Genomic DNA, 452,545 nt, shown 5'->3' with positions numbered 1-452,545 from the left:
CAAGCTCTTCCACTTTTGAAAGTCCAGTGTTTGTCTTTTTTTTTTTTTCCCAAATAACACAAATGAAGTTGAAGTGTACAGTCCATTGTCATGTGAGCCTGTTCCAGTCATCAAAGACGAATTCAGCACTTGATGTTTTGTTAAGTCTGTAGCTGTGTTCTGCCAAGAGTTTCATTTTAGCTCTTTAAATGCTTGACTTTTTAAATTAAATCACATGACGCCAGGGTATGTGTTGAACTTTTTTTATGATACTTGTTATTTTACTAAATTTAGTATTCTCTATTGACAATGTATTAATGCGGTCTTGGGACAGCAGTTTTTTTTTCTTCTTGTGCTTGAAAAGCAATACATACCTTGTTTCATTTCAGAGCTTCCACGCAAACCTTATTTTGGCACAATCTGTGTTTTGTCGATGCAAAGCCTACATACTACATACGTATGTTGACCCACAATTAAGAAAATGTGGCAATAATATTTTAACATAATTATGCAGTTCTATGTCACACAAATATTCTCCTGAAACAAAAAAAATGCTTTGTTGACCTGAATCTTCTAGTGTATAAAGTGTAATGGGAGACCTGGTCCCCACAAAGCACGACAGACTCTAGGGATTAGGGGTACCACGACGAATGTTCCTTCCAAGTAATGCGCTCATGACTCCTTTCCAACAGAGTCTCACAATGTTCACCTCTGTTGCTGATACTCGTGGACATTTCGATTCCCTCGCTGGTGCATCTTCTCTACGCTCACAATATAGGGTTTTACATCCATGTGTAAACATCTGACCTACCTAAGGCCATAAGTAGGATTTGGGAGCAGATAAAATGCTACGGAGTGCGAGGCTCAAGTTAAGTGGAGAAACAACCAATTTCGCTTTAACCACGCTTGACATAATGTGGCTTTCCAGCATGACTTACTGGTTCTCCATCAGCACTTCACTTGGCCCCACAAGACTTTCACTCATCCGCTCAGCCAATTGGCGCTCTAGTTCGTAGCTGACCTCAGGGCTGCCAAATATCACTTCAAACATTTAGGTCTGTGATGGAAAGACGAGTCCTATGCTCTGGCTATTAAAATATATAAGCGCCTCATCCGGTCAGCTCACACAATGTCTATTGCTAGAATGGAGATTTCTAGCAGCTCTTCCAGTTACTTCTCAGTTGTGTTCATCTTCTCTCTTGCTAACAACCTTAGCCCACCCCATGATAAAATCGGCAACCTCTTCCTGCTTTTTGAAGATGCCGTGTGGTGTTCTTCTGCAGGCTGCTTTGTCTATTCTCTCACTCTCCCCCAGGCCCTCTATCGACGGTCTGCACTGCCATTATGTCTCTAAAAGCTGGCACGCCTCTTGATCCCTGCCCTAGCTTTACCCTAAGCTATAGACGCTGTCAGCCCTTTACTTAGATCGTTGCAATCTTTCGCTCACTAACGCCTCGATCCCTGATACATGACGAGCAGCATTGTTTTTTTTTCTTTTGATAAATAAAGCTGCCACTGCCCTTCAGTGCTTAGTGACTTTCTCCCCATCTCTTTGCTTCTCTTCCCTGCAAACATCTGGGAAAGGCAAGAGTCTCAACTGTTAAACCTCTCAGCCTTAGGGTGGTCTTCCCCCAAACTTTTTGCCTACTTGCCTCATACTTTTGCTGATTCTTTATGTTGGTCATATGACTCTGAGCACTTTACCGCTGCTGATCAGTGCAAAAGTGCATATGCTTTTCCCCTAAACCATGGTTTGACTGATATATCCCCAATTTCCATATTTAATTTACTCACAAGTTCCAATGTACAATGCACTATACATGCCCAGGGCATGTAAACTAAATGCTACTAGTGGACGTGCAGCACTGCTTGTGCCACCCACTCAGGCAGCCCTTAAACATGTCTCAGGCCTGCCATTGCAGAGCCTGTGTGGTAGTTTACACTTTCATGTCGACTTGGCATTTAAAACCTCTTGCCAAGCCTTAAACTCCCCTTTTATTACATAGGTCACACTTATGGCAGGCCCTAGGTAGCACATCGGGCTAGGTGCTATGTAATTGAAAGGTAGGACATGCTTCTAAGTTTTACATGTCCTGGTAGTGAAAATCTCCCAAATTTGTTTTTCATTAATGTGAGGCATATCCCTTCCATAGGCTAACACTGGGGATTCCTTATTGCATTGAATAAGCAGTAAGTCCTAATTGAAAAGGAGTAGACATGTCATGTTTACTACCTATGGAATTGTAATGACAAATCCTCTTTAATGATAAAGTTGGATTTATTATTACAATTTTGAAAATGCCACTTTTAGAAAGTTGGCATTTTCCTGCTCTTATCCATGTGTGACTGCAGCTTGTGTCCAGTACACTTCTATGATGGGGTGACAGTTGGTTTCCTGGATTCCCTCTAGACAGTCTCGCACAAAGGTAGGGTAGGTGTGACTGAGTAGCACTCTGCTTGTTGATGGGTTATGCTGGGCAAGATGGGAGGGAGGAGCTGCCACACCTGAATAGGGAGTGCCCTGCGCCCACACAAATAAATGTTTACACCCTCTCTCTCCCTCCCCCCTCCACCCCCCACTAGTGAGCCAGGGCAGGAAGGAAGGGCCTCTGCGCACTTCAGAGCCCTTCTTTGAAGTCCCTCCACTTCAAAGACATCACTTGGTATAAGAACTGGATATCTGACCCTACCAAATCAGTACATTTCCGGACCTGTGGATACTCTGTCAGGAAGAAGGACTGCTAAGCTGCTACAAGGACTTCTATACAGCAGAACTGCTACTCTGGAAGAACTGCTCTTCTGGGGTGCTGACCTGCCTGATGCCTTTCTGCCTGGGTGAGAAGGACTGGACCTATACTAATTGAACCCAGAGTGAGTCCAGTGGCTTGTCTGCTTGCCTCCTGTTCTGAAGTCTCAGGGACATCAAAGACTTCCAGGAACTGTCCACCAGCACCTGGACTCTGCCATCTGAGAGTCCTGCCCTGCCAAGTGGTGCCCTTCCAGTCCTGGACCCTTGGAAATTGGTTTTCCAGTGCTGAACCAGCAGAATCCAAGCATCGCAGTCGTTGTGCCAGTTAGAATCATCGGATCCCCTTCAACGTATTGCTGCAGCAGGAGTCTCCGTATCACCAGTTGCACTGCTCGATGACGATACATCACCTACTTGCAAAGGGTTCAGTGCCACACTCCTGTTGGAGGACATCACATTGACGACTGCGGATCAGAGCTGACGCATCGCCTTTGCATCGTCTCCTCTGCTTACTGCATTGTATCTTTAGCTCAAACCTCCAGAGGGTACTTTTTCAGCAGGGCAGGGTTGGTCCCTTTATCTGGCACTCGCGCCATTGAGGTCGGCCTGAACTTTGGATTTACCCCAGTCTCGCTCAACCAGATAGCCCTGCTTGGTGCTTTGTGTCTAAGCATTACATTTTCATTTAATCTTTAAAAAATTATATCTCAACTTCTACCTATTGGCTTTTTGCCATTTTGGTTTTGTTTTGTTCATAAAAAATTAAATTATTTTTTCTAACTTGGTATGGAGTCTTTTTGTGGTGTTTTCTTTAGACGTTGCCTCCTAAATTAAGCCTGCCTGCTCTGTGCCAAGTTACCAGAGGGTGAGCACAGGTACTTTATGGTGTTAAACTGACTTGCCCTACCCAGGAGTGTGGTCCCTACTTGGACAGGGTGCATACCCCTGCCAAATAGAGACCCAGTTTCTAACGTTCAACAAATTGCCGTCCTTATCAAAATCTGGACGTTTCTCGTTGCAGTTTTTGACCATCTCGTCATACTGAGACTACTATTTTAGTTGTCTGTAATGACATAAGACCTGTCTTGAATCAGGGCAGCTGTGCCGTCCTGATTATCTAGACCACTGCGGCTGTAGATCACGAGCGCTCATTTTTCTTCATTCAACATGCCTGCTCTTGTGTGGATAACTTATTTTCAGTCTCACAGAGCTCGATGGTTCACCTTACACCTTTTTGCTCTTCCTTCCTCCCGGTCAACTGTGGAATTCATCGTGGCTTGTCCCCAAGTGCTACTGTTTTTCAATATTTATATACCCACTTTGCCTCTGTTCCATATGTCCTATTTGGATGCAACCCCCACTCATAGCTTTGAATGAAAATGCTTGCAGCACTCTGGAAAGGTTTTGTTTGTGCATAGCAGAAGTGGTGGACTGAATGAGCAAAAACAGTTTCAAAGTAAAGACAAAACACTCCTCCTCATCATCCCCATCGTGGGCTTCTGGACTTGGCTCTTCTGTCCTGGTCACCTCTGCTACAAAATCTTGGTTTTCAGTTTGACTCCTCTTTCTCTGCTCCAGGGCAACTAGGCCGGGTTGCTTCCTCTAGCATCTTCCATCTTTGGATAGTGCACACAATTGTTCAGTTTCTCATGGTCTCTTCCAGGAAAGCAGTCAACCAATACTTCCTCAGCTTGTCTATGGTATTTCTCTGACTTGTCCAAACGGATACCTCCTGCCTCATCTTGGATCACCTCCCCACTAATACTTGCAACACTCAATCTTTGGATCCCTTTGCATGTGTCACCAGGCCTATCACACAGCTGGTCCTCTCATTCAGAGGAAACTATTTTCAAACTGTCCTCCAAGTCGTACCTTGCATTCTTCCAAAGCCAATCTTACTGTTCCCTGGTTCAGATGAGTTAGTCTGGAGTGGTTCATCTTTCTCTATTGTTGTGGACAAATAGTGTAATTCCATGCCCCCCTAGTCTTTGTTTCCTGGAGAACCACATCATCCATCAGAAAGAGCTGATTGCTCCAGGCTCCTTAACTCCTGCGTTTGCTTTGTCCTCTGATCTGCAATGCCAGGGGCAGCAGCTTGCACTTTACATCTGATTCTCAAATCAGCCAATCAGAATGTGCGCTACCTTTGTGCTTTGAAGGCTGCAGTCCATCTCTGAGCTAGTGGCATCACGTCTGTTGCAGCTCCTTGCAGGCGACGCTCTCATTACAGATCACAAAGCTTTGCCACTATGGGGAAGTGTCTTATAATGGCATGTCAAACTATGCTCTTTCCTCCCCTACCCCTGCTCTTAATGTGCACAGCCTGAAACACCACTTGCCTCTTGCCCTACAGACTTTGGGTCACAGAACTCCCTTTAAGATTCTCAGTGGTCTTTTTTTTTTCTTGCAATTTTACCACTAGACTGAGCCTCTGAGGGGCTTTGAGGAGGGGGATTCCAGAAGGCAGTTGGCCATCTGAAAGCATTCAACATTTATTTTTCCACACTTATGCAGCTCTTGTAAGAAATTGGATTATGAATTGGGGTGGGTAACTCCTCACCTCAAGGAATAATCATAATCTTTGTCAGGGTAAACCCCATAGTCACTAAATTAACCTAAGCTCAACCCCCTGGTTGTTATGGTACAGAGCACAGAGTTAAGTTAGGGCAATGTTTTAGGAAAGTACCATCTTGCCTGGCATGTTACCCCCATTTTTCACTGTATATATGTTGTTTTAGTTGTATGTGTCACTGGGACCCTGGTAACCCAGGGCCCCAGTGCTCATAAGTGTGCCTGTATGTGTTACCTGTGTAGTGACTAACTGTCTCACTGAGGCTCTGCTAATCAGAACCTCAGTGGTTATGCTCTCTCATTTCTTTCCAAATTGTCACTAACAGGCTAGTGACCATTTTTACCAATTTACATTGGCTTACTGGAACACCCTTATAATTCCCTAGTATATGGTACTGAGGTACCCAGGGTATTGGGGTTCCAGGAGATCCCTATGGGCTCCAGCATTTCTTTTGCCACCCATAGGGAGCTCTGACAATTCTTACACAGGCCTGCCACTGCAGCCTGAGTGAAATAACGTCCACGTTATTTCACAGCCATTTACCACTGCACTTAAGTAACTTATAAGTCACCTATATATCTAACCTTTACCTGGTAAAGGTTAGGTGCAAAGTTACTTAGTGTGTGGGCACCCTGGCACTAGCCAAGGTGCCCCCACATTGTTCAGGGCAAATTCCCCGGACTTTGAGTGCGGGGACACCATTACACGCGTGCACTACACATAGGTCACTACCTATGTGTAGCTTCACAATGGTAACTCCGAATATGGCCATGTAACATGTTTATGATCGTGGAATTGCACCCTCTATGCCATCCTGGCATAGTTGGCACAATCCCATGATCCCACGGGTCTGTAGCTCAGACCTGGGTACTGCCAAACTACCTTTCCCGGGGTTTCACTGCAGCTGCTGCTGCTGCCAACCCCTCAGACAGGTTTCTGCCCTCCTGGGGTCCAGCCAGGCTTGGCCCAGGATGGCAGAACAAAGGACTTCCTCAGAGAGAGGGTGTTACACCCTCTCCCTTTGGAAATAGGTGTGAAGGGCTGGGGAGGAGTAGCCTCCCCCAGCCTCTGGAAATGCTTTCATGGGCACAGATGGTGCCCATTTCTGCATAAGCCAGTCTACACCGGTTCAGGGACCCCTTAGCCCCTGCTCTGGCGCGAAACTGGACAAAGGAAAGGGGAGTGACCACTCCCCTGACCTGCACCTCCCCTGGGAGGTGCCCAGAGCTCCTCCAGTGTGCTCCAGACCTCTGCCATCTTGGAAACAGAGGTGCTGCTGGCACACTGGACTGCTCTGAGTGGCCAGGGCCAGCAGGTGACGTCAGAGACTCCTTCTGATAGGCTCCTTCAGGTGTTGCTATCCTATCTTCTCTCCTATGTAGCCAAACCCTCTTTTCTGGCTATTTAGGGTCTCTGCTTTGGGGATTTCCTTAGATAACGAATGCAAGAGCTCATCGGAGTTCCTCTACATCTCTCTCTTCACCTTCTGCCAAGGATTCGACTGCTGACCACGCTGGAAGCCTGCAAAACTGCAACAAAGTAGCGAAGACGACAACTGCAACTCTGTAACGCTGATCCTGCCGCCTTCTCGACTGTTTTCCTGGTGGTGCATGCTGTGGGGGTAGTCTGCCTCCTCTCTGCACTAGAAGCTCCGAAGAAATCTCCCGTGGGTCGACGGAATCTTCCCCCGCTACCACAGGCACCAAAGAACCCTGTGTCTCCTCTCAGCACGACGAGCAAGGTCCCTTGAATCCAGCAACTCTGTCCAAGTGACTCCCACAGTCCAGTGACTCTTCAGTCCAAGTTTGGTGGAGGTAAGTCCTTGCCTCCCCACGCCAGACTGCAATGCTGGGAACCGCGACTTTTGCAGCTACTCCGGCCTCTGTGCACTTCCGGCGGAAATCCTTTGTGCACAGCCAAGCCTGGGTCCACGGCACTCTAACCTGCATTGCACGACTTTCTAAGTTGTCCTCCGGCGACGTGGGACTCCTTTGTGCGACTTCTGGTGAGCATCGTTTCACTCCTCTTCGTAGTGCCTGTTCCGGCACTTCTGCGGGTGCTGCCTGCTTCTGAGAGGGCTCCTTGTCTTGCTCGTCGCCCCCTCTGTCCCCAGACGCAATTGGCGACATCCTGGTCCCTCCTGGGCCACAGCAGCATCCAAAAACGCTAACCGCACGACTTGCAGCTAGCAAGGCTTGTTGGAGGTCTTTCTTCAGGAAAACACTTCTGCACGACTCTCCACGGCGTGGGGGATCCATCCTCCAAAGGGGAAGTCTCTAGCCCTTGTCGGTCCTGCAGAATCCTCAGCTTCTACTGTCTAGTAGTAGCTTCTTTGCACCCACAGCTGGCATTTCCTGGGCATCTGCCCATCTCCGACTTGCTTGTGACTTTTGGACTTGGTCCCTTTGTTCCACAGGTACCCTCGACTGGAAATCCATTGTTGTTGCATTGCTGGTTTGTGTCTTTCCTGCAGAATTCCCCTATCACGACTTCTATGTCCTTTGGGGAACTTTAGTGCACTTTGCACTCACTTTTCAGGGTCTTGGGGTGGGCTATTTTTCTAACCCTAACTGTTTTCTTACAGTCCCAGCGACCCTCTACAAGGTCACATAGGTTTGGGGTCCATTCGTGGTTCGCATTTCACTTTTGGAGTATATGGTTTGTGTTGCCCCTATCCCTATGTGTCCCCATTGCATCCTATTGTAACTATACATTGTTTGCACTGTTTTCTAATACTATTACTGCATATTTTGGTATTGTGTACATATATCTTGTGTATATTTGCTATCCTCATACTGAGGGTACTCACTGAGATACTTTTGGCATATTGTCATAAAAATAAAGTACCTTTATTTTTAGTATATCTGTGTATTGTGTTTTCTTATGATATTGTGCATATGACACTTGTGGTACTGTAGGAGCTTCACTCGTCTCCTAGTTCAGCCTAAGCTGCTCTGCTAAGCTACCATTATCTATCAGCCTAAGCTGCTAGACACCCTATACGCTAATAATGGATACCTGGGCCTGGTGCAAGGTGTAAGTACCCCTTGGTACTCACTACAAGCCAGTCCAGCCTCCTACATTGGTTGTGCAGCGGTGGGATAAGTGCTTTGCAACTACTTACCACTTTTGTCATTGTACTTTTCATAAGAGAAAAATATACAAAACAAGTTCAATGTATGTACACCTAACCAAAAAGTTTTGCATTTCCTCTTTTCACTCTTTTCTAAGTGCTGAAAAGTACCTCTAAACTTTCTAAAAAGTTCATAAAAGTTTTAAAAGTTTTTTTCTCCTGTCCTTTCAAAAGTTCTAAAAAACTTTTTCTCACTTTTTCTGTCACTTAAACACTTTCTAAAATGTCTGGTACAGGCCAAACTGTTGATCTGTCCAAACTTGCTTATGATCACCTTAGCTGGAATGGAGCAAGGAGTCTCTGCATAGAAAGAGGTTTAAGTGTAGGGAAGAATCTCCCCAGAGAACTATTGGTTAACATGCTTATAGAACAAGATAATGCCAAGGGTGCCCCATCTGTTGAAAAAGTAGCTAATGGTTCACAATCTGATCCAGGGACTCCCCTAGAAAAAGATTCAGGAAAGAAACTTCCTAGCCTGCCCATTACTAGACATCCTAGCATAGTTGGTACTGATGTAGAGTCACACCATACTGATAGTGTTGTCTCACATCATAGCAAGAGTATTCCTTCACATCATGGTAGAAGTGATGTTTCTGTTAACCAAGCTGTTAGGATGCCTTCAGTAAGGGATGGGTCTCCTTCTGTCCATTCTCACCATACTTCTGTTTCAAAGACTGTCCCACCCACCCACCCACCCTGATGACAGATTGTTAGAAAGGGAGCTCAATAGATTGAGAGTGGAACAAACCAGACTGAAGCTCAAGAAGCAACAGCTGGATTTGGATAGACAGTCCTTAGAAGTAGAGAAGGAGAGACAGAAATTGGGTTTAGAAACCCATGGTGGCAACAGCAGTATTCCCAATAGTCATCCTGCAAAAGAGCATGATTCTAGGAATCTGCACAAGATAGTTCCCCCTTATAAGGAGGGGGATGACATTAACAAGTGGTTTGCTGCACTTGAGAGGGCCTGTGTTGTACAGGATGTCCCTCAAAGGCAGTGGGCTGCTATCCTATGGCTATCATTTAGTGGAAAGGGTAGGGATAGGCTCCTTACTGTGAAAGAAAGTGATGCCAATAATTTTACAGTTCTTAAGAATGCACTCCTGGATGGTTATGGGTTAACCACTGAACAGCACAGGATGAAGTTCAGAGAGACCAAAAAGGAGTCTTCACAAGACTGGGTTGATTTCATTGACCATTCAGTGAAGGCCTTGGAGGGGCAGATACATGGCAGTAAAGTTACTGATTATGAAAGCCTGTATAACTTGGTCCTGAGAGAGCATATTCTTAATAATTGTGTGTCTGATTTGTTGCACCAGTACTTGGAGGACTCTGATCTGACCTCTCCCCAAGAATTGGGAAAGAAGGCAGACAAATGGGTCAGAACAAGGGTGAATAGAAAAGTTCATACAGGGGGTGACAAAGATGGCAATAAGAAGAAGGATGGTAAGTCTTCTGACAAGGGTGGGGGCAAATCTAAAAATGAGTCTTCATCAGGCCCACAGAAACACTCTGGTGGGGGGGGTGGGTCCAAATCCTCTTCAAATCAAAACAAAGAAAAGAAACCATGGTGCTATTTATGTAAAATAAAAGGCCATTGGACAACAGATCCCAGTTGTCCAAAGAAAAGCACCAAGCCTCCTACCACTACAACCCCTACTGCTACACCTAGTGCCCCTACTAATAGCAGTGGTGGTGGGAGCAAACCTACTAATAGCCAATCCAAAGGAGTAGCTGGGCTCACTTTTGGTAACTTAGTTGGGGTTGGTCTTGTTAGGGAGACCACAGAGGCTGTGTTAGTCTCTGAGGGGGCTATTGATTTAGCCACCTTAGTTGCTTGTCCCCTTAACATGGATAAGTACAAGCAACTGCCCCTAATAAATGGTGTTGAGGTTCAGGCCTACAGGGACACTGGTGCCAGTGTTACAATGGTAATAGAAAAACTGGTCCACCCTGAACAACACCTACTTGGTCACCAGTACCAAGTAACCGATGCTCATAACAACACCCTTAGCCACCCCATGGCTGTTGTGAATCTCAACTTTGGGGTTACTGGCCCAAAGAAAGTTGTGGTTGCCTCAGATCAGATTTACCTGTAGACTGTCTATTAGGGAATGATTTAGAGACATCAGCTTGGGCAGAAGGGGAGTTGGAGGCTCATGCAGCAATGCTGGGCATTCCAGGGCATATTTTTGCTTTGACAAGGGCTCAGGCCAAAAAGCAAAAAGGACAGGGTGACTTGGATCCTGGAACAATGGACCAAGTGCTCCCTAAAGCTAGGGCTAGTAGAAGTAAAGCACTACCTACTATCCCTCCCTCTACAGTGGATTCTACTTCTGAGGAAGAAGAATTTCCACCCTGTGCAGAACCTACACCAGAGGAGCTGGAAGCAGACACTGCTGAGCTTTTGGGTGAAGGGGGGCCTGCCAGGGAGGAGCTGAGTGTGGCACAGCAGACCTGTCCCACACTAGAGGGTCAAAGGCAGCAAGCTGTCAAACAGGCAAATGGGGATGTCAGTGACTCTCACAGAGTTTACTGGGAGGACAACCTCTTGTACACTGAAGCAAGGGATCCAAAACCTGAAGCTGCCAGGAGATTGGTGATTCCTCAGGAGTACAGAAGGTTCCTCCTAACTCTTGCTCACGACATTCCCTTAGCTGGACATTTGGGGCAAATGAAAACTTGGGACAGGCTTGTTCCCCTGTTTCATTGGCCTAGAATGTCTGAGGACACAAAAGAATTTTGCAAGTCCTGTGAAACCTGTCAAGCCAGTGGCAAGACAGGTGGCACTCCAAAGGCACCCCTTATCCCACTGCCTGTGGTTGGGGTTCCCTTTGAAAGGGTAGGGGTTGACATAGTTGGCCCCCTTGACCCTCCTACTGCTTCAGGCAATAGGTTTATCTTGGTGGTAGTGGACCATGCCACCAGATATTCTGAAGCAATTCCTCTAAGGACCACTACAGCTCCTGCAGTGGCAAAGGCCCTCCTGGGAATCTTTTCCAGGGTGGGCTTCCCAAAAGAGGTGGTATCAGACAGGGGAAGCAATTTCATGTCTGTTTACTTAAAGGCCATGTGGAAGGAGTGTGGTGTTACATACAAGTTCACCACACCCTATCATCCACAAACAAATGGACTGGTGGAGAGATTTAACAAAACTCTCAAAGGCATGATTATGGGACTCCCTGAAAAACTCAGCAGGAGATGGGATATTCTTTTACCATGCCTCCTGTTTGCTTACAGGGAGGTACCCCAGAAAGGAGTGGGCTTCAGCCCCTTTGAACTTCTTTTTGGACACCCTGTAAGAGGTCCCCTAACACTTGTTAAGGAGGGTTGGGAACAACCTTTAAAAGCTCCAAAGCAAGACATAGTGGACTATGTACTTGGCCTCAGATCAAAGATGGCTGAGTACATGAAAAAGGCCAGAAAAAACCTTCAGGCCAGCCAAGAGCTCCAAAAGCAATGGCATGACCAGAAGGCTGTTTTGGTTCAGTACCAAACAGGGCAGAAAGTGTGGGTCTTGGAGCCTGTGGCCCCAAGAGCACTCCAAGATAAATGGAGTGGACCCGACATAATTGTTGAGAAAAAGGGTGAAGTCACCTACTTAGTTGACTTAAGCACTGCCAGGAGTCCCCCTAGGGTGCTCCATGTCAATCGCCTGAAACCCTACTATGACAGGGCTGATCTCACCCTGCTCATGGCAACTGATGAGGGACAGGAAGAAGAGAGTGACCCTCTCCCTGATCTCTTCTCTTCCACAGAACAAGATGCTCTGGTGGAAGGTGTAGTTTTGGCAGATTGTCTTACTGCTGAGCAGAAAGACCACTGCATAAATCTCCTGGGTCAGTTTTCTGAACTCTTCTCTACTGTGCCAGGTACCACTTCTTGGTGTGAGCACACTATAGATACTGGAGACAGCTTGCCTGTCAAAAGTAAGATCTATAGGCAGCCTGACCATGTCAGAGACTGCATAAAGCAAGAGGTGCAGAAAATGCTTGAACTAGGAGTGGTTGAGCACTCTGAACGTCCATGGGCTTCTCCTGTGGTACTTGTACCAAAACCTCATTCCAAGGATGGAAAGAAGGAAATGCGGTTTTGTGTTGACTACAGAGGTCTCAACCAGGTAACCAAAACTGATGCTCACCCTATACCCAGGGCAGATGAGCTCATAGATACACTGGCATCTGCCAAGTATCTAAGCACTTTTGACTTGACTGCAGGGTATTGGCAGATCAAATTATCAGAAGATGCAAAAGCAAAAACTGCATTTTCAACCATTGGAGGCCATTACCAATTCACAGTAATGCCTTTTGGATTGAAAAATGCACCTGCCACTTTTCAGAGGTTGGTGAACACAGTCCTGCAAGGGCTGGAAGCTTTTAGTGCAGCATATCTGGACGATATAGCTGTCTTTAGCTCTAGCTGGGATGATCACCTGGTCCACCTATGGAAAGTTTTGGAGGCCCTGCAAAAGGCAGGCCTCACTATCAAGGCTTCAAAGTGCCAGATAGGGCAGGGGAAGGTGGTTTATCTGGGACACCTTGTTGGTGGGGAACAGATTTCACCACTTCAGGGGAAAATCCAAACTATTATAGATTGGATTCCCCCTACTACTCAGACTCAGGTGAGAGCCTTCCTAGGCCTCACTGGGTATTACAGGAGGTTCATTAGGAACTATGGCTCCATTGCAGCCCCTCTTAATGACCTCACATCCAAGAAAATGCCTAAAAAGGTAATATGGACAGCAAACTGTCAGAAAGCTTTTGAGGAGCTGAAGCAGGCCATGTGCTCTGCACCTGTCCTGAAAAGCCCTTGTTACTCTAAAAAATTCTATGTCCAAACTGATGCATCTGAATTAGGAGTAGGGGCAGTCCTATCACAACTTAATTCTGAGTGCCAGGATCAACCTGTTGCTTTTATTAGTAGGAGGTTGACCCCTAGAGAAAAGCGTTGGTCTGCCATTGAGAGGGAGGCCTTTGCTGGGGTCTGGGCACTGAAGAAGTTGAGGCCATACCTGTTTGGCACTCACTTCATTGTTCAGACAGACCACAAACCTCTACTTTGGCTAAAACAAATGAAAGGTGAAAATCTTAAATTGTTGAGGTGGTCCATATCCCTACAGGGAATTGACTAAACAGTGGAACATAGACCTGGGAGTAGCCACTCCAATGCAGATGGACTCTCCAGATATTTCCACTTAGACAATGAAGACCCATCAGGGAATGACTGGTCTTATTGTCCTTCGTTTGGGGGGGGGGGGTGGGGGGGGGGGGGGAGGGGTAGTTGTGTAGGAAAGTACCATCTTGCCTGGCATGTTACCCCCATTTTTCACTGTATATATGTTGTTTTAGTTGTATGTGTCACTGGGACCCTGCCAGCCAGAGCCCCAGTGCTCATAAGTGTGCCCTGAATGTGTTACCTGTGTTATGACTAACTGTCTCACTGAGGCTCTGCTATCCAGAACCTCAGTGGTTATGCTCTCTCATTTCTTTCAAATTGTCACTAACAGGCTAGTGACCAATTTTACCAATTTACATTGGCATACTGGAACACCCTTATAATTCCCTAGTATATGGTACTGAGGTACCCAGGGTATTGGGGTTCCAGGAGATCCCTATGGGCTGCAGCATTTCTTTTGCCACCCATAGGGAGCTCTGACAATTCTTACACAGGCCTGCCACTGTAGCCTGAGTGAAATAACGTCCACGTTATTTCACAGCCATTTACCACTGCACTTAAGTAACTTATAAGTCACCTATATATCTAACCTTTACCTGGTAAAGGTTAGGTGCAAAGTTACTTAGTGTGTGGGCACCCTGGCACTAGCCAAGGTGCCCCCACATTGTTCAGGGCAAATTCCCCGGACTTTGTGAGTGCGGGGACACCATTACACGCGTGCACTACACATAGGTCACTACCTATGTGTAGCTTCACAATGGTAACTCCGAATATGGCCATGTAACATGTCTATGATCATGGAATTGCCCTCTTTATGCCATCCTTGCATAGTTGGCACAATCCCATGATCCCAGAGGTCTGTAGCTCAGACCTGGGTACTGCCAAACTACCTTTCCCGGGGTTTCACTGCAGCTGCTGCTGCCAACCCCTCAGACAGGTTTCTGCCCTCCTGGGGTCCAGCCAGGCTTGGCCCAGGATGGCAGAACAAAGAACTTCCTCAGAGAGAGGGTGTTACACCCTTTCCCTTTGGAAAAAGGTGTCAGGGCTGGGGAGGAGTAGCCTCCCCCAGCCTCTGGAAATGCTTTCATGGGCACAGATGGTGCCCATTTCTGCATAAGCCAGTCTACACCGGTTCAGGGACCCCTCAGCCCTGCTCTGGCGCGAAACTGGACAAAGGAAAGGGGAGTGACCACTCCCCTGACCTGCACCTCCCCTGGGAGGTGCCCAGAGCTCCTCCAGTGTGCTCCATACCTCTGCCATCTTGGAAACAGAGGTGCTGCTGGCACAGTGGACTGCTCTGAGTGGCCAGGGCCAGCAGGTGACGTCAGATACTCCTTCTGATAGGCTCCTTTAGGCGTTGCTAGCCTATCTTCTCTCCTAAGTAGCCAAACCCTCTTTTCTGGCTATTTAGGGTCTCTGCTTTGGGGATTTCCTTAGATAACGAATGCAAGAGCTCATCAGAGTTCCTCTGCATCTCTCTCTTCACCTTCTGCCAAGGAATCGACTGCTGACCGCGCTGGAAGCCTGCAAAACTGTAACAAAGTAGCGAAGACGACTACTGCAACTCTGTAACGCTGATCCTGCCTCCTTCTCAACTGTTTTCCTGGTGGTGCATGCTGTGGGGGTAGTCTGCCTCCTCTCTGCACTAGAAGCTCCGAAGAAATCTCCTGTGGGTCGACGGAATCTTCCCCCTGCTACCGCAGGCAACAAAGAACTGCATCACCAGTACCCTGGGTCTCCTCTCAGCACGACGAGCGAGGTCCCTTGAATCCAGCAACTCTGTCCAAGTGACTCCCACAGTCCAGTGACTCTTCAGTCCAAGTTTGGTGGAGGTAAGTCCTTGCCTCTCCACGCCAGACTGCATTGCTGGGAACCGCGACTTTTGCAGCTACTCCGGCCTCTGTGCACTTCCGGCGGAAATCCTTTGTGCACAGCCAAGCCTGGGTCCACGGCACTCTAACCTGCATTGCACGACTTTCTAAGTTGTCCTCCGGCGACGTGGGACTCCTTTGTGCGACTTCGGGTAAGCACCATTTCACTCCTCTTCGTAGTGCCTGTTCCGGCACTTCTGCGGGTGCTGCCTGCTTCTGAGAGGGCTCCTTGTCTTGCTCGACGCCCCCTCTGTCCCCAGACGCAATTGGCGACATCCTGGTCCCTCCTGGGCCACAGCAGCATCCAAAAACGCTAACCGCACGACTTGCAGCTAGCAAGGCTTGTTGGCGGTCTTTCTTCAAGAAAACACTTCTGCACGACTCTCCACGGCGTGGGGGATCCATCCTCCAAAGGGGAAGTCTCTAACCCTTGTCGTTCCTGCAGAATCCTCAGCTTCTACTGTCCAGTAGTAGCTTCTTTGCACCCACAGCTGGCATTTCCTGGGCATCTGCCCATCTCCGACTTGCTTGTGACTTTTGGACTTGGTCCCCTTGTTCCACAGGTACCCTCGACTGGAAATCCATCGTTGTTGCATTGCTGGTTTGTGTCTTTCCTGCAGAATTCCCCTATCACGACTTCTATGTCCTTTGGGGAACTTTAGTGCACTTTGCACTCACTTTTCAGGGTCTTGGGGTGGGCTATTTTTCTAACCCTAACTGTTTTCTTACAGTCCCAGCGGCCCTCTACAAGGTCACATAGGTTTGGGGTCCATTCGTGGTTCGCATTCCACTTTTGGAGTATATGGTTTGTGTTGCCCCTATCCCTATGTGTCCCCATTGCATCCTATTGTAACTATACATTGTTTGCACTGTTTTCTAATACTATTACTGCATATTTTGGTATTGTGTACATATATCTTGTGTATATTTGCTATCCTCATACTGAGGGTACTCACTGAGATACTTTTGGCATATTGTCATAAAAATAAAGTACCTTTATTTTTAGTATATCTGTGTATTGTGTTTTCTTATGATATTGTGCATATGACACTTGTGGTACTGTAGGAGCTTCACTCGTCTCCTAGTTCAGCCTAAGCTGCTCTGCTAAGCTACCATTATCTATCAGCCTAAGCTGCTAGACACCCTATACACTAATAAGGGATACCTGGGCCTGGTGCAAGGTGTAAGTACCCCTAGGTACTCACTACAAGCCAGCCCAGCCTCCTACAAATGTGTAAACTATTAATGCAGTACCAAAACAGGCATAAAGTCAAAATGCAAAACAAAAGAGTGCAATTTAATAAACAAATTGACAAACCTCAAATAAGGGGAACCGGAGAAATTAATTTTATAAGTTTTAAATAGGAAAAGTGGCAGTCATAATGATCACAGTAGACACACTTTGAGGCTAACTTTGATGGAGCACAGGTCAGATTCAACAACCAGGGTTGTCTAAGTCTGAACCCACCATATGAGTACACTTCTAAAGCTCTCCAGGACCACAGGGTGTTAGGCAGAGTTCACCAGCAGGGTCCAGTACAGATCCAATTGCCACTGGTCAACTGGTTACGTACTGGAAAAATTCCTCTTGCAGGTTACAGCCCTGTAGCTTATATGGAGCTCAGCCAGCTGACCCTTGGAGTCCACTTCTTTGTCCTGGGTACTAGAGAGAGAAGGCCCACTCTTTCAGGGCACACACAGCAGTTCTTGTCCTCTTCTGTTCTTCTTTAGGTTCAGCATGTGTTCTGAGGTGGGTGTCTGGAGGTGCCACGTTTTATGCCTGGCACTAGCCAGTGGGTGGGGGTGACTTCCTGCCTCTCCTAATCATATGGGGGAAAGTTCTGAGGTCCTGTCCTACCTACTTGTACAGTAGCTCCTGTTTGCATTACTGCAAACCAGCTGAAAATGCAGTTTGCCAGGGCATGTGCAAGATGGCGAAAGACTTTAGTCACACTAAACTTGGGCTCCAAGGGCTGGGTGTGTGAGGGAGAGGGAGGTACTGTAATAATCCTAGGGTCCTCCCACATCTAACACTAAACTCCAGTTCTGAGCAGGTACTGTAACCACAATAAACCCAGAGACAGAAGTCTGACAGGGCACAAGCAGTGTTCGTCAGCAACCAGACAGTGGATACACGAGATTGTCTTAGAGGTAGGTACGTAATGTGAGCACTAGGTAACAACTTCAAATAAAGTAGAGAACTGTCTGGAGGATGCTCTCTGGAGTATTATTTATTTATTACCTGCCTCTTTTTAGTGCAAGCCTACCAAACCAGCACAAGATCTTAGGTTGCAAAATACCTTTTGCAGGTTTCCCAAGAATTTAGAGGGTCTTACATCCTGCCCATTGGTTGGATTTATTGGTACTTTCAGGCGCTTGCTTATGATCTAACTGCTTTCCTTGTCTATGTTGTGTTTGTTCCTCCCCTAGAGCACAGCCTTGTTACTGTCCCCTTGGTTAGCCGGCTTGGGTACTGCGACTGCTCACATTTAGGGAGGTTTTTTTTTATTTTTCCTTTTTGGTTATGCAATCCATCAGAGTGCATGTGACTTGGTGCTGTTTGACATCAACTTAGACTCATACCCCAGATCAGCACCAAAGATGTCTCTGTCCGGGGTTCTCTCCCCCCCAATTCTGGGTCTTTCCTACTCACGAATCTTGGTAGTGTTAATGTCTAGCCTGAGCAATTGAAATGCCAGATGGAAAGACTTTATTCCTACTCGGTCAATAGTAGTAATAATAATAATAGAAAGTGGCATCTGTGTCCTTCTGTAGGCTCGCACATGCGTAGTGACAACCAAAAGCAGCTGTCGTAGCCCCTTTTTTTGGCCCAAAAGTATTGCTTTTATTAATGCTGTTCAGCATCACCAAACAGCATCGCCAAAGCCACTAGGTCCTAAAGACTAGAATTATTGACTTTGCCAGTGCTCATTGCAGATACAGGCTAGACTTTGCACTGTTTACATTTTCAAATATGCCAGAATAGTGTGTACTCTCTGCACTGTTTACAAGTACTGTGGGGGAAAGTTGTCTCTCCTGCTTCTGGTTGTAAACTGCATGTCACATGTTGGTTCCAAGAGGTGTAGTTTCTGGTGCCTGTGTGCAATCCCAAAAGAATTGGACACTGCCTGGGTAGGGGGTTACTAAAGATCAGACATGTTAACCTCTGTCAGCCCCTCTCCCACAACCTGTCGGGGAGAAAGACTAGAGTTTTGAGAAGCCCTGCTGCTGGGTGCTGCTTTGAACCGTAGAAGCAAATTTGAACCTGCAAATGAACTGCAGCAAGCAGGGATGAGGACTGGATGGAACAAGCTTGCCCTAGAGACAGGAGGTCCTTCCCTGGAGACAGGAGGTCCTGCAGTCTCACCCGCCTGGTCCAGCGAGGATGCATCTCAGGCTGCCTTCATCACCTCAAGGCGAGGACGCTGCTGGGATCATTAGAACACTGCCCGTTGCTGTTGCCCACTGTGCAGCCTCAGAGCAACACAAGTTTTCATTTTACCCACTATGTTTATGCTCCTTTGGCTGAGCCTGGTTTAGCTGTTGCCAATCTATGTGAACTATCTTCTTACAGAGTAAAATCTAGCTCTAAAGACTTTATTGTCCAAAGGAACAGTATACTAAGTCACTCTTTCCCTGTTTGCTAACAGAGGACAGTGCCTCCCCCCAACTATTTTTAAGATGTGTGCTCCTAAAGTTAAGATGTCCACATGAAGCAACCTATGGGTCCTAATCCATTTCCCTGTACCCCCAGGCTCCTCAGAAGCACTGCCTTAGGACCAGGTAAAGATGGTCTCCTGAACTATCCAGTGGCTTCCTGTAGCTTTCTTCCAGTTCCCCAGGGTCCACATTATCTGGAAGCTGAGCTCTTTAGGCAGTATCCCCCTTGCCAACCAGAAGTCTCCATTTGTGGGTCAAGACTTTCACTCTGAATTATAGGTGAATCACAACAGGTTTGGAATCAGTCCACTTTGGGAATACAAAGATTAGCTTGATAAAATTTTTTCACTCTTAATATTTCCCCAAATGAATTGCTCTATACCAGATTTACAAGGAAACCCCATTGCAAGGTGCAGCTCCTTTACTGGCTCTGGGAACATAGGGTTCTCGATGAACCTACAAGCCCAATATATCCCCGCAACCAGGAGACGTAACAGTATATTACTTTTGAAAATCTGACATCGCAGGAAAAAGTTACAGAGTAAAACGTGGAGAAAAACTGATTTTCTTTCAACCTCAACTTCAATATTTTTTTATTTCAGCTGTTATTTTCTGTAGGAAAACTTTGTAGGATCTCCCCAAATGACTCCTTTGTGAATTCTGAATTTGTCTACTTTTCAGAAATGTTTAGCTTTCTGGGATCCAGCATTGGTTTCACACCCATTTCCGTCACTAACTGGAAGGAGGCTAAAGGCACGAAAAAATGTAAAAATGCGGTATGTCCCAGTAAAATGCCAAAATTGTGTTGAAGAATATGGTTTTCTGATTCAAGTCTGCCTGTTCCTGAAAGCTGGGAAGATGGTGATTTTAGCACTGCAAACGCTTTGTTGATGCCATTTTCAGGGGGAAAAAAACACAAGCCTTCTTCTGTAGGAACCTACAAACTCGGGGTACCTATAGAATCCCTAGGATGTTATAAAAAAAGGACATAAATTTGGTATGGGTAGCTTATGTAGACAAAACGTTATGAGGGCCTAAGCGCGAACTGCCCCAAACAGCTAAAAAAAAGGTCTGGCACCTGAGGGAGAAAAGGCCTGGCAGCGAAGGGGTTAAAATTCTCTAAAAATAGAAAAGATAAACACATATATTCCCTTAAATGCATAAAAAGCTAGAAGTGTCACTATCCCCCAAATACTACCCAAAACGTATCATGGAGTCACCCCTAAAGCATATGCAAAAAAAGTTCCTGGCACAGGCTAAAAAGCTTGACAATTGTTGCCATGAATGGCACGCACGCACCAAGGCACACACGTTCCTGTGGCCAAAAGAGGGGACTTTTGACACCAACATAATTGAACACGAGAATAAACCTACAAACAAAATACACAGGGCAAACAAAGGACAAAAGAGAAGCATTACTAGAATTACAGGCCATCTTTGAGGAGGCCCAGGCTGATAACACTAACAGGCAGACAGCAAGCATGGGGTTTGCACCAGCCGGCCCATCAAACCTCAGCGGCATAAGGAATACATACTCCGACTAGTGCCGGGGAATCCACCGGAGTGACTGGGCGATTCGTAGCAGTTCTCAACAATGAGACAACTAGCGGGGTGAGGCGAGGGGTCCCAGTCTTCTGGGATCTGATGATGAAGGAGGAGCCACAGGGTATGCTCGGGTAGCCAAAGATGCAACAGAGGCCCGTATTTATACTTTTTTTGCACCGCATTTGCGTCGTTTTTTGACGCAAAAATGGCACAAACTTGCAAAATGCCATTGTATTTTGTAGGTTTGCGCCGTTTTGCATCAAAAAGCGGCGCAAATACGGCGCTAAAAAAAGTATAAATACGGGCCAGAGAGCGAGGTTGAGGGCAGGTCCCAACTAAGGAGAACATCACATAGCTCAGAACGAAGGAGGCAATCTAGGGGGGATCTCGAAGAAAGGTGTGAACTGAGGAGAGAGAGAGTTTGTACTCTGAAAGCCCAACATGAGAACACAGCAGCAGGCCCTCCACCTGAGGAGAGCAGGTGTAGGTACAGAGCCCCAGTTGAGGAAGAATCCGAGGTAGGATTAGGTAAGAGGCTTTTAACTGGGGTCCGAGCATCACAGGAGCACCAACAAAGGAGAGGGGCTGACTAGGAAATAAGAGACCAAGTTTGCATGTGCAAAATTAGCTTAGACATAGAAGAACCAAGATGGCACCTTTGTGTGTACACGAGGAGAGCAGCGACAAATACATCTGCTGCTTCTCCCCAAAGCGAAGGACAGGTAAACTAACCCCAAGAGATAAAGTAGTTTGAGAGGAAGGCAAGAGCTTTGCACGACCATTCTGCCACCCGCTGGACCGGAGGCAGTTACCAGTATGATAGACCCTGGCCGGAGGAGGGATCTTCTAGCTGTTGCAGAAGACTGCATCGGCATGGAGGGAGACATCCCAAGTGGAACTTCCCTTACATGCAGGATTGTCTGAGGAGATGGGAACACTATGTCAAGGGAAAACCAGTGGAGCTGCCCAAATTGAGAGTATGCCCGCTACTACAGAAGGGCACGTCAGCGATCATCTATATGACATGGGCTCATACGGATAAGGAAGGGCTAAGAGCCACACTGCCACCGTTGCTGGATGGGGCAGGTAAATGGATCTCATGCTTCGAGATGAACACTACGGGGATAACCCTAGCAGTAGGCAATGTTAAGTCTGCTAAGTAGCATTATCGGTGAGCGGACTAACATGAAGTTGCCCGAGCCCACATCCCATCAATCACGCTGACAAACACCAAGCATGACGGGACCGCATTCAATTCATATAGGCACCAAATATGGACACCCCTGAGGGAAATGTTGCCTGACTGCCCAGATGAAGGAGGGTTGATGGCAGAAACCATGAAACCTGTGGACTATAACCAATTTTCTAGACAGGATGGGAGAACGGTGGGGATGGGAGAGAGGACAGCCTTAGACAGATACAAGTCGTATTTTTTTTTTTTTTTTTTTACACCCTCAAAAATGAGCTGCCCATTGAAATACAAAGTGGACTGGTCAGTTGTCCACGTTCCAGGGGGAGGGCACTCTGACAAAGGGCACAGGGCGGGTCCCCGAACAGTGCTTAGAAAGCAGGTGTAAGGAAATGCCTCCTTGGCATGGTTACCCCCTGACTTTTTGCCTTTGCTGATGCGAAGTTATGATTTGAAAGTGTGCTGAGGCCTGCTCACCAGGCCCCAGCACCAGTGTTCTTTCCCTAACCTGTACTTTTGCTTCCACAATTGGCACACCCTGGCATTCAGGTAAGTCCCTTGTAACTGGTACCAAGGGCCCTGATGCCAGGGAAGGTCTCTAAAGGGCTGCAGCATGTCTTATGCCACCCTGACCCCTCACTCAGAACAGACACACTGCTTGCCAGCTTGTGTGTGCTGGTGGGGATAAAAAGACTAAGGGCCGTATTTATACTCCGTTTGCGCCGAATTTGCGTCGTTTTTTTCGACGCAAATTCGACGCTAAACTAACGCCAACTAACGCCATATTTATACTATGGCGTTAGAGGCGTATAGCGCCAAAGTTCCCGGAATGTGCGTCATTTTTTAGCGTGAACCCCTTCCTTGCGTTAATGTTATGCAAGGGAGGCGTTCCCGTCTAAAAAATGACTCCCAGGCCTTTACGTGGTATTTATACTCCCGGGCAAAAGAGACGCCCGGGAGTGGGCGTGGCTAAAAACGGCGCATTTGCGCCGCTTTTTAACGCCTGGGTCAGGCATGGCGTTAAGGGACAAGTGGGCTCAAAATTAGCCCAGAGTGCCCTCCCCTGCCCCCAGGGACCCCCCCTGCCACCCTTGCCCACCCCAGGAGGACACCCAAGGCTGGAGGGACCCACCCCAGGGACATTGAGGTAAGTTCAGGTAAGTATTTTTTTATTTTTTTTTAATAATTTTTTTTGGCATAGGGGGGCCTGATTTGTGCCCCCCTACATGCCACTATGCCCAATGACCATGCCCAGGGGACAGAAGTCCCCTGGGCATGGCCATTGGGCAAGGGGGCATGACTCCTATCTTTACAATGATAGGAGTCATGTTGATGGGGGATGGGCGTCGAAAAAAAATGGCGCAAGTCGGGTTACGACGATTTTTTCGACGTAACCTGACTTGCCCCATTTTAAGACGCCCATGCGCCATTTTCCCCCTACGCCGGCGCTGCCTGGTGTACGTGGTTTTTCTCGCGCACACCAGGCAGCGCCGGTCTGCTTGCGCCGGCTAACGCCATTCAATAAATACGGCGCCCGCATGGCGCTTCAGAATGGCGTTAGCCGGCGCAAAAGTTTTTGGCGCTAAACTGCGTTAGCGCAGTTTAGCGTCAAAAAGTATAAATATGGGCCTAAGTCGACATGGCACTCCCCTCAGGGTGCCATGCCAACCTCACACTGCCTACAGGTATAGATAAGTCACCCCTCTAGCAGGCCTTACAGCCCTAAGGCAGGGTGCACTATACCATAGGTGAGGGCATAAGTGCATGAGCACTATGCCCCTACAGTGTCTAAACAAAACCTTAGACATTGTAAGTGCAGGGTAGCCATAAGAGTATATGGTCTGGGAGTCTGTCATGCACGAACTCCACAGCACCATAATGGCTACACTGAAAACTGTGAAGTTTGGTATCAAACTTCTCAGCACAATAAATGCACACTGATGCCAGTGTACATTTTATTGTAACATACACCCCAGAGGGCACCTTAGAGGTGCCCCCTGAAACCTTAACCGACTATCCGTGTAGGCTGACTAGTTTTAGCAGCCTGCCACACAACAGACATGTTGCTGGCCACATGGGGAGAGTGCCTTTGTCACTCTGTGGCTAGTAACAAAGCCTGTACTGGATGGAGGTGCTTCTCACCTCCCCCTGCAGGAACTGTAACACCTGGCGGTGAGCCTCAAAGGCTCACCCCCTTTGTTACAGCACCCCAGGACACTCCAGCTAGTGGAGTTGCCCGCCCACTCCGGCCACGACCCCACTTTTGGCGGCAAGGTCGGAGGAGATAATGAGAAAAACAAGGAGGAGTCACTGGCCAGTCAGGACAGCCCCTAAGGTGTCCTGAGCTGAAGTGACTAACTTATAGAAATCCTCCATCTTGCAGATAGAGGATTTCCCCAATAGGATTAGGGATGTGCCCCCCTCCCCTCAGGGAGGAGGCATAAAGAGGGTGTAGCCACCCTCAGGGCTAGTAGCCATTGGCTACTAACCCCCAGACCTAAACACACCCCTAAATTCAGTATTAGGGGCTCCCCAGAACCTAGGAACTCAGATTCCTGCAACCTAAGAAGAAGAGGACTGCTGAACTGAAAAACCTGCAGAGAAGACCTGCAACTGCCTTGGCCCCAGCTCTACCGGCCTGTCTCCCCCCTTCTAAAGACACTGCTCCAGCAACGCGTTTCCATGGTCCAGCAACCTCTGAAGCCTCAGAGGACTACCCAGCATCTAGAAGGACCAAGAACTCCAGAGGACAGCGGCTCTGTTCACCAAAGACTGCAACTTTGCAACAAAGAAGCAACTTTGAAACAACACACGTTTCCCGCCGGAAGCGTGAGACTTTGCACTCTGCACCCAACGCCCCCGGCTCGACTTGTGGAGAACAAACACCACAGGGAGGACTCCCCGGCGACTACGAGACCGTGAGTAGCCAGAGTTGACCCACCCTGAGCCCCCACAGCGACGCCTGCAGAGGGAATCCCAAGGCTCCCCCTCACTGCGACTGCCTGCTTCAAAGACCCGACGCCTGGTAAAGACACTACACCCGCAGCCCCCAGGGCCTGAAGGATCCGAGCTCCAGTGCAGGAGCGACCCCCAGGTGGCCCTCTCCCTTGCCCAGGTGGTGGCTACCCCGAGGATCCCCCCCCCCTTGCCTGCATCACTGAAGAGACCCCTTGGTCTCCCATTGATTTATATTGCGAACCCGACGCCTGTTTACACACTGCACCGGGCCGCCCCTGTGCTGCTGAGGGTGTACTTTCTGTGTGGGCTTGTGTCCCCCCCTGTGCCCTACAAAACCCCCCCTGGTCTGCCCTCCGAAGACGTGGGTACTTACCTGCTGGCAGACTGGAACCGGGGCACCCCCTTCTCCATTGAAGCCTATGTGTTTTGGGCACCACTTTGAACTCTGCACCTGACCGGCCCTGAGCTGCTGGTGTGGTAACTTTGGGGTTGCTCTGAACCCCCAACGGTGGGCTACCTTGGACCCAAACTTGAACCCCGTAGGTGGTTTACTTACCTGCAAAAACTAACAAACACTTACCTCCCCCCAGGAACTGTTGAAAATTGCACTGTCTAGTTTTAAAATAGCTATATGTCATTTATGTGAAAACTGTATATGCTATTTTGCTAATTCAAAGTTCCTAAAATATCTACCTGAAATACCTTTCATTTGAAGTATTACTTGTAAGTCTTGAACCTGTGGTTCTTAAAATAAACTAAGAAAAGATATTTTTCTATACAAAAACCTATTTGCCTGGAATTGTCTCTGAGTGTGTGTTCCTCATTTATTGCCTGTGTGTGTACAACAAATGCTTAACACTACTCCTCTGATAAGCCTACTGCTCGACCACACTACCACAAAATAGAGCATTAGAATTATCTCTTTTTGCCACTATCTTACCTCTAAGGGGAACCCTTGGACTCTGTGCATGCTATTTCTTACTTTGAAATAGTACATACAGAGCCAACTTCCTACTGCAGGCACTCAGGTGCCCGCACCCACAAGTCAAATGGGACGGGTTCCAATAACCAAGTTAAAAGGTCCTCATTCTCGGGCACCCAACTGGGACTGGAAAGCCTTTGTCACGTAGTCCCAAGAGCAATAGTGCCTCCAGCCAAATGGAGGGCCCCGTTTAGTTCCAAAACTAAGCTGTCCTTCAGTGTTGAGAGCCAGGCTTCCCATGTGCTTGGGTTGCGAAGAGCCCATAGCCCTCAAAGCGCACGCATGAGTTCCAACAGAACGCAGAGCATCGCATGGCGTCGAGTCAGTAGAGGGGTTTCCCCAAGACATCTAGCCATCCCAGTCCATTCCCATAATCTGGGCAAACTTCAACAAGTTCTTGGCCTTTCCCCAGACTCTCCATGCAGCAATATTTTTTGCCTCCTCCTTTCCCCCAAAGCTTTCCAATAGTAGCCGGGAACCATAGGTGCAAAAAGCTATGGTCCGGGGGAGTGCCAGGGAAGGGAGTCCAAAGGAAGCCTCTAGAAAAGGGCATAGCCAAGACACCTGGTGCCACTTAAAGGGTCACATTGCATGCCACATGCTGGGACTAGAAAGGTACGCATGTGACCTCAGGGCATGTTGCTATCAGTGACCAATGTTCAGAGCAAGGCCCAACAACCCACAAAAAATTACACATTTTCATAAACAATAACCCATCTTTTCCAAAATAGGGGCCATTTTATACTTTTTGACACACAACTGCGCCAACGCAGTTGTGCGTCAACATTTTTACCGCCGGCTAAAGCCATTCCAACGCACCATGCGGGCACCTTATTTATGGAATGACGTTAGGGAAAATGGGGGTTGTGCGTCAAAAAATGGTGCAAGTCAGGTCCGAGGCAAAAATCAGGCCTCACACCTGACTTGCTCCTTTTTTGTTTGACGCACAATCCCCATTGACATGGCTCCTGTCATAGCAAAGACAGGAGTCATGCCCCCTTGCCCAATGGCCATGCCCAGGGGACTTATGTCCCCTGGGCATGGTCATTGGGTATAGTGGCATGTAGGGGGGCCCAAATCAGGCCCCACAATGCCACTTAAAAAAAAATCAAAAAATATACTTACCAGAACTCATCTTTCCTTCCCTGGTATGGGTCCCTCCATCCTTGGGTGTCCTCCTGTGGTGGGCAAGGGTGGCAGGGGGTGTCCCTGGGGTCATGGGAGGGCACCTCTGGGCTCCTTCCGAGCCCACAGGTCCCTTAACGCTTGCCCTGACCCAGGTGTTAAAAACAGCGCCCATCAGGCTGGGCGCCGTTTTTTAAGGCCCGCCCCCTCCTGTGCGTCAAAATGACGCCAGAGTATCAATAAGGCGCACAGGCCTTAAAGTCATTTTTTGGAAGGGAACGCCTACCTTGCATATAATTAACGCAAGGCAGGTTCACCCTTCCAAAAAATTAGGCACATATGGTGGAATTTTGATGTCCGGGGGGTCGGGCGTCAAAGTATAAATGTGGGGCAGGGTTTGCGCTGAATGTGCGTCAAAATTTTTGACGCACATTCGGCGCAAGCAGAGTATAAATATGCCCCTAGGTATCCCGAATGGGGCCACCTATGGTTGCCTTACTAAAATCGTGGAAAACGCCGGAATTCCTAAGAAATAATTGGTGACATGCAAGGATGTAATGTTTTTTCTTTGATAACAACCAAACCTAGCTCTTATCCAACAGGTCTGCACTGGGATCAAGCATTACAACCCGCTCCAAGAACTTTCCACATCCGCACCCCCAACGGGATCCCAAACCGTACCTTCCTCCAAAGTTTTTTTCAAACTATTCACAGCTGAGGAACTTGGACATCTCCACTGGAAGTTCTACAAGTTATGTGTTTTTGTACATGTATACACTGTATGGTTATTAGGGGTGTTACCGCATCCATGCATTTACAAAGAGTGGCTTAGTCTACTGGAGTCTATTCAGAATTCACCACAGCGCTTTTGTAGGGACCTCGTCTACGTCACCTATAATTACACCGCACCCAAAATCAGAATTCCAGACTCAGTACTCAGTGCCCTTTTACAGAACACGTGTTATCAGCACATGACCGCTGTGGGTTCCAGGACATCAGCTGGGTCATGTTACGTCTGTTTGTTGACACATGCAGTAGTGCAGATAGGCTTTACTTATCCCAAGAAATAGCCCCTGAAAAAGCAAAACGCCTTCTCCACCTATACCTAGGATCAGGGCCAAAATATAACCTAATAGAGTAGATCCCCACGGGGTAGTAGTAAATCTGACCTGCTACAATTCCAGTCCCACAGCATTGTACATTCTCACCGAGCCTAGCAAGATCCAAACTGAGTTAGCAATGAGTGCCAGGAAAATCACCATAGGGGAGAACACTGATTAGCCCCAAGCGTTTCCCAAAAAGAGATTCCTAAAGGTAGCAAAATAGCCGAACCAGTGCATAAACACATCCCCTCCCAATTCCATCTGTGGTCCCAGGGTGGCGCTTAGCGTTATCTGGAGCCAACTACATTAACAACAAGTGGACACCAGACATGGAGTTTCAGTGCAGGGCCATCCACCTCCGTGATATGACGGGAAATGGGTCTCATAGGGGTGGGTTAAATAACAACATAGATACCTCCCATCAGAAAATCTGGGACATTGAGTTAGACAGGTACACGTGGATAGAAGGGAAGGGACAACCACTCATTGAACAGAAACTTGCACTGTATTCCTTATATTTCAGAGGCAAAAGAACCATTTTGATGGGCATGAATGAAAACGGTGGTACAATCCTGCACATTCTGGACATGCAATGGAGCACCTTCATGTTGATGGACACCTACTGGCAACGCAGTGAGCTTGCTTTCACCCAGCTGTTCCCCAAATGACGTGGCCTCTGCTCCCTTGTCACCATACACATCCTGACCTTCGTGATTCCTGGAGAAGATCTGTCAGAACTGTACTAACAGCCACTAAGGAAGAAAACGACTGTTGCATCAGGCTTGAAAGAAAATAACTGCTGATTATTTTGGCTGGGCTTAATACAGACATTCCAGAGGAATTCAGACCATTCACTGATGCCTAAGTTATCAGTGGGAGAGTCCATACCTTTTTTCACCTTGCAAACAAAAGCGAATGCCTGCAGGTTGCAAATACCAAGGTGGGAAATGCTCAAAATGATGAACAGTACTGAGCTCGCCCTTAATGCAGTCGAGGAAGAACCGAGAGCCATCCGTCTCATAGTGATGCAACATCTGTACGTGCTGGACATGATGACTGTAATGGCGGTGGGGTTTGCAAGAAGATCGGTGCATCTTGCTGTACTTTCATACCTGGCAATGACATGGACAATGGAACTCTGACTCTTACCATTCAAGCACTGCACCAACTGCAGAAAGACATGCATGAAGACGGAGGTGCCCCTGAGCAGGAGTTGTTTACAGACTGGTTCCCCTGGTGGCTGACTGGTCTGTGCACGTCATTGTTGCCCGTTTTCGTGTTACTGTTTTTGTATGGTTTCCTGCAAAGTGGGGGTTTCCTGCTGTAAAAACGCAGTCCTCAAATTTGGGTAGAATGCAAGTAGCTAGGGAAGTGGGACAAGAAGCCTCCTGTCATGACTTGGGTGTAGGAGGCTGGCCTGGCTTATAGTGGCTACCTGATGGTACTTACACCTTGTGCCAGGTCCAGTTATCCCTTATTTGTAGTGTTCTAGCAGCTTAAGCTGATAGCGGTAGCTATAGCAGAGCAGCTTAGGCTGAACTAGGAGACATGCAAAGCTCCTACTATACCACTTATATCATAGAGCACTATATCACAAGAATCACAATACTCAGTTAGTAAAAATAAAGGTACTTTATTTTAGTGACAATGAGCCAAAAATATCTCGGAGTATATAATCCCTTTAGGAGGTAAGTAAAATACACAAAATATACACACAAACCAAAATCATGTGAGTAAAACAGTCAGGAAGTAGTGCAAACACTGTAGAATACAATAGGATGCAATAGGCCTAGGGGCAACACAAATCATATACTAAGAAAGTGGAATGCGAACCACGTAGGGACCCCCTAGCCTAGTACAGTGTGTAGAGGGTCACTGGGAGTGTAAGAAAACACTAAGGGTGTCCAAGATACCCCACCTTAAGACCCTTGAAAGTAGGAATAAAGTACTACTATTTCCCCAGAAACACACTAAAGTCGTGATAGAGGATTTTGCAAAGACCACAACAGACTGCAAAGCACTGAAGACGGATTCCTGGACCTGAAAACCTGCAAAGGAAGGGGACCAAGTCCAAGAGTCGCTGAAGTGTCTGGGGGGGGTCAGAGGGGGCAGGAGCCCACTAAACCCCAGATGAAGGTGCAAAATGGCTGCCTCTGGATGGAAGAAGCTGAAGATTCTGCAACAACGAAAGGTGCTAGGAACTTCTCCTTTGTGCAGAAGATGTCCCACGGCGTGCTGGAGGATGCAGAGTTGTTTCTTTGGCAAAAGACCGCAAACACACCTTGCTAGCTGCAAGAGTCGCAGTTGAAGAAAAAGGGTACTGCCCGGGCCCAGGAAGGACCAGGATGTCGCCACTTGGGAGAGGAGACAGAGGGGGCCCTCAGCAACGTAGAGAGCCCACGCACAAGAAGGTAGCACCCACAGAAGCACTTGAACACGGGTTCAAGAAGTCTGACCACGGCGGTCGTCTCAACACTGCAAAAGAGGGTCCCACGAAGCCAGAGATCAACTCAGGGAGCTGAGCATTGCAGGACAGAGTGCTGGGGACCTAGGCTTGGCTGTGCATGAAGGATTTTGTGGAAATGAGCACAGAAGCCCAAGTAGCTGCAGTTCACGTGGTACACAGGATTACTGTCTGGAGAGGCGAGGCAAGGACTTACCTCCTCCAAATTGGGACAGTTGGACCACTGGACAGTCTGGGTCACTTGGGTCCAGCACATGTGTTCCAGGGGCCATGCTTGTCACGATGAGAAGGGACCCAGAGGACCGGTGAAGCTGAAGTTTGGTGCCTGCTGAAGAAGGGGGAAGATTCTGTTGACCCACAGGAGATTTCTTCGTGGCTTCCGGTGCAGGATGAAGGCAGACAGCCCTCAAAGCATGCACCACCAGGAAACAGTCGAGAAAGCCGGCAGGATTAGGCGCTACAATGTCGCTGGTAGTCTTCTTGCTACTTTGTTGCAATTTTGCAGGTGTTCTGGAGCAGTCAGCGGTCGATCCTTGGCAGAAGTTGAAGAGAGAGGTGCAGGGGAACTCTGGTGAATTCTTGCAAGTTGTTATCTGAGGAAAAGCCCACTGGAGAGACCCTAAATAGCCCTCATAGGAGGATTGGCCACCTAGTCAGGTAAGGACCTATCAGGAGGGGTCTCTAACGTCACCTGCTGGCACTGGCCACTCAGAGGCCTCCAGAGTGCCCTCACACCTCTGGATCCAAGATGGCAGAGGTCTGGGACACACTGGAGGTGCTCTGGGCACCACCCTTGGGGTGGTCACTCCCCTTTTCTTTGTCCAGTTTCGCGCTAGAACAGGGACTGGGGGATCCCTGAGCCGGTGTGGACTGGCTTATGCAAGAAGGGCACCATCTGTGCCCTTCAAAGCATTTCCAGAGGCTGGGAGAGGCTACTCCTCCCCAGCCTTTAACACCCATTTCCAAAGGGAGAGGGAGGAAATTCTTTGTTCTGCCTTCCTAGGACTAGGCTACCCAGACCCCAGGAGGGCAGAACCCTGTCTGTGGGGTGGCAGCAGCGGTAGCTGCAAAGAAAACCCCAGAGAGCTGGTTTGGCAGTACCCGGGGTCCATAGTGGAGCCCCGGGGATGCATGGGATTGGCACCCCAATACCAGATTTGGCATGGGGGGACAATTCCATGATCTTAGAGATGTTACATGGCCATATTCTGAGTTACCATTGCAAAGCTACATATAGTTATTGACCTATATGTAGTGCATGCGTGTAATGGTGTCCCTGCCCTCACAAAGTCCGGGGAAATGGCCCTGAACTATGTGGGGGCACCTTTGCTAGTGCAAGGGTGCCCTCACACTTAGTAACTTTGCACCTAACCTTCACTAACTGAGAGTTAGACATATAGGTGACTTATAAGTTACTTAAGTGCAGTGTAAAATGGCTGTGAAATAACGTCCATGTTATTTCACTCAGGCTGCAGTGGCAGTCCTGTGTAAGATTTGTCTGAGCTCCCTATGGGTGGCAAAAGAAATGCTGAAGCCCATAGGGATCTCCTGGAACCCCAATACCCTGGGTACCTAGATACTAGGGAATTATAAGGGTGTTCCAGTGCGCCAATTAGAATTGGTAAAAGTGGTCACTAGCCTATAGTGACAAATTTAAAGGCAGAGAGAGCATAAGCACTGAGATTCTGGTTAGCAGAGCCTCAGTGACACAGTCACTACACAGGTATACACATTCAGGCCACAAACTAGGAGCACTGGGGTTCTGGCTAGCAGGATCCCAGTGAGACAGGCAAAAACAAACTGACATACGTGTTAAAATGGGGGTATCATGGCAGGCAAGATGGTACTTTCCTACAGTAAGTTTAATGGTGCAGTTGAAAATTCAACTAGAGGAGGGAATGTTAATAATTGAATAATTGATGTCGATGCACAGAATGATACATTCATATTTACAAAAGGAGTCACACTACCATTATTAGATTCCCCTGTCAAGAACTCTCTGTTTACCTCAGCACAAAGGTACATTGGCAGGCACTGAGACCTACGCCTGAGTATGCCGACTGCCAGGTCACAGGTGGGGTAACACGAAGCAGACAGGTAAACGCACAAACATGAAACTTAGATCCGATCCCACAGATAGGCGCAGTGACACCACAATGGTACAAATAGATGGGCTCCAATAAAAAACACAGGGCCAGAGGTGTGCGTGCATTTCCAAAAACACTATAAAGTTAGATGCCACATGTGGTTAAGAACACATAGCCAATCAGAACAAAGCACACGCAGCGACCACACGCCCCTCAGGCTGGACATCTGGACACATTTCTGGCTTGCCCACAGTGTGTCCGCGCAAGGTTGAGTCCCACTTGCATTTGTCCCTTCTTTACAACTTCATGACAACTGTTCGTGTTCTTAATCAAGAAAGGAATGTTTTTTAATTACTTTATGATACTCAGAGAAACATATCAAAATCAATCCAAACTGATGCACATTGAGAGACAGTCCTTATACCCTGGTTCTGTAACTGCTCTTGGAGCCGTATTGTTTAAATAATTGAACTGTTCCTGCTTTGCCAAGATGCCTCTTGTCTTTTTTTTAAAAGGTAAATTCCCATTCGAGCAACATTTTTCTGTAATACTTTGAGCAGGAATGGTAGCAGGGAGATATGTCTGTAGTTGGTGAGCATTGAAGGGTCCACTGAGGGTTTCGTCAGTAACTGGAGGACATTTGCCTGTTTGCAAGCATCTGAGAAGTTCCCAGAAGAGGTGGAGGTGTTCAGAATGGGTGTGAGAATGATGCCGATGGGTAGCAGTTCTCTGACGCAGGTGTAGTGGGGTGGGAGGTAGGGTCCGATCGGGACCATCAAGTGGATGGACATTCTGGTGGTGGCAGTTTCTTCTGGGGTGATGATGGGCCATGTGGTTGGCATCGGTTGTCTGGTTAAGAGGGTCCTCCAGTCTCTCCGAGTGGTTTCTGTGTGAGCTGCATTAAGACTTTTCATGGTAAAGTACCACATTTCACCTGGTAATCTACTGAGGCTAAAAGTGTTTTGAAGACTACATTACGGCTCCTGTGTATCTATGGGTTGAATTAAGAACTTGCCATCTTGATGGACTGAATGATGTCCTAGTTTATGGCTATTTAATTGAATTACCCAGATGCCCCATTGTGATTTGATAGTGCACCCTTCTCTCTTGAGATTGTGCTGTGAGAAGGTGGGGTCAGAGGGCAGTAGGACCCGTTGAAGGTGTAGGACGCTGTGACTTCAAGATATATGTACCAACATTGGTGCAGTCAGTCTACTGCTCTGCTTTTTGGATTTTACTGGTGTTGTCACTGACGATCCCAGGAATTGGAGCCGCAACGCTACTGAAGCAGTAAGCCCTGGTCAGCGCTGAGGTAGCAACTGCTAAAGACACACCAACATGGGTGACTCAGCACACACGCAGCAACCCCCCAGAAAGGCTGCCATGCAGAAGACGAGTGTTCCCACGCAGGTCAGTCTAGCTGATTTCCATCCACCGATCTCTCTTCCAGTTGAGAGACTGTTGCTAATAGGAAAACCGCGGGGCTTAGCCAGCCTGCACCTGGCACAAGAGACTAGTGCACACCTGAGTCTGTTACATAAAGTTGAAAATGTTGCCAAACTAAATGCAAGGAATAAAAGACACAGAATTAAATTGTACAATGGACTAGTCAAGAGTATCTGTCAACATCTGCACCTGTGCCAAATTGATGCCTATGCTTATAGACTGTAGGGGATGGTAGTCATGGGATCTCAACCATAGTGGGGCGAAAGATCACCGGGAAATGGGGGTATATCGTCTCAATGATAAACACAACTTCTATCACAACCCTGCATTACATTTCTATACTGAACTGTGTAGCTGTGATGTGAGGTTACAGTAATCTCAAAAGTTCAGGCTCTCTGTCTCAAAACTCAATCAATCAGTATTTATAGACCGTGGCTACTCACCCGTGAGGGTCGCAAGGCATTGTGGGGATTTGGGGGGTGGGGGGTACCTCATCTGAAAAGCCACGTCTTGAGGTTCTTCCTGAAGATGGTGAGCGACGGGCTTTGTCTGAGGTGCAGGGGGAGGTTGTTGCAGCTCTTCGCTGCAGTGTAGGTAAAAGATCGTTGTAGGAAAATGCCACTGTTGGCATGGTCACCCCCCCCACTTTTTGCCTAAGTGTTGATGCCAGCTTTGATTGAAAGTGTGCTGAGACCCTGCTAACCGAGCCCCAGCACCAGTGTTCTTTCCCTAAAACGGTACCTTTGTTTCCACAATTGGCACAGCCCTGGCACACAGTTAAGTCCTTTGTAAAAGGTAACCCTGGTATAAAGGGCCCTGTGGCCAGGGAAGATCCCTAAGGGCTGCAGCATGTATTATGCCACCCTGAGGGACCCCTCAGTGCATGCACACTGCTTTACAGCTTGTGTGTGCGCTGGAGGGGAGTGAAGACAGTCAACATGGCACTCCCCTCAAAGTGCCATGCCTACAAACCACTGCCTGTGTCATAGGTAAGTCACCCCTCTAGCAGCCAAGAAAAATGCACCGAGAGGTGCCCCCTGTAAGTTAACCCAACTGCTAGTGCAAGGCTGACAGGCCCATGCCAGCCTTCCACCTCCAGACGAGTTTCTGACCACATAGGGTGAGTGCCTTTGTGCACTTTGTGGTCCGAAACTAAGCCTGTCCTGGGTGGAGGTGTGAAGCAGGAACTATAACACCAGGCAGTGAGCCTCAGAGGCTCAAGCCTGGTGTTACAATGTCCCAGGGCTCTCTAGCTAGTGGAGATGCCCGCCTCCCGGACGAACCCCCACTTTTGGCAGCATGTCCAGAGGGATAATGAGGAAAAACAAGGAGGAGTCACCCCCTCAGCCAGGTCCACCCCTAAGGTGACCAGAGCTGAGGTGACCCCTCCTTGAAAAATCCTCCATCTTGCTTTGGAGGATTAGGACCAATAGGGATAGGGATGTGCAGCCCTCCCCAGAGGGAGGGGGCACAAGGAGGGTGTAGCCACCCTCAGGGACAGTAACCATTGGCTACTGCCCTCTAACCCTAAAACACCATTAAAATGTAGTATTTAGGGGCGACTCTGAACCCAGCTCTTCAGATTCTTGATGACCTCACAAGAAGGATTGCTAAGCTGAAAACCCAGCAGAGAAGAGAAGGAGACAACAACTGACTCGGCCCCAGCCCTACTGGCCCGTCTCCTACTTCGAAAAACTGCAAGAAAAGCGACACGTTCTGCAGGACCACCGACCCCTTAAAAGCCTCCATGGGACTGCTTGCATCACCGAGGACCAAGAAACTCCTGTGGACAGCGGACCTGCCCAAAGCAAAGACCAAGAAACCAACTTTAAAGGGACTCTCACCTCCCTCCAGAAGCGTAAGTCCAACTACTCTGCACCGGACACCCCCACCCCGGGTCCAAAGAAACCAGTTATCCAGAGAGGATCCCCAGGCGACTCCGACGATGTGTCCACCCTGAGCTGACCTCCCTGCACCTCTACGATGACGCCTGCAGAGGGAATCCCGAGGACCCTCCTGACCGCGACTACCAGGGACGAAGATATCCGACCCCTGGAGAAGCACTGCACCCGCAGCCCCCAGGCCTGTGAGAAGCCGACCACTGGTGCAGCAACGACCAGCAGGCAGCCCTTGCCCAGTCAGTGGTTTGCCCGGGAGGCCCCCCCTGTGCCCTGCCTGCAGCACCTAAGTGACCCCCGGGTCCCTCCATAGAGTTCTCTTAAGAACCCGACGCCCTGTTTGCACACTGCACCCGGCCGCCCCAGTGCTGCTGAGGGTGTGGTTTTTGTGCCTACTTGGGTCCCCTCCAGTACTCCTCCAAAGCCCCCTGTTCTGCCCTCCGACAATGAGGGTACTTTCCTGCAAGCAGACTGGAACCGTAGAACCCCGTCTCCATAGGCACCCACGTTATTTTGGCTCCTGTTTGACCTCTGCATCTGACCGGCCCTGTGTTGCTGGGTGTCTGGGGTTGCCTTGAAAACCCAATGGTGGACTATCTATACCCCAGAGACTGAACCCGTAAGTGTAGTACTTACCTCCCCCAGGAACTGTTGAAAATTGCACTGTCCACTTTTAAAATTACTTTTTGCCATTTTAATAAACTGTGTACAATATTGAAGCTATTCGAAGTCACAACTATTACTATGCAAAGTACCTTTCATTTGATGTACTTACCTGCTAAATTAAGCTTGTGGTTCTAAAAATAAATTAACAAAATAATATTTTTCTATATGAAAACCTACTGGTCTGGAGTAGAGTGTGTGTTTTCACTTACTGCTTACGTTTGTCCAACAAATGCTTAACACTACCCTCTGATAAGCTTAACTGCTCAACCACAAATAGAGCATTTGTATTATCTATTATTGCCTCTGTCAAGCCTCTTGGGGAACCCCTGGACTCTGTGCACACTGTATCTCATTTTGATATAGTGTATACAGAACCAGCTTCCTACAATCATCCTCCAGCAGTGGTTTTGCGGATGAGAGGGTCGGTGGCCCAGGCCATCAGGGCGGAGCAGAGGGATCTGGTGGGGTGTGGAAGGAGACGCAGTGGTTGATGTAGGCTGGTCCCGCGTTGTGCATGGCCTTTTACGTGCGGGTGAGAAGCTTGAAGGTGATTCGCTTCTCGACCGGTGGCCAGTGGAGGGACCTCAGGTGTTGGGAGATGTGTTCCCGGCAAGGGAGGTCCAGAATGAGTATGGAGGGCGGCGTTCTGGATGAGTTGAAGTTTTTTGATGTTCCTAGTTGAGGTGCTGGCATAGAGGGCATTGCCGTAGTCGAGCTTGCTTGTGACTAAGGCATAGGTGACTGTACTGCGACAGTCTGCTGGGATCCATCTGAAGACCTTCCGGAGTTTGCGGAGTGTGGGCCAGCAGGAGGAGGTGACAGAGTTTACCTGGTGGGTCATGGATAGGGAGGAGTAGAGGATGATTCCTAAGTTGCGGGCGTGCTCAGTCAGCCCAGGGGGGCGCTGAGGGATGTGGGCCACCATGAGTCGTCCCAAGTTGAGGTGGCATTTCCGAAGATGATGAGCTCAGTCTTGTCGGAGTTGAGCTTGAGGAAGCTTTCTGTCATCCAGGTGGCGACAACTTCCATTCCTGCGTGAAAGTTCCTTTTGGCTATGTCCAAGTCTTCGGTGAGGGAAACGATGAGTTGTGTGTCATCGGCATGTGACACGATGTTCATACCGTGGCTTCTGATGATGGCAGCAAGAGGGGCTCATGTATACATTGAGCAGCGTGCGACTTAGTGAGGATCCTTGGGGGACTCCGCAGTTGACTCCTGTGGGTCTGGAGGTGTTGGGTGGGAGTCTGACCCTCTGCATCCTCCTGGAGAGGAAGGAGTGGATCCATTCCAGGGCTCTTCAGCAGAATCCTATGACGTGGAGTCTGGTGCGCAGAGTGCTGTGGGAGACCGTGTTGAAAGCTGCCGAGAGGTCGAGGAGTATGAGTGCTGCAGTGTGGCCGTGGTCTAGCAGTAATCGGATGTCGTCAATGACTGCCAGGAATGCTGTCTCTGTGCTGTGATTGCTGCTTAAGCCGGACTGGGAGCTGTCCAGGGAGTTGTTGGCCTCAATGAAATTCTGTAGTTGTGCGTTGATTGCTTTCTCTAGTACTTTGGCGGGGTAGGGTAGCAGCGAAATGGGCCAGAAATTCTTTAGTTCTGATGGGTCGACCAAAGGTTTCTTCAAGAGAGGGCGTATTTTCCAGTCCATAGGGAAGGTGCAGTGCTGATGAAGCAGTTGACAGTAATACGAAGCTCGGGGCGATGGATGTGCTGTCTCTGATGTATATGTGGTGCGGGCAAGGGTTCAAGGGGGCTCCGGAGTGGGTTGCCTTTCAGGATGTTAACTCCTCTCTTTAAAAAAAAAAAATCACAAAAAAAATCAGCCAAACGGAAACAATCCTTCTTTGGCAGTGTGCCTAAGACCTGGAACGCCATTTCGCCAGCTATAAGAACCATTACTGTTCACACCCTCGTCAAGAAAAATCTTAAACACCTTCTCTGCACAATACATCCAATCTTGATCCATCGACATCCGGATAGACAGACCACAATGGAGTTTCAAAATAGCCGAAGAATCCATGAAAAATATAAGAATGGCTCTGGGTAATCAATAGCCTGCCTACTTCCGCCAAGTCCCGACTGAAGATGCCTGTTGTAACATCTCACCCTTCTCTTACATCGTAATCCTCCATCAGCGGTCAAACCCATAACTTCTTTCCTGACTTCTGTCACCCCTCTCCATATTTTATTTTAAGTAATGCTTTCTTGTGTAAAAACTCAATTTATTTAATGTATTTTAAGCGGTGTAAAGTGTTTTAATACCCATATGAGTCTGGTACATGCTATATAAAAGAGCAAATTACTTTTTTTTATATAAAAGGTAAGCACTGGGCTGGGGGATTCATTATTGTGTTTTGTTGATTCACTCCTGAGTTCTGAGCTGGTCACCCACACTACCTGGTGGAGGAGCCTGTGACTGCTTGCCCCTGCTACCCCAAAAGTCAAGTATGGAAAAGTTTATTAGTATCCTAATTTGCAAGCCAATGCAAGGTGGACGTTAGGACCCCCAGTGTCAAATGACCTCAACCACCATGCTCAGGGCGCGCAGTACGTGTCTGCCCCGAGCCCCCAGGACTGGGGTCTGAAAGCATGGCAAAACCACACACCTGCTCACTTCCACTCAAGATGTTCTCTCACCAAAGCTTTGTTTGTTCTTGCTGCCAGAGGAATTGCCCTCCCTCAAATTTAGCAGGCCTTACCACCGCAGCACACCACAGTGACCGTATCTAGACTACGTTTGATGTGTTGGGTGCCACGCCATCAGCTTCTCTTTACTTATTAGGAAGGTGTCTCAGCTCAGTGGTCAAGGCCTACCCCAATGCTTCAGGACACTCCACAGCACAAGCTGCAGATAAAGTTGATATAGATGGTTCCCTTCACCGCTGAAGCTCCATTCTACATCAAAGGGAAACACAAGCTAAGATCTGTCCAGAACACCAAGGGCAGAGGCTCACATCCAATTAACTTGTTCATCATCCGACGTATGCCTTGCACTGCCAAACTGGATACTTTTTTGTTTCAAGCACAACTAATTTAGAACTCTCTGTGAAGACACTGTGAATACAGACAGCTGTGTCCAAATGTTCACTTGGTTATCAGTGTACAATATGGGCTCTGGGTCATGCTATAAAATGGCACAGAAAGCCTTCCTTCTACTGTGAAGCATGATTGTTATTCTGTGGATAATACGAGAGATACTCCAGCTCCTTTTTATCTACTACTTCTAGATTTGCTTCCAGTCGTTCAAGCCACCAGGGGCTCTCCGTTCCACAGTTCTCAAGACAGTAACACCTGGCCTTGTTCAGAGATTGGTGAATGCGGGCAGATGATGAAACCACATGGATTAGCCACTAGGCGGGCTGCCAGATCAAGGGTTTCCAATGGTGGAGTCGGAGGTGTCAATGGCAGAGTCGGACTCTGTTGAAAACCTTGCCCATCTAGTCGGTGACCTGCTGGGTCAAAGTCCGGACCCCAAGACAGATGAGGCGGACACTGTGATTTGGCAACCAGAGGCAGTGACTAAATGCACCTCTTACTAAGGTTCTGACCAGAAGCAGTTTTTAAGGTAAGGACCAGCAGCGCAAAGACAACACTGTAGCGGCCTTCTAGCAGTGGCTGGTTACATGTTCACATCACTGCACGTTAGTACTTAATGTGACCCTCATGTTCGGGGACAAATCACGTTCAAATCTGCATAATCGTCACTGTGGCCAGGTGTTGGAAAATGGGTTATTGGTAGGGCAGGTAGGTACCTACACCTAGCAACAAGCCACTAACCTCCACATAGGTACAGTTAGGTCTCAGTAAATTAATCCCAGCTCAACCCTTGGTAGCTTGGCAACGAGCGTCAAGGCTTAACTTAGGAGACAAAGTGTAAAGCATTCAAATATCACAAAACAGTAATTAAATAAAACACAGGAAACAGTTTAAAAATCCAAAACCAATTTATAAAAATAGTTTATATTTTTATCTTTAAAATGACACAAAAACGATTAAAATCGGTTCAGGGGAACCGGAGATATGAATTTTTAAAGAATTATTACTTTTCTAGCGCTTAGAAACAAAAAGCGCCAATCGGGTCATCTGGTTGCACCTCGACCGGGGCAAAGTCAAACTTTCAGGCCGACCGCGATGGAGCCCTGCTCGGCTACAGGTCGCGGGAGGCCTCGGTTAAAAAGTTACCTTCTGACTTAGTCTTTATTTTGAAGTTTTTCTTCACCGGGACGAACCTGCCAGTTGAATCCGACCTCCTGGAGCCCTTGTCCGGATACGCGATGTGGGTTTCCTCGGTGGAGACTTTTACCTTCGGACTTAGTCGTTTTTTCGAGATGAAAATCCTTCGACCGGGGTAAACCTGGATCTTGATCCGACGTCCATGGAGCCCTTCTCGGATACGATGGCTGGGAGGTCCCGGTCAACTTTTTACGTTCGGACTTAGTCTCTTTTTTGGATGTTTTTCTTTACCGGGACGAACCACGAAGTCAGGCCGGGTCGCGGCTGAGGCAAGCCGGCTAGAATTTCCGCGGCGGGTCGGTCCCTCTCTGGAGCTTTTTTCCAAAAATTCTCAAATCTTTTCAAAACTTCTGGGGCTTCACCCAGATGTTCTTTTAAGGTTCTTTTGGGGTCCACAGCTCACCCCAAGGGTCCAGAAGTTCTGTGATGGTCCTTGGGGGGTGCGGACTTCAACTCCCAGAATGCACCTGGCGCAAACTCCTTTTTGGCCACTGGACAGTGGTCAGCTGGTCGCTTTCTTCAGGAGTTGGTGCAGGGGACTCTGGTTTAGCAATTTTTCACCTGTAGCAAACAGGGAGTCCCTCCTTGAACCAGTTGAAGCCAGGCAAAGTCCTTCTTGTGGTGAAGCCCAAGTGTGCAGCTGGTGCAGTCCTTCTGAGTGCAGGGTCCAGGTGCAGGCCAGGGGTCCAGCAGGGCAGTCCTTCTTCTTCTTTAGTTCCTTTCTTGTTGAATTCTGGAGGGGATCTGAGGCGTGGGTGCAGGTCTGCCAGTTTTATCCTTGCTCCTGGGTGAAAAGCAGGGGGGCCCTGGTTCTCCAATCAGGGACAGGGTCGTCCCCCTGTGATGACCACTTCCTGGGAAGTGTGGCAAAAATCCATCCCAGAAGGCAACAGTCTCTAAAAATCCAACATGGATGAATCTGATTTTTGGAGGTTACATCTGGCTGAGCCCACCCACTGGTGTGGCTAAAAATCATAAACACACCCCTCTCCTGCCCTCTCCTATTCTAATCAAGGGGGCACCTAATTGTCTGGGGTTGCAGGATGTGGGGGTGTTGCTGGGTGCTGCAAATGTCCTTCTCTGCCTTTGAAGACCAGTTTGGCAGCCCTCCCCCTTCCTGCCTCACCATCTGCTGAGGGGAGATTCTCTCCCCCAAGCACATTCCTTTGTGTGAAGCCTGGCCACTTCACACCTCATCAAGGCAGCCTGGCAGAAGCTGCTGCAGGCTGGCCAATCAGAGCACAGCAGTAAAAACAATGCAGAGCTGAAATTGGCAACTTTTTAGGTAAAGTCTAAACTTTTTACCTGGACAAGTTATATTAAATCCAACAACTGGAAGTTGTGGGATTTATTACAACAATCAATTTGATACCAAATTCTTGGTATGTAACATTTAAGGAGACTTTAAAATTAAAAATAAAGTCTGCCCATTCTAGCCTATGAAGGCCATTTACTTCAATGAGGGAAAAACGAATTTGGCTGTTTTTTCCTCACCAGGGCTTATAAATCTATTTTTATAAAGTCCCTGCTTATAGTTACATGGCACCCAGCCCTAGGGGCACATAGGGCACACCTTAGGGGTGACCTATATGTAAAAATAAGGTAGTTTAAGACTTTGGAAGTACCTTTAATTCCAAAGTCGAATTTGCATATAACTTTAATTTAAAGGCAGCCAGCAAGGCAGGCCTGCCTTTAAAATGACACTGGGCACCTCAGCAGTGCACCTAGGTGTGCACCACCTATGCTGTGGTCCCTAAACCTACATGCCCTACCATATACTAGGGACTTATAGGTAGGTTGACTTAGCCAATTATAATTAGCCTAATTTGCATATCCATTTTACACAGAGCACAGGCCCTGGGACTGGTTAGCAGTACCCAGGGCACCTTTAAAGTCAGGAAAACACCAGCAAAAAGTGGAAAATGGGGGCAAAAAGTTATGGGGCCTCTGCAATCAGCCCTGTTTTCTCACACAACCCCCCCCCAGCCCACACGCCCAGGAGACTCAGCCCAACCCTGGGAGAGTCTTCCTGGCTTGTTAGGCGAGGAAGACAGTGAAGAAAACTGGCTGTCCCTTTGCAGGGCCTACTCTGCCTTACATCCTCCTGTCAGGGTCACTCCCTCTGGGTAGTGAAGCCATCTCAACAGTAAAAGGACCCAACTCAAACTGAAACTTCCCTCTAGGGGGGTCTTCCTCCTTTCTCTCTGCCAACTTGGGTAGTGAGGTGCCCACCTCCCCTACTCCAAACTTTGCTAGGGCAACACCTAGCTTACCCAAAGAGGTCACCCAACACTTGAGCAACCCCACCATGACCAATAGGGTCAGGGGGCCTACTTTGCTATTGGCCCTGGGGTCTGCCTCCCAGGCCAAGTACATTGCTGCCAGGAAGGCTAGCACCCAGCAGAGGCTACTGACAGCTGTCAGTACCCAGAACCACACCCTAAGCTCTCCACTGACAGGTGGCTGAGCTGCTTTAGGGGCAACTTTGGGGTCCTGGCACCCCTCTTGCTGTCTAGAGTGGGGGGCTACCACCTCCTGTGGCAGACACCCTCCTTCCACTCTCCCTTCTGTCAGTGCAGGGGCAACACCTTGCATCTGGACAGCTGCCTGACTACTCAGGACTTCCTTGGGGTCAGGTGAGGCCTCACCAGTGCCAACTCTGGGCTCCCCCCTTAGTGGGGCAGAAGGCCCTTGGCTCCCTGGAACTCTCTTTAAGAGTGGCCTACCCTTCCTTTTCTTCTTTCCTTTTCTTGGGGACCCCTGTCTCCTAACTGTAGGGACTGACTCCCCAGGACTTTGGGTTGGGGGGGCGGCCTGGGCGACCACCCCATCTGTGACCAGACTCACCTCTGGGAGGTCATTGCCCAGGATACAATCTAGGGGAAGGTCAGCACTGACTACCACCCTAATCCAGTCAAGGATACCCTCCCTCTCTAGGGGCACTATGGCTACAGGTTTGGAGGTGACCTCCCCTGTGGCTATCCTGACTTTCTTTGTCTTTCCTGGGACATACATGTCTGGGGTCACTAACCGGTCACTCACTATAGTGTGACTGGCACAGGTGTCTCTCAGGCCAGTGGTAGGGATCCCATTCACTTGAATGTGGTGGAAGTGCCTACTCCCACCCTCAGGGATCACCAGCTTACCATCTGGTCCTGTCTCCCAGCACAATGCTAGGAGGACTTCATCATCTGAGGAATCCTCCTCTATGGCTACACTGGACAGCCCAGTGCTAACCACCTTCTTTGGACAGGCTGCATCTCCTCTGAAGTGACCTGTCTGCTGACAGTCAAAGCAAGCCCTACTGTCCAAGAGCTTTTTTAACCCTGGGTCTCCCTGTCTCTGCTTGTCAGAGTGGGAGTGGGATTTACTCTCCTCCTTCTTAGGGTTCTGGGGTACAGAGGGAGTCTCTGTGGTGGGCTTACCACCTCCCTCCTTAGGTTTTTGGGGACCTGTCCCCCCCTTCTTGGAGTCTTCCCCCCTGGGACTTGACAACCACCCTGGTTCTCAACCACTCATCAGCTGCCTCCCCTAGCTCTCTAGGGTTGGTCTGCTTAGAGTCCACTAGATGCTGGCGTAACCTTTCTTGGGTACAATTGGTCAAGATGTGCTCTCTCATGATCAGATTGTATAACCCCTCATAAGTATCTACTTTACCACCAATAATCCAGCCCTCCAGTGCTTTTAGTGAAATGTCCACAAAGTCAACCCAAGACTGGGTACTGACCTTCTGGGTGTCCCTGAACTTCATTCTATATTGCTCTGGGGTCAGACCAAACTTCTTGGCTAAGCACCTCTTCATACTAGGGTATGAATCTGCCTCCTCCCCCCTTAAGGTCAGAAGCCTATCCCTCCCTGAGTTGGGGACCAACTCCCACAAAAGGGAACCCCAGTATTGAGGCCTAACCCTTCTCATTTGGAGTGCCCTCTCAAAGGCCCCCAGCCACTTATCTATGTCATCCCCCTCTACATAAGCAGGAACCACCCCCTTGGGTAATCTGGGGCAAACTCCCCCACCCATGGACACCTCAGCTTCTTTATCGCTGCTTCCATCTCTTTTCTCTTTGTATGCCCACTTTTTCTTTTCTAGGGCCAGCTTCTCTGCTTCCAAAGCTATGTATGCTAGCTGGGCCTCCAGCTCTCTTTCCCTGATGGATGGGTTATCTCCTCCTGAAAGGACCCCCTTCCCACCACTAGCTTTGGATCTGCCCCTAGTGACTGTTTACTGAGGACCGTTCTTCCTCATCCTCACTTGGGCTCAGATGCCTTCCCTCCCCTGAGTGGTTAGAGCTTGCATCCTCCCTTCTTTCTCCCTCCTCTGGAGCTTCTTCTGACTCTACCTCTTGGGCCTCAGCCCATGCTGTCAGGGATGTGATCAGGATTTGCTTCCTGAGATCAGTGGTTGCAGGCAACCCTCTTTCAATACACAACCCCCTAAGCTGGACTACTGTCAGTGTGGGTAGGCTAGCCAGATCAAGCTCCATGGTTCCCTAGTTTTGTGTCAACAAAAACTCTTTGCAAAAATTGGAAACAAGAATTTAGAAAAATTAAAAAAATTCAATAATTGAAATTAATCCAAATTACAAATTAAAAACAATTTTTGCACTAGGACAATTTAAAGGATTTTTAATTTGTTTTACCTAAAACTGTAACGTGATATTGAACACAAGTACAGGATCCCGTCGCTGATTCCAATTATGTTGGAAAATGGGTTATTGGTAGGGCAGGTAGGTACCTACACCTAGCAACAAGCCACTAACCTCCACATAGGTACAGTTAGGTCTCAGTAAATTAATCCCAGCTCAACCCTTGGTAGCTTGGCAACGAGCGTCAAGGCTTAACTTAGGAGACAAAGTGTAAAGCATTCAAATATCACAAAACAGTAATTAAATAAAACACAGGAAACAGTTTAAAAATCCAAAACCAATTTATAAAAATAGTTTATATTTTTATCTTTAAAATGACACAAAAACGATTAAAATCGGTTCAGGGGAACCGGAGATATGAATTTTTAAAGAATTATTACTTTTCTAGCGCTTAGAAACAAAAAGCGCCAATCGGGTCATCTGGTTGCACCTCGACCGGGGCAAAGTCAAACTTTCAGGCCGACCGCGATGGAGCCCTGCTCGGCTACAGGTCGCGGGAGGCCTCGGTTAAAAAGTTACCTTCTGACTTAGTCTTTATTTTGAAGTTTTTCTTCACCGGGACGAACCTGCCAGTTGAATCCGACCTCCTGGAGCCCTTGTCCGGATACGCGATGTGGGTTTCCTCGGTGGAGACTTTTACCTTCGGACTTAGTCGTTTTTTCGAGATGAAAATCCTTCGACTGGGGTAAACCTGGATCTTGATCCGACGTCCATGGAGCCCTTCTCGGATACGATGGCTGGGAGGTCCCGGTCAACTTTTTACGTTCGGACTTAGTCTCTTTTTTGGATGTTTTTCTTTACCGGGACGAACCACGAAGTCAGGCCGGGTCGCGGTTGAGGCAAGCCGGCTAGAATTTCCGCGGCGGGTCGGTCCCTCTCTGGAGCTTTTTTCCAAAAATTCTCAAATCTTTTCAAAACTTCTGGGGCTTCACCCAGATGTTCTTTTAAGGTTCTTTTGGGGTCCACAGCTCACCCCAAGGGTCCAGAAGTTCTGTGATGGTCCTTGGGGGGTGCGGACTTCAACTCCCAGAATGCACCTGGCGCAAACTCCTTTTTGGCCACTGGACAGTGGTCAGCTGGTCGCTTTCTTCAGGAGTTGGTGCAGGGGACTCTGGTTTAGCAATTTTTCACCTGTAGCAAACAGGGAGTCCCTCCTTGAACCAGTTGAAGCCAGGCAAAGTCCTTCTTGTGGTGAAGCCCAAGTGTGCAGCTGGTGCAGTCCTTCTGAGTGCAGGGTCCAGGTGCAGGCCAGGGGTCCAGCAGGGCAGTCCTTCTTCTTCTTTAGTTCCTTTCTTGTTGAATTCTGGAGGGGATCTGAGGCGTGGGTGCAGGTCTGCCAGTTTTATCCTTGCTCCTGGGTGAAAAGCAGGGGGGCCCTGGTTCTCCAATCAGGGACAGGGTCGTCCCCCTGTGATGACCACTTCCTGGGAAGTGTGGCAAAAATCCATCCCAGAAGGCAACAGTCTCTAAAAATCCAACATGGATGAATCTGATTTTTGGAGGTTACATCTGGCTGAGCCCACCCACTGGTGTGGCTAAAAATCATAAACACACCCCTCTCCTGCCCTCTCCTAATCTAATCAAGGGGGCACCTAATTGTCTGGGGTTGCAGGATGTGGGGGTGTTGCTGGGTGCTGCAAATGTCCTTCTCTGCCTTTGAAGACCAGTTTGGCAGCCCTCCCCCTTCCTGCCTCACCATCTGCTGAGGGGAGATTCTCTCCCCCAAGCACATTCCTTTGTGTGAAGCCTGGCCACTTCACACCTCATCAAGGCAGCCTGGCAGAAGCTGCTGCAGGCTGGCCAATCAGAGCACAGCAGTAAAAACAATGCAGAGCTGAAATTGGCAACTTTTTAGGTAAAGTCTAAACTTTTTACCTGGACAAGTTATATTAAATCCAACAACTGGAAGTTGTGGGATTTATTACAACAATCAATTTGATACCGAATTCTTGGTATGTAACATTTAAGGAGACTTTAAAATTTAAAATAAAGTCTGCCCATTCTAGCCTATGAAGGCCATTTACTTCAATGAGGGAAAAACGAATTTGGCTGTTTTTACCTCACCAGGGCTTATAAATCTATTTTTATAAAGTCCCTGCTTATAGTTACATGGCACCCAGCCCTAGGGGCACATAGGGCACACCTTAGGGGTGACCTATATGTAAAAATAAGGTAGTTTAAGACTTTGGAAGTACCTTTAATTCCAAAGTCGAATTCGCATATAACTTTAATTTAAAGGCAGCCAGCAAGGCAGGCCTGCCTTTAAAATGACACTGGGCACCTCAGCAGTGCACCTAGGTGTGCACCACCTATGCTGTGGTCCCTAAACCTACATGCCCTACCATATACTAGGGACTTATAGGTAGGTTGACTTAGCCAATTATAATTAGCCTAATTTGCATATCCATTTTACACAGAGCACAGGCCCTGGGACTGGTTAGCAGTACCCAGGGCACCTTTAAAGTCAGGAAAACACCAGCAAAAAGTGGAAAATGGGGGCAAAAAGTTATGGGGCCTCTGCAATCAGCCCTGTTTTCTCACACCAGGTAAACCAAGTAATCTTCTGCACCTGTTCAGTCAGTACTCATCTTCAGGGCAGCTGACATTTACCTGTATCCAGGTCCGCAGCCAGGCTGTGGACACTAAACAAGTAATCTTCTGCAGTGTTTCACACTCAGTACTCGTCTTCAGGGAGCTGACATTTACCTGTATCCAGGTGCGCAGCCAGGCTGTGGACACTAAACAAGTAACCTTCTGCAGTGTTTCACACTCAGTACTCGTCTTCAGGGAGCTGACATTTACCTGTATCCAGGTGCGCAGCCAGGCTGTGGACACTAAACAAGTAACCTTCTGCAGTGTTTCACACTCAGTACGCGTCTTCAGGGAGCTGACATTTACCTGTATCCAGGTGCGCAGCCAGGCTGTGGACACTAAACAAGTAACCTTCTGCAGTGTTTCACACTCAGTACTCGTCTTCAGGGAGCTGACATTTACCTGTATCCAGGTGCGCAGCCAGGCCGTGGACACTAACCAAGTAACCATCTGCAGTGTTTCACACTTGGTACCCGTGTCGAGGGAGCGGACATTTACCTGTATCCAGGTGCGCAGCCAGGCTGTGGACACTAAACAAGTAATCTTCTGCAGTGTTTCACACTCAGTACTCGTCTTCAGGGAGCCGACATTTACCCGTATCCAGGTGCGCAGCCAGGCTGTGGACACTAAACAAGTAATCTTCTGCAGTGTTTCACACTCAGTACTCGTCTTCAGGGAGCTGACATTTACCTGCATCCAGGTGCGCAGCCAGGCTGTGGACACTAAACAAGTAACCATCTGCAGTGTTTCACACTCAGTACTCGTCTTCAGGGAGCTGACATTTACCTGTATCCAGGTGCGCAGCCAGGCCGTGGACACTAACCAAGTAACCATCTGCAGTGTTTCACACTTGGTACCCGTGTCGAGGGAGCGGACATTTACCTGTATCCAGGTGCGCAGCCAGGCTGTGGACACTAAACAAGTAATCTTCTGCAGTGTTTCACACTCAGTACTCGTCTTCAGGGAGCCGACATTTACCCGTATCCAGGTGCGCAGCCAGGCTGTGGACACTAAACAAGTAATCTTCTGCAGTGTTTCACAGTCAGTACTCGTCTTCAGGGAGCTGACATTTACCTGTATCCAGGTGCGCAGCCAGGCTGTGGACACTATAAATAAGTAACCATCTGCAGTGTTTCACACTCAGTACTCGTCTTCAGGGAGCTGACATTTACCTGTATCCAGGTGCGCAGCCAGGCTGTGGACACTAAACAAGTAACCATCTGCAGTGTTTCACACTCAGTACTCGTCTTCAGGGAGCTGACATTTACCTGTATCCAGGTGCGCAGCCAGGCTATGGACACTAAACAAGTAACCATCTGCAGTGTTTCACAGTCAGTACTCGTCTTCAGGGAGCTGACATTTACCTGTATCCAGGTGCGCAGCCAGGCTGTGGACACTATAAATAAGTAACCATCTGCAGTGTTTCACACTCAGTACTCGTCTTCAGGGAGCTGACATTTACCTGTATCCAGGTGCGCAGCCAGGCTGTGGACACTAAACAAGTAACCATCTGCAGTGTTTCACACTCAGTACTCGTCTTCAGGGAGCTGACATTTACCTGTATCCAGGTGCGCAGCCAGGCTGTGGACACTAAACAAGTAACCATCTGCAGTGTTTCACACTCAGTACTCGTCTTCAGGGAGGTGATATTTACCTGTATCCAGGTGCACAGCCAGGCTGTGGATAAACAAGTAACCATCTGCAGTGTTTCACACTCAGTACTCGTCTTCAGGGAGGTGATATTTACCTGTATCCAGGTGCGCAGCCAGGCTGTGGATAAACAAGTAACCATCTGCAGTGTTTCACACTCAGAACTCGTCTTCAGGGCAGCGGGCGGTTGCCTGTATCCTGGTGCGCAGCCAGGCTGTGGACACTAAACAAGTAACCATCTGCAGTGTTTCACAGTCAGCACGCGTCTTCAGGGCAGCGGGCAGTTGCCTGTATCCAGGTGCGCATCCAAACTTACCAAGATTGGTGCTGGCTTGCGGCAATCCTATCTGGAGCTCGTAACCTCGGTCACTGGGAACCACAAGACACAGAGCAGGAATAGAAGAGTAGACTGTTACTGGAGTTAAGGAATCAAACAAGGATTGACTGGAGGGGCTTTAGCCCCAATATAAATGGGTCCTGAAAAGCAATAAAACAGAAGTGAGCGGTAAATAAGCAGGACGAAGCGGAAAAGTGACCAACAAGGGGTGCAGGACCACTTGTAGAAGACTTTGCCGGGCTCCCATTCACGTGGCAGGTTCTAGAGAAGGTGTCTGGTGTGGTCCCCACTGGATGGATGCGATTAAGTGAACGAGGAGCTTTGTTACAACGCCCTCCGAAGACTCTCCTCAGACCGGCCTCAGTTTGCCAGCTCCCTGACATGTTTAAACATCAGAAGAGAATGCAGTAGTGCCAGAGCTTTCTGGACACAAACATGATGTGTGCAAACTTAGAACATATTAAAGAAATATGACAAACTGGGAGAATGTAAAAATACTTTACTTAAAAATCAATGCTTATTTCACATTAATAACATAATGGGGGATGTCAAAATCCTTCTTAACAGAACTGCAAATGATAAAACAAAACAGTAAATACAAAAAAGAAGACTAAGGCTTCAGAAACAGTGATAATGTTAATGGACAGTGTGTTCAGTAAATATTCACAGGCGGAAGAAGGCTCAGACTTGAGCCACATGAATGAATGCACATTTCCGACACCTCCTCCTCGGCTGGGACCGGCTGCTGATGTTCAGAGGACATTTCTGGACTCTGCGGGAAGCGCTGGGGGCAGTTCATGTATCCTTACAGGGTTGCGGGATATTCAATGATGTAAAACCGGAGAAGCACATACAGGAGTCTGTGGAGCTAACCTTGAGTTGCTTGGAGAGTGTAATCTGCCTATGAAGACTGGACAATATTTCCTCATCACAAGTCTGTGCTACATCAGGCCCACAGAACATGAAACGACGAGCGGGCCGTATGATACATCTATACAGGGGACCCGAGACAGCCGTACTCTGCAGGTGCTGAGACAGGTCGGTGATGAGCAGCATTCCACCTCTTGTCCAGGGCCTCCTGCCTCTGACAGGCAGCAGCAGCAAAGGTAGAAATAGGACCATAGGCTGTTTCATGAACCCCACATATGGCCAGTGCTGCCTGCCCACAAAGGAAGATCAGCCCAGCCCATCACAGGAAGAGTGGAGTCAGATCTCTGGTGAATAAACAACTTACATTTTCAAATATTTAACAGACATGTAGGAGGCGTTCTGGGGTAAAAAAAAAAAAAAACACCAGGAATTAAAAGAATTCAAAAGATACAGAACCCTAGCAATTTCATAAAAGTGGTCGGGGTGGTGGAGGGTGACACACTGTGTCTGTTCTACTGTACTTTCAAATCGTATTCCCTGATCCTAAAATATCCTCTTAACAGTTCACATCTCAATGTCACCCGAAAAATACAGCCCATAACAAATTTCAAATGTCAGAGTTCAGCACTATAAACTAACTTCCAATATTGTCCTGAACTAGGTCAACACTGAATTACATAAGTAATGGGAGAAGGGGAGCAGAGAGACAGGCGTCCGGTCGGGTCAGTGAAAACAATGTTTGCAATAAAACACAGCGTGAAGACACTTGAAGGTAGCTCCTGCACCCTGGAATCCAGTTGGACTATCTAGTCCTCTCCAGTCGCCTCTTACACCTTATTGGATGTCTACCCCCGTGACGTAATCACTCAGTTTTCTATTCACCATAAAGTTTCCTGCTGTCCGTGGATCCATGAAGTAGTCAAACACTTCACCCTGCACTCTGAGTCCGTCATGGAACCACAGGGAGGCATCCAAGCAGACTGCTTGGAGTGCTCACCTCTTGGATTGTGTCACTGCTAATCATAGGAAACACCTTGCTAACTGTCTTTTTAGCCTCAGTTTAGATGGCACAGAAATGACAGCTTTTCGTTGTAGGGTCCCCTTGACCAACCAGAACTGTCCCTTCCTCCAAGTCTTTCCACTTGGTCCTCCCATTGATAACAGAGCACCTTCCAAACCTCTTGTGATACACAGCATCCTCCGAACCCAGAACCTTAGACATCCCGAACATCTTTCCTGGCATCCTGAACCTCTCCTCCCTAATGTTCCGAACCTCCTCCCTGACATCCCGACCCTCCTCCCTGACGTCCCAACCCTCCTCCCTGATGTCCCAAACCTCCTTCCTAATGTTCCAAACCTCCTCCCTGACGTCCCGAACCTCCTCCCTCACATCCTGAACCTCCTTCCTAATGTTTCGAACCTCCTTCCTAATGTTCCGAACCTCCTCCCTGACCTCCTTCCTAACATCCTCACCATCCAGTAGAGTTCAGAAAGCCCAGGACCAGTAACCTCACCCCTCGATACCATGGCAGTGATGTCAGATCTTGTAAACTCTTCCAGTTAACTCAAGTTAGCCAAATGACTCCTCCTGTGCTTGAATCTGAGCCTTGGTTCAGCAATGATCCAGCCTTCACATTCTTCTGACTCACATTTGAGAAGACACCTTGCGGTCTGTGCTCCAGTTTGTATCCATCCAGTCTTTCAGGAGGCTGTGCAACACCCCCTGCCACTGGATCAAAATGGTCCCCTCAGGATCCTTTGGCCCTGATTCATTCCGTCTCTGATGCTCTCCCCTCTACCCATGCCACTCTTGTTTTTAGCCTCCTTTGATAGCATTCTGCTGCAAGGGCCCCAATCCCACGGTAATCCAAGGTTACACACGGTGTATATGGCCAATATCAAACCCACCGCAGGGTAAATTCAGAGCACTCTCACTGAGCAGGGCAACACTCCAAAGCGCTGCGTGGCCCTAGTTACCCTGCCCGGCACCTCCAGCTACGTGTAGGCTGAGTCCTGTGCCACCCCATGTCTATGGCATCAGCTACATTCACCCTTGTGCTGATACTCCAGGGTGTGTGTGGCGGCTCCCCTTTTCCACACACTCCCAGATGGCATTTGCAACAGCAGCTGCACTCAATTTAGTAAGTTGGCATGCTGCAGCTCCAGCTCACCTGCGTCTGTATTCATTGCATCATCTTGTCTGCCTCCGCCAGGCGTGGGAGCGCACTTTTAAATCTGGGCTTAGCTGGTTGGTGAAAAGAGCAATGGACTGTCCCTTGCTCCACACGTTCCATCCAGTGGAATTAATTCTGCCATCGCCACTCATCCAAGACCGTGATCCCTGGCTGTGAAGTGAGAGGTGCCTCTGCAGATGTCAGAATTGCATAACTGCTCTTGAGTTGCATGGTCCAGAGGGGGGCAGGATTGCTTAACTGGTCTTGAGTTGTGCGGAGGTGGGGGGGATTGAGTTGTGTGGACCTGGGGGGAGACAGGATTGCTTAACTGCTCTTGAGGTGGAAAAGGGGAGCCACCAAACACACCCTGGAGGATTGCTTTATTACTCTTGAGCTGTGTGGACCAGAGAGGGTTCCGTATTTGCAGCAACAAGTGTAGACATCAGCAGTGGAATGATACACAATATGGGAAGCCATTACAGCCGCAAGCTGCACAAAACTATTGTTCCCGGTAATTACGGAGCAGGAGAGGATCACAATGTAACATATTACAACGTAACACAACAGCGCTCACCTAGTGTGGGATTAAGACTTCACATTGGAATTTAGAAACCGCACAAAACTGAGCATGAGACGGTCACAATGGGAGGAACCAGATGCAGAACATGGACAAAACAATAACGCCACACAGGAGGAGCCCATTACAAGACAACATGGGTGGAGCACATCACAACGGGACACATCCAGCACATTACAGAGACAGAACTGCGGACTGCGCAGCATCCAGCTTTAAATAAAGTGTTTGCAGAAGTTGTGCTTTTCGATCATAAAACACAAGCGTACTTGCCACTTCATGTTATTGTGTTGGGACAATAATCCTGTGCTATTAAAATCATCACAGGCAGGGACATAAAGATGTGATCTTGGAGGTCCTGGGAAGACACTGGCAAATCAACAGAGTTCCTTTCATAAAATACAAAAAATGGACAGCTGAGCTGCCCTACTTATCTTAGCAAATCCCACCTACCCCATAAACCCTAAAAATACAGCTGCCCAAAAGGGAACCCCGAGGTTGGTACCAAACACTTTGATCATCTTTGCAGGGTCCCTAAAGTCTATCACTAGAGCTGGAGCTGCCTCGACGAGCAGACACCAGACCAGGGACATGAGAACAAGTTATCAGTGCCGCAAGTAGCAGGAGCTTGGGTGGACTTCACCCTGAAGGAGAGGAGTAAACATTTCAGTGGAGTCCATATGCGCTGTAAGGGGCACCAGGGCCTCCATGCAAGACCTCCATGCGCGTCTACCTATCATTGTGAACACGAGCCCTGCTAGCCAGGTGATGACACTCACTCAAGGTGACACACAGGTGGTGCTCGGGGTGAGTGCACCTTTCTGCACCAGGTTCATCCACGGACAAAGACATCCGTGTATGCCTGTGCCACACATCTCTTCGGACTATATTCATAACACACCTGGGCGTAAACAAGATGGAGACCCAGCAGAACTCTGTTACAAAAAGCCTTACAGTCGTACCAAGGCTGTGCCACCAGGAACCCTTCCAGAAAAAATATCAGCGTTTCTATAACATTTTGCTCTTACTTTTAACTAAAACTGGGCAGAGGTGCAGAGTGGTTTGGTGAAGGGCGATACGCGGGGAAGGGGCTGCTCACGGCTTGAGATCTGAAGGTCTGCCGAGAACAGTCTGCCCAGCAGGGACCCCTGGGAGGGAAAGGGACACCTAAGAGCAGCCTGTAACCACCGCAGGGTGAGCATGGAGAGGACAACGAAGCACACCAGGCGGTGGTTCCCTTTAGTACCCTGCTCCTGACGTGGCCAACTCACAGCTGCGTTCACATCTCCTGGCGTCCAGTCCCTGCCACAGAAGCGATGCTCGGAGGGAGCCACACGGGATCTGAGCGCATGAAGACGATACAAAAATATCTGAAATCAGTTCAAAATAAACTCAAATACAAATGCTCGTTGAGCGCAGACGCCTCTCCTTTGCGGCTCAGACACAATTTTCTTTAAGACTAAAAAACTGAATGGTGCAAGGTCAGAGATTCAAACATCAAGGACAAAATGTAGCGTTTTCCCTAGAAAAATGTTTGTCTTTTAAGAGCACTACTCACACTTTCTGTTCAACTCTGTTGTTGCTGAAAAGTGTAAGTAACTGGAGCAGAAACAGCTTCTTCTCTACCTCATATTGTTGGGGGTTTAGGAGGAGAAAACGTATTCTGAAATATTGTCTTGTGCAGCAGATCCTCAAATCCAGATACTCAAAGCCTTGACCTGCACCGTGCAACAATCGGACCACAAGGGTTGGCCCTCCAGGCTGGCCAGCATCTCACCAAACATAGTGACCTTAAATGACAGACCTCCTCTTTGGTGGACAAAGATGATCTTCGGTGCTCTAGTTACCATTTGCATTCATCGCAGTTTTCACATTCAACAACAAAAGGTAATCTCTAGGAGTGAACATTCCTCACAAGGTCCTTAATTTTCCTCAACGGATTATGGAAAGTCACGTCCTCAAATAATCAATCTGCCGGGACCCAGACTGTTCGTAACACTTGGAGAACGGAGCAGCAGATTCTATACCATGGTTCCTCGAAAAAGGTCTGAAGGCCAAAATCTCCTGCAGTTAGATCCTCAAAACTTTACATTTTCCTCAAAGAATTTGAGGTGCCGAACCTTCATACTGTAGTTGGTGTACTTTTCTCCCATCTGTTCACGCAAATGATGCTGAAACAGAAAAACAACAGCATGGGTAAGAGACAGCACACAAATGAAACCCCTCACATGTTAGGACCTTGAGCAAGAAAAACAATCATACTTGGCAGCTTAGCTGAAAATGCATTATTTGAGCAGCCCCACTGGTCACGGCCTGTGCATTTCAGAGATGAGGTGGGGAGTGGGGCAGGGGACACGGTGTTTACTCCAGTGACACCCGATTGCCCAGCAGAGGAACCACACTACCAGTGAAGATTATGAGCTTGAGAACAGGACCTGGCCTCCTAGCTTCTTCTAGGTACACTCGCACACATGACCATGTTTTAGTGATGGAGTCTGGATGCCGCTCCCATTCTAGGAGCACCTTGCTATTCATTACCTCAATTTACTGGTCATTGCTGGTTAAAGGATATCAGTGCAGTGCGCTTATATCAAAGTGTACAACATACATATTAAACCATCTAAAGACTTCATGAACAAGAACATTTACAGAATTTATAAAAGCGCATCTAAAGTCATCAAAACACTCGATGACTGAGCCAATGCAGTCGGTTTGGCCACGTATCCCTATGGAGCAAGCAGTTCAAGGCATCCTCAAGATATGCGTTGGGAGGAAAAGGGGCAGTGTGGCAAAAAGAAGTATGCGTGCCAAGTATGCAGCAACACATTGAACATGTGGGTCCGCACCACTGAACCTGAGGAGTCTGCAGCTGTTATCAGCACTGCCCAATCTTTCCTCCGATCGGAGTCAACAACCACTGCCCAAGGGGACGTAGCTACGAGCTCATGGAGTGAGCTGCATCACGGAGAAGCTCCGGCTGGGGCCCCGTTAATCTTATATCCTGGAGCCATCGACCGACAATTTGCTCTCCCTTTTCCCTCTCTACGGATTGGGGGTGGGGGGCACCAGAAACTGGACCAGATGAGCGGCGCAGAGGCCCCCCCGTGAGGCTCAGCGCCCCGGGTCTTGTTGGGCTGCTTGCCTGACTCCAAGATTGCGGGCGCCATCGGGATACTGAGGCCTGACACAAGCGCAGCCTGAGAGGCCATTCTGCAGCAACCTGCACCCTGGGGGCTTTCTACTTCTCGCCAATAGGGTCCTGGCGGGGAACAGTATCCTGCCTAGCACCGTGGCACAAAGGCGCTGCGCCGGTGGAGGCGAGAGCTGACAAAGGGACAGGAGAGTGGAGGGGGCTCCGGGCTCTCCCTGGCCGGATAATCATTGTGGACCCAGGGAGGTGGCCATTCTTCCCCCTCCCCCCACCCCCGAGACCTGCACAAGGTGAGGAGGGGGTGCAGAGACAGGGGGCGCTCTGGAACAGAGGACTCAGGAACCCGGGCCTTGATTGAACCTGAAATGCCCCAGGGCTAGACACCTAATAATGTGGATGGCAGAGGGGACCCTGCTGAGACCTAGCAAGATGGGGAAGATTTCCAAACAAAAGCACACGACCCTGAGCATGCTCTTCCCCTCCATGCTCAGGGTCGTGGATAGCGGAGGAACCAGATTTTTCCAGACACCCCAAGAGGCTAGAGACTGGCTTGATGAACGTGAGGGTCCCACGCAGGTGACCCCGTGAGAGAGGGTCTCAGCGGGTGGAGTGCAAGGCAGAACGACAGCGGGCCATCGCTGCGGTAGTAACTTGAGTGGAGGAGAAACTAGCCCACAATCTGCGGAGTCATGAGGGGGCGATCGGGACACAGGCTTCAATGCTGAATCGGAGAGCTCAGCTGCCCCGAGCTTTGAATTACCGGTGGCGACACGGGGAACTTCTGAGACTATAATTTTAAATAATGCCCAGGACCCACAAATATTATCTAGCTAGGATGCATGTGGAGGGGGATAAGTCAGGTGCACTATTGGCGTGGCTGGCCAACCCCAACAAACGAGGCTCCCCTATCATAGAAATAACCACTCAGTCAGGTAACAGGCTATATCAACAGGCTGCCATTAACCAACACTTCCTCGAATACTACACTGCCCTGAATGCCAGCACCCTGGGAGAGGGGGAGAGGAGCTGCGGACATTTCTAGCAGCGCACCTCGATGATGCGGTAAAAGATGTCCTGGGAGCCGACATTACGGGGTTAGAAGTTAGGGATGCCATCGGAGGGCTGGCCTGCGGGAAAAACACCAGAGAGTGACAGCCTGCCGATTGAGTTCTATGCCACATACATGTTAGAGCTGGCTCCCAAATTGGTGCAGCTGTTCAATGCTGGACGCGCAATGAAACAGCTCCCACAGTCTACAGGAGAGGCACTGATTGTCCCACTCCTCAAACCCGGTAAACCCACCACAGACAGCGGGGCTTAAAGACCCCTCTCCATGTTAGTATGTTTACATTGTTACGTACCAATTTTAAGATAATTGTATATATGTATGCTATTCAGCCCGACATGCATTGCCTAAGCTGCGGGAACTTATGTGAATAAGGCAGTGGCTTGATATGTTACCGAAAACCAATAAAAATATGTTTAAAAAAAAAAAAAGCACTGCCCAATCTTTCCTCCGACCAGAGTCAACAAGCACTGGCCAATCTTTCCTCCGATCGGAGTCAACAAGCACTGCCCAATCTTTCCTCTGAACGGAGTCAACAAGCACTGCCCAATCTTTCCTCTGAATGGAGTCAACAAGCACTGCCCAATCTTTCCTCTGACCAGAGTCAACAAGCACTGCCCAATCTTTCCTTCGACTGGAGTCAGCAAGCACTGCCCAATCTTTTCTCTAACCGGAGTCAACAAGCACTGCCCAATCTTTCCTCTAACCGGAGTCAACAAGCACTGGCCAATCTTTCCTCCGATCGGAGTCAACAAGCACTGCCCAATCTTTCCTCTGAACGGAGTCAACAAGCACTACCCAATCTTTCCTTCGACTGGAGTCAGCAAGCACTGCCCAATCTTTTCTCTAAAAGGAGTCAACAAGCACTGCCCAATCTTTTCTCTAACCGGAGTCAACAAGCACTGCCCAATCTTTCCTCTAACCGGAGTCAACAAGCACTACCCAATCTTTCCTCTGAATGGAGTCAACAAGCACTGCCCAATCTTTCCTCCGACCAGAGTCAACAAGCACTGGCCAATCTTTCCTCCGACTGGAGTCAACAAGCACTGCCCAATCTTTCCTCCGACTGGAGTCAACAAGCACTGCCCAATCTTTCCTCCGACTGGAGTCAACAAGCACTGCCCAATCTTTCCTTCGACTGGAGTCAGCAAGCACTGCCCAATCTTTTCTCTAACCGGAGTCAACAAGCACTGGCCAATCTTTCCTCCGATCGGAGTCAACAAGCACTGGCCAATCTTTCCTCCGATCGGAGTCAACAAGCACTGCGCAATCTTTCCTCTGAACGGAGTCAACAAGCACTACCCAATCTTTCCTCTGAACGGAGTCAACAAGCACTGCCCAATCTTTCCTCTGAACGGAGTCAACAAGCACTGCCCAATCTTTCCTCTGAATGGAGTCAACAAGCACTGCCCAATCTTTCCTCTGACCAGAGTCAACAAGCACTGGCCAATCTTTCCTCCGACTGGAGTCAACAACCACTGCCCAATCTTTCCTTCGACTGGAGACAGCAAGCACTGCCCAATCTTTTCTCTAACCGGAGTCAACAAGCACTGCCCAATCTTTCCTCTAACCGGAGTCAACAAGCACTACCCAATCTTTCCTCTGAATGGAGTCAACAAGCACTGCCCAATCTTTCCTCCGACCAGAGTCAACAAGCACTGGCCAATCTTTCCTCCGACTGGAGTCAACAAGCACTGCCCAATCTTTCCTCCGACTGGAGTCAACAAGCACTGCCCAATCTTTCCTTCGACTGGAGTCAGAAAGCACTGCCCAATCTTTTCTCTAACCGGAGTCAACAAGCACTGCCCAATCTTTCCTCTAACCGGAGTCAACAAGCACTGCCTAATCTTTCCTCTAACCGGAGTCAACAAGCACTGGCCAATCTTTCCTCCGATCGGAGTCAACAAGCACTGCCCAATCTTTCCTCTGAACGGAGTCAACAAGCACTGCCCAATCTTTCCTTCGACTGGAGTCAGCAAGCACTGCCCAATCTTTTCTCTAACCGGAGTCAGCAAGCACTGCCCAATCTTTTCTCTAACCGGAGTCAACAAGCACTGCCCAATCTTTCCTCTAACCGGAGTCAACAAGCACTGGCCAATCTTTCCTCCGATCGGAGTCAACAAGCACTGCCCAATCTTTCCTCCGACCGGAGTCAACAAGCACTGCCCAATCTTTCCTCTGAACGGAGTCAACAAGCACTGCCCAATCTTTCCTCCGACTGGAGTCAACAAGCACTGCCCAATCTTTCCTTTGACTGGAGTCAATAAGCACTGCCCAATCTTTCCTCCGATCGCGGTCAACGATCACTGCCCAATCTTTCCTCCAACTGGAGTCAACAAGCACTGCCCAATCTTTCCTTCGACTGGAGTCAACAAGCACTGCCCAATCTTTCCTCCGACCGGAGTCAACAAGCACTGCCCAATCTTTCCTCCGACTGGAGTCAACAAGCACTGCCCAATCTTTCCTCTGAATGGAGTCAAGAGGAACAGGCAGGGTCTGCAGTTTCTTGTCTGTTGAAGTGTCTTGCCACTTTCCACAAGCCTCATCTCTTTCACCATCACTTTTCAACGTGCACGTTTCCGCAGACGCAAGTACTGAGCATCTACCATTTACATTTCCAATTCTACCAGATATACTTATATTGTCACAGGTCTTGGAATAACTCAGACAGATTTCCAAACATAACCATTTACCTTAAGCACAACAGCTGATGGGCGAAAGAAAACTTACTCCGAATAACTGGGCTCAAAACTGAAATCTTTAAGGCAGGATGCTCAATTCCTGGCATCCACTGTTATCAAAGGAACATCAGTCACTGAGGACCACCCATCACTTCACATTAGAGGTCATCAAAGGAGTAATCCTCTCATTATCACATCAGTCACTAAGGGCCACTCAGCACTTCACATTAAATAAATAACCTAGGGGTCTTTGCTGGAGTAATCCTCTCAGTATCACATCAGTCACTGAGGACCATCCATCACTTGACATTAAATAAATAACCTAGGGGTCACCACTGAAGTAATCCTCATTATCACATCAGTCATTGAGGACCATCCATCACTTGACATTAAATAAATACCCTAGAGGTCTCCGCTGAAGTAATCCTCTCATTATCACATCAGTCATTGAGGACCATCCATCACTTGACATTAAATAACCAACATAGGGGTCATCTGTGGAGTAATCCTCTCATTATCACATTTGTCACTGAGGACCACTCAGCACTTCAAATTAAATAAATAATCTAGGGGTCATTGCTAGAGTAATTCTCATTATCACATCAGCCACTGAGGACACCCATCATTTCACATTAGGGGTCATCGCTGAAGTAATCCTCTCAGAATCATATCAGTCATTGAAGACCATCCACCACTTGACATTAAATAAATAACCTAGGGGTCATCACTGGAGTAATCCTCTCATCACATCAGTCATTGAGGACTATCCACCACTTGACATTAAATAAATAACCTAGGAGTCATTGCTGGAGTAATCCTCATTACCACGTCAATCACTGAGGACCACCCATCACTTCACATTAGGGATCATCGCTGAAGTAGTCCTCTCATTATCACATCAGTCACTGAGGACCATCCATCACTTGACATTAAATAACCAACCTAGGGGTCATCGCTGAAGTAATCCTCTCCTCATCACATCAGTCACCGAGGACCACTCATTGCTTCACATTAAATAAATAAATAAATAACCTAGGGGTCATCGCTGAAGTAATCCTCTCATAATCACATCAGTCACTGAGAACCACCCATCGCTTCACATTAGAGGTCACCACTGGAGTAATCCTCTCATTATCACATCAGTCATTGAGGACCATCCACCACTTGACATTAAATAAATAACCTAGGAGTCATTGCTGGAGTAATCCTCATTATCCCATCAGTCACTGAGGACCACCTATCGCTTCACATTAGAGGTCACCACTGGAGTAATCCTCTCAGAATCACATCAGTCATTGAGGACCATCCATCACTTGACATTAAATAAATAAATAACCTAGGGGTCATCGCTGGAGTAATCCTCTCATTATCACATCAGTAATTGAGGACCACACAGCGCTTCAACTTAAATAAATAACCTAGGAGTCATTGCTGGAGTAATCCTCTTCTAATCACATCAGTCATTGAGGACTACTCAGCTCTTCACATTAAATAAATAACCTAGGGGTCATTGCTGGAGTAATCCTCTTCTAATCACATCAGTCACTGAGGACCATCCACCACTTGGCATTAAATAAATAACCTAGGGGTCATCTCTGGAGTAATCCTCATTATCACATCAGTCACTGAGGACCACCCATCGCTTCACATTAGAAGTCATCGCTGGAGTAATCTTCTCATTATCACATCAGTCATTGAGGACCACTCAGCACTTCACATTAAATAAATAAATAACCTAGGGGCTTTTGCTGGAGTAATCCTCATTATCAAATCAGTCATTGAAGACCATCCATCACTTGACATTAAATACCCAACCTAGGGGTCATTGCTGGAGTAATCCTCTCAGTATCACATCGGTCTTACAGCACCACCCATCACTTCACATTAAGTAACCAACCTAGGGGTAATTTCTGGAGTAATCCTCATTATCACATTAGTCATTGAAGACCACCCATCACTTCGCATTAAATATCCAACCTGGGGGTCATCGCTGGAGTAATCCTTTCACTGTCACACCTGGAGTACAGGGCAAAAACAATTGCGCTTCTCACAGGGTCTGCCCGTGGGCTGTAAATGTGCGTAGACTACATGTACACGCACCCTTGGCCTCTCAGTAGAGCTCACATAGCAATGGTCACATATGTTCTAACTGTAACTCGATAAGAAAGTGTGTGAATGAGTAACACTGACAGCAGTAAAGGAAAAGACAATTCAATGTTTACAGGTGAGGGGGTGGTATGTGTGCATGAGTGTGTGTGAGTGTTTGAGCGAGCATGTGTGTTCTCGCGTGTGAGAGTGTTTGAGCGAGCATGTTGTTCTTGCGTGAGTGTGAGAGTGTTTGAGCGAGCATGTGTGTTCTCGTGTGTGTGAGTGTGCGAGCAAGTGTGTGTGTGTGTGTGTGTGTGTGTGGGAGGGGGGGGGGGGGTGAGGGAGGGGGTGATGGTTCAGTGGAGGCGATGAAAATGGGTACGAGCAGAAAAGAGTGAATGTACATTGCGGAAGAGGTAAGATGATGCAAGTTATCCAGAAGGAGAATTTCAGAAAGGTGGGGAGAAAACAGGTGTAAATGCCAAACAAAGTGAGAAACTGCAGACAAAAGTGGTGTGAAGTGCGGAGAGGGAGTGACTGAGACACTATGAAGATCACCACCCACCACAGGCCTTGGTAATGTTTAATGTACAGTATCAATAATATTAATTCACAACAATATCACAGCTGTTGCTCATATATCTGATGCTGTTCACAAGCACTGGACAGGCCTACGGTTCAGGCATGTGGTAGAATATGCCCATTATTATATGTCTGGACACAATAGCTGAAAAATCACAGAGGGCACCAACATACTGGGCATGTGCCACACTCTGAAGTACAGGACTGTAGTTTGTATGTTTTAAGACAGACCCTTAATGACATAGGCCAGGTTACTAGGTCTGCTTCTGTGGCTACCTACACCCCTTTCCCATGAAATAAAAAGCACTGACTGCATTCAGTTGCAGGTGTAAGACGGTAGTGCTGTTTATTTTGTTACTCCATTGCAGTCTCCTGTTCGTTGGTAGCATAATCATGCAAATAGGTCTACAGTTTCAGTATTTTCTGTGGGAGAGCCACTCCACCGGGCTGCACAAGTCCTTCAAGAAAGATGGCCTCACACTGGGCTGTACTTTAACTTTGGGATTGTACATGGAGGATGCCGAGGGATTTGGGCGGATGTTGGAGGTGGGCAGCGCCCTTGTGAGAAGTTGGTTGTGTTGATGGGGAAGTGGGTGGCAGCCTACTGAGAAACCTGCACTTATTTATACACAGACTAATCAGAAGTTCACTCTCAGGGGAGCGGTAAGAAAACAAGGGTCAATGTTGTGAAAGGTTTCAGACCTGGTCCATGTGGAGAGTCAGGAGCCAGGGGGGCTCAGTGAGGTCTGGATTCGAGAGGTTGGAGAAACCCGTGAGGATGTGGCACTCAGAAGCACGTGGCAAGAGATGGGATATAGCTCCATGCCTTAAAGGGTTGCACATGAGTTCTCTCCAGCTGCAGTACATATCCATTCTGCCTGGTGACGTTTAGCAACCGTTCCGTGGACAGTCAGTCTGTGTTTGGGATCACCGAGCATCTAATGTTCTAGTAGCAGTAGGACGCTGAGCCATGCTTAGCTATCCACTGTGTACTCTAAGATAAATGCAGCTGCCTTGTTTGCTGCCTGTAACCCAGCAGTAGGGGTTGCACTCCTGTAGCAAGTGGCCCCAGGAGCGCACAGGATCAGTACACGGATCGAGGTGCATTAAACTTACAACCACAGCAGCACTGTGACACAGTCAGCTCAGCGGCGCCCTCACCTCTCGTTCCAGCTCGTCTTCTTCGTTCATTATATCGTACACTTTCTCCAGCAGCTTCACTCCCAGTCCTTGCACCACATCCCTCCTGAGAGCCTCGATTGTTCTTTGGACCTTCTCTGACACAGTGCCTTAAAAAAGGAACAAAAAGAAAATATCTGTTTGTAGTCAATCCTGTATGAATTCTGGTGCAATGTACTGAAGAGCTGTGCTGCACAGTACAACCAACACTACACAAACCAGGCAAACATAATAAATCACAGTAACAAGGCAACTGCAGCTTACCAAAGCATTTGTGTCAGTAAATTTAAATACTGCTTAATATAGTTTTGTAAAGAAATTGTATTTAAAAAGATTTACTTACAGACACTGCTTCTTAAAACACCTTTAGTTTAATGGCACAGTAGCCATGTACAGTTCTTTATACATTTTACACACTCTGACATTTAGATATTTGTTCCTTAGTACATCAGGGCCAGTTTCCAAGTTACTTGCCTTTGGCAACGCTCTTTCTGGTCGAGACTATCTGCAGATTCCTCATCTTTGGAATATCTTCCAGGGGCCAGACTAGATCTGGATACTTTTCAGCATTCCCTGTGTGTGGCGGTCAGCGGTGCTGTGCGGCTCCTCGTGCAGAGTCTATATTGGCACCACTCCTGTGCGCAAACATCAGCAGCTTTTGAGATTGTCTGCGTCCCCAAACATAGCGCCTCTAAAGCAAATTGGTGTGACCAGAGTGCAGATTCCTAGCCTTGGAATTTTTAATGTATACAGTTGAACTGCAGAACGGGGAGTGGGAGGGTCGGTGAGGAAGCTGCAGTTCGATAGAGTCTCTACCAGAAAGAGCATTTCCGAAAGTAAATGACTTGTTCTTCTGATAGAGACTCCTAGCTGCAGATTCCTCACCTTTTGATGACCAAAGAAATACCTATTTGGAGGTGGGTCTATGGATAGACTCAAACTAGAAAGTCCTGCCAGACCAAGTGGGCAAAATACCCCTCTCAGTGAATCGGACAATCCACACAGTAGTGCTTCGTGAACATACGGAGTGATGCCAAATAGCCACCAGGTAAATATCCAGGACAGGTCTCTGTGTGCCAGAGTAGTGGTAGCAGCTTTGGCGCTGATAGAATGAGCACGCAGCCCTTCCAGAAACTGCTTTTGAGCCAATGAGTAGCAGGTTTTAAAGCAGAGCACGATCCAGCAGGAGATGGTTCTCTTCTGCAAAGCCTTACTCTTTATTTGCTCCAGATAACTCCACAAAGAGCTGATCGTGTTCTTTGGTAAGATCTATGTGTATGCTCAGTGCTCTCTTGGGGTCCGAGCAGTGGACTCTCTCCCTTCTCCTTAGAAGGGTGAGGCGCAGCACAGAATCTTGGCAGGGTGATGTTTGGATCAAAGTGGAACAGCATCACAACTTTAGGCAAAAAGGATGCCTCGATCTGCAGAACCAGTGGGTCTGGGAAGAAGGTGGTGTGCGGCAGGGTGACACAGAGGTTGAAGCTCACTTGTGCACCACGCTGATGCGCTGGCGACGAGGAACACTGTCTTGAGGGATAAGAGCTGCAAGGATCATCTGTAAAGCGGCTCAAATGGAGAGCACATTAGAAATGTGAGGACCAGGTTAAGGTCCCACAGTGGCATGCCATTGGGAGAGGGAGGAAACAAATGTAAACCTTTCAAAAGCACATAACTGGCGATTTCAATAACGAGGGCTGATCCGGTAACTAAAAATCTGGCAAAAACTGCCCTTCAACGGTGCCCAGGGAAAGACCTTGCCATGCTAAGGACAAAACAAACAACAAAGAGTCCGATAACTTTTCCTAGAGGGGGTCTATCTGCTGAGCACCAAGTCACAAATTTGTCCCGACAAAAGGTATATACAGTTTTCATCAAAGGATGTCTGGCTGCCAAGATGACACCAGTCACCTTCAGTGGAAGGTATTCAGCTGTCACAGCTCAATCTCCAAGCACGAAGGTGGAAACATCAAACCCTGCAATGTTTTTGTGACAGGAAGCCCTACCTAGAGGGGCAGCCTGATCGGAGGATAGATGCTCAAGCACAGCTGTTCTGGATAACATACTCTTCGTGCCCAGTCTGGGACCACCCTGTAGACTTGAACCCAGTTGGTCCTGGTCTTAATGAAAACTTGGGGCAGGAATGGTATCAATAGGGAAGTATTCAGGATTCCTGAGTTCCACTTGCAGCGAAACGCGCCTCTGAGCGGGCGACGGCTTGGAAACTAAAACAAGCAGGAGTACTGATACTGTGTGTTGTCTGCAGAGGCAAACAGATTGAGCAAACGTTCCACCTACAAGTGTAACTGCCAGTCACGATCCACTCGTTGCCGACAGCTATGCTTGTCTGCCCTGGCTCACAGTGATCGTTCACCGTTCACCTCCAGGAAGATCCCTTGATGGTCCAACCATTTCCAGCGGCGCAAGGACTCCTAGCACAGGGTCTATGATCCAACCCCACCGTGCCCTGTTTGTTACAGTACCACATGGTGGTGGTGTCAGTGAGCACCTGTACCAGCCTCCCCTTGACGGATTGAAGAAAGACTTTCAGGGCCAAGCAGATGGTCCTCAGGCCCAGAAGGCTTATAGAGTTGGAACTCTGCGGAGACTCGAGGCATCTGATTGCCGCTTCTCCAAGATGGCCACTCCAACCCGGAAGCAGTACATCGGTCACCACTCTGAGCCATTGGTGGAAAAGGGAGAGGGGTATGGCGCGTTCAGAAACCACCACTGCAGATCTTTTGCAATCTCCTCTGAAATCTGAACATGGTCCGAGAGGTCCTCTTGATGTTGGGACCACTGAGACTTCAGATCCCTCTGCAGAGCTTGCATATTCTACCTTGCATGCTCGACCAGCAGGATGCAGATGGCCATCAGTCCCAGGAGCCTCAGTGAAATCCAGTACTGAGGTTGAAAGATCAGGACCATAGCCTGAATGTCCTGGACTCTCTTTCCCAGGAAAAGGCATGAAACTGAACCATGTCCAGAATGGCTCAGATGTATGGGAGCTTCTGTGGAGAAGTCAAATGTGACTTTGGCACGTTGATATTAAACGACAAAGATGGCAGGAGGTTCTCCATAGTCTTGAGGTGGCCTACTGCCGGGTGAGAGCCCGCCTTTAACAGCCAATCGTTGAGGTAGCACCCCTTACCACTGAAGATGTGCTGCCACCATTTCCATCACTTTTGTGAACACCTGAGGGGCACTGGAGGGACCAAAGCAGAGAAAACTGAAAATGCTACTGCCCCACAGTGAATACAAGCAGCGCCGATGGGCCTGCAGGAAGGCGATGAAAGGGAGCAGGTCTACAATAGGATGAAGGCCTCTGTCCTTTTAGGGCACCAGAAAGTAGCAGGAATAGCAACCACGCCCTACTTCCAGCACGGGCACCGTAGCCCCTTTTGCCAGAAGGGAGGCCCTATGTCAGTCGGGTGGGGGGAGGGCTGAAGGTGTGGCAGTTCGGAAAGGAAGGGTAGAGCATAGCTCTTCCCAACAATCTGCAGGACCCACCTGTTATTGCCTGCCAACCCAGCAAGAATCGTTGAATCCTGCCTCCTACCAGGAGACTGTGGTCCATTAAGGACATCTGCTCCCAAAACATGTCGAAATCAGCTTAAAACCCTGATTAGTGCATATAACTTTCCTATAAGGGCATAATATATGGTGCAGAAATAAACCCCTAGCATTTAAAGTTAAATGCCACTTGTGGACTGCATTACCTATTATGTCATCCACTATAGTGAGACTGAAAACATGGTGATAGGGGGTGACCTTAATTGTAATTATGAACCCATAACTGGTTTCGAACATTTAGCAGAAGAAGAAGATCGAGCCAGAGCAATCCCTTATTTAACAATAGAAAAACTGTCCCAGGCACAGTGGCTGCATTGCAACTTATGGGCCTTACATTAAAACATGGACTGAGGGCATGTAATGGTAGAGTGGGTGAAGGAGGCCTTAATTTGGATACCTTCCAGAGAGGCAACTGTAGGAGGCTGGACTGGCTTGTAGTGAGTACCAAGGGGTACTTGCACCTTGCACCAGGCCCAGTTATCCCTTATTAGTGTATAGGGTGTCTAGCAGCTTAGGCTGATAGATAATGGTAGCTTAGCAGAGCAGCTTAGGCTGAACTAGGAGACGTGTGAAGCTACTACAGTACCACTTAGTGTCATATGCACAATATCATAAGAAAACACAATACACAGTTATACTAAAAATAAAGGTACTTTATTTTTATGACAATATGCCAAAGTATCTTAGAGTGTACCCTCAGTAAGAGGATAGGAAATATACACAAGATATATATACACAATAGCAAAAATATGCAGTATAGTCTTAGAAAACAGTGCAAACAATGTATAATTACAATAGGATGCAATGGGGAAACATAGGGATAGGGGCAACACAAACCATATACTCCAAAAGTGGAATGTGAACCACGAATGGACCCCAAACCTATGTGACCTTGTAGAGGGTCGCTGGGACTATTAGAAAATAGTGAGAGTTAGAAAAATAACCCTCCCCAAGACCCTGAAAAGTGAGTGCAAAGTGCACCAAAGTTCCCCTAAGGACAAAATAGTCGTGTTAGAGGGAGAATGCAAGGAAAACACAAATCAGCAATGCAACAACGATGGATTCCTGTCTGAAGGTACCTGTGGAACAAGGGGACCAAGTCCAAAAGTCACAAGCAGCTCGGAGATGGGCAGATGCCCAAGAAATGCCAGCGGTTGGTGCAAAGAAGCTCTTACTAGGCTGAAGAACTGTGAATACTGCAGGAACGACAAGGGCTAGAGACTTCCCCTTTGGAGGATGGATCCCCCACGCCTTGGAGAGTCGTGCAGAAGTGTTTTCCCGCCGGATGGACGCCAACAAGCCTTGCTACACGCAAATCGTGCGTTTGGCGTTTTTGGACGCTGCTGGGGCCCAGGAGGGACCAGGAGGTCGCAAATTGGACCTGCAGAGAGAGGGGACGTCGAGCAAGACAAGGAGCCCTCACTGAAGCAGGTAGCACCCGGAGAAGTGCCAGAAACAGGCACTACGAGGATGCGTGAAACGGTGCTCGCCGAAGTTGCACAAAGGAGTCCCACGTCGCCGGAGACCAACTTAGAAAGTCGTGCAATGCAGGTTAGAGTGCCGTGGACCCAGGCTTGGCTGTGCACGAAGGATTTCCGCCGGAAGTGCACAGGGGCCGGAGAAGCTTGCAAAGTCGCGGTTCCCAGCAATGCAGCCCAGCGAGGTGAGGCAAGGACTTACCTCCACCAAACTTGGGCTGAAGAGTCACTGGACTGTGGGGGTCACTTGGACGGTGTCGCTGGATTCGAGGGACCTCGCTCGTCGTGCTGAGAGGAGACCCAAGGGACCGGAGATGCAGCTTTTTGGTGCCTGCGGTTGCAGGGGGAAGATTCCGTCGACCCACGGGAGATTTCTTCGGAGCTTCTGGTGCAGAGAGGAGGCAGACTACCCCCACAGCATGCACAAGCAGGAAAACAGTCGAGAAGGCGGCAGGATCAGCGTTACAGAGTTGCAGTAGTCGTCTTTGCTACTATGTTGCAGGTTTGCAGGCTTCCAGCGCGGTCAGCGGTCGATTCCTTATCAGAAGGTGAAGAGGGAGATGCAGAGGAACTCGGCTGAGCTCATGCATTCGTTATCTAAAGTTTCCCCAGAGACAGAGACCCTAAATAGCCAGAAAAGAGGGTTTGGCTACCTAGGAGAGAGGAAAGGCTACTAACACCTGAAGGAGCCTATCACAAGGAGTCTCTGACGTCACCTGGTGGCACTGGCCACTCAGAGCAGTCCAGTGTGCCAGCAGCACCTCTGTTTCCAAGATGGCAGAGGTCTGGAGCACACTGGAGGAGCTCTGGACACCTCCCAGGGGAGGTGCAGGTCAGGGGAGTGGTCACTCCCCTTTCCTTTGTCCAGTTTCGCGCCAGAGCAGGGGCTAAGGGGTCCCTGAACCGGTGTAGACTGGCTTATGCAGAATTGGGCACCTCTGTGCCCAACAAAGCATTTCCAGAGGCTGGGGGAGGCTACTCCTCCCCTGCCTTCACACCATTTTCCAAAGGGAGAGGGTGTCACACCCTCTCTCAGAGGAAGTTCTTTGTTCTGCCATCCTGGGCCAGGCCTGGCTGGACCCCAGGAGGGCAGATGCCTGTCTGAGGGGTTGGCAGCAGCAGCAGCTGCAGAGAAACCCCAGGAAGGGCAGTCTGGCAGTACCAGGGTCTGTGCTACAGACCACTGGGATTATGGAATTGTACCAACAATGCCAGGATGGCATAGAGGGGGCAATTCCATGATCATAGACATGTTACATGGCCATATTCGGAGTTACCATGGTGAAGCTACATATAGGTAGTGACCTATATGTAGTGCACGCGTGTAATGGTGTCCCCGTACTCACAAAGTTCAGTGAATTGGCTCTGAACAATGTGGGGGCACCTTGGCTAGTGCCAGGGTGCCCTCACACTAAGTAACTTTGCACCTAACCTTTACCAGGTAAAGGTTAGACATATAGGTGACTTATAAGTTACTTAAGTGCAGTGTAAAATGGCTGTGAAATAACGTGGACGTTATTTCACTCAGGCTGCAGTTGCAGGCCTGTGTAAGAATTGTCAGAGCTCCCTATGGGTGGCAAAAGAAATGCTGCAGTCCATAGGGCTCTCCTGGAACCCCAATACCCTGGGTACCTCAGTACCATATACTAGGGGATTATAAGGGTGTTCCAGTAAGCCAATGTAAATTGGTAAAAATGGTCACTAGCCTGTCAGTGACAATTTGGAAAGAAATGAGAGAGCATAACCACTGAGGTTCTGATTAGCAGAGCCTCAGTGAGACAGTTAGTCACTACACAGGTAACACATACAGGCACACTTATGAGCACTGGGGCCCTGGGTTACCAGGGTCCCAGTGACACATACAACTAAAACAACATATATACAGTGAAAAATGGGGGTAACATGCCAGGCAAGATGGTACTTTCCTACAGCAACTCTACCTCGAAAATAGATTATATTTTACATAGTATAAGTACATGGGGAAGATTAATGACTTTTAAGATAGATAAAAGAAGGGAAAGCGACCACTTCCCGTTAATAATTGAACTTAGCGCCCACCTCCTAGATTTGGATTTGGAATATGTAGAACATAATAAGGTGGAGATACAACCCTTCCTCAGTAACAACAGACGGGATATAAAATGGCCTGCAATAATAGGCAATCTGGAGACTATGACAAATATTTACCATACATATTCTAATCTCCTAGACCCTTATGTTGAAAATGAACTTACTGATATCCCCATCACGGCCATCCACCAATCAATGAGTATTGCACTAAGACCCTTCCTGACCAAACAGCCACGGTACAAGCCCAAAAAGGAGAAGGTGCAGATTACCCCAAGCAGCCCATGGTACACTACCAAAATGTAGGGAGAGGAAAAGAGAGCTGATAGAGGCTCTAAAGCAAAAGAACCAATTGGCCATACAGCAGGCAAGGGCCAGTTATAAGAAAACCCTGGCAACTGCCCAAAGTAACTGGGAGGATCAAAAATGGCAAGATCTCCTGGAAGCAGCAAAAACCAGTGATGCTAGGATCTTCTGGAAAATAGTTACCCATGGTAGCAAAGAGGGGAAAATTTCTACTGATCATCATATAGATCCCAATACATGGGTTAACTATTTTACACACCTTTATTCTGATCCCCCCAGCCTTGATTTCTATCCCTCAAGACATAAAACATTAGCCACCCAGGGCATCTTTCCCGAGTTACAATTTAGCCTGGAGGAGACGGTGAACGCCATTGAAGCAATCAAGCTGGGGAAAGCCCCCGGTTTGGACAAGATCCCGGGGGACCTGTTTAAACATAGTTTAGAAATTTGGGCACCTTATCTAAATCTTTTAAGTAACGCTATATTAAGGGGAGGTCCTGTGCCCGAGACATGGAAAGGGGCAGAAATAATCCCAGTCTTCAAAAAAGGTTCCAGGGATGAACCAGGGAACTATAGACCTATCAGCCTCATAGATGTCACACAAAAAGTATATGCAAGACAGCTGCTGAATAGGATCAACAGCTGGATAGATGGAAACAGCATACTGACTATATACCAAGCTGGCTTTAGACAGCAGACGAGCACAGTCGATCAGGCCTTTAGGCTATTGACGTTAATGTGGAAATATACTAGACTAACGAAAGGCCATCTCTACATCGCATTTGTGGACCTGCGCGCAGCCTTTGATCTAGTGCCAAGAGACTCCTTATGGGCTGCTCTAGGGAAACAGGGCATGCCAGGGAACCTCTCGAGCCAGCTAGAGAGACTACACGAAAATACATTTGCAAAGGTCCGGTGGGGGCCAAACGGTGAGTTGACAGACTCAATACCTATTAAGAGGGGGATGAGACAGGGTTGTGTGCTTGCCCCAACCCTCTTCTCACTATACATTAATGATCTGGTTCAATATCTGAAGCAAAGCAACCATGACTCACCAAGATTGAACGGTGATCCTGTCCCCGCCCTCCTCTTTGCAGATGATACCATCCTATTATCTCAAACTCCCATGGGCTTGCAAACTCTATTAGATAAATTTAGCGAGTACTGCAGCCTGAAGGGATTAGAAATCAATACAAACAAGACCAAATACCTGACTGTTAACCCTCATAAAGCACTTAAGAGAAACATTCGGATTAGAGGGCAGGCATTGGAACGAGTAACAAATTTCAATTATCTAGGGATACTCCTTGATGCTAAATTGTCATGGGCACCGCATGTTAACAAAGCTGCTATTTCCTTAGCGCATAGCTCCATGGCAATTAGCAAAAATTATAAATGTTCAAGGTCTAGTATTGTTTCACCAGTATTTGAGATCTATAGGTGCAAAGCACAGGCTGCTGCCCTATATGGTGCTGAACTCTGGGGATTCACAAACCTAACTGTGAGAAGGTAGCCTCTTTCTAGCCTTGTTACCCCCACTTTTGGCCTGTTTGTGAGTGTATGTCAGGGTGTTTGTCACTGTTTTCACTGTCTCACTGAGATCCTGATAGCCAGGCCTCAGTGCTCATAGTGAAAACACTATGTTTTCAGTATGTTTGTTATGTGTCACTGGGATCCTGCTGGTCAGGACCCCAGTGCTCATAGGTTTGTGGCCTATATGTATGTGTCACTGGGACCCTGTCACACAGGGCCCCAGTGCTCATAGGTGTGCATGTATATGTTCCCTATGTGGTGCCTAACTGTCTCACTGAGGCTCTGCTAACCAGAACCTCAGTGGTTATGCTCTCTCATTACTTTCAAATTGTCACTAACAGGCTAGTGACCAATTTTACCGATTTACATTGGCTTACTGGAACACCCTTATAATTCCCTAGTATATGGTACTGAGGTACTGTAGGAAGTTGGCTCTGTATGTGCTATTTCAAAGTAAGGAATAGCATGCACAGAGTCCAAGGGTTCCCCTTAGAGGTAAAATAGTGGTAAAAATAGATAATACTAATGCTCTATTTTGTGGTAGTGTGGTCGAGCAGTAGGCTTATCCAAGGAGTAGTGTTAAGCATTTGTTGTACATACACATAGACAATAAATGAGGTACACACACTCAGAGACAAATCCAGCCAATAGGTTTTTATATAGAAAAATATCTTTTCTTAGTTTATTTTACGAACCACAGGTTCAAATTCTACATGTAATAGCTCATTCGAAAGGTATTGCAGGTAAGTACTTTAGGAACTTCAAATCATCAAAATTGCATGTATACTTTTCAAGTTATTCACAAATAGCTGTTTTAAAAGTGGACACTTAGTGCAATTTTCACAGTTCCTAGGGGAGGTAAGTATTTGTTAGTTTTACCAGGTAAGTAAGACACTTACAGGGTTCAGTTCTTGGTCCAAGGTAGCCCACCGTTGGGGGTTCAGAGCAACCCCAAAGTCACCACACCAGCAGCTCAGGGCCGGTCAGGTGCAGAGTTCAAAGTGGTGCCCAAAACACATAGGCTAGAATGGAGATAAGGGGGTGCCCCGGTTCCGGTCTGCTTGCAGGTAAGTACCCGCGTCTTCGGAGGGCAGACCAGGGGGGTTTTGTAGGGCAGCGGGGGGGACACAAGTCCACACAGAAATTTCACCCTCAGCGGCGCGGGGGCGGCCGGGTGCAGTGTAGAAACAAGCGTCGGGTTCGCAATGTTAGTCTATGAGAGATCTCGGGATCTCTTCAGCGCTGCAGGCAGGCAAGGGGGGGGTTCCTCGGGGAAACCTCCACTTGGGCAAGGGAGAGGGACTCCTGGGGGTCACTTCTCCAGTGAAAGTCCGGTCCTTCAGGTCCTGGGGGCTGCGGGTGCAGGGTCTCTCCCAGGCGTCGGGACTTTAGGTTCAAAGAGTCGCGGTCAGGGGAAGCCTCGGGATTCCCTCTGCAGGCGGCGCTGTGGGGGCTCAGGGGGGACAGGTTTTGGTACTCACAGTATCAGAGTAGTCCTGGGGTCCCTCCTGAGGTGTTGGATCGCCACCAGCCGAGTCGGGGTCGCCGGGTGCAGTGTTGCAAGTCTCACGCTTCTTGCGGGGAGCTTGCAGGGTTCTTTAAAGTTGCTGGAAACAAAGTTGCAGCTTTTCTTGGAGCAGGTCCGCTGTCCTCGGGAGTTTCTTGTCTTTTCGAAGCAGGGGCAGTCCTCAGAGGATGTCGAGGTCGCTGGTCCCTTTGGAAGGCGTCGCTGGAGCAGGATCTTTGGAAGGCAGGAGACAGGCCGGTGAGTTTCTGGAGCCAAGGCAGTTGTCGTCTTCTGGTCTTCCGCTGCAGGGGTTTTCAGCTGGGCAGTCCTTCTTCTTGTAGTTGCAGGAATCTAATTTTCTAGGGTTCAGGGTAGCCCTTAAATACTAAATTTAAGGGCGTGTTTAGGTCTGGGGGGTTAGTAGCCAATGGCTACTAGCCCTGAGGGTGGGTACACCCTCTTTGTGCCTCCTCCCAAGGGGAGGGGGTCACAATCCTAACCCTATTGGGGGAATTCTCCATCTGCAAGATGGAGGATTTCTAAAAGTTAGAGTCACCTCAGCTCAGGACACCTTAGGGGCTGTCCTGACTGGCCAGTGACTCCTCCTTGTTTTTCTCATTATTTTCTCCGGCCTTGCCGCCAAAAGTGGGGCCTGGCCGGAGGGGGCGGGCAACTCCACTAGCTGGAGTGTCCTGCTGGGTTGGCACAAAGGAGGTGAGCCTTTGAGGCTCACCGCCAGGTGTGACAATTCCTGCCTGGGAGAGGTGTTAGCATCTCCACCCAGTGCAGGCTTTGTTACTGGCCTCAGAGTGACAAAGGCACTCTCCCCATGGGGCCAGCAACATGTCTCGGTTTGTGGCAGGCTGCTAAAACTAGTCAGCCTACACAGATAGTCGGTTAAGTTTCAGGGGGCACCTCTAAGGTGCCCTCTGTGGTGTATTTTACAATAAAATGTACACTGGCATCAGTGTGCATTTATTGTGCTGAGAAGTTTGATACCAAACTTCCCAGTTTTCAGTGTAGCCATTATGGTGCTGTGGAGTTCGTGTTTGACAGACTCCCAGACCATATACTCTTATGGCTACCCTGCACTTACAATGTCTAAGGTTTTGTTTAGACACTGTAGGGGTACCATGCTCATGCACTGGTACCCTCACCTATGGTATAGTGCACCCTGCCTTAGGGCTGTAAGGCCTGCTAGAGGGGTGTCTTACCTATACTGCATAGGCAGTGAGAGGCTGGCATGGCACCCTGAGGGGAGTGCCATGTCGACTTACTCGTTTTGTCCTCACTAGCACACACAAGCTGGTAAGCAGTGTGTCTGTGCTGAGTGAGAGGTCTCCAGGGTGGCATAAGACATGCTGCAGCCCTTAGAGACCTTCCTTGGCATCAGGGCCCTTGGTACTAGAAGTACCAGTTACAAGGGACTTATCTGGATGCCAGGGTCTGCCAATTGTGGATACAAAAGTACAGGTTAGGGAAAGAACACTGGTGCTGGGGCCTGGTTAGCAGGCCTCAGCACACTTTCAATTGTAAACATAGCATCAGCAAAGGCAAAAAGTCAGGGGGCAACCATGCCAAGGAGGCATTTCCTTACACAACCCCCCCCCAAACGAAAGAGGATGAGACTAACCTTTCCCAAGAGAGTCTTCATTTTCTAAGTGGAAGAACCTGGAAAGGCCATCTGCATTGGCATGGGCAGTCCCAGGTCTGTGTTCCACTATAAAGTCCATTCCCTGTAGGGAGATGGACCACCTCAACAGTTTAGGATTTTCACCTTTCATTTGCATCAGCCATTTGAGAGGTCTGTGGTTGGTTTGAACTAGGAAGTGAGTCCCAAAGAGGTATGGTCTCAGCTTCTTCAGGGACCAAACCACAGCAAAGGCCTCCCTCTCAATGGCACTCCAACGCTGCTCCCTGGGGAGTAACCTCCTGCTAATGAAAGCAACAGGCTGGTCAAGGCCATCATCATTTGTTTGGGACAAAACTGCCCCTATCCCATGTTCAGAGGCATCAGTCTGCACAATGAACTGCTTAGAATAATCTGGAGCTTTGAGAACTGGTGCTGAGCACATTGCCTGTTTCAGGGTGTCAAAGGCCTGTTGGCAGTCCACAGTCCAGTTCACTTTCTTGGGCATTTTCTTGGAGGTGAGCTCAGTGAGGGCTGTCACAATGGATCCATATCCCTTCACAAACCTCCTGTAGTACCCAGTCAAGCCAAGGAATGCCCTGACTTGAGTCTGGGTTTTTGGAGCTACCCAGTCCAGAATGGTCTGGATCTTGGGTTGGAGTGGCTGAACTTGGCCTCCACCTACAAGGTGGCCCAAGTAAACCACAGTTCCCTGCCCTATCTGGCATTTGGATGCCTTGATAGAGAGGCCTGCAGATTGCAGAGCCTTCAAAACCTTCTTCAGGTGGACCAGGTGATCCTGCCAGGTGGAGCTAAAGACAGCAATATCATCAAGATAAGCTGTGCTAAAGGACTCCAAGCCAGCAAGGACTTGATTCACCAACCTTTGGAAGGTGGCAGGGGCATTCTTTAAACCAAAGGGCATAACAGTAAACTGATAATGCCCATCAGGTGTGGAGAATGCTGTCTTTTCTTTTGCTCCAGGTGCCATTTTTATTTGCCAGTACCCTGCTGTCAAGTCAAAGGTACTTAGAAATTTGGCAGCACCTAATTTATCAATGAGCTCATCAGCTCTTGGAATTGGATGAGCATCTGTCTTGGTGACAGAATTGAGCCCTCTGTAGTCCACACAAAACCTCATCTCTTTCTTTCCATCTGTGGTGTGAGGTTTGGGGACTAAGACCACTGGGCTAGCCCAGGGGCTGTCAGAGCGCTCAATGACTCCCAATTCCAGCATCTTGTGGACTTCCACCTTGATGCTTGCCTTAACATGGTCAGACTGTCTAAAGATTTTGTTCTTGACAGGCATGCTGTCTCCTGTGTCCACATCATGGGTACACAGGTGTGTCTGACCAGGGGTTAAGGAGAAGAGTTCAGGAAACTGTTGTAGGACTCTCCTACAATCAGCTTGCTGTTGGCCAGAGAGGGTGTCTGAGTAGATCACTCCATCTACTGTGCCATCTCTTGGGTCTGATGACAGAAGATCAGGGAGAGGTTCACTCTCTGCCTCCTGATCCTCATCTGTTACCATCAACAGATTCACATCAGCCCTGTCATGGAAGAGCTTAAGGCGGTTCACATGGATCACCCTCTTGGGGCTCCTGCTTGTGCCCAGGTCCACCAGGTAGGTGACCTGACTCTTCCTCTCTAGTACTGGGTAAGGGCCACTCCATTTGTCCTGGAGTGCCCTGGGAGCCACAGGCTCCAGAACCCAGACTTTCTGCCCTGGTTGGAACTCAACCAGTGCAGCCTTTTGGTCATACCAAAACTTCTGGAGTTGTTGGCTGGCCTCAAGGTTTTTGGTTGCCTTTTCCATGTACTCTGCCATTCTAGAGCGAAGGCCAAGTACATAGTCCACTATGTCCTGTTTAGGCTCATGGAGAGGTCTCTCCCAGCCTTCTTTAACAAGGGCAAGTGGTCCCCTTACAGGATGACCAAACAGAAGTTCAAAGGGTGAGAACCCTACTCCCTTCTGTGGTACCTCCCTGTAAGCGAAAAGCAGACATGGCAGGAGGACATCCCATCTCCTTTTGAGTTTTTCTGGGAGCCCCATGATCATGCCTTTTAATGTCTTGTTGAATCTCTCAACTAAGCCATTAGTTTGTGGATGGTAAGGTGTAGTGAATTTATAAGTCACTCCACACTCATTCCACATGTGCTTTAGGTATGCTGACATGAAGTTGGTACCTCTGTCAGACACCACCTCCTTAGGGAAACCCACTCTGGTAAAGATACCAATGAGGGCCTTGGCTACTGCAGGGGCAGTAGTCGACCTAAGGGGAATAGCTTCAGGATACCTGGTAGCATGATCCACTACTACCAGGATATACATATTTCCTGAGGCTGTGGGAGGTTCCAGTGGACCAACTATGTCCACACCCACTCTTTCAAAGGGCACCCCCACCACTGGAAGTGGAATGAGGGGGGCCTTTGGATGCCCACCTGTCTTACCACTGGCTTGACAGGTGGGGCAGGAGAGGCAAAACTCCTTAACCATGTTGGACATATTGGGCCAGTAGAAGTGGTTGACTAACCTCTCCCACGTCTTGGTTTGTCCCAAATGTCCAGCAAGGGGAATGTCATGGGCCAATGTTAGGATGAACTCTCTGAACAGCTGAGGCACTACCACTCTCCTAGTGGCACCAGGTTTGGGGTCTCTGGCCTCAGTGTACAGGAGCCCATCTTCCCAATAGACCCTATGTGTTCCATTTTTCTTGCCTTTGGACTCTTCAGCAGCTTGCTGCCTAAGGCCTTCAAGAGAGGGACAGGTTTCTTGTCCCTTACACAGCTCTTCCCTTGAGGGTCCCCCTGGGCCTAAGAGCTCAACCTGATAAGGTTCAAGCTCCAAAGGCTCAGTTCCCTCAGAGGGCAGAACTTCTTCCTGAGAAGAGAGGTTCCCTTTCTTTTGCTGTGTTGCAGTTGGTTTCCCAACTGACTTTCCTGTTCTCTTGGTAGGCTGGGCCATTTTTCCAGACTCCAGCTCTACTTTTTCACCCTGTGCCTTGCACTGTGCTCTTGTTTTCACACACACCAGTTCAGGGATACCCAGCATTGCTGCATGGGTTTTTAGCTCTACCTCAGCCCATGCTGAGGACTCCAGGTCATTTCCAAGCAGACAGTCCACTGGGATATTTGAGGAGACCACCACCTGTTTCAGGCCATTGACCCCTCCCCATTCTAAAGTAACCATTGCCATGGGATGTACTTTTCTCTGATTGTCAGCGTTGGTGACTGTGTAAGTTTTTCCAGTCAGGTATTGGCCAGGGGAAACCAGTTTCTCTGTCACCATGGTGACACTGGCACCTGTATCCCTCAGGCCCTCTATTCTAGTCCCATTAATTAAGAGTTGCTGTCTGTATTTTTGCATGTTAGGCGGCCAGACAGCTAGTGTGGCTAAATCCACCCCACCCTCAGAAACTAGAGTAGCTTCAGTGTGGACCCTGATTTGCTCTGGGCACACTGTTGATCCCACTTGGAGACTAGCCATACCAGTGTTACCTGGATGGGAGTTTGGAGTGGAACCTTTCTTGGGACAGGCCTTGTCTCCAGTTTGGTGTCCATGCTGTTTACAGCTATGACACCAGGCCTTTTTGGGATCAAAGTTTTTACCCTTGTACCCATTGTTTTGTGAAGAGGCTCTGGGCCCACCCTCCTGTGCAGGTTTTTGGGGGCCTGTAGAAGACTCTTTACTATTTTTAGTTTTGGTTGTCTCATCACCCTTCTGCTGGGGAGTCTTTGTGACCCCTTTCTTTTGGTCACCCCCTGTTGAAGTCTTGGACACCCTTGTCTTGACCCAATGGTCCGCCTTCTTTCCCAATTCTTGGGGAGAAATTGGTCCTAGGTCTACCAGATGCTGATGCAGTTTATCATTGAAACAATTACTTAACAGGTGTTCTTTCACAAATAAATTGTACAGCCCATCATAATTACTTACACTACTGCCTTGAATCCAACCATCTAGTGTTTTCACTGAGTAGTCAACAAAGTCAACCCAGGTCTGGCTCGAGGATTTCTGAGCCCCCCTGAACCTAATCCTGTACTCCTCAGTGGAGAATCCAAAGCCCTCAATCAGGGTACCCTTCATGAGGTCATAAGATTCTGCATCTTGTCCAGAGAGTGTGAGGAGTCTATCCCTACACTTTCCTGTGAACATTTCCCAAAGGAGAGCACCCCAGTGAGATCTGTTCACTTTTCTGGTTACACAAGCCCTCTCAAAAGCTGTGAACCATTTGGTGATGTCATCACCATCTTCATATTTAGTTACAATCCCTTTGGGGATTTTCAACATGTCAGGAGAATCTCTGACCCTATTTATGTTGCTGCCACCATTGATGGGTCCTAGGCCCATCTCTTGTCTTTCCCTCTCTATGGCTAGGATCTGTCTTTCCAAAGCCAATCTTTTGGCCATCCTGGCTAACTGGATGTCCTCTTCACTGGAGTTATCCTCAGTGATCTCAGAGTTGTTGGTCCCTCCTGTGAGGGAACCAGTATCTCTGACTATTATTTGTGGAGTCAGGGCTTGAGAAGCCCTGCTCTCCCTAAGTAGGACTGGAGGGGGGGAATTTCCCTCCAAGTCACTATCTTCATCCTCTGAGTTGCCATCCTCAGAGGGGTTGGCCTTTTCAAACTCTGCCAAAAGCTCCTGGAGCTGTACTTTGGTAGGTTTGGGGCCCATTGCTATTTTCTTTAGTTTACAGAGTGACCTTAGCTCTCTCATCTGTAGATGGAGGTAAGGTGTGGTGTCGAGTTCCACCACATTCACATCTGTGCTAGACATTATGCTTCTAAAAGTTGGAATACTTTTTAAGAAACTAAAACTGGTTCTAGAATCTAATTCAAACTTTTACAAACTTTTAAACTCTAAAAGAAATGCTAAACAGGATCTAACACAAGGCCCTAGCAGGTCTTTTAAGAATTTAGAAAACTTTTCAAATTGCAAAAATCAATTTCTAATGACAATTTTGGAATTTGTCGTGTGATCAGGTATTGGCTGAGTAGTCCAGCAAATGCAAAGTCTTGTACCCCACCGCTGATCCACCAATGTAGGACGTTGGCTCTGTATGTGCTATTTCAAAGTAAGGAATAGCATGCACAGAGTCCAAGGGTTCCCCTTAGAGGTAAAATAGTGGTAAAAATAGATAATACTAATGCTCTATTTTGTGGTAGTGTGGTCGAGCAGTAGGCTTATCCAAGGAGTAGTGTTAAGCATTTGTTGTACATACACATAGACAATAAATGAGGTACACACACTCAGAGACAAATCCAGCCAATAGGTTTTTATATAGAAAAATATCTTTTCTTAGTTTATTTTACGAACCACAGGTTCAAATTCTACATGTAATAGCTCATTCGAAAGGTATTGCAGGTAAGTACTTTAGGAACTTCAAATCATCAAAATTGCATGTATACTTTTCAAGTTATTCACAAATAGCTGTTTTAAAAGTGGACACTTAGTGCAATTTTCACAGTTCCTAGGGGAGGTAAGTATTTGTTAGTTTTACCAGGTAAGTAAGACACTTACAGGGTTCAGTTCTTGGTCCAAGGTAGCCCACCGTTGGGGGTTCAGAGCAACCCCAAAGTCACCACACCAGCAGCTCAGGGCCGGTCAGGTGCAGAGTTCAAAGTGGTGCCCAAAACACATAGGCTAGAATGGAGATAAGGGGGTGCCCCGGTTCCGGTCTGCTTGCAGGTAAGTACCCGCGTCTTCGGAGGGCAGACCAGGGGGGTTTTGTAGGGCACCGGGGGGGACACAAGTCCACACAGAAATTTCACCCTCAGCGGCGCGGGGGCGGCCGGGTGCAGTGTAGAAACAAGCGTCGGGTTCGCAATGTTAGTCTATGAGAGATCTCGGGATCTCTTCAGCGCTGCAGGCAGGCAAGGGGGGGGTTCCTCGGGGAAACCTCCACTTGGGCAAGGGAGAGGGACTCCTGGGGGTCACTTCTCCAGTGAAAGTCCGGTCCTTCAGGTCCTGGGGGCTGCGGGTGCAGGGTCTCTCCCAGGCGTCGGGACTTTAGGTTCAAAGAGTCGCGGTCAGGGGAAGCCTCGGGATTCCCTCTGCAGGCGGCGCTGTGGGGGCTCAGGGGGGACAGGTTTTGGTACTCACAGTATCAGAGTAGTCCTGGGGTCCCTCCTGAGGTGTTGGATCGCCACCAGCCGAGTCGGGGTCGCCGGGTGCAGTGTTGCAAGTCTCACGCTTCTTGCGGGGAGCTTGCAGGGTTCTTTAAAGTTGCTGGAAACAAAGTTGCAGCTTTTCTTGGAGCAGGTCCGCTGTCCTCGGGAGTTTCTTGTCTTTTCGAAGCAGGGGCAGTCCTCAGAGGATGTCGAGGTCGCTGGTCCCTTTGGAAGGCGTCGCTGGAGCAGGATCTTTGGAAGGCAGGAGACAGGCCGGTGAGTTTCTGGAGCCAAGGCAGTTGTCGTCTTCTGGTCTTCCGCTGCAGGGGTTTTCAGCTGGGCAGTCCTTCTTCTTGTAGTTGCAGGAATCTAATTTTCTAGGGTTCAGGGTAGCCCTTAAATACTAAATTTAAGGGCGTGTTTAGGTCTGGGGGGTTAGTAGCCAATGGCTACTAGCCCTGAGGGTGGGTACACCCTCTTTGTGCCTCCTCCCAAGGGGAGGGGGTCACAATCCTAACCCTATTGGGGGAATTCTCCATCTGCAAGATGGAGGATTTCTAAAAGTTAGAGTCACCTCAGCTCAGGACACCTTAGGGGCTGTCCTGACTGGCCAGTGACTCCTCCTTGTTTTTCTCATTATTTTCTCCGGCCTTGCCGCCAAAAGTGGGGCCTGGCCGGAGGGGGCGGGCAACTCCACTAGCTGGAGTGTCCTGCTGGGTTGGCACAAAGGAGGTGAGCCTTTGAGGCTCACCGCCAGGTGTGACAATTCCTGCCTGGGAGAGGTGTTAGCATCTCCACCCAGTGCAGGCTTTGTTACTGGCCTCAGAGTGACAAAGGCACTCTCCCCATGGGGCCAGCAACATGTCTCGGTTTGTGGCAGGCTGCTAAAACTAGTCAGCCTACACAGATAGTCGGTTAAGTTTCAGGGGGCACCTCTAAGGTGCCCTCTGTGGTGTATTTTACAATAAAATGTACACTGGCATCAGTGTGCATTTATTGTGCTGAGAAGTTTGATACCAAACTTCCCAGTTTTCAGTGTAGCCATTATGGTGCTGTGGAGTTCGTGTTTGACAGACTCCCAGACCATATACTCTTATGGCTACCCTGCACTTACAATGTCTAAGGTTTTGTTTAGACACTGTAGGGGTACCATGCTCATGCACTGGTACCCTCACCTATGGTATAGTGCACCCTGCCTTAGGGCTGTAAGGCCTGCTAGAGGGGTGTCTTACCTATACTGCATAGGCAGTGAGAGGCTGGCATGGCACCCTGAGGGGAGTGCCATGTCGACTTACTCGTTTTGTCCTCACTAGCACACACAAGCTGGTAAGCAGTGTGTCTGTGCTGAGTGAGAGGTCTCCAGGGTGGCATAAGACATGCTGCAGCCCTTAGAGACCTTCCTTGGCATCAGGGCCCTTGGTACTAGAAGTACCAGTTACAAGGGACTTATCTGGATGCCAGGGTCTGCCAATTGTGGATACAAAAGTACAGGTTAGGGAAAGAACACTGGTGCTGGGGCCTGGTTAGCAGGCCTCAGCACACTTTCAATTGTAAACATAGCATCAGCAAAGGCAAAAAGTCAGGGGGCAACCATGCCAAGGAGGCATTTCCTTACAGGTACCCAGGGTATTGGGGTTCCAGGAGATCCCTATGGGCTGCAGCATTTCTTTTGCCACCCATAGGGAGCTCTGACAATTCTTACACAGGCCTGCCACTGCAGCCTGAGTGAAATAACGTCCACGTTATTTCACAGCCATTTTACACTGCACTGAAGTAACTTATAAGTCACCTATATGTCTAACCTTTACCTGGTAAAGGTTAGGTGCAAAGTTACTTAGTGTGAGGGCACCCTGGCACTAGCCAAGGTGCCCCCACATAGTTCAGAGCCAATTCCCTGAACTTTGTGAGTGCGGGGACACCATTACACGCGTGCACTACATATAGGTCACTACCTATATGTAGCTTCACCATGGTAACTCCGAATATGGCCATGTAACATGTCTATGATCATGGAATTGCCCCCTCTATACCATCCTGGCATAGTTGGCACAATCCCATGATCCCAGTGGTCTGTAGCACAGACCCTGGTACTGCCAAACTGCCCTTCCTGGGGTTTCACTGCAGCTGCTGCTGCTGCCAACCCCTCAGACAGGCAGCTGCCCTCCTGGGGTCCAGCCAGGCCTGGCCCAGGATGGCAGAACAAAGAACTTCCTCTGAGAGAGGGTGTGACACCCTCTCCCTTTGGAAAATGGTGTGAAGGCAGGGGAGGAGTAGCCTCCCCCAGCCTCTGGAAATGCTTTGTTGGGCACAGAGGTGCCCAATTCTGCATAAGCCAGTCTACACCGGTTCAGGGACCCCTTAGCCCCTGCTCTGGCGCGAAACTGGACAAAGGAAAGGGGAGTGACCACTCCCCTGACCTGCACCTCCCCTGGGAGGTGTCCAGAGCTCCTCCAGTGTGCTCCAGACCTCTGCCATCTTGGAAACAGAGGTGCTGCTGGCACACTGGACTGCTCTGAGTGGCCAGTGCCACCAGGTGACGTCAGAGACTCCTTGTGATAGGCTCCTTCAGGTGTTAGTAGCCTTTCCTCTCTCCTAGGTAGCCAAACCCTCTTTTCTGGCTATTTAGGGTCTCTGTCTCTGGGGAAACTTCAGATAACGAATGCATGAGCTCAGCCGAGTTCCTCTGCATCTCCCTCTTCACCTTCTGATAAGGAATCGACCGCTGACCGCGCTGGAAGCCTGCAAACCTGCAACATAGTAGCAAAGACGACTACTGCAACTCTGTAACGCTGATCCTGCCGCCTTCTCAACTGTTTTCCTGCTTGTGCATGCTGTGGGGGTAGTCTGCCTCCTCTCTGCACCAGAAGCTCCGAAGAAATCTCCCGTGGGTCGACGGAATCTTCCCCCTGCAACCGCAGGCACCAAAAAGCTGCATTACCGGTCCCTTGGGTCTCCTCTCAGCACGACGAGCGAGGTCCCTCGAATCCAGCGACACCGTCCAAGTGACCCCCACAGTCCAGTGACTCTTCAGCCCAAGTTTGGTGGAGGTAAGTCCTTGCCTCACCTCGCTGGGCTGCATTGCTGGGAACCGCGACTTTGCAAGCTACTCCGGCCCCTGTGCACTTCCGGCGGAAATCCTTCGTGCACAGCCAAGCCTGGGTCCACGGCACTCTAACCTGCATTGCACGACTTTCTAAGTTGGTCTCCGGCGACGTGGGACTCCTTTGTGCAACTTCGGCGAGCACCGTTTCACGCATCCTCGTAGTGCCTGTTTCTGGCACTTCTCCGGGTGCTACCTGCTTCAGTGAGGGCTCTTTGTCTTGCTCGATGTCCCCTCTCTCTGCAGGTCCAATTTGCGACCTTCTGGTCCCTCCTGGGCCCCAGCAGTGTCCAAAAACGCCAAACGCACGATTTGCGTGTAGCAAGGCTTGTTGGCGTCCATCCGGCGGGAAAACACTTCTGCACGACTCTCCAAGGCGTGGGGGATCCATCCTCCAAAGGGGAAGTCTCTAGCCCTTGTCGTTCCTGCAGTATTCACAGTTCTTCAGCCTAGTAAGAGCTTCTTTGCACCAACCGCTGGCATTTCTTGGGCATCTGCCCATCTCCGAGCTGCTTGTGACTTTTGGACTTGGTCCCCTTGTTCCACAGGTACCCTCAGTCAGGAATCCATCGTTGTTGCATTGCTGATTTGTGTTTTCCTTGCATTCTCCCTCTAACACGACTATTTTGTCCTTAGGGGAACTTGGGTGCACTTTGCACTCACTTTTCAGGGTCTTGGGGAGGGTTATTTTGGTAACTCTCACTATTTTCTAATAGTCCCAGCGACCCTCTACAAGGTCACATAGGTTTGGGGTCCATTCGTGGTTCGCATTCCACTTTTGGAGTATATGGTTTGTGTTGCCCCTATCCCTATGTTTCCCCATTGCATCCTATTGTAACTATACATTGTTTGCACTGTTTTCTAAGACTATACTGCATATTTTTGCTATTGTGTATATATATATCTTGTGTATATTTCCTATCCTCTCACTGAGGGTACACTCTAAGATACTTTGGCATATTGTCATAAAAAATAAAGTACCTTTATTTTTAGTATAACTGTGTATTGTGTTTTCTTATGATATTGTGCATATGACACTAAGTGGTACTGTAGTAGCTTCACACGTCTCCTAGTTCAGCCTGAGCTGCTCTGCTAAGCTACCATTATCTATCAGCCTAAGCTGCTAGACACCCTATACACTAATAAGGGATAACTGGGCCTGGTGCAAGGTGCAAGTACCCCTTGGTACTCACTACAAACCAGTCCAGCCTCCTACATTGGTTGTGCAGCGGTGGGATAAGTGCTTGAGACTACTTACCACTCTTGTCATTGTACTTTTCATAAGAGAAAAATATACAAAACAAGGTCAGTGTATATACACATAGCCAAAAAGTTTTGCATTTCCTCTTTTCACTCTTTTCTAAGTGCTGAAAAGTACTCCTAAAACTTTCAAAAAAGTTCTTAAAAAGTTTAAAAAGTTTTTTCTGTCTTTCCAAAAAGTTCTGTAAACTTTTTTCTCTTTTTCTATCACTTTAACTCTCTCTAAAAAATGTCTGGTACAGGCCAAAATGTTGAACTGTCCAAAATTGCATATGATCACCTTAGCTGGAAAGGAGCAAGGAGTCTCTGCATAGAGAGAGGTTTGAGTGTAGGGAAGAATCCTTCCTTAGAACTGTTAATTAATATGCTTAGAGTACAGGATAAGGCCATAAGTGCCCAATCTGTAGAAAAAGTAGCTAATGGTTCTCAATCTGATCCAGGGACTCCCCCAGGAAAAGGTTCAGGAAATAAACTTCTCAGCCTGCCCATTACTAGACAGTCTAGCATAGTTGGTACAGAGGTTGAATCACACCATACTAATGGTGTGCTCTCACATTATACTGGTAGCCAAGCTGTTAGGGTGCCCTCTGTAAGGGACAGGTCTCCTTCTGTTCATTCCCATCATACCTCTGTATCTAGAAATGTCCCTCCCACCCACCCTGATGACAGATTGTTAGAAAGGGAGCTCAATAGATTGAGAGTGGAACAAACCAGACTGAAGCTCAAGAAGCAACAGCTGGATTTGGATAGACAGTCTTTAGAATTAGAGAAGGAAAGACAGAAGTTGGGTTTAGATACCCATGGTGGCAGCAGCAGTATTCCCCATAGTCATCCTGCAAAAGAGCATGATTCCAGGAATCTGCACAAGATAGTTCCCCCTTATAAGGAGGGGGATGACATTAACAAGTGGTTTGCTGCACTTGAGAGGGCCTGTGCTGTACAGGATGTCCCTCAAAAGCAGTGGGCTGCTATCCTATGGCTATCATTTAGTGGAAAGGGTAGGGATAGACTCCTTACTGTGAAAGAAAGTGATGCCAATAATTTTACAGTTCTTAAGAATGCACTCCTGGATGGTTATGGCTTAACCACTGAACAGTACAGGATAAAGTTCAGAGAGACCAAAAAGGAGTCTTCACAAGACTGGGTTGATTTCATTGACCATTCAGTGAAGGCCTTGGAGGGGTGGTTACATGGCAGTAAAGTTACTGATTATGAAAGCCTGTATAACACAATCCTGAGAGAGCATATACTTAATAATTGTGTTTCTGATTTGTTGCACCAGTACCTGGTAGACTCTGATCTGACCTCTCCCCAAGAATTGGGAAAGAAGGCAGACAAATGGGTCAGAACAAGGGTGAACAGAAAAGTTCATACAGGGGGTGACAAAGATGGCAATAAGAAGAAAGATGGTGAAAAATCTCAAGATAAGCATGGGGATAAGGGTAAAACCAAAGATCCCACTTCAAATCTTAAACACTCTTCAGAGGGTGGGGATAAAAAAAATTCTTCCTCTTCTTCCCAACCTGCACACATTAAAAAGCCTTGGTGCTTTGTGTGTAAAAATAGAGGCCATAGGCCAGGGGATAAGTCCTGTCCAGGTAAACCCCCTGAGCCTACCACCACTAATACATCAAGCTCTAGTGCCCCTAGCAGTAGTGGTACTAGTGGTGGGACTGCTGGCAACAGTCAAGCAAAGGGTGTAGTTGGGTTCACTTATGGGTCCATAGTGGAAACTGATGTCATCAGTCCCAAGACAGTTTCTGTCACACCTAGTGGCATTGGCCTTGCCACACTGGCTGCTTGTCCCCTTACAATGGATAAGTACAGGCAGACAGTTTCAATAAATGGTGTTGAGGCCTTGGCCTACAGGGACACAGGTGCCAGTTTCACTTTGGTGACTGAAAACCTAGTGCCTCCTGAACAACACATCATTGGACAACAGTATAAGATTATTGATGTCCATAACTCCACTAAGTTTCTTCCCTTAGCTATAATTCAGTTTAGTTGGGGTGGAGTTACTGGCCCTAAGCAGGTGGTGGTATCACCTAGCTTACCTGTAGACTGTCTCTTAGGTAATGACCTAGAGGCCTCAGGTTGGGCTGATGTAGAGTTTTATGCCCATGCAGCCATGCTGGGCATCCCTGAGGAATTGTTCCCTCTCATTTCTACTGAAATGAAAAAGCAAAGGAGAGAAGGCCTGAAAACTCAGGAACCCTCTCCATCAACAGGTAAAAAGGGTATCACAGTATCCCCTAACCACCCTACCATTCAGGATACCATTCCTGTGGTGGGAGAAACCTCTCCTGGGGTGGCACCTGTTCCAAGGGAATCATCAGTTGGCAAAACTGTACTCCCTGAGGTGGAAGTACCTCTCTGTGGGATAACTAACATTGGTGAGAAAAAGAGCACCATTTTAGTTAACATGGAGCATCCCTCCAACCCTCCCAGAGAAACTTTAGTGCAGAAACTCTGCACTGCCTCACAACACTTAGGACAGCATCCCTGCCCTAGTGTGGAGCTGATAGGACAGCATCCCTGCCCTGCTCCAACCCAAGAGAAACAGCATCCCTGTTCTCTCTTCCAGCCATATGGACAAAGTTTTTGCCCAGCTATGGCTTTTCTGAGACAACATCCCTGTCTGGCATTTCCATCACTACAAATAGGTTCAGTGGACAATTCCCACTGCTCTAAACTAAAACTTACTGATAGAAACTCTGAAAATACATCTTCACATTGTTGCTTAGCTAAAAAACTTCAAACAGGGTGGTTTACATCCCCACAGGGAAGTAACCATATAGTGGATGATAAAGGGAGTAACCAGTCTATTGCAGAGCTACTCTCTACTTATCACCACTTAGACAATAAAGTCTCAACTGGCCAAGGTTAGCCTTATTGTCCTTCGTTTGGGGGGGGGGGTTGTGTGAGAAGGTAGCCTCTTTCTAGCCTTGTTACCCCCACTTTTGGCCTGTTTGTGAGTGTATGTCAGGGTGTTTGTCACTGTTTTCACTGTCTCACTGAGATCCTGATAGCCAGGCCTCAGTGCTCATAGTGAAAACACTATGTTTTCAGTATGTTTGTTATGTGTCACTGGGATCCTGCTGGTCAGGACCCCAGTGCTCATAGGTTTGTGGCCTATATGTATGTGTCACTGGGACCCTGTCACACAGGGCCCCAGTGCTCATAGGTGTGCATGTATATGTTCCCTGTGTGGTGCCTAACTGTCTCACTGAGGCTCTGCTAACCAGAACCTCAGTGGTTATGCTCTCTCATTACTTTCAAATTGTCACTAACAGGCTAGTGACCAATTTTACCAATTTACATTGGCTTACTGGAACACCCTTATAATTCCCTAGTATATGGTACTGAGGTACCCAGGGTATTGGGGTTCCAGGAGATCCCTATGGGCTGCAGCATTTCTTTTGCCACCCATAGGGAGCTCTGACAATTCTTACACAGGCCTGCCACTGCAGCCTGAGTGAAATAACGTCCACGTTATTTCACAGCCATTTTACACTGCACTGAAGTAACTTATAAGTCACCTATATGTCTAACCTTTACCTGGTAAAGGTTAGGTGCAAAGTTACTTAGTGTGAGGGCACCCTGGCACTAGCCAAGGTGCCCCCACATTGTTCAGAGCCAATTCCCTGAACTTTGTGAGTGCGGGGACACCATTACACGCGTGCACTACATATAGGTCACTACCTATATGTAGCTTCACCATGGTAACTCCGAATATGGCCATGTAACATGTCTATGATCATGGAATTGCCCCCTCTATACCATCCTGGCATAGTTGGCACAATCCCATGATCCCAGTGGTCTGTAGCACAGACCCTGGTACTGCCAAACTGCCCTTCCTGGGGTTTCACTGCAGCTGCTGCTGCTGCCAACCCCTCAGACAGGCAGCTGCCCTCCTGGGGTCCAGCCAGGCCTGGCCCAGGATGGCAGAACAAAGAACTTCCTCTGAGAGAGGGTGTGACACCCTCTCCCTTTGGAAAATGGTGTGAAGGCAGGGGAGGAGTAGCCTCCCCCAGCCTCTGGAAATGCTTTGTTGGGCACAGAGGTGCCCAATTCTGCATAAGCCAGTCTACACCGGTTCAGGGACCCCTTAGCCCCTGCTCTGGCGCGAAACTGGACAAAGGAAAGGGGAGTGACCACTCCCCTGACCTGCACCTCCCCTGGGAGGTGTCCAGAGCTCCTCCAGTGTGCTCCAGACCTCTGCCATCTTGGAAACAGAGGTGCTGCTGGCACACTGGACTGCTCTGAGTGGCCAGTGCCACCAGGTGACGTCAGAGACTCCTTGTGATAGGCTCCTTCAGGTGTTAGTAGCCTTTCCTCTCTCCTAGGTAGCCAAACCCTCTTTTCTGGCTATTTAGGGTCTCTGTCTCTGGGGAAACTTCAGATAACGAATGCATGAGCTCAGCCGAGTTCCTCTGCATCTCCCTCTTCACCTTCTGATAAGGAATCGACCGCTGACCGCGCTGGAAGCCTGCAAACCTGCAACATAGTAGCAAAGACGACTACTGCAACTCTGTAACACTGATCCTGCCGCCTTCTCGACTGTTTTCCTGCTTGTGCATGCTGTGGGGGTAGTCTGCCTCCTCTCTGCACCAGAAGCTCCGAAGAAATCTCCCGTGGGTCGACGGAATCTTCCCCCTGCAACCGCAGGCACCAAAAAGCTGCATTACCGGTCCCTTGGGTCTCCTCTCAGCACGACGAGCGAGGTCCCTCGAATCCAGCGACACCGTCCAAGTGACCCCCACAGTCCAATGACTCTTCAGCCCAAGTTTGGTGGAGGTAAGTCCTTGCCTCACCTCGCTGGGCTGCATTGCTGGGAACCGCGACTTTGCAAGCTACTCCGGCCCCTGTGCACTTCCGGCGGAAATCCTTCGTGCACAGCCAAGCCTGGGTCCACGGCACTCTAACCTGCATTGCACGACTTTCTAAGTTGGTCTCCGGCGACTCCTTTGTGCAACTTCGGCGAGCACCGTTTCACGCATCCTCGTAGTGTCTGTTTCTGGCACTTCTCCGGGTGCTACCTGCTTCAGTGAGGGCTCTTTGTCTTGCTCGACGTCCCCTCTCTCTGCAGGTCCAATTTGCGACCTTCTGGTCCCTCCTGGGCCCCAGCAGCGTCCAAAAACGCCAAACGCACGATTTGCGTGAAGCAAGGCTTGTTGGCGTCCATCCGGCGGGAAAACACTTCTGCACGACTCTCCAAGGCGTGGGGGATCCATCCTCCAAAGGGGAAGTCTCTAGCCCTTGTCGTTCCTGCAGTATTCACAGTTCTTCAGCCTAGTAAGAGCTTCTTTGCACCAACCGCTGGCATTTCTTGGGCATCTGCCCATCTCCGAGCTGCTTGTGACTTTTGGACTTGGTCCCCTTGTTCCACAGGTACCCTCAGTCAGGAATCCATCGTTGTTGCATTGCTGATTTGTGTTTTCCTTGCATTCTCCCTCTAACACGACTATTTTGTCCTTAGGGGAACTTGGGTGCACTTTGCACTCACTTTTCAGGGTCTTGGGGAGGGTTATTTTGGTAACTCTCACTATTTTCTAATAGTCCCAGCGACCCTCTACAAGGTCACATAGGTTTGGGGTCCATTCGTGGTTCGCATTCCACTTCTGGAGTATATGGTTTGTGTTGCCCCTATCCCTATGTTTCCCCATTGCATCCTATTGTAACTATACATTGTTTGCACTGTTTTCTAAGACTATACTGCATATTTTTGCTATTGTGTATATATATCTTGTGTATATTTCCTATCCTCTCACTGAGGGTACACTCTAAGATACTTTGGCATATTGTCATAAAAAATAAAGTACCTTTATTTTTAGTATAACTGTGTATTGTGTTTTCTTATGATATTGTGCATATGACACTAAGTGGTACTGTAGTAGCTTCACACGTCTCCTAGTTCAGCCTGAGCTGCTCTGCTAAGCTACCATTATCTATCAGCCTAAGCTGCTAGACACCCTATACACTAATAAGGGATAACTGGGCCTGGTGCAAGGTGCAAGTACCCCTTGGTACTCACTACAAACCAGTCCAGCCTCCTACACTAACCCCATTGGTTACCCAGGAAAATAATTTTATGAGGGGGGTTCTGGGTCTCCCTCTATCTACTCCACTGATTCCTTTAACCTATGATATTAACATGAAACAAATAGGTAAATTGGCAGCCTTGAGGCCCTTGCTCTACTGGTGTAGACTCTGGTCTACCCCTGAATTAATCCATTATAGGCAAGCGCTAATTGAGATTATAGACTTGGACAAGGCAATTTCCCTCCCGTGGCTCCATTATATAAGACAATGCTTTTACACTCTTGGCCTTAAATTTTACTGGGAAGAACCACATACACTAACAAAACAATCTAAGATTCAACTAAAACAAGTATTTTGGGACTTTACCTTAAACAGCCCTCTCTACAGCAAGGATCTAGGCAGACTTACTTTAAGTTTCCTGGACATTAAACCATTACCGTATGCTGAGGAATGGATAGATACTATCCAACCTAGACGAGCAAAAGTTTTATTCATGAAGCTTCGATATGGGACTCTCCAGGTTAAGGCTTTTACTTCTAAATGGGGCCCCTTCAATGGGAGAAGACAAGAGGTGATTTGTGGGCTGTGTAATATGGAGACTCCTGAAACGACGGACCATGTCCTCTTAAACTGCAATGCCTATGATAAACCAAGGAGGAAATGGCTTCGACCGATTTGCAGGAACGTTGGAATCAGGAACTATAATGAAGCAGCAAGATTCTTGAGATCTAGTACGATACCATATGTTGTTTTTGGTTTAAGCCGGTTTTTACTAGCAATTTCATTTATCAGAGACAAGGCGGGCCTAAGGCTCTAGGATTCAGTTATTTATTCATTTTATTTTAAATAGTCCTCACCTACCAAAGCAAAATAAGTCCCTGATGGCACTGGAGGCAAATTCTAAGGGCTTTATAAAAATGTAATACTGTAATTGATTCTTATTTATAGCTTTTAAGATTAATATTTGCTTTTATCCAGACAGTTGGTTTTAGTCGCTAAATGAATATTTATTGTTGTTGGAATAATGTGTCTTTTGTAATACTTGATTGTTTGCCTCTTTTTGGCCTTCAGCCGAATATAGGCATGTATGGGAAAAAGAAATCGTTGGGCATTAGAGATTCTCACTCAGCTCTTAAAAACTAGCAAAACAAGACCACATGTGATGGTGGTAGGCACATTGCCAAGATTCTTAGAGGCACTTTGGTATGCTAGGGACAAATGTCTTACAAAAAAAGCACGAAATTCTATTTTTACAATGATCATTATTTGTGCGTATTTATAGTTCAAGAGACCAAGTGAACTTTCTTGCCAGTACACAGCCACTCCTATTAACAGTCAGATATCAATCCCATTTGTTTTGTGCACACAGATTGTATTTATGGTGATTCTATAATATTCTTGGTGTTTTGTAAAGTGATGTGTACTGTGTATTTCTACAATGTTTTAATTGATCAATTGCTTATTCTTTTCTTTTATCTAATTGTATTGTATGACCTTGGGGGAGTCCTGGTAGCCTGATAGCAGCAGCTTAAACACTGCTGCACAGAGCTGTCAAAACCACTTTCCACAAATAGGAAAACCTGACTTAAATATTAAATATGTAACCTCTAAGCACATCTTCCTGCACACCAGGCAGAGTACATAACATTTAAGAGTGGAACATGTGTGACATTAGGAACAGCATGTTGCCCAAGTGACTAGATCCAAAACGGCATTGTGATGGTCAGTCTGTAGCTGGCCCAAACAAAGTAAAAGCATAAATGATACACTTGCATTTATAACTTCTGACCTGTACCAGCTAATCTAATCTAATGGTAAAGGTGGATTTTTATTAACTATCTGGAATCTGTAACTTTTAGAAAGTTAGCTTTTCCCTGCCTGAAGTTCCTGAAGACTAATTTGCATTAACTCGCCAGCAAATCACGGCCTGTGCTCAGCCGAGACGTGATGTAAAAGACGCGTAGAATCTCCCAGTAGCAGACAATAGTCTGATCAGAATGGGAAGAGATGGCTCCTCTGAGCTCTGGAGAATATGCGGGATAGGGACTGTGGCCATTCTGTTGATACCAAAGTGGGATCTCTTGTCAGCCAAATGTAGCACTTTCTAGAACTTGGAAATCAGAAAACAGGATGCTAAGATAATTCTTGCAATCCCCTTTCTGAGTGCTGAAGGGCCCTGCTGTTGTGCTACCAGACTTCGGTCTCTAGGTTTGTTGTGCTTCAAACTGGATTTCAGTGTTAGAGTGGGAGAACGCTAGTTATTACCACTGCAGACCCCACTGCACTCCCAAAATCCTCAGAGTCCACGTTTTGTGTGGCCAAAGACTTTCACCACCTTGAAAATGCCTTGGCACATGGCTTTTTGGGCATAAGGGTATTAAGGCAAACAGAACTTACTGAAAAGATGGGTAGAGTTGCCCCTGGGAATTTTTACCTCATTTAACTGGAGAGTACCAAGGATTCACCCCCACCCACTAGCTGGTGCCTGGCATGAATGTGACATCAAACATTAAAAAGATGATGGGAGGAATGCTTGCAATAAGTCTAAACACTGGCATTCACACGGGTTACCATTCCAACCCACTGTTTTGCCCGTCATGGAACATCATTTTGATCCAGCCATATGCAAATCAGCCTTGACCCTGTTCAAATAAGAACGTCCAGGCCAGGTCTCCCTTGAGCTGGAACACAAGCAACCAAGACCGGTTTCATCCTGAATGGGGCTCGCCAGTCACGTGTAGCTTGGTTCCAGTGACACAGTGAGCACAGGTCTCATTTCTGAGTATACCCTTGGCCTTAGGGTGTTACATCAAACACACAAAACATGATAGGGGGAATGCTTGCATTAAGCCTAATCAATGGCAATTGTCTGGGGTATCATTCCAACCCATCGATCTCGTACCCACCATTCCACAGCAATATAGAGGCAGCCATATATAAATCAGTCTCGACCCTGCTCCATTGAGATCAGTGCAGCCCAAACTGTCAGACACTTGGCACTTTATGCTTCTTGGCACACGTTTTCACTTAAATCTTTATCTGTAAAAATGAATATCTCTGATTCCCCTTATTGCATTTTTGGTCTTATGTCACTCTTAAAAGTCCTCTCCTTATTTAAAACTGGTTGTGTAAGGTTTAGTTTTGTGCAACTTTTTGTACTGTGTATGCACTCCTTAAAAACTTTACACATTTCCTATTTCCTTTGATTTAACCCTGATTAATTTGTGTCATCTTACTAGTTATTGCGCACATTTTTAATTGATTTAATTTGTTTGCTATCTAGCAGGTGGTTGACTTATCCTTACAGGTGGACACTTGTTCACCCCGAAGAATAATTTGTTTTCCTACAGTAAACTGTCACCATCATAGTAACTGGAACCTTATGGTTAGATTTCATTATGCCCAATAAAAATACCAGTGCATGGGATATTCTTGCCCACCGAAGCTGGATAGACTGCAGCAAGAGTCTCACGATGGAGTAAGCTCTGGAAATTGCAGGAGACATTAAGTCAGAAGTGATATCACTTGTGTGACCATCTGCATCGGCTCCAGACAGAGTTACTGAACTGTTTCCTAAACTTTCAACATTTATCTTCCAATGGAAACAGCTTTATCTGGACCATATCCAGAATTTGCTCCCACAAAATGAATGCTTGTTAGAGGATTTGGAGTGATTTCTTCCATTTGAATGAAAGAGAATGGCTGCCCTGACAGATTGGGGTTACATGCAGAGCATGGGTTTCCTCTGCTCCAGAGTGAACATTCAACCATTATTAAAAGTGTCTGTGTGAAGACAATTGAAAAAAAAACACCAGATGTAATTACACCCAGTATAATTACATTGACCACACATACTCAACTTCAAAAATGATGAGCCGTCTGTATCAAGGTGCATCTAACCTTTGTATCACAACAGGAGTGAAATGAGGCCGGAAGGCCAGACTCTTCACCCAGAAGAGAAGGAAGAATATTTCCCTGGTAAACTTGACTTGGCGGAGGGGGGTGGGTGTGGGTTGCGGTAGGGGGTGGGTGTCAAAGGAATACTCTCTTTCTTTTTCGTTCCATCTCTTGTTTTGTCTCTTAGAGTAGGAGTTTGCTTTTTGGTATAGGAACACTTTGTTTTTGAGCATTAGCATCTAACATTTGCCCAAGATGAAGCAGATTTCTGGTATTAGGTGTGGCAGTGTCCTGTATGTGAGAAAGTAGCCTCTTTCTAGCATGGTTACCCCCATTTTCGGCCTGTTTGTCAGTGTGTTTGACTGTCACTGGAGCCGTGCTAACCAGGACCCCAGTGCTTATGCTCTCTCTGTTCCCAAATTTGTCACTACATAGTGCTAACCCAGTATTTCATCCCAAATTGGCATACTGCTGCCCCCTTATAAGTCCCTGGAATATGGTACCTAAGCTACCCAGGGCATTGGGATTCCAGGGGATCCCTATGGGCTGCAGCATTACTTTTGCCACCCATAGGGAGCTCATGCAAAGGCTGCTAAAGGACTGCTATTGCAGCCTGTGGGAAATGGTGCATGCACCATTTCACAGCCATTTACACTGTACCAGGTCACTTATAAGTCACCTCTATGTCAGCCTGTGTGTGAGGACACCCCTGCACTAGCAGAGGTGCCCCCATGTTATCCAGGACAATTTTTCCAGACTGTGCGTAAGTGCGGGGATGCCATTTTATGCGTGCACTGGACATAGGTAAATACCTATGTCCAGCTTCACCATGGTAACTACGAATATGGCCATGTAAGGTGTCTTACACCTGAGAATTGTATCCCAATACTGATTCCACTATTGGTTTTACAATTCCATGCACTCTGAGGGCTCCACAGTGGACCCCCAGTACTGCCGTACCAGTCTTATGAGGTTTTCTATGCAGCCCCAGCTGCTGCCAACTCACAGACAGGTTTGAGCCCTCCTGTTGCTTGAGCAGCTCAAGCCAAGGAAGGCAGAACAAAGGATTTCCTTTGGGAGAGGGGGGAAGCACCCTCTCCCTTTGGAAATAGGTGTTAAGGGCTTGGAAGGAGTAGCCTCCCAGAGCCTCTGGAAATACTTTGAAGGGCACAGATGGTGCCCTCCTTGAATAATCAAGTCTACACCAGCTCAGGGACTCCCAGTCCCTGCTCTGGCTCGAAACTGGACAAAGGAAAGGGGAGTGACCACTTCCCTGTCCATCACCACCCCAGGGGTGTTGCCCATAGCATCTCCAGAGTGTCCCTGGGTTTTCCCATCTTGGATTCAAGGTTGGCAGGGCACTCTGGGTGCATCTGAGTGGCCAGTGCCAGCAGGTGACGTCAGAGACTTCCCCTGATAGGTGCTTACCTGGTTAGGTGACCAATCCCCCTTTCAGGGCCATTTAGGGTCTCTCCTCCGGGTGTTTCTTCAGGTTTGGATTTGCAAGACTCCAGCAGGAATCCTCTACATCCTTTACTTCATCTTCTAACGATGGAACCGCAGCTGAACCCTCGAGGAACTCTACAAACTGCAACAAAGAAGCAAAGACAACTTCTGCAACATTGTATCTTCAGCTCCTGCCAGCAACTGCAACTGTTTCCAGGTCGTGCATCTTCTGAGGGCTGCCCGTCTTCAGCCTGCACCAGAAGAACCGAAGGAATCTCCCATGGAGTGACAGAGTCACTTCCCAGCTTCAGCAGGCACCTCTCTGCAGTGACGACCGGTGGCATGGGTCCCCTCTCTAGACGTCGAGCGTGGATCCAGCAACATGGGTGGTGGACTAAAGTGACCCCGACAGTCCCAAGGTAAAACTGTCCAACTTTGGTGGATGTAAGAGTTTGCCTCCTCACGCAAGACAGTACCCGTGACTTGCAGTTGCCAAGGCTTGTGTGCAACCTTCCAAGAAGTTCTTCGTGCACAGCCCAGCTTAGGAACCCAGCATTTCATCTTGCGATGCACAGCTTCTTGAGTGGTTCTCCGGCAGCGTGGGATCCCTTTGTGTCGTGCTGCATGGGCCTCCATTTGCACCTTCTTTGTCCCCGTGCTGTGGGACTCCTGTGTGCACTGTCTGGTCTTCCGGGTAGAGGCTACCAGGTCCCTCCTGGTCCCGGGCAGCGCCATCTTCCGCCAACCACAAGTTTTGCGTGTGCCAAGGCTTGTTGGCTGAATCCAGCAACGCAAGCCAGACTGCAATCATCCATCTGGCTTGGGACAACTTCTGCACCAACCAGGAACACGCATCTGTCTTCTTGGGTGCATAACTGACTTTGTCTTCTTTACCTGTGGTTCTTCTTTTGTACCTTCATCCGGGTTAGCAGGGGCTCCTGTTCTCCCTGGACTCTTCAGTGCTTCTTGGACTTGGACCCTTCTCCCACAGGTCTTCAGGTCCAGGAATCCATTGTTGGTGTCTTGCAGTCTCTTCTGGTTCTTGCATAATCTTCTATCACGACTTCTTGTGCGTTTCATGAAACGTACTGTGATTTACTCCCGTTTTCCCAGGCTCTGGATGGGTTCTATTACTTACCTTTTAGTGTTTTCTTACACTCCCAGCGCCCCTCTACACACTACACTTGCCTAGGTGGGAAACCGACTTTCGTATTGTACTATTTTAGTATATGGTTTGTGATCCCCCTAGGCCAGAGGTCTTCAATCTGGGGGTCGGGACCCCCAGGGGGGTCGTGGAGACCTGAAAAGGGGGTCGCACATTCCCCCAGCTGATCCTTAAAATGCCTCAGCTGAACTTTAATTTGAGTCTCCTGTGCTGTGAAAGCCGCACAGACAGCTGAGGAGACTTTCAGCCCAGGGCTTCTGCTTCCTGAATGAAAAGCAAATGTGCCCTACAAGCCGATCTGCAAATGTAAAGGGTGCTTGGGAGCAGCTTTAAATGATCAAAGCTTTGTGAGGACAAACATTTATTTTTTTTGAGGGGTAGTGCGAAGAGTTAACAACTGAGCTGTGAAGTGCATGCTTTTAATTGTAATTGTATTTACACAGTGCTCACTTCACCTGGAGGTGTTGAAGGGACAGCTACTAAAAAAAAAAAAAAGGTATTGTATATGCTCTGATATTACTTAAATCCACATTTTGGAAGCACAGTTTTATAATAAACCTTTTTGTAGTGGCCTATATTATACTGTGTGCAATGCAAGTATAAAATAATGCCTTTTTATATATTCACAGTGCTTTCTGTCACAGGTTGTGACCTCATGGCACTAAAAATACACAAGTCACTATTCTCAACTGTACTAACAAAGATTTAGTTCTGTTGCTCTCCGGTTAAACACAGACCTCTGCAGTGCATTAAGTAATAGAGGTTTCATAATGCACTACAGTGCATTTCCCAATGAGTAACAACTTTATTTTACTTATTTTTCATTTCAGCTGGCTATTATTTTATATGTAGCTACCTGGCGGTGAAAGACTTAAAAAAAATTTAGAGAATATTTTGGGTTTATTTATGGGAGGCTTGCGCTGGTGGAGCATCACTTTTTTTGATGCTCCAGCATCACAAGCATCTCAATCGTACCTATGAGCTGACTCAAAGCCACCCTGAGTGGATTGAATGGCCTTGTAGACATGGAGTAAGGCAATGCAGTGCAAGTCGCTGCATTGCCTTACTTTGCGCCAAGGAGGCGTTCCACGGGTGTAGTGGTGGGTGTTCCTATGCAACACAGATGGATTTTGGCACTGCCCCAGATTTACAAAATCACGTAAACTGGAGTAGTACTAAAACCTTACATCTCCCCAGAGCACGCATAATGCAGAGAAATGTTTTAATTTCTCCTTGTTTTTCTCTTTCCATGTGTGCTGCTATCTGCCACACATGTAGAAAGAGGTACAATGCCTTTCTGGATTGTTTTTGTGCAGGAAGGTAACCCTTCCTGCACAAATACAATCCTGCCTATGTTGGCACTAGGCAGCAATTGTGCGCCAGCGCAGGGGGAAAGGACAGAAATGTACTGTATTTCATAAATACGGTCCATTCCTGCCCTTTTGTATTGGAGTGTGGCAGTGTAGCAAGAAGACATGCAGCTCTGCCCCATGTCAATTCCTAATAAATGAGGACCTTTGTTTTTAGCCACACCCTTGACCACGCCCCCACACTCGCTCATCTTTGATTTGCTAAACACTGTTTAATATTATTTCCTCACAGTAAAAATGATTTGCTGTGCAAAATGGGAATGTTTATTATTGTTGATGATGAGGAGTACCCGGTTCAAGACATTTTTATCAGGAGGGGGTCCTTACACCTAAATTTTTTTAAGAGGGGGTCCCGGCATCAAAAAGTTTGAAGACCTCTGCCCTAGGCCCATTTCAATCTAATGTGATTTTCACTATTTGCACTGTTTACTGTATACTTATCTGTTTTTGGATACTAGTGTATATATTGTGTATATTACTTACTTCCTATGGGAGTATAGTATCTAAGGTATTTTTGGCATATGTGTCACCAATATAAATTACCTTTATTTTTGTAACACTGAGTATTTTCTTTCATGTGTGTGACTACAGTGGCATTACATGAGCTTTGCATGTCTCCTAGTTCAGCCTTGGCTGCTCAGCTACAGCTACCCCTAGACAGCCTGGCTTCTAGACACTGACTACATTTCACTAATAAGGGATAACTGGGCCTGGTATAAGGTGTAAGTACCTTTGGTACCCACTACAAACCAGGCCAGCCTCCTACACTGTAATATACCATTATCTGGACTGAAGGGCTGCAGTGTGTGTTGGAGCTGATAGGCAGTCTGGTGCTGAAAGATCTGTTGGGATGAAAGTAACGCAAGAATAGAAGGAAACGTGTACATTTATAGATCTGGTACTGGTATTAATGAAGAGGTGAGTTTTCATGTTATGGAAGGCCCCTACCACACCATTACTGTTGGGCTGGCTGAGCGATCTAGAAAGTAGACGTATACTGAAATGTATCTAGTGTGCAGACGTGGAAGGGTGGGGTGGCAGACATGTATTATTGGATGGACCTCTGGAGAAACTCAAAGCTAAGTCTGATCTGTGACCTCTATGAAAATGTTTAATGTAAGTAGAGTGCCCTTTAACACTGGACAGTCAACAAGATCTGTTTAGTGGATGTTGGGAGACATAAGAAGAGAAATGATTAAACATACAGTAAGCAGGTTTATAAAACCGTTGACTCATGATTGATGTATTAGCCTACTGTAAGAAATGCTCATTCTAAGGCTCCAACTGGATCTAAAGTTTTCTTAGTTTGTAAGCTGTTGTTTGATTTGAATGTAAATTCCAGGTAATTCTCCTCAGGAGGATCAGAGATACAATGGCTGGTGTAGTTGTTATATATGAGTTTACCCTGTGAGATGCTAAACAAAGAAAAAACGCATTATGTGTCGTAGGAAAGTACCATCTTTCTTGGCATGTTACCCCCATTTTTTCCTGTATGTCGGTATGTTTTTGCCAGACTCACTGGGATCCTGCTGGTCAGGACCCTAGTGCTCATACTTTATGGCTTAATGTGTGTGTTGTGTAAAGTGTTTGACTGTGTCACTGAGGCTCTGCTAACCAGAACCTCAGTGCTTATGCTCTTCTCTGCTTTTAAATTTGTCACTATAGGCTAGTGACTTCATTTACCAATTTCAGTTGGCACACTGGACCCCCCTTATAAGTCCCTAGAATATGGAACCTACGTACCCAGGGCATTGGGGTTCCAGGAGATCCTTATGGGCTGCAACATTTATTTTGCCACCCATAAGGAGCTCAGACTAACCCTTCCAAAGGCCTGCCGTTGTAGCCTGCGTGAAATAGTGCACACATTATTTCACAGCCATTTTCACTGCACTTAAGTAACTTATAAGTCACCTATATGTCTAGCCTTCACTTGCTGAAGGTTAAGTGCAAAGTTACTAAGTGTGAGGGCACCCTTGCAAAGATGCCCCCACATAGTTCAGGGCCATTTTCCGGGACTTTGTGAGTGCAGGGACGCCATTACACATGTGCACTACATATAGGTCAATACCTATATGTTGCTTCACAATGGTAACTCTGAATATGGCCATGTAAGGTGTCTAAGATCATAGAATTGTCCCCCCATTCTAAATCTGGTATTGGGGAGCCAATTCCATGCATCCTGGGGGCTCCACTATGGACCCCCAGTATTGCCAAACCAGATCTCTGAGGCTTGCAATGCAGCTACAGTTGCTGCCACCTCACAGACAGGGTTCTGCCCTCCTGGGGTCTGAGCAGCTCAGTCCCAGGAAGGCAGAACAAAGCATTTCCTTTGGGAGGAGGGTGCTACACCCTCTCCCTTTGGAAATAGGTGTTACAGGCTGGGGAGTGGTAGCCGCCCCAGCCTCTGGAAATGCATTGAAGGGCACAGATGGTGCCCTCCTCGCATAAGCCAGTCTACACCGGTTCAGGGACCCCCAGTCCTTGCTCTGGCGCAAAACTGGACACAGGAAAGGGGAGTGACCACTCCCCTGTCCATCACCACCCCAGGGGTGGTGCCCAGCGCTCCTCCAGTGTGTCCCAGACTTCAGCCATCTTGTTTTCCAAAGTGTGGGTACACTCTGGAGGCCTCTGAGTGGCCAGTGCCAGCAGGTGACATAAGAGACGTCTCCTGATAGGTCCTTTCCTGATAAGGTAGCCAATCCCCCCTCAGGGCTATTTAGGGTCTCTCCTGTGAGTTCTCTTCAGATTCTACTGGCAAGTTTCCAGCAGGAATCCTCTGCAACTACTACTTCATCCTCTGACCTCGGATCAACCGCAAACTGCTCCAGGAACCGCTGTAAAAGCAACAAAGTATCCAGAAGGGATACTTTTCCTCTGCAACTTCAGCTCCAGCCATTACCTGCAACAGTTTCCACGGTGTGCACTCTCTGAGGGCTCCCTGTCTTCACCCTGCACCAGAAGGACTGAATAAATCTCCAGTAAAGTGACTGAGTCACTTCCCTGCTCACGCAGGCACCTTCTAAGTCGACAACCGGTTCTCTTGAACTTCTCTCCTAGAGACGAGCATGTTCTTGGAACACAGAGGGTGCACCCTATCAACACAGACTGTCCTGGGGTCCTGCTGTCCCAATTTGGAGGAGGTAAGACCTTGCCTTCCCCGAGAACGACAGTATCCCTGTGCACTACGTCTTCTTCACCTCCTGAGGCCTCTGTGCACTATTTGCTAAATTTCTTCGTGCACAGCCTGGCCCAGGTCCCCCTGGCCCAGGTCCCCAGCACTCTATCCTGCGACGCTCAACTCGCTGAGTTGTTCTCCGGCAGTGTGGGACCTTCCTTTGTAGTGCTGCACCAACCGCATTTTGCACCTCCTTTGTCCCTGTGTCCTGGGACTCCCGTGGTGCTATCTGGCATTCTGAGGGCTCTTTGAAGTGCTGAGAGCCCCCTTTTCCTCCTCACACAGAGTTGAGGCCCCCAGTCCTCCTCGGTCCAGATAGTGCCAACCTGATGGAAAACACAACTTTGCCAGAACCAAGACTTGTTGGAGGAATCGAGCGCCAAAACTCACCTACATCCAACTTCTCTTCGTGGGACATCCAGTGCATCATGCAGGAACCCGCTGACATCTTCCTTGGGTGCATTTCTGCAGTCTTTGTCCAACCTGGGACCCTTCTTTTGCACCCTCTTCTGGGTTGGCAGGGGCTCCTGTCCTTCCTGGAACTTCTTTCGACTTCTGGACTTGGTCTCCTTCCTTTGCAGATCTTCAGGTCCAGGAATCCACCAGTTGTTGTGTGCAGTCTTGCTTGGTTCTTGCAATAACTCTAATCACAACTTGTAGTGTGTGCTAAGGAAACTTGCAGTACTTTACTCCTGCTTTTCTGGGCTCTGGGTTGGGGTATTTTACTTACCTTTACTGTATTCTTACTCTCCCAGCGATTCTGCACACACTACATTTGTCTAGGGGGGAATTTGTGATTCACGTTCAAATTTCTTAGTATATAGTTTGTGTTGCCCCTAGACATATTTGCTCCCATTGCATTCTATTGCATTTCCTATTGTTTGCACTATCCTATGTCTAATTACTTACCTTATTTTGGTGTCTAGTGTATATATTGTGTATAATACTTACCTCCAGAAGGAGTATTGCCTCTAAGATATTTATGGTCTTGTGTCACCCAAATAAACTACCTTTATTTTTGGTAACACTGAGTATTGTCTTTACTTGTGTATAAGTACTGTGTGACTACAGTGGTATTGCAGGAGCTTTGCATGTCTCCTAGTTCAGCCTAAGCTGCTCTGCTATAGCTACCTCTATCAGTCTAAGCTGCTAGAACACCTCTAATCTACTAATAAGTGATAACTGGACCTGGTATAAGGTGTAAGTACCCAAGGTACCCACTACAAGCCAGGCCAGCCTCCTACAGTGGTGAATTGCTGTGTAAAGAATAATCAAAATCCAATAAAGAACCAGTTGAAAAAAAAGAACCCGGAAAGCTGACTTAATTGCTTCCATCCCTAAAGGAAGTCACTGCATATCCTATCCATTGCCTTCTACATACTTCCATCCAATCCTCAGTGTGCACCACCACAGGGCGGACACAGACAAGGGCACTGCCTGTTTAGGCCAGAATCTCTGGTCCATTGAAACCTATAAGGTGCAATATAATCAAGTGTCTCAATGAGCACCACACACTACCAAACCTCACAATCACTCCGGGATCCCAGCAGCACAAGCGCTTAAATAACATCCTTCCAACACAGAGACCCCATCTCATACATATTTCACTAACTACCACAGACCCTCAAACTACAGAAAACACATTCTTACTCACGCTCATTAAAGTTCATTCTCTAGTTCTCCAAGCAGCATCCCAGACATCAGACTTCATTAGCTATCTGTAGGAGGCTGGCCCTCTATGTAGTGTGCAAAACTAGGCACACTGCGCAAGGGGTCCAGGCAACCACACGTTGGTGTCCAGAGGTAAAAATCAGATCACCTAATGCTCCAATTTTTGAGGTAGCTGGTCGATCAGTTAGGCAAATCCAGGAGATGTGCTGAGCATTTGTTGTACTCGCAAATCCAGTCATACACCAAATACATTCAAATGAATAACTCAAGACCAGAATTTATAAAAATACTTCAGACTTTTATATAAGTTTTAAGACCAAAATGGTTAAGATACGTTAAGCACTTTTTGAGTTATGATTTTTCAAAGTTTTATAAAAGTTAGTTTTTCTGTGCGTAATTACGCACCTTTGGAATCAATGGGAGGCCACATAGAAAAATGAACATAAAAGCACATAGGTGAGTTACCAGTCTCTTTTTTGCAGGATGGTCGATGAGGTTGGTGGGCACACCATGCCAGCTGGAGAGTCTCAGGCGGCTCCCAGTTCCAGCGGGAGCAATGCTGGCAAGTCTCTTGGCACAGGGCCACTTAGAGGGGGCCACCTGGAAAAGGAGTTGGTTTGCAGGTTTAAAGGTGGTGCCTTTGGGTCCCCATGGGCTGTCAGGGTCACAAGGGGTTAGGGACCCATGGCACACAGCAGGTTCTGTGATGCAGGGCTCAGGGCGGCCGGATGCAGGGAGAGTTGGAGGTCTTGGATGCTTGGCGCAATGAAACACTTTGGAGCTGGAGGTAAGTCTTCTTCTGCGGGCCTTGCAGGATGACAAAGGCTCTCTGGTGGGAGGTCAGGGGTGTTCCTGAAGTCCCTCGACTAGGGCTTCCTCCTGGTCCAGTTGCAGCTCTGGGGGAGCTGTTTTTGCACTTGTCCAACGTGCACTGACCAGTACCTGGTGTCACGGGAGGGTGCAGTGCCACCAAAGTTGGCACACTTGTAGGTCTCATCCGGTCTGTAGTTGGTGTGTCGTCGGGTCCGGCTGCGACTTCCGGTTGCGGAGATATCATCTGGTCGGTGAAGTGACCCTCACTGGTTTGCTCATCTTTTGCAGGTTTCTTTGGTTTCTTGAGTGGTGCCTCCACTCAGAAGGGAGATTTAGGATATTTGTGAAGCCTGGAGGTCCTCTGTGTCTTTTGAGGTTGGTCCAGTGGTCAGGTCCTTCGCAGCGGCGATTGTCTGGACTCTGTTGCAGCAAGCAGGGATCTTGCTTGAAGCCTCTTCTGGTGCAGCAGGTCCTCTGTTCTCATGCTGTTAGGTTATTTGGTACGGTCTTCTTTTCTTCATGATGAGTCTAGAATCTTGGTCTAGGGAAGCCCACTAAATACCGAATTTAGTGGGCATTTTAGGGGGAACCTCAGTGTCCAATGGGACACTTACCCCTGGGTGGCTACACCCACTACAGTGACCACTTCCTGGCTATTTTCCAGCCATCCAACATGGAGAAAAATTAAATGGAGGGTCCACTTTGCCTGAATGCCCCTAGGAGTGGTGCATGCTCAGGGAGACCCCTCCTCCAACCCTGTGTGTGGTTTCCCATCTTTTCTCCAGCCAAAAGTGGGGGCTGACAAAGGGAGAAACCATCTGCTGCTAGCAGCAGGCTTGGGGGCTCGAGTATCAAGGACGGTAGCCCTCTGAAGCTCACCGCCAGGAGAGAGCACATTCCTCAGGGAGGGGGTGTTAGCTCCTCCGCCCAGGAAGGGCATTGTCTTACAAACCAGAGAAAGCAAAAACAAGTGATGGACGGAATGCTGAACATTGTCAAACACTCACCCCCAGTCACAGATCTGGGTTTAATCCATCGTTCTTTTGCTCACCATGCCACCCTAGTTTGGACCCAGCCATATGCAAATCAGTCTTGACCCTGTTCCTCATGGGAACAGTCCAGCCCGAACTGCCAAGCCAGGTCCTCACTGGACCGGAAACAAGCATCCTGGGACCGGTTTCGGGGTTTCACCCCTCATCAGCCAGGCTAGCTTGAATCCAGTGGCATGGGAAGCACGGGACCCACGTCTGGGCATACCCTTCCCACTTAGGGCGACAAAGCAAAAACAACAAGTGATGGACGGAATGCTGAACATTGTCAAACACTCACCCCCAGCCACAGATCTGGGTTTAATCCATCGTTCTTTTGCTCACCATGCCACCCCAGTTTGGACCCAGCCAAGGGTATGCCCAGACGTGGGTCCTGTGCTTCCCATGCCACTGGATTCAAGCTAGCCTGGCTGATGAGGGGTGAAACCCCTGGTACCAAGGACCCCGATGCTTGTTTCCAGTCCAGGGAAGACCTGGCCTAGCAGTTCGGGCTGGACTGTTCCCATGGGGAACAGGGTCAAGACTGATTTGCATATGGCTGGGTCCAAACTGGAATGGCATGGGCAGCAAAAAAACGATGGATTTAGGCCCAGATCACTGTACTGGGGGTGAATGTTTGACAATGTTCAGCATTCTGTCAATCACTTGTTGTTTTTACAAACCAGAGAGCCAGGCAGCACCCCCCCCCCCCCCAACACCCCCACCCCAAGGTTTGTATATAGGCCGTTTGGAGGTGGCATGCTGGATGGAACCAGTCAGCAACCATGCCAGTTAGATTAGCTTTTGCAGGGGGGCACCTCTAAGGTGACCCCTGGGTACATTTAGGGATAAATCCAATACTGGTACCAGCTCGGATTTATCATTCTGAGTTGCTTGATACCAAACCACCCAGGGTGCAGAGTGGCCATCATGTAGCTGGGGAACTCTAGTTTGACCAGTGTCCAGTACATGCATTGAAAATGGCTGCTCTGTTCACTCACTATGTCCCAGGTTTGGCAAGGACACAGTAGGGGTATATTGCTCATGCAGCAATGCCCTCACATATAGTATGGTGCACCCTTCCTTAGGGCTAGAAGGCCTGCCAGAGGGGTGTCTTATCCATAGTATATGCAGTGTTTGAGGGGGGGTGGGGAGGGGGGGGGGGGGGGTCAGGGCACACAGGAATTGTGCCATGTCAAATTGGTCTTTTAAGTTTGTCCCAGAACACTCAGCCTGCAATGGCAGTGCTGGGTGCAGGGCCCCTGAGGGTGGCACAATCAGTGCAGCTGCCCTCAGAGGCCTACTCCTAATATTCTGGGTACTGGTGTACCCATTTACTAGGGACTTACAGTGATATTTAAGAGTGTATCCAATTGTGCCAAGCATCACAACAGATTTAGGGAAAGAGCTCTGGCCCAGGGAACCTGATTAGCAGGGGCCATTGGCACTACAATTTCTAGGACACATCACCATGGTGCAGTAAGTGGGGGCCTAATCATGCAGAAAGAGGCCTCCTCTCTCACACTACCCCCCACCCCAAAAAACGAAAGAGGACGAGACTACCCTTTCCCTAGTGAGTCTTCAACTTCCAAATGGAAGAACCTGGAGAGGCCATCTGCATTGGCATGGGCATTCTCTGGTCGGTGTTCCACTTTAAAGTCCATCCCCTGTAGGTAAATGGACCACCTAAGTAGTTTGGGCTTCTCACCTTTCATTTGCTGTAGCCATCTGAGAGGCCTGTGGTCAGTCTGAACAGTGAAATGAGAGCCAAACAAGTATGGCCTCCGCTTCTTCAGAGCTCAAACCCCGGCAAAGGCTTCCCTCTCTTTGGCACTCCATTTTTGTTTCCTAGTGAGTAGCTTTTGGTAATAAAAGCAACTGGCTGGTCATGTCCATCGTCATTCCTTTGGGAAAGGACCGCTTATATCCCCATGTCAGATGCATCAGTTTGGACTATGAATGCCCTGGAGTAGTCTGGTCCTTGTAGAATTGGAGCAGAGCACATAGCTTTCTTCAGAGTGTCAAAGGCCTCTTGACAACTCAATGTCCAGTTGATTTTTCTGGGCATCTTCTTGGAGGTAAGTTCTGTGAGGGTGGGGGGCAACTATGGTGCCATAATCCTTCACAAACCTCCTGTAATATCCAGTTAAGCTGAGGAATACCCTGACTTGTGTCAGGGTTCTGGGAGTTCCCCAAGCCAGAATAGTCTGAATCTCGGGTTGGAGACGTTGTACTTGGCCTCAACCACCCAGGTGGCCCAAGTACACAACTATTACCTGCCCTAAATGGTACTTACTGGCCTTGATAGTGAGGCCTGCCTTTTGCAGAGCCTCAAGGACCTTTCCCAGGTGGATCAGGTGATCCTGCCAGGTGGAACTTTAGACAGCTTTATCATCTAAGTAAGCTTCACTAAATGTTTCCAGTCCAGCAAGGATTTGGTTCACCAACCTTAGGAAGGTGGCAGGTGCATTCCTTAGTCCAAAGGGCATAACAGTGAATTTATAATACCCACTATTAGAGGAAATGCTGACCTCTCTTTTGCTCATGGGGTCAGACCAATCTGCCAGTACCCGGATGTTAAATCATAAGTACTCATACTTAGCTGCCCCTAATCTGTCAATGAGATCGTCAGCTCTTGGGATTAGGTGTTCATCTGCCTTTGTTATTGAGTTGAGGCCCCTGTAGTCCACAGAAAACCTCATTTCTTTCTTGTCACCCTTGGAGTGAGGTTTGGGGAATAATGCTACTGGGCTGGCCGAGGGGTTCTCTGTGGGTTCAATGACACCCAAATCCAACATTTACTTGACTACAGCTTATATGCTTTCTCTGACATGGTCAGAATGTCTGTACATTTTGTTCTTGACAGGCAGGCTGTCACCAGTGTCCACATCATGGGTACACCAGTTTGTCTTCCCAGGGGTCAGAGAAAAAAGCCCAGCATACTGGTTGAGGTCTTGCCTACAATCAGTCTGCTGTTGTTCTGAGAGGGTGTCTGAAAAGACCACTCCATCTACAGAACCATCTTGGGGATTGCTGGAGGGGAGATCAGAGAAAGGCTCACTCATCTTCCTGTCCCTCATCTGTAACCATGAGCATGGTCACATCAACTCTGTCATAAAAAGGTTTTAGGCGGCTGACATGTATGATTCTTTTGGGGTTCTTGCAACTGCCTAGGTCCACTAGATAAGTGACCTCCCCTTTCTTTTCAAGAATGGGATAGGACCCAGGCCATTTGTCCTGGAGGGCCATTGGAGCAACAAGCTCCAACACCCAAATTTTTTGCCCTGGTTGAAACTCCACCATAGCAGATTTTTGGTCATACCAAAGCTTTCTTTTGAAGCTCTTGGCTGGGCTGAATATGTTTGCTGGCTTTCTCCATGTACTCAGCCACCCTAGAACGCAGGCCAAGCACAAATGTCCTGTTTGGGCTCTTTGAGAGGTCTCTCCCAACCTTCCCTTACAAGACTCAGTTGTCCCCTAACAGGGTGCCCAAACAAAAGTTCAAAAGGAGCAAAGCCTACTCCCTTTTGTGGCACTTCCCTGTAGGCAAACAGCAGGCAAGGAAGTAGGACATCCCATCTCCTCCTGAGTTTTTCAGGGAGTCCTCCAATCATACCTTTTAGGGTCTGGTTGAATATTTCCACCAGCCCATTAGTTTGTGGATGGTATGGGCTAGTGAAGTTATAGGTCACTCCCCATTCCTGACATGTGTTTTAAGTATGCAGACATGAAGTTTGACCCCCTATCTGATACTACCTCCTTGGGGAAGCCAGCCCTGGTAAAGATACCCAGGAGGGCTTTTGCAACTGCAGGTGTAGTGATTGTCCTAAGAGTAATAGCCTCAGGATAACCACTGGCATGATCCACTACTACCAAGATATATCTATGTCCTGATGCTGTTGGAAGGTAAATGGGGCTAACAATGTCAATCCCTAACCTTTCAAACGAACCCCAACCACAGGTAGTGGTATTAAGGGGACCTTTAAGTGCCCAGTTGCCTGGCCACTGGCTTGGCAAGACTGACAAACATCCTTCACTTTTTGCGACATACCTGGTCCAGTAGAAGTGGTTGTAAGGAAATGCCTCCTTGGTATGGTTACCCCCTGACTTTTTGCCTTTTGTTGATGCCAGTTATGACTGAAAGTGTGCTGGGACCCTGCTGACCAGGCCCCAGCTCCAGTGTTCTTTCCCTACACTGTACCTTTGTTACCACAATTGGCACAGCCCTAGCACCCAGATAAGTCCTTTGTAAATGGTACCCCTGGTACCAAGGACCCTGATGCCAGGGAAGGTCTCTAAGGGCTGCAGCATGTCTTATGCCACCCTGGGGACCCCTCACTCAGCACATGCACACTGCATCACAGCTTGTGTGTGCTGGTGGGGAGAAAAAGACTAAGTCGACATGGCACTCCCCTCAGAGTGCCATGATCACCTCACGCTGCCTGTGGCATAGGTAAGTCACCCCTCTAGAAGGCCTTACAGCCCTAAGGCAGGGTGCACTATACTACAGGTGAGGGCATATGTGCATTAGCACTATGCCCGTACAGTGTCTAAGCAAAACCTTAGACATTGTAAGTGCAGGGTAGCCATAAAGAGTATATGGTCTGGGAGTCTGTCAAACAGGAACTCCACAGTTCCATAATGGCTACACTGAAATCTGGGAAGTTTGGTATCAAACTTCTCAGCACAATAAATGCACACTGATGCCAGTGTGGGATTTATTGTAAAATGCACCCAGAGGGCATCTTAGAGATGCCCCCTGAATACCAGTCCGACTGCTAGTGCTAGGCTGACCAGTTTCTGCCAGCCTGCCACAACCAGACAAGTTTCTGGCCACATGGGGAGAGTGCCTTTGTCACTCTGTGGCCAGGAACAAAGCCTGTACTGGGTTGAGGTGCTTCTCACCTCCCCCTGCAGGAACTGGCTCATGCCTTTTGTTACAGCACCCCAGGGCATCCCAGCTAGTGAAGAAGCCCGCCCCTCAGGGCCACTGCCCCCACTTTTTGCGGCAAGGCTGGAGGAGATAATGAGAAAAACAAGGAGGAGTCACCCACCAGCCAGGGCAGCCCCTAAGGTGTCCTGAGCTGAGGTGACTCCTGCCTTTAGAAATCCTCCATCTTGAGATTGGAGGATTCCCCCAATAGGATTAGGGATGTGCCTCCCCTCCCCTCAGGGAGCAGGCACAAAGAGGGTGTATCCACCCTCCAGGACAGTAGCCATTGGCTACTGCCCTCCTGACCTAAACATACCCCTACATTCAGTAATTAGGGACACCCCAGAACCCAGGAAATCAGATTCCTGCAACCTACAACAAGAATGGCTGCTGACCTGAAAGCCCTGCAGAGACGACGGAGACGACAACTGACTTGGCCCCCGCCCTACCTGCCTGTCTCCAGACTCAAAGAACCTGCAAAGTGACGCATCCGACAGGGACCAGTGACCTCTGAAGCCTCAGAGGACTGCCCTGAACCCGAAGGACCAAGAGCCTCCCAAGAACAGAAGCACTGTTCAAAAATAGCAACAACTTTGCAACTTTCTTGCAACTTTCAAGGACTTCACTCTTCCCGCCGGAAGCGTGAGACTTCACCCTCTGCACCTGACGCCCCCAGCTCGAGCTCCAGAGAACCAACACTACAGGGAGGACTCCCAGGTGACTGCGACCTCGTGAGTAACCCGAGACAACCTCCCTGGACCCTCACAGTGACACATGCAGAGAGAATCCAGAGGCTCCCCCGACCGCGACTGCCTGAAACAAGGAACCCGACGCCTGGACCAAGCACTGCACCCGCAGCCCCCAGGACCAGAAGGAACCGAAATCCAGTGCAGGAGTGACCATCAGGTGACCCTCTGCCTAGCCCAGTCGGTGGCTGGCCCGAGAAACCCCCTGTGCCCTGCCTGCACCGCTAGAGTGACCCCCGGGTCCCTCCATTGATTAATATTGACAACCCGATGCCTGCTATGCACACTGCACCCGGCCGCCCCTGTGCCGCTGAGGGTGTGTTTTGTGTGCCTACTCGTGTCCCCCCCAGTGCTCTACAAAATCCCCCTGGTCTGCCCTCCGAAGACGCAGGTACTTACCTGTTGGCAGACCGGAACCGGAGCACCCCTGTTCTTCATAGGTGCCTATGTGTTTTGGGCCCTCCTTTGACCTCTGCACCTGACCGGCCCTGTGTTGCTGGTGCGGTGACTTTGGGGTTGCCTCGACCCCCCAACGGTGGGCTGCCTATGCCCAGGAACTTGAGCTTGTAAGTGCCTTACTTACCTGAAAAACTAACCAACTGTTGATTTTTGCAGTGTCCCCACTTTTAAAATAGCTTATTGCCATTTTAACTAAAACTGTGTATGTTACTGCTCTAATTCAAAGTTCCTTACTTACCTGTGTGGAGTACCTTGCATTTTATGTATTTACTTAAAATCTTGAATCTTGTGGTTCTAAAATAAATTAATAAAATATATTTTTCTATATAAAAACTATTGGCCTGGAGTTAAGTCTTTGAGTGTGTGTTCCTCATTTATTGCCTGTGTGTGTACAACGAATGCTTAACACTACCCTCTGATAAGCCTACTGCTCGACCACACTACCACAAAATAGAGCATTAGAATTACCACATTTTGCCACTATCTTACCTCTAAGGGGAACCCTTGGACTCTGTGCACACTATCTCTTACTTTGAGATAGTATATACAGAGCCAACTCCCTACAGTGGTTAACCAGCCTATTCCATGTTTTGTCCTGGCCCAGATGCCCTGCTAGGGGATGTGTAAGGAAATGCCTCCTTGGCATGGTTACCCCCTGACTTTTTGCCTTTGCTGATGCTACGTTTTGATTTGAAAGTGTGCTGAGGCCTGCTAACCAGGCCCCAGCACCAGTGTTCTTTCCCTAACCTGTACTTTTGTTTCCACAATTGGCACACCCTGGCATCCAGGTAAGCCCCTTGTAACTGGTACCCCTGGTACCAAGGGCCCTGATGCCAGGGAAGGTCTCTAAGGGCTGCAGCATGTCTTATGCCACCCTGGCGACCCCTCACTCAGCACAGACACACTGCTTACCAGCTTGTGTGTGCTAGTGAGGACAAAACAACTAAGTCGACATGGCACACCCCTCAGGGTGCCATGCCAACCTTACACTGCCTGTGCAGTATAGATAAGTCACCCCTCTAGCAGGCTTTACAGCGCTAATGCAGGGTGCACTATACCATAGGTGAGGGCACCAGTGCATGAGCACTGTGCCCCTACAGTGTCTAAGCAAAACCTTGGACATTGTAAGTGCAGGGTAGCCATAGGAGTATATGGTCTGGGAGTCTGTCATGCACGAACTCCACAGCACCATAATGGCTACACTGAAAACTGGGAAGTTTGGTATCAAACTTCTCAGCACAATAAATGCACACTGATGCCAGTGTACATTTTATTGTAACATACACCCCAGAGGGCACCTTAGAGGTGCCCCCTGAAACCTTAACCGACTATCCGTTTAGGCTGACTGGTTTTAGCAGCCTGCCACACTCCAGACATGTTGCTGGCCACATGGGGAGAGTGCCTTTGTCACTCTGTGGCTAGTAACAAAGCCTGTACTGGGTGGAGGTGCTTCACACCTCCCCCTGCAGGAACTGTAACACCTGGCGGTGAGCCTCAAAGGCTCACCCCCTTAGTTACAGCACCACAGGGCACTCCAGCTAGTGGAGTTGCCCCCCCCCCCCCCCAGCCCGGCCCCACTTTTGGCAGCAAGGCCGGAGGAGATAATGAGAAAAACAAGGAGTCGTCACTGGCCAGTCAGGACAGCCCCTGAGGTGTCCTGAGCTGAGGTGACTCTGACTTTTAGAAATCCTCCATCTTGCAGATGGAGGATTCCCCCAATAGGATTAGGGATGTGCCCCCCCCTCCCCTCAGGGAGGAGGCACAAAGAGGGTGTACCCACCCTCAGGGCTAGTAGCCATTGGCTACTAACCCCCCAGACCTAAAACACGCCCTTAAATTTAGTATTTAAGGGCTCCCCAGAACCTAGGAACTCAGATTCCTGCAACCGAAGAAGAAGAGGACTGCTAAGCTGAAAAACCCTGCAGAGAAGACGAAGACACCAACTGCTTTGGCCCCAGCTCTACCGGCCTGTCTCCCCACTTCTAAAGACACTGCTCCAGCGACGCTTTCCACAGGGACCAGCGACCTCTGAAGCCTCAGAGGACTGCCCTGCATCTAGAAGGACCAAGAACTCCAGAGGACAGCGGCCCTCTTCACCAAAGACTGCAACTTTGCAACAAAGAAGCAACTTTGAAACAACACGCGTTTCCCGCCGGAAGCGTAAGACTTGCCACTCTGCACCCGACGCCCCCGTCTCGACTTGTGGAGAACAATCACTTCAGGGAGGACTCCCCGGCAACTGCGAGACCGTGAGTAGTCATAGTTGACCCCCCTGAGCCCCCACAGCGACGCCTGCAGAGGGAATCCCGAGGCTCCCCCTGACCGCAACTGCCTGCTTCAAAGACCCGATGCCTGGTAAAGACACTGCACCCGCAGCCCCCAGGACCTGAAGGATCCGACCTCCAGTGCATGAGCGACCCCCAGGTGGCCCTCTCCCTTGCCTAGGTGGTGGCTACCACGAGGAGCCCCCCCCTTGCCTGCATCGCTGAAGAGACCCCTTGGTCTCCCATTGATTTCTATTGCGAACCAGACGCTTGTTTGCACACTGCTCCCGGCCGCCCCCGTGCTGCTGAGGGTGTACTTCCTGTGTGGACTTGTGTCCCCCCCGGTGCCCTACAAAACCCCCCTGGTCTGCCCTCCGAAGACACGGGTACTTACCTGCTGGCAGACTGGAACCGGGGCACCCCATTCTCCATTGAAGCCTATGCGTTTTGGGCACCACTTTGACCTCTGCACCTGACCAGCCCTGAGCTGCTGGTGTGGTAACTTTGGGGTTGCTCTGAACCCCCAACGGTGGGCTACCTTGGACCCAAACTTGAACCCCGTAGGTGGTTTACTTACCTGCAAAAACTAAAACACTTACCTCCCCCAGGAACTGTTGAAAATTGTACTGTGTCTAGTTTTAAAATAGCTATATGTCATTTATGTGAAAACTGTATATGCTATTTTGCTAATTCAAAGTTCCTAAAGCACCTACCTGAAATACCTTTCATTTGAAGTATTACTTGTAAATCTTGAACCTGTGGTTCTTAAAATAAACTAAGAAAATATATTTTTTTATACAAAAACCTATTGGCCTGGAATTGTCTGAGTCTGTGTTCCTCATTTATTGCCTGTGTGTGTACAACAAATGCTTAACACTACTCCTTTGATAAGCCTACTGCTCGACCACAATACCACAAAATAGAGCATTATAATTATCTCTTTTTGCCACTATCTTACCTCTAGGGAGAACCCTTGGACTCTGTGCATGCTATTCCTTACTTTGAAATAGTGCATACAGAGCCAACTTCCTACAGGATGTCAAGGGCTAGAGTGAGAAGGAAGTCAGTGAACCTTCTGTGGCACTACCAACCTCCTGGTTGGACCAGGCTTGAGGACCCTGGCCTCAGTGTACAGGAGCCCCTCCTCCCAGGAGGCCCTGTGCGTACCACTGACATTTCCTAGCTCCTCCTGAGCAGCTTGCTCTCTCAGGCCTTCAAGAGTGGGACACTCTTTGTCCCGGGCACAGATCTTCCCTAGAATGTCCCCCTGGGCCCAAGAGCTCTGGGTGGTAGGGCCCAAGCTCGTCAGGCTCAGGTCCCTCCAAGGTGGGTGATTCTTCTCCCTGAGGAGAGGGGTTCTGCCATGGGATCTGTTTTAAAGCTGGTCCCCCAGTCTTCTTGCATTTTCTCTTGGGAGGCTGGCCCACCATTTCAGGATCCAGCTCTCCTTTTTCTCTCTGAGGTTTGCTCTGTGCCCCAGTCTTGACACATGCCCACCCAGGGATCCCTAGCATTGCTGCATGGATCTTTAGCTCTACCTCAGCCCAGGGGAAATGCTCCAGGTAATTTCCAAGCAGGCAGTCTACAGAGATGGATGAGGACACAACCACTTCTTTCTTTCCTGCTACTTCTCCCCATTCAAAGTTTACCATAGCCACTTGGTCTCATTGTCAGCATTGATGACGGGATAAGTCCTCCGAACCAGGGACTGAGTTGAGGGAACCAGGTGCTGAGATACCATGGTGATATTAGCCCCTGTATCCCTCAAGGCGTCTGTTTTCTCCCCATTAATCGCAGGGTTCTGCCTATATTTTTGGGATGCAGCATCCATGGCGTAGACCACGCACACAAGGGAGGAGGCCTTGCTGTCATCTAGAAGTTCTGCCACTCATGGGTTTATATTAGATTCCTCTAACAGGTCATCAATGGGCCCATCCCCTGTTGGCAGGTTGTAAGGGTCGAAAGGACTGTAGGAGATCCACCAGGAGAGTCTGGTAGAAGCAATGGTGGAGCGGTAGATAATGGAGAAGCAGTGGGTGGGCAGATGGTGATGGTGTGTGTGGACAGGGAACAGGGCTGGTGGCTACAGCTCTGTATCTCTTAAGTGGAGTTTATTGTGGAGAATGTTCTTGGGGAGGCTCTTCTCTGAAGGTAAGCTTACTCTTGCAAGGGGATCGGCTCCAGTGGTGGAGGGATAGTGGGGGAAATCTTGTGAGCGAGTGGGTCAATAAAGAGGGGCTGTTGCCTAGTATCCAATACTTGCTGTAGCCGTTCAGGTATTGAAGCCGTGAAATCCTTCTCGGAGGGTGTTACTGGAGGCCTACGTGCAAGATTCTCCCTGGTGCCTTGATGAGTTGCTGTTTTTTAGCTGAATCAGTTTTCATATTGTGGGTGGCTTTGTTACTTACGGCAGCTTAGATGCTGATGAAGGCCTTGGAGCGGTGGTGGCCTTCGGCACCAAGGAAGACATCAGCGCGGTGGAGATTTTCGGCACTGATGTAGGCCTCAGCACTGTTGTATGTGTGTCAAATAGCAGTACCAACGAGAGGCAGAGGTTGGCAGCGACCTATGTGCAGATCTGCTTTGACTGCTATGCTTGGGGTTCGATGCTCTGTTCCACAATGAGTGGCGCTCTGCCTCAATACACAGTATAGTCTTATGCCTTTCTTAAGTTTTATTTATTTTATTTTTATTTATTTAACATACTTGATAAAGCAAACATCCACCAAAAGAGTAACTGAGGAATTACCAAGGTAGATTTAATAAGATAAACCTCACAGCTGTAAGCCTGTTGGATCAACTATGTTTTAATATGTTGCGTAAAAGGTTAGACTATAGTTTCTAATTGGAGCTGATCAGGACAGCGTTCCAAAGGGTCGAAGGCTAGATGGAAAACTTCAGCTGCCCATGCATTTCTTCCGAAATCTGGGAGTCTCTAAACAATTGGCCTTGGATGATTATAACAGGCGAGAGGGAGTATAATGTATTTTTCTTGTTTGAAGTAAACCAAGGGACCAGTTCTTTAATGGTTCTAACAGTTATACAACAGATCTTAAATTGTTTCCTTTGCTTAACAGGAAGCCAATGCAGTTGTTTTAATAGGAGTGTCAAATTGGAGCTCCTTGGTAATCTGTAAATAAGGCAATGCCTTTTCATATTGTACTGCTCTGAGCCTGTAAACATCATTTGTTTTTGGACAACAATACAAATTAAGTTAGAGTTGTCTTACATCGATATAACAGTGTCCATAATTACTGTTATTAAGGCATCCATGGAAAGAAGTTGCTGGAATACTGATGGCTCGTGGTGTGGTTTTGACCCAGGGCCCCGTCTGCAGGAAGTTGTGCACCTGGTCTTCTTTTGACTTCCTGAGGGACAGCTGTTCTGGGCTGGGTGACCACTGTGCAATGGGGAGCCGCAGGCTTCCTCATCCAGCTGGGCACTGATGGGCTCTTCTTTCCCAAAGGTGTCCAGAGTGCCGGACAGGTTCTGCTACGGCATATGTTGCTATTTCCCCAGGTGTTCACTCCAGTGACAGAGAGTCGTCTTTTCTTCTGGGGGGAGAGGGGGAGGGGGAATTCAAAGGTTGTACACCTTGTGTTGACCATTTCATTGATATTTTTTGTGGCATCAAGGACAATAGTGGAAAGGTGTTAGTTCCATCACCTGTGTCACATTCTCAGACAACAAATAGCCTTGAACTGTTCTGGGCCCTTGAAGGAGGGTATCTTCCAACAGAAATATTCAACTACTGTTTCTCAAGATATTGAGGGGTTTCGATGAATAATTGGTTGGCAACTGAGTTCAACGTGCACAATGCTATAGATTGATAAAGAACACCAACTAGACCCCATTGCATGTTGAGAAAATGACAAATTCAGAAGCCACATGGTGCAAGTTTGAACCTGATGGACCCAAATGAAAAAATCTAACATGGAGTTGGTGCTCATGCGCAGTGTACACTCAGAAGAGGAGTCAAACATCTCATGAGTAGAGAGATGTCTTTGAAGAAAAACATCTTGCAAACATCTGAGCCCAACACAAGATGGCAGAAGTATGCTCAGCATGGGTACCTACACACACACACACACACACACACACACACACACACAGTCATGCCTTTCATAACAGGTTTAAGTTTAAGATAGTTCAATATTTCTGTTTCCTTGAAAGTTGACAATTAGTTCCATTATTCTTTGCATCTTTACAACAGTTGTGCATGTTCCTCCAGAAAACAGGCATTGTGGCTGAGCCTCTACCAGATTGGTTCCTTCCACACACCCAATATGGAGGGTGGATACATTTGGGTCAGACTGAATGGACTGGATGACCCTCGGTATAAATGAGTGACTCAAAAGAATTCCTGAAATTTGAGTGTGTGCCAACAGACTGTGGAAGCACGCAAGTATATTGTGAAACACGTTCTGGCTGACCCTTCGACTTAAATAAATCAGAATCCATGTTCTGTCTAAGTGGTAGGAATTGTGTTGAACCTTGTAAGCTTAAAGTCATTCAAAAGCAGCAATTTCTTTACTCAGTAGAAAAATGTGGTGGCTCCTACATGCAGTAAGATCTCTCCCTGGGTATGTGGACCCATTCTGCATTTACGCTGCTGGCCTGCCATGCGTCGCCAAGCAGACAAAGGCAGGGAAAAAGCTGTTGCACTCTAAATTGGGCGTGATGGCCATCATTGGATTAGGTGGTGTGTTGGCCGATGGGCTGCTAGGGCCCACGTCTGCTCTGGTGAAGGCAGCTGATGCTCCACCAGTGTGACCTGCCTCTTCACCAACTCTAAATAAAAAGGAAAGGGGGGGGACCACATGTTTAAGGGAGGGGAGCACTGCATGCTTTATGGCAATGCTCCCACCCCACCAATCTCTGAATAAGGCCTTGAACTGTTTGACCTCTGTACTTCCTGAGAATCTAACCCTAAAAAGCAGGTAGCTGCGATTTAATGAGCTTGTAGGTGTATCTGGCTCCTGCATGTCAAATAAAGTCACTATTGATCTCAAAAAGAACAACATGGTGCCGTTCAGGCCCATAACCAGGGACAACTGCCTTCCACATGAAGGACCGGAATTTAGACCTTGCATTATATGTTGAGAAAACCTGTTTCAATCAGGCTTACTTGTGCATTGACTGAAAACATTTAGGCCCTGCAGGTGGTGGCGGAAATTACCGCCATCAGCATGGCGGTCTGGACTGTCATATTATGAACACAGGGGGGGACCGCCACAGGTGTCCCACTGCCACCGCCAGGCTACTGCCGACAGGCAGCCTGACAATGGCGGATTTCTCTATCCGACAAGGCACCCTCTGGATAAAGAACCCGGGTTCTGCCAGCCATTCCCTGGCGGTTTCACCCACCAGGAAAAGGCTGGTGGAAGGGGTGCTCAGGGGCCCCACTTGGGGCCCCTGTACTGCCCATGCACTTGGCATGAGCAGTGCAGGGGCCCCCATGCATAGCCCCGTCGCGCAGGTCACTGCCTGATTTACGGGCAATGATATGTGCGACGGGTGCTGCTGCACCTGTCGCACTGCCGCATTGACGACAGCTCCATGTGGAGTCGTCGGCAATGTCCAGGCCCAGCAGTCCGCTGGGCCGGCAGGTGGAAACACTGTTTCCGCCAGCGGAATGTTGGTAATATGACTGGCGGGGTCGTCAACGGTCTGTCGGTCTGTGTTCAGACTGCAGGGACTCCAGCCGTGTTCATCATGAGGCCCTTAATGATGGACCAGATTCTATTCTCATTCTAAGGTTTACATGTGCTTACCCCAGGGTCAACTGCTACTCTCAGAGCATAAAAAGAAAAACAAATCAAAGGCAAAATTTTACCTATTTTCTATAACTAGAAACCAGGCACTCACACACCACCCAGTCATTCATATCTTACATTGGCTCATTTCTTTAGTTATGCACCAGCACCGCTGCAGGAAGTCCCTATCATGCAGCCAAAAGGCTCCTTTGCCGCAGGAGGGCAGATGTTCAAACTACCACATCCGTCTTTCACCAGCTCACTGACCGAGCGGCTTCAAGGCTGTGGACTCCTTGAGACAACAGAGAACAGCCCTCAAGATCTTTCAGGGCTGATGCCCCCTGGAGTCAACAGAGAACAGACCTCAAGATTCTCCAGGGCTCATGTCCCCTGGAGTCAACAGAGAAGAGACCACAATATCCTCCAGGCCTGATACTCCCCGGAGTCAACAGGGAACAGAACTCAAGATCCTCCAGGCCTGATACACCCTAGAGTCATAGAACCATCCTCAAGATCCTCCAGGCCTGATACCCTCTGGAGTCAGAGAGCAGGCCTTAAGCTCACCCAGGCTTGATGCCCCCTGGAGTCAACAGAGAACAGACCTCAAGATCCTCCAGGGCTCATGTCCCCTGGAGTCAACAGAGAAGAGACCACAATATCCTCCAGGCCTGATACTCCCTGGAGTCAACAGGGAACAGAACTCAAGATCCTCCAGGCCTCATACCCCCTAGAGTCATAGAACCATCCTCAAGATCATCCAGGCCTGATACCCTCTGGAGTCAGAGAGCAGGCCTTAAGCTCCTCCAGGCCTGATGCCCCCTGGAGTCAACAGAGAACACAACTCAAGACCCCCCAGGGCTGATACCCCCTGGAGTCAACAAAAAACAGACTTCAAGTTCCCCAGGGCTGATACTCCCTGGATTCAACAGAGAACAGACATCGAGATCCTCCAGGCCAGATACTGTAGTGAACATTACATAAGAAACAAAGTCATCTGCGTGGCACCGAAGGCCACTTATGCACACCAAGGATCAGTGGGATAGCTTCCTCACGAGAGGTGCAGGAGATTACATTTAGATAGTCTCAAGGAGCATAAACACTAAAGAACATTATTAGAAACATACACTGACCTGGAGGAAAATCATTGAAAATGAACTCCTGTGGTTCGTAAGCGGCTTTCCCATGCAGGATCAACGTGTCTCTGTATTTGCGGTGAAGTTTGAACTCGCAAAGTGGGGCAGGGTGAGCTTCATCTCTGTCTTTCACCTCCATTTTAAGTGTTTGCGTCATCAGCTCCACAAGATCATGCATTTCAGAAGAATCAGATTTTCTAGGGGAGAGAAGAGTCTTACTGGAAGATCATTTTACGTTGGTTGTTACAAAACACACTGAGAGACTTTATTGTGACACTGGTGCGGCATACACGGTCAAGAAAGCAGGTTCCACTGAATCCCCCACCTGCATTTCATCATTCATCTCCCAAAGTGCCACTCGGGACCCTAAACATATGTTCTTCATGAGCTAAAAGGAAGGCCATCATAGTGTTGGAAATAAAGGCCAACAGCACTGGAGTAATGAGTTACCCTTTCATAATATGAGCGACAACGTCAAAGCAAACACCACAAAGACAAATAGATGTTTTTTTTTTTTTTACACAGTATTATGCTGCTCATTCAACCCACCATGACTAGATGAATGAATGAATGGCTGTGTTGTATCCGCCATTATATAAACCAGTGACGCTCGGTTGCACAAAGATTACTATAGCAATACTTCAAACTGAGGTACATTAACAGCCTTTGCAAACTGCTCGAGCAAAGCATCTTCCATACTTACTCATCAAACCCCATGAATAATGTGTCAAACAAGATGAATACACAATAATCCAGGTAGGAAGCTGGCTCTGTATAGACTATGAAAATGAGATGTAGTGTGCACAGAGTCCAGGGGTTCCCCAAGAGGCTTGACAGAGGCAATAATAGATAATACTAATGCTCTATTTTGTGGTAGCGTGGTTGAGCAGTTAGGCTTTTCAGAGGGTAGTGTTAAGCGTTTGTTGTACACACACAAGCAATAAGTGAAAACACACACTCAATGACTTAACTCCAGGACAATAGTTTTTTTTATATAGAAAAATATTCTTTTGTTAATTTATTTCTAGAACCACAGGATACATTTAGCAGGTAAGTACATTAAATGAAAGGTACTTTACTCAGTAATACTTAGAACTTCGAATGGAATCAACAATGTATACAGTTTTCTTTAAAATGGCAAAAAGCTATTTGAAAAGTGGACACTGCAATTTTCAACAGTTCCTGGGGGAGGTAAGTAAAGTATAGTTTTTGAGGTAAGTATCACACTTACGGCTTCACTCTCCGAGGAATAGGTAGCCCATTGCTGGGGGTTCAAGTTAACCCCAAACACCCAGCACCAGCAACACAGGGCCGGTCAGGTGCAGAGGTAAAACAGGAGCCAAAATAACATGGGCACCTATGGAGACAGGGGGTACTCCGGTTCCGGTCTGCTTGCAGGTAAGCACCCGCGTTGGCAGAGGGAAGACCAGGGGGGTTTGAAGGGGTACTGGAGGGGCAACCAAATAGGCATAAGGAACCACACCCTCAGAGGCACAGGGGTAGCCAGGTGCAGTGTGCAAACAGGGCGTTGGGTTCTCCACAGAACTCAAAGGAGGGACCCAGGGGGTCACTTACATGTTGCAGGCAGGACACAGGGGGGCTCCTCGGGCAAGCCACCAACTGGGAAAAGGTGAAGGACGCCTGCTGGTTGTTGCTGCACCTGCGGTCGGTATCTCTCGGCCCTGGGGGCTGCGGGTGCAGTGCTTCTCCAGGCGATGGACATCTTTGTTCCGGACAGTCGCGGTCAGGGAGGTCCTCGGGATTCCCTCTGCAGGCGTCATCGTGGGGGTGCAGAGAGGCCAGCCCAGGGTGGACACGTGGTTGGAATAGTGTGGAGATCCTCTCTGGCTAGTTGGTTTCTCTGGACACGGGCCGGGGACATTGGGTGCGGAGCAGTCGGGACTCACACTTCTAGAGTGAGGTGGGAGTCCCTTTAAAGATGGTTTCTTGGTCTTCTTTTTGGATAGATCCGCTGTCCATGGGAGTTCCTCGGCGATGCAGGAAGTCCTCTGGAGGCATTTCAGTGGTCGCTGGTCCTGCAGAACGCGTTGCTTCTTTTCTTGCAGCTTTTTGAAGCAGGGGAAGGGCCGGTAGGGCTGGGGCAGAGTCACTTGTTGTCTCCTTCTCTTCTCTGTGGGGTTTTTCAACTCAGCAGTCCTTTTTTCTTGAGGTCATAAGGAATCTGAAGAGCTGGGTTCAGGGTCGCCCCTAAATACAAATGTAGGGGTGTGTTAGCGCCAGAGGGTAGTAGCCAATGGCTACAGTCCCTGAGGGTGGCTACACTGTCCTTGTTCCCACTCCCTCTGGTGAGGGGGGCACATCCCTATCCCTATTGGCCCTAATCCCCCAAAGCAAGATGGAGCATTTTGCAAGGTGGTGGTCACTTCAGCTCTGGGCACCTTTGGGGTGGTCCTGGCTGAGGAGGTGAATCCTCCTTGTTTTTCTCATTATCCCTCTGGACTTGCCACCAAAAGCGGGGGCTTGTTAGGGGGGGCGGGCATCTCCACCAGCTGGAGTGCCCTGTGGCACTGTAACACCAGGCTTGAGCCTTTGAGGCTCACCGCTTGGTGTTACAGTTCCTGCAGGGGAGGTGTGAAGCACTTCCACCTAGGACAGGCTTTGTTTCTGACCACAGAGTGCACAAAGGCACTAACCCCATGTGGTCAGAAACTCATCTGGAAGTGGCAGGCTGGCACAGACCGATCAGTCCTACACTACCAGGCTGGCAGACATACAGGGGGCATCTCTAAAATGCCCTCTGTGTTCATTTTTCAATAAATCCCACACTGACATCAGTGTGGATGTATTGTGCTGAGAAGTTTTATACCAAACTTCCCAGTATTCAGTGTAGCCATTATGGCGTTTATGGAACTCATAATGACAAGCTCCCAGACCATATACTCTTATGGCTACCCTGCAATTACAATGTCTAAGAATTGACATAGACACTGTAGGGGGATAGTGTTCATGCAGCTATGCCCTCACCTGTGGTATAGTGCACCCTGCCTGAAGGCTGTAAGGCCTGCTAGAGGGGTGACTTACCTATGCCACAGGCAGTGGTTGGTGGGCATGGCACTCTGAGGGGAGTGCCATGTCGACTTTGTCTTTTCTCCCCACCAGCACACAAGTGTGCATGCACTGAGTGAGGGTTCCCTGAGGGTGGCATAATACATGCTGCAGCCCTGAGGGACCTTCCCTGGCCACTGGGCCCTTGGTACCAGGGGTACCTTTTACAAGGGACTTAATTGTGTGCCACGGCTGTGCCAATTGTGGAAACAAAGGTACAGTTTTAGGGAAAGAACACTGGTGTTGGGGCCTGGTTAGCAGGGTCTCAGCACACTTGTAATCAAAGCTGGCATCATGACTAGGCAAAAAAGTGGGGGGTGACCTGGGCCAACAGTGGCATTTTCCTACAATTCAGAAACTTTAGGAAGGTGACTCTTGACTCACACTAGGCTTACCTTCTACAAATCATCAGATATAAACACAAAGAGGTCCACAACTCCCAACAACTGTGGACACTTACTTACCTTCACTAACAATCTTTCTGGTGGGTTCTCTAACAGCAGATTACTCGTCTGTGAATACTCACCAGGCTGTGGGTTTGAGGTGTAGACTTCGCTGTCACACAGTAAGGTGGGGCCTCCTAGGGGTTCCTCATCCACATTCAGACATGCATCTTCAGCACGGTCTGCAGGCCTAATCCTCAGCACCACCTCTACTCAAGCCTGAACGGTCCTGAAATCCCACTTTGTCACGAACCTGTGTGCAGCGGCTCTTGGAAGGTTCAAAGACCTCCCTTCTGATAGGCAGGGCCAACTCCCCTGTGCCCCTACATCGTCCACGATCACTTATCATTTTGGATGGAGTTATTCTCCAGAGTATGTCTTCAACTTCATGTAGAATGTTCCCCCAGGCCACCTCATTTCGTGCAGCAACAACCACTAATGCACTTCAGCACTCCTCCCAGTTCCAAGAGAACTCTTGCAATGCCAAGTGAGTTCCAAGAAGGTTGCAAACTTGTTTCAAAAGTAGGGCATAAATATGAGGAAGCTAATGTCTGACCTTTTGGCTACCTGGAAGCAGTTACTTACAGGGATGACTTGATTTTGGGCTCAAACCCATACATTCCGTACTTTAAGGTGATCACATGTACACTTCTTTTCTGCTGGATATTGCAATAAATCTTTTGTATTTGCTTCACTTTTGTTACAACAACTCGAACAACAAGCCTGAAATAGGATAAGATGCACCCGATGGGGAACATCTCTTGTTAGATGTTTTTGGAGGACAACAAAGTTTACAGTGACTAACCTTGTACTGATGAATTTTATTGCACACGTTGAAGGCCAGTTCAGATGTCAGTGCACTGAATAGCAGCAGCTCTCAAAGAGCTATCAGTAATGCACAGTCTGTTGCAGATACAAGCTTCAGTATCAGGTGTCTGGGAACTACACATGAGGTTCCAGACAACATACATTGAGCAGAGAATCAGTCTTTATACGCCTACAAGCATTCAATAAGTGGTCGTTAAGAGATCTACCAGAAGAACACTGAAGGTCACACTCACACTGGTGGTGGTCACGCTTGCACTGGCTGCCACGCTCGCACTGGTGGTGTCACACACTGACGGTCACGCTTGCACTGGGGGGTCACGCTCGCACTGGCTGCATGGATAACATTGTGGATCCTTTCGAATTCCATCAAACTATGTCAGCACTCCGCTTTACTCTGGTCTGATGTGCTGTGCAGGTGAACTCATTTCGGATCCTACAGTTTTCTCCCTCCCTTAATCTGCGGAAGTTCACATCTGAGCTCATTTGTAGGCTTACCTTAAATAGGGTTCTCTCGCTCAAGTAATTTAAGAATTAGTTGAAGTACTTTTTAAGGTGTTTGTGTTATATTCTTTGTTCCTACTTTTCCCTTCAACAAAACCTTTTATTTTGCAAATGCGCCATCTCTGTGAAGCGCTTTCCGAAAGCAGACCTTTCGCTGCTTCTGTTTCTTAAAAGGGCTCTGTGCTTAATTTGAGCCAGTGGTTGCAGGTGGGGCCTACAGGCACTCATTTGTGGGGGCAGGCACGTATTTTACCTCAACAAACTTTGATCCACAGCAAGAAAGACAATCACACAAGGGAAAAGAAAGTGGTATAGAAAGCATGAAATATTTCCTGCTAGAGTGAGATAAAGGAGGAGGCAGTACCTAGTTGTGGATGAACGAGACGCAAGGTGGAATCGGGAGTCTACAGACCTGGTATCTGGCACCCCAACCTTCGATAGCACTGTCCGCCAGCTTCCAAATGAAACGCTAGGCCCCCGCACCTATTTATGTTAGGAACTGGGCACTCTGATGGCCTCTTCTCAGGTCCTGGGACAGACACTTGGGGCTGCGCGGTATTAGGGGGATACTCTTACTTACCCCTGGTGTCTCAGACCACAATGCTAGCACCCTTTACTGCAAACATGAGTCTCTAGAGGTAGCAACAGTGAGTAGCCAAGGCTTATAAGATGGCAGTAGGTTTGGAACTCCAGCAGCTACCAAATTTCTCTCATTCTACAAGACGTCTACCACTTCCTGGGGGAAGTTTTTAAAATGACACTCGATGTAGAGACTAAAACCAACAAAATATAGTTCACAAGTAACTTCAATTTACGGCTTAATAAGTAAGACTCTAAAACTAGTGTTAAACCTTCTCTGGAACATGCTCTGCTTCATGCAGCCAGACACAAGGTCGACCTGAGGTTAAGGCAAACTCATCACTCATAACAATAAATCCACCCCCTCTATCCCTGTCCAGCACTTCAGAAATATTACTATAGAGACTGTTAATTCAATTCAACAGAGCCGGAAACGGTGCTTGGCCGTCTTTACCACAAATGTGGATCCTAGTTCCAGTCACATTGTAAGCACAGGCATCAAACGGTTACAGGTGGGCTTCAGTGTAGGACCAGCTAAACCTAAACATCTATCTGCACCCTGCAACCAACAGAGCAAATGACCAATGAAGACAATACAGGCGGTGGGATACATGTGACAGCCGCCCAGAGAGCAATCAAGACTCTTATGCGCCCACATTCTCTAAATGTATTAAAAAAGCATTAAACCAAATGAAAGAAATCCTCAACATTTACCATGAATAGTCTGACCCAGATGGCTTAAAGGCAGCACATGGGCAACCAAACACCACCGCAAAAACCAACTTTATTATTATTATTATTTTTAATCCAAAATTAAAAGATCTGTGACCTGATTTCCAACGCACTGGAACAATCATTTCAACTACCCGGATTGCACCATTACTACAGTCTGTCTTCTCCTAATTCAGGTCTCTGGAATTCGCCAAGTTTCTAAGCCTGGCCACTTCCATAAAATCTCCTAACTGGCCTATGGACCGTGCTGAGCCAGCGTTTAAACCACTTGGGTCCCTTATTGCTGTCTCTACATCATGAAAGGATGTCTCATGGACGCTCTTATGAGGTGTCTATGCCTGAACAAGAAAGAAACCGGGAGGTGGGAACGGGAAAGAGATGGAGCAGGCTTATGCCAGGTCCCTGGTACACCTCTGATCCCTACAGCCCCTCAGGTCTCAATGCATCTCTCTCCCAGCAGAGCTTCGGGTGAGGAGGAGCTGGGTGTCTGTGCCCTAGCAAGCGGTCAGACACTATCTGAATCTCCTCACTGGTCACATACACACATCTGAGAGCCGGCCCTTGCTCGGGATGAGGCCCTCGCTGATGATGAAATGAGACGGGGGGTCCTTTACGCAAGTCAGTGCCTGGCTACATTAAAGAAGTGACTGCCCTCTGAACTCACAGATTGTGCACCTCCCAAATCTCACCTGAATCACCCACAGCTTGGCTCTGCCAGGCTGGTGCCACGTACTGGTGACTGGTGTATGACGGCAGGAGGTGAAGGTTAGAATGGAGGGCACGGAAGGGGGCCTGGATAGAGTGTTAAATACAGAAATTGTGACATATTAACACGACTAGAGGAACTTTAAATGTATCTGCTGGAGTAAAGCCAGAGGAGCTTTTCTGTGAGCAGTACCTTGATGCAGAGAGGACTGAGTTCCTCAGAATGTCGGTGGCCTGCTCCCAGCTCCCCCTGCATCTGGGCCATAGCGAGGTGACGGGGGCTTTCTGTCCTAGCTGAAGACAAACATCTCAACAGAGCCGGGCCACAGACAGACGGGTTTGAGGTAGTGGGAATCCAGATGTTTGGGTTTTATGTGTAGTGTCAGAAAAAACCCAAGCAGAGCCCAGTTCCTTGCTTTGGCACAGCCATGTATGCCAGAAGCTGTTGCCAATTGTTCATCCTCAAAAATCCAAACCTCACCCGCACTTTCTTTTTTGTGAATCCTATATTTACATTTTTACACATATTCATCAGAATACAAGTCTCAGCGTGACTGCAGTAAATTATCAAAGCAGCTTCACTATTGTTACTGGGAAACGTAGGACGCCGATACTTCTTAGTGTTATTGATACACGTTAGCTGACGGTGTCAGAAACGCCATCCACGGGATAATGACGAAGTCTTCCCACATACAGCTGTGCGTGTAAACTACAAGGACAGAGGATGTAAACTACAAGGACAGAGGGTGTAAACTACAAGGACAGAGGGTGTAAACTACAAGGACAGGGGATGCAAACTGCAAGGACAGGGGATGCAAACTGCAAGGACAGAGGGTGTAAACTACAAGGACAGAGGGTGTAAACTACAAGGACAGAGGGTGTAAACTACAAGGACAGAGGGTGTAAACTGCAAGGACAGAGGATGTAAACTACAAGGACAGAGGGTGTAAACTACAAGGACAGAGGGTGTAAGAGCTGCCAGAGCGCGCTGTGTGGACAGCGAGAGAAACATGTACACATTTAACCCTCCATTCCCAGGGGATGAGAGAATACCATGTCTGTCTTTAGATGGGACATCTGAGGAGAGGGAAGAAACAAACATGAAGCATGAAGCAATGAAAGGAAACAGTAGGTGGGACATAAAGAAAGTAAACGAGTGGATGGCCTGGTGGAGGGAGAGACAGCCACTGTGGTGTATTCTGAACTACAGCATAACAGCTGTGCATCCCCCTATATGAACGAACAATAAACCATCTTCTGTTCAGCCTAAGTGACCATTGTGCATTCACTCCACTCTATGAAGGGGCCCTAGGTCTGCTCGGACACTGTACCCTGGTCTTGTTCGTCTGGTCTCTACCTGTAATATGTTGATAGGTCTCGGACTGACTGCTGGGGCTCCCTCCTCTTGTGTTGCCTCTATTGCTGATCACCCGTGTCTTAATTTGCATATTTTTGCCACTAAGAACGAAGAAGTGATCCGGCGTCTCCTGTGTATTGGATGCTTCTCTGTCAGTGGTATCAAGAAGTCGGACTCGTTTAGATGTGGCTGGAACAGGCGCTCAGAGATCATTAGCACTTCCGTCCAGCAGCACGAACTCTGACGACATGCCCACACATGCCCATGTGCAACAGGTCACACCGAGAGCCCGCATCTCAAGCATAAGCTATCAACCATTACATGTGCACTTTGCAGATTGTAAAGGAACCAATACCAATCATTTGAAACTTTACATGATTTGAAGGTAGGTTGTGCTGAATGCAAGTCCCTATCGCGGATGATTACTGAAGTGCCGTCCTCTTTCACACATTCCGCTGATAACGAGGCTGTCAGTGTCGCCGGGTATAGCGCTTTCTCTCCAGAGGAGACTTCTGCAATGAGGACACTGTACACGCCACGGGATACAGGAGCTCACAGGGGAAGACAAATGCTACTCACCCTGTAAGCATCTGTTCAGGTGCTGCGAGGACGCCTCCTGCTGGTAACGCGCATGCTCGTTGTCTCCATTGCTAGACTGATTTCCTGCACGGCGGGGGGGGGAAGGAATGCGAAGATCAGGCGGAGGGAGTCACACTTTGTGGTTCTGGTTGCAGTGCCCCCACCCACCCCACTTTTGTGCCTGGGTTATTGATGCAACTTTGGCTGAAGCTCACTGGGTTCCTGCTAACCAGGTCCCCAGTGCCAGTGTTCCTTCCCCAAAACAAGACACCTGGTCACTTGGTCCCTAAGTGGCCAGGCCCCTCTAGCACCTGTTTAACTCCCTAGCAAATGGTACCATTGGTACCTAGGCCATGGGAATAGCAGAGGGGCCCTAGGAGCTGCAGCACAACTTGTGTCATTCTAAGGGACCCAGCACCAAACTCATGTAGACTGCCATTGCAGGCTGCAAGACAAGGTGTTCCCTAAAAGTGAAAACACGGCATGGTACACACACACACTGCGTACCATGTCCCCTAAACAATGCATGTAATATTTGTAAGCCACCCATACAGCAGGACTTGCAGCGCTAAGGCAGGGTGCCTTATATTCCATGTAAGGACATATCTGCACAAGCAGATATGCCCCTGCTATGCCGTTGATTCTTAGACATTGTAAATGACCAGCAAAGCTAGTTTAAATGCATGTGCTGGACACTGGTTAATACGAGTTTACCAACTCCATGATGGCTTCACTGAAACTAGGGATGTTTGGTATCAAACATCTCATATTATTAAACCCTCTGTAAGGAAATGCCTCCTTGGCATGGTTACCCCCTGACGTTTTGCCTTTTGTTGATGCCAGTTATGATAGAAAGTGTGCTGGGACTCTGCTAACCATGCCCCAGCACCACTGTTCTTCCCTGAAGTGTACCTTTGTTCCCACAATTGGCACAACCCTGGCACCCAGGTAAGTCCCTTGTAACTGGTACCCCTGGTACCAAGGGCCCTGATGCTAGGGAAGGTCTCTAAGGGCTGCAGCATGTCTTATGCCACCCTGGGGACCCCTCACTCAGCTCATGCACACTGCCTTACAGCTTGTGTGTGCTGGTGGGGAGAAAATGACTAATTCGACATGGCACTCCCCTCAGGGTGCCATGCCCACTTCACACTGCCTGTGGCATAGGTCAGTCACCCCTCTAGCAGACCTTACAGTCCTAAGGCAGGGCGCACCATACCACAGGTGAGGGCATTCGTGCATGAGCACTATGCCCCTACAGTGTCTAAGCAAAACCTTAGTCATTGTAAGTGCAGGGTAGCCATAAGAGTATATGGTCTGGGAGTTTGTCAAACAAACTCCACAGCTCCATAATGGCTACACTGAAAACTGGGAAGTTTGGTATCAAACTTCTCAGCACCATAAATGCACACTGATGCCAGTGTGCACTTTATTGTAAAATACACCCAGAGGGCATCTTAGAGATGCCCCCTGAAAACATACCCGACTTCCAGAGTGGGCTGACTAGTTTTTGCCAGCCTGCCACACACCAGACCTGTTGCTGGCCACATGGGGAGACTGCCTTTGTCACTCTGTGGCCAGGAACAAAGCCTGTACTGGGTGGAGGTGTTTCTCAACTCCCCCTGCAGGAACTGTAACACCTGGCGGTAAGCCTCAAAGGCTCACCCCCTTTGTTACAGCGCCCCAGGGCATCCCAGCTAGTTGAAATGCCCACCCCTTCGGCCACTGCCCCCACTTTTGGCGGCAAGGCTGGAGGAGATAATGAGGAAAATAAGGAGTCACTCCCCAGTCAGGATAGCCCCTAAGGGGACTCTTACTTTTAGAGATCCTCCATCTTGTGGATGGAGGTTTCCCCCAATAGGATTAGGGATGTGCCCCCTTCCCCACAGGGAGGAGGCACAAAGAGGGTGTAGCCACCCTCAAGGACAGTAGCCATTGGCTACTGCCCTCCGAGACCTAAACACACCCCTAAATTCAGTATTTAGGGGCCCCCAGAACCGAGGAAGATAGATTCCCGCAACCTAAAGAAGAAGGACTGCTGACCTGAAGCCCTGCAGTGAAGACGGAGACGACAACTGATTTGGCCCCAGCCCCACCGGCCTGTCTCCCTACTTTGACGAAAACTGTAACAGTGACGCATCAAACAGGGACCAGCGACCTCTGAAGCCTCAGAGGACTGCCCTGCATCCAAAGGACCAAGAAGCTCCTGAGAACAACGGTCCTGTTCACCAAACTGCAACTTTCTGCAACAAAGAAGCAACTTCCAAGGACTTCACATTTCCTGCCGGAAGCGTGAGACTTTCCACTCAGCACCTGACGGCCCCAGCTCGGCCTGCGGAAAACTAACACTACAGGGAGGACTCCCCGGCAACTGAGAGCCAGTGAGTAGCCAGAGTTTACCCCCCTGAGCCCCACAGCAATGCCTGCAGAGGAAATCCAGAGGCTCCCCCTGACCGCGACTGCCTGTAACAAGGGACCCGACGCCTGGAACCAACACTGCACCCGCAGCCCCCAGGACCTGAGGGAACCGAACTCCAGTGCAGGTGCGACCCCCAGGCGACCCTCTGCCTAGCCCAGGTGGTGGCTACCCCAAGGAGCCCCCGCTGTGCCTGCCTGCATCGTTGAAGAGACCCCCGGGTCTCACCATTGCTTTCTACACAAAACCACAAAACCCAACGCCTGTTTGGACTCTGCACCCGACCGACCCTGTGCCGCTGAGGGTGTACTTTCTGTGCCTGCTTGTGTCCCCCCGGTGCCCTACAAAACCCCCCCTGGTCTGCCCTCCGAGGACGCGGGTACTTACCTGCTGGCAGACTGGAACCGGGGCACCCCTGTTTCCATTGAAGCCTATGTGTTTTGGGCTCCTCTTTGACACCCCTGCACCTGACCGGCCCTGAGCCACTGGTGTGGTAACTTTGGGGTTGCCTTGAACCCCCAACGGTAGGCTACCTTGGACCCAACTTTGAACCCTGTAAGTGTTGTACTTACCTGTGAACTTAACATTTACTTACCTCCCCCAGGAACTGTTGATTTTTGCAGTGTCCACTTTTAAAATAGCTTATTGCCATTTTTGTCAAAACTGTGCATGCTATTGTGATTATTCAAAGTTCCTAGAAAACCTGAGTGAAATACCTTTCATTTTAAGTATTACTTGCAAATCTTGAACCTGTGATTCTTAAAATAAACTAAGAAAATATATTTTTCTATATAAAAACCTATTGGCCTGGAGTAAGTCTTTGAGTGTGTGTTCCTCATGTATTGCCTGTGTGTGTACAACAAATGCTTAACACTACCCTCTGATAAGCCTACTGCTCGACCACACTACCACAAAATAGAGCATTAGAATTATCTCTTTTTGCCACTATCTTACCTCTAAGGGGAACCCTTGGACTCTGTGCACACTATTTCTTACTTTAAAATAGTATATACAGAGCCAACGTCCTACAGTGAGACTTCACACACTGCACCCGACGCCCCCGGCTTGAGCTCCAGAGAACTAACACCGCAGAGAGGGCTCTCAGGCGACTGCAACTCTGAGTGACCTGAGACGACCCCCCTGAACCCCTACAACGTTGCATGCAGAGAGGATCCAGAGGCTCCCCCTGACCGCAACTGCCTGGAACAAAGAACTCAACGCCTGGACCAAGCACTGCACCCGCAGCCCTCAGGACCTAAAGGTACCGAACACCAGTACAGGAGTGACCATCAGGCAACCCTTTGCCTAGCCCAGTCGGTGGCTGGCCCGAGAAGCCCCCCTGTGCCCTGAGTGCACCGCTAGGGTGACACCCAGGTCCCTCCATTGACTTCAATCGAAAACCCGACAACTACTAAGCACACTGCACCCGGCCGTCCCTGTGTCGCTGAGGGCGTGTTTTGTGTGCCTGTTTGTGTCCCCCCCAGTGCTCCACAAAACCCCCCTGGTCTGCCCTCCGAAGACGCAGGCACTTACCTGTTGGCAGACTGGAACCAGAGCACCCCTGTTCTCCATAGGAGCCTATGTGTTTTGGGCCCTCCTTTGACCTCTGCACATGACCGGCCTAGTGTTGCTGGTGCAGTGACTTTGGGGTTGCCTTGAACCCCCAACAGTGGGCTGCCTATGCCCAGGAAACTGAACTTGTAAGTGTCTTACTTACCTGAAAAACTAACCAATACTTGCCTCCCCCAGGAACTGTTGATTTTTGCACTGTGCCCACTTTTAAAATAGCTTATTGCCATTTTAAACAATACTGTGTATGTTACTGCTCTAATTCAAATTTCCTTACTTACCTGTGTAGATTACCTTGCATTTTATGTATTTACCTGAAATCTTGAATCTTGTGGTTGTAAAATAAATTAAGAAAATATATTTTTCTATATAAAAACTATTGGCCTGGAGTAAGTCTTTGAGTGTGTGTTCCTCATGTATTGCCTGTGTGTGTACAACAAATGCTTAACACTACCCTCTGATAAGCCTAATGCTCGACCACACTACCACAAAATAGAGCATTCGAATTATCTAATTTTGCCACTATCAACCTCTAAGGGGAACCCTTGGACCCCGTTCACACCATCTCTCACTTTGAGATAGTATATACATGGCAACTTCTTACACCCTCCCTGATTTCAGTGATGGATTTATGAATACATGCATTCAGAGGGCACCTTAGAGGAGCCCCCTGAAAACCTACCAGCTACCAGTTGCCTAGTGACTAGTTCTAGCCAGCATGCCGCCACCAGCCAAGAGTCTGACTCCCCCCCCCCCCCCCCCCCCTTAAGGTGAGAGCCTCTGCTCTCGAGAGGTCAGCAACAAAGCCTGCTCTGGTCAAGGTATTAACACACCTCTCCCAACAGGATGACCCACAAATCTGCATTCCAAGGGAAGGACCTTCAGCGAAGCCCACCAGTATGAAGAACTGGCTTTCCACAGAGGAGGGTGCAGACTTCCCGGCACCCATCTGGCACCCGGACAGGCGTAAAATTAGCTATGAAGGTGTGTCAAACTTCCAGACCGGGAACACCCCTAGGGTGACCAGCATGAAGAGGACACGACGTAGGAAATTCAGCCGTCTGGTGTGTGGTGGAATTCAGATACTCTGGACAGGATGATGCCCACTACCCACAGGAAGTGGTCATCTAAGGGCTGTAGTGACCCCAAGGGTATGTAGCCCATTGGCTACTACCCTTTACTCACCTTAACGTCCCCTAAATTGAGTATTTAGGGGATCCCCTGATACCAGGACTTCAGATCTTTTCTGAGCACAAAAGGAGTGGAGAAAAAGCCCGCTGAACCAGAGAACCGAGGAACACAACTGACTTGGTGCCAACCCTGCTGGCCGGTCTGCTGCACCCGACCCTTGAGGAGCAACTGACCTGTCCTGCTGCTGCAGCCTCCAAGAAACTGGGAGAGCTGCCAGTGCTTCAAAATTGCAAAGAAGAAGGAACTGAGAGGTCCGGGACTGCCAGAAACCCAACATCCCACTGTACCAGAGCCGCCAAGCCCAAGTTGAAGTTGCCCAACGGTGTCAGCGTGGTCCCCAATCCCACCTTAAGGGCGCCCACTGTGGACTTCCCGACGGCGTCTGCAGCCTGTTTCTGCGCAGCACCCTGCAACCGCGAGTGACCAGGAGACAAAGACCAAACGTCTCAGGACACCTTTGCACCTGTCTGCCCCAAACAGAGGAGACGACGACCAAGGGTGTTCCCACGTCTCCCCACCTCCTGAGACCTGAGCCCACTTGTTGGCTTGGTAGGACTGGACCCCTAGTCCACCTGTGCAGATTGTTTCTGCGGGCCTCTCAGCAACTGTGAGGAACTCCAGTGCTGGAGCCGACACCAGAAGATACCCTTGAACCTGTGCCCTACAGCCCAAAGAGGAGTGGACCGAAGGTGTCCCACGTGCCCGTGGATCTCAAGGGTCGAGCTCCCGTGTGGGTTCCCCTGGACTGACCTTCAAGGCCATCCCTTCAGCAATTTTGTGACTGGACTGTTCCCTATTGAAGTGAATAGGACATCTGATGCTGTAACACATCTCACACCAGAGCACTCTGAGGTGACCTGTTGGTGTGGCCTTGGACCTTACCCCAAAACTTCCTTACGTGCAGGAGATTGGTCCTGTAAGTTGCTGTCAAGTGTCTGAATGCAGTGCATGCTTTTCCCCCATAGGATAAAATTACCGCACCCAAAAATTGCACTGTCAACTTTTAAAAACTCTAAAAACCTATAATTTGAAATTTACTCACCTGATTCCGGTGATCATGGTATCAAAGTTTTGTATAAAAGTATTAGCCTTAAAGTCACCTTTTTCTACATATAAGCAACCCCTGTGGTAGCATCTAGGTAAAGGGAGGGTTCTATTTAGGAAAAAGGCAGGGCATGTACTTATGTGTTTTACATGTCCTGGTAGTGAAAAACTCACAAATTTGTTTCTTAAAAATGTGAGGCCTGCTCCTCTCATAGGCCAGCATTAAAACTGCCCTTATATATTTTTAAGGGGTAGATTCTGATCTGAACGGAGTAGCCTTGTCACGTTTAGTATGGCCAGAATGGTAATAGAAAATCCTGCTTACTGGTGAAGTTGGATTTAATATTACTATTTTAGAAACGCCTCTTTTAGAAAGTGGGCATTTATCAAAGGACTGATAACCCCCCACAGGGATCCTGGCAGACAGGACTGTGTTGAAAGGGGACCCTGTGCACTTTAAAAACACTCTTTGAAATTTATCCCACTTCAAAGGCATGATGGGGTATATATACTGGGTCTGTGACCCTCCACAGTCAGACACTCATGGATCTACAACTGGACTCTATCAGAGGGACTGCCTGGCTGCCCAAAGGACTCATTTTGTTCTGCTGACAGCTGGTAGGACTCTGCCTTCCCCACAAGTGCACTCTAAGGGCTTAGGTTGAGTTTGCCTTCTGTTCTGGAGTCTCAGGGCCACAAAGAGTTCACCAAAGAGAAGAAAATCCCTGTGCGTCAGACTCTTTACGCAACGCCTGCAGAAATCAATGCATCGCCTGCCTCGCAGCCCAAAAAATGCTGCATCACCTACTGGATCGACGTAGCGCCTGATCCCTCTTACCTGCGTATCAAGGATTTTCAATGCATCTTCCCTGGGTGTCGAAATATCCCTGCATCGCAGTGTGGAACCAAAGCTGGGCTTCTAATTTCTACGCATCACAGTGCAGCATGTAAAGAAGCGAAGCATCGTCTGTGCTGTGCCAGAAAATCCGACGCAGCGCCTTATTTTTCTCTGCATCTCCTCCATTGCAGCCCCCCTGTGCGCCGTTATTTTTGACGCATTCCCAGGTACTGTGTGTTCTTAACGATTGAGACTCATTTAAACCTTTACAAAGTGATATCTTGACTTGTGCATATTGAAATTTTGGTCTTATTTTATTCAGATAAATATTATCTATTTTCCTAATCTAGTGTGGGGTACTTTTGTGGTGTTTTCAATATGTTACTGTATAAGTTATTGCACAAATACTTTACACATTTCCTTCTAAATTAAGCTTGCCTGCTCTGTGCCAAGCTATAGTGAGCATAGGAGAATTCTGATTGTGTTGTGACTTACCCTGCGTAGGATTGTGGACTCTACTTGGACAGAGTGCATCCCTCTGACAACTAGAGGCCCAATTTCTAACAATTCTAATCAAGAATTGTGCTTTTTTTTTTTTTTTTTATAAGCGTTAAAGCTTGTACTCACTATTTTAAGGAGCTGGTCAACATTGCTGTTTTGCCAAATCCTTACAAGCCTCCTCCCTTAAAGCATGGATTAGAATTCATCAAATTCATACCAGCCTCCTCACCTAAAGCATGGCTAACATTTCATCAAATCCCTACAGGCCTCTTGTTGTAAAGCATGGATTACAGGTCATCAAAACCCTACAGGGCTCTTGTTATCAAGCATGAATTTCGATTCATCTTGTTGTAAAGCATAGATTACGATTCATCAAATCCCTACAGGCCTCTTGTTGTAAAGCATGGATGAACGATTCATCAAATCCCTATAGGCCTCTTGTTGTAAAGCATGGATTATGATTCATCTTGTTGTAAATCATGGATTACGAGTCATAAAACACTACGGGCCTCTTGTTGTAAAGCATGGATTACGATTCATCAAACCCTACAGTCCTCTTGTTGTAAAGCATGGATTTATGATAAATTAAATACCTATAGGCCTTTTCTTGTAGAGCATGGATTACGATTCATCTTGTTATAAAGCATGTATTTACGATTCATCAAACCCTACAGGCCTCTTGTTGTAAAGCAAGGATTACGAGTCATCAAACCTTATTGGACTTTTGTTGTAAAGAACAAGTTACTTGTCTTCGGTAACGCATTATCTGGTAGAGACTATCTAGCTGCAGATTCTTTACCTTTGAATTCCCTGGCATCAGCTTCCAATCTGAAATCTTTTTGTTGAGCAATACCCTGCGCGTGCCGTCGCTCGGATCCACGTGTCTCGTCCGGCTCTGCGTGGCTTCGTCAGTGTCGTTAGAGCAGTCTATGACGTTAGAGTCTCCTACAAAAGCATCACCCCAGCGTGCATACATCAGTTCTTTTATCCACAACACTTCCATGCCTGAAGCGCAGAGTCATAGATAGAACCAACATTTGTCGGTGCAAAACTAGGGCACTGAAAAGGGTAAGCCCTAACCCTACGAGACATATCCGCAGAGCGGGGAGACAAGGGCGGGTGTAATAATCTGCAGCTAGAGTCTCTACCAGATAATGCATTACCGAAGGTAAGTAACTTGTTCATCTGATAGAGACTTCTAGCTGCAGATTTCTTATCTCTGAATAGATACCCAAGCCATAACCTCCTGGTGGTGGGCTGTGGATACTACTCCTTACACAAAAAAGACCTGAAGGACTGAATGGGGAAAGTGGCCGTCTCTTCATACCTGACTGTCCAGGCAGTAATGTTTTGCAAACGTGTGCAAAGATGCCTATGTTGCTGCCCGACTGATCTCCAGGACTGGTATGCTTCGAGCTAGCGCAGTGGCAGCAGCTTTGCCCCTGGTAGAATGAGCCCGCAAGCCCTCAGGAGGCTGCTTTGTGGCCAATGCATAGCATATATCTTAATGCATAGAACGAACCAGCGCGAAATGGTTAGCTTCTGCACTGCCCGACCCTTCTTTGCTCCAACGTACCCCACAAAGAGTTGCTCATCCACCCCGAACTCTTTTGTGCAGTCAAGGTAGAACGACAATGCTCTTTTTGGGTCCAGTCGGTGGAGTCTCTCCTCGTCCTTAGAGGGATGCGGTGGAGCAAAGAAGGTGGGCAGGGTGATGTTCTGACCCAGATGAAATGGGGTCACCACCTTGGGGAGGACAGAGGCACGAGTTCTGAGAACCACCTTGTATGGATGGTTAATGAGTTACGGTGGCCTTTGATGACAGGACTTGCATCTCACTCACCCTCCTGGCAGATGTTATTGCCACTGAGAAGGCTGTCTTGATGGTGAGCAGCCGGAGGGGACAGTTGTGCAAGGGCTCGAAGGGAGCACACATGAGAAATGTGAGGACAAGACTTAAGTCCCATTGAGGCATAATAAAGGGCGTGGGGGAAACATATGTACAAGCCCTTTGAGGAATCTATGCACAATGGGAGATTTGAAAAGAGAAGGCTGATCAGGCAGCCGAAGGAATGCCAATAAAGCAGAAGGACAGCCCTTGAGAGTCCCAAAAGCCGAACCCTTCTGGGCTAGAGACAGAATGAAGAAAAGAATATCAGCAAGAGAAGCAGAAAGAGGGTCAATAGACCTTTCGGTACAATAATATACAAAGCGCTTCCAATGGCAGGCATATATTGTTTTAGTGGAGGGACGCCTGGCTGCCAAAATAACTTTACAGACTTCGGAAGGAAGGTCAAAAGCCACCAACTGCCACCGCTCAATCTCCACACATGAAGGTGCAGAGTTGACAGGTTTTGGTAGAGAACCTTCCCCTGCTGCTACGACAGGAGATCCTCTCGAAGGGGCAGCCTGATCAGAGGATTGATGCTCAATTTGAGTAGCTCAGGATACCAGACTCTCCGTGCCCACTCCGGAGCCACTAGGATTACTTGGGCCCGGTCGTTCTTGAGAACTCTGGGCAAAAGTGGTATGGGTGGAAAAGCGTATAGGAGGCCTAAATTCCACTTGCAACGAAAAGCGTCGCCAAGTGACTGCTGCCTTTGAAACTCCAATGCGCAATACTGCCGACATTGCGCGTTCTCTGCGGAGGTGAACAGGTCTAACCAAGGCTCTCCCCACTGCTGAAAGACTCCTTGCGCCACCTCCGGATGGAGATACCACTTGTGATCCACTAAGCATCGATGGCTGAGTTAGTTTGCCCTGGCATTCAGAGAACCTACGAGTTGTTGAAACACCAGGGTTACGTCCTGCTGTTCCACCCATAACCAGAGACGCAGAGCCTCTTGACAAAGTGTCCACGATCTCACACCACCCTGCTTGTTGCAGTACCACATCGCGGTAGTGTTGTCTGTGAACACCTGCACTATCTTCCCTTTCACAACAGGAAAAAATGCTTTCAATGCTAGCCGCATTGCCCGGAGCTCCAGTAAGTTGATATGGAGCCCGGATTTCTTCAGAGACCAGAGGCCCCTGATCTCTGCCTCTCCCAGGTGGCCATCCCATCCCAGAAGTGACGCATCTGCCACTACTGTGAGATCTGGTTGGGGAAGGGAGAGGAGTCTGCTTTTGACCCACTAGCAGTTCACTAACCACCACTGCAGGTCTTGTGCAGTTCCCTCAGAAATCTGAACTGTGTTAGTAAGATTTCCTTGATGCTGTGCCCACTAGAACTTCAGGTCCCACTGCAGAGCCCTCATATGCCATCTGGCATGCTTGAATAACAGGATGCAGGAAGCCATGAGTCCCAACCGCCTCAGAGTCGGTCTCACCGAAATCCATGATAGAGGCCAAAACATTGGTATCATAACCTGAATATCCTGGACACGCTGTTCGTGAGGAAAAACCTGAAACTGCACTGTCCAGGACAGCTCCGATGGAAGGGAGCTTCTGAGAGGGAGTCAGATGTGACTTCGACACGTTTATAGTGAACCCCAGCGAATGCAGGAGGGCCGCAGTAGTCTGAAGGTAGGCGACGAGAGCCTGGGGCGTAGGAGCCTTTAACAGCAAGTCGTCGAGGTAGGGGAAGACTGAAATCCCTACCCTGTGCAAATGAGCTGCCACCACCCCCCATCACCTTGGTGAACACCTGAGGGGCACTGTTGAGACCGAAGGGGAGCACGGTAAACTGAAAGTGCTCTTGGCCCACCTTGAACCGCAAGTAATGCCTGTGGGCGGGCGGGATGGGGATGTGAAAATACGCATCCTGAAAGTCCAACGCTACCATCCAGCCTCCCTGGTCTAGGGCAGACAAGACCTGAGCAAGAGTAGGCTTCTTGAATTTCTCCCTTTTGAGGAAGAGATTGACGTCCCTTAAATCCAAGATAGGGCGAAGACCCTCTTTTCTTTTTGGAATCAGAAAGTAGCGGGACTAACACCCACTGCCTACTTCTGACATCGGGACCCTTTCTATGGCTCCCTTGGCCAAGAGAGCCGTAACTTCCTCATGGAGCAAGATTAAATGATCCTCCATCAGTCGTTCTTTCACTGGAGGGATAGAGGGAGAGAAAGACTAGAAGGGGAGGGAATAGCCCTTCTGTATGATCTGCAAGACCCATTTGTCCGATGTTATGGACCGCCAGTTAGGAAGATGAAATTGAATCCTCCCTTCAACTGGACGGACATGGTCTTGCAGAACCATACTAGGAGGGCTTGGGCGTTGCGGAAGAGGGAGGCTGGGTGGTGGACGACCTCTGGTTGGACCCTCTGGGTCTGAAGGTACCATGACCTTGTCCTCACACTGGATGCAGTGAGGCCAGAGGAAGGTGGCTAACCTGTGGTTGGCGTGGTACTGCGCTCCTCCCGAAGCCTCGAAAGGGACGATAGGCAGACTGCTGGCAACCAGGTGCTGAGAGGCCCAAGGATTTGGCCGTGGTTGAGAGTTCTTAAACAGCTCAAGCGCAGAGTCTGCCCTCTCACCAAAAAGGCGTGAGCCATCAAAAGGCATGTCCATCAAATTAGCATGGACAGCCCCCAAAAAGCCAGTGGTACGCAGCCAAGCGTGGCATCGAAGGGCCACTATCGAAGAAATCACCCTGCCCAGCGAATCGGTTGTGTCCAAGCCACACCGAATGGTGAACTTGGCTGCATTTTTCCCATCCTTGACAGCTTGGCTGAGAGTGGCCCGTACGCCCTCCGGGACCTGGGGCACCACCTGTGCCACTGTATCTCTTAAAGTATGGGAAAAACGGCCCAACAGGCAAGAGGTGTTTACTGACCTCAATGCCAGGCCGGAGGAAGAAAACCTCTTCTTCCCAAGTTGGTCCAGCCTCTTGAATTCCCTATCTGAGGGAGCGGAAGGGAAGGCACCAGGGGAAGTGGAGGCTTGGACCACCAAGCTCTCCGGGGTGGGGTGTTGGGTGAGGAAACTAGGGTCATTTGGAGCTGGTCGATGGCGGCGGCCAATTGTCCTATTCACAGGAGCCCCTGTGCTGGTTTGGACCACGTCCCCAGTAGGACATCTGTAAAGGCTTCATTGAAGGGTAACATCGGCTCTGATATAGCAACCACCGGATGAAGCACCTCTGTCGGGAGATTAGTCCTGACTGGCACCGTATGCAAGTCTAGGTCCAAGACCTCAGCTGCCCTACGCACCACCATAGCATACGTTGTCTCCTCCATAGCCACAGTAGGAGGTGAGAGTACACCAGCATCTGGAGGAGTATCCAGTCCACTGGCTTCTCCTACTTTCTCATATCAGTCCTGATGCTCCAGACCAGACCATACTCTAAAGGTTCCTCAGACCACTCCCGCTCCTCACCTGTGCGTGGCTGTTCATAATAAGCCTCAGGCACTGATCTGGGCCTAACCGGCGCTGTTGAAGTCGGAATCTGCGTTGTACAACGTTGTTCCGGCTCTGGATCATCAGGAATGAGGATGGGGCTTCCGCCACCAGTGGGTGCTGGTGGTGGAGGGAGCGTCGTCGTTGAGCCTGGCGCCAGAGGAGGCAGGCTGTGAGAAACCGGCGCCGGTCTAGATCCAGTATCGGATCCTGGAGCCCCCACTGGTACCGAGGCCGAAGCCTCTTGCGCCGAACCCAATGGGGCCTGTAGAAGGGTAGCCTCTTTCTAGCCTTGTTACCCCCACTTTTGGACTGTTTGTGAGTACATGTCAGGGTGTTTTCACTGTCTCACTGGAATCCTCCTAGCCAGAGCCCAGTGCTCATAGTGAAAACCCTATGTTGTAAGTGTGTTTGTTATGTGTCACTGGGATCCTGCTAGCCAGGACCCCAGTGCTCATACGTTTGTGGCCTATATGTGTTCCCTGTGTGGTGCCTAACTGTCTCACTGAGGCTCTGCTAACCAGAACCTCAGTGGTTATGCTCTCTCTGCTTCCCAAATTTGTCACTAACAGGCTAGTGACTAAATTTACCAATTATGGTAAACCCATATAATTCCCTTGTATATGGTACTGAGGTACCCAGGGTATTGGGGTTCCAGGAGATCCCTATGGGCTGCAGCATTTCTTTTGCCACCCATAGGGAGCTCTGACAATTCTTACACAGGCCAGCCACTGCAGCCTGAGTGAAATAACGTTCACGTTATTTCAAAGCCATTTACCACTGCACATAAGTAACTTATAAGTCACCTATATGTCTAACCTTCACTTAGTGAAGGTTGGGCGCCAAGTTACTTAGTGTGTGGGCACCCTGGCACTAGCCAAGGTGCCCCCACATTGTTCAGGGCAAATTCCCCGGACTTTGTGAGTGCGGGGACAGCATTACACGCGTGCACTATACATAGGTCACTACCTATGTATAGCGTCACAATGGTAACTCCAAACATGGCCATGTAACATGTCTAAGATCATGGAATTGTCATACCAATACCATTCTGGTATTGGGGGTACAATTCCATGATCCCCCGGGTCTCTAGCACAGAACCTGGGTACTGCCAAACTGCCTTTCCGGGGTCTCCACTGCAGCTGCTGCTGTTGCTGCCAACCCCTCAGACAGGATTCTGCCTTCCTGGGGTCCAGGCAGCCCTGGCCCAGGAAGGCAGAACAAAGTTTCCTCAGAGAGGGTGTGACACTCTCTCCCTTTGGAAATAGGTGTGAAGGGCTGGGGAGGAGTAGCCTCCCCCAGCCTCTGGAAATGCTTTGATGGGCACAGATGGTGCCCATCTCTGCATAAGCCAGTCTACACCGGTTCAGGGATCCCCCAGCCCTACTCTGGCGCGAAACTGGACAAAGGAAAGGGGAGTGACCACTCCCCTGACCTGCACCTCCCAGGGGTGGTGCCCAGAGCTCCTCCAGTGTGTCCCAGACCTCTGCCATCTTGGAAACAGAGGTGCTGCTGGCACACTGGACTGCTCTGAGTGGCCAGTGCCAGCAGGTGACGTCAGAGGCTCCTTCTGATAGGCTCTTACCTCTCTTGGTAGCCAATCCTCCTTCCTTGGTAGCCAAACCTCCTTTTCTGGCTATTTAGGGTCTCTGCTTTGGGGAATTCTTCAGATAACGAATACAAGAGCTCACCAGAGTTCCTCTGCATCTCCCTCTTCACCTTCTACCAAGGATCGACCGCTGACTGCTCCAGGACGCCTGCAAAACCGCAACAAAGTAGCAAGACGATCACCAGCAACATTGTAGCGCCTAATCCTTCCGGCTTTCTCGACTGTTTCCAGGTGGTGCATGCTCCGGGGGCAGCCTGCCTTCACCCTGCACCAGAAGCTCTGAAGCAATCTCCCATGCGTCGACGGAATCTTCCCCCTGCTAACGCAGGCACCAAAAGACTGCATCACTGGTCCTCTGGGTCCCCTCTCATCCCGACGAGCATGGTCCCTGGAACACAGCAACTATGTCCAAGTGACTCCCACAGTCCAGTGACTCTTCAGTCCAAGTTTGGTGGAGGTAAGTCCTTGCCTCCCCACGCTAGACTGCAAAGCTGTGTACCGCATGATTTGCAGCTGCTCCGGCTCCTCTGCACTCTTCCAGGATTTCCTTCGTGCACAGCCAATCCTGGGTCCCCAGCACTCCGTCCTGCAGTGCACAACCTTCTGAGTTGTCCTCCAGCGTCGTGGGACTCCCTTTTGTAACTTAGCGTGGATTCCGGTTCACTCTTCTTCCAAGTGCCTGCTGGAGTACTTCTGCGGGTGCTGCCTGCTTCTGTGAGGGCTCTCTGAGTTGCTGAGCACCCCCTCTGTATCCTCCTCCAAAAGGCGACATCCTGGTCCTCAGCAGCACCCAAAAACCTCTACAGCGACCCTTGCAGTTAGCAAGGCTTGTTTGCGGTCTTTCTGCGTAGGAACACCTCTGCAAGCTTCAACGCGACGTGGGACACTTGTCTTCCAAAGGAGAAGTTCCTAGTCCTTTTCTTTCTTGCAGAACTCCAAGCTTCTTCCAACCGGTGGCAGCTTCCTTGCACCTTCATCTGGGGTTTCCTGGGCTCCTGCCCCCCCCGGACACAGTCACGACTATTGCACTTGGTCCCCTTGTCTTACAGGTACTCAGGTCCAGAAATCCGTTGTCAGTGCACTGCTGGTGTTTGTTCTTCGTGCAGAATCCCCCTATCACGACTTCTGTGCTCTCTGGGGGTAGTAGCTGTGCTTTACTCCTACTTTTCAGGGTCTTGGGGTGGGGTATTTTTGTAACCCTCACTGTTTTCTTACAGTCCCAGCGACCCTCTACAAGGTCACATAGGTCTGGGGTCCATTCGTGGTTCGCATTCCACTTTTGGAGTATATGGTTTGCATTACTTTTCTTGCTCTTACTTACCTAATTTTGGTTTGTGTACATATAACTTGTGTATATTACTTACCTTCCTACTGAGGGTACTCACTGAGATACTTTTGGCATATTGTCATAAAAAGAAAGTACCTTTATTTTAATAACTGAGTATTGTGTTTTCTTATGATATTGTGCATATGATATAAGTGGTATAGTAGGAGCTTTGCATGTCTCCTAGTTCAGCCTAATCTGCTTTGCCATAGCTACCTTCTATCAGTCTAAGCTGCTAGAAACACCTCTTCTCTACTAATAAGGGATAACTGGACCTGGCACAAGGTTTAAGTACCTTCGGTACCCACTACAAGCCAGGCCAGCCTCCTACAGGGCCCCTGCTGACACCACGGGGTCCGAAGACCCACCCATGGGGTCCGAAGACCCACCCATGGGGTTAGCCCGCTCAAAAATGAGGCGCATGACTTTATAAAATTCCTTTATTTGAGAGGATGTCGCTCCAGCTCCCGGAAAGGTGGGAGAGACGCTAAGTCGGCCCTGGCAACTGCTCAGCGGAACCGTGCTCGGAACATTGACGTTCCCAAGATGCCTTGTTGGCAGACGGGCATGGCAAAGTCGACTTCTTCTTGTGCCTCTTCCCCGAGTGCCCTGAGGACCTTGAGTGGGACGAAGAGGACTTGGGGCTCCTGGAGCAGTTCCGCGACTTCCTCCTTGAGCAGGACCGTGATCTCCGAGGAGTTGCACCGATGAAGTCGACTGCCGGGCCGCCAAGAGCTTTAGAGATCGCAATCCTCAAAGCTTTCGGGCCATGGCTCGGCAGTTGGAGTACGACTTCGATTCGTAGTCCCTCTCAAGGCACTAGAGACATACCTGATGGTGGTCCGTCATGAACATGGCAGGTTGACCGGCGCCACACGGCTTGAACCCCGTCTTCCTCGCACAGATGTAAAAAAAAAAAATCTGACAAAATGTCAAAAAAGGCTTGACAAAAAAGGCAAAGGGTAGCTCGATCCCTGACCTGCACTTAACCGGCAGAGAAGGAAAAGAACTGATGTACGCACACCGGGGTGGTGCCTTTATAGGTGACCGTGACATCTTAGACGGCTCCAACGACACTGACGAAGCCATGCGGAGCCTGACGCGGATCTGAACAATGCCACCCGACGGCGTGCGCAGGGTATTGTCAGCAAGAAGATTCTGGATTCAAAGAGGACGTCAGGGAATTCAAAGGTATGGAATCTGCAGCTAGAAATCTCTATCAGATGCATGGATTACGATTCATCAACCCTACAGGCCTCTTGTTTAAAGCATGGATTTACGATTCTTTAAATCCTTACCATCCTCCTCACCTACAGCATGGATTACAATTCATCAAACCTCTACAGGCCTCCTATTGTAAAGCACGCATTACGATTCTTCAAATCCGGACAGGCATCCTATTGTAAAGCATGGATTATGATTCTTCAAAACCATACAGGCCTCTTCTTGTAAAGCATGGATTACGATTCATCAAATTCCTACAGGGCTCTTCTTGTAAAGCATGGATTATGATTCATCAAATTCCTACAGGCCTCTTGTTGTAAAGCATGGATTACGATTCATCAAGGCCCACTATTACAACACCTGTCAGCCATGTATGAAATGTAGTTGAAAGACATCAGACAGACAGGTGAGTCTGAAGATACTCAGCCTTTCTTGTACGTCAGACCATTATATTATTCAGACCCTCTGTTTGGAATCACTAAACGTAAGTCAACGTCCCTCACTATAAATCTACACACCTGCAGCTTAATTTGATTTTCTATTTCAAAATATATTTAAACTCTGATGTATCCTATTACACGCATCCTTACGAAGCCTCAAGCCATGGCCAGAAGATCAGCTTTCCTGCACTCCGGATGGGAGCAGATGTTCTCTTCTGTGGTTTGAAGTGAGAGATCGTTCGAGACATTTTGCATCTAGATTAGGCTAAAAATGTGACAAAATGAATGTGGTGCAAGGAGTGATGGGGGAACAGTTCTCTTGCTGAGCTTCTGTTTTATTTTAAGACATTTTAATGTCATTTTTAGCACAGCACCATGGGCAGCAATGCCAACCTGTTGTGAGTGGGTTTTGGCATATTGGGTCTCAGAAGATCATTTGAGAATTTAAGTTTGCCTACCTACTTAGAACCTGGCTTTCTTTGGTTGCAAGGTGTGCACATTTATCTCTCTTTAATAGTAAAGTGACAATTACTTTCCACTACTTTCTCTTCTCCGATTAGCAGCACTGGTGTTAAATTATAACCTTAGCCTTCCACAGACTCAAAATGCAGAACTTACTTTCTGTCTAAGTTCTCCTTTTAACTAGAGCTCGATACTTTGTGAGAGGTACTGGGAATCCAGAACACAAAAAGGTAAGTGCTGGCACTTTAGAACCCAAGAAATACTAGTGTTGGCACCTTGCCACCTGAGAGAAGAAAGTGCTGGCACTTTACAATCTGAGACAAAGGCATTAGAAGCAGATAATGTTTACATTATTTTTATCAGTACTAAAAATTCTCATTACAGTGCTTGACAAAGTAGCACATCAGATTACAATCCTAACTTCAGCCCACAAGTGATGCCTCTCAATGGGCACTGCCACTTACCCTTCCTTGGCATCTCCTTCAGACTTGTCTGTGGAACTTGTGGAGGAGCCGAACTCCTCATCGGAGAGGTGGCAGGCTGGAGCGGCTTCTTTCTGTTAAAAATACAATAAAACAATGCATCGAAAGGGATAAGCACACAAGACGGCCACTGTGGAAACCCCAGTTACCATCCTACGCGAGATTGGCCCCCAGTGGTGGTGGAAGGTACCTTTACTGCTGTAGATCATGGCCTTGTTAAAGTACTCTGTCTAAATGCTAAATACTTAAGTAAATAAAGAATAACCACAAGTCAAACTCCCAATGCAAACAAAAGTGTTTTCGTAGGAGGATTAAACTTAGGTTGTCAGTCTACAGAGGGGCATAGTGGCTAAACGGAGAACACGGAAAGTTATACTTTACGTTTAATAATGATGTGTGACAAACAGTAGAGGAACAATTACTAACAGCAGTTGGGAAAGTAAAGACTATATTTTCTGTAAAGCAATTAGAAAAACAATGAAGTGAAGACTGCAATGAAGCAATGATCAGAAAGCAGATGTGACGGGGGCTCGGACTAATGCCCTTTATGTGGAGACGCTACACCCAGGGCCACCTCCAGCACACTGGAGAAAGTAACTAACATCCAGCTATACAATGCAGGCTTTGCAAAGTCTGGGCCGCGTTAGTGAAACCCCCCTTTCCTCCCCAGGTATCATCAGTCTACACACAGATGCTATATATCGTACATTTCTTTTCTGGAGCAGCACTGAGTGTAAGGCCATATTAAAAGGTAACACAAGGGCTCAAAGATCTGAGGGCGGGCCCAGGGCCCAATGCACAGCGTCATGAACTGAACAGAGGAGTCTGGACAATTACTGTCATATTTCCAAAGAGGTCAGCGTTGAGGGACAGCATGACCAACAGAGTCAAAAGGCGGCTTTATCAAGAAAAACACCGGACAAGGCAAGAGCTTCATCTTGCAACAAAAAAAAAACCACCACACCGAAGACGGACCTCCATGGAGCCATCTGACTGAGAACTTGAGAAACATGAAGAAAGAAGAGAGGTGCACCAAGACGAGAAGAGAGAGCAGTGAACAAAGAGGACAAACAATACGGGCAGGAAAGAATGAAAGTGCTGACAGAGGTGAGATGGGGCAGAGGAATCCTGAAATATTTCTAGGAACGGAGGAGAAGAGGTGTGTTTAAAGAGATTAGCCAAAAGAATGACGGAAACAGCTATAGAGAGAGGGCGAGTATGACAGCGCGAAGTGTAAGAGAGCGCAACAGAGATCACATTTGTGTGAGACTGAGATGACGTGAAACCAAGAGAGAAATCATCCTGTCACAGGTGGAGGAACAGAACTGTAGAAGACAAACTTCAGACACAACTATGAGCAGGGAAGTAAAATAGAGATTCATCCAATGTGATAAAAAACACAAAGAGGAGAAGCATAAGAGGTTTAGTTGTAGCAGGAACCAAAGTCACAGGTGAGAGTGGAAAGAACATGAGACGGGAAGTGAATGGAGAAACAAGCAAATTATCAAAACTCGAAAAGAAAGAGAAAGGGTGAAAAGAAAAGAAAGAACTGGAGGAACAATGGGACAATTCAGCACTACTTTAGTGAAAGGAACATGAAGCATGAGCAGAAGAAACAACAAGTTACCTGTAACTACAGTTCATCAACTTTGATATCTTTCTAGATCCACATGTTTTAATATTACCCGTCATCAAGGGGGGGAATCCTTAGCAGTGTTTGTGAAGACAGTATTCTCTCCATTCTCTTCAAAAGCAGTGACAACAGCCACAGACTATATGCAGTCTATTCACCTCTTTATGTGACCTGAACTCTGGCCAATGAGGTGAACAGACACAGAGGTCTAACTCCTTTCATATGTGGAGCTGGTCAAGCAGAAGTGCAGTATCGGCCTCTTATCCGGAAGGCGGGCATGCTGCATGTGAATCTATGAAAGAAAGCTGCAAACTGGGATTACATGTAACTGACACGGTCATCTCTGGATCTTTCATAGATTCACTTGCTAGATCAGTGATTACCAAAGTAATACAAGCTCCACATGCGCCATTACGAAGTGGTCATGAGGCTCAGCTTAGTTAAAAAGGCTGCACAATACCACTAGTACCACTTGGGAGCCCGTCTATATGTCAAGGCAGTAATGCTTGGTGAAAGAGTGCATCGAAGCCTACGCTGCTGCTCTGCAGATGTCCACAACTGGCACTCCCGAGCAGAGCGCAGCTGCTGGGCCTCTCGTGGAGTGAGTGCAAACACTGCTTCTGAGACATCTGCTGGGTTCACTGTAGCAGGAAGTGATGTACGCTGAAATCCAATGCCCTACTAAGACAAGCAGAGCCTTGGTGGGTGTTGTCAAATAAAACAAAGAGCTGGTTTAAGTTCCTGAGTGACTTCTGTCCAAGCCTGATGTCTAAAGATCACTGGGCTCATTCACCCAGAGTGGTTGGTCGAGGAAGAAAGTTGGCTCTTTTGGTTCAAATGATATGATAAGGCCACCTTTAAAATATAAAATGGTCTGTGGTGAGAATGGCTCTAGACATTTTGATGTAAAAATATGGACACTGAATGAACAAGGTTTAAATTTCTCAAGTCCTCCTGGCGGACAGAATGGATGACACAGTGGCTCTTTTCCACAACTGCATTTGCAGAGAATATTTGTTAATGAGCATTAACAGGCATTTCAAGAGCCTCTGGTACTGTACCGAGCTCCTAAACTGATGCTTAGGGACAGTAGGAATTTTCTGAAACGAGCCTCAAATTCTTTAACCACACAAGCACAAAAACAGATGAGCTGACAGAGTTGTAAGAGACTTCAAAAAGACAGCTGAATGGGCACAGATGAATGAATACCTCAAGTCCGGGCACTTCAGATGTAAGAAAGAGTGCTTAGTATTAAGTGGGTGCCTCGCCAAAGTTATAAATTGAGCCCTAAATGCAGAATCTGTTCCATTTCAATAGGTTTCTGCAGTGGAGGCAGCCTGTGCTGCTTTCAGCATGCTCTGGCAATCAGTTCGACTGCTCAGACACCCAAACTCTAAGCCCGTGGCCCACAGGAACTATCCGCACGCTCTGAGGACGTGATGTTCGTGTCCTCTGCACTAGCTAGTAATGCGTAGGAAGCGACCACCGCTTCCTCCCATGAAGGTTAAGCAATCCATCCGCTACTTGAGCACAGTCTCTATCTCTGGTTGGTGAGGGACATCTTGCACAGCAGCTTTTTTGTGAATACTATCAGTGCCCAAAAACACTGACGTCACCGTTCTTAAAAATGAAAGTTCAAGGGGCCATTCGGGTCCTTCTCCCATCATTGTGTTTGGAACTTGGAGGCACAGCTGGTCTTCAAGCACCAATCACACTGGGAGAGGTACCGTTCAAAAAGCAAAAATCTTCCCATTCCAATTCTTCTCCTCCTGGTGGATCTCTCTTCACACAAGGATTCACCCGCGGTACCTCAAGAAGTCTGTGCTGCAGTGGAGCGGCCCAGCAGGCACCACCAACTGCTCAGCACCCCACCAAATAGCCCAACAATCTTTTGCTCAGATGCCTCCCTTAGTTTGGAATTTTATCAGAAAAGTGAACATATGCACAAAAAATGCTGACAAAAACAGGCCACACTAAAACAAACACACAAAAACAGCAGTGACATGAACAAATTTATCTACGAAAAAAATACCACATTTTTTAAAATTGTAATTTTATTTTGCGTTTTAGTGATTGTATTGAAAACTGTTTTTTTTCACGTATTGCCCTGACAGTGAAATGGCCAGGCCTGTATCAGTTTCAATAAACTTGCATTCAGAAATTAACATTTTCAATATCAAATTGCCACACAATTTGGAGGCAGAGGCATCCAACCTAGCGAGGAAGCATTTGTGACAACTATAGTCTGTGTCTTCTGAGGGGTGGGGGGCACCCCAACAGAATGTTGGGGGGCTGAGCCATCCACCAGAGCATACCAGATGGACCTGCTTTCGTCATGCACCGAGTGGCACCAAAAGAATGCCTGAGGCTAGAACACCAAGCAGATGTAAGACGTAAAGAAGAGGCATAAAACCCGGACACAGAAATTTCAGAATCATCTCCAGAATAACCGCAGTCCTCTCAGAAGTAAGAAAAGCAGTCATACCGTTCGCACCCAGTACCACTCCTATAAGGGCTAGCCTCAAATGGGGTGAGATGAGACTTCTGCCTGTTGACAAAGTCCGAGTTGTGGAGGAGAGTGAACTAAAGAAGTCTCAATTTTCACCAGCCAGTCACACAAGTATAGAAATACATGGACACATGACTGTTGCAGTGAAGCCACCACTAGCACCTCTCTAGAGATGCCTGGTGCGGGTATCAGCCTGAATTGCACAACCCTGGTACTGACTTCCAGAGGGAATATCAGACATCGCCTGTGGGCAGAGAGGATTGGCCGAATCAACAGGTTCACTAAGCGAAGGTCAAGAATGGGCCCTAAAATGAGCATTGCATCTGTTGAGGTATCTGGAACTAACAGAAGTACTGGGGCAGCTATGAGGTTTGTGCCTGGGATTAACCTGGATTATATACTGTTGATGCAACTGCCTCGCAGGGCGGCTAAGCACAGCGGCGGTGCAGTTACTGTGCTTTGTTTGAAGCATTCCCAAAAGGAGTTGGCCTTCTCTATGAAAAGCATGGGCAAGTCCATGATGGTTGTCTGACCATCTCCTGAGTGCCCAGTGGACTGTACCTAATCATGGCTGTGCAGCGTGACAACCGTGCCCCTGGATTGAGCAACGATTCCACGAAGGTTGAGGCCGCACTTCAGGATCTCTTCCGTAGGGCGGGAGTGGCCTTTTATTCCATCAGACACTCCTTCGGTGGAGTGGAGCGTTATGAGACCGGCTGCGAAAGCCTAGGGCTGCAGCTAGTGCCTCTGTCACTTTCCCCAGGTCCCCGAAACTAACTGCAGCAAGCACAGGGGCCTTGAAGAGAAACCGGGAAAGAGAGGAGTGGAGACACACGAGAAAGGGAGAAAAGAGGGAACAAGGAGAGCCAAAAATGGGTTGATGGAAAGAGAAAGGATAGAGCAAAAGAACCTGAAGTGAGCAAGGCTGATCTGAGCCTTTTTGTAATGGTTTATTTTGGTGCCACAGTTCAGCCCACTGTTTGACGACATTCAAGCTGTGTTGACCAGATAAGAAAATGGCTTGTTAATGTAGTGTGGCAGGTTGATGACTGTACGTTTTGCTAGGTCCAATAGGGCATGAACCCAGTGAACCCAGAGAGAGGGGGCTCTTGCCAGAGAAAGGACTTTACAACTCACCGGCTCTACTTTTTCAACCATCTGGTGATATCGTAAGAAAGACATTTGGGTTCAGTTTTGAGGAGGAAGCTTGGACCACAAGACATTCAGGTGAAGAGAAAGATGACAAATTCTGTGTTACCCGGAGCATGTATAAGTCATCTGCATATCTGCCTTTGGACTTCTGGGCCCAAAAAGTGTTTCTCCCATGCAGCCAGTTTCCAGATCAGTCTCATTAAAGTGGACCAAAGTCTCCAAGTCTGAGGAAGACGCCGGCTTTCGTTTAAAATGTTAGGTTTTCTTTCCACAGAGTGAGGGAGTCAATTCAAAAGCTTCTGGTGAGTTTCATACCACTGTGGTAAACTAAGAAGTTTCTTCTTCTGAAGGAGGGCCAGAGCGGTAATGACTGTCCACATCTGGTGAAGTATCAAGGCCACTTGCACTTTATAAATCCTGATCTAAACCATCAGCTGCATTATAAGGAGGGAAGAGGTCATTCGTCTTCAAGTCATTGTCTATAGGGCAGTAAATCTTAGCAATAATGTCAAGAGCCGTAGAGTCAAATACCGATAGTGCTTTCATAGGGGCTAATCTCTAAACCCTACAGATACACTCTGCAGGACGCTCCAGCATAACCTGCTTTAACCTCTTCTTGTGGCACTCAAAAGATTTCTTCTAATTTTTGAGTGGCACAGTAGTCGGGTTTGAGGGTGGCAGCTGGGCCAACATCAAAGGAGGCTTTACCGACTGGCAGCCAGTTCAAGGGCAGGCTCTGGCATCTTATGCACTAGATCCAGAGCCAATGGAGGCACAGAGCCAGGAGTCGCCAAGCCCTCAGGATCAGACTCACCCTGAACGCCCTGAACACATACAGCATCAGTGGCGGGAAGGCCTTGCCATGCCATGGGTCGGTGATGGTGCCAGGAGCAGCAGCTTCATTTATTCATCAAATGAGATAATCTCAGTTGATGAGAAAGAAACTGGTGCTGCGGAACCACGCAGACTCCAAATGGTCCCGGGTTTGGTATCACTTCCTTGCAGAAGAAGAGGTGGTTTCCTTCCTATTACTTTTTTTGTGGAAAAGTCTTTTTGCACATGATTCCTTGTCAAGAGACTTACTTTAAGGTGAAGGGGAAAGCTTTGGCCAACAATACCTCGCCTCCTGCTCACAGATGGCTTTCACATGCACTGAAGAACAGGAGTCGAAGGCCGCAAAAAAGGTCTTTGAAGCCCAAACACCACATGTTATGCGGAGGGGCTGGTTAGGGCAGTCTCTTTCAGCAGCTGCAAGAGGATTTACATCCTGAAACCTTAGGTGTAGACAAGCAGCTTAGTTGCAGAAAAATACTGCAGATGTTTTATCGGTGATGCTCTGAAAGCACTCAAGACCCTCGGCAAGAAGGAACCAAAACGAGCACGCCTGTTGGAATACAGCAGAGCTTAATCCGAGCTGGTGATTGCAGGTGGGTTCCACTAGCACTCTTTGGGGACCGGAACTTATGTTTAGTCATCAGACTTTGACCCAGAACAAGAGAGAGAAAGTCAGCAAAGGGGCAAATGAGGAGGAAGAGAAAGACTGCAAAACTGGGACAAATGTAGAAACCAGAGATGAAAAGAGCCTCCAACAGTGAGATAAAGGGGCAGGGTGAGTCTGAAGGTAGAAGAAATAGGCTGAGGTGAAATACAGCCTCTGTATTCAGCAACACTGACATCTGTCGCTGGGGCCAGTAGGCTTCTGAGAAACATCTGGGCCCTGGCTCTTATTTTACAAATCAATCAATGGAGCCTAGTATGCTCCAATATTGTCACGTCCGGTGCGGGGGATTCGCAGCTGAAGCCGCATGGGCCACCTCATGGTGCCAGAAAGCTACTGCTGGAGAAAACTTCCAGACGGGTCCTGGCGCCCGGAGGGATAATCATAAGGTGAGGAATTAGGAGGAAGGTGTATCCATTGGATCTTCAGCAGGTTTCTAAACTGGAGCTGGTTCTGATGTGAGTCTGCAATCAAGTGCACGGATCTATGAATATTTTAGGCAGCTTACAAAACAACTTGTGTATTAAACTTAACTCTAGGCTCTACAGCGTAGTCAAAGCCGAGCTTATTACACAGTGTTTTGCTGTAACCGTTCACTGCGTAGTTCAATTAGAACAAATGACATTGAAAGAAGACTCTGCAGGAGCTTTTCTGAAGGTATTAATGTCAGAAACACACGCGCTGTTTGGAGTCACCAAAGATCAACTGACACCGTGAACATCATGTGCTGGTGAAATGCATTCTTTTCAGAGAATCTTTGTAGACTATAAATATATACTTTTCTACTAGAAAATGCATTTAATTCTTTAAAAGTAAAATATTTTTTGAGAGACTATTGTAGATTGTTTGCCAATTTTTGTTTGATTTCCCTTTCTAAAAAAACCCCACAATTTTAATTTTAAAAAGTCACTACAATAAGAAAAGTGTCAGACAGAGAAAAGGAGGGCATGGTAACCAGATATACATTGCTGTCAGAGACTGGGAAAATGAGATTTCCCCTCTAAGGGAGGACTTCCAGCGGTATCCAATGAGGCCCAGCACAGACCTTTGCTCCAGTCTTTCCTGAATGGAGACTTAAGATCCTGTCCTTTACGCTGGCCCTGTTTGTGTTCTTCCACCTGGGAGGAGGGAGGATTGCATACGTTTTCTATGAAGATTACCCTGAAAGACAACTATGATTCCAGGTAAGTGACCTTTCCTTCTCCTACTGGAGATCTCCACTGATACTCACAACAGGCAAACAGAATATCATCTCAAACATCAGGTGTTGGAATAAAAAAGAAATATCAGCATCTAACCAAAGAGACTGCGCATGGAGACCTGCCCACCTGATTATCCACTCTGGAATCAGGATCAAAACCCTAGTATATGGATGTGTGGACTGGTCACCATGTGGCTGCTTTACATAATTTCGATACAGAAATGTTCCTGAGATAAAAACCAGAGCCTATGTTTGGAAAAAACATGAGTGAGCCTTCATGACTACCTTGTTGCTATGGAGTGCTGAATACGGTGCGTGGGAAGGGTCAAGGCAGATGTAATCGCTACTAGGAAAGAAACCTTCCACAAATTATGCTTCAAGGAGGCCTTAGGAAGAGGTTCTAATGCGGGTCGTATGAGTTTTGAAGGTATACATTGAATTTCCAGGTACAAGAAGGTCTTCTGACTGGAGGGAAACTTTTTTAATCTCTTCCAGAAATTCTTTAACAGGGAACATAGAGTAAGGGGTTTGTTAATGACATTTCCTGTAAGCCTTAGTAGCAGCAAGATGTACCTTTCATGAAGGGAACAGAAACCCTAATGAGGCCAAATAAACAAGGACGTATGGCTTCTTCTTGCACTTCAGTGCACCAATGTTTTTCTCAATACACCAGATGCAGAATCTCTTCTGACTGAAACCCCCAGTTATCTCTAGAAGGTGGGTGCAGGGTGCCCATTAGAAGGTCCTTCCAGTCCCTTGGAAGGTTCAAACGTCCATATTATATCGGTTCAGGAGCCAATATGCCACATTCAAGGATGCTAAGTGAGAGCTCTTGGCCCTTGACCTTTAGGAGGACTTCCAGCCTGCACGGACGCCTCAAGTGGTCACTCTGAACGGTGAAAATCATTGAACCTCATTGGCGGTGCCATTATGGTTCTTCGACAATCATCCTTCCACCGGAGCATGTCCGCTCGAGGATTTCTGATGGACTTAAGGGTACTGGAGGAAAAGTATCAAAATAGCCTGATCATTCAATCAAAGTAGCAGTCCCTTTTGTCCCTGGGTGGTACCTGGAGCCGAAGTCTGGGCATTTCCTGGTTTCTGTGAAAAGATCTAGTTGCAGATAACTCCAAGAACCGGTGAGGTCATGCAGTACTTCATCATTTATAACCCACTCATGAGTCTCCTGAAAAATCCTAATAAGTGAATCGGTTTCTGAATTTTGTACAACTGTAAGGTTAAGTGTTGATGAGCCATTTCTAAATTTCCTGTGCTTAGAAAGACAGCAACCTAAAATATACTGTGAAATTTGCTTTATTTGTAAAGAAAAAATGTCATGTATTGTATTCTGTTGTATCAATACTTTGTGAAATGCTCTGGGGCCTTAAACATGGGCAGGACAAGTCATTGCTTCAAATTATCAATGGAGAGCCACAACGGTGGGATCTCTGTTGAGAGCCACCTATTTCATATTGGAGTCAGGTTGCGAGGTCAAGCTTCTATCAGAGCTGCTGTGATGGTCAGTTTATATTACATAAAAACTGTGATACGTTCTTAAAACAAAACAATCGTAATGTCTGGCTCTTAACACAGGACAGTTGAGATGCCATGTTCTTAGCCCAGGACACTTGTGATGTCACAGCTAGCCGACGACACAGAAAGCTATGGGAGCCAATAATTAAGTAATATTATGCAAGGGGGGCGAGGTATTGATTAGGTGTGATAAAGAGGTCCCTTCTTGCATAATATTAGTCAGTAACTCCTCAACATCAAATGGCCTCCAGGATGTTTATGTTTGAACAACACACTTAAAAGGTCAAGGAAGGTTACTGTGAAACAAACGGGAGGGACTCATGGAAAGCTAATGAAATCCCCCTGTTCTAGACACAGCTACACATGACAAAAGGCTCACAAAGATGCGTATACCTGCCGGACTGCGAGCTGCGGCGAGGACCGGCTCTTCGGGATGTGTTCATTCTCCAGGTGAGGTGTTGATTCAGAGTATGAGCTTTGGGAAGAAGCTCTGGTAATCCGAGGAGCTGAAACAAAGATGATACGGGTAGATTTGTATAAATCCTGTGTAATGGACAGTGAGAGAGGCTCATGGTAAGAGCATGGCAGAAATCAGTCAGAACCAATGTCTGCATGAATCACCAGATCTCAGAGACGTCTCATTTGTGGATTCCTCTCCGTGGACCTTCCTCTCTTGTGCTTGAATAAAAAGGGAAGACCTTTACTCGGACCATATTCAAGCCCGTGGCAGAGGCGAGATTTGGAGGGAGGAGACATGTTGAGTAGCAGAGACTGTAGCATTGATACCATTTGAAATTCAACCCTTCAATTGTTTTTTAAAGACTAGAGAGACAAAATAAGTAACTTTCAAAAATATCTGTTTACTAAGTTTTTGCAGTTAGAGAGGCATCTGAAAACGCCTGATAACTTATTTTTCTCACACGAAAATTGACAGTTTCTCCTGCACTTTTATTTTTTGGCCAACTTTAAATTCCATCCTGCTCACTATTGCTGAAATAATATTCAATAACATATTTACTAAAACAAAACTTGATCCATAATCATAAATTAAAAGTTACGGTAAAATACATAACGTACTAGTTCTCAACAGAATTTGCATGAAATAGATGTAAGCCCCACGATATTAGTGAATCCATCAAAGGTGCTTCATTCTGACACAGATTATTGCAAACCACCAAAGAAGCCTGTACACGGAGTGAGACCTGGGTAATATGGGACGCGCTTGGGTGTGAGTGGGCGCTGCTGTTCATCAGCGAAAAGAAGAACTCTTTGCCTCCAGTAAGAGTCTTGAAGGGTATCTGCATAGTTACCTATGGTGAAGGTCGCAAATCCACTTTAACCCCCTTTAGACAGCCACATAGATGTAGCGGCGTGTAATCCAACGCGACAAGCATTTGGGGACAAAGGATTCTTCTTGATGTTAATGAACAGCAGCCTGACTCGCCCCCAAGCGCATGCGCATACAGGATGATTTTCCCCACATGCCCTGAACTTGTTACAGGCCGCAACCTCACCCTGTCTGTCACCCCTGTCCTGAAGACGACCTCTGGTCATGAAGGTTGAAACGCCGTCGACATGTACCAGCTATGTTTGGATTTTTAATATATGACATGATGTTGCTTTATTGTTACTGGATTTAAACAACTCATGCATAACATTCTTGTGAATTATTTCCATTGCGCTGGGTCATCCTATTTGTTTGTGTGTTTCACTTGTGCCGTTTAAATGTATTTCTCACGAGCACAATGTGTTCACCTTGCACTCAGGACACACTTCAAGAGCATGGTTGATGTTGCATGATAACCCTGGAAGCATATTGCTATGCCTCTGTTAATAATATATCTGCATCTAACCAAAAAGTTGAGACTACATGTTTTTATGTTTCGTGCATAATTTCTTTCTTTTTTTGTGCTCGTCTAATGAGTCCCATTGAGACACAGTTACATGATATCATCCTGACAGAAGCGCCACTAATGCCGGCAGGAATGCCCCTTGGTTGAACCTTTCCCATGTGCTTGGTAACAGCTCTCATCTGTGCTCTCTGACGCCCCTTGGTTTTGGGTACAACCTCACCTGTGTGCTTGGCATTGGCTCTTGTCTGTGCTCTCTGACGCCCCTTGGTTTTGGGTACACCCTCACCTGTGTGCTTGTTATCAGCTCTCGTCTGTGTTCTCTGATGCCCCTTGGTTTCAGGTACACCCTCACCTGTGTGCTTGGTATCCGCTCTTGTCTGTGCTCTGATGCCCCTTGGTTCTTGGTACAACCTTTACATGTGCTTGGTATCGGCTCTCGTCTGTGCTCTGTGATGCCCCTTGGTTTTGGGTACACCCTCACCTGTGTGCTTGGCATCGGCTCTCGTCTGTGCTCTCTGGTGCCCCTTGGTTTTGGGTACACTCTCACCTGTGTGCTTGGCATCGGCTCTCGTCTGTGCTCTCTGATGCCCCTTGGTTTTGGGTACCCCCTCACCTGTGTGCTTGGTATCGGCTCTCGTCTGTGCTCTGATGAGCCTTGGTTCTTGGTACAACCTTTCCCATTTGCTTGGTATCAGCTCTCGTCTGTGCTCTGTGATGCCCCTTGGTTTTGGGTACACCCTCACCTGTGTGCTTGGTATCGGCTTTCATCTGTGCTCTGATGCCCCTTGGTTATGGGTACACCCTCACCTGTGCGCTTGGTATCAGCCCTCGTCTGTGCTCTGACGCCTCTTGGTTACGGGTACACCCTCACCTGTGTGCTTGGTATCAGCTCTCGTCTGTGCTCTCTGACACCCCTTGGTTTTGGGTACACCCTCACCGGTGTGCTTGGTATCAGCTTTTGTCTGTGCTCTGATGCCCCTTGGTTCTTGGTACAACCTTTCCCATGTGCTTGGTATCAGCTCTCGTCTGTGCTCTGATGCCCCTTGGTTCTTGGTATAACCTTTCCCATGTGCTTGGTATCGGCTCTCGTCTGTGCTCTCTGACGCCCCTTGGTTATGGGTACACCCTCACCTGTGCGCTTGGTATCAGCTTTTGTCTGTGCTCTGATGCCCCTTGGTTCTTGGTACAACCTTTCCCATGTGCTTGGTATCAGCTCTCGTCTGTGCTCTGATGCCCCTTGGTTCTTGGTACAACCTTTCCCATGTGCTTGGTATCAGCCCTCGTCTGTGCTCTGACGCCACTTGGTTACGGGTACACCCTCACCAGTGTGCTTGGCATCAGCCCTCGTCTGTGCTCTGACACCCCTTGGTTTTGGGTACAACCTCACCTGTGTGCTTGGTATCAGCTCTGGTCTGTGCTCTCTGATGCCCCTTGATTTCGGGTACACCCTCACCTGTGTGCTTGGCATCAGCCCTCGTCTGTGCTCTGACACCCCTTGGTTTTGGGTACACCCTAACCTGTGTGCTTGGTATCAGCTCTGGTCTGTGCTCTCTGATGCCCCTTGATTTCGGGTACGCCCTCACCTGTGTGCTTGGTATCAGCTTTTGTCTGTGCTCTGATGCCCCTTGGTTCTTGGTACAACCTTTCCCATGTACTTGGAATCAGCTCTCGTCTGTCCGCTCTGTGACGCCCCTTGGTTATGGGTACACCCTCACCTGTGTGCTTGGTATCAGCTCTTGTCTGTGCTCTCTGATGCCCCTTGATTTCGGGTACACCCTCACCTGTGTGCTTGGTATCAGCCCTCGTCTGAGCTCTGACGCCACTTGGTTACGGGTACACCCTCACCTGTGTGCTTGGCATCAGCCCTCGTCTGTGCTCTGACACCCCTTGGTTTTGGGTACACCCTCACCTGTGTGCTTGGTATCAGCTCTTGTCTGTGCTCTCTGATGCCCCTTGATTTCGGGTACGCCCTCACCTGTGTGCTTGGTATCAGCTTTTGCCTGTGCTCTGATGCCCCTTGGTTCTTGGTACAACCTTTCCCATGTGCTTGGTATCAGCTCTCGTCTGTGCTATCTAACACACCTTGGTTTTGGGTACACCCTTTCCCGTGCACTCTGTATCTGCTCATCTGTGCTCTTGAATACCCCCTGGTCTTGGTCTCAAGGACCTCTGTGCTCTCAGATGCCCTGTGCTCTTTGAAGCTATTTGTTCTTCTTATCCCTCCTCTGTGCTATGAGACTCACCCTGGAATCCCTTCGCACGTGTGCCGTCTGATGCTCCTTAGGTTATGACATTCGCTCTCCTCTGTACTCTGCCAGTGTGCCAGAGGGGTGTTGGCATCTTCCCCTCTCTTGTGCTCTTTAATGCCCCTTGGCTCTTTAGATGTTCGCTTCAGCTGAGCTTTCTTATTACTGATGTACCTTAGTATTCCCTCTCTCAAATGCGGTCTTATTCCCAATGGTTCTTGGTATCACCCTCCCCCGCCTCACACTCTCCATGTCCTTTGGTTCCTTGGGATCTCTCACTGCCCTGTGCTCTCGGTGCCCCCATCCCAAACTCTGCTTCTAACCAGAAAGACGAGAAATGGTTACTTGATATACAATTACAAACTCAGCACAAGGTTTATCTCTAATGACAAACATGGAGTTTAGGCACAACTTTTCTTGACGAGGCTCCAACACATAAAGAACATATAAAGAAGATCTTAGGAGAAATACTAAGTAGCAGTTACTTGCAGTAACCTGCCCTGTCCACAAAACAGTGCAGTTTCATAACTCAAATTAGACTACTTGGTCAATGGAGGTGTAAGGAAATGCCTCCTTGGCATGGTTGCCCCCTGACTTTTTGCCTTTGCTGATGCTATGTTTACAATTGAAAGTGTGCTGAGGCCTGCTAACCAGGCCCCAGCACCAGTGTTCTTTCCCTAACCTGTACTTTTGTATCCACAATTGGCAGACCCTGGCATCCAGATAAGTCCCTTGTAACTGGTACTTCTAGTACCAAGGGCCCTGATGCCAAGGAAGGTCTCTAAGGGCTGCAGCATGTCTTATGCCGCCCTGGAGACCTCTCACTCAGCACAGACACACTGCTTGCCAGCTTGTGTGTGCTAGTGAGGACAAAACGAGTAAGTCGACATGGCACTCCCCTCAGGGTGCCATGCCAGCCTCTCACTGCCTATGCAGTATAGGTAAGCCACCCCTCTAGCAGGCCTTACAGCCCTAAGGCAGGGTGCACTATACCATAGGTGAGGGTACCAGTGCATGAGCATGGTACCCCTACAGTGTCTAAACAAAACCTTAGACATTGTAAGTGCAGGGTAGCCATAAGAGTATATGGTCTGGGAGTCTGTCAAACACGAACTCCACAGCACCATAATGGCTACACTGAAAACTGGGAAGTTTGGTATCAAACTTCTCAGCACAATAAATGCACACTGAGGCCAGTGTACCTTTTATTGTAAAATACACCACAGAGGGCACCTTAGAGGTGCCCCCTGAAACTTAACCGACTATCTGTGTAGGCTGACTAGTTCCAGCAGCCTGCCACAAACCGAGACATGTTGCTGGCCCCATGGGGAGAGTGCCTTTGTCACTCTGAGGCCAGTAACAAAGCCTGCACTGGGTGGAGATGCTAACACCTCCCCCCGGCAGGAATTGTCACACCTGGCGGTGAGCCTCAAAGGCTCACCTCCTTTGTGCCAACCCAGCAGGACACTCCAGCTAGTGGAGTTGCCCGCCCCCTCCGGCCAGGCCCCACTTTTGGCGGCAAGGCCGGAGAAAATAATGAGAAAAACAAGGAGGAGTCACTGGCCAGTCAGGACAGCCCCTAAGGTGTCCTGAGCTGAGGTGACTCTAACTTTTAGAAATCCTCCATCTTGCAGATGGAGGATTCCCCCAATAGGGTTAGGATTGTGACCCCCTCCCCTTGGGAGGAGGCACAAAGAGGGTGTACCCACCCTCAGGGCTAGTAGCCATTGGCTACTAACCCCCCAGACCTAAACACGCCCTTAAATTTAGTATTTAAGGGCTACCCTGAACCCTAGAAAATTAGATTCCTGCAACTACAAGAAGAAGGACTGCCCAGCTGAAAACCCCTGCAGCGGAAGACCAGAAGACGACAACTGCCTTGGCTCCAGAAACTCACCGGCCTGTCTCCTGCCTTCCAAAGATCCTGCTCCAGCGACGCCTTCCAAAGGGACCAGCGACCTCGACATCCTCTGAGGACTGCCCCTGCTTCGAAAAGACAAGAAACTCCCGAGGACAGCGGACCTGCTCCAAGAAAGGCTGCAACTTTGTTTCCAGCAGCCTTGAAAGAACCCTGCAAGCTCCCCGCAAGAAGCGTGAGACTTGCAACACTGCACCCGGCGACCCCGACTCGGCTGGTGGCGATCCAACACCTCAGGAGGGACCCCAGGACTACTCTGATACTGTGAGTACCAAAACCTGTCCCCCCTGAGCCCCCACAGCGCCGCCTGCAGAGGGAATCCCGAGGCTTCCCCTGACGGCGACTCTTTGAACCTAAAGTCCCGACGCCTGGGAGAGACCCTGCACCCGCAGCCCCCAGGACCTGAAGGACCGGACTTTCACTGGAGAAGTGACCCCCAGGAGTCCCTCTCCCTTGCCCAAGTGGAGGTTTCCCCGAGGAATCCCCCCCTTGCCTGCCTGCAGCGCTGAAGAGATCCCGAGATCTCTCATAGACTAACATTGAAAACCCGACGCTTGTTTCTACACTGCACCCGGCAGCCCCCGCGCCGCTGAGGGTGAAATTTCTGTGTGGGCTTGTGTCCCCCCCGGTGCCCTACAAAACCCCCCCTGGTCTGCCCTCCGAAGACGCGGGTACTTACCTGCAAGCAGACCGGAACCGGGGCACCCCCTTCTCTCCATTCTAGCCTATGTGTTTTGGGCACCACTTTGAACTCTGCACCTGACCGGCCCTGAGCTGCTGGTGTGGTGACTTTGGGGTTGCTCTGAACCCCCAACGGTGGGCTACCTTGGACCAAGAACTAAGCCCTGTAAGTGTCTTACTTACCTGGTTAACCTAACAAATACTTACCTCCCCTAGGAACTGTGAAAATTGCACTAAGTGTCCTCTTTTAAAACAGCTATTTGTGAATAACTTGAAAAGTATACATGCAATTTTGATGATTTGAAGTTCCTAAAGTACTTACCTGCAATACCTTTCGAATGAGATATTACATGTAGAATTTGAACCTGTGGTTCTTAAAATAAACTAAGAAAAGATATTTTTCTATAACAAAACCTATTGGCTGGATTTGTCTCTGAGTGTGTGTACCTCATTTATTGTCTATGTGTATGTGCAACAAATGCTTAACACTACTCCTTGGATAAGCCTACTGCTCGACCACACTACCACAAAATAGAGCATTAGTATTATCTATTTTTACCACTATTTTACCTCTAAGGGGAACCCTTGGACTCTGTGCATGCTATTCCTTACTTTGAAATAGCACATACAGAGCCAACTTCCTACATTGGTGGATCAGCGGTGGGGTACAAGACTTTGCATTTGCTGGACTACTCAGCCAATACCTGATCACACGACAAATTCCAAAATTGTCATTAGAAATTGATTTTTGCAATTTGAAAAGTTTTCTAAATTCTTAAAAGACCTGCTAGGGCCTTGTGTTAGATCCTGTTTAGCATTTCTTTTAGAGTTTAAAAGTTTGTAAAAGTTTGAATTAGATTCTAGAACCAGTTGTAGATTCTTAAAAAGTATTCCAACTTTTAGAAGCAAAATGTCTAGCACAGATGTGACTGTGGTGGAACTCGACACCACACCTTACCTCCATCTTAAGATGAGGGAGCTAAGGTCACTCTGTAAAATAAAGAAAATAACAATGGGCCCCAAACCTACCAAAATACAGCTCCAGGAGCTTTTGGCAGAGTTTGAAAAGGCCAACCCCTCTGAGGGTGGCAACTCAGAGGAAGAGGATAGTGACTTGGAGGAAAATTCCCCCCTACCAGTCCTATCTAGGGAGAACAGGGTCCCTCAAACCCTGACTCCTAAAATAATAGTCAGAGATGCTGGTTCCCTCACAGGAGAGACCAACACCTCTGAAATCACTGAGGATAGCCCCAGTGAAGAGGACATCCAGTTAGCCAGGATGGCCAAAAGATTGGCTTTGGAAAGACAGATCCTAGCCATAGAGAGGGAAAGACAAGAGATGGGCCTAGGACCCATCAATGGTGGCAGCAACATAAATAGGGTCAGAGATTCTCCTGACATGTTGAAAATCCCTAAAGGGATTGTAACTAAATATGAAGATGGTGATGACATCACCAAATGGTTCACAGCTTTTGAGAGGGCTTGTGTAACCAGAAAAGTGAACAGATCTCACTGGGGTGCTCTCCTTTGGGAAATGTTCACAGGAAAGTGTAGGGATAGACTCCTCACACTCTCTGGACAAGATGCAGAATCTTATGACCTCATGAAGGGTACCCTGATTGAGGGCTTTGGATTCTCCACTGAGGAGTATAGGATTAGATTCAGGGGGGCTCAAAAATCCTCGAGCCAGACCTGGGTTGACTTTGTAGACTACTCAGTGAAAACACTAGATGGTTGGATTCAAGGCAGTGGTGTAAGTAATTATGATGGGCTGTACAATTTATTTGTGAAAGAACACCTGTTAAGTAATTGTTTCAATGATAAACTGCATCAGCATCTGGTAGACCTAGGACCAATTTCTCCCCAAGAATTGGGAAAGAAGGCGGACCATTGGGTCAAGACAAGGGTGTCCAAGACTTCAACAGGGGGTGACCAAAAGAAAGGGGTCACAAAGACTCCCCAGGGGAAGGGTGATGAGACAACCAAAACTAAAAATAGTAAAGAGTCTTCTACAGGCCCCCAAAAACCTGCACAGGAGGGTGGGCCCAGAGCCTCTTCACAAAACAATAGGTACAAGGGTAAAAACTTTGATCCCAAAAAGGCCTGGTGTCATAGCTGTAAACAGCATGGACACCAAACTGGAGACAAGGCCTGTCCCAAGAAAGGTTCCACTCCAAACTCCCATCCAGGTAACACTGGTATGGCTAGTCTCCAAGTGGGATCAACAGTGTGCCCAGAGCAAATCAGGGTCCACACTGAAGCTACTCTAGTTTCTGAGGGTGGGGTGGATTTAGCCACACTAGCTGTCTGGCCGCCTAACATGCAAAAATACAGACAGCAACTCTTAATTAATGGGACTAGAATAGAGGGCCTGAGGGATACAGGTGCCAGTGTCACCATGGTGACAGAGAAACTGGTTTCCCCTGGCCAATACCTGACTGGAAAAACTTACACAGTCACCAACGCTGACAATCAGAGAAAAGTACATCCCATGGCAATGGTTACTTTAGAATGGGGAGGGGTCAATGGCCTGAAACAGGTGGTGGTCTCCTCAAATATCCCAGTGGACTGTCTGCTTGGAAATGACCTGGAGTCCTCAGCATGGGCTGAGGTAGAACTAAAAACCCATGCAGCAATGCTGGGTATCCCTGAACTGGTGTGTGTGAAAACAAGAGCACAATGCAAGGCACAGGGTGAAAAAGTAGAGCTGGAGTCTGGAAAAATGGCCCAACCTACCAAGAGAACAGGAAAGTCAGTTGGGAAACCAACTGCAACACAGCAAAAGAAAGGGAACCTCTCTTCTCAGGAAGAAGTTCTGCCCTCTGAGGGAACTGAGCCTTTGGAGCTTGAACCTTATCAGGTTGAGCTCTTAGGCCCAGGGGGACCCTCAAGGGAGGAGCTGTGTAAGGGACAAGAAACCTGTCCCTCTCTTGAAGGCCTTAGGCAGCAAGCTGCTGACGAGTCCAAGGGCAAGAAAAATGGAACACATAGGGTCTATTGGGAAGATGGACTCCTGTACACTGAGGCCAGAGACCCCAAACCTGGTGCCACTAGGAGAGTGGTAGTGCCTCAGCTGTTCAGAGAGTTCGTCCTAACATTGGCCCATGACATTCCCCTTGCTGGACATCTGGGACAAACCAAGACGTGGGAGAGGTTAGTCAACCACTTCTACTGGCCCAATATGTCCAACATGGTTAAGGAGTTTTGCCTCTCCTGCCCCACCTGTCAAGCCAGTGGTAAGACAGGTGGGCATCCAAAGGCCCCCCTCATTCCACTTCCAGTGGTGGGGGTTCCCTTTGAAAGAGTGGGTGTGGACATAGTTGGTCCACTAGAACCTCCCACAGCCTCAGGAAATATGTATATCCTGGTAGTAGTGGATCATGCTACCAGGTATCCTGAAGCTATTCCCCTTAGGTCGACTACTGCCCCTGCAGTAGCCAAGGCCCTCATTGGTATCTTTACCAGAGTGGGTTTCCCTAAGGAGGTGGTGTCTGACAGAGGTACCAACTTCATGTCAGCATACCTAAAACACATGTGGAATGAGTGTGGAGTGACTTATAAATTCACTACACCATACCATCCACAAACTAATGGCTTGGTTGAGAGATTCAACAAGACATTAAAAGGCATGATCATGGGGCTCCCAGAAAAACTCAAAAGGAGATGGGATGTCCTCTTGCCATGTCTGCTTTTCGCTTACAGAGAGGTGCTGCAGAAGGGAGTAGGATTCTCACCCTTTGAACTTCTGTTTGGTCATCCTGTAAGGGGACCACTTGCCCTTGTTAAAGAAGGCTGGGAGAGACCTCTCCATGAGCCTAAACAGGACATAGTGGACTATGTACTTGGCCTTCGCTCTAGAATGGCAGAGTACATGGAAAAGGCAACCAAAAACCTTGAGGCCAGCCAACAGCTCCAGAAGTTTTGGTATGACCAAAAGGCTGCGCTGGTTGAGTTCCAACCAGGGCAGAAAGTCTGGGTTCTGGAGCCTGTGGCTCCCAGGGCAATCCAGGACAAATGGAGTGGCCCTTACCCAGTGCTAGAAAGGAAGAGTCAGGTCACCTACCTGGTGGACCTGGGCACAAGCAGGAGCCCCAAGAGGGTGATCCATGTGAACCGCCTTAAGCTCTTCCATGACAGGGCTGATGTGAATCTGTTGATGGTAACAGATGAGGATCAGGAGGCAGAGAGTGAACCTCTCCCTGATCTTCTGTCATCAGACCCAAAAGATGGCACAGTAGATGGAGTGATCTACTCAGACACCCTCTCTGGCCAACAGCAAGCTGATTGTAGGAGAGTCCTACAACAGTTTCCTGAACTCTTCTCCTTAACCCCTGGTCAGACACACCTGTGTACCCATGATGTGGACACAGGAGACAGCATGCCTGTCAAAAACAAAATCTTTAGACAGTCTGACCATGTTAAGGAAAGCATCAAGGTGGAAGTCCACAAGATGCTGGAATTGGGAGTAATTGAGCGCTCTGACAGCCCCTGGGCTAGCCCAGTGGTCTTAGTCCCCAAACCTCACACCAAAGATGGAAAGAAAGAGATGAGGTTTTGTGTGGACTACAGAGGGCTCAACTCTGTCACCAAGACAGATGCTCATCCAATTCCAAGAGCTGATGAGCTCATAGATAAATTAGGTGCTGCCAAATTCTTAAGTACCTTTGACTTGACAGCAGGGTACTGGCAAATAAAAATGGCACCTGGAGCAAAAGAGAAAACAGCATTCTCCACACCTGATGGGCATTATCAGTTTACTGTTATGCCCTTTGGTTTAAAGAATGCCCCTGCCACCTTCCAAAGGTTGGTGAATCAAGTCCTTGCTGGCTTGGAGTCCTTTAGCACAGCTTATCTTGATGATATTGCTGTCTTTAGCTCCACCTGGCAGGATCACCTGGTCCACCTGAAGAAGGTTTTGAAGGCTCTGCAATCTGCAGGCCTCTCTATCAAGGCATCCAAATGCCAGATAGGGCAGGGAACTGTGGTTTACTTGGGACACCTTGTAGGTGGAGGCCAAGTTCAGCCACTCCAACCCAAGATCCAGACTATTCTGGACTGGGTAGCTCCAAAAACCCAGACTCAAGTCAGGGCATTCCTTGGCTTGACTGGGTATTACAGGAGGTTTGTGAAGGGATATGGATCCATTGTGACCGCCCTCACTGAACTCACCTCCAAGAAAATGCCCAAGAAAGTGAACTGGACTGTGGAATGCCAACAGGCCTTTGACACCCTGAAACAAGCAATGTGCTCAGCACCAGTTCTAAAAGCTCCAGATTATTCTAAGCAGTTCATTGTGCAGACTGATGCCTCTGAACATGGGATAGGGGCAGTTTTGTCCCAAACAAATGATGATGGCCTTGACCAGCCTGTTGCTTTCATTAGCAGGAGGTTACTCCCCAGGGAGCAGCGTTGGAGTGCCATTGAGAGGGAGGCCTTTGCTGTGGTTTGGTCCCTGAAGAAGCTGAGACCATACCTCTTTGGGACTCACTTCCTAGTTCAAACTGACCACAGACCTCTCAAATGGCTGATGCAAATGAAAGGTGAAAATCCTAAACTGTTGAGGTGGTCCATCTCCCTACAGGGAATGGACTTTATAGTGGAACACAGACCTGGGACTGCCCATGCCAATGCAGATGGCCTTTCCAGGTTCTTCCACTTAGAAAATGAAGACTCTCTTGGGAAAGGTTAGTCTCATCCTCTTTCGTTTGGGGGGGGGGTTGTGTAAGGAAATGCCTCCTTGGCATGGTTGCCCCCTGACTTTTTGCCTTTGCTGATGCTATGTTTACAATTGAAAGTGTGCTGAGGCCTGCTAACCAGGCCCCAGCACCAGTGTTCTTTCCCTAACCTGTACTTTTGTATCCACAATTGGCAGACCCTGGCATCCAGATAAGTCCCTTGTAACTGGTACTTCTAGTACCAAGGGCCCTGATGCCAAGGAAGGTCTCTAAGGGCTGCAGCATGTCTTATGCCACCCTGGAGACCTCTCACTCAGCACAGACACACTGCTTGCCAGCTTGTGTGTGCTAGTGAGGACAAAACGAGTAAGTCGACATGGCACTCCCCTCAGGGTGCCATGCCAGCCTCTCACTGCCTATGCAGTATAGGTAAGCCACCCCTCTAGCAGGCCTTACAGCCCTAAGGCAGGGTGCACTATACCATAGGTGAGGGTACCAGTGCATGAGCATGGTACCCCTACAGTGTCTAAACAAAACCTTAGACATTGTAAGTGCAGGGTAGCCATAAGAGTATATGGTCTGGGAGTCTGTCAAACACGAACTCCACAGCACCATAATGGCTACACTGAAAACTGGGAAGTTTGGTATCAAACTTCTCAGCACAATAAATGCACACTGATGCCAGTGTACCTTTTATTGTAAAATACACCACAGAGGGCACCTTAGAGGTGCCCCCTGAAACTTAACCGACTATCTGTGTAGGCTGACTAGTTTTAGCAGCCTGCCACAAACCGAGACATGTTGCTGGCCCCATGGGGAGAGTGCCTTTGTCACTCTGAGGCCAGTAACAAAGCCTGCACTGGGTGGAGATGCTAACACCTCCCCCAGGCAGGAATTGTCACACCTGGCGGTGAGCCTCAAAGGCTCACCTCCTTTGTGCCAACCCAGCAGGACACTCCAGCTAGTGGAGTTGCCCGCCCCCTCCGGCCAGGCCCCACTTTTGGCGGCAAGGCCGGAGAAAATAATGAGAAAAACAAGGAGGAGTCACTGGCCAGTCAGGACAGCCCCTAAGGTGTCCTGAGCTGAGGTGACTCTAACTTTTAGAAATCCTCCATCTTGCAGATGGAGGATTCCCCCAATAGGGTTAGGATTGTGACCCCCTCCCCTTGGGAGGAGGCACAAAGAGGGTGTACCCACCCTCAGGGCTAGTAGCCATTGGCTACTAACCCCCCAGACCTAAACACGCCCTTAAATTTAGTATTTAAGGGCTACCCTGAACCCTAGAAAATTAGATTCCTGCAACTACAAGAAGAAGGACTGCCCAGCTGAAAACCCCTGCAGCGGAAGACCAGAAGACGACAACTGCCTTGGCTCCAGAAACTCACCGGCCTGTCTCCTGCCTTCCAAAGATCCTGCTCCAGCGACGCCTTCCAAAGGGACCAGCGACCTCGACATCCTCTGAGGACTGCCCCTGCTTCGAAAAGACAAGAAACTCCCGAGGACAGCGGACCTGCTCCAAGAAAGGCTGCAACTTTGTTTCCAGCAGCCTTGAAAGAACCCTGCAAGCTCCCCGCAAGAAGCGTGAGACTTGCAACACTGCACCCGGCGACCCCGACTCGGCTGGTGGCGATCCAACACCTCAGGAGGGACCCCAGGACTACTCTGATACTGTGAGTACCAAAACCTGTCCCCCCTGAGCCCCCACAGCGCCGCCTGCAGAGGGAATCCCGAGGCTTCCCCTGACCGCGACTCTTTGAACCTAAAGTCCCGACGCCTGGGAGAGACCCTGCACCCGCAGCCCCCAGGACCTGAAGGACCGGACTTTCACTGGAGAAGTGACCCCCAGGAGTCCCTCTCCCTTGCCCAAGTGGAGGTTTCCCCGAGGAATCCCCCCCTTGCCTGCCTGCAGCGCTGAAGAGATCCCGAGATCTCTCATAGACTAACATTGAAAACCCGACGCTTGTTTCTACACTGCACCCGGCCGCCCCCGCGCCGCTGAGGGTGAAATTTCTGTGTGGGCTTGTGTCCCCCCCGGTGCCCTACAAAACCCCCCCTGGTCTGCCCTCCGAAGACGCGGGTACTTACCTGCAAGCAGACCGGAACCGGGGCACCCCCTTCTCTCCATTCTAGCCTATGTGTTTTGGGCACCACTTTGAACTCTGCACCTGACCGGCCCTGAGCTGCTGGTGTGGTGACTTTGGGGTTGCTCTGAACCCCCAACGGTGGGCTACCTTGGACCAAGAACTAAGCCCTGTAAGTGTCTTACTTACCTGGTTAACCTAACAAATACTTACCTCCCCTAGGAACTGTGAAAATTGCACTAAGTGTCCTCTTTTAAAACAGCTATTTGTGAATAACTTGAAAAGTATACATGCAATTTTGATGATTTGAAGTTCCTAAAGTACTTACCTGCAATACCTTTCGAATGAGATATTACATGTAGAATTTGAACCTGTGGTTCTTAAAATAAACTAAGAAAAGATATTTTTCTATAACAAAACCTATTGGCTGGATTTGTCTCTGAGTGTGTGTACCTCATTTATTGTCTATGTGTATGTGCAACAAATGCTTAACACTACTCCTTGGATAAGCCTACTGCTCGACCACACTACCACAAAATAGAGCATTAGTATTATCTATTTTTACCACTATTTTACCTCTAAGGGGAACCCTTGGACTCTGTGCATGCTATTCCTTACTTTGAAATAGCACATACAGAGCCAACTTCCTACATTGGTGGATCAGCGGTGGGGTACAAGACTTTGCATTTGCTGGACTACTCAGCCAATACCTGATCACACGACAAATTCCAAAATTGTCATTAGAAATTGATTTTTGCAATTTGAAAAGTTTTCTAAATTCTTAAAAGACCTGCTAGGGCCTTGTGTTAGATCCTGTTTAGCATTTCTTTTAGAGTTTAAAAGTTTGTAAAAGTTTGAATTAGATTCTAGAACCAGTTGTAGATTCTTAAAAAGTATTCCAACTTTTAGAAGCAAAATGTCTAGCACAGATGTGACTGTGGTGGAACTCGACACCACACCTTACCTCCATCTTAAGATGAGGGAGCTAAGGTCACTCTGTAAAATAAAGAAAATAACAATGGGCCCCAAACCTACCAAAATACAGCTCCAGGAGCTTTTGGCAGAGTTTGAAAAGGCCAACCCCTCTGAGGGTGGCAACTCAGAGGAAGAGGATAGTGACTTGGAGGAAAATTCCCCCCTACCAGTCCTATCTAGGGAGAACAGGGTCCCTCAAACCCTGACTCCTAAAATAATAGTCAGAGATGCTGGTTCCCTCACAGGAGAGACCAACACCTCTGAAATCACTGAGGATAGCCCCAGTGAAGAGGACATCCAGTTAGCCAGGATGGCCAAAAGATTGGCTTTGGAAAGACAGATCCTAGCCATAGAGAGGGAAAGACAAGAGATGGGCCTAGGACCCATCAATGGTGGCAGCAACATAAATAGGGTCAGAGATTCTCCTGACATGTTGAAAATCCCTAAAGGGATTGTAACTAAATATGAAGATGGTGATGACATCACCAAATGGTTCACAGCTTTTGAGAGGGCTTGTGTAACCAGAAAAGTGAACAGATCTCACTGGGGTGCTCTCCTTTGGGAAATGTTCACAGGAAAGTGTAGGGATAGACTCCTCACACTCTCTGGACAAGATGCAGAATCTTATGACCTCATGAAGGGTACCCTGATTGAGGGCTTTGGATTCTCCACTGAGGAGTATAGGATTAGATTCAGGGGGGCTCAAAAATCCTCGAGCCAGACCTGGGTTGACTTTGTAGACTACTCAGTGAAAACACTAGATGGTTGGATTCAAGGCAGTGGTGTAAGTAATTATGATGGGCTGTACAATTTATTTGTGAAAGAACACCTGTTAAGTAATTGTTTCAATGATAAACTGCATCAGCATCTGGTAGACCTAGGACCAATTTCTCCCCAAGAATTGGGAAAGAAGGCGGACCATTGGGTCAAGACAAGGGTGTCCAAGACTTCAACAGGGGGTGACCAAAAGAAAGGGGTCACAAAGACTCCCCAGGGGAAGGGTGATGAGACAACCAAAACTAAAAATAGTAAAGAGTCTTCTACAGGCCCCCAAAAACCTGCACAGGAGGGTGGGCCCAGAGCCTCTTCACAAAACAATGGGTACAAGGGTAAAAACTTTGATCCCAAAAAGGCCTGGTGTCATAGCTGTAAACAGCATGGACACCAAACTGGAGACAAGGCCTGTCCCAAGAAAGGTTCCACTCCAAACTCCCATCCAGGTAACACTGGTATGGCTAGTCTCCAAGTGGGATCAACAGTGTGCCCAGAGCAAATCAGGGTCCACACTGAAGCTACTCTAGTTTCTGAGGGTGGGGTGGATTTAGCCACACTAGCTGTCTGGCCGCCTAACATGCAAAAATACAGACAGCAACTCTTAATTAATGGGACTAGAATAGAGGGCCTGAGGGATACAGGTGCCAGTGTCACCATGGTGACAGAGAAACTGGTTTCCCCTGGCCAATACCTGACTGGAAAAACTTACACAGTCACCAACGCTGACAATCAGAGAAAAGTACATCCCATGGCAATGGTTACTTTAGAATGGGGAGGGGTCAATGGCCTGAAACAGGTGGTGGTCTCCTCAAATATCCCAGTGGACTGTCTGCTTGGAAATGACCTGGAGTCCTCAGCATGGGCTGAGGTAGAACTAAAAACCCATGCAGCAATGCTGGGTATCCCTGAACTGGTGTGTGTGAAAACAAGAGCACAATGCAAGGCACAGGGTGAAAAAGTAGAGCTGGAGTCTGGAAAAATGGCCCAACCTACCAAGAGAACAGGAAAGTCAGTTGGGAAACCAACTGCAACACAGCAAAAGAAAGGGAACCTCTCTTCTCAGGAAGAAGTTCTGCCCTCTGAGGGAACTGAGCCTTTGGAGCTTGAACCTTATCAGGTTGAGCTCTTAGGCCCAGGGGGACCCTCAAGGGAGGAGCTGTGTAAGGGACAAGAAACCTGTCCCTCTCTTGAAGGCCTTAGGCAGCAAGCTGCTGACGAGTCCAAGGGCAAGAAAAATGGAACACATAGGGTCTATTGGGAAGATGGACTCCTGTACACTGAGGCCAGAGACCCCAAACCTGGTGCCACTAGGAGAGTGGTAGTGCCTCAGCTGTTCAGAGAGTTCGTCCTAACATTGGCCCATGACATTCCCCTTGCTGGACATCTGGGACAAACCAAGACGTGGGAGAGGTTAGTCAACCACTTCTACTGGCCCAATATGGGCTTGCCTTGAAAAAGGACCTGATTAGGTTCTACCGAGGTAGTCAAGCCTGAGCATCAGACAGCGTGTGCGCTCCAGACGCACCAGATCAGGTTCTACCGAGGTAGTCAAGCCTGACCATCAGACAGCGTGTGTGCTCCAGACGCACCAGATTACAAAGACGGGATTTGGGAGCCTAATTTCTCCATGGTTGAGTGAGAAGGTCCAGGTGTAGGGGACGCTTCTTGTGTGGAACTACTGAAAGTTCGAATAGTGTTGTGAACCATGGTTGTCGTGCCCATGTAGGAGCCACCAGAATGAGGGTGAGAGGTGGAAAAGCGTATTCAGATATCTCTGACCAACTCATCCATAGAGCATTGCCCTTGGTGAGAGGGTGAGGGAGCCTGGAAGCACAGTTTGTGCATTTTGAGTTGTTTGCTGTTGCAAACAAAGATCTATCTGTGGAAATCCCCACCGATGAATTTATTTTTGTAGGACTTATGAGTTAAGCTCCTATTCGTAGACTTGTTGCCACATCCTGCTGAGTAGAGCTGCAAGAACATTGTCTGCCCTGGGAGGTGTTATGGTAACAATTGAATGTGATGGTGAATTGCCCAATGCCAGATTGTCTGAGCTAGTCGAGACAGCTGTAGAAAGTGTGCCCCCCCCACCCCGTTTCTGTAAATAAAACACGGCTGGTTGTATTGTCCGTCCGGACTAGAACAGTCTTGCCTTGCAGATGAATCCGAAATGCTTTGAGTGGTAGATGAATGGCTTGAAGCTCCAAGTAATTTATGTGTAAAGCTTAATGTCTGGTGTCCCACAGACACTGTATTGAGACATTGAGGAGAGTCTCAATACAAGCTGTGAGGGATGCGCCGGCTGTGAGAGTGATGTGGGGAACAGGGTCTAGAAACGGCCACCCTTTTGTCAGATTTTGTGTGTTCCACCATTGCAGAGAAGAGTGCTTGCAGCTGTCTAACAACACTATGTTGAGTAACTGACCCTGTGCTTGAGACCCTTGTGTTGCCACACTCTCCTGCAGTGGACGCACGTGTAGGCGTGCATATAGCACTATTGCAATGCAAGATGCCACCATCCCTAGAATTCTCGGAACTGTTTGTACTGGAATGTGCTGATTGAGGGGGTACTTGGCTCAAAAGAGTTGTTATCTTCTGAATCCTGCTTGGGGTGGGGTAGGCCAACCCCAAGTGAGTGTTTAGAACAGCTCCTACATAGGGCTGTATCGGAGACGGCTGGAGGTGAGATTTTTGTATGTTGATGGTAAACCCTAACTGATGAAGGAGATGAATGGTTGTCTGTGTATGCAGAAGACACTGGTGAAGTGAACTGGACTAGATAAACCAATCGTCCAGGTATGGGAAGACGTGAATGGTTTGTCTGCGTAGATGAGCTGCGACTACTGCGAGGCATTTTGTCAAGACACGAGGTGCAGTAGTTACTCTGAATAGACTTTGCAACATCAGCGTCTTTTCTCTTTTTTTTTCTAGTGCTTGGTCCACGTCTGGACCAAAAAAGGTGTTCCCGATCAAAAGGGGAGGTGAGAAGTGTTTGTTGCACCTCAAGTTTAAACCCTGATATACGCAACCATGTGTGACCTCGTAAACAAAAACTGGTGTTTATCCCCATGGCAGTTATATCTGCTGCATCAAGGGCACATTTAATAGAGTTATTAGTTATTAACTTGCCCTGCTGTACACGTTGTTGTCCTTTCTTTTTAAACACTTTAGGAAATGTTGAGTAAGATCTTCCATCTCATCCCAGTGGGCTCTATCATATCTTGCCAACAGTCCTTGTGAGTTGGCAATTCTCCAGTGGTTCGCTGCTTAAATCCCCACTGTTTTGCCTGATGCATCGATATGCTTACATTAGCTCCTTGTCTAGAGGAGGTGCATCCACAGAAATTTGAGAATTAGCTTGTTTACAAGCATTAGAAACAACCAGAGAAACTGGAGAAATTTGTCCTCCAATGTAAGCAGGATCTGAAAGGGCTGGTTTATGTTTTTTTATCAACCCTAGGTGTATTATCTTGAGTGTGGACAGGGTCTTTAAAAATGTTGCCCGCATGCCGTGTCATACCCTTTAACACAGGAAGGTACTGAGATGCCTACTGGTGGAAGAAAGGGTTTCAAATAAGAAGTCATCTTATATAGGGTCCTTATGTGATGGCACCTGGTGATACGCAGCCGACCTAGCACAACTCACTGAAGGATGTGGCATCATCTGGTGGAGATGGTTTTGCTGAGTATACATCTGGATCTGGATCCCCTGGTGGGTCAATGTCACACGTGTCTCAAAGATCTACTGGTGGCTGCTGTGTCATCATCCCTCCCCTGATCTTCTATACACAATTGTGGAGATCCTAATGGAGGTCCCTCTATTAAATCTTCTGCTTCTGAAAGTGAGTGGTGTGGTGAAGGAAGTGGAGGAAAGGGTGGAGGTACTGGACTGGGGGCAACGTCCTTTATGTTTTTCTGCTGAGGAGGTGGCTGTATATTAATAGCCTCCTCAAATTAAGTCTGACGTTTAAAGTGAGACGGTTTTGCAACAATCCAGACAGTATTTGGTTGACTATAGATAGTCTTTTGTTTCGGATCGAGCTTCTCCTCCACAGTTTATAAAATAGGCTTCGGCACCGAAACATTTATTTTCGTTACACAAGGCAAAACTTTCGATGCAGAAGAGGGCTTGAGTTTCAGTGCCAAAATGGCCGATGATGATGTTGGAACCGAAGGCAGCTTAAGTTGGGTCGATGCTGGAACCTTCGAAGCCAGTTTGTGGGTGGAGTGTTTAGTCTTGTCCTTCAGTGCTGAGCCGGAAGGTGGGGCATCCTTGGCAACTGTTCTGTGCTGACCATGGCCTGATGGCAGTGGTGGCCCAGTAGCCTTACTTTGGGACGAAGCTGAATGTGTCTTTGCAGGTGAAATATGGGCCTTTGTACTCGCTGCATGCTGTGCTGATGGTACCTCTTGTGGCTGCACGCCGGTTTCAGTCTCAGACTCAGACCCAGAATCTGAAATGGATAAGGCCTCCTCTTCTGCTGAAGAAGGCTCCTGAAACTCTTCCTCCGGCTAGATGTCCTGGGGAACGAAGATGTCTGGTGTCTCCTCAAGTTCTTTTCGCTGTATTTTTGACGCACCGGACAACCCTACAGCATTTTCTTCAATCAAAACGATTGGCAGGCCGCACAGTTCTCCTCGTTGTGATTGAGTGATAAACAAAGTTTACACATAGAGTGCAAGTCTGAGTGGGGTTATTTGGTGTGACACCTGGGACAAAAACTAAAAGGTGTTCGCCCCATCAGCAGCACACTTCTTTTTGGTATTGAAGTAGGGAAAAAGAGAAGCCCAACCGGGCAAGGCCTGAAGGCCGGGAGCGAAGTTTGTCGACACGATGAAGTGTGGTTTGCGTCCCGAGTTCGCAGTATATGAATTAAACGTGAGCAAAAACAATACCGACGGGTATGGGATTCTAGGTTGGTCCGATGGGAGCCCGAAATGGTTTCAAAATGGGGCACCGAAGAACACGTCTGAACCAGATGGCGGAAAGAACACAGTCTAACAATGGAGTTAATGCCCATGCACAGTATCACCAGGAGGAGGGGTCACTTTACCTCGTGACAGACGACTCGAAGAAAAACTACATGCGCACACCCGGACCCAACACTAGATAGCAGAAGTATGCAGATCATGTGTATCTACAGCCACAGTTTACATCGAACATTAAGAAAAGAATCTCAAAAAAATATTCGCTCTGGTGAAACGCTGTCTTTCAGACCCCTTAACTCTGCCACTTTGTTTCACATCTCCTTCTTAATAACAAAGGAGAAGTGGATATTCCAGGAAAGTCACATCCTCTGTGTCCACGAGCTACGAAGGCCCCAAAACCATCATGGCCTCTTCAGCCATGTCAAAAGTTGGTCACTAGACCTGCCAGACAATAACTCCATCCTGGCATAACATTTGGAATTTATCAATTGTTTTCTGACCGTTCTACCCACTAAACAAGGACAATATGATTTCAAACAACGAGAGGGCTGGTGTAGAATAGGAGGCTTTAGATTCTTGTTTTGTAGTTTGTTGTTAGTACTTCTCCGATCTCTAGCTTCAAATGGTTTTTCTCCCAGAACGCACACTTCTAGTAGCAGGAACATACTCTAAACACCCGAAGAATCTGAACTTGAATAGGGTTTCTTGCTCCATGTGTTAGGCTGCCAAACTAAAGAACGGAAATGGTGGCTAAATCATACCAGAAGGAAGCATTTCTTCTTGTGATATTCTGAGACGCCTCCTTTCTCTTGCCGACAAGGGACGGTCCTGAAAAAAAACAATATATATATTTGTAGAACTCCAAGTTTGAAGATTTTACTTCTCAAAAAACAATGCTGAGCATGAATGTGTGGGAGTTGCATAAATAGGTGCACTGTGAAAATCTCTGTAGTTCTTTTACCCAACAGGCATTTCCTGCAAGCCACAAAAGTAGCATAACCTGTTCCAAAACACATACGAACTCCCAAATGCAGGAAGCGAATTATGAACATCGTCTGCAGACTATCAAGCATGCTATATTGTCCCCTTTACAAACGGCAGCGCTGATTTAGAGGCTGAGAACTAGCCATTTAATATGCATACTGATGTGTTATTCTGCTAAAAGATGATTTCACACAGATAAACATTTCTTTGTGTGCTATTTCTTTTACTTTTTTTCTTTCTTTTTCCACAACTTTAATTTCTGATCATGCGTCTTGCTATCACTTTAACACTGTCATAGACGTAATAGAAAATCTGAGCCTTCCTTGAGTGTACTGCATCGTAGTTTTAGGAAGGCACAAACAAGTATGAATACAATAGATGTGAGAAGGTAAGAATCCTGATTTTACCAGTAACCAGTGAAGAGAAAATCATAACTTAGATAAATAGGCAAAACCGTGACTGTTTAAAGCAGGCTCATTAAGTTGAAGACGATTCAAACGATTTAAAGCAGAACGGATTGAATCTGAAGGTCTCAATGTGAGTCAGCTCTTGAGAAGACGTAGGACACGGCCCTGGAATATGGGACCTTGATGGACATTCCCGGCAGATTCAACACATTCGCCCATCAGCTCCTGCTGTCCAGACTGCAGCAATAAGTAGCGTTTGCTGCTGCAGGTTTGCTATTGGGTAGCACTAAAACAACGGTTGTTGCTGGTGCCTAATGGAATGGGACTCAACTTGTCGACCTCGGAATAACTGACTACCTTTAGCAGTTGACCCTTGGTTATTCTCCCCCTGTGTGGAATTCTTCTACAGTTTGGGGAAAATGAAAAGTATTGGTGTAAATTTGATAATATCCTCATGCTGATTACCTTCTGTTAATCTAGTGATAAAGACCACCGCCTGTCATTCCTAGGACAGAGCATTCATCGAAGTAGGCAATACTTGGCTGTGCCCACTCCGTGCATGGTGTATGGAGCTCCCTGGTTACACAAACACCATCGAAGCGCTGTTGACAAGCTAGGTGAAGGTATTCATATATGTGATGCCTCAACAGGTGTCCTCTTCAAACTGTTAAGCCTGGCCTTTAGAGGTATCCTAGAAGGAGTATTGAACTGCACAACTGTCTGCAACAGAAAGCAACTCTCCAGCCAAGAGGGGACCTTCTAATGACTGCCCTAACGCGAGGCACAGAAGATTCATGTAAAGGAATCAAAGATCTGGAACAGCCAAACCAGACCTTAATCTTCTTTAGGAAAGTTCTAAAGCAACATCTCCTTGAGGGAATCGGGCCCCTCAGTACACGTCTGGTTCAAATGATTACCTACAATAAGTGAAGACTTTACAGAAGCACAAAATCTTCTTCAGATGGCATTCTTAAATGAAATCTGTAAATGGTGCTTCGTAGTTTCTAGGAACCGCAGCCTTCTTTTAGCACTGCTGTAAATATCCTTATGAAGTTCAACTGATTTTTAAGTCATAAACGTAAATTATAAATGATTATAAACGTCATTGCCCACCGGTACCTGGACAAAATTGTTGACTAAGACGAATTAAGAAACAGGCTTTCTCTCTTAATGCTAATGTTTTACACCCTTCATGTTGTATGAAGGAAAGAGAATGGACTTAACAGTGAGATCAGGTCCCGGCCGCAGCAGCGCTTGTGCTCACATAGAACCCCTTCCTCTGGCAAATCGTCCCATCAATCTCTCCTCTTTTACTCTATCAGCACAGAGAGTAAAGAAACGAGCAGCGAAGAGACTGGGTCTTGTGAACACACATGGGTAACATTCATGTCTGCCTGGTGCAACCAAGATCTTTGGGTCCACTGCACTCAGCCACTGGCTTGTTTGAAGAATAGCTTTCTGTGTTTCCACGTTTTCTAAGAGGCCACAGGAGCACTGCACAGGTTTATTTCTTCATGCAGAGTTCACTGGAGAAAAGAAGGTAATACATCTCCGGCACTCTACAGTACAGGGTGAAGCAGCAATAATTGGCCATTAAATGCTAACCTTTCTGTGCTTTACCCCTGTGGTGCACATCCAGAATAGAAGAGTGTGGCTATTGGTGCAGGCCTCTTAATTCTGTGCACCCTGGAAATCATGTAGAACTATAAGGATGAATGCAGGCTATCTTTTTCTAATCAAATTAATATAAACCTTATCCTCAGATGGCACCACTGTAGGAAGTACCATCTTGACTGCATGTTACCCCCATTTTTACTGTATATGTGTTGTTTTAGTCTATGTGTCTCTGGGACCCTGCCAAGCAGGGCCCCAGTGCTCATAAGTATGTGCCCTGTATGTGTTCCCTGTGTGGTGCCTAACTGTATCACTGAGGCTTCGCTAACCAGAACCTCAGTATTTATGCTCTCTCTGCTTTTAAAATTGTCACTGCAGGCTAGTGACTAATTTTACCAATTCTGATTGGCACACTAGAACACCCTTATAATTCCCTAGTATACGGTACCTAGGTACCCAGGGTATTGGGGTTCCAGGAGATCCCTATGGGCTGCAGCATTTCTTTTGCCACCCATAGGGAGCTCAGACAATTCTTACACAGGCCTGCCACTGCAGCCTGAGTGAAATAACGTCCACGTTATTTCACAGACATTTTACACTGCACTTAAGTAACTTATAAGTCACCTATATGTCTAACCTTCACTTGGTGAAGGTTAGGTGCAAAGTTACTTAGTGTGTGGGCACCCTGGCACTAGCCAAGGTGCCCCCACATCATTCAGGGCAAATTCCCCGAACTTTGTGAGTCCGGGGACACCATTACACGCGTGCACTACATATAGGTCAATACCTATATGTAGCGTCACAATGGTAACTTCGAACATGGCCATGTAACATGTCTAGGATCATGGAATTGTCACCCCAACACCATTTTGGTATTGGGGGGACAATTCCATGCATCCCGGGTCTCCAGCATAGAGCCTGGGTACTGCCAAACTAACTTTCCGGGGTCTCCACTGCAGCTACTGCTGCTGCCAACCCCTCAGACAGGTTTCTGCTCCCCTGGGGCCTGGGCAGCCCTGGCCCAGGAAGGCAGAACAAAGGATTTCCTCTGAGAGAGGGTGTTACACCCTCTCCCATTGGAAATAGGTGTGAAGGGCCTGGGAGGAGTAGCCTCTCCTGGCCTCAGGATATGCTTTGAAGGGCACAGATGGTGCCGTCCTTGCACAAGCTAGTCTACACTGGTTCAGGGATCCCCCAGCCCTGCTCTGGCACGAAACTGGACAAAGGAAAAGGGAGTGACCACTCCCCTGACCAGCACCTTCCAGGGGAGGTGCCCAGAGCTCCTCCAGTGTGTCCCAGACCTCTGCCATCTTGGATGAGTGACCAGTGCCAACAGGTGACGTCAGAGACCCCTCCTGGTAGGTGCTTACCTTTCTCTGTAGCCAACCCTCTTCTGTGGGCTATTTAGGGTCTCTCATGTGGGTATCTCACCAGATAACGAATGCAAGAGCTCACCAGAGTTCCTCTGCACTTCCCTCTTCGACTTCTGCCAAGGATCGACCGCTGACTGCTCCAGGACGCCTGCATAACCACAACAAAGTAGCAAGAAGACTACCAGCAACATTGTAGCGCCTCATCCTGCCGGCTTTCTCGACTGTTGCCTGGTGGTGCTTGCTCTGAGGGCTGTCCGCCTTCACCCTGCACTGGAAGCCAAGAAGAAATCTCCCGTGGGTCGACAGAATCTTCCCCCTGCTAAAGCAGGCACCAAACTTATGCATCACCGGTCCTGTGGGTCCCCTCTCATCCTGATGAGCGTGGCGCCTGGAGCACAGGAGCTGGGTCGAAGTGTCTCCCACAGTCTAGTGGCCCTTCTGTCCAAATTTAGTGGAGGTAAGTCCTTGCCTTCCCACACCAGACAGTAATCCTGTGTACTGCGTGAACTGCAGCTGCTCGGGCTTCTGAGCACTTTTGCAAGACTTCCTTTGTGCACAGCCTAGCAAGGTCCCCAGAACTTCGTCCTGCGTTGCCCAACTCGCTGAGTTGGACTCCGACGTCGTGGGACCCTCTTTTGTTGTTCTTAGTCGACCGTCGTCCTCAGATCTTCTAAGTGCCTGCTCAGGTACTTCTGCGGGTGCTGCCTGCTTCTACGTGGGCTGTGTGTGTTGCTGATCGCCCCCTCTGTTTCCTCCTCCAAGGGGCGACCTCCTGGTCCTTCCTGGGCCCTGGCAGCACCCAAAAATCCTCAACCGTGACTCTTGCAGCTAGCAAGGCTTGTTTGCGGTCTTTCTGTGTGGAAACAACTCTGCATCCTCCAGCACACCGTGGGACATCTTCTGACCAAAGGAGAAGTTCCTGGCACCTTCCGCTGTTGCATAATCTTCGGCTTCTTCCACCTGGAGGCAGCCCTTTTGCACCTTCATCCGGGGCTTAATGGGCTCCTGCCCCCTCTGGACACTTGCGTGACTCTTGGATTTGGTCCCCTTCCTTTACAGGTCCAGGAATCAGTCTTCATTGTTTTGCAGTCAGTTTTTGTCCTTGCAGAATCCCCTATCTCAACTTTACTGTCTTTCTGGGGTAGTAGGGTAACTTTACTCCTACTTTTCAGGGTCTTGGGGTGGGGTATCTTGGACACCCTTAGTGTTTTCTTACACTCCCAGCGACCCACCACACACTACACTAGGCCTGGGGTCCATTCGTGGTTCGCATTCCACTTTTGGAGTATATGGTTTGTACTCCCTAGGCCTATTGTCTCCTATTGCATTCTGTTGTGTTCTACACTGTTTGCACTACTTTTCTAACTGTTGCTTACCTCATTTTGGTTTGTGTGCATATATTTTGTGTATATTACCTTCTAAGGGAGTATATCCTCTGAGATACTTTTGACATATTGTCACTAACATAAAGTACCTTTATTTTTTGTAACTCTGAGTATTGTGTTTTCTTGTGATATAGTGCTATATGATATAAGTGGTATAGTAGGAGCTTTGCATGTCTCCTAGTTCAGCCTAAGCTGCTCTGCTATAGCTACTTCTATCAGCCTAAACTGCTAGAACACAACTATTCTACTAATAAGGGATAACTGGACCTGGCACAAGGTGTAAGTACCACAAGGTACCCACTGTAAGACAAGCCAGCCTCCTACAACCACTATCAGTAGAATTTTACAGTGCAGATAGTGCCAGGGTGCACCGAGGTAGTTAGTCCGACATCAGGACGCCCCTGCCTAGAAGCAATGAGGGTGCTCTATGCCACTGAGAAGCCTTCATAACAAATGTCAAGTGGAAACCCAAAATACAAGCAACTTAACTTTGGCAATGCTCTTTTTGGTGAAGACTCTTATCTATCATTAGATTCCCCACCTTAAAAATACTCCTCTGGCGCCAGACTAGATTCAGACATTTTCACAGCAGCGCCCTCGCTCACTGGTATGTGGCTCCTTGCGGCCCCTTGTTAGCCTTATTTCTTCCCAGAAGTGACAGAGCAGGTCCATATACATGCCTGTGCACTGACATCAGTTTCTTGATTGACTTTTCCTGCACCCTTGGAGATGAGCACAAGACAATTGTCAGTACCAGTGTGCAGATCGGTAAGTTGACATCTTTTTAGGTGGTAAAAAGAAAGGAGTTGACTGGGCGGGTCGGGGGAGGCCAGTGACAAATCTGGTTAGACATAGTGTCCACCAGAAAGAGTTACCAAAGGTAAGTAACTTGTTCTTCTGATGTGCGCAGGGCGGCTGCCCCAAGAGAGCCTGAGCTCGCTCCTGCGACACGCGGAAGTGATCAAAATCAGGAAGGTGAATGTGAAAGTCAGCAGGAGCAACAAGCTGCTGTGCACTGGCTCGAACTGGGTACACATGAGAAACAAGAGAAACACATTAAGATCCCTCTGTGGCTTCACAAACAGTTTGGAAAAGAACATGTCAAATGTTTATTAAACTACATCAAAACAGGTGATTTCAACAAGGACAGTTGGTCGGGCAAACGCAAAAACAACCCACAAATAACCTTTAATTATACCCGCTGCAAGCCCTTGCTGGGCCAAATAAAAAAACAACAATACAACTTCCAACAGTTTAGCTTGTAAGGCATTTGTGTTGCAAACCTCACACTAGGCTACAAATTTGTCCCAGAGCCTGGCACATATAGTCTTTGTAGAAAAGCTCAGGCAGCAAGGATGACATCCACAACCTGAGGCAAGAGATCAATGCCGTCACCTTCCGCCACTCAATCTACTGGCATGGAGGTGTAGAATGAGCAGGTTTGAATGCAGGACCCTGCCCTGCTGCTGTGACAGGCGATCCTCCCGATGAAGTACTCTGATCAGGAACAGGAGCTCAGGGCCAAATGTCCTGGGTGTTACACTCTCCTAGCCCAATTCAGAGCTGCTAGGATGAGTCAGGCCCTGTCATTCTTGATCGGCTACAGAACTCGGACTGAAGAGGCAGAGGTGGAAAGGAGTACAAGAGTTTTGAGCCTTAATGTTTCTCCTAGAGAGATCTTTCTCGGAAACTGCAACGTGCAAAAGATTTGAAACTGTGTGTTCTTGACAGTGGTGAAAAGATCCAGTCAGGACTCTCCCCATTTTCAGAAGATGTCCTGCTCAATCTTGGGATGTAACCATCATTCGTAATCCACCAGGCATCGTCAGCTAAATTCGTCTGCCTTGGCATTTAAGGATCCTGCCAGGCGGTTCACAATCCGGGCGATGTCCTGATGCTCCAATCATCTCCAGATGCACAGCAGAGGGCCCAGGACTCTTACTGCCCGCCTGTTGCAGTACCATACGGCAGTGCTATTGTCTGTGAGAATCTGCACCGGCCTTACCTTTCTGGACAGCAAGAAGGCCTTCAACGCTAGACTGATGGCCCTCAGCCCTAACATTTATGTGGAGATGGTTTTCAGCTGGAAAAAGGAGGACTCTGATCTCCACCTCTCCCAGGTGACGTCCCCAGTGCAGCGTGGACCCATCCGTCACCAACTTCATCTTTGGGTGGGGAAAGGAGAAGGGTTCACCACTGGTCAATTTGCGGACAAGCAGCCACCACTAAAGATCTCGAGCAGTTCCCTGTAAAACCTGGACGGCATGCAACAGGATTCCTTGGTGCTGGGCCCACTGAGACTTCAGGTCCCACTGTAGAGCCCACTAATGCCACCTGGCGAAGTGGACAAGCAAGACTCTAGAGGCCAGCTGACCAAGAAACCACAAAACTGCTCTCTCAGAAATACTGGACCAAGACAGAAACTTCAGGGTTATAGATCAAATGTCCTGGAGTTATTGCAAGATTAAATGCACAGACCCGCTGTTCTGGGCAGAGAAGCTCCTATAAAAGGAAGCCTCTGTAAAGGAGTCAGGTGTGACTTCAGCTCATTGATCGAGCACCCCAATTACGTAAGAAGGTTCACCCTTGTCTGGAGGTGGTCTACGACTGACTGTGGCGAGCCCACCTTCAACAGCCAATAGCTGAGCTAGGGTGAAAAGTGGTTTTCCAAACCTCTGAAGATGGGCAGTCACCACCACCATAATGTTTGTGAACACCAGAGGGGAGCTGGTTGGAAACACCCAAGGGAAGCATGGCAAACTGAAAACGCTCCTGACCGACCTTGAACCACAAATAACGTCTGTGGAACTACTGGACAGATACATGAAAATAAGCACCATTCAGATCCCAGGCAATGATCCTGACGTCTACATCTAGGGCTGACAGAACCTGGGGTAGTGTAAGCATTCTGAATTTGGGCGTAGGCCATCATCCTTCCTCGCCACAAGAAAATAGAACTGTAACAACCTGTTCCCCCTTCCAAGGCCAGCACCCTCAAGATGGCCCCTTTGGCCAATAAGGCCAGCAAGCTCCTGTAGCAAGATGGAGAGGAACTTTTATCAAAACCGCTCTAATGTGAGAGGAAGTTGTGTGCGCTGGAGAGAAACAAGCAGGCATAACTACTGGACAAATCTGTCAGATGTGATGGACTGCCACTGTATAATAAGTGTCTAATCCTGCCTCAGACAGGGTGGGTGTGTGTGGCTAAGGGTATATTAAAAGGGTCTGGAGATTGATGCCACAGGGGTAGGGGACTACGTAGAGAATTGCTCCTGATGACCTGCGCATTGTCTGCATCATCTCTATAGCAGGCTACAAAGGGCACGGGAGGCTGCGGTGGGGCATGACATTGTCTATTTACCAGGGGTGAAAAGGCCTAAGAAATATGCTGTGGCTCTGCTTTACTTAGAGTTTCCGAGGGCAGAGTCAGCTTTCTTGCCATCAAAAGGCAGATCACTAAGGAATGCGTGCACATGTCCAGGAAAGCCAGTGGATCGCATCCATTCATGTTGTTGGTCAACACACTAGTGTCCACTGCTCTCCCAAGCAATCAGTAGTATCAAGGTCAGCCCTTTTTACACACTTTGCTGCATCCTGAATGTTCTGAGTCAAAGAGGCCGAAACTCCTCCAGGACCACCTAAAAGACCTCCTGGCCATGTCCCAGAGGGCATGTGAATAAGGGCCTAACAATGACCACACTGACCGACCTCAATAGCAAGCTGACCAAAGAGAACATTCACTTTCCAAATGCCTAAAACCTTTTTTACTCCCTGTCCAGAGAAATTGTGGGGAACAACTTGAGATTTATTTTACTGGTAGAAGCTCGGACCAACAGACTCTCTAGAGTAACAACCTGCTAAAAAAATCTGGGTTGCCAGACGCCCATCTCTGGCAGCGGGCCACTTGCCTGTTCACTGGTGGGCAAGAACAAGGCTTAGCACAAGTGACCATAAGGGTGCCAGTCAGGGTTTCACTGAAAGAGTAAGGGCTTAGAGGAGTCTCACCCTGGGCGCAATACGTCTGTTAGGACATTTGCCTTAACTTCAACAGAAGACAGCTGTAAGTCTAGAATATCAGCCACACTTCTAAGCACTATGCCAAATGATGCACTCTCCTCAGTTGGGGGTCCAATGGTTGAAATCAACCCTGTATCAGGAGCAGTATCAAACCCACTAGCCTCCTGATATTCCATCAATACACTGTCATCATAATATGGGGGTATATCATCACTACGATGGTCGTCATATGGTGGCAAACTCTGGTCTGAATCCAAGCTAAAAAGAGAGGTCCTCTGAGAAAAGCTCCATGGTAGAGGGGATGTTATGACCAAGTCACAACATACAGGAACAGAAGCGCTAGAGAAGAATCAATGCATGAACTCAGTCCGGTTAAGGCAGACACGGTTCAGAGTCGGATAACGGAGTTGGCAGAGGCTCGACCTCCAGAGCTGGTGACTTTGGGACCAAGTTAATGAAGGAGGTCTTGCAGCCAGAATGTACTCAGCACTGGAGATACTGTGGAACCCGAGGCGAGCAGAGGTAACCTGACTGGAGTCCCCTGTGGATATTCGAGGCCCAAAAGTGTGCCAGAGGGAGCTGGATGAGTACCAAAAATACAGAGTATGTCCCCTCCCCATAAAGTCCTTGATCTGATACAGTGTCGCCAATGACCAGGGAAATTAGGGGCACTGCATGAGCACTTGCGGAATCGGGCATGAGACTGGTTAGTACATTGAAGCAGTCCTGACTTCTTTTTTAATAGAGTGGTTAATTGGGGACCAATCCTCCTTTGACTTCTTATGCTTTTACTTCGACCGCAAAGAAGACCCGTCATGGTAACAGGTTGGCACCGTGGACTTGGAGAGGACTGTGACTTCTTACTATTATATAAATGGTCTCCGGTGGGGACATCATTCCCTTCCATATTCGAAAAATAATTTGAAAGATAAGTCAACAGACAACAACGGTGTAGGAAGCTGGCTCTGTATATACTATCTCAAAGTGAGAGATCGTGTGCACAGAGTCCAAGGGTTCCCCTTAGAGGTTGATAGTGGCAAAATTGAATAATACAAATGCTTTATTTTGTGGTAGTGTGGTCGAGCAGTAGGCTCATCAGAGGGGAGTGTTCAGCATTTGCTGTACACACACACACACGCAATAAATGAGGAACACACACTCAAAGTCTTAACTCCAGGCCAATAGGTTTTATATAGAAACACATTTTCTTAATTTATTTTAGAACCACAAGATTCAAGATTTGAAGTAAGTACATAAAATGCAAGGTACTTCACACAGGTAAGTATGGAACTTTGATTTAAAACAGTAGTGCACACAGTTTAGGTTAAAATGGCAATAAGCTATTTTAAAAATGGACAGTGCAAAAATCAACAGTCACTGGGGGAGGTAAGTTTGGTTAGGTTTCTCAGGTAAATAAAGCACTTACACAGTCAGTCTCCTGGGCATAGGCAGGCCACTGTTGGGGGTTCAAGGCAACCCCAAAGCCTCCGCACCACCAACACAGGGCCGATCAGGTGCAGAGGTCAAAGGAGGGCACAAAACACATAGGTGCCTAAGAGGAACAGGGGAGCTCCGGTCCTAGTCTGCTTACAGGTAAGTACCTGCGTCCTCTGGGAGCAGACCAGGGGGGTTTTGTAGAGCACTGGGACACACACACAAGCCCACAACACACACCCTCAGCGGCACAGGGGCGGCCAGGTGCAGTGGACAAAGTAGGCTTCGGGTTTGCTATTGAAAGCAACAGAGGGACCCGGGGTCACTTAGGCGATGCAGGCAGGACATAGGGGGGCTTCTCGGGCCAGCCACCGACTCGGCTAAGGATGAGGGCCGCCTGCTGGTCACTCCTGCACTGGTGGGTGGTTCCTCTCGGTCCCGGGGGGAGCGGGTGCAGTGCTTGGTCAAGGTGTTGGGTTCCTTGTTACCAGGCAATCGTGGTCAGGGGGGAGCCTCTGGATCCTCTCTGCAGGCATCGCTGTGGGGGCACAGGGGGGTTGACTCAGGGTGCCCACGTCGTCCTAGTCGCCTGGGAGTCCTCTCTGCAGTGTTTGATCTCTTGAACTCGAGCCGGGGGCGTCGGGTACAGAGTGTGAAGTCTCAAGCTTCCGGCGGGAAGAGTGAGTTCTTTAGAAGTTGCTACAAAGTTGCAAAGTTGTTGCTGTTTTTAAACGGTGCCGCTGTTCTCGGGAGTTTCTTGGTCCTTCGGTTCAGGGCAGTCCTCAGGCTTCAGAGGTCGCTGGTCCCTGTCAGATGTGTTGCTGTACACGTTCGAGTGTTGAAACAGGCCGGTATGGCTGGGGCCAAGTCAGTTGTCATCTCCGTCGTCTCTGTAGGGCTTTCAGGTCAGCAGTCCTACTTCTTTGTGTAGGTTGGAGGAATCTGATTTCCTGGGTTCTGGGTCGCCCCTAAATACTAGATTTAGGGGTGTGTTTAGGTCAGCACCCTCTTTGTGCCTCCTCCCTGAGGGGAGGAGGGCACATCCCTAATCCTATTGGGGGAATCCTCTAATCTCAAGATGGAGGATTTCTAAAGGCAGGGGTCACCTCAGCTCAGGACACCTTAGGGGCTGTCCTGATTGGTGGGTGACTCCTCCTTTCTCATTATCTCCTCCAGCCTTGCCGCCAAAAGTGGGGGCAGTGGCCGGAGGGTCGGGCATCTCCACTAGCTGGGAAGCCCTGCGGTGCTGTAACAAAAGGCATGAGCCTTTGAAGCTCACCACCAGGTGTTACAGTTCCTGCAGGGGGAGGTTAGAAGCACCTCCACCCAGTACAGGCTTTGTTCCTGGCCACAGAGTGAAAAAGGCACTCTCCCCATGTGGCCAGAAACTTGTCTGGTTGTGGCAGGCTGGCAGAAACTGGTCAGCCTAGCACTAGGAGTACGACTGGTATTCAGGGGGCATCTCTAAGATTTTACAATAACTTCCACACTGGTATCAGTGTGTATTTATTGTGCTGAGAAGTTTGATACCAAACTTCCAAGATTTCAGGGTAGCCATTATGGAACTGTGGAGTTTGTGTTTGACAAACTCCCAGACCATATACTCTTTATGGCTACCCTGCACTTACAATGTCTAAGGTTTTGCTTAGACACTGTAGGGGCACAGTGCTCATTCACATATGCCCTCACCTGTGGTATAGTGCACCCTGCCTTAGGGCTGTAAAGCCTGCTAGAGGGGAGACTTTCCTATGCCACAAGGAGTGTGAGGTGGGCATGGCACTCTGAGGGGAGTGCCATGTCGACTTAGTCATTTTCTCCCCACCAGCACACACAAGCTGTGAGGCAGTGTGCATGTGCTGAGTGAGGGGTCCCCAGGGTGGCATAAGACATGCTGCAGCCCTTAGAGACCTTCCCTGGCATCAGGGCCCTTCGTACCAGGGGTACCATATACAAGGGACGTATCTGGGTGCCAGGGCTGTGCCAATTGTGGGAACAAAGGTACAGTTTAGGGAAGGAACACTGGTGCTGGGGCCTGGTTAGCAGGGTCTCAGCACTCTGTCAATCATAACTGGCATCAACAAAATGCAAAACATCAGGGGGTAACCATGCCAAGGAGGCATTTCCATACATATATACATAAGTACAAATAACTTTCATTTCAGCAGGTCTAAAATTATTGTGTTCTCGAATATATGTTGAAAGAAAAGATTTCCTGGTAGTGAAGCTAGACAGGTGGCATAGGGATCATTCAAGCCCACTCCTCCTAATCAATGTTTACATCCACCCAGATGCCCAATCCAAAAAACACAGGTCATCGAAATAGATAGATATAATCCTAACTGCCCATCAAGACCTAGGCCCCCTGGAGCTTTTAGTAACTGGGGATTTCAATCAAATATTATTAAATCCTTTTGAAAGGGATACACAAACTATTTTGCAAGATCACTTATGGGCTGTACCACAACAATCTTTGGGGGAAATCGAGAGAGGAAAAGCAGGTACGCCATCACTCACTTTAGTAAAAGACTTTGAGGCTCTTGGGCTTAGAATCCTAAATGGGAGATACCCTCAGGATACTCCGCCAGCACCTGCCTGCTACGCTACCCAAACCCACACAATAATTGACTACACTGTGGTCTCACTATTCTTGCTTACATTAATTACAAAGTTTTTCATCATAAAATCAGATATGAGTGATCATGGCCAGCAATGCCTGGAAATAGGATGTGATCCTCCTACTTATAACTCTGCACTAACCATGCCAGGAGATGTCACTACAACAAATTATAAAAAACTCAGATGGTCTGAAAAACTAAAGGAACCTACAGGAGTCCCATTAAGGGCAATATTTGCACAATGCCAAATGGACATAACCAGGGACCCAATATAAATTTGGTAATTTTTCCTAAACAATTTTGCGGTTAGTCTCCTTGTAGATCAACCACAAAAGAGATATCGAAACAAGGTGCGTGGTGCAAATACAAACATACAAACATAAATATAAATTATTCAGCGCATATTATTAAACTAAGGAAAGAAAGAAATAAAGTATTAAAATTATACAATAAAGACCCGGCTGTATTAAGGCAGACTTAAAAAATCTAAATAATGCATATTGGAAACAATTATGGGAACATAAACACCAGAAACATCAAGACCTCTGGGCAAAAGCCGTATTTCTAAGTAAAAAACAAAATACTCAGGGCTTTTGGAAAATGGTCACACCTCATTAGCACAAATTAGGCTGGAGTTTGGCTACGTAAACAAAATCATAGACAGAAAAGCCAGCTACATTAAAGCCTGGAAACAGTTATAGCTGGCAAAGGAAAATCTGCTCTGTCGTGCCCATTGGAAAGAGATCAGCTCAAACACCGCAGCCGCTGGGCGCCGGTACCCAGACCGGGAATTAATCGACCTAGGGGCAGTGGAGTTATGGGATTCAAATATCTCTTACATTTCTTTTTTTTTAAAATTTAAATCGAATAGTAAAAAAAAAAACAAAAAAAAAAAAAGATCACAAATCTTGGACAAGGATTTACTGGCTACTAGATCGCACTCTTGGATGATCATTAATGATTACAAACTTTTAAAGCTTCAGCCGGACCTGTAGGCAGGGTGGACCAAGACAGGTAAAGACCTTTTTATCAAATATAGATTTGGGATTAATCCGGGCAATGCCCACCTAGTCCCATGGGAACACTCTCCAAAAATCCCACAGTGTAGGCTATGCAGTAACGGACATGAAGATATAATTAATTTAGTTTGTACTTGTAACGTTTTAAGAACTGAACGGAAACTTTTATTGAAGTCATTATTTAATCAGAGGGGTATACGGTCTTGCCGGCAAGCAGTGATTGACTGTCTCAAACCCCTGGACATTGTTTTAAATGCTAAATTTTCGACATTTCTACGCTTGGTATCACAAAAACTTCGAATGTTAGAGCACAACTAATATATAAAATCTTTGCACAGGAGTGCAGAAACCCCTTTTAGATAATAATAAGTTCTGGCATGCTTTTTATCATATATATTGTAGAATGTAAAACGGATATCTTGTATCGTATATTTATTATAGAATGATGTGATGTATCGATGTATTGATTTTTATTAATTATGCATCAAGAATACATTTTAACTAAGTACAAATAAAAACTGCAACAACTACAGGCTTCCGGGGAGGATGGAGGATGCATGTGAATCTGCAGCACTACATGCCTTGAACAGATGTACACTGGGTAAGTGACATTTCCCGTTTGATGGCATGTGTAGCTGCAGATACACATGCTGTGCATAGACTACAAAGCAGTCCTAATCTCAAAACAGCGGTGGCTAGGATGTGGGAGTTGATGCCGTCTGAAATAAAGTTTTAAGTACAGCTTGACCAGCATTGGCATATTGCTTTGAACATACATCCACACAGTCATGCTTTGTAAATGTGTGTGGTGTAGACCATGTGGCAGCCTTGCTTATGTCTGCCATTTGTATGTTCCCTAAAAATGCCATGGAAGCAACTTATTTCCTAGTGAAATGTGCTTTAGGGGTTATTAAAAGTTGTCTTTTTGCTTTAATGTAACATGTTTGGATGCAACTTACAATCCATCAAGCTAATCCTTGCTTAGAGATAGGATTTCCTTTATGTGGCTGTTGAAAAGCTACAAAAAGCTGTTTAATTTTTCTAAACTCTTTTGTTCTATCAACATAGTACATTGGAGCTCTTTTAAAGTCAAGAGTATGAAGAGCTCTTTCAGCAGTTGAGTCTGGCTGGGGGAAGAAGACTGGCAATTCCACTGATTGGTTAATGTGAAAAGGAGAAACTACTTTTGGCAAAAAGTTTGGATTTGTCCTAAGTACTACTTTATGTTTGTGTACGTGGAGAAATGGTTCCTCCAAAGTGAATGCTTGTATTTCACTAACTCTTCTTAATTAAGTAATTGCTAATAAGAAAGCAAATTTCCAAGTGAGAAATTGAATATCACATGAATTCATGAGCTCAAATGGTGGTCCCATTAATCTTGTGAGTACAATATTAAGATTCCATGCAGGAACTGGTGGGGTTCTTGTTGGAATACTACGCTTAAGTCCTTCCACAAAGGCTTTTATGACAGGGACTCTGCAGAACAAAGTATGTTGTATGGTTTGTAAGTACGCTGATATTGCAATAAGATGAATTTTAATAGATGAGAAAGCTAAATTTGCTTTTTGTAAATGAAGCAGGTAGCATACATTATCCTGTATCGATGCTTTAAGTGGATCTATATTTTGGGCTGACAGTAGTAAACAAACAGTTTCCACTTGTTAGCCTAGCATTGTCTAGTTGTAGGTTTGCATGCTTGTTTTAGAACTTCCATAGATTCTAATGGAAGGAGTAAATATCCAAATTCTATGACTTTAGGAGCCAAATCGCTAAGTTGAGAACACTGGGATTGGGACGCCCGATTTGACCCTCATTCTATGTTAACAGATCTGGTCTGTGGAAGTTTGCAATTGAGTACTACTGACAGGTCTAGGAGTGTTGTGTACCAATGTTGTCGTGCCCACATGGGAGCTATGAGTATCATGGTGAGAGAGGTGTGACACAGTTTGTTGACCAGAAACGAAATTAATGGGAGAGGGGAAAGCATAAGCAAATATCCCTAACTAGTTGATCCATAGAGCATTGCCCTTGGACAGAGGGTGTGGGTGTCTAGATGTGAAGTTTGGGCATTTTGCATTTTCGCTTGTTGCAAAAAGGTCTATGTCTGTTGTTCCCCACATTTGAAAGTACTGTTGAAAAACCTGAGAGTGAATTTCCCATTTGTGTATTTGTTGCTGCGTCCTTCTTAGTAGGTCTGCTAGCTGGTTGTGCATCCCTGCGATGTATTCCGCTAGCAAGTAAATATGATTGTGAATTGCCCATTTCCATATTGTATGGGCTAGAAGGGACAGTTGAGATGAATGTGTTCCGCCCTGTTTCTTCAGATAATACATTTTTGTCATATTGTCTGTTTTTATTAAGACTGCTTTGTGCCTGAGAACAGGCTGAAAAGCTTTCAGGGCGAGAAACACAGCTAACAATTCTAAATGGTTTATGTGATAAGTTAACTGCGTTGATTTCCATTCCCCTTGTATGGTTAGGTTGTTGAGGTGAGCTTCCCAAACTATCATGGACGAATCTGTTATTGTGGTCTGTAGCACACGGTCCTGAAATGACGGCCCCTTTATTAAATTGTTGTGATTCCACCATTGAAGAGATTTGTGGGTTTGGCGGTCTAACAACACTAGATCCTGCAATTGTTGTGAGAGACACTGTTGCGGTGTTCTCATGTTTAATCTTGCATGCAGTACTATTGCTGTGCACGATGCCATCATTCCCAATAGGTTCATGATAAATCTTACAGTGTAACATTGATAGAGCTGGATCTGGGATATAAGGTTTTGAAAAGCCTGGGTAGGCAAAGGCTTTTTGGGTATTGAGAATAGCATCTAGGTAAGGCTGAACCTGTGCTGGTTGAAGATGAGATTTTTGGTAACGGATTGTGAACCCTAATCTGTGTAGGGTTTCTAGTGTGTACTGGGTGCGTTGCTGGCATTGTATAATGTTGCTTGATTTTATTAGCCAATCGTCTAGATAAGGAAAGACCTGTATGTGTTGTCTTCTTCGGTGGGCTGCTACTACCGCTGATGTTTTATGAAAACCCTTGGAGCTGTTATGCCGAAGGGAAGAACCTTGAATTGGTTGTGCTTTCCCGCTATTACAAACCTTAGGTATTTTCGATGAGCTGGATGTATGGGGATATGAAAATAGGCATCTTTGAGATCTAAGGCAGTCACATAATCTTGTTTTTGTAGTGGGGAATTACGTCCTGCAGAGTTACCATGTGAAAATGTTCTGACAGGATATATAGATTTAGAGGTCTGAGATCCAGAATGGGTCTTAGAGTACCATCCTTTTTTTGGTATGAGGAAATATAGTGAATAGACTCCTGTTCCCTGCTGTGATTTTGGGACTGTTTGTATTGCTTCTTTTAGTAATAGAGATTGCACTTCTAGCTGTAACAGAACGTTGTGTTCTGGGGACAGTGTGAAAGAGAGGGGGAATATTTGGAGGAGTAGAAATGAGTTCTAGGCAGTAACCATTGCAGATAATTGAAAGCATCCACTGATCTGTGGTGATGTTTTGCCACTGAGAGTGTAAATGTTGCAATCTGCCTCCCACAGGATGTGTGTGGGATTGTGGGATGTTGAGGAAGTCATTGTTTTTGGGGAGTAGTGACACTCCGAGGTTTGAAATTTGCCTCTGGCTCTAAAGTGTTGACCTCTGTAAGAGCCTCTAAATGATCCTCTTTGATAATACTGCTGTTTTTTCACTGTTTGATTGATGTGAAAAGGAGATACTACTTTTGGTAGAAATTTTTGATTTGTTCTTAGAACAACCTTATGTTTGTGCACTTGGAAAAAAGGTTCTTCAAGAGCGAATGCTTGTATTTCACTAACTCTTCTTAAAGAAGTAATAGCCACAAGGAAGGCAACTTTCCATGTTAAGAATTGAATTTGGCAAGAGTGCATGGGTTCAAAAGGTGGTCCCATGAGTCTTGTAAGTACAATATTTAAATTCCATGATGGAACTGGTGGTATTCTTGGGTGGAATTATGCGTTTTAATCCTTGTATGAAGGCTTTGATAACAGGAACTCTGAATAGAGAAGTATGTTTAATAGTTTGTAAGTATGCAGATATTGCAGTAAGGTGTATTTTTATGGAGGAAAAAGACAAATTTGATTTCTGTAAATGAAGTAAATAACATACAATATCTTGTATAGATGCTGAAGTGGATCTATGGTCTTAGATTGACAATAGTAGACAAATCTTTTCCACTTGTTTACGTAGCACTGTCTAGTAGTGGGTTTTCGTGCTTGTTTAATTACTTCCGTGCATTCAGATGGAAGATTTAAGTAACCAAATTGGATGACTTTAGGAGCCAAATCGCTAGATAGAGAGCATTGGGGTTGGGATGCCTGATTTGACCTTTGTTTTGTGTTAATAAATCTGGTCTGTTTGGGAGTTTGGAGTGAGGTACTGCAGATAGGTCTAATAGTGTTGTGTACCAAGGCTGGCGTGCACATGTTGGTGCTATGAGTGATGTTTGATGCAATTTTGTGACCAGAAATAGAAGGAGTGGGGGAGGGGAAAAAGAGTAAGCAAATGTCCCTGACCAATTGATCCATAGAGCATTGCCCTTGGATAAGGGATGAGAGTGTCTGGATGCGAAGTTTTGGCATTTTGTGTTTTCGCTTATTGTGAATAGATCTATGTCTGGCATTCACCACCTTTGAAAGTACTTTTGAAGTACTTGGGAGTGAATCTCCCATTCGTGTGTTTGTTGGTGATTTCTGCTGAAGAGATCTGCCAACTGATTGTCTATTCCTGGAATGTATTGTGCTAGTAGATGAATTTGGTTGTGAATTGCCCTTTTCCAAATTGTTTGGGCTAGAAGGGAAAGCGGAGATAAATGTGTCCCTCCCTGTTTGTTGAGATAATACATGGTTGTCATGCTGTCTGTTTTTATGAGAACATTCTTCTGTTTGAGAAGAGGTTGAAATGCTTTTAGGGCAAGGAACACAGCTAATAACTCTATATGGTTTATGTGTAGCTGTTTCTGTTTGACATCCCATTGCCCTTGAATGGTCTGATTGTTGAGGTGATCTCCCCAACCGATCATTGATGCGTCTGTTGTGATTATGGTCTGAGGCAGAGGGTCTTGAAACGGCCCCATTATTAAATTGCTACGATTCCACCATTGAAGGGACATGTGTGTTTGGCGGTCCATCAACACTAGATCTTGAAGCTGACCGTGTGCCTGTGACCACTGTTGTGCACGGCCTTGATGTAAGGGCCTCATGTTTCACCTTGCATGTGGGACTATTGCTATGCAAGATGCCATCATTCCTAGAATCTTCATGATTAGTCGTACAGTGTATTGTTGATTAGGCTGTATGAGTGGAATTAGATTTTGGAAAGCTTGTATCCTTTGTATCTTTGGATATGCTAGAGATAGCTGAGTATTTAGGATAGCACCTAGATACGGTTGTACTTGTGCTGGTTGAAGGTGTGACGTTTGGTAGTTTATAGAAAACCCTAGTGTGTGCAGAGTTTCTATCACATAACGAGTGTGTTTTTGGCATTGTGTAAGATTGCTTGATTTTATTAGCCACTCGTCTAGCTATGGAAAGACATGGATGTGTTGTCTTCTTAAGTATGCCGCTACTACTGCTAGACACTTTGTGAACACCCTTGGAGCTGCTGTTATGCCAAACGGCAACACCTTGAGCTGGTAGTGTTTTCCTGCTATGACAAACCTGAGGTATTTTCTGTGAGCTGGGTGGATGGGTATGTGGAAATACACATGCTTGAGGTCTAGAGCAGTCATAAAATCTTGTTTTTGCAGCAGTGGAATGACATCTCGCAGAGTTACCATGTGAAAATGCTCTGACAAGATGTATAGATTTAGGGGCCTGGAACTAATTATGTTGCTTGCTTTAGTAGTAGAGATTGTACCTCTTGTAACAGAACTGTATGTTCGGGGGACAACTTGTGATATCTTGGCGGAATGTTTGGAGGGGTGGTTATCAATTCTAGGCAATAGCCATTGCGGATAATTGATAACACCCAGTTGTCTGTGGTGATATTTTGCCAATGAGAGTGGAATTGCTGTAGTCTTCCCCCACAGGAGATGTGTGGAGTGGAAGGGAGGGAAGGAAGCCACTGTTTAGGCTGTGATGTTGTTTGTTTTAAGGTTTGGAATTTACCTCTATTCCTAAAGTATTGACCTCTATATGTTCCTTTAAACCCACCTCGTGATACTGGGTTTGTTGTCCCTGCTTTGTTTGGGAGGTGGAAACCTCTGAGGATTGTGGCTTAAAACCTCCTCGAAACTGTGGCCTGCGAAAGGAGCCTCTATATGGGGAGGTGTACAAAGCGCCCATTGCTTTTGCAGTATCTGAGTCTTTTCTCAGTTTTTCAATTGTAGTGTCCACGTTTGGGCCAAAGAGGTGCTTCTTATCAAAAGGCATTTTAAGTACAGCCTGTTGGATTTCTGTTTTAAAACCAGAGGAGCGTAGCCATGCATGTCTTCTAATGGTAATGGCTGTGTTTACACTCTTTGCAGCTGTATCAGCAGCATCAAGGGCGGATCTTACCTGATTATTGCTAATCGCTTGCCCCTCTGCTACTACTTGCTGTGCCCTCTTCTGGTGCTCTTCTGGGAGATGCTGTACAATATCCTGCATCTCATCCCAGTGGGGTTCTTCTGGGAGATGCTGTACGATATCCTGCATCTCATCTCATCCCAGTGGGGTTCTTCTGGGAGATGCTGTACGATATCCTGCATCTCATCTCATCCCAGTGGGGTTCTTCCGGGAGATGCTGTACGATATCCTGCATCTCATCTCATCCCAGTGGGGTTCTTCTGGGAGATGCTGTACGATATCCTGCATCTCATCCCAGTGGGGTTCTTCTGGGAGATGCTGTACGATATCCTGCATCTCATCCCAGTGGGGTTCTTCTGGGAGATGCTGTACGATATCCTGCATCTCATCCCAATGGGGTTCTTCTGGGAGATGCTGTACGATATCCTGCATCTCATCCCAATGGGGTTCTTCTGGGAGATGCTGTACAATATCCTGCATCTCATCCCAACGGGGTTCTTCTGGGAGATGCTGTATAATATCCTGCATCTCATCCCAACGGGGTTCTTCTGGGAGATGCTGTACAATATCCTGCATTTCATCCCAACGGGGTTCTTCTGGGAGATGCTGCATCTCATCCCTATGGGGTTCTTCTGGGAGATGCTGTACAATATCCTGCATCTCATCCCAATGGGGTTCTTCTGGGAGATGCTGCATCTCATCCCAACGGGGTTCTTCTGGGAGATGCTGTACAATATCCTGCATCTCATCCCAATGCGGTTCTCATGGGAGATGCTGTACAATATCCTGCATTTCATCCCTATGGGGTTCTTCTGGGAGATGCTGCATCTCATCCCTATGGGGCTCTTCTGGGAGATGCTGTACAATATCCTGCATTTCATCCCAATGGGGTTCTTCTGGGAGATGCTGCATCTCATCCCTATGGGGTTCTTCTGGGAGATGCTGTACAATATCCTGCATCTCATCCCAGTGGGGTTCTTCTGGTAGATGCTGTACAATATCCTGCATTTCATCCCAATGGGGTTCTTCTGGTAGATGCTGTACAATATCCTGCATCTCATCCCAACGGGGTTCTTCTGGGAGATGCTGCATCTCATCCCAACGGGGTTCTTCTGGGAGATGCTGTACAATATCCTGCATCTCATCCCAACGGGGTTCTTCTGGGAGATGCTGTACAATATCCTGCATCTCATCCCAATGGGGTTCTTCTGGGAGATGCTGTACAATATCCTGCATCTCATCCCAATGGGGTTCTTATGGTAGATGCTGTACAATATCCTGCATCTCATCCCAACGGGGTTCTTCTGGGAGATGCTGCATCTCATCCCAACGGGGTTCTTCTGGGAGATGCTGTACAATATCCTGCATCTCATCCCAACGGGGTTCTTATGGGAGATGCTGTACAATATCCTGCATCTCATCCCAACAGGGTTCTTCTGGGAGATGCTGGACAATATCCTGCATCTCATCCCAACGGGGTTCTTATGGGAGATGCTGTACAATATCCTGCATCTCATCCCAGTGGGGTTCTTCTGGGAGATGCTGTACGATATCCTGCATCTCATCTCATCCCAGTGGGGTTCTTCTGGGAGATGCTGTACGATATCCTGCATCTCATCTCATCCCAGTGGGGTTCTTCCGGGAGATGCTGTACGATATCCTGCATCTCATCTCATCCCAGTGGGGTTCTTCCGGGAGATGCTGTACGATATCCTGCATCTCATCCCAGTGGGGTTCTTCCGGGAGATGCTGTACAATATCCTGCATCTCATCCCAGTGGGGTTCTTCTGGGAGATGCTGTACGATATCCTGCATCTCATCCCAATGGGGTTCTTCTGGGAGATGCTGTACGATATCCTGCATCTCATCCCAATGGGGTTCTTCTGGGAGATGCTGTACGATATCCTGCATCTCATCCCAATGGGGTTCTTCTGGGAGATGCTGTACAATATCCTGCATCTCATCCCAACGGGGTTCTTCTGGGAGATGCTGTATAATATCCTGCATCTCATCCCAACGGGGTTCTTCTGGGAGATGCTGTACAATATCCTGCATTTCATCCCAACGGGGTTCTTCTGGGAGATGCTGCATCTCATCCCTATGGGGTTCTTCTGGGAGATGCTGTACAATATCCTGCATCTCATCCCAATGGGGTTCTTCTGGGAGATGCTGCATCTCATCCCAACGGGGTTCTTCTGGGAGATGCTGTACAATATCCTGCATCTCATCCCAATGCGGTTCTCATGGGAGATGCTGTACAATATCCTGCATTTCATCCCTATGGGGTTCTTCTGGGAGATGCTGCATCTCATCCCTATGGGGCTCTTCTGGGAGATGCTGTACAATATCCTGCATTTCATCCCAATGGGGTTCTTCTGGGAGATGCTGCATCTCATCCCTATGGGGTTCTTCTGGGAGATGCTGTACAATATCCTGCATCTCATCCCAGTGGGGTTCTTCTGGTAGATGCTGTACAATATCCTGCATTTCATCCCAATGGGGTTCTTCTGGTAGATGCTGTACAATATCCTGCATCTCATCCCAACGGGGTTCTTCTGGGAGATGCTGCATCTCATCCCAACGGGGTTCTTCTGGGAGATGCTGTACAATATCCTGCATCTCATCCCAACGGGGTTCTTCTGGGAGATGCTGTACAATATCCTGCATCTCATCCCAATGGGGTTCTTCTGGGAGATGCTGTACAATATCCTGCATCTCATCCCAATGGGGTTCTTATGGTAGATGCTGTACAATATCCTGCATCTCATCCCAACGGGGTTCTTCTGGGAGATGCTGCATCTCATCCCAACGGAGTTCTTCTGGGAGATGCTGTACAATATCCTGCATCTCATCCCAACGGGGTTCTTATGGGAGATGCTGTACAATATCCTGCATCTCATCCCAACAGGGTTCTTCTGGGAGATGCTGGACAATATCCTGCATCTCATCCCAACGGGGTTCTTATGGGAGATGCTGTACAAGTTCCCGCATCTCATCCCAATGGGGTTCTTCTGGGAGATGCTGTACAATATCCTGCATCTCATCCCAACGGGGTTCTTCTGGGAGATGCTGTACAATATCCTGCATCTCATCCCAATGGGGTTCTTCTGGGAGATGCTGTACAATATCCTGCATCTCATCCCAACGGGGTTCTTCTGGGAGATGCTGCATCTCATCCCAGTGGGGTTCTTCTGGGAGATGCTGTACAATATCCTGCATCTCATCCCAACGGGGCTCTTCTGGGAGATGCTGTACAATATCCTGCATCTCATCCCAATGGGGTTCTTCTGGGAGATGCTGTACAATATCCTGCATCTCATCCCAACGTGCTCCATCATAGCGGGCTAGCAGTGCTTGTGAATTAGCAATTCTCCATTGATTCGCTGCCTGGGAAGCAACTCTTTTCCCTGAAGAGTCAAATTTTCTACTATCTTTATCAGGAGGAGGTGAATCTCCTGAAAACTGGCCATGTGCCCTCTTTCGTGCTGCACTGACCACCACTGAATCTGGAGGGACCTGGTGACTGATGTAATCTGGGTCAGAGGGTACAGGCTTATATTTGTTCTCTATTCTAGGTGTGATAATTCTAGATTTTACAGGCTCACTAAAAATTTAATCTGGGTGTTTTATCATGCCGGGTAACATTGGGAGGCACTGGTATTTGGAATGTGTTGAAGATAATGTATTAAATAAAAAAATCTTCTTCCAAAGGCTCTGAATGCATTGTTAACCCATGATAAGCTGCTGCCCTGGATATGACCTGGTTGTATGCTGTAGTATCCTCAGGTGGAGATGGTTTGGATGGGTAGGTATCTAGGTAATTATCTGGGATGGGATCAGGGTCATAAAGATCCCATGGGTCTGCCGTATCTCCCTGTGAATATAGTGAATGTGTTGGAGAAGGCATTGGTGGAGGACTGGTATGGGGGGAAGACACACAGCTGTGGAGAACGAGGTGGAGAAGTATGAGGAAGTATTGGCTTCTCCTTTTGCACCTTTGCTGGTGGCTGTGCAGTGTCCAGTTCCTCTTGGAAAGCCCGCTTCCTTTTTGTTTTTAAAGGAGGTGCAGTAACAATCCGTCCTGTGTCTTTATGGATGTGTAACCTGGATTGTCTCTCACCCATAATTTGTAGAATGGGCTCAATGTCCGACTCTTCCTCAGAGGTTTTATGGCTTTCTCTTAATTTTTTGGAAAATCCTTGTTCCTCTGTGTATGAGGTTTTCTTCGGTTCCGAAGTTTGTTTTTTCGGTACCAAAATGTTGTGGAAGGTCTCTGCTCCGAAGCAGACTTTCGAATTTTCCGACTGAAATTTGGGGTTTCCCGCTGGAGTCCGAAATGGAGCTTTTACTCGACTCCAAAGTCGACGGAGGAGTGGCCTTTTTCTGCGCCGACCCCGAAGGGCGGTTGCCAACAGTGATTTTTTGGGCCAAACCATGGCCTTCCGGCAGTGGTGTACCCAAAGCCTTGGAATGTTTTTTGTGCAGGGGTGTAGGGGCAGACGTACTCACATGCTGGCCGGATGTGATGGGTCTGTCATCTTTGGATTCCTGTTCGGATTCTGTGTCTTGGATGGAGACTGCTGTCTGCGCCTGCTCTTCTTCAGTGACGTCGAGATGTTGACTGCTTTGACACCATTTCAAGTCTTCGGGCTCTGCGATCTCTGAGAGTCTTTTTTTAATGAAACGATCGACAGGCATCACCGTTTTCCTCACGATGGTCTGGAGAAAGGAACAAGTTACAAACCAAGTGCTGGTCTGTATAAGGATCCTGCGCGTGGCACCGAGGGCAGAATCGGAATGGAGTCCGATCCATCAGGCTTTCTATCCAGTAGGCCCGAGTTGGGCGCATGTGCCCCGAAGGGCGAACAAAAGTACGTTTCCGACAGTACTACCGGTTCGATGCTAGATGGAGAACACTATCGAAACAATACCGATGAAAAGGAAGGTTTTCAAAGGTTTTCCAAATCGAAATCTCGGGGCGAGAGGGAAACATGTCCGAACCTGACGGTGGAAAGAAAACAATCTAACAATGGAGTCAATGCGCAATGGAACGAAGAGGAGGAGTCACTCTATTCTGTGACTCTGAAAAGACTTGTTCGAAGAAAAACAACTTGTAACACTCCGAGCTCAACACTAGATGTCGGAATGGATATGCATAGTATGTGTATCTGCAGCTACACATGCCATCGAACATATATATATATATATATATATATATATATATATACACACACACAGTAGTTGGACAGCTCCTAACAGGGTAGCTATATCAGCAAGTCCGAATACTAGAATGTTACTCCTGGCTCAGCGCCCTCCTTTACTGACGGACCACTGACAGGGGCTCGGGGAAGGCGGCAGTGCTTAGGAGGCTGATGACGAGCTGGAAGAGCAGCCTTAGAGCTTTGTCTATGACATAGTGAAGAGACTGAACAGAAGGTAAAAGTGCAGCATCGGACAAGGAGGCAGGCAAAAACAGAGTGGGCTGGAATGGATGCGACAGCAGACCTTAGGTAATTTATTTACATCAATGTCTCAGACCATCAACAAAGTTTATAGCTTTACATTTAGTGTCTAATTTACTAAAGGAAACAGCACGTATTTAAGTGATAAGTTGCAAATTCATCAACAAGGTACTTCAGTGAAGATAAATGAAAGACTGACATATCAATATTATAGTGAGTTGGGCCAGGAAGTCCATAATCATTAGCTCATGAATGTGTAATAGAGTGTTATCCCTGGTGGAAAGTTTAATCCAGGCATACTGTTGAAAGGTCACAATGTGATAGTCAAACTGACCATCAACAAAGCTTCTGGTTTTACACATGGATCACATGTTAAAAGATCATGAATGGACAGCCAACACGTCTCTTTCCTACTGGAACATTTGCAAGGCAATTTAATACACTCTCTCAAACTCCTCAAGAAAAGAATCTCTTGTGTATTACATGGTATTCTGAGAAAACTGAGAACAAATTGGGCTTGTAAAGCTGAATCTGAGTATTCAGGCTAAGATGTGTCCTAGTCAGAAATTGTAAGTAGTGAGGGCTGACTAATCGGTTGGAATTAACTAAACCACATGTCTGATGTGTGAGTCATAAAAACGACTTTCTAGTTAAAATCCAGCAAAACGAGGCTCCAAGGTCCCTGGTGAGGAACTTCACATGTCAGATCCCAATACGAATATTCCCGGAGAAATAATAACCTGGGAAGGACATAATCAGACTCCGACACAGAAAGATGAAACAGAAATGTATACAACTCATTCCAATACCCTTTACGTGCATAAAGCAACATTAAAGGCTCAAAGGCCCCAGAGAAGAGCCACAGCCTAACTGAATACCTGCTGACAGTAAAAAGAACCTAAAAAGACTGAACACAAAGCAGAGAGATAGTGACCACGGAAACAGACCAACAGAGAGAGACTGAATGTTTCAACTGTGTGACCCAGGCCTGGGAGAAAAGGAGATCTCCTCCACAAATAACTGCATAACATGAATGAACACTACACTGCCACTGTGCTGCTACGAACTGTTACTATGGAGAAATCTTTAAAAGAGCAACCTCTTTCACTCGGCTAAAACATGAAAGCAAGTTTCGTACTCTGACAAGAAGCATCCCAGAACTAGCAGAAAGACCAGTGACCAACAGATTCTAGAGATGCATGGAATAACTGGCGGTGTCAGGCAGAGCTCCCTACAGATCAGGAGATCACAGGATGAGATATTTCCATGCCACTACACTACTGGCTGCACCCAGGGTATTTACTGCCGCTGCTTATTACAAGACACAAGTTACCCTAAAACTTAACGTGCAATAAAAACAGAGGGAGACAAAAGTAGTAGCGTTAACAGGCAACATGCGTCACATTTGATGTCTGGCTGGGGTCTGGGTGAGGTTACTTAGTCCGCCCCGGTTCTGAGTACAATGGAGAGTAACCTTTGCTGCCTAGCATTAAATGGTTTTATACAAGTGCAGGGAAAATAGGATAAAACACTACTACTAAGATCAGATCTTCAATCTCTGAGTACCCACATTGACAATTCCTGAAGCTAAAGGTGTAGCCAGTTTTCTTCATGAGTTGATCTGAAACCTGGATTCATTGAGCTTTGGAGAAGTGTGGCTCAATGGTTAGAGCGGCAGATCCTGAAGCAGAGATCTGGCTCAAGACCAGGGTTCAAGGCCCGCTTCGGCAGGTCTTGGGCTCAATTCCCCTTGACCAGATAATTCTCGCCTCGGTGCCTAATCTAATTCATGGGTCCCACTCTGCAACTGTGGGCAATAGCTTGCTTAATCTCCACAACGGCCCCAACAGCGCTTGGATGCCTGGCTTCACCCTGGGGGTGCTCAGGAGTGGGCGCCTCACAGGGAAAAGCCAGGAGGGGTTCCATAGAGGTATGAGTACAGCGCCTTGAGACCCTAACGGGTGAGTAGTGCGCTATACAAGTGCTAATTTACATTTTTTTTTTTAGCTTTCCCAAACTAACATTTCAAATACCTTCCTCCCTGCCCCACATGTCCCACATGGTGGACAGACTGGGCTGTCCTAATCCTACCAAATGTGACTTTGGTTAACAGAGGATAATCACACAAGATTGTCTGACCAGTGTCATGTGATGCAGTCCATGTCCTTCAGACACGGCAAACAGGATATGAGGTGAAAGTGGGGAAAATGGATTGTTGGGGTTGCTGGATGGGGGACCCATGAGACTTTATGCCTCACTCAGCTCCAGGACCTTGGCTAACTCAAAAAGCAAAAGACAGTCTGTGCAGCATCAGCGTCTCTACAATCCGTTCTCAATGCCAAACGGCAGATACACAGCACTGGAATTTTGTCCTGCCTATCAAGCACTTCTTTTGCTGAACCTTCGCTCCTTCACACCACATCAACAGATCAGTGTAACTACTAAGGAAAAAGATTCACATTTACTGTGACACACATGAAGATAGCTCCTACCATCTGGGAGGCAAATTTAAATCTCTATTTCATTGGGCTCGTACCGTGCTCAATGGCTGCACTTAGCAGTGGAGATTTTCAGAGCCCTCCAGCCCTACCTCCCAGCGGCCGGACACAAAGAATAACTTGAAAGTATTATTAAAGCATGTATGTGAGTAACAGCAAAACATAAGGAGTACAGAAACAGTGGGGCGAGGATATGATGCTATGTTAATGCATTCTATCACTCCATTATTGTAACAGTTCAACAAGTTGTTATTTTTTCAAATGTCTTGTACTTATATTAAATATTTGACAAACCGTTGATTCCGCAGCTTCAGTACTGCTGGAGTCACAGACTGCACGAGAATGCTCGTCAGCATTGCTGCGGGTCTTCCGTATTCCGGCTCGTTTCACGTTGAGTGGCGGTGAAGGCAATGGTCTCGGGGAAACTGCATCAAACTAAAGAAGGGAACAGTATGGGCTTAAGCGGCATGATGTTCAAGATGTAAATTGTCCTCATCAGATTGCATGCTAAGTTACTTACCTTATATTTCTTATAAAGAAGCATATTCCTAATTCATCTATCACATAGAGGCTGCTGCCTTGCATTATTAATGCCTGCCTACACATGAAGCTGCGATTAGAAGCCTCGCGGGGCCTATCCCGCATTATTAATACACAGGAAGCTGTGATCAAAAGCCTCGTGGGGCCTATCCAGTATTATTAATACACAGGAAGCTGTGATCAAAAGCCTTGTGGGGCCTATCCAGTATTATTAATACACATGAAGCTGTGATGAGAAGCCTCGTGATGCTTATCCCGCATTATTAATACGCAGGAAGCTGTGATTAGAAGCCTTGCGGGGCCTTTCCTGCATTATTACTACACGTGAAACTGTGATTAGAAGCCTTGCCGGGTCTATCCCCCCTTAACTATCTAGCTTAAGTAGGAAACTGGAGAACTAGGGACTGCATGACGCTTTCACAGTTGAGGAAATCCACTTGGTCTCTGACCTGAGGTCAATACTAAGAATGTAAAAGCAGCTGTATTAAGATTTAATTTTGACCTTGGAGCAAGAAACAGAGGATTCATTGACAATGACCATCCATAATGAGTTTAAAAATCAATTATTAGAGGGGCATGGCATGCCTCCAATGTTGCCAGAGACAGTTCGATAGAGCTTGTCTATCAACAAGCCCCATAAATCCTCGACAGATTGCTTGTTGAGCAGTGTTCTATGCCTCAGCGAGTGCAGACGCAGCCCCTGAGAACCGTAACTCATCTCACGCAGCTGGTGGGCAGGGGCAGACCTGAAGTTTGAAGACACAAAACAAGGCCAGCCTCTTCCCATTGTTCCAGCCGATGGATGCAGTCAGCGTGCCGTGAGGAACTGCTGCATAGGTGGACCTGTGCCTGGTCCCATAACAAGGTATGGTGGGGTGCAGCAGCAATGACAGCATGGTGCGGCACATCAGAGTGGCACGGGAGGGCAGAATCATCGACATCCTACAGTCATGGGACAATCTGATGGACTGACATTGGCTGTGATGCCTGTGAGTACTTTGGCTCAGTGACCATGGATCAGGGTGGGCAGCCTGAGCGAAATGCCCCAATGAAGTCGGCAGTCTAATATAATGACAAGGGACGAGGTGCGAGTGAGTGAGTTTTGAATAGGTGGCTGTGATTTACGCCAGAGCAGCAGTGGAGCCCCTGTTTGAAGCAGATGGTGGATTGAGCTACTAAGGAATACAACATCGCAAGGAGGCTGGATATCTGAGGCTGGACTCCAAGAGCCCTGCAATCAAGTGTAGACATGAGAGACATCTCGGAATGGGATTGGCCTTGAAAGACCAATACAGAGGGCACTGGGCAAAGTTGAAACTCCACACTAAAGGCACTTGACACAATTAATATATTCCCAACAGAAGATCAGTGTTCTTTGGAAAAGGCTGCAGTGCCCGACCTCACTAAGAAGTACCTGCTTTAACAAGGAGGATCAATTGGAGAAGGTCTGACTTGACTGGTAGTGTGCTGTGGGAGCGTTGTTGTGGGGACAAAGCAGTGTAACTGGACAATACTCAAGTACCATCAAGACTCGTGCAGGGTTATCCTCAAAGCATGGCTGGAATCCAGCATGGCCTATGGTGCATGCATGCAAACTCAGTGGCAGATGGTATATGGGCTGGCTCTGCTGTGGCACCAGGGTACCCTGCCAGCTCTGCTGTGGCACGAGGGTACCCTGCCAGCTCTGCTGTAGCCTGGCACGAGGGTACCCTGCCAGCTCTGCTGTAGCCTGGCACAAGGGTACCCTGCCAGCTCTGCTGTAGCCTGGCACAAGGGTACCCTGCCAGCTCTGCTGTAGCCTGGCACGAGGGTACCCTGCCAGCTCTGCTGTAGCCTGGCACGAGGGTACCCTGCCAGCTCTGCTGTGGCACGAGGGTACCCTGCCAGCTCTGCTGTGGCACGAGGGTACCCTGCCAGCTCTGCTGTGGCCTGAGGGTACCCTGCCAGCTCTGCTGTGGCACGAGGGTACCCTGCCAGCTCCGCTGTGGCACGAGGGTACCCTGCCAGCTCCGCTGTGGCACGAGGGTACCCTGCCAGCTCCGCTGTGGCACGAGGGTACCCTGCCAGCTCCGCTGTGGCACGAGGGTACCCTGCCAGCTCTGCTGTGGCACGAGGGTACTCTGCCAGCTCTGCTGTGGCCTGGCCTGAGGGTACTCTGCCAGCTCTGCTGTGGCACGAGGGTACCCTGCCAGCTCTGCTGTGGCACGAGGGTACCCTGCCAGCTCTGCTGTGGCACGAGGGTACTCTGCCAGCTCTGCTGTGGCACGAGGGTACTCTGCCAGCTCTGCTGTGGCCTGGCCTGAGGGTACCCTGCCAGCTCCGCTGTGGCACGAGGGTACCCTGCCAGCTCTGCTGTGGCACGAGGGTACCCTGCCACACATCTTGAGATGTGATGGTGGATGATAAAAGAGGTCCAATGCCACATCAGGGCCGGCTGGACAGTACTGCAGAGGTCACACTTCCTCCAAAAAGAATCCAACGGGTACTGAGGAGACAAGGGGAGAGAGCCTTTGCGGAAATAAATTATACCTGAGGTTCACTCATGGGGAAGGCTGGCGAGGCAGATGCAGGTGTATGCTTTTTTCATCATTAACTGAGAACCACTGTTGACAGGGTATAAGAAGCAGAGAGACATCTCAGAGCTTAAGGAGACTAGTCCTAAGGGTGAATTGTTGACATTGACTGGGATTATCAAGATTTTAGAGGACAAGGTTGAGGATATGGAAGGGAGGTATCGAAAATGTAATCTGAGATTCTTGAGAACACAAAATGGTGTTGAAGGGGTGGAAACTGGAGGTATTTCTGAAGGAGGCCTTTTCTGGCAGGTTTAGATGTTGGGTCAATGCATTTTGTCAAGGTAACCTCGTGTGATGCCGCCTCAATCACATGGCCGAAATCTTCAAAATTATTGAAGGAAACAAGACAGCAGGTACATAAGGTTTATAAAACTAGTACAGTGATGGGATTACCTAACTTCAGATTGTTCAAGAAGAAATTAAAATATTTCCGGTTATAGAAATCAATGAAAATCATTTTTTTAAAATAGGTGCTAAAAACAGTGGTGTACACACTGGGGACACATTATGCTCTTTGAATTCCAGAAATGAGATACCCACCAGAACCGAATTGCAAAGGAATACAACATCCACTTCAATCTGGAACACACAGCTAGTTACTGCGACTCCAAACAAAGTATAGTGTAGGAAGTTGGCTCTGTATGTGCTATTTCAAAGTAAGGAATAGCATGCACAGAGTCCAAGGGTTCCCCTTAGAGGTAAAATAGTGGTAAAAAGAGAATACTAATGCTCTATTTTGTGGTAGTGTGGTCGAGCAGTAGGCTTATCCAAGGAGTAGTGTTAAGCATTTGTTGTACATACACATAGACAATAAATGAGGTACACACACTCAGAGACAAATCCAGCCAATAGGTTTTGTATAGAAAAATATATTTTCTTAGTTTATTTTAAGAACCACAGGTTCAAATTTAACATGTAATATCTTGTTTGAAAGGTATTGCAGGTAAGTACATTAGGAACTTTGAATCATTTCAATTGCATGTATACTTTTCAAGTTATTCACAAATAGCTATTTTAAAAGTGGACAGTGCAATTTTCACAGTTCCTGGGGGAGGTAAGTTTTGTTAGTTTTACCAGGTAAGTAAGACACTTACAGGGTTCAGTTCTTGGTCCAAGGTAGCCCACCGTTGGGGGTTCAGAGCAACCCCAAAGTTACCACACCAGCAGCTCAGGGCCGGTCAGGTGCAGAGTTCAAAGTGGTGCCCAAAACGCATAGGCTTCAATGGAGAGAAGGGGGTGCCCCGGTTCCGGTCTGCTTGCAGGTAAGTACCCGCGTCTTCGGAGGGCAGACCAGGGGGGTTTTGTAGGGCACCGGGGGGGACACAAGCCCACACAGAAATTTCACCCTCAGCGGCGCGGGGGCGGCTGGGTGCAGTGTTAGAACAAGCGTCGGGTTCGCAATGTAAGTCAATGAGAGATCAAGGGATCTCTTCAGCGCTGCAGGCAGGCAAGGGGGGGCTTCCTCGGGGAAACCTCCACTTGGGCAAGGGAGAGGGACTCCTGGGGGTCACTTCTGCAGTGAAAGTCCGGTCCTTCAGGTCCTGGGGGCTGCGGGTGCAGGGTCTTTTCCAGGCGTCGGGACTTAGGTTTCAGAGAGTCGCGGTCAGGGGAAGCCTCGGGATTCCCTCTGCAGGCGGCGCTGTGGGGGCTCAGGGGGGACAGGTTTTGGTACTCACAGTCGTAGAGTAGTCCGGGGGTCCTCCCTGAGGTGTTGGTTCTCCACCAGCCGAGTCGGGGTCGTCGGGTGCAGTGTTGCAAGTCTCACGCTTCTTGCGGGGAGTTGCAGAGTTCTTTAAAGCTGCTTCTTGAAACAAAGTTGCAGTCTTTTTGGAGCAGGTCCGCTGTCCTCGGGAGTTTCTTGTCGTCGTCGAAGCAGGGCAGTCCTCAGAGGATGCAGAGGTCGCTGGTCCCTTTGGAAGGCGTCGCTGGAGCAGAGTTCTTTGGAAGGCAGGAGACAGGCCGGTGAGTTTCTGGAGCCAAGGCAGTTGTTGTCTTCTGGTCTTCCTCTGCAGGGGTTTTCAGCTAGGCAGTCCTTCTTCTTGTTGTTGCAGGAATCTAATTTCTTAGGTTCAGGGAAGCCCTTAAATACTAAATTTAAGGGCGTGTTTAGGTCTGGGGGGTTAGTAGCCAATGGCTACTAGCCCTGAGGGTGAGTACACCCTCTTTGTGCCTCCTCCCAAGGGGAGGGGATCACATCCCTAATCCTATTGGGGGAATCCTCCATCTGCAAGATGGAGGATTTCTAAAAGTTAGAGTCACCTCAGCTCAGGACACCTTAGGGGCTGTCCTGACTGGCCAGTGACTCCTCCTTGTTGCTTTCTTTGTTCCCTCCAGCCTTGCCGCCAAAAGTGGGGGCCGTGGCCGGAGGGGGCGGGCAACTCCACTAAGCTGGAGTGCCCTGCTGGGCTGTGACAAAGGGGTGAGCCTTTGAGGCTCACCGCCAGGTGTCACAGCTCCTGCCTGGGGGAGGTGTTAGCATCTCCACCCAGTGCAGGCTTTGTTACTGGCCTCAGAGTGACAAAGGCACTCTCCCCATGGGGCCAGCAACATGTCTCTAGTGTGGCAGGCTGCTGGAACTAGTCAGCCTACACAGACAGTCGGTTAAGTTTCAGGGGGCACCTCTAAGGTGCCCTCTGGGGTGTATTTTGCAATAAAATGTACACTGGCATCAGTGTGCATTTATTGTGCTGAGAAGTTTGATACCAAACTTCCCAGTTTTCAGTGTAGCCATTATGGTGCTGTGGAGTTCGTGTTTGACAAACTCCCAGACCATATACTCTTAGGGCTACCCTGCACTTACAATGTCTAAGGTTTTGTTTAGACACTGTAGGGGTACCATGCTCATGCACTGGTACCCTCACCTATGGTATAGTGCACCCTGCCTTAGGGCTGTAAGGCCTGCTAGAGGGGTGACTGACCTATACTTGCATAGGCAGTGAGAGGCTGGCATGGCACCCTGAGGGGAGTGCCATGTCGACTTACTCGTTTTGTTCTCACTAGCACACACAAGCTGGCAAGCAGGGTGTCTGTGCTGAGTGAGAGGTCTCCAGGGTGGCATAAGACATGCTGCAGCCCTTAGAGACCTTCCTTGGCATCAGGGCCCTTGGTACTAGAAGTACCAGTTACAAGGGACTTATCTGGATGCCAGGGTCTGCCAATTGTGGATACAAAAGTACAGGTTAGGGAAAGAACACTGGTGCTGGGGCCTGGTTAGCAGGCCTCAGCACACTTTCAATTGTAAACATAGCATCAGCAAAGGCAAAAAGTCAGGGGGCAACCATGCCAAGGAGGCATTTCCTTACATATAGCATTAACGGACAGCTGTTGTAGCTAGCGTGTTATGAAATCCCCAACAATCTAACATGTTGAAAGCTTTGCTCTTACAAGTCAGAATCAGACAAGCACATACCTCTAAACTATACAGCAAAGGAGAGAGAATCAGGATTCTACCTGTTCTTGGTGGCAGAAGCAGCCCGAACTTGCAATGACGTTTACGTACAAAGCAAGCAGAAACGTTATATTCGGAAAAGGCACATAGAAAAGATTAAATATTAAAATGAAAGAAAAGCTAATGCTATAATGAAAGTTAAATAAAGAGTTCATAGATTAAACCCTTTTTTAAAAAGCTATACATGAAATTATTTTTATCAAACAGGTTTTATTGAGAGTTCATTTCCAGAACAAATGACGTGCAATGCCTATTTTAAGACGGATATTCGGAATAGGATTGATTGCAGACTCAAGCTTGCGGAGAAGTGAGCTGGTGCCAAGAAGAAGTTTATTATAAGTTTATTATAAGAGCACGGTGGGGCGGCCATTGAGGATCTTGAAGTGACCCCACAATAAGGCCGCAGGAGCAGCTCAGAAAGAGCTGCAGTGTTAAGCTGCACCAATCCCCTTGGTTCACAGAGACCTTTCACTTCACTCACAGCAAACACTATCCAGAGAATGGAACTGATATAGACAGGCGGTTGCTTATGGGAAGGGGATGTCCTTTAGAGCAACGGTGCCCCACCGTCTGACTTCTGTGGACCCCCACTTTATCATTACTGGAACCCGGGGACCCCACTGAATCATTATTGGAATCCAAGGACACCCCCCCAACTGAGTTATTTCTGGAAGCCTGGGACCCCAGCCTAAACATTGTTGATGATATTTGAAACGCAAAACAACACACAAAAAATATAGAAACAAGCATTCAAAGACATACGCAACTTATAACATTTTATTTAATTTGTCAACACATATAAATTACAAAAAAAAAAAAAGTCATTGGAGCTTTTCTAAATTCAATTGAAGCCACACATCGTCCACGCTACATCCCTTTCATGAACCTGCACTGCGCCCACAGATCAATCTGAGGACACTCATTTCATTTTTAGCCTCTATTTCAAATTGCTTGACATTTACAGTATGTTTTAAAATGTTCAATTGTACAGTTAGCCACCTTAATCATCTGTTAATATTATTAAATTTTCTAAGCAGTTGGGAATTCACCGAGAAGGCTTCGCAGACACCCGGGGTCCCCGGACCACAGGTTTACAGCATAGACTTTCCACCCGTTATAATCTGTGAAACATCATTAGTCTGACTAACTGATGGGAGACCAGCAAAACTGAGTGTTCTCCAAAGGGGCCGGAGTGTACCATCTGGTAGGCTGTGGGGTCGGCTCTCACACTAGCCGGCCAACGGACGAGTGACTGGTTAGAGCTCAACCACACTTAGGAAGGAGCCACAATGTGGTGATTCAGACCTTCCAAACATCTGCCAGTCACCTGAGCTCAAGCTCCGCAGCAATGACTGACCTCCGCAGGAGGCGAGATCCGAAGTCAGACTAACGGAGAATGGCTGTTCAAATGCTGAACACAGAGGAAACGTTCTGTCTGGTGTAAGAAGAACACCAGCCAGAACCTCATACTCGGACACATGCAAGAGGTTATTTTTTTTGCAGACAGAAAGCTTACCTTGTCCGAATGCTGCTCTTCTTGCTCCTTCCTCTTGTGCCTTCTCTGTCGGGAAACGGAGGGCTCCGACTCAGAGCTGTTCGGTTGTAAAGAAGAAGTGACTTTTTCCCCGGCTCCTCCAGAATCCTGCTGTAAAATCCCATCCTAAATGAAACGAGGAGAGGCTGGCTGTTATCAGCTTTGGGCATCACTTCCTGACTATCAAAGCCCTGCACTGATGGATATCCAATGACTTAGCTAGCCTCTCAGAAACGTTCCTTCTGGACTTCAGCAATTCATGTAAAATCTACCAGCCCGCTCCTTGATGGATAAAAAAAGGACGCGGAGATCCATGAACATCAACGAGGCTGAGACTCCTCAGAAACAGGTTTCCCTGGGCTCCCCTGCCATGGAAATCAAGAGTAAAGGATATACTTGGACATGTCAATGCAGAGCGACGGATCAAGAAGGATGAGGGAAAAATAGTGCACCCTACCAAACGTCCAGCACAGGAGAAGAGCAGGAAGTAAGGGAACACAGACCAGAATCCATAATTTAACATCCATAATTTAGTGTTTTTTCAGGTGAAATAACATACAGATTTTTTTGAAGATGACCAAAGGCACCCAATTTGATAAAAACTATCCAGCACAGAAACTATTCACAAGCTTGTGCACTATACCGGGGAGCGGACAATAGAGGACACAACCTTGTGCCACAAAGGTTATGAGCCATCTCAAACTTTAGAAAGAGCCACTGGAAATGGGTTGCCTTTATGTTCTATTTTAATGTTTCTAATGAGGATATTAAGAAAGTCAGGCAAAGCACTGGTCCTTCTGCATCAACGCCGGGCACCCTTGCACTAGTCTAAGCTACATTCGAACATTCCTGTAAAGCCGCAGTCTGAACTTACTGGAACGGAGAGGGGAACAAAAGGCTCCAGCAGCTTGTCCGTGGAGTCCATCTGCTCCTGCACAGAAAGGAGAGACAACTGTCAGGTTGCACATCCAGAACAGACAATGCTGTCAGTACACATCAAGAACAGGACAACATTCCAACAGCAGTCAACAAGAACAAGTAGAGACTGTATTTTGCAAGAAAACTGTTGTTTTCACCGGATGCGTCTCCGATATGGACCCAAAAGAGCAGGGGTCGAGAGCAAAGATGGACAAAAGCCGCTGGCTAACATTTAACATTGAAAAGGCATTTCTTCATCGGCGACATCGCAAAACAATGGACAACACAGGCATCATCTCACAATCAGTTTTCATCAAAGTAGTTTTGTCCGCTCCCAGGTCTACAACTGAAGGTACTATGTACTATGTTTTCCAACCTCTACTGTCTACTACAGTGTATTCTCCCTCTGTAGTCTCTTGCAGAGTTATTGGTCAGAGACCCACAGGTAAAAGAAGAGCCATTTAACAAGGTTTATCAAAGACAACCTTAGAGAAGATGAGGTGAGCAATAAAGCAAGAATTCACTGGAAATGTCTTTCACTTGTTCTCATGTACCGTATCCAACCAACACCAGTCAGTAGCTCGCATTGGTACCTCAGGGCCCTTATCCCCTGCATAGCTTATAGGGCTCCATACTGACTCCTGTCATCTTCAGCCTCTAAATGAAGCCCTTGCAGCTCGACTCACAGAGAACATCATCAAAATTAACCAACAAGCAGATGAAACAAGAGTATATTTGAAAGTCTGCTCTGCTCCAAACTTCCAATGCCTCAAGCACCTAGTAAAAATGGCCCTTCTGGGAGGGGCACCTTAAACCTTTTGCCTTCCTCTTCTGCTTTTTCTTACCTTGTTTTTACTGGCTTTAGGACGCTGAGCACCTAACCACTGCTGAACAGTGCTAAGGTGCATGTGCTTCCCCCCTAAACATGGTAACATTGGAGTATCCACAATTGGCATTTTTAATTTAGTTAAAAGTACCTTATAAAGTGAGATAGCAAATACAGAGGGCCTGTAAACTAAATGCTACCAGTGGCATTTAAAAGCCTCTTGCCAAGCCTTAATCTCCCCTTTTCTTATATATAAGTCACCCCTATGATAGGCCTTAGGTAGCCCTTAGGGCAGGGTGCTATGTAAGTAAAAGGCAAGACTTGTACCTTTGAGTTTTACATGTCCTGGTAATGAAAAACTCTCAAAGTTGTTTTTCATTACCATGAGGCCTATCCCTCTCACAGGCCAGAATTGGGAATTCCTTAATATACCTTTAAGCTGCAATTCCGGATCAGAAAGTAGTAGCTACATCATGTTTCATATCATTGGAATGGTAATGATAAATCCTCTTTAATGGTAAAATCAGATTCATTATTAGTATTTTAGAAATGTCCCTTTTAGAAAGTAAGCATATCTCTGCTCTTACTGCTCTGTGTGCCTTGCAGCCTGTTTCTCATACACACTTGGGGTGGGCAACAGTGACACTTTGTGCATTCTCCCCAGAAAGCCACAAAACACAGGAAGGGTGGGTGTGACAAAGGACTCATCTGCTTTCATCTACATTGTGATGGGCCTTCCTGGGCTGGAACAGTGGTGGGGAGCTCACAGTTACACTTCAATAGGGAAGTGCCTGTCTCTACACAAAGGGCAGATTACCCCCAACTGGTAGTCTGAAACCAGGGCTAGGATGAGAGGGGACCTGTGCACTTCAATGAGCTGCTTTTAAGTCACCTCTACTTCAAAGGCAGTTTTGGGTATTGCAGGAGGCTGGCTCTCTATGTAGTGTGCAAAGCTAGGCAAACTGTGCAGAGTCCAAGCAACCACACAATGGTTTACAAGGGCAAAAACTAGACAACCTAATGCTCTAATTTTTATGGTAGCTTGGTCGTAGGCCAATCTTGGAGAACTGCAAAGCGTTTGTTGTACTCTCAGCATCAATCCTGCAACTCGCACACTCAGAGGAATAACTCAAGGTCAATTTATAAAAATACTTCAGTTTTTTATATACATTTTAAGACCAATATCATCAGAATTGGTTAAGTACTTGTCGAGATATGAATTTTTGAGGTTTAATAAAAAAAATAGTCTTTTGTGCATAATTACGCAACATAGGAATCAATGCACATAAAAATCATACAGTGGGTTTACCAAGTTCTTTTGCAGGTTGGTCAAGGTTGTCCGTGGGGACAATGTGCCAGGTGGTGAAGTTCGGGCAGCTTCCGTTTCTGGTGGGAGCAGCGGGAAAAGGTCTCTGGAGCTGGTACAGAGCCACTGCGGGGGACCACATGGAAGAGCACTACACAGGAATGCTTAAAGGTGAAACCTGGGTGTCCCCTTGGAGTGTCAAGGTTGCAAGGGTTGGGAGACCCTTAGGGCACAGATGGTTATTCGGTGCAGGGCACAGGGCGGCCGGGTGCAGAGCGAATCAGTGTTCCAAGAGCTGTGCACAAGGATGCCCTCAGATGCAGGAGATAAGTTGGTTCAAGGGTCGATTGCAGGACAACGGATGCACTCTGGTGGGAGGTCTGGGTTGTTTCTGAAGTCCCTCAACTGGGGCTTCCTCCTGGTCCTTTTACAGTCCCAGGTGGGCTGTTTTTCTTGGTGTCTGAAGTCAGGAGACCAATACCCAGGGTATTGGTACGGTTCAGCCGCTGGAGGGTGCAGTGCTTCCGAACTTGGGAAGCTGGCAGAGTTGGTCCTCGCGGTTCTTGTTGTTGTATAGTTTGGCTTGGCAGTGGCATCCGGTTCCAGAGTTAGCACCCAGTCAGTGAAGTGGAGTGGACCGGACCTCACTGGCCTGCTGGTTCGTTTTGAATTTTGAGTGGTAATTCCTTTCTGATGGGGGGTTTCTCTGGCAATTTGCGAAGCCTGGCGGTCCTCTGGGGTTCTTAAGAGTTTCTCTAGTTGTCCAGCAGCCCCTCAGCGGTGATCGTCAGTCCTGGGTGCAGCAAGAAGGGTGTGGAACCTTTTCTTTGATGCAGCAGGTCCACAGCTCTTGTGCCTTGGATTTTCTTGTTGCTGGTTTTCTTCTGTCTGTCGAAACAGAGTTCTTGGTCTAGGGATGCCCACTAAATACTGTATTTAGTGGGCGTTTTAGGGGGAACCTGGTAGTGGTCAATGGGACATCTACCCTAGGGTGGCTACACCATCTAAGTGACCACTTCCTGTGGGCAGAGGTCACTTCCCTACACCTGAATTGCCATTTTCTCTCCATGCAAGATGGAGGAAAATGAAATGGAGAGTCCACTTCCCATGCAACACCTTAGGGGTGGTGCATGCCAGGTGGGGCCACTCCTCCTGTCCTTTGTTTGAATTTCCAGCCGTTGCTCCTGCCAGAAGTGAGAGTTTGCAACTGGGGCGGCCATCTGCTGCTAGCAGCAGGCCTGGAGGTCAAGTTTCAAAAGTGGTAAGCCCTTTGAAGCTCACCAACAGGGCAGTGCACATTCCTGAGAGAGGGGGTATTCCACCCAGGAAGGACTTTGCTCACCCACACCAGGGGTGCAGAATTGTGTCTGGTGATGGCAGGCTGGTTAGGACCAGTCAGCAACCATGCCAGATTAGTTAGCTTTTGCAGGGGGCACGTCTAAGGTGACCCCTGGGTACATTTTATAATAAACCCAACACTGGTACCAGTTTGGATTTACCATTCTGAGTTGTTTCATACCAAACAACCCAGGGTTCAGGGTGGCCATCATGTAGCTGTGAAACTCTTATTGACCAGTGTCCAGCACATATATTACTATGGCTGCTCTGTTCACTCACTATGTCCCAGAGTTGTTAAGGACACAGTGGGGGCATATTGCTAATGCAGCTATGCCCTCACATACATTATGGTGCACCCTGCATTAGGCCTGGAAGGCCTGCCAGAGGGGTATCTTACCCACAGTGCATGCAGTGTATAGTGGACCGAGAACACAGGCAGTGTGCCATGTTGTGTTTGTGCTTTTGGTTTGCACCAGAGCACTAAGTCTACAATGGTAGGACTGGGTGCATCTGGATGCATGGCCCTAGGGGGTGACTAAGTACCATTTACTAGGGTCATATAGTGGCAGCTAAAAGGTGTTGCAAAATTGTGCTAATGCATCATAACAGTTTAGGGAAAGAGCTGTGGCCCAGGGAACCTGGTTAATAGGGACCCCGGGCACTAACATCTTCTAGGCCACATCACATACCAGGCACAAAGGGGGTATAACCATGTCTAAAAGAGGCTTGTTCTCATAGGTATGAGTACTGGGGCCTTGACCCGAGCAAACAGTACAAAACTGGACCTGGAAATAACTGCTGGAGTAAAGGCTGCTGTGCTGAAGGATTGCCACTCTGCTGTAACTGGCTGTTCAGAGGAACTGCTTCCCTGCTTTGCTGTGATACAATGCTGACATCTGCTCTGCTCAAAAACCAAGGACTAAGCCTATAGTGACGTCAAGAGCTTGCTGGCTTGCCCACTGCTCTCCACGAGGTCTAAAGGACATCAAAGACATCGCTATCTGCTTTTTGTCAATACTACTGCAGAAGCAGTTCCTGCAAGAACTATTGCTTTGTTTTGCAGCCATCAGGCACTCCGCTTTGTGGAAGCGTGCCTGATCGCCAGCTCGTTTTCCTACAGACTGATCACTTTGATTAGATTTCACACCATTACTCTGTTCTGTAGCAACACAGAAAGCAGCCTGAGGCTTCAATCAAGCTAAGAGCTCGAAGCTGTGGCAACCTTTGCTCCCCTGAAAGAAACAACAAGCGATCCGCTTGGCAAGGACCCCTGCTTTGTGCCAAGAAACCAAACACCTCAGGAGTGTGAGCCGAGCGTGCAGGACACCCCCCCGGCCTGACGTGTTTCTGAGGTGACACAGCTCCTGTGATGTCAGCGTCCATTCTGTTTGTCAGCTCGGACGAAGGATCAACCCTGTGTCTCCTATATCACCAGCCTCTGCTGTAATAGACCCTACACTGCTGGTGCCACCCAGGAGGTCTGAGGATAGCCTTGCAGCCTCTCTCCGCGACACTCTGGCTGGGCTCCCAAAACCCTAGTGGCCCCATGTCGACTGTGTCTTTTCCTTGGACCCGTTATAACATTCCGCTGCCTTTTGGCTAGGTTTGCAATACATAAATGCAAGATCCATAAATACATACCATTGCTCCTAGCAGCCCTTTTACAGGAAGCAGCAGGATTAATGTATGAATGAATGAATAAGAATCAGAGGCCTCTCCCAAGCTGCTGAACACAACACTCTCATGGTGTGAAAATGATGATGTGATGTGTCCAGGAAACAGAACAGAAACCAAAGGCTGCCAAAGAAAGAGATGCGTAACCTCTTTAGCCTTTGAGACACAATGTCTTTGCAGAAAAAGGCTTCTTCAGAGATCGATAAAGCAATGGTAGAGGAGAGGCGCCATATTCCCATGAATGAATGAGTAGCAGAACAGCAGACCAATACTGGGGGGGTGGGTGGGGGCGGGGGTGGGAGAGGGTGTTATCTGTAAGTATGCAAGCATCCTAGTCCCTTCCACAATGCTCTAAGGAAGGGTCCAACAGTGAGCTCTGGAGACACAATAAGACCACCCAGGAACCACAGCACAAGTCGAAATCTACCTCCTGGGACAAGGCAGTGACTTCCAAGAATTTTCTTCGATTTATCAGCCAACCTTCTACAATGGTGAGCTTTATATAGATGTGCAGAGGAGGGGGTTATATTAAACAGTTAATTATGTGGGAGCGCGCACTGCATCCCTTCGATTAAAACATCTATTTGGTGGGATTTTTTTTGGGGGGGGGGGTGCCACTGGGAGTTTAAGTGGATTGCCCAGAATCACAGGATGTTGAGCGGCTGCCACAACGTGTACCTCACTCCCCAGTTTCAAAGTCTGCACCTCTGCCCGTTACACCACATGCCCTGCTCTGCTCTCTACCCAATAGGGTTTGTGTCAAAGACGACTTGCGTTGATGCACTCAACCTGGAGAACTGAGAGCATGATTACACATCAGGATGCTCAGTGAAGTGAAGTCCGCTGCACAATGATACAATAAATACCAAAACAAACCACTATGATAGATATCATCATCACAGAAAGAGGATTTGTCTCTTCAGAGTATAAGACTGGTGATTATTCCAAGGAACAGAGAAGGCAAAACTGTTACTTTCTCTCAGAAACACGGCTCAAAGAAGAGTCAGCTCCATATATAGTTATGGCCCTTCTGCCTGGCTGTTCCAGAGCTAGAAATAATAGAAAAGGTGATGGAGTAGCCATAATTTTCAAAGAAGAACTTGTGGGTACCTTTCACACCCATTGACCTAATGGGATGTGAGAGTCTTAAATTTTCACTTGATCTCTTCCCCACCTTCACCTTCCTGGGCGTCATAATGTATCGTCCCCCAGGGATTGTTTTCCAGTTTGCCCAAGTTTTACCAGATATCGTTGCAGAATGTAGTCTTCAAAAAGCAATTTTCACCCTCCTAGGGGACTTAAATGTGTACTTTGCGGAAAATAGATGCACAATTGCTAAAGTGATAGCCCAAGCTTTAGATGCATTACAACTAAGGCAAATTGTCAAGGAACCAATACACAATCAAGATAATTTCTTAGACCCTGTTTTTTTTTTTACTAATAGCACTAATCAGGTGACAGATGGCACAATCGCAATATTATGGTCCGATGTCCCTAAAACTGCAGTCCAGCAGCCCTCCCCCTTTTAAGATCCACGTGTCCTTGGTCCAATCTCGATGTCAGGGAATGGACAGATACACTCATTGAATTGGTTTCCACTTTTAGTGGCGACACAACGGAAAGGTGAAACACATTCAAGAGATCGTTAAACAACTCTTAGAGCCCTCTTGTCCCCTGCAGACTTCTCAAAACCAATCAGACAAAAGGGGGGGCTCCACGGTTCACTCCAGACTTGACTAGACTAAAAAAAGAGAAGCTAAAAAAAGGGAAAGAGAATAGAGAAAATCCTACAACGACCACAGCAAAGACAGCTATAGAACTGCCACAAAAAACTATAAAAGAGCACCGTAAGACAGGCTGAATTGCACACTTTAAGGAAAAAATAGAGAATTCCCCCATTTCATCCAAGGAGCTGTGCAAGGTGGTAAATATCCTTATGAAATCACTCTGAAGCTCCACAGCCCCCCCTTCCAGAAGAACACTGCAGTATGTTTGCCAACTGCTTTCTCAAAGTCAATACAATTCTGAACCTCCTGCCTCCAAGCGCTGCTCCAAATGCAATCCCCCTGGCAAGGCCATGGACAGGACCAAATATGACTGCGCTCCCCACACTCAGCCTTGAAACTAAGGGATTCACCTTAAATCAATACAATCAGGATAAACGCTTGATCCGGCTCCTCCTCACATCGTAGGAAAGGGCGGCAACGCCCTCCTGGCCATTCTTATGTACGTTCTCAATCACTCCCTGGCAAGTGGCTATATTCCCCCAGCATGAAAACATGCTATTGTAAAACCACTACTAAAAAACCCACGGCCAATCTTCTCTTGGCAGAGAGCTGCATACCCACCTCCCTATCAGTGGCAAGCAAACTATTGGAAAAACATTTCAACAAACACCCCTTTGGTTTCCTGGACACTCATCATATTCTCCACCCTACCCAGACAGACTTCAGACTGGGCAGTAGCATTGAGACTGGCGTGCTAGTTGCCACCAATGAACTCTGATCAATTAATTCTGGACCAAGGTGGCTCAGCAGCCATGATAATGTTAGATCTAAGCACAGGCCTTTCACACTGTCTCACATTCCACCCTCTTCCAGAGGATGGAGGAAGTCAGAATCACCGGGGGCACCATAACATGGCTGGAAGTCTTGAAGAGTAGATGCTTCCAGATATGTGAAGATGCCCTCTTCTCAGCCGTCAATTCTCTAATGTGTGGGGTCCCACAGGGCTCTTCACTGTTTTTATCATTTTTAAATTTGTTTTTTTTGAGACTGCAAGCAGGAGAGAAATTATAGCATCTAAAATATTAATCTTAGAAATATGAAAAAATTAAATAGACCCAGAGGATGTTCAATCATTACAGACATCATAGACACTTAACAGTATTCAGATAAATCATTAAGCAGCAAACAATCAATATGAGCAGAGTAAACAACGCTCTTTAATATGTGTGGGTGCCCCTGGGTAGAGATTGTGGGTGTATAAAACGCAGATCATCATGACCCCTACACCAGAAGCTAGTCGAACATCCACCCAACTTAACTCCTGTCTGAAGGAGGTCACAGATGATGTCCACAAATAGCCTAAAACTCAATGGTCAAAAAACGGAAATACGTATGTCTGTAACAAACTCTCAAGATGAACTGAAAAGTCAGGAGAGATTCCTAAGCCCACCCAGCAGTAAAACGCTTGGGTTTTTGAATGATGGAAACACAGGCCCAAAAACTGGCTGGGTCCTGTTTTGGCATTTTGAGGTCCCTCAGAAATGTCCTATACATGCTACTGCTAGCTACCAGGAGAGTGGCGGTGCAGGGATGAATCGGCTCACGTCTAGAGTATGGAAACTCTCTCTATATATATGGAGCCCAAAGTGCGTCATAAAAAGACTTCACGTAGTACAGAACGTTGCAGCCAGGATTCTTCCCAAAATCCCCAAACACCAATCATCCAGTCCAGCCCCAGCAGCCCTGCACTGGCTGCTGGTTCAGAAAATAATCCTATTTAGGGCACTTTGTTCAGAAAATAATCCTATTTAGGGCACTTTGTTTTGCCCATCGGGTCATACATGGGAGAAGCCCACTCATCATCCAGAAAATAATCCCTCCCTATGGTCCAAGGACGTCTCTCTGGTCTGGGAAGCTAGAGCTCCTGAAGTTACCCAAGATCAGCAGAGTGGGAGGTGGTGGCTGTTCCTTTGCGTACCTTGTTCCCAAAATATAGAACGTCCTCCCGGCAGCAGTCAAATGTCAGCCGTCTGAAGCAAGCTTTAGAAAACTCCTCAAAACTCAGCTTTTCTGAGGCCTGCACTAGCCTAAAGTTCATTAAGACATTTCGGCTGGTGTTGCTGCCATCAGCGCTGGGAGCCCGGGTGGGTAGCTAAGGGTATACAAAACATCAGAAGGAACAGAGCAGAAAACACAAATAGGTGTGAAGTTCAGAGCAAAATCTGATGACTGCTCTAAAAAAATAACTAATGTTATAGCAAGAGGAGGGTTTTAACTGTGACAGAAGAGCAGCATTAAGTCTGGTTAGCATTTCCACAAGCAGGGGGACATTGCCCTAAGCGGGCTGCAAAGTGCTTTCAGCTGAGCAAGAAAGGCCAATCTAGGAACAGACCATACCTGCTTCTTATGGACTGTTGGTTCCTGAAGACCATCAGCTGGTTTACAATGCAGGATTGTTACATGAAATGGAGGGCTCTGGAACACAGGAGCCATTGTGTGTGTGATGAGCCTTCCAGAAGGAATCCGTGAAGATCATTCAGGCTGAGGTGCTGAGCATTGAAAACTGGGTGACACAACAGGGACACATTTAAGGTTGCCCAGTAAATTAATCTCGTCTTGGGAAGAAAGGAATGTGTGCAGTGTTTGATTTTAAGCAGGGATAGACTTGGACAAGGGTTCAATATGGAAACCATGTACCAGTTTGTGGACCTGAACAACCATGTTCTCATTAATTTGTTTTTTTAGGAAAGCTATATAAAAGCGGGCACGCTGTAGGCTGATGGTGAAGGGGCCTACAGTAAACAGCAGCTCTAGGGTCATATCTTGTCCCCATTACAGTAGGATGGCATTTTTCTGGTGTAGATCTGCAGGCAAAATAATGTTTCTACAGGATTTATTGGGTCACTAAATGCATGTTAATAGCCCTATTTCTGAACAACAGACATTGAATAAAGCGCTCTATGTTACACATGACAGCACTGTAGCAATTGCTTCATATGCTGATATGTATTAATTTTTCATTTTTGTAAATTAGTCATAATATCTACACTCGCACAAACCCACTCATGATGTATAGCCGCTTGAGGTAATTCCCTTAGTAGTGATGATCTCTGTGAGTGTTGAATTAATCTTGTTGTGTATGCTTCTATTCCTTCTAGTCAAGAGGGCTGTTGTACGTGGAGGATGACGAACAGATAGAGGTCCCACCTCAAAATGCAACTCTCTCAAACTGTTAAGATTGTTGCGGACTGGCAGATGGAGGCAAAGGGAAAAATGTCAGATAACGTATGAATGATAATCTACCAAAGGAAAAAATCCACTGAATACCGTGGAGTGAGTTTGGCGAGTAGGGCTTTCATGGCTTGATCCCAGTGGAAGTTAAGATAGTACACTAGCATCATGTGCAAAATCCACCAAGAAGACAGCGCCCTCACATACAAAGCGGTACATGTTTTATTAAGCTGCGAGGGACTGTTTTATGGTGGTCAACACAAATACGTACCTAGTCAAAGATGCATTTTAGTTTCTACTTTTAACTGACCTTACATACCTAATTTTTGTACTACTAGATGTCAGATCTGGCTATTTCCGTGCTGTCTGCATGTTTTGTTGCCCACCTGAAATGGTTATTTTGTTTAGGTCAAGCCTACCAGACAGTGTGTGTTGTCTAGCTGCAAAAAAACATGTGTGTTTACCAAGAACATACAAGGGCATGAAGCCCGCGCATTACTTACCATCGCTTGGCTTTCCTTTCACTCTCACATGTCTGCTTCTTAGTAGATTTTTTTGGTCAATCTTGTCTTTGTCCCGCCAATGGAGGATATCCTCTATACCCATCTTTTTGATTGGATGGCTTCTGCATTTACTCGGACCGATTTTAGGTAACCACCTTTTTTCTTTTAAGCACTCTATTAGAGTGCATGTGTTTTCCAACTCTCTCTCTCATGTGCTTCTCTACTCTCCCCTGCACTTGTGTTGCTCTCTTGCCCGTCTGCTTCTGTGCCCGCTGCAAACCTATTTGCCCTATTTTGCAAGTGCTTCTGTCCCCCACGCTCCACGTTGTGGTCCTTCACCCGTTGTTCTCTCCCTCTTGCTGCTTCTCTCTGCCCGCTGTGTTCCTTCACCCTTGCCTGCTCCTGCAACCCTCTCATCCATTATCTGATTTTTTTTTTTTAAAGATCTTTTGGGCTCAGTTTTAAAAGTGCTTTCATACTATTTTTTTATTTTTATTTACCGACCCATTTCAGATTTGTAAATAAAAAAACGAAACAGTGCCCTTTGTAGGCATGTGTGTGCTGAATGCACCTCTATGCCTACAAGTGATGGGACGGTCGCGTCATCATGTTTGTTTTTCAGCTGTGGTGCACAGCACGGCTAGAAACAGTAACAAAACCAATAGGTCTTATAAGTGAGATCTATTGGCCTTGCCAAAGCTGGTTTCTTTTTGTTTAATCAAAAAATTTAAAATTGTATGTATGAAAAAGAATTTAAGACAGAACTGAGTTACAATTGGTGCAGTCGATTTAACGGTAATGCTCTCAGAAGCATCATGTGAAACACGTGTTGGCATTGGGTATAAAGCACTCCATAAACTGCTGAATTATACACCGGTTTGAAAGCAACAATGGATGATATTTTGGAACAATAATAGTGCTTGGATACTAAAACAAAACGTGAAAGCTTGACTCTTAAAGATGCAACACAAATTACAATTACCTATTGAAATAAAGGAGGCGTGAAAAGTGTTTGAAATATTAAAGACATTATGAATCTCTGTGTTACTACATCTATTGATCGAGCAATGATGGCCTACATTTTAGGAACCTACTTCTCTTGACATCTCTTCAAGGACCACTGAGACCCTCCACACTCATTGGGAAACTTCTTGACACTACGTCTCCTGAACAGGCTCTCGCCCTACCACTTTAGGGACCTATGCCTTCCGTTCCTCCATATTTAATGATCTCTAAAGATACCCCTGTGCTCACCTGGTTTGCAAAGCTCTGCTGGCCCAAGCTAGGTTTGCGCCGTACAAGAAGCACATATGAGGTGCATACACGGGACGTGGCGCCATCCACACTCTGTCTTCACATTCAAACATGTGTGCAAATCATCTCTGCAGTTTTAAGTACAGCAAAGATAAACAGCTGCCCTCCTTGACAGCACCTGGAGCACAGCACGATAAATGCCTAACACCCGAAGACCGATGCACAGTAGCTATGGCAACAAGGGAGACAGATGTCTGTAGTGCATGTGATCCACAGTTTAAGGCTGCCACAAATTGTGTTTTTTGTCACCAGAATCTACCTACCACATTTATTAGTTGTTGAATCCCACTGTTTCCTGGAGGGATATTAGCCCACGACCCTTTCAGCCAGTTATCATCACTCTTCCCTTCAGGTGCCAGGTAAGATTACATACAGTTAACCACAGCAGCACAGAAGGTATGCACACGGCTTACCTGCACAGACATGTTCTCACTGTTTGAAACTGGCTGTAGAAGTTTCAATGTGTCATCACTCTCCTCCATGTCTTGAGATGGAGTCTGTTTGGATGCCCTGGACTCCGGTCTTACGTCTGGGTTGGTGTGTGCCTTTGGCCGGTTCGCCTTCAGCTGCGGGCCACTAGCCTTCTTTCTAGGTCCCACCTCATCAGAGACACTAGAGTGTCTCTGCCTCTCGTCCTGTATCAGGCGACCACTCTTGGAGCCCCTCCGGTCACCGTTTCCCTGGCTCTCGTCCTGTATCAGGTGACCACTCTTGGAACCTCTCCGGTCACTGTGTGTCTGGCTCTCGTCCTGTATCAGGTGACCACTCTTTGAGCCCCTCCGGTCACAATATCTCTCGTCCTGTATCAGGTTATCACTCTTCGAGCCTCTCCTGCCATCAGAGGACATATCAATATCTACTTTGCTCAAAGTTGCTAAGGAGATGTCAGTGCTGCTGTTGCAGTTCTTGTCTGAGCTCAAAATAGATTCAGGAGAGGACTTCTGCTGCGCACCGACGCCCAGGGGCTTGCTTTTCACTGGACTCTTTTTTTTAGTTTCCTGAAATAGGAAAATAAATATCTGAAACAACCATCCAAAACCAAACATTTCTGTAAGCTGTGGATCTAGTTCTGCATTTTTGAAAATAAAACTTTCACTTTTTTTTTTTAGCTGTGAGCCAGACCGATTGAAGAGAGCTGGTCCCGAGAAATGAACAATTCTCCTATGGAGAAGTCCTCCTGCCAAGCCCATATCTCAGACTGAGCTTCCAACAGAGCAAAAGTCAGTGCGTGGACCTTAAAACCAATCTGCATGTTAAAAATAAAACGTCAAACTGGCTTAACCTCACTAACTTATTCGTCCTTTTTCATTATAGATACTCCTTTCGGAGCTGCCTTGTCTACCGGGGTTAAACCTATTAGCAGATATTCAAAATCATCAATATTTTGCATTTATTAAAGAAAATTAAACAATTTTGTAAAAAAAAAAAAAAAAAAAAAAAGCCTATAACAAAATGTCTGGACCCAGACATAAGGGTGGTTTAGTGAGGTAAACACTCAGTGCTCATTAGTCATGTGGGGGTCACAAGTTTAAATGCCATCAATGTCAACTCAGTCTTCTACTCTCTCAAGGTGGGTACACTGAGGACCATTACACAGGGCCATGGGAGCATCTTCTATTTAGTGCACTCAAGGTGGGTACACCGAGGACCATTACACAGGGCCATGGGAGCACCTTCTATTTAGCGCACTCAAGGTGGGTACACTGAGGACCATTACACAGGGCCATGGGAGCATCTTCTATTTAGCGCACTCAAGGTGGGTACACTGAGGACCATTACACAGGGCCATGGGAGCACCTTCTATTTAGCGCACTCAAGGTGGGTACACCGAGGACCATTACACAGGGCCACTCAAGGTGGGTCCACCGAGGACCATTCCACAGGGCCATGGGAGCATCTTCTATTTAGCGCACTCAAGGTGGGTACACCGAGGACCATTACACAGGGCCATGGGAGCACCTTCTATTTAGCGCACTCAAGGTGGGTACACCGAGGACCATTACACAGGGTCATGGGAGCACCTTCTATTTAGCACACTCAAGGTGGGTACACCGAGGACCATTACACAGGGCCATGGGAGCATCTTCTATTTAGCGCACTCAAGGTGGGTACACTGAGGACCATTACAAAGGGCAGTAGGAGCACCTTCTATTTAGCGCACTCAAGGTGGGTACACCGAGGACCATTACACAGGGCCATGGGAGCACCTTCTATTTAGCGCACTCAAGGTGGGTGCATTGAGGACCATTACACAGGGCCATGGGAGCACCTTCTATTTAGCGCACTCAAGGTGGGTACACTGAAGACCATTACAAAGGGCAGTAGAAGCACCTTCTATTTAGCGCACTCAAGGAGGGTACACTTAGGACCATTGCACAGGGCCATGGGAGCACCTTCTATTTAGCGCACTCAAGGAGGGTTCACTGAGGACCATTACACAGGGTCATGGGAGCACCTTCTATTTAGCGCACTCAAGGTAGGTACACTGAGGACCATTACACAGGGCCATAGGAGCACCTTCTATTTAGCGCACTCAAGGAGGGTTCACGGAGGACCATTACACAGGGCCATGGGAGCACCTTCTATTTAGCACACTCAAGGAGGGTCCACTGAGGACCATTACACAGGGCCATGGGAGCACCTTCTATTTAGCGCACTCAAGGTAGGTACACCGAGGACCATTACATAGGGCCAAGGGAGCACCTTCTATTTAGCGCACTCAAGGTAGGTACACCGAGGACCATTACATAGGGCCACAGGAGCACCTTCTATTTAGCGCACTCAAGGAGGGTCCACCGAGGACCATTACATAGGGCCAAGGGAGCACCTTCTACTTAGCGCACTCAAAGTGGGTACATTGAGGACCATTACACACGGCCACGGGAGCACCTTCTATTTAGCGCACTCAAGGTAGGTACACCGAGGACCATTACACAGGGCCATGGGAGCACCTTCTATTTAGCGCACTCAAGGAGGGTCCACCGAGGACCATTACATAGGGCCAAGGGAGCACCTTCTACTTAGCGCACTCAAGGAGGGTTCACTGAGGACCATTACACAGGGTCATGGGAGCACCTTCTATTTAGCGCACTCAAGGTGGGTATATTGAGGACCATTACACAGGGCCATGGGAGCACCTTCTATTTAGCGCACTCAAGGAGGATACACTTAGGACCATTGCACAGGGCCATAGGAGCCCCTTCTATTTAGCGCACTCAAGGAGGGTTCACTGAGGACCATTACACAGGGTCATGGGAGCACCTTCTATTTAGCGCACTCAAGGTGGGTACACTGAGGACCATTACACAGGGCCATAGGAGCACCTTCTATTTAGCGCACTCAAGGAGGGTTCACTGAGGACCATTACACAGGGCCACAGGAGCACCTTCTATTTAGCACACTTAAGGAGGGTCCACTGAGGACCATTACATAGGGCCATGGGAGCACCTTCTATTTAGCGCACTCAAGGTAGGTACACCGAGGACCATTACATAGGGCCATGGGAGCACCTTCTATTTAGCGCACTCAAGGTAGTTACACCGAGGACCATTACATAGAGCAGTAGAAGCACCTTCTTTTTAGCGCACTCAAGGAGGGTACACTGAGGACCATTACACAGGAGAGCACCTTCTATTTAGCGCACTCAAGGTGGTTACACCGAGGACCATTACACAGGGCCATGGGAGCACCTTCTATTAAGTGCACTTAGAAACGGTAGATGAGTTGCAGAAGGCGCTAGGCAAAAATCAAGTTGATAATTAACACCCATTCCTACTATAATAATAATGAGGCAAACTGCATGTAATGGGAATGAATGCAGCAGAGACTCGGACCACCTTGTGTTGCTCGAGTTCTTAAAGTTCAACCTCGCCTCCTGCAAAGAATCTGAGGGACCGAAGCTGCGCAGATCACCTCCCATACTTACAGCCCTCTCTCTAATCCTCACCACGGACTGAGCCTACAGTGGACCTCCTCGGTGGCGCCTCCTAAACCAGAGATCTGCCTTAAGCCAACTGTACCCTGCACTTGCGAGCACCAGCTTGAGAAAGAAAACATGTTTGTAGTTCATCAATCCAACAAAGCTGCAGAAGCTAAACTGTATCATGATATAATTACTTACAAATGCTGTCAGAAAAACAAAAAAGACTGTTAAAACTACAGCTCACTCAGTTCAAGCATCCACAGTGGAAAAAGTAAAGTATTTTTCAGCATTAGCCAATTGCACAATGATTCCCAGTTGATCACATAAAACACATTCCCAGGGTGCATTGCTGTTAGGTAGTCTTTCTGACTATGTACAATACATGCTTTGCTCCTGACCAGCTAGCCGCAGTAACATACTTATTTAGACATTTATAAAGCAAAGTCTGGACCAAAAATATGGTGTGAGGGTTCTTTATTTGGAACAAAAAAAGAAAAGGGATACATCGAAATAGGGGGATGGAAAACTGGGTCACATGTTAGAGCAATAAGAGGAGGAAGTGAATGTTAACAGCGTGTTAGTAAAAGACGAGTAGCAGAGAGGCTCTTAGGGTGGTAGGAAAAGTTTCTGTGGATCTCATTCTTAGGTAATAGTTGAAATCGTTTAAATAGATGTGTTTTGAGTCATCGTTTAAAGGCGAAGAAAACATGTAGTCTTTCTTAGATTAACTGGTGTGGAATTTTCATCCCACACTCACTGCTCTCGTAAGGGAGGCTTTCTGGCTACAATGGTCTTATAATTGGAGCTTTCAGGGAGCAGAGTCCCTTCTTCTCAAGCCTCAGGATCAGCCTAAAATGGTCAGGAGTTCAGACATGTAGGATCAACCCTCATGTAGCACCTTACAAGTGAGGACGCAGAGGTTCAAGGAAATTGGAGCTTGATGAGGGAGCCAGTGAAGCTCAGGAAGGAGAGTAGTGATGCAAGTCAGCTTCTTGCTTTGCACAACAATCTAGCTGCCGGGTTGTAGGAGGCTGGCCTGGCTTGTAGTGGGTACCTGGGTACTTACACCTTACACCAGGTCCAGTTATCTCTTGTTAGCAATGTAGTAGTGTTCTGGCAGCTTAGGCTGATAGAGGTAGCTATAGCAGAGCTGCTTAGGCTGAACTAGGAGACATGCAAAGCTCATGCAATGCCACTTATAGTTACACAGAACTTATACACATGTAAAGACAATACTCAGTGTTACCAAAAACAAAGGTATTTATTTGGGTGACAGTACCAAAAATATCTTCGAGACAATACTCCTTCTGGAGGTAAGTATTATACACAACATATACACTAGACACCAAAATTAGACAAGTAAATAGTCATAGAACAATGCAAACAGTAGGTGATCCTATAGAATGCAATAGGGGAAAATAGGTCTAGGGGCAACACCATATACTAAGAAAGTGGAATGCGAATCACGAATTCCCCCCTAGACAAGTGTACAAGTGTAGTGTGTGCAGAATCGCTGGGAGAGTAGGAATACAGTAAAGGTAAGTAAATTACCCCACCCAAGAGGCCAGAAAAGCAGGAATAAAGTAATGCAAGTTTCCTTAGGACACACTACACCTCATTTTGGGGATTTTGCAGCAGCCAACCAAGTCTGCAAAGAACAACTGCTGGATTATTGGACCTGAAGACCTGCAAAGGAAGGGGACCAGAAGTCTAAAGAAGTTACAGGAAGGAGAGGAGCCCCTGCCAACCCAGAGGAGGGTGCAAAAGAAGAGTCCCTGGTCAGTAGAAGACTGCAGAAATGCACCCTAGGAAGATGCCACTGGGTTCCTGCATGATGCAAAAGATGTCCCACGGCATGAAGATCGTTGCAGACAAGATTTCGTGTTGGAAGGCACCAATAAGCCTTGGTTATGACAAAAGTGTGTTTTTCATCAAAATGCCGCTGGATGGACCCAGGAGGGACCTGGGGGCCTCAACTCTGTGTGAGGAGGAAGAGGGGGCACTCAGCACTTAAGAGAACCCTCAGGATGCCAGCTAGCACCCCAGAAGCTACAGGATCTGGGTTCAAAGGAGGTGCAAAACACGGTTGATGCAGCACAACAAAAGAAGGTCCCACGCCGCCGGAGAACACCTCAGCGAGTTGAGCGTTGCCGGATGGAGTGCTGGGGACCTGGGCCAGGCTGTGCACAGAGGCCTCAGGAGGCGAAGAAGACTCAGTACACAGGGATACCGTCGTTATCGGGAAAGGCAAGGTCTTACCTCCACCAAATTGCGTCAACAGGACCTCAGGACAGTCTATGTCGATGATGTCCACCCTCTGTGTCCTGAGGAGCATGCTCGTCACCATAAGAGGAGTCCCAGGGTACCAGGCGTCGCCTTGGAAGGTGCCTGCTTGGAGAGATTTCTTCGGTCCTTCTGGTGCAGGATGAAGATAGGGAGTCACCAGAGCACGCACACCGTGGAAACTGGTGCAGTTGCTGACTTGGATCTGAGGTTGGTGAAGAAAAGTGTATCTAGTAGACACTTTGTTGCAGTTACAGCGTTTTTTGGAGCAGGCTGCGGTTGATCCAAGGTCAGAAGAGTCTGAAGTTGTTGCATAGGATTCCTGAAGGAAACGTGCAAGCAGAATCTGAAGAGAACCCACAGGAGAGACCCTAAATAGCCCTGAGAGGGGGATTGGCTACCTTATCAGGTATGGACCTATCAGGAGGGGTCTCTGACGTGACCTGCTGGCACTGGCAACTCAGAGCCCTCCAGAGTGCCCCCACATCTTGCAAAGCAAGATGGCTGAAGTCTGGGACACACTGGAGGAGCTCAGGGCACCACCCCTGGAGTGGTGATGGACAGGGGACTGGTCACTCCCCTTTCCATTGTCTAGTTTCACGCCAGAGCAGGAGACAAGGGGTGTAGGAAAGTACTATCTTGCCTGGCATGTTACTCCCATTTTTTACTAGTGTGTCAGTTTGTTTTTGCCTGTCTCACTGGGATCCTGCTAACCAGGACACCAGTGCTCAAAGTTTGTGGCCTATATGTGTTCCCTATGTGGTGCCTAACTGTATCACTGAGGCTCTGCTTATCAGAACCTCCGTGCTTATGCTCTCTCTGTCTTTAAGATTGTCACTGCAGGCCAGTGACCATTTTTACCAATTCTGATTGGCACACTGGAACACCCTTGTAATTCCCTAGTATATGGTACTGAGGTAGCCAGGGTATTGGGGTTCCAGGAGATCCCTATGGGCTGCAGCATTTCTTTTGCCAACCATAGGGAGCTCAGACAATTCTTACACAGGACTGCCACTACAGCCTGAGTGAAATAACGTCCACATTATTTCACAGCCATTTTACACTGCACTTAAGTAACTTATAAGTCACCTATATATCTAACCCTCACTTGGTGAAGGTTAGGTGCAAAGTTACTAAGTGTGAGGGCACCCTGGCACTAGCCAAGGTGCCCCCACATAGCTCAGGGCAATTTCCCTGGACTTTGTGAGTGCGGGGACACCATTACACGAGTGCACTACATATAGGTCAATACCTATATGTAGCTTCAAAATGGTAACTCTGAATATGGCCATGTAACATGTCTAAGATCCTGGAATTGTCCCCCCCCATGCCAAATTTGGAATTGGGGTGCCAATCCCATGCATCCCAAGGGCTCCAGCACGGACCCCGGGTACGGCCAAACCAGCTCTTTGGGGTTTTCACTGCAGTTACCGCTGCTGCCAACCCACAGACAGGCTTCTGCCCCCCTGGGGTCTGGGCAGCCCAGTCCCAGGAAGGCAGAACAACGTATTTCCTCTGATAGAGGGTGTTACACCCTCTCCCTTTGGAAATAGGTGTTAAGGGCTGGGGAGGAGTAGCCTCTCCTGGCCTCTGGAAATCTTTGAAGGGCACAGATGGTGCCCTCCTTGCATAGACCAGTTTACACCGGTTCAGGGATCCCCAGCCCCTGCTCTGGCGCGAACTGGACAAAGGAAAGCAGAGTGAACACACCCCTGTCCATCACCACCCCAGGGGTGGTGCCCAGAGCTCCCCCAGTGTGTCCCAGACCTCTGCCATCTTGAATATAGAGGTGTGAGGGCACCACGGAGGCCTCCGAGTGGCCAGTGCCAGCAGGTGACATCAGAGACCCCTCCTGATAGGTGCTTACCTGACTAGGTGGCCAATCCTCCTCTAAGGGCTACTTAGGGTCTCTCCTGTGGGCTTCTCTTCAGATAACGAAAGCAAGAGCTCACCAGAGTTCCTCTGCATCTCCCTCTTCGACTTCTGCCAAGGATCGACCGCTGACTGCTCCAGGAAGCCTGCAAAACTGCAACAAAGTAGCAAGAAGACTACCAGCAACATTGTAGCGCCTAATCCTGCCGGCTTTCTCGACTGGTTCCTGGTGGTGCATGCTCTGAGGGCTGTCTGTCTTCACCCTGCACTGGAAGCCAAGATGAAATCTCCTGTGGGTCGACGGAATCTTCCCCCTGCTAACGCAGGCACCAAACGTCTGCTTCACTGGTCCTCTGGGTCCCCTCTCATCGTGATGAGCGTGGTCTCTGGAACACAGGAGCTAGATCCAAGTGACCCCGACAGTCCAGTGGTCCATCTGTCCAAATTTAGTGGAGGTAAGTCCTTGTCTCCACACGCCAGACAGTAATCCTGTGTACTGCATAAACTGCAGGTGCTAGGGCTTCTGTGCACCTTTGCAAGGAATCCTTTGTGCACAGCACAGCCTAGGTCCCCTGCACTCCGTTCTGCATTGCTCAATTCGCTGAGTTGACCACCGGCTTCGTGGGACCCTCCTTTGTAGTGTTGAGACAACCGCCATGCTCAGTTTTCTTGAACCGGTGTTCAAGTTCTTCTGCGGGTGCTGCCTGCTTCTCTGTGGGCTCTCTGTGTTGCTGAGCGCCCCCTCTGTCTCCTCCTCCAAGGGGCAACCTCCTGGTCGTTCCGGGACCTGGGCAACACCCTTTTTCTTCAACCGCGACCTTTGCAGCTAGCAAGGCTTGTTTGCAGTCTTTCTGCGTGGAAACAACTCTGCATCCTCCAGCACGCCGTGGGACATCTTCAGTGCAAAGGAGAAGTTCCTGGCATCTTCCGTTGTTGCAGAATCTTCAGCTTCTTCCATCCGGAGGCAGCCATTTTGCACCTTCATCCGGGGTTTAGTGGGCTCTTGCCCCCCCTGGACCCTTTCGTGACTCTTGGACTTGGTCCCCTTCCTTTGCAGGTCCTCAGGTCCAGGAATCAGTCTTCAGTGCTTTGCAGTCAGTTGTGGTCTTTGCAGAATCTCCTATCACGACTTTAGTGTTTCTGGGGAAGGTGGGTAACTTTACTCCTACTTTTCAGGGTCTTGAGGTGGGGTATCTTGGACACCCTTAGTGTTTTCTTACACTCCCAGCGACCCTCTACACACTAGTCTAGGCCTGGGGTCCATTCGTGGTTCGCATTCCACTTTCTTAGTATATGGTTTGTGTTGCCCCTAGGCCTATTGCATCCTATTGTATTCTACAGTGTTTGCACTACTTTTCTAACTGTTTACTTACCTGATTTTGGTTTGTGTGTATATTTTGTGTATTTTACTTACCTTCTAAGGGAGTATATCCTCTGAGATATTTTTGGCACATAGTCACTAAAATAAAGTACCTTTATTTTTAGTAACTCTGAGTATTGTGATTCTTATGATATAGTGCTATATGATATAAGTGGTATAGTAGGAGCTTTGCATGTCTTCTAGTTCAGCCTAAGCTGCTCTGCTATGGCTACCTCTATCAGCCTAAACTGCTAGAACACTGCTAATCTACTAATAAGGGATAAATGGAACTGGCACAAGGTGCAAGTACCATCAGGTACCCACTATAAGCCAGGCCAGCCTCCTACAAAGGGTCCCTGAACCGGTGTAGACTGGTTTATGCAAGGAGGGCACCATCTGTGCCCTTCAAAGCATTTCCAGAGGCTGGGGGAGGCTACCCCTCCCCAGCTTTTAACACCTATTTCCAAAGGGAGAGGGTGTAACACCCTGGTCTCAGAGGAAATGTTTTGTTCTGCCTTCCTGGGACCGGGCTGCCCAGACCCCAGGGGGGCAGAACCCTGTCTGTGAGGTTGCAGCAGCTGTAGCTCCAGTGCAAGCCTCAGAGCGCTGGTGTGGCAGTACTGGTGGTCCATGGTGGAGCCCCCAGGATGGATGGAATTGGCTCCCCAATACCAGATTTGGAATGGTGGGACATTTCCTTGATCTTAGACATGTTACATGGCCAGATTCAGAGTTACCATTGTGAAGCTACATATAGGTATTGACCTATATGTAGTGCACGCGTGTAATGGCGTCCCCACACTCACAAAGTCTGGGGAAATGGCCCTGAACTATGTGGGGGCATCTTTACTAGTGCAAGGGTGCCCTCACACTTAGTAATTTTGCACCTAACCTTCAGCAAGTGAAGGTTAGACATATAGGTGACTTATAAGTTACTGAAGTGCAGTGAAAATGGCTGTGAAATAGTGTGTTCACTATTTCACGCAGGCTGCGATGGCAGTCCTGTGTAAGGGTTTGCCTGAACTCCCTATGCAAGGCAAAAGAAATGGTGCAGCCCATATGGATCTCGTAGAACCCCAATGCCCCGGGTTCGTAGGTACCATATACTAGGGACTTATAAGGGGAGTCCAGTGTGCCAATTGAAATTGGTAAATGAAGTCACTGGCCTACAATGACAAATTTAAAAGCAGAGAGAGCATAAGCACTGAGGTTCTGATTAGCAGAGCCTCACTGACACAGTTAGGCACTACACAGGTATACACATTAGGCCACAAACTATGAGCACTGGGGTCCTGGCTAGCAGGATCCCACTGACAGTAAAAACACACTGACAAACAGGCCGAAAGTGGGGGTAACCGTGCTAGAAAGAGGCTACTTTCCTACAGGGGTGTCATAACGTGTAAATAACGATCTAGCTGCAGAGTGTAATAACGATCTAGCTGCAGCGTGTAATAACGATCTAGCTGCAGCATGTAATAACGATCTAGCTGAAGCGTGTAATAACGATCTAGCTGAAGCGTGTAATAACGATCTAGCTGAAGCGTGTAATAACGATCTAGCTGCAGCGTGTAATAACGATCAAGCTGCAGTGTGTAATAACGATCTCCCTGCAGCGTGTAATAACGATCTCGCTGCAGCGTGTAATAACGATCCATCTGCAGCGTGTAATTCCGCCTCGGCTGGGATGAAGTATGAACGTGGGATGCTGGCCAGTAAGGCGCTGCTACAGTCTAATCTTCAGTTGATCCACGGGGTAAGGCGCCTTGTTTTCTTTACATATGCCACTGGAAGGCTGCGCTCTGGGTAGCGTATCAATGTGCGGGATGAATGGAAAGGCAGGATCAGTCATGACGGATGAAGGACCGAAGCTATAAAAGGGACAGAACGGATGGGTCTGACGTACAAAGAAGGGAGCTGTCCCACCTCCAAGACTGGAGCCTGAAGAGTCAGCTTCGGATTGGGTACAAGTCTGGGAATACTTCTTTTTTAGGTACAGCTCTGTTACCAGCGGATTAACAGGGTCTCTGATTATTAGGCCGAGCTGCTGCATATAGACGTTAAAGAAAAATCGGCACAAGAATAGAGCACTGGGAGACCCTGCAGGTAAGTCTGGTCAGTGCAGAGGTGCAGCCTATATTTTACCCGAAGATAACATCTTGAGGGGGAAAGAGACGTATCACTCATTACATTACATCTCATACCAATGGGACTTCCCTTGAAGCACTCAGTTGGTTTTGGTTAATGACACTGAAAGCAGCAAATTGTTCAAGACTATCAGGCGTGCATCCACATGGTCCAGAACGCGGTCATCACTGAGCAGGTTTGGGGTTGTAGCCAGTTCTAAAGCCAGACTGATCTTTCAACAGGGGCTCGCCCCTGGCAACGTAAGAGACAGTGAATTCTGCCACCTTTTCCATGATGGCTTTGTCTGGTGATGGCAGACCTGGAATTGGATGGAAGGTAGGTTGGATGGCTCTAATCCAGGTTTTTTGATTATGGAGATATCTGACTGGCCTTCAATGGAGTGGGAATGTCCCCTGGTTCAGTGAGGGACTGATCAAGTGGGGCAAACGGATGTCGAATAAATGGGAGCTTTCTTTGATGATTCTCTATGGAAGGGCACCATGAAAACAGTGAGTGGGTCTGTGTCTGCTGATCATGGGCCCGAGATCATGTGTGGGGTGGGAGGAGGACAACTGAACTATAGCCTGAAACTCAGAAGCATTTCACGGAGGAGAGAGTAGTCCAAGATGCTTCTTATATGTGGGATCAGCAAGCAATCACAACAATATCTAGAAGGAGTCAGCTGAGCTCACTTTAAGGACCCGACAGGTTTTTGTTCCAATAATAGAAGAAAGTTCTTGCAGCCCTGTGTGAAGAGGATATATACTTTTAAAACTATTTGGGAGTTTGCTTGTTGAGTTTAGGTCTTGTACTCTTGAGTCTTCTTTTCTCCTTTCTTTGCAAGGGGTTACTGGACTAATTTTTTAATTTAAAGAACAATCTATTCCAAGACCTTAACAATTATTTCTGATACTCACTCTCATTTACATTTGTGAAAAAAACAACAAAAAACAACAACAAAAACACACATATACTTGCTTCTTTTACATGTTAATGCACATTGGCAACCACATCTATACCTACATTACAACATGGATAATTCTTTGCTAAAATGTTTAAGTGCAAATAATGCCTGCATAAGGTTGTTGGCACCATGAAGCATTTACAAGCTACACACACAAGCTATCTGACAGCAGTATGCTTACAACAAAGTCACAGGCTTCAGCCAGGTTTTGAGCAATTTACCAAAGTTATCAATGTCCCCTACGACTCTCTGCCTTGGGAATTGCACCTTGATCATGACTTCGGATTGATACTCTGATCACAAGCGTCTGCGGGGCCTGGGCAGGTTTATTTTATCACTGACACAGCCTGAGATGTTCCTATACACAGAAGTGATGGGCATACAGTCTTGAAGCCAGAGGACAAGGGCCGGAGCCAAGGACCTAGGATCCCATTGCTGCAGGTGAACCAGCAGGCATGTGGCTGTGTTGTGTAGTCTCTGCACCCTATCCTCAAGATAGTTTGTCAGTCTGGGGTAGGCATGATGGCAAAGTTTAATCTGGATAGCACAAATGCCATATTTGAAGACAGTGATGGACGTTTAGAAAAGAGACAATTCAGGAAATCCTTCTGAGATAAAAGAACTGCAGCAAGGGGACCTATACCACCCAGTACCCACAACCTCACTCTAATGTGATTAGTTATAGCTCTGTCAGCCACTGCCAATCAGAGGGTCCTACAGCCATAATCTGCTTTAGCAGGTTGTCTCACTTGGATCACACACATACAACTTTACTGCTTCTAGATACATAAGAAACTTAGGCCTTTCGTTCCAGTTAAATTGATGTAAATTAAAAATCAGCTACATGCTTTCCCTATAACTATACTGTAGGAAGCTGGCCTGGTGTGTGTTGGGTACCTGAGGTACTTACACATTATACCAGGTCCAGGTATCCCCTCTTATTGAAGTGTAGACAGCATCTAGAAGCCAGGCTCTCTAGGGGTAGCTGTGGATGAGCAGCAGAGGCTTATCTAGGAGACATGCAAAGCTCATGCAATACCACTGTAGTCACACAGCATTTACATGAAAGAAACCAAGGGGGACACTCCAGACTACCACCCATGAAGCAGGATCCACGCAACTCAGGATGAGAGGAGATCCACGCAGCCGGTCGTTGCAGTTGGTGCCTGCGGATGCAGGGGAATGACTCCTTCACTCCAAGGGAGATTCCTTCTTCCTTCTGGTGCAGACTGAAGACGCTGCCCTCACGAGATGCACAGCTGGGGAAAAGTTGCAGAAGTTGGAAGGAGCTGTGGAAACAATGTTGCAAGCAGAGTCTTCATCGTAGATGCAGATTGTCAGTTCCTGGAGGGTCCAGTTGCAGTTTTAGTGGGCAAAAGTCGAAGCAGATGTTGCAGAGGAATCCTGCTGGAATCGTGCACGTCTAATCTGAGGACTCACCGAAGAGAGAGCCCTAAATAGCTCAGGAATGGGGGGATTGGTCACCTAGCCAGGTGACCACGTATCAGGAGGGGGCTCTGACGTCACCCGCCTGACCTAGCCACTCAGATGCTCCCAGAAGGCCTCTGCCAACCTTGGATCCAAGATGGTAGAACCCAGGGACCCTCTGGAGGAGCTTTGAGCACCACCCCTGGGGTGGTGATGGCCAGGGGAGTGGTCACTCCCCTTTCCATTGTCCAGATATGCAAAAGAGCAGGGACTGGAGGTGCCTGAACCGGTGCAGAATGGTTTATGCAAGGAGGGCACAAAATGTGCCCTTCATACCAGTGGCTTGGGGTGGCTACCCCTCCCAAGCCATGTAGCACCTATTTCCAAAGGGAGAGGGTGTTACCCCCCCCTCCCAAAGGAAATCCTTTGTTCTGCCTTCCTGGGCTTGGGCTGCTCAAGCAGCTGGAGGGCAGAAACCCATCTGAGGGGTGGCAGCAGCTTGGGCTGCCCGGAAAACCCCAGAAGGCTGGTAGGAGCAATGCTGGGGGTCCTCTAAGGAGCTCCCAGAGTGCATGGAATCATACTTCCAAAACTGGCAAAAGTATTGGGGTATGATTCCAACATGATTGATGCCAAATATGTCCAGGTTTGGAGTTACAATTATCTAGCTGGACACAGGTAGTGACCTATATATCCAGTGCACGTGTAAAAAGGCGTCGTCGCACTCACAAAGTCCATGTAAATAGAGAGGAGTTCGCGGGGACACCTCTGCTCATGAAGGGGTGCCCACACACAAAGGTATCTGCATCCTGCCCCCTGGGCTAGAGGGCCTGCCACAGAGGTGACTTACTGTGACCTGGTGCAGTGACCTGTAGTGAAAGGGTGCATGCACCATTTCATGCAGGCTGCATTGACAGGCCTGTAGATACACTTTGCATGGGCTTCCCAAGGGTAGCATAATACATGCTGCAGCCCATGGGGGACCCCTGGCACCCCAATGACCTGGGTACCATATACTAGGGACCTATATGGGGGCACCAGTATGACAAATGTGAGGTGTGTGTGTGTTCCAAGCAACCAAGTTTAAAGGGGGAGAGCATAGTCACTGGGGTCCTGGTTAGCAGGATTCCAGTGCACACAGTCAAAACATACTGACAACAGGCCAAAAGGGGGGTAACCATGCCAGAAAGAGGGTACTTTCCTACATATACATCTTTGTCCTAGAGGATATGATCAACTCAATGAACGCCACACCACAAATATCAATAAAGGAGGCACAGCTGACTGAGGCACTCCACATTCCAACAAGGAGCGAAGCATCACCATCTCATCTGAGATGTTTCTTCCTGGATTTTAATAATCTAAGGGTTCACTCAGTCCCACAGTCAGCGATCTCTGTGATCATGGAGAAGCACTTCACCTTATCAAACACTACTGCTGGTAGGTCCAGCAAGATCAGGCAGCAGCAGCATCCAGGTCCATCCTCAGATCACGTACAATCGAAACATCGAGGGCTCTTTTGCATGATGATCTGTAGCCCACATACTCATAACCTGTATTTCTTGCCCATGCACAAACGTGAGCAACTGAGTCATTACTGACATTCCCATAGTGTGTGCTGGATAAGGCAGGTTTGAATCCCCCCTCCCCTTACTGGTTGTCTGCTAAATCTGTTGCATGTGTGTGAGTCTCCGATCGCACGGAAGCCCTACTTCTCTCAGGGACTAGGTGGTAATGTTGTTTGAGTGGTATCCACCTCTTGGTATCTGTGTCAACATTTTGTCTACAGTAGCAGGATACACACCATTTCATAACGTACAGCCCTTCTTGAAGCCATCAGCCCCGTACACCGATGCATGAAATAGCAAACAAAATCACTGAAAATGTAGTCCATTTCCTCTAAAGTCCTTGTTTTGCTGTTCCTGCAAGGCCTTGCAGATATTTAAAAAAATTTAGATCAGGAAAGTATTGAGTGATCAACTCCTCTCTGATGACCCAAGGCACAGCCCTTTACCTGTCTCTGTTCATCAATATTCTTCAGATTTCTTTCAAAGGGACGAGACCTCCCTAGCTGGAAGGTTTCATCCCTTTCTATTTACTCGTGTTATTTCAGTGACTTGTGCATAACCAATTTGCCACGATCTTTAAAGCCAGCATTTTCTCTGCAGTAATTTATCGGACCCATACCTCTGAGAGAGTGTAGCTTTATAATATATATATTAACATGAAATGTTTTTGAATCAACGTGTGATAATGCTACATAGAAACTATAATGATGGTAATTTTGCTTAGACGTGTGCTTGAATAGTGACCACGATGAGTGGCCACCAGTGTATACGCGAACTAATGATGATAAGCAAAATGATTATATTACGTTTAAATAAGGTTATACTAACATTTGCGTTATTAAATCTGTATTGAAAACCTCATAGGCCTTAAGTTAGCGCGAGCCGGAGCTTAGCTGCCTGGCTCTCATATTAAATGCATTTTTCTATTTTCCAGTGTGCTGACTCACAAGGGGCCATGACCCTGTTTATTCTTTTTCCTCGACTTGGAAGATGAATGTAACTATGTTAGATCCGTTATCATCTCCCCTCGTCCACAGACTAAATGTTAAAAGTGAAATGAAACAATGTTGATTAATGTAATGTACAAGGTCATTCAAACCGGTGAAGACAACGGAACTGCTGACCAAAAGATATGCAAAGAATTACAAAAGGATGAAGTCACACCGGACGTGCCACCTCTGAAGACGTCAATTACGAAGACCAATCAAAAGCTTGTAAAATAATATGGGGTGAAGAGTTAGATTATCTAATGTGTTATAATGTCCAATAGAATTTTGGGGGAATGTACTACGAAAAAGGGATAAAAACCCATGACACGGGGAGTCATTTAGAATTAGGTAGGGAATGCTATTGGTTTTATCCAGAAACTCTGTCACTCTGTTTGGTGACTTTGTGGTTTACTCAAACCATCCTCGTCCTTAGATTGTCTGTTTTACACTTTGCCTCCTTATGCGGAAAGTGCCTTTTTGCCCCAGAGCTGAGTTCTGACTGAATGGCGATTTGACTGATGTCCTTAAGACGAAAACTGAACCTGTGCGCGGACCTAAACTTTGGAGGGTAATTATGACAATGCAATTGTAATTTGTCTGTTTGCTTTTCCTTTCTAGGTACCAACTGCTTGCTGTTGACAGAGACCTTAGCTAGATGTTTTCCAAATTGGTGTTCTAAATTGATTTGCATGAAGCCCAACATGCGAATGCTAATCAGTGGTTAGGACAGGGGTTCATTAAACTGACGCAAAAGATTATGTTTTGTTGAACTGACACGTTATTGACACTCTGCTAAATTGATCTATGTTCACGCCGTGTTATGTTCTGATGTTCATGATTCTTGCTTTAATGAAAGCTTATCAAAGTTGCCATATCGTGACTATGATACTATGTTTCTTGGTGTTGAGATTAACGCAGTTGCTATTAGACTGTAATTAATAGGGAATAAAATTCATAAAATTCTACTGTGGTTATTCATGGCTGAAAGGTCATGGTAGCGCCTTTGAATTGATTAATGACTTTGACTAAAGTGAAATGCATTGTCGTGATAAATATTGATGACATTATTGATGTATTGATTGATATATTGATTAGCTATCTCGTCCTACGGTGTCTCTCAACTGGGTCAAAAGATTCATTGGCCTAAGACGAGTCCTGATGGGTAATAAATAACACAAAAGGCCGCGTTAACACCTCTACAACCAAAAGTGAGCCCAAGTTCACTGTATCACCTTTTGAGAGTCAGAGATTTTAATTCCAAGTTTCTGTAAGTGGTTGTACACTGCAGAATGTGTCTGGCGCTCAAGGATACCCGGTGGACTTCTCAAACATCCTGTGTCTTACTTTTTGATCTGCCATCTTGGCAGCCGCAGTGGCATCCAATGTGATCAAAGCTTGGCATGACCGGGTCAGGAATGTGAAGAGCAGAACACCAAGAGCCGAGCTTGATGTACTAGTGCCTCCCTAGCGAGCTTGGCAACAACATGTGGCTCTCCGGATCAGTGTCTTGCCGACAGCACCAGTCAGCAGCCTGAAAAAAAACATGTCCTGGGCAGCGAGGCGGCTAGTCATGTGTCGGGGAGAGCTGGACCGGCTCTTGATATTTTGGGGATCTTTGGATTGGTAATTCTATTACTAATGTCGCTGTAACCTTTGGCAAGTATTTTACTGCTTTTTCAACATGATTTACCACAGAGAGGAGCTTGCTGGACAAAGGACCCAGGCAATAGGTGGCTACATTTTGTTAGCCAGAAAGGTGCCGATCTGGCCCAATTTAATCCCAATTGTGCATTCCGGCGAACCTAATCTTCACTATTCAATTAGGGTTTTAATTAATAAATGATTTATTTTGAATCTAATGAATCATAATATTCCATCATAGTAGAACAACAGGCATGGATGATGGCAATAGGTTTTGCATATACCAAAGCGTCTCTTCAGTCACTGGTAAGTTTAGCTGCAAATGTATGACCGAGGCATCCATTTCACCGATACCCAAACCAGGCAAGGACTCAACCCCCTACCCATCCTATCAGACAATTTCCCTGCTACATCTCAACATAAGGTATTTTCGAAGGCACTACCCAATCGCCGTAGCTGATATATATTGACTAAGGAGGCTTCATGCTTAACCAGGCCAGAACCACACCCTCTACCCTTTGGAAGTAGCCAGAAAGAAAGAGAGAAACTGTCCTCCTGTCACTAGAGGCTGAGAAGGCATTCATCAGGGCTGACTGGGGTTCGAAGTGCTTACGAGATCCGACCCTGTGGCAGGATACACGGGGAATGTTGCGGTAAGTGGTCATTCAGCCCCTGTTTTTGTCCGTAGAAGCAACCCAAAAGCTCGCCTGCTTATCCCCTCTCCTGTCTGACCTCTTCTTGGAGCCTTTCCTCCAGAAAATTGAAAGGGACCAACCAATTTATGATATCTCGTTCTGCAGGGACACTTTTAAGTGTATGCGTTTGCTGACACCATCGTACTTACTCTCACAGAGTCTCAATACTCACTTCAGGTCTTGATACCCTTCTTTGAGGAGTTCCAAGCAGCAGAAGCAGGCCTTCAGATAATTAGGACCAAATCCTGGCGGGATGGACCCCTGTGGGAGTGCCCCTGGCTGGGACAATGCCAGTTCGATGCATGGCAAACTCTACCAAGTACTTGGGCATCTTTTTGACGCCCACCCTCACCACCTGCAATAAAGTCAACTTGGAATTCCTCCTATGCAAGGCTAAGTCCTCATTGTCGGCCTGCAGAAATCACTTACTGTCGTAGGTAGAGAGCATTGCAGTTCTTTAAATTAATTTACTATAATGCAGCCTATGTTTATTACAGGCGATGCCTCTCCCCATCCCCAGGGAGGATATTGCTCACCTTCAAGCTGCCTGTATGTCTTAAATCTGGAAAGGGAAATACTTGAGACTGGCCTTCTCTGTCGGGCTGGAAGTCCCAAGTTTACTGCATTACCGCCAGGGATCTCAACTGCATTACATTTTCGAATGGCTTGGGTGGAACTGATAAACAACGGTGCTTCATAGAACAGAACCTTGCAGCCAGACCACTGGGTGAAGTCACGTGGGACATGTATGTCTCCCCAGGGACCAGAGCCACTCTAGCAGTTTGGGACACTGTTGCCACCAAACAGGGTCTCACCTGCTTTCCCTCTCCTTTCACGTCCATCACAGATAACAAGGGTTTCACCCCGAGCTTGGCCACACAGGCCTTCCAGACTTGAAGGGAGGGGGATTGCATTGGATTAGGATTTCTTTTTAAATGGCGCTTATTGATTTGTTCAACTTAACATGGGGACATTTCTTGTTATGACTTACCATTAGATTTGTTTATTTTTAAAATGTGTACTTTTTTTAATTAGGGTTTTTATGATTTTAAGAATCAACATAAACTGATTGGTTGAAGACCACGTGGTCCCAGAAATGTACAGAATGCTTGTCCCCTAATAGCCCCAAGCAGAACCTGAAAGTACGAGAGAAATGATAAGAGGAAGCTAACAAAGCTTCCTGCAGCACCAACAAATGGTCCCTGATTTGGCAGTTCTCCTTCAATCCTATAAAAGCCACAGCATCGGCAGAAATACATTTTATGTGTTTAGACCGAACATATTCAACCCAAACTACACTGACAAACTCAGGTGTACGCCAGATACTTGTTTTGAGCTGCCAAGCCCCTAAAGGGAGACACCTGCTTTTTTAATGTAAATACTCAGGTGACCTTCGGAGAAACATAATAAACACATTAACACGTGCCTTCCACCCGATCACTGCTTGCAGAGCTGTCTAGTTTGTTAAAAAGACTGAAAACCATCAGATATAGTCCTTACTCTGGGAATTAACCATCCATTCTGAGTGGAAATCAGCCAGCAAAAGAAATGCCCACAATTGGCTGGCATGGTGGTGTTTCTGCGCAGCACACATAATGTATAACTTTACTAATTGAGATACATTAGTAACATTTAGGAAATAAAGGGGATTCTACCTCCAAACAAAGAATAACATATTTATTTAATGAGTCTTGAAAAACTATTTTCTTGTAGCAAAGACCCATATTTCCCCTCCCAGACCTCCCCAAATATCCTATGAATCTACTGCTACCGTCCCTGTTGTTATTTCTAGGTCGCCCCGTAGGCAGCGCACATACGCTGCTGTCACTTAGCAGTATACCGCATCTGAAGAAATAGATCTTTGAAAGGGCATTTAGCCCGCTGTACGAGGCTGGCCTGGCTTACAGTGGGTACCTTGTGGTACTTACACCCTGTGCCAGGTCCAGTTATCCCTCATTAGTGTAGAAGAGGTGTTTCTAGCAGCTTAGGCTGATAGAAGGTAGCTATAGTAGAGCAGCTTAGGCTGAACTAGGAGACATGCAAAGCTCCTACTATACCACTTATATCATATAGCACAATATCATAAGAAAACACAATACTCAGAGTTACTACAAATAAAGGTACTTACAATATGCCAAAAGGTACTTAAATTATGCCAAAAGTATCTCAGAGAGTACCCTCAGTAAGAGGTTAAGTAATAAACACAAGTTATATGTACACAAACCCAAAACAGATAAGTAACAGTAAGAAAAGTAGTGCAAACAATGTAGAATCACAATAGAATGCAATAGGTGAACAAAGGTCTAGGAGCAACACAAACCATGTACTCCAAAAGTGGAATGCGAATCACGAATGGACCCCAGACCTATGGGAGCTTGTAGAGGGTTGCTGGGACTGTAAGAAAACAGTAAGGGTGTCCAAAATACCCCACCCAAGACCCTAGAAAGTAGGAGTAAAGTTACCCTACTATCCCAGTAAGACACAATAGTCGTGATAGGGGGATTCTGCAAGAACCACAATCACCAGCAAAACACTGAAGACGGATTCCTGGACGTGAGGACCTGCAAGGCAAGGGGACCAAGTCCAAGAGTCGCAATAGTGTCGGGGGGGGGGCAGGAGCCCAGGAAACCCCAGATGAAGGTGCAAAAAGGGCTGCCTCCGGGTGGAAGAAGCTGAAGATTCTGCAACAACGAAAAGGTCTAGGAACTTCTCCTTTGGATGGAAGATGTCCCACGGCGTGCTGGATGTTGCAGAAGTGTTTCCACTGCAGAATACCCTAGAGGAGAGACCCTAAAAAGCCAGAAAAGGAGGTTTGGCTACAAAGAGAGGTAAGAACCTATCAGAAGGAGTCTCTGACGTCACCTGCTGCCACTGGCCACTCAGAGCAGTCCAGTGTGCCCCAAACACCTCTGTTACCAAGATGGCAGAGGTCTGGGACACACTGGAGGAGCTCTGGGCACCTCCCATTAGAGGTACTGGTCAGGGGAGTGGTCACTCCCCTTTCCTTTGTCCAGTTTCGCGCCAGAGCAGGGCTGGGGGATCCCTGAACCGGTGTAGACTGGCTTATGCAGAGATGGGCCCCATCTGTGCCCATCAAAGCATTTCCAGAGGCTGGGGGAGGCTACCCCTCCCCAGCCCTTCACACCGATTTCCAAAGGGAGAGGGTGTAACACCCTCTCTCAAAGGAAATCCTTTGTTCTGCCTTCCTGGGCTGCCCAGACCCCAGGAGGGCAGAATCCTGTCTGAGGGGTTGGCAGCAGCTGCAGTGGAAACCCCGGAAAGGCAGTTTGGCAGTACCCGGGTTCTGTGCTAGAGACCCGGGGGATCACAGAATTGTCCCCGCCAATACCAGAATGGTATTGGGGTGACAATTCCATGATCTTAGACATTTTACATGGCCATGTTCGGAGTTACCCTTGTGACGCTGTACATAGGTAGTGACCTATGTGCAGTGCACGTGTGTAATGGTGTCCACGCACTCACAAAGTTTGGGGAAATTGCCCTGAATGATGTGGGGGCACCTTGGCTAGTGCCAGGGTGCCCACACACTACGTAACTTGGCACCCAACCTTCACCAAGTCAGGGTTAGACATATAGGTGACGTTATTTCACTCAGGCTGCAGTGGCGGCCTGTGTAAGAATTGTCTGAGCTCCCTATGGGTGGCAAAAGAAATGCTGCAGCCCACAAGGATCTCCTGGAACCCCGATACCCTGGGCACCCAAGTACCATATACAAGGGAATTATATGGGTGTGGCAGGGTGCCAATGAGAATTGGTAAAATTAGTCACTAGCATGCAGTGACAAATTTAGACAGCAGAGAGCGCATAAACACAGAGGTTCTGGTTAGCAGAGCCTCAGTGATACAGTTAGGCACCACACAGGGAACACATAGGGCACATAGTATGAGCACTGGGGTCCTGCCTGGCAGGATCCCAGTGACACAAGGGCTAAAACAAAAATACATACAGTGAAATTGGGGATAATGTGCCAGGCAAGATGGTACCTTTACAACCCCCCCCCCCCCCCCCCCCCCAAACGAAGGACAGTAAGACCAGCCTTGTACAGATGAGTCTTCACTGTCTAAGTAGAAATATCTGGAGAGTCCATCTGCATTGGAGTGGGTACTCCTAGCTTTATGTTCCACTGTATAGTCCATTCCCTGTAGGGATATGGACCACCTCAACAATTTAGGGTTTTCACCTTTCACTTGTTTTAGCCAAAGTAGAGGTTTGTGGTCTGTCTGAACAATGAAGTGAGTGCCAAACAGGTATGGTCTCAACTTTTTCAGTGCCCAGACCACAGCAAAGGCCTCCCTCTCTATGGCAGACCAATGCTTTTCTCTAGGGGTCAACCTTCTGCTGATAAAAGCTACTGGTTGATCCTGGCCCTCAGAATTCAGTTGTGATAGTACTGCCCCTACCCCTAATTCAGATGCATCAGATTGAACAATGAATTTCTTGGAGTAACATGGGCTTTTTAGGACAGGTGCAGAACACGTGGCCTGTTTGAGCTCCTCAAAAGCTTTCTGACAGCTGGCTGTCCATAACACCTTCTTAGGCATTTTCCTGCTAGTGAGATCATTAAGAAGGGCTGCTATGGAGCCATAATTCTTGATGAATCTCCTATAGTACCCTATGAGGCCTAAAAAGGCTCTGACCTGGGTCTGAGTTGTAGGGGGAACCCAATCCATGATAGTTTGGATTTTCCCCAGTAGTGGTGCAATCTGTTCTCCACCAACCAGGTGGCCCAGATAAACCTCTTTCCCCTGCCCTATCTGGCACTTTGAGGCCTTGATAGTGAGGCTTGCCTTTTGCAGGGCCTCCAAAACTTTCCATAGGTGGACCAGGTGATCACCCCAGGTTGATCTAAAGACAGCAATGTCATCTAGATGTGCTGCCCTGAAAGCCTCCAACCCTTGCAGGACTGTGTTCACCAACCTCTGAAAAGTGGCGGTGCATTTTTGAAACCAAAGGGCATTACTGTGAATTGGTAGTGCCCTCCAATGGAAGAAAATACAGCCTTGGGTTTAGCATCTTCTGCCAATCTAATCGGCCAATACCCTGCAGTTAGATCAAAAGTGCTAATAAGACACTTGGCAGAAGCCAGCGCATCAATGAGCTCATCTGCCCTCGGTATAGGGTGAGCATCAGTTTCGGTTACCTGATTGAGCCCTCTGTAATCTACACAAAACCTCATCTCTTTCTTTCTATCTTTGGTGTGAGGTTTTGGTACAAGCACCACTGGGCTAGTCCAGGGGCTCTCAGAAGGTTCAATCACCCCTAAGTCCAATATTTTCTGCACCTCTTGTTTAATGCAGTCCCTGACATAGTCAGGCTGCCTATAAATTTTACTTTTGACAGGCAGGCTGTCTCCAGTGTCAATTGTATGTTCACACCAGGATGTTGTACCTGGTACAAGTGAAAAGATGTCTGAAAACTGGCTTAAGAGATTGATGCAGTTGTCTTTCTGTTCTGCAGTCAGACAATCTCTGCTAGGACTACTCCCTCCACTAAGGCATCTACTTCAGTGGTGGAGAAGAGATCAGGGAGAGGGGCACTGTCTTCTTCCTGTCCCTCATCTGTTGCCATGAGCAGGGTGAGATCAGCCCTGTCATAGTAGGGTTTTAGGCGGTAGACATGAATCACCCTAAGGGGACTCCTGGTAGTGCCCAGGTCTACCAAATAGGTAACCTCATCCTTTTCAACAATGAGATGGGGTCCACTCCATTTGTCCTGGAGTGCTCTTGGGGCCACAGGCTCCAATACCCACACCTTCTGTCCTTGGTGGTACTGAGTCAGGACAGCCTTCTGGTCATGCCATTGCTTTTGCAGCTCCTGGCTGGCCTGAAGGTTTTTACTGGCCTTTTTCATGTACTCATGAGCCATTCTGGATCTTAGGCCAAGTACATAGTCTATTATGTCATGTTTAGGAGCTTTTAAAGGTTGTTCCCAACCCTCCTTCACAAGAGCAAGTGGACCTTTTACAGGGTGCCCAAAGAGGAGTTCAAAGGGGCTGAAGCCCACTCCTTTTTCGGGTACCTCTGTGTAAGCAAAAAGGAGGCAAGGTAACAGGACATCCCATCTCCTCCTGAGTTTTTCAGGGAGTCCCATTATCATACCTTTGAGAGTTTTATTAAACCTCTCAACCAGACCATTTGTTTGTGGATGGTAAGGGGTGGTGAACTTGTAGGTAACACCACACTCCTTCCACATTGGTTTTAGGTATGCAGACATGAAGTTGCTACCTCTGTCGGACACCACGTCTTTGGTAAAACCAACTCTGGAAAAGATTCCCAGGAGGGCCTTTGCCACTGCAGGAGCTGTAGTGGTCCTTAAGGGTATGACTTCAGGATATCTTGTGGCATGGTCCACTACCACCAACATAAATCTACTGCCTGAAGCAGTTGGAGGGTCAAGGGGGCCAACTATGTCAACCCCTACCCTTTCAAAGGGTACCCCAACCACTGGAAGTGGAATTAGAGGGGCCTTCGGAGTGCCACCAGTCTTGCCACTGGCTTGGCAGGTCACACAAGATTTACAAAACTTTTGTGTCCTCTGACATATGAGGCCAGTGAAACAAGGGGACAAGTCTTTCCCAAGTTTTCGGCTTGCCCAAATGCCCAGCCAAAGGAATGTCATGTGCTAGGGTGAGGAGAAACTCTCTGTACTGCAAGGGAATGACCAATCTCCTGGCATCTCCAGGTTTTGGATCCCTTGACTGTGTACAAGAGGTTATCTTCCCAGTACACCCTATGACTGTCACTGACATCCCCATTCTGCTGTTTGACAACTTGCTGTCTCAAACCCTCCAATGTGGGACAGGTTTGCTGTGCCACACTCAGCTCTTCCCTGGCAGGCCCCCCTGCACCCAAAAGCTCAGCAGTGTCTGCTGTCAGCTCCTCTGGTGTAGGTTCTGCACAGGGAGAGGATTCCTCTATCTCAAGAGGGGAATCATCTGTAGAGGGAGAGATAGTGGGTAGGGATTTACCCTTTCTACACCTAGCTTTAGGGAGCACTTGGTCCAATGTTCCAGGACCCAAGTTTCCCTGTCTTTTTTGCTTCTTGGCCTGAGCCCTTGTCAAAGCAAAAATATGCTCAGGAATGGCCAGCATTGCTGCATGAGCCTCCAACTCCACTTCTGCCCAAGCTGATGTTTCTAAATCATTTCCTAGTAGACAATCTACAGGTAAATCAGTGGCTACCACAACTTTCTTTGGACCAGTAATCCCTCCCCCCCCCCCCCCCCCCCAGTTGAGATGCACAACAGCCATGGGGTGGCTAAGAGTGTTGTTATGAGCGTCTGTCACTTGGTACTGCTGACCAAGTAGGTGTTGATCAGGTTGGACCAGTTTTTCTATCAACATAGTTACACTGGCTCCTGCGTCCCTGTAGGCCTCAACCTCAACACCATTGATTAGGGGAAGTTGCTTGTAGTTACCCATATTAAGGGGACAAGCAGCCAAGGTGGCAAAGTCAATGCCACCATCAGAGACTATAACCCCCTCTGTGGTCTCCCCAACAAGACCAACCCAACTACATTGCCAATAGTGAGCCCAGCTACACCCTTGGATTGGCTATTAGTAGTAGATTTCCCACCACCACTGCTATTACTAGGGGCACTAGAATTTGCAGCAGTGGTTGTGGTGGTGGGAGGTTTGGTGTTTTTCTTTGGACAAGTGGAATCACTTGCCCAATGGCCTTTGACTTTACACAAACACCACCAAAGATTTTTCTGATTGTTAGAAGAGGATTTGGACCCACCACCCCCAGAGGATTTTTGTGGGCCTGATGAAGACTCAGAATGTTTACTTTTGTCCCCACCCTTCTCAGACGACTTACCATCCTTCTTCTTTCCATCCTTGTCACGCCCTGTATGAACTTTTCTGTTCACCCTTGTTCTGACCCATTTGTCTGCCTTCTTTCCCAATTCTTGGGGAGAGGTCAGATCAGAGTCTACTAGGTATTGGTGCAACAAATCAGACACACAATTGTTAAGAATATGCTCTCAGAATAAGACTATACAGGCTTTCATAGTCAGAAACTTTACTGCCATGCAACCACCCTTCCAAGGCCTTCACTGAACAGTACACAAAATCTGTCCAGTCTTGAGAAGACTCTTTTCTAGTGTCTCTGAACTTAATCCTGTATTGTTCAGTGGTTAAGCCAAATCCATCCAAGAGTGCATCTTTCAAAACTTTGTAATTATTGGCATCACTTTCTCTGACAGTAAGGAGCCTATCCCTACCGTTTCCAGTGAAAGATAGCCACAAAATGGCAGCCCACTGCCTTTGAGGGACCAACTGTACCATATAGTCCCTCTCAAGTGCAGCAAACCACTTATTAATGTCATCCCCCTCCTTGCAAGGGGGGACTATATTGTGCAGATTCCTGGAATCTTGCCCTCTAACAGGATTGCTATCAGAAATACTGCTGCTGCCACCATAGGGAACTAACCCCAACCTCTGTATTTCCCTCTCTGTCTAGGGATTCCCTATCTAAGGCCAGCTGCCGCTGTTTAAGCTTCAGTCTGGTCTCTTCTATCCTCAGCTTTGAGTTCCCTTTCCATTAAGTTATCCTCAGGGTGGGTGGGTTGCGAATGTTTAGACATAGAAGAAATGTTGGAGGGTTCAGAGGGAGAACTGTCCCTAACTGTCTGGGCCCTAGTAACGTGGCCTATAGGGGTGAAAGATGCCCTACTGGTGTGGGACCCTCTAACACTACCAGTGTCACTAGGTGCCCTGCTAGGGCGCAGGACTTTGTAAGAACCCTCCCCAGCTTCTTCAAGGAACTCCTCTGAGTCTGACTGGGAAGCTTACCCATTTTCCAACCTCTCCTGAGATGGGCCAGGCTGGTTCTGGTCATCTACAATGAGCATGTTAAAGAGAAACTCTTTTGTAGGATTCTTACCTATACTCAAACCTCTATCCAGGCAGAGACCCCTCAAACGTTTATAGTTCAAACTCTCATATGTTGCATTAACAGTTTTGGGAGTGGGCTCTACTACGGACATGATAGAAAAGGTTTAAGGATAGTGAGAGAAAAAGTTTTAGAACTTAGAAAGCACAGAGAAAAAAAGTTTTTCAAACTTTTAGAAGTTTTCAAAAATGTTCAGAAACTTTGTTAAAAGTTTTAGACTAGAAAAGTAAACTTTTTTGGTTAAGTGTACATATATTGAACTATTTGGTATATGATTTTCTTATGAAAAGCACCAAATGACAAAGTGGTAAAGCAGTTACAAGTACTTATCCCACCGCTGCACCACCAATATATGAGGCTGGCCTGGCTTATAGTGGGTACCTTGTGGTACTTAAACCCTGTGCCAGGTCCAGTTATCCCTTATTAGTAGAATAGAGGTGTTTCTAGCAGCTTAGGCTGAGCTAGGAGACATGCAAAGCTCCTACTATACCACTTACATAGCACAATATCATAGGACAACACAATACTCAGAGTTACTAAAAATAAAGGTACTTTATTTTTATGACAATATGCCAAAAGCGTCTCAGCGAATACCCTCACTTAGGAGGTAAGTAATATACACAAGATATATGTACACAAACCCAAAACAGGTAAGTAACAGTAAGGAAAGTAGTGCAAACAATGTAGAATCACAATAGGATGAAATAGGCAAAAAAAGGTCTAGGGGCAACACAAACCGTATACTCCAAAAGTGGAATGCTAATCACAAATGGACCCCAGACCTATGGGAGCTTGTAAAGGGTCGCTGGGACTGTAAGAAAACAGTCAGACTGTCCAAGATACCCCACCCCAAGACCCTGAAAAGTAGGAGTAAAGTTACCCTACTACCCCAGAAAGACACAATAGTCGTGATAGGGGAATTCTGCGAGCACCAGCAAAACACTGAAGACGGACTCCTGGACGTGAGGACCTGCAAGGCAAGGGGACCAAGTCCAAGAGTCGCAATAGTGTCGGGGGGGGGGCAGGAGCCCAGGAAACCCCAGATGAAGGTGCAAAAAGGGCTGTCTTTGGGTGGAAGAAGCCGAAGATTCTGCAACAACGAAAAGGGCTAGGAACTTCTCTTTTGGATGGAAGTTGTCCCACGGCGTGCTGGATGTTGCAGAAGTGTTTCCACGTAGAAATACAGCAAACAAGCCTTGCTAGTTGCAAGGGTCGCAGTAGAGGTTTTTGGGTGCTGCTGCGGACCAGGTAGGACCAGTATGTCGCCCCTTGGAGGAGGAGGAGACAGAGGGTGCGCTCAGCAACTCAGAGAGCCCCCGCAGAAGCAGGCAGCACCCACAGAAGTACCAGAGCAGGCACTTAGAAGATTTGTGAAACCGGAGTCACAAAAGGAGGGTCCCACGACGTCGAAGTCCAACTCAGAGGGTTGAGCACTGCAGGACAGAGTGCTGGGGACCCAGGCTAGGCTGTGCACAAAGGAATCCTTGGAGAAGTGCACAGAAGCTGGAGCAGCTGCAAATCACGCAGTACAGAGGTTTGCTGTTTGGTGTGGGGAGGCAAGGACTTACCTCCACCAAACTTGGACTGAAGGATCACTGGACTGTGGGGGTCACTTGGATCCAGCTCCTGTGTTCAAGGGCCACGCTCTTCAGGATGAGGGGACCCAGAGGACCGGTGATGCAGTCTTTTGGTGCCCGCGTTAACAGGGGGAAGATTCCATTGACCCACAGGAGATTTCTTCTTGGCTTCCAGTGCAGGGTGAAGGCAGACAGCCCTCAGAGCATGCACCACAAGGAAACAGTTGAGAAAGCTGAGGATGAGGCGCTACAATGTGGCTGGTAGTCGTCTTGCTACTTTGTTGCGGTTTTGCAGGCATCCTGGAGCAGTCACCGGTCGATCCTTGGCAGAAGTCGAAGAGGGACGAGCTCTTGCATTCGTTATCTGCAGAATACCCCAGAGGAGAGACCCTAAATAACCAGAAAAGGAGGCTTGGCTACCAAGAGAGGTAAGAACCTATCAGAGGGGTATCTGACGTCACCTGCTGGCAATGGCCACTCAGAGCAGTCCAGTGTGCCCCCAACACCTCTAAATCCAAGATGGCAGAGGTCGGGGACACACTGGAGGAGCTCTGGGCACCTCCTCTGGGAGGTACTGGTCACTCCCCTTTCCTTTGTCCAGTTCCACGCCAGAGCAGGGCTGGGGGATCCCTGAACCGGTGTAGACTGGCTGATGCAGAGATGGGCACCATCTGTGCCCATCAAAGCATTTCCAGAGGCTTGGGGAGGCTACTCCTCCCCAGCCCTTCACACCTATTTCCAAAGGGAGAGGGTGTAATACCCTCTCACAGAGGAAATCCTTTGTTCTGCCTTCCTGGACCGGGGCTGCCCAGACCCCAGGAGGGCAGAATCCTGTCTGAGGGGTTGGCAGCAGTAGCTGCAGTGGAAGCCCCAGAAAGGCAGTTTGGCAGTACCCGGGTTCTGTGCTAGAGACCCGGGGGATCATGAAATTGTCCACCCAATACCAGAATGGTATTGGAGTGACAATTCCATGATCTTAGACATGTTACATGGCCATGTTCGGAGTTACCATTGTGACGCTACACATAGGTAGTGACTTATGTGCAGTGCACGCGTGTAATGGTGTCCCCGCACTCACAAAGTTCGGGGAAATTGCCTTGAACGATGTGGGGGCACCTTGGCTAGTGCCAGGGTGCCCACACACTAAGTAACTTGGCACCCAACCATCACCATGTGAGGGTTAGACATATAGGTGCCTTATAAGTTACTTATGTGCAGTGAAAAATGGCTGTGAAATAACATGGACGTTATTTCACTCAGGCTGCAGTGGCAGGCCTGTGTAAGAATTGTCCGAGCTCCCTATGGGTGGCAAAAGAAATGCTGCAGCCCATAGGGATCTCCTGGAACCCCAATACCCTGGGTACCTCAGTACCATATACTAGGGAATTATAGGGGTGTTCCAGTAAGCCAATGAAAATTGGTGAAGACAGTCATTAGCCTTCAGTGACAATTTTAGAAAGCAGAGAAAGCATAAACACTGAGGTTCTTGTTAGCAGAACCCCAGTGAGACAGTTAGGCACCACACAGGGAACACATACAGGGCACATACTATGAGCACTGGGGTCCTGGCTGGCAGGATCCCAGTGACACAGGCAAAAACAAACATACACACAAGTAAAAATGGGGGTAACATGCCAGGCAAAATGGTACTTTCCTACACCCGCCCATTATTTACCATTCACCGGCATCATTATCACTCCTTTTAACTATCTTCTAATTCAGCTGCTGGCATATTACAGGAGTTCTTTTAACTGTCTCTCTAACTAGGGTACAATGACCAATGAAGGGATCTTACAACATGCAACTAGTACAACTAAAGTTCATCAATAAATATTAAACAAGTGCTTTCTATAGACTAATGTCAGAAAGCAATTGCACTATGCATTAGGGCTGACTCTTGAAACAACTGCATGACACAGTATTCTTTTTTCTCAAAATGTTTGAAAAACATGAAGGTGACTAGGCAGTCACACACTTTGTACAATGCTACCTACCGTTAGCTCACCCTAATAGTTAAGGAGTGATACCCCAGAAGAGGCTACTTTTAATTCACTATCTCAACTAGTAATTCTAATCTAGCACCTCGTCCAGACTAGTTTGGGGACCCAGGATCCCAGATCCCGCTGGAAAAGCATGGCTAAACTTACATCCTGCTAACCTATCGCGAGGCATCGTACGAAGACTCCTGCAGTACTTAGCCCTTTGTTAGAACATCGTCCCATTGCCCACTGGAGGTCTCCACCATCACAGCACTACTCGTCCAGCCTCTCCTCTGCCAACCTATCCCGAGGCATCCTACGAAGACTCCTTCAGTACTTAGCCCTTTGTTATAGCATCTTCCCATTCCCCACTCAAGGTCTCCACCTCCACAGCACTACTCTCCAACCTCTCCTCTGCCAACCTATCCCGACGCATCCTACGAAGCCTCCTGCAGGACCTAGTGTTGGCAGGCTGGCCCTCCCTCTATGTAGTGTGCAAAGCTAGGAGCACTGTGCATGGGGTCCAGGCAACCACACATTGGTTTACATAGGTAAAAACTACATCAACTAATGCTCTAATTTTTCAGGTAGCTTGGTCGAGCAGTCATGCCAATCCTGAGAAGTGCAAAGCATTTGTTGAACTCACAGTATCAATCTTGCAACTCACACTCTCAAAGGAATAACTTGAGAACAATTCATAAAAATACTTCTTGTCCTTATATACATTTTAAGACCAAGATCAGCAGAACAGGGTAAGTACCTTTCGAGATATGAATTTTTGAAGTTTCATAAAAATAGTCTTTTTATACGTAATTATGCACCATAGGAATCAATGGAGGATCACCTTTAAAAATACATATAAAATCAAACAGTTCTTTTTTTGCAAGTTGGCTGAGGTCGTTGGTGGGCTCACTGTGCCAGCTGGAGAAGTTCGGCGGTTCCCGGTTCCGGCAGGAGCATTGGGAAAAGGTCTGTGGAACTGGTGCAGGGCCACTGCGAGGGGCCACTAAGAAAAGCACTGCACAGGTAAGTTCAAAGATGGTTCCTTTGAGGTCACCTTCGAGTGTTGAGATCGCAAGGGGTGGGAACCCTTAGGTAATAGCAGGTTCTTCAGGGCACAGGGCGGACGGGTGCAGAGCGAATCAGCGAACCAGGAACTGTGCAAAAGAATGCCCTCGGGTGTAAGAGATAAGTTGGTTCAAGGGTCGTTTGCAGGATAACGGGGCACTTTGGCAGAAGACCCGCAGTGTTCCTGAAGTCCCTCGACTGTGGCTTCCTCCTGGTCTTTTTGCAGCCCCAGATTGGCTGTTTTTCTGGCTGTCCGATGTTAGCTGACTAATACCCAGGGTATTGGCACGGTTTGGCCGCTGGAGGGCGCAGCACAACCAAACTTGGTAGACTGGCAGGGTTTGTCCTCGCAGTCATCGAGATGTCGTTTGGTCCAGCTGCGGCATCCGGTTCGGGAGTTAGCGGCTGGTCACTGAAGTGACCCTCACAGGCTTGATGGTTTCCTTGGGTTTCACAGTGGTACCTCCACTCTAGAGGGAGTTCTCTGGCGATTTGTGAAGCCTGGAGGTCCTCTGGGGTCTTTGTAGAGTTGTCCCAATTGTCCAGTAGCTCCTCATCATTGATTGTCGGGTCCAGGGTGCAGCAGGCAGAGTTTGGCACCTTTTCTCTGGTGCAGCAGGTCCACAGTTCTCGTGCTTTGGATATTCTTGGTGCTGGTCTTCTTTTGTCCGTCGAATCTGATTTCTGGGTCTAAGGATGCACTCTAAATACTAAATTTAGGGGGCATTTTAGGGGGAACCTGGTAGTGACCAATGGGTCATCTACCTTAGGGTGGCTACACCCACTAAGTGACCACTTCCGGTGGGCAGAGGTCTCATCCCTATACCTAGTTGGCTATTTTCCTTCTATCCAAAATGGAGGAAAATTAAATGGAGTGTCCACCTCGCAGGCAACACCTTAGGGGTGGTACGTGCTAGATGCTGCCACTCCTCCTAACCCATGTATTTTCCCGCCGTTGCTCCTGCCTAAAGAGGGGGTTTGCAACAGGGGTGGCCATCTGCTGCTTGCAGCAGGCCAAGGGGTCCAGTTTTAAACGCGGTAAGCCGTTTGAAGCTTACCACCAGGATAGTGCGTATTCCTGAGGAAGGGGGTGTTGGCACCTCCACCAAGGAAGGGCATCGTCTTACAACCCAGAGAGACAGATCTCTCCCCCAAGGTTGTCAAAATTGAATGTCTGGTGGTGGCAGCTGGACAGAACCAGTCAGCAACCAAGGTCAGGGTAGTTAGCTTCTGTAAGGGGCACCTCTAAGGTGACCCCTGGGTACCCTATATAATAAATTCACCACTGGCACCAGTAGGCATTTATCATTCGGAGTTTGATACCAAACAACCCAGGGTTCAGAGTGGCGATCATGTTGCTGTAAAACTCGTACTAACCAGTGCCCAGCACATGCACTTTAAAATGGCTGCTCTGTTCACTCACTATGGCCTAGGTTTGGCAAGGACACAGTGGGGGCATATTTCTCATGCAGCTATGCCCTCACATATAGTATGGAGCACCCTGCCTTAGGGCTGTAAGGCCTGCCAGAGGGGTATCTTATCCATAGTATATGCAGTGTATGGTGAACAGGGCACACAGATAGTGTGCCATGTCAAGTTTGTGTTTTAGGTTTAGGTTTACACCAGGACACTCAGCCTGAAATAGCAGTGTTGGGTGCATCTGGATATATGGCCCTAAGGGTGGGACAATCAGTGCTGCTGCCCTCTGGGGCCTACCCTTAGTACCCCATGCCCTGGGGACCTATGTACCATTTACTTGGGGCTTAAAGTGATAGCGAAAGGCGTCTCTAAATGTGTCAAGGCTTGTTAACAGTATTAGGGAAAAAGCCCTGGCCAAGGGAACCTGATTAGCAAGGGCCCTGGGAACTACAGCTTCTAGGCTACATCAAACATCAGACAAAAAGTGTGGGGATAACCATGTCAAAAAGAGGCCTTTGCTCACACCTAGCTGTTTGTTATACCTTCTTCCTACTCGCGATGCCCACCTCCACAGCACTACGCTTTTGTCCTGTCCTCTGCTGACCTATCCCGAGGCATCCTACGAAGACTCCTGCAGTACCTGGCTCCTTGCTATTGCACCTTCCCTTCACACACTCAAGACGGCCACCTCCACAACACTATGCTATGCTTTCAGCCCCTGTGAGCTCATTTAACGGTAAAGGCCACTGCTCTGCTTAATTAACTCAGTACAAAGAATCGGCAAGGTTGTGCACCCCAGAAACAATACATATGACAAATATGTAATAACAGTCACACCTCAGATGAGTTTCTCAATCTTTCAGCAAGTATTAAGGGAAAACACACACTGAGAAACTACTTAATGACCTGTCAACGTGAGGGGTCAGAATACAGCAGTCCAGTGAAAAGAAATAAGCTGTGGGACAAGCCGAAAAGGTGAAGTTTCTTACAGTCATGCTGTTTAGAGAGACAGAATATGCAGCAGGTGAAAAATAGGTCATGTGAAAGCAGAAGTAAGATTTCAATGTGAAACTAACTACCTGTTAAGGGGCCCCTCAGAGGTGGTACTCATTGGCCAGCTGGGTCAGAATGCACTTTACAAAACGCCAGGTATTCCACCACATGATTGGTCATCGGTGGGCAAAGACCTCCATTCAGACAAACAGTACAAACCTCTCCCTGGCGCTTCTGGAGTGTCGGGCTTGGATTCCGAGGTGCTCGTCTTCCTTGTGGGACAACGTTTGGAGTAGCAGCTTCACCTTTAGGCTGTGGGGTTCTGGCAGGTCTCCTTAAAACAGCATTTCAAAAGCATCAATTAATTACAACATTGACAAATACAACAGCAATGATTGTGCATTAAACATGGGCTCTTTGCAGTATACATAAGTGAAGAATAACCCTTCTCAAAGCAGGCAGCTCTGGGAAGTTCTGCAGGCCTAGAAGACCTCACTGCCTTCAGAACTGAATGTTAGATGGATTTGCATTTATTCACCATTTTAAGATTCTTGTACGCACGGAAGATGACATGCTGCTCCAAACCAAAAGAAACTAACAAGAACAAAGATAATGATGAAAAAGTGAGCAGGTTCCTTGTTAGCAAATTCTCCTGATCATTAACAATATTAACATATTAACATCACCTGATATTAACATCACCTATCCGACCTGTCCACTCAGATGCTCCCAGGGGCCTCTGCCCACCTTGGATTCAAGATGGCAGAACCAAGTGGCCACCTGGAGGCGGCACCACCCATGGGCTGGTGATGGACAGGGGAGTGGTCACTCCCCCTTCCACTGTCCAGTTTCGCGCCACAGCAGGGACCGGAGCAAACCGGTTTATGCAAGGAGGGCTCCAAATGTGCCCTTCAAAGCATATCAGTGGCTTGAGGAGGATACTCCTCGCAAGCCATGTAACATCAATTTCAAAAGGGAGATGGTGTTGTCTCCCTCTCCCAAAGGAAATCCTTTGTTCTGCCTTCCTGAGCTTGAGTTGGTCAAGCAGCAGAAGGGAGTAAGACTGTCTGTAGGATGGCAGCAGCATTGGCTGCCTGGGAAAACCCTGCAAACTAGTAGGAGCAAAGCTGGGGGTCCTCTAAGGAGCCCCGAGAGTACATGGAATCATACAACCAACACTTTCAACAGTATTGGGGTATGATTCCGACATGTTTGATACCAAATATGCCCAGGTTCGGAGTTACCATTATGTAGCTGGACACAGGTAGAGAGTGACCTGTGTCCAGTACACGGGTAAAATGGGATCCCTGCACTTACCAAGTCCAGGAAAATGGAACTGGAGTTTGTAGGGGCGCCACTGCTTATGCAGGGGTACACTCACATACAGGCACTTGCACCCTACCCTCTGGGCTAGATGGGCCTGCCAAAGGGGTGAATTACAGTGACCTGGTGCAGTGACCTGCAGTAAAAGGGTCTGTAGTAAAAGGGTGCAGTGCCCTGCAGTAAAAGGGTGCAGTAAAAGGGTGCAGTGCCCTGCAGTAAAAGGGTGCAGTGCCCTGCAGTAAAAGGGTGCAGTGCCCTGCAGTAAAAGGGTCTGTAGTAAAAGGGTGCTGTGCCCTGCAGTAAAAGGGTGCTGTGCCCTGCAGTAAAAGGGTGCAGTGCCCTGCAGTAAAAGGGTACAGGCACCCTTTCACGCAGGCTGCACTGGCAGGCCTGCAGATACATTTTGCGTGGGCTCCCACGGGTGGCATAATACATGCTGCAGCCCATGGGGAACCGCTGGTGCCCCACTGCCCTGGGTACCATATACCAGTGACTTACATGGGGGCACCAGTATGCACATTGTGGGGTGTACAAAGTCAGGGACAACCAAATTTAAGGGGAGAGAGAGCACAGTCACTGGGGTCCTGGTTAGCAGGATCCCAGTGAACACAGTAAAAACACACTGAGAGCAGGCAAAAAGTGGAGGTAACTATGCCAAAAAGAGAGTACTTTCCTACAGTGGGCTCCTCTCAAGAGGGGTAACCACACACGTAGGTTTCCCTCTTAGCAAAAATAGATGGAGATTATCTTGAACCCATTTTCTGCGAGAAACTGAATGGGTACCGACTATTCGTGTGATTTGGAAGAAGAGGTGCGCTAGTGCTCCCAAAGATGACATCATACATTCAATCATTAGTTCATGCAACAGGGGAACATATCACAGCCCTCTACAACGCACCGGGAACTACCTCATAATCAGCTAAAATGAGGCTGACCTGAACACCTAGGGATCTGACTGGGTGAGGTAGAGCATGTGCACCCACTCAGAATAACACAGTAGGCTTCAAGCTAATTCACTACTCAAGCCTTATGACAGCCGGTGCTCCGCCAAAGGTGCTCTGTGGCATCCCAATCAGTTAGCGAAGTGTCCGAGATGCAATATCATCCTTGCTGATTTCAGGCACCCATAATAGCCCACCTCTGTGTTAAGACTGTAGCACACCGACTGGGGCCCAAGGTCGGAATATGCCAATATCCCCAAATCGTGTCTACCAGCATATTACTGTTAAAGAAAATGGCCAAGACGCAAGGAACATTTCTAGTGCTGGGATTTGAGTTAGCGGAGATCAGAATACCTATGATGAAGAAGGGATCAACCCATGCATTGGATGACATGTGGCCTAAAGCTCTCAAGAAGTGGTGGCTGCTAAAAGGATATCTAGAGAGGAAGATTCAGCAACAATTGGTGAAGGAACCAATTTGAGACCCCTAACCTAGAAAGCATATCAAGTCGTATGCAGCCTCAGACTGAGAACAATTTGCCAATAAATTCAATCCAACTAACAGATACACATGTCCACTGCTCAAATGAACTCATTTTTGCCTTTAATAACCCACCACTAATCGTTTCTGGGTTCCAGAGTAGCACGTGATTTGCCTTGCCTCACCTCTGCCCCCAAACCTCACCTTGCCTTGAAACACCCTTCACATGCTGCATATGGCCCGACCTCAATGTTACTGCCTAACTGTTGTTGTCGTTACAATAAAAAAAGAAAACATGCCCTTTAATCGTGTTTAGACAGATTTGGGCTCGAAAAGTTTCCAATCGAAGCCTCTAAGCGGTGAAGGCAATTTTTGGGTAAGGATTTTCAGTGGAATAATATTTACATTTTGAACGGAAGGCAATAGATAAGTAAACTGTGATTTCTTCTCCTGCATGTCATTTGAGTCAGAAAAATATTCTCCCTTTGCCAATTAGTGGTATTCTCTGACTAAGCTCATGGCAAAACTTGACTCCCCAGTGAATGGCGGAGATACTTGTAATCCCCAGTGTCAGATCTTGACTCCTTCATATTATCAACAGTCCTGACTCTGATCAAGGTCATCTAGTGACATAAACTGCACACATTAAGCTGGTTCACACACTTCTTCACACACCTCGCGCTGGTTCACACACTACATGGGGGGGTGAGGGTGGGGAGAGAGCATGTACATTTTTTTACTGCTTTTGCAGATAGTGTACTCTTTCTAAAAAGATCAATGGAACATCTTTACTTAACGTGAGGCATGTCTGAAAATCGCCATTGGCATCAAGAACTTGCAGTATCAACCATCTTTGCCTGGAATCCAAAAATGTACACCTGCAACGCTACCATACAGTACTTCCCTGATGCAGATTAATCCGGAGCTCACTGCCAGTTAACTGAGATGCTCTAAAAACCCTCTGTTTTTTTTGCAAAAGGCCTGTTTGAAATCTGGGGGAATAATCTGAGTTCATTTCTGACCTCCAGCTCACTCCCTTCTTACTACAATCTCCTTGATACCTACTCTCAACTCTGTCTTCACACTATCATCCACCTGTAAACGTTCTTCTCACATAATCCTTAGCTACTTCCTGGATAAGGCCTATCACTTAAAGTTCTCCTTTCCTTGACTCCCTGTAATTTTCTTCCTACCAGATTCTTACTTCACACTCACCCAATCTGCTTGAATTAAGATCCTCTCTCTCCCCAATATTATATTTCTCCAAGATTTCAGAACCTTTAACTCTTTCCTGCCTGCTCCCCTAAACTCTTGTTGTCTTTCTGCTTGAGGTCTCCCTAATTTCGTAAACCTTTTACCTTTAAACTCTCCCTTTTTCTAACATCCTAAACCCTCTTATTTGTTAATCTCATCTCCTTTCTTACCCCCCCACCAGATACATTTAACCTCATTTGCTGTTTTTTTATCCACTTTTCTTCCCTTGTCACACCATGGTGCTCCTCGTTTTCAAGTGCTGTCATGATCTTTGTTCTTGACCTTCGGCTGTCATCGGATGCCTGTCTGGGTATATGCAGGGTTATCCGACCCTTGCTTCCTGTTCTTGACCTTCGGCGGTCATCGGATGCCTGCCTGGGTACATGCAGGGTTATCCGACCCTTGCTTCCTGTTCTTGACCTTCGGCGGTCATCGGATGCCTGCCTGGGTACATGCAGGGTTATCCGACCCTTGCTTCCTGTTCTTGACCTTCGGCTGCCATCGGATGCCTGCCTGGGTACATGCAGGGTTATCCGACCCTTGCTTCCTGTTCTTGACCTTCGGCGGTCATCGGATGCCTGCCTGGGTACATGCAGGGTTATCCGACCCTTGCTTCCTGTTCTTGACCTTCGGCTGCCATCGGATGCCTGCCTGGGTACCTGCAGGGTTATCCGACCCTTGCTTCCTGTTCTTGACCTTCGGCTGCCATCGGATGCCTGTCTGGGTACATGCAGGGTTATCCGACTCTTGCTTCCTGTTCCGTTGGACCCTGCTTGGTTTAATTGCGCGTTAAAAGAAACGAGAAATAAATAAAATGGCGCATTGTAAAGCAGCACGTACTTCTTAATGTTGTCTAAAAACAAGGAGATGTGATGCTTGATGTACGGCCGCTTTAGGATGTCCTTTGCATGCGGGCGATCACTTGGGTCCTTGCTCAGCATGGCTCCTATCAGCTCTCCAAGCTGAGGACTGTAATTCTTGGGCATAGCTGGTGGCTGAAAAAAATAACGTTAGAATCAGATATAACAGAAGGGGGAATGTTCTCTGGTTGTGTATGAAGTGCTCTCTCAATGATATATTGGGTGAAACACAACAGTCAACTCACAAAGGGTCTGAGTACCTATCCTGCAGTCAAGAACAGACTTAAAGCCCCCTCTGTGCCAGAGAATCCAAATCACATCTAGTGTGGTCTGCGTTACCTTAGACCACCAAAGAAGTGGTCAATGAATTGCTTCGCCCCTTATTTGTCAACTTTGAAGTGGTCTCCTATTTTCAAATATCCAAACATGGGCGAGTCTTTTTCAACTGTGTTGGTGACCAAGCTGCCATGCTTCTTGCCTTGGTGGCCACAATGTCAGCAGCTTTGGCTAGCTCCGGTGCTGCAAGTATTGCCGGCATCTGGCATTGTTGCTGTCATGCGAGATGACCACAAGAGTGGTGGTTTACTCTGGCAGGGAAACCCTCGTCTAAAGCAAAAGGGTCTTTGCTGCTACCGCCTCCGTCCACCAGACCCACCAGCTGCAGAGAGAAGAATGGAGGACTGTATAGGTGTCAGCTGGAGTGTCTGAGACACACAGTACCAGCCCCGCACAACGGAAACCATCTTCTGTGGCCGCACAGACCTGGGATCCTGTAGACCCAGGCAGCCAACAGTCAGCACAGGCACACATCTCACACACGCTTGGGCCAAGGACCCCAGTTTTGGTGCATGAACAGATCTTTTCCTAGGGACCAGTGGTAGGAAGACTCCTTTAGGGATACAGGTAAAAGGGACAGAGGTGCTGATTAGAAATGCGCTGAAGCACCATCAGTCACTGTGTGGACTGGGCCAGGAGAATATTAGACGTTCTCACTCAAAACGGGGCACACTAAGTGTATCTCAGACTTAAGCACCCACCTCGTATTTCGTCAAACATGCAGTATAGGGCAGTCCTGCAGTGGGCTCGCCTGACGATTGAGTTTACTGGATGAAAACATAGATTCCAGACAAAAACATGTTCAGGATTGAGACAGGAAAGGTGCAGTAAAAGAGGAAAATAAAGAAAGTTGAGGGAATGAGACAAGCACAGTGAAAGAACTATAATCAGGGGGTCAAAAAAATTTGAGTACTGGCAACGGGTACTCCGTTAAATGTGACAAACAGTGCAAACACAAACATCTACAAATGTATTTTCAAGCAACAGCACATTAGTGCCAGACCTATTGGCTTTGCTAGTGCTTGGTGCTCGGGGCAGTGTAGGGGACATTGATGCAGCGATGATGGTATTGTTCTTTGGTAAAGTTTATAAAACCAGTGAATGAAGAGAAGAGCAACAATAGAGAACCAGGATCCCACAGGAAGGTCCCTAGTGACGATCCTCCCTCCTCCGCTGTTGTACAACCCCACAGAGACTATTATGTATGTGTCTCCCTGCTGCTACCACATGCCCCCCACCCCCCCCACCACCCTCATATCCTCTCGCCAATTCTTAAATATTTGAAATATATATGGGGTCATACCCATTTTTCACCATTTCAAAAATCTCTCTTGAAACCTAGAGGCAGCAGAGAAGTGGGTGCAGTGCGGGGGGGGGTTTGGCAGAGATGGGCCAAGCGGTTGGTATCGGGGCAGGAGACGGAGAATCACAAGATCTCCTTGTACGCACCCATTGGTTGCGTCTGCTGAGCAGTACCGGATGATAGGACCTACTTGTAACATCTGCTCCCATCTCAAACTCATTTGGAAAACCTGAGTTTGTTAGCAGGAGCCTGGTACCGCCTACAGAAGCTGCTGCTGCTCTCTTTGTAGACAGCTTTTTATCACAAACTTGAAACATATTCCAAGTCAGCGCATGCTACTCTTGTTAAGTTGTAAAGTTTACCTTTCCTTCAATGATTCGAAACACCAAGGAGTTCATGTCTTTTGCATTAAACGCGTGCTTCAGTGTAGCCATCTCATAGACACAGCAGCCTAAAGCCCAGACATCAGACTGTGGAAAAAGAAGTCCAAAGCCAGTTAATATTTTAATGCACATTGTACAAAATTAAACACTGAAATATGATTGTAAGCACTCTCTCCCAAAAAAAGTAATTCTCTCCCCACCTCTTCCCAAATCAACAACCCCACCCTTGGCATACTTCTTCTCACATCCCTGCATCAGAAAATTATAAACTTGGAGCAAAAAAGGAATACTGGCTTCATGTAAAGTCGTTCTAGGTACGTCTTGGAGTAGCACTGCTTTTGCTGATGCTTCCCACATGCATGCATGACTCCTGACAAAGGCCGTGACACCAAGTGTTGTGCTGTAACCAAGCAAAAACAACTAAGCAATTAACCATCCGCTAATGCGGATACAATCAAGAAGGAGTTTTAAATGCAGCCCCCCTAAGACTGGGACACAGACTGCCGGTTTCAGCAAGACCAACCACAAAACCAGGTGGGGCTGCTGAAAAGAAACCAATTGGCAATCCAGCAGCACTTCCCTTGAGAAACCCAAAGGGGATTGCGAGCTCAGTCGGATGGCAAAAGGACTGAGTGGAGCTCACCAACTGAGAAATTAAAGCTTGGGAGTAGCGCAATACACAAAAAGAGGAGTGGCGGAGACTTGCAACCCTGTTCTTCAGGGTGGTAGTGTCAGGGGCTCGGTCCTAGGAAGCACCCAGTGGGCCTCAGCAGACACTAGAGAAACAGATAGGGGCATGCTGGCCCAAAGAGGCCTACCGGAAAAAGTGTTGAAGCGTGTGTCGCATCTAACAGGGCAGAGAAGCAGGGAGAACTGCAGATGCACAAAGAAGCAGAGATACCGGGACCTCAAGTGCATGGTGGCTGCAGGGTGAAAACACTTGAGGATGCAGCCTGTAGTCACAATTACCCTGGCTGCACCGCTGCTAACAACTCAATGGACACAGTGAGGCCTTCCCTGAAACAGCTGTCCTTCATTAACTGGAAATACCAGATATTGCTATTCGTGGCCAGTGTCCTAAGTAGAGTGTGCTCTGTCTCCATGAATCAGGCACAGCGGAGGGCACTCAGACTGCAGCGAGATCTCCCCTTATCCCTTCAAAGCACTGGGAGACATCGCTTCATCAAAAGGCAAAGACTCTCTGTGCCAGGGCCTTATAGAGGGGTGGGGGTCTATGGCAGAAGCAGATTTGCTGGCCAGGCTGGCAGCAAAGCAGAGAATACCACGGACACCTCAGTGCCAAACAGATAAATGGCAACATAAACATATCAGAAGCCACCCGTACAGCCACAGCAGCTACCAAGGATACACAGGAGCACAAAACAGACACCTTGTGGTTGATCTGGGCCTCCTGGGGTATGAGGAGCCGAAGATGATAAAAAAGCCCCTCTGCCGGGCCTTAAACCTACAACAGATGAGCCATGCAAACAAAATGCAGACTTCACAGAGAAAGTCTGCTACATCGACTATAGAACAGCGGATTTGTAGTGGGCCCTTTTTAGCTTCCTGCCTGGATACAGGAATTTAGCTCAGCTTCGGCTTGCAGGGCTGTGCCCTTTAATTAGATAACATGCTCTGTTTTCATTATTAGTTTTTATTCATTTTAGCACAGCTTGCGTTTTAGTAGAAATGTTTTTATTTCCAAGTCAGTCGTTATTTCATGAAAGCATCATTATCAGTAATATACGGATTGGATTGTCATCATGTTCTTTGCTTTACGTTGGACAAGAACAGAATGTGAACATGTCCGGCACTTGTTATGATATCGCCACTACAAGTATGCGCACACAATCTAATGTTTCGGTACATACCCACGTCAGGATGTCTGCACAGACAATAACATGTGCCCTATAAGAACCCCTTGGGAGACCAAGGCCATTAGAGGGGGTCCACCCAGGATATTCCATCCATACGGAACGTCACTTTGCAGCAGACCTCAGCCTTTGTGTCTCTACGTAGCTTGATTTGGAGACGGGAGGCCGACCTTGTCCTCAACTAGCAGGGGTTGGGGCGCTTCTCAAGGACATGGCATGGGCAGATTAGGTTTATCACGCCTTGCTCTCTTTAGGGTAGAAAATACACTTTAGGGAGGAATTTACATATTCATGTTTATTGCAGTATGTTGAGGTTGTTCATATTTATATCACTAGTGAATGGTACCTAGGTACCCAGGACATTGGGACAACTGGGATCCCCCATGGGCGGCAGCATGCATTATGCCACCCATGGGAGCCCATGCAAACTCTGTATGCAGGCCAGCTATTGCAGCCTGCGTGAAGAGGTGCATGCACCTTTTCACCACAGGTCACATCACCAGGTCACTGTAAGTTCCCCCTATGGTAGGCCCTTCCAACCCAATGGGCAAGGTGCAGTTCCCAGTGAGTGAGGGAACCCCTGCATGAGTGGAGGTGCCCCTACGCACCTCAGTTCCATTGCACTGGACTTCGTAAGTGTGGGGATGCCATTTTACCTATGTACTGGACACAGGTCACTCAATAACTGTGTCCAGCTACATAATGGTAACTCCGAACTTGGGGATGTTTGGTATCAAACATGTAAGAATCATATCCCAATACTATTGGATGCATGATTCCATTAACTCAAGGCTTGGGTGGAGTAATATCCCCAAGCCACCAGTTTATTTTGAAGGGCACATTTGCTAACCTCCGTGCATAAACAGTTTTGCACCAGTTCAGGGACCCCTGGTCCCCGCGCAAAACTGGACAAAGAAAACAGGAGAGATCACTCCCCTGTTCATCACCACGCCAGGCGTGGTGCCCAGAGCGCCTCCAGGTGGCCACTCAATTCTGCCATCTTGAAACTAAGATAGGCCGAGGCCCATGGGAGTATCTGGGTGGCCAGGTCAGGCAGGTGAAGACACAGACCCCTCCTGATAGGTAGATACCTTGCAAGTTGACCAAACCCCCTTCTAGGGCTATTTAGGGACTCCCTTGTGGGTGGGTCTCCAGATTCGACACGCAAGACTCCACCAGGACTCCTCTGCATCATTTACTTCTGATCCTGACCACCAGAACTGCAGCTGGACACTCCAGGAACTGACAAAACTTCAACTCCAGAGACAACCTCGCCTTGCAACATTGTTTCCCAGGCTCCTTCCAGCAACATTTCCCTGGCTGCACATCCTGTTTTCTCCTTCTTCAGGCTGAGGACAGCAGAGGACAATCTCTCCTCTGATGCTCCAGAGACATGGGACTCCTCTCCAGGTGTGCTGATTGGGCCTCACTGGAACTTACTGTGCCTGCTGCCAGTAGGTTACCTCTGGGGGCTGCTTCTGCTGGCTCTCCCAACTGCTGAAGGTCAGCCGGGACTCCCCTCCAAGGGTCGAGTCCCCTAGACCTTGCTGGTCCTCTTCAGCCTCGCAACTCTTCTTTTGCCTCCTCTTGCATTTGCAAAGGCTTGGTGGTGGCTCTCCTAACCGCTGACCATCTGCGACCAGATGACCGACATGGGACATCATATGCATGCTCCAAGGACTCCTCTGCAGCACCTGGACTCCATAGCTGGTCGTCTTCTTCCCCTGTCAATCCGGTTCTTTATCCGCAGAAGGGTGGGTAGTGACTCCTGCCCAGACTGGACACTCCATCATGGACTGGACTCTCTCCCCTTCCTTTGCAGGTCCTCTTCTTCCAGAACCCACCTTTGGTTTTCTCTGGTCTGGTTCTGTTCTTGTGCAATCCATTTTTCTAAGTTCCCTTGTTAGTCCTTGGGAAACCCAGGTACTTACCTCTGCTCGCCTGGCCCCTGGGGGTCATTAAGGCACTCACCTCTTGGGGTCCCAAGTTCTCCCAGCTCCCCTCTGTAGGAAACTACCATCTTGCCTGCATGTTACCCCTATTTTCACATGTGTGACAGTTTGTTTTTGCCTGTGTGACTGGGATCCTGCTAGCCAGGACCCCAGTGCTTATAGTTTGTGGCCTGAATGTGTTTCCTGTGTGGTGCCTAACTGTGTCACTGAGGCTCTTCTAATCAGAACCTCAGTGTGTATGCTCTCTCTGCCTTTAAAATTGTCACTATAGGCTAGTGACCATTTTCACCAATTCTCATTGGCACACTGAAACACCCTTATAATTCCCTAGTATACGGTACCTAGGTACCCAGTGTATTGGGGTTCCAGGAGATCCCTATGGGCTGCAGCATTTCTTTTGCCACCCATAGGGAGCTCAGACAATTCTTACACAGGACTGCCACTGCAGCCTGGATGAAATAACGTCCACGTTATTTCACAGCCATTTTACACTGCACTTAACTAACTTATAAGTCACCTATATGTCTAACCCTTCACTTTCTGAAGGTTTGGTGCAAAGTTACTAAGTGTGAGAGCACCCTTGCACTAGCAAAGGTGCCCGCACATAGTTCAGGGGGCCCCACATAGTTCAGGGCAATTTCCCCGGACTTTGTGAGTGTGGGTACGCCATTACACGCGTGCACTACATATAGGTCAATACCTATATGTAGCTTCACAATGGTAACTCCGAATATGGCCATGTAACATGACTAAGATCATGGAATTGTCCCCCCATGCCAAATATGGTATTGGGATGCCAATCTCATGCATACCCGGGGCTCAACTATGGACCAGGGTACTGCCAAACCAGCTCTCTGGGGTTCTCTCTACAGCTACCGCTGCTGCCAACCCACAGACAGGGTTCTGCCCTCCTGAGGTCTGGGCAGCCCAGTCCCAGGAAGGCAGAACAAAGAATTTCCTCTGAGAGAGGGTGTTACACACTCCCTTTGGAAATAGGTGTTAAGGGCTGGGGAGGAGTAGCTTCCCCCAGCCTCGGAAATGCTTTGAAGGGCACAGATGTTGCCCTCCTTGCATAAGCCAGTCTACGCCGGTTCAGGGAACACCCCAGTCCCTGCTCTGGCGTGAAACTGGATAAGGAAAGGGGAGTGACCATTCCCCTGTGTGAGAAAGTAGCCTCTTTCTAGCCTTGTTACCCCCACTTTTGGCCTGTTTGTGAGTGTATGTCAGGGTGTTTTCACTGTCTCACTGGGATCCTGCTAGCCAGGGCCCAGTCTCATAGTGAAAACCCTATGTTTTCAGTATGTTTGTTATGTGTCACTGGGACCCTGCTAGTCAGGACCCCAGTGCTCATAAGTTTGTGGCCTATATGTATGTGTTCCCTGTGTGGTGCCTAACTGTCTCTCTGAGGCTCTGCTAACCAGAACCTCAGTGGTTATGCTCTCTCATTTATTTCAAATTGTCACTAACAGGCTAGTGACCAATTTTACCAATTTACATTGGCTTACTGGAACACCCTTATAAATCCCTAGTATATGGTACTGAGGTACCCAGGGTATTGGGGTTCCAGGAGATCCCTATGGGCTGCAGCATTTCTTTTGCCACCCATAGGGAGCTCTGACAATTCTTACACAGGCCTGCCACTGCAGCCTGAGTGAAATAACGTCCACGTTATTTCACAGCCATTTTACACTGCACTTAAGTAACTTATAAGTCACCTATATGTCTAACCTTTACCTGGTAAAGGTTAGGTGCAAAGTTACTTAGTGTGAGGGCACCCTGGCACTAGCCAAGGTGCCCCCACATTGTTCAGGGCCAATTTCCCTGACTTTGTGAGTGCGGGGACACCATTACACGCGTGCACTACATATAGGTCACTACCTATATGTAGCTTCACAATGGTAACTCCGAATATGGCCATGTAACATGTCTATGATCATGGAATTGCCCCCTCTATGCCATCCTGGCATAGTTGGCACAATCCCATAATCCCAGTGGTTTGTAGCACAGACCCTGGTACTGCCAAACTGCCTTTCCTGGGGTTTCACTGCAGCTGCTGCCAACCCCTCAGACAGGTTTCTGCCCCCCTGGGGTCAAGCCAGGCTTGTCCCAGGATGGCAGAACAAAGGACTTCCTCTGAGAGAGGGTGTTACACCCTCTCCCTTTGGAAAATGGTGGGAAGGCAGGGGAGGAGTAGCCTCCCCCAGCCTCTGGAAATGCTTTCTTGGGCACAGATGTGCCCAATTCTGCATAAGCCAGTCTACACCAGTTCAGGGGACCCCTTAGCCCTGCTCTGGCACGAAACTGGACAAAGGAAAGAGGAGTGACCACTCCCCTGACCTGCACCCCCCCTGGGAGGTGTCCAGAGCTCCTCCAGTGTGCTCCAGATCTCTGCCATCTTGGAAACAGAGGTGCTGCTGGCACACTGGACTGCTCTGAGTGGCCAGTGCCACCAGGTGACGTCAGAGACTCCTTCTGATAGGCTCCTTCAGGTGTTGCTAGCCTATCCTCTCTCCTAAGTAGCCAAACCCTCTTTTCTGGCTATTTAGGGTCTCTGTCTCTGGGGAAACTTTAGATAACGAATGCAAGAGCTCATCCGAGTTCCTCTGCATCTCTCTCTTCACCTTCTGCCAAGGAATCGACTGCTGACCGCGCTGGAAGCCTGCAAAACTGCAACAAAGTAGCTAAGACGACTACTGCAACTCTGTAACGCTGATCCTGCCGCCTTCTCGACTGTTTTCCTGGTGGTGCATGCTGTGGGGGTAGTCTGCCTCCTCTCTGCACTAGAAGCTCCGAAGAAATCTCCCGTGGGTCGACGGAATCTTCCCCCTGCAACCGCAGGCACCAAAAAGCTGCATTACCGGTCCCTTGGGTCTCCTCTCAGCACGACGAGCGAGGTCCCTCGAATCCAGCAACTCTGTCCAAGTGACTCCCACAGTCCAGTGACTCTTCAGTCCAAGTTTGGTGGAGGTAAGTCCTTGCCTCACCTCGCTGGGCTGCATTGCTGGGAACCGCGACTTTTGCAGCTACTCCGGCCCCTGTGCACTTCCGGCGGAAATCCTTTGTGAACAGCCAAGCCTGGGTCCACGGCACTCTAACCTGCATTGCACGACTTTCTAAGTTGGTCTCCGGCGACTCCTTTGTGTAACTTCGGGTGAGCACCGTTTCACGCATCCTCGTAGTGCCTGTTTCTGGCACTTCTCCGGGTGCTACCTGCTGCTGAGAGGGCTCCTTGTCTTGCTCGACGTCCCCTCTCTCTCCTGGTCCAATTTGCGACCTCCTGGTCCCTCCAGGGCCACAGCAGCGTCCAAAAACGCTAACCGCACGATTTGCAGCTAGCAAGACTTGTTGGCGTTCTTTCGGCGGGAAAACACTTCTGCACGACTCTCCACGGCGAGAGGGATCCGTCCACCAAAGGGGAAGTCTCTAGCCCTTTTCGTTCCTGAAGAAACCTCAGCTTCTTCTGTCCAGTAGAAGCTTCTTTGCATCCACAGCTGGCATTTCCTGGGCATATGCCCATCTCCGACTTGCTTGTGACTTTTGGACTTGGTCCCCTTGTTCCACTGGTACCCTAGATTGGAAATCCACCGTTGTTGCATTGTTGGTTTGTGTCTTTCCTGCATTATTCCTCTATCACGACTTCTTTGTCCTTAGGGGAACTTTAGTGCACTTTGCACTCACTTTTCAGGGTCTTGGGGAGGGCTAATTTTCTAACTCTCACTATTTTCTAATAGTCCCAGCGACCCTCTACAAGGTCACATAGGTTTGGGGTCCATTCGTGGTTCGCATTCCACTTTTGGAGTATATGGTTTGTGTTGCCCCTATCCCTATGTGTCCCCATTGCATCCTATTGTAACTATACATTGTTTGCACTGTTTTCTAAAACTATACTGCATATTTTTGCTATTGTGTATATATATCTTGTGTATATTTCCTATCCTCTCACTGAGGGTACACTCTAAGATACTTTGGCATATTGTCATAAAAATAAAGTACCTTTATTTTTAGTATAACTGTGTATTGTGTTTTCTTATGATATTGTGCAAGTGACACTTGTGGTACTGTAGTAGCTTCACACGTCTCCTAGTTCAGCCTAAGCTGCTCTGCTAAGCTACCATTATCTATCAGCTTAAGCTGCTAGACACCCTATACACTAATAAGGGATAACTGGGCCTGGTGCAAGGTGCAAGTACCCCTTGGTACTCACTACAAGCCAGTCCAGCCTCCTACACCCTGTTCATCACCATCCCAGGGGTGGTGCCCAGAGCTCCTCCAGTGTCTCTCAGACCTCTGCCATCTTGAATCCAGAGGTGTGAGGGCACACTGGAGGCCTCTGAGTGGCCAGTGCCAGCAGGTGACGTCAGAGACCCGTCCTGATAGGTGTTTACCTGACCAGGTGGCCAACCCTCCTCTGAGGGCTATTTAGATTCTCTTCAGTGGGCTCTTCCTCAGATAACGACTTGCAAGAATTCACCAGAGTTCCTCTGCACCTCTCTCTTCGACTTCTGCCAAGGATCGACCGCTGACTGCTCCAGGACACCTGGAAAACTGCAACAAAGTAGCAAGAAGACCACCAGCGACATTGTAGCCCCCAATCCTGCCGGCTTTCGCGACTGTTTCCTGGTGGTGCATGCTTTGGAGGCTGTCTGCCTTTATCCTGCACTGGAAGCCACGAAGAAATCTCCTGTGGGTCGATGGAATCTTCCCCCTGCTCCAGCAGGCACCAAACTTCAGCTTCACCGGTACTCTGAGTCCCCTCTCATCCGGACGAGCGTGGCCCCTGGAACACAGGTGGTGGACCCAAGTGACCCAGACTGTCCAGTGGTCCAACTGTCCAAATTTGGAGGAGGTAAGTCCTTGCCTCCCCTCTCCAGACAGTAATTCTGTGTACTGCGTGAAGTGCAGCTGCTAGGGCTTCTGTGCACTTTTGCAAGACTACGTTCATGCACAGCATAGCATAGGTCCCCAGCACTCCATCCTGCATTGCTCAACTCGCTGAGTTGACCACCGGCTTCGTGGGACCCTCTTTTGTAGGGTTGAGACGACCGCTGTGCTCAGTTTTCTTGAACCCGTGTTCAAGTACTTCTGAGGGTGCTGCCTTCTTGTGCGTGGGCTTTTTGTGTTGCTGAGGGCTCCCTCTGTCTCCTCTTCCAAGTGGCGATCTCCTGGTCCTTCCTGGGCAGCACCCTTTTTCTTTAACCGTGACCTTTGCAGCTAGCAAGGCTTGTTTGAGGTCTTTCTCCAAAGAAACAACTCTGCATCCTCCAGCAGGCCGTGAATCTTCAGCTACTTCCACCTGGAGGCAGCCATTTTGCACCTTCATCCAAGGTTTAGTGGGCTTCTGCCCCCGCTGTACACTTTCACGACTCTTGGACATGGTCCCCTTCCTTTACAGGTCTTCAGGTCCAGGAATCCGTCTTCAGTACTTTGCAGTCTGTTGTGGTCTTTGCAGAATCTCCTATCAAGACTTTATTGTGTTTCTGGGGAAGTAGGGACACTTTACTCCTACTTTTCAGGGTATTGGGGTGGGGTATCCAGGACACCCTTAGTGTTTTCTTACACGCCCAGCGACCCTCTACACACTACACTAGGCCTGGGGTCCCTAAGTGGTTTGCATTCCACTTTCTTAGTATATGGTTTGTGTTGCCCCTAGGCCCATTGCATCCTATTGGATTCTACAGTGTTTGCACTACTTTTCTAACTTTTTACTTATCTGATTTTGGTTTGTGTGTATATTTTGTGTATTTTACTTACCTCCTAAGGGAGTACATCCTCAGATATTTTTGGCACATTGTCACTAAAATAAAGTACCTTTATTTTTAGTAACTGAGTATTGTGTTTCTTATGATATAGTACCTATATGATATAAGTGGTATAGTAGGAGCTTTGCATGTCTCCTAGTTCAGCCTAAGCTGCTCTGCTATAGCTACCTCTATCAGTCTAAGCTGCTAGAACACTAGTAATCTACTAACAAGGGATAACTGGACCTGTCACAAGGTGTATGTACCATCAGGTACCCACTATAAGCCAGGCCAGCCTCCTACAACCAGGGACCATGAAACCTGCACGACATCCAAGGTATGGGCACAGATGACCACAGCTCTAGGACACAGGAATGGGTGGGCTCTCTTGAGGAACAACTAGTCGTACTTTCCTGTGCTTTACCCTTTGGCAGATGTTTTGAGCCGACCTTCCAGAGCAAACTCACTCAAACCCTCAGTGAATGCAGAAAGATTGCCGGCTCTCTCAGCCACCTGTAGTGCTGGTATTTCCGGAGGATGTTTGGGGGAATTCTGAGTACACTTCTTAAGCATACATTTTCACTTCCACCTGGCTCTCCTCTGACCTCAAAGCAGCTCGACAGACTGAAGGTGAAATGTCAGAGCCAGAAAAACAGAACTTCTCAGCCCCACATCTGAATCAGTGATTAAAGCTAACCTGGGACTCTGGATCTTCTCTGACATCATAGCGACGGGCTGATGAGACAAGTGACAGTCCCATGATGAGGTTTTAAAAGCGCTGGATAACTGTCTGATCTTGTAGCGTCATTGCCACACAACAGCCAACCATAGTGCTAAGGGGAAACAGGTAAACATTGTCGACTGCCAAGGAAGTTGGGCATTTTGTGAACACCATTAAGGCAGATTTAAAATCAAAGGTCCTCCATTGAAATAGCCTTAGACACACTAAAGAGGCCACACCTTTTCAAGGTGTTGTCACACATGGCAGTAACTGGGACACCTTAAAATGGTGTGTGAATACGGAGGGCCAGGGCTCATACAGGTCATGTGTTCTTGGAATGCTGGCAGATTACTAGAGGGACTATGCAGGGAGGCTCCCTTTCACCTGTGCTATTCATTCTGGCAGTAGAGCTGTTGGCTTGTTTAATGAGCTCCTGAGGACAGGAATGGGGTATTACCATTCACAACACATACTGTGGCCTGGTATGCAGATGACGCCCTCTTATGACCCGGTGACAAATATGCCTTACAGAACCTCTGCATTGTCAGATTTCATGGGTGCTTTGGATGCGTGTAGATTTACATAGTGTGGCTTACCACCCATGAGGGCATCCAGACGCTGTCTATGGGCACGGGCAGATGCAGAGACGTGAACCCGGCTCCCCAGCTCCCGAGGATGTCCCTCTGACCACTGCGCTACATCCTCTCATCCTGTCATTGGGGCTTAAGACTAAGTAGAACAAGTTGTGTCTGTTCCCTCTACACCTGTCAGACCTTGCTGAGCACATACCAGACAATGGAGACATCCTGAGATGGGGACTGGAGACATTTAACTATTTAGGTGTCCAGATTTACCACACAGATGACGAACAAAGAGCAACCTTGGTAAATCTGTTAACAGCATTAGGCAGACACTGCCGTTCTGGACCAGGTTTCCCCAGCATAGGGCAGTAACAATGATGGATGCTGCTGTGGCTCCCACATTATATAAACCTGCTCTTACACTTAAAATGACACGGGGACAGAAGTTAGGTAAAAATCTTACAGATGAACATACAAAAGGTGTGAATAGAAATCAACTTTCTAAATTCACCCAGTTTATTGGCCCCACAGATATCTCTCTTCAGAACTATTGGTAAAAATGTACTTGGAGATCTCAGCACATGCCCTAGATGAGCCTTAGCTCTGGCAGACTTTTTCCATTGGTATGGGAACGCCTCATCATTCAAGACTATTGGTCTGCTTTGCTGTTTTTTATGAATGAACTGATGGGCAAATCTCTTGAAAATACCAGGGCAACAATCTTGTGAGTGACATCTGGCAGGCCAGCGAAGCCCTTCCACGTGTATAGACCTAGCGCTGTTGATATAGCACTAATTTAGAATGCATCCTGTGCACCTCTATTTATGCCGTGGCTCATAGACAGGCAGAAATGGACTACGGGGGGAATAAATGTTCCGCCCCCTCCAACAAAAACGAAGGGCCAGAGATCCATTTTTCTCAATCGGATATTATGCTGTTGGCCATACAATCACAGCCAATGAAATGCCCCCTTGAATGAGCCCTGCTGTGTTTTTTTTTCAAGTTTCCAATATATTGCAAGGGTTGATTGAGGATATACATGGGACGATTACCGTAAATAGAAAGTGTGATGCAGTAGGTCAGCATTTATTTTGATAACCTAATCTGGTGTTGGTGTAAAAGTTGTATCTGGAGACAGATTATATCCTATGAGATCCGCATTCCTAGGTGATGGTGTAATTAGCACGATTCATGTATTATTTATTCAAGAAGTCAATATCTATTTTATCATTTCAGTTGGTTTACTAAAGTTCTTCACTCTCTGAGATCCACATGGATTATGTAGTCAATGCTTCCCGTGCGTTACGGTTGCATGGCATGAACAACATGTTAACGTACTGGCAAATAACATGCACTTTAAACAATTATAAAGACCTATTTAAAAAAAGAAATCAAAGGTGCTTACATAAATCGATGGGTCAACTAAGTATCTCCCTCGAAGTAAAGATATTTTGTGTTCTAAGTGTGTGACTGCACGTAAACATGCACGTCTCATAATTATGAAACAGAAAGTTGCTTAGCAGGTCCGGATTCAAACATGACCATCTGAAGAGTTTCTTTCATCATGAAGGTTTTGAATATTCTTAGATGGAGGACAAGGCTGTGCTCAATCTCCTCTCACAAGAGGTCCACTCAACCTCCTGCTTTCTCTTGTGGTTTGGAATCCCTTCTATTGCTCAATGTTTAGGAAGGCTGTTCATTCCCTCTAGAAAGTTTAGGATTTCAGCTTGTGAAAGAAACGCTCTGTATGGAGGCAAGATAGAGGCCTTGATGTGAATACCAGGGTGTGACCCAAAGTTGGATCATCAGAACCAATTTATCCAGCGTCCATTTCCCAGTTTTAGAAACAATGAAAAATTCCAACTCCCCCACCCCTCCCACCTCCTCTAAGGGTAGCAAATGTGAAAGGGGCCACTGAATCTAACTGGCTGCCCTTTCTCATTCTTTGGATAGCCCAACAGCCCTGTGGTCCCCCTTGTGACTTCTGGACCTTGCAACTTGATGAAGAATCAGTATCTTTTTACTACCATCAAGTGGCACATCGCAGACATTATCTTAAAAATGTAGAATCCAAAAGGCATTATGGATGCAAGGCACAAGATGAAATACAGAATTTGCAACAGCCAAGGCATTTTAAAACTGTGATTGAAGCAGAGATGCATTCTGCTAATAATCTTATTAATAGCAGACGCATAATCGTCTTTGCATCAAAGTCAGATGTGGTCACTGTTTTGTGTACAATCCTAGAAGCCTGTAAGATCTACTACGATTAGTGCAACGTTGGTCAGTATTTTTACTAGACTGACTCAAGGCTTGCATACCATTGAACGTACAGTTATTAAAACTTGCAAAGAGCAGAAGTAAAACCAGGTTTGGGTAAACTGGACGGATTTTCTTTCAGGAGTAAAACTTTAAGGTGCTCAGCATGACAGACTGGGACACAGAGCTACATTTCAGGGTGTACTAAAGGATGAAAAGGTTATTTCCCATTAGCACTGATTTCCCAGTTCATATTTTAGTGGTGGCTCTCATGGCCGGGAGCTTATATCTGTCCGAAATGAAAAACATTTAGAAGCCTTCACAAAGTACACGGATCAGGTCGGCCAACCCAGGCAGCATGAAGTGTGAAATGCTGCAGATAAACGACGCAAACCTAAGGCTAGCATGAAAGTGGGGCCGTACCTTGTAGTTGTATGGCTTGTTGGAGAAGAGCTCTGGGCTCATATAGTAAGGGGTACCGATGAGCGTGCTGGCCATATCTTGTTGGTTCTCCAGGACTCTGGCTATGCCTAGATCACCGACTTTGATAATGGCCGTTCGTGTGAGGAAGATGTTCTGTGTTTTCAGATCTCTGTGCATGATGTTCTCCTTATGTAAATACTGGGAAACAAAAAGAAAACAACATTACAAAAATCAGGTTTTACGTTTTCTAGTCTGCAAAATAAGAATATGAAACATCACAAATGCCTCTTAAAAGCTGAAAAAGATGAGATGTTATTAGCTGCATTTTATTCATGACACTGCTGAGACAACATGAACCACTGAAGCTGCCCAGACTGCAACCCTAACACTTCCAAACATGCAGGGGTGTGCTACCAGCACGATACACAGCGCATTGTTCTTTGTTGAAAACCACGGTTGGGAACTGCCTTTGTGAGGATACTTTATACTACACTCGAATCAGTTGTCCTACAAAGTGGTGACGGGAAGGCATACCTCTTCCTGTCACCACTTCCTGTCTGGCCTACTGTGGCGATTTTACTGAGATTGCTGTTTAGGCAATCTTACTTTAATTCCAAGTTCCAGACAGTCTTCAACCCAGTCTCTCTCTCCCACGGCCAGAAAGAGCAGGGCCTTCCACTGATGGTTTGATTACCTGCATTATGAGCGTCCACCATGGAGATCGTCCGCCTCCTACTGATCAGTTTCCTGCAGCGCCTTAACCTTTCCCTCCAGGTAGAGGATGGAGAGGTTAAGGCGGACTGTCCTGTTTGGGCCTTGTAGGGTCTTAACCCTGCCCCGATGTCCGTATCCTCTTCCCGACTTTATCAACCTAGCTCCCCTCACACTTAATAGTGTCTTTCTGTAGGGAGCTGGGTACAGGTTGAGGCACCTCCCCACTTTTTCCATGGGTTTGGATGCAACTTTGACTGACATGCACTCAGTTCCCGCTGACCAGGTCCCCAGTGCCAGTGGTCCTTCTCCTAAAAAAGGCTGCTGGTCACTTGGCCCCCAAGGTACTAGGCCCTTTAGCACCTTTATAAGTCCCTAGTAAATGGTATCTCTGGTACCTAGGGCATGTGTATTGAAGAGGGCTCCTCAGAGCTGCAGCACAACTTGTGCCACTCTAAGGGGCCCAACACCATCCTCATGCAGACTGCCATTGCGGGCTGCGTGACCAGGTGCTCCCTAAACGTGAGAACACAAGATGGTACACAGCATGTGTGCCATGTCCTCTAAAACACTGCTTGTAATATCTGTGAGCCACCCCTACAGCAGGCTGTACAGCCCTAAGGTAGGGTGCATTATATTATCTGTGTGGACGTACCTTCAAGAGCAGATAGGCCCCTCCTTTGACTTTGCCGACTCTTAGACATAGTAAGTCAACAGGGCCATTTCAAATTTATGGGGGCGACCTTGGTCAATAAGAGTTCCCCATCCACATGAAGGCTTCTCTGCACATAGGGGTGTTTGGTATCAAACATTTCGTATTACTAGGCCTTCACTGATTCAAGTGACAGATTTATTAATACATGTAACCCAGAGGGCACCTTAGAAGTGTCCCCTTAAAATCTACAAACTGCTGGTGGGCTCACTGACAAGGTCTAGTCAGCCTGCCACCAACAGACGAGATTCTGACCCCAAAGGGGAGAGCCTTTGCTCGCTGGGGGTCTGTAGGAAGTTGGCTCTGTATGTGCTATTTCAAAGTAAGGAATAGCATGCACAGAATCCAAGGGTTCCCCTTAGAGGTAAAATAGTGGTAAAAAGAGATAATACTAATGCTCTATTTTGTGGTAGTGTGGTCGAGCAGTAGGCTTATCCAAGGAGTAGTGTTAAGCATTTGTTGTACATACATATAGACAATAAATGAGGTACACACACTCAGAGACAAATCCAGCCAATAGGTTTTGTATAGAAAAATATATTTTCTTAGTTTATTTTAAGAACCACAGGTTCAAATTTAACATGTAATATCTTGTTTGAAAGGTATTGCAGGTAAGTACATTAGGAACTTTGAATCATTTCAATTGCATGTATACTTTTCAAGTTATTCACAAATAGCTATTTTAAAAGTGGACACACTGCAATTTTCACAGTTCCTGGGGGAGGTAAGTTTTTGTTAGTTTTACCAGGTAAGTAAGACACTTACAGGGTTCAGTTCTTGGTCCAAGGTAGCCCACCGTTGGGGGCTCAGAGCAACCCCAAAGTTACCACACCAGCAGCTCAGGGCCGGTCAGGTGCAGAGTTCAAAGTGGTGCCCAAAACGCATAGGCTTCAATGGAGAGAAGGGGGTGCCCCGGTTCCAGTCTGCCAGCAGGTAAGTACCCGCGTCTTCGGAGGGCAGACCAGGGGGGTTTTGTAGGGCACCGGGGGGGACACAAGCCCACACAGAAATTTCACCCTCAGCGGCGCGGGGGCGGCCGGGTGCAGTGTTAGAACAAGCGTCGGGTTCGCAATGGAAGTCAATGAGAGATCAAGGGATCTCTTCAGCGCTGCAGGCAGGCAAGGGGGGCTTCCTCGGGGAAACCTCCACTTGGGCAAGGGAGAGGGACTCCTGGGGGTCACTTCTGCAGTGAAAGTCCGGTCCTTCAGGTCCTGGGGGCTGCGGGTGCAGGGTCTTTTCCAGGCGTCGGGACTTAGGTTTCAGAGAGTCGCGGTCAGGGGATGCCTCGGGATTCCCTCTGCAGGCGGCGCTGTGGGGGCTCAGGGGGGACAGGTTTTGGTACTCACAGTCGTAGAGTAGTCCGGGGGTCCTCCCTGAGGTGTTGGTTCTCCACCAGCCGAGTCGGGGTCGCCGGGTGCAGTGTTGCAAGTCTCACGCTTCTTGCGGGGAGATTGCAGGGTTCTTTAAAGCTGCTCCTTTGGATAAAGTTGCAGTCTTTTTGGAGCAGGTCCGCTGTCCTCGGGAGTTCCTTGTCGTCGTCGAAGCAGGGCAGTCCTCAGAGGATTCAGAGGTCGCTGGTCCCTTTGGAAGGCGTCGCTGGAGCAGAGTTCTTTGGAAGGCAGGAGACAGGCCGGTGAGTTTCTGGAGCCAAGGCAGTTGTTGTCTTCTGGTCTTCCTCTGCAGGGGTTTTCAGCTAGGCAGTCCTTCTTCTTGTTGTTGCAGGAATCTAATTTTCTAGGGTTCAGGGTAGCCCTTAAATACTAAATTTAAGGGCGTGTTTAGGTCTGGGGGGTTAGTAGCCAATGGCTACTAGCCCTAAGGGTGAGTACACCCTCTTTGTGCCTTCTCCCAAGGGGAGGGGGTCACATCCCTAATCCTATTGGGGGAATCCTCCATCTGCAAGATGGAGGATTTCTAAAAGTTAGAGTCACCTCAGCTCAGGACACCTTAGGGGCTGTCCTGACTGGTCAGTGACTCCTCCTTGTTGTTTTCTTTGTTTCCTCCAGCCTTGCCGCCAAAAGTGGGGGCCGTGGCCGGAGGGGGCGGGCAACTCCACTAAGCTGGAGTGCCCTGCTGTGCTGTGACAAAGGGGTGAGCCTTTGAGGCTCACCGCCAGGTGTTACAGCTCCTGCCTGGGGGAGGTGTTAGCATCTCCACCCAGTGCAGGCTTTGTTACTGGCCTCAGAGTGACAAAGGCACTCTCCCCATGAGGCCAGCAACATGTCTCTAGTGTGGCAGGCTGCTGGAACCAGTCAGCCTACACAGATAGTTGGTTAAGTTTCAGGGGGCACCTCTAAGGTGCCCTCTGTGGTGCATTTTACAATAAAATGTACACTGGCATCAGTGTGCATTTATTGTGCTGAGAAGTTTGATACCAAACTTCCCAGTTTTCAGTGTAGCCATTATGGTGCTGTGGAGTTCGTGTAAAACAGACTCCCAGACCATATACTCTTATGGCTACCCTGCACTTACAATGTCTAAGGTTTTGTTTAGACACTGTAGGGGCACAGTGCTCATGCACTGGTACCCTCACCTATGGTATAGTGCACCCTGCCTTAGGGCTGTAAGGCCTGCTAGAGGGGTGTCTTACCTATACTGCATAGGCAGTGAGAGGCTGGCATGGCACCCTGAGGGGAGTGCCATGTCGACTTACTCATTTGGTTCTCACTAGCACACACAGGCTTGTAAGCAGTGTGTCTGTGCTGAGTGAGGGGTCTCTAGGGTGGCATAATACATGCTGCAGCCCTTAGAGACCTTCCCTGGCATCAGGGCCCTTGGTACCAGAGGTACCAGTTACAAGGGACTTATCTGGATGCCAGGGTGTGCCAATTGTGGAAACAATGGTACATTTTAGGTGAAAGAACACTGGTGCTGGGGCCTGGTTAGCAGGGTCCCAGCACACTTCTCAGTCAAGTCAGCATCAGTATCAGGCAAAAAGTGGGGGGTAACTGCAACAGGGAGCCATTTCTTTACAGGGTCAGAAACAAAGCCTGCTCTGGTAGGGGTGTTAACACTCCTCCCAACAGGATGACCTGCAAATCTGCATTCAAAGAATCCCACTGTGTTTGGTATGCAGATCTGGGCCTTCCTCCGAGGAGGATGCAAACCCACCTCCCCCAGGGCCCATCTGGCACCTGGACCGGGAAAATCTGCTAGGAAGGAGGCATGTTGCATTTCCAGGCTGAACACACCCCTAGGGTGACCAGCCTGAGATGAACACAACCTTAGGAATTCCGCCATCTTGTGTGTGGTGGAATTAGGAATTCTGGGACAGGGTAATGTCCACTCCCCAAAGGAAGTGATCTAGGGGGGGTAGTGACCACGAGGTTAAGTAGCCCATTTACTACTACCCTTCACTCCCTTTAATGCTTCCTTAATTTAATATTTAGGAACCACCCCCCACCAGTGCTTCACAAATCGCCAAGAAGAACTCCCTTGGTGCAGAGGAGCTGCTTCCCTGCATCTGCAGGGACCCAATGAAAGAGCTGTGAGGACCAGGGATTGCTAAACCCAGATGTCGGATATCACCACTGCACCCGAGACACATTGCCCGAGCTACCTAGCCTGAGCTCAAGTGGGCCAACCGTGTCCACGTGGTCCCCATGCCCTCCAGAGACGAAGCACACCTTGATTTCAGCCACTGTGGCCTTCCGGATGTCGCTTACAGACTCTTTCTGCAGGCCCCCTCCAGCCACGAATATCCCATGCACCCGAACCCAGCGCCACAAGGCGCCACTGCAACAGAGCCCCACAGGACGAGGAGAAGTGGGCCAAAGGTGTCCCTATGTGCCCGAGGATCTTAGGGGTCAAGCCTACCTGTGGGTTCCCCGAACTGGCTGACCAGGCCCTGCTTGCAGCCTCTTTCTGACCAGACCGATCTCCATTTAAGGGAATGGGACACCCTATGCTGTAACACACCTCTGCACCAGGACGCTCCAGAGCTCCCCGAGGTGAACTGTTGGTATGGCCCACACTTTTTCATATGCGTTTTGGTATTTCTAATGCATGATTCTAGTTGGCTAGCACTGGAGCACTATACAGGAAGCAAGTCAGTAGGAGTACAGGTTGGGGGGGGGGGGGGGAGGACAAATTGAGAAAGAAGAACTAGTGAGAAGGGTGAGAAATCAGTGCATCGGGATTCCTTAGAGAGTTTGGTTTTCAGTGTCTTTATGAATTATAGGATAGCTGGTGCTGTTCTGATATAGGAGGAGGTGTTGTTTTTATCCTGGGGGCGTACGCAGGAGGCTGGCCCCCTACGTAGTGTACAAACCTAGGCACACTGTGCAGGGGGTCCAGGCAACCACACGTTGGTTTCCAGAGGCAAAAACTAGATCACCTAATGTTCTTACTTTTGAGGCAGCTTGGTCGAGCAGTTAGGCTAATCTTGGAGAAGTGGAAAGCATTTGCTGTACTCACAGTATCAATCATGCGACTCACACACTCAAAGGAATAACTCAAGACCAATTTACACAAATACTTCAGATTTTTATAGAATTAAGAACAAACATATTAACTAAAATGATTAAGTAGTTTTTAACATATGAATTTTTGAAGTTTTGATAAATGGAGTCTTTCTGTGCGTAATTATGCACTATAGGAATCAATAGGCAGTCACTTTTAAAAATGTATATAAGATTGTACAGCTATGTTACCAGGTTCCGCTTTTGCAGGTTGCTCTAGGCCTTCAGTGGGCACACTGTACCAGCTGGAGAGGCTCAGGTGGCTTCCAGTTCCGGCAGGGGCAGCGCTGAAAACTCTCTTGGAGCAGGTACAGGCCCACTCAGGGGGACCACTTGGAAAGGGTGGTTCTTGCAAATTTAAAGGTGGCAGCTTAGAGTCCCCTTGGGGTATCGAGGTTGCAAGGGGTGTATGACCCTTGGGCACAGCTGGTTCCTCGCTGGAGGGCGCTGGATGGCCAGGTCCAGGGCGAATTGTTGATCCAGGAGCTCTGCACAATGAGTCTCTTGGAGCTGGAGGTGAGTCTCTTGGAGGGCAGCTTACGTGGCAACGGGGGCACTCTGGCGGGAGCTCCAGGGTGTTCCTGAAGTCCCTCGACTGGGGCTTCCTTCGTATCCTTTTTCAGCTCTGGGGGAGCTGGTTTTTGGAGGTGTCTGACATCCTCTGACCAGTTTCCAGGGTATTGGTACGGTCTGACCACCAGGGGGTGAGTGCCACCAAATTTGGCACACTTGGAGGGTTGGCCCTCGTGGTCGTTGAGTCCGGCTGCGACTTCCAGTTCAGGTGATATCAGCTGGTCAGTGAAGTGACCCTCACTGGCTTGTTGGTTCTTGCTTGGTTGTAGACTGATACCTTCACTCTGAAGGAAGATCTCGGGCTACTGGCGAAGCCTGGATGTCCTCAGGGCTTGTCAAGGTCAGTCCAGTGGTCAGCTCCTCCGCAGTGTCGATTGTCAGGTCCTAGATGCAGCAGGCAGGGTTTTGCGCCTTTTCTTGTGCAGCAGGTCCACAGTTCCCGGGCTTTAGTTCTTCTTGGTGACGTCTTCTCTTCTTCCTTCTGAACCTGTTTTCTTGGTCTAGGGATGCCCACTAAATACTGAACTTAGTGGGTGTTTTAGGGGGAACCTGGTAGTGTCCAATGAGACTCATACCTTTGGGTGGCTACACCCACTATAGTGACTGTAGGAGGCTGGCCTGGCTTATAGTGGGTACCTGATAGTACTTACACCTTGTGCCAGGTCCAGTTATCCCTTACTAGTAGATTAGAGGTGTTCTAGCAGCTTAGGCTGATAGGAGGTAGCTATAGCACACCAGCTTAGGCTGAACTAGGAGACATGCAAAGCTCCTACTATACCACTTATATCATATAGGTAGTATATCATAATTAAGACAATACTCAGAGTTACTAAAAATAAAGGTACTTTATTTTAATGACAATGTACCAAAAATATCTCGGAGAATGTAAAATACACAAAATATACACACAAACCAAAATTAGGTAAGTAAAACAGTCAGAAAGTAGTGCTAACGCTGTAGAATACAATAGGATGCAATAGGCCTAGGGGAAACACAAACCATATACTAAGAAATTGGAAAGTGAACCACGAATGGACCCCTAGGCTAGTGTAGTGTGTAGAGGGTCGCTGGGAGTGTAAGAAAACACTAAGGGTGTCCAAGATACCCCTGGAAAGTAGGAGTAAAGTACTACTATTTCCCCAGAAACACACTAAAGTCGTGATAGAGGATTCTGTAAAGACCACAACAGACTGGGGGAGTGGGGGGTGCAGGAGCCCACTAAACCCCAGATGAAGGTGCAAAATGGCTGCCTCCAGATGGAAGAAGCTGAAGATTCTGCAACAACGAAAGGTGCTAGGAACTTCTCCTTTGCACAGAAGATGTCCCACGGCGTGCTGGAGGATCCAGAGTTATTTATTTGGCAAAAGACTGCAAACAAGCCTTCGTCGCGGTAGAAGAAAAAGGGTGCTGCCCGGGCCCAGGAAGGACCAGGATGTCGCCACTTGGGGGAGGAGACAGAGGGGGCCCTCAGCAACGTAGAGAGCCCACGCACAAGAAGGTAGCACTCGCAGACGTACGGGTTCAAGAAGTCTGAACTTGGCAGTCTTCTCAACACTGCAAAAGAGGATCCCATGAAGACGGAGATCAACTCAGGGAGCTGAGCATCGCAGGACGGAGTGCTGGGGACCTAGGCTTGGCTGTGCACAAAGGATTTCATGGAAATGTGCACAGAAGCCCTTGTAGCTGCAGTTCACGTGGTGCACAGGATTACTGTCTGGAGAGGGGAGGCAAGGACTTACCTCCTCCAAATTTGGACAGTTGGACCACTGGACAGTCTGGGTCACTTGGGTCCACCACCTGTGTTCCAGAGGTCACGCTTGTCATGGTGAGAGAGAGTACCGGTGACGCTGAAGTTTGGTGCCTGCTGGAGCACGGGGAAGATTCCGTCAACCCACAGATTTCTTTGTGGCTTCCAGTGCAGGATGAAGGCTGGCAGCCCCCAAAGCATGCACCACCAGGAAACAGTCGAGAAAAGCTGACAGGATTAGGCGCTACAATGTCGCTGGTAGGCCTCTTACTACTTTGTTGCAGTTTTGAAGGCGTCCTGGAGCAGTCAGCGGTCGATCTTTGGCAGAAGTCGAAGAGAGAGGTGCGGAGGAACTCTGGTGAATTCTTGCAAGTCGTTATCTGAGGAAAAGCCCACAGGAGAGACCCTAAATAGCCCTCAGAGGAAGATTGGCCACCTATCAGGTGAGCACCTATCAGGAGGGGTCTCCGACATCACCTGCTGGCACTGGCCGCTCAGAGGCCTCCGGAGTGCCCTCACACCTCTGGATCCAAGATGGCAGAGGTCTGGGACACACTGGAGGAGCTCTGGGCACCACCCCTGGGGTGGTGATGGACAGGGGAGTGGTTACTCCCCTTTCCTTTGTCCAGTTTTATGACAGAGCAGGGACTGGGGGTTCCCTGAACCGATGTAGACTGGCTTATGCAAGGAGGGCACCACCTGTGCCCTTCAAAACATTTCCAGAGGCTCTGGGAGGCTACCCCTCCCCAGCCTTTAACACCTATTTCCAAAGGGAGAGGGTGTAATACCCCTCTCCCAAAGAAAATCCTTTGTTCTGCCTTCCTGGGCTTGAGCTGCTCAAGCAACAGGAGGGCAGAAACCTGTCTGAGGCGGCAGCAGCTGGGGCTGCCTGGAAAACCTCAGAAGTCTGGTAAGGCAGTACTGGTGCATGGGATTGTGCAACCAATACTGGAATCAGTACTGGGGTACAATTCCCAGTTGTTAGACACTTTACATAGCCATATTTGGGGTTACCATTGTGAAGCTGGACATAGGTATTTACCTATGTCCAGGGCACACGTAAAATGGTGACCTCGCACTCACAAAGTCCGAAAAAATGGGCTTGGACGACGTGGGGGCACCTCTGCTAGTGCAGGGGTGACCTCACAGACAGGTACTTTTCACGCAGCCTTCAAGGTTGGAAGAACTGACATATAGGTGACTAATAAGTGACCTGGTGCAGTGAAAATGGCTGTGAAATGGTTCATGCACTATTTCACACTGGCTGCAATGGCAGTCCTTTAGAAGCCTTTGCATGGACTCCCTATGGGTGGCAAAAGTAATGCTGCAGGCCATAGGGATCCCCTGGAACCCCAATGCCCTGGGTACCTCAGTACCATATACTAGGGACTTATAGGGGGGGACCAGTATGCCAATTTGGAGTGAAATACTGGGTTACCACTATGTAAGGACACATTTGGAAACAGAGAGAGCATGAGCACTGGGGTCCTGCTTAGCAGGACTCCAGTGACACTTTTCAAAACAGTGAATCATACTGACAAGCAGGCCAAAAAACCATAAGCACTGGGTTCCTGACTAGCAGGATCCCAGTGACCGGGTCAAAACACACTGACATCAGGCAGAAATTGGGGGTAACATGCCAAAAATAGGGTACTTTCCTACAGTGGGACGGGGTTCTAGGTGTGTGATATGTATGTGTGGAGTGTGTGTCCTAGTGTTTTGTATGAGGATGAGGTTCTTCGTGTTTGATATGTATGTGTGGACTGCGTGCCCTAGTGAGAGGTACAAGGACGGGGTTCTTGGTGTTTGATATGCATGTGTGGACTGCGTGTCCTCGTGAGTGGTACGAGGACGAGGTTCTTCGTGTTTGATATAATGTGTGGAGTGAGTGCCCTAGTGAGAGGTACAAGGACGGGGTTTTTGGTGTTTGATATGCTTGTGTGGAGTGGGTGCCTTAGGGATTTGTATGAGAACGAGGTTCTTGGTGTTTGATATGCATGTGTGGAGTGTGCGTCCTCGTGAGTGGTACGAGGACAAGGTTCTTTGTGTTTGATATAATGTGTGGAGTGAGTGCCCTAGTGAGAGGTACAAGGACGGGGTTTTTGGTGTTTGATATGCTTGTGTGGAGTGGGTGCCTTAGGGATTTGTATGAGAACGAGGTTCTTGGTGTTTGATATGCATGTGTGGACTGCGTGTCCTCATGAGTGGTACAAGGGTGAGGTTCTTGGTGTTTCATATGTATGTGTGGTATTGAGTTGTATGAGGATGAGGTTCTTGGTGTTTGATATACATGTGTGGATTGTGTGTCCTAGCAAGTGGTACAAAGACGAGGTTCTTGCTGTTTGATACGCATGTGTGGAGAGTGTGGTATTGAGTCGTATGAGGATCTTGGTGTTTGATATGAATGTGTGGAGTGTGCATCCTCACGAGTGGTACGAGGATGAGGTTCTTGGTGTCTGATATACATGTGTGGAGTGTGAGTCATAGCAAGTGGTATGAAGACTAGGTTCTTGCTGTTTGATATGCATGTGTGGAGTGTGCGTCCTCGTGAGTGGTACGAGGACAAGGTTCTTTGTGTTTGATATAATGTGTGGAGTGAGTGCCCTAGTGAGAGGTACAAGGACGGGGTTTTTGGTGTTTGATATGCTTGTGTGGAGTGGGTGCCTTAGGGATTTGTATGAGAACGAGGTTCTTGGTGTATGATGTGCCCATGTGAAGAGTATGTCCTAGTGAGTGCTACGACGATGCAGTTCTAGGTGTTTGATATTCATATGTGTAACGTGTTTTTGGGGTCTGGGTGTTACAGTGGAAACAGTGAGAGCTACAGTAAGTGCAAGGAAAGTAGCTTTGATGGCTTACCCAAATGGCAAGTGTCCTGTTTCAGGCCCTTCATGTGAACACTTAATTAGCAGCATGGTCCTGCATACTGATAAAAGGAGCACAGTAAAATTAGGGCTTCTGGGCCTCGGGTGCTGGAAGAGCTCAGTATGTGAAAAGATGAGGAGTGAGGAGGTGACCATGCATTGGTACAATTTTGCCCTCTTTTTGGTCTCTACATAGAACTGGCAAATTGTGGTGTCTTGGTGCAGGCAACTAATGGCATCAGAAGGAGCGTGAGCTGAAAAGCCAGAGGTTTTACGTGGAAGAAAAGGCCACAGTAGCAGGAGTGGTGGTTTTGACCACGGCGGTGTGAGAGATGAACGGCTTGACAGAATTCAGCAACCACTTCTTTACTTTTTGGAGGGCAGGATATTAAAGGGTCCTCTCTTTTGCCCTGCAAGATCATGCATGCTTCAACTGTTCAGTGAGCGAGACAGAGGAGAAAAAAGCTGATGAATTGAACTGTGAGTAAAGTTCTACACCGGTACGTCTGAGGATGCTGGGATGAGGTCTTTGGAGTATTCTTGTGTTGACCCTGGCACACTGACCAACTAAAGGTAATGCTTAAAGTAAAAGTACTGTTTTATCAAATATTTTTCCCCAACATTGCATGATTAGAGTTTACCTTTGTGACAGTCTTTACTAACATGCATTTAATTTATTACAAGATTTTTCATTTTTATTATGTTTCATTTTTCAATTCCTACACAGACAGTTAACTTTGTACAGCACTTAGTTGCACTATCATTTGCTGCTTTGACTTAAATAAATAAGAAATGAAGACCATGATGTAGGACCAGAAAAGACACAATTAATGGGTGTAAATCTTACACTGACTTTTTTGAGAACTGTCATTTTGCAGTGTGACCTGTGTACTAATAGGTCTTGTCACAAAATGTCCACGTGGAAGGTGTTGCAGACCCACCTATCGAATCTCCCATAAAAACTGAACAATATCTTCTTTAAATCTCTCTCTGTAACTACTTATGGTCAATGGAATTGTTTTCTACTTTTCTGTTCCCCAAAGAATCTTTCCTATTTACTCTTCTCTCTCATCTATTTTCCCCTCATTCTTTCCTTACTACAACTCTTTCGCGAGTACCCTTCCCGCTCTAGTTACCTTCTCTCCCTCCTGCTCTTTGCCTGCTTGTTTTTCGTCTCTCGCACTGTTCTACTTACCACATTGTACACTCCAAATTTAAACCTGTTTTATGCCTTTGCCTCCTATTTCATCTCCCATGTTTTGAGTTGTTCTTGCACCAGTTTCCTTAGCGGTTATAAAGCAATGTTATGCCCTACTGAGTTCTTGTACTGCGAGGTCTTACTTCACCTAGTTTCCTGTACAGTGAGCTGACGCCCCTGGATTTAGTGAGCTTTATAAGAATATGTACTTAAAATGAAATAAATCTGAATTAGCAGAACTGCTGCAGCCCCCTGTGATTGGCTACCAATGCCTGCGTGGTTGTCGGCAAGGGACAGCAGCCCCTAGCCCCCTCAAACGACAACAGCTTCATCTTTGTAAAGGAGTTACTGCTTCTTTTGATGACAGTAACTTTTCAAAGGTTTGCAACCACTGGTCATAAACCACTGACCCCTCCAAATTGCAATTCAAAATGTTATTCAGAAAGACTTTTTCTTATTGCAGGTGTTTAGAACATTGCAAATAAGTTGGAAACTAGGATTTTCTGAATCACAAGATATGCAACAGCAAAATGTCTTTGTACGAGGCCAAAGACACAAACTGTGAACCAGCAGACCACTTCCTGCAGCTGGTCTGTGGTCCCCTCATTCTTGTATGCTTCACATCCACACAACACACCTAAGTAAGCACTGTGACACTGGTCGTGAGGACACATCGTTACTGGATACTGGTACCTGCAGGGCCATGGTGATCTGTACAAACCACTCCACAACCTGTGTCTCGTCCAGAAGTTTGCCATTCTGCTCCTTCAGCTTGTGGTAGAGATCGCCACCTTCACAGAAGTCCATCACAATGTAGAGCAGGCCATCCTTCCCTTCCCATGACTCCCTGTAAGCCACTATGTTGGGGTGCTTCAGGCGAGAGAGGAGCTGGGCCTCCTGCTCAGCAGCTTTACGCTCCCGGGAGGTGGCGTTTCTCAGGTTCAGCTTTTTGATGACAAACTGCAGAGATAAATATAAGTGTACATTATCTGACCTCCGACTGAGCGATTGCATTCTCATCTAAATTCCCCAATAGATAACAAAGAGGAAAAAAGAAAAACTCATCTACAAGACTACAATCAAGACAATACTCAAAGCTCTATAGATAAAAATTGAGAATGGATACAGAGGTAAACTCAAACATAAAAAACGTATTAAATACAAAACTGGAACAAGCTAGTCAACATTCTTTTAGAACCTTGGATGAAATCTGTACAAACATACCAATATATATACTTGACTAAATAAGCTAATATCATAACACTTAAAATTCACACAAATATAAACCCAAGTTTCTACAATGTTCTAATCCACAGAATGACAAAGAGGCTGAACAGCTTCATCAGTACAGGTACCGTGATGTTTCAAACACCTTCAAGAGTGAGGCTGTCATTTTCAATTATTCAAGATAGCGGGTCCTACGTGTGTCACGGTGTACTGTCTTGGCAAGGGATACCCCAGGCCTTTCTCCTCATGCCCGGGGGTGAGAAGCACCAGAAAACAAACACCGAAAGGTCAGGGGTAGGAGTTAGGGTATCCCGGTTTCTGCAACTACGTCCATTCAGATTTATCTTCTTCTTACCCTGTCAGACCCCCCACTTGCATGAGCAACGTGATTCTGGAGTGATACTCAATAAATATTCAACTTTCCAGAGCCGAGAGAGAGGGTGCACCTATATATGCCACCTATAGACATCTTCTAAATTACACCTGACAAGTGGAGGTATCCTAAGTCTAGAAAAGCCAGCTGCAGAGGTCTCTCAAACTAAAGATGTCACCCAAGCTAGAGATGACAACCGTAGAGATCTCTTTACACCAAAGAGGTCACCAAAGCTAGAGATGACACCAGTAAATGTTCCTTAAACTTATGAAGTCTTCCAAGCTAGAGATGACACCCATAGAGGTCTCTTAAACCTAAGAGGTCACCCGAACTGAGATGACACCCGTAGAAAAATCTCAAATCTAACAGGTCACCCAAGCTAGAGGTGACACCCGTAGAGGTCTTTCAAACCTGAAAAGTCACCCAAACTAGAGATGACACCTGTAGAGATCTCTCCAACCTAAGAGGTCACCCAAGTTAGAGATCTCTTAAACCGTAGGTCTATTAAATGAAAGAGAAGTCATCCAAGGTAGAGATAACTCCAGTAGAGGTCTCTTAAACCAAAGCGGTCAACCAAGCTAGAGATGCCACCATAGAGGTTTCTTACACCTAAGAAGTCACCCAATGTAGAGATAACACTCATACAGGTCTCCTAAACCAAACAAGGCATGCAAGCTAGAGATGACACCAGTAGAGGCCTCTTAAACCGAAGAGGTCACCCAAGCTAGAGATGACACCCATAGAGGTCAGAGGTCACCCAAGCTAGAGATGACATCTGTAAACCTAAGTGGCCACCCATAGTGGACTCTTATACTCAAGTGGTCACCCAAGCTACAGTTGACACCTGTAGAGGTCTTTTAAGCCTGAGAGATTACCCATGCTAGTGATGATATCCGTAGAGGCCAGGGGTCACCCAAGCCAGAGATGACACTCATACTGGTCTCTTAAATCTAAAAGATCACACAAGATAGAGATGACACCCGTCGAGGTTTCTTAAAACTAGGTTAACAAAGCTAGTAATGACACCCATAGAGGTTAGTGGTCAGGTCAGGTCACCCAAGCAAGAGATGACACCCATGGATGTATTCTAAGCTTACAGATGTCGTCTGCAGAACCGCCCTAGGCCTGAAGACGCTAACTGCACAGGTTTCCTATGCCCAGGCAACAGGACCTGACAGCCGCGCAACCCTAAGGCGAAGCATAATCCATCTTTTCTGAAGTTCTCTTAATATACTTCTAAGACACTAGTATCAATTTTAGAACAAGTGCATTTTACGTTATTGATTGATGTGTATGTTACAATTTGTAAACGTTAACATGTTTGTCGCCAATGTATGAATTGTATTGTTGTTCTTGAACTTAACAAACTGAAATCCTAGCCACAGAGACCAAATTGTGGTATGCTGAGAAATGTTCCGACTTGCTCAGATTTTAATTCTGAAAACAGCTTGGAGTGCGGGGAAAACAGGAACAGGGCTGCTGAGAGAGGGTGGGAGAACAGGAGAAGTGCAAAGGGTGGGAGAACGTCTGGTACCTACTGCTCCTTAAGGAAGTGTCAGGAGAAAGGTTTGGTAGACTCATCTCCCAGGCAGATGCTAAATTTCAGAGGGTGCGGGAAAGCAAGCAGATGTTTTTAACAGGCACAACAAGAGGGCGAGAGAGGATATGGTAGCCTATTGGAAGGGAAAGTGGGTGAGAGGAGTTCTGGGATGAAAAAGATACAGAAACCTTTTTAGGTCACCATGCCTAGCTTCTGTTTTTTAAGAAAGAAAAGAACAAGGCCATTGAAGATGTGTGTGGGGAAGTGTAGGAGGCTGGCCTGGTGTGTAGTGGGTACCTATGGTACTTAAACCTTATAATAGGTCCAGTTATCCCTTATTAGTGTAGTGTAGGCAGTGTCTAGAAGCCAGGCTCTCTAGAGGTAGCTGTGGATGAACAGCCATGGCTTGTCTAGGAGACGACATGCAAAGCTCATGTAATGCCACTGTAGTCACACAGTACTCACACACTTGAAAGAAAATACTCAGTGTTACAAAAATAAAAGTACTTTATTTTGGTGACACAAATACCAAAAATACCATATAGGCTATACTCCCTTAGGAGGTAAGTAATACACAAATTATATACACTAGTAAGCAGGAATAGGCATAAAACAGTTAGAAAACAGAGCAATGAGTGAAAATCACAATAGTTAGAAATGGGCCTACGGGAAGTGCAAACCATATACTAAGAAAGTGGAATGCGAAAGTCTGTCTCCCACCTAGGCAAGTGTAGTGTGGAGCTGGGAGTAATTAGAAAGCCCAAAGGTAAGTACCCAAACCCAACCGAGTGACCAGGAAAGCAGGAGTAAAAATACAGCAAGTTTCCTAGAACACACAGAAAGAAGAACAGAAGAATTATGCAAAACCCAGAAGAGACTGCAAGAAACCAACAGTCGATTCCTGGAACAGAGGACCTTTGGAAAGAGGGGACCAAGTCCAAGAAGCACACAGGAGTCCAGGATGGGCAGAGCTCCATCCCACCAAGAAGTGAACCATCGGTGAGGATGAAGAGTCAGCACTGCACCCAAGAAGACCGAGTCGGGTTCTTGGAGGATGCAGGTGATCTCCCACGCCAGATGGAAGATTGCACTCGGCTTTTCGCTGTTGGAGTTCGCCAACAATTGCAAAAAGAACAAGTGATGGACGGAATGCCGAACAATGTCAAACATTCACCCCCAGTACAGAGATCTGGGCCTAAATCCATCGTTTTTTTTGTTGCCCATGCCATTCCAGTTTGGACCCAGCCATATGCAAATCAGTCTTGACCCTCTTCCCCATGGGAACAGTCCAGACCGAACTGCCAGGCCAGATCTTCCCTGAACTAGAAACAAGCATCCTAGGACCGGTTTCGGGGTTTCACCCCTCATCAGCCAGGCTAGCTTGAATCCAGTGGCACAGTGAGCAAGGGACCCACGTCTGGACATACCCTTCCCACTTAGGGCGACAATTGCAAAACAAGCATTTACATTGCAACGGGTCTCGCGTTTGCTCATGTTAGAGCTGATCACGTTGTAAACTCCTAGCCCGACTTTTCACCTATTGGGCAAAGGTGCATTTATGTACACAACCCGAAAAAGTGAAATTAACAATGTAAAGCGCTCAACTTCTGCCAAGCGAGATCGCGCTCGTAAATTACAGAAAAAGAATTCCACGAGCCCGATGGAAAACAGCGAGCCTCGCATGTTTTCTGTACTTGGTCGCTGCGCTCGAGGAGGGCTAGCCACCGGAAAAGGCATGATGTATGCATGCCTGCAGACTAATGAAAGCAAGCAGATTTTATTAGGCAAGCCCACAAACCAATAAAAAACACTGACATGAAGTTGACAGGGCTCCGAGCCCTTTTCTAAATACAAAAGAGTCTCGCTGCGAGCGCATGAAACGAAGGCTTGACCCTAAAGAGCAACTGATGGACGGAATGCTGAACAATGTCAAACATTCACCCCCAGTACAGAGATCTGGGCCTAAATCCATTGTTGTTTTGCTGCCCATGCCATTCCAGTTTGGACCCAGCCATATGCAAATCAGTCTTGACCCTGTTCCCCATGGGAACAGTCCAGCCCAAATTGCCAGGCCAGGTCTTCCCTGGACTAGAAACAAGCATCCTGGGACCGGTTTCGGGGTTTCACCCCTCATCAGCCAGGCTAGCTTGAATCCAGTGGCATGAGAAGCACGGGACTCACGTCTGGGCATGACTTTCAGATTCAGGGCGATGGTTAGCACTGGAGAAGCACGCACATGGAGATTGTTCAGAAAACGGTCAATGGTGGCATTTCAATGGGTCCAAGAAGGCGTCTGCCACCAGTTAAATGTAAGAGCCTGAAAAGAATTGAAATGTTTGGTGCAGAAAGCAAAGTAATCTCTCTAAAGCATTGTAGACTACAAGTCTCTGGTGTGACCAGAACCACAGGAAGTAGCGGGGTGTCTTGTCTTCCAAGCAGACACAAATATCGATTTACCTCAGATGTTGGTCGCTGATCTTCCTTTGTGGCTGTCCTTGTGCAGCAGTATGCTATCTAGTAATCGGGGATTGGGCCAGCAGGATTTCACATAAAAGATGAACCATGCTGCTCTTTATGGTAATCAACCTTCTGAAGGTCAGCAGAGGTGTTTTTACAGTGATGGCAAAGTTCACTTTCTAGGCTGGGAATAGATACATCAACTTTCACTGAACTAGATGCATCTAAATAAATGAAACAAGTGGTGTTTGCTGCCTCCAAGCAGGCATTTTTTGGTAATTTACTATTTTCTTGTTTGGTAACCTCCAAGCCAGAGCATCCGAACCACCAGACCACCATTTTCAGTTATATGAACCATCATGGATCAGGGCAGAGAGGCTGTATGGAAATACAGCGATATCAACACTCACATGATCACCCAGATTACCATCCTGATATCTATCACTCGCCCCACCACCTTCAGTTTACTCTAAAGTATCTCTCTTCACAAGACAGACAGATAACGGGTTTACTAAATGCTTATGAGCAATGTTAGGAATGCTATTTGGCTTTTGCCTGTACAGCCCTCAACTGCCTTTTGTGTAGGTTTGTGCTATAGAAATAGCACATATACACAATGCACATAAAAACGGAGTGATGGAAGTAAAAAATATTTCCTCATAATTTAACATGCCTTCTTTTGAAGAGCATATCTCACCCCATGGTCTTTGGTTTGACGTCCTTTAATACGAGTAGACACAGATGAACCGGACACCTTGCACCACCCATCCTCCTTTCTTATTCATGACAGCATCTCAGACACTGACTTGTTCCAAATGCACACAAGCGTGTGGTGCACCCACCCAAGTGATCCATTATTTAAAGGTTGTGTATTCAAAGCAACTAAAGTTATTCTAGAGGTAAAATGATGTAATCCACCACCACATGTTGCAGAGCACGTAACAGGGTTTTCGATGATAAAACATGAGTAAATAGCTGTTAGAAACGGGGTCTTTGTTTGACCGTCACGTTACCCCCTGTCCAAGCAAAGACCCTCACTCTAGTCAGGGTAGAGGAGAATCACCCTCAGTTAACCCCCGCTCACCCCCTCGGTAGCTTGGCACGAGCAGACAGGCTTAACTTCCGAAGCAATGTGTAAAGCATTTGTACCAACACACAGTAACCTGAGTGAAAACACTACAAGATGACAACACAGGTTTAGAAATATAGGTAATATTTATCTAAACAAAATAAGACTAAAACAACAAAAATCCAACAGACACAACTCAAGATAAGAATTTTAAAAAGAATTAAAGTCTTAATCCTTAGAAAACAGCGAGAATGCTGTTATTGCACAAAAGTACCTAGGTAGCGGCAAAATAAAGCTGCACGGGCAAGTGTGCGTTGATAAAGGCCAACAATGCGTTGATTTCTCACTCGCAAGCAAGACCGTGCGTTGTTGTTCCTCCGGTTGCGGGCCGGTGTAAGTCGTTTCTTCTGTCCCGCAAGAGAGCGATGCATCGAACCCGGACGGGCACCTTGGGTCTGGGCAGGCTCTGCGTAGATTTTCTGCGCCCAGCGATGTGTTGAAATCTGGTCACACGGTGTCAAGAAACCACGCTGCGTGGGGGCTTGCATCGTTAACAGCAGTCGTTGCGGGTGTTGCGTGCCGTTTCTACAGCCACGTTGTGTCGATCTCCCAGCCACGATCCAGGTGTAGCATCGATTTTAGCCGTGAGGCCAGCAACGTGTCGTTTATCAGCCACATTGTGGGCAGTGCGTCGGAAATTTACCCGCATGGCGGTCTTTGCATGGATTTCTGTCCCTTTCCACAAGCTTCACCCTTCAAAGGCCCAAAGATAGTTTAGGGCACCACTTAGCAGGCAGGACTCTCAACAGAAAGTCCACGTGCTGGCAGAGAGAGTTCTTTGATGTCCCCAAGACTTCAACAGGAGACAAGCTCAGTCCAAGCCTTTGGAGATTCCTCACCAGTGGGAAGTCACACAAAAGTCAGTCTTTGTCCTCTCTCAGGCAGACGCAGCTACTGCAGGCCAACTCAGCAAAGCACAGTCACAGGAAAAGGGGCAGTACTCCTTCTCAAGCTTTTCTCCCGGGCAGAGGTTCCTCTCGTTTCCAGAAGTAATCTGATTTTCAAGTGTTTTGGGTCCACTTCTTATAACCATTTCTGCCCACTTCAACAAGAAGTCTCTGTTGTTTACAAGATCCTGCCTTGCCCAGACCAGGCCCCAGACACACACTAGGGGGTTGGAGACTGCATTGTGTGAGGGCAGGCACAGCCCTTTCAGGTGTAAATGATCACTCCCCTAGCCCAGATGGCCCATCAGGATATGCAGGCTACACCCCAGCTCCCTTTGTGTCACTGTCTGAGAGGTGCAAACAGCCCAACTGCCTAACTGACCCAGACAGGGAATCCACAAACAAGTAGAGTCATAGAATGGTTGAAATAAGAAAATGCCTACTTTCTAAAAGTGGCATTTTCAAACAATCTAAAAACAACCTTTACCAAAAGATCTATTTTTAAATTGTGAGTTCAGAGACCCTAAACTCCACATTTCTATCTGCTCCCAAAGGGAGTCTGCGCTTTAATGACATTTAAAGGCAGCCCCGATGTTAACCTATGGGAGAGATAGGCCTTGCAACAGTGAAAACAGAGTTTGGCAGTATTTCACTGTTAGGACATGCACAACACATCAGTACATGTCCCACTTTTAACATATATTGCATCCTGCCCATGAGCCTAGCTAGGGCCTACCTTAGGGGTGCCTTATGTGTATAAAAAGGGATGGTTTAGGCCTGGCATGTGGGTGTACTTGCCAGGTCAAAGTGGCAGTTTAAAACTGCACAACCAGACACTGCAGTGGCAGGTCTGAGCCATGTTTTCAGGGCTACTAGTGTGGGTGGTACAACCAGTGCTGCAGGCCAACTAGTAGCATTTGATTTGAAGGCCCTGGGCACCTATAGTGCACTTTACTAGGGGCTTACTAATAAATCAAATATGCCAATCAGGGATAAGCCAATTTAGCTGACCGTATCAAGACCAATGATATGGCCTGGCGGTGTTTTGCTGGTGGATGCTTCTGCTGGCAGCAGCGCCGCGGACCGTCTCTAGACGGAGGACCCCCTGCAAGCAGGTAAGTCGGGGTCTTGGACCGGAGAGGGGGGTGGGGGATGTTGTGTGTATGTGGGGGGTGTGTGTATGTTTTGGTATGCGTGCATGCGGGTGTGAGTCGCGTTGGATGCATGCGTGAATGAGTGATTGTGAGTGTTGTGCATGCATGTGTGTGGCAAGGTATGTTGGTGTGTGTTGCGGTGTGTGGGTATGTATGTGTGCATGCATGGGTGGTGGTGGGTATGCGTGTGCATGTGTTTATATGGGTGCGCTTGTTGGTGTGTATATGTGCGGGTGCAGGAGGGGGAGGGTGGGGAAGGACTCTGGGGAGGGGGGCAGGGGAGACCCCTATTAGTGCCAGGGAAGGTATTCCCTGGCACTGATAGTGCCTACAGCCATGGTATTCGTGGCAGTAAGCTTGGCATGTAAACCATGGCGGTTGGCTGGGTCGTGATCCCGAAGGTGGGATTGTGGCTGCCGCCAGGCTGGAGACCGAAGTCTCCAGCCCAGGGGACGTTACCACCCTGGCGGTCAGTGCTTTAAAGTGGCGGTGTTGGCTGGCGGTTACCACCCGGGTCATATTCCCCCTTTTTTTTTTTTTACCGCCGACCTGTTGGCGGTCAGGGTTGTGATGAGGGCCTACGTCTTTATTGACATTTTCAATTTGTTACAGCAGTGATCAAGATCTTGCCATATAATAGTAATCATGTCAATCTTTAAGGCAATAAGGAAAACACAAAAGCGTTACTTCAGGACACTGGGGGGCGTGGAGAAAGGCATATTACATACGTAAATCAAGTGTCCCCAAGTACAGTTTCAGCTTCTATGCCAGGGAAGTGGGTTGGATCTATACAATCCCCAATACAATGCCATTATATATATATATATATATATATATATATATATATATATATACACATATATATACATACATATATATATGTATATATATGCACACACACAAAAACATTCTATAAAAGTAATCAACAATTATACATTCTGAAACATTATTTTTATATACATACACACACAAAAACATTCTATAACAGTAATCAACAATTATACATTCTGAAACATATAAACAATCTGGGTAGCTGCGAGGGGGGGCACATTTGGAATTAAAGGTACGAGGTAATTGTGGGCCAAAAATTGAGCAGCTCCCAAGTCATTACTATCATGAAGTTCCTGAAACGAGCGCAAGTCCTACTGCATCATGCTAGTGATATAGTCATTACAGGAGAGAGTTGGTGACAATTCTATTAGTGAACTAAGGTGCAAGTCAGGGGTTGTGTGCACCAAATACATGGGCTAGAGTTTTATTACACGTGGTGCAAAGATGCAGCTTAGCAACTTATAAGAAGTGTGTTTTGTACATGCTGGACTCACATTTGGAGGTAGTCTGGTATCTGGTGAGTTGGTGAAATATTTGCCCAGGATCACACAATCGGAGACTAGTTTATGGGTCAAGCACACTACAGTTAGGTCGAGTAGATTAGCAAGTCTGGTAACATTTTTCTTATTTTATGAGGCCTGCACCCCACAAATGTTCACCCTATCCCTCCAGTCTAATAAGGCAGTGGGAGCTGGAGATGGACAAGACATACTCACTGGCACTATGATAAAACAGCAGCGCACAGAGCCCTGTGAGTCACTGAATACCACAGAGCCCTCTGGGAGCCTTAGAGGTGGGTGAGTCGACCATTTAATGATGAATCACCAGAGAGTGATAAACCAGAGATATAAGAAGTATCACTTTAGAATGATGAAAAGAAAGATTCCCAAAAAAGAATAAGAAATAAACGCAGGGGAATGAGGGGGCCATGAACCACTTGAGGACAGGATGGAGTGTGGCTCGTAGAAGGGCAGACTACTATAAGGCTTTGTGGAAGCTTCATTGGTAAAGGACAGGAATACTGCAGAAAACTGTTAGATTACTGAGAAAACAAGGGCAAAGTTCAGAAATGTGAACCCAAGACAGGAACATCCCAGAATATTCCCACTGAGGTTAAAGCAGAACTATCTGTCAATTGAACTGGTAATCAACCTGCCACGGTTCTAGCGAGACATGAGCTATGCAAACGACAAACCAACAAAGACAAACCAAAACTCTGGCCTAAAAGAAGTTAGCTTCAGCGACATGGAGCAAAAGGCCATGCATGCTAGATGAAAATGGGAAAACTGATGAACAACCAAGGCCAAAGCCTGGAAGATTACAATACAAACTTACAATCATCAATTTTAGGTAAAACACACACAAAAATGTTGGTGGACGAGAAAAATCTCCTTGTTGCAAAAATGCATCCCCAAAAGCATGAAAAGGTGAATTAAAGAGTTATTTAACCATCGAACCCCTGGCATAGCTCAAAACTGCACCCTGACTCTTCTCCACTTTCTCCTCTTCTGCACCTTGCTTCTCTCTTACCAACCTCTCCAGCTGGTTCCTGTAACACTCTATGGAGGGGAACTCCTCCCTTCACCAGCAGTCTCACGTGTGTCTAACACTGACAGGCTCACTGCCTGCTCCTCCACTGAGGAACCCCACTTCAGATGCACCGCCTTAAATAAATCCATCCTGCAACTCCACACAAACAGGCAGCTACACAACATAGGTGTGGAGTGCTGTCAGTGTACAGTGAGGGGCTCTCAGGGGGTGCTGTCAGTGTACAGTGAGGGGCTCTCAGGGGGTGCTGTGCTGTCAGTGTACAGTGAGGGGCTCTCGGTGTGGTTTGCTGTCAGTGTATAGTGAGGGCTCTCAGGGGGTGCTGTCAGTGTACAGTGAGGGGCTTGTACAGGGTGGTGTGCCGTCAGTGTACAGTGAGGGGCTTGTACAGGGCGGTATGCCGTCAGTGTACAGTGAGGGGCTTGTACAGGGCGGTATGCCGTCAGTGTACAGTGAGGGCTTGTACAGGGTGGTGTGCCGTCAGTGTACAGTGAGGGCTTGTACAGGGTGGTGTGCCGTCAGTGTACAGTGAGGGGCTTGTACAGGGTGGTGTGCTGTCAGTGTACAGTGAGGGGCTTGTACAGGGCGGTATGCCGTCAGTGTACAGTGAGGGGCTCTCCGGGTTGATGTGCTGTCAGTGTACAGTGAGGGGTCTCCGGGGGTGGTGTGCTGTGAGTGAGGGGCTCTCCGGGGGTGCTGTCAGTGTACAGGGAGGGGCTCTCGGTGTGGTTTGCTGTCAGTGTATAATGAGGGCTCTCAGGGGGTGCTGTCAGTGTACAGTGAGGGCTTGTACAGAGTGGTGTGCCGTCAGTGTACAGTGAGGGGCTTGTACAGGGTGGCGTCAGTGTACAATGAGGGGCTTGTACAGGGCGGTATGCCGTCAGTGTGCAGTGAGGGGCTTGTACAGGGTGATGTGCTGTCAGTGTACAGTGAGGGCTTGTACAGTGTGGTGTGCCGTCAGTGTGCAGTGAGGGCTTGTACAGGGTGGTGTGCCGTCAGTGTGCAGTGAGGGGTTTGTACAGGGTGGGGGTTTGTACAGAGTGGTGTGCTGTCAGTGTACAGTGAGGGCTTGTACAGGGTGGTATGCTGTCAGTGTACAGTGAAGGCTCTCAGGGTGGTGTGCTGACAGTGTACAGTGAGGGCTTGTACAGGGTGGTGTGCTGTCAGTGTGCAGTGAGGGACTTGAACAGGGTGGCGTGCTGTCAGTGTGCAGTGAGGGACTTGTATAGGGTGGCGTGCTGTCAGTGTACAGTGAGGGGCTTGTACAGGGTGGTGTGCTGTCAGTGTCCGTGAGGGCTTGTACAGGGGGGTGTGCTGTCAGTGTACAGTGAGGGACTTGTACAGGGTGGTGTGCTGTCAGTGTACAGTGAGGGGCTTGTACAGGGTGGCGTCAGTGTACAATGAGGGGCTTGTACAGGGCGGTATGCCGTCAGTGTGCAGTGAGGGGCTTGTACAGGGTGATGTGCTGTCAGTGTACAGTGAGGGCTTGTACAGTGTGGTGTGCCGTCAGTGTACAGTGAGGGCTTGTACAGGGTGGTGTGCCGTCAGTGTGCAGTGAGGGCTTGTACAGGGTGGTGTGCCGTCAGTGTGCAGTGAGGGGTTTGTACAGGGTGGGGGTTTGTACAGAGTGGTGTGCTGTCAGTGTACAGTGAGGGCTTGTACAGGGTGGTGTGCCGTCAGTGTACAGTGAGGGCTTGTACAGGGTGGTGTGCTGTCAGTGTACAGTGAGGGGCTTGTACAGAATGGTGTGCTGTCAGTGTATAGTGAGGGCTTGTACAGGGTGGTGTGCCATCGGTGTACAGTGAGGGCTTGTACAGGGTGGTGTGCCATCGGTGTACAGTGAGGGGCTCTCCGGGGTGATGTGCTGTCAGTGTACAGTGAGAGGTCTCCGGGGGGTGGTGTGCTGTGAGTGAGGGGCTCTCCGGGGGTGCTGTCAGTGTACAGGGAGGGGCTCTCGGTGTGGTTTGCTGTCAGTGTATAGTGAGGGCTCTCAGGGGGTGCTGTCAGTGTACAGTGAGGGCTTGTACAGGGTGGTGTGCCGTCAGTGTACAGTGAGGGGCTTGTACAGGGTGGTGTGCCATCAGTGTACAGTGAGGGCTTGTACAGGGTGGTGTGCCGTCAGTGTACAGTGAGGGCTTGTACAGGGTGGTATTCCGATAGGGTGGTGTGCTGTCAGTGTACAGTGAGGGCTTGTACAGGGTGGTGTGCCATCGGTGTACAGTGAGGGGTTTGTACAGAGTGCTGTGCCATCAGTGTACAGCGTACGGGTTTGCTCTCAGGGTGGTGTGCTGTCAGTGTACAGTGAGGGCTTGTACAGGGTGGTGTGCTGTCAGTGTACAGTGAGGGACTTGTATTAGGGTGGTGTGCTGTCAGTGTACAGTGAGGGCTTGTACAGGGTGGTGTGCTGTCAGTGTACAGTGAGGGGCTTGTACAGGGTGGTGTGCCGTCAGTGTACAGTGAGGGGCTTGTACAGGGTGGTGTGCCGTCAGTGTACAGTGAGGGGCTTGTACAGAATGGTGTGCTGTCAGTGTATAGTGAGGGCTTGTACAGGGTGGTGTGCCATCGGTGTACAGTGAGGGCTTGTACAGGGCGGTGTGCCATCGGTGTACAGTGAGGGGCTCTCCGGGGTGATGTGCTGTCAGTGTACAGTGAGAGGTCTCCGGGGGGTGGTGTGCTGTGAGTGAGGGGCTCTCCGGGGGTGCTGTCAGTGTACAGGGAGGGGCTCTCGGTGTGGTTTGCTGTCAGTGTATAGTGAGGGCTCTCAGGGGGTGCTGTCAGTGTACAGTGAGGGCTTGTACAGGGTGGTGTGCCGTCAGTGTACAGTGAGGGGCTTGTACAGGGCGGTGTGCCATCAGTGTACAGTGAGGGCTTGTACAGGGTGGTGTGCCGTCAGTGTACAGTGAGGGCTTGTACAGGGTGGTATGCCGATAGGGTGGTGTGCTGTCAGTGTACAGTGAGGGCTTGTACAGGGTGGTGTGCCATCGGTGTACAGTGAGGGGTTTGTACAGAGTGCTGTGCCATCAGTGTACAGCGTACGGGTTTGCTCTCAGGGTGGTGTGCTGTCAGTGTACAGTGAGGGCTTGTACAGGGTGGTGTGCTGTGAGGGACTTGTATTAGGGTGGTGTGCTGTCAGTGTACAGTGAGGGACTTGTATTAGGGTGGTGTGCTGTCAGTGTACAGTGAGGGACTTGTACAGGGTGGTGTGCTGTCAGTGTACAGTGAGGGCTTGTACAGGGTGGTGTGCTGTCAGTGTACAGTGAGGGGCTTGTACAGGGTGGTGTGCCATCAGTGTACAGGGTGGCGTCAGTGTACAATGAGGGGCTTGTACAGGGCGGTATGCCGTCAGTGTGCAGTGAGGGCTTGTACAGGGTGGTGTGCCATCAGTGTACAGTGAGGACTTGTACAGGGTGGTGTGCCATCAGTGTACAGTGAGGGCTTGTACAGGGTGGTGTGCCGTCAGTGTGCAGTGAGGGGTTTGTACAGGGTGGGGGTTTGTACAGAGTGGTGTGCTGTCAGTGTACAGTGAGGGCTTGTACAGGGTGGTGTGCCGTCAGTGTACAGTGAGGGCTTGTACAGGGTGGTGTGCTGTCAGTGTGCAGTGAGGGACTTGTACAGGGTGGCGTGCTGTCAGTGTGCAGTGAGGGGCTTGTACAGGGTGGTGTGCTGTCAGTGTGCAGTGAGGGCTTGTACAGGGTGGTATGCCATCAGTGTACAGTGAGGGGTTTGTACAGGGTGGGGGTTTGTACAGAGTGGTGTGCTGTCAGTGTACAGTGAAGGCTCTCAGGGGGTGCTGTGCTGTCAGTGTACAGTGAGGGGCTTGTACAGGGCGGTATGCCGTCAGTGTACAGTGAGGGGCTTCTACAGGGTGGCATGTTGTCAGTGTACAGTGAGGGGCTTGTACAGGGTGGTGTGCTGTCAGTGTCCGTGAGGGCTTGTACAGGGGGGTGTGCTGTCAGTGTACAGTGAGGGACTTGTACAGGGTTGTGTGCTGTCAGTGTACAGTGAGGGGCTTGTACAGGGTGGTGTGCTGTCAGTGTACAGTGAGGGGCTTGTACAGGGTGGTGTGCTGTCAGTGTACAGTGAGGGGCTTGTACAGGGTGGCGTCAGTGTACAATGAGGGGCTTGTACAGGGCGGTATGCCGTCAGTGTGCAGTGAGGGGCTTGTACAGGGTGATGTGCTGTCAGTGTACAGTGAGGGCTTGTACAGGGTGGTGTGCTGTCAGTGTGCAGTGAGGGACTTGTACAGGGTGGCGTGCTGTCAGTGTACAGTGAGGGGCTTGTACAGGGTGGTGTGCTGTCAGTGTACAGTGAGGGACTTGTATTAGGGTGGTGTGCTGTCAGTGTACAGTGAGGGCTTGTACAGGGTGGTGTGCTGTCAGTGTGCAGTGAGGGACTTGTACAGGGTGGCGTGCTGTCAGTGTGCAGTGAGGAACTTGTACAGGGTGGCGTGCTGTCAGTGTACAGTGAGGGGCTTGTACAGGGTGGTGTGCTGTCAGTGTACAGTGAGGGGCTTGTACAGGGTGGTGTGCCGTCAGTGTACAGTGAGGGGCTTGTACAGGGTGGTGTGCTGTCAGTGTATAGTGAGGGCTTGTACAGGGTGGTGTGCCATTGGTGTACAGTGAGGGCTTGTACAGGGTGGTGTGCCATCGGTGTACAGTGAGGGGCTCTCCGGGGTGATGTGCTGTCAGTGTACAGTGAGAGGTCTCCGGGGGGTGGTGTGCTGTGAGTGAGGGGCTCTCCGGGGGTGCTGTCAGTGTACAGGGAGGGGCTCTCGGTGTGGTTTGCTGTCAGTGTATAGTGAGGGCTCTCAGGGGGTGCTGTCAGTGTACAGTGAGGGCTTGTACAGGGTGGTGTGCCGTCAGTGTACAGTGAGGGGCTTGTACAGGGCGGTGTGCCATCAGTGTGCAGTGAGGGGTTTGTACAGGGTGGGGGTTTGTACAGAGTGGTGTGCTGTCAGTGTACAGTGAGGGCTTGTACAGGGTGGTGTGCCGTCAGTGTACAGTGAGGGCTTGTACAGGGTGGTGTGCCGTCAGTGTACAGTGAGGGCTTGTACAGGGTGGTGTGCTGTCAGTGTGCAGTGAGGGACTTGTACAGGGTGGCGTGCTGTCAGTGTGCAGTGAGGGGCTTGTACAGGGTGGTGTGCTGTCAGTGTGCAGTGAGGGCTTGTACAGGGTGGTATGCCATCAGTGTACAGTGAGGGGTTTGTACAGGGTGGGGGTTTGTACAGAGTGGTGTGCTGTCAGTGTACAGTGAAGGCTCTCAGGGGGTGCTGTGCTGTCAGTGTACAGTGAGGGGCTTGTACAGGGCGGTATGCCGTCAGTGTACAGTGAGGGGCTTCTAGAGGGTGGCATGTTGTCAGTGTACAGTGAGGGGCTTGTACAGGGTGGTGTGCTGTCAGTGTCCGTGAGGGCTTGTACAGGGGGGTGTGCTGTCAGTGTACAGTGAGGGACTTGTACAGGGTTGTGTGCTGTCAGTGTACAGTGAGGGACTTGTACAGGGTTGTGTGCTGTCAGTGTACAGTGAGGGGCTTGTACAGGGTGGTGTGCTGTCAGTGTACAGTGAGGGGCTTGTACAGGGTGGCGTCAGTGTACAATGAGGGGCTTGTACAGGGCGGTATGCCGTCAGTGTGCAGTGAGGGGCTTGTACAGGGTGATGTGCTGTCAGTGTACAGTGAGGGCTTGTACAGGGTGGTGTGCTGTCAGTGTGCAGTGAGGGACTTGTACAGGGTGGCGTGCTGTCAGTGTGCAGTGAGGGACTTGTACAGGGTGGCGTGCTGTCAGTGTACAGTGAGGGGCTTGTACAGGGTGGTGTGCTGTCAGTGTACAGTGAGGGACTTGTATTAGGGTGGTGTGCTGTCAGTGTACAGTGAGGGCTTGTACAGGGTGGTGTGCTGTCAGTGTGCAGTGAGGGACTTGTACAGGGTGGCGTGCTGTCAGTGTGCAGTGAGGAACTTGTACAGGGTGGCGTGCTGTCAGTGTGCAGTGAGGAACTTGTACAGGGTGGTGTGCTGTCAGTGTACAGTGAGGGGCTTGTACAGGGTGGTGTGCCGTCAGTGTACAGTGAGGGGCTTGTACAGGGTGGTGTGCTGTCAGTGTATAGTGAGGGCTTGTACAGGGTGGTGTGCCATCGGTGTACAGTGAGGGCTTGTACAGGGTGGTGTGCCATCGGTGTACAGTGAGGGGCTCTCCGGGGTGATGTGCTGTCAGTGTACAGTGAGAGGTCTCCGGGGGGTGGTGTGCTGTGAGTGAGGGGCTCTCCGGGGGTGCTGTCAGTGTACAGGGAGGGGCTCTCGGTGTGGTTTGCTGTCAGTGTATAGTGAGGGCTCTCAGGGGGTGCTGTCAGTGTACAGTGAGGGCTTGTACAGGGTGGTGTGCCGTCAGTGTACAGTGAGGGGCTTGTACAGGGCGGTGTGCCATCAGTGTACAGTGAGGGCTTGTACAGGGCGGTGTGCCATCAGTGTACAGTGAGGGCTTGTACAGGGTGGTATGCCGATAGGGTGGTGTGCTGTCAGTGTACAGTGAGGGCTTGTACAGGGTGGTGTGCCATCGGTGTACAGTGAGGGGTTTGTACAGAGTGCTGTGCCATCAGTGTACAGCGTACGGGTTTGCTCTCAGGGTGGTGTGCTGTCAGTGTACAGTGAGGGCTTGTACAGGGTGGTGTGCTGTGAGGGACTTGTATTAGGGTGGTGTGCTGTCAGTGTACAGTGAGGGACTTGTATTAGGGTGGTGTGCTGTCAGTGTACAGTGAGGGACTTGTACAGGGTGGTGTGCTGTCAGTGTACAGTGAGGGACTTGTACAGGGTGGTGTGCTGTCAGTGTACAGTGAGGGGCTTGTACAGGGTGGTGTGCTGTCAGTGTACAGTGAGGGGCTTGTACAGGGCGGTATGCCGTCAGTGTGCAGTGAGGGCTTGTACAGGGTGGTGTGCCATCAGTGTACAGTGAGGACTTGTACAGGGTGGTGTGCCATCAGTGTACAGTGAGGACTTGTACAGGGTGGTATGACATCAGTGTACAGTGAGGGGTTTGTACAGGGTGGGGGTTTGTACAGAGTGGTGTGCTGTCAGTGTACAGTGAAGGCTCTCAGGGGGTGCTGTGCTGTCAGTGTACAGTGAGGGGCTTGTACAGGGCGGTATGCCGTCAGTGTACAGTGAGGGGCTTGTACAGGGTGGCATGTTGTCAGTGTACAGTGAGGGGCTTGTACAGGGTGGTGTGCTGTCAGTGTCCGTGAGGGCTTGTACAGGGGGGTGTGCTGTCAGTGTCCGTGAGGGCTTGTACAGGGGGGTGTGCTGTCAGTGTACAGTGAGGGACTTGTACAGGGTGGTGTGCTGTCAGTGTACAGTGAGGGGCTTGTACAGGGTGGTGTGCTGTCAGTGTACAGTGAGGGGCTTGTACAGGGTGGCGTCAGTGTACAATGAGGGGCTTGTACAGGGCGGTATGCCGTCAGTGTGCAGTGAGGGGCTTGTACAGGGTGATGTGCCGTCAGTGTGCAGTGAGGGGCTTGTACAGGGTGATGTGCCGTCAGTGTGCAGTGAGGGCTTGTACAGGGTGGTGTGCCGTCAGTGTGCAGTGAGGGGTTTGTACAGGGTGGGGGTTTGTACAGAGTGGTGTGCTGTCAGTGTACAGTGAGGGCTTGTACAGGGTGGTGTGCTGTCAGTGTACAGTGAGGGGCTTGTACAGGGTGGCGTCAGTGTACAATGAGGGGCTTGTACAGGGCGGTGTGCCGTCAGTGTGCAGTGAGGGGCTTGTACAGGGTGGTGTGCCGTCAGTGTGCAGTGAGGGCTTGTACAGGGTGGTGTGCCGTCAGTGTGCAGTGAGGGCTTGTACAGGGTGGTGTGCCGTCAGTGTGCAGTGAGGGCTTGTACAGGGTGGTGTGCCGTCAGCGTGCAGTGAGGGCTTGTACAGGGTGGTGTGCCGTCAGTGTGCAGTGAGGGCTTGTACAGGGTGGTGTGCCGTCAGTGTGCAGTGAGGGCTTGTACAGGGTGGTGTGCCGTCAGTGTGCAGTGAGGGGTTTGTACAGGGTGGTGTGCCGTCAGTGTGCAGTGAGGGGTTTGTACAGGGTGGGGGGTTGTACAGAGTGGTGTGCTATCAGTGTACAGTGAGGGCTTGTACAGGGTGGTGTGCCGTCAGTGTACAGTGAGGGCTTGTACAGGGTGGTGTGCCGCCAGTGTGCAGTGAGGGCTTCTACAGGGTGGTGTGCCGTCAGTGTGGGCTTCTACAGGGTGGTGTGCCGTCAGTGTGCAGTGAGGGCTTGTACAGGGTGGTGTGCCGTCAGTGTGCAGTGAGGGGTTTGTACAGGGTGGGGGGTTGTACAGAGTGGTGTGCTATCAGTGTACAGTGAGGGGCTTGTACAGGGTGGTGTGCTGTCAGTGTACAGTGAGGGGCTTGTACAGGGCGGTATGCCGTCAGTGTGCAGTGAGGGCTTGTACAGGGTGGTGTGCCATCAGTGTACAGTGAGGACTTGTACAGGGTGGTGTGCCATCAGTGTACAGTGAGGACTTGTACAGGGTGGTATGCCATCAGTGTACAGTGAGGGGCTTGTACAGGGTGGGGGTTTGTACAGAGTGGTGTGCTGTCAGTGTACAGTGAAGGCTCTCAGGGGGTGCTGTGCTGTCAGTGTACAGTGAGGGGCTTGTACAGGGCGGTATGCCGTCAGTGTACAGTGAGGGGCTTGTACAGGGTGGCATGTTGTCAGTGTACAGTGAGGGGCTTGTACAGGGTGGTGTGCTGTCAGTGTCCGTGAGGGCTTGTACAGGGGGGTGTGCTGTCAGTGTACAGTGAGGGACTTGTACAGGGTGGTGTGCTGTCAGTGTACAGTGAGGGGCTTGTACAGGGTGGTGTGCTGTCAGTGTACAGTGAGGGGCTTGTACAGGGTGGCGTCAGTGTACAATGAGGGGCTTGTACAGGGCGGTATGCCGTCAGTGTGCAGTGAGGGGCTTGTACAGGGTGATGTGCCGTCAGTGTGCAGTGAGGGCTTGTACAGGGTGGTGTGCCGTCAGTGTGCAGTGAGGGCTTGTACAGGGTGGTGTGCCGTCAGTGTGCAGTGAGGGGTTTGTACAGGGTGGGGGTTTGTACAGAGTGGTGTGCTGTCAGTGTACAGTGAGGGCTTGTACAGGGTGGTGTGCCGTCAGTGTACAGTGAGGGCTTGTACAGGGTGGTGTGCTGTCAGTGTGCAGTGAGGGACTTGTACAGGGTGGCGTGCTGTCAGTGTGCAGTGAGGGACTTGTACAGGGTGGTGTGCTGTCAGTGTGCAGTGAGGGGCTTGTACAGGGTGGTGTGCTGTCAGTGTACAGTGAGGGGCTTGTACAGGGTGGTGTGCTGTCAGTGTACAGTGAGGGGCTTGTACAGGGTGGTGTGCTGTCAGTGTACAGTGAGGGGCTTGTACAGGGTGGTGTGCTGTCAGTGTACAGTGAGGGGCTTGTACAGGGTGGTGTGCTGTCAGTGTACAGTGAGGGGCTTGTACAGGGTGGTGTGCTGTCAGTGTACAGTGAGGGGCTTGTACAGGGTGGCGTCAGTGTACAATGAGGGGCTTGTACAGGGTGGTGTGCCGTCAGTGTGCAGTGAGGGGCTTGTACAGGGTGGTGTGCCGTCAGTGTGCAGTGAGGGCTTGTACAGGGTGGTGTGCCGTCAGTGTGCAGTGAGGGCTTGTACAGGGTGGTGTGCCGTCAGTGTGCAGTGAGGGCTTGTACAGGGTGGTGTGCCGTCAGTGTGCAGTGAGGGCTTGTACAGGGTGGTGTGCCGTCAGTGTGCAGTGAGGGCTTGTACAGGGTGGTGTGCCGTCAGTGTGCAGTGAGGGCTTGTACAGGGTGGTGTGCCGTCAGTGTGCAGTGAGGGCTTGTACAGGGTGGTGTGCCGTCAGTGTGCAGTGAGGGCTTGTACAGGGTGGTGTGCCGTCAGTGTGCAGTGAGGGCTTGTACAGGGTGGTGTGCCGTCAGTGTGCAGTAAGGGCTTGTACAGGGTGGTGTGCCGTCAGTGTGCAGTGAGGGCTTGTACAGGGTGGTGTGCCGTCAGTGTGCAGTGAGGGCTTGTACAGGGTGGTGTGCCGTCAGTGTGCAGTGAGGGCTTGTACAGGGTGGTGTGCCGTCAGTGTGCAGTGAGGGCTTGTACAGGGTGGTGTGCCGTCAGTGTGCAGTGAGGGGTTTGTACAGGGGGGGGGTTGTACAGAGTGGTGTGCTGTCAGTGTACAGTGAGGGCTTGTACAGGGTGGTATGCTGTCAGTGTACAGTGAAGGCTCTCAGGGGTGGTGTGCTGTCAGTGTACAGTGAGGCCTTGTACAGGGTGGTGTGCTGTCAGTGTACAGTGAGGGCTTGTACAGGGTGGTGTGCTGTCAGTGTACAGTGAGGGCTTGTACAGGGTGGTGTGCTGTCAGTGTACAGTGAGGGCTTGTACAGGGTGGTATGCTGTCAGTGTACAGTGAGGGCTCTCAGGGGTGGTGTGCCGTCACTGTACAGTGAGGGCTTGTACAGGGCGGTTTGCCATCAGTGTACAGTGAGGGGCTTGTACAGAGTGTTGGGCTGTCAGTGTATAGTGAGGGGCTCTCAGGGATGGTGTGCTGTCAGTGAGGGGCTCTCGGTAGGTGTTGTACTGTGAGTGGGGGGCTCTCGGGGTGGCTTGCTGTCAGTGTAGAGTGAGTGGCTCTCAGGGGATGATGTGCTGTCAGTGTACAGTGAGTGACTCTACGGGGTGATGTGCTGTCAGTGTACAGTGAGGGGCTCTCCGGGGTGATGTGCTGTCAGTGTACAGTGAGGGGCTCTCCGGGGGTGGTGTGCTGTGAGTGAGGGGCTCTCAGGGGGTGGGGTACAGTTAGTGAGGGGACCTCAGAGGGTGGCGTACTGTACAGTGTAGGGCTCTCAGGGGTGGAGTGGTGTCAGTGTACAGTAAGGGTCTTCCACATGTGGTATGCCGTCAGTAACAGTTAGGGGCTCTCAGGGGGTGCTGTGCTGTTAGTGTACAGTGAGGGGCTCTCAGGGGCGCTGTGCTGTCAGTAACAGTTAGGGGCTCTTGGGTGGTGCTGTGCTGTCAGTGAGGGGCCCTCGGGGTGCTGTGCTGTCAGTGAGGGGCCCTCGGGGTGCTGTGCTGTTAGTGTACAGTGAGGGGCTCTCAAGAGCTGCTGTGCTGTCAGTGAGGGGCTCTCAGGAGGTTGTGTGTTGTCAGTGTATAGTGAGGGGCTCTCAAGGGGTGCTGTGCTGTCAGTGTACAGTGAGGGGCTCTCAGGGGGTGCTGTGCTGTCAGTGTACAGTGAGGGGCTCTCAGGGGGTGCTGTGCTGTCAGTGAGGGGCTCTCAGGGGGTGGTTTGCTGTCAGTGTACAGTGAGTGACGCTCAGGGGTGATGTGCTGTGAGTGAGGGGCTCTCAGGGGGTGGGGTGCTGTGAGTGACGCTCAGGGGTGATGTGCTGTGAGTGAGGGGTTCTCAGGGGGTGCTGTGAGTGAGGGGCTCTCAGGGGGTGGGGTGCTGTGAGTGAGGGGCTCTCAGGGGGTGGGGTGCTGTGAGTGAGGGGCTCTCAGGGGGTGGGGTGCTGTGAGTGAGGGGACTTCAGAGGGTGGTGTACTGTACAGTGTAGGGCTCTCAGGGGTGGAGTGGTGGCAGTGTACAGTAAGGGTCTTACACACGTGGTATGCCGTCAGTAACAGTGAGGGTTTCTCAGGGGATCTGTGCTGTCAGTGGGGGCTGTCGGGGGTGCTGTGCTGTCAGTGGGGGCTCTTAGGGGGTGTTGTGCTGTCAGTGGGGGCTCTTAGGGGGTGTTGTGCTGTCAGTGGGGGGCTCTCAGGTGGTGCTGTCAGTGGGGGGCTCTCAGGGGTGCTGTCAGTGGGGGGCTCTCAGGGGTGCTGTCAGTGGGGGGCTCTCAGGGGTGCTGTCAGTGGGGGGCTCTCAGGGGTGCTGTCAGTGGGGGGCTCTCAGGGGGTGGTGTGCTGTGAGTGAGGGGCTCTCAGGGGTGCTGTCAGTGGTGGGGCTCTCAGGGAGTACTGTGCTGTCAGTGGGGGGCTATCAGGGGTGCGGTCTGTCTGTGAGGGGCTCTCACGGGGTTGTGTGCTGTGAGTGAGGGGCTCTCAGGGGGTGGTGTGCTGTGAGTGAGGGGCTCTCAGGGGTGCTGTCAGTGGTGGGGCTCTCAGGGAGTACTGTGCTGGCAGTGGGGGGCTCTCAGGGGTGCTGTCTGTGAAGGGCTCTCAGGGGGTGGTGTGCTGTGAGTGGGGGGCTCTCAGGGGTGCTGTCAGTGGGGGAGCTCTCAGGGGGTACTGTGCTGTCAGTGGGGGGCTCTCAGGGGTGGTGTGCTGTCAGTGAGGGGCTCTCAGGGGGTGGTGTGCTGTGAGTCGGGGGCTCTCAGGGGGTGGTGTGCTGTGAGTCGGGGGCTCTCAGGGGGTGGTGTGCTGTGAGTCGGGGGCTCTCAGGGGGTGGTGTGCTGTGAGTCGGGGGCTCTCAGGGGTGCTGTCAGTGTGGGGCTCTCAGGGGTTACTGTGCTGTCAGTGGGGGGCTCTCAGGGGTGCTGTGTCTGTGAGGGGCTCTCAGGGGTGCTGTGTCTGTGAGTGGGGGGCTCTCAGGGGGTGGTGTGAGTGGGGGGCTCTCAGGGGGTGGTGTGCTGTGAGTGGGGGGCTCTCAGGGGTGCTGTCAGTGTGGGGGCTCTCAGAGGTTACTGTGCTGTCAGTGGGGGGCTCTCAGGGGTGCTGTGTCTGTGAGGGGCTCTCAGGGGGTGGTGTGCTGTGAGTGAGGGGCTCTCAGGGTGTGGTGTGCTGTCAGTGGGGGGGGCTCAGGGGTGCTGTGTCTGTGAAGGGCTCTCAGGGGGTGGTGTGCTGTGAGTGAGGGGCTCTCAGGGTGTGGTATGCTGTCAGTGGGGGGCTCAGGGGTTGCTGTCAGTGGGGGGCTCAGGGGTGCCGTGCTGTCAGGGGGCTCTCAGGGGGTGCTGCTGTGCTGTCAGTGGGGGGCTCTCAGGGGTGCTGTTAGTGTACAGTGAGGGGCTCTCAGGGGGTGGTGTGCTGTCAGTGGGGGGGCTCAGGGGTGCTGTGCTGTCAGTGGGGGGCTCAGGGGTTGCTGTCCGTGGGGGTCTCAGGGGTGCCGTGCTGTCAGGGGGCTCTCAGGGGGTGCTGCTGTGCTGTCAGTGGGGGGCTCTCAGGGGTGCTGTTAGTGTACAGTGAGGGGCTCTCAGGGGGTGGTGTGCTGTGAGTGAGGGGCTCTCAGGGTGTGGTGTGCTGTGAGTGAGGGGGCTCAGGGGTGCTGTGCTGTCAGTGGGGGGGCTCCGGGGTGCCGTGCTGTCAGTGGGGGGGCTCAGGGGTGCCGTGCTGTCAGTGGGGGGGCTCAGGGGGTGCTGCTGTGCTGTCAGTGGGGGGGCTCAGGGGGTGCTGCTGTGCTGGCAGTGGGGGGCTCTCAGGGGTGCTGTTAGTGTACAGTGAGGGGCTCTCAGGGGGTGGTGTGTTGTCAGTGGGGGGGCTCAGGGGTGCTGTGCTGTCAGTGGGGGGCTCAGGGTTGCTGTCAGTGGGGGTCTCAGGGGTGCCGTGCTGTCAGGGGGCTCTCAGGGGGTGCTGCTGTGCTGTCAGTGGGGGCTCTCAGGGGTGCTGTTAGTGTACAGTGAGGGGCTCTCAGGGTGTGGTGTGCTGTCAGTGGGGGGGCTCAGGGGTGCTGTGCTGTCAGTGGGGGGGCTCAGGGGTGCCGTGCTGTCAGTGGGGGGGCTCAGGGGTGCCGTGCTGTCAGTGGGGGGGCTCAGGGGTGCCGTGCTGTCAGTGGGGGGGCTCAGGGGTGCCGTGCTGTCAGTGGGGGGGCTCAGGGGTGCCGTGCTGTCAGTGGGGGGGCTCAGGGGTGCCGTGCTGTCAGTGGGGGGGCTCAGGGGTGCCGTGCTGTCAGGGGGCTCTCAGGGGGTGCTGCTGTGCTGGCAGTGTGGGGCTTTCAGGGGGTGCTGCTGTGCTGGCAGTGGGGGGCTCTCAGGGGGTGCTGCTGTGCTGGCAGTGGGGGGCTGTCAGGGGTGCTGTTAGTGTACAGTGAGGGGCTGTCAGGGGGTGGTGTGCTGTGAGTGAGGGGCTCTCAGGGTGTGGTGTGCTGTCAGTGGGGGGGCTCAGGGGTGCTGTGCTGTCAGTGGGGGGGGCTCAGGGGTGCTGTGCTGTCAGTGGGGGGGCTCAGGGGTGCCGTGCTGTCAGTGGGGGGGCTCAGGGGTGCCGTGCTGTCAGTGGGGGGGCTCAGGGGGTGGTGCCGTGCTGTCAGGGGGCTCAGGGGGTGCTGCCGTGCTGGCAGTGGGGGGCTCTCAGGGGGTGCTGCTGTGCTGGCAGTGGGGGGCTCTCAGGGGGTGCTGCTGTGCTGGCAGTGGGGGGCTCTCAGGGGGTGCTGCTGTGCTGGCAGTGGGGGGCTCTCAGGGGGTGCTGCTGTGCTGTCAGTGGGGGGCTCTCAGGGGTGCTGTGTCTGTGAGGGGCTCTCAGGGGGTGGTGTGTCTGTGAGGGGCTCTCAGGGGGTGGTGTGCTGTCAGTGGGGGGCTGAGGAGTTGCTGTCAGGGGGCTCTCAGGGGGTGCTGCTGTGCTGTCAGTGGGGGGCTCTCAGGGGGTGCTGCTGTGCTGGCAGTGGGGGGCTCTCAGGGGGTGCTGCTGTGCTGGCAGTGGGGGGCTCTCAGGGGTGCTGTTAGTGTACAGTGAGGGGCTCTCAGGGGGTGGTGTGTTGTCAGTGGGGGGGCTCAGGGGTGCTGTGCTGTCAGTGGGGGGCTCAGGGGTTGCTGTCAGTGGGGGTCTCAGGGGTGCCGTGCTGTCAGGGGGCTCTCAGGGGGTGCTGCTGTGCTGTCAGTGGGGGGCTCTCAGGGGTGCTATTAGTGTACAGTGAGGGGCTCTCAGGGGGTGGTGTGCTGTGAGTGAGGGGCTCTCAGGGTGTGGTATGCTGTCAGTGGGGGGGCTCAGGGGTGCTGTGCTGTCAGTGGGGGGGCTCAGGGGTGCCGTGCTGTCAGTGGGGGGGCTCAGGGGGTGCTGCTGTGCTGTCAGTGGGGGGCTCTCAGGGGGTGCTGCTGTGCTGTCAGTGGGGGGCTCTCAGGGGGTGCTGCTGTGCTGTCAGTGGGGGGGCTCAGGGGGTGCTGCTGTGCTGTCAGTGGGGGGGCTCAGGGGTGCCGTGCTGTCAGTGGGGGGGCTCAGGGGTGCCGTGCTGTCAGTGGGGGGCTCTCAGGGGTGCTGTGTCTGTGAGGGGCTCTCAGGGGGTGGTGTGCTGTCAGTGGGGGGCTCAGGGGTGCCGTGCTGTCAGTGAGGGGCTCTCAGGGGTGCCGTGCTGTCAGTGGGGGGGCTCAGGGGTGCCGTGCTGTCAGTGGGGGGGCTCAGGGGGTGCTGCTGTGCTGTCAGTGGGGGGCTCTCAGGGGGTGCTGCTGTGCTGGCAGTGGGGAGCTCTCAGGGGGTGCTGCTGTGCTGGCAGTGGGGGGCTCTCAGGGGGTGCTGCTGTGCTGGCAGTGGGGGGCTCTCAGGGGGTGCTGCTGTGCTGGCAGTGGGGGGCTCTCAGGGGTGCTGTTAGTGTACAGTGAGGGGCTCTCAGGGTGTGGTGTGCTGTCAGTGGGGGGGCTCAGGGGTGCCGTGCTGTCAGTGGGGGGGCTCAGGGGTGCTGTGCTGTCAGTGGGGGGGGCTCAGGGGTGCTGTGCTGTCAGTGGGGGGGCTCAGGGGTGCTGCTGTGCTGTCAGTGGGGGGGCTCAGGGGTGCCGCGCTGTCAGTGGGGCTCTCAGGGGGGCTCAAGGGTGCTGTGCTGTCAGTGGGGGGCTCTCAGGGGCTCTCAGGGGGTGCCGTGCTGTCAGTGGGGGGGCTCAGGGGTGCCGTGCTGTCAGTGGGGGGCTCTCAGGGGGTGCTGCTGTGCTGGCAGTGGGGGGCTCTCAGGGGGTGCTGCTGTGCTGGCAGTGGGGGGCTCTCAGGGGTGCTGTTAGTGTACAGTGAGGGGCTCTCAGGGGGTGGTGTGCTGTGAGTGAGGGGCTCTCAGGGTGTGGTGTGCTGTCAGTGGGGGGGCTCAGGGGTGCTGTGCTGTCAGTGGGGGGCTCAGGGGTGCCGTGCTGTCAGTGGGGGGTTCAGGGGTGCTGTGCTGTCAGTGGGGGGCTCAGGGGTGCCGTGCTGTCAGTGGGGGGCTCAGGGGTGCCGTGCTGTCAGTGGGGGGCTCTCAGGGGGTGCTGCTGTGCTGTCAGTGGGGGGCTCTCAGGGGGTGCTGCTGTGCTGGCAGTGGGGGGCTCTCAGGGGGTGCTGCTGTGCTGGCAGTGGGGGGCTCTCAGGGGGTGCTGCTGTGCTGGCAGTGGGGGGCTCTCAGGGGGTGCTGCTGTGCTGGCAGTGGGGGGCTCTCAGGGGGTGCTGCTGTGCTGGCAGTTTGGTGCTCTCAGGGGGTGCTGCTGTGCTGGCAGTGGGGGGCTCTCAGGGGTGCTGTTAGTGTACAGTGAGGGGCTCTCAGGGGGTGGTGTGCTGTGAGTGAGGGGCTCTCAGGGTGTGGTGTGCTGTCAGTGGGGGGGCTCAGGGGTGCTGTGCTGTCAGTGGGGGGGCTCAGGGGTGCCGTGCTGTCAGTGGGGGGGCTCAGGGGTGCCGTGCTGTCAGTGGGGGGGCTCAGGGGTGCCGTGCTGTCAGTGGGGGGGCTCAGGGGGTGCTGCTGTGCTGTCAGTGGGGGGCTCTCAGGGGTGCTGTTAGTGTACAGTGAGGGGCTCTCAGGGGGTGGTGTGCTGTGAGTGAGGGGCTCTCAGGGTGTGGTGTGCTGTGAGTGGGGGGGCTCAGGGGTGCTGTGCTGTCAGTGGGGGGGCTCAGGGGGTGCTGCTGTGCTGTCAGTGGGGGGCTCTCAGGGGTGCTGTGCTCTCAGGGGGTGGTGTGCTGTCAGTGGGGGGTCTCAGGGGTGCCGTGCTGTCAGGGGGCTCTCAGGGGGTGCTGCTGTGCTGTCAGTGGGGGGCTCTCAGGGGGTGCTGCTGTGCTGGCAGTGGGGGGCTCTCAGGGGGTGCTGCTGTGCTGGCAGTGGGGGGCTCTCAGGGGGTGCTGCTGTGCTGGCAGTTTGGTGCTCTCAGGGGGTGCTGCTGTGCTGGCAGTGGGGGGCTCTCAGGGGTGCTGTTAGTGTACAGTGAGGGGCTCTCAGGGGGTGGTGTGCTGTGAGTGAGGGGCTCTCAGGGTGTGGTGTGCTGTCAGTGGGGGGGCTCAGGGTGTGGTGTGCTGTCAGTGGGGGGGCTCAGGGGTGCCGTGCTGTCAGTGGGGGGGCTCAGGGGGTGCTGCTGTGCTGTCAGTGGGGGGCTCTCAGGGGTGCTGTGCTGTCAGTGGGGGGGCTCAGGGGGTGGTGTGCTGTGAGTGGGGGGCTCAGGGGTGCTGTGCTGTCAGTGGGGGGGCTCAGGGGTGCCGTGCTGTCAGTGGGGGGGCTCAGGGGTGCCGTGCTGTCAGTGGGGGGGCTCAGGGGTGCTGTGCTGTCAGTGGGGGGGCTCAGGGGTGCTGTGCTGTCAGTGGGGGGGCTCAGGGGTGCCGTGCTGTCAGTGGGGGGCTCTCAGGGGGTGCTGTCAGTGGGGGGGCTCTCAGGGGTGCTGTCTGTGAAGGGCTCTCAGGGGGTGCTGTGCTGTCAGTGGGGGGCTCTCAGGGGTGCTGTCAGTGGAGGGCTCTCAGGGGTGCTGTGCTGTCAGTGGGGGGCTCTCAGGGGTGCTGTTAGTGTACAGTGAGGGGCTCTCAGGGGGTGCTGTGCTGTCAGTGGGGGTGCTCAGGGGGTGCTGTGCTGTCAGTGGGGGGGCTCAGGGGTGCTGTGCTGTCAGTGGGGGGTCTCAGGGGTGCCGTGCTGTCAGGGGGCTCTCAGGGGGTGCTGCTGTGCTGTCAGTGGGGGGCTCTCAGGGGGTGCTGCTGTGCTGGCAGTGTGGGGCTCTCAGGGGGTGCTGCTGTGCTGGCAGTGGGGGGCTCTCAGGGGGTGCTGCTGTGCTGGCAGTTTGGTGCTCTCAGGGGGTGCTGCTGTGCTGGCAGTGGGGGGCTCTCAGGGGTGCTGTTAGTGTACAGTGAGGGGCTCTCAGGGGGTGGTGTGCTGTGAGTGAGGGGCTCTCAGGGTGTGGTGTGCTGTCAGTGGGGGGGCTCAGGGTGTGGTGTGCTGTCAGTGGGGGGGCTCAGGGGTGCCGTGCTGTCAGTGGGGGGGCTCAGGGGGTGCTGCTGTGCTGTCAGTGGGGGGCTCTCAGGGGTGCTGTGCTGTCAGTGGGGGGGCTCAGGGGGTGGTGTGCTGTGAGTGGGGGGCTCAGGGGTGCTGTGCTGTCAGTGGGGGGGCTCAGGGGTGCCGTGCTGTCAGTGGGGGGGCTCAGGGGTGCCGTGCTGTCAGTGGGGGGGCTCAGGGGTGCTGTGCTGTCAGTGGGGGGGCTCAGGGGTGCCGTGCTGTCAGTGGGGGGCTCTCAGGGGGTGCTGTCAGTGGGGGGGCTCTCAGGGGTGCTGTCTGTGAAGGGCTCTCAGGGGGTGCTGTGCTGTCAGTGGGGGGCTCTCAGGGGTGCTGTCAGTGGAGGGCTCTCAGGGGTGCTGTGCTGTCAGTGGGGGGCTCTCAGGGGTGCTGTTAGTGTACAGTGAGGGGCTCTCAGGGGGTGCTGTGCTGTCAGTGGGGGTGCTCAGGGGGTGCTGTGCTGTCAGTGGGGGGGCTCAGGGGTGCCGTGCTGTCAGTGGGGGGGCTCAGGGGTGCCGTGCTGTCAGTGGGGGGGCTCAGGGGTGCTGTGCTGTCAGTGGGGGGCTCTCAGGGGGTGCTGTCAGTGGGGGGGCTCTCAGGGGGTGCTGTCAGTGGGGGGGCTCTCAGGGGGTGCTGTCAGTGGGGGGGCTCTCAGGGGGTGCTGTGCTGTCAGTGGGGGGCTCTCAGGGGTGCTGTCAGTGGGGGGCTCTCAGGGGTGCTGTCAGTGGGGGGCTCAGGGGGTGGTGTGCTGTGAGTGAGGGGCTCTCAGGTGTGCTGTCAGTGGGGGGCTCTCAGGGGTGCCGTGCTGTCAGTGGGGGGCTCTCAGGTGTGCTGTCAGTGGGGGGGCTCAGGGGTGCCGTGCTGTCAGTGGGGGGCTCTCAGGTGTGCTGTCAGTGGAGGGCTCTCAGGGGTGCTGTGCTGTCAGTGGGGGGGCTCAGGGGGTGCTGCTGTGCTGGCAGTGGGGGGCTCAGGGGTGCTGTGCTGTCAGTGGGGGTGCTCAGGGGGTGCTGTGCTGTCAGTGGGGGGGCTCAGGGGTGCCGTGCTGTCAGTGGGGGGGCTCAGGGGTGCCGTGCTGTCAGTGGGGGGGCTCAGGGGTGCCGTGCTGTCAGTGGGGGGGCTCAGGGGTGCCGTGCTGTCAGTGGGGGGCTCTCAGGGGTGCTGTCAGTGGGGGGGTCAGGGGGTGGTGTGCTGTCAGTGGGGGGGTCAGGGGGTGGTGTGCTGTCAGTGGGGGGGTCAGGGGGTGCCGTGCTGTCAGTGGGGGGCTCAGGGGGGGGGGCTCTCACGGGGGGGGGTACACATGTTGCTGCCGTGGCAGCTCAGGGGGTGCAGGCCCGTGTTTGCAGGGTGCACTGTTGACCCCGCCCCCGGCTGCTCCTCCGGGCCCTCGTACCTTCTTGCCGTCCCGCCGGTGCTTGGCCAGGTTCACCTCCCCGTAGCTGCCCTTGCCCACGGGCCGCAGCAGGCTGTACTGCCCCAGCCGCTCCCCCGCCCCCAGCTCCATGCCGAGCGGCCCGGGACCGCTCCACCTCCGGCGCTCGCACTAATCCAGCCCGCGGCGTGGCGGGGACAGAGCAGGCCCGGGCGGCAGCTTCCGGGAGCCATGGCAACGGGGGCGGGGCCGGAAGCAGAGATGACGCTTCCCGGCCGGAGAGGCGAAGTGCAGCCAGGGACTGGGTATGATTGACAGCTGTGATGTTGCCTGGACCCATGGCAACGGAGGCGGGTCCGGTAGCAGCTCAGACTCCTTCCGGGCGGAGCAGGAAGTTGCAGCCTGGGATAGGGAAGCTTCTCGCAGCCATAGCAACGGGGGCGGGGCCGGAAGCAGCAGCGACATCCGCCCGCGCGGAGGGGATCGCTTCACCAAACAGGCTCTGGCAAAGCCAATAGGTCGCGCCCTCTTGGGCAGCTGGTGCAGTGGGCCAGGGGGTCATTTTTATTGTAAAGATGTGATAGAGCGTTCCGACCATATAATTTACCTGTATTTTGGACGCTCTTGGGTCGACGAATCTTTTCACCAAGTGGGACTCTCCTTACCCGAGAGAAAATCAAACTTTAATCAAGTCAATAATCAATATCGAACATAAGCAATACCATGGTCAACATAGCACTTCACAATTAATCCAGAATACATTTCGGCGAAACTGTGACCTTTCGGCCACAAATAACCACTCCAGATTATGCAAAGTTAGTGAATTTATTTCCCTATATTAACAAAGCTAGCACAATATATATGTGTCTCAACACCAAATGATAAATGTAGATGAACATTAATAGCTGTCCATATCGGCGGAAAATATGCAATCTATGCAGCATTTGAATAATAATGCCTTCTATAATGGCAACACAAACTACTAAAACGATAATCTGTAATGAACTAATTGCATACATTAGTCAGCATAACAAGGTCTCAAATTGCATCGTGCAACGAATGAATCCTCACCTAACCTCGAATTAGCATCAGCATGTGGGACTTCATGCAAAACAATTTAGCAACATTAATTTGGAAAACTCCTAACTAGGGCTCTTATCAAAATCAGCAGTTGGTTACCTAAAAAGAAAACACAATGCAATTGTACATTTTCCTTTCATATTTACCAAATTCAATCAGCATTCAAGGAAGTCTTCGTCTCACAGGTACCGGATTCGATCAGCATGGGACGGGGCAAAGGGGTAGGGTGAACGGGGCAATTGCCTCACAGCGGCAAGATAACTACTACTTCATGCAAAGGGGCAAATCAAAGTTAAAGTCTCTAGGGCCAGAATTATTTTAAAGTCTCTTTCTCTCGATTAGAGAAAGCATCAGAGTCTCGTTCGAAATGGCGTCGTGGCAAGATGGGCCATAAAATCTGCAATGTCTCGATGGGCAATGTCCAATAATGGCTGCAATGGCTATAATGGCTGCTTCCTCCTTGTGCACCTGGTTTTTATAGACAACAGTTCAAATCAAGTAGGGTCTTCCATTGGAGGGTTCATAGGTTAGCTTCAAATTGTCCAATCAAAAACAACGGTTCTCAAGCTTTTACTTAAGCATACATTATCCTTGGAGTCGGGAACGTAAGTTGCAACATATTTTACCAATTAACTCACTTTCAGAGCTTCCATTGTCCGTACCTGCAGATTGACCTTGGAGCAACGAAAAAGATGCCAGGCTGGCACGAAACTTTAAAGATAAGCATGTGAACCGATCTCACTGAAAAAGTACAGCTTCAAGCAAGAATACACGTTTATTAGCACAGTGGAAAAATACGAGCATCTAGACCGTGAGACAAGCAACTAGGCCGAAGCCTTCACTAAAGTTATGCTAAGCTAAAACATTTTAACAAGCAAATCATAGCACACGTTTATGGTTATGTCAGATTAGTGCAATTCTAATACATCACGTTATATAAAGCACGCTTATAAATGTTGGCAAACTACTCTGAGGGCACATTTGTCCCCGTACAATCTTTACTAATTCGATTAAAGTCACACTTGATTATTGCAGTACTACGTTTATGCGCTAATAAATGTAAAACCTTCATTTCTGCGTCATCAATCCCTCCTCTGATGACTATCAGTCATCACACAAAACTATTCCCACAAATTTTATTCCATTAAAATTCTGTCAGTTCTCTCTGCCTTTTAGTTCCCCTTGTTCTTGCCTTGTATTCTTCTGCCATTCTTTTCATCATTTTCTCTTCTTTCCTTCTCTTAATTCTTTCCATGATCATTATTATTCCTCTCTTTATCCCCCAAATTCCAAAGATACAAATTAGCACTATTAGAATTCCCTGTATTATCTTCAGTAATATTCCATTCCAAATTCCACCTAGCCAACTTCCCACTGACGCAATTCCTTTTCCAACCTTCTCCCAAACTCCTGGTTCTTTCAATTCCTTCAAATCTGCACTTTCTTTTGTTAGATTAGCAAGCATTGTTTTAATCTTCACACTATTGTCCGGTATATAAGTACAACAGTGTCGTGCACCAAGCATTTTGCAAACGCTGCCATCCTTTGCTAAAAGAATGTCTAAAGCAAGCCTGTTTTGAAGAGTCATAGCTCTTTCCGCTGCAAGTTCAGCATCCATCAGGATTATAGCACCTGAAAACTTTGTCAACATGTTATCCACTATAGTAGACAACTTTCTTATTTTGATGGAATTCAACACAACTCCTAATGAAGGAATCATGGCTCCAAATATATCTCCTAACACAGCAGCTGCGGTCTCTCTTTTCTGGATACGATGAGATCCAGACGTCTTTGGAATCACCGATAGGTCATCCAGTTGATAAACCTTTGGGAATACTATACCCAAATAACATCTCCCCCACCATCCCTTTGGAAGACGATAATAGGCATTATACCCACAAATGTAATATACACCCGGTATGACAGGGTCAAGTCCGTTCAGCATGAATGTCCATTTGGCCTTAAAGATAAACGTGTGTTTGCATTCACTCGCACCTACACAAATATTATCATAATAAGACTCACCACGATATATACAAAATTTCCCTACATGCCAAGCATCTAAAGCTATTTTCCCTTGTGTTCTTATTGCGGCAAAAGCATAATTATCTACTGAAGTCCTCTTATGTAGCTCCTTTTCTAATTTCGCATTCATTTGTGCCCTTCTATCATCTGTGCGATCTAAAAAGCTTATTTCTACTGCAGTGAGCGAGCAAGTAAGATTTTCTCTATGAGCGTGAGCCGTTTCAAAAGGTAGCATTGGCTCGAAAAATTCCCTCATTATTTTAGCATCCCAATCTTTAGCAGTCTGGCTTAGCTGCGCTATTATAGGTACATATGCAAAGGTAACATCATAATTTGAATAAAAATACTGTATGTTAGTTTGACCATAGAATCTAGAAGTTACTATACTACATGTATTCCCATATGTAAGAGGCATGTGATGATAAGTCACCCCCTCAGTTACTGATGTCGGTATCTGTGTACATACATAACAATCTTTCGCATCCATAGTCTCCACATATTCTGTTAGTAGGCGATAGAAAACATTATATGAAAGTTCCTTCTTCTCATGCAAGTGTCTCTCATCTAATTCTAGTCTTTTCAATGCAGTTAGTTCAGTGACAGTAACAGGAGCAAAAGTAGAAGCATCAATTTTCTCATTCTCACCCTTACCATGCATTCCAAGCACTATTGCCATTATTATTAGTATACATGCAGTTATCAAGCCTATACACGCATATTTACAATATTTCATTCTACTGTTTTGTAAAGCGTACCTAGTCATGATCTGTATAGAATCAGAGAGCTGAAAACACTTATAAAAGAAACGATGTAGCAATTAGTTACAAAGCTGAACAAGCGCAATATTCACACAGTCTTCTTCAGGAGGCCAGTCACTTATCTATTAGCAGCAAAGTCTCAATTCGGTTTTATGAGTCAATCAGGTTATCAAAGTCTTATCCAGTTAACAAATGTCTCATCCGATTTAGCAATGTCACAGCAATGTCTCAGCTGGTTGTATCACGTCAGATTATAGCAAGCAATGTCATTTACCAGCTTTTCAATCAACAGTGTCCATAAAACTTTTCTTTTCTATTGGTATCTCCTCTTCTTCGTTCTCGAGGCTAAGAGATACAAATTCGTCTGTCCAATCGTCATTGACTGCATATGCCCATTCTGGACCGGAATATCTCCTGTTTGGTATTCTTTTCCTTTTCAATTTTGCCTCTCTCTTTGATTCTGCCTCACTGGTACTTTCCTCTTTGGTCAAGTCCTTTCCTTCACTTGACGTTGGCACCACGACAGACACTCCCTTTCTTTTCTCCTTCACTTTTGGCCCTTCACTGTCATTCGACTTTTCTCTAGTTCTCAGTTTTGCTGGTGATATGCTCGGTCTTTTCTTTGCACTGTGTCCACCCGATGGACCTGCGCTCTCTTCTGAAGAAGATTGAACACTTTCGTTCTGTTTTTCCTTGTCCCCTTCTTCTGGGGAGTCAGTCACGTTTACCTTTTCTTTCTCTGTGCCGCCTGCTTCTGGGAAAGCCCTCCTCTGATCAGGCTCTCCTTCTTTTTCACCTCTCTCTGTATCGTCTGTTTCTGGGAAAGCCCTCCTCTTATCAGGCTCTCCTTCCTTTTCACCTTTTTCGAGCCCCTTTTCACCGTTACTTCCTTCAGGCTCTGTATCACTTTCAGCTGCTTCAGGCTCTTTGCTACCTTCAGCTGCGTCGTCGCTGTCCAAAATTTCTCCTTGGTCTTCCCCAAGTGAATCGGTTGCTTCGTCCCCAGAGAATCTCTCTCTCTCCTCTATTTCTGCCTGTTCGCTTCTAGTTCCATTTTGCTCTGTCTCAGCGCTCGGCACTTTAGTAGGTACTGGCAGTTTCAGCGCTTCAACTTCCTCTTCTGTGGGACACAACACTTTCTTTGTGTGACTGGCGTGAATCCAGTTGGGAACTCCCGCACACTTCACAGCGGTAGTAGTTGTCAGGATCACTTGGAAAGGGCCTTTCCAACGGGGTTCCAGACACGACTTCCTCACGTGCTTCTTTATCACGACCCAGTCACTGGCTTTCAGTGTGTGTCCTGGACCTTGGATCGGTGGCAAGGTGGTTGCTTCCACCTGGTGAGAGAAAGAGCGGACCACGTCAGCCAGACCTTTGCAGTAGTCTAACACCATATCATCTGTAATATTCAAAAGCGCGTTTGCGGGAACTGCAGGAAGTCTCATAGCCCTGCCCATGAGAATCTCGTGCGGGGACAGTCCAGTCTTTCTGTCAGGGGTGTTTCTCATTGACATTAACACCAAAGGCAATGCGTCAGGCCATTTCAAATTTGTCGATGCACATATTTTCGCCATTCTCGATTTCAGTGTACCATTCATTTGTTCCACCAGTCCTGAGGCTTCAGGGCGATAGCTGCAATGCAGTTTCTGCTCAATGTTCAGCGCTTCGCAAAGTAACTTTATCACCTCGTTATTGAAGTGACTTCCCCTATCTGATTCTAAAGAGATCGGGAATCCGAAACGTGGTATCAACTCCCTCAACAATAGTTTGGCAACTGTAAGGCTGTCATTTCTACGTGTGGGGTATGCTTCAATCCAGTGACTAAAAATGCCCACAATCACCAACACATACTTCAAGCCTCCATGCACAGGCATCTCAATGAAGTCCATCTGCATTCGACTGAACGGGCCAGCTGCCCTACCAATGTGGCCCATGTTAACAACTGTTCCCTTTCCTGGGTTCATCTGCTGACAAATGACACAACGGTGGCAGACTGCTTCTGCAACTTGTCGGAATCGGGGGTTAAACCAATCAGTTTTGAACAATCTTATCATGGCATCTCTCCCTAGGTGAGCTTGCCCATGATAGAACCGCGCTAACTGCGATAAGAGACTATTTGGCAAGACAAATTTTCCCTCATTTGAAACCCATAGCTCATCTGGTCTCTTTATACATTGTGCCTTAATCCAGGAAACCCTTTCCTCCTCCCTAACGCTATTCTGTAATGCTTTTAGTTCATCCATTGTATCTACAACCTTCAAGGCAAATGCTTCAGCTGGTTCAAGCTCTGGCTCACTTATTGAATTCCATTCATCTTTGAGCAATATACAGTTCAAGGCGCAAAATCTTGCGACTTGATCCGCATATGCATTTCCCAGAGAATCGTAGTCCTGTCCTTTTGTGTGAGCACTACACTTTACCACTGCAATTTCGGCTGGCATTTGAATGGCGTGTAACAATTCCCTTATTTTCTCCCCGTTTTTCACTGGTGACCCTGAAGAGGTCAGGAAACCTCTTTGTGACCATACTTGCCCAAAGTCGTGCACAATTCCAAACCCATACTGACTATCAGTGTAAATGGTAACCTTCATCAATGTAGACAGTTGACATGCTCTTGTAAGTGCTACAAGCTCTGCTACTTGTGCAGAATAGACTCCTTGAAGCCAAGACGCTTCCAAAACACCTGCGACAGTACATACAGCGTATCCTGCTTTCAACACTCCCAATGCATCTCTTAAACATGACCCATCAACAAAAACAATTTGGTCATTTTCATCAAGCTTAGTATCCTTGATGTCAGGTCGAGGTTTTGTGCAAAATTCAGTCACCTGAAGACAGTCGTGCTCGACGTCCTCAGCGTTCTCAATTTCAGCATTTTCACCGGGAAGCAAAGTTGCTGGATTCAACGTTGTGCACCTCTTCAGCTGCACATTCGGTGAGCACAGAATTATCGTTTCATACCTTGTGAGTCTTGCTCCAGTCATGTGTTGCGTTCGGGAGCGGGTCAAAAGTATTTCAACTGAGTGAGGGACCACGACTGTTACTGGATGTCCCATCACTATTCCTTCACTCTGAGTGAGGCTGATACCAACTGCTGCTACGGCGCGCAAACACCCTGGAAGTGCTGCTGCGACCGGATCCAAAGTAGCTGAAAAATACGCTACTGGTCTGTTTATGCCACCATGGGCTTGGGTCAAGACAGACAAAGAACATGCATCACGTTCATGACAAAACAATGTGAAAGGCTTTGTGTAGTCAGGCATACCTAAAGCTGGAGCCCTGCACATACACTCCTTTAATTCAATAAAAGCATCCATCTCATCTCCTTTCAGCTCAATCGCATCCAGTGCATCCTTCTGGGTCAGTTTCAGTAAAGGCTTTGCTAGAGCTGAGAAGTTGGGGATCCACTGGCGACAGTAGCTCACCATTCCCAAAAACTTCCTCACCTCCCTCCTCGTCTTAGGTGGACTCATTTGAAGTACACTTGTTATTCTTTCCTTCATTATTCTCCGTGACCCTTTCTCTATTTGATGACCCAAGTATTTCACTTTCTTCTGACAGAACTGCAGTTTCGAAGGAGACACCTTGTGTCCATTCCTTCCCAAATGGTTCAGTAAAGCAATGGTGTCGGCTGTGCAGTCGCTTTCTGTCTTTGATGCGACCAGTAAGTCATCAATGTACTGTACCAGGGTTGACTCGAATGGCAATTCTAACGCTTCCAAGTCTTTCTTTAGAATCTGATTGAATATTGACGGTGACTCAGAAAACCCTTGAGGAATTCGACACCAACTGTAGACTCTGTCTAAAAATTTGAAACAGAAGAGAAATTGGCTGTCCTCATGAAGAGGCACCGAAAAGAATGCCTGTGACAAATCAATGACTGAGAACCACTCGGCCTCGCAAGGTATTTGAAACATTATCACAGCTGGATTCGGTACTACGGGGCAGCACTTAACTACGATGTCATTTATTTTTCTCAAGTCCTGCACAATTCGGACCTTTCCACTTGGCTTTATTAGTCCCATGATTGGTGAATTACATGGACTGCTCAACACTTCTTTCAGTACTCCCTGTTTTACAAATTCGTCAATTAGTTGGGCGACTTTCATGAGGGTGTCCTGTGCCATGTGGTATTGTGGGGTCTGGGGAAAGATTGCATTGGGTTTTACGGTCACTTTCACTGGTTCCACTCCTTTCACCAATCCCACCTCCTTTCCTGTCATATCCCACCGTTCCTTTCCCACTGTTTCCCGTAATTCAGCTGGAATATCCTCTTCAGTTATCATCGGAAAAAGGTTAATCAGAGGATATTCTTCATTGACAGTTTCCATCTCGTCCCCTTCTACGCTGTCCTCTTCTTCCCCATCACTGCTCGTTTGAATTTTAATTCCATCGTTCGAACACGTAATCGAACAGCCCAATTTGCACAATAGGTCTCTCCCTAGCAGTGCTATCGGGCTTGTGTCACATACCACAAAACAGTGTGACCCTTGATAGTTACCAATTCTGACTGGTACTGGATATGTGATTGGGTTCGTCAGGTGCCTGTTTCCTACTCCCACTACTTGAACTGTTCTCCCTGAGAGGGGCAAATCTGGTACTTCAATGCTCCTAACAGTTGAACGTGTGGCTCCTGTGTCAACCAAGAATGAGATACGATGACCCATAACTCTTCCCTCCACATACGGACCCTTTTGATCAACTTCCAAGGATGCTGCAAGCACACAATCTCCTTCCTCTTCTGAACTTTCACTCTCCCACACATTGTTTATTCCATTCTCACTGTGTAATGGGAACTGTTGTACAGTGCTATTTGTATTCATCACCTGACCCGAGACCTGTGGAGGAACCATCACTTGCTGCTGATTCATTGGTGCCAAGGGTATTTGCATTGGCTGATTAGGTACCATGGGAAACTGCTGTTGCATTGGCTGCATTTGCGTCATCTGCATACGGGGCATCTGCATCTGTTGCGGCTGCATAGGCTGTAATCCTTGCAGCTGATTTACGGTCTGAAAATTTGGGTTTGGACCTCTCATTTTCGGTCCCCTCATTGTCTGGAATGCATTGACATCATTGTTTTGCTGACCAACACCTGCACCTTCCTGCACCACCATCGGGCACTCGCGTTTCCAATGTCCGACGATTCCGCACACGTGACACGGCATCACCTTTTTCATTCCCTGCACACCATTCGGAATCACAACAGTGTTCAAATCCGGACCATTACTCCCAAAGCCTCCTCTTCCTCTGCCTCTCGCCTGTGGCTGAAACACCATATTTCCCTGCGGCTGCGGCTGCGGCTGCGGTATCTGCTGTGAGAAACCTTGCAACCCTTGCAAACCTGTCTGAGCTGCCTTAAGTTGCATCACCATCACCTTCTCTTTCAACCTTTTCTGTTTCACTTCAATTTCGTCGCTACAGTATTTCGCATACGTCAACACCTCATCAATCGGTTTCGACTGCCAACAAATCAAATGCGATTTTATCATCTGACTTATCTCTGGTCTCAGCCCTTCCACAAATCTGAACACAAAATGAAGCATGTCCTTCGCCTCTATTGTTTCCGTGCCACTGTAGTTCTTGAACGCCTTCAACAACCTCTCATAGTAACTATGAATCGACTCTTTAGCCTCTTGGGCAGTTCGATCGATCTTCTGCCAATCCACATTTTTCGCGGCAACCTTCGTCTTCAAATGCTCAATCACCTTATAGTACAAGCTCATCACCATAGGTGATGGTGCACCTGTATCTCTGTCTCTCTCTGGTTCACTTGTCGGCCAACCTACAGCCCTTTTGCAGTCTTCCCACAAATCTGCCAGAACCACAATCTCAAAGAGAGTGTTCAGGTCTTCCCAAAGACATTTTGCAAGCTTCACAAACCTATCAGTCTGTTGATACCATTCAATCGGCTTCTCTCTCAATTTGGGAAAATCATCCGTAAAGGACTGGATGTCACTTCTGTGCCACGGTACATGTATTAATTTTCCCCCTGCTGTCTCCCTCATTGGTAACATAGTTACTGCATCACTACTCTGTTGCCTTTTCTCGTTGTGTTCTGGGACATTGTCTTTTTTCTTTTCCTTTTTCCTCGCCCATCTGCTCTCCCATTTGTCTAAGCACCTCCACACTTGTGCACTCTGCAGCAATTCTCTAAGGTGCGTTTTCATGCCTGCTGACCTCATGTGTTCAAAATCTGTGGTCCCGAAATCCAACCTGTAGCTCCTGCTCAAGTGCTTTGTCTTGTCTATCTCCACCCCGTTTTTGTCAGCTATTTCTTGCAACCTTTTATGTACCTTGTTCACTTCTCTCGTAATCCTTGGACATAGATACCTCAGCTCTTCTTCCGAGTAGGACTCTAACCTATTCACACCCATAGTCCCTTCCACCAATTCTTGTGCTTCCATGTTCAACCTGACCCTATTCAGATAATCTTCTCCCTTCCCACTGGCTGAGCTTTGTGTGGAATTCAGACTGTTGAACCACTGTGTCAGCTGTTGCGCATTCAGCCCCATCAGTGTAGCATTCACGTCGACTGCCATTGATGGTTGCGGCAACTTTTCAGTGTTCGATGTTAGAGGTATTATCAGTGGGGGGCTCGACCTCACCACTGTTGATTGAGCACATATGGGACTAAACTCCATCAAGGACCCAGATCCAGTTGGCTGAGCCACTATCGGAGTTGTCTCTGGGGTGTTTTCTATGTACCTTCTTTCTATCCCATTCTGCACCACTGATCCTTGACCGCTCATACCTGATTTAGGCTGAATGTACAAAGGTACCGGTGGACCTACAGTAATGGGTAGGGATATCGCATCTGCGTTCTGTCCATTTCCCAGGTTCTGAGGCATGTTCATTCCCACACCATGGGTCATCATTGCCGGCATGCCCATCTGACTCCCTGTCATCTGAGCATGTGCAATTTCCCCGTGCATCTGCTTTTGAGGCACCCCCATTACGGTTGGGTCTAGAACCATTCCCGTACCGTTGTCACTGCTGTAGTATCTTGGGACCTGCGGCTGATAATCTTCTGCTGGTTTCAACATGGGCACATCTGGATATATTCTCCTAACCTGCGGTATCTGCGGGGTGAACAGTAAACTCGGGTCTTTAGATCCCGATGGCGTTTCTGAATTTGGGGTTTCATTGTTCTGTACCGGTGCCGGAGGGGCAGAACTGGTACTTGGACCTTGTTCATTCTCTGCATAAGGTGGTGGACGGTCGTTCAGCAACTGAGTGATGAACTCCTCATCCTCTGGCTCATCTTCTCTATCTTTGGAACACCTCCCGTTTGTCTTACAGGTGGCTTTCTTGCCTGCCTCCTTTTCTTCCTCAACAATTGCGGGAAACATTTTTATCCCCTGCAATACATCTGACCTCCACACCTTCTGTGCATTATCCCACCTAGCGTCCGCTAGTGTCTTTTCTACCTTTCTTATCCTGGTATCGAACTTCTTTTGCTGTTGCTGTCTAGCCGTTAGTTCCCAAATCGCTAGAGCCTCAAACTGTGCTGGCCTTGGAGGTACCTTCATGTCATACATCGCGAATCTCAAATTCTCTAGGATCCTTATATTGAATGTCCCATGGATCGGGAATGCTACGCTCCCATGTTTCTCTGTCAGTTTGTGCCATTGCTTTAGCCAAAGGCAAGGAGCTACCCCCTTTTCCTCCATTACAACGTAAGCTGGTGTACCTTCGGGTGGCGTCTCCTCTCCTACGCTCGCTTTAATGTAAGACTCCCCTTTCAGCGCACTCTTGAATGCTTTCAAAAATTTCATTTTCTCGTCTTTTATTTCACAAAAATTGTAATCAATAGGTGACTTTAATTCCCGGAATACTCTTCGCTTGCCTTTCCACTTCCAATCGAGCCCCACGGACTGCGTCCAATCCGTGCGCGGCCCTTCTTTGCAACCAACCTATCCCAGCGCGGCTCCTAGTGACGTCACACTCACACACACTGCGGCTGACAAAGCCTCGCTGCTTGTCCTCCTTCACTCAGCTCCTCTCGTAACAACTCTGGCATGTATCGCGAGCAACCAAATAATAAAACAGACCTGTCGGTTTACTACAGGAAGGGTAACACAATCGCTTTAGGACCTTAGGGATTTTTCACTAGCCTCGGCAGTTATTCCATCTTTCTCGGTCCCCACTTTCGCAAGCAAATCTGACCCGCAGACTCTGCTCTCAACTTGTCAATGATCTATTCTAGTGCACTTAGAATTTGTTGACCATGGTATTGCTTATGTTCGATATTGATTATTGACTTGATTAAAGTTTGATTTTCTCTCGGGTAAGGAGAGTCCCACTTGGTCAAAAGATTCGTCGACCCAAGAGCGTCCAAAATACAGGTAAATTATATGGTCGGAACGCTCTATCAGTAGATGGTAGCAGAGGACGGTTACAATAAGCTGTGCAAGCGCAAAACCCTAACTTCACTCATACCGTCACTAGTACCACCAACGCCGATTCCACATCTCCCTTCTCTCCATTCGCAAGCTCCGAGATCCCGGGAAAGTCGCGGGGGACTTAGCCCATCATCATTCTCTCAATCTGTTTTATCCAAGAAAATTTTAATTCAACCTCTCAAACGGGGTCCCAAAGGACGAAACTGTTAACTCAACACCATATACAGTACTTCTCGAGTAGGAGTCCCAAAGGGCGTAACCGTCCTCTGCTACCATCTACTGATAGAGCGTTCCGACCATATAATTTACCTGTATTTTGGACGCTCTTGGGTCGACGAATCTTTTGACCAAGTGGGACTCTCCTTACCCGAGAGAAAATCAAACTTTAATCAAGTCAATAATCAATATCGAACATAAGCAATACCATGGTCAACATAGCACTTCACAATTAATCCAGAATACATTTCGGCGAAACTGTGACCTTTCGGCCACAAATAACCACTCCAGATTATGCAAAGTTAGTGAATTTATTTCCCTATATTAACAAAGCTAGCACAATATATATGTGTCTCAACACCAAATGATAAATGTAGATGAACATTAATAGCTGTCCATATCGGCGGAAAATATGCAATCTATGCAGCATTTGAATAATAATGCCTTCTATAATGGCAACACAAACTACTAAAACGATAATCTGTAATGAACTAATTGCATACATTAGTCAGCATAACAAGGTCTCAAATTGCATCGTGCAACGAATGAATCCTCACCTAACCTCGAATTAGCATCAGCATGTGGGACTTCATGCAAAACAATTTAGCAACATTAATTTGGAAAACTCCTAACTAGGGCTCTTATCAAAATCAGCAGTTGGTTACCTAAAAAGAAAACACAATGCAATTGTACATTTTCCTTTCATATTTACCAAATTCAATCAGCATTCAAGGAAGTCTTCGTCTCACAGGTACCGGATTCGATCAGCATGGGACGGGGCAAAGGGGTAGGGTGAACGGGGCAATTGCCTCACAGCGGCAAGATAACTACTACTTCATGCAAAGGGGCAAATCAAAGTTAAAGTCTCTAGGGCCAGAATTATTTTAAAGTCTCTTTCTCTCGATTAGAGAAAGCATCAGAGTCTCGTTCGAAATGGCGTCGTGGCAAGATGGGCCATAAAATCTGCAATGTCTCGATGGGCAATGTCCAATAATGGCTGCAATGGCTATAATGGCTGCTTCCTCCTTGTGCACCTGGTTTTTATAGACAACAGTTCAAATCAAGTAGGGTCTTCCATTGGAGGGTTCATAGGTTAGCTTCAAATTGTCCAATCAAAAACAACGGTTCTCAAGCTTTTACTTAAGCATACATTAAATCTTGGAGTCGGGAACGTAAGTTGCAACATATTTTACCAATTAACTCACTTTCAGAGCTTCCATTGTCCGCACCTGCAGATTGACCTTGGAGCAACGAAAAAGATGCCAGGCTGGCACGAAACTTTAAAGATAAGCATGTGAACCGATCTCACTGGAAAAGTACAGCTTCAAGCAAGAATACACGTTTATTAGCACAGTGGAAAAATACGAGCATCTAGACCGTGAGACAAGCAACTAGGCCGAAGCCTTCACTAAAGTTATGCTAAGCTAAAACATTTTAACAAGCAAATCATAGCACACGTTTATGGTTATGTCAGATTAGTGCAATTCTAATGCATCACGTTATATAAAGCACGCTTATAAATGTTGGCAAACTACTCTGAGGGCACATTTGTCCCCGTACAATCTTTACTAATTCGATTAAAGTCACACTTGATTATTGCAGTACTACGTTTATGCGCTAATAAATGTAAAACCTTCATTTCTGCGTCATCAGATGTGCCATGAAAAGAAAACGTGAAAACAGTGTTTCCTAATATAGTCGTATTCTCCCGATTCAAATTTTAAGCAGAAAACCAGATCTTCTTTTAAGAGGTGATGCGCAGATTGTATCAGACAGTGGACTCTGGAGAAACAAATACACCCAGGCCCCGGGTTAGGAGAGAACAGTGGGAGGGGTCTAGGGAAAGATCGGAGGCTGTGTTTGTCCTAAACACCGTCACTGATGTAAGGGATTTGTGTGAGGAAGTCGCCTCTTCCTAGCTTGGTTTCCGCCGTTTCTACTTGTGGGTCAGTTTGCTTTTACTGTGTCACTGGGATCCTGCGAGCCAGGGCCCCAGTGCTCATGGTTTGTGACCTGTATGTGAGTGCAGGAGGCTGGTCTGGCTTGTAGTGGGTACCAGAGGTACTTACACCCTGTGCCAGGTCCAGCGATTCCTTATTAGTAGATTAGTAGTGTTCTAGCAGCTTAGGCTGATAGCGGTAGCTATGGCAAAGCAGCTTAGGCTGAACTAGGAGACATGCAAAGCTCCTACTATACCACTTATATCATATAGCACAATATCATAAGAAAACACAATACTCAGAGTTACTAAAAATAAAGGTACTTTATTTTAGTGAGAATATGCCAAAAGTATCTCAGAGTATATACTCCCTTAGGAGATAAGTAATATACACAAAATATACACACACAACCAAAAATGAGGTAAGTAAACACTTAGAAAAGTAGTGCAAACACTGTAGAAAGTGTCTTCACTGGCTACCGGCGGGCAAGAGGATTATTTTTAAATCTCTCTGCCTCACCTTTAAACCACTATATAGGGTGGGCGCGGAATACCTGGTTGACAGACTCAGGTGGTATTGTCCTGGACGCGTTCTAAGATCGGAGAAGTCTTTTCTGATCCAGGTCTGCAGAATGCGTAAACTGAGGTGGGGAGATAAAGTTTTCACAGTGGCGGCAGCCAGATATTGGAATGGTTTACCGCTTGAGATCAGGAAAGAGCAGAGTTTCTCGATTTTTAGGAAAAGGGTGAAAACCTGGTTGTTCCCACGGTAGGGACTTAGGCTTTTCTGTCGTCCCCTTTCCTTTATGTCCTCTAGCGCTTCAATACTAAGGCCGGAATGCACTTTAGAAATACCCTTATACATACATTATACATAGAACACAATAGAATGCAACAGGAAGCAATAGGCCTAGGGGCAACACAAACCATATACTCCAAAAGAGGAATGCGAACCACAAATGGACCCCAGGCCTAGTGTAGTGTAGAGGGTAGCTGGGAGTGTAAGAAAACACTAAGGGTGTCCAAGATACCCTACCCCAAGACCCTGAAAAGTAGGAGTAAAGTTACCCTACTACCCCAGAAAGAGAGTAAAGTCAAGATATGGGATCCTGCAAAGACAACAACTGACTGCAAAGCACTGAAGATGGATTCCTGGACCTGACGACCTGTAAAAGAAGGGGACCAAGTCCAAGAGTCACACAAGTGTCCAAGGGGGGGCAGGAGCCCACTAAACCCCGGATGAAGGTGCAAAGGGCTGCCTACGGGTGGAAGAAACCAAAGATTCTGCAACAATGGAAGGTGCCAGCAACTTCTCCTTTGGTCAGAAAATGTCGCACGGCGTGCAGGAGGATGCAGAGTTGTTTCCACGCACAAAGACCGCAAACAAGCCTTTGCTAGCTGCAAGAGTCGCAGTTGAGGTTATGGGTGCTGCCAGGGCCCAGAAAGGACCAGGAGGTCGCCCCTTGGAGGAGACAGAGGGGGTGCTCAGCAAACACAGAGAGGCCAGGCAGAAGCAGGCAGCACCTGCAGAACCACCGGAACAGGTGCTCGGAAGTACTGAGCATGGCGGTCGTCTCAGCACAACAAAAGAGGGTCCCACGAAGTCAGAGTCCAACTCAGCGAGTTGGGCAATGCAGGGCGGAGTGCTGGGGACCTGGGTTAGGCTGTGCACAAAGGAAGTCTTGCAAAAGTGCACAGAAGCCCTAGCAGCTGCAGTTCACGCAGCACACTGGATTACTGTCTGGTGTGGGGAGGCAAGGACTTACCTCCACCAGATTTGGACAGAAGGGCCACTGGACTGTCAGGGACACTTGGATCCAGCTCCTTTGTTCCAGGGACCACGCTCTTCAAGATGAGAGGGGACCCAGAGGACCGATGATGCAGAAGTTTGGTGCCTGCGTTAGCAGGGGGAAGATTCTGTCGACCCACAGGAGATTTCTTCTTGGCTTCCAGTGCAGGGTAAAGGCAGACAGCCCTCAGAGCATGCACCACCAGGAAACAGTTGAGAAAGCCGGCAGGATGAGGCACTGCAATGTTGCTGGTAGTCTTCTTGTTACTTTGTTGCGGTTTTGCAGGTGTCCTGGAGCAGTCATCGGTCGATCCTTGGCAGAAGTCAAAGAGGGAAGTGCAGAGGAACTCTGGTGAGCTCTTGCATTCGTTATCTAATGAGAAACCCACAGGAGAGACCCTAAAAAGCCCTCAGAGGAGGATTGGCTACAGAGAGAGGTAAGCACCTATCAGGAGGGGGTCTCTGATGTCACCTGCTGGCACTGGCCACTCAGAGGTCTCCATTGTGCCCTCACACCTCTGCATTCAAGATGGCAGAGGTCTGGGACACACTGGAGGAGCTCTGGGCACCTCCCCTGGGGAGGTGCTGATCAGGGGAGTGGTCACTCCCCTTTCCCTTGTCCAGTTTCGCGCCAGAGCAGGGTTGGGGGGATCCCATAACCGGTGTAGACTGGCTTATGCAAGGAGGGCACCATCTGTGCCCTTCAAAGCATTTCCAGAGGCCAGGAGAGGCTACTCCTCTCAGGCCCTTAAAACCTATTTCCAAAGAGAGAGGGTGTAACACCCTCTCCCAGAGGAAATCCTTTGTTCTGCCTTCCTGGGACTGGGCTGCCCAGGCCCCAGGGGTGCAGAAACCTGTCTGAGGGTTGGCAGCAGCGGTAGCTGCAGAGAAAACCCCGGAGAGTTAGTTTGGCAGTACCCGGGCTCTATGCTGGAGCCCCGGGGATGCATGGAATTGTTTCCCCAATACCAGAATGGTATTAGGGTGACAATTCCATGATCCTAAACATGATACATGGCCATGTTCGGAGTTACCTTTGCGATGCTACAAATAGGTATTGATCTATATGTAGTTTACGCGTGTAATGGTGTCCCTGCACTCACAAAGTCCGGGGAATTTGCCATGAACAATGTGGGGGCACCTTGGCTAGTGCCAGAGTGCCCTCACACTAAGTAACTTTGCACCTAACCATCACTACATGAGGGTTAGACATATAGGTGACTTATAAGTTACTTAAGTGCAGTTTAAAATGGCTGTGAAATAACATGGACGTTATTTCACTCAGGCTGCAGTGGCAGTCCTGTGTAAGAATTGTCTGAGCTCCCTATGGGTGGCAGAAGAAATGCTGCAGCCCATAGGGATCTCCTGGAACCCCAATACCCTGGGTACCTAGGTACCATATACGGGGGAATTATAAGGGTGTTCCAGTGTGCCAATCACAATTGGTCAAATTAGTCAATGGCCTGCAGTGACAATTTTAAAAGCAGAGAGAGCATAAACACTGAGCTTCTGGTTAGCAGAGCCTCAGTAATACAGTTAAGCAGCACACCTCTGAATCTGGGTACTGCGTGATTTGCAGCTGCTCCGGCTCCTGTGCACTCTTCCAGGATTTCCTTTGTGCACAGCCAAGCCTGGGTCCCCGACACTCTAACCTGCAGTGCACAACCTTCTGAATTGTCCTCCAGCATCGTGGGACTCCCTTTTCTGACTTCGGGTGGACTCTGGTTCACTCCTCTTCTAAGTGCCTTTTCCGGTACTTCTGTGGGTGCTGCCTGCTTCTGTGAGGGCTCCCTGACTTGCTGGGTGCCCCCTCTGTCTCCTCATCCAAGTGGCGACATCCTGGTCCCTCCTGGGCCACAGCAGCATCCAAAAACCCTAACCGCGACCCTTGCAGCTAGCAAGGCTTGTTTGCGGTCTTTCTGCATGGGAACACCTCTGCAAGCTTCTTCACGACGTGGGACATCCATCCTCCAAAGGGGAAGTTCCTAGTCCTCTTCGTTCTTGCAAAACACCAAGCTTCTTCCATCCGGTGGCAGCTTCCATGCACCCTCAGCTGGCATTTCCTGGCCTCCTGCCCACTCTCGACACTGTCGCGACTCTTGGACTTGGTCCCCTTGTCTTACAGGTACTCAGGTCCAGAAATCCACTGTTGTTGCATTGCTGGTGTTGGTTTTCCTTGCAGAATCCCCCTATCACGACTTCTGTGCTCTCTGTGGGTTGTAGGTGCACTTTACAACTACCTTACAGGGTCTTGGAGTGGGCTATTTTTCTAACCCTCACTGTTTTCTTACAGTCCCAGCGACCCTCTACAAACTCACACAGGTTTGGGGTCCATGCAAAGCCACAGTCTCTCAAGTCTCTACAGTGGGTGGTTTGCCCACTGTGCCATCCTGGGGAGTGCAAAGCCACAGTCTCTCAAGTCTCTACAGTGGGTGGTTTGCCAACTGTGCCATCCTGGGGAGTGCAAAGCCACAGTCTCTCAAGTCTCTACAGTGGGTGGTTTGCCCACTGTGCCATCCTGGGGAGTGCAAAGCCACAGTCTCTCAAGTAGATGCAGTTCTCTACTGGTACTGGGTGGGGCGGTGCTTCACCATGGCGGTCTTGGCCCTGTTCAGCGGTGCTTTGCCATGGCGGTCTTTGCCCTGTTCAGCGGTGCTTTGCCATGGCGGTTCTGGACTGTTCAGCGGTGCTTTGCCATGGCGGTTCTGATATGGACATTGGTGTGTGGCATGACGATCTCTACACTGGGCATTGGTGTGTGGCATGACATTCTCTACACTGGGCATTGGTATGTGGCATGACGTTCTCTACACTGGGCATTGGTGTGTGGCATGACGTTCCATCATTGCCCAGCGGGGCTGTGGCAGCCGGGGCCCGCCAGGGCACTGACTCCGGCGGTGGCGGTGGTCTCCTGACCAGTGACAATACTTGTGCCCTCCTGGGCTGTGACTCTGGCGGTGGTCTCTGGACCAGTGACGATACCTGTGCCTTCCTGGGCTGTGACTCCGGCGGTGGTCTCCTGACCAGTGACGATACTTGTCCCCTCCTGGGCTGTGACTCTGGTGGTGGTCTCTGGACCAGTGACGATACTTGTGCCCTCCTGGGCTGTGACTCTGGCGGTGGTCTCTGGACCAGTGACAATACTTGTGCCCTCCTGGGCTGTGACTCTGGCGGTGGTCTCTGGACCAGTGACGATACTTGTGCCCTCCTGGGCTGTGACTCTGGTGGTGGTCTCTGGACCAGTGACGATACTTGTGCCCTCCTGGGCTGTGACTCCGGCGGTGGTCTCTGGACCAGTGGCGATACTTGGGCCCTCCTGGGCTGTGACTCTGGCGGTGGTCTCGGGACCAGTGACGACGCTGCTGGCGGTTGTGTCTCGACCGCCGGAAATGATGGCGCACTTCTCCGCCGTGACACTCACAACAGGCTGGGCAGACTTCCTCTGGCCCTTCCCCACCTTTGGTGGAGTCACAGCTGACTCTCCAATCCCCTTCGAACCCATGTCACTTGTTGTCCCACCAGGAGTCTTAACACGGTCCCGTCATCCACTCTCCAATTTTAGAGCCTTTACAGGGGGTGGGCTGCCAGTGCCTTGGCTCCGGGTCCTACTGCCTGGCCTGGTGGGCGGTGCACTCCACACACCTTGAACAGGCACCACTGGTACTGGAGGCTTTTTGGCTGAGGCGCTACAACGGGACTGATGCATTGGAGGGTGGGTGGGGGCAAAAAGGTCAATTTTACAGAGGGACAGATTCTGACGAACACTGGGATGGGTAGCTGGAGGGGGTCTGGGAGTGGAGGAAGAGGAGGTGGTTGTCGGAGGTGTCACTTTAGCTGTTTTGGGTGCAGGTACTGGAGGCTGTCGTGAGGTGGATAGATGTTGGGTGAGTGATTCCCGGCGTTTGTGTACTTTGGGAGGGGGCGTCACAGACACACTAGGAGAGGACACAGGGGACGTGTAAATGGCAGTGGAGGTGGTGAGTGCAGGTGAGCGGCTTGGGGTGCTGGGTCTCCGTGTGCAGCTCCTGGTGCCTGTAGATGTGGTGCATGCAGGTGTGTGTGTAGACGAGACTGGGAGGGAGGAGGGAGAAGAGGAGGAGGGGGACACATTGGAGACAGTGGATGTTGCTGTTTCTGTATGGGTGTGATGCTTGTGTGAGTGCCTGTGGGATGTGTGGTGCCTATGTTTGCTTGAGCTACTTTTGGGTGTTGACTTGTGTGCATGCTGGTCTGTAGGTGTGCTTGGGATGGGCTGGGGTACAGGGGACTGGGTCTGGGTGGAGGAAGTTGGAGGGGGGAGGCTAGACACAGGGACAATGGCTGCCATCAGTGCTGAGGCCAGAGATTGCAGGGTTCGCCGAAGGACAGCCTGACCAGAATGAATGCCCTCCAGGAATGCATTACCGTGTTGCAACTCTCGTTCTACACCCTGGATGGCATTCACAATGGTAGACTGCCCAACAGTGAGTGACCTGAGGAGGTCAATGGCCTCCTCACTGAGGGCAGCAGGGGTGACTGGGGCAGGGCCTGAGGTGCCTGGGGCGAAGGTGATGCCCACCCTCCTGGGTGAGCGGGCACGGGGCGAACGCTGAGGGGATGCTGGGAGGGCGGTGCTGGTAGGGGAGGTGGCGGCTATACCTGTAGAAGTGGTGCGCACATATGGTGCCGCCACCACAGGGGAGCTCCCATCGGCGGACGAGTCCGTGTCGCTGGTTGGTGATCCGGTGGCCGACGTGAAGCTCCCCTCGCCCTCCGTCCCACTGGTGCATTCAGAGTCCATGGTGCGGCCCTCCATGGCCATGTGGCATGCAGCTCCCTCGTGCTCCAGTGCCACTGTACCTCTGCCTGTTGATGCTGATGTACAAAAGCACAGGGAGAGCAGGAAAAGGGGGGGGGGACAGAAGAAAGAGAGTTTTAGTGCATGGCATTCCGCTACCATTGGCGGACAAGACAGACGCAGCAGCCCCCTGCATTACGCCGTGCTCCTGCACTCTGCACACGCAATTTCTGGGATATGGCCTACATGGCAATGGTGGACATCTGGGCACATGGATGCCACAGGGGCAACTATACCTCGACTAGCCACTCTGCTGAGGTGGCGTTGAGTGCCACATGGCCTACATTACGGAGGGGCCTTGCCTACCTAACTCGCCCTCTCCTAGGGACACCTACAGCCCACCTCCCCCACCCAGACCCCTCCACTGCACGCAAAGTCCGCAGAATGAGGTTGTACTCACCCCCTTGTGTCTGCTGTGATGTCCTCAAGCGCCCATCCAACTCTGGGTAGGCCACCGCCAGGATCCGGAACATCAGGGGGGTCATGGTGCGACGGGCACCCCTCCCACGTTGGGAGGTCAACCCCAGCTGAGCCTCCGCCGTCTTCTTACTGCAGCGGCGAATGTCCTCCCATCTCTTCGGGCAGTGGGTGCCCCGTCTCTGGTGGGCCCCCAGGGTCCGAACCTCCTTGGCGATGGCACGCCAGATGTCCCTCTTCTGGTGGGCGCTGACCTACATGACATGCACAAGGGAAGAGGAACAGTCATTACCAACTTCATCGTCAATGTGAGTGGCCCCCTCCCTTCTCTGGCCATGTGGCCCATTCATTCCCATGCATTACTGTTCTATGTACTCTGCCCCCCTCCCTCTTCCAACCAGCCCTCTCCACCCAGGCCTAGCCCCTACAACGTGCTCCCTGTGTACTAACCTGTTGGTCTGGAGGACCGTAGTGTAGCGTGTACTGGGGGAGGACCCCATCCACAAGTTTCTCCAACTCCTGTGCAGTGAAGGCAGGGGCCCTTTCCCCAGACGCAGCAGCCATTGTCTCTTCCAGACCGAGGTCACAGCAGTACTTGCAGTGTAGGTCCTCTCCTGTCGAAGGTCAGGTATCTAGTGATTGAACAGATATAAAATGGCGGTGACGTCCGCGGCGGTGCGCATCATCACCGCCGGCGCACCTGTTCATTGGCTCCTGGGACCCATAGGGTCCTATGTTAACCAATGCAGCATTGCGCCGCGGTCTACGACCTCCTACCGCGACGGTGTGCAACGCCAGCGCAGTTACCCCACAATCCCATTGTCCCAGTTTAGAGGTCAGGCAGCCGCCATTTCAGGGGCCCACATGGCTTCATTTACTAGCATCACACATAGCTAGGCCTAGACTCAACACACATACAGGAAGGGTTTTGTGTCTACTGTAGTCTTGTGTGTAACTGTTGGTGCATACCTGAAGGAATAATGACTGGTTCTTCGCTGTTGTCCTTCGTAGGCACCGTCAGCTGGGACATATGAGAAGATGGCAGAATCCTCCGGTGTACCGACCGCTGGTGGACCTGTTGGCAATGGAAGAGAGACATGTCATCGTCACCTACCGGTTTGACCGTGCCACTATCCAGGAACTGTGTACCCAGTTGGAGCCAGACCTGATGTCACCGATCCGCCATCCGACTGGACTCCCCCCTGACATGCAGGTGCTGTCAGTGCTTCATTTCCTTGCAAGTGGGTCATTTCAGACTACTGTGGCCATGGCATCAGAGATGTCCCAGCCTATGTTTTCCAACGTCTTGTCCAGAGTGTTGTCTGCCCTGCTGAAACACGTAAGGAGATACATCATTTTCCCTCAGGTGGAGGATTTGCCTACAGTGAAAGGTGACTTCTATGCCCTTGGACATATCCCCGTCATAGGTGCCATTGATGGGACCCATGTAGCTCTGCCCCCCCCCCCACAGGAGTGAACAGGTGTAGAGGAACAGGAAGAGTTATCATTCCATGAATGTCCAGATGGTCTGTTTGGCAGACCAGTACATCTCGCAGGTAAATGCTATGTTCCCTGGCTCAGTGCATGACACCTACATCCTGCGCAATAGCAGCATCCCTGATATGATGGGTCAACTCCAGAGGCACCGTGTATGGCTATTGGGGGACTCTGGTTACCCCAACCTTTCCTGGCTATTGACCCCAGTGAGGAATCCCAGGACCAGGGCAGAGGAACGCTACAATGATGCCCATGGGCGGACTAGGAGGGTTATCGAGCGCACCTTCGGCCTTCTTAAGGCCAGGTTCAGGTGCCTCCATATGACAGGTGGATCCCTATTCTACTCACCGAAGAAGGTGTGCGACATCATCATCGCCTGCTTCATGCTCCATAACTTGGCATTGAGACGCCAGGTGCCTTTTCTGCAGGAGGATGATCCAGATGACGGTGTTGTAGGAGCCTGTGGACAGTGATGAGGATGAAGCTGAGGAAGACGAAAACGACAACAGGGAGTCAGTTATACAGCAATATTTCCAGTGACACACAGGTAAGAACTTTTTCATTTTACCATTACATTGACTTTCACACATCTACCTCGATCCTGTACCTCCATTTCACTCACTATTTGTTAACTGAGTTGTACCCTTCGATTACAGTTTCACAGGTGTGGTTACCTACGTGTCCACTGCTTGCATCCTTCAAGGGCTTGTGATGTGTGACATAGGTATGTTAGCCTTACAATGGTAAAGCCATTGTGACACTGTCATTGCTAATACAAATTACCAAATCATAGACTGACTCCAGATTGTTTTGTGTTTCAAGGGTGTTTATTTAAGTGCTCAAAAAATAAAGGGGGGTTGTAAAATGGTGATGGGGGATGGTGGAGGAATGTCCATGGCAGAGTCCAGTCTATTAGTCTCACAGGTGCACTGCCCATCTGGGCATAGGAAGTGGAGCTGGGGCAGTTCGAATATGGAAAGGGTAACAAAGTGGGACAGTGGGAGGACAATCAGGGTGGTCTCATTTCCTGGCGGGGGTCTTGCCATCTTGCTCTGTCCTTTTCCTGGATCTCAGGGACCGCTTGCGTGGTGGTTGTCCGTCTGCAGGGGGTGGGGTGCTGGTGTGGAGGTCCTGTGGCAGGGCGTCCTGTCCACTAGCGCCGGCGGAGGTGGTGGGCAGTTCATCGTCGTGGCTAGTGTCAGGGGCCCCTTGGAGTGCCACGGTGTCCCTCAAGGACTGCTGTATGTCCTTCAGCACCCCTACGATGGTGCCCAGGGTGGAGCCGATGGTCCTGAGCTCCTCCCTGAACCCCAAATACTGCTCCTCTTGCAGGCGCAGGGTCTCCTGCAACTTGTCCAGGACTGTAGCCATTGTCTCCTGGGAGTGGTGGTATGCTCCCATGATGGAGGAGAGGGCCTCGTGGAGAGTTTGTTCCCTTGACCTGTCCTCCCTCTGTCGCACAGCAGCCCTCCCAGTTCCCCTGTGTTCCTGTGCCTCCGTCCCCTGGACTCTGTGCCCACTACCATTGCCCCCAGGTCCCTGTTGTTGTTGGGGTGGTGGGTTACCCTGGGTGCCCTGTAGTGGTGGACACACCGCTGATAGACCTGTCCTGGGTAGGGAGGTTTGGGCCCGCTGGGTGGGTGCTGTGCTGGTGTTACCAGAGGGTGGAAGGTCAGTGTTGGGGTGTGCCTGTGCAAGGGAAACCGACTGTCCTGAGGCCCACGATGGTCCGGGCTGGTCATCAAGATCCAGTAGGGCAGAGCTGCTCTCGTCACTGTGGGCCTCTTCTGGGGGTGGAGTGGTGTTGTCTGGACCCTCTGGTGTGGTGACGGTCCTTCGGGTTCCTGCAGGGGCATAAGAGCATGATTATTGCATTTGTGTGTGATGGTGTGCAGTGGGTGGGTGTTTGTGTACCCCAGTGCAATCATTCCTGTGTGTGGGTTTGTGTGATGATGGTTGGGGGGGTGTTCTGGGTATATGCAGTGGGCATGCTTTAGTGAGGGGTGTCCATGCTTAGTTGTGTCATGCAGGGCTTGGTGTTGGGATGGGTGGTTGGTGTCATGGGTACATTAGTGTGGAGTTGTAGTGATAGGGGAGGGGGTGAGGGAGGGGGTGTGTGAGAGCATGCAGGTAGGGTGGGGGATCTGATAGTTCAGATTTGACTTACCAGTGTCCCATCCTCCACCGACTCCTCCGAGGCCCTCAGGATGCAAGATGGTCAAGACTTGCTCCTCCCATGTTGTTAGTTGTGGGGGAGAAGGTGGGGGTCCGCCGCCAGTCCGCTGCACCGCGATGTTGTGCCTGGAGACCGTTGAACGCACCTTCCCCCGTAGGTCGTTCCACCTCTTCCTGATGTCCTCCCTATTTCTTGGGTGCTGTCCCACGGCGTTCACCCTGTCCACTATTCTGCGCCATAACTCCATCTTCCTGGCTATTGATGTGTGCTGTACCTGTGAGCCAAATAGCTGTGGCTCTACCCGTATGATTTCCTCCACCATGACCCGGAGCTCCTCCTCGGAGAAGCGGGGGTGTCTTTGGCGTGCCATGGGGTGGTGTGGGTGATGTGTGGGGTGGTGTATGTGGTGATGAGTGTGGTGAGTGTAGTGGTGTGTGGTGGTTTGTGCGTGGATGTTGTGTGGGTGATGGTGTTGTGTGCCTCTGTGTGATGGGGTTGTCAATTGCTGTGCTCTCTCTCTGGCCTTCTGTCGCAATTGTTGTTGTAAGGGTTTGTGGTTGATGTGGGTGTGTGTTTTATATTGTATTAGGTGTGTAGGAGTGGTGTTTGTATGTGTGTCAGGTGTGTGTATTTTGAATTGTCCAATGTGGCGGTGTTTTTGAGATGTGTGTGTATTTTGAGCGCGGCGGTGTGTACCGCCAATGGAATACCGCGGTTGAATGACCGCTGCGTGGATTCGTGGGTCGTAATAGCATGGGCGTGTTTCTGTTGGCGTGGAGGTGGAGGATTTGTTTCCGCCTGTTTATCACTGACCTTTGGTGTGGCGGGGTTGTGTGGGTGTCTGAATTTCAGCGGATTCCGAGATGTGGGTCATAATAGCTGTGGCGGTATACCGTGGCTGCGGCGGTGTATTGGCGGTCTTCTGCATGGCGGTAAGCGCCTTTTACCGCCAATGTTGTAATGACCTCCTTAGTAGTTTATCTAGCTCATTTCAATAAACTCATTGTAGAAACTAATTGGCCAGAGTCAAAAAAGAGCTGCAATATTCTATCGTGGGTTAAAAGATGAATTGAAGGATGCATTGGCACAAGTTCCAAATCAACCCACTGAAATTTCAGAATGAATTGATCTCTTATTACAAATTGACCATCGATTAACAGAACGGAGAGCTGAAAGGAGGAGAGATTATCGTACCCTCCCACTGAGATTCGATTGAGTAAAAAATGATCATATGAGAGTCGGAGAAGGAGAAGCAGCTGAAGAGCCAATGCAAACTAGTTCAATACGAGGACCGCTATCTAAAGAAGAAAAGGAAAAGCGAACAACAAATGAACTGTGTTTATATTGTGGTGCATCTGGGCATTTAGTTAAAGAATGTCCCAAGAAACCAAAGATAGGACAGTCGGGAAAAGGCCAGCTTCATCAGTAGGTGGAGTTGCCCTGATGAAAGCAGAAACCAAGACAACTCCTCCAGAACAATGAGTGGCAAATAGTTTACAAACAGCAGCACCACATTTGGTACAAACTGTCAGTCAAGACTCGTGAGAAGGAAATTCAAGGAATATCAGTTATGATTGATTCTGGAGCTACAGGTAATTTGTGACATCAAATATGCTCATAAGATGGGAATTTGATTTGTCAAGAAAACTCCTTTGGAAGTAGTAAGAGCAGTAGATGGCACCAGTCTCTCTCAAGGCCCAATTACTCATGAGACTGAACCAATTCAATTACAAGTTTTCGGTGGGCATCAAGAACGGATAATTTTTAATTCAATAGATGCTCCACAATTTCAATTAATTTTGGGTCTACCCTGGCTTACTGAGCATAATCCTCATATTGATTGGAGTCAAAGAACAGTGAAAATTAACTCTTACTATTGTAAAGAGAATTGTTTTCATGATCAAGTAGGGACGTTCACAAAGTCACAAGTGGCCTGTTTATCATCACATTCTCCAATGATTTGTGCTCTTGAAATAACAAAAGTTCCCAAAGAATATGAAGATTTGTTTATTGTCTTTGACAAGAAAGAGGCAGAGAAATTGCCACCACATCGATCATATGATTACAAAATTGAATTGGAGCCGGGGGCAATATTACCATGTAGTCGAATATACGCATTAAGAGAAGCAGAGAACCATCATTTGAAAGAGTATTTAGATCAGTATTTAGCCAATAGTTTTATTCGCCCCTCTCAATCTCCAGTCTTCTACCTTCTGTTTTTCATACCCAAGAAGGATGGGGGACTCAGATCTTGTATTGATTATCAAGCTCTCAATCAAGTTACTATCAAGAACCGATATCCGTTGCCTTTGGTGTCAGTCCTTCTAGATCAAGTGAAAAATGCTAAAGTTTACACCAAACTAGATCTGCCAGGCGCATATCATTTGATACAAGTGGCATCTGGAGATGAATGGAAAACAGCCTTCTGAACTCGTAATGGATTATTTGAATATCAAGTGATGCCATATGGCTTATGTAACACTCCTGCAGCTTTTAAGCATTTTGTAAATGATATATTATGAACATTTCTTGACAGAATTGCTGTGGTATATATAGATGATATCTTGATTTTTTCTGACAATCTAAAAGAACATGTTTCACATGTTTGATCCATTCTCATGAGACTGCAAGAGCACAATCATGTAGAATGAGTAGAGTTCCTTGGATTCCTTTTGTCACCAGAAGGAGTCAGTATGGATCCAGCTAAAATAAAGACAGTGCGAGATTGGCCTCCTCCTTGTAACGTTAAAGAAATCCAAAGCTTCTTGGGATTTGCCAACTTCTATCGAAGACTCATATCCAATTTTTCTCAAAACGTCACTCCCATCACTCATTTGTTAAAAAAGGAATGAGGTTTGAGTGGACAAAAGAAGCTGATGCTGCTTTCAAATTTTTGAAAGACTCCTTCACCATGGCCCTAATATTGCTGCACCCCAATCCAGATGAGCCTTATTAAGTGGAAGCAGATGCTTCAGATGTCGCTATATGAGGTATTCTATCTCAGCGTCATAAAAATACAGGGACCCCTTCCTGTTTGCGAATGGGTTAGCACCAGTTTGAAACTGGTGCTAACTGCATTCGTGGTAATACTTACCATCTGGATTCGGTATTAGGAAGGGACGCCCTTGTCACGCCCCTTCCTAATACCGAATCGCAAAACCCAAACTGCGATTCAGTAACAAGTTACCGAATCACAGTTTGGGCTATGTACATCCCAAATAGCATTTTTCAAGTCGCAAACGGGCTGATTTGCCATTTGCGGCTTGAAAACAGCTTCGTACATCTGGCCCCATGTCACTAACAAGTCACCCCTATTGCAGGCCAGGTGCAGAGTACCTATGTGTGAGGGCATCCCTGCACTAGCAGAGGTGCCCCCACGACCCCCTGGACCATTTTCCTAGACTTTGTGAGTGCAGGAACGCCATTTTACGTGTGCACTGGACATAGGTCACCACCTATGTCCAGTTTCACAATGGTAACTTCGAATATGGCCATGTTTGGTATCAAACATGTTGAAATCATACCCCAAGGCTTTTGCAAGCATTCTTTGTATGATTCCATGCACTCTGGGGACTCCTTAGAGGACCCCCGGTATTGCTGTTACAGCCTTCTGATGTTTTCCAGGCAGCCCCAGCTGCTGCCACCTCGCAGATAGGGTTCTGCCCTCCTGAGGTCTGAGCAGGTCAGTCCCAGGAAGGGAGAACAAAGCATTTCCTTTGGGAGGACGGTGTTACGCCCTCTCCCTTTGGAAATAGGTGTTACAGACTGGGGAGCGGTAGCCTCCCTTAGCCTCTGGAAATGCTTTGAAGGGCACAGATGGTGCCCTCCTTGCATAACCAGTTTACACCAGTTCAAGTTCAAGGACACCCAGTCCCTGCTCTGGCATGAAACTGGACAAAGGAAAGGGGAGTGAGAATTCCCCTGTCCATCACCACCCTAGGGGTGGTGCCCAGAGCTTCTCCAGTGTGTCCCAGACTTCAGTCATCTTGTTTTCCAAGGTATGGGGACACTCTGGAGGCCTCTAAATGGCCAGTGCCTGCAGGTAACATCAGAGACCCCTCCTGATAGGTCCATACCTGCTAAGGTAGTTAATCCCGCTCTCAGGGCTATTTAGGGTCTCTCCTGTGGGTTTCTCTAGAGATTCTAGCAGGAATCCTCTGCAACTACTACTGACCCTCTGATCGATCGCAGACTGATTCAGGAACCGCTGTAACAGTAACAAAGTATGCAGAAGGGCTACTTTTCCTCTGCGACTTCAGCTCCAGCCAGCAACTGCAACAGTTTCCATGGTATGCACACTCTGGGGACCCCCTGTCTTCACCCCGCACCAGAAGGACCAAAGAAATCTCCAGTGGAGTGACGGAGTCACTTCCCTGCTCCAGCAGGCACCTTCTAAGTCGATGACCGGTTCTCTTGGACTCCTCTTCTGGTGGCGAGCATGCTCCTTGGAACACAGGTGGTAGACCCCTTCGACACAGAGGGCCTCATTCTGAGGCCGGCGGGCGGCGGTCGCCGCCCGCCTGGCGGGAACTGCCATATGGCCGCTCCCCGGTCGAAAGACCGCGGAGGCCATTCTGGCTTTCCCGCTGGGCTGGCGGGCGACCGCCAGAAGGCCGCCCGCCAGCCCAGCGGGAAACCCCTTCCCACGAGGAAGCCGGCTCCGAATGGAGCCGGCGGAGTGGGAAAGGTGCGACGGGTGCAGTTGCACCTGTCGCGAATTTCAGTGTCTGCTAAGCAGACATTGAAATTCTTTGTGGGGCCCTCTTACGGGGGCCCCTGCAGTGCCCATACCATTGGCATGGGCACTGCAGGGGCCCCCAGGGCCCCCACGACACCCCATACCGCCATCCTGTTCCTGGCGGGCAAACCGCCACGAACAGGATGGCGGTATGGGGTGTCGGAATCCCCATGACGGCGCAGCAAGCTGCGCCGCCATGGAGGATTCCTGAGGGCAGCGGAAAACCGGCGGGAGACCGCCGGTTTTCCCTTTCTGACCGGGGCCAAACCGCCGCGGTCAGAATGCCCTTGAGAGCACCGCCAGCCTGTTGGCGGTGCTCTCGCGGTCGTTGACCCCCAGACTGTCCTGAGGTTCTGCTGTCCCAATTTGGAGAGGTGAGAGCTTGCCTTCCCCAAGTTCGAAGTCTGAAGTGTTGAGAGCCCCCGTTTCCAGCTCATGCAGAGTTGAAGCCCCCAGGTCCTTCCTTGGTCCAGTCAGCGCCACTTTGACGCAAAACATGACTTTGTCAGAATCAAGGCTTGTTGGACAAATCCAGTGTCAAAACTCGACCAGGCCAGCCTCCTACAGTTCTTCTGTCCAATGAGGTGTTGTGCAGGTGACACCAAGTTTTCAGTCACCAAAGTGATATTGGCACCTGTGTCCCTGTAGGCCTGGGCCTCAACACCATTTATTAAAATTGACTGCCTGTACTTATCCATGTTAAGGGGACAAGCAGCCAAGGTGTAGGAAAGTCCCATCTTGCCTGCCATGTTACCCCCACTTTTACTTGTGTGTCAGTTTGTTTTTGCATGTCTCACTTGGATCCTGCTAGCCAGAACCCCAGTGCTCATAGTTTGTGGCCTGAATGTTTTCCCTGTGTGGTGCCTAACTGTGTCACTGAGGCTCTGCTAACCAGAACCTCAGTGCTAATGCTCTCTCTGCTTTTAAAATTGTCACTAACAGGCTAGTGATCATTTTCACCAATTCTGATTGGCACACTGGAACACCCTTATAATTCCCTAGTATATGGTACCTTGGTACCCAGGGTATTGGGGTTCCAGGAGATCCCTATGGGCGGTGGCATTTCTTTTGCCACCCATGGGGAGCTCAGACCATTCTTACACAGGACTGCCACTTCAGCCTGGGTGAAATAACATCCACGTTATTTCACAGCCATTTTACACTGCACTTAAGTAACGTATAAGTCACCTATATGTCTAACCCTCACCTAGTGAAGGTTAGGTGCAAAGTTACTAAGTGTGAGGGCACTCTGGCATCTTGAGGGCACAATAGAGGCCTCTGAGTGGCCAGTGCCAGCAGGTGACGTCAGAGACCCCTCTTGATAGATGCTTACCTGACTAGGTGGCTAATCCTCCTCTGAGGGCTATTTAGTGTCTCTCCTGTGGGCTTCTCTTCAGATAACGAATGCAAGAGCTCGCCAGAGTTCTTCTGCATCTCCCTCTTTGACTTCTGCTAAGGATCGACCTCCGACTGCTACAGGATGCCTATAAAACCACAACAAAGTAGCAAGAAGACTACCAGCAACATTGTAGCGCCTAATCCGGCCGGTTTTCTTGACTGTTTCCTGGTGGTGCATGCTCTGAGGGCTGTCTGCCTTCACCCTGCACTGGAAGCCAAGAAGAAATCTCCTGTGGGTCGACAGAATCATCCCCCTGCTACTACAGGCACCAAACTTCTGCTTCACCGGTCCTCTGGATCCCCTCTCATCTTGACGAGCGTGGTCCCTGGAACACAGGATCTGGATCCAAGTGACCCCGACAGTCCAGTGGTCCAGCTGTCCAAATTTGGTGGAGGTAAGTCCTTGCCTCCCCACGTCAGACAGTAATCCTGTATACTACGTGAACTGCAGCTGCTAGGTCTTCTGTGCACTTTTGCAAGGAATCCTTTGTGCACAGCACAGCCCAGTTCCCCAGCACTCAGTCCTGCATTGCTCAACTCGCTGAGTTGACCACCGGCTTCGTGGGACCCTCCTTTGTAGTGTTAAAATGACCGCCATGCTCAGTTCTCTTGAACCTGTGTTCAAGTGCTTCTGTGGGTGCTGCCTGCTTCTGCGTGGGCTCTCTGTATTGCCGAGCACCCTCTCTGTCTTCTGATCCAAGGGGCGACCTCCTGGTCCTTCCTGGGCCCAGGCAACACCCATTTTCTTTAACCACGACCTTTGCAGGGCTTGTTTGCGGTCTTTCTGTGTGGAAACAACTCTGCATCCTCCAGCACACCGTGGGACATCTGTGCAAAGGAGAAGTTCCTGGCATCTTCCGTTGTTGCAGAATCTTCAGCTTCTTCCACCCAGTGGCAGGCATTTTGCACCTTCATCCGGGGTTTAGTGGGCTCCTTCCCCCCCCCGGACACTTTCGTGACTCTTGGACTTGATCTCCTTCCTTTACCAGTCCTCAGGTCCAGGAATCCGTCTTCAGTGCTTAGCAGTCAGTTGTTGTCTTTGCAGAATCTCCTATCACGACTTTAGTGTGTTTCTGATTAAGTAGGGTACCTTGGGTACTTACACCTTATACCAGGTCCAGTTATCCGTTGTTAGTGAAGTAGTAGTGTTCTAGCAGCCTAGGCTGCTAGAGGTAGCTATAGTAGAGCAGCTTAGGGTGAACAAGGAAACATGCAAAGCTCCTGCAATACCACTTATAGTTACAGAGTACTCATACAAACGTAAAGACAATACACAGTGTTACCAAAAATAAAGGTAGTTTATTTGGGTGACACAGTACCAAAAATAGCTTAGAGGCAATACTCCTTCTGGAGGTAAGTACTGTACACAATATATACACTAGACACCAAAATTAGGCAAGTAAATAGTCATAGAACAATGCAAACAATAGGAAATGCTATAGAATGCAATGGGAGAAAATAGGTCTAGGAGCAACACAAACCATGTACTAAGAAAGTGGAATGCGAATCACGAATTCCCCCCAGACAAGTGTAGTGTGTGCAGAATCGCTGGGAGAGTAAGAATACAGTAAAGGTAAGTAAATTACCCCACCCCAGAGCCCATAAAAGCAAGTTTCCTTAGGACAAACTACACCTCGTGATTGGGATTCTGCAGTAACCAACCAAGTCTGCAAACAACAAATGGTGGATTGGTGGACCTGAAGACCTGCAAAGGAAGGAGACCAAGTCCAGAAGTCGAAAGAAGTTCCAGGAAGGACAGGAGCCCCTGCCAACCCAGAAGAGGGTGCAAAAGAAGAGTCCCTGGTTAGTCGAAGACTGCAGGAATGCACTCTAGGAAGATTCCAGCAGGTTCCTGCATGATGCAAAGGATGTCCCACAACGTGAAGATGGATGCAGATGTGATTTAGTGTTGGAAGTCGCCAACATGCCTTGGTTACAACAAAAGTGCTTTTTGTGTCAAAATGCCCCTGGCTGGACCCAGGAGGGACCTGGGGGCCTCAACTCTGTGTGAGGAGGAAGAGGGGGCTCTCAGCACTTCAGAGAGCCCTAAGGGTGCCATCAGAACCCACGGGAGTCCCAGGACACAGGGACAAAGGAGGTGCAAAATGCCGTTGGTGCAGCACAACAAAAGGAGGTCCCACACCGCTGGAGAACAACTCAGCGAGTTGAGCATTGCAGGATTGAGTGCTGGGGACCTGGGCCAGAATGTGCATAAAGGAATCTTGCAAATACTGCACTGAGGCCTCAGGTGGTGAAGAAGATGTTGTACACAAGGGTACCATAGCTCTCTGGGAAGGCAAGGTCTTACTTCCTCCAAATTGCGTCAGCAGGACCTCAGGACAGTCTATGTCGATGATGTCCATCCTCTGCGTCCTTAGGAGCATGCTCGTCGCTGTGAGAGAAGTCCAAGGGTACCGGTCGTCATCTTAGAAGGTGCCTGCTGGAGCAGGGGAGTGAATCTGTCACCCCACAGGAGATTTCTTCAGTCCCTCTGGTGCAGGATGAAGACAGGGAGTCCTCAGAGCGTGCACACTATGGAAACTGTTGCAGTTGCTGGCTGGAGCTGAGATTGCAGAGGAAAAGTATTTCTTGCGGATACTTTGTTGTTGTTACAGCGGTTCCTGGAGCAGACTGCAGTTGATTCGAGGTCAGAGGATGAAGTAGTAGTTGCAGGGGATTCCTCAAGGAAACTTGCAAGCAGAATCTTAAGAGAACCCACAGGAGAGACCATAAATAGCCCTGAGAGGGGGATTGGCTACCTTATCAGGTATGGACCTATCAGGAGGGGTCTCTGATGTCACTTGCTGGCACTGGCCACTCAGAGCCCTCCAGAGTGCCTCCACACCTTGCAAAGCAAGATAGCTGAAGTCTGGGACACAGTGGAGTAGCTCTGGGCACCACCCCTGGGGTGGTAAAGGACAGGGGAGTGGTCACTATCCTTTCCTTCATTCAGTTTCACTCCACAACAGGGGAGAAGGGGTCCCTGAACCACTGTAGACTGGCTTATGCAAGTAGGGCACTATCTGTGCCCTTCAAAGCATTTCCAGAGGCTGGGGGAGGCTACCTCTCCCAAGCCTGTAACACCTATTTCCAAAGGGAGAGGGTGTAACACCCTTCTCTCAGAAGAAATGCTTTGTTCTACCTTCCTGGGACTGGGCTGCCCAGACCCCAGGAGGGCAGAACCCTACCTGTGAGGTGGCAGCAGCTGTAGCTGCAGTGCAAGCCTCAGAGAACTGGTTTGGCAGTACTGCGGGTCCATGGTGGAGCCCCCAGGATGCATGGAATTGCATCCCCAACACCAGATTTGGAATGGTGGGACAATTCCATGATCTTTGACATGTTACATGGCCATATTCGGAGTTACCACTGTGAAGCTACATATAGGTATTAACCTATATGTAGTGCATGCGTGTAATGGTGTCCCCGCACTCTCAAAGTCCCGTGAAATAGCCCTGAACTATGTGGGGGCACCTTTGCTAGTGAGAGGGTTCCCTCACTCTTAGTAACTTTGCATCTAACCTTCAGCAAGTGAAGGTTAGACATAAGTGCAGTGAAAATGGATGTGAAATAACGTGTGCTTTATTTCACGCAGGCTGAAATGGCAGGCCTGTGCAAGAGTTTGTCTGAGCTCTCTATGGGTGGCAAGAGAAATGCTGCAGCCCATATCGATCCCCTGGAACCCCAATGCCCTGTCCCTATGGGTGGCAAGAGAAATGCTGCAGCCCATATCGATCCCCTGGAACCCCAATGCCCTGGGTAGCTAGGTACCATATACGAGGGACTTATAAGGGGGGTCCAGTGTGCCAATTGAAATTGGTAAATGAAGTCACTAGTCTACAGTGACAAATTTAAAATCAGAGGTACCATAAGCACTGAGGTTCTGGTTAGCAGATCCTCAGTGACACAGTTAAGCGTTGCTGACTACACACACATTAGGCCACAAACTATGAGCACTCGGGTCCTGAACCCAGTGAGACAGGCACAAACATACTGATACAGGTAAAAATGGGGGTAACATGCCAAGAAAGATGGTACTTTCCTACACAATTCCCCCCACCCCCGCAAACGAGGTACAATAAGGCTAACCTTGCCCATATGAGTCTTCATTGTCTAAGTGGAAATATCTGGAACGTCCATCTGCATTGGAGTGGTTACTTCCACGTGTATGTTCCACTGTTAAGTCCATACCCTGTAGGGAAATGGAGGTTTTCACCTTTCATTTGTTTAAGACATAATAGAGATTTGTGGTCTGTTTGAACAATGAAGTGAGTCCCAAAAAGTAGGGTCTCATCTTCTTGAAGGCCCAGACAACAGCAAAGGCCTCCCTCTCGATGGCAGAGCAACGCTTTTCTCTAGGGGTAAACTTCTTGCTTATAAAAGCAACAAGTTGATCCTGGCCCTCTGAGTAGATTGTGATAACACTGCCCCAACCCCCAGTTCAGAAGGATCTGTCTGAACAATGATTTGTTTGGAGTAATTTGGGCTTTTTAAGACAGTGCAGTGCACATAGCCGGCTTAAGCTCCTGTGAGAAAGTAGCCTCTTTCTAGCCTTGTTACCCCCACTTTTGGCCTGTTTGTGAGTGATTGTCAGGGTGTTTTCACTGTTTCACTGGGATCCTGCTAGCCAGGGCCCAGTGCTCATAGTGAAAACCCTATGTTTTCAGTATGTTTGTTATGTGTCACTGGGACCCTGCTAGCCAGGACCCCAGTGTTCATAAGTTTGTGGCCTATATGTATGTGTTGCCTGTGTGATGCCTAACTGTCTCACTGAGGCTCTGCTAACCAGAACCTCAGTGGTTATGCTCTCTCTGCTTTCTAAATTGTCACTTACAGGCTAGTGACCAATTTCACCAATTCACATTGGCATACTGGAACACCCTTATAGTTCCCTAGTATATGGTACTGAGGTACCCAGGGAATTGGGGTTCCAGGAGACCCCTATGGGCTGCAGCATTTCTTTTGCCACCCATAGGGAGCTCTGACAATTCTTACACAGGCCTGCCACAGCAGCCTGAGTGAAATAACATCCACGTTATTTCAGAGCCATTTACCACTGCACTTAAATAACTTATAAGTCACCTATATGTCTAACCTTCACCTGGTGAATGTTGGGTGCAAAGTTACTTAGTGTGTGGGCACCCTGGCACTAGCCAAGGTGCCCCCACATTGTTCAGGGCAAATTCCCCGGACTTTGTGAGTGAGGGGACACCATTTCACGCATGCACTATACATAGGTCACTACCTATGTATAGCGTCATAATGGTAACTCCGAACATGGCCTTGTAACATGTCTAAGATTATGGAATTGTCACCCCAATGCCATTCTGGCATTGGGGAGACAATTCCATGATCCCCCGAGTCTCTAGCACAGACCTGGGTACTGCCAAACTGCCTTTCCCGGAGTTTCACTGCAGCTGCTGCTGCTGCCAACCCCTCAGACAGGTTTCTGCCCTCCTGGGGTCCAGCCAGGCCTGGCCCAGGAAGGCAGAACAAAGGACTTCCTCAGAGAGAGGGTGTTACACCCTCTTCCTTTGGAAAAAGGTGTCAGGGCTGGGGAGGAGTAGCCTCCCCCAGCCTATGGAAATACTTTGATGGGCACAGATGGTGCCCATCTCTGCATAAGCCAGTCTACACCGGTTCAGGGATCCTCCAGCCCTGCTCTGGTGCGAAACTGAACAAAGGAAAGGGGAGTGACCACTCCCCTGACCTGCACCTCCCAGGGGAGGTGCCCAGAGCTCCTCCAGTGTGCTCCAGACCTCTGCCATCTTGGAAACAGAGGTCTTGCTGGCACACTGGACTGCTCTGAGTGGCCAGTGCCAGCAGGTGACATCAGAGACTCCTTCTGATAGGCTCATACCTGTGTTACTAGCCTATCCTCCTTCCTAGGTAGCCAAACCTCCTTTTCTGGCTATTTAGGGTCTCTGCTTTGGTGAATTCTTCAGATACCGAATGCAAGAGCTCACCAGAGTTCCTCTGCACTTCTCTCTTCACCTTCTGCCAAAGGATCGACCACTGACTGCTCAGGACGCCTGCAAAACCGCAACAAAGTAGCAAAGACAACTACTGCAACCTTGTATCGCTTCATCCTGCCGGCTTTCTCGACTGTTTCCTGGTGATGCATGCTCTGGGGGTAGCCTGCCTCCTTCTTGCACCAGGAGCTCTGAAGAAATCTCCCGTGGGTCGACGGAATCTTCCCCCTGCAACCGCAGGCAACAAAAGACTGTACCACCGGTCCTCTGGGTCCCATCTCAGCATGACGAGCGTGGTCCCTGGAACTCAGCAACTCTGTCCAAGTGACTCCCACAGTCCAGTGACTCTTCAGTCCAAGTTTGGTGAAGGTAAGTCCTTGCCTCCCCACGCTAGACTGCATTGCTGGGTACCGCGTGATTTGCAGCTCCTCCGGCTCCTGTGCACTCTTCCAGGATTTCCTTCGTGCACAGCCAAGCCTGGGTCTCCGACACTCTAACCTGCAGTGCACAACCTTCTGAGTTGTCCTCCGGTGTCGTGGGACTCCCTTTTGTGTCTTCGGGTGGACTCTGGTTCGCTCCTCTTCCAAGTGCCTCTTCCGGTACTTCTGCAGGTGCTGCCTGCTTCTGTGAATGCTCCCTGACTTGCTGGGCGCCCCCTCTGTCTCCTCATCCAAGTGTCGACATCCTGGTCCCTCCTGGGCCACAGCAGCATCCAAAAACCTTAACTGCGACCCTTGCAGCTAGCAAGGCTTGTTTGTGGTCTTTCTGCATGGGAACACCTCTGCAAGCTTCTTCACGACGTGGGACATCAATCCTCCAAAGGAGAAGTTCCTAGTCCTCTTCGTTCTTGCAGAAACCAAAGCTTCTTCCATCCGGTGGCAGCTTCTTTGCACCCTCAGCTGGCATTTCCTGGGCATCTGCCCACTCTCGACATTGTCGCGACTCTTGGACTTGGTCCCCTTGTTCCACAGGTTCTCAGGTCCGGAAATCCACTGTTGTTGCTTTGCTGGTGTTGGTCTTCCTTGCAGAAACCCCCTTTCACGACTTCTGTGCTCTCTGGGGGTTATAGGTGCACTTTACACCTACTTTTCAGGGTCTTAGGGTGAGCTATTTTTCTAACCCTCACTGTTTTCTTGCAGTCCCAGCGACCCTCTACAAGCTCACATAGGTTTGGGGTCCATTTGTGGTTCGCATTTCACTTTTGGAGTATATGGTTTGTGTTGCCCCTATACCTATGTGCTCCTATTGCACTCTACTGTAACGTTACATTGCTTGCATTACTTCCTTTTGCTATTACTGCATATGTTTGGTATTGTGTACATATATCTTGTGTATATTTGGCATCCTCATACTCAGGGTACTCACTGAGATACTTTTGGCATATTGTCATAAAAATAAAGTACCTTTATTTTTAGTATATCTGGGTATTGTGTTTTCTTATGATATTGTGCATATGACACCAGTGGTATAGTAGGAGCTTTGCATGTCTCCTAATTCAGCCTAAGCTGCTCTGCTATAGCTACCTTCTATCAGCCTAAGCTGCTAGAAACACCTCTTCTACACTAATAAGGGATAACTGGACCTGGTACAGAGTGTAAGTACCCCTTGGTACCCACTACAAGCCAGGCCAGCCTCCTACAGCTCCTCAGAAGCTTTCTGACAGCTGGCTGTCCATAATACCTTTTTAGCCATTTTCTTTGAAGTGAGGTCATTAAGAGGGGCAACAATGGAGCCATAGTTCTTAGTGAACCTCCTATAATACCCAGTGAAACCTAAGAAGGCTCTGACCTGGGTCTGGGTAGTAGGGGGAGCCCAGTCCATAATTGTCTGGATCTTTCCCTGTAGTGGTTCAATCTGTTCTCCACCTACCAGGTGGCCCATATAAACCATTTCCCCCTGTCCTATCTGGCACTTTGAATCCTTGATAGTTAGGCCTGCCTTTTGCAGGGCCTCCAAACGTTCCATAGGTGGACCAGGTGGTCATCCCAGGTGGAGCTAAATACAGCAATGTCTTCTAAGTATGCTGCACTAGAAGCTTCCAAACCTTGGAGGACTGTATTCACCAGCGTCTGGAAAGTGGCAGGTGCATTTTTCAAACCAAAGGGCATGACTGTGAATTGATAATGCCCTCCCATGGTAGAAAATTCAGTTTTTGCTTTAGCATCCTTTGGTAACTTGATCTGCCAATACCCTTCAGTCAAATTAAAGGTACTTAGATACATGGCAGAAAACCTGTGTATCTATTAGCTCACCTGCCCTAGGTATAGGGTGAGCATCAGTTTTGGTTACAGTATTAAGACCCATATAGTCCACACAAATCCACATTTCACTCTTTCCTTCTTTGCTATGCGGCTTGGGGACAACCACCACTGGGCTGGCCCAGGGGCTATCAGAGGGCTCAATAACTCCTAGATCCAACATTTTCTGTACCTCTGTTTTAATGCAAACTCTAACATGGTCAGGCTGCCTGTAAATTTTGCTCTTGTCAGGTAAACTGTCTCCAGTATCAATTGAATGTTCACATGAGGTAGTTGTATTAGGTATGAGGGAAAAGGGTCAGAAAACTGTTCTAGGAGATTTTTGCAGTTCTCCCTCTACTCAGCAGTGAGGCAGTTGGCAAGCACCACTCCTTCCACTAAGCCATCAGCTTCAGTGTTGGAGAAGAGGTCAGGGAGAGGGTCACTCTCTTCTTCCTGCCCCTCATCTGTGGCCACAAGAAGGGTTAAGTCAGCCCTATCATAATAAGGTTTAAAGCGATTGACATGATCCGCCCTAAGGGGGCTTCTGGCAGTGCCCAGGTCCACCAGATAGGTGACCTCACCTTTTTCTCCACAATGAGATGGGGTCCACTCCATTTGTCCTGGAGTGCTCTTATGTCAATACCCACACCTTCTGTCCTGGGTGGTACTCTGTTAGCACAGCCTTCTGGTCATGCCATTGCTTTTGGAGCTCTTGGCTGGCTTGAAGGTTTTTAGTGGCCTTTTTCATGTACTCAGCCATTCTAGATCTTAGGCCAAGTACATAGTCCACAATGTCTTGTTTAGGGGACTTTAAAGGTTGCTCCCAACCCTCCTTCACAAGAGCAAGGGGACCCCTAACAGGGTGACGAAAGAGGAGCTCAAAGGGGCTGTAGTCCATTCCTTTTTGGGGTACCTCCTTGTGTTGCATAGGCTCTCATTATTCTAATGAGACTACTGGATTTTGAGCGGCAGAATCGCCTGTGGTGTGGGAGATCGAGTCTGACCCTCTACAGGTGACACCTGTCGCCCCAATCCGGGTTTTGCTCCGGCTAACTAGCAGTGCCTCATCTCTACCCAAGGGCAAGGATGATTGGGCAGCCGAGCGCATGACATAATTGATTTCTCAGGGAAACCGTGGTCACTCAGGTCTCATCCGTTTCTCTCAGTTACATTAGTCTCACATACACAAATGCAAACAGAGGCAGTATATATTTCAATAAGATCTTAATGAAGCAACTGCATCTTAGATAGCAAAGCATGTGCTGCAATAACCAGGACGATATAGCATGACATGATTAAAATTGTGACAAGGAGAGTAAAGCATAGAAATAACGCTACAGTTTGTCACTAGAGTCAATAGACTAATTCCTTCCTAGGCTTCTAACAGAGCACAGCATGTTAAGCTCTAATTCTGCCCTTCAGGTTCCCCTGGGAAGGCATCATCACCCATACCCGAGCAAAGGCCTGAAGTATTCATAAGCAGTTGTAGCGAAGCGTTCAGCAATCAGCATACAGTTGTGGTTCTCTGTCTGGAATCTCCCTCTAACGTGTAAGGAACAGGGAAGTGTTTTTATAATAAAACAGCTGATTTTCGGAGAAAATGTCCCTACAGAAGGATGTGTGTTTTTCTATGAATGTCAGAGACAAAACTTTTACCACGTTCACGGCAAACTATCTTACTGCACCCTTGAAAGAAGCACAGAGTGAGCAAGAATGTCTTGTTTGAGAACGTGGTGCTGACCCAGGCAAAAACAGCTAGATAGAAAAAATTAAAACAAGACCTCAAAAGTGGCTATTATAAGAATAATAAAATGAAGCTGAATAAAATATATCTAGGTTAAAGTACACAGTGGTAGGCCTAGCATGCTAAAATAACGTGCATGGAGCTATAACTAAAATGGCTATACAACACCCTCCCCTTGTTGAAGGTGGTTCAAACCCTAAATATACATAAAAGCTGCTAAAACTCAACCTAAGATATAAATGTAAAAAATTTCAATAATAACAAGTTAAAAGGACACATGAGCATATAAAAGGACAATTTAAAATGTTAACATGTGGCGTAAAAAGGGGCGAACTGCAAGAGTCAGAGTCACTTTTAAAATTGCCAATTGAATCCGGGACAATGGAGGACACAAAATATTCCACTTCGGCAGGTGTTAAAGTTAGGAAGGCATTGCTGAGAAGTACCAAGGAGCAATCGTGTTCTTCCGTTGCCCAAGCCTCAGCCAAGGCTGCAGCATTCTGTGGTGTGCCCAGTAATGAGTTCAGAGCTGCATCCTCCAGGAAGGGCAACTCATAAGCAGCTTCCCATAGCAAACGCACCCTCAACGCGCATGTCCGGTAATGAACCCTCAGCGAGAACATCAACAGATCCGCATCCAATGAAAGCAAGCACTGCGTAGAAAGACAAACTTCCAGTGCATGTTTGAAAGAGCACCAAAGGCACCGAAACACGGGCTGCACACAATGCAAAACTGGTCGGAATGACAGAGACCAGTCACACTCCAATTCCTGCAGGAGTGTTGCTCCAAAGTACTGCATCAGGCGTTCAGGACACAGCTGTGCTGGTGGGAGCGCTTTCTTTCCTACTTGTTGCGGCAGGACAGCCTTTGCGCATGAAAAGTAGCAACTGCAAAATCCCAAATATTATAGCCAAAGTTATTGGACATCCTCTGAAAATACTGGAGAATATTGAGTCGATGGCTGACGGTATTAAACCGAGTATGGAGGAGAAAGTGTGAACGGAACCAGAACAACCTTTTAGAAATTTGCGATTCCGGTAGTACTGCACGCATTAAATATTCGTCCCACGAGTTCACCAAAGTGTCTCGGAAAGTTGGTAATTAAAAGGGACTGTATCTCTGCCGATGACCTTGCCACCTGAAGTGCGTAGGTCTCACGTGCGGATGTGAGAGCCACATGTTTTTGAAACAATAAAGCCTTGAGTCTGCTCAACTTGTCAAAATTCACATTAGAAGTAGCAATATGGGACTAGCGGAAGCACCTCCAACAGGCTGGCAGTGCTTCCTGGGCTATTCTGACCGCGGCGGTAAAGCCGCGGTCAGAAAAGGGGAACCGGCGGTTTCCCGACGGTTTTCCCCTGGCCCAGGGAATCCTCCATGGCGGCACTGCTTGCAGCGCCGCCATGGGGATTCCGACCCCCTTCCCGCCACCCTGTTTCTGGCGGTTTACACCGCCAGGAACAGGATGGCGGGAACGAGTGTCGTGGGGCCCCTGGGGGCCCCTGCACTGCCCATGCCACTGGCATGGGCAGTGCAGGGGCCCCCTAACAGGGCCCCACAAAGATTTTCACTGTCTGCTTAGCAGACAGTGAAAATCACGACGGGTGCCACCGCACCCGTCGCACCCCTGCAACTCCGCCGGCTCCATTCGGAGCCGGCTTCATGGTGGCAGGGGCTTTCCCGCTGGGCCGGCGGGCGCTCTTTTGGAGGGCGCCCGCCGGCCCAGCGGGAAAGTTGGAATGGCCGCCGTGGTCTTTTGACCGCGGTGCGGTCATTCGGCGGTGACCGCATGGCAGGCGGCGACCGCTGTCCGCCGCGGTCAGAATGACCGCCTAAATGTCAGCTACCTCTTTTAATCTAGTGGGAGGAAAAAGTACGTTCCCGCAGCAATCTTAGAGACAGAAACATCATAAACTATTCCAGCTCGCATCCCACAACAGTCTTCACCATTGAGGAGGACATAGCTGCTGTTTGAAAGCACCTGGAATGTTGGACTAATCAAGGGGACGGGAACTCCCTTCAGATAACAATCCAAGTTTGATGCAGACCCGTTACACGCCCCATGCAAGGACAGCTGTTTACAAACCATTGAATGGCTGACAGAAGTCTCACATTCACTACCGCTAAGAAAGACTTACTTCTTTCATGCCACTGAGACAGTTGTACAAGAAGGGTAGCTCCCACACCTCATTGATGTAGCTATCTCCCAGTCTTTCATATCTGGCTATTGGAATGTATTTTAAGCAGGACGTGAATTGAAGTGTGGAAATAGGCAGATTAATGACCCCGTGCATTAACCACTCAGCAGATGGTTTTTCAGCCACAGTAAAAGGCAACTTTTCTAATTTTTCGATGTTTTACATGACATAAGTCGCTTCTTTCTTAGCCATTATTTGTTATTGTCACGTTAAATTAAATGTAGAAAATATGTCCCTTGCGCTAACGTGTTGCCAGGGAACCCAACCTGCCTTCAATGTTTGACGTGTCCAACCCAAATGCAATATTGACCTTAGTTGACTGTCCATGGTGTAAGGAAGACATATCTGTTTGTATGATGTCTATAGCAGAAGAGACAATGTTATTTAAGGTGTATATCCGGTCAGAAAGGGTATTAATCCCATTATCTACAACTGCTAATGCCTTCTGTAAGTTTTTCTTGGTCTATTTGCCTTAACCGGGCAGCAGCTTCTTTTTGGGAAAGCTTCCAAATTTCATTACATACTTCATATAAGAAGTGCTTTCTGCATTGTTTTCTGGGACCTAACAGAAAGTCCTGTAAGTCGGTATTATTAGACAGGAGACTGAGGCTTTCTCTAACTGAACCTAGTGAGGAACTCTTTACCATTGCTGGCATATTTCCCTACACTGTATGTTGTTACTATACCCACATGTTTGGATGATATGCAGCAAGGGTCTGGCCTACTAGCTCTAAAACCCCCCCAGTGGAGTTTATAAAACGCTTATGACGGGGTGTGGCCAAGATGGCGGAGTAGGGGGACGTGTCTTCGGGAGCTCCGCTGCCCAGACCAGAAATAGCAGTGCGGCGGGCCCCGGCCCTCTCGCTCTGGATGGTCCCGACTGGGTGAGGGTGCGGACGGTGCCAGGCGGACGGAAGGGGCACCCCGAGTATCAGCAGGGCGGGTCCTGCGGCCAGGCCTGTTCGGGTGGCGGCGGCGGCACGTAGGCTGCGTGTGGCTGGTGGCTAGGCCGGGCATCCAGCCCCGAAGACAGTGAGGGGGCTGACGGGTAGGCCCGGGCCCCTCTGTCGTGGTGTCGGCCGCGATCGGCACCTCCTGAAAGCGGCGGTGAGTGCGGGGCCGCTGTGCTACCGGGCCGAGGGGTGGAGATGGAGGTACGCGTAGACTGTGGGAGAGAGCCTGGAGACTACCGCTGGAGCGGCCCCGTGAGGCCTGGAGGGGCCGGCAAATTGGAGCGGGGCTGCGCTACCGCCTCCCGGCGTAGTGGGCTTGTTGCCCTCTGGGCACTGTGAGATGGCAGCATAAGGAGTGGTCGGCGGGACTGGTCGGCCCGCGGTGCTGTGAGGTGCAGCGAGGTGTCGCGAAGAGGACGGTGATGCAGTGCGACTTGGGTCTTCTGGCCCTGAGAGGACCAGGGGGGCCCGGGAGCAACCAGCTATGGCCCCGGAGAGCTGAGACGTGGCGATTGGCTCCTCTGCTCTCGGCTTGCAGCGGTGTACGGTGGTCCTGGAGGCGCTAACGCCGACACTGTGATTGGCGCAAGGAGTTCGGTGGGACGGCTCTGCTCGCGCCGAGGGGACAGGGATCCTGTGGAGCGTGCTTACCTGCAGGGACCGTAGCAGAGGCCTTGTGGGCATTGAGAGTGTGGTGATGGCATCCACCAAACCTAAGAGGGACCAGTCGGTAAGAGAGATGTTGACAAGATCGCACCCGTCGCAGAGCAGGCAGGCTGTGGCCGCAGCTTCATTGCGGGGGCCCGAAAGCCAGGGAGAAGCAGAGGCTGATGGAGAGGCCCCGATTACAAAAGGTTTCCTTACTTCCCTGTTCGACTCGCTGAGGGTAGACCTGCAGGAGCTTCGAAGAGATATCTCCCAGGAGATGCGGGAACTATGTTCTGATATTACATCGCTGGGGGAAAGAGTGTCAGGTATGGTGCATAATGAGATCTCCAGAGGGGAGGAAGTTGAACAACTCCAACAGGAAATACTCCATTTGCGTGAACATCAGGAACAGTTGCAGATTGCGACCGAAGATTTGGAGAATCGCTCTAGGCGCCATAATATACGTATCAGAAGGGTTCCACGCGGGGCTGAGGGAGATGACATTAGAGAGTTTGTCACAGCCTTGTTTCGCTCCCTCTTATCCCCTGAGAACACCCAGGAGATCACTCTGGACCGGGTCCACAGAGCGGGCGCGCCCCCCTGATATTTTAGCGTGTATCCATAGTTTTACGGTCAAAGAAGCTATACTCCAGAAGGCTTGGAACTTGCCGCAGATCCAGTTTCGGGGGCACAGCCTGCAGCTTTATCAAGACCTCTCCGTGCTGACTCTGCTGAGGCGCAGAGAGCTTAAGCACATCACGGATTACCTCCGGGCTGCCTCCACGTCCTACACCTGGGGTCACCCATTTAGACTGGTGTTCCGATGGGGTGACCAGATGAGACAAGTAAAGATGCTCCAGGAGGCCCGTCGGGTGCTGGGTCTTGAGGAGAAGGAGCCTTAATGTCCGAGGCCTTAATAACCCTTTGAAGAGACTGGCAGTTTTATCTTTCTTGGAGCGTACTGGGAGTCATGTTTGTTTGATACAGGAAATGCATTTACTGGCTACCGATACCTATTGTATGCGTTCTAGATGGTTCCCCCTGCAGTATTGGTCCTCCCCTTCCTGTCACGTTGTAGAAGCTCCTCAGACTCGGTGCGATGCAAATAAAGGTCCACCTCCTGACACCACCAAGTCACCTATATAAACCACGGTGCATTGGAGTAATCAGATGAGGGAAGGAAGGGGAAGGAACAGCAGGGACGGGATATCTGTAAAGAGAAGAATACACAGTGTTAATATCACATTGCCTGTCTACTCTCGCAATGTCTCGCTAAAGTACCAACGACCGTACCTGCCCATAACTCATGAGGGCAGAACTAGTCCAACGCCTATCTGTGCTCCATCTGAATCATAGATGGACGCCACAAGCCAACAACTAACACCGATGATCTCTAGTGGGTTGCTCAATACCCACTTTTATACAAGATAGTCACGAAATAATGAGGAAACAGAAACAAAAAGAAAGGGAATAAAATTAACGGCGATAAGAACCTATCTCGTAGTCCTTCCTATGACTCAGTTAATCCACTAAGCCCCATGTCATAGTCACGCAATTTGTAGGAATAACCCTGTGTTATTTCATTACGTATTGAAAAGAAAAATCGTCCCGGCAGTTCAAGTCCCGCAAAAATAAACATTAACCTTCTGTCGTAGCCAAACCTATAATGTTCTCTGGCCCCAAAGATAATCGTTCGTGCTTTATTGGTAACTCAAACAAAAGACCGCCGTGCTTCAGAGGTTACCAGAGTCCTTGTCGAACTGTAATAATGGGAAAAGAAAGGCGAGGGATTCCGGCACCAAATCGTCTCACCGCTTACCACCTCTCCTTCGTTTCAGGTTCCCCAGGGAAAATAACTCGACACTCCCGCTGATATCGGGAAAGTCCCAGGCTCCAAGGAAAACCGGAGGAGGAATTATACCTCCTAAGCAAACAGCTCAACCTCGGAAACGCCGTCAACAAGAGCCCTCGTTGTCCATCCGACTGGGTTCTAGGGAACGAATAACGCACATTACTTCCTGTATGTGCTTGATTTTTAAGCGACCTCTTTCCCTCTAGGCGTCATGGGATATGTAGTCCAAAAGGACTACATTATCCCGATCGGCAATGTAGGCGCCGCGGCTAACACCTGACAGTACGCCCGCCTCCAAAGCGCCTCCTAGGACCAGGTTTAGAGGGATGACGGGCATGAAACAGCCGTACCGCCCTAGGGGCATGGACATTGCTTTCCGGCTCCCATGAATCATCCTCAGCATTGTACCCCTTCCATGAAACCAAGTACCACAGCTTACCCCCCCGTCGTTTGGAATCCAACACTCTGCGCACCTCGTACTCCAGCTGCCCATCTCTGACCACCGGAGGCACCGCCTGCCGGGTCGCTGAAAGAGCCGGTTTCAAAAGGCTGCAATGAAATACCGGATGGATCCTTAAGGAAGCAGGTAAGTTGAGACGGTAAGCCACAGGGTTTATCTGGCGTAACACCTCATAGGGACCAATGTAACGAGGATGAAAGACGCTACGCATCTTGAAGCGTATATACTTGGTGGAAAGCCACACTCTATCGCCTGGCTGATATGCCGGCCCCTCACGCCGATGTTCATCACCCCACTTTTTATACTGTTCTTTGGCCTTCTCCAGATTGAGTCGTATCTTCTTTTGCACGGATTGGAGATTCCTAATCATGGTATGAACCGTAGGTTGATCCGTGACTTCCCTAGGTATGTTTATGGGCAACATTTCCGCGTGGAACCCCGTGTTAGCACGAAAAGGAGATTCCCGTATCGAGCTATGCCAAGCATTGTTGTATGATAGTTCTGCCAGCCATAGCAACGAAACACAGGATTCTTGAGCGTCCTTTGCATAGCACCTCAGATATTTTTTCAGGGTTTGATTGAGGCGCTCCGTCTGGCCATCGGTTTGTGGGTGGAAACTGGTGGACAGTGCGGATTCAATGCGCAGCACCTTGCACCACATACGCCAAAACCTAGCAACAAACTGGGGGCCTCTGTCCGAAATAATGGTTCTCGGTAGACCATGTAATCGCACCACTTGAGACAAAATTAGATGGGCGGTTTGACTGGCTGTAGGCAGATTTCTACAAGGGAGAAAATGACCCATCTTGGTAAGGCTGTCGATTACCACCATGATAGCGTTGTACCCCTGATCCATTGGTAATCCTACCACAAAATCCACGCTAATGGTTTGCCATGGTTTATCCGGAGTGGGCAAAGGTATCAGTCGGCCCTGGCTCTTCGCGTTTTCTCCCTTGGCCCGTGCACATATCTCACACCGAGCCACCCAGGCCGCAACGTCTTTAGCCCAACCTTCCCACCTGAAATGTCGTTGAACTATTTGCGCCGTTTTGGTGTAACCAGGATGACCAGCCGTTACCGCATCATGACACCAATTAAACGCTTGCACTCGGAGTTCACGTGTTGGCAAATACAAACGATTACCTTGCAACGGTATTCCATGCTTAAGGGTACGGTCCTGACTTAACTCTGCCCATTTCTTCCACTGAGCAGCAGACTTATGCTTAGAAACCTTTTCTAAGAAATGGGAGATATGAAGGGCACAAAGCACTCTTTCAGGTTTGATGATTGCTTCCTCAGGTCTTGAAGCGATGGTTCTCACGTCCTCTTGTCGAGACAGTGAATCTGCCTTGCGATTGTCAACCCCAGGACGGAAGGTCACCACAAACTCGTATTCTGAAAAAAACAGCATCCACCTCATTTGCCGCTGGGTAAGTTGTCTTGCCTCCTTCATATACTGCAGATTTCGGTGATCAGTATATACCGTGACCGGGTGCTGAGCTCCCCATAGGTAGTGTCGCCATTCCTGGAATGCCTTTTTGATGGCTAACAATTCCTTTTCTGCCACCGTGTAGTTAAGTTCCGCAGCCGATAGTTTCCTAGATAAAAACGCAACAGGATGAAGCTGTCCGGTGGTTTTGTTTCTTTGTGATAACACGGCTCCAATCGCTATATCTGAGGCATCCGCTTCGACGATAAACGGGGCATCCGGCTGTGGATGTTGAAGTATAGGTGCGGAGCAGAAGGCCTGTTTCAAAAAGCAAAAGGCCTCCTCTGCTTCCTTTGACCAAACAAAAGACACCCCCTTTCTTAGTAACCTTGTTATAGGTGACACAATGTGAGAAAAATGAAAGATGAATCTTCTATAGTAATTGGAAAACCCAAGGAAGCAGTGCACGTCTCTCACACTAGTGGGTACTGGCCACTCCTGAACAGCCTGTATTTTTCTTGTCGACATGCAAAACCCTTCAGGGCTTAAATCCACCCCCAAGAACTCAACCTTCCGGACATGGAACTCGCATTTGCTCAGTTTGCAAAAAAGACTATGCTGTCGCAATGCTAGGAGTACTAAGGAAACATGGTCAAAGTGGCGCTCCAGGGATGTGGAATACACCAGAATGTCATCTATATAAACGATCACGAAACGGTCTACGTATTCCTTGAGAACATCGTTCAGAAAATACTGAAATGCCGCCGGGGCGTTACACAACCCGAACGGCATTACCAAGTACTCAAACAGACCATAACGGGTTTTGAAAGCCGTTTTCCACTCGTCCCCTTCGCGGATTCTGACCAGATGATAAGCTCCCTTCAGGTCCAACCTTGTATAGATTATCGCCTCTTTCACCTGTTCCAATAACACAGGAATGAGAGGAAGAGGGTATCTATTCCTCACTGTATTCTTGTTCAGCATTCGATAATCGATGCAGGTTCTCAACTCTTTATTGGCTTTAGCTATGAAAAAGAGTGGAGAGGCTGCCAGAGAACAAGATGGTCTAATGAACCCGATCTCCAGGAAGTGATCCAAGTATTTTCTCAAATGCTTGGTTTCTGGGTCTGATAGAGCATATACCCTACAGGAAGGAAGGAGAGCTCCAGGAATCAGATCTATCTTGCAATCATATACACGATGGGGTGGCAATGTTTCAGCCTGACCTTCGTCGAACACATCCTTGAACTCGGTATAAACAGAGGGCAATATCACTGTTTTCTCCATCACTGTGGCCAACTGTAACCCTTGAGCCAATGCTAACATGGGGGATTCGTCATACAAGAAGCAGATATTCTCACACCTCGAGGACTGAAAACTAACCGTCTTGGTTTGCCAATCTATAACAGGATTGTGTTTTCTTAACCAGGGCATTCCTAAAATAATTTCATACTGAGGAGCCTCTATTATATCCAGTCTAATTCTTTCTTTATGTTCCGGAGATACCCCATTGAAGATCAACCCAACGTCCTCAGTATGTTCCGTAAGGGGCCCAGATTTCAGCGGTGTACCATCAACCGCCAACACTATTTCGGGGTCCTTTCTCGGAATGCTAGGAAGTCCCAATCTCCTAACCACCCCTGCATCTATGAAATTTCCCGTGGCTCCGGAGTCTATCATCGCCCATACTGGAAACTTTTGTTCTTTGGACATCAGCTCCACTGCTAACAAAAGGTGGTACGCCTTTTCCTCCTGTGGAAAAAGGGCTAAGGAAGTTAACCGTAACACCGGTTGGGGTTCTATAACGGGCAAATCCTCTTTCTCCGATGTTTTTCCTGCCGTAACCGCTGCCTTTTGAGTGGGGGAGTAGGAGAATCTCTTACGTGGTTTTTGGGGACACTCTCTTACATAATGACCCTTCCTGCCGCAATACATGCACAACCCCTGTACCCTCCTACTCTCCTTCTCGGACTTTGACAAGGGTGCCCTAACGGCTCCCACGTCCATAGGCTCCCCACCTATATCATTGGGAGTAAAAACAGATCGCACTTCCCTTTCTGGAAGGCCTGGTCGCCTATCCCCCGCTCTACGCTCTCCCCTTCTTTCTGCTAATCTGTGGTTCAGTCTCAGGGTAAGATTCACAAGATCTGTACAAGTGGAAGGCTGCGGGTCTATTTGAGCGAGTATATCCTTCATGTCGTCTCGTAAACCTTGATAATAGAGAGACATTCTCTTCTCCTCTGGCCTCCCTGATTCTGCCACCAATCTATTAAAGGTCGTGAGATAAGAGACCAGATCAGACCTCCCCTGTCTCAACTCCAGTAATTCCCTGTCAGCACTAAAAGTGGTTGTTCTATGATCAAACACCCTCTCGAAAGCCGTCCGAAAGGCATTCCAATCCGATAACAAGGGGTCATCGTTCCTGACCAATGGTACGGCCCAATTGGCTGCGTCTCCCGAAAGATAAGAAATAGCGAACATTACCCTGGAAAGGTTAGAGGGAAAAGACGCGGGTCTACAAGAGAATTGTAGAGACAACTGAGTTAGAAAGGCCTGAACCTTCCTGGGGTCCCCTGAATATCGTTCCGGGCTGGCCAAAGGGATAGGAGGGGAGACATTCACGGTTACCTGTGGTGTGGATGCTGAAGCATCGAAGGGATTCCTAGTAAGCCTTTCTACCTTTTCCTTTAATGCTGCTGCCTCCACCCTAGAATTAGCCAACTCTTGTTGCACTACTACTAACGCCTGTAATACATCATCCATAGACGCCATCTTTGCATCACACCGAGCGGGAGGAGCGTTATTCGTGGGTGCGTTATTCTGTCACGTTGTAGAAGCTCCTCAGACTCGGTGCGATGCAAATAAAGGTCCACCTCCTGACACCACCAAGTCACCTATATAAACCACGGTGCATTGGAGTAATCAGGTGAGGGAAGGAAGGGGAAGGAACAGCAGGGACGGGATATCTGTAAAGAGAAGAATACACAGTGTTAATATCACATTGCCTGTCTACTCTCGCAATGTCTCGCTAAAGTACCAACGACCGTACCTGCCCATAACTCATGAGGGCAGAACTAGTCCAACGCCTATCTGTGCTCCATCTGAATCATAGATGGACGCCACAAGCCAACAACTAACACCGATGATCTCTAGTGGGTTGCTCAATACCCACTTTTATACAAGATAGTCACGAAATAATGAGGAAACAGAAACAAAAAGAAAGGGAATAAAATTAACGACGATAAGAACCTATCTCGTAGTCCTTCCTATGACTCAGTTAATCCACTAAGCCCCATGTCATAGTCACGCAATTTGTAGGAATAACCCTGTGTTATTTCATTACGTATTGAAAAGAAAAATCGTCCCGGCAGTTCAAGTCCCGCAAAAATAAACATTAACCTTCTGTCGTAGCCAAACCTATAATGTTCTCTGGCCCCAAAGATAATCGTTCGTGCTTTATTGGTAACTCAAACAAAAGACCGCCGTGCTTCAGAGGTTACCAGAGTCCTTGTCGAACTGTAATAATGGGAAAAGAAAGGCGAGGGATTCCGGCACCAAATCGTCTCACCGCTTACCACCTCTCCTTCGTTTCAGGTTCCCCAGGGAAAATAACTCAACACTCCCGCTGATATCGGGAAAGTCCCAGGCTCCAAGGAAAACCGGAGGAGGAATTATACCTCCTAAGCAAACAGCTCAACCTCGGAAACGCCGTCAACAAGAGCCCTCGTTGTCCATCCGACTGGGTTCTAGGGAACGAATAACGCACATTACTTCCTGTATGTGCTTGATTTTTAAGCGACCTCTTTCCCTCTAGGCGTCATGGGATATGTAGTCCAAAAGGACTACATTATCCCGATCGGCAATGTAGGCGCCGCGGCTAACACCTGACACTTCCACTAAGCAGGGTGAGGTGGCGATTTTGTTTTCGAGGTTCTTCCCTGGGGAGGTCATTGCTAAGATTCATGAGGTTAGGGGCAGGTATCTGGCTCCAAGAGTCCGCATAGACTCTTTTCATTTCACAATTGCCAATATATATGCACCAAACACTCAACAAGAAAGTTTCATTAAGCAGGCTCTTTCCCCAATGTTTACGACTTCTGATAGGGCCATACTTGTGGGCGGGGACTTCAATATTGTTGTGGACAACGATCTGGATAAATCAGGGCATAGATATTGGCAGACTGGGGCTTTGACATCGACTGGGTTACAGTGGCTGGCTGACTGTGATTTGGAGGATATTTGGCGGACAGCCCATCCGGGTCTACGAGATTACTCGTTTTCCTCAGCAGCTTCAAAAATCTATGCACACCTAGACTACTTCTTAGCTACATCGGTCAACGCCGGCGAGGTGATTTCACTCTCACCTAAAGAAAACATGGCCTGGAGGGATAGGCGGGAGGCCCTGGAATGGAGAGTAACATCACTGGAGCGCTCCCATAAGCATATGGGAGCTCCCAGAGTTTGGAGGGAGCTGGAGAAGATGCGCTTGCAATTGAAGAGACTGGACTGGGATAGGGCGGAATATGCACTGGCGCGACTTAAGCAAAAGTATTACATAGGGGGCGATAGATGTGGGAAGCTCCTGGCTCAGAAATTGAGGGCCCAGAGGTACGTCACTGCTGTGCGCATGGTGCGTTCCCCCTCTCTGGGGGAGGCGCACACCGACATGCAAATAGCCAAAGCCTATGCTGATTTCTACCGGGAACTATATATGGAGGCCCCGGCTATTGACCGCGACCCCTCTTCCTACCTCTCTGATTGCATAAACTCGTCACTCAGGGAGCAGGATGCAGCTCTCCTCGATCAGCCTATTCGGTTGGAGGAGGTGATTTTGGCGGTCTCGTGCCTGAAGGTTGGGAAGTCGTCTGGCCCAGATGGTTTTACTCCGCTTTTCTATAAAACTTTCTGTCCGGAGCTCACCCTGATACTCACCCGGTTGTTTAACTCTTTCACAGAGACCAAAACTCTTGCTCCTAGTATGCTTGAAGCCATTATCATGGTCATCCATAAGACCGGGAAGAACCCGGAAGAGTGTGGGTCTTATCAACCCATCTCGCTCCTAAACATAGACGCCAAGTTGTTTACGGGCATATTAGCGCAGCGCCTCAACCCATACATGCCCGGGGTCATTGACCCAGATCAGGCGGGTTTCTTACCCCACCAACAGTTTGGAGATTATACGAAGCAGATTTTACATCTGATAGATAAAACGCATAGGTCTCGCAGGGAGGCACTCCTTCTTACTATCGAAGCGGAGAAGGCGCTCGACAGAGTGCATTGGCCTTACCTTTTCTAGGTGTTGGAGCGTTTCGGGGTGGGGCCGACGCTCCTGACTTGGATCAAATGTGTCTACGGCTGGCCCAGTGTGGCAGTTCACGTTAACGGAACGGTGCCTCCTCTCCCCGCTCCTGTTCGCTCTCTATCTGGAACCCTTGGCACAAAGACTTCGAGCTGATCCTCATATTACAGGCATTAAATTTGCGGGTGACCACCACCTTATCAGTCTGTACGCGGATGATGTGATTCTTACACTGGCGGAGCCCATGGTCCCGCTTCCAGCGTTTACAGATGCTTTACATACATTTGGCGTGGTCTCCGGGTTCAGAGTGAACGCATAGAAATTACAGATCTTGAATCTGCCGGTCCTTCCGGACCACAAGGCAGTGTTACGCTCTAGATTTCCCTTTATTTGGGCGTCGTCACACATCCCATACTTGGGCATTGTTTTAGTGAAGACGACTGCAAAGACATCCCGTATGAATTACGCTGCCCTCTCCAGGGAGGTACTCAGGGATTTAGAGGTATGGGGGAAGCATAAATTATCTTAGTTCGGTAGGATTGCTGCAATTAAGATGACCATCTTGCCGCGTATACTCTATCTGTTTCAGACGCTTCCTCTCACTCCACTGCCTAACGCTCTAGCTATGCTTCAGACGGCGATTTTGAAGTTTACCTGGGACCGGAGACCCGCACGGATATCCAGCTATACTTTATACTGCTCCAAGATGGAGGGGGGGGGTTAGCGGTGCCCTGCCTGTTAAAATATTATCAGGCAGCTCAGCTGCGTTTTTTAGTGGAGTGGAGTCGCCCTTTGACAGAGAAGCACTGGTGCTTTATGGACCAGGCGGTTGCTGGGTCCCATATCTGGGGGGAACCTTGGTTGCGACGTCGGCACAGAGCAGCGGGGCTCTACTCCTCTCCTATCACTGGTGCGACTCTTGGGGTGTGGGATGCGGTGGCGCTCAGATGTGGCCTGACAACTTTCCCTTCCCCCATGACACCGATATGCGCGAACCCAGAGTTTGCTCCCGTCCTCAATTCAGAGGGCTTTCAGCGTCTGCATGCTGGGGGGTGTAGAAGGGTGGGGAGCCTGTTTGACAAAGATGGTATTATTCCCTTTGACCAGTTGAGGGAGACCTATGGTTTAACGGAAGCAGATAGATTGACTTATTACCAGGTCCTGCAGCCAACGGTTAAGCCCCTTGTTGCCAGAACACTCACTGCATTTGAGAAATGGCTTATAGGGAAGAAAGATGATAAGCGGTTGGTATCGGAAATTTATGCACATCTCCTCAAGGCCATACCATTCTCCAAGACAAAGGGGCAGAAGCGATGGGAGAGGGAGATTGAGAGAGAGTTGACGGAGGAGGAGTGGGAGGGAATATTTTTCAGGGCACACCTCACAGCTCACCATATGCCAGGGTTTGAAACGGCCTATAAGATAGCTACTTCTTGGTACTACACTCCCGCGAGGATCCGAGAGTGGGACCCCACTAAATCTGGGCTCAGTTGGAGGGGTTGTGGAAACACGGGCACACTCATTCACTTGCTGTGGCACTGCCCGAAGCTGACAAGATATTGGAACAGCATTTTGGATGAAATAGATAAAGTATTCCACACAGAGATCCCAAGGCTCCCGACGTACACCATTTTGGGTTTATCTAACCCTACCGCCTTTCCTCTCCACTCTTTGCAGGGTCGTCAGATCGCCCTTGCCCTCAATGCGGCACATCAGGTGATTCTTGGCCTATGGGGCATGGACTGGGTTCTGAGCTATACCTCCTGGCTTTATAAGCTCTGGTATATTTTGGAGATGGAGAAACTAACTTTAGCGGCCAGTCAGAGGGCAGATGAAATGGCTGAGATGTAGAGACACTTTGGGGCTCATTCTTACTTTGGCGGGCGGCGGAGGCCGCCCGCCAAAGTAACCCCGTCAGAACACCGCACCGCGGTCGAAAGACCGCTGCGGTGATTCTGAGATTTGCCATGGGCTGGCGGGCGGCCGCCAAAAGGCCGCCCGCCAGCCCAGGGCAAATCAACCTTCCCACGAGGACGCCGGCTCAGAATTGAGCCGGCGTAGTGGGAAGGTGCGACGGGTGCAGTGGCGCCCGTCGCGTATTTCAGTGTCTGCATAGCAGACACTGAAATACTTTGCGGGGCCCTCTTACGGGGGCCCCTGCAGTGCCCATGCCATTGGCATGGGCACTGCAGGGGCCCCCAGGGGCCACGCGGCACCCCCTACCACCATCCTGTTCATGGCGGGTTTCCCGCCATGAACAGGATGGCGGTAGGGGGTGTCTGAATCCCGCTCCGCCGCCATGGAGGATTCCCCCGAGCTGCGGAAAGTCGGCGGGAGACCGCCGACTTTCCGCTTCTGACCGCGGCTGAACTGCCGCGGTCAGAATACTCGAGGGAGCACCGCCAGCCTGTCGGCGGTGCTCCCGTGGTCGGTGACCCTGGCGGTCACCGGCCGCCAGGGTCAGAATGACCCCCTTTATCCGGATTCTGAATTTAATGAACTTACCTACCCCGTATATTTAAAGGTACTGCAGTTGCTTAGCGATGCTTGATCGGGGTGGAGGTAGTCGGGCCTGGGGGAGGTTGTAGGAAAGTACCATCTTGCCTGGCATGTTACCCCCATTCTTCACTGTATATATGTTGTTTTAGTTGTATGTGTCACTGGGACCCTGGTAACCCAGGGCCCCAGTGCTCATAAGTGTGCCTGAATGTGTTACCTGTGTAGTGACTAACTGTCTCACTGAGGCTCTGCTAATCAGAACCTCAGTGGTTATGCTCTCTCATTTCTTTCCAAATTGTCACTAACAGGCTAGTGACCATTTTTACCAATTTACATTGGCTTACTGGAACACCCTTATAATTCCCTAGTATATGGTACTGAGGTACCCAGGGTATTGGGGTTCCAGGAGATCCCTATGGGCTGCAGCATTTCTTTTGCCACCCATAGGGAGCTCTGACAATTCTTACACAGGCCTGCCACTGCAGCCTGAGTGAAATAACGTCCACGTTATTTCACAGCCATTTTACACTGCACTTAAGTAACTTATAAGTCACCTATATGTCTAACCTTTACCTGGTAAAGGTTAGGTGCAAAGTTACTTAGTGTGAGGGCACCCTGGCACTAGCCAAGGTGCCCCCACATTGTTCAGAGCCAATTCCCTGAACTTTGTGAGTGCGGGGACACCATTACACGTGTGCACTACATATAGGTCACTACCTATATGTAGCTTCACCATGGTAACTCCGAATATGGCCATGTAACATGTCTATGATCATGGAATTGCCCCCTCTATGCCATCCTGGCATTGTTGGTACAATTCCATGATCCCAGTGGTCTGTAGCACAGACCCTGGTACTGCCAGACTGCCCTTCCTGGGGTTTCACTGCAGCTGCTGCCAACCCCTCAGACAGGCAGCTGCCCTCCTGGGGTCCAGCCAGGCCTGGCCCAGGATGGCAGAACAAAGAACTTCCTCTGAGAGAGGGTGTGACACCCTCTCCCTTTGGAAAATGGTGTGAAGGCAGGGGAGGAGTAGCCTCCCCCAGCCTCTGGAAATGCTTTGTTGGGCACAGATGTGCCCAATTCTGCATAAGCCAGTCTACACCGGTTCAGGGACCCCTTAGCCCCTGCTCTGGCACGAAACTGGACAAAGGAAAGGGGAGTGACCACTCCCCTGACCTGCACCTCCCCTGGGAGGTGTCCAGAGCTCCTCCAGTGTGCTCCAGACCTTTGCCATCTTGGAAACAGAGGTGCTGCTGGCACACTGGACTGCTCTGAGTGGCCAGTGCCACCAGGTGACGTCAGAGACTCCTGCTGATAGGCTCCTTCAGGTGTTAGTAGCCTTTCCTCTCTCCTAGATAGCCAAACCCTCTTTTCTGGCTATTTAGGGTCTCTGTCTCCGGGGAAACTTTAGATAACGAATGCATGAGCTCAGCCGAGTTCCTCTGCATCTCCCTCTTCACCTTCTGATAAGGAATCGACCGCTGACCGCGCTAGAAGCCTGCAAACCTGCAACATAGTAGCAAAGACGACTACTGCAACTCTGTAACGCTGATCCTGCCGCCTTCTCGACTGTTTTCCTGCTTGTGCATGCTGTGGGGGTAGTCTGCCTCCTCTCTGCACCAGAAGCTCCGAAGAAATCTCCCGTGGGTCGACGGAATCTTCCCCCTGCAACCGCAGGCACCAAAAAGCTGCATTACCGGTCCCTTGGGTCTCCTCTCAGCACGACGAGCGAGGTCCCTCGAATCCAGCGACGCTGTCCAAGTGACCCCCACAGTCCAGTGACTCTTCAGCCCAAGTTTGGTGGAGGTAAGTCCTTGCCTCACCTCGCTGGGCTGCATTGCTGGGAACCGCGACTTTGCAAGCTACTCCGGCCCCTGTGCACTTCTGGCGGAAATCCTTCGTGCACAGCCAAGCCTGGGTCCACGGCACTCTAACCTGCATTGCACGACTTTCTAAGTTGGTCTCCGGCGACGTGGGACTCCTTTGTGCAACTTCGGCGAGCACCGTTTCACGCATCCTCGTAGTGCCTGTTTCTGGCACTTCTCCGGGTGCTACCTGCTTCAGTGAGGGCTCTTTGTCTTGCTCGACGTCCCCTCTCTCTGCAGGTCTAATTTGCGACCTCCTGGTCCCTCCTGGGCCCCAGCAGCGTCCAAAAACGCCAAACGCACGATTTGCGTGTAGCAAGGCTTGTTGGCGTCCTTCCGGCGGGAAAACACTTCTGCCACCAAAGGGGAAGTCTCTAGCCCTTTTCGTTCCTGCAGAAACCTCAGCTTCTTCTGTCCAGTCGAAGCTTCTTTGCACCCGCAGCTGGCATTTCCTGGGCATCTGCCCATCTCCGACTTGCTTGTGACTTTTGGACTTGGTCCCCTTGTTCCACAGGTACCCTAGATTGGAAATCCACAGTTGTTGCATTGCTGGTTTGTGTCTTTCCTGCATTATTCCTCTAACACGACTCTTTTGTCCTTAGGGGAACTTTAGTGCACTTTGCACTCACTTTTCAGGGTCTTGGGGAGGGTTATTTTTCTAACTCTCACTATTTTCTAATAGTCCCAGCGACCCTCTACAAGGTCACATAGGTTTGGGGTCCATTCGTGGTTCGCATTCCACTTCTGGAGTATATGGTTTGTGTTGCCCCTATCCCTATGTTTCCCCATTGCATCCTATTGTAACTATACATTGTTTGCACTGTTTTCTAAGACTATACTGCATATTTTTGCTATTGTGTATATATATCTTGTGTATATTTCCTATCCTCTCACTGAGGGTACACTCTAAGATACTTTGGCATATTGTCATAAAAATAAAGTACCTTTATTTTTAGTATAACTGTGTATTGTGTTTTCTTATGATATTGTGCATATGACACTAAGTGGTACTGTAGTAGCTTCACACGTCTCCTAGTTCAGCCTAAGCTGCTCTGCTAAGCTACCATTATCTATCAGCCTAAGCTGCTAGACACCCTATACACTAATAAGGGATAACTGGGCCTGGTGCAAGGTGCAAGTACCCCTTGGTACTCACTACAAGCCAGTCCAGCCTCCTACATTGGTTGTGCAGTGGTGGGATAAGTGCTTGAGACTACTTACCACTCTTGTCATTGTACTTTTCATAAGAGAAAAATATACAAAACAAGGTCAGTGTATATACACATAGCCAAAAAGTTTTGCATTTCCTCTTTTCACTCTTTTCTAAGTGCTGAAAAGTACTTCTAAACTTTCAAAAAGTTCTTAAAAGTTTTAAAAAGTTTTTTCTGTCTTTCCAAAAAGTTCTGAAAACTTTTTTTCTCTTTTCCTATCACTTTAACTCTCTCTAAAAATGTCTGGCAGAGGCCAAAATGTTGAACTGTCCAAACTTGCATATGATCACCTTAGCTGGAAAGGAGCAAGGAGTCTCTGCATAGAGAGAGGTTTGAGTGTAGGGAAGAATCCTTCCTTAGAACTGTTAATTAACATGCTTAGAGTACAGGATAAGGCCATAAGTGCCCAATCTGGTGAAAAAGCTGCTAATGGTTCTCAATCTGATCCAGGGACTCCCCCAGGAAAAGGTTCAGGAAAGAAACTTCTCTGCCTGCCCATTACTAGACAGTCTAGCATAGTTGGTACAGAGGTTGAATCACACCATACTAATGGTGTGCTCTCACATTATACTGTTAGCCAAGCTGTTAGGGTGCCCTCTGTAAGGGACAGGTCTCCTTCTGTTCATTCCCATCATACCTCTGTATCTAGAAATGTCCCTCCCACCCACCCTGATGACAGATTGTTAGAAAGGGAGCTCAATAGATTGAGAGTGGAACAAACCAGACTGAAGCTCAAGAAGCAACAGCTGGATTTGGATAGACAGTCTTTAGAAGTAGAGAGGGAAAGACAGAAGTTGGGTTTAGAAACCCATGGTGGCAGCAGCAGTATTCCCCATAGTCATCCTGCAAAAGAGCATGATTCCAGGAATCTGCACAAGATAGTTCCCCCTTACAAGGAGGGGGATGACATTAACAAGTGGTTTGCTGCACTTGAGAGGGCCTGTGCTGTACAGGATGTCCCTCAAAAGCAGTGGGCTGCTATCCTATGGCTATCATTTACTGGAAAAGGTAGGGATAGGCTCCTTACTGTAAAAGAAAATGATGCTAATAATTTCCAAGTTCTTAAGAATGCACTCCTGGATGGTTATGGCTTAACCACTGAACAGTACAGGATAAAGTTCAGAGAGACCAAAAAGGAGTCTTCACAAGACTGGGTTGATTTCATTGACCAGGCAGTGAAGGCCTTGGAGGGGTGGTTACATGGCAGTAAAGTTACTGATTATGACAGCCTGTATAACTTGATCCTGAGAGAGCATATTCTTAATAATTGTGTGTCTGATTTGTTGCACCAGTACTTGGTGGACTCTGATCTGACCTCTCCCCAAGAATTGGGAAAGAAGGCAGACAAATGGGTCAGAACAAGAGTGAACAGAAAAGTTCATACAGGGGGTGACAAAGATGGCAACAAAAAGAAGGATGGTAAGTCTTCTGACAAGGGTGGGGACAAATCTAAAAATGAGTCTTCATCAGGCCCACAAAAACACTCTGGTGGGGGTGGTGGGTCCAAATCCTCCTTTAATCAGAACAAGGAAAAGAAACCATGGTGCTATTTATGTAAAATAAAAGGCCATTGGTCAACAGATCCCAGTTGTCCAAAGAAAGGCACCACAGCTCCTACCACTACAACCCCTACTGCTACACCTAGTGTCCCTACTAATAGCAGTGGTGGTGGGAGCAAACCTACTAATAGCCAATCCAAGGGAGTAGCTGGGCTCACTTTTGGTAATTTAGTTGGGGTTGGTCTGATTAGGGAGACCACAGAGGCTACTTTAGTCTCTGAAGGGGCTATTGATTTAGCCACTTTGGTTGCTTGCCCCCATAACTCTGAGAAGTACAAGCAACTAACCCTAATAAATGGTGTTGAGGTCCAGGCCTACAGGGACACAGGTGCCAGTGTCACAATGGTGATTGAGAAACTGGTGCACCCTGAACAATACATACTTGGACACCAGTACCAAGTAACCGATGCTCACAACATAACACAAAGCCACCCCATGGCTGTTGTAAATCTCAACTGGGGGGGGGTAACTGGTCCAAAGAAAGTTGTGGTAGCTTCAGATTTACCTGTAGACTGTCTATTAGGGAATGATTTGGAGACATCAGCTTGGTCAGATGTGGAGTTGGAGGCCCATGCAGCAATGCTGGGCATTCCAGGGCATATTTTTGCTTTGACAAGGGCTCAGGCCAAAAAGCAAAAAGGACAGGGAAGCTTGGATCCTGGAACAATGGACCAAGTGCTCCCTAAAGCTAGGGCTAGTAGAAGCAAACCACTTCCTACTATCCCTCCCTCTACAGTGGATTCTACTTCTGAGGAAGAAGAATTCCCTCCCTGTGCAGAACCTACACCAGAGGAGCTGGAAGCAGACACTGCTGAGCTTTTGGGTGAAGGGGGGCCTGCCAGAGAGGAGCTGAGTGTGGCACAGCAAACCTGTCCCACATTAGAGGGTCTTAGACAGCAAGCTGTCAAACAGGCTAATGGGGATGTCAGTGACTCTCACAGAGTTTACTGGGAGGACAACCTCTTGTACACTGAGCATAGGGATCCTAAACCTGGAGCTGCCAGGAGATTAGTGATTCCTCAGGAGTACAGAAAGTTCCTCCTAACACTGGCACATGACATTCCCTTAGCTGGGCACCTGGGTCAAATGAAAACTTGGGACAGATTGGTACCATTGTTTCATTGGCTTAGGATGTCTGAGGACACAAAGGAATTTTGTAAGTCCTGTGAAACCTGTCAAGCCAGTGGCAAGACAGGTGGCACTCCAAAGGCACCCCTTATCCCACTGCCTGTGGTTGGAGTTCCCTTTGAAAGGGTAGGGGTTGACATAGTTGGCCCCCTTGACCCTCCTACTGCTTCAGGCAATAGGTTTATCTTAGTGGTAGTGGACCATGCCACAAGATATCCTGAAGCTATTCCTTTAAGGACCACTACAGCACCTGCAGTGGCAAAGGCCCTCCTGGGAATATTTTCCAGGGTGGGCTTCCCAAAGGAAGTAGTATCAGACAGAGGAAGCAATTTCATGTCTGCATACTTAAAGGCCATGTGGAAGGAGTGTGGTGTAACTTACAAGTTCACAACACCCTATCATCCACAAACAAATGGACTGGTGGAGAGATTTAATAAAACTCTCAAAGGCATGATTATGGGTCTCCCTGAAAAACTCCGCAGGAGATGGGATATCCTTCTACCATGCCTCCTTTTTGCCTACAGGGAGGTACCCCAGAAAGGAGTGGGCTTCAGCCCCTTTGAACTTCTTTTTGGACACCCTGTTAGGGGTCCACTCACACTTGTAAAGGAGGGTTGGGAACAACCTTTAAAAGCTCCTAAGCAGGATATTGTGGATTATGTACTTGGCCTCAGATCAAGGATGGCTGAGTACATGAAAAAGGCCAGTAAAAACCTTCAGGCCAGCCAAGAGCTCCAGAAGCAATGGCATGATCAGAAGGCTGTTTTGGTTCAGTACCAACCAGGGCAGAAAGTGTGGGTCTTGGAGCCTGTGGCCCCAAGAGCACTCCAAGATAAATGGAGTGGACCCCACACAATTGTTGAACAGAAGGGTGAAGTCACCTACTTGGTTGACTTAGGCACTGCCAGGATTCCCCTTAGGGTGCTCCATGTCAACCGCCTGAAACCCTACTATGACAGGGCTGATCTCACCCTGCTCATGGCAACAGATGAGGGACAGGAAGAAGACAGTGATCCTCTACCTGATCTCTTCTCTTCCACAGATCAAGATGCTCTTGTGGAAGGTGTAGTTTTGGCTGATTGTCTTACTCCTGAGCAGAAAGACAATTGCATAAATCTCCTAGGACAATTTTCAGAACTCTTCTCTACTGTGCCAGGCACCACTTCTTGGTGTGAGCACACTATAGATACTGGAGACAGTTTACCTGTCAAAAGTAAGATCTATAGGCAGCCTGACCATGTCAGGGACTGCATAAAGCAAGAAGTTCAGAAAATGTTGGAACTAGGAGTGGTTGAGCACTCTGACAGTCCATGGGCTTCTCCTGTGGTACTGGTACCAAAACCCAATTCTAAAGATGGAAAGAAGGAAATGAGGTTTTGTGTAGACTATAGAGGTCTCAACTTGGTAACCAAAACTGATGCTCACCCTATACCCAGGGCAGATGAGCTCATAGATACACTGGCATCTGCCAAGTATCTAAGCACTTTTGATTTGACTGCAGGGTATTGGCAGATCAAATTGTCAGAAGATGCTAAACCTAAGACTGCATTTTCTACCATTGGAGGACATTACCAGTTTACTGTAATGCCTTTTGGTTTGAAAAATGCACCTGCCACTTTTCAGAGGTTGGTGAACACAGTCCTGCAAGGGCTGGAAGCTTTCAGTGCAGCATATTTGGATGATATAGCTGTATTTAGCTCCAGCTGGGATGATCACCTGGTCCACCTATGGAAAGTTTTGGAGGCCCTGCAAAAGGCAGGCCTCACTATCAAGGCTTCAAAGTGCCAGATAGGGGAGGGTAAGGTGGTTTATCTGGGACACCTTGTTGGTGGGGAACAGATTGCACCACTTCAGGGGAAAATCCAAACAATTATTGATTGGGTTCCCCCTACCACTCAGACTCAGGTGAGAGCCTTCCTAGGCCTCACTGGGTATTACAGGAGGTTCATTAAGAACTATGGCTCCATTGCAGCCCCTCTTAATGACCTCACATCCAAGAAAATGCCTAAAAAGGTATTATGGACAGCAAGCTGTCAGAAAGCTTTTGAGGAGCTGAAGCAGGCCATGTGCTCTGCACCTGTCCTGAAAAGCCCTTGTTACTCTAAAAAATTCTATGTCCAAACTGATGCATCTGAATTAGGAGTAGGGGCAGTCCTATCACAACTTAATTCTGAGGGCCAGGATCAACCTGTTGCTTTTATTAGTAGGAGGTTGACCCCTAGAGAAAAGCGTTGGTCTGCCATTGAGAGGGAGGCCTTTGCTGTGGTCTGGGCTCTGAAGAAGTTGAGGCCATACCTGTTTGGCACTCACTTCATTGTTCAGACAGACCACAAACCTCTACTTTGGCTAAAACAAATGAAAGGTGAAAACCCTAAATTGTTGAGGTGGTCCATATCCCTACAGGGAATGGACTATACAGTGGAACATAGACCTGGGAGTAGCCACTCCAATGCAGATGGACTCTCCAGATATTTCCACTTAGACAATGAAGACTCATCAGGTCATGGCTAGTCTTATTGTCCTTCATTTGGGGGGGGGGGTTGTGTAGGAAAGTACCATCTTGCCTGGCATGTTACCCCCATTCTTCACTGTATATATGTTGTTTTAGTTGTATGTGTCACTGGGACCCTGGTAACCCAGGGCCCCAGTGCTCATAAGTGTGCCTGAATGTGTTACCTGTGTAGTGACTAACTGTCTCACTGAGGCTCTGCTAATCAGAACCTCAGTGGTTATGCTCTCTCATTTCTTTCCAAATTGTCACTAACAGGCTAGTGACCATTTTTACCAATTTACATTGGCTTACTGGAACACCCTTATAATTCCCTAGTATATGGTACTGAGGTACCCAGGGTATTGGGGTTCCAGGAGATCCCTATGGGCTGCAGCATTTCTTTTGCCACCCATAGGGAGCTCTGACAATTCTTACACAGGCCTGCCACTGCAGCCTGAGTGAAATAACGTCCACGTTATTTCACAGCCATTTTACACTGCACTTAAGTAACTTATAAGTCACCTATATGTCTAACCTTTACCTGGTAAAGGTTAGGTGCAAAGTTACTTAGTGTGAGGGCACCCTGGCACTAGCCAAGGTGCCCCCACATTGTTCAGAGCCAATTCCCTGAACTTTGTGAGTGCGGGGACACCATTACACGCGTGCACTACATATAGGTCACTACCTATATGTAGCTTCACCATGGTAACTCCGAATATGGCCATGTAACATGTCTATGATCATGGAATTGCCCCCTCTATGCCATCCTGGCATTGTTGGTACAATTCCATGATCCCAGTGGTCTGTAGCACAGACCCTGGTACTGCCAGACTGCCCTTCCTGGGGTTTCACTGTATCTGCTGCTGCTGCCAACCCCTCAGACAGGCAGCTGCCCTCCTGGGGTCCAGCCAGGCCTGGCCCAGGATGGCAGAACAAAGAACTTCCTCTGAGAGAGGGTGTGACACCCTCTCCCTTTGGAAAATGGTGTGAAGGCAGGGGAGGAGTAGCCTCCCCCAGCCTCTGGAAATGCTTTGTTGGGCACAGATGTGCCCAATTCTGCATAAGCCAGTCTACACCGGTTCAGGGACCCCTTAGCCCCTGCTCTGGCGCGAAACTGGACAAAGGAAAGGGGAGTGACCACTCCCCTGACCTGCACCTCCCCTGGGAGGTGTCCAGAGCTCCTCCAGTGTGCTCCAGACCTCTGCCATCTTGGAAACAGAGGTGCTGCTGGCACACTGGACTGCTCTGAGTGGCCAGTGCCACCAGGTGACGTCAGAGACTCCTGCTGATAGGCTCCTTCAGGTGTTAGTAGCCTTTCCTCTCTCCTAGATAGCCAAACCCTCTTTTCTGGCTATTTAGGGTCTCTGTCTCTGGGGAAACTTTAGATAACGAATGCATGAGCTCAGCCGAGTTCCTCTGCATCTCCCTCTTCACCTTCTGATAAGGAATCGACCGCTGACCGCGCTGGAAGCCTGCAAACCTGCAACATAGTAGCAAAGACGACTACTGCAACTCTGTAACGCTGATCCTGCCGCCTTCTCGACTGTTTTCCTGCTTGTGCATGCTGTGGGGGTAGTCTGCCTCCTCTCTGCACCAGAAGCTCCGAAGAAATCTCCCGTGGGTCGACGGAATCTTCCCCCTGCAACCGCAGGCACCAAAAAGCTGCATTACCGGTCCCTTGGGTCTCCTCTCAGCACGACGAGCGAGGTCCCTCGAATCCAGCGACGCTGTCCAAGTGACCCCCACAGTCCAGTGACTCTTCAGCCCAAGTTTGGTGGAGGTAAGTCCTTGCCTCACTTCGCTGGGCTGCATTGCTGGGAACCGCGACTTTGCAAGCTACTCCGGCCCCTGTGCACTTCCGGCGGAAATCCTTCGTGCACAGCCAAGCCTGGGTCCACGGCACTCTAACCTGCATTGCACGACTTTCTAAGTTGGTCTCCGGCGACGTGGGACTCCTTTGTGCAACTTCGGCGAGCACCGTTTCACGCATCCTCGTAGTGCCTGTTTCTGGCACTTCTCCGGGTGCTACCTGTTTTAGTTAGGGCTCTTTGTCTTGCTCGATGTCCCCTCTCTCTGCAGGTCCAATTTGCGACCTCCTGGTCCCTCCTGGGCCCCAGCAGCGTCCAAAAACGCCAAACGCACGATTTGCGTGTAGCAAGGCTTGTTGGCGTCCTTCCGGCGGGAAAACACTTCTGCACGACTCTCCAAGGCGAGAGGGATCCGTCCACCAAAGGGAAAGTCTCTACCCCTTTTCGTTCCTGCAGAAACCTCAGCTTCTTCTGTCCAGTCGAAGCTTCTTTGCACCCGCAGCTGGCATTTCCTGGGCATCTGCCCATCTCCGACTTGCTTGTGACTTTTGGACTTGGTCCCCTTGTTCCACAGGTACCCTATATTGGAAATCCACAGTTGTTGCATTGCTGGTTTGTGTCTTTCCTGCATTATTCCTCTAACACGACTCTTTTGTCCTTAGGGGAACTTTAGTGCACTTTGCACTCACTTTTCAGGGTCTTGGGGAGGGTTATTTTTCTAACTCTCACTATTTTCTAATAGTCCCAGCGACCCTCTACAAGGTCACATAGGTTTGGGGTCCATTCGTGGTTCGCATTCCACTTCTGGAGTATATGGTTTGTGTTGCCCCTATCCCGATGTTTCCCCATTGCATCCTATTGTAACTATACATTGTTTGCACTGTTTTCTAAGACTATACTGCATATTTTTGCTATTGTGTATATATATCTTGTGTATATTTCCTATCCTCTCACTGAGGGTACACTCTAAGATACTTTGGCATATTGTCATAAAAATAAAGTACCTTTATTTTTAGTATAACTGTGTATTGTGTTTTCTTATGATATTGTGCATATGACACTAAGTGGTACTGTAGTAGCTTCACACGTCTCCTAGTTCAGCCTAAGCTGCTCTGCTAAGCTACCATTATCTATCAGCCTAAGCTGCTAGACACCCTATACACTAATAAGGGATAACTGGGCCTGGTGCAAGGTGCAAGTACCCCTTGGTACTCACTACAAGCCAGTCCAGCCTCCTACAGAGGTCATGTGAGGTGAACCCTAATGAATGGGGGGTGGAGGCTCAGGTGGGCTCGGGTGGGCCCAGGGCGGCGCATGGGTGAGTACAGCTGTGAGGGGTTATGTTGCTTTATTTTGTTTTCGTTGTATTCAACCTGGTCTTTCTTTTCTTATCGGCTAGCCATCGGACTTTGATGGTGTTCATTCTAGTTTGTGGTTATTTGATGCAGGAGAGACAAGAATGTACTAAGCTTAGGCTATATAGCCTTCTCTACCGGATCTACTTCTTGGGGCTATTTGACAGATGATGCTATACGCTGCCGGCCCCTGAGGTTGTAGTTGCACAGCTGTGTAACGTGTTTCTTGCTACTTAAACTAATAAATAGATTTGATCCATAAAAAGCTTATGACATCCATTGGTATTTATTGGCCACAATAACCACCCACCATGATGTGACACTGAAGCATTAACCCCTTCGCTGCCAGGCCTTTTCCCCCTCCTGTGCCGGGCCTTTTTTTGCCTATTTGGGGCAGTTCGCGCTTAGGCCCTCATAACTTTTTGTCCACATAAGCTAACCAAGCCAAATTTGCGTCCTTTTTTTCCAACATCCTAGGGATTCTAGAGGTACCCAGACTTTGTGGGTTCCCCTGAAGGAGGCCAAGAAATTGGCCAAAATACAGTGAAAATTTCGTTTTTTTCAAAAGAATTGGAAAAAGTGGCTGCAGAAGAAGGCTTGTGGTTTTTCCCCTGAAAATGGCATCAACAAAGGGTTTGCAGTGCTAAACTCAGCAGCTTCCCAGCTTTCAGGAACAGGCAGACTTGAATCAGAAAACCCAATTTTTCAACACAATTTTGGCATTTTACTGGGGCATACCCCATTTGTGCAATTTTTTGTGCTTTCAGCCTCCTTCCAGTCAGTGACAGGAATGGTCATGAAACCAATGCTGGATCCCAGAAACCTAAACATTTCTGAAAAGTAGACAAAATTCTGAATTCAGCAAGGGGTCATTTGTGTAGATCCTACAAGGGTTTCCTACAGAAAATAACAGCTGAAAAAGAAAAATATTGAAATTGAGGTGAAAAAACCATAAATTTTTCTCTACGTTTTACTCTGTAACTTTTCCCTGCAATGTCAGATTATCGAAAGCAATATACCGTTACGTCTGCTGGACTCCTCTGGTTGCGGGGATATATAGGGTTTGTAGGTTCATCAAGAACCCGAGGAACCCAGAGCCAATAAATGAGCTGCACCCTGCAGTGCGTTTTCATTCTATACCGGGTATACAGCAATTCATTTGCTGAAATATAAGGAGTAAAAAATTGCTATCAAGAAAACATTTGCATTTCCAAAAAGGGCACAAGATAAGGTGTTGAGGAGCAGTGGTTATTTGCACATCTCTGAATTCCGGGGTGACCATAGTAGCACGTGAATTACAGAGAATTTCTCAAATAGATGTCTTTTTTACACACACTCCTATATTTGGAAAGAAAAAATGTAGAGAAAGACAAGGGGCAATAGTACTTGTTTTGCTAATCTATGTTCCCCCAAGTCTCCCGATAAAAATGGTACCTCACTTGTGTGGGTAGGCCTAGCACCCGCGACAGGATATGCCCCAAAACACAACATGGACACATCACAGAAAACAGAGCTGTTTTTAGCAAAGTGACTACCTGTAGATTTTGGCCTCTAGCTCAGCCGCCACCTAGGGAAACCTACCAAACCTGTGCATTTCTGAAAACTAGAGACCTAGGGGAATCCAAGGAGGGGTGACTTGTGTGGCTCGGACCAGGTTCTGTTACCCAGAATCCTTTGCAAACCTCAAAATTTGGCTAAAAAAACACATGTTCCTCACATTTCTGTGGCAGAAAGTTCTGGAATCTGAGAGGAGCCACAAATTTCCTTCCACCCAGCGTTCCCCCACGTCTCCCGATAAAAATGATACCTCACTTGTGTGGGTAGGCCTACCACCCGCGACAGGATATGCCCCAAAACACAACGTGGACACATCACAGAAAACAGAGCTGTTTTTAGCAAAGTGACTACCTGTAGATTTTGGCCTCTAGCTCAGCCGCCACCTAGGGAAACCTACCAAACCTGTGCATTTCTGAAAACTAGAGACCTAGGGGAATCCAAGGAGGGGTGACTTGTGTGGCTCGGACCAGGTTCTGTTACCCAGAATCCTTTGCAAACCTCAAAATTTGGCTAAAAAAACACATGTTCCTCACATTTCTGTGGCAGAAAGTTCTGGAATCTGAGAGGAGCCACAAATTTCCTTCCACCCAGCGTTCCCCCACGTCTCCCGATAAAAATGATGCCTCACTTGTGTGGGTAGGCCTAGCGCCCGCGACAGGATATGCCCCAAAACACAACGTGGACATATCACAGAAAACAGAGCTGTTTTTAGCAAAGTGACTACCTGTAGATTTTGGCCTCTAGCTCAGCCGCCACCTAGGGAAACCTACCAAACCTGTGCATTTCTGAAAACTAGAGACCTAGGGGAATCCAAGGAGGGGTGACTTGCGGGGCTCGGACCAGGTTCTGTTACCCAGAATCCTTTGCAAACCTCAAAATTTGGCTAAAAAACCACATGTTCCTCACATTTCTGTGGCAGAAAGTTCTGGAATCTGAGAGGACCCACAAATTTCCTTCCACCCAGCGTTCCCCCACGTCTCCCGATAAAAATGATACCTCACTTGTGTGGGTAGGCCTAGCGCCCGCGACAGGATATGCCCCAAAACACAACGTGGACATATCACAGAAAACAGAGCTGTTTTTAGCAAAGTGACTACCTGTAGATTTTGGCCTCTAGCTCAGCCGCCACCTAGGGAAACCTACCAAACCTGTGCATTTCTAAAAACTAGAGACCTAGGGGAATCCAAGGAGGGGTGACTTGCGGGGCTCGGACCAGGTTCTGTTACCCAGAATCCTTTGCAAATCTCAAAATTTGGCTAAAAAAACACATGTTCCTCACATTTCTGTGGCAGAAAGTTCTGGAATCTGAGAGGAGCCACAAATTTCCTTCCACCCAGCGTTCCCCCATGTCTCCCGATAAAAATGATACCTCACTTGTGTGGGTAGGCCTAGCGCCCGCGACAGGATATGCCCCAAAACACAACGTGGACATATCACAGAAAACAGAGCTGTTTTTAGCAAAGTGACTACCTGTAGATTTTGGCCTCTAGCTCAGCTGCCACCTAGGGAAACCTACCAAACCTGTGCATTTCTGAAAACTAGAGACCTAGGGGAATCCAAGGAGGGGTGACTTGCGGGGCTCGGACCAGGTTCTGTTACCCAGAATCCTTTGCAAACCTCAAAATTTGGCTAAAAAAACACATGTTCCTCACATTTCTGTGGCAGAAAGTTCTGGAATCTGAGAGGAGCCACAAATTTCCTTCCACCCAGCGTTCCCCCACGTCTCCCGATAAAAATGATACCTCACTTGTGTGGGTAGGCCTAGCGCCCGCGACAGGATATGCCCCAAAACACAATGTGGACACATCACAGAAAACAGAGCTGTTTTTAGCAAAGTGACTACCTGGAGATTTTGGCCTCTAGCTCAGCCGCCACCTAGGGAAACCTACCAAACCTGTACATTTCTGAAAACTAGAGACCTAGGGGAATCCAAGGAGGGGTGACTTGTGTGGCTCGGACCAGGTTCTGTTACCCAGAATCCTTTGCAAACCTCAAAATTTGGCTAAAAAAACACATGTCCCTCACATTTCTGTGGCAGAAAGTTCTGGAATCTGAGAGGAGCTACAAATTTCCTTCCACCCAGCGTTCCCCCAAGTCTCCCGATAAAAATGATACCTCACTTGCTTGGGTAGGCCTAGCGCCGGCGACAGGAAACACCCCAAAGCGCAACGTGGACACATCCTAAATTTTGGAAAAAAACAGAGGTGTTTTTTGCGAAGTGCCTACCTGTAGATTTTGGCCTCTAGCTCAGCTGCCACCTAGGGAAACCTACCAAACCTGTGCATTTCTGAAAACTAGAGACCTAGGGGAATCCAAGGAGGGGTGACTTGCGGGGCTCGGACCAGGTTCTGTTACCCAGAATCCTTTGCAAACCTCAAAATTTGGCTAAAAAAACACATGTTCCTCACATTTCTGTGGCAGAAAGTTCTGGAATCTGAGAGGAGCCACAAATTTCCTTCCACCCAGCGTTCCCCCACGTCTCCCGATAAAAATGATACCTCACTTGTGTGGGTAGGCCTAGCGCCCGCGACAGGATATGCCCCAAAACACAACGTGGACATATCACAGAAAACAGAGCTGTTTTTAGCAAAGTGACTACCTGTAGATTTTGGCCTCTAGCTCAGCCGCCACCTAGGGAAACCTACCAAACCTGTGCATTTCTGAAAACTAGAGACCTAGGGGAATCCAAGGAGGGGTGACTTGCGGGGCTCCGACCAGGTTCTGTTACCCAGAATCCTTTGCAAACCTCAAAATTTGGCTAAAAAAACACATGTTCCTCACATTTCTGTGGCAGAAAGTTCTGGAATCTGAGAGGAGCCACAAATTTCCTTCCACCCAGCGTTCCCCCACGTCTCCCGATAAAAATGATACCTCACTTGTGTGGGTAGGCCTAGCGCCCGCGACAGGATATGCCCCAAAACACAACGTGGACACATCACAGAAAACAGAGCTGTTTTTAGCAAAGTGACTACCTGGAGATTTTGGCCTCTAGCTCAGCCGCCACCTAGGGAAACCTACCAAACCTGTACATTTCTGAAAGCTAGAGACCTAGGGGAATCCAAGGAGGGGTGACTTGTGTGGCTCGGACCAGGTTCTGTTACCCAGAATCCTTTGCAAACCTCAAAATTTGGCTAAAAAAACACATGTCCCTCACATTTCTGTGGCAGAAAGTTCTGGAATCTGAGAGGAGCTACAAATTTCCTTCCACCCAGCGTTCCCCCAAGTCTCCCGATAAAAATGATACCTCACTTGCGTGGGTAGGCCTAGCGCCGGCGACAGGAAACACCCCAAAGCGCAACGTGGACACATCCTAAATTTTGGAAAAAAACAGAGGTGTTTTTTGCGAAGTGCCTACCTGTAGATTTTGGCCTCTAGATCAGCCGGCACCTAGGGAAACCTACCAAACCTGTGCATTTCTGAAAACTAGAGACCTAGGGGAATCCAAGGAGGGGTGACTTGCGGGGCTCGGACCAGGTTCTGTTACCCAGAATCCTTTGCAAACCTCAAAATTTGGCTAAAAAAACACATGTCCCTCACATTTCTGTGGCAGAAAGTTCTGGAATCTGAGAGGAGCTACAAATTTCCTTCCACCCAGCGTTCCCCCAAGTCTCCCGATAAAAATGATACCTCACTTGCGTGGGTAGGCCTAGCGCCGGCGACAGGAAACACCCCAAAGCGCAACGTGGACACATCCTAAATTTTGGAAAAAAACAGAGGTGTTTTTTGCGAAGTGCCTACCTGTAGATTTTGGCCTCTAGCTCAGCTGCCACCTAGGGAAACCTACCAAACCTGTGCATTTCTGAAAACTAGAGACCTAGGGGAATCCAAGGAGGGGTGACTTGCGGGGCTCGGACCAGGTTCTGTTACCCAGAATCCTTTGCAAACCTCAAAATTTGGCTAAAAATACACATGTTACTCACATTTCTGTGGCAGAAAGTTCTGGAATCTGAGAGGAGCCACAAATTTCCTTCCACCCAGCGTTCCCCCACGTCTCCCGATAAAAATGATACCTCACTTGTGTGGGTAGGCCTAGCGCCCGCGACAGGATATGCCCCAAAACACAACGTGGACATATCACAAAAAACAGAGGTGTTTTTTGCGAAGTGCCTACCTGTAGATTTTGGCCTCTAGCTCAGCTGCCACCTAGGGAAACCTACCAAACCTGTGCATTTCTGAAAACTAGAGACCTAGGGGAATCCAAGGAGGGGTGACTTGCGGGGCTCGGACCAGGTTCTGTTACCCAGAATCCTTTGCAAACCTCAAAATTTGGCTAAAAAAACACATGTTCCTCACATTTCTGTGGCAGAAAGTTCTGGAATCTGAGAGGAGCCACAAATTTCCTTCCACCCAGCGTTCCCCCACGTCTCCCGATAAAAATGATACCTCACTTGTGTGGGTAGGCCTAGCGCCCGCGACAGGATATGCCCCAAAACACAACGTGGACATATCACAGAAAACAGAGCTGTTTTTAGCAAAGTGACTACCTGTAGATTTTGGCCTCTAGCTCAGCCGCCACCTAGGGAAACCTACCAAACCTGTGCATTTCTGAAAACTAGAGACCTAGGGGAATCCAAGGAGGGGTGACTTGCGGGGCTCCGACCAGGTTCTGTTACCCAGAATCCTTTGCAAACCTCAAAATTTGGCTAAAAAAACACATGTTCCTCACATTTCTGTGGCAGAAAGTTCTGGAATCTGAGAGGAGCCACAAATTTCCTTCCACCCAGCGTTCCCCCACGTCTCCCGATAAAAATGATACCTCACTTGTGTGGGTAGGCCTAGCGCCCGCGACAGGATATGCCCCAAAACACAACGTGGACACATCACAGAAAACAGAGCTGTTTTTAGCAAAGTGACTACCTGGAGATTTTGGCCTCTAGCTCAGCCGCCACCTAGGGAAACCTACCAAACCTGTACATTTCTGAAAGCTAGAGACCTAGGGGAATCCAAGGAGGGGTGACTTGTGTGGCTCGGACCAGGTTCTGTTACCCAGAATCCTTTGCAAACCTCAAAATTTGGCTAAAAAAACACATGTCCCTCACATTTCTGTGGCAGAAAGTTCTGGAATCTGAGAGGAGCTACAAATTTCCTTCCACCCAGCGTTCCCCCAAGTCTCCCGATAAAAATGATACCTCACTTGCATGGGTAGGCCTAGCGCCGGCGACAGGAAACACCCCAAAGCGCAACGTGGACACATCCTAAATTTTGGAAAAAAACAGAGGTGTTTTTTGCGAAGTGCCTACCTGTAGATTTTGGCCTCTAGATCAGCTGCCACCTAGGGAAACCTACCAAACCTGTGCATTTCTGAAAACTAGAGACCTAGGGGAATCCAAGGAGGGGTGACTTGCGGGGCTCGGACCAGGTTCTGTTACCCAGAATCCTTTGCAAACCTCAAAATTTGGCTAAAAATACACATGTTCCTCACATTTCTGTGGCAGAAAGTTCTGGAATCTGAGAGGAGCCACAAATTTCCTTCCACCCAGCGTTCCCCCACGTCTCCCGATAAAAATGATACCTCACTTGTGTGGGTAGGCCTAGCGCCCGCGACAGGATATGCCCCAAAACACAACGTGGACATATCACAGAAAACAGAGCTGTTTTTAGCAAAGTGACTACCTGTAGATTTTGGCCTCTAGCTCAGCCGCCACCTAGGGAAACCTACCAAACCTGTGCATTTCTGAAAACTAGAGACCTAGGGGAATCCAAGGAGGGGTGACTTGCGGGGCTCCGACCAGGTTCTGTTACCCAGAATCCTTTGCAAACCTCAAAATTTGGCTAAAAAAACACATGTTCCTCACATTTCTGTGGCAGAAAGTTCTGGAATCTGAGAGGAGCCACAAATTTCCTTCCACCCAGCGTTCCCCCACGTCTCCCGATAAAAATGATACCTCACTTGTGTGGGTAGGCCTAGCGCCCGCGACAGGATATGCCCCAAAACACAACGTGGACACATCACAGAAAACAGAGCTGTTTTTAGCAAAGTGACTACCTGGAGATTTTGGCCTCTAGCTCAGCCGCCACCTATGGAAACCTACCAAACCTGTACATTTCTGAAAGCTAGAGACCTAGGGGAATCCAAGGAGGGGTGACTTGTGTGGCTCGGACCAGGTTCTGTTACCCAGAATCCTTTGCAAACCTCAAAATTTGGCTAAAAAAACACATGTCCCTCACATTTCTGTGGCAGAAAGTTCTGGAATCTGAGAGGAGCTACAAATTTCCTTCCACCCAGCGTTCCCCCAAGTCTCCCGATAAAAATGATACCTCACTTGCGTGGGTAGGCCTAGCGCCGGCGACAGGAAACACCCCAAAGCGCAACGTGGACACATCCTAAATTTTGGAAAAAAACAGAGGTGTTTTTTGCGAAGTGCCTACCTGTAGATTTTGGCCTCTAGATCAGCCGGCACCTAGGGAAACCTACCAAACCTGTGCATTTCTGAAAACTAGAGACCTAGGGGAATCCAAGGAGGGGTGACTTGCGGGGCTCGGACCAGGTTCTGTTACCCAGAATCCTTTGCAAACCTCAAAATTTGGCTAAAAAAACACATGTCCCTCACATTTCTGTGGCAGAAAGTTCTGGAATCTGAGAGGAGCTACAAATTTCCTTCCACCCAGCGTTCCCCCAAGTCTCCCGATAAAAATGATACCTCACTTGCGTGGGTAGGCCTAGCGCCGGCGACAGGAAACACCCCAAAGCGCAACGTGGACACATCCTAAATTTTGGAAAAAAACAGAGGTGTTTTTTGCGAAGTGCCTACCTGTAGATTTTGGCCTCTAGCTCAGCCGGCACCTAGGGAAACCTACCAAACCTGTGCATTTCTGAAAACTAGAGACCTAGGGGAATCCAAGGAGGGGTGACTTGCGGGGCTCCGACCAGGTTCTGTTACCCAGAATCCTTTGCAAACCTCAAAATTTGGCTAAAAAAACACATGTTCCTCACATTTCTGTGGCAGAAAGTTCTGGAATCTGAGAGGAGCCACAAATTTCCTTCCACCCAGCGTTCCCCCACGTCTCCCGATAAAAATGATACCTCACTTGTGTGGGTAGGCCTAGCGCCCGCGACAGGATATGCCCCAAAACACAACGTGGACATATCACAGAAAACAGAGCTGTTTTTAGCAAAGTGACTACCTGTAGATTTTGGCCTCTAGCTCAGCTGCCACCTAGGGAAACCTACCAAACCTGTGCATTTCTGAAAACTAGAGACCTAGGGGAATCCAAGGAGGGGTGACTTGCGGGGCTCGGACCAGGTTCTGTTACCCAGAATCCTTTGCAAACCTCAAAATTTGGCTAAAAAAACACATGTTCCTCACATTTCTGTGGCAGAAAGTTCTGGAATCTGAGAGGAGCCACAAATTTCCTTCCACCCAGCGTTCCCCCACGTCTCCCGATAAAAATGATACCTCACTTGTGTGGGTAGGCCTAGCGCCCGCGACAGGATATGCCCCAAAACACAACGTGGACATATCACAGAAAACAGAGCTGTTTTTAGCAAAGTGACTACCTGTAGATTTTGGCCTCTAGCTCAGCTGCCACCTAGGGAAACCTGCCAAACCTGTGCATTTCTGAAAACTAGAGACCTAGGGGAATCCAAGGAGGGGTGACTTGCGGGGCTCGGACCAGGTTCTGTTACCCAGAATCCTTTGCAAACCTCAAAATTTGGCTAAAAAAACACATGTTCCTCACATTTCTGTGGCAGAAAGTTCTGGAATCTGAGAGGAGCCACAAATTTCCTTCCACCCAGCGTTCCCCCACGTCTCCAGATAAAAATGATACCTCACTTGTGTGGGTAGGCCTAGCGCCCGCGACAGGATATGCCCCAAAACACAACGTGGACACATCACAGAAAACAGAGCTGTTTTTAGCAAAGTGACTACCTGGAGATTTTGGCCTCTAGCTCAGCCGCCACCTAGGGAAACCTACCAAACCTGTGCATTTCTGAAAACTAGAGACCTAGGGGAATCCAAGGAGGGGTGACTTGCGGGGCTCGGACCAGGTTCTGTTACCCAGAATCCTTTGCAAACCTCAAAATTTGGCTAAAAATACACATGTTACTCACATTTCTGTGGCAGAAAGTTCTGGAATCTGAGAGGAGCTACAAATTTCCTTCCACCCAGCGTTCCCCCAAGTCTCCCGATAAAAATGATACCTCACTTGCGTGGGTAGGCCTAGCGCCGGCGACAGGAAACACCCCAAAGCGCAACGTGGACACATCCTAAATTTTGGAAAAAAACAGAGGTGTTTTTTGCGAAGTGCCTACCTGTAGATTTTGGCCTCTAGCTCAGCCGGCACCTAGGGAAACCTACCAAACCTGTGCATTTCTGAAAACTAGAGACCTAGGGGAATCCAAGGAGGGGTGACTTGCGGGGCTCGGACCAGGTTCTGTTACCCAGAATCCTTTGCAAACCTCAAAATTTGGCTAAAAATACACATGTTACTCTCATTTCTGTGGCAGAAAGTTCTGGAATCTGAGAGGAGCCACAAATTTCCTTCTACCCAGAGTTCCCCCAAGTCTCCCGATAAAAATGATACCTCACTTGCGTGGGTAGGCCTAGCGCCGGCGACAGGAAACACCCCAAAGCGCAATGTGGACACATCCTAAATTTTGGAAAAAAACAGAGGTGTTTTTTGCGAAGTGCCTACCTGTAGATTTTGGCCTCTAGCTCAGCCGGCACCTAGGGAAACCTACCAAACCTGTGCATTTCTGAAAACTAGAGACCTAGGGGAATCCAAGGAGGGGTGACTTGCGGGGCTCGGACCAGGTTCTGTTACCCAGAATCCTTTGCAAACCTCAAAATTTGGCTAAAAAAACACATGTCCCTCTCATTTCTGTGGCAGAAAGATCTGGAATCTGAGAGGAGCTACAAATTTCCTTCCACCCAGCGTTCCCCCAAGTCTCCCGATAAAAATGATACCTCACTTGCGTGGGTAGGCCTAGCGCCGGCGACAGGAAACACCCCAAAGCGCAACGTGGACACATCCTAAATTTTGGAAAAAAACAGAGGTGTTTTTTGCGAAGTGCCTACCTGTAGATTTTGGCCTTTAGCTCAGCCGGCACCTAGGGAAACCTACCAAACCTGTGCATTTCTGAAAACTAGAGACCTAGGGGAATCCAAGGAGGGGTGACTTGCGGGGCTCGGACCAGGTTCTGTTACCCAGAATCCTTTGCAAACCTCAAAATTTGGCTAAAAATACACATGTTACTCACATTTCTGTGGCAGAAAGTTCTGGAATCTGAGAGGAGCCACAAATTTCCTTCTACCCAGCGTTCCCCCAAGTCTCCCGATAAAAATGATACCTCACTTGTGTGGGTAGGACTAGCGCCCACGAAAGGAAAGGGCCCAAAACACAACGTGGACACATCACATTTTTTTATAAAAAGCAGTGCCTACCTGTGGATTTTGGCCTGTAGCTCAGCCGACACCTGAGGAAACCTAGCAAACCAGTGCATTTTTGAAAACTAGAAACCCAGGGGAATCCAAGATGGGGTGACTTGCGGGGCTCTGACCAGGTTATGTTACCCAGAATCCTTTGCAAACATCAAAATTTGGCCCAAAAAACAATTTTTCCTCTCATTTCGGTGACAGAAAGTTCTGGAATCTGAGAGGAGCCACAAATTTCCTTCCACCCAGCGTTCCCCTAAGTCTCTCGATAAAAATGGTACATCACTTCTGTGGGTAGGCCTAGCGCCCACAAAAGGAAATGGCCCAAAACACAACGTGGACACAACATATTTTTTCACAGAAAACAGAGGTGTTTTTTGCAAGGTGCCTACCTGTGGTGTTTGGCCTGTAGCTCAGCCGGCCCCAGGGGGGGGGCAGAAATGCCCTAAAATAAATTTGCCCCCCCAACCCCCACCCTCCCCCGCCGGGAGCGACCCTTGCCTACGGGGTCGCTCCCCCTGCATGACATTGGCACCAAAAAACAAATCCCCGGTGCCTAGTGGTTTCTGCCCCCTTGGGGGCAGGTTGACCTAAACTCAGCCAATCTGCCCCCAAGGGGGGCAGAAATGGCCTAAATACAATTTGTCCCCCAGGGGAGCGACTTTTGCCTGATGGGGTCGCTCCCATCTCTAAAAAAAAAAAACAAAGAAAAAAAAGAAAAATTCCCCTGGCGCCTAGAGGTTTCTGCCCCCCCCCCCGGGGGCAGATCGGCCTAATAATAGGCCGATCTGCCCCCCAGGGGGGCAGAAATGGCCTAAAATAAATTTGCCCCCCCAACACCCCCCCCCCCCCGGAGCGACCCTTGCCTACGGGGTCGCTCCCCCTGCGTGACATTGGCGCCAAAAAACAAATCCCCGGTGCCTAGTGGTTTCTGCCCCCTTGGGGGCAGATTGACCTAAAATTGGCCAATCTGCCCCCAGGGGGGCAGAAATGGTCTAAATACAATTTGCCCCCCCCAGGGGAGCGACCCTTGCCTGATGGGTCGCTCCCCATCTCTATAAAAAGAAACAAAAAAAAAAAAAAACACAAAAAAAAAATTGCCCTGGTGCCTAGAGTGTTCTGCACTATATAATAATAATAGGCCGATCTGTCCCCCGGGGGGGCAGAAATGGGCTAAAATAAATTTGCCCCACCAACCCCCCCCCCCCCCCCCGGGAGCGACCCTTGCCTACGGGGTCGGTCCCCCTGCGTGACATTGGCGCCAAAAAACAAATCCCCGGTGCCTAGTGATTTCTGCCCCCTTGGGGGCAGATTGACCTAAAATTGGCCAATCTGCCCCCAGGGGGGCTGAAATGGTCTAAATACAATTTGCCCCCCCAGGGGAGCGACCCTTGCCTGATGGGTCGCTCCCCATCTCTAAAAAAAGAAACAACAAAAAAAAAAAACACAAAAAAAAAATTGCCCTGGCGCCTAGAGTGTTCTGCCCCCCCCCCCGGGGGCAGTTCGGCCTAATAATAGGCCGATCTGTCCCCCGGGGGGGCAGAAATGGCCTAAAATAAATTTGCCCCCCAACCCCCCCCCCCCCCCCCGGGAGCGACCCTTGCCTACGGGGTCGCTCCCCCTGCGTGACATTTGCGCCAAAAAACAAATCCCCGGTGCCTAGTGGTTTCTGCCCCCTTGGGGGCAGATTGACCTAAAATCGACCAATCTGCCCCCAGGGGGGCAGAAATGGTCTAAATACAATTTGCCCCCCAGGGGAGCGACCCTTGCCTGATGGGTCGCTCCCCATCTCTAAAAAAAAAAAAAGAACAAAAAAAAAAAACACACAAAAAAAATTTGCCCTGGCGCCTAGAGGTTTCTTCCCCCCCTGGGGGCAGAAAAGGCCTTCCCAAAAAATTGCCCCCCCTGGGAGCGACCCTTGCCAAAGGGGTCGCTTTGTTGCGTGACATTCGCGCGCAAAAACAAACTCCCTGGTGTCTAATGGTTTCTGCCCCCCTTGGGGGCAGATTGGCCTTATCAGAAATGGCCTAAATATATATTGCCCCGTAGGGGAGCGACCCTTGCCTAAGGGATCGCTCCCCACCTAAAAAAAAAGAATTCATCACAAAAAAAAAAAAAAAAAAAGGTCCCTGGTGCCTAGAGGTTTCTGCCCCCCCTGGGGGCAGATCGGCCTAATAATAGGCCAATCTGCCCCCAGGGGGGGCAGAAAAGGCCTTCCTAAAAAAATGCCCCCCTGGGAGCGACCCTTGCCCAAGGGGTCGCTCCCTTTTGCCAATTTCAAGGAAGAAAAAAAAAAATCCCTGGTGTCTAGTGGGGTTTCAAAAGCCGGATTGCAAGCAATCCGGCTTTTGAAACCTGTGAGAGACTTCAAAGGGAAGGAAATACATTTCCTTCCCTTTGAAGCCTCTCGGGGCCTCCCCCATGGGATTGAAAAAGAAATGCAAAAGCATTTATTTTTCAATCGCGCTGGAAGCTCTGCTTCCAGCGCGATGGGGGAGACCCTGTGACTAATCAGCGCGCGCTCGCGCGCTGACGTCACAGGGGGGTTGGGGGGGTCGGGGGTGGGAGGGGAAGGGCTTCCCCTTCCATCCCTGACTTGGGGGGGTGGGAGGGAACCCCACAGAGGGAGCGAGAGCGCTCCCTCTGGGCTCTGTGCACAGGACGTAATGGTTACGTCCTGGGCACAGCAGCACTGTGCCTCAGGACGTAACCATTACGTCCTGGGCACAGAAGGGGTTAAACGTGCCATTCTGGACCCATTCCTAGAGCTGATCTTCAGTTGTATTGATATACTTTTGCCATTTATGAAATTTTGCAGGTGCAGGAATACTGGGCATGTTCAATTCCTTAATCTTTGCTAAGCCTAAACAACTTGTTTGTTGCACAGTTTCATTTAAAAATATCATTTGAACAGGCATCAGGCATGCTCTAAATAAAGCTTCCTTTCCCCGTATTTGAAAATTGTCTAGTTCCCCACATACTTTTTAAGTCAATCGACTTCAGCCAATATTCATAGCCTTCTATAGTCCACCCGGAAACAAAGGAATCCGAATAAATACATTTTGTATTTGTCAATAATATGCACACATTTTCTGTCTGTGGCAATTTAAAATAATATGACTCAGCATTTTTAACATCAGGCCCAGAAAAATATGTAAACTTTTCAGAGAATGTTCCCATTGTGTGTAATTAAAAACAGTCTTTGGGGCACTTGCTCTGTGGATGAAATGTAGTCCATAATAGTTATAGCAAAACATGTCACCATAATTCTCTTTAGATTGATAAACATCTTCATTTTTAAATACAGTGTAATACTGCAATTCAGTCATCATAGAATCAACTGTTTTCACATTCCAATCATCAGAAACAACTCCGGGTATTATTATATCGTTCATTGAAAGTTTAAACACATATGGTATTTGAATGACCTCTGTAGGGCCGCAGATATTAAATGTTACTTTATCCCAAACAATACCATCAGGAATTGGTATGACAGAAATGTTCACAAAAAACAAGTCTCTACGGACCTTGTGGGAAGAAAAATGTGGTTTTAGGCCCTCATCCACCTGTTCAACTGTTGATTTTTCAGGAAGAAAATGACCATGTATTAACAAAAAGAATGTTGTAACAAGCCCAATCCAAAGCAGGAAAGCCAGTACAGTTGAGGAAAGCCACAGATAATTCCATGGAAGAATAAAGTAAGTTGTTTTAAGCCAATTTATCAGCTTACGTGTTTTTGACTGTTCAGGTGTCGAAGAGGCGAATGAGTCCGAAACGTTGTCGTTCATGTCGGCAAAGTATCCAGAAGCAGTTCGTGCATAAGCTGGACCCGTGTTTGTAGGTGGAGTGGGTGTTTCCCGTGGTGGTTCGGAATAAATGACGCCATCCCTCTGTGTTGAAGTTGTGTCAAATCGATCAGTTATTTCTGTATTGTTTGATGTCAGTGGAACCAATGCAAGATCATTTTTCACCCTCCCCAAGCTCAGAGAGGTATCAGTATTGCTGCTCAAAACTTGTAAAGGGACATTTTGACCAGTAGTAAGATGGATTCGGGAACTACTGGCTGTTCCTTTTGGTCGGCTATGCAGGATCGGCCACATGGTGTAACTTGACATTGTCGATAGATACAAAGCGGTTTTCTTTGGCACCTGCCAACAGTGATAGAATGACAGTTCTGATGTCGTGTATTCCCAAGACTGGGACTGGTGCACGATAAGAAGGACCAAATTCCTTTTTCACAGCAACCTTTTCACGTATCAGATCCCCAACTTTAGGAATCCAGCCTGTAGGCGTTATAGGTACATCCTTAATTCCTATGGAGGCAGCACTTGCAGAAGCGTTGTTGTCACGGAACTGTTGTAATTCCTGTGAGACAGTGACATGCTCATTTATGTCAAAGGGTGTTTCTCCCACCTCCACGCCAGGACCATCAAGATCTGGAACATACATTTGAGTTCCGAACAGGCATTCATATGAAGTACGACCCCCAAGGGTCCTTCTAGGCAGATTGTTAAGTGCTCTCTGGACTCCATACAGGTGATTAAGCCAACTATGACCCGTACCTAAGACTCTGACTGTTAAGAACTGCTTTAAATCACAGTTTAGTTGCTGCACTACACTATTTCCCTCGGGATGAAATGGAAACGAGTACTGGAGTTGGACCCCCCCAAAGAAGCCATGGTGTCCATGAATGCCTTTGTGGCAAAAGCAGGGCCCTGGTCCAAGTGGAAAGCCGCAACTGCAAATGCACTGATAAAGACTCGCAAATCTTTAATAACAGTCCCCGCGTCAGCCGAGCGTTGTGGCCACACCCATAGAAATCTGGAGCAGGAGTCAACAGTGACTAAGATGGATTTGTATGCACTATCCGGTGTTAGGGGACCACAATGGTCCAAGTACACACATTGTTAAGATTTGTTGGAAATTAGCAGGGGTGTCTGCGCTGGACGCTTAGCAGTGGAAACTTTATTTTGTTGGCAGATGACACAACAAAGGGCATACTGCTTGGCCTCTTTGTATAGGCTTGGCCACCAATAACGGGCTTGTAACAATGATATTTGTAGCCGTCACACCAGCATGGTCTTATATCTTTATTGGGAATATCTCGAACCCCTACGCCTGGTATCTTAACCTCAGCGTATAAGCAGCCTCCTATTCGGTAGGAATATTTAGCAGGAAATGCTTTTGGATAGGGAAATGCTTTCACGGCAGCCCATACGTCCTCTGCCGGTTTCGCACCGAAACGGGTTACTGCAGCTACAGTGGCCATAGCTACTGCGGACTTTGCGGCTTCATCAGCCAGTGTATTCCCAGCAACATTTATTCCAATGCGCTGGTGTCCGAGTGTATGTACAAAATGGACATTTGGTAGCGTTTCCTTCAAATCTGCTACTTTCCCCCACAGAAGTCTGTGTTTAATGGTGTTGCCTTTGGAATCTCTGCACCCATTCTGGCACCAGTAATGCAGGTATTCATTGAAGGACTGGACACAGTAGTACAAATCACAAACAATCAGCATTAGCTGTGCAGGATCTGTATGTTCCATTGCCATCACCAGATCCTTTAGCTCTGCTAGCTGTGCTGTGCAATCCCCTAGGGTTTGCGTGTATGTATGCTGGGGACAAAATGTATTATCCTCCATGTAGTACTGCGCAAGCAGCGGAGTATTGATGCTTTGTGTCAATTGCAGGTTGTGCTGAGCCATCGGTGTACATGACTCCTTGATACTGATCAAAAGGCAGTGTGTTTGCAGGAACTAGGTATTCTAGCTCATATTGCAAAAGTTCTTGAGTTTGTAATTTTGGGTCAAAAATGTAGTCTATATAAGCGGCTGTCAAAGACGTGGCCCATTGTATCCAACCTGGATGTAATGTTTTAGCATTCGGAACGCTGGCTTTGGTGACAGCCTCAAGAGCTGGAATTGGGGAAACGGCAATAATGCGTTTGCCCAGTGCTAGAGGTCTTTCTTTAATGCCAGCCATCTGTACAGTAGTGAGAATTTTCTCAGTGGGAGCAAAATGTTGTTCTACTGCTGAGTACACGTGTGATTTGTATGCAATCGAGATGGTCATAAATGTTACATAGGTAAAACCAATGGTACAAGCAATTAGTCTGATGACCAAATGTGTTTTGTTGTCCCTTGTGTGTAAATGTTGTGCTGCAAGCATGTCTGTTTGCAGGTCTCTGAGAAAGCGTCTATGTGCGACTGTCTAAAATTTACTTGAAGAGTCAGGACGTATTAAGTCATATAAAGGTTTTATGTGTGTTGCATAGTCTGGAATGTAAGTTCTGCCAACATTTAGGAAACCCAATAGAGATTGGAGCTTTTTAATGGTTTTTGGAGGTTGTAATTGTGTGCATTTTTCCAAGAATTGTGGTGCTAGGGTCTTTCCTTCACTCAGTAGCTCATATCCCAGAAACAGGACTCTAAAGAAGGCTATTTTTGTTTTTTTTAAATTGAATTTCTAGCCAAATTCAGCAAATCCACAACAATGCGGGCTACCTGTCTTAGATGTAGCAATTCATCATCGTGAGATGGATATCATCTACACAGGACAATGCTTCAGGATCAATGTTGTGCAAGATTGAAGTCACACAAGCCGCGAACAGTCCTGGACTGTTCTTGTACCCCTGGGGTAAACAACAGAATTGTTTCTGAGAGCCTAGTGCGTTAAAACTTTTTAAGTCTACTCCCAGGCGCTAGATTTTGGCAGAAAAAAACATTGGAAATGTCCAGTGTTGTTTTGTATTTTTTGCCCACTATGTTGTTCATAAGTGCTGTACTATGAGAGTTTTGTATAACATATGTGCATGTATGACTGTTTAAATGTCTGTAGTCTAAGACTATTCTGTATGAATGGTCTGGTTTAGCTACTGGGAATAGAGGATTATTCATTGGGGAGACGCAGGGTTCAATTATGCCCTGGTACTCCAGTTGTGTGAGAATTTCTCTCACGGGTGCTTTAGCATCATGTTTTATTGGATATTGGTGCTGAGGTTGGGGTTGATTTTTAATAGGATTTCATGGTAGGGGGATTCTTTGTCCCAACCTACATGGTTGTGATATAACGCATAATGCCCAAACAATGGCATAGGATTCTGCGAGCTCTTCAGGAACAAGAGGCGAAAAAGAAGGTTTGATAACGTCTTCCCCATATGGGCAGGTACGGACAAATTCAGGTGGAAAGTCTTGTTCGGCCAACAAAATTTCATATATATTTACTACGTAAGTGACTGCATCTTAGATAGCAAAGCATGTGCTGCAATAACCAGGACGATACAGCTTGACAAGATTAAAATTGTGACAAGGAGAGTAAAGCATAGAAATAACACTACCGTATTGTCACTAGAGTCAATAAACTAATTCCTTCCTAAGCATTCTAATAGAGCACAGCATGTTAAGCTTTAATTCTGCCCTTCAGGTTCCCCTGGGAAGACATCATCCCCCATACCTGAGCAAAGGCCTGAAATCTGCATAAGCAGTTTTAGCGAAGTGTTCAGCAATCTGTATACAGTTGTGGTTTTCTGGCTGGAATCTCCCTCTAACGTGTATGGAACAGGGAAGTATTTTTATAATAAAACAGCTGATGTTCGTAGAAAATGTCCCCACATTAGGATGTGTGTTTTTCTATGAATGTCAGAGACAAAACATTTACCACGCTCACTGGCAACCTATTTTACTGCATCCTTGAAAGAAGCACAGAGTGAGCAAGAATGTCTTGTTTGAGAATGTAGTACTGGCCTAGGCAAAAACAGATAGATAGAGAGAAATAAAACAAGACCACAAAAGTGGCTATTGTAAGAATAATAAATTAAGCTGAATAAAGTATATCTAGGTTAAAGTGCACAGCGGCAGGCCTAGCATGGTAAAATAACGTGCATGGAGCTATAACTAAAATGGCTCCACAACACCTGTAGGCAAAAAGGAGGCATGGCAAGAGGACATTCCATCTCCTTCCGAGTTTCTCAGAGAGTCCCATGATCATGCCTTTGAGAGTTTTATTAAATCTCTCAACCAATCCATTTGTTTGTGGATGATAAGGGGTGTTAAATTTGAATATTACACCACACTCCTTCCACGTTGCCTTAAGGTATGCAGACATAAAGTTACTACCTCTGTCTGATACAACTTCCTTAGGGAAACCCACCCTGGAAAAGATTCCTAGGAAGGTAGGTAGGTAGGAAGGTAGTGGTCCTTAAGGGTATAGCTTCTGGGTACCTTGTGGAATGGTCACTTACCACAAGGATGAATCTATTGCCAGAACCTGTTGGAGGGTCAAGGGGCCAACAATGTCAACCCCTACCCTGTCAAAGGGCACCCCAACCACTGGCAGTGGGATTAAGGGGGTATTTGGGGTGCCCACAGTCTTGCCACTGGCTTGGCAGGTGACACAGGAGCGACAAAACTCCTTAGTGTCCTCTGACATATGAGGCCAGTGAAAATGGGGAACAAGTCTGTCTCATGTTTTACTTTGGCCCAAATGTCCAGCCAAGGGAATGTCATGAGCTAGAGTTAGGAGGAATTTCCTATACTGTAGAGGAATGACCAGTCTCCTGGTGGCACCAGGTTTAGGGTCCCTTGCTTAAGTATAGAGGAGATCATTCTCCCAGGAAACTCTGTGGCTGTCATTGACATCTCCCCATTTTGTTGTTTGACAGCTTGCTGCCGAAGACACTCTAGAGTGGGACAGGTCTGCTGTGCCACACTCAGTTCCTCCCTGGTAGGCCCGCCTGCACATAAAAGATCAGCTGTGTCAGCTTCAAGCTCCTCTGGTGTAGGTTCTGTAAAGGGACAGTACTCCTCCTCATCAAAAGGGGAATCATCTGGAGAGGGAGGGACAGTGGACAAGGGTTTGCCCTTCCTACTCCTAGTTTTTGGGAGCTCTTGGCTCATTGTTCCAGGATCCAAGTTTCCCTGTCCTCTTTACTTCTAGGCCTGAGCCCTTGTCAAAGCAAATATATGCCCAGTAATGCCCAGCATTGCTGTATAAGCCTCCAACTCCACTTCAGCCCAAGCTGATGTCTCCAAAGCATTGCCTAGTAAGCAATCTACAGGTAATTCAGTGGCTACTACAACTTTCTTTGGACTAGTAAACACCCCCCCGCCAGTTGAGATTCACAACAGCCATGGGGTGGCTAAGTGTGTTATTGTGAGCATCAGTCACTTGGTACTGCTGACCAAGTAGGTGTTGATCAGGGTGGACCAGTTTCTCAATCATCATAGTGACACTGGCACCTGTATCCCTGTAGGCCTCAACCTTAACACCATTTATTAGGGGAAGTTGCTTGTACTTACCCATATTAAGGGGACAAGCAACCAAGGTGGCAAAGTCAATAACTCCATCAGAGACTAAAACAGCCTCTGTGGTCTCCCTAACAAGCCCAACCCCAACTACACTACCAATGGTGATCCCAGCTGCAACCTTAGATTGGCTATTTGTAGTAGACTTCCCACCACCACTGCTATGAATAGTCATAAGATGTACTGTGAAGACAAACTCCTGTATACTGAGTCAACGGACCCTAAACCTGGAGCTGCCAGGAGATTGGTCATCCCTTTGCAGTATATGGAGTTTCTTCTAACCTTGGCACATGACATTCCTTTGGCTGGGCATTTGGGCCAGAATAAAACTTGGGACAGGCTTGTTCCATTGTTTCACTGGCCTCATATGTCAGAGGACACCAAAGAGTTTTGACGCTATTGTGTGACCTGCCAAGCCAGTGGCACAACTGGTGGCACACCAAAGGCCCCCTTAATTCCACTTCCTGTGGTTGGGGTGCCCTTTGAAAGGGTAGGGTTTGACATAGTTGGCCCCCTTGACCTTCCAACAGCTTCGGGCAATAGATGTATCCTTGTGGTACTGGACCATGCCACTAGTTATCCTGAAGCAATTCCCTTAAGGACCACTACAGCTCCTGCAGTGGCAAAGGCCCGCCTAGGAATCTTTTCTAGGTTCGGCTTCCCTAAGGAAGTTGTGTTAGACAGAGGTAGTAACCTCATGTCTGCATACCTTAAAGCTATGTGAAAGGAGTGTGGTGTAACATACAAGTTCACTACTCCTTATCATCCACAAACCAATGATCTGGTTGAGAGGTTTAATAAAACTCTTAAAGGTATGATAATGGGACTCCCTGAAAAACTCAGAAGGAGATGGGATGTCCTGTTGCAATGCCTCCTTTTTGCTTACATGGAGGTACCTCAAAAAGGAATGGGCTTTGGCCCCTTGGAAATCCTCTTTGGGTACCCTGTGAGAGGTCCCCTTGTACTTGTGAAGGAGGGTTGGGAACAACCTTTAAAAGATCCTAAGCAAGACATTGTGGACTATGTACTTGGCCTAAGATTCAGAATGGCCGAGTACATGAAAAAGGCCAGCAAAAACCTTCAGGCCAGCTAAGAGCTCCAAAAGCAATGGCATGACCAGAAGGCTGTCCTGACCCAGTACCACCCAGGACAGAAGGTGTGGGGATTGGAGCCTATGGCCCTAAGAGCACTCCAGGACAAATGGAGTGGACCCCATCTCATTATTGAAAAAAAGGGTGAGGTTACCTACTTGGTAGACCTGGGCACTGCCAGGAGTCCCCTTACGGTGCTCCATGTCAATCGCCTAAAACCCTACTATGACAGGGCTGACTTAACCCTGCTCATGGCAACTGATGTTGGGCAGATAGAAGAGAGTGACCCTCTCCCTGATTTCTTCTCCACCACAGAAGCTGATGGCTTGGTGGAGGGAGTGGTGCTTGCAGATTGCCTTACTGCTGAGCAGAAGGACAACTGCATAAATCTCATAGGCCAATTTTCTGACCTCTTCTCACTGATACCAGGTACAACTACCTGGTGTGAGCACACAATCAATAGTGGAGACAGTTTACCTGTCAACAGTAAAATTTATTAGAAGCCTGACCATGTGAGGGATTGCATAAAACAAGAGGAGCAGAAGATGCTGGACTTAGGAGTGATTGAGCCTTCAGAAATCCCATGGGCTAGCCCAGTGGTGCTTGTCCCAAAACTTCACAGTAAGGATGGTAAAAGAGAAATTAGGTTTTGTGTTGACTACAGACACCCAGGGCAGATGAACTAATAGATACACTGGCTTCTGCCAAGTATTTAACCACTTTTGATTTAACTGCAGGGTATTGGCAGATTAAGTTCTCAGAAGGTGCTAAACCTAAAACTACATTTTCCACCATTGGAGGGCACTATCAGTTCACTGTGATGCCCTTTGGTTTGGAAAATGCACCTGCCACTTTTCAAAGGTTGGTGAATACAGTCCTGAAAGGTTTGGAAGCTTTTAGTGCAGCATATCTAAATGATATTGCTGTCTTTAGCTCTACCTGAGATGAGCACCTGGTCCACCTGTGGAAAGTTTTGGAGGCCCTGCAAAAGGCAGGCCTCACTATCAAGGCTTCAAAGTGCCAGGTAGCGCAGGGGATAGTGGTTTATCTGAGCCACCTGGTAGGTGGGGAACAGATTGCACCACTTCAGGGTGTTGTAGTTTAGCAGCGATTAGATTAAGCATTAGCAGAAGACATCTTGTATTTAGTAACTATTGTGAACATTTCGCGGAATCCATTTTGTATTCATGGCAGCCATTTTCTCTGCCACATGCTGCCATGTGCTCACCATGTGCTCTGTCCTACCTTTCTGTTAACTACTCTTGAAAATCTGCCTAGTGACAAGTTATATTTAGCATCTGCCACTTTCGGGCATGCTCAGTAAGGTCTGCAGCTGTTAGTCCTTGAAAATTGTTAGCTCCTCCTACCTGTCGACTGTGCATTTCCACATGACCTTATATGTATAGAAGTCTTGCTTCTATAATTGTACCACCTCCTTTTAGCCCCTGCGTGGGTATAAAAGGACCATGCTCTCTCAGTTCAGTGTGCTACTTCAAACATTACCAAAGGGTGCTGTTTGAACTGTAGTACCACCTCATGAGGTTAATAAACTTTGGGGGTCATTCTGACCCTGGCGGCCGGTGGCCGCCAGGGCCACCGACCACGGGAGCACCGCCAACAGGCTGGCGGTGCTCCCACGAGCATTCTGACCGCGGCGGTTCAGCCGCGGTCAGAAGCGGAAAGTCGGCGGTCTCCCGCCGACTTTCCGCTGCTCGGGGGAATCCTCCATGGCTGCGGAGCGCGCTCCGCAGCCATGGGGATTCTGACACCCCCTACCGCCATCCTGTTCCTGGCGGGTCTCCCGCCAGGAACAGGATGGCGGTAGGGGGCGCCGCGGGGCCCCTGGGGGCCCCTGCAGTGCCCATGCCCATGGCATGGGCACTGCAGGGGCCCCCATAAGAGGGCCCCGCAAAGTATTTCAGTGTCTGCCATGCAGACACTGAAATACGCGACGGGTGCAACTGCACCCGTCGCACCCCTGCAACTACGCCGGCTCAATTCTGAGCCGGCATCCTCGTTGCAGGGGCATTTCCTCTGGGCCGGCGGGCGCTCTTTTGGAGAGCGCCCGCCGGCCCAGAGGAAATGTTAGAAGGCCGCCGCGGTCTTGTGACCGCGGTGCGGTCATTTGGCGGCGGAACCTTGGCGGACGGCCTCCGCCGTCCGCCAAGGTTAGAATCAGGCCCTTTGTCTTTTATTTCAGTTTCTGTGCCAACTTCTTCCTACATGGTCTGAGGACTTTGTGCAGAGAAAGGTGAACCCCTTGCACTAGTAGGCCTTGCTGAGGCTTACTTCAACAAATTGGCACCCAAACAGGGACGCATTGGTGACTCCGACGCCCAACGGATTGGTCGCGGCGAAGGATTGGGATCTCGCTGCGGACGATCAATGCCTGAGGAGACCCGAGTCTTGGCAACCACTGCATTTTTCCCTTCCTTCTGATTTGACCATCCAGGTGGCGCCGGTCCTCGACTGAGATCCTTTTTGTTCATTCGTCATGCAGTGACCATTTGGTCAAATTTAGAACTTGGCAGTTGGAACCTGGACACCCTGTGATTGGTAAGAGCCGTTTTACGGCACTTGCTGTGGGTTTTGATGCCTTTGTTTGGTTATGTAGTTTAGCACTACTTACTGTGGCTCTCGTGTTTTGGGTGACTAGTCAATTTGTGTCCTTTGAATTGATATATAAATTGCAATTTATATAGGCAGGTAATGAGGAGAATTTTCTCCAATTTAATTTTGATTTGAACGGCACCTTAAGTGCTACTTTGATTATAATATTGCATATTCTGCACTATTTTTTGGCATGCCTGTTTTTAGCGCACTTCATAGGATGTGTTGCTTTTGTAATGGTACCAATTTGAGACTGGAAGAATCGCAACCGGCACCCCCAGAGGGGACGCCAAATAGAGATATGTATGTTAAACGTGGTCTTTCTTCTATAATGTACAGCACATTATGGAATAAATACACTCGTGCGGATCCTGAGTTACGTTGGCCTATGCATGGTTCATTTGATTTGCGAAAGATTGAGTATGTGGAACAATGTATGTGTAAGCGAAAGTCTAGGCAAGATATGTTTGACTGTGTACGAATGTGGGAGAAAGAAGTGCGTGGACGAGTGAAGCGTGAGCAAGCCTTGCTTGACAAAGAGCAGCGGAAGAATGTATATGTGAAAGCATTGGAAATGAGAAAGAAAGAAATAAATGACTTAAAGGAGCTAGAAGAGAAAGAACGTAAATTACAGGTAACTGGCCAATACAGCGTTAGGCAACCTCTCCATCCTATCCTTAATAAACCACATGATGATTTTTTTGTTACTAGATCGCCCTCCACCTCCGTATGTCGTTCCTTCTGCCCCTCATGAGTTAGCTAAGGTCTCCAGTTCGGAGCAACAGAAGATGCGGGACAGTCGCTCCATGTTGCCTGCTGACCGTGCGTCTGAGCTTAGATCTATTGCTCGTAAAACAATTCGTAGCGTTGTCTCTGCTTCTGAACTTTTAGATAACATGAAAGGGTGGACGGAAAAGGAGCAGCTATATTTTACTGAGGCATTTGGCACAAACGTTATTGAACTATTTCTGAAATATTCTGATGAGTTAGAGCCCGATGATGTAGCAGCTGATCATAAGCAAATGCGTGATGGTCTTTTTGTTTTCTCCCAGGTGGCTGATGCAATCAGGTGTTTGGTGAAATTATGTGTTGCAGCAGACCGTTTGCGAGAGGAGAAAAGGGCCGTGGACGTAGTTGCACGGACATCTCAGACCGGCGGGGTGCAAGCTTCCATCTTTGGAACAGATAAGATTATGATAGTTCACGCGAAACCAATGCGGGAGGCTGCACCTTTGTATGTTCCTCCTAAAGGATCGGGTACAAGTGATGATAAAACTTCAGTTGATGCTAAGGGTTACTTTATTTATAATTGGGTGTATACTCCTTGGAATAGGGCAGATGTAATGGCACTTAAAACAGCATTACCTGACCCGCGGAAAAATACAGCCGCATTTTATGAGGAAGTTGAGGGAGCAATTAGTTCTTGTACTATGACTTTGGACACCTTGATTCTTTTGTTTTACCTGAAGGTGTGGCTCTCATACAATATGTCGATGATATTTTGTTGGCAGCTGATACCCCTGAGCAATGTGAAAAGTGCACTTTGTCCTTACTTTCTTTTCTTGCTTCACACCATCATAAAGTGTCACAAAAGAAATTGCAATATTGTAGACCAAAGGTAACCTATTTAGGTCACCTTTTGTCTAAGGAGGGCCGTGCACTTACATCAGATCGTATTCAAGCAATTTTAGACACACCAGTACCCTCTACTCAGAAAGATGTTTGTGCATTCCTTGGTCTTACTTCTTTTTGTAGGCAATGGATACTAGGGTTTTCACATATTGTCAAACCTTTGCTAGCACTTTTGACTAAAGATACTCCAATGCCCCTCCCATGGACAGATGAATGTGAGACTGCTTTCCGGCAGCTGCGACAAGCCCTTTGTTCAGCACCAGTGTTAGGTACTCCAGATTACATGAAGCCTTTTGCACTTTACGTACATGAGAAAGATGGGTGTGCATTGTCAGTTTTAGTACAGACACATGGCGATAAGCAGCTTCCCTCTGCTTATTTTTCAGCAGTATTTGATCCTGTCGCTCGAGCGTTGCCTGGGTGTTTGCGTTCAGCTGTGGCAACAGCTGTGTCAATACGTCAGAGTGAAGGGATAGTTTTCTCACATAAGCTGTTGGTGTTAATACCCCATGCGGTTGATGCTCTTTTAAATCAAACAAAGACGCAACATTTAACTAGCGCTCGCCTGACAGGTTATGAATTGACATTGCTGGCTCCTCACATTACACTGAAGAGATGTGCAACACTAAATCAAGCCACTTTGTTGCCATATCCGGTGACTCAGCCTCAGTCACAAGAAACACATGATTGTATATTCCTTACCGAAGAACAGACAAAGGGTCGTATTGATTTACAAGATACGCCTGTAGGAAAGTACCATCTTGCCTGGCATGTTACCCCCATATTTCACTGTATATATGTTGTTTTAGTTGTATGTGTCACTGGGACCCTGCCAGCCAGGGCCCCAGTGCTCATAAGTGTGCCCTGTATGTGTTACCTGTGTGATGACTAACTGTCTCACTGAGGCTCTGCTATTCAGAACCTCAGTGGTTATGCTCTCTCATTTCTTTCCAAATTGTCACTAACAGGCTAGTGACCAATTTCACCAATTTACATTGGCATACTGGAACACCCTTATAATTCCCTAGTATATGGTACTGAGGTACCCAGGGTATTGGGGTTCCAGGAGATCCCTATGGGCTGCAGCATTTCTTTTGCCACCCATAGGGAGCTCTGACAATTCTTACACAGGCCTGCCATTGCAGCCTGAGTGAAATAACATCCACGTTATTTCACAGCCATTTACCACTGCACTTAAGTAACTTATAAGTCACCTATATGTCTAACCTTTACCTGGTAAAGGTTGGGTGCTAAGTTACTTAGTGTGTGGGCACCCTGGCACTAGCCAAGGTGCCCCCACATTGTTCAGGGCAAATTCCCCGGACTTTGTGAGTGCGGGGACACCATTACATGCGTGCACTATACATATGTCACTACATATGTATAGCGTCACAATGGTAACTCCGAACATGGCCACGTAACATGTCTAAGATCATGGAATTGTCACCCCAATGCCATTCTGGCATTGGGGAGACAATTCCATGATCCCTCGAGTCTCTAGCACAGACCCGGGTACTGCCAAACTACCTTTCCCGGGGTTTCACTACAGCTGCTGCTGCTGCCAACCCCTCAGACAGGTTTCTGCCCTCCTGGGGTCCAGCCAGGCTTGGCCCAGGAAGGCAGAATAAAGGACTTCCTCAGAGAGAGGGTGTTACACCCTCTCCCTTTGGAAAAAGGTGTCAGGGCTGGGGAGGAGTAGCCTCCCCCAGCCTCTGGAAATGCTTTGATGGGCACAGTTGGTGCCCACCTCTGCATAAGCCAGTCTACACCGGTTCAGGGATCCCCCAGCCCTGCTCTGGCGTGAAACTGGACAAAGGAAAGGGGAGTGACCACTCCCCTGACCTGCACCTCCCCTGGGAGGTGCCCAGAGCTCCTCCAGTGTGCTCCAGACCTCTGCCATCTTGGAAACAGAGGTGCTGCTGGCACACTGGACTGCTCTGAGTGGCCAGTGCCAGCACGTGACATCAGAGACTCCTTCTGATAGGCTCTTACCTGTGTTGCTAGCCTATCCTCCTTCCTAAGCAGCCAAACCTCCTTTTCTGGCTATTTAGGGTCTCTGCTTTGGGGAATTCTTTAGATAACTAATGCAAGAGCTCATCAGAGTTCCTCTGCATCTCTCTCTTCACCTTCTGCCAAGGAATCGACCGCTGACTGCTCTGGATGCCTGCAAAACCGCAACAAAGTAGTATCGCTGATCCTGCGGCCTTCTCGTCTGTTTTCCTGGTGGTGCATGCTGTGGGGGTAGTCTGCCTCCTCTCTGCACTAGAAGCTCCGAAGAAATCTCCTGTGGGTCGACGGAATCGTCCCCCTGCAACCTCAGGCACCAAAAGACTGCATCACCGCTCCTCTGGGTCCCCTCTCAGCACGACGAGCGTGGTCCCTGGAATTCAGCAACTCTGTCCAAGTGACTCCCACAGTCCAGTGACTCTTCAGACCACGTTTGGTGGAAGTAAGTCCTTGCCTCCCCACGCTAGACTGCATTGCTGGGTACCACGTGATTTGCAGCTGCTCCGGCTCCTGTGCACTCTTCCAGGATTTCCTTTGTGCACAGCCAAGCCTGGGTCCCCGACACTCTAACCTGCAGTGCACGACCTCCTGAGTTGTCCTCCGGCGTCGTGGGACCTTCTTTTGTGACTTCGGGTGAGCTCCGGTTCACTCTTCTTCATAGTGCCTATTCTGGCACTTCTGCGGGTGCTGCTTGCTTCTGAGTGGGCTCCTTGTCTTGCTGGATGCCCCCTCCGTCTCCTCACGCAATTGGCGACATCCTGGTCCCTCCTGGGCCACAGCAGCATCCAAAAACCCTTACCGCACGATTTGCAGCTAGCAAGGCTTGTTGGTAGTCTTTCGGCAGGAAAACACTTCTGCACAACTGTCCACGGCGTGAGGGATCCGTCCTCCAAAGGGGAAGTCTCTAGCCCTTGTCGTTCCTGCAGAAACCTCAGCTTCTACTGTCCAGTAGCAGCTTCTTTGCACCCACAGCTGGCATTTCCTGGGCATCTGCCCATCTCCGACTTGCTTGTGACTTTTGGACTTGGTCCCCTTGTTCCACAGGTACCCTTGACTGGAAATCCATCGTTGTTGCATTGCTGGTTTGTGTCTTTCGTGCAGAATTCCCCTATCCCGACTTCTATGTCCTTTGGGGAACTTTAGTGCACTTTGCACTCACTTTTCAGGGTCTTGGGGTGGGCTATTTTTCTAACCCTTACTATTTTCTAATAGTCCCAGCGACCCTCTACAAGGTCACATAGGTTTGGGGTCCATTCGTGGTTCGCATTCCACTTTTGGAGTATATGGTTTGTGTTGCCCCTATCCCTATGTGTCCCAATTGCATCCTATTGTAACTATACATTGTTTGCACTGTTTCTAATACTATTACTGCATATTTTGGTATTGTGTACATATATCTTGTGTATATTTGCTATCCTCATACTGAGGGTACACTCTGAGATACTTTGGCATATTGTCATAAAAATAAAGTACCTTTATTTTTAGTATATCTGTGTATTGTGTTTTCTTATGATATTGTGCATATGACACTAAGTGGTACTGTAGGAGCTTCACTAGTCTCCTAGTTCAGCCTAAGCTGCTCTGCTAAGCTACCATTATCTATCAGCCTATGCTGCTAGACACCCTATACACTAATAAGGGATAACTGGGTCTGATGCAAGGTGCAAGTACCCCTTGGTACTCACTACAAGCCAGTCCAGCCTCCTACAGTAAGTACCCCTTGGTACCCACTACATACCAGGCCAGCCTCCCACAATGCCCCTTCCAGATATAGACGGGGAATTGTGGGTTGATGGGTCTTGTTTGAAGTTGCCAGATGGTACGACCTCAGCTGCATATGCAATCACCACAATACACACAGTAGTGGAGACAGCTCGTATACCACAGAAGTCAGCTCAAGCAGCTGAACTAATAGCTTTGACACGAGCATGTGAGCTTAGTACTGACTTATGTGTGAACATTTATACAGACAGCCGCTATGCTTTTGGAGTGGCTCATGATTTTGGTTTGCTTTGGAAGGAGAGAGGTTTTCTCACATCCCACGGGATGCAGATAATGCACGGAGAATTTGACATATCCAAAGAAACTAGCTATTGTGAAATGTAGTGCACACAAGAAAGTGACCGATAAGATAGGGCAAGGTAATGCTCTTGTGGACCACGTAGCACGTGAGACTGCGATGCAGCGAAGTACTACTTCTATGTATGTAGTGAAGTCACAAGCTGAACGTTGGCATTATGCTAGACAAGACGTATTAGATATACAGAAATCTGCTTCAGTGAAAGAACGTGAGCAATGGTCTGAAGAAGGAGAATTGGATGATGAGGGCTGTTGGCGGAAAAAGCAGATGGATAAATGGAAATTGCCTATAGCTTTTGTACAACCTATGGTTCAGATGGCACATGGGCTGGCACATGTTAGAGCTTCAACAATAACAAAGTTGCTTACGCAAGTTTGGGAGCATCCAGAAATTTCCAGTACAGCTAAGGGAGTAGTAGAGTCTTGTTTGATCTGTTTACAGTACAATCCTGGAAAAGGGACATGTACTCCTGCGGGAGGGTTTGCTACACCAACTGCACCTTTTGAAGTTCTACAAATGGATTATATTCAGCTTGAACGCTGCAACAATTTAAAGTATGTCTTGGTGGTGGTATGTGCCTTCAGTAAATAGATAGAGGCGTACCCCACAAAGGATAATACTGCCATTACCACAGCGAAGGTGCTTTTGAAATAATTTTTCCCTAGGTTTGGTGTTTGCAGACTTTTATGGAATGATAACGGACCTCATTTTGTTGGGGAAGTTATTAAGTATGTCCTGAAAGGCTTAGGGATCAAACAGAAGTTCCATGCGGGTTTCCACCCACAATCAGCAGGGTTGGTGGAAAGGTATAATGCTACTTTGAAGCTGAAGTTAGCAAAGATACAGGCTTCCACCTCCCTAACTTGGCCTGATGCATTACCATTGGCATTATTGTCTATTAGGTCAGTGCCACACTCTCGACTTGGCCTTAGCCCATACGAAGTGGTTTTCGGGAGGCCAATGAACATTTGGGGAATTCCTAAGCCAAATTCTGTATATGATGTACCTTGTGTCCTGATGAATGATTATTTGGCACAGTTAACCAACAATTTGGTTTCTATTCATCAACAGGTTCGAGAAGCACTTCCTGACAGATCTACAGGTGAAGGCCATGAACTCCGACCTGGTGACCAGGTGATGATTAAGTCCTTTGAAAGATCAAGCAGCTTGGAACCAAGGTGGTGAGGCCCAGAACAGGTGCTCCTTGCGACAAGGACAGCAGTTCGAGTCACGAACTGAAAGAATTGGGCCCATAGTACTCACTGCAAGAGAGTGCGACCTACCTTGGTGGAACCTGCTGTGCTGACCGATCATCAAGAGATTTTGACTACGGAGAAAGGCCGTGCTATATCACCTGACGAATCTGCAGAGGTCTTCCCGGACCATACGACTTCTGGAGTGTCGCGATATAATTTAAGGCCGAGGAAAGAATCTGAAAATGTTTTGAAAAAAAACTGGTTGAGCTACCGCCCTGGGTTAGTAAAACGGAGAGCCAATGTGGCAAGGGGGGGGAGGGTCAGCCGTGCATTAGAGTAGTGACACCCGTCTTGGCCCGTGGTGAAGAAATCAGCGGCTGCCCAGGGATAAGAGCTCCAACGTTTGCTTTTAATTCATTTCTGAAAGGGTCGATTATCACTGTTGCTAAAATGAATAACAAACTGATCATTAGTACTATGGGGTTTGTTGTTGTTTTGGTGGTTATAGCAATAATCACCTGGTTTGTTGAAAAGAAGGCTCCTGCTCGTGAGTTTTTTGTTGCCACTACTCCAGTACCAGAGGATCACTATTACTTTACGCTTCCCTATCAGGAGCAGAAGCACCGTCAATCGTACTTCAATAATACTTTCATTCAGATGTTGCATCATACTTATAATGCTACAAATACTACTAACTGTTGGGTATGTGTAATGATACCTGCACATCAAAAGAAAGGAGGAACACCTTTCATTCCTCTTCCTTTTTTACACAATGGTTCTTGTCAAGCTTGGTACAGGCTTTTGTTTGCATCTGGAAAACGTACAGAGGGCGGACTTCTTTTTCGCCTTAATAAATGCTACCAAGACAAAGATGGGTATCCCCAAGCTAAAGGAACTAAATGGGAATGGGAAGAGTATCAACCGGACAATGTTTCAATACCATATGTCTTCACAAATATAAGAGACTTTGACAAGAAAGAACAATTTGTGATTTCTGTTACAAAAACTAAAGCAGATTTATGTATACGTAGCATTGGGCGAATTCCAGTAGGGATAAGTGATTGTACCTTGATTTTAACTATTGAGGGTGTAAATAATAGTAGTTTTATAGCTTCACATAATACATATTTTGTTTGTGGTAACTATGGATATTACCAACTACCTGTTGGGTGGTCAGGTGTGTGTAATGATTGCAATATTTTTAACATGCTGTATCTGTATTCAGTGTGGTCCAATGTTCTGCTCCATGTGTATTACTGCTTGTATGCCTACCAAAAGAAATATTACAGAAATGAAAGCACAACATATGTTAGATAAGGAAATAGCTAAAATGATGAGCATAAATATACGAGATGAATATTTAGATTATCCTAGAAAGACGAATGTCTTCAGCTAATGCTGAAAGGGTCGTCTGTTGTAGTCTAGCAGCGATTAGATTAAGCATTAGCAGAAGACATCTTGTATTTAGTAACTATTGTGAACATTTCGCGGAATCCATTTTGTATTTATGGCACCCATTTTCTCTGCCACATGCTGCCATGTGCTCACCATGTGCTCTGTCCTACCTTTCTGTTAACTACTCTTGAAAATCTGCCTAGTGACAAGTTATATTTAGCATCTCCCACTTTCGCACATGCTCAGTAAGGTCTGCAGCTGTTAGTCCTTGAATATTCTTAGCTCCTCCTACCTGTCAACTGTGCATTTTCCACATGACCTTATATGTATAGAAGTCTTGCTTCTATAATTGTACCACCTCCTTTTAGCCCCTGCGTGGGTATAATAGGACTATGCTCTCTCAGTTCAGTGTGCTACTTCAAACATTACCAAAGGGTGCTGTTTGAACTGTAGTACCACCTCATGAGGTTAATAAACTTTGTCTTTTATTTCAGTTTCTGTGCCAACTTCTTTCTACATGGTCTGAGGACTTTGTGCAGAGAAAGGTGAACCCTTTGCACTAGTAGGCCTTGCTGAGGCTTACTTCAACAAGGGGAAGATCCAGACCATTATAGAATGGGCTCCCCCTACAACTCAAACCCAGGTGAGAGCCTTTCTAGACCTCGCAGGGTACTATAGGAGGTTCATCAAGAATTATGGCTCCATTGCAGCCCCTCTTAATGACTTCACTAGTAAGAAGATGCCTAAAAAGGTATTGTGGACAGCTAGCTCTCAAAAAGCTTTTGATGAGCTTAAACAGGCCATGTGCTCTGAACCTGTCCTAAAACGCCCTGGCTACTCCAAAAAGTTCATAGTCCAGATTGATGCTTCTGAATTAGGGGTTGGGGCAGTGCTATCACAGCTTAACACTGAGGGCCAGGATCAACCTGTTGCTTTTATCAGCAGGAGGTTGACACCTAGAGAAAAGCGTTGGTCTACCATAGAGAGGGAGGCCTTTGCTGTGGTCTGGGCACTGAAGAAGTTGAGGCCATACCTGTTTGGCACTCACTTTATTGTTCAGACATACCACAAACCTCTACTTTGGCTATAACAAATGAAAGGTGAAAAACCCTAAATTGTTGAGGTGGTCCATATCTCTACAGGGAATGGACTATACAGTGGAACATAGACCTGGGAGTACCCACTCCAATGTTTGTTACTCACTTTATTGTTCAGACAGACCACAAACCTCTATTATGGCTTAAACAAATGAAAGGTGAAAACCCTAAATTGTTGCGGTGGTCCATCTCCCTACAGGGAATGGACTATACAGTGGGACATAGACCTGGGAGTACCCACTCCAATGCAGGTGGACTCTCCAGATATTTCCACTTAGACAATGAAGACTCATCTGGGCAAGGTTAGCCTTATTGTCCCTCGTTTGTTGGGGGGCGTGGGGTGTGTGTAGGAAAGTACCATCTTGCGGGCATGTTACCCCATATTTACTTGGGTGTCAGTTTAGTTTTAGCCTGTCTCACTGGGATTCTGCTAACCAGGACCCCAGTGTTCATAGGTTGTGGCATAAATGTGTTCCCTGTGTGCTGCCTAACTGTGTCACTGAGGATCTTCTAACAAGAACCTCAGTGCTTATGCTCTCTCTGCTTTTAAAATTGTCACTTCAGGCTAGTGACCATTTTCACCAATGGCACACTGCATATGAGGCTGGCCTGACTTATAGTGGGTACCTGCTGGTACTTACACCTTGTGCCAGGTCCAGTTATCCTTATTAGTAGATTAGTAGTGTTCTAGCAGCTTAGGCTGATAGAGGTAGCTATAGGAGAGCAGCTTAGGCTGAACTAGGAGACATGCAAATCCCCTACTATAACACTTACATCAGATAGCACTATATCATAAGAATCACAATACTCAGAGTTACTAAAAATAAAAGTACTTATTTTAGCGACAATGTGCCAAAAATATCTCAGAGGATATACTCCCTTAGGAGGAAAGTAGAATATACAAAATATACACACAAACCAAAATCAGGTAAGTAAACAGTTAGAAAAGTAGTGCAAACACTGTAGAATACAATAGGATGCAATAGGCCTAGTGGCAACACAAACCATATACTCCAAAAGTGAAATGCGAACCACGAATGGACCCTAGGCCTAGTGTAGTGTGTAGAAGGTTACTGGGAGTGTAAGAAAACACTAAGGGTGTCTAAGATACCCCACACCAAGACCGTGAAAAGTAGGAGTAAAGTTACCCTATGTAGGAGGCTGGCCTGGTTTGTAGTGGTACCAAGGGGTACTTACACTCTGAACCAGGTCCAGTTATCCCTTATTAGTGTAGAAGAGGTGTCTAGCAGCTTAGGCTGATAGAAAAGGGTAGCTTAGCAGAGCAGCTTAGGCTGAACTAGGAGACGTGTAAAGCTCCTACTATACCACTGGTGTCATATGCACAATATCGTAAGAAAACACAATACACAGATATACTAAAAATAAAGGTGCTTTATTTTTATGACAATATGCCAAAAGTATCTCAGTGAGTACCCTCAGTATGAGGATAGCAAATATACACAAGATATATGTACACAATACCAAAAATATGCAGTAATAGCAATAGAAAGCAATGCAAGCAATGTACAGTCACAATAGATTGCAATGAGAGCACATAGGTATAGTGGCAACACAAACCATATACTCTAGAAGTGGAATGCGAACCACGAATAGACCCCAAACCTATGTGAGCTTGTAGACGGTCGCTGGGACTGTAAGAAAACAGTGAGGGTTAGAAAAATAGCCCACCCCAAGACACTGAAAAGTGGGTGCAAAGTGCACCTAAGTTCCCCAGAGAGCACAGAAGTCGTGATAGGGGAATTCTGCAAGGAAGACCAACACCAGCAATGCAACAACAATGGATTTCCAGACGAGAGTACCTGTGGAACAAGGGGACCAAGTCCAGGAGTCACACTCAAGTCGGGAGTGGGCAGATGCCCAGGAAATGCCAGCTGTGGGTGCAAAGAAGCTGCCACCGGATGGTAGAAGCTGTAGATTCTGCAAGAACGAAGAGGACTAGGAACTTCCCCTTTGGAGGATGGATGTCCCACGTTGTGAAGAAGCTTGCAGAGGTGTTTCCGTGCAGAAAGACCGCAAACAAGCCTTGCTAGCTGCAAGGGTCGCGGTTAGGGTTTTTGGATGCTGCTGTGGCCCAGGAGGGACCAGGATGTCGCCAATTGCGTGTGGAGACAGAGGGGGCGTCCAGCAAGACAAACAGCCCACTCAGAAGCAAGCAGCACCCGCAGAAGTGCCGGAACAGGCACTATGAAGAAGAGTGAACCGGAGCTCACCAGAAGTCACAAAAGAAGGTCCCATGACGTCGGAGGACAACTCAGAGGTCGTGCACTGGAGGTTAGAGTGTCGGGACCCAGGCTTGGCTGTGCACAAAGGAAATCCCGGAGGAGTGCACAGGAGCCGGAGCAGCTGCAAATCACGCAGTACCCAGCAATGCAGTCTAGCGTGGGGAGGCAAGGACTTACCTCCACCAAACTTGGACTGAAGAGTCACTGGACTGTGGGAGTCACTTGGACAGAGTTGCTGAGTTCCAGGGACCACGCTCGTCGTGCTGAGAGGGGACCCAGAGGACCGGTGATGCAGTCTTTTGGTGCCTGCGGTTGCAGGGGGAAGATTCTGTCGACCCACTGGAGATTTCTTCGGAGCTTCTAGTGCAGAGAGGAGGCAGACTACCCCCACAGCATGCACCACCAGGAAAACAGTTGAGAAGGCGGCCGGATCAGCGATACAAGGTTGCAGTAGTCGTCTTTGCTGCTTTGTTGCAGTTTTGCAGGCTTCCAGAGCAGTCAGCGGTCGATTCCTTGGCAGAAGGTGAAGAGAGAGATGCAGAGGAATTCTGATGATCTCTTGCATTCGTTATCTAAAGAATTCCCCAAAGCAGAGACCCTAAATAGCCAGAAAAGGAGGTTTGGCTACTTAGGAAGGAGGATAGGCTAGCAACACAGGTAAGAGCCTATCAGAAGGAGTCTCTGACATCACTTGCTGGCCCTGGCCACTAAGAGCAGTCCAGTGTGCCAGCAGCACCTCTGTTTCCAAGATGTCAGCGGTCTGGAGCACACTGGAGGAGCTCTGGGCACCTCCCAGGGGAGGTGCAGGTCAGGGGAGTGGTCACTCCCCTTTCCTTTGTCCAGTTTCGCGCCAGAGCAGGGCTGGGGGATCCCTGAACCGGTGTACACTGGCTTATGCAGAGATGGGCACCATCTGTGCCCATCAAAGCATTTCCAGAGGCTGGGGGAGGCTACTCCTCCCCAGCCCTGACACCTTTTTCCATAGGGAGAGGGTGTAACACCCTCTCTCTGAGTAAGTCCTTTGTTCTGCCTTCCTGGGCCAAGCCTGGCTGGACCCCAGGAGGGCAGAAACCTGTCTGAGGGGTTGGCAGCAGCAGCAGCTGCAGTGAAACCCCGGGAAAGGCAGTTTGGCAGTACCCGGGTCTGTGCTAGAGACTTGGGGGATCATGGAATTGTCTCCCCAATGCCAGAATGGCATTGGGGTGACAATTCCATGATCTTAGTCATGTTACATGGCCATGTTCGGAGTTACCATTGTGACGCTATACATAGGTAGTGACCTATGTATAGTGCACACGTGTAATGGTGTCCCTGCACTCACAAAGTCCGGGGAATTTGCCCTGAACAATGTGGGGGCACCTTGGCTAGTGCCAGGGTGCCCACACACTAAGTAACTTAGCACCCAACCTTTACCAGGTAAAGGTTAGACATATAGGTGACTTATAAGTTACTTAAGTGCAGTGGTAAATGGGTGTGAAATAACGTGGACGTCATTTCACTCAGGCTGCAGTGGCAGGCCTGTTTAAGAATTGTCAGAGCTCCCTATGGGTGGCAAAAGAAATGCTGTAGCCCATAGGGATCTCCTGGAACCCCAATACCCTGGGTACCTTAGTACCATATACTAGGGAATTATAAAGGTGTTCCAGTATGCCAATGTGAATTGGTGAATTGGTCACTATCCTGTTAGTGACAATTTGTAAAGAGAGAGCATAACCACTGAGGTTCTGGTTAGCTGAGCCTCAGTGAGACAGTTAGGCATCACACAGGGAACACATACATATAGGTCACAAACTTAAGAGCACTGGGGTCCTGGCTAGAAGGGTCCCAGTGACACATAACAAACATACTGAAAACATAGGGTTTTCACTATGAGCACTGGGCTCTGGCTAGCAGGATCCCAGTGAGACAGTGAAAACACCCTGACATACACTCACAAACAGGCCAGAAGTGGGGGTAACAAGGCTAGAAAGAGGCTACTTTCTCACACCCTACTAGCCCAGAAACACAGTAAAGTCGAGATAGGGGATTCTGCAAAGACAACAACTGACTTCAAAGCACTGAAGACTGATTCCTGGACCTGAGGACCTGCAAAGGAAGAGGATCAAGTCCAAGAGTTACTCAAGTGTCCGGGGGGGCAGGAGCCCACTAAACCCCGGATGAATGTGCAAAAGGGCTGCCTCCGGGTGGAAGAAGCCGAAGATTCTGCAACAACGGAAGGTGCCAGGAACTTCTCCTTTGGTCAGAAGATGTCCCACGGCATGCTGGAGGATGCAGAGTTCTTTCCACGCAGAAAGACTGCAAACAGGCCTTGCTAGCTGCAAGAGTTGCGGTTAAAGAGAATGGGTGCTGCCAGGGCCCAGGAAGGACCAGGAGGTAGCCCCTTGGAGGAGGAGACAAAGGGGGAGCTCAGCAACAGAGGGATCCCACGCAGAAGCAGGCAGCACCTGCAGAAGCACTTGAACAGGCCTTCAAGAAATCTGAGTACAGCGGTCATCTGAACACAACAAAAGGAAGTCCCACGGCGCCGGTGGTCAATTCAGTGAGTTGAGCAATGCAGGATGGAGTGCTGGGGACCTGGGCTGTGCTGTGCATCAAGGAATCATTGCAAAAGTGCACAGAAGCCCTAGCAGATGCAGATCACGCAGTACACTGGATTACTGTCTGGCGTGGGGAGGCAAGGACTTACCTCCACCAAATGTGGACAGAAGGGCCACTGGACTGTCGGGGACACTTGGACCCAGCTCCTGTGTTCCAGGGGCCACGCTCGTCAGGATGAGAGGGGACCCAGAGGACCGGTGATGCAGAAGTTTGGTGCCTGCGTTGGCAGGGAGAAGATTCCGTCGACCCACAGGAGATTTCTTCATGGCTTCCAGTGCAGGGTGAAGACAGACAGCCCTCAGAGCATGCACCACCAGGAAACAGTCGAGAAAGCCGACAGGATGAGGTGCTACAATGTTGCTGGTAGTCTTCTTGCTACTTTGTTGTGGTTTTGCAGGCATCCTGGAGCAGTCAGCGGTCGATCCTTGGCAGAAGTCGAAGAGAGAAGTGCAGAGGAACTCTGATGAGCTCTTGCATTCGTTATCTCATGAGAATCGAACAGGAGAGACCCTAAATAGCCCTCAGAAGAGGATTGGCTACAGAAAGAAGTAAGCACCTATCAGAAGGGGTCTCTGACATCATCAGCTGGCACTGGCCACTCAGAGGTCTCCATTGTGCCCTCACACCTCTGCATTCAAGATGGCAGAGGTCAGGGACACACTGGAGGAGCTCTGGGAACCTCCCCTGGGGAGGTGCTGGTCAGAGGAGTGGTCACTCCCCTTTCCTTTGTCCAGTTTCGCGCCAGAGCAGGTTTGGGGGGATCCCTGAAGTGGTGTAGACTGGTTTATGCAAGGAGGGCACCATCTGTGCCCTTCAAAGCGTTTCCAGGGGCCAAGAGAGGCTACTCCTCTCAGGCCCTTAACACCTATTTCCAAAGGGAGAGGATGTAACACCCTCTCTCAGAGAAAATTCTTTGTTCTGCATTCCTGGGACTGGGCTGCCCAGACCCCACGAGGGCAGAAACCTGTCTGAGGGGTTTGCAGCAGCGGTAGCTGCAGTGAAAACCCCAGAGAGCTAGTTTGGCAGTACCCGGGCTCTATGCTGGAGCCCCGGGGATGCATGGAATTGTCCCCCCAATACCAGAATGGTATTGAACCTTCACATTTCCATGATCCTAGACATGTTACATGGCCATGTTCGGCGTTACCATTGTGAAGCTACACATAGGTATTGACCTATATGTAGTTCACACGTGTAATGGTGTCCCCGCATTCACAAGGTCTGGGGAAATTGCCCTTAACAATGTGGGGGCACCTTGGCTGGTGCCAGGGTGCCCTCACACTTAGTATCTTTACACCTAACCTTCACTAAGTGGGATCTCCTGGAACCCCAATACCCTGGGTACCTAGGTACCATATACTAGGGAATTATAAGGGTGTTCCAGTGTGCCAATCAGAATTGGTAAAATTAATCACTAGCCTTCAGTGACAATTTTAAAAGCAGAGAGAACATAAACACTGGTTAGGAGAGCCACAGTGATACAGTTAGGCACCACACAGGGAACACACACAGGGCACACTTTATGAGCACTGGGTCCTGGCTAGCAGGTTCCCAGTGATACAGGCAAAAACAACATACATACAAGTAAAAAATGGGGGTAACATGCCAGGCAAGATGGTACTTTCCCACATTCATGAAGAAGAAGAAGGCCCTCTGTGATGTCAGAGAACAGCTGATGATGTCAGAAGCAGGGGGTGATGAAGAAGGCACCCTGTGATGTCAGAAAACAGCTGATGATGTCAGAATCAGGGGGTGGTGAGGAAGGCACCACGTGATGTCAGAGAACAGCTGCTGACATGAGAATCAGGGGGGTGATGAAGCAGAAGACGCCCTGTGATGTAAGAGAACAGCCTGTGACCTCAGTGAGGCAGCTTCTGGTCTACAGAGGGAAGGTGGTCCTTCTGCTTGCAGTCTCGCTAGACTGTTCCAGCGGGTGAGCCTTGTCGTGTAGGCCCAGAGATGACACAGTGGTACAACTCTCTTCATTACTCTCTATCACTCCTTTAATATTGCGCTGTTTCCCCAACACCTATCTACTCCTTTTTCGTCCGCTACATCGGCCCAACCATTCCGCCTCGGTAGAGAGGAGGTAGTGATATCTTCCCCTCCCAGAGACTACATCATGGATATGCCCGAGCCCAGGCAAACACTACAAGCCTGTGTCTTAGAGAGGCGTCACTGCGTGATTGACTACACTTGCATTTTATTTGTTTGCCTGAGATACCCAAACAAAAAAGTCTCTTTACAAGCCACTCATGACAGCATGGAAAACATCCAAAATAAATATTCTGATAGACAATTCGAAAAACAGTTTTCATGCAAAGCAAGTGTGTTTAAATGTGAACCAACAATATGGAAACAAAACTTGAAGAAGTATCTCATTCAACAGTTGTGAGGGTGGTCACAGTAAGAGGAGAACCCTACAGAAAAGAGACATTCACTTAGTGTGACCAATCCCCTCCCTTACTGTAACCATTCCCCTCCCTTAATATGACCAATCCCCTCCCTTACTGCGACCATCCCCTCCTTAGTGCGACCAATCCCATCCCTTACTGTGACCAATCCTCTCCCTTACTGTGACACATGCCCTCCTTAGTGCGACCAATCCCCTCCCTTATTGCGACCAATCCTCTCCCTTACTGTGACAAATCCCCTCCTTAGTGCGACCAATCCTCTCCCTTACTGTGACACATCCCCTCCTTAGTGCGACCAGTCCCCTCCCTTACTGTGACTAATCCTCTCCCTTACTGTGACACATCCCCTCCTTAGTGCAACCAATTCCCTTCCCTTACTGTGACCAATCCTCTCCCTTACTACGACCAATCCCCTCCCTTACTGTGTCATATTCCCTCCTTGGTGCGACCAATCCCCTCCCTTACTGCGACCAATCCCTCCCTTACTGTGACACGTTCCCTCCTTAGGGTGACCAATCACCTCCCTTACTGAGACCAATCTCCTCCCTTACTGTGACTGTGAGAAAGTAGCCTCTTTCTAGCCTTGTTACCCCCACTTTTGGCCTGTTTGTGAGTGTATGTCAGGATGTTTGTCACTGTTTTCACTGTCTCACTGGGATCCTGATGGCTAGGCCCCAGTGCTCATAGTGAAAACACTATGTTTTCAGTATGTTTGTTATGTGTCACTGGGACCCTGCTAGTCAGGACCCCAGTGCTCATAGGTTTGTGGCCTATATGTATGTGTCACTGGGACCCTGTCACACAGGGCCCCAGTGCTCATAGGTGTGCATGTATATGTTCCCTGTGTGGTGCCTAACTGTCTCACTGAGGCTCTGCTAACCAGAACCTCAGTGGTTATGCTCTCTCATTACTTTCAAATTGTCACTAACAGGCTAGTGACCATTTTTACCAATTTACATTGGCTTACTGGAACACCCTTATAATTCCCTAGTATATGGTACTGAGGTACCCAGGGTATTGGGGTTCCAGGAGATCCCTATGGGCTGCAGCATTTCTTTTGCCACCCATAGGGAGCTCTGACAATTCTTACACAGGCCTGCCACTGCAGCCTGAGTGAAATAACGTCCATGTTATTTCACAGCCATTTTACACTGCACTTAAGTAACTTATAAGTCACCTATATGTCTAACCTTTACCTGGTAAAGGTTAGGTGCAAAGTTACTTAGTGTGAGGGCACCCTGGCACTAGCCAAGGTGCCCCCACATGGTTCAGAGCCCATTCCCTGAACTTTGTGAGTGCGGGGACACCATTACACGCGTGCACTACATATAGGTCACTACCTATATGTAGCTTCACAATGGTAACTCCGAATATGGCCATGTAACATGTCTATGATCATGGAATTGCCCCCTCTATGCCATCCTGGCATAGTTGGCACAATCCCATGATCCCAGTGGTCTGTAGCACAGACCCTGGTACTGCCAAACTGCCCTTCCTGGGGTTTCACTGCAGCTGCTGCTGCTGCCAACCCCTCAGACAGGCATCTGCCCTCCTGGGGTCCAGCCAGGCCTGGCCCAGGATGGCAGAACAAAGAACTTCCTCTGAGAGAGGGTGTGACACCCTCTCCCTTTGGAAAATGGTGTGAAGGCAGGGGAGGAGTAGCCTCCCCCAGCCTCTGGAAATGCTTTCTTGGGCACAGATGTGCCCAATTCTGCATAAGCCAGTCTACACCGGTTCAGGGACCCCTTAGCCCCTGCTCTGGCGCGAAACTGGACAAAGGAAAGGGGAGTGACCACTCCCCTGACCTGCACCTCCCCTGGGAGGTGTCCAGAGCTCCTCCAGTGTGCTCCAGACCTCTGCCATCTTGGAAACAGAGGTGCTGCTGGCACACTGGACTGCTCTGAGTGGCCAGTGCCACCAGGTGACGTCAGAGACTCCTGCTGATAGGCTCCTTCAGGTGTTAGTAGCCTATCCTCTCTCCTAGGTAGCCAAACCCTCTTTTCTGGCTATTTAGGGTTTCTGTCTCTGGGGAAACTTTAGATAACGAATGCAAGAGCTCATCTGAGTTCCTCTGCATCTCTCTCTTCACCTTCTGATAAGGAAACGACTGCTGACCGCGCTGGAAGCCTGCAAACCTGCAACATAGTAGCAAAGACGACTACTGCAACTCTGTAACGCTGATCCTGCCGCCTTCTCGACTGTTTTCCTGCTTGTGCATGCTGTGGGGGTAGCCTGCCTCCTCTCTGCACCAGAAGCTCCGAAGAAATCTCCCGTGGGTCGACGGAATCTTCCCCCTGCAACCGCAGGCACCAAAAAGCTGCATTACCGGTCCCTTGGGTCTCCTCTCAGCACGACGAGCGAGGTCCCTCGAATCCAGCGACTCTGTCCAAGTGACCCCCACAGTCCAGTGACTCTTCAGCCCAAGTTTGGTGGAGGTAAGTCCTTGCCTCACCTCGCTGGGCTGCATTGCTGGGAACCGCGACTTTGCAGCTACTCCGGCCCCTGTGCACTTCCGGCGAAAATCCTTTGTGCACAGCCAAGCCTGGGTCCACGGCACTCTAACCTGCATTGCACGACTTTCTAAGTTGGTCTCCGGCGACGTAGGACTCCTTTGTGCAACTTCGGCGAGCACCGTTTCACGCATCCTCGTAGTGCCTGTTTCTGGCACTTCTCCGGGTGCTACCTGCTTCAGTGTCCACGTCCCCTCTCTCTTCAGGTCCAATTTGCGACCTCCTGGTCCCTCCTGGGCCCCAGCAGCGTCCAAAAACGCCAAACGCACGATTTGCGTCTAGAAAGGCTTGTTGGCGTCCTTTCGGCGGGAAAACACTTCTGCACGACTCTCCAAGGCGAGAGGAATCCGTCCACCAAAGGGGAAGTCTCTAGCCCTTTTCGTTCCTGCAGAAACCTCAGCTTCTTCTGTCCAGTAGAAGCTTCTTTGCACCCGCAGCTGGCATTTCCTGGGCATCTGCCCATCTCCGACTTGCTTGTGACTTTTGGACTTGGTCCCCTTGTTCCACAGGTACCCTAGATTGGAAAACCACAGTTGTTGCATTGCTGGTTTGTGTCTTTCCTGCATTATCCCTCTAACACGACTTCTTTGTCCTTAGGGGAACTTTAGTGCACTTTGCACTCACTTTTCAGGGTCTTGGGGAGGGTTATTTTTCTAACTCTCACTATTTTCTAATAGTCCCAGCGACCCTCTACAAGGTCACATAGGTTTGGGGTCCATTCGTGGTTCACATTCCACTTTTGGAGTATATGGTTTGTGTTGCCCCTATCCCTATGTTTCCCCATTGCATCCTATTGTAACTATACATTGTTTGCACTGTTTTCTAAGACTATACTGCATATTTTTGCTATTGTGTATATATATGTTGTATATATTTCCTATCCTCTCACTGAGGGTACACTCTAAGATACTTTGGCATATTGTCATAAAAATAAAGTACCTTTATTTTTAGTATAACTGTGTATTGTGTTTTCTTATGATATTGTGCATATGACACTAGGTGGTACTGTAGTAGCTTCACACGTCTCCTAGTTCAGCCTAAGCTGCTCTGCTAAGCTACCATTATCTATCAGCCTAAGCTGCTAGACACCCTATACACTAATAAGGGATAACTGGGCCTGGTGCAAGGTGCAAGTACCCCTTGGTACTCACTACAAGCCAGTCCAGCCTCCTACATTGGTTGTGCAGTGGTGGGATAAGTGCTTGAGACTACTTACCACTCTTGTCATTGTACTTTTCATAAGAGAAAAATATACAAAACAAGGTCAGTGTATATACACATAGCCAAAAAGTTTTGCATTTCCTCTTTTCACTCTTTTCTAAGTGCTGAAAAGTACTCCTAAACTTTCAAAAAGTTCTTAAAAGTTTAAAAAGTTTTTTTCTGTCTTTCCAAAAAGTTCTGAAAACTTTTTTCTCTTTTTCTATCACTTTAACTCTCTCGAAAAATGTCTGGCACAGGCCAAACTGTTGATCTGTCCAAAATTGCATATGACAACCTTAGCTGGAAAAGAGCAAGGAGTCTCTGTATAGAGAGAGGTTTGAGTGTAGGGAAGAATCCTTCCTTCGAACTGTTACTTAATATGCTTAGAGAACAGGATAAGGCCATAGGGGCCCCATCTGTTGAAAAAGTACCTAATAGTTCTCAATCTGATTTAGGGACTCCCCCAGGAAAAGATTCAGGAAAGAAACTTCCTAGCCTGCCCATTACTAGACAGTCTAGCATAGTTGGGAATGATGATGAGCCACACCATACAAATAGTGTTGTCTCACATCATAACAAAAGCATATATTCTCACCATACTGGTAGTAATGTTTCTGTTAACCAAGCTGTTAGGGTGGCTTCTGTAAGGGACAGGTCTCCTTCTGTTCATTCCCATCATAGCTCTGTTTCTAGGAATGTCCCTCCCACCAACCCTGATGACAGAATGTTAGAGAGGGAACTCAATAAGTTGAGGGTGGAACAAACCAGACTGAAGCTTAAAAAGCAACAGCTGGATTTGGATAGACAGTCTTTTGAATTAGAAAGGGAAAGACAGAAGTTGGGTTTAGATACCCATGGTGGCAGCAGCAGTATTCCCCATAGTCATCCTGCAAAAGAGCATGATTCCAGGAATCTGCACAAGATAGTTCCCCCTTATAAGGAGGGGGATGACATTAACAAGTGGTTTGCTGCACTTGAGAGGGCCTGTGTTGTACAGGATGTCCCTCAAAGGCAGTGGGCTGCTATCATATGGCTATCATTTAGTGGAAAAGGTAGGGATAGGCTCCTTACTGTGAAAGAAAATGATGCTAATAATTTCCAAGTTCTTAAGAATGCACTCCTGGATGGTTATGGCTTAACCACTGAACAGTACAGGATAAAGTTCAGAGAGACCAAAAAGGAGTCTTCACAAGACTGGGTTGATTTCATTGACCATGCAGTGAAGGCCTTGGAGGGGTGGTTACATGGCAGTAAAGTTACTGATTATGACAGCCTGTATAACTTAATCCTGAGAGAGCATATTCTTAATAATTGTGTGTCTGATTTGTTGCACCAGTACTTGGTGGACTCTGATCTGACCTCTCCCCAAGAATTGGGAAAGAAGGCAGACAAATGGGTCAGAACAAGGGTGAACAGAAAAGTTCATACAGGGGGTGACAAAGATGGCAATAAGAAGAAAGATGGTGAAAAATCTCAAGATAAGCATGGGGATAAGGGTAAAACCAAAGATCCCACTTCAAATCTTAAACACTCTTCAGAGGGTGGGGATAAAACAAATTCTTCCTCTTCTTCCCAACCTGCACACATTAAAAAGCCTTGGTGCTTTGTGTGTAAAAACAGAGGCCATAGGCCAGGGGATAAGTCCTGTCCAGGTAAACCCCCTGAGCCTACCACCACTAATACATCAAGCTCTAGTGCCCCTAGCAGTAGTGGTACTAGTGGTGGGACTGCTGGCAACAGTCAAGTTAAGGGTGTAGTTGGGTTCACTTTTGGGTCCATAGTAGAAACTGGGGTAGTCAGTCCCAAGACAGTTTCTGTCACACCTAGTGGCATTGGCCTTGCCACACTGGCTGCTTGTCCCCTTACAATGGATAAGTACAGGCAGACAGTTTCAATAAATGGTGTTGAGGCCTTGGCCTACAGGGACACAGGTGCCAGTTTCACTTTGGTGACTGAAAACCTAGTGCACCCTGATCAACACATCATTGGACAACAGTATAAGATTATTGATGTCCATAACTCCACTAAGTTTCTTCCCTTAGCTATAATTCAGTTTAGTTGGGGTGGAGTTACTGGCCCTAAGCAGGTGGTGGTATCACCTAGCTTACCTGTAGACTGTCTCTTAGGTAATGACCTAGAGGCCTCTGGTTGGGCTGATGTAGAGTTTTATGCCCATGCAGCCATGCTGGGCATCCCTGAGGAATTGTTCCCTCTCATTTCTACTGAAATGAAAAAGCAAAGGAGAGAAGGCCTGAAAACTCAGGAACCCTCTCCATCAACAGGTAAAAAGGGTATCACAGTATCCCCTAACCACCCTACCATTCAGGATACCATTCCTGTGGTGGGAGAAACCTCTCCTGGGGTGGCACCTGTTCCAAGGGAATCATCAGTTGGCAAAACTGTACTCCCTGAGGTGGAAGTACCTCTCTGTGGGATAACTAACATTGGTGAGAAAAAGAGCACCATTTTAGTTAACATGGAGCATCCCTCCAACCCTCCCAGAAACTCTGCACTGCCTCACAACACTTAGGACAGCATCCCTGCCCTAGTGTGGAGCTGATAGGACAGCATCCCTGCCCTGCTCCAACCCAAGAGAAACAGCATCCCTGTTCTCTCTTCCAGCCATATGGACAAAGTTTTTGCCCAGCTATGGCTTTTCTGAGACATCATCCCTGTCTGGCATTTCCATCACTACAAATAGGTTCAGTGGACAATTCCCACTGCTCTAAACTAAAACTTACTGATAGAAACTCTGAAAATACATCTTCACATTGTTGCTTAGCTAAAAAACTTCAAACAGGGTGGTTTACATCCCCACAGGGAAGTAACCATATAGTGGATGATAAAGGGAGTAACCAGTCTATTGCAGAGCTACTCTCTACTTATCACCACTTAGACAATAAAGTCTCAACTGGCCAAGGTTAGCCTTATTGTCCTTCGTTTGGGGGGGAGTTGTGTGAGAAAGTAGCCTCTTTCTAGCCTTGTTACCCCCACTTTTGGCCTGTTTGTGAGTGTATGTCAGGATGTTTGTCACTGTTTTCACTGTCTCACTGGGATCCTGATGGCTAGGCCCCAGTGCTCATAGTGAAAACACTCTGGCCCTCATTCTGACCCTGGCGGTCGGTGATAATGCGGCGGCCAAGCCGCCAACAGGCCGGCGGTCCTAAATATGCAATTCTGACCCTGGCGGGAACCGCCAACACAGCCCGCCGCATTAACACTCCGCCCGCCACGGCGGAACAAACAAACAGCGCGGCGGTCCCCGCCAACAGCCAGGCGGCAGACAATGTACCGCCCACCCTATCACGACCCACCAATCCGCCACCTTTTCCGGGGCGGGAGCACCGCCGATAAAAACACGGCGGAAACAGACTACGGACGGGAAAACGCTCACCTCTACGCACTCCACGCGAGATTCCGGCAGTATGGAACCCGAGTTCCAGGTCATCCCCGCACTCCTATACCTGCTCCTGTACCAGGAGCACGCCCGGCGGCGCGGAAGACATCGGTGAGTACTGCACCTACGACACAGGGGAGGGAAAAGAGTACCGGCACACACCCACCCACCCACACCCACTACAACACACACATCAATGCATTCCCACAGATCACTGTCACAACCCACAAACCCCCCCCTCCGAAATAATGCAAAGACCAAAAGAAGAGATCATAAACGGGCAGATATATTGAAATATGGACACCAGTAATCCCAATAAATAAATAAACTATGTACAAAATATATACAGCTACTAAATGTAGTCCAACCACTGTCCGTGGACCACAGGGGTCCTGTGCAAAGGGGCAAGGCCCAGTCCCACGACAAGAACTCCACGGAGAGAACACTGCAGGGGCATCAGAAAGAAAATAGGACAGGCACCTCAGGGGGAAGGGAAGGGGGGGCACCTCAGCCACTTGAGTACACGACGCCAGATCCACGAGGGGACTCCATGACCACTGGCCCATCCTGGGGAGAGCAAAGCCACAGTCCATACAGTCCATACAGTGGGTGGCCTGCCCACTGGGCCATCCTGGGGAGAGCAAAGCCACAGTCCATACAGTCCATACAGTGGGTGGCCTGCCCACTGGGCCATCCTGGGGAGAGCAAAGCCACAGTCCATACAGTCCATACAGTGGGTGGCCTGCCCACTGGGCCATCCTGGGGAGAGCAAAGCCACAGTCCATACAGTCCATACAGTGGGTGGCCTGCCCACTGGGCCATCCTGGGGAGAGCAAAGCCACAGTCCAAACAGTCCATAACAGACTCCACTGCCACTGGAGGAGGCATGTTGGCCAGAGGACATCCTGCAGCCCTGCCCGAGACAGATCCTGCCCTGCCACGTCTGCCAAAGGGCCAGCGGTTCTTGCCTTGAAGGGCCCAGTTCAGCGCTTCTTGCCTTGAAGGGCCCAGTTCAGCGCTTCTTGCCTTGAAGGGCCCAGTTCAGCGGGTCTTGCCTTGAAGGGCCCAGTTCAGCGGTTCTTGAGACGGCGGTCCCCAGCGGAGCGGTGCTGGAGACGGCGGGGCCCAGTTCAGCGGTTCTTGAGACCGCGGTCCCCAGCGGAGCTGTGCTGGAGACGGCGGGGCCCAGTTCAGCGGTTCTTGAGACGGCGGTCCCCAGCGGAGCTGTGCTGGAGACGGCGGGGCCCAGTTCAGCGGTTCTTGAGACGGCGGTCCCCAGCGGAGCGGTGCTGAAGACGGCGGGCCCAGTTCAGCGGTTCTTGAGACGGCGGTCCCCAGCGGAGCTGTGCTGGAGACGGCGGGGCCCAGTTCAGCGGTGCTTGAGACGGCGGGGCCCAGTTCAGCGGTGCTTGAGACGGCGGGGCCCAGTTCAGCGGTGCTTGAGACGGCGGGCCCAGTTCAGCGGTTCTTGAGACGGCGGTCCCCAGCGGAGCGGTGCTGGAGACGGCGGGGCCCAGTTCAGCGGTTCTTGAGACGGCGGGGCCCAGTTCAGCGGTGCTTGAGACGGCGGGGCCCAGTTCAGCGGTGCTTGAGACGGCGGGCCCAGTTCAGCGGTTCTTGAGACGGCGGTCCCCAGCGGAGCGGTGCTGGAGACGGCGGGGCCCAGTTCAGCGGTTCTTGAGACGGCGGGGCCCAGTTCAGCGGTGCTTGAGACGGCGGGGCCCAGTTCAGCGGTGCTTGAGACGGCGGGGCCCAGTTCAGCGGTTCTTGAGACGGCGGGGCCCAGTTCAGCGGTGCTTGAGACGGCGGGGCCCAGTTCAGCAGTGCTTGAGACGGCGGGCCCAGTTCAGCGGTTCCTGAGACGGCGGTCCCCAGCGGAGCGGTGCTGGAGACGGCGGGGCCCAGTTCAGCGGTTCTTGAGACGGCGGCCGGTCTATGGCCAACTGCTCATTGCCTGGTGGTGCCCTCCTGGGCAGCGGGGATGGTGCTCCTTCAATGCCCACCTGGGCTGTGGGTGGTGGGGCCCTCCTGGCCAGCTGGGCTGGGTCCTCCCTGGCCAGCGGCTATGGGGGTGGTGTGCTCCTCCTGGGCAGCAGGCCTGCAGCCTGACCTCTCCGACTTGCTGCCCTTGCCCTCCTTAGTCGGGAGTCTGTGGCCCTTTCCTCCCTTTGGAGCTGTGGCTGGTGACTGTGTCTGGGTGGTGTCCGGGGGGGATGTAGAAGCCGGGCTCCTGCGGCGCCCCTTCTGCCTTCTGCTCCTCTTCCCAGGGGGTGGGCTGGCTGTCCCCTTGCTGCTGGGCGAAGATCCAGACATGCGGGCTGGTGGGCTCCAATACCCCTGCACCCTTGTCAAGGGGGCTGCAGGGCTGGTGGTGGCTGAGGTGCTCTTCTTACCCCGACGAGAAGGAGGGCGGGGCTCAGGGTCAGGAAAGAAGTTAGCAGTGGCGAGGAAGAGTTTCTTGGGACAATGGAGAGTGGTAGGTACAGTGGGAATGGGAGTGGAGGGAGAGGATGTGGTTGTAGGTGAGTCACGTTTGCTGTCTTTGGGTGCAGGTGCAGGAGGGATAGGCTGTCGTGAGGTGGATGGCTGTTGGGTGGGTGGGTGGCTGCGTTTGTGTGGTGTGGAAGAGGGGGTGACAGACACAGTGGGAGAGGACACAGGGGACGTGTAAATGGCAGTGGGGGTGGTGACTGCACGTGTGCGGACTGGACTGGAGGGTGTGCTGGTGATGGAAACACTGGCTGATGGTGAGGTGAATGGAGGTGTGAGTGTAGACGTCACAGGGAGGGAGGAGGGATACGAGGAGGTGGGGGTCACAGAGGTGGTAGTGACTGTTGGCATGTCTGCATCGGAATGTTGCGTGTGTGAATGTCTGCGTGATCTGTGCTGCTTATGTTTGGATGAGCTTCTCTTGGGTGTTGAGGTGTGTGCAGGCTGGTCTGATGGTGTGGGTGGGACAGGCAGAGGAACAGGAGACTGGGAGGAGGGAGTTAGTAGAGGGAGGCAGGAGACAGGGACAATGGCTGCCGTCAGTGCTGAGGCCAGAGCCTGGAACGATCGCTGATGGGCAGCCTGACCCGAATGAATGCCCTCCAGGTACGCATTGCTGCGATGAACCTCCCTCTCCACCCCCTGGATGGCATTCAAAAGGGTAGTCTGCCCAACAATGAGCGTCCTCACGAGGTCAATGAGCTCCGCACTGAGGGCAGCGGGGGTAACAGGGGCAGGGCCTGAGGTGCCTGGGGCGAAGGAGATGCCCGGCTTCCTGGCAGAGCGGGCACGGGGCGAACGCTGAGGGGCTGCTGGGAGGGCGGAGATGGTGCGCTGGGTGGCGGCTGTACCTGTAATGGCGGGGGGCACGGATGGTGCCACCCCCGCAAGGGAGCTCCCTTCCGAGGACGTGTCCGTGTCGCTGCAGGGTCCAGTCGTCCCCGTTGTGGAGCTCCCCTCGCCCTCCGTCTCACTGGTCCAGTCAGACTCTGTGGCATGGCCCTCCTGGGCCATGTGAGATGCAGCTCCCTCCTGCCCCGATGCCACTTCTCCTCCGCCTGATGATGCTGATGCACACAAGCACAGAAAGAGAAACAAAAAGGGGGGGGGAGAGAGAAATAAAGGGATATTGAGTACATGGATCTCCGGTACAGTTAGCGGACATGACAGACACAGATGCCCCCTGCACTAAGTTGCGCACTTGGGGTCCGCTACGCATTCCGTGGAACATGCCCTACACGCCTAGAGTTGACAACTGCACCCATGGATGACACGGCCCAGGGATGGCTGTACTGACACACTACTGAGGGTGGGGGCTGGGGACACAGGGGCTTACGGGGGTGCCCAGCCTACAGATATCGCCCTGGCCTAGGGGGACCCACAGCCCTCCTCCCCCACCCGGACACCTCCACTGCGCGACAACAGAGTAGATAATGCTTGGACTCACCCCCTTGTGTCTGCTGTGCTGCCCTCACGCGCCCATCCAAATCAGGGTAGGCCACCGCCAGGATCCGGAACATCAGGGGGGTCAGTTGACGGCAGGCACCCCGCCTACGTTGGGAGGCCATCCCCAGCAGAGACTCTGCGGTCTTCTTGGTCCCGCGGCGGATGTCCTCCCACCTCTTGCGGCAGTGGGTGCCCCGTCGATGGTGGACCCGCAGGGTCCGGACTTCCTTGGCGATGGCACGCCAAATCCCGATCTTCTCATGGGCGCGGACCTATGTGACACGTACAGGGAGGGAGAAATACCACGTTCAAGTTTGTCTGCATTTTCGTTGCCAGTGGCCCAACGCCCCCCATCCCCGCCAGGCCCCCCGCCATGCCCCCCGCCATGCCCCCCGCCAGCCCCAACATGCCCCCCATCCCCGCCAGGCCCCCCGCCATGCCCCCCGCCAGGCCCAACATGCCCCCCATCCCCGCCAGGCCCCCCGCCATGCCCCCCGCAAGCCCCGCCATGCCCCCCATCCCCGCCAGGCCCCCGCCATGCCCCCCGCCAGGCCCAACATGCCCCCCCATCCCCGCCAGGCCCCCCACCAGGCCCCCAAGCCAGCCAGTGGCCCCAAATCCATATTGAATTAAACTCACTTGTTGGTCTGGAGGACCGTAGAGTAGCGCATACTGGGGGAGGACCCCATCCACAAGTTTCTCCAACTCCTCTCCAGTGAAGGCAGGGGCCCTTTCCCCAGTCGCAGCAGCCATTGTCCCTTCCAGACCGAGGTCACAGCAACACTTGCAGTATAGGTCCTCTCCTGTGAAAGTTCAAGTCGCAAGTGGATAAGTAGATAGAAAATGGCGGTCACGTCCGCGGCGGTGCGTACCGCGGCGGTGCGTACCGCCACCGCCGGCGCCCTTCGCCATTGGCTCCTGAAACCCATAGGCTTCAATGTTAACCAATGCGGCTTCGCGCTGCGGTCTTCGACCGCTGACCGCCGCGGTGTGCCACGCCAGCGCATTGACCTCACATCCCATTGTCACACTTCACAGGTCAGGCAGCCGCCATTTCGAGGGTCCACATGGCTCAATTTCAACTGCGTCACACAGGCCTAGGCCTTGCATAGCCACTCAGACACGTCATTCACTGCATAGAGAATCGTTTACTGTGCTAGCTGTGAGTACGTACCTGTGGGTTGCTTGACTGTGTGCTCCATGTTGTCCTTCCTAGGCACCGTCCGCTGGGTTTGGCGAGGAGACGGATGAATCCTCCCGTGTACCGACCGCTGGTGGACCTGTCGACAATGGAAGAACGCCACATTATCCTGACATACCGTCTTGACCGTGCCACTATCCATGAACTGTGTGCCCAGCTGGAGCCCGACCTGATGTCCCCCATCCGCCAACCCACAGGGATTCCCCCTCTGGTGCAGGTCCTGTCAGTACTCCATTTCTTGGCAAGTGGGTCATTTCAGACAACAGTGGGAATTGCTTCTGGGATGTCTCAGCCCATGTTTTCGAAGGTGTTATCCAGAGTGTTGTCTGCCCTGATGAAATACGTGAGGAGCTACATCATTTTCCCTGAGGTGGGCGAATTGGCTACAGTGAAGGGTGATTTCTACACCCTTGGACATATTCCCAACGTCATTGGTGCCATTGATGGGACCCATGTGGCTTTGGTTCCCCCAAGAGACAGGGAGCAGGTGTACAGGAACAGAAAAAATTACCATTCTATGAACATCCAGGTGGTGTGTTTGGCTGACCAGTACATCTCCCATGTCAATGCCAAATTCCCAGGGTCAGTGCATGATGCCTACATCCTGAGGAATAGCAGCATCCCTTACGTGATGGAACAGCTAGAGAGACACCGTGTATGTATTGGGGGACTCTGGGTACCCCAACCTGTCGTGGCTACTGACCCCAGTAAGGAATCCCCGGACCAGGGCAGAGGAACGGTACAATGAGGCCCATGGGCGTACTAGGAGGGTTGATCGAACGCACCTTTGGCCTCCTAAAGGCCAGGTTTAGGTGCCTGCATATGACCGGTGGATCCCTAATGTACTCACCTAAGAAGGTGTGTCACATCATCGTGGCCTGCTGCATGCTTCACAACCTGGCTTTGCGCCGCCAGGTGCCTTTCCTGCAGGAGGATGGTCGAGACGGTGGTGTTGTGGCAGCGGTGGAACCTGTGGAGAGTGACGAGGAGGAAGACGACGGGGCTGAAACAGACAACAGGGACAGAATCATTGAACAGTACTTCCAATAGGACACAGGTAACAATTCAAACATAATTTAGTAAATGTGAACTACTCTCCTGCATCTCTGCTGCCTGTCTATTTGCCCCAGTGTATGATGACTGAGTTGTGGCTTTTCCCTCCCTATTTCAGATCTGGGGTCCCCACTACGAGTCCTGTGCTTCGTTTCCCCATGGACTACAGCTTTGTGGCAGCTGTTTGTTGACTTCACTATGTACAAGGACATATTTGCACTGTCATGTCAATTACAAAATTTTGAAATCACAGCCAGACTCCAGATAGTTTTGTGCAAAATAGGTGTTTATTTCAGTGCTCAAAATGGGATGGGTGGTTTCAAGTGGGTGGGGGCTATGGTGAAGGAATGTCCATGGCAGAGTCCAGAGTAACAGTCACACAGGTGCATTGTCCAGAGGCCTGTGGAGAGATGGAGCATAGGCAGTTCAAGGATGGACAGGGTGACAATGTGGGACAGTGGGATGACATCAGGTGGTATCCTTTGCTGGCGGGGGTCTTGACATCCTACTCTGTCTTCTTGCGAGATCTCAGGGCCCTCTTGCGGGGTGGTTCTTCTCCTGCAGGAGGTGGGGGTCTGGTGGGCTGCTGTTGTGCGGGGGCCTCCTGTCCACTAGCGCCGGCGGAGGTGGTTGGCTGTTCTTGGTCCAGGCTAGTGGCAGGGGCCCTTTGTTGTTGTTGAGTGTCCGTCCTGGTGTTGATGAGGTCCTGCAGCAGCCCTACCATGGTAACCAGGGTGGAGGTGAGGGCTCTGATGTCCTCCCTGTACCCCCGATAGTGTTCCTCCTGCAGTACCTGGATCTCCTGGAACCGGGCCAGTACCGTCGCCATCGTCTCCTGGGAGCGGTTGTATGCTCCCATGATGGTGGTGAGGGCCTCGTGGAGAGTGGGTTCCCTGGGCCCGTCCCCCCCCTGTCGCACAGCTGCCCTCCGAGTTGCCCTGTTTCCCTGGGCCTCTGCCCCCTGGCCGGTGTGCCCACTACCACTGCCCCCAGGTCCCTGTTGTTGTTGGGGTGGTGGGTTATCCTGGGTGCCCTGTAGTGGTAGACACACCGCAGATTGACGCGCCCTGGAGACAGAGGCATGGGCCCGCTGGGTGGGAGCTGTGCTGGTGTTCCCAGAGGGGTTTGGGTCTGTAGTGGCCTGTGCCTGTGTGAGGGGAACCGACTGTCCAGAGGTCCCCGATGGTCCGGGCTGGTCATCGGTGTCCAGGTCGACAGAGCTGCTGTCATCGCTGACGGCCTCTTGGGTGGGGGGTGTGGAGAATTCTGGGCCCTCCGTGGCGGTGTGTTGACGGTCGGGTCCTGCAGGGGTATAGAGGTATGGTTATAGTTTCAATGTGTGGCATATGGGTGTATCTGTGGGTTCCCGTGTCCCCAAGTGCTGGCATTCGTGTGTGGGGGCTTTGGTGAGGGTGGCTTGTGGGGGGGATGTGTATATGCATTGGGCATGCTTTGGTGATGGGTGTCCATGCTTAGTGGACGCATGCAGGCCTAGGTTTTGGGATGTGTGGGTTGTGATGGTGAGACATTGGCAGGGAATAGG

At 48.7% G+C, this 452,545-nt stretch overlaps 1 protein-coding gene across 2 annotated transcripts; it reads right to left on the bottom strand.

The window, feature by feature from the left end:
- Window positions 1–50,542: 50,542 nt before the first annotated feature.
- On the bottom strand, window positions 50,543–329,371 carry NEK4 (NIMA related kinase 4). 2 transcript variants are annotated; one of them, XM_069206063.1, is made up of 16 exons: window positions 329,145–329,371; window positions 299,245–299,511; window positions 286,287–286,484; window positions 272,718–272,825; window positions 270,697–270,851; window positions 266,077–266,191; window positions 231,473–232,057; window positions 219,097–219,153; window positions 218,205–218,348; window positions 210,419–210,559; window positions 181,530–181,596; window positions 160,030–160,142; window positions 150,093–150,184; window positions 122,883–123,082; window positions 64,408–64,535; window positions 50,543–55,849 (listed from the first exon to the last, which is right to left on the bottom strand). In XM_069206063.1, the coding sequence occupies exons 1-16, from the start codon at window positions 329,253–329,255 to the stop codon at window positions 55,757–55,759; spliced, it is 2,574 nt and encodes an 857-aa protein (XP_069062164.1). In that variant the 5' UTR covers window positions 329,256–329,371; the 3' UTR covers window positions 50,543–55,756. The 2 variants fall into 2 exon arrangements, with proteins under 2 accessions (XP_069062164.1, XP_069062165.1); XM_069206064.1 differs by lacking the exon at window positions 210,419–210,559 and having other exon boundaries at window positions 55,626–55,849.
- Between the last annotated feature and the right edge of the window lie 123,174 nt (window positions 329,372–452,545).

Source organism: Pleurodeles waltl, chromosome 9 (genome assembly GCF_031143425.1).
Source record: "Pleurodeles waltl isolate 20211129_DDA chromosome 9, aPleWal1.hap1.20221129, whole genome shotgun sequence".
NCBI classification, from domain to species: Eukaryota; Metazoa; Chordata; class Amphibia; order Caudata; family Salamandridae; genus Pleurodeles; species Pleurodeles waltl.
This window is presented reverse-complemented; position numbering and strand designations above follow the sequence as displayed.

Excerpts from the sequence above, each read along its gene's own strand:
- NEK4 (XM_069206063.1), bottom strand. The coding sequence starts at position 329,255 with ATGGAGCTGGGGGCGGGGGAGCGGCTGGGGCAGTACAGCCTGCTGCGG. Across the intron at positions 218,349-219,096 it reads TTGTTCCCCTCTCCGTTCCA|GATGGGATTTTACAGCAGGA; the intron begins GTAAGTTCAGAC and ends CGTTTCATTTAG. Across the intron at positions 64,536-122,882 it reads TTTCAATGATTTTCCTCCAG|GCACTGTGTCAGAGAAGGTC; the intron begins GTCAGTGTATGT and ends TCCTTTTTTAAG.